The 539,721-nt window shown below is 46.9% G+C and overlaps 2 protein-coding genes across 4 annotated transcripts; both read left to right on the top strand.

Annotated features, from left to right (window-relative positions):
* The first annotated feature begins 29,528 nt into the window (after positions 1-29,528).
* Positions 29,529-54,004, top strand: GLO1 (glyoxalase I). Its single transcript, XM_066240617.1, has 6 exons — positions 29,529-29,689; positions 42,363-42,445; positions 44,858-44,998; positions 46,239-46,306; positions 47,552-47,641; positions 52,548-54,004. Exons 1-6 carry the CDS (start codon positions 29,606-29,608, stop codon positions 52,634-52,636), a joined length of 555 nt encoding a protein of 184 aa, XP_066096714.1. The 5' UTR covers positions 29,529-29,605; the 3' UTR covers positions 52,637-54,004.
* Positions 54,005-82,740: 28,736 nt separating this feature from the next.
* BTBD9 (BTB domain containing 9) lies at positions 82,741-531,081 on the top strand. Of its 3 annotated transcripts, none has more exons than XM_066240592.1 (11): positions 82,741-82,893; positions 131,787-131,998; positions 137,529-137,892; positions 139,061-139,325; positions 149,095-149,314; positions 152,062-152,181; positions 366,466-366,575; positions 409,082-409,271; positions 446,164-446,271; positions 510,195-510,273; positions 520,795-522,896. In XM_066240592.1, the coding sequence occupies exons 2-11, from the start codon at positions 131,814-131,816 to the stop codon at positions 520,978-520,980; spliced, it is 1,827 nt and encodes a 608-aa protein (XP_066096689.1). In that variant the 5' UTR covers positions 82,741-82,893; positions 131,787-131,813; the 3' UTR covers positions 520,981-522,896. The 3 variants fall into 3 exon arrangements, with proteins under 3 accessions (XP_066096689.1, XP_066096502.1, XP_066096594.1); XM_066240405.1 differs by lacking the exon at positions 520,795-522,896 and adding an exon at positions 528,119-531,081 and having other exon boundaries at positions 82,742-82,893; XM_066240497.1 differs by lacking the exons at positions 82,741-82,893; positions 520,795-522,896 and adding exons at positions 83,035-83,127; positions 528,119-531,081.
* Positions 531,082-539,721: the final 8,640 nt, after the last annotated feature.

The following is a 539,721-nucleotide window of genomic DNA, read 5'->3' as shown; positions in this document are numbered from 1 at the left end:
AGTTTTTCTATTTACAACCATAGCCAGTTTAAAACAAGATAAATGATATATTTCCTTCTTTTGCCAAGTGAGAGGAGGGGAGATAGAGAGACTCCCTCACGTTCCCTGACCGGGACTCACCCAGCAATCCCTGTCTGGGGCTGACACTCTGCCCATCTGGGGCCATGCTCTCAACCCAGCTATTCTTAGCGCCTGAGGCAGAGGCTCCATGGAGCCATCCTCAGCGCCTGGGACCAATGTGCTTGAACCAATCGAGCCCTGGTTGCAGGAGGGGAAGAGAGAGAAAAAGAAAGAAGGAGGGAAGAGAAGCATATGGTTGCCTCTCCTATAGTCCCTGACCGGGAATCAAACCCAGGACATTCAACTGGACATGATACCCAAAGCTTCATGGGGCAAACATGAACACAAAGCCAACATGCTAAGAATAGCAGAACAGCCCTGGCCGGATAGCTCAGCTGGTTAAAGCATCATCCCAAAGTGCAGAGGTTGCTGGTTCAATCCCCGGTCAGGGCACATACAGAAGTAGCCCGATGTTTCTCTCTCTCTCTCTCTCTCTCTCTCCCTCCCTCCCTCCCTTTCTCTGTTACTAAAAATCAATTTTTTAAAAAAAGAATGGCAGAATAAAAAGAATCTGTTTCTGGTGGCATTGCTGAGCATTTGAACCACTGCTAGCCACTGCCTTCCTTCTGATGAGAGAAAAATAGACCCCTAGAAGGAAGGTATTCTGCGAAGAGTCAGGAGGGCAGAGAAAAGCAGACAAAAATGACGCAGGCATGAACAGGAAACGCTGAAGGGCCTGGCTTCCGGGGAGCAGCAGACTCGTGTCTGGAAGAACCGGAAGTCAGACTGAACGGGTACTGTGCGCGTACAGGTTACTGTGGGCCTCAGCGGATAAATGACCCAACCCGGTAACTAGCAAGCACAAGAAAAGATTGCCTTGGCAGGAGTAAGTAGTGCGAACTTCAGAGGGGAAGTCTGGTAACAGAGCTGCTGGTTTTCCGTCTGGAATACGAGAACACTATGAAATACGGGTCCAGGCGTGAGGCAGCAGAGGCGGGAAGCCGGGAAGGACCGATAGGAGGGACACGCGGAAGGTCAAATCCACAGGGGGTAGAAGGCGAGGCGTCTCAGGCCAAAAGGATCATGGCCCGTGGGCCTAGTATTAAGACAACTTAGTCAAGTGTTAATTATTCTAGGAATACTGCGAACAGCAGAGGAAGCCAGCCATTCGGACTGCCAGCTGCAGCAGACAGCTGTGACCCGGGCCTCAGGGAGCGGCTGCGGGGCTCGCGGGCCCTTCCGCGACTCTCTCTAGTCCTCTGAACACATGTGTGCAAAATGGCTCCACCTGTTCCGGGGAAAATCCAATTAAATTCTAGTGAAAATTCGTATTCCCCAGGAGAGGTCAATGATTTCTACAAGGATGTTTTCTCCTTAAATCATTATAGTAATACTTGAAATATATATTTGGTTTGAAAACGTATTGTTTTTAAGATGGAAGCTTCTACTAAAAAAAAAGAGAGAGAGAGAGACACAAGCTTCTGATAAATTTCCTTTATAAGATCTCCCCTGTATGAGAGAAAAGTTAACCCCCATTAACTGTTAGCTAGCACATGACCCTGGTGAACAGCCTTACCAACACCTGGAGCATCTCCCTCCTGGTACAATAATTTCAATGTCTTACAGCCATCTTTCATAAAAAAATAAGCAAATGGTTCCAGCTGTTAAGTAAAAGAAAAAAATGATGATCAGTAAAACAAAACTACAATAAAATGAACCAAGCCCTGAGCTACACATTTTACATAGTTTAATCCTCATCACTTTGTAGATAAAAAAAAAAAAAATGAGACTCAAAGAGTTTATTCAAGATACACAGTGACGGGCACATCAGAGGCAGGATTAGAAGCTGAACTAATTTAATTTCAAAATGAGTGTGGAATATAGGATGAGTTCTATTTCTGAACCTACATTAATAAGCTATGTGTGTAAGTGGGTAGCCACTTACCTGACCCTCCTCATAGACTCTCATACAAGTAAATGGGTGAGTCCAACTGGAGGTAGATACAAATAATCACTGTTAAGAGAATCTATTCTTAAAAGCTGGCATGGAGAACAGAAAACTGGGCCTGATTAACTGTTTTGGTTGACCAATTATCTTTCTTTATTTATTTCTTCTTTCTCTCTTTCTTTCTTTTTAACAAGAGAGAGAAAGAAAGAGAGAGGCGGGGGATAGACAGGAAGAGAGAGAAATGTGAAGCATGAACTTTTTTGCAACATCTTAGTTGTTAATTGATTGCTTTCTCATATGTGCCTTGACCAGGAGGGGCTCCAGCTGAGCCAGTGACCCCTTGCTCAAGCCAGTGACCATGGGGTCATGTCTAGGATCCCATGCTCAAGCCAGCAACCCCATGCTCAAGCCGGCGACCTTGGGGTTTCAAACCTGGGTCCTCAGCGTGAGTAACTTTGTTTTCAGCTATTGTAACTTGATCCATATTATAGTCAAACTAATATAAAGCCAAATTATTATCATGAAAGTCTTCCATATTTATGAGAGTGAAGTTCTTATTCAATTATGAGTCAGCATAATATTTTAGTAAGTAGATAACCAAATAGGTCACGCACACAAAAACCCTCACACATCATTTGGGAAACACAGTTACTGACCCCGCTTCACCGAGTCCCACGGATTTCATCATTAAGTGTCCCCCTCGGGCAGTGAGTTTCTCTTCACTTTCCTGGCCACGCGTGGGCAGTGAACCTGGGGAGCTTTTACACAATGCAGAGTGCTGGGCCTGAGGATTCGTTTTTCTAAAAGGTTCCCGGTGACACTGACACTGCTGGTCCCAGGACCGTGTTTGGGAACCACCCCCAGGAGGTGAAGCAGAGCCGCAATGATGTGCAAGAGACTAGCCCTTCATTTTCTACTCTTCCATCTCACACACACACCTGACTCTCCTGCACAATTATTTCAGGCCATCACCTGAAAGATACAAAAGCCGTCAGCACAGCTATTCTGTCCCAGTTCCATAAATACTTTCTGGCTGTGTCTGACTTTTATGACGCATCAGCTTTGAAAGCATACAAATTCTCAAAAGTAGAGAGAGCACTTGACAGTGATAAAGAGAGTTCACAATATCAAATGCAACGAATTCTATTTTAGACACATTGTACTCCTGAGACCAACAGAGGGAATGTTGTCATGGGCCAAGATCATGACAGTGGATTAAAAATTCACTCATGATATGTGACATTCTATAAGTAGTTCACCTGAGCTTCAGCACAAGCTTGCACGGGGCAAGGCAGCATGATCGCGCCTCTTGCAGATGAGCGAACGAGCTAAAGAGAACTTGAGTGAAGGGTCAAAGGCGCGACCACAGTGCAGCGCCCAGGCTCAACGACAGCCCAGTGCCCCCAGATCCGTGTTCTTTCCACAGCACCGTTTTGCTGCCACCTTGACTTTGGAAAACGCTCTCATGTAAGTCGGGAAAGCAAGGTCTGTGATGACCCTGACCCAGTGCTGAACAAGGGGAACCACAGAAGGGCAAGGGGCCAACACAGGAACGCTAAGAGGGCAGAAATCTGTACGGATGAAGGTCCTGGCAAGAAAAAGAGCCCATCACAGGAGTTTTCAAAGACACTGTGTGAGAAAGAGGCTACCTCTCCAGCCCAGGGCAGGGACCGGGAAGCTGCGGCACGAGCAGCAATGTAACAGGACTAGCGACGGAGGAAAACCAGTGCCCAGGCCCGTCCCAGGCCCGGCGGGGAGAAGGGTGAGCTGAAAGCAGGCTGCGACCTGCAGCTGTGGGAGGGGGACTGCTCCGGAGCGGCTGTGGTCATGGCAGGACACGACCCCGCCAGAAACAAGGCCAGGTGGGGACGTCGGACCTCCCTCCCCTTCCACCCTCCAGTCCCCTGCCGGTGCTTCCCAGGGGCTGAGTCGCTCGGAAGCCACAGAGCACAGGCGGGCGCTCTGGTGACCATTCCAGAGAGGTCAGCCTTCCAGACCACAGAGAGGGGTGGGGCAGAGGGGAGAAGGTCTCTGAAGGCAAACGAAATAACCAGCACACCCTGGGCTGTCCACGGGTTGGCAGTGCCTTTAAAAAGCTGCTTTTGTTCTGGATTACACACTAGACTTCGCATAATGGGACACATCCTGTGTCCAGCTTTCTAAAGCACCACACCAACCCATGACACCCTTGTTCCTTGCTTCGTCCTGCTCACCCGTCCACCGGTCTTGATGCCAATTTACTATCTGTCCTTGTTTTGTTCTTTCTAATCTCTCCCAGATTTGACACTGTTTCCCCTCCTGGCTATACTGTCTTCCCTCCACTGTGCCTTTGTAATTCACAAATAACTCTTAAGAAGACACCTTTCCTGGCCGGTCCTTCCCTTGAGAGCTGGACTTCCCCTTCCTTGCAGCACAGGCAGTCTCTGGCCTGGTCTGGGATGACTTGAAGGGAAGAAGCTAACCACCCAGACCCAGAGTCCGAGCCCCATCCTAGGGAGACGAATGGAAGGGTGTGCGGGCACACGGCAGCCCCACCTCCTGGCTGGCCAGTGGAGCCTGGACTTCCCCCGAGCACAGAAGGCCAGCCCGGAAGGCCGGGTGACAAATACTGAAAGGTGAGGTGACCAGCTCTGCAGGCTGGCTCAGTCCCCCTGACTCAGTCCTCGCAGGGGTCCTCCTCCCCTGAAGGCTCTGGCCAGGCCCAATGTCTGCACCTAAACCTTTTGCAGAGCCGCTGGGATTCCAACTGTGGGGTTAGCCAAACATGGAGCCTAGCCATTACGCTAAGTGAGACAAGCCAGTCAAAGAAAGACAAGCACCGTATGAGTTCACTCGCGTATAATCTAATGAACAAAGGAGCTATCAAGCAAAATAGAGACGGGCTCATACGCAGAGAGCAGGATGACAGCTGTGGGGGTGGGGGACCGGGTAGTGGAGAGACTGAGCAAAAAACATGACAGAAAACAAAGAATGGAAAAACTCACGGACATGAACATCAGTGTGGTGACTGTCAGTGGAGTGGGGGCCGGGGTAGAGGAGGATACGGGGAGATAAACAGTGATGGACAAAGTCTTGACTTGGGCAGTGGGGGGTGAACACAGAAGACGGTGCACAGAGATTTGTAGAATTAGGCACCTGATACTTGTATGATTATGTTATCCAATGTACCCCAATGAGTTTAATTTTTAAAAATTAAAGAAAAAGAAAATGAATTTAATACCAGAGGTACCAGAAAGGAAGCTATGATACTGCTTCTGAGAGATGCTAGGAAAGTCATAGCTTATCATATGTTATAATAACCAGGGTGGCCATACAAAGTCATCATCCAAAATTGAGATCCTTGGCCCGACCTGTGGTGGCGCAGCGGATAAAGCATTGACCTGGAACACTGAGGTCACTGGTCTAAAAACCTGGGCTTGCCTGGTCAAGGCATGTATGGGTGTTGATGCTTCTTGCTCCACCCTCTTCTCTCTCTCTCTCTCTCTCTCTAAAACTAAATAAATAAATCTAAAAAACCAAAAACAAAAAAACTAAGACCCTTTTAGGAGTCAAAGGAGGGATGTTATTATGCCAGGAAAGCAGCCATAATCCCGGACTGTCCCTGGCACACTGAAATGAATGGTCACCACTTCACTGCTCTCTACTATACTCATGCAATAGTCACTGTTCCCTAGCTCATTTATGCAGTTTGCTTTCTATCCAGATGATCTGCATATGTAGTTCATATAACCTGTTCTTTTAAAACAATATTCTACTCATGCTTGACTATCCCTCTAACTTCTAAAGTCATTTGAGATAGAATTTTAGCCAAATTTTAGTCGCTAACTCTTTTCTTCCTTCCTTCTCAATGACTAGAAAAGCTTTATTTTATAGAATTAAAGACAGTTGAATAATATTTCTAGAACTAGTTGAGTATTATTCAATTGGCTTTAATTCTATAAAACTTTTCTAGTCACTGAAATTCCAACCTCCTCCTTCTCAATGTTTTGTTGTTCATGACCAGGACTCCAGGTTCTCAAACCGATCACTTCTCAAAAAGCAATTAAAAAAAAAAAAGATTAAGAGAAACTTACAGATGGGCAGTCCAAAATTAAATCTTCGATAGTCGCGAAGTCCACACCAAGGTATTCTGATAGAATTTCAAATATATATTTGTATGAAGGGTCAATTTTCTGTTTTCGGCTTTCCCTTGCATCTCTAAATCTTGCCTGAAGAATAAAAACCGCTTGTAAACATTACAATGATAAGGAAAAAGTAACAAGATGTTTCATTTGAAATAGAAGCGACAGAGATGGGAAAAAAAATTTTCATTCTAAAGCAAAACCTGTTTCTCTTTCAATGTCTCCTGCAGATTGGGAATGCCACTCATACTTCGGAGAAATCGGGATGACCTCCTGGAAGACTGCGTAAACCCTTCAGGCACCGCTGACTGAACCATTCTGGCCGTAGGCCTAGGTCGAGTTCCAGGTGACTCAACATGGTCTGAAAGACTTTTTTCATCCAAAGGCAGGAGATTCAGAATGTCACTGGCAGAAGGAGAAATACTTTTCCCAGGAAAGGGGGCCGCGTCTTCAGACACTGGCTCTCCTGCAGAGGTGGCCTCTCCGGGCGGAGCCTCTTCAGTCCCGCCCTCTTCGTCAGGAGGAGGGGCCTCTTCTCCCCGAGGGGGCGGAGCCTGGTCTCCCGGACCCGGAGGACCCGTATCTTCTGAACCAGGAGGGGCGGCCTCTCGCGAAGGGGGAGGGGCCTCTTCTTCCGGAGGGGGTGGGCCATCTTGCTCAGCGCTCATGTTCACCCCGCCTTCCTCCTGCAGAGCACCTTACGCTTCGATACCTAGAATTACAAAGTTTTCTTTTAAAACTGTACAATGAACTGAGTGCTGTGTGCCCTTTTATTCCTCCCCTTGAAGCTGGACACATAGCAAAATCACCTGTTTCTCCCTCACTATGTTATCTAGAGAAGCTAAATTTACAGGACTAGAGAAATGATTTATTTTATTTTTCAGTTACAGTTTACTTTCGATATTACTTTGTATAAGTTGCAAGTGTACAGAAAGATTTTTTTTAAGGAGACAGTGCGCACATGTGCACACGCGCACGCAGATACTCCTGGGGGGGGGTTCAAACTATAAGAGCTCCTCCTGATTATGATACCACCGTAGGGGACTGCTGCACCACACATACCCCATCCTTGTCATGGTAACCTGCAACTGATGGCAGGGCACCCGTCCTCAGAGCCAGAAAAAGACTGAGAGCTGCTGTATTAGCGGACTGATTGGTGATCACCGGGAAAATACTGACTTCTCCAAGAAATCCACCCAAACACTACGTGGACTGAAATGTCCCTTGCTTGGAGGAACGCTGTGATACAAGGCAATTCACGAACCAGACACTCAACTACCCAGATATCTCATATTTATGAGCATAACCAAGGACTCAGAAAAAGCATAAAACATTCTCTTAGCAGCCAAAATAAATATCCAAAACTTAAAATCTGTGCTAAAATGTGATTGTGGCTATACACTGAACCAATGGTATCATATAAAGTATAAATCCAACCTGCCATTTCGGAAAGCTCTAGTTATAAAGGAGTATGGAAGTTATCACGAACACATAACCAGGAAAATTAGGGGACACCAGTGGAATGGGAGGAAATGTCCGCTACAGAAAAAAAAAATCATATTGTAGGACAATAATGAAACTTTGATCAAAATAAACAAGTTTTGGGGATATGGCTGTTACAGATACCCAAATAGTAGGAAATACTTGAAGCACAAAACAGAACATGTCAAAGCAGATATTTCAAAAGAAGTCAGAAAAAGGCTTTCTAATGAGAAATCCATTGGGGAAGGGGAGTGACAAAAGATGTTTATTTAGGCTTGATCTTTTGATACAACTGTATGTGTAGAAATATATAATCTGAAGTAAGGGAAACAATAATCAGGTTAGTGACACCGCCGCTCCTCCCCTTTGTCACAGCCCCTCCCCGTTGCTCCCTTCCCAAATTCTGAGGACACTATTGTAGACTTGACCTAAGTAAGACGGTACTTCTTATGGAGGGACACCAGCAGCCCTCCATATGACACAGAGCCAGCATTCCATACTGCCAGGTTTTCCAAAAAACTCATCAACAGCTAAATTGTTTTCCCTGATATCCAAAATTGGCCTACGCAAGAACAGAAACACCCACACTGACCTATCTTTTAGCCTCCAGCTACCCAGCTCATCCACCCACTGTCAAGATGTGCAAACAAGAATCATTGTTCCCAAACTGTCTGCAGGCATTTTTTTAAGTAATTTTTTTTAATTTTTTAAAAATTATTTTTTTTTATTTATTCATTTTAGAAGAGAGAGAGAGAGAGAAAGAGAGAAGGGAGGGAGGAGCAGGAAGCTTCAACTCCCATATGTACCTTTACCAGGCAAGCCCAGGGTTTTGAACCGGCAACCTCAGCATTCCAGGTCAACGCTTTATCTACTGCGCCACCACAGGTCAGGCAAGGAGGCATTTTTATTCTTCATCCCTCTCTCCTCTCTCTTTTACAAATCTTGTTCTTTTACATTGTTCTTTGGCCACAATCTAATGTCTAGCTTCTTTACATGTGAGTAAATTTGCTTGGGAAACAGCTAATGAAACATCTCTGAGGCATTACTGGACACAATAACAATCTACAATACTCAGCAGTTGGGTGTATATTACATTCTTACACTTGAAATTGGTCTTAAAGAGTTGCTCATGCTATCTATAATAAGTTATGAATGAGTAAAATGGAACATATTAGTGAAGTCATATCAAATGCCTGTCACTCTGCTCAAATTTGTGCTTTTGATTTCTGCAAAACAATTCACTTTACTTAGTAAGAAAATAGTGACATCTCTCAAAGGATATTAATAGCCATGCTTGTCTGGTTTCTAAAACCAAAGCAAAATTTAATTTCAATATGATGGTAAAACAAATATACTGATTGACTAGAGAGCTCATCTGTAGGCAACCAGTATTCTTTCTAGAGCCACAGTTATTTAAGCTACTACAGAGACACCTTTATTTAAGTCATAAAGGAAAGATTAAAACTGAATAATGATAGTTTGTTGAAGAAATCAGGGAAGTATGCCATAAACCTTAATGAGTTTTTCATCTAAAAATGCCTACTTCTTTTTAAGTGTTGGCACAGATTAAATTTTTCTGAAAACGTTATGATCCAACACAATTCATTCCCTGAGGATTCCAGATAGTTATGATTCATGACACATAAGTTCAAAACTAGAAAAAAAATCTTAGAAATCATAAGTTCAACTCTCACTTTTTACTAATGGTGAAACTAAAATTCAGAAAAGTTACAGCTCTTACCCAAGTACACAGCCTAGAATGATCCTTCTAAACTTCACATGATTTCATATAACTGCCCTACTTAAAGTCCTCCTCTGGGGGCCAAATGCAAACTCTTGTGTCTTCCAGGACTTTCCTGACTCAGTTCAAATCACTCTCTAGTTTCTTTTCTTGCCTTTGCGCTTTATGCTGCCTGCAGTTACAGCAGCTTCTGAAACAAGCACTGTCTTCTCACCGCTAGGCATTGGCAAGGAGCCTAATGAGAAAGGCAAATGCACCAACAAACACTTAGAGTTTCATCAAAGTCAGCCACAGTGTGCACAAGAACCTGTAGTATTCGAAGAGAAAGTGCGGGAGGAAAATCTATCAAGAAGATCTGTCATTGAAGATAGTAGGATACATATGAGTTCCATGGCCAAGTTTCAGGAAGCAATATTAATTTTCAACAATTAAATGGCAAGTTCTGTGCTTGCCGAGATACAGTACTGTGTTTGATAAACATACAGGGTGAGCAAAAAGTGGGTTTATAGGTTTGAGTAAGTGAAACACAGTTTATTCTTATATTATTACTTATTAATTATTGTATTATTTATTTGTACTACCAGCTACTTTTGCCCACCCCATATACATATTAATATTCAATATATTTAAGTTTAAATATATTTAATATTCAACATATATATATTTAATATACTACTTAGAGCATTTTTTCTAATACTATTAAACCTAATTTATTTCAATCTTGCAACATTTATGTTCTGCTAAGATGATGGGTTTCATTTTTTAAATAAACAACCAGTTAGAAGACTCACTCTTACCAATTTCAAAACTGACTACAGGCTTCAGTAATCAAGACAATGTGCTATTGGCATAAAGACAAACATATAGATCAATGAGACAGATTTGAGAGGCTAGGAATGAAATTTATGGTCAACTGATTTTTCACAAGGTTGCCAAGATGATCAAATAAGAAGTAACAGCCTTTTCAACAAATGGTACTAGGACAGCTGGACTAACATACGAATGCATACAGAATAAATTTGGATCTCTGGCTCACACCATACACAAAAATTAACTCAATATGGTTCAAAGACCTGAATGTAAAAACTATTACTATAAAACTTTTAGAAAAAAGCATCAATCAGAGAAAAATATAAACTTCATCAAAATTTAAAACTTTTATGCATCAAAGACACTATCAGAAAGTGAAAAGAATCCTACAGAATGGGAGAAAATATTTGAAGATCATATATTTGATAAGGATCTAGTATCCGGAATATATAAGGAACTCTCACAACTCAGTGAAAAGACAGCCCAATTTAAAACTGGAAATTTAAAAATGGGCAAAGAATCAAACTACGATATTTCTGAAAGACAATATAAAAATGGCCAATGAGCACATAGAAAGATGCTCAACATCATTAGCTTATATGGAAATGCAAATAAAAACCACAATGAGCATTTTATACCCACTGAAATAAATATATACTTTATGTACATTTAAATATATATGTATATACATTCAAAAGATAATAAAACATGTCGGTAAGCATGTAGAAAAATTTTAATCTTCATACATTGCTGGTGGGAATGTAAAATATTGCAGCCTCTGAGGAAAGCAGTTTGGCAGCTCTTCATAGTTAAACATAGAATTATTATTATTATTGTTATTATTAAGTGAGAGACAGGGAGGCAGAGAGACAGACTTCCGCATGCACCCTGGCCAGGATGCACCCAGCAAGCCCCCTACTGGGTGATACTCTGACCATCAGGGGCCACTGCTCTGTTGCCCAGCAACTGAGCTATTTTAGCACCTGAAGTGAGGCCATGGAATCATCCTCAGTGCCCAGGGCCGACTTGCTCGAATCATTTGAGCTATGGCTGCAGGAGGGGGAGAGAGAGAGAGAGAGAGAGAGAATGGGGAGGGGTGGAGAAGCAGATGATTGCTTCTCCTGTGTGCCTTGACTGAGAATTGAACATGAGACTTCTACACACCAGGCAATGCCCTACTGCTGAGCCAACCGGCCAGGCCCTTAACATAGAATTACCATTTGCCTTAGTAATCCCACTCCCAAGTGGAATTCCACTAGCAATTCCACCCAAGAGAATGAATAACACATGTTCACAGAAAAAAAATTTTTTTTTTTTTTTAATATCTGAAGCTGGAAATGGGGAGAGACAGTCAGACAGACTCCTGCATGCGCCCGACCGGAATCCACCCGGCACGCCCACCAGGGGGCGATGCTCTGCCCCTCAGGGGCGTCGCTCTGCCGTGACCAGAGCCACTCTAGCACCTGGGGCAGAGGCCAAGGAGCCATCCCCAGTGCCCGGGCCATCTTTGCTCCAATGGAGCCTTGGCTGCGGGAGGGGAAGAGAGAGACAGAGAGGAAGGAGGGGAGGGGGTGGAGAAGCAAATGGGCGCTTCTCCTATGTGCCCTGGCCGGGAATCGAACCCGGGTCCCCCACACGCCAGGCCGACGCTCTACCACTGAGCCAACCGGCCAGGGCCACACAGAAAAATTTATACATGAATATTCATAGCAGTGTTGTTTGTAATGGTCAGAAAGTGAAAACAACCCAAATGTCAAATTAAGTGATGAACAGATTAACAAAATGTGGTATAGCCATATAATGGAACATCCTTCAGTCATGACAAGGAATAAAGGACTGTTACATGCTACAGTATGGATGAACCTTGAAAATCAAACTACGTGAAAGAAGCCAGATGCAGAAGGCCACACAGTATATGGGTCTAGTTATATAAAATGTCTAGAAAAGGCAAATCCATAGAGACAGAGAGTAGACAGCTGATTGCCAGCAGTGGGGAGAAGGCAGGATGAGGTCTAACTGCTAATAGGCATGGGCTTCTTTTTTTGAGTGATGGAAATGTCCTGGAATTAGATAGTGGTTATGACAAACACTAATGAAGTGTACACTTTAACATGGTGAGTTTTCTGTTATGTGAAGTACATCTCAATTCTTAAATGTTATTTCAAAAAAAGAAGAACAAGAAAACATTTTGAAACAAGAGAAAGGTAAAAAGATAGATTCAGTTTAGGCATAGAGGAACTTTAAAAGCTAAAAATGCAAAAGTTAATCCTGAATACCTCCAGTTAGGTTAAAATACAATATCTGTGGTTACCAAGGTCAGGCTGAATCCATAGGCTCAGAGAAGAAAAGCTGAAAGCAAGTGAAAGGAAAAAAGGAAGAGGGAAAGCTGGGAGGAAAACAGTGTAGGAAGAGAAGAAAAAACAACAGTGTAGCACCTAACACTTTGTTGAGTATTACATGCCCCAGGCATGCCAGTCACTCTGGAGGAAAATAAACACAAAACTCTTGTCCTCAAGAATTCACAGTCTAGGCCCTGGCCAGTTGGCTCAGTGGTAGAGGGTTGGCCTGGCATATGGAAATCCCAGTTTTGATTCCCAGCCAGGTCACATGGGAGCAGCGCCCATCTGCTTCTCCACCCTTACCCCTCTCCTTCCTCTCTGTCTCTCTCTTCCCCTCCCTCAGCCAAGGCTCCATAGGAGCAAAGTTGGCCCGGGCGCTGAGGATGGCTCCATGGCCGCTGCCTCAGGCGCTAGAATGGCTCTGGTTGCAAAGGAGCAACGCCCCAAATGGGCAGAACATCGCCCTCTAGTGGGCATGCCAGGTGGATCTCTGTCGGGCACATGCAGGAGTCCGTCTCTGCTTCCCCGCTTCTCACTACTAGGAGCTGATGCTTCCTAACTCTTTTCTCTCTCTCTCTCTCCCTCCGCTATCCTCCAAAATCAATAAATAAAATCTTTTAAAAATATACACAATCTTATTGGGAGATAAAGTAATCTTCATGAATCAGTCTAGAGTGTAAAATTGTGGCGTTCTGCTGGAAAAGGAATTTAGAGAAGGAAAAATGAGTGTGGACAAAATAAACAAAGATTTCATGGAGGATTTGGACACAAATTGACCTTGAAGGATTAGTAGAATTCAATAAGAAGCAGAGGGAAGAAATTTTGAGAGAAAAGCCATGAAGAAGTCAAAAAGGGAAGAATTTAGTTGGGGGGAGGGCTTAAAATTATGCCATATAGTATTTACCCTTCCAAGAAGGACAAATCTAGCAAAGATTCAAAAATCAGTTAAAATAGTGAAATAATAATAAAAGGAGTCTTATACAAGCACAGATTATTAATATTAACATGTCAGTTAGGCTATTTCTACTTAGTGCTTTTCCCCTCACTTCTAGGACATTTTTGAAAAATTTCTAATCAAGAATTTGGCAAATTTATAATAAAATACACTGAAAGAGGTCATTGTGAGTCACTCTGCTCACATGGTAATACAAGGACATGATCTGTAGCCTCAATTCAGTTAAACATATTTAAATATAACACACACACTTTCCGCCTCTATGTGTGTCTTCTTTCCTCAGTTTCCCTGGAATTTATGTAAAGCTGTTTAAGGAAAAGGAAAAAACAGCATTACATTTCTGAAACTTATTAGAATATTCTTCACAGAGCACACATTCTAGGTAAAGAATTCAATTTGTGCTCTATTAATCAAGTGCTGGCATATATTATTTAAACTAAGGACAGCGTAAGCTCTTATTTTGTGAACATAAAGAATGTTTATGGTTAGTAGTTTGTGAATACTGACTATAAGGAAACTGATGACTAAGTATTAATCACTATCATGACTGAGAAACATATAAATTCTAAATAATTTCTATGGTTTAAAATTTTTTTACCTGAATTATGTATCCAAGACTTTCTAAATAAATAAATAACCACTGCCATTTGGGGAAGATTTTGCCTAGGGGAATTGTAGACTTCTTTCGCTAATGAAATAATTTCAGATGCACTTTTCACAGTTTTCATGGTTTTCAAATATCAAATTGTACTTGGCATGTAATGAATTCTTAATTATAAAGCATCAGCTTATCACTTCCAAACACTGATGCAATTATTTAAGTTAGAAAATGTGCCTGACCAGGTGGTGGCGCAGTGGATAGAGCGTCGGACTGGGATGCGGAAGGACCCAGGTTCGAGACCCCGAGGTCGCCAGCTTGAGCGCGGGCTCATCTGGCTTGAGCAAAGAGCTCACCAGCTTGGACCCAAGGTCGCTAGCTCCAGCAGGGGGTTACTCGGTCTGCTGAAGGCCCACGGTCAAGGCACATGTGAGAAAGCAATCAATGAACAACTAAGAAGTCGCAACGCGCACAACGAGAAACTGATGATTGATGCTTCTCATCTTTCTCCGTTCCTGTCTGTCTGTCCCTGTCTATCTCTGCCTCTGTAAAAAAAAAAAAAAAAGAAGGAAAATGTATACAACTACGTTACTTTATTTAGAAGAATGCCTTAAAACTATAGCAAAAATCTTGAATACATTACATAGTTGAAATGGGAAAACAAAATCTTAGTAAATACAAATTAGGTTACTATATATACATATCATATACTGTACTTTTTTATACATGTAGGTATACATAGCATAACTTGGTTGTTCACTTCAACATGATTGTAATAGCAAACACAAGCAAGAAAACAAACGTATTTCCTGAGAGCAACCAAATGTTTCTTAATAAAGGAAGTATTCATTGTACTGTGATACCCTGTTCAATAAAACTTTACTGCAGACATTAGCAATAAAAAGATTAAGATGCTTGACCAGGTGGTGGTACAGTGGACAGAGCGTCAGACTGGGACACAGAGGATCAAGGTTCAAAATCCCGAGGTCTCCAGCTTGAGCACGGGCTCATCTGGTTTGAGCAAAGCTCACCAGCTTGAGCCCATGGTCGCTGGCTTAAGCAAGGGGTCACTTGGTCTGCTGTAGCCTCCTGGTCAAGGTATATATGAGAAAGCAATCAATGAACAACTAAGGTGTCACTACGAAGAATTAATGCTTCTCATCTCTCTCCCTTCCTGTCTGTCCCTCTTTCTGTCTCTGTCTCTGTCTGTCTCTGTCACACACACACACATACACACACACACACACACACACACACAAGAATTAGGTAGATCAATGTATATAGATGTAGAAAGATCCTGAACACATTGTTATTTTAAAAAACAGAGCAAGGTACAGTACATTGCATAGTGATACCAACTGTATAAAACTGTTAAAAAATATATGCATATATATACCATTTTGTCTATTCTAAGACGCACTTTTAAAAGGTTTAATAGGGGCCCTGGCCGGTTGGCTCAGTGGTAGAGCATCGGCCTGGCGTGCAGGAGTCCTGGGTTCAATTCCCAGCCAGGGCACACAGAGGAAGCACCCATCTGCTTCTCCACCCCTCCCCCTCTCCCTCTTCTCTGTCTCTCTCTTCCCCTCCTGCAACCAAGGCTCCATTGGAGCAAAGTTGGCCTAGGCACTGAAGATGGCTCTATGGCCTCTGCCTCAGGCGCTAGAATGGCTCTGGTTGCAACAGAGCAACGCCTCAGATGGGCAGAGCATCGCCCCCTGGTGGGCGTGCTGGGTGGATCCCGGTCGGGTGCATGCGGGAGTCTGTCTGACTGCCTCCCCATTTCCAACTTCAGAAAAATAAAAAATAAATAAATAAAAGGTTTAAAAGGCAACATTTTTTCTCTCCTCACAGTTTTCCTTTATGTAGTTACATATATGTAATTTGTATTTAAGTAATTGCCTAATTTATGTACTTGCATAAAGTCAGTAACAGTTTAGATTTGATAAAATGCACTAAAATCTTAAAATTTAAGTTAAAATTAAAAGCTTAAAATTAAAAATATAAAATTTATGTTATTACATAAAGCCAGTAATAGTTTAGATTTGATAAATTATATTAAAAGCTTTCCAGAGAAAGATTCACAAGAAATGTAATAATTATTAACAATGATTACCGGACCAGGCAGTGATGCAGTGGATAGAGCATCGGACTGGGACACAGAGGACCCAAGTTCGAAACTCTGACATCGTCAGCTTGAGATGGGCTCATCCAACTTGAGCACGGGGTCACTGGCTTGAGCATGGGATCATAGACATGACCCAATGGTAGCTGGCTTGAGCAAGGGGTCACTAGCTCTGCTGGAAACCCCTCCCCCCTTAAGGCACATATGAGAAAGCAATCAATGAACAACTAAGGTGCTCCAATGAAGAATTGATGCTTCTCATCTCTCTCCCTTCCTGTCTGTCCCTATCTATCTCTCTCTGTTCTTGTCACAAAAAATAAACAAAAAAACCCCACATTGATCATCCTGAAAGAGGCAGACCAGAGGAAGTAGAAAAAGAACTGCACATACAATTTTATAACTTTCTGTATGGTTCTTTAAAAAATACAGTCATGTGTATATCATACACAGTAACATACAATAAGTGTTATATTTTTCCCTGTTTTAGGACTTAAACTCTAGAACAGTGTTTCCCAACGTGGGGCCCATGCCCCACAGGGGGGCAATTCGATAGTTAAGGGGAGCAATTTGAAAATGGACTCGAACTCGACACGACTTTAACTCTTTCGCCCCAGACCATTTAAATGCAATGCTAGATATCGGTGCCAAATTTAACAAAAAATGCGATTCTTAAATAATTACGGTAAATAATTATTAAGTATAATTTTGTTTGACGAGACCAAAATATCAACTGGGTGATTGGCGTCGTCAAGTAAACTTCGTCCTGGGTTCACCACGGAGCGTGCCGTCTGCCACGGGGAACCCCGGACGTTTTAAAAACTCGCTAAACAGCCTGACCTGTGGTGGCGCAGTGGATAAAGCGTCGACCTGGAAATGCTGAGGTCGCCGGTTCGAAACCCTGGGCTTGCCTGGTCAAGGCACATATGGGAGTTGATGCTTCCAGCTCCTCCCCCCTGTCTCTCTCTCTCTCTCTCTCTGACTCCCTCTCTCTCCTCTCTAAAATGAATAAATAATAAAAAAAATATTAAAAAAAAAACTCGCTAAACAACACAGTTATTCTCACCTAATTGGCCCATCGCAACTTCTGTAGTGTTTCACATCATTCAGTTGGTGTTAATTTGAAACAAGTGTCAGTCAAAACTGTTGTAAAAGCTCGTTGATTTAATAAATATACATATATATATTGTATAGATATAATTGGTAAGTATTTGATTTTATTTTTATCAATATTAAACTCTTTATTAAGTACTTCTTGCATCAGGGCTAGAAAGCACTAATATTTTATAAATATTATTGGGGCTATAATAGTGCATGCACGACAATTTTAATTTTAGAAGCATAACTTTCCAGAAAATTTTGTCAAGTGGAAAAAATATAGATACCTTTTGATTTGTGATGGTAGTGTAGTAAATGTGTTATATACATTTAAATAAATATGAATTTTTAGTATACGTTTACTCTATGTCACATTGAATATATTTTAACACATATTTTAATATTAGTTTTTAATTGATCTTATTTTTATTATAGCCCATAGTAAAATGAGTGGTGCAAACAAGAAAAAAACTCGTCAATATTCGGAGGAATATTTAAAATTTGGGTTCATACCCGCTGTTCACGATGAGCGGATTCCTTTTTGTCTTTTATGCCAGCAATGCTTGACCAACGAATCAATGAAACAAGGTCGTCTTGAGGCGCATTTGAAGGCGAAACATAGTGCTCATATTAATTCAGATTTGAATTACTTTAAAACTTTAAAGAAAAATTTTGAAAAAAGAACATTAAAGTCTCTATTTACTGCTCATACTTCAACTAATAATCGTGTTCTTGAGGCTAGTTATCAAATTTCTTTATTTATCGCTAAAACTGGAGAAAATCATACTATAGGAGAGAATTCAATAAAACCGTCAATATCAGCATTTCTTAAAACGGTTCTTGAAAAAGATGACAAAGATGTAAAAGCTATGCCACTCAGTAACAATTCTGTTAGCAGAAGAATAGATGAAATGAGTGAGGATATTGAAAAACAACTTATTGAAAAGCTGAAAACAGGAAAATTCTCCTTGCAAATGGATGAATCAACTTTGAAAGACAGTGAGGCAGTATTGATAACTTACGTAAAATATATTGATAAAGGACATTTTGCTGAAGAAATGTTGTTCTGTAAAAGATTAGAAAGCACCACTACCTCCAAAGATATATATAATAAGCTAAAAAACTACTTAGATGTCAATGATATACCAATAAAAAATCTTGTGCTACAGATGGTGCTCCCAATATGATGGGCAAGAAAAATGGCTGCTTAAAATTGATGAAAGAAAGATGCGAATCCAGAAATGATTCTTGTGCATTGTGTTATTCATAGAGAAAACTTGGTAGCTAAAAACATCTCGCCTGTTCTGAATGAAGTATTACATACAGTAATAAAGTGTGTTAATGCTATTAAAGCTAGTGCCAAATGTGAGCGTCTTTTCAAGCTATTTTGTGATGAACAAAATGAAGACCATGTGAGACTTTTACTTCATACTGAAGTAAGATGGCTATCTAAAGGAAACTGTTTGAAAAGATTTATGGAACTGTTTGATACTCTTAGTGATTTTTTAAGCGACAAACCTGAAATGAAGTATCTGTTAACAATAGATGGTAAAGCATTTGTGAGTTATTTAGCCGATATCTTTGAAAAACTAAATATATTAAATAAGCAACTTCAAGGAACAAATAAAACTCTTGTCGATGCAAAAGCAAAGATATTTGGTTTCATTACCAATATTGAGTTATGTCAGAAACATATTAACAACAAAAACTTTAAACAGTTTCATTGGCTCCAAAAATGTGAAGTAACTGATACCGTTTTACTTGTTATTGTCAATCATTTGAATATTCTATCGGCTGATTTAAAAGAAAGATTTTCTGATTTAAAACAAATTGATTTCCCAACATGGATGATGCAGCCAATGTTAGTGGATTTGTCTGATATATCAAATATGCAGTATCAAGAAGAACTCGCAGAATTGCAAAATGATGAGTCAGTTAAAGCTTTATTTAATATCAAAGGAGCGATGGCATGGCTTTGTGAGGAAACAGAAATCAAATACCCAAATTCAACCAAATGTACAAGAAAACTATTGCTACCGTTTCCATCTTCATTTTTAGCTGAATGTAGATTTAGTGCTGTAAATGATTCACTGGTAAAAAAAAGAAATCTGCTGGATATAACACAACGTGGAGACTTGAGACTAAAGCTAACCAAATTGGAACCTAATATAAAATCTCTGTGCATCAAGCATCAAGCGCAAGGATCACGCTAAATTAAAATAATAAATTAATATAGAAAAATCTGTATTAAAATTATTTGGAATTTAAATTTCTGTTTTTCATTATATGTTTTGAAATTTTACTTACTGTGTTTTGTTAACAATTTCATAGTGATTTCTTCCTAGAATCTATCATTTATGTTTGTTAAGTGAACAAATCAATTTTTTAATGTTAAAAATTATGTATGTTACATAGAGGGGGACATAAAAATTTTAGAAAGGTTAAGGTGGGGCATAGCACAAAAAAGGTTGGGAAACACTGCTCTAGAGCCTAAAATTCCTAGTGATTTAGCAAGGATTAGGGTGTAGCGAGATTAATTCTGCAATGAAGAGGGAAGTTCTTACACATTTTTCTGGCCCTAAGAGCACGGAGTGAATGTAGGATAAGCACTTGTTCGTCTCCTCTCTCCCCTCCTCCGCAACAACTTACTGCCACATGCCATCATTTTAATTTCTCACCACCTCTTCTCCCGTAGTTGAATTTGGAGGGTCAATGGATGTCCACAAAGTCAGTCCTAGTCATTTTCAGGAGCAATAAGGTGTTGGCTGCCTCCAGGCGTAGGAATACTGAAATTATCTCGCTGCACACTTGTGTGCTAAGCGGACCACCACTTCAACCGCACCCCCACTTCAACCGCACCCCTTTCTCTCAGACTGTTTCTATATAACGCTGTCCCTTAAGCCGCGGTCACTGAGGACCTTCTGCGCGCCTGGCCGCTGTGACTGTATACAACCACTGAGGAGCCCTTCCACAGCCAAACGCACAGGTGAGGGGACAGACTGTTAAATACACGCAGAGCAGACAAGAGCAAGAAAGGGCGAATCGACGAAGGAGTGAGAGAGACTGGCAGTGGAAGAAACTTCTGGAAAACACGTGACAGAGAGGGGGGTATTCTAGGCAGAAGGTGATACAAAAGCAGGGAAGGGCATAGCTTGCTTGGGACAAGTGGTCAGTGCAGGGGAGGCATTCAACGTGGAGGGGACTGTGGAGGAGAAGAGCAGAAAATGAGCCTGGAGGGATAGTCCTTTTGTCTGTTTTACTTTTAAATTCTTAAAAAGTGGCTCCAGTCGGGTAGTTCAGTTGTTTGGAGCATAGTTCTGATGTCCATAGGTCAGCGCAGGTACATGAATTAACCAGTGAATGCATAAATAGGTGGAACAACAAATCAATGTTTCTCTCTCTCTCTAAAATCAATCAATCAATCAGTCAGTCAATCAGTCAATCGATCAATCCATGGGAACTGGGTGTGAAGTTATTTAACTGTCCAGTGAAGATACTGGGCTTCGCAAAGGGCGGTGATTTGGCTCGGGTTTGTAGCTGGGTTTACTGGGCTGGTTGGAAGGATTATTTGGAAGGCAGGAGACTGAATTTTAGCACCGACTCCAGTCCCCCCAAAAAGGGAGCAAACCCGGCGGGCCTCAGTGGGCCGACCTCCTGCCCGATCGCGGTTGGGGCGGAGCCCGGCGCCCGCGCTCCCGCGCATCGGTGCCCGCGCACTCACCGCCGCCCTCGGCTCCCCCGCTGGCCGTAAGCCGGCCTATCCCGCCGCGCCGCCCACGGCAACCGCTCTTGACCTTCTCCGCGGCCAACGCTCGGCCGTTGGAGTGCGATACCGGTTAGGTCCCGGGCGCCGCGCAGGCTCGGAAGGGCGCTGCTCCGGGAGGGAGGGTGCGGGGCGCTGGCCGAAGGGACCCGGCGCCCCACTTGCCCCGCTCCCGCGCACGCCGGGGCGGGGCGCGTGCCCTGTCCAGCCTAGAAGTGAAGCATTGTTTCCGGCCGGGGCCACTGAATGGGCGGCTGCCCAGAGATGGACGTGGTTAAACAAGCCATGGTCCACCCATACTAAGAAATAATACAGAGTGGTTATACAGGGCGGCGAGGTTTCTGGCCCCACGGCGGCCCCTGCACATCTTGCTGAGTATGCCAAACTGCAATACCTAACTTCTGCCCCTGAGCTGTTTGTTGTATTTTTTAGCTAGTGTGTAAACAGTTAAGTGACAGCGACCACCATGCGACTAAGGAGCTCACTTCCCGAGTGAGCTGGTTTACTGCTTGCTACAAAAGATGCTGACCCCCTTAGCCCCGGGTTCCTCACTGCCTCCCCATCCCCTGCCTGTACCCGGGCCAATCGGCCTATCCTGTTGCCCAGTGGGATCTGGGAGCAGAGCTAGCCTCCCGTGTGGTAGTCCTGCTATTTGTTGAGCTGTGGGTAATAGTTCCTCTCTGGTCCGTCTTTTGACTGCTTTATTTTGGGCATGTGAGTGCGATAGGTTTAATCCTTGCCATCTTCACACTCAGAGGTATATCTACATACTATTCTGATGCAGTAGAAAACAAATTACAGAATATTGTTCCCTTTAAAGAGCTTTAAATATATCCATGTGCCTTACCTACAAATTTCTCTTCTGAAAATATATTCTAAGGAATAATACTAAACACGGACAGAGGTTTTGTTCTAAAAATGTGCATTGTACTGTTGGGTTTGGAGCACCATGATCCATGCAATAATTTCATTAACTCTGCAGAAAACAGGGTTCATTGTGGGTAGAACGAAGAGCACATTCCTAGCAGCTGTGGCTGATGCAATGCTGTGAGAACACTCCAGCACCTGAAACCCTCCTAGGCACACCCAGGAGAGAGCTCGCCCGCTATACGGAAATGACTCAGCACTAGCCAGGCAGCCTCCTGACCTTTTTTGGCCATAACATCCTATTGGCTGAACCCATATATATAAGCTAGCTTACTTCCTGAATAAAGTGGATCTGCATCACTGAACCTGGTCCCCGGAGTCAGCTCTCTGCGTCTCCGTTGTCCTCACCCTCGGCAGGACTTGTCCACAGTTCATGAAATACTTCCCAATAATAGTGCCCCGTGAGTGTGTGAGACACGGAAAAAGTACACCTTCCATAGACTTCTCTTGAGGCTTAATAGAAAGAAAACACTACTCAGCCTATATAAAACGTTAAAGTGCTTAAATTGCCCAAGACCCTGGGAATTAAATGTCCCTAAGAATACAATGAGGGGATGTATTGATATATGACAACACTTAGCACAGTAGTGCTTGGTAATGGCTTAATACTAGTTGTTATTATTGGTAGTATTAGTATTAGTGGATGTAGTAAAGAAAAAAGAAACACTGATTTGGTAACCACAGGACCTGAATCTACCCTGGGACTGTGCTACCCAATAACTCAACTAATTGGTTCTGAAACTGCTTTAGTCCCGGTCTTCTTATTTGTAAAATGAAATGTGAGAGATGAGGCAATCGCTCAGCTCCTTTCCTGTTCCAAAAAGTTATGAGTTTGGTTTCAAACCTCGTCAACTGAGAGAAGGATGGTACTGTTGACAATATCTGTAATCTTCATACAACATCAGGGTAGTTAACTCTTTTGCGAACCACGCAAAATTTCTGACAGGGTAGCACCTGTCTGCTGGCCAGCAGTTGAAGAACAGTGTTCTAAACCACAGATGGCCCCTGACTGGTAATGGTGACTTATGATTTTTTAAATTTAGGATGGTACGAAAGCAATACACATGCAGTGGAATCTGGGTAGGCTAAGCTATGAGGTTCGGTAGGTTGGGTGTATTAATTTTATTTTCAATTTACAATTAGTTTATCACTCCATTGTAAATTGAGGAACATCTGGACTCATTTTGCACTATCACCCTTCATATGTGGTACTTATTAAGCTTTAGAAATATATATATATGCTACAATATTTAAGTACCATAGAGAGGTATAAAAATAATAGAACTATCCATTTACCCAACATTTAGCTTAAGTTATGAAACAATGTCAGAACACTTATATCCCTGCCCTATTGCTTCCTCCACTGCCCTTTGAGGAAATGATGCTCCTGAATTTGGAGTTGTTTGTTCCCAGGCACTTCCTGATCCCATCACTAGATGTGTCTTTGGCCCTAAGCAATACATTATATTGTGGCACATTTTAAAAAAGTTTTTATTGATTTCAGTGAGAGAGAAAGAGAGAGAGAGAGAGAGAGGAACATCGAACCAGCAACCTCTGAGGTTCAGGATGATGCTCTGACCAACTAAGCTATCCAGCCAAGGCTATATTGTGGCACATTTTAAAACAGCAAAAATGGTACTGTGCCATATGGTTTTTTCCTGCAACTTTTAATTATTTCATTTCTATTTGTGAGATATATATATGTTGGAATATGTTCCGCTGATTCATTTATTTTCACTTTTGTATGAAAATAACACAATCTGTTTTCTTGCTGTTGGACATTTAGGCTTTATCAACTTTTTTTTTAATTCAAATCTCTCATTCTTAGGGTATAGGCACAATAATCCTCTATGGATATATACTTAGTTTAGTAATGGATCCTAGGATGTACTATCTTTAACTTCCCTAATACTGGTCAATTATTTTCTAAGGTGTTTATAATAACTTAGGTTTACCTCAGCAAATGATTTGAATTTCAGTTGTTCCACACCTAAACAAACACTTGATATTGACAGACTGTAAATTTTTAAATTTTTGTCAACCTGAAGGGCATGAAAAGAAACACTTTTTTTCCCCCACAGATACAGAGTCAGAGAGAGGGATAGATAGGGACAGACAGATAGGAATGGAGAGAGATGAGAAGCATCAATTCTTCGTTGTGGCACTTTAGTTGTTTACTGATTGCTTTCTCATATGTGCCTTGACCGTGGGGCTACAGCAGACCGAGTAACCCCTTGCTCAAGCCAGCGACTTTGGGTCCAAGCTGGTGAGCTTTGCTCAAAGCAAATAAACCCGTGCTCAAGCTGGCGACCTCAGAGTCTCAAACTTGGGTCCTCCACATCCCAGTCTGACGCTCTATCCACTGTGCCACGGCCTGGTCAGGCAGGAAACATATCTTTATATTAAATTGCATTTTCCTGTTTACCAGGAGCATTTTTTAAATCTATCTATAGGTATTTGTGTTCCTTTTTTTTTTTTTTTTTTTTAACTTACTGATTGATTCTAGAGAGACAGAGAGGAAGGAGGAAAGAGAGAAGCATTCATTTTGTTGTTCCATTTAGTTCATTGGTCATTTCTCGTATGTTTCCTGATGGGGGATTGAACCCGCAACCTTGATATTTTGGAGTGATGCTCTAACTGAGCTAGCCAGCCAGGGCCTATGTTTCTTCTTTTGCGTATTGTTTTTCTCTTTAGGTTTTTTTTTCCTGTTGAATTGTTTATCTTTTTCTCATTGCTTTGTAAGAGTTTTTACATAGTGTGGATCCTGATCCTTTGTGGGCTACATTCTTCCACTCTGGTTTATCATTTTCCTTTTTTTTATGGTGTGTTTTGGTTAAGATACTTTTTCTTTTCTTTTCTATTTTGTGCTTTTACATCTTACTGAGAAATTTCTACCATGAATTCATAAAGATATATTCTGATTTTTATTCTTTATGTTTTTAAGTTTTGCTTTTCACATTTATATTTTTAATATACTTGGACTCTTGTTTTTCTTTATGGAGAAATCAATTTTTTTTCATAAATATAAACTACAGTGTCCTAGCACAGTTTTTTGAAAACTTCATCTTTTCCCCTCTGCAGTACTAGCTCTGATGTATATCAAGTGTGTGCGTGTGCGTGTGTGTGTTGTATATTGCTGCACAGCAAACTACCCCAAAACTTAGCAGCTAAATGACAGACGTGTATTATCTCATGGTTTCTATGGGTTAGGAATCTGGGAATGGTCTAGCTGAGTATTTCTGGCTCAAGATTTCTCACAAGTTCAAAATTAAGTTGTCAACTGGGACAGCGGCCATCTCAAAGCTCCACTGGGAGAGGACCCACTTCCCAGCTTCCTCGTGTGGCCTCAGATTCTCATTACCTAGAGAAGAGATATCAGTTCCTTGCTACAGGAGTCTTTTCATACTGTACTGTTGCTCACAACATGATGGCTTGCTTGCCTTCTGAGTGAGAGACTAAAGAAAAAAGAAGTGAGAGAAATAAAAAAGAATCACAGGCCCTGGCCGGTTGGCTCAGCGGTAGAGCGTCGGCCTAGCGTGAGGAGGACCCGGGTTCGATTCCCGGCCAGGGCACACAGGAGAAGCGCCCATTTGCTTCTCCACCCCTCCGCCGCGCTTTCCTCTCTGTCTCTCTCTTCCCCTCCCGCAGCCAAGGCTCCATTGGAGCAAAGATGGCCCGGGCGCTGGGGATGGCTCTGTGGCCTCTGCCTCAGGCGCTAGAGTGGCTCTGGTCGCAACATGGCGACGCCCAGGATGGGCAGAGCATCGCCCCCTGGTGGGCAGAGCATCGCCCCTGGTGGGCGTGCCGGGTGGATCCCGGTCGGGCGCATGCGGGAGTCTGTCTGACTGTCTCTCCCTGTTTCCAGCTTCAGAAAGAAAAAAAAAAAAAAAAAAAAAGAATCACAGTCTTTATATAAATATAATCTAATCTCGGCAGTGACATCCCATCACTTGTGCAATATTCTATTTCTTAGAGATGAGTTCATACTTAAGGAAAGGGGATAGAACAACAATGTGAATACCAGCATGTGGAGATCAATGGGGCCATCTTACAGCTGCCTAAAACAGTTTCCATTTATTGATTATAGGAGTGCCATTGTCACACATTGTGTTACTGTGGTTTTATATTAAGTCTTATTATCTGGGGAACCTACTTCTTTATTCTTCAAATGTGTCTTGCCTTTTGGGGCCTCTAAAAACAGAACCTAGAATTAGTTTATCCAGTTTACAGAAAACCCATAAGATTTTTGTTGAAATTGCTTTACATTGCCCTGGCCGGTTGGCTCAGCGGTAGAGCGTCGGCCTAGCGTGCGGAGGACCAGGGTTCGATTCCCGGCCAGGGCACACAGGAGAAGCGCCCATTTGCTTCTCCACCCCTCCGCCGCGCTTTCCCTCTCTGTCTCTCTCTTCCCCTCCCGCAGCCAAGGCTCCATTGGAGCAAGGATGGCCCGGGCGCTGGGGATGGCTCTGTGGCCTCTGCCCCAGGCGCTAGAGTGGCTCTGGTCGCAACATGGCGACGCCCAGGATGGGCAGAGCATCGCCCCCTGGTGGGCAGAGCATCGCCCCTGGTGGGCGTGCCGGGTGGATCCCGGTCGGGCGCATGCGGGAGTCTGTCTGTCTCTCCCTGTTTCCAGCTTCAGAAAAATGAAAAGAAAAAAAAAAAAAAAGAAATTGCTTTACATTAATAAATTAATTTGTAAACAAATCAATATTTTGAGACACTGTGTCTTCCTATCCATTCACCTGGTTTATCTCTCACATATTCTAGGAAGTTCACCAGAGGGGATAGAGAAAAATAATTTTTCAGATGTCTTTTTAATAAAATCTCTCAGAGAAATTTCTTTTGTCTGGGCTTGCTATGCAAAAATTCAGTGGAATACACAGGGTATAGAAGGTGTGTGTTTGTCTCACTTTCTGGGTTTAGCAACTTTAAGGTCTGTCTCCATGTTAAAGTTCTATAGTTCTAGTACATGGAGTTTTGATGAAATCTCTCTCAGTAAATTAGTTTTAGGTATTCCCAAAATTTGTTGATATTCTTATCCTGCCCACCTTTTTATACTGGACATCTACGGTTTAGTTTACAGCAACTCCCTCCTCCTATAAGAACAACATCCCTCTTCTTTTGGGGAACTGCTTTGCCCCCCACTCCAACCAGGTAGTTCTTACCCAAGCTGCCAATGTCAATGCCTTGACCACAGGAGTAAGCACAGGTCCTAGCCTAGGCCTATCATAGCTCCTCCCTGAATTTTCATCAAATTGAAATTCAGGGAAGAGGTTCACTCCTTCCCTGGTGAGAGGCTGAGACCTTCAAGTTTCTAGATGACCAGAGCAAGTGTGTCTGATAAAATGAAGCTGAGACGAAGAAAGAAGCTGAAATAAGAGATGGAGACATCTTGGTGGTGTCCAGACACATGGTGCCAGATGCCTGATACCAGATGCATCCCTGCCCTGCTTCCGTTTGATTAGGTGAGCCCACAGGTTTTTATTTTGCCTAACCCCTTGCAAGCAACATTCCTGACATCTAGCTATCTTCTTGCTAATTTACATAGAATCACTTATTTACTTAAAAACACTCCTTCAAATCTTATTACTCATTTATTAACATGAAGTTTTTTCTAAGTTATGAATACACCAGTAATGATCACTTAGTCTTTTAATAACAGGAACTATTTATTGAGCATATACGATGTTCTAACCATCAAAGCACAGTGAGGACCTTGAGACCTTGAGAAAAAAGATACCTACAAAGGAGGGCTCTCAGTCACCTGACAGGGCTCAAATTTAAAAAAACAAACAACAGCCTGACCAGGCGGTGGCGCAGTGGATAGAGCGTCGGACTGGGATGCGGAAGGACCCAGGTTCGAGACTCCGAGGTCGCGCGCGGGCTCATCTGGCTTGAGCAAAGAGCTCGCCAGCTTGGACCCAAGGTCGCTGGCTCCAGCAAGGGGTTACTCGGTCTGCTGAAGGCCCACGGTCAAGGCACATGTGAGAAAGCAATCAATGAACAACTAAGAAGTCGCAACGCGCAACAAGAAACTGATGATTGATGCTTCTCATCTCTCTCTGTTCCTGTCTGTCCCTGTCTATCTCTGCCTCTGTAAAAAAAAATAAAAATAAACAAAAAACAAAACAAAACAAAAAAAAACAAACAACAACAAAAAACAGAGCCTCGCAGCCATTTCTACACAACCATTTCTGTCACGCAAACTGCCCTTCAGGGAGAATCCTGCACTAAGCTTCCTGCCTCCTGCATTGAACTGTCCCGCTGCATTGTGTTTCTGCCCCCTGAGCCAGCCCTCATAAAGTATTTCCTCAAGCAATAGGACTGAGTCTTTCCCCAACCAATGTCAGCTTTGCGTTCATATTACCATGAGTACTCTCACTGACCAATCGGAGAGGCTCCATTTTGACCAATCAGGACAGTGCACTTTGGACCAATCTCATTTAGAGGATTTTGAGCCTTCATTTGCATGAGGACAAACCAATCGGGGAAAAGGGTAGAGACTTCTGTCTGTAAAAGTCAGCTTCCCTCTAGTTCAGAGAGCATCTTTTCGCTTTTCACAGAAGGCTGAAGCTTCCTGTAGAAGTAGAGTGCAAACTGTGTTTCCCTCGTTGGAATGTAGTGCAGGAACAGAACCGAGCCAAGTGGAGCAGAGCTGTCTATCCAGAGAGGGGACTGGCCCCAGGGCTGCCTCACATCAGTGCTGTTCCACAGCTGTCAGCAAGGCTGTAGCACAGTTGAGTTGTTTGTACCAAATACAGTTTCCTTAAAGTTTGCTTCTTCACCGTCCCCCAAATTGGGGATTCTTGTTGGTGTTGAATTGGCACCAACAGCTCCATTAATAACAGTGGTGACTTAAGTCTTCCATTGAAGACAATTAAATTATGTGCCTTATTAAAATTAACATAAAACACACTGAAATTTACGGAATTTTTGCTCATAAATAGTGAAATCATTACTTACATCTCACCTGATTCTCACCAAAACGCTGCAAGGAAGCGGGATTAGCTATTCCAAGCTAATAATAAATAGTGTCACCAAAACTTGAACCTAGGTTTTTGACTAGAATTTTTTTTTTTTTAACAGTATGGAGAAGCAGAGAGGCAAGGCAGGCTCCCGCATGTGCCCCGACTGTTACCCTATTCTGTTTAAACTTAAGAAAGATTTTGGGATTGTTCTACTTCAAAGAGTAACTCCTTATTCTCTTTCCTTCAGATTCCGATTTCCTACCAAGTTGCAGCCCTGAGGTATGTATGGGTGGTTACTGAACTTCAACAGTTAAATAGAAACGAAAGGAGGTCACCAAACAAGGCAGAGAAGCCACTCTAGCCAGCAAGTTTTTTGGTTCCGTTATTTTGTGTGTGGGGGTTGTGTTTGTGTTTTTTTTTTTCCGGCCCTCAAGCGGTCCTCCTTCAGGCGCAAGGCAAACCTTGGGAGTTGTAGTCTTTGGGCACAGAGCTTTGTGGCTGGAGGCACTGACACCCAATCAGCGCGGAGCCAACTTTCTTTGCGCACGGCTATTGGCTGGAAGTCAGCGGCCATCCGCCCCATGGGCGTGGCTGGCGAAGGCCCACAGGGCCTGGGTGGAGTGTCGGAGGCAGCCCGGTTCCCGGGGACCGTCGTCCGTGATACAGCAGTGCAGCCATGGCAGAACCGCAGCCCGCGTCTGGCGGCCTTACCGACCAGGCTGCCCTCGGGTGCTGCTCGGACCCGGACCCCAGCACCAAGGTAGGCGCAGAACCTTCTTCTTCCGCGTCGGGTCCCCCGCGTGGTACAGTTGGGGTTCTAACAGGGGGTAGACCCCCGGGCTCAGGCAGGCCCGTCTCGGACTGGATTCCAAGCCCATTCGCCCGCCTTGCACGGGCCGGGTGGGCTAGGAAGAGGGGACATGGTGTCCAATGGGGGATCCGTGAGAGCATCCATTTCTTCAGGTCGTTACAAGGCCTGCAAACCCAGCTTGCATTAACTTTTTAATTTCGGGGTGGTAACTGGAAGTCCAACTAACTCACAGTCAGTTCCCTTGCCTGTGGGTTGGTGTGCGTGATCCCCCCGGTCAGTAACCGTGGCGTGTAAGAGGAGCAGCTTCAGAACTCCCAGCTCAGGTTCAAAGGTCCCTGATCCGTGCCAGCCTCTCCCAGCTTGCATCACTATTCCGTAACTGCCCTGACCCCAGGCTTACCTCCTACCCGCTAATTTGGTCGGCTGGGGTTTAACCGCACCCAGAATTTCACTTTTCCTTGACTTTTACGTTTGCTCCTACCACATGTCTGCCCTCCCTGTGCGTGGTGCCCCCCCCCCCCATGGCAGCTCACGAAGCTTAGATCGGAAAGGAGTCTTATTCTTCACTGATCTCCTCCTTGCAGCTGAGACCCAGTAGAGGAATGACCTGGTGTTGTTGCATATGAAGGCTTGCATCCCTCCAGCTTGTCTAACGTGTCTGTACTAAGCGTCAGTGTAACGAACTACTAGCTCACTGAGGTGTGGTGCAGCCGTGCATTGTCAAGATGACACAGCAGCCACAGGCGAGTTTATGCCAGTGTGCTCATCAGTGTCAGTGAACGCCTTTGTGTATTTATTCAATGGGCTGGGGAATTCCTGAAGTCCTCTGTGCAGCCCTCTAAGAAGGGTTTCATGACTTTGGTTCCTGCTTGCTCTTTGCCTTCAGGGTGAAGAGTCATACTCCTCTAACTGCTAAAGCCTTTGACTTAACACCTGGTACTTAGCTTAGCAGAACCTTAGTCACCGCAAAACTAAAGGGGAAGAAATACATTTATATATGTATATACATATAATCTCTCACATTCATCTCACTTGTATACCTTCTAATAGTAATAGTTACTTCACATAATACAGAGTCATTAAATATAAGTTTATTTCCCAGATAACTTGGTATTTTGTGTACTGGGCTATTTTTTTGAAAAAGATTTCAGGAAGACCTTTTTAATATCACTTTTCAGTACACGTCCTTGCATTCATAATTTACACTTCATATAGTCTAAGTGTCTGTTGGTGATTTGGAGTATTTTTTTAGAGCAGTAATTCTTGGCCTTTGAGGTACTCTAAGTGGGGGACATAAAATGAAATATGTACTAGCAGCTGGTATATATTGAGCGTGCCAGGCCCTGGGTTGTTGTCTTAAGCACATTACTTGATTTAATCCTCACAGCAGCCCTATGAGGAAGGCATAATTAACCTCACCTTCAGAATGGCCCAGCGGTCGAAGGTGTGCTGCGTTCAGGAAGATGCGATTATTTCCATCTTACAAATGAGACTCGGGCACATAGGTTGAGTCACTTGCCCAGGGAGGAGCCCTCACACCCAGCCTCCACCCTCTTTAGCTTCTGGAGTACTGATTTTTAGCACTGATTTTGGAACTTGACGTGAAGAAAATTAAATTCACCCTGATCTCCTGCTTATGTGTAAAGAACGTTTGGGGATATTGGGATGAAGAAGATGCAGTCCTTCATGAAACATAAACCAACTCTAAGAAAGTGGGACTGGGAGTAATGTGCTTTTGAAATTAGAAAGCACCCCGGGAGCACAGGAGGTAGAGATTTCTGAAGTTGGCTCCTGTGGAATGGTGTGTGCACAGGGTATCTGGAGTGTGAAGCCCTGTCTTTGTGTTGAATCCCCGGTCCTGTCGTTGGCTGCAGTGATTTTAGCAGCGCACTTGGGCTGAGTTTGTTAAAGCAGCATGTACAGGGCTGCTATGATGACCCAGGGCATTGGCCTTCTCTAAACTATGAAAAGAGATACAATTTAAGGTTGTATTTCAACTCTGGGGATAAGGGACTGCTCAAGCAGAAAGTAGGGGTGGGCCCATTTCTTGAAAGATGGATGGGATTCTAATACCACAAGGCAGACAGAATTACATGGGAGGGATTCTAGGTGGAGGAAACATCTGAGCATAAAGGTGCTGAGAGATCAGGGAGACGCAGTGTGGCGTGCGTCCTGGAGAGGTGAGTTACATGTTTTGGGCTGACACCCCGGCCATCTGAGCAGTGGGGCAGTGGTGGAGAAGGCGGGAGTGGTTGGCTGACTCCAGATAGCTCTGTCACCTCTAAGGAAGCTATATTTTATAGGGCAGTGAGGACCCGGTCAGTTTTATTTATTTATTTTGTGTGTGTGTGTGTCTTTTTCCGAAGTTAGAAGCGCGGAGGCAGAGAGACAGAGTCCCACATGTGCCTGACTGGGACCCACCTGGTATACCCACCAGGGGGCAATGCTCTGCCCATCTGGAGTGTTGCTCTGCTGCAACTGGAGCCATTCTAGCGCCTGAGGCAGAGGCCATGGAGCCATCCTCAGCGCCCGGGGCCAACTTTGCTCCAATGGAGCCTTGGCTGCAGGAGGGAAAGAGAGACAGAGAGAGAGAGGAAGGAGAGGGGGAAGTTGGAGAAGCAGATGGGTGCTTCTCCTCTCTGTCCTGGCTGGGAATTGAACCCAGGACTTCCACACACCGGGCCCATGCTCTACTGCTGAGCTAGCTGGCCAGGGCCCGTTCAGGGTTTTGAAGCATTCTGCTGAGCAGATTGGAGGATCCAAGCCGGAGCTGGTGAGGACACCTGGAAGGCTCTTCCAGGAAGTGAGATAGTGATGAAGGCCTGTTTGGAGAGGGGAGAGCGGCAGTGGAGGAAAGCCATCTCGCTCTCTGATGGTCTGCGTCTGTCACAAAGGCAGGCCAGGGAAGGCTCAGCTGCAACGCCTTCTGGGCAGTCTCACTTGGCTAACCTTCACAAGGCCAAATGCTTCTTTTCCCAAGTGGTCATCTGAAATTCAGTTTTCTGCTGTTTCCATCAGCGTGCTTTCATACAGTAGTTTGGAGTGCTAGGTGATGGAGTTGGGGAAACCTTTCAGGATTGGTGACATTTAAGCTGAGTTTTACCAAATGCCAAGGAGGTAGCCAGGTAGATTTGGATGCAGAGGTAAAGGGGGAGAAAGGATGGAAAGGAGGAGGGAAGCAGGACAGTAGCCAGATGGACGAACGACTGTTCTGGGCAGAGAGCATCATAGTATGGATAAGAGCACAAGGACTTCAGAGGACTGATGCAGGGACCTTCGGTAATACAGTGAGACGGAAACTGGAGGCAGGGCGGGCTGAAGGAAGTCCACACAACAGCCGAGGGGGTGCTGAACGGAGTCGGGGGCACTCCCATTACGTTCACTTGCCTTTCTCACCCTGTAAAGATTTTTATTTGGTAAATGTTTTATAATGTAGGTGTTTTATTAGTCTATGTGTTCTTGTACATAATTAAAATATATACACATGTATTGTGGGTGCATGCTCTTTTTGAAATGATAAGGGTGTGAAACATTTGAGACGACCGGTTTAGGGGAGTGGTGACAAAAAATGAAGTTAAGGAAGCATTTATCAACCATAGGTACCTTGCTGTTGAGACTTGATTCGAAAAGCTGGGAGGCGCCCCTGACGGGTGGATTTGTTAATCCAAGAATGACACCGTTGGGTTTTCATGATACAGAGAACATTCTGGCAGTAGTATAGGAAGATCACTCCGGACTGTGTTGAAAAGCCTGCTGAAGCGGGGAGACCAGAGAGGCTATTGCCGTCACCCAGGCCAGAAGTAATGAAGACATACATGATCAAGGGAATGGTCGTTAGAAAGTGGTATAAATCTAGGAAGATTCCAGCTATCTGACTTGGGCTCACAAGGGATTCTAGAGGCACTCCCTGATGGGAATATTGAAAGGGGTGTTTGTTTCGGCGGTGATGGATTTAATATTTTGACCCGGTGGTTGATGGGACATCAGTTCAGAGCTGAGGTAGACGTAAGACCTAGGAAATGCAATTTGGGAATCAAAAGCAATGCTGTAGTTGGTAGTGGAAACTCTGGGTGTATTTTGTAATAATAATAACAGAAACAATCATAAGCAAAGTAGTTTGCTCTGGGCCAGGCACTATGCTAAGCACTTTCACGCATTATCCCGTTTACTTTTCAGCTGAACCCTAGGAGCTGAGAACTATAATTGCCCCCTTCTAAAGACGTGAAAACAGGCTTTAGAGAAGTCATGGGCCTGACCTGTGGTGGCGCAGTGGGATAAAGCGTTGACCTGGAACACTGAGGTTGCCAGTTTGAAACCCTAGGCTTGCCTGGTCAAGGCACATATGGGAATTGATGCTTCCTGCTCCTCCCCCTTCTCTCTCTCTCTCTCTCCCCTTCTCATTCTCTCTCTCTAAAAATCAATAAATAAAATTTAAAAAAGTAGTTACATTCCAGTTAAAAAAGAGAGAGAGAAGTCATGGTTTGCTCAGGGTAACAGTGGAAGAGTCAGCATTGGAGCCATGTTGCCTCTAAAGAACCATTTCTCTCAAACTTATATATTTTTTCTCCCTTTGCCTGAGATTTGAAAAGCCTCATGATACTGAAGGCTTCTAGAATGTTCCTGTTTCTCTTATCTGTTGCAAGAGTAGTCTGGCCTGTGAGTTTGCTAATATCACAGGTAATTTTTAAATTTTAAAAAATGTCCTTTGGCCTGACCTGTGGTGGCGCAGTGGATAAAGCATCGACCTGGAAATGCTGAGGTCGCTGGTTTGAAACCCGGGCTTGCCTGGTCAAGGCACATATGGGAGTTGATGCTTCCAGCTCCTTCTCCCTTCTCTCTCTCTCTCTCTCTCTTTCCCTCTCTGTCTCTCTTTCTCCCTAAAAAAAAAAAAAAAAAAAAAATGTCCTTTGTGTATCTTGCCTATTTGTCATCCTTATCGAAAAGGATGGGGAAAGTATACTTGAAGTATGTTGTTGGCTGTTAAGTTATAGAAAGGGCAGGAAAGGATCACGTGAACCCAATTTAGATAAGATAGAGTGAATGTGAAGGGAGTGGCTGAATTATTTCCTGGGACATATGTCACATTCAGATGTAGGTTGAGTCAAGGAATTAACACTAGAAGGAGGGAGGTAGGAAAACAATAGATCGTATTAGACCCTGCACCAGCTGTCACACAGTAAAACAATCTCGTTCCCCTCAGATACACCTGTGTTTCCAAAAGAATCTTTTCCTGAAGGCAGTCATGATTTTAAAGTCAGGAAAAAACAAAACTATTACTTTTTGTTTTATAGGAGTTACAACACTAAGGGTCAAGAGTTCACCCCTTTCCCCGCGATGGGAATCTGACCTTTGGTTGTCCCTAGTTTGTTTCCCAGGAAACAATTAAAAATACTATTTGTTATTTGGGAATATTGTTTATGGTAAAAATAACTCTATTGGTAAATTGCGTCTGGAGAAGGGAGAATTATAAATACCTAATCAGACGCCACGAACGCAGTGACTCTGACGCTGTCTTTTGTGCAGTTGACACGGGAGATGTTGGCCCCTCTGGTACTTAGGGCTCCTACACCAGGGTGGTCGCTACCCTTGCCCAGTGTGGCTCTCCTTTCTGTACAGGAGCTGTCTGGCTCTTTTAAGGACTTCTGAAGAGGCCACCTAACACTGCTCTGCAGACAGGCCGTTTTCCTGATGAGACCCTCCCAGCCTGTGGCGGCCCTGTAGGTCTGAATGTTTAGCTGAGCCTGAAGACTTCCTGCTGGGGGCGATGCGACCGCTTTGAAAACTTCCCGGGGAAGAGAGTGTTGATAGACTCCAAAGGGCATTGGCATCACTGTTACTAAGGTTGCGGCACACACTCTGGGCCAGAAAAATGTAAAATTACCTGAAAATTTGGCTAGTGCTGAATTGAAGTTTGAAATGTCTCTTTCCTGAAGACTGGAGGGGACAGAGGCAGTGGAGAGTCTGATTTTGAGTAAGGTGACCCGTCTTACAGAGCTCCGTAGTAATAGGTCTAGAGCAGTGAGTGTCTCCACGAGAAAGCGAATGCGAGAGGTAGGAAACCGAGTCAGGCAACTTTTCTGCCCTTGTTCTGGCTTCTTGACAATTTTTGGTACATCCTGAAAACAGACATCGCGTAGTTGGGGACAGTTGTATAAAACTCATTTGAAAGGCCCTGGCCGGTTGGCTCAGCGGTAGAGCGTCGGCCTGGTGTGTGGGGGACCCGGGTTCGATTCCCGGCCAGGGCACATAGGAGAAGCGCCCATTTGCTTCTCCACCCCGCCCCTCCTTCCTCTCTGTCTCTCTCTTCCCCTCCCGCAGCCAAGGCTCCATTGGAGCAAGGATGGCCCGGGCGCTGGGGATGGCTCCTTGGCCTCTGCCCCAGGCGCTAGAGTGGCTCTGGTTGCGGCAGAGCGACGGCCCGGAGGGGCAGAGCATCGCCCCCTGGTGGGCAGAGCGTGGCCCCTGGTGGGCGTGCCGGGTGGATCCCGGTCGGGCGCATGTGGGAGTCTGTCTGACTGTCTCTCCCCGTTTCCAGCTTCAGGAAAAAAAAAAAAAAAAAAACATTTGAAGACTTCTTTTGGGAATGGAATACTTTTCCCCATTCCTCATGATAAGTACAGCTAAAACTCTGGGCACTGTATATAAAACTGACATAGAAAGACTGACAGGTGAAGAGAGGAAGGCAGATTGGCTAGGAACCCCGAGACCCTGAGAACAACGTGGTAGCGAGGTTGCTGAGTTATCTTTGCTGTATGTAGCCCAGGCGTGGAGCCAGACAGAAAAGGGACCCCATGAAGGCCTCTCTCCGGCCACAGGGCTGGGAAATGGGCAGTATTTCCCGATGAGACAAACTTGTTGACAAGGACTGCTCTGCCACAGCCAGACTCCACGGAACACACGGGCTGCGCCCCCCCCCCCCCCCCCCCGTGCCAGCGAAGGCTTGGTGGGCAGCCTGGGCTTCTGCCCAACAGGCTGTGAGGAGGTGGCCGGCCTCCCCCAGCCAGCGTGGCATCGGAAGGCTGAGCAGGGAGCCGGACATTCCTCTCGTTCATCTCGCCAGGGAGTAACAAGCTTCCCCCCTGTGCCGTGGCAGTGGAGAAGCCTGGAGACCTGAAATTCCACACCAACCCAGCAGCGGAAATATTTTAAGGCAATTATAAATGGGAGGGAGTAAAGAGATGTAAAGAGAAGTAAGATTTCTATATACAGACCCATACTCACATGCCCAACAGATTCTTGACAAAAATGAGAAAGTTTAATGGAGAAAGGATAGCCTTTTCAACAAATGGTGCTGGAATGGTTGGAGATCCATAGTTACAAATGAAGCTTTACCTAAGTCTCACATCTTTTTTGTTCTTTTCCTTTTTTTTCCAAATAAGATTAGGGAAGATAGACAGACAGACTCCTGCATGCACCATGGCCAGGTTGCACCCAGCAACCCTTGCCTGGGGCCAATGTTCTGCCCATCTGGGGCCACGCTGGCAACAGAGCTATTTTTAGTGCCTGAAGCAGAGGCTCCACAGAGCCATCCTCAACACCTGGGGCTGATGCACTTGAACCAATTGAGCCATGGCTGCAGGAGGAGAAGAGAGAGAGGGAAAGAGGAGGAGGAAGGGGGGGGGGGGTAGAGAAGCAGATGGTCGTTTCTCTTGTGTGCCCTGACCAGGAATCGAACCTGGGACATCCACACACTGGGCCAATGCTCTACCATTGAGCCAGCTGGCTAGAGCCATCTCACATCTTATTTTTAAAAAAAGTCCATTAAGAGGTACTCAAAGGGACTTTGACCCTTTGGTTCACGTTTCTGCCCTGCTTTTTTAAATTTTGACAGAATTATATTTCAGACACATAAGACATGCACTAGAAACATCCTTGATTGTACCTTTAAAGTTTTCACACATTAGTTTTGAGTTAATTAAATTTGGAGAATGCCCCCCAAAACCTAATTATTTCTATTCTTTTTATAAGGCAAAGGAACAGACTTTTTGTTACCCAATAGTCATCCCAGAAAACCTGTGATAGTTTAGGCATAAAAAACATCTTACATTTATTGCTTCCACTTTAGAACATGATAAGGGAAAGAAAGACGAAGTTAAGAATTGTCTGATGAAGCATAGGGAATGCAGTGGTTCCTCGTCTATTGTGGGGTTAGGTTCCAGAACCCCTCGCGATAGGCAAAAATCCGCGAAGTAGCGACCTTATATTTATTTTATTGTTTATATATATTTTAAGGCTTTATAAACCTTTTCATTTTTTTAGGCTAGAAAATGCTTATTTTACCGCAAAGAAATAATTAAAATAATAAATATATAAAAATACCCATATACCGCAAAAAATCCCGCGATACAAAATTAGATGTATACAATTTTAAAATCCGCCATACAGTGAGACCACGAAAAGCGAACCACGATATGGCGAGGGACGACTGTATATAGTAGTTAATAATATTGTAGTAACTGTGTGTGGTGCCAGGTGGGTACTAAATTTATTGGGAGGATCCCTTCAAAAGTTATATAAATGTTTAACCACTATGATGTACACCTGAAATAAATATAATATTGACTGTCAACTATAATTGGAAAAAAAAATTAAAATTAATAAAAGAAAAAAAAATTGTTGCAGTAAGACATGAACAGAAGCCTGCCTTTTTAAACACAGGATGTAGTTATTTTAGAATCATAGCAATAAACGGTAATTTTAAGGAACCTTTTTATAAATGGATTTTTTTTGTCAAAATAATTCAAGTGTTATCCAGAAGTACCAAGAGTTACTACTAGAGTAGGCTTGTGTCATAGTTTATCTAACTATTTGTTTGTTGTTAGAGCAGTAAAATGGAGATGGTACTAACACATATCTCATAGGTTGTTGTGAAGATTATATGAGTTAATCACTTAGAATAGTGTCTGGCACATAATTACTGTGTAAGTATTGTGATGTCTTTGTACATAAATCTTTGAAGAGTTTTCTAAGTATTTCTTTTTAGATATATTTAGGAGGGGAACATCTCAGTTAAGAATATGAACTTTTAAAGACACTTAAGATCCGAATTGCTTTCCAGAAGAACTGCGGGATAGGGCTAGGCTAGGCAGGGTTGTTGAAGTTATCTTACGGTACCTGGTACAGCATCTATAGGAAAACAAACAGACACTCGTATGCGCCTAAGATATAAGGATTTGGGTCTAGACTGAATAGAGGTCATTACAAAATCATCTGTAGTCTAGCAATACGAATGTTAGTACTACAAAGATGCTGCAGAGAGAAAGTACGAATGTGACCAATGTGTCAGTGGTGGAATGGTAAACTGGGTCATTACAGAACAGATTCGAGAAGATAATTTTTAGATTTTAGACTTTTTTTTTTAACTGAAGAAAAGACTGGTAGTGTTGGCTACAGCCTGATTGGAAGGAAAAACCCAGTGAGAGTTCATTTACTCATTCAACAAATATTTGTGGGTTCTCACTCTGGGCCAGGTTCTGTTCTGAGATACATCGGTCAACAAAACAAGCCTCCCCGCCCTTATGTAGCTTCTATTCTAATGGGGAAAGAAAAACAATAAAAGTATGAAAAATGAAAATGGACTAATTTAAGGAGATTGAAGTGGAGAGATACGGTTTTAAATAAAGTGGGCAGGGCAGGCCTCATGGAGAGGATGGCATTTGAACAGATTAGCAGTCGCTCTGGGGAGGAGCATTTTAGCAGGGGACTGGCCCTGGCGCCCAAATGTGGCAGGAAGGGCCCCTCTGAGAACCCGCAGCAGGAGGTGGAAGAGGAGTGCGAATCAGCCTGGGGGCAGGTGCGGTAAGGGGTCGGCCTCGGCCACTAGCTGGGAGGCGGTGACAAGTAGAGTCAGAGAATTTCGGGAACATAGCTGGAGCCTGTGTGTGTCCCAGGAAGAGTTTTGCTGGTAGAATTGACAATTAATCGCTCAATGGTGAGGGAAGAGAGAGAAAACTCATTTTAAAAGTAAAATAAAAACAGGAGTTGGAGACGTACTCAATATAGTGACAAGCGGTACTGATTGTACCAGTAGTAGCCTCCTGTATCAGAGCATGAGACAATGATATTTATGGACATGTCGTTGAATCATCAAAATAAGATTCAATTCTGTACATTTTTTAAGGCAGGAACGTAGATGGCAGAGGTTTTCCATATTCTTACATCTCAAAGAGTTCTAATCATTTGAAAACCCTGTGAAAAAGATTGAAGCCTACCTCGGCAAGGTATGGACTTAACTTTGAGATGTGTTCGTTTGCTGCTGCCAGGCCTGCCTTCTGTACTGGAGGCTCTAGCGGGGGTGGGGGTGGGGGTGGGGTGTCCTTGCGGAGGCTTTCAGGTTATTGACGGGATTCGGTTCCTTTGGCTGCAGGACTGAGGTCCCGGTTTCTTTGCTGGCTGTCAGTGGGGGCTCCTAGCACACGAGCCCCTACATCTCCGAGACGGCAGGGGCACATTGGGTCCATCTCACCTTTGGGGTCCGCCTTCCTCTTCTGCCACACTCCTTTGCCATCTCTCAGTCTTCTCTGTTCCTCTTTTGCTTTTAAGGTCTTGTAGGATGACGTTGGATTTACCTGGATAGCCCTATTTTAGGGTCAACTGCTGAGTAATCTTCATCCCATCCGCAAGGTTCATCACAGCAGCAGTTAGTGTTTGGTGGGATCACGGGGATCACAGGCCTGGCCTGCAGCTCCCTCCAGAGGCCACGGTGTCTTGGCCGTGCACCACCTCTCGTGGGAGGACGGCAGCTGTGCCCCAGGAGGCCTGCGGGCACAGCCTTTGTTATTGCCTGCAGTCCGACTGTATTCTGGCCTGGAGCCTGTCTCCTCCAGCAAACATTGTAACTGATAGTGTGTGTCTCCGTTGTGTTTGCGGGGAGAGAGTATTTGCTGCTTTTGTAGTGTTCTCAGTGCCTCGCTTTGATCTCCGCTGGGAGGAGAGCACCGGGCGGAACTGGTTCTGCTGCCAGGACTGTGGTCTGCTCAGTCACAGAACAACTTTGTCGGTGTGTTTGCAGTTATGTTCAGTGGGAGAAATTAAGGGCCACTTGCGCCTGGGTGTCAGGAGCTGATTCTCTGTGTTTGAGACTTTTAGGAGCTTAGCACCTGACTGAGAAACGCATTCCAAATATTCAAGAAATGTAACTTCAGAGCCAACTGCCTCATATGTGATTATAAACAACAGTGAATGAAGAATTGTGTTGTTACAGTCATTAAGATCAGCTTATTAAGATACTTTTTAGTCTAGTTTTGTTTTAAATGAGGTTTTAATGCTTGAAATAGAGTACATCTTGGTTACTTAGAATTTAGCAAAATAGAAAACTATAACTTGCTAAGGGTGCTGAACGAATAATATATTTGTATTATATACGATCTGAGTTCCAGGGGAGAGGTGTCTGTGTGTCTGCGAAGGGCGAGTTTGGAATTTTCAGCCCTGTCTTGTCAAGTCCTCGGGTATGACAAGAGTAAAAGTTTGTTAGGAAGCACGGATGTGGTTAACAGACTCCTGACTTCAAAGATACCTATGGTAGCAGTAGACCTGAACTTAGATCAGGAAGCTGGGAAAATTAATTTAATCACTCTGAATATGTTTCTCATTCATTAAATGGGGATATTAATACCTATAGGTAGTAAAACCTCACAGTTATGTAACTAATGAAGTTAATAACCCCCCTGATGAGGTCAGACCCTAGGAAAATTTTAATGCTAATAATAGTAATGTTAACTCCATGAGCTTTTATACTCCCTACCCTTTTATCAGTCACTCTAGGCTTTTGTTTCCTAAATTTTAAATTGGACAGTTTCACGATGGTATTAGAGGCAGATACTGTTTTTCCCCATTGATTTTGAGAGAGGAAGAGAGAGGGAAGGGGAAAGAGAGAGAAGCATCAGCTGGCGGCTCCACTTAGTTGTGCACCTGTTGATTGCCTCTCATACCTGCCCTGACCAGGGCTCGAACAGGCAACCATCGAGTAAACTATGCCCTCAGGATCAAGCCAAGTGTCCTTGGGATTGAGCCAGGGACCCGGGGATCGAACCGGGGGACTTTGGAGCTCCAGGATGACATTCTACCCACTGCACCACCAGCCAGGGCAAGACAGTAACTTTTTACCCTTTTATCAATAGTTATTTAGGAGTTTAGGATCTTTGAGTAACTCTTTGACTAGAGATAAGGGCTTGGTTCTCAATCATTCATTTAGGAGTCAGAGAATTCTCTGTGGTGGGGAACAGAGGCAATGATAAGAGTGAGGATATTTGGGCTCAGTCTTGCTGAGAAACCCCTGAGACTGTGTGGAACACGCCTCAGAATCGTCCCACTAAGGGGCAACGAAGCCAGGGGTTTTTATCCATTACTGGTTGAGGGTCACTCCTGGGGTATGACCTCCCTGGCACTTTGAACCTGTCCCACCCTTGTCACCAGAAAATACTCTTGGACAGAGAGTCCAAATTGTAGGTAGTAGCTATGGAAACTGTTGCCAGGTGATTTCCCTGGTAGGCAGAGGATCCAAGTTTTGTTCTTATGTGTTACAGTGCTGGGCTGTTTGCATCTTGTTACAGAAAGCACAATTAATGTTAGTAACAAGTAGTAAAGTTCATAAAGGTGTTTAATGTATGCTGTTTCTCCTTAGGATTTTCTGTTGCAGCAGACCATGCTGCGAATTAAGGATCCTAAGAAGTCTTTGGATTTTTATACTAGAGTGCTTGGAATGACGTAAGTGAACCGTTTATTGCCGCCTGTAATGTTAAAATGCATAGCTTTGCAAGCGTAGGGAATGTTTTCAGATCTATTTTTAAAAGTGGGTTAAAGTTTACTTCATAAAACACAAAAGTCCTTTTGGCGAGCCACCTGGGACGAGGCTTGCCTGGCGGGGGGGGGGGGGGGGGGGCTCTTGTCAGTTTCCTCCCCTCGGTCCCAGCCAGGCTCACTGTGCCGTGGGCCACCACACTTGTCTTTTCTCTCACTCCCTTCTCTCTGAGGGCTGCCACCTAAGTCTTTAGTGTGTCCAGACCCTTTTGATGTTATAGCCTCCTTTAGCCTCTTGCTTACTTCAGAAAAGATATAAATATAATATACATATTACCTAAAAAATGGTTGAGTTGACCTACAACTGGCCATCTGCCCCATTTTTATAGGGTGTGTTTTCTTTTGTGGAATAGATACTTTCCACTGATCGTGTTATTCTCAAAATGTATTTATTTATTTTTCTTGAGTTTTTTGGTTTGTTTTTGGTAATATAGATAAAGATCTTTAATTTCCTGCCTAGCTAGCCTGCGTTGACATCGAGAGAAAAACCCAGGTAATACAGTGTATGTCAATGTTTAGAGAATCCAACCAATTGAGGAAAATACAAAATGAAGAGTAATAACCTCCCTCTCCCAGTTCTTCTCCCCGAGGATAAGTGCTGTGAACAGTTTCCTGTAGTTTTTTTTTTTTTTTTTCCAGGAAGAGCGCTGTGCCTGTATTTACGGCAGATTGAAAGGACAGGGTGCGCACAGATGCCAGTGGCAGACGTGCCATTTGCAGGCATTTTACGTGTGATTCATTCCGTCTTCAGAGCGGGCCCTCGGCGTAGCTCTTATCCCCTCTTCACATGTGAAGGAAAAAACCAAAGCTTAGACATTAAGTGACGGGCCCCAAATTGGAAGGCAGGTCTGACTGGCTCCAGTGTTGGCCTTGTTTGTAAAGAGCCCCCAAGTAGGGGGCCTGCCCGGTACTGCAAGATAAGTTTAGCGGAGAAAAGCGAGTTCAGCAGGTCCTGTGCTGCCTGCATTTCCCGTCTGATTGGGCTGGGAGTCTGCTTTGGGTGCAGAGATAGCTTCCCATGATTGGACTGTGTGAGGCGCTTGATGCTTTGTTACAAACAGATGAGAGGGAATCTTAGTTTTGATCAGTCAGCGCATCGCTGTCAGTGGGCCAGGGCGTATTCCATAGTGGTGGTGATGAAAAGGTTTGGAACTGTTTCCTCACTCTGCCTCAGTCATTCATTCCCTCTTATTGACTAAGGTCAGGTCATCTGGGAGCATTTAACCCGCAGTCATCTAGAGAATATTGTATGGTTTGCATCCTCCTTCGACCCTACCCCTTGGGAAGAAATCTTACACCCCAGACTCACTTTATAGGCTGTAACTTCGATTATCTTTTCGAAAACCTCAGGATTAGTAATTCATCCACCCTTTCTCTCGTATCAGCCTCTCCTTGTCCACTGGCTCTTCCCCCTCAACCTAGCGAGAAGCTTCAGTCCTCTCTATTCCAGGATCCTCTTGCCCTCCGCTCTCGCCCTCCCTCCCATCATCACCCCCCACTAGGAAGGGGGACCAGGCCTGCTGTTCGACCGGCTCACCGCCCGTTCACATCCAGTCCGGGCGGTCCAGCTCCTGCAGCCCGGCGCTGCTGGCCCCGCCCTGCTGGCCCCGCCCTCGCAGGACCTTTCTGTATCTGGTCACGGGTTCGCAGTCTCAGTCCTGTTTGACCTCTCTGCAGTATCTGATACCGTAAACCACCGTATTGTTGACATTTTATCTTCTGTTCAGTCCTTACCACATATTTATTGGGTGGTTTTCTTAGGGGGTTTGGCTTAGTAAGAACTCAATACATTTATTTATGTCTTTATTTTTTAATTTTTATTTTTTAATATAAACTTTATTTTTCAACTACATTTTCCATTTCATATTATTTTGTATTAGTTTCAGATGTCCAGGTTAGTGGTTGATCAACTGCTTTCAGGGCATATCTTTTATTTAACAGAATATCATGTATCTGAAAGGACTGTAAAGGAATATATTATATTTTTCAATAAAAATAAAATTATTTTCTAAAGATACCTTTGCCGTATAAAAATAACTACCATAATTCCAGCTGAATTTCATTATATTTGAAGAATTGATGGCATTTGCAAACGTTGGCTTTTAAAAATTGTTTTCATGTCACTGATATTTACAGATGAATAGGTGTTTGGTTTTTTTGATGAGATCTTTTTCATTGGTTTCCCCTGCTTTTCCTATTAAAGTGGCCTCGCTGCACATGGGTCTTACTCTTAGAACTTGAATATTGTTGTGTTGACTTGAGTGTGAATCAGCCTGTCCTGCTGTTAACTGACTTGGGCGTATTGCTGTTTAATTTCAGGCTACTCCAAAAATTAGATTTTCCCACTATGAAATTTTCACTCTACTTTTTGGCTTATGAGGATAAAAATGACATCCCAAAAGATAAAGATGAAAAGGTAGCCTGGGTGTTCTCCAGAAAGGCTACGCTCGAACTGACGCAGTGAGTATGGGTTTTCGTCTTCTTACGTAGTCTCCATTTTTTCATACCTGGTCTACCTAAGCTTGCTGCTTCTGTAACAATATGTGCGAGTGGCTTTGTCATGGATCTTTTGGTCTTTGTATTGTCCTGTGGCATAGGTGGGACAAGTGAGATCATTTGGTTTTTACAGAGACTGAAAGACTGAAATGGCAAGATATTTGCCAAACTACAGCTAGCTAATGTTTAGGCACTAGAACCAGAGTCTGTAAAATATTGAATTAGGCATTCCTTTCTTTTTATTCTTGACGTTGTTTCTGTGTGCTCTTTAACCACCAGAGAAACAGTATCTGTTTCAGGATGTACGGTTTAGTGGGTTTCCTGATTCCAAACAGCCCTGGAATCGGACCTAAACACGAGTCTTGCCTCTGACGGTAGCTCTGCCACCCTGAACACGTTCTGTCACCTCCGCAGGTGACAGTCTCATTTATAAAGTGGAGATACTCAAATATAGCCTGTGGAGCTGTTGTGAGGATGGAATGAAGTATAAAATCCTCAGCACAATAAATGAGAGTTGCTTTTCTTATTGTTATCCAGATAACTGGTTTAGTCTCCTTAAATCGAGTTAAAATCATACTTCACCCATTTGCCCTTTCTATACTTGAAAACTTAATATTTACAATAGCAGAGATTAGACCAAATATATATATATATTTTTTGTTTTGTTTTGTTTTGTTTTGTTTTTGTTTTTTTTTGCATTTTTCTGAAGCTGGAAACAGGGAGAGACAGTCAGACAGACTCCCGCATGCACCCGACTGGGATCCACCTGGCACGCCCACCAGGGGCGACGCTCTGCCCACCAGGGGGCAATGCTCTGCCCATCCTGGGCATCGCCATGTTGCGACCAGAGCCACTCTAGCGCCTGAGGCAGAGGCCACAGAGCCATCCCCAGCGCCCGGGCTATCTTTGCTCCAATGGAGCCTTGGCTGCGGGAGGGGAAGAGAAAGAGAGGAAGGCGCGGCGGAGGGGTGGAGAAGCAAATGTGCACTTCTCCTGTGTGCCCTGGCCGGGAATCGTACCCGGGTCCTCCTCACGCTAGGCCGACGCTCTACCGCTGAGCCAACCGGCCAGGGTTAGAACAAATATATTAAGTGGCATATATATATATAATTGGTAAGATTTTAAAGACAGATTGTTGCAACTCTCTTTTCAGAGTATCTCGTTCTAAAGGTCACTTGTAATTACCCTTTCCCTCCTTTTATAGCAATTGGGGCACTGAAGCTGATGAGACCCAGAGTTACCACAGCGGCAACTCAGACCCTCGAGGATTTGGTATGTTTCCCTATTGTTTGTAATATAGACTGCTCACAAAAATTAGGGAATATTTTATTGCTTCATACTAATTTTGAAATCTCCCCTAATTTTTGTGAGCAGCACATATGGACTTGTGTACTTTTTGCATTGTGTACCTGTTCATGACTGTAACAGATCTAAAACATTGTGTATAATTAATTTATTAGGGTAGGGTTATTTTTACTTGCACAAGTAATTTTATTTAGGAGATTAAACAGTCTAATCTCACAGTTTAATCTCACAGTCTCTGTCTAAACTTTACACCTTCTCTCTCACAGTGATTTTACTTTTTAGTCTGTGTTATATTTCCAGTAGATTTTTTAATTTAAAAAAAAAACACAAAAACAATGGTTAATAATAATCTTGATTTTTGCTAGCATACACTTCTGGCTTGAATTAAAACCTCTCAGTCAAGATGACAGGATTACAGGCTTAAATTGGCTACTATATTAGAGTCAGTGTCAACCACAGCCCTGTTAAGTATGAGGAAATGATTACTCTTTTCTTTTTTTGTAGGTGGGGAGGGAGGGAAGGAAGGAGGGAGAAAGAGAGAAACAGTGATTTGTTTTCCAGTTGTCTGCATGATTGGTTGATTCTTGCATGTGCCCTGACTGGGGGTCAAACCTGCAACCTTGGCACATTAGGCTGACGCTCTAACCAACTGAGCTACTTGGCCAGGGCTGATTACTCTTCTTTGATGTAGGTAATTTGTAATGGATTGAACTATATATACTGCTCACAAAAATTAAGGGATATTTCCAGATGAATGTGTAGCGATAAAATCTCCTCTAATTTTTATGAGCAGAATTAGGAGATAGTTCAAAAGGAATATGAAGCTATAAAATATTCCCCTAATTATTGTGAGCAGTGGTATGAGCCAATATTGAGCTTATTTTAAATAATTAATTTATTACACACAAACAGACTTAGATTCTTGTTCTTTAATACAGAGTGGGGCAAAAGTAGGTTTATAGTTGTGAGTACATGAAATACAGTTTATTCTTGTATTATTATTAATGAATTAGTGTATTATTTTCCAAACAAACAACTGTAAACCTACTTTTGCCCCACCCTGTATATTATAGTTTTTGAATGTACTTGATTCAGTGTGTTTTGGGTTATTTTAGAAATATACTAGTTTTGGAAGCCATTTGTGGCACTTGGCTAACCTGTGGTAATGACTTCTTCCTTTTCTCTGCCTTGTTTCGGGGGTGGTCACCTAAGGTCACATTGGAATTGCCGTTCCTGATGTTCACGGTGCTTGTAAAAGATTTGAGGAGCTGGGAGTGAAGTTTGTGAAGAAACCTGATGATGGTGAGTCTGCTCCGTGTTTCTCAGGCCTCTCCAGGTACAGAATGTCTCAGCACCCACAGCAAGGGTGCTGTTGGAGTAAAACCCTTTGGGGCAAGTAACGTTGAAGAAATCTACTTCAACCAGCTTAAGGAAAGAATGGATACTATTGGGCGAATTACCTGCCTATGTTAGGGAACTGAAAGACCATGACGAGGTGGCTTCACAAGGACTAGACACAGGATGTGGGAGCCATCAAAGACCTAGGCCCTGTCACCCACCCTGCGACCCCACGACGACTCTCTCTGGCCCCCAGCTTTCTCTCTCGCAGGTGTTGCCTAGCCACTGGAAATCACTTCCCTAGAGTGTGTTGTGATACACGTGTACCAGATCTCTTCAGCTGATAATTGCCTACCCTCCCTTTTTCATCTTTTACCATCTTTGCCTGTCCTTATGGTGTATTGTATATATGTCTCTTGAAATAGTATGTAGCTAAATTTTATTGGATGTTCATGTATTATAATTTATTTTACTTAGCTCTGTTTTTGCTGTCATAATTCATTATTTCAGTGTTCATTTGAAACATTCAGTTTCATTTTAATCCTTTCTTTTACTTTTTAAAATTATTTTACTGAGAGGAGGGGAGGCAGAGAGACAGACTCCTGCATGCACCCTGACCAGGATCCACCCGGCAAGCCCACTAGGGGGTGATGCTCTGCCCATCTGGGGCCACTGCTCCTTTGCAACCTGAGCCCTTTTTTTAGCACCTGAGGCAGAAGCCATGGAGCCATCCTCAGCACCTGGGGCCAGCTCACTCTAGTGGAGCCATGGCTGCAGGAGGGGAAGAGAGAGAGAGAGAGAGAGAGAGAGAGAGAGAGAGAGAGAGAGAGAAGAGAAGAGAAGAGAAGAGAAGAGAAGAGAAGAGAAGAGAAGAGAAGAGAAGAGAAGAGAAGAGAAGAGAAGAGAAGAGAAGAGAAGAGAAGAGAAGAGAAGAGAAGAGAAGAGAAGAGAAGAGAAGAGAAGAGAAGAGAAGAGAAGAGAAGAGAAGAGAAGGAGAAGAGAAGAGAAGAGAAGAGAAGAGAAGAAAGAGGGGTGGAGAAGCAGATGGTTGCTTCTCCTGTGTGCCCTGACTGGGAAGAGAGAGAGAGAGAGAGAGAGAGAGAGAGAGAGAAGAGGAGAGGGGAGGGGAGGGGAGGGGAGGGGAGGGGAGGGGAGGGGAGGGGAGGGGAGGGGAGGGAAGAGAGAGGGGTGGAGAAGCAGATGGTTGCTTCTCCTGTGTGCCCTGACTGGGAATCAAACCTAGGACATCCACAAGCTGGGCCGACACTCTACCACTGAGCCAACCAGCCAGGGCCGTTTCTCTACTTTTTTCAGTGATGGGATTTAATACCCAGACATCCTCCCCATTGGGCAAAGAACATGCTACCATCTACTCCCATTGTGTTACTATTGCCCAGACTGGGATAGCGTTGATTTTTAAAAACTATAATACATACAAAGGTGGGCAGAGTAGGTTTATAGTCGTAATAACAAATACAAAATGCAATAATTAATAATAATACAAAAATAAACTGTGTTTCACGTACTCACAACTGTAAACCTGTTTTTGCCCACACCTGTATATCAAGGTATTAGATCACCTTTTCTCCATATACCTCTTACAACATTTTTTAGATTTTCTGTACCTTTATTAAGTGCCTCAACCCAAACTGTTTCCCGAGGGTTTGCGAGACAGACATCTGCAGCCTTGTATGTATATGTGAGTGGCAATATTGCTGAATATAGAATTTTAGGTTTATTTCTCTTCAGTCATGGAAATAGCACTCCACGGTCTTAGTTTTCCATCCAGTGTTGCTGTCGAAAAGTCTACTGTCTGATTTGTGTTCTTTTGTATGTTCGCTCTGTTTTGTTCTAGAAGCGTTTTATATTTGTTACTTCTTTGTTCTTGCCTTCTTTCTAGATTTCTTTAAACTGCTGGCATACCAGTTAGCTAATTTTTCCTCAGATGCATCTGTTCATCCTTTGTATTCTTGTCTCTGATGTCATTTCAGCTGTTATAATTTTGATTCCTTGGTTTTGCTTGGTTCCTTTAACTTTTCTTGTTCTTATTTTATTTTAATTTTTTTGTATTTTTCTGAAGCTGGAAACGGGGAGAGACAGTCAGACAGACTGCCGCATGCGCCCGACCGGGATCCACCCGGCACGCCCACCAGGGGCCACACTCTGCCCACCAGGGGGCAATGCTCTGCCCCTCCTGGGTGTCGCTCTGCCGCGACCAGAGCCACTCTAGCGCCTGGGTCAGAGGCCAAGGAGCCATCCCCAGCGCCTGGGCCATCTTTGCTCCAATGGAGCCTTGGCTGCGGGAGGGGAAGAGAGAGATAGAGAGGAAGGGGGGGTGGAGAAGGAAATGGGCGCTTCTCCTATGTGCCCTGGCCGGGAATCGAACCCGGGTCCCCCGCATGCCAGGCCAACGCTCTACCGCTGAGCCAACCGGCCAGGGCCTCTTGTTCTTATTTTATACTGATTATATTTTGTATTCCTCATCACTTTTGCATATTTTTTATTTTTAAGTGAGAGGCAGGGAGGCAGAGAGACAGACTCCCGCATGCACCCCTACCAGGATCCATCTGGCAAGCCCATTACCTGGCAATGCTCTGCCCATCTGGGGCTGCTGCTCTGTTGCTCAGCAACTGAGCTATTTTAGTGCCTGAGGCGAGGACATGGGAGCCACCGTCAGCAACCAAGGACACCTTGCTCGATCCATTCAGGCCTTGGCTGCGGGAGGAAAAAGGAGAGCGAGAGAGAAAGAAAGAGGGAGGGAGGGGAGGGGGAGGGGAAGGGGTGGAGAAGCAGATGGTTGTTTCTCCTGTGTGCCCTGACTGGGAATTGAACCCGGGACTTCCACACGCTGGGCCAACACTCTACCACTGAGTCAGCCAGCCACAGCCCACTTTTACATATTTTAATATTTCTCGGTCCATCAGTCTAATATTTGCTCTTCTGTTTGAATTTTATAATCATTGTTTGTTTTATGGATCTGTTCCTCAAATTCTTGTTATTTTGGTCTCAGGGGTATTTTTTTTACTGCAACTATTAGCTATTCTTGTCGATCAGGCCATGTGAATGAGGGGAAGGCCACGTCAGTCCTTAACAACCTAGTGATCTCAGGAAGAGGGTGGGCAGAGATCTGCAGGGACCTGAAAATGAGAAGCACCTCACATGCGCAGAACAAGTCTTAGGTTAGGAGCTCGGCTGGTTCCCACATGTTCCTCTCAGTTCCCGCAGGCTGCTGTCATGTCCTGTTTACTCCTGAGGACAGCTGACCGGCAGCGGGAACCGTCCCCGCCGCAGTGTGAGGGTGGCTGCTGAGGCCCAGGGCGCTGGGAAGAGCCGGAGCCAGGCTCACAGAACTCCTGCTTATTCCCCACACGGGGATGGACCGCCTCTGGCCCGGCCAGGTCTACCCCGTCCACACAGACCGGGTTGAAGCAGCCACCGTGCCCATCCCTGCCACCCCCGTCCCCGCCGCAGTGTGAGGGTGGCTGCTGAGGCCCAGGGCACTGGGAGGAGCCGGAGCCAGGCTCACAGAACTCCTGCTTATTCCCCACACGGGGATGGACCGCCTCTGGCCCGGCCAGGTCTACCCCGTCCACACAGACCGGGTTGAAGCAGCCACCGTGCCCATCCCTGCCACCCCCGTCCCCGCCGCAGTGTGAGGGTGGCTGCTGAAGCCCAGGGCACTGGGAGGAGCCGGAGCCAGGCTCACAGAACTCCTGTTTGTTCCCCATCGCGGGGATGGACCGCCTCTGGCCCGGCCAGGTCTACCCCGTCCACACAGACCCACCGTCCCCATCCCTGCCACCCCCCTCCCCGCCACCATACAAGGAGTTGACTTTTGTTTCCCCGCTGGCCGTCTGTGCTCCCCTGGCTGATCCTGTGCAGAGGAACCAGGGAGAGGAGTCACCCGATTCGGGTCAGCATCCTGGTCCCATAATCAGTTTCTCAGATCACATTTTTTCATGGAAGTGAACAGCTCTGCTGCTCCACCTACCAGCCTTCCAACCCAGTTATCGTTCCTCTGAGAAAGGATCGGCTGGCAGAGCTTGGATCACACAGGACAGTCTTTTTTTTTTTTTTTTTTTTTTTCTTTTTCTTTTTTTCTTTTTTTTTTTGTATTTTTCTGAAGCTGGAAATGGGGAGAGACAGTCAGACAGACTCCCGCATGCGCCCGACCGGGATCCACCCGGCACGCCCACCAGGGGCGATGCTCTGCCCACCAGGGGGCGATGCTCTGCCCATCCGGGGGGTCACTCTGTTGCGACCAGAGCCACTCTAGCGCCTGGGTCAGAGGCCAAGGAGCCATCCCCAGCGCCCGGGCCATCTTTGCTCCAATGGAGCCTTGCTGCGGGAGGGGAAGAGAGAGACAGAGAGGAAGGAGAGGGGGAGGGGTGGAGAAGCAGATGGGTGCTTCTCCTGTGTGCCCTGGCCGGGAATCGAATCCAGGACCCCTTGCACGCCAGGCCGACGCTCTACCACTGACCCAACCGGCCAGGGCCTCACAGGACAGTCTTGACGGGGTCTGTAGCTGTCCAGCCACGCTGCCGGCTCCCTCGAGCTCCTCCTCATTTTTTATCCTCTTTAAAGTAAGACCGTTGTGGTAACTGCTCAGCTGGTAGCATGAAGGGATACCGTGGAGCTGGAGTAATCTCCTGATACCAAAGAGATGTCGCAGCCCCACACTGTTTCGTTCGAGTTGGCTCCAGCCCTGTGCCGGAGCTAGAGTATTAGTCATTCTGGAAAACGTGCATTTGGGCTACAGCGACAACATAGTTTTTAAAAATGAAGATGATAAACAAAATAATTTGTTTTAAAATTTTCAGTTGTTTGTTTTAACAGTCTCTTTAATAATGAAAATCATTTCATTTTACAGGTAAAATGAAAGGCCTGGCATTTATTCAAGATCCTGATGGCTACTGGATTGAAATTTTGAACCCTAACAAAATGATAACTATTATTTAGCTCTGCAAGAAGACAGCTGTGGGATTTCAGTGAAGACGCTGTAGGGGCGGAAACGGGAAACGGCGTACTATGAGGCATCCTGGCACCAGAGGCTTCCGGGACTGATGGTTCCTTGTCCCGGTTCGAGTTATGCTGAAGTCTCTTCCCCTTCCTGTGTCAGCTGTGTTTTTCACCTGTCTTCTCAGCCAGCCTGGTTTTAAAGTAGTGCTTTGTCCCGTGTCCTTGACTGTAGTTGTGTGACATTGCTTTTTTAGATCGTAATTAGGACAGGTCCCCTCAGAGGCTGCATTTGCCTGCTCTCCTAAGTGTGACTTCTCCAAGTCTGCCTTTGGCTCCTCATTTAAAAAAGAAAGGAAACATTTAACATGTTTTTGTTGTAGTTACCTTCTGGGGCTTCCGTTCCTCAGAAATAACTTTTCACATTGTAAAGTAAAGAGCACTGAACACAACTGAAACCCCAGACTTCAAATAGTATCCAGTGTTTATTTTACAAAGGAGGAGGCCCCCTTGGGAGCCATTCAGAGTCATGCCGACAAGGATGCTGACAGAAACTAATTTCTTTTTATTTATAAAGTACTTGCAAAGTTCAAGGACTAAACGCCTTATTTGGGGATGGGGAAGGGTGGGAATATCATCTCCTGGGTGTGCACACACCGGATGCGGCTGTCACATACTGTAGCTTGTTTAATCCTCCCAACTCTCCTGTGAGAAAGGAAACAGGTTAGACGTGTAAAATAAGTTCAGTGAATTGAAGGCAGTACACAAATAGGCTTAAGTACTCAAGATTTCATCATCACTTTTAGCAGTTAGATTGTACCTCGTGAGTTAGTACCTCACAACACGCCCTCCACAAGTGTCCTGCTGTAGAAACCTTCAGTGAGTTAACGTGACCCTCTCGGCTCCTGGGCCTGAGCACCACGGGGAGGAAGGGGCAGGGGAGGAAGTCCATAGCACACACTCATCGTTGTTCTTGTATGCGTGGTGCTTGTATCACTTAGGAAGAGCCCCTACCCCAAGGTCTTCCAGATGCCAGTAATCATGTAGGATAAATTATGATTAGTGATAACTTAGTTATCAGAAATCAGCTCATTGGGCCTCCCTGCCATGATTGACATCTGGTGGATTTCAAAAAACTAAACTGATTTTGAAAAAATCTCTTAAGGCCCAAAGAATAAGAACGTGTGGTGTGTGGTTTAAGTACATGTAGATTTTCTATAGACACGAGAAGAAGACCTTTGGGTAGGCCACGCCTGCTGTGCTCACACTGCTGTAAGCACATTGCATTTCAGCTTTGGATGGAGTGGGTTTATGTGAGCAACTCAAACAACAGTACTTACAGGCTGAAATAAAGGAAGTGTTTAAATAAGAGTATGTTTACTTTGTAAACTTCTGTCCAGCACCTTTTTTTCTTTTTTCTTCTTTTCCAAGTCAGAGGAGGGGAGATAGACAGACTCCCACATGTGCCTTGACCAGGATCCACCTGGCAATCCCCCATCAGGGGCCATGCTTGCAACTGAGCTATTTTTAGCACCTGAGGCAGAGTCTCCATGAAGCCATCCTCAGTGCCCAGGGCCGATGCGCTCAAACCAATCGAGCCATGGCTGTGGAAGGGGAAGAGAGACAGTGAGAGAAGGGGAGGGGTGGAGAAGCAGATGATTACTTCTGTGAGCCCTGACCGGGAATTGAACCTAGGACATCCATACACTGGGCTGATGCTTTACCAGTAAGCCAAACAGCCAGGGCAACATGTTCTTTCTTGACAGAAGAAAAGGCTGCCCTCGGGGAGTACTGCAGGACTGGAAGGAGCTTGCGGGTGCATTTTGAAGTGGGAATAGATGTAATTCTGTATGTCCTGCAGAGCAGATGGTTGCTATGGATAAGGAGGTGTAGGAAAGGTGGGAAGAGGAAAATAAATGAGGAATAAAGGGTTAAGGGAGAAAACGTACAGAGAAGAATAGTCACATATCAAAAAGTGAGTTGTAGAAACCAACGAAGACCAGTTTCACATGTTGAGTATAGATTTATCGAATGGGGGGTTATTAGATTCATAAATTCAGTCATTTAAACCTATTTCCAAAGAAGAAGACTTCTCTTACTTGCTAAGTCAAAGTTGTCAAAAGATAGTCCTCACTTATTCCTTAAATTCATTCTTATATGCATTGAAAAAATATCTATTGTATCACCAGGCTTCGCTAGGAATTAGGACAATTCAAATTTACTTCCAAATTAACATACCTGAGAAGTGGTGATAGGAAAGGGTGAGTGGAACCCAAGAAGTCTTGTTTTCCACAATTGGAGAGCAAGACTGAGTAGCTGACTGTCACTGTGAAAGGCGTCCGTCTCCCATGAGCCCTACACAGCTGGGCCTGGGACTCAGTTATATCACAGGTGGTTTGAATTAGGAACTGATGGCTGAGAGAGTCACTTATGGCTTCCCTCCATAGCATTCTGACCAGGATTGTGTACGGTGAACATAAGCATTTCTTTTTATTTATTGATTTGTAGGGAGAGAGGAAGGGGGAGAGAGATACACTGATTTATTATTCTACTTATTTATGGATTCATTGGTTGATTCTTGTATGTGCCTTGATCGGGGATCGGACCCACAACCCTGGCATATGGGGATGACACACTAACCAACTGAGTTAACCTGGCCAGGACTCTCAGTACTTCTTAGTAACACAACTGCTTGGGAAGAGGGTTATGTCAGTAAGGATGCTTGCTGCTGTCAATAAGACCCAACTTGATCACACGTCGCAAGCCTTTCAAAGGGTCTAGAATGGGTTGATAGAGGGTTCAGACACACCAAGACCTCAGTTTCCTGCCATCTTTCCCAGCCTGTCATTCTCAGTGGTGTCTTTTGTGCTAATAACACTCATGATCGAAGATGCCTACCATGATTCCAGGTGCTGTGTATAAACCAACAATGACCAGTGCAAGAAAATAACCTCTTGTTCCTCAGCAGAATGCTTCATGTCATCAGAACAGGGTCACTTGCCTGCTGTTTTTTCTTTAAGATTTTATTTATTGATTTGCGAGAAAGATTGAAAGAAAGCGAGAATGCAGGGAGGAGTAGGAAGCATCATCTCGTAGTAGCTGCTTCTCGTATGTGCCTTGACCAGGCAAGCCTGGGGTTTTGAACTGGCGACCTCAGCATTGCAGGTTGGCGCTTTATTCACTGCACCACCACAGGCCAGGCTACCTGTCTCTATTCACTGGCAAAGGGAAGGAGACCACCGACTTAACGATTCTGTTTCCTCAAGCTGCCTGCGTGAGGACAGACACCAGGACTGCCAGAATGGAGGAGCAAATGAAAGCTTCTGAGTATCTGTGTAAAGAAACTGTAGGGTGAAATTAAATATATATATTTTTTTATTAGAAAAATTTATTGATTGACTTTAGCAAGAGAGGAAGGGGAAGAGAGAGAGAGACAGAAACATAGATACGTTCCTGTATGTCAGCAGTTCTCAACCTGTAGGTCGTGACCCACAGGTTGAGAACCGCTGCTGTATGCTCTGACCAGGGATTGAACTGACAACCTCTGTGCTTCAGGACGATGCTCTAACCAGTGGTCGGCAAACTCATTAGTCAACAGAGCCAAATATCAACAGTACAATTGAAATTCCTTTTGAGCCCTGGCCGGTTGGCTCAGTGGTAGAGCGTCGGCCTGGTGTGCGGAAGTCCCGGGTTCAATTCCTGGCCAGGGCACACAGGAGAAGCACCCATCTGCTTCTCCACCCCTCCCCCTGTCCTTCCTCTCTGTCTCTCTCTTCCCCTCCCGCAGCCGAGGCTCCATTGGAGCAAAAGATGGCCCAGGCGCTGGGGATGGCTCCTTGGCCTCTGCCCCAGGCGCTAGAGTGGCTCTGGTCGCGACAGAGCGAGGCCCCGGATGGGCAGAGCATCGCCCTCTGGTCGGCGTGCTGGGTGGATCCCGGTCGGGCGCATGCAGGAGTCTGTCTCACTGCCTCCCATTTCCAGCTTCAGAAAAATACAAAAAAAAAGAAATTCCTTTTGAGAGCCAAATTTTTAAAACTTAAACTATATAGGTAGGTACATTCCTTATCGTGGTAACGCCCGGATGTGGTATTTTGTGGAAGAGCCACACTTGGGGCCAAAGAGCCACGTGGCTCATGAGCCACAGTTTGCCGACCAGGGCAAGCAACCGAGCTATCTGGCCAGGGTGAAATTAAATATTAAGGACCTAGTGGTACAGGTGTGGTAAGAAATCATAAAACACTTTCTGCCCTCAAGAAGCTTAGTCTAAGATTGTGGTTCTCAGACTTAGCACACCCTTTTTATTATAACATCGTAACATTTATAACATCTCCCACACCCACTCTCCTAAAATAAAATTTATAACACAGTCTCAAAAAGGGTCAATTCAATGCCTGCATTGTAATCTAGGAGAATAGAGATCAATTTCAATAACATATGTTTCAATATATAAATGCTACTGCCACACTAGAAAACAGTGAAGTAGTCAGGTGCTTACTCTTCAGTATGGAAGAATTCAAGCTATTCACTAGAGAAGTGTTTTTCAATCATTGGTCCACGGACCAGTGTTGGTCCGACTCTATAATCTTCATACAATATCAGGGTGGTTCACCGTTGCTGACTGGTGGTTGAAAAACATGCACTAGTGTACTGTTAACACTATTATTTTAAAATAAAGACTGAATTCATGATTCATGATGAGCTATGATGTTACAACTTTAAATGACACTTAGTAACAGGTGTGTTTCATTGGTCAGAGACCGTAAATAATGTTATAGTTGGGTGCATTTTCCAAGAGGATCAATTCTTGCTGAAGTTTTTTTTGTTTTTTTTTTTTCTATTTTTTCATTTTTCTGAAGCTGGAAACGGGGAGAGACAGTCAGACAGACTCCTGCATGCGCCCGACCGGGATCCACCCGGCACGCCCACCAGGGGTGACGCTCTGCCCACCAGGGGGCGATGCTCTGCCCATCCTGGGCGTCGCCATATTGCGACCAGAGCCACTCCAGCGCCTGAGGCAGAGGCCACAGAGCCATCCCCAGCGCCCGGGCCATCTCTGCTCCAATGGAGCCCCGGCTGCGGGAGGGGAAGAGAGAGACAGAGAGGAAAGCGCGGTGGAGGGGTGGAGAAGCAAATGGGCGCTTCTCCTGTGTGCCCTGGCCGGGAATCGAACCCGGGTCCTCCGCACGCTAGGCCGACGCTCTACCGCTGAGCCAACCGGCCAGGGCCTCTTGCTTAAGTTTTGAACAAAAGAATAATACTCCTTCTGTTTATAGGTCAGTTTTACTTATTTATAATATTTAAACATTACTATCCCTGATGAATATTAATGTTATACATACAAATAAGTGAAATACAAGTTATATAGGCTGAAATAATAAAAAGTAGGCTACACAATTTTTAAAGATTGAAATACATTGATAATTTATAACTGCAAGTTTAAGGTGTACAGTGTGTTGATCTGATGCACACATACTGCAAAATGATTACCACCATAGCATTAGCTAACACCTCTATCACGTCACATAATTGTCATGTCATTTTTGTAGTGGGAACAGTTAGGAGCTAGTCTCTTAGCAAGTGTGAAGTTTAGAATACAGTGTTGGCCCTGGCCGGTTGGCTCAGCGGTAGAGCGTCGGCCTAGCGTGCGGAGGACCCGGGTTCGATTCCCAGCCAGGGCACACAGGAGAAGCGCCCATTTGCTTCTCCACCCCTCTGCCACACTTTCCCTCTCTGTCTCTCTCTTCCCCTCCCGCAGCCAAGGCTCCATTGGAGCAAAGATGGCCCGGGCGCTGGGGATGGCTCTGTGGCCTCTGCCCCAGGCGCTAGAGTGGCTCTGGTCGCAACATGGCGATGCCCAGGATGGGCAGAGCATCGCCCCCTGGTGGGCAGAGCGTCACCCCTGGTGGGCGTGCCGGGTGGATCCCGGTCGGGCGCATGCGGGAGTCTGTCTGACTGTCTCTCCCTGTTTCCAGCTTCAGAAAAATGAAAAAAAAAAAGAATACAGTGTTGTTGACTAATCATTATGCCATGTATTAGCTTTTCAGGACTTACCTGCTAGTTGTAAATTTGTATTTTACAATTTAAAAAATATATAGAATCAGGCCCTGGCCGGTTGGCTCAGTGGTAGAGCATCGGCCTGGCATGCAGAAGTCCCGGGGTCGATTCCTGGCCAGGGCACACAGGAGAAGCGCCCATCTGCTTCTCCACCCCTCCCCCTCTCCTTCCTCTCTGTCTCTCTCTTCCCCTCCCGCAGCCGAGGCTCCATTGGAGCAGAGATGGCCCGGGCGCTGGGGATGGCTCCTTGGCCTCTGCCCCAGGCACTAGAGTGGCTCTGGTTGCAGCAGAGCGACGCCCCGGAGGGGTGGGGCATCGCCCCCTGGTGGGTGTGCCGGGTGGATTCCGGTCGGTCACATGCGGGAGTCTGTCTGACTGTCTCTCCCCGTTTCCAGCTTCAGAAAAATACAAAAAAAAAAAAAAAAAAATGTAGAATCGGCCTGACCTGTGGTGGCGCAGTGGATAAAGCGTGGACCTGGAATTGCTGAGGTCGCCGTTTCGAAACCCTGGGCTTGCCTGGTCAAGGCACATATGGGAGTTGATGCTTCCAGCTCCTCCCCCCGTCTCTCTCTCCTCTCTCTATCTCTGTCTCTCTCTCTCTTCTCTCTAAAATGAATAAAAAAAAAATTAAAAAAAAAGAATGTCTGTTTCTGAAAAACTTACTATGTTTAAAAATATATATATGTAGAATAGTTTTAGATTTATAGAAATGTTGCAAAAATAGTAGAGGTGTTTTCTCATATACCCCATTCCCAGCTTCCCTTATTTTTAAAATGTTAGATTAGTGTGGTACATTTGCCACCCCTAATGAACCTGTGTTGATACATTATTAAGTAAAGTCTATATTTTATTGAGATTTTATTAATTTTTGCCCACCTTTTCTGTTATAGGATCCTTTGTTACATTTAGTCATCATACCTGCTTAGGCTCCTTTAGGATATGACAGTTTGTCAGACTTTCTTGTTTTTGGTAACTGAGTTTTAGTTGGGATTTTATGATTTCTTTCTCATGATGAAAAATTTCAACATGATGTGTAGCTGATGATGTTAGCCGTGGCCATCTGATGATGTCAGCCATGGCCCACCGATTTCGCTGATGATGTTAGCCCTGGCCTGCTGATGACATTAGCCGTGATTCGCTGATGACATTAGCCCTGGCCCGCTGATGACGTTAGCCCTGGCCCGCTGATGACATCAGCCATGGCCCGCTGATGACGTTAGCCCTGGCCCGCTGATGACGTTAGCCCTGGCCCGCGGATGACGTTAGCCGTGATTTGCTGATGACGTTAGCCCTGGTCTGCTGGTGGCGGCGCGGTACATCAGTTCTCCCCTGCAGTTATTTCTGCCACCCCATACCCATCCTGTGTCTTTGGACGGAGATCGGTATGTGAAGTCCACACGTAAGGTCTGAGGGGTTCCTATACTCCTCCTTGAGGGGAAAAGCGGCTTTCTTTCTAACTGAAGACTCACTGAGGCTTGACAAAGTTGTGCAGGTCATCACAGGAAGTCTCATATCCCTGTCCCTCGTCCAATAAATACCAGTATTGAAACCCCACTGAAAATGCCCCTCAAGTTTCCAAAACAACCCCTAGGGGTCAGTACTGCTCTGTTGAGAACCACTGGTCTTAGACACTTTTGTTTTCTTTAGACTCAAAAGTTTAGAGTGTGAATTTAAATCATTTACCAAGGAATCTGAATTCAGAATACATAGATTTGTGCTTTCCTTCCTATATATATAATATATTTGTTCACCACTAATTCAATATAACTTATTTTAGCTATTTGCAGTTCTTTAGAATGTTCAACTTTCTTTTTACATGAACTTACTTTATTGTTTAATTAAGTTATACTTATGCTCAGTGGCTAAAGCCTCGTCCTGGTGCACTGAGATCGTGGGTTTAACCCCCAGTCAGGGCATGTATGAGAAGCAATGAGTGCATAACTAAAATGGAACAACTAAGTGGAACAAAGAGTAGATGCTTCTCTCTCTCTCTCCCTCTCTCTCTAAAATCAATGGGGAAAAAACTTAAATTATATACATATAATTATAAAGATAACTGGGTTCAACATATTGCTAAAGGACACCTCTGACTTAATAAGCACACAGCCCGTCGGGGAAGCAGAAGTGCACGGGTGCCCTAGCGAGTAGGCAGCTAGTGACAGCCTGCTAGGACATCAGTTCTTTACTGAGGAAGTGATGAGTGTCCAACGGAGTAACGACATTCTCTTTAATAAATGGTGTTGGGAAAATTGAACAGCTACCTACCTGCAAAAAGGTGAAACTAGACCACCAACTTACACCATGGCCTGACCTGTGGTGGCGCAGTGGATAAAGCGTCGACCTGGAACACGGAGGTCACCAGTTCAAGACCCTGCACTTGTCTGGTCAAGGCACATATGGGAGTTGATGCTTCCTGCTCCTCCCCCTTCTCTCTCTCTCTCTCTCTCTCTCTCTCTCCTCTCTAAAAAGTGAATAAATTTTTAAAAAATTAAAAAAAACAAGATTTAAATGTAAGTCATGAAATCATAAAAATCCTAGAAGGAAACAGGCAGTATGACTCTCAGACATCTCTCGTAGCGTATTTTTGCTGATATATCTCCTCGGGCAAATGAAATAAAGGAAAAAATAAACAAATTGGGACTATATCAAACTGTAAAGCTTTTTGCACAGCAGAAGACACCAAAATAAAAAGAATCCATTTTATGAGGGAACATATTTGCCAATACCCCTGATAAGGGGTTAATAGCAAAAGTTTATAAAGAAATTATAAAACTCAACACCAGAAAGACAAACAATCCAATTAAAAAAGGGGAAAGAATGTGAATAGACTTTTCTCCAAAGAACACATACAGATAAACAGCCAATAGGCATATGAAAAAAGGCTCAACATCACTAATCCTCAGAGAAATGCAAATTAAAACCACAATGAGATACCACCTCACACCTGCCAGAATGGCTGTCATTAACACATCACCACACAAGTGTTGGTGAGGGTGTGGAGAAAAGGAAACCCTCCTGCACTGCTGGTAAGAATGCAGCCACTGTGGAAAACAGTTTGGAGTTTCCTCAAAAAATTTAAAATGGAACTACCTTATGACCTAGCTATCCCACTTCTAGGAATATATCCTAAGAATCCCAAAACAATTCAAAAAAAAATACGCACCCCCATGTTCATCTGCAGTGTTGTCTGCAGTAGCCAAGATCTGGAAACAGCCCAAGTGTCCATCAGTGGATGAGTGGATAAAAAAGCTGTGGTAAATTTACACAGTGGAATACTACTCAGCTGTAAAAAAGGAAATCTTACCATTTGTGACAGCATGGATGAAGCTGGAGATTATTATGCTAAGTGACATAAACCAGGCAGAGAAAGACAAGTACCATTTGATTTCACTTATATGTGGAATCTAATGAACACAAACTGAGGAACAAAATAGAAACAGAGGTGGGGTCACAGGGACAGATGGACAGAGGGAAGCTGTCAGAGGGAAGGGGGAAGAGGGGACAGATCAAAGAAGGTGAGGGATTATCCAAAAAACACATATACATAGGTAACCCATAGATACATGGTAACACTAGCCAGAGGGAAAGGGGGAGTGGAGGTGGGGGGAAGGGGCAGAGGGGAAGAAATGGGGTGGAGAGAGACTTTGCATGGGGCATAGGGGCACGATGCAGTGTGTAGATGGTGTCATATTGAGTGGGACACTTGAAACCATGTCAACACAATAAACTAAAAAATAAATTTTTAAAAAATTTAAGAGATATTAAAAAAAACAAAAACAAAAAACCTGACCAGGTGGTGGCACAGTGGATGGAGCGTCAGCCTGGGACGCTGAGGACCCAGGTTTGACACCCCAAGGTTGCTAGCTTGAGTATGGGCTCACCAGCTTAAGCGCAGGGTGGACGGCCTTCAGCGTGGGATCATAAACATGACTCCGTGGTTGCTGGCTTGAGCTAGGGGTCGCTCCTGGCTCGGCTGTAGCCCCCCCCCCACGCCCCCCACACCCCATCAAGGCACATATGAGAAGTAATCAATGAACAACCAAAATGCCACAACTACGAGTTGATGCTTCTCATCTCTCTCCTTTCCTGTGTGTGTCTCTCTCTTAAAAAAAAAAGATTGTCAGGCTTTACCGCAAATGTTCTGATTCAGAATCTTTCTTTTCAAAGGACCCTCAGGTGACTTGTGTGCATAATAAAGTTTGAGGCACGTTGTACGGACTGTTAAACTCACTAATAACAGAGAAGTGTATCTCCAAAAATAGGAATTACTTTCACCCACAAGTATGTAATAAACACTCATTTGTGATATATAAGAGATATGTATCTTCCACAAACTCAGGGGTGTAAGAAGTGGAATATTTAATTGCACATAACTGAAGCCCCCATTTTCTGCGGGGGTAGGTGGAAATGGAATCTCAGTACATTCAGGATTTCCCCTGTTGTAAAATCTGAAATTCCTCTGTTGTCTAAAAGGGTGGAGGAAGGTGAGCAGCTGACGTTCCAGACGAACCGTCCTATTGGCATTTGCTAAAATGTCAAGTATCCCATTGAGTCCCATGTTGTAAATCCACGTAGCTTGCTGTTAGAACATCATGCCTTCTTATTGTGGAGGGTCCTTCAGGCTTGGCTTCTTTCTGCTATTTCCACGCTGCGTCGGCACACCGGGAAACCTCTGGGGCTTAGATTGTTTTACAACATCCACCTGGGAGCCAAGGCTCACTCGCTGCTCTCGCCTCATGTGAGACCGCGGGAAACTACCTCTGAGGTTTGTATAAGGTTCTATCAGGTAGACACTTCTCCCCAGGGATTTCTTCCCAGGGATCTTGCTGACTTCCAGGGTTTCTACCTCCCCTCCCCTCCCCTCCCCTCTCCTTCTAGATCCCCAGACACCCATATGTCAGGACTGCGAATTCCCTTTATTAACCCACAGGTGCAGAGGAAGGTAGAGCCTCCTCACAGGCATTCGCCAGCTCATGGAGCTCTCCCTCCTCACTCCTCTCCTCTACCCAAAGCATGAAGGTTTCGATTTTCAAAGTCAAATGCCTTTCTTTCTTTTTAACATCCCTAGGCCTGAATGCAAAAGGGCCATGGGTTACAGAAATGCAGGGAGAAGGTATTTCAAAACGTCACGCCACATGAAAAATGGGATACAAGGATTTATATCCCATTAGATTAGTAGTGCAGAGGAGCGTGCTGAGCACGGCTAGGAGCGCGCCATCATGCTGAGCGTTCTTGCAGAACAAGAAGGCTGGAAGTAGGAGACAGGGAACCTGCACTGAGAACGTTAGAGCCCAGGAGGCAAACTGCACAAAGCAAAATGTCGCCAACGTGAGCTAGAAGAGCAACACTAACTACCCTCTGTGGGGGCACTTAGTGGCAATGACAGCATCTGAAGGACTGGTTTGAAGAGTCCACCCCTATGTCTGTGGTTCTCAAAATTTGGTGTGCATCGGAATCACACGGAGGCGTGTCAAAACACGTGTCTGGGTCCCACTCCCAGGGCTCTGACTCAGTGCTCTGAGTGGCCTCTACAGTCTGCATCTCTAACAAGCTCCCAGATGACACTAATGTGCTGGGCAGCGGCCACACTCTGAGAGCCACTGCCCGGAGTCTCAGCATGCTCTACAGATTTGTAGGGTTCATTCTACAAAGTCGCTGTGAAACCTACCTGTTCAGCAGCCCTTCCTGACGTTCCTGTCCCGTCACTCGCAGCCCACCCACCATCCTTAACATGTGGCTCTTGGCCAGTCCCAACCTCCTTTCCAAAATGACATAAATGACACGTGTGTTCCTGATAGTTCCTATTCTGTGCCTTTCTTTAAAGCTCGGAAACACAGTCCTTGCTGTTTCCCCTCCACACTCCCGTCTGCCCCTCCCACGGCCCTACACGCACACCCAGCTCCATCGTGAACATGTTCCCCTCCACACTCCCTCTGCCCCTCCCACGGCCCTACACGCGCATCCGGCTCCATGGTGAACATGTTCCCCTCCAAACTCCCGTCTGCCCCTCCCACGGTCCTGCACGCACACCCGGCTCCATCGTGAACATGTTCCCCTCCACACTCCCGTCTGCCCCTCCCACGGCCCTGCACGCGCAACCGGCTCCATCGTGAACATACTCCCCCCCCCACTCCCTCTGCCCCTCCCACGGCCCTACACGCACACCCGGCTCCATCGTGAACATACTCCCCCCCCACTCCCTCTGCCCCTCCCACGGCCCTACACGCACACCCGGCTCCATCGTGAACATGTTCCCCTCCACACTCCCGTCTGCCCCTCCCACGGCCCTGCACGCGCAACCGGCTCCATCGTGAACATGTTCCCCTCCACACTCCCGTCTGCCCCTCCCACGGCCCTACACGCACACCCGGCTCCATCGTGAACATGTTCCCCTCCACACTCCCGTCTGCCCCTCCCACGGCCCTGCACGCGCACCCGGCTCCATCGTGAACATACTCCCCCCCCCACTCCCTCTGCCCCTCCCACGGCCCTACACGCACACCCGGCTCCATCGTGAACATACTCCCCCCCCCACTCCCTCTGCCCCTCCCACGGCCCTGCACGCACACCCGGCTCCATCGTGAACATACTGCCCCCCACACTCCCGTCTGCCCCTCCCAGGGTCCTACACGTACACGCGGCTCCATCGTGAACATGTTCCCCCCACACACTCCCGTCTGCCCCTCCCACGGTCCTACAGGCACACCCGGCTCCATCGTGAACATACTCCCTCCACACTCCATCTGCCCCTCCCACGGTCCTACAACACACACCCGGCTCCATCGTGAACATACTGCCCCCCACACTCCCGTCTGCCCCTCCCACGGCCCTACACGCACACCCGGCTCCATCGTGAACATACTGCCCCCCACACTCCCGTCTGCCTCCCCCACGGTCCTACGCGCACACCCGGCTCCATCGTGAACATGTTCCCCCACACACTCCCGTCTGCCCCTCCCACGGTCCTGCACGCACACCCGGCTCCATCGTGAACATGTTCCCCCCACACTCCCTCTGCCCCTCCCACGGCCCTGCACGCACACCCGGCTCCATCGTGAACATACTGCCCCCCACACTCCCGTCTGCCCCTCCCAGGGTCCTACACGTACACGCGGCTCCATCGTGAACATGTTCCCCCCACACACTCCCGTCTTCCCCTCCCACGGTCCTACAGGCACACCCGGCTCCATCGTGAACATACTCCCTCCACACTCCATCTGCCCCTCCCACGGTCCTACAACACACACCCGGCTCCATCGTGAACATACTGCCCCCCACACTCCCGTCTGCCCCTCCCACGGCCCTACACGCACACCCGGCTCCATCGTGAACATACTGCCCCCCACACTCCCGTCTGCCTCCCTCACGGTCCTACGCGCACACCCGGCTCCATCGTGAACATGTTCCCCCACACACTCCCGTCTGCCCCTCCCACGGCCCTGCACGCACACCCGGCTCCATCGTGAACATGTTCCCCCCCACACTCCCGTCTGCCCCTCCCACGGTCCTGCACGCACACCCGGCTCCATCGTGAACATACTGCCCCCCACACTCCCGTCTGCCCCTCCCACGGCCCTGCACGCACACCCGGCTCCATCGTGAACATGTTCCCCCCACACTCCCGTCTGCCCCTCCCACGGCCCTGCACGCGCACCCGGCTCCATCGTGAACATACTGCCCCCCACACTCCCGTCTGCCCCTCCCACGGCCCTGCACGCACACCCGGCTCCATCGTGAACATGTTCCCCCCACACTCCCGACTGCCCCTCCCACGGCCCTGCACGCACACCCGGCTCCATCGTGAACATACTGCCCCCCACACTCCCGTCTGCCCCTCCCACGGCCCTGCACGCACACCCGGCTCCATCGTGAACATGTTCCCCCCACACTCCCGACTGCCCCTCCCACGGCCCTGCACGCACACCCGGCTCCATCGTGAACATACTGCCCCCCACACTCCCGTCTGCCCCTCCCACGGCCCTGCACGCACACCCGGCTCCATCGTGAACATGTTCCCCCCACACTCCCGTCTGCCCCTCCCACGGCCCTGCACGCACACCCGGCTCCATCGTGAACATACTGCCCCCCACACTCCCGTCTGCCCCTCCCAGGGTCCTACACGTACACGCGGCTCCATCGTGAACATGTTCCCCCCCACACTCCCGTCTGCCCCTCCCACGGCCCTACACGCACACCCGGCTCCATCGTGAACATGTTCCCCACTCTCTCAGCATTTTGTTTTCACCTGCTTTCCTTGTTCAGAAGACCAACAGCATCTGCTTCCAGAATATGATGCTTGTAAATGGACTGGATGGAGCCCAGAGAGTGAGGAATTAATAAGTGAATTTAGCAAGATGTCTGGGTAGAAACTCAATATAAAAAAATCGATTACATTTCAATAAAACAGCAATAAAAAATTAGAGAATAAAAATTTAAACGATTTTATTTAAAATAGTGTCTAAAACACCAAATACCTAGTAATAAGTCTAACAAGACATGCAAGAGCTCTGTAAACTAGAACAGTAAAACTTTAACGACAGAAATGTAAAAACAGAAATGAAGGGATATGCCATGTTTATAAATTAGAAGGATCAATAACCAGAGGTAAATTGTCTATAAATTGGCCTTTAGATGCAATGGAATTCCAGCCAAACTCACAGAGGGTTTTTATGGAATTTGACAAGCAGATTCTAAGAAGCGTATGGAAGTGCAAAGGGCAAGCGAACCTGCAGAACTTCTCCCACTAGATGTCAAGACTCCTCTAATGCTGCAACAAGCAAGGCGGCGAGGTATGGGCAGGATGGCAGACAAATAGATCAAAGGGAGGGAACAAAAAGTCCAGAGACGGATCCTCAGGAAACGGACTCGAGGCTTATGGGAAAGGCAGCGCTGCAAAGCCGAGGGCGCAGGCCAGTGTTGTAGACGGGGGCCCGGGGCACAGACTCAGGGAGACCCAAGTGCTGATGGCTTGTGTGGGGGTGCTTTCAGGAACAAGGCCCGCAAGGAAGTGACAAGCCCACACCCGGGGGCCTCAGCCAGTTCCCCGAGGAGCTCTGAAGCCGGCAGGTCTCTCAGCAATGCCACAGGGGGCGGCAAGGGCACTGATGTACACCGCCCCCACAGAGGGGCTCTAACCTTGGGTAGGCAGCTTCCTTCGCCAAGGACGGCCCCTGGGGAGACAGCTGTCAGCTCTCCAGCGTGTGCAGCAAGGGGCAGCACCTCGGTGGGATGCAGGCTGCGCACCACAGCAATCGGGTTCGTGTACCACGTGGGCCCTTTACTTTTTTTTTTTTAGAGAGACTGAGAATCAGAGAGAAGGATAGATAGGGACAGACAGGAACGGAGAGAGATGAGAAGCATCAATCATCAGTTTTTCGTTGCGACACCTTAGTTGTTCATTGGTTGCTTTCTCATATGTGCCTTGACCGCAGGCCTTCAGCAGACTGAGTGACCCCTTGCTCGAGCCAGTGACCTTAGGTCCAAGCTGGTGAGCTTTGCTCAAACCAGATGAGCCTGCGCTCAAGCTGGGGACCTCGGGGTCTCGAACCTGGGTCCTCCGCATCCCAGTCTGACGCTCTATCCACTGCGCAACTGCCTGGTCAGGCGTGGGCCCTTTACTTTTATACAGTAAGTTTCATCCACCTAGAAACCACTCCTCTAGGATTCGGATGGGTTTCTTGTCTGGTTCTTGTAGACACGTCAGAGAAAGGTTAACTGGAACCAACTACTCTCCCAGCACTGCAGCTGGTATTGTGACCACAGCTGACATCCATCCCCCTTCATCTCGGCCAGCACCTCTGCTAGTGTAGGTGTCTAACCTGCTGGCGTGAACAAGACTGCCATCCCTGAGGGGTCTGTGTCCCTGGGTACCACGTCCTCGTCAGGCTGCTGCACCAGTCCATGTGCCCAAAACAAGATGAGAAAACCAAAAGGCACCTATGTGAGTCACACGGGTGCTAAGCATATTCCTAGCTGCCCCCGCTGGGTAGAAGGAGCCCTACTTCTTCCTAGTGATGAGGGTCACTTACTCCCTTATACCAACCACGCCGGAATGCTGATTCTTCTTGTCCAAAGCAACCATACCTTACTCCCCAAAGCAACATACAGACTCAATGAAATACTTTCAAAATCCTAACATTCATACTAAAATTCATATAGATTCTCAAGGGACCCCAAATAGTCAAAACAATCATGAAAAAGAAGAATAAAGTTGGAGGACTCACACTTTCTGATTTCAAAACTACTGCAAACCCACAGTCATCAAAAACAGTGTGGTATGGCATCAAGATAGACATACAAACCAACGGAATAGGACAGAGCCCAGAAACAAACCCTCATGTATGTGTTCACAGGATTTTGGACAAGGATACCAAGACCATTTAATGGAGAGAAAGCACAATGTTTTTAAGAAATGGTGCTGTGAAATTGGATATCCACATACAAAAGAGTGAAGTTAGGACTTTACCCTACACCATATACAAAATTAACTCAAATGGATCCAAGGCCTAAATGTAGAGGGGAAAAGTATGAAACTCATAGGAGAAAACAGGGAAAAAGTTCACGACACTAGATTTGGCAATGATTTCTTGGAGATGACACCAAAAGTTCAGACAAAAAAAAAATCAAAACAAAAAAAAAAGAAATTGGACTTCATCAAAATTTAAAACTTTTGCAACAGAATGAGAAGACAATACACAGAATGGAAAAATTACATGCAAATTATATATCTAAGAAGGAGTTAACATGTAGGATACATAAAGAATTTCTACAAGTCAACAAAGTAACAAAAACAACAGGTTTAAAAATGAACCAAGGACCTGGTCGGACAGCTTGGTTAGTTGGTGTGTTGTTCCTGAGCGTGGAGGTTGCCAGTTCGATTCCCCGGTCAGCACACATATAGCAGCAGCTCCATGTTCCTGTCTCTCTCAAAAATAACTAAGTAAATAAATAAATAAAATAAAAAATAAAAATGAGCAAGGGATTTAAATAGGCATTTCTCCAAAGAAGATATTCAGATGGCGAACAAGCACATGAAAGAAAAAAAAAAGCTCAATATCACTAATCATTAGGGAAATGCAAAGCCACAATTTTACCCAGAAAAAAAGGGGTAGAAAGAGCTAGCATTTCTAGCCAGTTGGGTGACTATTCTTTTTTTTTTTTTTTTTTTTATCTTATTTTTTTTATTAATTTTAATGCAGTGACATTGATAAATCAGGGTACATATGTTCTGAGAAAACATCTCCAGATTATTTTGACCTTTGATTATGCTGCATACCCCTCACTCAAAGTCAAATCGTCCTCCGTCACCTTCTATCTGGTTTTCTTTGTGCCCCTACCCTCCCCCCACTCCCTCCCTCTCCTTCCTCGCCCCTTCCCCACCCCTCCACCCCACTCCCTGTTACCATCACATTCTTGTCCATGTCTCTGAGTCTCATTTTTAGGTCCCATCTATGTATGGGTTCATATAGTTCTTAGTTTTTTTCTGATTTACTTATTTTACTCTGTATAATGTTATCAAGGTCCATCCATGTTATTGTAAATGATCCGATGTCATCATTTCTTATGGCTGAGTAGTATTCCATACTATATATGTACCAAAGCTTTTTAATCCACTCGTCCTCTGACGGACACTTGGGCTGTTTCCAGATCTTCGCTATTGTGAACAATGCTGCTATAAACATGGGGGTGCATTTGTCCTTCTGGAACCATTCTATGGTGTCCTTGGGGTATATTCCTAAAAGTGGGATGGCTGGGTCAAAAGGCAGTTCGATTTTCAATTTTTTGAGGAATCTCCATACTGTTTTCCACAGAGGCTGCACCAGTCTGCATTCCCACCAGCAGTGCAGGAGGGTTCCCTTTTGGGTGACTATTCTTTTTTTTTTTTTTTTTTTTTTGTATTTTTCCGAAGCTGGAAATGGGGAGAGACAGTCAGACAGACTCCCGCATGCGCCCGACCGGGATCCACCCAGCACGCCCACCAGGGGGCGACGGCTCTGCCCCTCCAGGGCGTCGCTCTGTTGCTACCAGAGCCACTCTAGCGCCTGGGGCAGAGGCCAAGGAGCCATCCCCAGCGCCCGGGCCATCTTTGCTCCAATGGCGCCTCGCTGTGGGAGGGAAAGAGAGAGACAGAGAGGAAGGAGAGGGGGAGGGGTGGAGAAGCAGATGGGCACTTCTCCTGTGTGCCCTGGCCGGGAATTGAACCCAGGACCCCTTGCACGCCAGGCCGACGCTCTACCACTGAGCAAACCGGCCAGGGCCTGGGTGACTATTCTTAAACAAACAAACAAACAAACAAACACTCTCAAATAAAGAAAATAACACGTGTTAGTGAGGAAATTGGAACTCTTTCTGCATTTCCAGTTGTAATGTAAAATACTTCAGCTGCTAGCAGTTCCTCAATTAAACGTAGAATGACCACATGACCCAGCGATTAGCAGAAAGAATTGAAAGCAGAAACTCTGATATTTGTTCTCCAGTGTTTGTAGCAGCATGATTCACAAAAAGCCAAAAGGTGGCAACAACCCAAATGTCCATTGGTGAATGAATGGATAAACAAAATACGGTACATTCGTACAACAGAATATTATTCAGCCTTAAAAACAAGTGAAATCCTCACACGCGCTACTCAAGTGGATGAACCTTGAAGACGTTATGCTCGGTGAAATAAGCCAGACACAAAAGGATAAATATTGTATAAATACTGTATGATTCCACCATATGGGACACCTAGAGTCGTCAAAGTTGTAGAGACAGGATGGTGGTTCCCAAAGGCTGGAGGGAGGAGGAGATGAGGAGTTGTTTAATAATACAAGATTTCAGTTTGGAAAGATGAAAAGTTCTGGAGGTGGATGGTGGTGACCGTTTAATAACAATGTAAATGTACTTCATGCCTCTGAACTCTATACCTTAAAATGGTTAAAATGGTAAATGTTATCTTTTGTATATTTTACCACAATAAAAGAAATCAATGGGCGTGGCCCACGGTGGCTTGGTGGGTCGAGTGTTGACCTAGGATGCTGAGGTTGCTGGTTCGAAACCCTGGGCTTGCCGGGTCAGGGCACATACAACAAGCAACAAGCAATCAATGAACAACTAAAGTGAAGCAAGTATGAGTTGATACTTCTCGCTGCCCCCCCCCCAGAATCAATCAATAAAATCTTTAAAAAAAGAGAGAGAGAAATCAATAGGACTTATATTGTGTTGCCTGAGGAAAGTGATCTCCTTTGGGAAGAAGGGCCTCTTAGGGTTGTGGTGACAGGAAACACACATGTTCCCAGTGAATAACTGAGAGTGATGGTGGTCAGAGGGGCTGCTCAGATTTCTGCCCCCAACCCTGGTTTCTGAACCCATATAATACCCACCAGGAACACAGCACTACTAATGATAACTGATTCAGGGTATATAATGTGACCTAGCAGATGGCACGTCATCTTTGCAGGGCATCGTCTCCAAGCTGGCGTCCCAGCTGCATCCTGAAAGGCCACTCACCCCTCTCTCAGACCAGCAACCTCTGGCAGGTGCAGTGTGTACTCACCCCTCTCTCAGACCAGCAACCTCTGGCAGGTGCAGTGTGTGTACTCACCCCTCTCTCAGACCAGCAACCTCTGGCAGGTGCAGTGTGTACTCACCCCTCTCTCAGACCAGCAACCTCTGGCAGGTGCAGTGTGTACTCACCCCTCTCTCAGACCAGCAACCTCTGGCAGGTGCAGTGTGTGTACTCACCCCTCTCTCAGACCAGCAACCTCTGGCAGGTGCAGTGTGTACTCACCACTCTCTCAGACCAGCAACCTTGGCAGGTGCAGTGTGTGATAACGCCCCGAGCCTTGCATGGTCCTGGCTCACTACTGGACCTGTTTTGCTGTAACATGGGGCCCTCGGGTTGCCACCACCAGAAGGACATACTCCAGGGGGTTTTGAACCTGAGTCCTCTGCATCCTAGTCCGAGGCTCTATCCACTGTGCCACGGCCTGGTCAGGCTGAAATAAATGCTTTTTCAATGCACTGACATTTTGTGGCTTTTTGTTATACAGCATTTTATGACAATAACTGCTACAACCCCAGTTTCTTAATTTATCTTATTTTGTTTCTAATTTCTTAAGTGGAGTGACTACTTTGCTTATCAACAATACTATTTTTATTTTATTGATTTGAGAGAAAGAGAAACATTGATTTGTTGTTCCATGTTATTTATACATTCATTGGTTGGTTCTTCCATGTGCCGTAACCAGGGATCAAACCTGCAACCTTGGATGTATGGTATGGGGACGATACTCTAACCAACTGAGCTACCCTGCCAGGGCTTGACAATATTTTTCTTTTTTTTTTTTTTTTTTGTTTTGTTTTGTTTTGTTTTTTTTCTTTTCATTTTTTCATTTTTCTGAAGCTGGAAACAGGGAGAGACAGTCAGACAGACTCCCGCATGCGCCCGACCGGGATCCACCCGGCACGCCCACTAGGGGCGACGCTCTGCCCACCAGGGGGCGATGCTCTGCCCATCCTGGGCGTCGCCATGTTGCGACCAGAGCCACTCTAGCGCCTGGGGCAGAGGCCACAGAGCCATCCCCAGCGCCCGGGCCATCTTTGCTCCAATGGAGCCTTGGCTGCGGGAGGGGACGAGAGAGACAGAGAGGAAAGCGCGGCGGAGGGGCGGAGAAGCAAATGGGCGCTTCTCCTGTGTGCCCTGGCCGGTTGGCTCAGCGGTAGAGCGTCGGCCTAGCGTGCGGAGGACCCGGGTTCGATTCCCGGCCAGGGCACACAGGAGAAGCGCCCATTTGCTTCTCTGCCCCTCCGCCGCGCTTTCCTCTCTGTCTCTCTCTTCCCCTCCCGCAGCCAAGGCTCCATTGGAGCAAAGATGGCCCGGGCGCTGGGGATGGCTCTGTGGCCTCTGCCCCAGGCGCTAGAGTGGCTCTGGTCGCAACATGGCGACGCCCAGGATGGGCAGAGCATCGCCCCTGGTGGGCGTGCCGGGTGGATCCCGGTCGGGCGCATGCGGGAGTCTGTCTGACTGTCTCTCCCTGTTTCCAGCTTCAGAAAAAAAAATATATATGTTTACAGCCCTGGCCGGTTGGTTCAGTGGTAGAGCGTCGGCCTGGTGTGCAGAAGTCCCGGGTTCGATTCCCGGCCAGGGCACACAGGAGAAGTGCCCATCTGCTTCTCCACCCCTCCCCCTCTCCTTCCTCTCTGTCTCTCTCTTCCCCTCCCGCAGCCAAGGCTCCATTGGAGCAAAGATGGCCCGGGCACTGGGGATGGCTCCTTGGCCTCTGCCCCAGGCGCTAAAGTGGCTCTGGTCGTGGCAGAGTGACACCCCGGAGGGGCAGAGCATCGCCCCCTGGTGGGCAGAGCGTCGCCCCCTGGTGGGTGTGCCGGGTGGATCCCGGTCGGGCGCATGCGGGAGTCTGTCTGACTGTCTCTCCCCGTTTCTAGCTTCAGAAAAATACAAAAAAAAATAATATATATATATATATATATTTATTTATTTATTTATATGTTTACAAATACTTGTTTACTCAGAACTGTTTTGGTTACTTACCACAGCTTTTCACATGTAGGGTCCCATTGTTATTCTTTTATAATTGTTTTTGTAATTTCAGTTTTGATTTACTCTTTACTTCAAGAAGATAAATTCTGCTTTGCTATCCTCTTGATGTTAATTGTAGTTTATATCACATTGTGGTTAATGAATGCAACTTTTATCATTTCTCTCTCTCTCTTGAAATTTACTGCAATTTGCTTTATGAAGCAGCATATGCTTGACTTTTGCGAATGTTCCTTAGAAAGAACAGTATCTTCTGTTATGGGATACTAAGTTCTATTTAAAACTATTAGATCAAAGTCACTGACAGTTTAATTAAACTCCTCACAGTTGCTGCTATGCTCTCCTCCTCTCTACTTCAGTTTTTCCTCCTCTTCTTTCTCTTTTCCTTTTCCTCTTCCTTCTCCTATCATCATCATCATCATCATCATCATCATCATCATCACCTGTCTACTTGGTGCATCAAATTCCAAAATTACAGTCTGACCTGTGGTGGCGCAGTGTCTAAAGCGTCGACCTGGAATGCTGAGGTCGCCTGTTCGAAACCCTGGGCTTGCCTGGTCAAGGCACATATGGGAGTTGATGCTTCCAGCTCCTCTCCCCTGTCTCTCTCTCTCTCCCTCTCTCTCTCCTAAAATGAATAAATAAAATAAAATAAAAAATTAAAAGGAAAAAAATTCCAAAATTACAGATATTAAAGTCCCCTAATAAAACTGTAGTTTTATGAAAATCATGAGTTTAAAAAGAGTTTTGATTTGCATAGTTTGCTTCCATAGTGTATGATATGTAAAGGTTTACAAAAGATCTTCATTTATTGGGTTTTTATCATAGAAATAATCTACTATTTCTGTGTAATGCTATTGAACTTGAGTTCCACTGTCTAAAATTAATATTGCTACCTCTGCTTTTTTGTTTGCATTTATGTGAAATTTTTGCTCTTCTCTTTTAAAATTTTTTCTACTTTATTTTTAGTAAGTCAAACAAAGTATATTGAAAAATGTTAATAGTTTCCCTCTCCTTTCTCTTTTTTTAAAAAAAATATTTTATTTATTGATTTTTTAGAGAGAGAGAGAAGGGGGAGGAGCAGGAAGCATCAACTCCCATATGTGCCTTGACTAGGCAAGCCCAAGGACCTGGTCATTTTGTGGCTTTTTTGATGGTCAAGCCCGGGCCATCTTTCTCAATCACATCCATCTTGAAGAAACATTAAAAAGTTGGTGTATATCTATCCTTCAACATTGTTCTCTAAGTTCATAAATAAACATGTTGTGGTAGGCTGAAAAATGACCCCCCAAAATATTCAGGTTCCAATCTCTGGAGCCTGTGAGTGTTGCCTTTTATGGAAAAAGGGTCTTTGGACTGTGATTAAGTTAGGGATGTTGAGATAAGGAGGTCTATCCTGGATTATCTGATTGCATCCTAAATGTAACCTTAAGTGTTCTTTGAAAAAGGAGACAGAGGTAGATTTGACACAGAAGAGGAAAATGTGACAATGAAAGTAAAGATTGGAGTGACATGACCACAAGCCAAGGAATGCTGGCAGCCACCAGAAGCTGGGGAGAGCCTGGCCCCATCTACACCTTGATTTCAACTCAGTGACATAGATTTTTTACTTCTGGCCTCCAAAAAGTCTAAGAAAATAAATAATGTGTATTATTTTAAGCCACTAAAGTTTCTGCTACTGTTTTTTGTTACAGCAGTAATAGAAAACTCATATGTGTAAATTTAAATTTCCCCCTTTTAAATCTTTTAGAAATATAACAGGCCCTGGCTGGTTGGCTCAGCGGTGGAGCGTCGGCCTGGCGTGTGGGGGACCTGGGTTCGATTCCTGGCCAGGGCACATAGGAGAGGCGCCCATCTGCTTCCCCACCCCCCCCCCTTCCTCTCTGTCTCTCTCTTCCCCTCCCGCAGCCAAGGCTCCATTGGAGCAAAGATGGCCCGGGCGCTGGGGATGGCTCTGTGGCCTCTGCCCCAGGCGCTGGAGTGGCTCTGGTCGCTGCAGAGCGACACCCGGAGGGGCAGAGCACCGCCCCCTGGTGGGCAGAGCATCGCCCCTGGTGGGCGTGCCGGGTGGATCCCGGTCGGGCGCATGCGGGAGTCTGTCTGACTGTCTCTCCCCGTTTCCAGCTTCAGAAAAATACAAAAAAAAAAAAAAAAAGAAAGAAAGAAATATAACATCTTACATTTACAGTGCTCTTCAACTAGCCTTTTTCCTTTTACTGCTGTATCAATTATTACACCTTTACAGGTTAATATCTATAGACCCTTTTAAAAAAATGATTGATTTCAGAGATAGAGAAAGGAAGAGAGAGAGACAGAGAGAGAGACAGAAACATAGATCTGTTCCTGTATGTGCCTTGGCCAAGGACTGAACCCACAACCTTGGCATATCAGGACAATGCTCTGAGGCTATAGATCCTATTCTTTTTAATAACCAAATATTATTCCACATTATAGAGAGTTTATAACTCATTTAACCACTCTTCTATGGATAGAAATTCTAGTTGTTTCCAGTTTCTTATTACAAATAGTACTGCAGTAAACATCTGGGGTTTTTGTGAATGCATGTGTGTGTGTTTTATACGTTGGAATTTTCTGGGGGGACAGCAGACTCTTATGAGGACCTCCGGGGAAGTACATTTTAAATTTTAGTAGATGCTGTCAGATTACTTTCCAGATATCCTGTCAGTTGTTAATACAATAAGCTGATGTTTATGAAATCAAATAATTGTGGAGGGGAGACTGTTCCATGACCTGATCCTGTTTGTCCCGTGAGAGGGACCAGGGCAGAAGGGAGTTGCTTTCTGCAAACCCGCTTTAAGGATTGTCTGGTTGTCATTCTGACACACATCACACTCCTCCTTGCCTCCTCCTATGTGTTGATTCCCAGAAGAGGTTGTCCTGACCTGGTCAAGCATGTACTGTATTTCCCATGTATAAGATGCACCTTAATTTTGGGCCCGAAATTTGGAAAAAATGTATGACATAAAGTTATTGAACTCAAGTTTTATTCATAACAAAATTCATACAGCTCCTCATCACTGTCAGACCTCTCATTCATTAGCTTGTCCTCATCTGTGTCTGAAGACGAATCACTATCTTCAACAGTGAGCTCAAAAACAACCGCAAAACAGGAAATACAAGTAAAAAAAATCTACAATCACTGTATAAGACGCACCCAGTTTCCAAACCCCAAATGTTTCGGAAAAAGGTGCGTCTTATACATGGGGAAATACGGTAATTTCCCATAGCTGAGAGCATTCAGGTACTAGCACCATGACAATTCCCCCTTTACCTTATATAATTATTTGGTGCCTGGCAGGTGCCGAAGGGATCCATTTTGTCTTGCAGCCCTCAAAACATTCATTTATGTAAACGTCCCTTAATAAACTCTATTAATTACCAGACTGGAGTGGTCAGCCTCTTTCTTCAGCCCTTTCCTGCTCTTGGCTTACAGAGGTAGATTTTCTGTCTTGGGGCTTTCCCAAGTATACTGTGTGTACTAACAATAGTATGAGGATGAGACGAGCAGATGTAACAGAGTATGGCAGGTAAATGTCTCCTCTTGGATCTGGTGTAAAAGTAAATAAATTACTCTTGCATTAAAATTTCTACATATCCTCGGCCCTGGCCGGTTGGCTCAGCGGTAGAGCGTCGGCCTAGCGTGCGGAGGACCCGGGTTCGATTCCCGGCCAGGGCACATAGGAGAAGCGCCCATTTGCTTCTCCACCCCTCTGCTGTGCCTTCCTCTCTGTCTCTCTCTTCCCCTCCCGCAGCCAAGGCTCCATTGGAGCAAAGATGGCCCGGGCGCTGGGGATGGCTCTGTGGCCTCTGCCCCAGGTGCTAGAGTGGCTCTGGTCGCAACATGGCGACACCCAGGAGGGTCGCAACATGGCGATGCCCAGGATGGGCAGAGCATCGCCCCCTGGTGGGCAGAGCGTCGCCCCCTGGTGGGCGTGCCAGGTGGATCCCTGTCGGGCGCATGCGGGAGTCTGTCTGACTGTCTCTCCCTGTTTCCAGCTTCAGAAAAATGCAAAAAAAAAAAAAAAAAAAAAATTTCTACATATCCTCTCCAGCCCCCCCCCCCCCCATTAAACAGGGTACTTAATTTAGAAGTAGTTGTACATAAATATTCATTCAGATCACAGTAAAACTATTTAGAAAGAATGTTAAGTTGTCAGCAATGGCTTAGCATAACTCTCTTCTTAAAAATCATTATGGAAATGTGTGTAGTTATGTCCGTTTTTGAAAAGCATTGTGTCTGGGAGAGTTGGTAAATATAATACCTTAATAGCTATTAGGCAAAATTGATCACTACCTCATCTGTATAACTTAATACATCCTTCATTTCACTTCATACAGAATTCTAATATAGCATGTATTATACTGTGTTACAGTTAGAGTTCATTGAATTGATGCCTTGCTTTGTTTAAAAGAGGACTATGGCAATTAGTTACATACTTATATGTTTATCTCTCTTCCAAAACTAGGAGTTTCTTGAATAACTGTGCCATATCTCACTGATGAAATGATCTGAGTAGGATTTGAAATGTGCTGGTATAGGCAAATGAGCCTAATGTAAAGTTGAAGGGATTATGTAGGAATTTATGCAAAAATTACAGACTCAGCCTTATTCTCTCCTTTAGTTGACGACAAAATCAAAGCCTGGAATAGTTCAGTGATTTGCCTGAGGTTATCTAGCTACGCTCTGAGACTCACATCAACCAGTCCGGAGGCCAGTTCACCATGCTGACCTCCCTTGCAGACCCCAGGAGTTTGGCCCCTACCTCAACTATCTCACTAAAGCTGCTATTGTTAGTCATCAAACACTTTTGTGCTACTAAATCCAGTCACTGCTTTTCAGTGCTTGAAATACTTGACCTATTTGTGGTCTCTGACTCTGCAGGCACCCTCTCCATCTTTTTTTTTTTTTTTTTACTTTACAGAGACAGAGAGAGGGATAGACAGGGACAGAGAGATGAGAAGCATCAATCATTAGTTTTTTGTTGCGCGTTGCAACAACTTAGTTGTTCATTGATTGCTTTCTCATATGTGCCTTGACCGCGGGCCTTCAGCAGACCGAGTAACCTCTTGCTTGAGCCAGCGACCTTGGGCTCAAGCTGGTGAGCTTTTGCTCAGACCAGATGAGCCCGTGCTCAAGCTGGCGACCTCGGGGTCTCGAACCTGGGTCTTCAGCACCCCAGTCCAACCCTATCCACTGCGCCACCGCCTGGTCAGGCCCACCCTCTCCATCTTGCAATCCTTTCCTACCTTGCCTTCGGGGGCGGTCCCCCACCTAGTTTTCTCATCTGCCTGGCCACTCTTCCTTGGACCTCTTTTGGACTGCTGGTCATCTGCCACACCTTTTCAAAGTGAGTGCTTCCTGGGCTCTATCCTTGGTCCTCTTTATTGTTCCTTCTCTATTATTCTCCCTGACTGATGTCAATCCAAGCCTAGGACTTACATGATCGATTGTAAGTTAATGTCTTCCAAATTTATTTTATTGTAACTCAGCTCTTCGTCATTCACAGACCTATGTAATTCTATCACCTGCTGGATATCTCCCTCTGGATGGGGAGGGAAATATCAAGTCCCAGTCACACTGCAGTGATGTTTAAGAAAACGTAATTAACCCTGTGAGTAGTACAGACGCTCATGTACGTGCTCGTGCCTCCTGACCATCCAGACAAAGTTAGTACTGGATATCCAGACCATCCAGAGTACGATCGATTTATTTTAAAAATGTGTAAGGCAACATTTAAAAAAAAGGCAAATGTATGTTCTTCTTGTTTCCATAATTTGGTTATCAAACAAACATGATTTTAAGTTAATAAAACTGTATTTGAAAAAAAAAAAACTCACTCTCGGGGGTCAGCGAACATGAAAAAAAAACCTCACTACTCAAAGAGTTAACTGTACCTTTCTCTTCTGGATAAAGGAGAATGCAGCCAGAGACCAACTACCACATTCAATACTGACTGTATTTGTTTCCTATCGGAGCAAAATTACCACAAGTTTAGTGGCTTAAATCATGAATATTATCTTAATAATACAGAAATCCAAAACTGAAGGCATTGGCAGGATTGCATTCTTTCTGGGGGACCCAGGGGAAAATCCGTTCCCTTGCCTCTTCCAGCTTCCGGAAGCTGCCTACATTCCTTGGTTCCATTTTCAAAGCCAGTGTACAGATTCTCCAAGGCTCCAAGGCTCTTTCTCTCTGACCTCTGCTTCCATCACTCTATCTCAGGGGTCGGGAATCTTTTTGGCTGAGAGAGCCATGAACGCCACATATTTTAAAATGTAATTCCGTGACAGCCATACAACGACCCGTGTACGTTATGCATTATCCAAGAAAAATTTGGTGTTGTCTTGGAGGAAAGCTGTGATTGGCTCCAGCCACCCGCAGCCATGAATATGAGTGGTAGAAAATGAATGCATTGTAATACATGAGAATGTTTTATATATTTTTATTTTTTTTGTGTTTTATATTTTTAACGTTATTATTTTTTTTATTAAAGATTTGTCTGCAAGCCATATGCAGTCATCAAAAGAGCCACATCTGACTTGCGAACCATAGGTTCCCGGCCCCTGCCCTATCTCCTTTTCTGAACCTGACTCTCCTGCCTCCGGCCCAGCCCAATAATCCAAGGTAATTTTCCCATCTCCAGATCCTTAATTTAATTATATCTGTAAAGTGTCTTTCACTATGCAAGGCTAACATATTCACAGGTAGGACATAACGTATGCCCTACAAGAGTAGGACATAAATATCTTTGGGGGGGGCATTATTCTGTATACTACAACTGACAAAAGTTAGTACTGGATATTACCGATGGACAGAGAGCTTCCTAATGCCAAACCCTGGAATGGAATATTATAGGTTTACTAACTTTGTAGGCCTGGACCAAGCACCTGAAACCTCGCCCGCAGGCCCTGCTCCTGGAGTAGTAGAAAAGAACACCAGAGCAGTTGGGTGAAGGCAGCTTTCCTTCCAGAGAAAAAGAATGGGATGGGCCCACATGCTTTTAACTTCATCAATCAGACAGACACTGCTCCAGGGAGGAGAAAGCTAGGGGTAGGTGTAGCAAAAGGCCACAAATATTGTATTATTAACCCAGGGATAGTCAACCTTTTAATAAAAACCGCCCACTTTTGTAGTGGTCCCTACCGCCCACTAGTGAGCATTCCAGCTTTCATGGTGGGCTTAGCAGAGCCAACCAAATGGCGCCCCCATTGGCCCACCATGAAAGCTGGAACGCCCCCACTAGTGGGCGGTAGGGAACAGGTTGACCAGCACTGCAAAAGTGGGTGGTTTTTATAAAAAAGTTAATAATCGATGTCACTCCATATGGAAGGAGACATCATGACGTAAGAATGAGTGTTTCCCCAATAAACATATCTGTATTTGAACTCACCATCTGTCCTACAAATCTAATCATTCTGCTAGGACTTCCACCACTAAACACAGATCAGAAACTTATGTATAATCAGAAGACTCATTTTTTTTCTTTGCATCTTGCTAAATGTTTCCACCACCTACCCCAGCACTCATATTAGAAATTCGGCCTCCCCTTTTATCCCCTACTCAGTGCTGTCAAATCTACCACCAATCTATCCCTTCCCACTGCCAATGATCTGGTTATGCTCTCCTCACTTCTTATCTGGAGTAAGCAATGGCCTCAAAACTAAGCTTCCTGCCTCCAGCCCTGCTCTTCCTGTCCATTTTCATTTCCATACCTTTATTCATGAAGCTTCCTTTGCCTGGAATTATGTCCTTTCGGTAAGTCTCCAAACACTCACACTCTGGTTCCCCAGTTTGCCCAAGCCTTGAGCATGACTATCCAACACTGGGCAGGATTCCACTTGACCTGACTCCAAAGTCCACGCTCTTAACTGCTCTCTCGCTCGAACGCCTTCTCTTATAATAAAGCTTTACAAAGCACCTTTGAATGCATTCTTCCCTTTTAGCCTCACAACTCTCCAATGTAGGCTGAATGGGTTACTGTTATCCCTATTTACGGAAAGAGGAAACAGAGTCAGGGGAATTCAAGGTCTGTAAATCACCCGCCCCCCTCCCCGCTCTGAGTTAACGAGTGTCCCTCAGCAGTCTTCCACATTAAGCGCGCACTCAGCCATTTTGGGCTTTACTCCTTTGAGAACCTTCCCGCACTTCGCAGAAGTCGCCTATGGGGTCCACGCCAGTCTGGACGAGGCCATTAGCTCTCGCCAGCAAGGGCGCAGGGTAAACTCGCGGCGGCAATAAAACTGGACCTTTCCATCGCAGTGACGAATACGGTGACGCCATACAGTGACGTGTGATGACGTGACTCACCCGGAGCCAGGTGTCAATAGGGCAGCCACACTCTGGGACGCCCTGGCTGCGGAGAGCAGAAGGGTCGGGAGAGTGGAGGAAAGCCGCAAAATCCACCCGAGGTGACCTGGGGGCAATCAAATCTCGGATCCCGCCCATCCGCCGCCGATCGGTTGCTAAGTGACGCCAGCGCGCCGGAGCGCGTGCGCGGGCACGGCGGTGTGCGTGAGAGCGAGCGAGCGCCGCGGCGGCGAGGACGGCGGCGACGGCTGCGGCCAAGGGGGTAGTGGCTACGAGGGGTTTGAAGAGCAGGCCGAGGAGGCTTCTGAGCCCGCAGCTAGGTCGCAGAGGAACATCGCCGGGGTGAGTAGCCGGGGCTTCTCTGGGGAGGTGGGGCCTGGTCGCACCTGCTGCGCGGGTCCGGGCGCGGGGACGCGCGCCCTCCCCCGCCACTCCCGTGCGCGCGCACCACTCCACGCCCCCCGCTGCTTTCTCCCGGAACGGGGGCTGACGAGGGTCAGTTTCGGTACGCCCGCGCTCTGGGAGGCGGCCGCGAGGGGCTGGCGGAAACTGTAGTTCTGAAAGGTGCAGTGAGAAGTAGGTACCCGGGGGCGTTGGGGGGGCTCTTCCTGTCGCCCAGATTGAGTTGGATCAGAAGCCCGGGTTCCCAGAGCAGCCTCTTTTCCTGCGAGGAGACGAGGTTGCCCGAGACCGAGGGGAGCTGGGACCGGGGACGCTGGCGTTGGGGTTCGGAAAGTTGGGCACTGCTGGGCCTTCAGCGCCCCTGCCCTGGCGGGGCTGGGTGGGGGGAGCCGGCGGTTAAGTGGAGAATTGTGAATCAGTGCCTGCGTGCGGCGTCGGACACACCCACGACCTGGGGAGGGCGATCTGTCAGTAGCGATAGGGGCTGCCAGCCTGTTGCCTAGTTTCCAACTTAACATGTCTGTGCACGTGCTTGATGCACTCGCCAACTGTCTGCTCTGGGCATTTTATCACATAGTTGCTGCCGATTTTGAGGCCAAGGGGGCGGATATATCTATCTTCAGTCCTTCCTCATAGACTCAAATCAGCTGTTTTGTTTCCCGGAATGGAGGCCCCTGTTTTGTTTTCCTTAAAAGTAGTACAGGCTTGCTATTTACTAGGTAAAAGTAACAGGCTCTGTTCAACACCTGGGCTGGAAAGTGCCCACGGACGACAATCCTGAGGGTAAGGGTGCAGCAAACCATCAGGCTGGGGTTCCCAGAGCGCCGGACTTCTCAAGGTCCCTATGGACTGTTGTCACCATCCCCGGGACAAAGGAGAACTGGAGGTAGAGAGAAGTCTGTCTCTTCGGACTGTTGATTAAGGCAATGCCTAGCACCGGTAGAAAAACAGACTGTACTAAAATTTAATCATGATTTGTGCAAGAAAACTATTTCTAACTTTTCATTCAGCTCTAAAATTCGTTGTTTCAGTTTCATAACTGAGGATCTGTAAAGTATGTTGCCCGAATACTCAAAATTCAAGGTCTCTTGCTCTCTGGAATGTAGCTCTTAGGACAGGAGTTGCGTTATGTCATGGCTGTATCTTCAGTACCAAAAGAGAAGGTAACCAAGAGATACTTGTTTTATATCACACTGTAGAAGGGGTGTATAGCAAACGTTTACTATAGTTCAGTCCTTCAAGTAGTTAATACATGTGCCCCTCTGCCCAGTATTATGCGACACGGAGGAGATTGTGGGATTTCAAATGACATAGAAGACCTGGCTTTTTATTTTCTTTAAGAGCGGACAGCCTAACTAGGAAAATAAAGCATATGTATAAAGGTGGTTTATGAAACCAGATGGGGTGGTTTGTAAACAACTGCTTTGTGCGCTGCTATACTTTCTTCCTTTTTAAGTGAGAAGAGGGGAGATAGTGAGACAGACTCCCACAAGCACCTCGGCTGGGAATCTGGCCACCACCGTCTAAGGCGGATGCTCGAATCAACCCATCTATCCTCAATGCCAGGGGCCACGCTGAAATCAATCTGAGCCACTGACTGCGGGAGGGGAAGAGAGAGAAAAGGAGGAGAGGGAGGAGAAGAGAAGCAGATGGTCACTTTTCTTGTATGTCCTGACTGGGAATCGATCCAGGCCCACGCTCTATCCACTGAGTGAACGGTCCAGGGCCATGAGCTGCTATACTTAAAGTGTAGAAATTTAGAAAAGGTAACACTTATGGTGGGCTGAGTTCGTGAACACTTTGGAAGAGGTAAAATTTGAGATGATCTTTCAAAGAAGTGTAACATTTGAATTAGAGAAGATGTGGGAGACAGGCTGTAAGCTGGCAAAGTCCTTATAGCCTAAGGCTTAGTTTAAGACTAAGCCTTTCCCACCCTTCAAATACTAAGATCTTCTCAACACTAAGCTTTTCCCCACACCCTTGACTGTTGCATGATGTGGGGTGGTGCACTCTTATGAGGAATCCCATTTATGCGTCAGATAAGTGGTTTTGTATCAGAGACTTCCTTATTTGTATACTGGCTTAAAGACTTTAATTTCCTACACTATATAATAAAGCAGACTGGGGCTCTCGGTCTCTGGCAAGCAGAAGGCATTGCAGAGGCCTCCCAAGCCCATCCTGTTTCTCTTTAAGCCAATTTTCTAAATTCCGTGCCATCCCCACTCAGGATCTGGAATTATTAGCTGCGCAGGTTCACGGCAGGAAGAGATAAGAAATCAGGTATTGAGAAAATAGTGTGAATTTGGTTGTTGGGGGATATATTGAGGAGACACTTGGGTGAGTGGACAGAAGGTCTCTGATAGGGGAATATTGGAGAGAGAAGGTTTAGTAGTGTGGGAAGGGAAAGTGTTAAGGCTCAGGCGGGCTTATCAGCATTCCACTGATAGAAGGTAGAGTCTGCTTGCTGGGTGGGTGGGGGGTTATGCTGCTCAGAGTAGAGTCTTAAACAAGAATAAGTGTTATCCTTACTTAAAAGGAAAAGCTATTCTAGTTGACAGCATCAGGTTGTTGTTTACTTCTGATATCCATCACCTACTTAAATAAATGCTTCACTAATGTGTATCTTATGTGTGAAGTCATCAGAACATGTCCCCATTTCTAAAATCTACCTGATGTGCTTGGGCCATTCCATTGAAAATTTACTGAAATGATGTACCCAGAGCAATTATCCAGCCACTCTCAGTGACACAGTTTTGCTTGGGATTATCTCTTATTGTGGCCTGTGAGGTTTGCAGTTACTGCTGATCCTGCAAAAATATATATACAAATAACATTAGCTGGGAAAGGAAAGCAGTTGAAACGAATACTCAAAAATATTGACAGAAAGATTTGAGGAAATTAAAGATGTTGCTGGTAAATATTGAATATTTGGTCTTCACAAGATCTTTTGTTGCTATGTGAAAATTATTTTGAATGGTGTGTAAAGCTGAAATTGAATTGTTAACCGAAGTTGTGTAAAGTTGCAACAGTAAATGTTGCATTATTTAACAACTCAGCAAATATTCATTGGGTGCTGGCTGTGGCTGAGCAGTGTGTTGGGTGCTGGGAAGACAAAGAATAAGACAGAATACTCCTGAGATACTAAACACTTGTCCAAGGAGACAAACCACTAACCATGTTATGGTATGGTGAGGTAATCACTCTTGGAATGAATAAAATGCTAAGGGAGTAGATCACTCCGGCAGGGGAACTACTGATAGAGTCAGGGAAGGCTTTAAAGAGAAGAGGAACTAACTTAGCCCTGAAGGTTGAGTAGAATTTAGCCACATGTAAAAGGGGATACAAGCATTCCAGGCAGAGGGGAGAGCATAAACCAGTTGCCGAAGACTAAAATTGAGTAAGGTTTTGGAAAATCTTGAGTTGTTCCTTGTAGGCTTGTTGTACAGCAGGAGAGATGAGACGGGAAAGGTTTGGTTGGAGCCAAATTATGGGGTTTTTTTTTCATTCCCTTTTTTTTAATTGAATTTATTGGGGTGACATTGCTTAATAAAATTACATAGGTTTTGGGTGTACAGCTCTATAACACATCATCTGTCTCTTGTATTGTGTGTTCACAGCCCCAAGTCAACGTTTTATCTCCTCTTGACCCTCTTCTGTCTGCCCCCCTGCTTCCTGTTGTTTGTGACTGAGGTCTTTTTCTTCTTAATCCCTTCACTTTTCTCACCCAGCCCCCAAGCCCTTCCTCTCTGACAGCTGTCATTCTGGTCTCTCTATAAGTCTGCTTCTCTTTTATTTGTGAGTTTATTTTGTTCATTAGATTGCTCAAAGAAGTGAAATCCTATGGTACTTGTCTTTCTCTGACTGGCTTATTTCACTTAGCGTGATATGCTCCAAGTGCATCCATGCTGTTGCAGAAGGTCAGATTTCCTTCTTTTTTATGGCTGAGTGGTAGTCTTTTGTGTAAACGTAGCACAGCTTTCTTGTCCAGCCATCTCCTGATGGGCACTGGGGCTGCTCTCAATCTTGGTATTGTAAATAAGGCTGCAGTGAGCATAGGGGTGCACATATTCTTTTGAATTAGTGTTTGGGGTTCTTTGGATATATTCCCAGCAGTGGAATCAGTGGGTCATAAGGCAGTTCTATTTTTAATTTTTTTTTTTGAGGTAACTGCATACTGCTTTCCATAGTGGCTGTACCAACCTGCATTTCCTCCAAGAGTACTTCAGGGTTCCCTTTCCTTCACATCCTAGCCAACGCTTGTTTGTTGATTTATTGATGGTAGCCATTCTAACAGATGTGAGTCGATATCTCGTGGGTTTTTTTTTTTTTAAGATTTTATTTATTCATTATAGAGAGGAGAGATAGAGAGAGAAAGAGAGAGAGAGAAGGGGGGGAGGAGTAGGAAGCATCAACTCCCATATGTGCCTTGACCAGGTAAGCCCAGGGTTTTGAACTGGCAACCTCAGCGTTTCCAGGTTGACGCTCTATCCACTGCACCATCACAGGTCAGGCAGATATCTCGTGGTTTTAATTTGCATTTCTCTGATGATTAGTAACTGAGCATCTTTTCATAATACTATTGGCCATCTGTATGTCCTTTTCTCCAAAGAAGTGTCTATTGAGGTCCTTTGCTCATTTTTAAACTGGATTGTTTGATTTTTTTGATGTTGAGTTGTATATAAGTTCTTTATAATCTTTGGGTATTAACTGCTTTTGAGATATATCATTAGTGAATATGTTCTCCCATGCAGTGGGTTGGTTTTCTGTCATGTGCAAAAACTTTTTAGTTTGATGTAGTTCCATTTGTTTATTGCACTTTTGTTTCCTTCGCCTGAGGAGGTATATCAGAAAAAATATTGCTACACGGAATGTCCTAGATTTTACTGCCTCTCTTTTCTTCCAGGATTTTTATGGTTTTGAGTCTAACATTTAAGTCTTTAATCCATTTTGAATTTATTCTTGTGTGTGGTGTAAGAAGGCGGTGTAGTTTCATTTTTTTGCACATATCTGTTCAATATTTACAAGACTGTCTTTACCCCATGGTATGTTCTTGCCTTTTTAATCAAATATTAATTGACCATAAAGTTGTGGGTTTATTTCTGGGCTCTCTAATCTGTTCCATTGATCTATATATCTGTTTTTATGCCAGTACCATGCTGTTTTGATTACTATTATATCTGTTTTTATGCCAGTACCATGCTGTTTTGATTACTATGGCTTTGTGGTATAGTTTGATATCCCATAGCATGATTCTTCCAACTTTGTTTTTCCCCCCAAGATTGCTGTGGTTATTTGGGGTCTTTTGTGGTTCCATATAAATTTTTGGAATATTCTAGTTTTGTGAAATACGCCATTGTTATCTTGATAGGAATAATGTTAAAATCTGTAGATTGCTTTGGGCAGTATGCACATTTTAATGATGTTAATTCTAACTGTCCATGACCATGGTATATGCTTCCACGTATTTGTGCTTCTCCAATTTCTTTCTTTAGTGTCTTAAAATTAAAAAAAAATTTTCTTAAGTGAGAAGTGGGGAGGCAGAGAAACAGACTCCCACATGCACCCAACTGGGATTCACTAGCAATCTCCCCTACCATGATGATGCTCTTTCCACCTGGGGCCATTGGTCCGTTGGTCAGCAACCAAGCTATTTTAGTGCTTGAGTCGAGGCCATGGAGCCATCCTTAGCACCCGGGGCCAGCTTATTCCAACTGAGCCATGGCAGCGAGAGGAGAAGAGAAAGCTAGAGAGAGAGAGAGAGAGAGAGAGAGAGAGAAAGAGAAGGGGAGAGGGAGAGGAGGAAAAGCAGGTGGTTGCTTCTCCTGTGTGCCCTGATTGGGAATTGAACCTGGGACTTTTATATGCCAAGCTGACACTCTACTACTGAGCCAATTGGCCAGGGCCATCTTATAATTTTTTCAGTACAGGTCTTTACATCCTTGGTTAAATTTATCCTAGGTATTTTATTTTTATTTTTTTGATGCAGTTGTGAATGGGATTGTTTTCTTAGTGTGCCTTTCTGATAGTTCATTATTGGTGTATAGAAATGCAACTGACTTCTAGATATTTACTTTGTATTTAGCTATTTGACTAAATCGGTTTATTTGTGGATTTTTTTTGGTTCTCTTTCTCTTTAGTATCATATCATCTGCAAATAATAACAGTTTTACTTCTTCCTTTACAATTTGGATTTTTAAAAAAATTTCTTCTTTTTGTCTGATTGCTGTGGCTAGGACTTCCAGTACTATGTTGAATAAGAGTGATGAAAGTGGACATCCCTGTCTTGTTCCTGTCTTAAGGGAAATGCTTGTAGTTTTTGCTCATTGAGCATGATAATGGCTGTGGATTTGTCATGTATGTCCTGTATTATGTTGAGGTATGCTTCCTATATTCCCACTGTAGTGAGAGTTTTTAACATAGATGGGTGCTGGATTTTCTCAGATGCTTTTTCTGCACCTATTGAAATCATACGATTTTTATTCTCTATTTTTGTTTATGTGGTTTCACATTCATTGAAATGTGGATAATGTACTAGCCTTGCATTCTATTCCATTTTAAAACGCTTGGACTTCTCCCTTTCACCCTCACATCCCTGTTGGCAGTGTAGCTCCTCGGAAGGTAAACAAATCTTACCAGTAAGTTAGCTGGTAGTTCATATGCAGATCGCATTAGAGTGGAGACCAGTAGGATATAGGTGAGAGATGCTGGAGCCTGAAGAGGGACCTTGGGAGTGAATGGATGGTAGCAGAAATTTAGAGATTGCAATCTCTAAAGGTATGACCATCCAGAAGTGAGAGTGAGAAGTCAGAGAAGACTTGTCTCGTTTGAGTAACCGGTGATTACGATGACATTCAATTGGGACACACAGGAGGAGGAACAGACTTGCAGTGGAGAGAAGAAATGATGGCATGTTGATTTTAAGGTTCCTGCTTGGAGTTTAATGAGACCCACTACCTGATTGGAAATTCTACTCCAGATACAGTTTAGGAATAATTGTAATGTAAGTGAGGGCCTCTGAGGCGGTAGAAGGAGTACCTTTGGGGTTAGGGCTGTGGACTTGGGAGCCAGGAAAACCCAAGGTCAGATCTTTGTTATGCTACTTACTTGGTTGGATTGGGTGACCCTGGCCAAGTTACTTAACATCTCTAAGCCTAGATTTCTTCTGAAATGTGGGGGCTAATATACTTGAGAATTGTTGTGGAGAGTAAGGTAGCATGTGCACAATGATTAGCACAATGCCTCGCTCATAAATGCTTAATAAATGACAGCTGTTGCTAGTAGTAGGCGTAATAGTTACAGTCGAAGAGGAGAGTGAGAACTGAGAAGGACAAAGGATGGAACTTTTGGGAATTAACATGTAAACCAAACTTAGAGTGGTTCTGGAGCATGCCTCGGAAATACCCAAAGGGCTTCTTGTGCTTGGCCTCTTGTTCCCTAGCATATATTCTTTCTGCTAACACTCCTGACGTATTTACTATGTGTCAGATGCTGTGCCCAGGGCTTGGCACAAAGAAATGGTTGTCGCTCTGGGCATCTAGCTCTAGCTTTTGTTAGGGGGTGCGATACTGTCCGCATGAGTGTGCGCACTCATTGTTGGGGAGATCTGAGATCTGATGCCTGAGTTTAAGAATATATTGAAGGGCTGACCAGATGGTGGCGCAATGGATAGAGCGTGGGACTAGGTTGCAGATGACCCAGGTTCGAAACCCTAAGGTCTCCAGCTTGAGCGTGGGCTCACCAGCTGGAGCGCAGGGTTGCTGTCTTGAGCGTGGGATCATAGACATGACCCCATGGTTGCTGGCTTGAAGCCCAAGATCTCTCGCTGGCTTGAGCACAAGGTTGCTGCTGGCTTGAGCAAGGGGTTACTTGCTCTGCTGTAGCCCCCCCCCCCCCCGTGAAGGCACATAAGAGAAAGCAATTGATGAACAGCTAAGGTGCCCCAGTGAAGAATTGATGCTTCTCATCTCTCTTTCTTCCTGTCTGTCCCTTTCTCTAACTCCCTGTCTCTGTCAAAAAAATATATATATAAAATATATATAGATGTGTGTGTGCATATATATATATATATGGATATGTACAGATACCAAAGACTTGAAGTTAAATTCATTCAGCCTTATGTATGCAAGGAGCAATGAAAAAATACAGAGATAGACAACATTTTTTAAGAAATCAAAGAATGTGTACTTTGGTAGAGGAGTTAAAAACGTATTTACAGTATGATATAGAATGTAAGTGTTATGTAAATTTGATCACAGACTAGGTTCCCCGATGCTTGTGAGTGCCTGTGTGTTCAGTTTTGACTTTATCTCATAAGTTCCTATAATGTTCCAGGAATTAAACATGTCATAAATCCACATTAATCTCCTAGGCAGCCTTTTGCACTCGCTGTATAATACAAAAAAATATCCTGGCAGTCTGGGCCCTTATTTTCTTGATTTGGGAAATGTGCTTATGATACACGTAAGCAGAAAGGTCATTAACAACTGTCTGCTGTTTATCGAGTAGATACATTATGATAGGCCTTTTCTATATGTCACTTAACCCTTCTAATAGCAACCTTGTAAATTGGATATGATCCCCATTTTACTAACGAGGAGACTCAGAACGGGGAGAACAGATGGCCAGCGAGGTGGGTCAGGACTTCAGCTGCAGCTTAGCGCCTGGTCTCATCTTGGGGCCTGGGCATGCAGTGCCCTGCAGAAGAACTCAGGGAATTCTTGTTTCTGCTGACTTGGGAAAAGTTACTGGAGGAAGTTAAAATGTTAATAAAATGGATCGAAGACAATTTGATAATATTGTCAGGGATAGCAGAGAAATGGAGGAGGATGTTAAAAGGGCCTGATGCTGTTTGTCCTGTGAAGACATGTTGTATATGACCCAACCTATTAAAATTGGCTGGTGAGAGAGTTTGCATAAAGGTTACGATTTCACACTTCTCTAAGTGTAGATGCAAAATATTCTAGAGGAGGAACTGTGTTTTTCCAAGCTAATAACATGATAGTAAATTCAGAACTCTTCTTTAATCACTTACTGAAAAATACCTTGCTCCTCGCCCCAAACAACGTGTGCTTGAGTTCCCAGCTAACCCCCTGTCCTTCCACAGTACTTCTGACCTGCGGTTGGGAGCCTGTGGATGCGAGGACTGACTGGAATGATTGGTGTGCACTGGGCTATGCCAGGGACTCAAGCACCCGAGGGTTTTGGTGTCCACAGGGGTCCTGGAGCTAATCCCCCATGGATACCAAGGGACTGCAGTTAAGTTGTGGGGAAGTCAGAAGTTGTATGTGGACTTTCAACAGCATAGAGAGAGGCCCCTAACCTCTGTGTCATTCAAGGGCCAACTGTAATTACCTTGGTAAAGCATCGTCTTTTTCACAATAAATGTTTCTATATGATTATAATTATACAAATAGATAAATATTAAATCCTGTATTAGTTATCATTACTATGTAACAAATTACTGTACAGTTTAGCAGCTTAAAGCAACAAACACCTCTTATTGAACCATTTGGGTGGGTCAGGAGTTCAGTTGCAGCTTAGCTGGGTGGTCCGGCTCAGCTTTCTGATAACCAGCGCTGCAGCGTCATCTGAAGGCCTGTCTGGGGCCGGAGGATCTGCTTCTAAGGTGGTGTCCTCCGTGGCTGTGGGCATGAGGTCTTAGGTCTTTGCCAGTGCTGTGAGTGTCCTCACAACATGTCAGCTGGCTTTATCAGAGCAAGGGTTGCAAGAGAGGAAACCGCATGCCTCATGTGTCCTATCGTGAGTACACACACTGCCACTTCTGCTATATTGTTATGAATGAGTCACTGAGGCCCCCCCACTCTCAATGGAAGGCAACTAGGCTCCACCTTTTTTGCACGGAGATGGGTTTTGTCAAAGAATTTGTAGATATATTTTTAAAAAATCATAAATCCTTTGTCATATGAAACTATATCCTTAGATGAAATTGGTTCTCTGTTGCAGCACATGTTGTAATTTTTCTGACTATGTATTCACTGTATTTTCTGGAAATGCTCTGAAGAAAAGGTAGTGGTTTCTAAATCTGAAAGCAAGTTTTTATAAGTTACAGATTTGTTGGTGATTTCTTGAAATTTTGCATCTATTCCATTAGCTTTAGTTCTAATACAGCTAGAGTGCTTTCAATTCTATCTTATTTCTTGTGTTTATTCTGGTATAATTTTATTTACACTTATTTAATAGTTTCCATAATTAGTCTTAAATAGAGCCAAACATTTCTAGGTAAATTAATTTACCTTCCAAACTTTTAGAAGAGAAGTACTTGCTTAACCATTGTCTGAAAGCATGCGTTTCAGCTTCCATGTAGCACAATGACCTTGGGTTACATGGCTTAAATGAGTTTGTTAACTTAGGTTAAAGACCTTTGGAACTTGACTGGTGGTGGTGCAGTGAATAAAAAACTTCAAGCTGGGATGCTGAGGTCCCAGCTTCAAAACCCTAAGGTCATGGCTTCAGTGTGGAATCATTGACATGATTCCAGAGTCGCTGTCTTGAGCCTAGAGGTCACTGGCTTGAAGTCCACAGTCTCTGGCTTGAAGCCCATAGTCACTAGCTTGAGCCCAAGGTCACTCACTAGCTTAACTGAGGAGTCACTGGCTCAGCTGGAGCCCCGCGGTCAAGGCACATATGAGAAGCAATCAGTGAACATCTAAGGGGCCGTAACTACAAGTTGATGCTTCTCATCTCTCTCCCTTCCTGTCTGTCTGTCTTTGTCTCTCTAGTTAAGAAACAGAACAAAACAAAAAGTTCGTTGTGTGCTTTAGAAACTCTTCTTGAGTGAGGTCCTAAAGTAGATCCATTTTATTCTAAATCTCATTTTTAGAGAGTGTGTATGGAACACAGTTGGTTTTGTCTGGGAAACTTTTCAGAATACATCACAGTTAGGTTTATATTTCAGCACTTTATTTCTTTAAATGCTAACCAGATCTTGACTTCACCGTCCTCCCACAAGTATCAATTACCTGCTCACTTTTTCCTTCTAACTTTTAGTTTTAACCTAATTTTAAATAGAAAAGAATTATCTCACATAACCATCACCATGCCCCCCAAATGTTAGCACCGGACCATATTTGTTTTTCCCATTTCTATTTCTCTTTATACACACACACACACACACACACACACACACACACGCTATTCAGGAATAAGTTGCAGATATAGTGCTCTTTTATCCCAGTCCTTTGGGGTGCATTTCCTAAACAAGCATGTTTTCACTAACCACCTCGTAATCCTCAAAATCAGGAACTTAGCATCAATGCAATACTATTATGTAATCTACTGGCCTTGTCCCTATTGGCTTATGCATGAATGTCCTTTATAGAAACAACGAAAACCCAACACCCTAAAACAAAATAAAAACCCGTTTACACAGTATGTCTTCAGTTGGTTTTCGTTTGCTCTACTTTATCTTAAACAGTTCCGCAATCCTTGTCTGTGAGATGTTGACAGTTTTTAAGAGGATAGTCCAGTGCTTTGTTTTTTTAAATAGAATGGCCCTCACTTGAGGTTTGTCTGGTGTTTCCTGATGATTAGATCCATGTTAATGCATTCTGGTGGAATACCACAAATGCAGTGTGGTTTTCTCAGCATGTCAGTTTAGGAGGGCAGTGATGTTAATTTAAGATTATTCAGTTAAGATGGATTCTGCCTGGTTTCTTCGTGGTAAAGTTACAGTTTTCCTTAGTAAGTGATGTGCCTTTTGGGGAAATCACTTCGAGACTGTATAAATAGCCTGTTGTTACTCCTTAAACTTTCAGCCAAGAGTTTTAGGGTCTATTGAAGATTCTTGCCTCAATCAGTTTTACCAAATGTGCCCTGGCCGGGTAGCTCAGTTGGTTACAGTGTTGTCCCGATACATCAGGTTGTGGTTTTGATCCCCAGGGCACACACAAAAATTAACCAATGAATGCATAAATAAGTGGAGCCACAAGTGGATGTTTCTCTCTCTTTCTCTAAATCAACTTAAAAATTTTGCCAAATGAATATTTTCTAATTCTGTCATTCGTTCTACATTTATTAGTTTACTTCCCCCATTAAGTAATTAATATCACTATGAACTCACAGATTCTTATGTTATCCAGTGGGTTATAAATCTTTACAAATAATTTTATAAGTATTTATTTCCTTTACTCAAATTGTTTCATACTCAACCAGTGAAACCCTTTCAGCTGACTGATGTCTTTCTGATGTTTCCCCATTATTCCTTATTTTCTGGTACAATGAGATAGTTCAGGTTCATCCTGTTTTTTCCCTGCCCCTTTCCTGGAATCAGCTCCAGAGAACCCTTAGTGGGAAACTGTACTGAGAAATGGAAGTCTCAGTGCTGGGTGTGCTCCCGGCTTTAGGGATGTATCATTGCTTCTGGGCCCTCTCAGCAAACATAGGTGTGTGTATGTGTGTGTATTTGTGCCCCGTCGATGTCTATGTGTATCTCCATCTGTGTTACACTTGTGAACTTGCACTGATGCTTCCAGTTCCATTTCTACACCACAAGGTTTATTATGTCTATTCCCCTTTTTATATATATATTTTTTAGTTTAGAAATTAAATTTGCTGGGGTGATTGATCAATAAGAGTACATAGGTGTCAGGTGAACATCTCGGTAGCGTTTGAACTGTTGATTGTGTCGTGTGCCCATCTCCCAAAGTCAGATCATTATCCCTCACTGTGTATTTGTCCCTCTTTGCTACCCTCCCCTGCACCCCTCCCGGGGCCTTTCCTGTCTATAGTTCTCTTGCCCCTTTATTGACCCCGGATTCACTTGCTTGTATGCTCCTAATGTGCCCAGAAAGTAGGTTTGAAGTGGCACACTTACGCCTCTGTGAAAATGAAACCCACTAACTAGAGTTCAGTATTTGCTTAGCGTAAAAAAATTAGCCTGAAGGAATATAGTACAAAATACTTTGTTCAAAAGTTACATGAGTTATGTAACCCCTTCAGTGTGGTTTTGTGATTCATTTGAAATACAGTTCAGTTCATCTGGTTCTTTATTTCATGTTACTCTCTCATGTTATTCCATCTTTCATTTTTTCCCCCCTGAGAGTGAGAGAGAGAGAGAGAGAGAGAGAGAGGCAGGAAGGGAGATGAGAAGCATCAACTCATAGTTGTGGCGCTTTAGTTGTTCATTGATTGCTTCTCCTACGTGCCTTGTGTGGAGAGGCGTAAGCCGAGCCAGTGACCCTTTGGTTAAACCAACGACCTCGGGGTTTCAAACTTGGGTCCTTAGCATTGGAGGTCAACACTCTATCCACTGTGCCACCGCTGGTCAGGTGTTACCCCATCTTTGTTGATTTTATTTACGGTCATTTTTTGGATGTATGGAATATGAACATGTTGCAGATGTTAGAAAGGCATTCTCAGAGAGTGTCACCCTCATTCCTTTTGTTCTTTCTACCCTGTTTCTACCCCCCCAGTAGATCATCCATTCACTATCTTTGCTTTATCTTTTCCATGTTTCTTTTTGCACAAATAACCGGATATGTGTTTATTTTCATTTTTTTACACAAAAAGTGCTATGGATGTTCTTTTGCATTTTGCTTTTTATACTTATCAATATATCCTGGAAGCCACCCTCCTCGGTTCATAATCTTTCTTGTGTTTTTTGACAGCTGCAGAGAATTCCAGTGCGAGGAGGTCGCCTGCTTGCTTCCACGTCCTGACAGCGCTTCCAGGCGCTTCCTCCCGTTCCCATCTGCCTTCTTCCCTCTGCCTTCCCCGTTTAGGGTAGGTTCCTTGCTAGGCTTCCTGGTTCCGGCTCTCCCAGACATAGATGAATTTACCAGGTGGCACTTACATCTTCCTCCTGCTCAGTTCATCACTGATGATGGCGCAGCGTGGAGCTCAGCTGGAAAACCGCGTGTCCCGACCTCTTCTCTTGCCCCCCCCCCCATGTTCTGTCTGCCCACCTTCCCTCAGCTCCGTTTTCTCCTCCCCATCCCTGCTGCTCTTACCTGCATCGAAATCCTCCTCGTTTCTGGCCTGCATTATTGCTTTAGGATTCTTAGCAGGGCTTTTAGGACAGTATTGGAATCACCTGGGATTTGTCCTAGATGGAAATTCTCAACCTCCTGAATTAGAAACTCTGTGTTCTGACCATGCCCTCTGGGTAGTTCTGATACATCTAGAGTTTGAGAATCACGGACATATAATGTTATAGAAGGAGCTTTTAGAGAAATAAATACCAAGGTGGAGAAAGAAGGGAGCAAGCTGTGAGAAGCAGGAGGAATGTGACCAAGCTGACCCAGGTGCAGGGTGCCTCAGAAGAGGTGGAGAGACATCTGTTTCTCTCTGATTGACGGTTCTTGTCCTGTAGGCACGCGGTCCGTGGCCCGGGGTCCCGGAACACACTGGTATTCCCTCCTTCCTGGGATCCAGCTTGCACAGAGAATGTCGGTACATTATTAGACTTTTGTTTGTTGTCCAGCATAATAAGCATATACAGAAGTACACGGAATACACGTGTTCAGCTTAATGAATTATTTTAAAGTAACATCCAGTTTATTGCCACTCAGAGGCTCCTGGAAGCCCGACTGGGGCCCCCTCCCAATCCCAGCTGCTCTCCTGAAAGTACTGCCGGCTTCTGTCACTTGTTTGTTTGTTTCAAAAGAGAGTTTTATCCCCTGAGTGTACACTTTAAACACTTAGAGGTTACTTTGCCCATTTTTGGACTTTATATATAGTCATACCCTCTTTTTATTGCACTTACTTAATTGGGCTTCACAGATGTTGTATTTTTTTTACAAATTGAAGGCAAGAGCCCGCACCAGCAAAAAGCTTATGCCTGGCTTTATTGCAGTGGTCTGGAACCCGTAATAGCTCTGAGGTGTGCCTATAAATAAAATCATACGTGTATAGGCCCTGGCCGGTTGGCTCAGTGGTAGAGCGTCGGCCTGGTGTGTGGAAGTCCCGGGTTTGATTCCCGGCCAGGGCACACAGGAGAAGCGCCCATCTGCTTCTCCACCCCCCCCCCCCCCGTCCTTCTTCTCTGTCTCTCTCTTCCCCTCCCGCAGCGAGGCTCCATTGGAGCAAAGATGGCCCAGGCGCTGGGAATGGCTCCTTGGCCTCTGCCCCAGGCGCTAGAGTGGCTCTGGTCACAACAGAGCGATGCCCCGGAAGGGCAGAGCATCGCCCCCTGGTGGGCAGAGCGTCGCCCCCTGGTGGGCGTGCCAGGTGGATCCCGGTCGGGCGCATGTGGGAGTCTGTCTGTCTCTCCCCGTTTCCAGCTTCAGAAAAATCCAAAAAAAAAAAAAAAAAAAAAATCATACATGTATATTCTCAGTATTTGACTTCTTTAGCTTAGTATTAAGTTGGTAATATTGCACACAGCTGATTTTGTTCCTTTTCTCTGCTGTGTGGTATTCTGTTGCATGACCACATGATTTATTCACCCTTTCTGTTCCTAATAGGCACTTGGGTTCTTTCTAGGGTCTTTTGTGTTTTAGCTATGACATTCTTGCTCATGTTTTATGAATACTTCTTACCTCAGGGTATGATAGAGTGGAATTGCTCAGTCCTATGACGTGCACATCTTCAACTTCGGTAGACATCATCAAACTTTTATAAAGTGGCTAAATAAATTAAATATTTCTCATTTTTTGGTGTATGACAGAGAGAGTAAACAGAGAGAGGAACAGACAGGCAGGAAGAGAGAAGGAGGAGAAGCATCAATTCTTCGTTGTGGCATCTTAGTTCATTGGCTGCATTCTCAATGTGCCTTGATTTGAGGGGGGAGCTACAGCAGAGCAAGTAACTCCTTGCTCAAGCTAGTGACCTTGGGCTCAAGCTAGTGACCTTGGGCTCAAGCCAGCGACCCTTGGGCTCAAGCCAGTGACCATGGGGTCATGTCTATGATCCCATGCTCAAGTTGGACACCTCGGGGCCTCTAACCTGGGTCCTCTATGTTTCAGTTTGATGCTCTGTCCACTGCGCCACCACTGGGTTGGGCTATTTTTGAGCCTTTATATTAACACTGGAGATCTATAGGCCTGCTCATACTCATACTGTAGTTTCAGTACCGTGCCCAGTCCTTGAGATAGAAGGCAGCTTAATTAAGAAATCCCCTGTAACATCAGCTCATTACCTTCTTTAAAAAATCACTTTTTAAGGAGGTAATATATGGACATGGTACCAAATTCACAAGTACAGAGAGATACACAGTGGAGAGCAGTCTCCCATTCATCCTTACCTCACAGACACCCATTTCCTCCTCCCGGAAGCAGCCCTCCTTACCGTTGATTCATTAATTCAACAAATTTTTATTGCATGCCACTTAAATGCCAGGCACTGTTCCAGCATTTGGGATAGAGGGGTGAGCAACAGTAAGCAAAGATCTGCTCCCATTCATGGAAACTTCCATTCTACTAGGGGTTATTAAAAGTAATAAAGATGTTTTTCCCAGAAATGCTCTGTGTGTATGGCACAGTCTTATGTTTACTCTTACCTAAATGCCACCCCCGCAGCACTGTCCTGCAGCTGGCTTTTTCCTCAGTACACCTTGGAGGCTCTTCCACATCCGTACGTGAAAGGCTGATTCCCTTGACCAGCTGCGTAATATCCTCGTCCGGGTGTGGCCATGAAAAGCTGTGAAAGGCTGTGTAGTGGGCACAGAAGGTTCTGACTGTCCCATCTAGTGTGCTGTTCAAGTTAGCTGTACTTTCAGTTGTCTTTGAGTTACTCTGTAACTCCCTAAAATGTAGGACACTGATAGTAATGCAGATGATCCCTGTCCATGGAAACACGAGTGGATTTCATCCAGCGGAGTGCTCCTAATGTCATCTCGGGGATAGTGGCCAGTTCGCATCTATTTGTAAAGAAGTTGTAGGATCCCGATAACCATAGATATGTAGATATATTCTCTGACATTTCCCTTGAACTGATTATAATACCTTACTGATGTTTCATTAATGAATGGCTTGAGTAAAATCTTTGACAGGTTTTACAGTATTTCTGTGTGTCATGATTTTTCTTAAAAAAAAAAAAAAAGGACCTTGTAACAAATAATAAGTCCCTTGTGATGGCCAATTCATTTCTTTATAAAGCAGCTGATACCGGTGTTAATTACCCGGAAACCTGTGCTGTTGTGTGGTAGTACTATGGCATTCTTTACCAAGGAACTGAATGAATGAGACAGTTCTGATCATTTTTCCATCAGCCATTATGATGTAGGCCCTGCCCTCGAGGAGTTTATAGTCTAGTGGAGTACAAGTGGCATCAGAGGAAGAGTAGCAGGGACGCCGAGTAACCTGTTGGAGCATGAAGTTGAGGGTCCCCAAGGGTGAGAAAGAACTGCACTGATCTGCTGTCCTCACAGACTCCCGGTCGGTGCCAGCTGTGCAGAACTGCACAGCTCTCTCCTTGGGATGCTGGTGCCACTGTTCTTGGTTTTGTTGTTTTTTAATTTGTATTTTTGGCAAGAAAGAGGTGGCAGGGGAGAGAGAGCAACAGACAGGGAGAGAGATGAGAAGCATCAACTCATAGTTGCGGCACCTTAGTTGTTCATTGATTGCTCCCTCATATGTGCCTTGACCAGGGGGCTCCAGGCTAGCCAGTGACCCCTTGCTCAAGCCAGCGACCTTGGGCTTCAAGTCAGTGACCATGGGAGTCATGTCTGTGATCCCACGCTCAAGCCAGCGACCCCAGGGTTTCGAACCTGGGTCCTCAGCACTCCAGGCTGATGCCTGTTCACTGTGCCACCGCCAGGTCAGGCCGCTGTTCTTGTTTTTAATGCTGGCTGTGGAACTAGTCAGGTCTGGGAGATCCAGATGGAAACCCATTGCTCCAGTTAGCAGCAGAGTGGTCTTTTCTTACAGATGGTGGCATTCGCAAAGGAATCTAGTGGAGTCAAATAGTTGGTGTGGGAGTGGGGTTAGTGGTTATATTCAAAAGCCAGGACAGCCTGAACAGGCGGTGGCGCAGTGAATAGAGCATGGGCCTGGGACACTGATGACTATGAGTTTGGACCTCCATTTCCTCATCTGTAGCTGTGAAAAGCCATGGTTCTGATACTTAAGTCCTTCCCAGCTCTAGGGTTCTAGGAATCTGTGACTGTTTGCTAATAGTGTTGCTTTTTGGCCCTGAAAAAAAAAAGGGTATTCAGACCTCCCTCGCCCAGTGCATTAATAACTTAATAGTAACACTGTCAGGTTGTCCAGGCTAAATAATTTATTTTCCCTCACAAAGTGAGTACTCATTATGTATGTGGGCTTAGAGGCTTCTGTGAAATAAATCAAGTAAATAGGCTCAGCGACAGGCTTTCCATCAGTTGTTGCTAGCCCCGGGCACACGGGCAGATAGGCACCTGCAGGACTGTGTGATGATGTTAGTGTCTTATGGGTTAAGTGCTAAGTGTTTTTATTAATTTAAGAAGTACTTTGGCATGTGGCCTTTAAAAAATTACATTATTATATTATCATAAATCTTGATTAAGGCAACAAAACGTATTTACAATGGCCAGCTTCTCAGCTGGGGTGAAATATTTCATCGCGTGTATAATGAGCCACTAGATGATGGTGATTCTCTGTTCACATCTGAAAAATGCGAGCTGGGAAATGAAACAGAGGCTTTAAAGGTCTGTTTAATTGTGAAAATTAATTTCAAGGAACAGTATGATGTGTCCAGTGAGTACTAAATAATTGAGCAGGAGGAGGGAAAAGGGGAATTATGAGGCTTTCAAACCTTCTTAAGTCCATTTTGGAAAAGGTTAGGATAGAAAAATAATCCCAATGTGAGTTTCAAAGACATGCTTTACAACAATGATATACAAAGAAACAAAATTAGCAAGAACTAGGTTAATACTATCAATAGATCAGATATTCTCCCAATTTGGAGCCAACACTGTCCTGGCAAGCAGAGGTTCTCAGTGAATGGAATCTCCCCCCAGAGGGCATTTTGAAAATTTACAGGAGAGGGGTGGGGGGAAGGGAGTAACTAGGGACAAATATATGGTGACGGAAAATGATCTAGGTGATGGGTAGAAAACAGAATCAACAGTTCAAATGCTATAGAGACATTCACCTGAAATCTGTGTACTCTTACTGGTCAGTGTCACCCCTTTACATGTAATTTTTTAAAAAAAATTATAAAAAGAAGAAAATTTATAGGAGCATTTTTGTTTTCTAATGTGGTTGACATATATATTATTATTATTATTTTCTTTTTATTTCTCCCTTATAGCATATCTATATATATATATTTTAAATTTTTTATTTTTTTCATGACAGAGAGAGGGACAGACAGACAGGAAGGGAGAGAGATGAGAAGCATCAATTCTTTGTTGCGGCTTCTTTTTTATTTTTATTTTTATTTTTTTGTATTTTTCTGAAGCTGGAAACGGGGAGAGACAGTCAGACAGACTCCCGCATGCGCCCGACCAGGATCCACCCGGCACGCCCACCAGGGGCGACACTCTGCCCCTCTGGGGCGTCGCTCTGCCGAGACCAGAGCCACTCTAGCGCCTGGGGCAGAGGCCACAGAGCCATCCCCAGCGCCCGGGCCATCTTTGCTCCAATGGAGCCTTGGCTGCGGGAGGGGAAGAGAGAGACAGAGAGGAAGGAGGGGGGGTGGAGAAGCAAATGGGAATCGAACCCGGGTCCCCTGCATGCCAGGCCGACGCTCTACCGCTAAGCCAACCGGCCAGGGCCTGTTGCGGCTTCTTAATTGTTCATCGCTTGTGTTCTATGTACCTTGACCTGGGGCTACAGCAGAGCGAGTGACCCCTTGCTCAAGCCAGCGACCTTTGGGCTTCAAGCCAGTGACCTTTGGGCTCAAGCCAGCGACCATCAGGTCATGTCTATGATCCCACACTCAAGCCAGCAACCCCGCGTTCAAGCCAGATGAGCCTGCGCTCAAACCTGCAACCTCAGGGTTTTGAACCTGGGTCCTTGGTATCCCAGTCCGACGCTCTATCCACGGCGCCACAACCTGGTCAGGCTTCAAAATATATGTTTAAAATGCTTTGTAGATTCTAAATCTATGAATTTTATTTCAGACTAGTGTGGGGGCTAATAAGATATTTGTTATGAAAAGTGGCCTTTGGGTATGATAGGGTTGATGACTGTGATATTAGTTTCCTATTAATGTGGAACAATTTACCACAAACTTACAGCTTAAAACAGTAGCCATGTATTATCTCACAGTCTCTGTAGGTAATGGTATATCTGTATAGTTTGCTGGGTGGCTCCCCAGGCTGAAATCAGGTGTCTGCAGGGGCTGTAATCTGATCTGAGACTCAGAGCCCTCCACCAAGTTCATTGGTGATTGGCAGAATTTTATTCCTTGTGATGATATGACTGAGGTCCTTCTTGCTGGCTGTCGGGAGTCATGCTTAGCTCCTAGAGGCCACTTTCAGATCGTAAGCACTTGGCCCTCTCACAACATGGTAACTTACTCAAAGCCAGTAGAAAAATCTTCCTTAGATAATTGGCCTACTCACGAGTGACTATCTCATACTCATAGTACTGCCCACACGGAAGGGGACGGGATTATACAGGACATGTATTCCAGAGGTGGGAATCATGGGACCGTCTTGGAATGCTGCCCACTACAGTCCCTAGTATCAGACCTTCATGCTGGTATCACTTACGAACGGCAATAGATGTCAGTTATTTGAAACAGGACCTCACTGGCTACTTTAAGCGTTCATATAGGTATTAAGTACCTACTCTGTGCCAGGTAGTTTCCTGGGCACCAAGATGAGCAGGGCAGAGTCCTTGCTCCTGTGGAATAAGTACAGTAGAGAAAATAAAATGAAGTAGAGGGTTAGAAGTGGGGTGGGGTGGGAGTCCTTTTAGGTAGGGTGGTCAGGGAGCAGAGACTTGAATAGAGTGTTCTGGCAGAGGGCAGGCGGTGTAAGGACTCTGTTCAGGGAGACGCTGGTCTGTGTTTAAGGAACAGTGAGGCCAGTGTGTCTGGGCGGGGGTGGGGGCGGGGCCAGGGGCGGGGCCAGGGGCAGGCACGGGCAGTGTGGGAGAGGTAGGGAAGAGTTCAGGTGGGTGCCTGAGAGCCCTGTAGGCCTTGGTAAAGGGTATGCATTGTATCAAAATGAGATAGGAAGACATTGAAGGGTTTTAAGCAGTGGGGTGACTATTCTGATCTACATTTTCAAAAGATTTGTGTTGAGAAATGGCCTCACAGTGGGGAAATACATAACTACAAAGAGATGAACTCTATGAAGGAAATGAGAACAGCAGTCCTGTGAGTGCATATGACAAGGGACCTGGTTAGACTGAGGTCAAGGAAGGCCACCTGGGGAGATGGCATGGGAGTTGTACTCGGGGGATGGAAGGTGAGAAGGAAGGGTGGTCCCAGCAAGGCGAGCAGCCAAGGCCAAGGCCAGGGGCAGAAGGGTGCTTGTCCAGTGCCCGGAACGTTAGGGAAAATGCTTTGGAGTCAGGAGCCAGATTTCTCTAGGCCTTGATGGCCTAGTGAAGCGTTTTCCTGCCATTCTTTTATAGTAAGAGCCTTGGAAAGTCACTCAAGGGTTTTACGTGAGGTGGGGTTTCCAGAGGGAGGGGTCGAGGGAAACTGTTCATCATCAGTTTCAGAACCTGGCAGGTTGAGGCTGTGTGGACGAGGGTTTGGAGTGGAAGGGGGAGAGCGGTTAGGAGGAGCGCAGTGACAGTCCGAGCGGGAGACCACGGGGGTGTGGGCTGGAACAGTAGCGTCGAGTTGCCAAGAAGTCAGTCGGTTTGAGAGCTTGTTTGGGAGGTAAAACGAGAAGGCTTGCTGATGGATGAGGTGTGGGCAGTGAGGTGAGGGAGGTGCTGTTCTGGGCTCCACAGTTGAGCTGGGCACGTGGCAGAGGACAGACTTCCAGTGGGAGAGAGGACGTGGGGGCGCCGTGAGTTCTGAAAGACCTTTAACGGAGTGGAGGTGTGGAGTAGCAGTGAGGCAGGTGCAGAGGTGTCTGGAATTCTGTGGGGTCTGTTACTATCTAGGTGGTCTTTTTTTGGTTAATTTTGAGGACTTAAATATGCCACACACACTATGTTAGGTTCTGGGAATGTGAAGACGGGTAAGGTGTCCATTCAGTGTTTGATGTACACCTGTTGTCGCTGTGTCGTGGTTATTCCCCTTTGGGGGCCTTACCTCCCAACAAGACAAGTCGATGGCAGAGTCATGTGCAGTAGGACGGGGCGGCGATGAGGGGCGTGGAAGCTGACTCCGGGCTCTGTAAGAGGGCACCTGACCTGGATTGGCCGCATCAGCGAAGGCTCTTGCTGAAAGGCATGGAACCTGTCTGAGCCTTGGAGAAGGAGGCGGAATCGGCCAGACAAGGGGAATTTAAGAAGTTCTAGTAGTAAGAGTGTGGTGATATCAGAAAAGACAGTGACATCTCAGGAAAGCTAACAACTCGAAACCCCTGGCTTTCTCTGTAGACTGAACAAGTGAGAAGGCCGTGTCTGTGCTTGAGCTGGGTATTTCTGTGGCAGTGTGGTGGGGGGGGCTCTGATGTCACTGTTCTTGCTACGCAACCCGCTGGGCAGGAGGCGAGAAGCCGACCATTGCTGGATGGCACTTGGGAGAATTTTTAGCGGTTTCTTCTCATTTATAAACGAGGTTACCAGTAGCCAGAGAAGAGAGCTGACTCGCTGATACTTTGTCAGTGATTCTGTGCCTCCCAGAGTCCAGGCTACTTCTCTGCACTGCTGTGGGAGTGGCAGTGTTCTCTGCTGTGTGTTTTCACATTCCCACTGACATGTTTCTGTGCAGACAGAATGTCCTGGAAATACCAGATGCTGCATTGAGTCATGCAAGTCTCCATATGGCCTGTGTCTTTGGGAGCTTCTGCCAGCCTCGAGTTAATTCTTTACCTGTGTGGCACAGTGGACCAGTGCCTCAGTGCCTCTACCCCTTCCAGTTTAAATAGTAGAGCATTCTTTCCGGATGCCTGTACCTGTATCCTCTCTCCTTCTTTCCCCTCTCCTCCCTTCCCCTCTCTTCCCCTCCCCTCCCCTCCCCTCCTCTCCTCCCTTCCCCTCTCCTCCCCTCCCCCCACCTCCCCTCCTCTCCCCTCTTCTCTCCAAGGAGAGGAGATAGTGAGGCAGATTCCCGCATGCACCCCAACCAGGATCTACCTGGCAACCCCTCCTGGGACCAATGCTTGAATACCAAGCTATTTTTAGCACCTAAGGCTGATGAGCTCCAGTGGAGCTATCCTTAGCACCCAGAGTCATGCTCAAACCAATCGAACCACTGGCTGCAGGAGGGGAAGAGGGAGAGAGAGAAGAGGGAGAGGGAGAAGAGGAGGAGCAAATGGTGCCTTCTCCTGTGTGCCCTGACCTGGAATCAAACTTGGGATGTCCATACACCAGGTGATACTCAATCCACTGAGCCACCACCCACGGCCCTCTCTCCATCTTTCTTTCTGCCCACTTCAGTCTGTCCTTGTCTTCATCATGCAAATAGCAATAATAGCACAGTTATTGTAGAAGTGATAGTAGTGGTTACTATTTATTGCACATTTATTATGGCAAGCACCACAGTAATTGCTTTACTTTTAAATTCTACCACTTTCCCTCTGAAGTAGCATTTTATTATTACCAGATTTCACAGAAGAGAAAATGGAGGTTTAGAAAGAGGTTAAGACAAAGGTTACACAGCAGTCAATGATGGTGCTAGGACTTGAACTCAGGCAGTGTGACTTTGGATACTCTTACTGTCTTTCCTAAGACAATCTTCAAAGCAGTGTTGTCTAATGGAAATATGAGCTATAAAGGCAAGCCGTGTTTGTAATTCAAAATTTTCTAGTAGCCATGCTGAAGAACAAAAATATAAAACAAATAAGATGAATTCTAAAATGTTTTTATTAAGTCCAGTGTATCTAAGCCATTATCCTTTCAACATGTACTCAATGTGAAGAAGTAAATGAGATATTTTACTGAGTCTTTGAAATACAGTGTGTATTTTTCAATTACAGCAGTCTCAGTTTGGACAAGCCACATTTTAAGGACTCCATACCCAGATGTGGTGAGTGGCTACTGTTGTGGCCACTGCAGCTCCAAAGGGGCAGGAAAGTGGGTGAAAGCTCTGACCGTGTTCTATGGCTAAGGGTGCCAGAGAGAAAAACCCGCCGAAAATCTGCAGATGAGGCAAACCCAACTGGGAGAGGGCAGAGTGGTAATTCCTGGGTCTGCCCTGGTGGAGAAGGGCGCTCTCCTCTTCCCCCGAGGCTAGTGAAAATCTCTTCTTCCCAAATTGAGACTCGTATTTTCCCATATTGGTTAGTTTTTCCCATTGTGGTTAGTTTCCATAGTGGTCTATTCCTTAAGACACTTTGGGAATAAATAGGCATTTGTGGCTGGTTACCAGATACTGTAACATTGTTTCTATGCAAAGACTTAAGATATTTAAAGCTTATAAATAACTTGGATTTTGGAATGTCAACGTTTGTTAATTGTGGAGGGCATGAGACTGGAGAGGAAATTGTTGTGATCATTTGCTTGATGCTCTCTTAAATTACAGGTGTTGGATGTAGAGCAAGAAGAATAGTTAACTACGTATTTTAGTTTGTATTTATGGGCAATGCTCATTACCTATTACTTTCTTCTTCCTGGAGTAGGCTCATAGTGAGCCTTTGCCAGTTGTTTGTTGAGTTGGATATTAGCTGAAAAGCAAATATCCCCACAACTGAGCTGTTTGAATTGTTTCCTTCATGAACTTCCATTCTTAAACATTCACTTCCCATGTAAAGAACAACACAGGCTTATCCTAACCTAAATAACATAGAAGTGTAGAAAGAATGGGCAAACCCTATCTTTCCTCTGTTCTGAAAATGCAAACCTGTGCACTGTCTAAAAAGCACATCAGGTCCTGGCTGGTTGACTCAGTGGTAGAACATTGGCCTGGCACGTGGAAGTCCTGAGTTCAATTCCTGGTCAGGGCACACAGGAGAAGCTCCCATCTGCTTCTCCACCTCTCCCCCTCTCGTTTCTTGCTCTCTCCTCCTCCTCCTTCCCCTCCCACAGCCATGGCTGGATTGGAACGAGTTGGTCCCAGGTGCTGAGGATGGCTCCATGGCCTCTGCCTCAGGTGCTAAAAATAGCTCGGTTGCAAGAATGGTCCCAGATGGGCAGAGCATCGGCCTCAGATGGGGGTTGTCGGGTGTATCCTGGTTGGGGCACATGCAGGAGTCTCTCTCTGCCTCCCCTCCTCTCACTAAGATTAAAAAAAAAAAAGCACATCAACAGGAATTTTATATTTGTGAGTGGAAAAATAGACTAATGATATTTTAAAGATTTTTACAGGATTATTGACTCTCAGGATTATACTATTCATGTTTGTTTACATACCACTGAAGTATTTATAGAATTCACATAGAAAATAAACCCATAACTCACTAGAAACTTGGGGGGGAAGTGCTGCATAATAAAGTAGTTTTATAAGTTTGAAATATTTGAAAAATAGAAGAAACATACAGTGTGTGATGCAGGAGTATAACTGTGATTAGTAATGTGGAAATTAGGAAACCAAATACCTACAGAATATTAAGGGGAGGGAGAACTTCTTAATGACAATATTTGATTAAGAAGGGAGTTGTGGGGGAAGGGAGTAAAGAGGGACAAATATATATGCCATGTAGGTTTATATGGGATATAAAACTGAGACTCATGAACACAGATAAAAGTGAAATGGTTACCTAGGAGAAGGTTGGGGGGAGGGAAGAAAAGAGGGAAAAATATACAGTGACAAAAAATGATTAGACTTCGGCTGATGGGCACAAAAGACAGTCAGCAGTTCAAGTACTATAGAAATGTTCACTTGAAACCTATGTACTCTTTTTTTTTCTTTTTAGTGGGGTGAGAGAGGGACAGAGAGACAGATAGGAAGGGAGAGAGATAAGCATCAATTTGTAGTTGCAGCACCTTAGTTGATCATTGATTAAGCCAGTGACCTTGGGCTTCAAGCCAGTGACCTTTGGGTCAAGCTAGTGACCATGGGGGCATGTCTATGATCACATGCTGAAGCTGGTGACCCCACGCTCAAGCCGGATGAGCCTGTGTTCAAGCTGGCCACTGCCGGGTTTCAAACCTGGATCCTCAGCATCCCTGGTCGATGCTCTCTCCACGGCACCACAACTTGGTCAAGCAACACTGTCCTGTGTACTCTTGTTTGATCAATACCACCCCGTTAAGTTTAATTTCTAAATTAAAAAAAGAAAAACAAAAAAGGGATTATAAATAGTTGAGAGATAGTTTTAAAATGAGCACATATATTTTTATAATTAGTTCCCGAGAACAGCATGGAATCCAACATTTGTATCTACAATCTATGCTTAGATCACTTTATTTCAGTGCAATATTTCTGTATTGAATGCTGTTTTTGTGGAATCCCAGGGAGAGACACCTAGTCACTGCTGCTTTAGACTTACTTATTACTAACTCCTAACAACCTGCTACCAGGAATCTAGATTTAGACTTATTCATTACTAACTCCTAACAACCTGCTACCTACTAAAATTTTATTTTCATTGGTGCTCACTAATTTCTACTCATGTTGCTTCTCAGTAGAGTGCAGCAGGTGAGAGATAATCTGTATCAGTGTCTTTATCCTTTTATTTATTTTATTTTAAAATCTTTCTGAAGAGAGAAGCAGAGAGGCAGAGAGACAGACTCATGCATGCGCCGGACTGGGATCTACCCAGCATGCCTACCCAGGGGGCGATGCTCTGCCCATCTGGGGCGTTGCTCCGCTGCGGCCGGAGCCATTCTAGTGCCTGAGGTGGAGGCCATGGAACCATCCTCAGTGCCCGGGCCAACTTGTCTTTAATGGAGCCTTGGCTGAGGGAGGGGAAGAGAGAGATAGGAAGCAGAGGGGGAAGGGTGGAGAAGCAGATGGGCACGTCTCCTGTGTGCCCTGGCTGGGAATTGAACCCGGGACTTCCACACGCCAGGTTGATGCTCTTATCATTGAGCCAGCCAACCAGGGCCTCCTTTTATTTTTTTTAAAGTCTTCTAATAAACATAAATATCTTACCACTTTTTAAAGTGTTCAGTTCTTAAAAGTTTTTGAAATATCATTTGTATAAAAGATAAATCAATTCTTGTTATAAGAGGGGAACACTTCAGAAGTACATTTAGTTGAAACATAAAACTCCCCATTCATTCCCATACATCTCAGTGCTCTCCCCTCCCTGGAGGTCACTGCTGTGAACAGGATGGGGTGTACCCCTTGCAGTCCTTTCCCCGTGCATGTTTTTACTTAATTAGTTCTGTGGGTATTTAAGTGCCTTCTTAAATATATGCATCCACCGCCATCCACTTACATAAATGGACCCTATTGTACTGAGACCTGCTTTTTTCATTTACCATGTTTTTTTAGCTCAAGTCAGAACATTCAGCTCTGTTCCGTTCTTATTCATGGCTGTGGTGTGTGGATGCATTATAATTTATTTTCCACTTGCCAGATTGATAGACATTTAGTTCCCCCAGCCTTTTCCTATTACTAGCAATGTTGAATTAATAACCTTATACATATATTCCTAGAAGCACAATTGCTGGGTTATAGGAAATGTATATTTAAAAATTTGACATCTTCTGCCAAACTAACCTTCAAAAAGCGGAACCAGTTTTTACTTCCAGCAGTATAATGAGATCATTGTTTCTTACATATGTGATTTAGTTACAGAGTTTAGAACTTGAAGGGCGGGCAGAATGTAGCTTAACCCTTCCCATAGCTGTTCCAAGGTCGAAGCTGAGTGTCAGGGCCTTGAAATGATTTGCCGGGATCTTCCCCAGAAGAACTGTGAGCACTTCCCACAGTGTGATCTGTGTTCCCTTGGAGGCATCTTACTTAGACACATTGTATATTGCAAGGCTCACCCGAGCTGTTCATTATTGTCTCCTCTTCTCTGTTGTTACTAACAACGGGCTTCCTTTTCTTTTTCATGTTTTCGGAGAGGAACAGGAGACTCTGCTCTTGCCCTCTTGTCTGCATGGAACATCTTTCACTTAATAGCCTTAAAAAGCTACCTTCTTTCATTATTTATAACTCACCTTGTCCACAGGGTGTGTGGGTTATTTAAGATTTAGCTGTGTGCATAGCACAGCAAAGGAAGTGTTCTGTGAATCTTGTTTTCTCATGAGCAGCTGACCCCAAGTCAAACAAGCTTCTGTGTTTATAAACTTGGAAAAGGAAATAGACTGCAGACATTTGTTTATTTCAGCATTTCTGCCAGATTTGATGATTTTATATTTGGCAGATAATGTGATGGCATTTCAACGAAATGAAATCCAACTTAAATAACATTGAACTTGTATTAATCACAGTTTATTTTTTCTCTTAGAAGTGAGGCAATATTCTGCTTATAAAGTATGAATAGAGATCCTCCTCTCATGTTAGTGCACTGACCCCTCAGGTGCCTGCATTGTAGGCTTGCTTCTCTTACAAAAGCACAGTCCTAGTAACTTTTCTTGATGGGCTGTGAGGATTTGTGTCACTGACATCGCAAGTTGATGCTACAGCCGAGCAGGTCACGTATCAAGGTTATTACTTTAGGTAAAGAATCAACTGATGCAACACTTGAAACCATGTAAACACAATAAATAAATAAAAAAGAAAGAATCAACTGATGCAATTCTAAGGAGCAAAGATCAGCCTTGATGCATATTTTCATCATGATAAAAGAGATAGGCTTCAATAGCAGATGTAAATTAAATTTGGCCCATGCATGTTGTTCAAAACTGAGGATAGCAGTCTAATCATAAGCTCATCAATTATTCAGTAGCCTCTGGGGGGTATGAGTGCACAGAATACAGAAGACCCATCCACTACTCTTTGGAGTTTTTGTTCTAAAACAGAAGGAAAAAAAGCCCCACCATACATTATTTTCTTTTTTTTTTTTAATAAATTTTTATTAATGGTAATGGGATGACATTAATAAATCAGGGTACATATATTCAAAGAAAACATGTCTAGGTTATTTTGTCAACAAATTATTTTGCAAACCCCTCGCCCAAAGTCAGATTGTCCTCCGTCACCCTCTATCTAGTTCTCTGTGCCCCTCCCCCTCCCCCTAACTCTCTCCCTCCCTCCCATGTCCTCCCTCCCCCCCCACCCTTGGTAACCACCACACTCTTGTCCATGTCTCTTAGTCTCATTTTTATGTTCCACCAATGTATGGAATCATGTAGTTCTTGTTTTTTTCTGATTTACTCATTTCACTCCTTATAATGTTATCAAGATCCCACCATTTTGCTGTAAATGATCTGATGTCATCATTTCTTATGGCTGAGTAGTATTCCATAGTGTATATGTGCCACATCTTCTTTATCCAGTCTTCTATTGAACGGCTTTTTGGTTGTTTCCATGTCTTGGCCACTGTGAACAGTGCTGCAATGAACATGGGGCTACATGTGTCTTCACGTATCAATGTTTCTGAGGTTTTGGGGTATATACCCAGTAGAGGGATTGCTGGGTCATAAGGTAGTTCTATTTGCAGTTTTTTGAGGAACCACCATACTTTCCTCCATAATGGTTGTACTACTTTACATTCCCACCAACAGTGAATGAGGGTTCCTTTTTCTCCACAGCCTCTCCAACATTTGCTATTACCCGTCTTGTTGATAATAGCTAATCTAACAGGGGTGAGGTGGTATCTCATTGTAGTTTTGATTTGCATTTCTCTAATAACTACATTATTTTCTTTTTAAAATGGGTTTTATTCTCCTGTAGTACAAGTGAAGTTTGCATGTGTACCAGAAGAGGGTGAAAGGCAGGCCAAATATTTGTTTATTCATGCGGGTTTATGGAAGATTTGGGGTAAGATTAAGTTTGGAACATGAAAGGGTGATGGTTTTATAGGAAAAATCCATTTTCTTAATTTTAAGAGACATGGCTTCTTGAACATTTTGCCTTAAGTTTTTCTGTTCCTAAAATGAAAGTTATTTGCCTGACGTGTGCTGTTCGTTCACTTACCCTTTTTTTCCCATGTGATAATTCTATTGTTGGTTCTCTCTCTTTTTTTTTTACTGAATTTATTGGGGTGACACTGGTTAATAAAATTATATAGGCTTAAGGTATACAATCCTATAATGCACTATCTTTATATCGTACTGTGTGTTCGCCATCCAAACTCAAGTCTCCTGTCTCCGTTTACCCCCCCTGCCCCTTCTCCCCCCCTAGCCTCCCTCTCCCTCTGGTAGTCGCCATGCTGTTGTCTCTGTCCATGAGCTGTTTCTTTTTTTCTTAATCCCTTCATCGTTTTTACCCAGCCCCCACCCCCTTCTCCTCTGACAGCTGCCAGTCTGTTCTCTGTGTCGGTTTTTATTTTGTTCATTAGATTTCACATGTAAGTGGAAGTCATTGGTATTTGCCTTTCTCTGCCTGGCGTATTTCACTTAACATAATGCTCTCCAGGTCCATCCGTGCTGTCGCGAAGGGTAACGTTTCCTTTTTTTCTATGGCTGGGTAGTATTCCGTTGTGTAACTGTACCACAGCTTTTTTTAAATATATATTTTAATCTTTTTTTATAATTAATTAATTAATTTTTTTCAGAGACAGAGAGAGAGTCAGAGAGAGGGATAGCCAGGGACAGACAAGACAGGAACGGAGAGATGAGAAGCATCAATCATTAGTTCTTCGTTGCACGTTGCGACACCTTAGTTGTTCATTGATTGCTTTCTCATATGTGCCTTGACCGCGGGCCTTCAGCAGACCGAGTGACCCCTTGCTCGAGCCAGTGTGACCTTGGGCTCAAGCTGGTGAGCTTTTGCTCAAACCAGATGAGCCCGCGCTCAAGCTGGCAACCTCGGGGTCTCGAACCTGGGTCTTCTGCATCCCAGTCCAACGCTCTATCCACTGCGCCACTGCCTGGTCAGGCACCACGGCTTTTTTATGTACTTGGGTTGCTTCCAAATCTTGGCTATTGTAAACAGCACTGCAATGAACATAGGGGTGCATATATTCTTTCAAATTAGTGTTTTGGGATTCTTAGGATATATTCCCCAAAGTAGATCACTGGGTCATAACACTTCCATTTTTAATTTTTTGAGGAATCTCCTTACTGTTTTCCACAGTGGCTGCACCAGTCTGCATTCCCACCAACAGTGAATGAGGGTTCCCTTTTCTCCACACCCTCACCAACACTTGCTTCTTGAGTTATTGTTGAACGCAGTTCTGACAAGTGTGAGGTGATATCTCATTGTGGTTTTAATTTGCATTTCTCTGATGATTAGTGACATTGAGCATCTTTTCATTGATCTGTATGTCGTCTTTGGAGAGGTGTCTATTCAGGTTCTTTGCCATTTTTTTTTTTTTTTAATTGAGAGGCGGGACGTAGAGAGACAGACTCCTGCATGCATTCTTACTGGGATCCACCTGGCAAGCAACTAGGAGGTGATGCTCTGCCCATCTAGGCCTGTTGCTTGGCAACTGAGCTTATTTTAGTGCCTGAGGTGAGGCCATTGTGCCATCCTCAGTGCCTGGGGCCAACTTGCTCAAATGAGCCATGGCTGCGGGAGAGGGAGAGAGAGAGAAAGAAAGAGAAGGAAGGAGAAGCATATGGTTACTTATCCTGTGTGCCCTGACTGGGAATCGAACCTGGGACTTCCACAGGTCAGGCCGATACTCTCTATCACTGAGTCAGCCGGCTAGGGCCTCTTTTGCCATTTTTTAATTGGATAGTTGGGTCTTTTAGGGTTGAGTTGTTTTATAAATTTTGGATAAAAATCCCTTATCAGATTAACAGTGAATATGTTCTCCCATTCACTGGTTTGTTTATTTATTTTGTTGATGGCTTCCTTTGTTATGTAAAACTTTTTAGTTTGATGTAGTCCTATATGTTTATTTTTTTCTTTTGTTTCCCTTTACCAAGGAGATAAATCAGAAAAAAATATTGCTAGGAGAAATGTCCCAATTTTACTGCCTCTAGGATTTTTATGGTTTTGAGTCCTCTTTTAAGTTTTTTTTTAGGTATTTTCTTTTTTCTTTTCTTTTTCTTTTCTTTTTATTCTTTGCATGAGAAGAGGGGAGTTAGTACAACAGACTCCCACATGTACCCCAACTGGGATCCACAATGCTGGAATCAATCGAGCTATTTTTAGTGCCTGAGGCTGACATACTTGGATCAACCAAGTCATCCTCAGTGCCTGGGGTCACTCAAACCAACTGAGCACTAGATGCCAGAGGGGAAGATGGAGAGAAAGGGGAGAGGGAGGGAGGGGAAGAGAAGCAGATGGTTGCTTCTGTTGTGTGCCTTGAGCGGAAATCTAACCTGGGATGTCTGTACACTGAGTGGATGCTCTACCACTGAGCCAGCCAGCCAGGACCTTCTTTATTTATAGGTATTTTTTGATGCAATTGTGAATGGGATTGTTTTCTTAAGTTTCCTTTTCTGATAGTTCATTACATCATTGGTATATAGAAATGCAACTGATTTCTCAATATTTATTTTGTATTCTGCTACTTTATTGAATCTGTTTATTTGTGGAATCTTTATGGTTCTCTCTATATACATAGTATCATCATTTGCAAATAATAACAGTTTTACTTCTTCCCTTCTAATTTGGATGTGGGTTTTTTTGTTTTTTTTTTTGTTTGTTTTTTTTTTGGCTGATTGCAATGGCTAGGACTTCCAGTACTATGTTGAATAAGAGTGGTGATAGTGAAATTCCCTGTCTTGTTCCTGATTTTAAGAGAAATGCTTGTAGTTTTTGCTCATTGAGTATGATAATTGGCTGTGGGTTTGTCATATGGGTCTGTACTATGTTGAAGTATGCTCCATTTCCACTCTGGTGAGTTTTTAACATGAATGGGTAATGAATTTTATCAGCTGTACCTTTTGATATGCTCATGTGATTTTTTTTTTTTTTTTACAGAGACAGAGAGAAAGTCAGAGATAGGGATAGATAGGGACAGACAGATAGGAACGGAGAGAGATGAGAAGCATCAATCATCAGTTTATCGTTGTGACACCTTAGTAGTTCATTGATTGCTTTCTTATATGTGCCTTGACCGTGGGGCTACAGCAGACCAAGTAACCCCTTGCTGGAGCCAGCGACCTTGGGTCCAAGCTGGTGAGCTTTGCTCAAACCAGGTGAGCCCACGCTCAAGCTGGCGACCTTGGGGTCTCGAACCTGGGTCCTTCGCATCCCAGTCCGACACTCTATCTGCTGCACCACTGCCTGGTCAGGCACTCATGTGATTTTTTGTTCTTCGTTTGTTTATGTGGTGTGTTAAGTTTACTGATTTGCAGATAATGTACCAACCTTACATTCCTGGAATAAATCCCATTTGATCATGGTGTATTGCTGGATCTGGTTTGATAGTATTTTGTTGAATATTTTAGCATCTATGTTCATCAGGAATATTGGCCTAAAATTTTCCTTTTCTGTAGTGTCTTTATCTGGTTTTGGAATTATGATAGTAGTGGCCATGTAAAATGAGCTTGGAAGTGTTCACCCTCTTCTTGAACTTTCTGGAATAGTTTGAGGAGGACAAGTGTTAACTCTTTTTTGAATGTTTGGTAAAATTTATCCATGAAGCCATCCATTCCAGGACTTGTGTTTGTTGGGAGTTTTTTGATAACTGCTTCAATTTCTCTAGTTGTAATCTGTCTATTCAGATTCTCTGATTCTTCCTGATTCAGTTTTGGAAGATTGTATGTTTCTAGGAATTTATCCATTTCATCCAGATTGTCCAATTTGTTGGCATATAGTTGTTCCTAATATTTTCTTAAAATCCTTTGGTGTCAGTTGTTAATTTTGTTTCATTTCTGATTTTATTTATTTGAGTCCTTCCCTTATTTTTTTCCCTGGATGAATCTAGTTAAAGGTTTGTTAATCTTATCTTTTCAGCTCTTGTTTTCATTGATCTTTTATATATATATTTTTTAGACTTTGTTTCATTTATTTCTGCTATGGTCTTTATTTTTCTTCCTTATACTTGCTTTGAGCTTTGTCCTTTGTCAAGTTCCTTTAAGTGTAAAGTGAGATTAGTTGATATTTTTCTTGTTTCTCCAGGTAAGCTTGTAATGCTGTGAGTATCGCTCAAAGGACTGCATTCACATTGTCCCATAGATTTTGGGTTGTTGAGTTCTCATTTTCATTTGTTTCAAGGTATCTCTTGATTTCTTCCTTGATCTCATTGTTAACTTATTGTTATAGTAACGTGTTATTTAGCCTCCATGTCTTTGTGTGCTTTTCAGTTTTTCTCTTGTGATTAATGTCCAGTTGCACACCATTACGGTCAGAGAAGATGCTTGCTATGATTTCAAGCTTCTTCAATTTATTGAGACTTGTTTTGTGTCCTAATACATGGTCTCCATCCTATAAAATGTTCCATGCACTTGAAAAAAATGTATATTCTTAGTTTGGGGGTAAAATGCTCTGAAGATATCAATTAAATCCAGCTGGCCCAGTGTATTATTTATGGCCGCTGTTTCCTTCCATTCGTTTATTCCTAAGTGTACACGATGGATTTGGATTTGGCTGTAGTCTTGGCTCTGGCTATAGATTTGAATCAGTGGCTGTCACTTTGGACAGTAACTTCTAGAATACATGAGGGTAATTATTTCTGAGGTTTATTCTTTTTTTTTTTCTCATTGGAGTAAAGAATAGTATGTTGGAAGACTAGAGACAATGCTCATAAAACTGAAGAAAAGAAATTATAAAGGAGAAAAAAGGAAGACTAGTATAATTTGTGAACATTTACTTTAGATTATGTTCTAGGGTGGCAGCAAATAAACTTATAAATCAAGAATTTAGGTGGACTAATTTCTCAAAGTTGATTTTTTTTTATTTCACTGAAATAGCCAAGGTATATGGTTTTGACAACTGCATCAAAGTACATATACACAGTAGAACATTTTTATAACATCTACAAATGAAAAGCCAATTTCCTTACAGAGACAATAATGCAAATGTTCACAGTAACTTTGCTACAAAGAAATTAAATTGTTGCAATTGATAGTTCCACTGCTTTAATGGGAGTTCATGCTATAATAACCTTTATTAATTAGAAAAATATCATATAATTTAAATCTAGGCAAGAATATTACAGACCCATAATTTGCCACTGAAGAAATTAAACAGAAATGGCTTGTGCTGTATTTTCAAATATTATTACAACTAATAACCTCTGTCCTTATCATGGCTTTTTCATTGTTTTTTGGCTCTAGGTGCATATATATTTTTGTTCCCAGCATACAGTTCATGCAGTTTCCAATGGCTTGGGACCAAAAAGGCAGAGAACGGGACAAAGGATAGTTATATAAACTCTGAGATCTATTAAATGATAGACACTTCTTGGAGTTGCAATCTGTGACTTGCTGTTCCCCAAGGTCATCCCATATTAGAGAAGGTTGCCTTCGGGGAGTTACACAGTGGGACAGTCAGGAGCTGAGAGGCCGAGAGAAGGCTGGTGGGTGGATAACGTTGGGCTGTGGGTAAACAGCTGAACTTAGGTTAATAAAATCTGATGATAATTTTGTTTTTACCATATCTCTTTCCTTCTTGTTTTTTCCTTCCTTCTTTCTTTCTTTCTTTTTTATCATCCCTAGTGCATGACTCAACTTCGTGTTTTCTACGTTGGCTTTCTTCCCGTGATATGGTCCTGAACTTTCAACAGCCCGCCGCCCTGCTTACTGTCCACACTGATCTGCATCAGTTTTGATGGCCTCTCTTTATTTCTGTCTCACTCTTTCCAGGATGAAGGTCCAAATTTCATATGTTCGATTTGTACCTTATCTCTTTCTGAAGCATAAACTCAGGGAGGTACTTCGTAGGGAAGAAAGAAGCAGCAGTAAATACCAGTATTTGGGGAAACTTTAAAACACAATACAGTCAAGATCACTTGGGTAATTTGATATTTATTGTGTTCTAATTTGATTTTTTTTGGAAGTATTTGGAAAAAATCGTTTTAGAGATTGTATTAAGAGAAACCAAAGAAGGCTTGAATTTAATAGAAAATAATAATATTGCAAATTATATATTGGGCTGTTTTTGCCCTGGGAGTCTTAGATATTTTGTGGTTAGAGTAGCTTCTCCCAACTACCACAGAATTAGATATTATTGCCAAGCCAAGCCAGGAGTATTGCCTGGTCTAGGAGAACATGTTTCAAAAGATGGCCCAAGGCCACTGGTGGGCTCTGATCAAAAAGTAGTGGCTAGAGCGTCGTCCCAGTGTGCCAAGGTCACAGGCTAGATCCCTGGTCAGGGCACCTACAAGAAGCAATCAACGAGTGCACAACTAAATGGAACAAAGAGTTGATCCTTCTCTTTCCCTCCCTCCCTCCCTCCCTCCCTCCTTCCCTCCCTCTCTCCCTCCCTCTCTCTCTCTCTCTCTCTTATTCCCTTCCTCCCATCTCTCTCTCTCCCATCCTTTCTCTCTCTCTCAGATTAATGGGAAAAAAGTTTGGCAAATGTCAGGTGATCTCATAGTATTTCATTTACATATATCCTTTGGCAGCTTACTAATAACCAGTCAAGTGAAACATTAAGGGTATACCAAATGTTGCATTCATAAATCCACATCAGTGTAATACTAGAATTTATAAAGGATTCTGATTTAGAGTTCTACTAAGAAGTCTGGCTACTATGCAGTCTGGAGCAACATTGCAAAAGCTCCGATCCCACTTATGAACATGCATAAGGTAGAATTATGTTACATATCATCAGTATACGTTGCGTTGGTTGTACTTTTCAGTTTCTGGGTTTTTTTTAAATTATAAATTACTGTTTAGCCTTATCATTATTAATATAATTTGTTGTAGGTTGTTCAGTTAACCCTGTAATGTGTATTGATGAATATTTTTATTAGCAATACTCCTGATCTGTAATTTTTCAGTTACTAGAGTTTAACTACATTGCAGTTAAAACACAAATTATTCTCTCCATGTTAGAAAAACAGATTTATATCTGTTCTCCAAAAGTTAGCTTGAAAAGCTTGATTCATATCGTCCATGGCATATTTTTCCTTGCTTAAATAGGGTGTGTTAAAAAAAAAGGTTTGAGGACTTGTAGCTGGCAGGCCCAGGAGTCAGAGTCAGCGTCGTTTCTGACTTCTTCTGTGTCACCACAGCATAACTCTTGTGAGTTCGTTCAGGACTTTGGCAGACCTAAGTTTGATTCTACTATTTATTATCTTTGGCCTTGGACAAGTTACCTACTCTTGACTGTGTTTCAGTTTCCTATGTGTAAATAAGGATAAAAACAGTGCCTACCTAATCCAGTTCTTTGAATATTAGATCAGATGTTATTGTAAAATGATTAGAACTCTACCTGACTTATAGTAAATTCTTAATGAATAATTGCCATCATTACTAGATGAGAAGCACTTTCTGTGTCCCTATTGCAAAATGGCTAATTTTCTGCTAGGTTATTATTTTTTTATTATTATTATTTTTTGTATTTTTCTGAAGCTGGAAACGGGGAGAGACAGTCAGACAGACTCCCGCATGCACCGACCGGGATCCACCTGGCACGCCCACCTGGGGGCAATGCTCTGCCCCTCCGGGGTGTCGCTCTGCCGCGACCAGAGCCACTCTAGCGCCTGGGGCAGAGGCCAAGGAGCCATCCCCAGCGCCCGGGCCATCTTTGCTCCAATGGAGCCTTGGCTGCGGGAGGGGAAGAGAGAGACAGAGAGGAAGGAGGGGGGGTTGGAGAAGCAAATGGGCGCTTCTCCTATGTGCCCTGGCCGGGAATCGAACCCAGGTCCCCCGCACGCCAGGCCGACGCTCTACCGCTGAGCCAACCGGCCAGGGCCTAGGTTGTTATTTTGTTAAGCTACTTTTGGGGGTTAAAACATTCAGCCAGGGCCCTGGCCGGTTGGCTCAGCAGTAGAGCGTCGGCCTGGTGTGCGGGGGACCTGGGTTCGATTCCCGGCCAGGAGAAGCACCCATTTGCTTCTCCACCCCCACCCCCTCCTTCCTCTCTGTCTCTTTCTTCCCCTCCCGCAGCCAAGGCTCCATTGGAGCAAAGATAGCCCGGGCGCTGGGGATGGCTCCTTGGCCTCTGCCGCAGGCGCTAGAGTGGCTCTGGTCGCGGCAGAGCGACGCCCTGGAGAGGCAGATCATCGCCCCCTGGTGGGCAGAGCGTCGCCCCTGGTGGGCGTGCCGGGTGGATCCCGGTCGGGCGCATGCGGGAGTCTGTCTGACTGTCTCTCCCTGTTTCCAGCTTCAGAAAAATACAAAAAACAAACAAACAAACAAAAACATTCAGCCAGTATTTATTTATTGCATATGTTTTAATTCCATTTGTATGAATGTTAATTGCTATTATTATAGTGTATGTTTTGGATAATCTTGATTATTTCAAATTTGGGGTAGTCACTTTTTTATTAAAATATATTTGAGCCTGACCAGGCGGTGGCGCAGTGGATAGAGTGTCCAACTGGGATGTGGAAGACCCAGGTTCGAGACCCTGAGGTCGCCAGCTTGAGCACAGGCTCATCTGGTTTGAACAAAAGCTCACCAGCTTGAGCCCAAGGTTGCTGGCTCGAGCAAGGGGTTACTTGATCTGCTGAAGGCCCGGGGTCAAGGCACATATGAGAAAGCAATCAATGAACAACTAAGGTGTTGCAACCTGCAACAAAAAACTAATGATTAATGCTTCTTATCTCTTCGTTCCTGTCTGTCTGTCCCTGTCTATCCCTCTCTGTGTAAAAAAAAAAAAAAAAATATATATATATATATATTTGAAGTGTATAAATGTTTAAGTTGTACAATGTTATTTTGATACAATTATGTATTATAATATGATTGCCACTGTAGTGATCATTAGTACTTCTAGCATGTTACATAATTACCATTATTTATTAGTGGATAGTCTAGTCTCTTAGCAGGTTTGATGATGATAATATAATATTGTTGTCTATATTCACTGTACTCGGCATTAGATCTCTAGGGCTTATGTCAGGGTCACTTCATGAAATCTAATTACCAGTAGTGTTGTCATTGCTGAGTTTTGTCTGCTTGTGTTGGCAGCGCTATTATTTTCAATCACTGGTTTCCTTGCAAGAGCCTTTTTAATCCACTTGTCATTTTTCTGCACGGTAATTGAAACTAGATAACATTTGGAAAAGTCACATAAGCAAGTACACAGGTAAACCTGACACTTCGCTGAGCAAGTGAGGACAGCACCTTCATCCCCGTCACTCCGTGGAGTTCCCTCTCTTCTCTCAAGACACCTGTTTATCTTCTGAGGCAAGTTTTTGCCGTGCAGATCATGAGAGGGAAACAGTGCCCATCCCTATATCAAATACTACTAAAGTTTGAGTTTTATCTCCTTTTTCTAGGTTAAGACTACATATAAATAGAAGTGTTAAGGTTTTCTTTTCAAATTTCTATGTTTTGTATTGCACTCGCCCTGGGGTGTGAACACCCCATTTTGGAGAGCAAGTTATCTTCATAGACAATTATTTGATATTTACTCTTATTCTGATACAAGTATATAACAGATAATTTTTTGAATCCCTGTTCATTTACTATTCTGTGTGGCCTACTTGTAGTTGTTTTGGCATGGTATTTATAGACAGTAACTATGTCTGACTTTCTAAGAATCATAAATTTATGGTTTGCTAGTTGTAGAATTGACGTTATCTGTCATCTAGTGTTACCTTCCTCAGTACATAGTGAGTGCTTCAAAGGTAGTGACTTTATTTTTTATTAATCTTTGTGTTTCTGTCACCTAGCACTGGGCCTGTATTGTGGAGGAAGCTCAATAAATCTTTTATTGAATAAATTATGGACAGATTCAGAAACTAGTTTGTCCCTTGGCGGAGAATTGAAGAATCAATATGGTAATTGCTAAATGGAGTTACATACACTCTCCATAAAATAACCTTGTCAAATATTTTTGTTACCATATAGCTCTTTAGTATTCCAAGCTAAGCATATCTATAAATATTTATTTACAAACATATAAAATCATAGAGAGACAAAAATTTGGAGCTGGACTGGATGTTAGAAATCATTTAATCTTTCCCAGAGGAAGACATTTTGGAATCTTGAACCAAAAAATGGCCCGGAAGTGCGGCCATGTTTTTCACTGGCGCACCTGCTGCCTGGGCGCTGTTCCCCTTCGGCGGGGTTAGAATAGATGGGCTCTGCGGAGTGTCAGAACCAAGGTCACACTGCTGCCAATGTAGTCGTTCTACACCTGTCCATTCAAACTTCTGGGTGGCGTGGGTACAGTATACATCAAAAGGAGGGAGGTGATATTCTCATGAGAAAGCAGAATGTGATTTTATTTTGGAGTATTTAAGATGCAGACGGGACATCAGTCATCTCCCCAAGCGACATTAATTTAAAGTTTAAGGAGTATGACTTCAAATTACACACCACATGGGTGCCAAGAGCAGAAAGAAATTGCTGAACCATATGTTTGTAAATGCCATCTCTTTCCTCAAGAGAAAGATCGTTTGTATTTTGCAATTAAAGAGCAGAAGGTCTTTTCCCCCATAAAGGCCTTTCAGTCAGGAGATTCGCGGATAGAGAGGGTTTCCCAGGGGAGGTTTATACAGCATTCAAGGTCTCATTGGAATCGCCACCTGGTGGGACGTTGCTCTTTATTTCCTGATGAAACTCAGGAGAATCAACTTTAATTCTAAAAAAATGTGGTAAACCCTTGCTGAAGAAAAGTTTGTAAACAGTTCTACTGGAAGTGAGTATTAAGTAAAGAAATTAATATTTAGGTTGACTTTTTTTTTCAAACTCTTTAAGAGGTAATTATGGCATTACAACATTAAGAAATATACATGCTGCTTTCACTTTATTGATAGGCATTGTTTATTATTTTAGTTACAACAAATGGGTGTGAGTTTTTTTCCATAATAAACAGTCACCAATCCTGAGAATTGTACTGTTGCTTTAGTCTTAAAAAAATTTTTTTTAAATGTATTTGAATCCTTGTAAGTTAGCCCACCACAATAGTATAGTTTCTATCCCACCATTGTTGGTAAATATGAAGTTCCAGTCCCTGGCTGTTGGCTCAGTGGTAGAATGTTGGTAGAGTATTGGCCCAGCGTGTGGATGTTCTCAATTTGATTCTCAATCAGGGCACACAGGAGAAGCACCCATCTGCTTCCACCCCCCTCTTCCTCATCTATTCCTTTCTTCCCCTCCTGCAGCCATGGCTCAGTTGAAATAAGTTGGCCCTGGGCACTGAGGATGGCTCCACAGCCTTTCCTCAGGTGCTAAAATAGCTCAGTTGCTGAGCAGTGGAGCTATTGGACCCAGATGGGCAGAGCCCTGCCCTGTAGGGGGCTTGCTGGGTGGATCCAGGTTGGGGCACATATGGGAGTTTGTCTCTCTGCCTCCCCACTTCTCATTTAAGAAAAATTAAAACAAAAAAAAAAAGTTCCAGAACCCAGGACTAACCATTGTGTATGGCATGCTGAGTGGCCCTGTTTCTGGACCGAGGGGTCCCTGCCATCTCTTAGAGTAAGTCCCTGTTTCCCTGCCTTCCTACTCTTCTCTTTCCTTCCACCTTGAAGGAATAGCTTAAATGAATAGATTACGCTTGCACTGTCCTGTGAACGTCAGCAAGTTTGAAACTGTCAACAGGAGCAAATCTCAGCATTTTGTGTGCGTCTGAGAAAATCTGCCTTAAGTCTAGAAAAAGTCATAGTGACAATCCCTAAGGGGAGATCTTCAGCTGGGATGTTTCAGATGGAGTGTCCTAATAGGCCACGCTCCCCAGGTATCTGATAGCCATTCCTTTTTGCCTGTCTTAATGTAATGAACTTTTTGTCCTGGCCTTCAAGTTGTTCATTAATTTTTATCTGTGGAGATAATGTATAGTCCCCTGCTTACCATTCTTTCTTAGTCACTAAATCAGGAACTGCTCGTTGTGGCAAATTAACACCCTTGCTGTCTCTCTCATACACAAACTAATTTATTTTGTAATTTTAGTGGCCATAGTTATTGAATTATTAGTATATAGTTTTATTACAAAGAACATGCCTGTTATAAAAATAATAAACATTAGAGAAATATGTAGTACATTACATATATTTTTTCCAACAACCCTGATCTATTGGGTTAGCCCTTATTAATATGTAGTTTGGTGTTTGCTTTTTGTTTATTAACAAAATAAGATTTTGCTATAATACTGTCTTATAGCTTGCATTTTGCATGTGAATACGTATTTTTATGTCAATAATATCTGACTTTTATTTTTTATTTATTTTTTTAAAAATTCTTTTTTTCTTTTCTTTTTATTTTTACAGAGACAGAGAGAAGTCAGAGGAATAGACAGGGACAGACAGACAGGAACGGAATGATGAGAAGCATCAATCATTAGTTTTTCATTGCACATTGCGATACCCTGGTTGTTCATTGATTGCTTTCTCATATGTGCCCTGACCGTGGGCCTTCAGCAGACCGAGTAACCCCTTGCTGGAGCCAGCGACCTTGGGTCCAAGCTGGTGAGCTTGTGCTCAAGGCAGATGAGCCTGCGCTTAAGCCGGCGACCTTGGGGTCTCGAACCTGGGTCCTCGGCATCCCAGTCCGTTGCTCTACCCACTGTGCCACCGCCTGGTCAGGCTGACTTTTATTTTTTTTAGAGAGATAGGGAGGGACAGGAAAGGAGAGAGATGGGAAGCATCAACTTGTAGTTGTGGCACTTTAGTTGTTCATTGATTGCTTCTCATATGTGTCTTGATGGTAGAGGGGGGCTCCAGCCAAGCCAGTGACCCCTTGCTCAAGCCAATGACCTTAAGCTCAAACCAGCGACCATGGGGTCATGTCAATGAGTCTACGCTCAAGCTGGTGACCCTGCATTCAAGCTGGTGAGCCTGCACTCAGCTGATGAGCCCGCACTCAAGCCGGATGAGCCTGTGCTCAAGCCAGCGACCTCCACCACCTGGTTGGGCTGATGATTACTTTTAATTAATGTTTAATTAGAATTGTGTCAGCTTAAAATAAAAAAACCTCTAAATTTTCTAATACGTGGGCCCATTAGTCAAATTATTGGTGTTTAACTGTGTTTTCTACTAAGAATATTTTGCTGAATTTTGCTTTCTGTTACTAAAGGATTGTTTTTTCACAATATAAAGTGTGATAAAATGTTAAATATGCTTTTTTATATGGTGATTTAGAGATGACTGATCTCTTTACAACATTGTGTCATTCTGTCTCCAAACAATGTATATCTCTTCATTCATTTTCTCTTAAATCCCACAATAGAATTTTACAGTTTTCTTTACATGGCCTGTGAGTTTATTTCTGGGTATTGCATGTGTTTTGCAATTATAAATAGCAATATTTTTTCTCATTTTCTAGATGGTGGTTTTGGCATGGAAGGATACTATATATCTTCATGTAATAATTTTCCATGGTCATCTTATTGAGCTTTCCTTATTTGCTCTGTTATCTTTTCAGTTCATTTTCATGAACATTTCATGCAGCAATCAGATTAGCAATAGTGGTTATTTTGCCTTTGTGTTTCCTTATCAATTTAGCTTTAACTTGGTTTTCTTAATTGTAGTGTATTTGTTCATGAAAATTGTGTAGTGGTAAGAGTAGACGTCCTTATGTTATTTCTGAACTTTCTAGGAATGTTTCTAGTGTTTTATTATTCAGCAGATGCTTACATCTGTTACCGTTAGGCGTATATGTAGGTATAAAGTTAAGAAAGGATTCTTTTATTCTTTTTCAATTAAAACTTAAAAAAATAAACTATTGTATAAAAAGGTATTTTCGCTTTTATTGTGCCTTTTATCTCTTTTCTCCTTTACCTTTTCATTTGATGACTTATTTCCCAATCCTTTTGGTATTGATCCCCTTTGTCATAAATTTTTCTGCTTAATTCTGTTTTCCAACATTTGACATGGGATCTTTCCCCTGATACTGGTGTTTGAGTGTGTGCGGACTGCGCTGGCTTCACAGGGAGCTGCTTGGCAGAGAGCTTTCCTTTCTTCTTGTGTGCAGGAGGGAGTAGTTCGCCATCGACGTCACGTGGTCCTTGAAGTGTTGAGGAAAGTTTTCTATAACACTATTTGGATCTGGCATATTGGGAGGTCAGGGGTCAGGAACACATTTGGACAGGTGGGGTAGGTAATTTTCTTGGTATACTTTCTCCTATCCAAATCTAAGATTAAATAATAAATGTATCAGATAGGTTTTAGACTCCTTGTTTTCTGTGCCGTTGCTAACATTGTTAGATCCTCTCGTGATTTCTGGAGCTGTACAAATAGTTAACATAGCAGGATTGAATTTTTATCTTTAGAAAGGCCTGCTTGCCAAGTTGTCCCTTGTCTGGCATCTAGAAACTTGAATTTTAGAAGGGTTCCTGCCAATTAACTGATAAGAGTGGCTCATTTAAACTGTTCACGCAAGCAGTGTGGTTTATAGCGAACACTGTTGTCCTTCTTGGAATGTGGAATTTGGATACACACACCGGCAGGGGCTGCCTACACTAGCCTTCCATTAAACACCCGGTATTGAGTCTCTAACAAGCTTCCTGGTTGGCAACATTTAACACACTCTGTCCCAGCTTTGTGGGGGAAGGAAGCACACCCACTGTAACTCCACTGGGAGAGTACCCTTGTGTCTGATTTCTCACAGACGGGGCCCCACATGCTTTCTCAAAACCCTTGCCGTTTCTGCTCCGTGTTCTTTAGCTGTAATAAAGAACAGTCGTGAATGCAGCCGAATGCTGAGTCATGACAGTCCATTTCATATGACTGGTCAAAACAGTGATGTTAAAAGGCAGTGGCAAAATTAAAAAATACCACTTAGAAAAAACCCTGATGTAACCATGTCATTACAAATGTGGAAAAAAATCTCATGGAAGTTAGAAAATTTGTCCAAGATCACCTATGCCATTATAAGCAGAATAAGTTTCAAAGCTTAAGAAACAAGTCATAGTTAATTTTTCTAAAACACGCTTTTTCCTTTTTTTTTTTTTTTTTTTAATCCAGGCAGTGGAACCAAACTATCACTTTGTAGCCAAACTACAGTCCTGGGTGTAATATATACTGCTCATAAAAATTAGGGGATATTTAAAAAATGAATATGAAGTTATAAAATATCCCTTTATTTTTGTGAGCAGTATATTATCTTTGTACAAGCTGTGGCATTCGTAACTTTGTTCACATCACAGCAATAAGACTCAAAATGGAATCATATCCCAAATGAATCTTCTCAGCTGGTATTTTGCTTGTATATTTGCACACCTGAGTAAGAGTTGTGAATCTACAACAGTGTTTTTCAACCAGTGTGCCATGAGACATGGTCAGGTGTGCCGTGGGGAAATTAAACATGGGTCCCCAAACTACGGCCCGCGTGCTGGATACGGCCTGCGGAGGCTATTTATCTGGCCTGCCACCAGCCGCCTCCATCCGAACATAAACATTCCCCTCACAATCCCTCCAGCTATCAGAGACAGGAAGAGTGGAGGCACAGGGAACACTCACTGACCAATCACCTTCTAGGATTCATCCCGACCACTAGCGATGAACCAATAGTAGGCCACCTCTCATCCACACCCAGGAAGGTCCCCGCTTGGGCTGCTGTGCACTTGTCATTGTGTGGCCCTGGCGAGTAGTTGAAGCTGCTACTCCTTCCCATGGTCCCGATTTCTAATCCTGGTCAAGACTGGAGGTAAATGTTGCCACCACTAGATGAAGCCTCAGCCTCAGCTGGTTATGTCTATCCTGATGGTGTATATAGATATTTGACCTTTTTCTTTTTAAAAGAGGCCCCCGCAGAGGGTGATATACAATGCATCAAAATGCATCACAGTGTTATCTAACTTTAAAGCTAAAGTTTGCTGATCTTCCTTTGGACAGTTTTTGGTTATCTGTTGTTGCCAAGGAGTTCCCCATTCTGGCCAACAAAGCTATTTTGACATTGCTCCCGTTTTCAACCACATATCTATGTGAGCTGAGCTTCTCAAGCTTGACTGCGATAAAAACTAAAAACAGAGAGAGACTGAGAACTATTGAGGTAGAGCTTTGTGTATGTCTTTCTACCATTCCTGCCAGGATATCCCTTTTGTGTTCATCGAAACAGGCCCAGGTTTCACACTAAGTGAGTATAAATACATTTAGAAACTATATTATTAACTATATGTATAATAGGTACTGTGTTAGAGTGTCATTTTGTGTCATTTTGGTAGGTGGGGTGCCTCAGGATTTTGTAAATGTAAAAAATGTGCCGTGGCTCAAAAAAGGTTGAAAATCACTGATCTACAACACAGTTGAAATTATGGCTCTTTTCCAGGCTGCTCGTTGGAATCACTTCAGAAGCGTGATTACACATTCCAGACCTATTACATCAGAGTCTCTGATGGGTGGGGCTCAAGCATCCTTTTTCCTTTTATTTTTATTTTTAAGCTCTCTATGGGATTTCATTGTGTGGCAAGCTCATTGAAAATCACTGGTATAATTAAAATTCTTTCTGTAGTCCACTGAAAATTGTGTTTATCCCACGCCAAGTAGCTGTTTTCTATAGCCAGCAATATTTCCTTTATAGCTCTGATTGGGAAAGCATAATTAAAACATAAATTTAGCAAAATGAAATTGTATGACTCAGAAGTACACGTCTAGAAATTGTATGACTCAGAAGTACACGTCTAGAGAACCTACTAAGATGATATTTACTTATGTATTAATAGTATTCATGTTTATTATGTATCAGTTGAAGAATGACATTTACTTTTGAGCTAGTTAACCAAAAACTAGTCATTGTTCATCAAGAGTCATTTAGTCAATAATTTGAGTCTTCCTCATGACGTAAGAGAATGTTACAACAGAGAATATATTCTCTGGGCACAGGTACACTTCATTTTATTATACATACCTCTCTTTACTGCGCTTCCCAGATGTTGCATTTTTACAAATCAAAGACAAGAATGTCTACCGGGAAAAAGATTACAACTTGCTGTCTTGCTACCCTCACTGTGTTGCGGAGGTCTGGGACCGAGATGTGCCTGTGTATGCATTGCACCTTTCCAGCCAGGAAAGCAGCAGTTCTGATCAGAGTCATGCACCATTGTTGAAATATTAGATAGTGGTATGAGAATTTGTGTTGAAGAGGAGTGGGAATTTGAAATCAGGTTTCAGAATTTTATGGCTGATACAGCAAATGGCCATATTATTTTGAACGTTGATTGGGTACCCTAGTCAGAAACCAAAACCAAACTTCAAACAGTCTGGACCTTTTTCTAGTTTACAGTCAATCCTTGCTCACATGTCAGAGGTGGGGTTGGCCAACTGGCCTGAAAGTGAAATCCAGCCTTTTCCTGTAAATGGTTTTATTGGAACATAGCCATGCTCATTTATTTACTTATTATCTGTGGCTGCTTTTAGTTGAATAGTATTGTGAAAGAGGCTATATATCCTGCAAAGCCCCAAAACATATACTCTTTGACCCTTTGCAGAACGTTTGCCAATGCCTGTTGTAAATCACGCATTGTATGATTGATTCACACCTGATTTCTTGACACTCCTTAAATTGATCCTCTTAAGCTGAATTTGGTCTTTCAAAAAACAGGTGACTGGAGGTGATTCTGTTTTTAGGGCTTTCCAATGGAGGTTGCTGTTTCCAGTGAGGGTAGTGCTGACAGCCCTCTGATGCTCCTATTTTAGAGGCCCAGGAGCTTATTTACTTACGTGGGGTGGGTGTCTTTGTGCCTAAGTCATCCTCTGTGTTCCCCACATCACAGTCCTTGCTGTTGCGCCCTCTGTTGGATGGCCGTGGAGTAGCAGGTGATTGGAGAACCTGGATCACAGGGTCTTCCACTGCCGTCCCTGGGGACAAACACAATTTTTTTTTCATACACTTTAATAATAATAGATCTGGATGTAAAAATTTAAAGATTAGGGGTGGCTTATTCTTTAATCCTTCCTGCTCCAAGTGGAGAGTCTTAGAAAGTGTGGAGGGCTAGGGGAAAGAGCATCTTTAGCTCAATTCCCCGAGGCTCTGGTGCCGCAGAGGGTAGCTGCCAGCCCACCCCCGGCGTGCCAGTGGAGGCTCTCATCCACTTGCTAGGTTACTTACACCTGAAAAAGCAGCACCTGCAAATACATGAGAGATTTAAGAATATAAACATTTTTAGCTTTCAAAGCACCTAACTCCATTGTCTAACATGTAAAGATGTTAATTGTTAGCTTTATGATTTTTAGTTAACCTTTGTTGAAAGGCATTGCATGCAACAGCAGGGAAACGCCTGTGAGTGAGATGAGTGCAGTGATGTCCTGGTAGAGCCAGGCAGTGTGATCGTTAGAGCTGAACGTGTGGACTGGGAGTGACAGCCTGGAGAAAAATATTTGGGGTTATTCTTTTTCAGAGGGGGATCAGGATGCTTGCTGTAGATTTTCATTTATGTCAAGTTATTTTTGTGAATACAGAAGATTATAGTTTTTTTTTTCAAAAATATTTTAGGTGGTCCCAGACCAAAACCTCTGAAAGTATTTGAAATGTGATGACTTAGTTTATCCTCTTTGTGATCTAGGTCTAGATCCATGCCGAATGCCTTTTCTGGTGGGTCTAGTTCATTACGCCTTACCTTACTGAACCTGTGTGTGCTAAGAGGACTTCTGGTGGCTGACTGTCCCTTTCCTGAGGGACCGAGGGGCAGGGGCCGTATTCGGGCGCAGCGTCCTCGCTGTGGTCGCTCCTGGTGCTGCCGGTGTGCAGGGCCTGGGCTTGGTCTGCCTTTCCCGTGTGATACGACAGTGAAGGCAGTGGGGTTAAAAAGGGGGCAGGCTGGATTGCTTCCCAGAAGAAATGGCTTAATAAAGGCACCGGTAAGGAGGAAACCTCCCTCACGTGAGGGTTGTGAAGCAGTGTAACTTTTCACTCAGCTGCGTTGATGGAACATGAGTTTCTGCCCATCCTGCCCGCCCGCTGCTGACGCTCGCCTCTCCTCTCCACTAGGTCGGTGACCACTGCCTGTTCTACAGGATGAGTAACAGCCACCCTCTCCGCCCCTTTGCTGCTGTGGGGGAGATCGATCATGTGCACATTTTGTCTGAACACGTCGGTGCCTTGTTGATTGGGGAAGAATACGGAGACGTCATATTTGTTGTGGAAAAGAAACGTTTTTCTGCCCACCGGGTAATTTTAGCAGCGAGGTGCCAATATTTTCGGTAAGTCTGGAACACATTTTAAAGATTCAGGTTAACCTGTGGAAACATTGATATTTCTTACTCTATAAAAAAATACGTAACAAAGCATAATAATAAATACTAGCAATCTTTCAATTCAACGTCTATAAGAATTTCCTCTTTGTAGACATTTGTTATTTTTTTGACAATCACCTTTTTCTTCAGGAGCCATCTTAGAATTTCAGGCTTAGGAGGCTCCCCAGGCTAGACTGTACGCAGTCACCCAACAGTCAGGATCTCAAGAATAGTTTTTGTTTTTGTTTTTTTTCTTTCAGGGACAGAGAGAGAGTCAGAGAGAGGGATAGATAGGGACAGACAGGAATGGAGAGAGATGAGAAGCATCAATCATCAGTTTTTTGTTGCAACACCTTAGTTGTTCATTGATTGCTTTCTCATATGTGCCTTGACCGCGGGCCTTCAGTGGACCGAGTACCCCTTGCTCGAGCCAGTGACCTTGGGGTCCAAGCTGGTGAGCTTTTTGCTTGAGCCAGATGAGCCCGCGCTCAAGCTGGCGACCTTGGGGTCTCAAACCTGGGTCTTCCGCATCCCAGACCGATGCTCTATCCACTGCACCACTGCCTGGTCAGGCTCAAGAATAGTTTTTAATCTGAGTCTTTGTTGCCCTCGCCTGCTCCTCACTGTTGATTATTAATGGAAGTTAAACTGATGTATTTACAGATAGGCTTCTGATCGTACAGACACATGGCTCTCTGGACTTGCTAATGAACATGAATACCTCTTGGTTTCAGACTACTGCGGTCCAGAACCCGCAGGTAACCGGAACCCAACACATCTGTCTCTAAGACGAGCAGTCTGATACCCCCAAATTAAAGGAAGCTTAACTATTTATTGAGACTGTTTCTTAGTTATACTAGAACTAAGACAAAACAAAGTATTATGCATTTAATTAATGTAAAATTGTACTTAATGTATAGCTATATATTTTTTTCTTACTCAAAAGCTTAATTTTTCCAGGTTATAAATGTTAACATTAGCTCTAATTATACCTAATGTTGGTTGAAAGGGAATCATCACTGAATGATAATTTATCTAAAATCATTGATTTGCCTGGGAAACTTGATATCTAAAATTGAGAGGCCGAGGGCTTAGAGAAAAATTCACCTTCTAGTGAAAACTGCAGTTGGGGTTGTACAGTCACAAACGACAAGACAGCGAACAGCAACTCCTGGAGTCACATAGTAAAGTGTGTCTCTTGGAAATACTACTTAACGATAACTCTTATAGTACTTTACACATTTTTTTAGAAGATTCCAACTTGTACCTATGAAGTGCCACTGTGGGCAAAGCGAGGAGCCTCGAAGAGGGGATTTCTCCCCACCACTCTGCGACTCCTCTTGCAGGTGTCTGTGGTCTCGTCATTGTTTGTTACCACTCTGTCCTCTGAATGCTTTTCCTTTTGTGTTTCCTTCCCATTTCTTACTTTTGGTCCACTCGTTACCATTGAAGAGCTTTTGAAGAGTCCATTCTTTATTAAGTCAGAACTTTTCAGCTTTATGTTAAATATTTATTAAATTGAGGCAACTATATGTAGATATCTTTTAGGTGATCAGTACATTCTTAAAAGAAAGTCAGATACTTTAAAAAATTTGAAGATCATATCGAATGAATAGAATATACTCATTTCACAGATTGACCTTGTTCTTGATATCTGTTTGTGAAGGTTTAACCTTTATAGTCTAAGATGGCTCATGAGGCTAAACTCAGAGTCATTACGAATGCCAGCTGAAAGTCTCATTGCTGGCACCATTCATGTTCAAAGGGCAGGAGAGGCTTTGCTAAGTGTGGTCATAGAGCCTACCAATTCCCAGGGAAAGGCAAGCTAACTGTACAGGAGGGAACTTTCCACAGGTTGGGGTTCATACATATTTAGGGTTCCAAGGATCTTCATCAAAACCGTTTGTAAAGCAGTGAGAATCCATGTAAACATCATGGGTCACATTGAAGCAAGTCTGGGTGAGATCTTCCCAGGAAGGAGTTTTTGAATCTAGTCATTTTAAAGTTGTGGTTGGATGTTCTCTGGGTTAACGAAAACCTTCAAGGGTGTTTTGAGACAGAGTATGACCCAGTGAAGAGTTGTGCTCAGACTGTTCATGCGTCTTCTGCTGGGTGGCAACAGCTGTTTCCCTGAGCCACGCAGGAACGCTGGGTTCTGGGGAGGAGGTGCAAAGGGTTGCTGGCGGGTGTGGAGGGCGCCCTCGAAACGCTGGTCCTGCTCTGAGGACGTTAGGAGCGGCAGATCTCTTTTTGTCCCCCATTCTGTTAGTCTCGCTTTTAAATGTTCCCTTTCTCTTTACTCTCCCTTCTCTGTGCTCCTCCCTTGTCATCCTCTGGCTGCCCTTTCTCTTCTGATAGATTGAAAGTTTAATTGGTTCATATTATTTCTCTAGAGTAATAGAGGGAGAAATTTAAATTCATTATATGACTGAAGTGTCTAGTTTTCATTTTTTAGATGAGCAGATAAGCAATAATGTGGGGATTTAAAAAAATCTGACAAATACTGAAAGACAAAAAAAAGGTCAAATCATCTGTAATTCTATCACTAGTTTCATTTTTAATTTATAAAGTAACAATGAAAGTCCTTTCCTCCCAGCCGTCTAATCCCATTCCCCTGAGATAGCCATTGTAACAGTTCAATATGAATTTTCCCGGATTTTTCTCAATAGAAATAGATATAGCTATTTATACCTGTGTGCATACACATGTAAGTATGTGCTGTCTGCTTATTTAGTCACACACAGATCTGCAACTTAACCTTTAGATCCTCAGCATTTTCCCAAAAAGTATATGTTGACCTCTCTTGCCTTTCTAACGGCTGCACAGAATGCGTATATCACAGTTTTTTTCAATCATGTTTCTGTTGATGGCCATTTAAGTAACACTTTTGGTGACACTTTTTCCAGTGTTTCCATGGTTTCAGTATATATTCTTATACGTTTATCTTTTTTTTTTTTTGTATTTTTCTGAAGCTAGAAACAGGGAGAGACAGTCAGACAGACTCCCGCATGCCCACCAGGGGACAGCGCTCTGCCCACTAGGGGGCGATGCTCTGCCCATCCGGGGCGTCGCTCTGTTGCGACCAGAGCCACTCTAGCGCGTGGGGCAGAGGCCAAGGAGCCATCCCCAGCGCCCGGGTCATCTTTGCTCCAATGGAGCCTCAGCTGCGGGAGGGGAAGAGAGAAACAGAGAGGAAGGAGAGGGGGAGGGGTGGAGAAGCAGATGGGCGCTTCTCCTGTGTGCCCTGGCCGGGAATCGAACCCGGGACTTCTGCACGCCAGGCCGACGCTCTACCACTGAGCCAACCGGCCAGGGCCACCACCACACTCTTATCAATGTCTCTTAGTCTCACTTTTATGTCCCACCTACATATGGAATAATGCAGTTCCTGGTTTTTTCTGATTTACTTATTTCACTCCGTATAATGTTATCAAGATCCCACCATTTTGCTGTAAATGATCCGATGTCATCATTTCTTATGGCTGAGTAGTATTCCATAGTGTATATGTGCCACATCTTCTTTATCCAGTCATCTATTGACGGGCTTTTTGGTTGTTTCCATGTCCTGGCCACTGTGAACAATGCTGCAATGAACATGGGGCTGCATGTGTCTTTACGTATCAATGTTTCTGAGTTTTTGGGGTATATACCCAGTAGAGGGATTGCTGGGTCATAAGGTAGTTCTGTTTTCAGTTTTTTGAGGAACCACCATACTTTCTTCCATAATGGTTGTACTACTTTACATTCCCACCAACAGTGTATGAGGGTTCCTTTTTCTCCACAGCCTCTCCAACATTTGCTATTACCTGTCTTGTTAATAATAGCTAATCTAACAGGTGTGAGGTGGTATCTCATTGCCATTTTGATTTGCATTTCTCTAATAACTAATGAAGATGAACATCTTTTCATATATCTGTTGGTCATTTGTATATTTCTTCCTGGGAGAAGTGTCTGTTCATGTCCTCTTCCCATTTTTTTTATTGGATTGTTTGTTTGTTGTTGAGTTTTATGAGTTCTTTGTACAATATATTTTGGATATTAAACCCTTATCTGAGCAGTTGTTTAAAAATATCATTTCCCATTTAGTTGGCTGTCTGTTTATTTTGTTATCAGTTTCTCTTGCTGAGCAAAAACTTCTTAGTCTGCCCTGGCGGTTGGCTCAGCAGTAGAGCGTCTGCCTGGCGTGCGGAAGTCCCGGGTTCGATTCCCGGCCAGGGCACACAGCAGAAGTGCCCATCTGCTTCTCCACCCCTCCCCGTTTCCTTCCTCTCTGTCTCTCTCTTCCCCTCCCGTAGCCGAGGCTCCATTGGAGCAAAGATGGCCCGGGCGCTGGGGATGGCTCTGTGGCCTCTGCCTCAGGCGCTAGAGTGGCTCTGGATGCGGCAGAACGATGCCCCAGAGGGGCAGAGCATCACCTCCTGGTGGGCATGCTGGGTGGATCCCGGTCAGGCGCATGCGGGAGTCTGTCTGACTGCCTCCCCGTTTCCAGCTTTGGAAAAATGAAAACAAACAAACAAACAAACAAAAACTTAGTCTGATGTAGTCCCATTTATTAATTTTTGCCTTTACTTCTCTTGCCTTTGGAGTCAAATTCATAAAATGCTCTTTAAAACCCAGGTCCATGAGTTTAGTACCTATGTCTTCTTCTATGTACTTTATTGTTTCAGGTCTTATGTTTAGATCTTTGATCCATTTTGAGTTAATTTTAGTACAGGGGGACAAACTGTAGTTCAGTTTCATTCTTTTGCATGTGGCTTTACAGTTTTCCCAGCACCATTTATTGAAGAGGCTTTCTTTTCTCCATTGTGTGTTGTTGGCCCCTTTATCAAAAATTATTTGACTATATATATGTGGTTTTATTTCTGGGTTTTCTATTCTGTTCCATTGGTCTGAGTGTCTATTTTTCTGTCAATACCATGCTGTTTTGATTGTCATGGCCCTATAATACAGTTTGAAGTCAGGTATTGTAATGCCCCCAGCTTCATTCTTTTTCTTTAGGATTGCTTTGGCTATTCGGGGTTTTTTATAGTCCATATAAATCTGATGATTTTTGTTAGCAGGCTCTTTAATCTCTGCCAGTCGGACGGGAAAACAGCACCTGGCTGTATGGAATTGTTCTTCTCTGATTATATCTTTTCTATAGAGTTTTACTTTTTAAACTGTCTTATTGGACTTTTACTGAGTTTATACTGGTTTCACTGTTCCTCTCAAATGAGCACTTTCATCTTTCTGCTTAATGAATGTCTATTACATATCTTGAGCTCTCTGGGGTTTTTCATTGGTCTAGTTGTTTATAGAATTGATTCAAAGTAGTTTTTAAGTTATTTCTCTTAGTTTCTTTAGAGAACTATTTCAGATGATTCCTATGCATTTCTTTACCTGGGTCTTTATGTCATTAAATACATTTCTGTCAGTATAATGTTGATAGCCATTATTTAACAGTTCTGTGGAGACTCCCATTTGTGGTCATTCTCGTCCGTTTCTTCTCTGCGCGCAGGGCGTTGCTGTACGGCGGGATGCGGGAGTCGCAGCCCGAGGCGGAAATCCCCCTGCAGGACACCACCGCCGAGGCGTTCACCATGCTGCTCAGGTACATCTACACGGGGCGGGCGACGCTGACGGACGAGCGGGAGGAGGTGCTGCTGGACTTCCTGAGCCTGGCGCATAAATACGGCTTTCCGGAGCTGGAGGACTCCACGTCCGACTACCTCTGCACCATCCTCAACATTCAGAACGTCTGCATGACTTTCGATGTCGCCAGCCTCTACTCGCTTCCCAAGCTGACGTGCATGTGCTGCATGTTCATGGACCGGAACGCCCAGGAGGTGCTCTTGAGCGAAGGCTTCCTCTCCCTGTCTAAGGTGTGTCGTCGCCTGCGAGGCATTTACAGGCGCGCGTTGTCTGTTTTGTCTTCTAAAGTTACTTATTTATAATAAAAATGTGTATATATTTTATGTTATGCATAAATAAAAAGATATATAAATCTGTCTATCTATTTTTCTATTTATTTATATCTGCACAATAGAAATGTAGCAATGGGCTAAAAAAAAATTAGAGGTGTGGAAAAGGTTGCCTGTCTAGCCACCCACCTCTGGCTACTGAGACGCTAGGTCATCTAAGAGAAGGGCAGAATGCTTCTGATTTCTTGTAAGATTCTGGTAAGTTCTATGTGCAGAAGAGGCCTTAATTCTGGGCAGTTGGTTTTAAAGTGATGCTAGTCAAGTAGGCTTCTTTGTGGCATTGCATACTGTGTTTTGAATTTGTATTTCTTTGGTAGAGAGAATAATTTTTTATTATGGGTGAGAAAATTTATAAGGGAGGTCAGATGTGTCATTGGATGTCTTTGAATCACTGTTTTTTTTGTTTTTTTACTGGCCCAGAATTCTCTATGACACGGTGTTTACTCTAATAGCTAGAGTAAAACTGTTTTACTCCAGGCTTTCTCTGAACTCTGGTGGCCGTCTCTTCTTTCCCTGTGTTCCTCCTGGGGCCTGAATACTTTGAGAACACCTATCTGAAAAGCTGCATATCTTGTTTTGGGTTTAAACTATGATTTTTATTATCCTACTTTATTTTTAGAGGCAAGGTCATTGAGGGTTGCACCAGGGTTGCTGGAGGTCAGTCTGAAAATCTGGAAACCAGAAATCTGGTCGAGCAGTAGTAGTGGGAAACAAAAGATTTGGAGTTTTAGATACCAGATGCATCTTACTGACTCACGAATGTAAACTCTCTTGCAGAACGTGTATGGAAAAACAGCTCCTCACATTGCCATTTTTCTTCTTGGTGTTTTAGTACAGATGTGTTCAAAAACTCAGTGTTTGATGTAGTGGTACAGGATGCATTACAGCTGTTCACACAGTTATAGTGTGCAGGAGAGCGTACGGCACAGAGAATGTGGAGAAAAGATGGTCAAAGAGAGTTAATTGTTTACATATAGCCGATGCTTGTTGTTCTGTAAGTTTTTGCTGATGGATAATGCACATGGCTGAGCTCCATAATAACTGGAATTTCTCTTGTTATCCTTTTCAGACAGCACTTTTAAGCATCGTATTAAGAGATTCATTTGCAGCTCCTGAAAAAGATATTTTCCTAGCCTTGTTAAACTGGTGTAGGCACAATTCGAAGGAGAACCATGCTGAAATCATGCAGGCCGTGCGTTTACCTCTGATGAGCCTCACGGAACTCCTGAATGTGGTGAGGCCTTCGGGACTGCTGTCTCCTGATGCCATCCTGGATGCCATTAAAGTGCGATCGGAGAGCCGGGACATGGACCTCAATTACAGGGGCATGCTCAGTGAGTACCTGCTCACCCCGGTCCCACCTGGAAGCAGTGCTCGCATCGTATGAGGGGCTCAGCCACGAAAGTATCGTGCAGGTGTACGTGGTGTGTGTGTGTGGGGGGGCTAAGAACACAGAGCTCGGCTTCCTACGGAAGGCCTTTCCCCGTCATCCTCCTGTTGGTTCCTCCCAGGATTGTACACCCATGCGACAGTCCCAAATATGTATTTCTTACCGTACGTGGACAAATAAATGTCTGCAGCTGTTCCTGTGGATGTCTAAAATAGATATAATATTTTCCTGAACCGCTTTACCTCATGTGACAACCTTTCCTCCCTTTCTCCATCGAATGAGCACCAAGTACCTATTAGGCACTTACGTTTGGAACCACGAACACGGAGAGTCTAGGTAACAATAGTAATAGCTAACACTTATGTGGTGACTTTTCTTAATAATAAAAGCAAAGCAGTCAACACCTCTTAAGTGTTTATTGAAAGATCCTCTGGGATGGGTACCATGATTGGTTCCATTTTACAAGCGAGGAAGCTGAAGCTCAGAGAGTAGGCACCTTGGCCAAGGTCCCAGAAAGGTCTGTGGCGCTGAGAATCAGGCTGATGTAGTTAGCCCCGAGGCCGTGTCATTAACCACCGAGCTATGCTGCATAAGTGCAAAATACAGCTTCTGCCTTTGATCCTTTTAAATTTCATTGTGGAAATAAGACATGGCATACCCCCATGAAAACTTAATTTAAATACAACAATGTTCAAGATGGGTCCACACTGTGAACTTCAGAAGAGGGTGTGGCTCAGAATGATCGAAGGAAATTTCATGGAGATTATAATGCTTGAAGTGAGCCTTGGCATTTGATTTGAATGGCAGCAGGATGGGGTGCATTCAGATGAGAGGACTGGTGAGGTTAAGAGACAGCTTAGAGCAGGGGTCCCCAAACTATGGCCAGCGGGCCTCATGTGCCCCCCTGAGGCCATTTATCCCGCTGCACTTCTGGAAGGCACACACCTTTCATTGGTGGTCAGTGAGAGGAGCATAGGATGCATCCGCAAAGTGGGCGTCGCTCATGTACAGTACTACTTCTGGTGATGCAGAACACACACGTCACGGCTCCGGAAGCGCATCATATCACTTGTTATGGCTAGCAGTGACAAATATGGAACCGGATATTGACCATCTCATTAGCCAAAAGTAGGCCCATAGTTCCCATTGAAATACTGGTCAGTTTGTTGATTTAAATTTACTTGTTCATTATTTTAAATATTGTATTTGTTCCCATTTTGTTTTTTTACTTTAAAATATGTGGTGTGCATAGGGATTTGTTCATAGGTTTTTTTTATAGTCTGGCCCTCCAGCGGTCTGAGGGACAGTGAACTGGCCCCCTGTGTAAAAAGTGTGGGGACCCCTGGATTAGAGCATTTGAAGGATTGGGATTGGAAGAGCTGGACTGGTGTCAAAGGCTCCTGTTGATTAATAACAGAAAGTCTGTGAGGGGTAGCTCAGGCAGAGTCACAAAAGTCTTTGGAACTGAACTGGGATTTCACTTACGCAGTGAGAAGCCGAACTTAGAGGGGAGAGGCAGGAGAACAGGGATGGTTTTGAAAGATTGTCCGTGGTGCTGTATTTGATGATTTGGAATAGGGAAAAAAATGGGTTTGAGGAGACCAGTGAGAAGGGTATTTAACCTGTGCACACTTGATTCAACTTTAAAGTAGAGTGGTGGCAAGGAAAATGGAAAATAACGGATGTATAAAGGAGCTATTACAGTATTCCCCATGTATAAGATGCACCCCCCCAATTGGAGGGTCTAAAAACTGGTTGCATTCTATGCAGTGGTTGTGGCATTTCAAATGCCATAGATGGAACTGAGGATGAGGCAATATTTGAAGACAGTGATTTGTCATCAGACACAGATGAGGACAAGCTAATGGATGGGGGTTTTGACAGTGATGACGAGTTGTATGAATTTTATGATGAATAAAACTTGAGTTCAATAACTTTACATAATACTTTTTTTTTCAACTTTCAGGCCCCAAAATTAAAATACGTCTTATACATGGGGAAATATGACATTTTAAAAATTAAATCTTGGTGATTCAGGGGATTTAAATTTGAAGATTATGTTTAGGATTACGTTACCTTACTTTATCAAACCTAAGACACCAGAACTTCTGAGGCACCATTGTTTTATGCACCACTAAGAAAGGAAACAATGTCAGCAGTTTAACAGTGACCTACCATCATGTTTCAGAAATGTTAACATTTGAGCCTGACCCGTGGTGGCGCAGTGGATAGAGTGTTGACCCAACCTGGTACTCTGAGGTCCCCTAGGTCACCAGCTTGAGCACAGGCTCACCCGGCTTGAACATGGGGTTGCCAGCTTGAGTGCGGGATCATCTACATGACCCCGTGGTTACTGGTTTGAAGCCCAAGGTCCCTGGCTTAAATCCAAGGTTGCTGGCTTGAGCAAAGGATCACTGGCTTGCTCCCTGCCCCCCCCCCCTTCCCTTCCTGTCTCTCTCTTGCTAAAAAAAAAAAAAAAAAAGAGCATGTTAGTAGTTCTTTCAGGAAGATCCTGAGCTTATTTTTAGACTTGACTGAGTTTGAGTGTTTCTGGGACTTCCACATTCCAAGTCTTTTCTCATGCTCGTCACTTTTCTGAGCACTCTTTGTTTTGGAGTCAGACCAATTTGACTTCAAATCCTGAATTAGTTATGTGCTAGTTGTCTGGCCTGTTATTAAATTACATAAAGAATTTTTACCTTTAGTTTTATATCCCCTAGTAGTAGTATGAGAATTAAATAATGCACACAAATAATGTGTTTAAGCTTTATATAGGAAACCGTTGTCATCACTTTTGTGTTCTTCCTCATCTTTGTATGTCTGTGTGGGAATGATCACATTGTTTTAAACATTTTTGTTTATTTATCTTTGGTCCTTGAAGGCAGAGGTGATCTTTGTAAGCCCACTTGATCTTTATATCCTTAACATTAACAAACTCAATAGCATGTTGCAGACACTTGGTGAATGAATGCAAGGAAAAATGTCTCGTCGCCGTGGAAGCAGGTCAGTGGAGTTGAGGAGGCAGCCAAAGCTGGATCTACAGGAGTTGAAGCCTGGGCTGGACATGGAGAAGGGAGGCAGATTAGAGTCTGTGATTGATTAGAGCAGACCTGTAGCCAGGAAGCCCGGGCGCTGAAGGTCGGGAAGGGAGAATTAGAGAGGTAGGAGGAGAGCTGGGAGAGTTACAGAAGCCACAGAGGAGAGAGCTGCTACCCAGAGAGGGTGGGCAGTGGTATCGGTGCTGTTAGGAGGTCATGAAGAATGGGACTTGAGAGAAAACTTTTCGGATATAAATTGTGGTGAGTTGATGAGTAGTCTGACCTCAAGCTTGGCTGAACAGAATGAGGACATTGGCTTGATAAGACAGTAAATACAATGTGTTGACCATCTGCTGTGTGAATTGCAGTGAAAGGCAGGAGAGAAATAGTATGGCAGTTATAGGGAACAGGTCAAGAGAGGCCCGGGAAGAGATTTGGAGGTGCTAGAGAATGGTACTACACAAAGTGTGGGAGGATGAAACAGGGAGAGATGATAAGACAGATTATATAATTTCAGACTTTCTAAGTTCTCATTGTTAGATCTTGTTACATAAGTTCCTTTTCCCCTTCTTTGCCTTAGTTTTGATTTGAGGTGCTGAATGGGCCCCGTATTGGGTTCCTTGTAGGGCTCGGCTTGGGACAGCTCGCACAGTTCTGGGTGCTTGGAATCAATCAGCTGCTCATAGAGCTGTCAGACCTGGGTTACAATAAACCCATGAAATTACCGAGAAGGGGAGTAAGGAATCTACCAGCGAAGGCACACTGAGTTCTGGAATGACAGACTTACTGTAATTATTGCTCATAAATGTTAAGCTCTTTATTTTGGAATAATTCAGTGGGAGCTCATGGGAGAGATTATACAAATGTTTGGGAATCTTTTATCTAACTTCTAAACTTGGGAAATGATTAAACTGCGGGCTGTTTTTCTGACTTTTTAATTATATGAATAGTAAAGTCAATAATGTAAAGACCAAGCAAGCATATCACTTTCCTGTCAGATCCTAAAAAATAAGTTATGTTCTAAGTAAATGTTATCCAGACATTTATATCATTGTTTCTTGTTAGGGTAAAAAGAGGGTCTGAAATTTCAGAACTGTTCCTGAGGTTATTGTTCTGGAAAGCTACTTCTGCTTATTTTGAAATTATTGTGCACATTTTTTTTCCATTCTCCTCTGGGTGCTGGTTCTTTGTCTTTTGCGACTTTTCATGGAATGTAGAGAGGTTCTTACCTTGGGACTTGGAATTAATATCTTTTTTTCTAACTCTTTTTCTTTTAGTTTGTTAATATTGGTTACTGGAAGGTGTAACTCTTAGAGCTGCATACCCTGAGGCTTTTTACCAAATTACAGTGATTTTTACTCCCTTAAAAAAAGAGAACCCAAAGGGTGTTTTAATTCACCAGCGATGGCTAGTCTTTCTGGGAAGGGAATGTAGACCAGTGTTGTACATTTATAACGAGCATTTGCCTACCAACCTGGGCAAAGGGAATTCACTTTTAATAATAATATTTTATTTTCCTTAGGGTATTTGAGCTACCTGTACTCAGACCATTGTCTTACTGTGTATTTTTGTCTTGGCCGTAGGGATTTTAATTTTTGCCTTGAAAGTTAGTGCTATTCTGTTCAGTATAACTTAGGTTTTAGTCTTTGGGAAAGAGAGCAGTAATTTCTTGTTTCTTCATGTTTTATAGTAGGGTTTATATCACAATTTCCATCTGTAGAATTTCCTTACAGAGTGAAAGTCACTCTGTTCATAGGACTGCTTACTTAAGTTATTGATTAATATGTAAATATCTGGGTGTGTGTTTAAATCTATACTGTGAGCACATTCCCATAATTGCCAGTAGCTCAGGCCAATAGCGTTTGCCACTGTGATGTTATAATTGCGTTTTTGGCCTAGACGCCTACTAGACTGAGCTTCATGGGGACTGTAATTGTGTCTTTTCTATTTTTCAGCGCCTAGCACAGTGCTGGAATCTAGACTTCCAAATAAATGAGTGACTGAATGAATTTATCCCTTGCTTCTCAACTAGAACTTACAGTTCGTCTCCCCATCACATAGACAGCAGTAACAACAAAGAGCTTTTAATACTTGACAGCTCTTTGACTCCTTTTTTAGTGGACCTTCCCAGGTATGGTTTGTAGCAGCTTCGCCTGCAAAGGGGTTCACAGGTAACCTCTCCTGAGGGTCCCCCTGGGGAGGCAGTCCCTGTCTCGGATGCGCTCCTGGCTCCATTGGACCGGGAGCTGCCGGAGGGTTGAGTCCAGCACCTGGACCAGCACTGAAGGCAGCTGAAGAATAGTTTTCCCTTTAAATAAATAGGATGAAGGTCCCTTTCAGCTCTTCCATGTTCCCATTCTCTGATCTTTATAAGTAATTTGCCTGAGTTACTGAGTGAAATTGATGCCCAGGCTGGGACCGACATGCTGAAGTGACTCACAAGGCCAGTGCTCTCTGATCATGTCTCCAGCCTGAGTTGCTTTGTGTTTCTCTGTTTTGTGATATTTGAGGACCAGCACTGCGCTGTACGGCAGGGAGGCCTGCAGGGAACGGAGGGAACGGGAAGGTTAAGTGAGATAGGAGTTCTCGGGAAAGTCCTGTGCGATGCCGCCCTTGTTGGAAGGGAGGACCCGCTGTTCTTCAGGGAGGTCAGGCGGGGAGCAGCAGACGACGGAGGGACAGAGCTGGGGAAAGAGACTGCAGTGGCAGCGAGCTGAGTGTGCACCCAGGGGTTCCTCGGGGTGAACGCTCTCTCAGCCTGGGTGCAGTAGAGAGCCCAGGAAAGGATGGTTAAAAACGTGAGGCAATTAAAGAAAAAGACAAGATAATTAACCCAGCACCACCTGCATTTTGGCAGTGTGTAGCTGGGGGCATGTCCTGCTCCATTTCTCCTTAGATTTTCTTTCTGATAATTACCTCATTTCTGCCTTGCTATGAATCTTCAAAGCGTAACTTTTTCTCTTAGTGTTTGTAAAATGCACCCAAAATGACAAATGTAAAGAAAACTATTGTTGTTTTTGACTATTTCCTTAATCCCTATCCCTAGATTTTTTTTTTCTTTTTGTATTCTTCTGAAGTTGGAAACGGGGAGGCAGTCAGACAGACTTCTGCATGCGCCCGACCGGGATCCACCTGGCACGCTCACCAGGGGGCGATTCTCTGCCCATCTGGGGCGTCGCTCTGTCACACCAGAGCCAGTCTAGTACCTGAGGCAGAGGCCATGGAGCCACCCCCAGCGCCCGGGCCATCTTTGCTCCAATGGAGCCTTGGCTGCGGGAGGGGAAGAGAGAGACAGAGAGGAAGGAGACGGGGAGGGGTGGAGAAGCAGATGGGCGCTTCTCCTGTGTGCCCTGGCCGGGAATCAACCTGGGACTTCCGCACGCCAGGCCGACGCTCTAACACTGAGCCAACTGGCCAGGGCCCTAACCCTAGATTTTTTTTAGAGCTTTTTTTCTCTACTGATAGACAAATATAAGCAGTAAGAATATTGATTGTGTGAATTATTATATTACCTGAATTTTCTCATTTTTGCCTTTTGTGTTAAATTCATCATTTAACGATAGATCTTGCCCAAATACTTGGAGTTGTATTTTTATCTGATTACAGTTACCGTGACAGAATTTCCACTGTGTAAGTGCTTCCCGTTTTGAAGCGAAAGATCCTTTCAAGGATTCTGTATCAAGGACAGTTAGAAAAGTTCTCAAGTACTCTTGAAATAAGCTTCAAAAGACGACTTAGGCCTGCGGTGGGAATTTCATTTCCTTTCAGACTTTTAGTTACGGTCACTTGCCTCTCGTGTGCCTCGTATGCTGTCGTACGCTGCCCTCAGCTTGATAAACCGTGGAGGTGAAGGGTCTCGTGTTGAGAGGAAGTCGCAGGTGGCGGCAGCGTCTGCGTGGAAGCTCGGGGTCCCCCCTCCTTTGTCCGGGCCTGGACTGGGGCAGTCGGAGCTGGAGGGGATGCCCGCAGTGGTCCGCAGCAAGACTTCGGACCCCGCATCTTATACCCAGAGATAAGGGGTTCTCGTTTCTTTTTACCGAGTCCTCATACATCACGGATGTCTGAAGAGCACAGATTGGAAGGGTTTGTTTGTGTGCCTGCTCTGTCGAGTGCTTCATCTCTAGACTGGAGGCCTCAGGAGGGCAGGCCTGTCTGTCTCCCACTGAGGTAGTCCCAGGCCCTCAGTGGGACCCGGTACAGAGTGAGTCCACGGCAAGTGTTTTTTGACTGATGCAATTCTGTATACTTACACAGTACTTTAGCATATCTTATTTGTAGCACAATCTACCAGGCATCCCCAAACTATGGCCCGTGGGCCGCATGTGGCCCCCTGAAACCATTTATACAGCTCCCGCCGCACTTCCCGCGAAAGGGGCACCTCTTTCGCTGGTGGTCAGTGAGAGGAGCACTGTATGTGGCGGCCCCCCCAACGGTCTGAGGGACAGTGAACTGGCCCCCTGTGTAAAAAGTTTGGTGACCCCTGAATTCTACACCATAATTCTGCGGGTAGGTTGGTCAGAGAATTATGTTTAGATGAGAAAACAGATTTACAGAGACCAAGAGGCCTCCCTCGGGTAGGGGGTGGTAGAGCCTGAGTCTCAAACTTAGGTTTTCTCACTCTAAGTCCCAGCTTTTTTTTTTTTTTTTAATACATCAGACTGGTTCTTTCCTCTGAGTCTTAGGTCACTTTTGAGGGAAAAGGTTACAAAGAGGGTGTAAGTATGTTCCTCCCATCAGAAACCATTCTTGCCTGACTGGCAGAGCAGGACCCCTGGAGGCAGACTGCCTGGGTTCTGATTGCAGCTGTGACACCTGCTGGCTGTGGGCCCTCGGGCGACAGAGCCCGGCTAAGCTTTCTCCTGCCCCCACTTCCCAGCAGCGGAGTGGCGGTAGTCATAGCACTCCACACAGAGGATTCTGGTGAGGAGTGAATCAAAGGAATTAGTAAGGTTTGTTAAATAAATGAAAAATAAATGTGAAGAATACATGGGGTCACCCTGAGCTAACAGAACGCCGGGAGTTGTGAGCCTGTGGCGTTGAGCTTCTGGCGGAGAGACGTTGAGCGGGGTGAGGTTTCATTTTGCTTTGCGTCTGAGATGCCTTAGTCTTTGCGGGCTGACCAGCCCCACCCAGCTGCATTTCCACTGCACTGACTGTTGTCTTCCGGAGCCATTCTCATACCTGTTTTCATTTGAAAAAATGTCTAAACCCCACATTTTCCAAGTAATCTGCAATAATGAATTACCCCCTTTCCCTAAGAGGCTAATTATGGCTTAGACTTGACTCTATTCAAATCACATAGCCATGTGTGTATGTACTGTGAGAATTCACTGTTTGTTTCCAGTGTGTCATCTTGCTTTAGTTCTCTTATTAGTGTGTGCTTTTTAAAAGAAGGGACTAAGCACAATGAAAACAAACAAATCCCTCACAGACACAGACAATGGTGTGGAGATTACAGGTGGGAAGGGTGTGGGGGAGGTAGGTAGTAGACAGTCAAGGGGGGTATACGGTGATGGCAGGAGACAGGACTCAGGGTCGTGAACACACAGTGTGCAGATGATGTGTGATAAACTTGTACACCTGAAGCCTGCATACTTTTATTAACCAGTGTCACCCCAATAAATTAAATAAAATTAAAAAAGTGATATAGTGTTTCATAATAATATTGGCAGTCTTTTTTTTAGAGTTTAGTATGTGCTTTGCAGAGACATCATCTCATTTTAATCCTTAAAACAAACAGAAAACAGAAACACCTGGTGGACAGATATCGCCCTACTGAGAAATTAAATTCAGAGACAGGAACTTCCCCAAAGTGGTACACTTGGCGAAAGGTGGAGCCACTGTTTAAACTCATAACTTTGAAGCTCGAACCCCTGACATGTATTGTATGCTGCCCCGGGTCCCTCCGTGGAGAGTGTCGGGTTTAGAACGTTGGGACCTGAAGGGCGGGTTCCAGATCCTTGAAGCAGTGTGTGCATAGAGGACTTCAGAGTCCCAGGAGCAGGTGACACTTCATAAATCTGTTGGAGAGGGGAGGGTGTTTAATTATAACCGTAACTCTGATTTTGACTGAATTTAACCATAACTCTGACAGACTGAATTTCCATTTTGAAATACTCAAGTGAAGTAAAAATATGTTTTCTTTTAAATGTATCTTTGGTTTTTAGCTAGATTAATTGATTAATCCATGTACGACCAATGGCTCTGCTGTACTGGATTCATCCTCTCCTTTACTGTCGCTCTGTCAGATGTCTGACCTACCTGCTTTGCTGTTACACATTATGCTCAGTCCAGATCAGGTGTAGGTCATCTTTACATGCTGTTTTTGTCCAGGAGATATTAAAGTAAAGCTACTAATAGAATTCAGGAGAGCTGATTTGTTTGTGCTAGTCCATGTTTGTTTTGTTTTGTTTTCTGGTGTTAACAACTTTTTCTTAACATAGTCCCAAGCACTTTGTGACTATGATGGTGTCATTAAATTTAAACTGTGGGTAACAACTTAATCCTCAAGACATTCCATAACTTCTATTTCCATAGACTTGTCTCTGCCATTTTTAAATTAAATGCACATACTAGAATCAACTAGAGTCCTAGAATTGTGTCTTTCCCCCCAACTTATAGAATAATTTAATAACCAACCCTTAACCATGCTTTTTTGTATCTCCAACTATATAGTACCAGAAGAAAACATTGCAACTATGAAGTACGGAGCCCAGGTTGTCAAAGGGGAGCTGAAGTCTGCCTTACTTGATGGTGACACTCAAAATTACGATTTGGACCATGGATTTTCCAGGCACCCGATTGACGACGACTGCCGTTCCGGCATCGAGATCAAGCTGGGCCAGCCGTCCATCATCAACCACGTCCGGATTCTGCTGTGGGACCGCGACAGCCGGTGGGTCACCTGACTGGGAGAGAAACTAGCACTGTGTTCGACCGTCGCAGCCTGTGTGGTTTTACACATTTGATGACTTACTTCTTTGTGGTCCCTTGGCTATTTCTCTTGAAGTGTTGTTCTGGGGGAAGAGTTAAAGGGTATATTTCTTTAAAAAAAAATAACATTTTTGTGTTGTTTTTTTTCTGCTTATAGAAGTAATGAACACGTGTTTATTGTGGAAAACGTAGAACATACAGAAAAGCACAAAGAAATAAAAATTTCTAGTAATCTCACCACCCATTATTAATCTTTGTATGTATCTAATCAGTGTTTCTTGTCATACATAGTATGCCTCTCTCTTTTTCTCTTTCTCTCTCTCTCTCTCTCATACACACACACACACACGCACACTCACAAAACATAAACCAATAACACCACACATAGTTTTACAAAATAAAGGTTCATTGTATAAAAAGCTAGCTTCACTTTTTAAGTAATATATAGTGAATATTCTACCCTTTAAAAATATTCCTCTAAAATGTTACTTTATATGGTTGTTTGGTTTTCTACCCTATGGGTTCCTATGATTTATTTAGTTGATTCCTTACTTTTGGATATTATAATAACTTTTAAAATACATTTTATCTTATGGATGAAGAAAGAAGTACTTTTTAGTGTGTGCATAAATCTCATCCTCAAAACAGAAGAAACTTGTGAGGAATCTCCGTTGGGCTCTAGCCTAGGGATCCTCCCAGTCTCACAGGAGCGCCAAGGTTCTGCCTTTCTTCTGGCTGTTCTGAGACTGTGACCCGCTGTGCTTTCCAAGGTCTAGCCATGGTGGCCCAAGTACTGGAGCACCGTGAGTGACCAGGAACTGAGCTGTGTCTCCCATGGCTGCTTATCATCAACCGACACCCTGCACACCACAACACTGATGTACAGAGTCCCCGAAGCCCTAATTGTACCACTTTGAGTCTGGGTAGGACGGGCTTGATAGTAGTGGTGACAATGCCCTGCAGACCTTGCAGGTTAGTTCATTTCTCTGGTCAGCACCGCTGGCCACTGCCCTGGCCTTGAGGATATTTGAGCAGGTCTGAGGGAAGCTTTGTGAAGTGAAAGTCAGCATTTCCTGTGTATGGGGCTTCGAAGTCCCCGTCATTTTTGTGTTTTTTAAAAAATTTTTTTTAAATTACTTTTTTAAATTAAGAATATATTTTCTGGCCCTGGCTATAAGCTGGTTAGGGCATCATCCTGATAGGTCAAGGCTGTGGGTTTAATCCCCGGTCAGGGCACATATAAGCATCAACCAATGACTGCATAAACGGGTGGAACAACAAATCAATGTCTCTCTCTCTCCCCCTCTCTCTGTTCCTTCTCCTCCCCTAAATTCAATAAAAGGAGAGTATATTTTCTGACACATACTTTGTTGGATATAATTCGATCCTGGTTGGCAAAATGGAGGTAATTCATATATCATTGCTAAGAGTCTGATTAATAATACTTATATAGAGTCTGATAGTAATAATACTTACATAGCACTTTCATTATTTTTATGTGGTATGCACTGTTATAAAAGCTTTCCTTATAGTCACTCATTTAATTAATAGTGAAATTGGTGTAAAAATATTAAAAGAAAAGGTTAGTATGTTTGGAACTGAAAGTAGTTACCGTTTCCATGATGTTAAATGTTTATAGGCCACTTTGTTTCAGTATGTGCGTTATAGTCACGGGGGACTTCCCTTGACCTCATGGCAGTTCTTTCCTCACAGAGGCTGTTAATCATTCTAAGCAAAGGTGAAGCATTCAGAATCTTAAGCCAAAAAGATTCTGACATGTGTTTTGAAATTATATCCTGCATTACCGATAACCCAGAGAGGTTCAATAAAAGGTTATAACCATTTTGAGACTGAGCGATAAAATGACTGGGAGGGAGAGGGCCGCAGGAAATGCGGACGACACAAGCTAAGCTGACCTTTGCCGGTCACAGCTGTTGGTGGCAGGCTGACATTTACGGTCACCTAAATCTCCTGAGATTGTTCCTGTTGATATCCCAGTACAAATCATAACTGCATCTCAGATTTAAATCCGGCCTAGGACTGGGGAATAGGGATTTGTCTAGGCTGGGAGCAGCATGCAGTGGTCCAGTGGAGGGTGACAGGCCACCTTCATTACTGCCAGGGTGTTCACCGGCAAATCTGAGGTCGCGCCCAAAAGAAGCACGCATTATCTCTTCACCATGTCATCTGTTTTTCTGCAGGCTGCATGTGTGTTTGGGGTGGTAGGAGGCTGGGAGCGAGTAGGGGGTGAGGTGGCTTCCGGGGGGAACCCTCCGAGTTGACTTTCCTCCTGCGAGTGTAGGGCTGAGCTCCCAGGCCAGGGAAGGCAGAGGGAAGAGGCACACACCTTCTTCTGTTTTCTGTCCCGTCTTGTCAATCTGACAGGTGTGAGCCAGGCGTTCTGGCCTATTTGAAAAAGGAGCAAATGTCTTGCGTGCCTGATATGTGCCAAGCACCGTGCTAGACCCTGGATCTGTGAACATGAATACGGCATGGCATGGTCTTTGTTCCTGAGCAATAGGCGGATGGGCACACTGAGAGGATTTCAGTACATTGTGGTGACTGCCGTCATCCAGATTTGATTGTTGTGCAGAGAGTGTAATTCACGCATAGCGTATTTTTGTGCCTTTTAATGCTTTATTAAGATATAACTTTGTATTGTTATTTTAATGTGGTCCTTTTTTCTGCCCTTTTCACTTTGATTCCTAGGTCTTATTCATACTTCATTGAAGTGTCGATGGATGAACTTGATTGGATCCGAGTGATCGATCACTCACAGTACCTGTGTCGCTCCTGGCAGAAGTTATACTTTCCAGCCCGTGTCTGCAGGTTAGTTCTCCCGGCTGATAAGTGATGTTGATGTTTATTTAAGGAGATGTGGACTCTGAGAAGCAGATTATATATATTTTTTGCCTCACAGAAGAGTTTTTTCAGACTATCAGCTACCAAACGCACCCCAGCTAACACTTAGGAAAACTGTGGAACATGAAGCATCGTCATTTTTAGAGTGTGCTGTGGAACTGTTTATCCGGAGTGTTTTGTACTATTTTCTTGTAGTCGACCTGTAAAGGAGTAAGAGGGGACCGCTGACCCTGTGAAGTGGGGATGTTCCCTGGGCTGCGTGCTGGACCTGGAGGGCGTCACTGGTGGGGGAATGCTCTGCCCACCGCAGCCGGGGGAGTTCTTGCGCCCGTGCTCCCAGGAGGGGCGCCGTGGGTGCCAGTGTGCGCGTCCCGAGAGCCCATGCTCCCGGGAGGAGCGCCGTGGGTGCCGGTGTGCGCGTTCTGAGAGCCCGTGCTCCCGGGAGGAGCGCCGTGGGTGCCAGTGTGCGCGTTCTGAGAGCCCGTGCTCCCAGGAGGAGCGCCGTGGGTGCCGGTGTGCGCGTCCCGAGAGCCCATGCTCCCGGGAGGAGCGCCGTGGGTGCCGGTGTGCGCGTTCTGAGAGCCCGTGCTCCCGGGAGGAGCGCCGTGGGCGCCAGTGTGCGCGTTCTGAGAGCCCGTGCTCCCGGGAGGAGCGCCGTGGGTGCCGGTGTGCGCGTTCTGAGAGCCCGTGCTCCCAGGAGGAGCGCCGTGGGTGCCGGTGTGCGCGTCCCGAGAGCCCGTGCTCCCGGGAGGAGCGCCGTGGGCGCCAGTGTGCGCGTTCTGAGAGTCCGTGCTCCCAGGAGGAGCGCCGAGGGTGCCAGTGTGCGCGTCCTGAGAGCCCGTGCTCCCGGGAGGAGCGCCGCGCCGTGGGCGCCGGTGTGCGCATTCTGAGAGCCCGTGTTCCCAGGAGGAGCGCCGTGGGTGCCAGTGTGCGCGTCCTGAGAGCCTGTGCTCTTGATCTAGGTCAGTGGAGGTCCGCGGGATTTGACGAAGCAGGTGTTTCTGAGGGGGTTGGGCTGGAGCCGGGGAGGCCGAGCCCTGGGGCTCCCGGTTCACGCCCTCCCTTCAGTCAGAGCACCTCAGCTTTTATTGTCGTGTTGCGGTCCCACACTAGTCTGCTTTAAAAAGTATTAATGAACTATTGTCCTAATATTTCACATTCTTCCCATAGGGATAAGCCATAGTTTAAACGTTCTTTTTGAAATTCTGTGAAACGTATAAAAGTAGTGAATTTGGGAGGTGGGAGAAGTGGTAAAAGGCCCCCAGAACTGTGTTGTGTTTTTCTGTTGTAATTCTCCCTTTGGAAATTGCCTCAGGTCTTCTTTACCTAGAGTCAAAGGTCAAGGCATGTTCCTCGGTTAGGTCAGCGAGGAGAGAAGGGAAGGGTGTGGTGGGGGTAAACCAGGGAGAATGAGGAGCTGACCCCCCACCCGAGACCCTCCTCACCCTGACCTGTGACCTCAGCTCACCTCCCACCGAGGCTGACGTGGGCGCGGTGCGGGGTGCCCCACAGTTACTCTCTTTGCCAGGGACCCCTTATGCATAGTAAACCCATGATCTGTCAGCATCAGGCTGAATTCTTAGTCCCACCAAGGAGCTCCACAAAACCGCTCGGCCTCTGGTATGGATAGTAGAGAATGTTGCCTCCATTTTTTTATTATGGATATGACTAGACACAATATTGTTACCCGGGGATTCTCTTGTGTGAAAATGCAGAAAATCAATTCCATTTCCCCAAAGGGGGACTAAAGTAGCTCAGGTCTGGTGGTTGCTCTTTTATCAGAGGGGTTTTGAATGGATTAAAATGAGAAGGACAAGGAATTGAGTGAGGATTCTGCATCTCAGGGCTGCCTAGGGATACCCTGGGAGTGACAGAGGGGCCCTGGCACGGAGGACGTGATTGAGTCTGCATCGATGCGGGTTATTACTGCTGCATTGGATTAAAAAATCAGCAGCGGAGCAGGCAGAGCATCTGATGTGGGCCGCAGGACAGTATGCTTCTATTTAATTTGGTACAACAGGGACATGACTCCCAGAACAAATCATCGTGAATATAAAACCAGCCATGACACAGTCGGTGCGCTTTACCCATCTTAAAACATGCCTTCAGTTATGTACAGTCTCTGGCTTTTAGAAAATAATGCTTCCTATTTATTAATGAGCATTACTCCCCTTTCCTCATTGTCTCTCCCGTGGGGCCTGGCCTTTGTCGGTGTAGCTTGCATATGTTGTACAGCAGGGGTCCCCAAACTATGGCCCACGGGCCCCATGCGGCCCCCTGAGGCCATTTATCCGGCCCCCGCTGCACTTCTGGAAGGGGCACCTCTTTCATTGGTGGTCAGTGAGAGGAGCATAGTTCCCATTGAAATACTGGTCAGTTTGTTGATTTAAATTTACTTGTTCTTTATTTTAAATATTGTATTTGTTCCCGTTTTGTTTTTTTTACTTTAAAATAAGATATGTGCAGTGTGCATAGGGATTTGTTCATAGTTTTTTTTATAGTATGGCCCTCCAACAGTCTGAGGGACAGTGAACTGGCCCCCTGTGTAAAAAGTTTGGGGACCCCTGTTGTAGAGCCTGGCTGTATCCATGATGCTAGTTTGGTCTTGATATGGCCAGCCCCCAGGTCTGGCCCGGAAAAACTGATAAAAGATGGTTAGAGATACTGTTAACAAGACAAGGAAGGCGCCTTGATATTGATAGTCATTTAAAAAAAATTTAAAGCAGTTCTAACTACTTTAACATGTTATATTAATCACTACATTCCTTTATAAACCCTGCCTTTTGTCATAGGTCGAAATTTTGGTAGTGTTTTAAAATGAATCTAAGAATAAGTCCCTACTGATTATTCAAGGATGTCTTACACTTGCTGCTGCTTCTCTTCACAATCATTTAGTGACTCCCTGGACCATGTGCTAAATACACCTCGTCCAGGGACTTGACTAGGCACGTGGAGCTTCTTTATTTCCTTAGCATGCAGTGTCCAGTTTGCATCATGTTAGTTAATTTGCCCATTTGTATGTCACCTTTGTTCTTCATTGCACTTGGCGTGTTTGTCTGACCTCTGATATGAACATAACAAGCTCTTGGGAATCAATGACTGTGGATTCTAATCTCTTAGTATCCTTACGCAGTTCTCAGGTTATGACCTTGTATGCAGTGGGAACTCTATAAATGTTTCCACAGGTTTCACGGGGTCCAGGCACTGAGTGGGTAATGGAGAGACAGTGGGTCGACGTTGCCATGTGGATACGTTCATTGGTACTTTTTATCCATGTATTTGTTAGTGTCACTGCTGGGAAGCTGGGGTGGTGAATGGTCTTGTACTGTTACAAAGGTCACTTCCTGTTGTTTTCTTTAGGAAGCTGGATTTTGAGGTTAATCCCAAAGGATATGAGAGACATGTATTTGATGAAAGATTACATCAAATATATTCATGAAAGAAGAGATGCTCTGTGAATTGGGGCAGTGTGACTTTACCCAGCCCTCTCTCTGAGCCCAGGCTGGACTGCATGTCGATCAGCATCGTGGAGTAGAGAAACCCCGGGCCTGTGTGGTTCGTTAGAGTGCTTCTCAAGCCCTGGCTTCATCTGGCCCTGATGCTGTGGCCTTAGTCAAGCAGTGCCTCCCCCAGCCCCGGTCTCTGTGCCAGTAGAAAGCCGGAGTGGTGACACTTCTCGTGGGGTCTGCTGTGAAGGTTAAGTAGCATACATAGTACACACACAGGTACTGAGCATGGGGCCTGGCCCGAAACAGGCTCAGTAAATGGCTCTTTTTATTACTAAATTAAAATTTTTTTTTTTCTAATTTCTGAGTCTCGAAGCTGGAGTTTGACCTTTAGAGAAAGAGAAGCATCGCTGCTGTCCTCTGGCCGCGTGGCTCTCGCTTTGAGGAAGCTGCTCCTCAGCTGGGGAACGTGGGCAGCTTAGCACCTTTCCTCCCGCCGAGTGTCGGCGTCCAGCACGTGCTAACCGGCCTCCTGATCTCCATAAGCTGCCGGTGGTGTGCTTCCAGCAGCTTTCAGATACTTTGGTTTTGGTAAAGCCTTTTTTATTCTGGAAAAATATACATAACATCAGTTTTCCTATTCATATATTCATAATGTAATTCTGTCAACAGTTTACCTTGCCAAGGTAGTAGACATTGTCTAGTGACAATAAGGATAATATCAGACTTCAAAGCCAGAGTGATCATGCCAGCTATGACAATGAATGGAGGGAAGTGACCTGCTCTGTCTTTAAGGGTCTTTTTTAAGTATACATTGTGTGTGTTAAGTGGGGACTGCTCTATGTAGCCAGCGACATAGACTAACACCTCCCCCTCCATCCTCCGCTGGGGAGGAAGAAGGCGACTTTGTCAGCGTCGGCACAATCTCTCATACGCACTCAGAACCATGCTATGTCTTATCAGCTTTCTCTTTCTCAGGAAAAGGCAATTTCTGCTTGACCCATAAATTCTCTAACCTTCAGATTGTCTTTTTGGCTATCCAGTAAGTTCTCATCAAGCCTTTCCACAGCCTTCTCAGATGGTGGGGCCTCGGACTGAACAAAAAACACTATTAAGGAATGGCAAATATTGAGTGCCCTGCAGGGTTTAAAATTTTCTTCCCTGGCTGTTTCTCAACGTGGTCCCGGTAGTTTGGCAGCCATATGACGTTGCTGAAGTATCAGGAGACTTGACACAGAGACGTGAAGGGTAGAGGTAGATTTGAGAGCCTGGATATGGCTGGTCGCTGGAATTACAAAAAAGCGATCTTGGTATAAAACCTGGGAGCTGAGAGAGAAGAATAATGGGCCCGAAAGCCAAGTCCCCACGGACGTGCCTCTGAGGCAGGAGTGGGTGGCGGGCGTGACCACCGCAGCGGCTGGGCGGTCAGGCGGTGAGCATGACCCTGAAGGCTGGCCAGGAAGGGCACCGAGGGGGCCACTCGACAGTCAGGAGGGGCCCAGGAGGGTGGCCTCGGTTAGCCCAGCGTGGCTTTCTTCTTTCCTTCCTTTTGTTGCTAATTATCAGAATGGGAGTTTCTTTTTCTGTCACATTTTTATTGTAAAATTAGAATGTAATACATGTTTTTAAAGTTGATAAAGCTGCTCTCTGGTAAGGTTGTACTCAGTTTCTACCAGTAGCACATAAAAGGGCCCCTGCTCCGGACCCTCACCAGTGCCGGCCTTGTCAGCATCCTGCCAGTATGATTTATGATTGGTGACAAAAAGTCTTATTTTAATTTGGATTTCTTTTATCAGTGACGTTGAGTATCTTTTATTACTGGCCATTTATTATTTCTCACTTATGAAAAGCCTGTTTTTATCTTCTGCATATTTTTCTTCTAGAGTGATGAATATCTTTTATTTTGGCTTTATGTTAGTATATAGAGCTATATTATATTTAATTCATATGTATACATATGTACATATAGTACTTGTATATGGAATAGTAGTATATGGAAAATAATATAATAATTAATAAATAATACATGAATAAACTGTCACACATAACTGTAAGCCTACTTTTGCCCCATCCTCCATGTGTTATATATGTGTGTGTGACGTTTTCCTCTTGCCTGTCATGTATTGTGCAGTTTATTATTATTTTTTGTGTGTTTTATTGGTATACTTTGTCATATAGAATTTCACTTTTTAAAAAAGTGTGATTGAATCAGTCATTTTTATGATTTCTGGTGGGTTGGTATCATGTTTAGAAAAGTGTTCCTCACTTCCAACATTAAGGATTGTTCTAGTTTTATAAATTTTTTTCTACTACTTGTTAATTTTTTAATGTAAATATTTAATCCAGCCAGAATATCTTTTATGTGTATTTTCAGGTAGGGATCGTCAGCTAAGACTACTCACTTAATAATCGTTGGTACCACACTGATGGGAAATAGCCCCGGGTATTGTGTGCTTAGCTCTAGCAAGTATTCTGATTTATTCCATTGATGTCTTTGTTGTTCAAAGTGTTTTAATTGTTGTAGTTTCCCTTCTCCCCTTTTTCTTCTTTTCTTGCAACGACAAAATACAATGTGACAAATGCGTCGTGAAAAAGAGGATGTTACAGAGCATCTGCCCGCCCATCTTCTGGTACCGGAGGTGGTCTTAGTAGAGGCCATAAACGATGATGGACATCTCACTAGAATGGTCCTACTTTCATTTATAGGAAGAAATTTAGGCATTCTTCACCAGCTGAGGAACTAGCCTTTTCTTCATTTATTCATCTGTTTGTTTATCCATCACTCACGCATCCCACACATGAGCTCCTACTTTGTGCTACGCATTATATTGGAAACTGAGGCCATGGCATTGAAGAGAACCACGAAGGTTTCTGATCTCGGAGAGTTTGAGAGAAACAAAGAAATAGTAAGACCACATCACATGTTATGAGTGTCGTGAAGATGGCATTGCGATAGTGGCCAGGGTCAAGGGAGGAGGGTGGTTATTTTAAATAGGCGGTCTCGGAAACCCCAGAGGGGAGGTAGTTCTTCTAAGCTGAGACAAAGGGAGGGAGATAGTCTCCGCTCACTGTTTTAGCTATTTAGGCTTTCTTTGCTGTGCCTTTGATATTATTCAGGAGTCCCTGGTCTACTGTAGGAGGCCTCCTTAGATGAATACTGAGACTACTGTTTTCTGTATTGGGCACTGTGATCTCTTTCATTGTCACCATCCATTCCAGGTCCCCCCTCATTCCTGCCATCTTCCGATGCAGTGTGATTTTTTTTTACCCATCTTCATTAGATCCTAGTACTCCCAGTGCTGTGGATCCTCAGGATGCAAAGCAGATGGGGACGTAGACCCTGGCAGTGTTCTCTCCCCGCCGTGTTAACTTGATGCAGACACACCTGCGTCTTCTTTCCTTTCTCGTGCCCCACCCCCCGCCCGTAACTGGGCATCGACACGTTTATTTACTTCTGAAGGTAGGCACTTTCACATTCCTTGGGGGTTCACCAGGATGCTTTTAGAATCATAACTAGAATTGTGCTGAGCCTGTACTTTCTTCATATGATTGATGTCTTCAGAATTCAAGAAATGACTTATTCATGTATAGGTAAAGTAGGCACAGTTTTTATTTTAAACAGTAACCATTTTATCCAGTTGTATTTCTCCCTACAACTTTGGTATCATCATTGAACTAGCATGGAGCAACCCCACATACAGAGGAACATATTTTTTTCTCTAAAAATGCAAAGTAAAATGTAGCCACATGGTGTCACTATCTCATTACAATTTTACTTGGGTTGAAAAACCCCCATACTTCAACCAAAGAGAGGTTGAAATGGCCTTTTTATTTTATTTTTATAAAACTGTATTTAAATATAAATTGTTCTGAAGTCTGTGATTTGTGAAATAACATGTGAAAGTATTTGTACCATTTAAGCCTTTCTGCTCACGTGGGTGTTAATTACGCCTGAGGTCCGTCCGTGGACACCCGGGCGCCGCCCGCTCCTGACTTGTCTCTGCGAAGGACAGCAGACACGTGGGCTTCCGTACTAGTTACTCAGTTTCCTTCAACCACGTTTTGTTTTGTTTTTTTAATCTGCCTTTGGAATTTTGAAATAAATAGAAGAGCAACTCAAAGGAGATAGAGCCATTGAATATTTATTAAAATAAGGAATCAGACAACAATGGGGAAAAGAGAGAGGGGAAAGGCAGGCAGGGAATAGCCTACCACTCACTGAGCATCTGCTGTGGAACAGACACTATTGCTACCGTCCGTGGTTCTTACACTAGTCCTCTGAGAGGAATACTACCAATTACCTTATTTTTATGAACGAGGACATTGAGCCTTAGAGAAGCTAAATGTGCAGGTCTGCCTGAAGACACAGCTGCCAGCCCAGTCTCACGCTGCCTCTGCAGGGAGGGAGGGGGAAACAGTTCTGCTTTGGGGCAGGAGGAAGCTCGGAGCCCCGAGGAGCTCGCCTGGCCTCCCTGGCAGGAGCAGTGTCCAGGAGCGCTGGAAAGGGCCTGGGGTGGCCGTCCTCTGCCTGAGCTGGTCACCACCTCCCAGACGCCCAGGATATTTGTGCTGAGGGGGATGGGGATGAGGATGAGGATGAACATGAACAGCTGAGGGAGTGTTTCTCTTTTGAAATGCTCCAGAGGGAGTCTAGCAGTCCTTTATCTCTGTCTGTTTTGTCGGTTTGTCAATAAAGCTTTGAATGTTCCTGCCCCTTCACTCCGCGTAAGATTGTTTTAGATTTTATTAGTATGGGGACCTGATGTTCTTAACTCCTGATTTGTTTCAGCTGTGTTTAGAAACAAATTTCGTATATTATAGAATTTCTCTTTACATCTTGAATTGCTTTTTTTTTTTTAATTAGAGGAATTTTCCATTTACTATTTTCACCTCGAATTGCCTTGTTAGGCCAAAAAAACAAAACCAAAAAAAAAAACCCAAACAAAAAACCAGTGTGGTTTGTATCCAGAAAGACCTTTGAGACACAGCTGTTTGTGCTTAAGTTATTCAGTTAAATCCAGGGATTGTATTTTGCTTTATTATATTCTGTTTAAAGGATAATAACATGTTGAGCTTCTTTCGTGTGTGTATGTAGTAGAAGAAACAAAACATCAGAAAATAGAACATGGTTGCCCTTTTCTTGATATTTTATAGTTTTAGAAAATAAATTAGTGTCTTTTAATGAGATGATTGTGTGAGCTGGTGTTAATAATACTAATGATCTGTTATTACCACAGATAGCTGTTGTTTGCTTTTCATTCTGGAAGGGCAAGAACTATTTGTGGTGGTGCTGACAGCTGCTTCCCAAGCAGTGAGATCCAGGGTTAAATTCAGATAGCACTGCCCTAGTTGACCATCAAACATCCTTTTTCTTATGCTTTTCCTTGCCCCAGTATCACTACAGGACTTACTCATTTGGACATTTGTTCAACAAACACTGACTGAACACCTGCCCTATTGCAGATGCTTAGTTTGGGTGCCAGGCATAAAAGGATGAGCAGAACCGGGTCTGCTCTCAAGAACTCCATGATATAATAGAGTTGACAGCCTTCTAAAGATTGATAAAGTAAGTTATGATAGGTGCTTAAGGGTGTGTATGCAGGAACGTAGTTATGGGGGGTCCTACTGCAGAGAGGACTTGAACCGAGTCTCAAAGGACAAAACGACTAAACAGACCAAATATGGGAGGAAGGCTGTGCGGTGTATGCGGGACCTTTGCTGAAGGCAGAGTTCACACTGGACTTGGCCAGGTCTAACTCTTCGCTCAAAGTCTCCAGCTTTGGGCCTTTCTGCTTCTCTAGTTCATCTTGGCTTCTTCTTTATTTATTTATTTAAAAAAAATTTTTTTTATTTATTCATTTTTAGAGGGGAGAGAGAGAGGGAGAGAGAGAAGGGGGGAGGAGCTGGAAGCATCAACTCCCATATGTGCCTTGACCAGGCAAGCCCAGGGTTTCGAACCGACGACCTCAGCATTTCTAGGTCGACACTTGATCCACTGCGCCACCACAGGTCAGGCTGGCTTTTTCTTTAAAAAGCCCTGTTTTGGCCTGACCTGTGGTGGCGCAGTGGGATAAAGCGTCGACCTGGAACACTGAGGTCACCGGTTTGAAACCTTGGACTTGCCTGGTCAAGGCACATATGGGAGTTGATGCTTCCTGCTCCTCCCCCTTCTCTCTCTCTCTGTCTCTCTCTCTCACTCCTCTCTCTCTAAAAAATCAATAAATAAAATATAAAATAAAAAAAATAAAATAAAATAAAAATGTCACACTTAAAAAAAAAAAAAGCCCTGTTTTGTCTCACTAGACCAGGGGTCGGGAACCTATGGCTCGCGAGCCAGATGCGGCTCTTTTGATGGCTGCACCTGGCTCGCAGACAAATCTTTAATAAAAAAAATAATAATGTTAAAAATATAAAACAGTCTCATGTATTACAATCCATTCATTTTCTACTGCTCATGTTCATGGTTGCGGGTGGCTGGAGCCAATCACAGCTGTCCTCCTGGACAACACCAAATTTTTATTGGATAATGCATAACGTACACGGGTCGTTGTGAGGTCAGGAAGTAAACTTCCTTCCTTTTAATCAAGTAGTCAGCTAGCTAATTGCAGAAAACCCTTTTGTCGAAGAAGATAGCTAAAAGAAAAAAAAGATGAGGAATATTGTACTTTTCAGCAGGAATGGACAGAGGAATTCGCCTTTGTGGAGAGAGCAGGTTCTGCAGTGTGTCTAATATGCAATGATAAAATTGCATCGATGAAACGGTCAAATATAAAGCGGCATTTTGACACAAACCATACTACATTTGCATTGAAGTATCCAGCGGGAGAAAGCGGAAGAAAGCATGTCAAGAGCTACTGTGCAGAGTGCAAGCTAGTCAGCAGCAACTCTGTGTTTGGACCCAACAAGGTGACTGGAATTCGGCTAGCTTTGCTGGTGCTTTACCAATTGTGAGAAACAGAAAGCCGTTCACAGATGGGGAGTATGCCAAAATATTCATGCTTGATGTTGCCAATGAACTTTTTGACGACTTTTTGGATAAAGACAAGATTATCAAACAAATAAAAGATATACCTCTATCGGCAAGAACTGTTCACGATCGTATCATCATGATGGCAAATCAAGTTGAGGCAACACGAGTGAAGGACATAAATGCAGCACCATTCTTTTCTCTCGCTTTGGATGAGTCAACAGACGTAAGCCATTTATCCCCGTTCGGCATGATTGCAAGGTATGCTGTCGGTGACACACTACGTGAGGAAAGTCTTGCTGTTTTGCCTATGAAAGAGACAACAAGAGGGGAGGATTTATTCAAGTCTTTCACTGAGTTGGCTAAAGAAGAAAATCTACCGATGGATAAACTTATTTCGGTGTGTACTGATGGTGCTCCATGCATGGTGGGGAAAAACAGAGGATTCGTAGCGCTTCTTCGTGAACATGAAAAGAGACCCATCCTAAGTTTTCACTGCATCCTACATCAGGAGGCACTTTATGCTCAGATGTGTGGCTAGCTGCTTGGTGAGGTGATGTCGCTGGTCATTCAGGTGGTCAACTTTATTGTTGCCTGAGCTTTAAATGATCGCCAGTTTAAAACACTGCTGGATGAAGTTGGAATAATTATCCTGGTCGGCATCTGCACAGCAATGTGCATTGGTTGTCAAGAGGGAAGGTGCTCAGCTGTTTCGAGGCTTGTCTGAGCAAAATCCGGACTTTTCTTGAAATGAAAAACGTCGAGCATCCTGAGTTAGCTAACACTGAGTGGCTCCTGAAGTTCTTCTATCTCGTGGACATGACTGAACATCTGAACCAGCTCAATGTGAAAATGCAAAGCGTTGGAAATATAATCTATCCCTTCGACAAGCAGTGTTTTTTTTTAATTTGTATTTATTTTTTTTAATTTTAATTTTTTTTTTACAGAGACAGAGCGAGAGTCAGAGAGAGGGATAGATAGGGACAGACAAACAGGAACGGAGAGATGAGAAGCATCAATCATCAGTTTTTCGTGGGGGCACTTCAGTTATTCATTGATTGCTTTCTCATATGTGTCTTGACCATGGGCCTTCAGCAGACTGAGTAACCCCTTGCTCAAGCCAGCGACCTTGGGTCCAAGCTGGTGAGCTTTGCTCAAACTAGATGAGCCCGTGCTCAAGCTGGTGACCTCGGGGTCTCGAACCTGGGTCCTCCACATCCCAGTCCAATGCTCTATCCACTGTGCCACCACTTGGTCAGGCAACAAGCAGTGTTTTCATTTGAAAACAAGCTGGAACTCTTCATTGCCAAAATTGAAATAGGTCGTTTACTACACTTTGAAAAACTGGGGGAGTTTAAAGATGTATGCACAGCAAGTGACCCTGCTCAACATCTTGATCTCCAGCAGCTAGTGGGCTTCACATCTAATCTCTTGCAGTCATTCAATGCGCACTTTGGAGAATTTCATGAGTGCACTTGTCTTTTTAAGTTCATCACCCATCCACACGAGTGTGCCGTGGACAGCGCCGACCTGAGTTACATCCCCGGTGTCTCCGTCAGAGATTTTGAGCTACAAGCTGATGACCTGAAGGCCTCAGATATGTAGATGAATAAGTTCAAGTCACTGAATGAAGATTTGGGAAGACTTGCATGACAGCAAGCAGAGTTGGTGAGCAAACACAAGTGGGGAGAAATGAAAAAACTAGTCGTGGACCAGCTGATTGTCAAAACTTGGAACGCACTTCCTGTCACATACCACACACTGCAGCGTGTGAGTATTGCTGTACTGACAATGTTTGGCTCTACGTATGCATGTGAGCAGTCTTTCTCACATCTAAAGAACGTTAAGCCCAACCTATGATCACGTTTAACGAATGGAAGTCTCAACGCCTGCATGAAGCTTAAGCTCACCACATATCAACCAGACTACAAAGCCATCAGCAAAACCATGCAGCACCAGAAGTCGCATTAATGGTAAGAAGTACTTATTCATCATTGGTTAGCAACAGCATAACAACGTTATTAAAAAGAATTAAGAGATTTACTGTACTTTAAAAGTGTTGGTCTTACATAAAATGCACACATTTACTTGTATTTAGTGTTAAACATATTGTATGGCTCTCATGGAATGACATTTTAAAATATGTGGCGTTCATGGCTCTCTCAGCCAAAAAGGTTCCCAACCCCCTGCACTAGCCAATCCCATCTATTTACCTACTCAGACTCCTACCTATGTCCCTAAGCTCAGAGACGGGGCATAATGGATAATCCTCCCCCCTTAACGTGATGCTATACAACTCTCCCTGGGTATCTGGGACTTGTTTTTTTTTCTTTCTTTTTTTCTTTTCATTTTTCCGAAGCTGGAAACGGGGAGGCAGTCAGACAGACTCTCGCATGCGCCCGCCCAGGATCCACCCGGCACGCCCACCAGGGGGCGATGTTCTGCCCCTTTGGGGCGTTGCTCTGTTGCATCCAGAGCCACTCTAGCGCCTGAGGCAGAGGCCACAGAGCCATCCCCAGCGCCCGGGCCATCTTTACTCCAATGGAGCCTCGGCTGCGGGAGGGGAAGAGAGAGACAGAGAGGAAGGAGGGGGTGGGGGTGGAGAAGCAAATGGGCGCTTCTCCTGTGTGCCCTGGCCGGGAATCGAACCCGGGACTCCTGCACGCCAGGCCAACGCTCTACTGCTGAGCCAACCGGCCAGGGCCTCTGGGACTTGGTTTTAAAGTTGTGATTTTTGTAAACTTTCAACAAGATTAGAGGACTCCCCATGAAGAATGGCAAATTAGGTTCCTTTTAACAAATACTTTGCAGAGAAGAGTAAAAATTCCCAAGAAGTGAAGAAAAAGTCCCTGTTTTGGAGGCAGGATTTGAGTCAATATCTTTTACTTAGAAAACGAATGCGTTTTCTTGGGCGCCTTGTTGTATGCATGCTGCGGGTAAGGAAGCTAACTTGAGTGCGTCGGTTTTCCTGTTGGAGAGCTCCTTTCGGAATTTCTTTTGAGACTGCAGCTCTCCCTACAGTTGATTATGGAACTCAGGAATTCCTGAACGAGGAGGCCAGCTGCTGAACTAGTGGGCAATAGAGTACAAAGCTATCTGGGCCTCTAGGCTCCTTTATACGAGCCGGGGCCTTCCGCGCAGGGAACAGAGACAAGGGTGAGCTGTGGCACTGCGAGTAGGAACCTGGGAATGAATGGAAGTGTTGGGGGAGACTTTCTGGGACCTTCAACATGGCTCCTGCAGTGAATAAGATAACACTAATGGAGTAAAGCTTCATTGACTTTTCTTTTTGGAAGATCAAGAAGCGTGAAGGACAGCTAAATGTTGGAGGTCAAGAAAAGAAAAGGAAAAAACCAAACAAATTTGGACACAGACTTATTTGTTTATTGCATAGTAATTTTATAATCCTGTTTATGTTGGGAATGGTCAGTACTTAAAACAGGCCTTGGTTGAGTAGTTAAAATTCTCTTAGTGGAGAGTTAGGTTTATGTAAATTTAAATTGCACCCCACACTGCCTAGCAGTGATTGCTTTGACCTTTCATAGCATTTATAGATTGAATCACCCAATGTAGCCATTAATTATATAATATATCATATATGCCTCTAATTATTTTGTGGTTTCTGGACCTTGTGGCATGTTTTTTTATAGTAGTTGCACATAAGAGAGCTTGTTGAATCTCTGTAGTCTGCTAACATCTCTGAATGCAGGTGCCTGGATAATAATTGATTTTTCTGGAAAAATCCCTTTAACACTGCTATCCTCTTCTGCAGTGTGAGCAGATACTGGGAAATAAGAAGATTTTATAATATGTCTTTCCACAGAAAACATGCTTAAAGAAAACTGTACGCACAAGACCCGTGGTTAATAAAATTTTCAGATCTTTCTCAGTGATCATATGATCGTATACACAGTACAAGTTCCCCAGATCACCATTTCTCCTGTGGATACGGGGTTCGCTCAGGAGAGAGGGGACCAGAAGTGACACCGGATTGCTTGTCTGCTGCCAGAAATTCTGGGCAGAGTGCCAGGCTTGTTCACCTTCTGAAAATTCATCTCCCAGTATGAAAATAGAGGTCTGGATCCCTGCGAGGGATGAGGTGGTGGGAGCACTCGGACTTTCTTAGGCCCCAAGTGCATTACTGATGTGAGGACAGGTGGGGGGACCAAGTATGGTGGACCGGGGACTTTGACCTCATGTGAGAGCTGTGATATTTGCTTTAGCGGCCTTACTTCATTATATTTCAAATGATAATTCCCTAAGTTAATAATTGTTCTTTCAAATAATGCAGGTCATATACGCACATGAATACGTTCTGCCCGATAGGAAGCTGGAGGTTTAATTTCTAGTAGTCATAGGAATTCTGTGCACAGGAGGAAGCTATTAGGATGTAACAGCTGTTTTAGTTCATTTCACCCTGCAAAAGAAATGTGATACAGGCTGAAATGATCAGTAATTATGTATTTTGAAAGCTAAACCTGCAGTCATAGAAGGAGCTAATTTACACATTAGATACTGATAAAGCTACAGTGTGCTGTGAGTTTCAAAGTTAGTGTTATCTCCTGCCTCAGACTATGAAAGGGAATCTGTGCCAGGAGACGTTTCCCCTCTGAAATCTCCCGCATTGCCTATTGTGATTTTGAAGTTGAAATCAACAATTATGAAGAACTGCTTGATATTTTTCTAAAGAAAAAAAAATTTAGAAGGACTGTTAAAGGAAGTAGGATTTAGAAAGATTTTATTTCATTTCTGTTGATCAGTGCATACCATCTGCCTTCCGTGGAATGTTGTAGAAGCATGCATTGCATTTCCCAGTTCTGAACAGATGATGTGCATGGTTTGTTGAGATATATGTGCGTTCTGGATGTGTGTGTGTGTGTGTGTGTGTATACCTACAGAGCTTAAAATCACACTTGAAGTGCAAAAACAGATAACGAGTCTCCATTTCTGGCTGATTTGCATATTCATTCAGCTCTTGTACACAAAACAAAGACTACAATGACACTGATTTTCTTTTCTACTTTAAGTCGGCACTAACCAGCTGTCAACAAATATTTTGATTAAACACTTTTCTTTATTGGGGAACTTTAGGGCACATTCTTTGTATAAACATATTGTTTTCTTTGATTTCAAGGGACAAATTTTCGGTATGATTCATGAATGCATCACACCGATAAACTGTCATGCACAAAAATATATTTTTCTCTGTAAACTTCCTTTTTACTGTTGATTTCTCCAGGGCAAAAATATGACTCAGAACAGGATATTCCAAGTCAAGATATTTGCCTGAAATAAAGGTGGTAAATAAATATATAAGCCTACTTTAAGTAAACTTTAAAAATCATAGACTCATAAATTGGAGTTTTCTAAGAGATTTTTAAAGAAGATTTAACAGTTCTCCTACTACCTTTAAAATACGATTTGGCTGCAGAAATTTTATTAGTATTTTGACATGTATGCATGTAGTCTTTCTTCTGTGTGTAAGCATACATAAGCTTGTTATTTACAAGGCTGGTGTTATATGGCACTAGCTACATTGAAACCTTGCACATACATTTGTATCCATGTGGGTGTTGTTCCATGTCAGTACAGAGATCTGCTGTATCCTTTTTGACAATAGCACAGAAGTCCAACTTACTGGTTTTTGCCTAATTAGTTTCCTGTTGAGGGACCTTTAAGGTGTTTCCAGTTTTGCTCTAGAACAGTGTAGTCTTTGCATACTTTCCTGATTATCTCTTCACATCAGCATTGTCAGAGGTATGATCATCTTAGAGTGTGCAACCTCTCGGTAAATGCCACACGTAACCATTCTGCCAGTTTATGTCCACCACATTATTGGTGGTACCTGTTTCCCTGCATCCTTACCAGTAATGGGCATGATCTCTCTTTAATCTTCTGTCAAACTGACAAGCTAGCCGCAACCCCTCATTTGTTTTATTGTGCAGATTCTTTTTCATTTGCAGAGGTAACTGTATCTGCTTGTTGATAAGTGTCCGTATTTCATAGAAAGGATGAAATTTGAGTTGGCCTGAAAAGAATGGTTGAAGTTTGGGTAATTTTGGAGTCTGTTTCCCATGAAGTCCTCTAAGAAAGTGGTTCTCAATTGGGGCTGATTTTGCCCCCTCCCCCACCGCCGGGGCGGGGGGCATTTGACCATGTCTGTAGATATATTTGGCAGTTACATCTGAGGGGCAGGGTGCTCCTGGCATCTCGTTACTACAAGTCAAGGCTCCTGCTAACATCCTACAATGTGCAGGACAGCCCCCGACGACAAAGATTTGTCTAGACCAAATGTCAGCGATGCCAGCATTGAAAGTCCCTGTTAGGAGCAGGGAGCAGTAATTCCGTAGATGAAGAGGGCTTGAGTTAGGATGTCTTTGCTTAAGATAAAGAGAACAGCTGGGAAAGACATTCAAAAGGAAAGACCAGCCAAGCTTGGCAACTGATTGGATAGAGAGGGGAAAAAAGAAGTTGACTCAAAGAGAGCTTCAATGTTTGGAACTTCAGTGGCGGGGAAGTGGGTTGACACCAGGGGACAGAGCTTGTGAGAACCAGCTTGATCCAGTTGTAGAATTATTACTTAAGAAATAGTGACACGCCTTGCTGTTTCTCCTGCTTTGCTTTTATACAGTAAGATTTTAATTTTAGACTTGATGCCAGGATTATGTTGGATTTTGGATACAAAATCTCAAACTGGTACCAAACATTTATTTGGTCACAATTTTCTCTTTCTGAAATGTTCCTCTTTCATCTCTGCTACTGAAATCATGGCTGTTTATTTAGGAAGGTGAAATGCCATTTTCTCTGGGAACTCTTGCTTGATCTCCCCAAATGAAATAAAGTTTTTTTTGTTTTTTCTTTTTCGTTTACTCAACTTGATAGTACAATCAAGAGAGCCTGCTCTAGGACCAGCGCTGTGCTGGGTACCAGAGCTACAGCGGACAGCTTTAAACACACATCCCCTGCCTTGTGGAGTTCACAGCTTAGCAGGAGAGTCAGATATTGAACAAAATAATTACATGAAAGGGGAGAATTATAAGCTATGATCAATGGGAAGAAAGAAAAATGCAAGTGAGCATTAGTGGTGTAACTAAGGATACAGTTTGAACCCAGCGAGTTGGGGAGGTTTTTAGGGAAGTGATATTAAAGTAGAGACCTAAGTGACATTTAGGAGGTAAGTGGGCAAGGACAAAAGGGGCGAGCATTTGGAGCAGACAGACAGGAAAGCCTGGAGGGAAGAGAGAAAGTGGCCTGTTCAAGGAAAGGAGACCAGTGTGGCTGGAGAGTGGTGGTGTAGGGGGAGACGTGGGTGATAGCCATGTTGTTCAGGACTGGCAGAGCCACATCGTAGTCTGTTGGGCCCTGGCCGGTTGGCTGAGTGGATAGAGCGTCGGCCTGGCATGTGGATGTCCCAGGTTCGATCCCTAGTCAGGGCACACAGGGGAAGCGACATCTGCTTATCTTTCCCTCCCTCTCCCCCTTCTCTCTCTTTTCCTCTCATGGAGCCAGTGGCTCAGTTGATTTGAGCATCGGCCCCAGATGGGGGTTGCTGGGTGGATCCCGATTAGGGTGCCATGCGAGAGTCTGTCTCTCTATTTCCCCTCTTGGCACTTGAAAGAAAAAAGAAAATGCAGTCCCTGGGAACTGTGTTACCAAGGATGTGACATGATCTGACTTACGTTAAAGACCTGCCTCCTTTGTGGGAGGTGGACTGAGGTGGTGGGAATGGGAGGGTGCAGACCAGCTGGGAGGCCTTGCTGTGCAGTTCAGGAGGTGGCCGTTACTTCTGAGGGTGGCAGCAGGGGACTTAGAAATGGTGGGTTTGAGGTGACTTCTTCAGCTGTGAGACTGCCAAGGAATGCTGTTACATATAAGCTCCGAGTAGAAAAAGGAGGAAGGGGCTGGGTTAGAGGGTGATATTTGAAGCCAGGGGAGTTGATTAGATTCCAGAGAAAGAGAATGCAGTAGAGCATAGAAGGAGGAGAAAACAGGCTTAGAATTGAGTCTGGGGTGCTCCAGAATTTGATCAGGCAGGAGAGGAGGAGCCAACAAAGGAAATGGGGAAGGAGTGGTCATGGAGAAGGAGGGAAAAGGGTGGTTTCAGGGAGGGCAGGGCGGGCAGGTGGGGAGGGAGACGTGTCCCTTGGCTTTGCTGTGGCAACGCGGAGGGCACGGTTCACCTTGGCAGTAGCAGTTTTACTGATGTGGCAGGTGTGGAAGCCAGATTATAGCTGGTTAATAAATGTTTAATGTATGATAAAATGAAAAGTACATAGTGCATATACCCATTGAGGCAGCAGTGTCCTTTTCTTACTTTTGATAAAATTCATTCACAGGAGATATGTAAGAATACTTATTGCAGCGCTGTCCACAGAATCAAAAAACTGTGAAGTACTCCTGTGCCCATCCATACTGGAATTCACTAAAATGAAAAAGAATAAATTATATCCATGTGAATTGACTGAGAAGGATATCTATGAAAAAACAGATGAAATACATATGATGTAGAGAGTGTGTGTCTATTGACAAAAGAAACATTTTATATACATATATGTGTATATTCATGTTTGTAAGGATTTATATTAGCACAGAAAATGGTGTAGGATACACTTTAGTAAGCCTTGATACTGATTACTCCAGGAAAGTGAAGATGGGGTGAGGAACGTAGAAAGGTAGAATTTGACTTGATCTTTTTTTTATACTTGCTAAACCATTTTTTTTTTTTAAATTATAAAGGGGCTTTGAACTTTAAGGAAGCTCTGAGAAGTGAGGAAATGGAGCAAGACTTGGTCACTTTGCAGTGAAGGAGATGTAGGATGCTGGATGGGAGCTGGCAGTGGGCGTGCTCTGCAGGGGTGAGAGGCACTGGGGTGAAAAGGGGCCAGGAGAAGGGGAGCCAGTCGGATAGACAGTGGAAGGAGAGGGAAGAAGGGATAGATCCAGTTCCAGACTGCGCGGGCCAGTGGGGTGTCTAGGCTCCCTGTAGGGTGGGTGCGCGGCTCCCTGCGCGGCTCTCTGTAGGATGAGTGTGCGGCTCCCTGCGCGGCTCACTGTAGGGTGGGTGTGCGGCTCCCTGCGCGGCTCACTGTAGGGTGGGTGTGCGGCTCCCTGCGCGCCTCTGCAGGATGAGTGCGCGGCTCTCTGTGCGGCTCCCTGCAGGATGAGTGCGCGGCTCCCTGTAGGGTGGGTGCGCGGCTCCCTGCGCGGCTCTCTGCAGGATGAGTGCGCGGCTCTCTGTGCGGCTCCCTGCAGGATGAGTGCGCGGCTCCCTGTAGGGTGGGTGCGCGGCTCCCTGCGCGGCTCTCTGTAGGATGAGTGCGCGGCTCCCTGCGCGGCTCCCTGTAGGGTGGGTGCGCGGCTCCCTGTAGGGTGTAGGGAACAGAAGCATCAGCTGAGCGGGAGAGGGAGGTGGGAGGTGTGGGCATAGGGGAGAGCAGGAGGGAAGCGTGGTGGAGGACAGTGGGAGAGGAGACTGACCAGGGAAACTGGCAGGCCCGGCAGGGCCACTGTGTGTGAGGTCGGGAGGCAGGGTCTGCCCACGATGACTCTGTGGGCATTGTGCGGTTTTCTCTGGGGAAATTCGGTTGCTGTTCATAGAAGTAAGTAGTAAGGGCTCTGGTCCGAGTTAGTCCAGTGCAGTAGAAGGTAGGAGGAGCAAGAAAGTGGAGAGTATTTATTAGGACCCAAAAGAAAAGTCTGGAGATAACTGCTGCTGGGGTAATAATCATAATTGTTCGCATGCAGATACCGTTTTCTACTTTCTGTGTTTGTTCTGTGTTGATACGCTGTCTTGACGACACTACCAGTTTTAAATGATTATAAAGAACATCTTTTTGACCTATTAACTATGAACAAGACGTTGCTATTTTCTGGCTTTCTTATCGCTCTTATAAACAGATCCCAGGGCTTATGTTTAAATATAAAACTCATGTAAACCTATGTGTGTGCCCAGAATCTGGAAAGAAAGAAACTAAGAAAAGTCGTAGCTTGAATTGAAACTGAGGATGCGGCCCGGGTGGTGCTGACTGCCACTGTGCACATCGCGGAGGATGGCGCATTGTTTGTGAACCCAACTTTCCAGTGCTTGGTCAATTGAGAGATTACTTTGAACATTGTCAGTGAACAGTACTCATTATTTGACTATTACCCCATTGATTTTATCAGTTTGTTATTTATCTTGTCATCTTAGAGAAGACATGACCGATAGATACGACATCTTTGGAATAGACCTAAGGAATACGTTTTATTGCTGTCATAATGTGTTTTGAAATATACCCTACAGAATCTAGGTCTGAAAAACACTGACTCACATATTGATCTTTGGAGGGTATGTGTGTGTGTTTAATATAAATTATCTTATTTTTTAGATGGTGTTCTCTGTGGAGTGTTGGTAATAAGGATGGATGCCATCTGTGTACTAGGTCCTTTTACATATGTTTTTTTTTTTTTTTAGTTCTTACCACTCTTGGAGATTGCTCTGATTATTCTCATTTTACAGAACCTCAGAAAGGTTAAGTACTTTTCCCAGGATCTCAAAACCAGAAAGGCCTAGGATTCTTAATCCAGATATGGCCAGTTTCGAAGACAGGTGTAACATACAGTGTCACTGAGCATACAGTTTCACATATTTAAATTGCTTCTTTCCTTTCATTTATAAGGCTTAGCAGATACATGCTTGGGTCTGGGACCTTATTGTTTAGGGGAGCTTTTTTTATAATCCTAGCTTTATTAAGGGATTCTGACAAAGCCCTCAAATGATACCCTAATATCTTGTTTTTATAGCTAAGTAGAGCCTCGTGAGAGACTTTTGGAGGCTTGTATACTCTGATGCCTGGAAGGAGGAAAGTTATTGTTTATTAGCTAAGATATGGTTTATAGCACAGGTAAAGCCCACAATTTCCTAGAAACATTAAGTATTTCATTTGGCCTTTCCTGGAGCTAAGCATTGTTGTCTAGATATTGTGTTTCACAAATGAGGAAAGTGAGACTTACCATAATGAATTTATAATCACACGGCTAGAACACAACATCTGGGATCGAAGCCCAGGTCTGCATGACTCTAAAGGTCTTTTTAACACAGAATGCTGTCTTTTCTATCTCTGTTTAAATCATCTATGGCGTTATCTTTGTTTTCTTGTGAGGCTTCAAAGATTAAAAAAAAGTGTATTCTGGACTTCAGGATTCTGAAGTAGTAGCTTTTACTGCACAGTAATCAACACACACGTGCTTACACACACATCCACTTTATAGGACAAGGATAATATCCATATGCTACATATTTTTTTAATCTTCTAAAAGCACTTTGTACTCTCGGTAGATCCAGATCCTGGCAGCTGTCAGATGTACATTTGGATACTTAAGTCAAGATTTAAATTTTACTGCTATGGTTAGTGAATGGTGCCAGATTAAAATAATTTCCATTATTAAGTTAAGATGCATGCTAGGTATCATTTTATTCAGTCTATTTATACTATGGTGGTAGGACAAGCAGACGGGCAATATTAAATGCAGACTGTTAAGTTGTGCTTCTGCGATGCACTTCCAGTCCCCTGAGAGACTTTTCTGGTTCCTGAAGACAGAATCGTTTCTGTGATGGCTGTGGTCTTTCGAGTATGGGTGCCCTTGTTATCTGCATATTCCTTATCTCGTGCCTTGCAGTTGCAAAAGTTGCATCGGGAGACAGAAGTCATCATAACATAAAAATGTTCACTGATGAACTCTCCACGTGTAAAATTAGTTCCCAGTCAGACATTCATCCCTGATGAATACCATCGCTGCCTGCCCTGTTAGTTACACTGTTGCACTGATTGTTGGGGAGATGTAAAATCATTGTACTCAATTGCAAAGTCAAATGGCAGAGTTTGCAGAAATATAGGAAATCAAAATTTGATGGGATCAGGACAAGTGATTTTGGAGACCGCCAGACTTGCTTGCGAAGCCTCCGGCAGATGGAATTCCGGCGGCACCAGACCAGTGAGCAGTTGAAGAGCAAATCCATGTTTGGACTTTCAAGAGAAGAATCTGGAAGTGAAGGGAAATTTGGTGATGTCCAAGTCTTTTTGGAAAGATCTCTGTTACCGTAATTGTGCTGAGAAAGCCAGTTGGGAGATGTTAGAAAAACTATACCAGACGTTATCTAACAGTTGTTTACGACTGCTGCTACTATTATTTGGGTTGTTAGCATGTAGTTGTACTTATAATGTAAGTTTTGTCAAATAATAGATATACTATATGTTTGCTCAATTTTTTAACTTAATGAAATGTTTGTTTTCCACATTCAGTATGAAATTTTGGTCCCTGTTTTAAGTGAATTGACTTTAAATGTCCTGTGTCAGATAACTGTTGTCCTGGAATAATGCATCCTTTTTTTTTTTTTTTTAATTCAGTGAGAGGAGGGGAGACAGAGACAGACTCCCACATGTGCCCCAACCAGGATCCACCTCACAAGCCCACTAGGGGGCAATGTTCTGCCCATCTGGGGCATTGGTCTATTGCTCAGCAACCCAGTTCTTCTTAGCACCCGAGGCGGTGGCCATGGAGCCACCCTCAGTGCCTGGGGCCAACTCGCTCCAATCAAGCCAAGGCTGCAAGAGCGGAAGAGAAAGGTGGGGGAGGGGTGGAGAAGCAGATGGTCACTTCTCCTGTGTGCCCTGACTGGGAATCTAACCCAGGACATTCACACACTGGGCTGACACTCTACCACTGAGTCAACCAGCCAGGACCTAATGAGCCCTGTTTGTTGTCTCCACGTCGGTCCCCTCCAGCATGTCTGTAACGAGCAGCAGCGCTCTCTGGCACAGCGCGCTGGAGGGGGCACCTTACTCTGAGAAAAACCGTTTTCTAACTGGTGAGGCAAAGAAACAGAACATTGATGAGCCATAGTCTCTTCTAGAATAGCTAACCAGCAGAGTCTACGTCTGTCTTGAAGAAAGGACTTCAGGTCACTCATTAAATCAAAGGAATGACATAAAGAAAGATTTCCATTTGGGGGGTGGGTGAGGGGAACACAGTAGTTTCATTTTTGAAGTCTTGGTTTCTCTTCAGTAGCATTGCCCATAGCTTTAATGTTACTCAGACTCCCAGACGAGTGTATTTTGGAGCTTCCTAACCCATTTGAAAAGAAAACGTGTTTGTAACTTGACCAGCTTGCTGGGGCCTGCTGGTACACTTGGCGGGCTCAGCTGCAGTGGCAGTGGGACCTGAGGTGCCCGGCTGGCTACGCTCCACACGCCACGTCCCGACGCCCAGTCTTTCTGGAGATGGTGTCCTGCTCAGATTTTTTTTTTTAAAGTCATGGAGTCAGTAGAATAATACCCCACAGTAGTGTCAGTTTTAGAGTATTTCCTGGGTTCTGAAATATGTATAAACAACATACATTATTTGAAACTGCAGTGCTTCGTCAATTTTCTGGTAACTTCCAACAACACGCAAACCCCCGTTCAAAGCAAAAGCAGATGGTTTTTTTGAGACCTGCAAAGTGTTATGCACCTTACAGCCAGTCTCTAAATGGGGCTCCTTCATTATGGCTCCAGTTTACACTGCTGCTTCCTTTGAATTCAGGCCAGGATATTTATCTGTGCAGTTTAAGTAGCAACACTTAAGTTAAGTCCTTCATTTAAAGTAGCTGGCATTTCAATTTATTTTTTTATTGGAAAAGTTTTTCCCTTTGGGAGGGGTTGAATTAATCATTGTGCGGTTCAGATAAGTCCCTTGATCTGGGGACAAAACATTGCAGGATTTGGAGTTGTCTATAGTACCTGTGTGAGGGACATGACATGAATCTCTTAGTAGTTGAGAGACTGCTTTTCACTGAAAAGTATGACGTTTCTGCCTCCTTCTTCTCCATTTCATGGCCATCCATGTACCTTGTGTATCATGCTAACTATAAATCTTAATTTATATTCGCCTAAGGATTTTACTCTTAGATTTCACCTTCTTAGAGCTGTAAAAATTCAATGCCATATGGTTTATTTTTATTAATACAATTAGGAATGTATTTTCTTTAAACTGTACCATCTGTTTGTTATTGGAAGAAAACAGGTAAATACAGTAATTCCCCTTTATCCAGAGAGGGTTACACTCCAAGCCTCTCGGTGGATGCCTGAAACTGTGGCTAGTACCAAACCCTAATATACTATGTTTTTTCCTATCCATACATACCTATGATAAAGTTCAGTTTATACATTAGGCACAATAAGAGATGAACAACAATCACTAATAATAAAATAGAACAGTCATAACAGTATACCGTAAGAAAAGTCATGGGACTGTGACCTTCCTCTTTCACAATGTCGTATCGTGCGGTGCTCCTCCGCCCTCTCGGGATGATGGAGATGATACAGCGCCTATGTGATGAGATGAGGAGAGGGGAATGACGCAGGCATTGCAGTGTACCATTGACCTTCTGCCCACATGTCAGAAGGAGGATCATCCTCTCTGGGTGGTCCTGGATCACTGAGCTGTGATGATACTGGTAGTTGGATGTTAGGAGCAGGTGGTATTGATGGTTGTGGGAATGCTCCATAGTTGAAGGGTTTGGGTTTTTTTACTCCTGAAACTTTCTGGAAGAACGTTGTAATTGGAAATTGTCTCTTTCTAACTCATCCAAGTGTTGCCGCAGAGGCTTGGAATGTAACCTTCACTAATCACATGAGTGACTTGGATGCTGTGTCCCGTTCAAGGGTCATTTTCCATAAATCATGGAAAATAAGGGTTACTTGGATACAAGCTCTGCAGTACCGTGGCCACCAGTCTGATAACCCAGATGACCAGTAAGTGGTAAGTGGCTAGCGGGCGAGTATTGTGCACGCATGGACACGCTGGACAAGGGATGCTTCATGTCCAGCTGGGGCGGCGGTCGGGGACGGAGCGGGTCAGCATAAGGTTTTATCAAGCTGTTCAGAATGGCACACCACTTAAAACTTATGAATTGCTTATTTCTGGAATTATTCATTTAATATTTTCGGACCAGAGTTGACTGTGGGTAACTGAAACTGGAAGCAAAATTCAGATGACACGGGATCGTTGGACATTGAGATACTTGTTTTTTTAACCACCATCCAATTAGCTAATAAATATAAATCTGTTAGGTTGGTTTGTTTAGAGCAGGGGTCTCAAACTCAACTCAGCATGTGGGCCGCAGAGCAAGATCACAGCCGTTCGGCGGGCCGCACTAGGTCTACAAAAGGCAACTGTGATGCAACACTTTTCTCACTGCAGTTGAAAACAAAAAGAAATCAGTACAACATTGTTCGGCAGGCCGCATGCGGCCCATGGGCCGCGAGTTTGAGACCCCTGGTTTAGAGAATACTTAGGAAATTTTAAAATGTGTGTGTTGAATCCATAGCTCCTTCAGGGCAGATGTTAGCCATCTTTTTGGCCAGCATGTACCTTGCACTATGTCACATACACAGTAAAATTTCAGAAAATGTGATGAAGTTCTCTAACAATGATGTTCTATGTTATAAAACTACAGAAGTATATTATCAGATAGGAATTACATTTAGCAGACTGGATAATTGATGGTTTCTCCTTCCTGGTAGCCTGCCTGGCCCAGATTTGGCATTCAGTGACTGTTTCTTGACTTAGCTAATTAATTGATTGATTATTATGGGAATTTAGTCTGTTGACTAAATGAGGTTTAAGAACAGTCATGTAACCTTTATTATAATAATGTATTTTAATGCTTCAAGAGCAGAATTTGTAAAAAGCTTTCTTTGTGGTAAGCTTATAGTATTTAAAAGGGCGACCCAGTCTCAAAAACATAACTTATTTTTTTCTTGTATTTATTATTTAAACCTCTGTCAGGTTTTGCTTTTTTGTTCTTCTTCCAATCATTGAAGCTCGTAGGTAGTGTTTCTGTCTACATCTGTTTTGAAATGAGCCTCCAGGGACCCAGGTTATATTTGTATAACCGAGGGATCACTTGGAGTCCTCCAGCCTTGCAGTCTAGGGAAGAGTGCCTCAACCCCCGCCCCCCCAGTTCCATGGTCGTGGGGAGTCTAGCCCTTCTCCCATGCTATCTGAGAAGTCCCCAGACTGACTTCTTGACAGCGTCCTTGGCTCTGACCGGCTCTGTCCTTGTGTGCTGGCTGAGTCTGGGCTGCACCACGTGGTCCCAGGTGCACAGCTGTCCCGGCTCCTCCAGAGAAATCCTCTCCGACAGGGGCGCTGGTGACCGATGTAGACCTTTCTGTGGTTTCCACTGGGAGAGATAAGGAAATGTGTAACATCCTTCATTCCATTATTAATGCCTTTAAAAACCTGTATCGGGCATTATTTATTCAGTGAAACATACTTAATGAGTCAGGCATTGTGCCGGGCCCTAGGTAGTCAAGGATGAGCAAAAGACAAACAGGTCCCCATTTCCAGAGCGTATAGACCAGTGGGGAGCCAGGTAATCAAGCTGGCGCGCAGATTGTGTAAACTTCTGTGATAAGTGCTGTGAACAGGACCACACGGTACTTGAGAGCATTTACTGGAGAGTTTGACCTTACCGGGAATGGGAGTGGGTAAAGATGAAGAGGAATTGTCTGTCCGAGGAGAGTAAGGGGGTGGAGCAGTAAGAGCTGAGAGGCAGAGGCAAGTTTCTAGAATGCAGTGCTGTGCTCTTTTTTTTTGGCCACTTTCATCTTTTAGTGCCCAGTCCTGTTGGCTGTAGTGCCCAGTCCTGTTGGCTTTAGTGCCCAGTCCTGTTGGCTGTAGTGCCCAGTCCTGTTGGCTTTAGTGCCCAGTCCTGTTGGCTTTAGTGCCCAGTCTTGTCGGCTCTCTTCTCCAGGATTTCCCCTAGAGCTTCCACGTCCTTCTTCCTCTCTGGTAGGCAGCACGCTTCCACTGCTCTCCAGGTCAGACCCCAAAATTATTTTTTTTAAAACACACTGTGTTCTTGCCAAGATTTCACCCCCAGATTAAGAAAACTATTCTAAACCACACACCAGCAACATCATTCATTTTATCATTCATTCATTCATTCATTCAGCGAATATTTATTGGGCACTTGTTCTCTGCACTTTGCCTCCTAGGAGCTGTGGGTACAGTCCCTGAGGATTTTATAGTCTAGTTGGGGGAGCGCTCATTTAAATTCCTTACAAAACAGTGGGGGCTTCTGAAAAGCAAGAATTTCTTTTCTGACCTATGAAGTAGTTACAGATGTATATCATGGATGCATCAGAATGAAACACCAAAAAATGTGACTTTCAACCTAAAATCAAATTAAAATATTGAAAGTTGCATGTGGCTTATTTTCCATACTGTTAAATCACCAAATTAAGTACTATATAAGTCTTTAAAAAATGTATTTTTGTATAAATAGAATTATTTTAAAGCAGACTTGCCTATTGTTGCTGTTGTTACTGTTGTTTCATCATTTCTGCCCAACTGGATTCTAAAGGCAGTAACATCAAATGTGTGGGTGATTTTGTCATACTTGGAAGAGTTTTTTCCATTCTTGCTTTCTCTGGTCTCTATGCTAGTAAATTCTCATTTTGTTTGGTGGTATGTATCTTTAGAGATGGTGGGCTGTGTCAGAATCATGAACTTTCTGTAACCAGAAGACGTATTTCCTTGGTAGGACTGGGGAGCTTTCTCAGAGAGGTCATTAGGTCTGCCTGGGGGGACGAGGAAGCCTCTTCAGCAGGAAAACGGACACTGAGAAGACTGAACCAGTAAACAGTCCTTTGTTGAATGTTTTCCACGTTCCCAGTATTAAGAACAGCCTAGAAATCCATGGACCCAGCACGTCCTCCTCGCAGCTACGCATCCTTAGATATTTTAGGTTGTACCCTTCGCCGAACGGAAGGTCTTCCCATTGTCTCTGTTTTATCAAGGGTGGAAGGAAGACCATCTCTCGGTTCTTCTGCTAGACAGTGTCTCCCATTGTCTGCAGTCTTGTTAAAAAGACTTTTGCCCTTGACCTTCTAGAGAGGTCATGTGTCCCACCCCTTGATTAATATTAGGGACTGAGGTATAAGGTCTGCCCAACCTTTTCTTCTCAAACATGCGGATTGTCTGCCTGAAAATGCTAGAATATGATCTTGAGTGAAAATTATAGTCCTCTTACTTACCGCTTATGATCAGTCTGACTTTCAGATGGACCGACCTCAGTGTGGCGACCCTGTTGGTTTCTTGCCCCTTCATTTTCAACACACTTTGTATCTAGTGGCTTTTTCTAATATATTAACAAGATGCTAATCGAAGTAATCAGCGTCTAGGACATTGGCTGTACCCACTAGTGAATAAGGTTAGTGGATATTGAATCTGTAGGGTCTTCTGTCTTTTGTGCCCTCTACGTGGGGTGCCCGCCCCTTCGTGCTGCTCTCCCTCGAGGGTGTCTGCGCCATGAGGTGTGCTGCCCTCCCGTTCCCCCCCCCCCCCCCGGCGCCTTTTACACGTCCTCCTTCCATCCAGACGGCGTGGTAAGTGGGGCCGGAGCACTTCCCGCAACACAGGCATTCATCTTATGACCACCTCCTTCTCTCCTGTTCTCTCCGTACATGAGTTCAAAGTGTGCTGGACAAAGACTGCTTCAGCTTGCCGTCCTTGGCGTTGGCTGAAAATGGGAAACTCCCCAGGTATAGAATTGGGCTTAAGGAAAGACATAGGCCCTGGCTAGACCCTGATCCCGAGGCAGACGCTCTCTCCAGCATCCCGGACGCCTGCACTGTGGTATTTGGATGCTGAATTAGCTAATGAGAGGGAAATACTTCAGTTTTCATTCAGCTCTTGATTGCTTACGTTTTTTAAAAATTTTATTGAATTTATTAAGGTGACATTGATTAATAGAATTATATAGGCTTCAGTTTCACAATTCTACAATATTCTTATTTTGTTTTAAAATGTAAATATATATGGAGAGAATGGTAAATCAAAGAGCAGAATTCCTGTTTTCAGGCATAGCACTATCAAAACTCATAGTAATTTCTACATTCTGGGTGTTCCTGAAGTCTACGTTCCTCCTGTCCACTCCCGACCCTCATCCTGCCTTCAGCATTGCCGGCCGGGTCTGGCTGTTCTCTGTGTCGCTGGCTGGCCTGTTCCCCAGCAGAAAGCCTCTTAGTGGTTCCTTATGTGTGTATCATGACACCCAAGACCCCTAGCACGAAGGCAATGTAGTGTAACAGTTAAGGATTCCGGAGTCAGTTTGCCGGGCCTTGTGTTCGCCCTTGATGTATTAGCTGAGTGACTGGTCAACTCACTCAACCTCCTTGTTCTCGGTCTGCACCCCTGTACCATGGAGGAAACGAGTGTGGCTTCTTTGTAGAAGAATTGCTGTGATGGCTAAATTGTTTAAAAATAGTATAAAGGAATTAAAGCAATGCCTAGCACATAGTGAATGCTTAGTTAAGTGTCAGACCTCTGCTTACTGTTGTAGTCTCACTGCCTGCGTTTTGAAACCTCAAGCCAACCGCACCGAAGAGCTTGTCAGTTCCAGATGCGTACTGTACTGCTCTGATGTGCCCCATCTGTAACCGTGGCATCTCCTGTGCCCTGAGAGACCTTCACTGCGCCCGAGGCCAGAGCATTGCCTTTCCTCTAAAGATCCCAGCCTGGTCTGAACAACCTCAGTGCTGCAGGCGTTCGAGAGTCAGCCAAGTGCAGATTGCTCACAGTGCCTGCAGGGAGAGTATGTTCTAATGGGCAGAGGCAAACTCTAAACAAAAGAAGTAAGTCCAGCAGGGAAGAGGGACTAGAATACTGTGGGGTGGTATTTGCAGGTTCACATGGGCGAGGCCTCATTATAAAGGTGACCTGAGTAGTGACTTAACGAAGATGAGGGAACAAGCCCGCGGTCAGAGAGAGTCCCGGGCTGGAGGAGGAGCGGCTGGCCCTGTTGCAGGAACGTGCCTGGTGTGCCCCCCACAGGGAGCAGAGGGGAAGGAGTATGAGACAGTGTCAGAGAGGAAACGGGGCCAGATAGCGGGGGCTTGGATGGTGAGACGGGAAGTCAGTGGCGGTGGGGAGCGGACGATCATGGGATCTGATGGTCCAGCTGCTGGGGGGAGGGTTGGTGGGACAGAGGCAAGGCTAGCAAGAGTGATTTAGGCAAAGACGGCAGTGGCTCAGAAGCAGGGAAGGCAGGGGAAACGCTCTAGATTCGGTTGCATTTTGAAGGCAGTGCTGGTGGTGTTGGCCAATATATGTGATAGAAAGGAACCAGGGGTGACAGCAGGGGTTCGCCTGAACGGCCGACAGGTGGAACTGCAGTTGTCTAAGACAGGAAGGGGGACTGTGAAAAACAGGTTTTAGGGCAACTCGGTTTGAAGGTTTTAGATTTGAGGTGCCTTTTAAATTTTTATTTATTGATTTTAGAGAGAGGAAAGGAGGAAAGAGAGAGAGAGAGAGAGACAGGAACACATCAGTCTGCTCCTCTGTGTGCTCTCACTCGGGATCGAACCGGCAACCTCTGCGCTCAGGGCGAGGCTGTAACGACCGAGCCATCCAGCCAGGGCCTGAGGTGCCTTTTAGATGTCCAGCTGGAGATGTGGAAGATACAGTTGAACGTACAGGGGTGGGCACATGCAGGTTTACAGTTGTAGTACAAATGAATATTGCAGTAACTAATGAGTAGAGCACAAGAGTCAGCCCTGTTTCTCATCCTCGCACCGCAGACCTTCTTTGCCAACCACCGAGGGTCTCAAGCCCGAGGGAGAGGTCTGGGCTGGGGGTGTAAACTTAGGAGTGATCAGCATAGATGCTTCTTCAAGCTGTGAGACTGGCTGAGATCGCGGTGGTAAGCGGGTGAGAACAGAGAAAGGACCCAGAAGTTGCTGCTGGGGAGTTGGGAGCAAAGCCAGGCAAGGATGGAGTCCTGGAAGCCCGGAGCAGAGTGACCAACTGTGTGGTGCTGCCGAGACGCGGTGGTGGGTGGTGGGTGGTGGGTGGTGGGTGGTGGGTGGTGGGTGGTGGGTGGTGGGTGAGGACCGACGATAGAGGGTTAGGTTTGGCAGCACAGAGATCCCGGATGCCCTTGTGAAGCAGTGTGAGAGGAGGTGGATGAGAGACTAACTGGCGCAGGCTCAGGAGAGACGAGAAGATCCGGGAACAGCACGCATAGACCACAGTTTCGAGGTGCTTAACCATGAAGGAAAGAAGTGGGGCAGTGGTTCCCTACTTCCTGGAGGCTTAGCTACCCAGTCCTTTCTGGAAACAGCTGTCAGGGAACTTACTTTTTCAGAAACCTAGTTATTACCATTAAGCTTTTCCCCCTCTCCTGACAGCTGTCATTTTGGGTTGCTCCCTCACTGACAATGCCTAAGTTAGGACCTGCTGAAATCTTGCTTTCTTTCTGATCCTCAAATAAGATTCAGAAGTACTGAGCCAGCTTCTGTTTGGGGACAGAGATACTGTCCTCCAAAGCAGGTTCACAGGAGCATCAGTTTGGAGACACGGCGTTTTCTAAGACTTGGGGCAATGCCATGTGCACAAGAGGAATAGCTAATATTGATCGAGTGCTACCTCCGTGCCAACACGGTCTGGGTGTTGTACATCGTTATCCGCTTCACCATAATAGCTACTAGGGACGAGGGAGCGTCATAAGGAAAATCTTACAGATAAATAACGGATTTGCGACAACCCTCTTAGCATTCTGTTTTATCTTATCAACTTGGGTAGCTCATTGAAGTGCCCAGGGATGTTTTATGAATAACGAAGAAGCGCCAGGTACATTTCTTGAATTGGGCACAGAGGCTTTTAACTATTAAAAAATTTGAACTTTGTAGGCACATTTTCATTTTGAAAGAAGAGGGAAAATGACTTTTAAAAATGTGTTGGCAAAACGTGAAAAGATATCTCGAAAAAAAGAAAAGGACTCTAGCCTGACAAAAGAACGGGAAGAAATGATTACGGATGATCTCAATTTCCAGTAAGTTGCGAAGCATACGTAATAGGCTCAGAAGAGCGATGATTCCTGTGGCATGCTCCATGCTGCCTTCACAGATAAGTGTGTCAATGAAAGGAAATGAATGTTTCAGCCCGGCAAATCTATACCATTTTGGTGGAGTGAAAATGAGTGGAATTGAAATAATTCTATTACTCCTTACTGAAAATAAAACATATAAATGTTTTTGATGTGTTTCTAGAGAATAGTGTACTTACAGATTTGCTGCAAAGAAACATAATACTGAATCAGAGGTAACTAAATGAGTATCAAAAATAAGAGTGTAATAGTGTTTTATATAATGTATGCTGTAAAATTTGTGGGTAGGAATTTTTTAGGTAAGAGAAGGGGAGATAGTGAGGCAGACTCCTGCATATACCCCAACCTGGATCCAGCCAGCATCCCCAACTGGGGCTGATGCTTGAATACCGAGCTATTTTTAGCACTTGGGGCTGATGTACACTGACCAACTAAGCTATCCTCAGTGCCTGGGGCCATGCTCGAACCAATCGAGCCATTAGCTATGGGAAGGGAAGAGAGAGAGAGAGAGAAGAGGGAGGGGAAGAAAAGTAGATGGTCGTTTCTCCTGTGTGTCCTGACCGGGAATTGAACCTGGGATGTCCATATGCCAGGCTGACACTCTATCCACTGAACCAGCCAGGGCCAGGAAATTTTTTTTAAACTTCTTAAGCTTAGCAAATTTTTCACAATGGGAAAGAAACTTAATACATATAACAAAAATTTATTGAAAAACTACAGTGTCCCAGGTTATATTATTTCCTGCCATTAAGGAGCTTATATTCTATAGGAGGACACAGATAATAAATAATCACATTGTATCGTATCACTGAAAATGATATAAAGGCAGTGATGGGGAAGACACCCTGTGGAAATGGGGTTTAAGCTTAGACCTAGGAATGATAAGGAGGTGACCAGTTATGTTGTGGCCTCCTTCCCTGTACACACACACACACACACACACACTCTCTCTCTCTCTCTCTCTCTCTCTCTCTCTCTCTCTCTCTGTGTGTGTGTGCAGACAGACAGGAAGGGAAAGAGATGAGAAGCATCAGCTTATAGTTGTGGCACTTTAGTTGTTCAATGACTGTTTCTCACATGTGCCTTGAGCTGGGGGCTCCAGCTGAGCCAATGACCCCGTGCTCAAGCCAGTGACCATGGGCTCATGTCAGTGATCTCAGGCTCAAGCCAGGGAACCAGCGCTCAAGCTGGTGAGCCTGCACTCAAGCCAGTGACCTTGGGGTTTTGAACCTGGAACCTCAGCATCCCAAGCCTGTGCTCTAACCACTGAGCAACCACTGGTCAGGCACCACTGTGTTTTTCTTTAGTCTTCACCTGCTAGTATAGTATATTGTTTACTAATTTATTTTGTTTATTGTCTGACCCTACTCAATCATAAACTCCTCCAGGACAGGGTTTTTTGACTGTTTGGTTCTAGCACCTTGAATAATTGTAATAAATATTTGTTGAATGATTGAGCCGTGTTATATGACATCCCAAGCTACAAGAGAGGCTAGCCTCTAGATTAGTAGAAATGAGAAAGGGGTTGAGAGTGAGTGAGTGCTGAGCCCATGTAAAGTGGCAAAACTATTATAGCAGTACATTATTTATTTGACAATTATTTACGAAGTGCTGAACAATGGAGTTATAATGGCAAATAAGCCATTTGTGATTCCTGCTGTAGTAGAGCTTGCATTCTAGAAGGGTGGTGTATATAATAGGTAAATAATTAAGCAAGATAATGTTAAATAGCAATGGATTTCCGGGAGACAATAGGACAAGGGGATAGAAAATGGAGTGGGTTGTGGAGGGGAGACAGCTTTATGTTCTGTGGGCGGGGAGGGCTTTCTAAGTGACAGCTGAGCTGAAACCTGAAGGACAGGGAGGAACTGGCCATGTGGATTTGACAGAGACAGCGAGAGAGAGACAGATAGGGACGGATAGACAGGAAGGGAGAGAAATGAGAAGCATCAATCATCAGTTTTTCGTTGCGACACCTTAGTTATTCGTTGATTGCTTTCTCATATGTGCCTTGACCGGGGGCGGGGGGCTACAGCAGAGTGAGTGACCCCTTGCTCAAGCCAGCGACCTTGGGCTCAAGCCAGCGGCCTTTGGGCTCAAGCCAGTGACCCTGCGCTGAAGCCGGTGACCTCAGGGTTTTGAACCTGGGTCTTCTGTGTCCCAGTCTGATGCTCTATCCACTGTACCACGGCCTAGTCAGGCCCGGCCCTGTGGATATCTATGAGAAGAACCTTCTTCCAAACTTGGGTTGATGAAGAGGAACGACAGTAGATGAAGCGTGGTAAGGGGAGTAGCTGGAGAGGAATTGGATGGGTTAGATCATGCAGGGCCTTCTAGGCCATGGTTAGAGTCTAGATTTTTATTTTAACTCAGTGGTAACTCATTAGAAAGTTTAACCAGAGAAGTGATTTGATTTGATTCGCATTTTAATTGGGAACTTGTATTGGAATAGGTTCCCGCACTCGTTTGCTCTCAGTGGCCATGTAGTGTGAGGCCTGGAGCAGAGCAGGACAATACTGCATTGTAAATGGCAGCTGTCCTCTGGCCGGAGTGTTGGAGACGACGGTGAGGTGGCTGGCGAGCAAGCCAGAGGGCATAGGCCCTGTGCTAAGAGCTGCAGCTTCTCCCTAGTCCTGCCAAGTTTAGGCCAAATGGAATTATGTGCCCAGGATTGCCAGGTCTTTTAATTTTCCAAGAGAAGCCAGAGATCTAATTTGTTTGTTAAACTTTTCAATTTATATGATTAAGTGTTAGCAACTCATCCAAGTCGTTTGTGAAAATACTGTGGGCCAGACAGGCCAGCCTCGCATTATGTCAGGGTCCCATAAATGACACTTGGCCATCTCTGGATTGAGGGGGTGGCGGTGGAGGTGCGGAGAAGCAGATGGGAGATGGGACCGAGCTGTGGTTTTTTTGTTTTTGTTTTGTTTTGTTTTGTTTTGTATTTTTCTGAAGTTGGAAACGGTGAGGCAGTCAGACAGACTCCCACATGCACCTGACTGGGATCCACCCGGCATGCCCACCAGGGAGCAATGCTCTGCCCATCTGGGGCATTGCTCTGTTGCAACCAGAGCCATTCTAGCGCCTGAGGCAGAGGCCACAGAGCCATCCTCAGCGCCCGGGCCATCTTTGCTCCAATGGAGCCTCAGCTGCAGGAGGGGAAGAGAGAGACAGAGAGGAAGGAGAGGGGGAGGGGTGGAGAAGCAGATGGGTGCTTCTCCTGTGTGCCCTGGCCGGGAATTGAACCCGGGTCTCCTGCACACCAGGCCAATGCTCTACCACTTAGCAAACCAGCTGGGGCCCTGAGCTGTGTTTTGAAGGTAATGACCACAAATGTGATAGAGTGGATACGGGAGAGGCAGGAGGATGGGTTAAAAGGAAGGCCTCATCACTGACCCTGGACTTCTCACCTGAACTCTGTGTGGATGGTGGTCCGTTGACTGAGACAGAGAAACCTGGGGAAGGGCGCGCTGTGGGTGCGGTCAGACCAGCTGTTTACACTGAGGCTTTTAGGTTTGAGATGCTTGTGAGTCATCCAGATGGAGGTGTCCAGAGACAGCTGGGTGGAAGGGACTGTGTGCAAAGACAGGCCTGGCTGGAGATGCAGGCTGGGAGTCCCTGGCGTTACCGAGCTGAGGCTCAGGGAGTAGTCAGCTCAGCCAGGGTGATGGGTCGCGAGAGCAGCTGGCAGGGTCTGTGCCCGACCTGCGAGTCGTCACTGTGCGCTCTTAATGTTCTCTCTGCCTCCCCTTCTCCATACTCTCCGTGTATAAGTTATGGATTAAACATGGAGTTGAATTTATTTCCTATTTGAGAAAAGACTGCTCTTATCTTTTTAGTATGGGTGACTGTGATCCTAGGAACCTCAGGAATTCTAACTTCTATCACACACAACTAAAAGAAAAGGCTGGTTTTATAGCAGACATGCTAGAAACAGAGCAGGAAAGCAGGGCTTTGACTAATTCTGAATAGAGCTTTCAGGGTGTGGGTCAATCCCAGAATGAACGTTTTATAGTTATCTTTATGTCCTGTTTCAATTTTCCCCTCCTTCCTGTCTTTCCACCTGTCTTCCTGAAATAGTTGAGAACCTACTGTGTGCAAGGCTTTGTATAAAGTAGGTAACTTAAGAGTAAAAAAGCAAAAAACCCCATGCAACTTACTTTCAGTAATAATATCTGTTCTAACATTCTATTCTTCTGACATCCATTCTGTGGTTTTTCATGCTTTTTTACATGGGCGAGTATAGTGTGGGACCCTAAAAACAAAAATCAGAGGAAGTATGAATATCGTCCATTTCACTTTAGGAGTCTTTCACTGAGCCTACCGGAAACATTGTCAGTACGTTTCTCCTTACCACTTCACCTTTGTTCAGCATGAAGACAGCTATTGTGTTTCCTTGTCTCGCTGCCCTTCTGATCACGCTGTGAATGTGTGCGCACAGGAAGGACCCCGGCTTAGCGCAGATCACGTGCGGGCGGCTCTGTGTGCGGAGCGAGTGTGGCACGGTAGCATTTGGCCGCGTAGGACACAGCAGGAGAGGCATCACGCCTCTGCTCTGCTTTGGAGTTATATTCAGAGTAGCGATTTATTTTTTAGATTATACTTAAATCTTTAGGTGTGTTAATACTTCCCTCTGATGAGGTTCTGCCGAAGCTGTCCCGCTAGCTGGCTTGAGTCTTTGGTGTCCAGAGATGGCAGTATTTTCTGGAGACGGACTTTTTATTTTGTTAATCTTTATAAAGTGAGCCTTTTGGGTTGACCTTCAGGTGTAAGGCACACTGCTTTTGTTTAGTGCTTAAAAAAAGAACAAAAAGCAAATCTGAACAGAGCCTGGCTTTTCTTTTTGTTAGAAGTTTGTATCCACGTTTATACCATATGAGCGCCTGGAGGCATCTTAAGATGGACACGATTTTATAAATCTTAAAGAAAAAATAAATGCTTTATAGGTGTGGGATTTGCAAGAATATAACACACTGTAAGTCTGCGAATCTGTTGTAACACAATAGATTTTATTGTAATATAAGCCAATTTATCAAAAATATGGCTCGTGGATTACTAACCTAATCCATAAAATGGGCCCCCCTGTGGAACATTTCATAGTAATTTATTATAACTCCCCTACGTGTATTATTACTGAGTACTTATTAAATGCCAAATTTTTGTGAGACACTGAACAAGATCAGAAGAGGGGACTTGACCCAGGCTGCAGCGTGGTCCGACAGGCGGGCACTGGTGAGGGAGTCGGTGAACGCCCTCCCAGCCTGGCTGCGTGCCTCCTGCTTTGGCGCCTGTGCCTCCACCGCACTACTGGGTCCTAAACTCTGTCCGTCCTGTTGTAACATTTGGTGTACATGTAGTAATGCTGACGGTGCATGTGTCCACATTGTAGGTGTTAATACAGAGCCTTAACTTTTAAGAGGAGAACAGGAACAGCATCAACATCCCTGCCCTTTCTTCTGTGAGATACCTGTAAGACTGGCTATCCAGAAATACTATTTCCCTGGCCTTGAGAACTCAAGTGTAGCACACAATGTTTCTTTAGTCGCATCTCTGTGAGTCTGATTCTATGTAGAGCTTAATGCAGAATCATGTTTAAAAATATATTTTAATACCTGTCATCAAGTCTCATTTATCTCTTTTAATTTGGTCTGCTTTCCATTTTATTTGTGGTGAATTTTTAAACCCACATTGAATTGGTTCCACTACCAATTATGCTCCCATCATTTGGCATGTACCCAGGGAGTGCAAGTCGTTTTTCATATTATCCTGAGAAAGAGATAATAAAATAAATGTCTTTGAAAAAATTAATAGTTCAAAGCCAACTAGAAGTGATTTGTGGATTGTTTTTGATCATCTGTGCTTCCGCATTCAGTTAACATAAATAATCAAAAGTTGGCTGTGACACAGTATCATTCTTGAATAGAACAGTGGTCGTCTGGTTATAAGTACTTTGAAGACCAGCCATCTGTCTGAAAGAAATTCAAGGACCAGAGTCTGATTTTTTACTTAATTCCTACCCATCTTGAAAATTAGTGTTAACCCTGAGTTCATTTGGTTAGACTGAGGAACAAATACATTTAAATAAGGCTGATATTGGTAATACTTGGTTGAACTAAGGTACCTTAGTTGTTGACATTAATTGTTCATATTAATTAGATGTGACAAGTGATTAAAGATTTGATATAAATAAAAAGCTGTAGACTTAGATTAAAAAACAAGAAAATTTTAGATATCAGAATTACTCCTGCTTATATATAAGAAATGTTAAAAAGATATATTATGTAGATAACACCTGTCACTCCTAATATGCATGTGGATTTCAGAGGAAAAATCACAATGCCTACATTCTCATTTCTCCCACTCCTCCCACTCTTATTTCTTCTGTTGCTGGTGTTGACAATGCATGTGCTTCTCAGAAACCCTTCACTTCCCCAGACTCACTGGTAATTTTCTCATCTCTTGGGCTTAATACTTTGGACTCAACCAGTGCTTTTTTATCTTAAGAAACCAGTAGATTACTAGGCATCAAGTGTGTAGGAATAGATTCAATTTGGATGACTTTTCCTTCTAATTCTTTTTTTTTTTTTTTTTTGTATTTTTCCGAAGCTGGAAACCGGGAGGCAGTCAGACTCCTGCATGCGCCTGACCAGGATCCACCCAGCATGCCCACCAGGGGGTGATGCTCTGTTACAACCAGAGCCATTCTAGTGTCTGAGGCAGAGGCCATGGAGCCATCCTCAGCACCTGGGCCAACTTTGCTCCAATGGAGCCTTGGCTGCGGGAGGGGAAGAGAGAGAAAGAGAGGAAGAAGAGGGGAGGGTGGAGAAACAGATAGGCGCTTCTCCTGTGTGCCCTAGCCGGGAATTGAACCTGGGACTCCTGCACGCCAGGCCAATACTCTACCACTGAGCCAACTGGCCAGGGCCATTTTTAAAAATTTTTTTTACAACAAATCGATGTTTCTCTCTCCCACCATCTCTCTGCCCCTGTCTGTCTTGTCTGTCTGTCTCTCCCTTCCTCTTTCTGAAATCAATAAATTAAAAAACAAACAAACCACAGTCTATGGTGGAAGGCAGGCTCTCTTTCACGACTCCATGGGACTCTGGTTGGCAAGGTGGTTCTGCTTTCCTTTGGATATGACATCCATGATTCCTCTGGTGGACTCCATGATAGCAGAGGAGTGTATGCCTAATGTATTAAGACAAAGGCTTGGACATGGTATTCATCACCTCCATTCAAATTCTGTTGATTAGAACTAGGCTACTGGCCACACCCACTGGCAAGGGAAGCTGGGAAATGTAGTTTCAGTTGGGTAGCCATGTGCCAGCTAAAATTTGGTAAAGAGGGGAGAACAAATTTTGGAGGTCCGCCGCTCCGTCTTATACCTAATGTTTTCTTTGTTCATACGTAGAATTCAATGTCAATTCAAAGTGAAGCACTTCCCCTAACTCTTCCTATCTCTACTTCTCAAAATGAAATGAAAACGAAAGAGATATGCTTGCTCGTGTGTGAAAATGGAAGATGAACCTGCTACAGCAGATCTGCAGAGTCAGCAGAAGCCCATAGACCTATCGTTTCCTCCCCTCGTTGGGTGTCTTTAACTACAGAGGGAACACAGAATGGGAGCGGTCTGTGGATGGAATGGCTGGATTTTTTGAACATGCTTGTTAGCAGTTGGGAATGCCTGACAGGCAGGTGGAAGTGGGGGGCTGCAGCTCGGGCGAGAAGCCAGGCTCGAGCTGGGATGGTGGCAGCCTCTCCTGAGAGCGGACGTGTGAGCCATGCAGGGGCCTCGACCTTCCAGGGAGAGGGGCGAGGGAGCTGGGCCCACTCCTTGAGGGACGCGGGGCAGTGTGAGGAAGCAGCCAGAGAAATGGGAGGAAGCCAGCCGGTGTCACCACTTCCCTCCAAGAAGCGTGAGGTGAGCGGTGTCAGAGGCCACAGAACAAACGGCAAGGCCTCACCCGCTCGTTGGGCCTGGCGACCCGGAGCCCGTTGGTATCCTCGGTAAGCGGAGTCTCAGGAGTGTACAAGAACCCGGATTTGGGGACTTGAGTTGGACAAGTTTGGATGAAGAAGAAAGAAAAAGGTTCTAGTAGGTTCAAATGAAGTTTTGTTTTTCTTCTTAAAAAAATGATGTGTGTACATTTTAGACACACAGAGAAGGAGAGAGTCAAGCTTTGGGAAAGGGGTGTGGAGTGAGCTGACAAGGAACCCAAGCAGATGCGAGGTGTCCGGCAGAACGTGCGGGCTTAGCTTCAGAGAAGAGGAGGCCCAGACCCCTGGGCAGGGGCGTCTCGTGCCTGGGGTAGTGCCGGGCACCCAGCAGGTGTTCAGAAACAGAGGCGTGAGTGAAAGGAAGAAGGCAAGCTAGGTATAAAAACAGATACTTAGAAATAGAGAGGAGGTGAGAAAGAGTAAGTTAGTAATACCTGATAAGTTAAATTCATCACTACAGTAGGAACAACACCATCCATCAGACAAGGTGGTCATGAAGATGATAATGACCATTTTAAGTGGTTTACACGTATTATCTCATTTATTTCTCATTATTACCTCCCTTCAGTAAGATGAGTACTATTTCTCCACATAATAGATGGGCAAATTAAGGTGAGAAAGATGAACTAATTTGCCCCAAACCATGCATTTTGTTTCACTGCCAAAAATAAAGGCATGGTGGGGATTTGAACTGAAGTCATGTGGTTCCATGGCTCGTGGTCTTAACCATTGGGCAGCTGCTTCCCAGGCCTTGGGGGGTGGAGGGAAGATTTCAGACACTCATGAATATTCAGAACGTTTACAGTGGGAATGGGGCTTGGGAAGCAACCTGTAGATATATTTTCTGAAAATCTTTAATAGTAGTGAATGTTTTTCTAATGACTTTTTTTATTCTAAAAATATTGTATACTTATTGAAGAAAGCTTAGCAAATAAAGTATGCATTTGAACATAATTCTAAACCCAGAGATAACCAATATGGACAGTTTTCATGTAACTTTTTTATGTTTATTTTTCTTTATAAAACTATATCACAGTGTATATTTGATACTCATATATAACTGATGTATATGATTCTCTCTCTATATAACTATATATAAACTATATGTGTATAGTTTTGTGGGATTTTCATTTAAAATTTTATCAAGAGTGTTATTTCATGTCATCAAACATACCATAAATTTCACCATTTCTCTTTTGTCCGATCAGGTCGTTTCTGTATTTTGTTTTTATAAATCGTGCTGCAGTGGCTGTCCTTGTCTGTCTGCAGTTCTTTTTATTGCCTGAGGCTAGTGTACTAGCCAGGACTCCTTGGTTTGTAAGTGGGAGGGGCCCACCTTGAACTCCCTGGAGTGGAAACAGAATTTTCGCTGGCTCGGGTAACTGCTGACACAGCGGGGACGCTGCAGGGCCTCTGGGGAAGCGGAGCAGGGGCACCGTGGGCCCCTCAGGCCCCTGCACTCCTGTTCCCGGTGCGTTCTGCAGTGCACACTGGGAAACACGGACACAGGTAGCTCCTGAGCTGTAGCTCACTGCATTGGCAGCAGAGTGCGACATCACCTTGCTTTTTCTCTTCAAATTTTATTTTGAAAATTAAAAAGCTTTACCATGCATGCGTGTTACCCTATTTGCTTTATTACATGTCTGTCCATCTGTCAGTCCTGCTGTTTGCCAGTGAGTCTTTTAAAAGTCCATTTCTAAGTGAATTGCAGACATCAGTACATGCCCTCTTCCCCCTAAATACTTCAGCATGCTTATCATTAACTTAGAGTTCACGGTTTATATTTTTTCTTTTGATGTAAAATTGACATCCGGGCAAGTGCACAAAATTTGTTTTCATTTGCTGACGTTTGACAAATCCACACACCTATAACCCAAACACTATGAGACTCCCTTTTATGATCCTCAGATCTTTCTGTGGAATCCCAGGAACTGGCTCTGACTAGCCCACGTTGGCTCCGGTGCCCGTCGCTGAGCTCAGAGAGGGAAGGAAGTGGCATTGGCACATGTAAGAGGGTGCTGGGCAGAAAGAACTAGGCACATTTGCGGGAGAGAGCTTTCTGGAAGGCGAGTCACACTGACTGAATTTAGACAGCATACTTCTGTGCTGTGCAGAAAGCATGCTTATTGGTGTTGTCTTTAGAAAGCTGCCTCTAATGTCCCACAGTAACGATTCTTTACTCTGTGTGCCTGTGCTCTACTTCTTTCTTCTTTAATTGATACAGCACATGTTTTATGCCTTTAAAAAAATAGATTGTAAACTTTTGAGAGCAAAGACCATTTAAAAAAAAATCTAACCTTATCCCTTATATAATGGCATGTGATGGTAGACATTCAGATCCTTCCCAGGCCAGCCAGATTCTTTATGCATCTGTGAAGGTGCTTTTAGCTGCAAGCAATAAGATTCCTGACTCAAAAGAGGCTGAGCTTGGCCTGTGGTGGCGCAGTGCGTAAAGCATCGGCCTGGTACACTGAGGTCACCGATTCAAAACCCTGGGCTTGCCTGGTCAAGGCACATATGGGAGTTGATGGTTCCTGCTCCTCCCCTCCCCCTCACTCCCCCCCCCCCCACACTTTGCCTTTCTCACTCTCTCCTCTCTCTAAAATCAGTAAATAAAATCTTTTTAAAAAAAGAGACTTAAATAATAAGGAAGTATATTTCTGTATGTAACAGTACAGCGATTGGCTAGCTTCTGGGTTGGTGAATTCATGGCTTAATGACATTGCCAAGGACCTAGGATTTTTCTGTCTTTAGGCTCTGCCATCATTTCCATGTAAGCTTTGTCCTCAGACTGTGTCCTTTCATGGTCGTAAGATGGCTGTTACTGGTTCAGAGATCACATCCAGATGCAATAAGAGCTAAGAAACCTTCTCCAGAGGCGGCTAACATGTGTCATTGGCTAGAACTAGTTAATATTAACCAGCCCAAATCAATTACTGGTGAAGATGATGGAACCAGTGGTGATTTCTGATCAAACTTTGCCCCTGGATAGGACGTCCCTCCCCTGTTCACGTGGGAGAGGAGGCGGCACTGACACACTCAGGACTCTGCTAGGAAGGAAGGAAAGAAGGAAGGAAGGAAGGAAGGAAGGAAGGCAGGAGGGAGGGAGGGAGCAGGAGGGGAGGAAGGAAAGGAAAGAAGGGAGGTAAGGAGGGAGGGAGGGGGAAAGGAAAGAGAGGAAGGAAAGGAAGGGGAGGAAGGAAAGGAGAGGAGAGAGGGAGGGAGGGAGGGAGGAAGGAAGGAAATAAATTACACGGACAACAGGAGAGGGGAGAAGAGCGGAGGGGAGGGAAAGAGAGGGGAGGGAGGGGAAGGGAGGGGGGAGGGGAAAGGAGGGGAGGGGAGGAGAGGGGAGGGGAGGGGAGGAGAGAGAGGAGGAAGGAAGGAAATTACACGGACAACAGGGAGCTCCCATTACGCAGAATTGGTCTGTAATAGAAATGGCTGCTTTTGTTTGTCCCCTGAAGTTGGTGGTGGTGGGCACGTCGACAAAAGCCTGCTTGACTCTTGTTGCTGCCTGACTGCTGTCTCAGTCAGTGACATTTGATAGTGCCCTGGCCCTGGTCTTTTAAGTTGTAGGTGTTTCTGCTTCTTCCTAGAATTTATCAGTCTTTGACTCCTATTGTATTTTGAAAAAAAAAAAAAAAAGTATATCTTAATGGTCTTTTCTTAATTCTGGAATTAATTCTTTTAAGCCTAACATCTAAGCCTAGGTTCTCTGGCAGACAGAGCATGAGGCCAGGATTAAAGGGTTAGTGCTTCCCTGAGAGGGGCAGATCCAGGTCTGTAAGGGTCAGGGCAACGGGAAGAGAAGCTAGGAAACTCGCAAAGCCGTGACTTGATGGATGTAGTGCTAGCTCTTTCCCCTACGAGCTGGGAAGAGACAGCAGGTCACTCCGCAAGCGTGCTCTCCTGCCAACAGGCTTTCTCTCAAAGGGTAGTAGGTAAACTGCTTGGAGGGATCCATGGAAAGAGAAAAAAAGGGGGGTTTATCTGCCTGCTGCCCTCCAGTTTCCTCCTGCTAGTGGATGGAGGTTTCTCCCACGGGAACAAGCTCCTCGGCCTCCCAGGCTGCCTCGTCCAGGCCCTCTGTAGCCGCTCTGGGTGCAAGACCCCATGCCCTGCGGTGCGCTGTTGCCTCTGAGTGCAGGAGTGGCTTGGTTAAGGCACCAATGGAGAGAGAGAAGGGGACATACAGGCACGGAGGTGGTTGTATCTGAGAGTATTCTCCATATGTCACTGGGATACAGGTTTGTAACCCAATACACGTAAGGAGGTTGAGGTCGACTTTTATTTTTTCCCCCCCATAGTATTACTTTGGTGTTTAATTACTTGGAAACATATTAGTTTCAGGAAAGAAGCCAGAGAATGCTTTTGGAATCCAAAACTATGACGTTTCATAACCACCTTATAAAATGTTTCACTTTTCTCTGGTCTGGGAATCTCGTGTAAGAAATATCCCAGAGCCCACAGATGATATTGGTTGGTGTGGATCTAGGTCAACATGGACTTCCTCGCAGTCTTCTTACAGTGTGGTTGAGGCTGAGCGGGTGGTTCTGGGCACCTTATGTTGTCCGGCATTCCAAATCTATCAAGATTCATGGATTCTTTGGAGCTCCAGACACTTGGGAATGCTCTGAGTATGGGCGTTAAATTCTGAAAGTTCTTACAAGGCCAGTCTGTTTTCAAAAAGAGCAATATTTGCTTTTTATTCCGAGTGCAGAGAGAAAATTGTGTTGAGCTGGTGTCAGAGGAGACAAGACACAGTCTGATGGGATGAGGGAAAGACTCTCCTTTCTGGATTGGTTTGGTCTTTGCATTCCTCGTGGGTTTCTTCCATCTTCTTGGGTTAAGATCTCGGTTTCTCTCCATGAGTGTGCTTCACTGAGATCACTGTGGCGTCTGAACAGGTGTCTCAGGGTCACAGGGCTGCTTTTGTGTGGGAGATTGCGGGGTCAGCTTGTCAGCGGTGAACGTTCATTGGGTGCATCTAACAAGCCCGAGTCTTGCTGCTCCGCTGTCGTTGGAGGAACTGAGGCAGAATGTTTGCACATTCTCGGCGTGTTAGCTGAGTGTTCTTGGCCCCTTCTGAACTGCCTACAGTGGGTGGCACGGGCATGACGCTGTGGGGCCATGTGGCCCTTTCAGCAGCATCGAAAGCATGAGCAGTCTTTGCCGGTCGTGGGTTTGTGCTGTCCACAGTTTTGATAGTGTTCTGAAAGGCTCTGTGTTCTTTTACCAGACGCCAGTGTCTGGATTTAACCTACAGACATAAAGTCACATTAGGTCTACTGGTGTCAAAACACAGTTCCACATGTAGCTGATTAGTTGACCCTCTTCTTCCTAGTTTTAAAAAATTAATGTACTGTTATTTTAAGAAGACCTTGAAAATGAAAAGGCCTCTCCCAGTCCGAAGTCCAAGGAAGATGATTGCCTTTCTCTTCCATTCTCCTTGCATACTTGCTACCTGTCATGAGGTGTGAGTAAGGCTGCTTATATTTAAGGTGAGGTTTTCTCCCTCCTTCTTGAGGCTCTACTGATGAGCTAGAATCATAAAAGTTCAAGAATTGTGCCGAATGTTCTTTTGTTGATGACTGTGATTTAGTCTGTTATGTAACTGTAATGTATAATTTACACATCCTGAAGATCATCAGTCTCTGCACAGTGTGACTATATTTAACCCTCACTGCTTTGGAAGAAGAGAACATTACCAATTATCTTTGAAACTGTGTTTGTGAGACAATGCACATTTATCCACCCTCTGTCTCCATTTTTAATTTTTGGGGTGTTAAGGCATACTTTATGATTTCTTCTGTGTTTTTTGTGTATAGAGGCTCAGAGGAGAAAGAGACAGCTAAGTAGGTGGTAACTGTATCGTGAAGCCTCCACTGCCTGTATCGTCTAAAGAACAATGGGTGTAATACCATTGTCATCTCTGTCAATACGCAGGTCCAGCGAGAACAGAAGGGCGAATTTCTTTCCACTATTATCTTTTAGTTGCAGAAGGGGAGGGGAGAGGGGATATTGAAATGTTTAATAGTGAATAGTTCTACCCTTACTAGGAAAATAACACTTCCTCTTTCTGTGTTGGGACGCCTCTCATGCCTGGGTCATTTCAAGATTTTTTGAGAAAATGGTTAATGTTGGTTTTATCTTAACTTTTGTAAGTTAAGTTCAATTTTAAGCTCTCTCATGGTGTCTTTAAACAAATTCTCTTTGTTACCACCCAGTGTTTTGTCTCGTTGCCCTGCCGCCGGCTCTGTTTACAGGAGGCTGCCACGGGTGCGAGGAGATGCCGACTGTGCCCGTGTGGGACCGTGAGGAGATGCCGACTGTGCCCGTGTGGGACCGTGAGGAGATGCCGACTGTGCCCGTGTGGGACCGTGAGGAGATGCCGACTGTGCCCGTTTGGGACCGTGAGGAGATGCCGACTGTGCCCGTGTGGGACCGTGAGGAGATGCCGACTGTGCCCGTGTGGGACCGTGAGGAGATGCCGACTGTGCCCGTGTGGGACCGTGAGGAGATGCCGACTGTGCCCGTGTGGGACCGTGAGGAGATGCCGACTGGGCCCGTGTGGGACCGTGAGGAGATGCCGACTGGGCCCGTGTGGGACCGTGTCCCCGAAGGAAGAAGTGCTGACTAAGAAAACGGTGTTCTCATTAAGTCAGCTCCTTAAGAGTAGGCGGGAGGACTTGCCATTGATCGAACGGATTAAGTAGTTCACGTACAAAGTCTGTGGAATCGCAGTAATGTTCTGCAGCTGAGTAACTGTGGATTAATCCATCTTCAGAATTCTGGAAGCGTCTGTAAAACTGGAAAATTACTTTATCTTTCCTTTTTTCAGGCACAACTGGACTAAGCGTATTTCCCAAATACTTTACAGGTAAATTATATCCACAAAGTAGTTCTACTAAAAACTATACGAAAATGGAACTAAAATCATCAAATGGAACTGTTAGGTTCTTCTTGGCTGCGTTTACTCCGGGCCCGTTTGTTCGGAAGGGCCGCCGTGTTGAAGGGTGGCCAGGGGTCACCTGTAGAAATCCTTTCTCCATCAGGCGGTTTGGTAATAGCTAGCAGTGCTCTATTTCAGTTGAGTTGAAAGAAGCAGTCCTTTTAAGGTGGGTGGCGAAGTCAGACATTTACGCTTCTCTTCCTGTTCTCTCCTTTTGACCCTGAAGAGCCTTTATCTTTTATTCCACTGACTAAAAGCACATCACCGGGGCCCTCCTTCTTTGTCAAGAAAGGCCAGCGCTCCTTTCCCCCTTCCCGCCCTAACCTTTCGTGAGTGGCTGGCTCTGTGAAGATGGGGGGCTCCCAGGAGGGCCGATGGATCAGCCGGCATTCTGTGGGTGGACTGGGGCGGGGCTTGCTCTGGCCTCGTTCTCCTGTAAGCTGCGCTCTTGGTTCACGCTCCCTCTACCGGAGACGCAGCTCGGCGGCCTACGCCGTTGGAAGGTTCTTGAGGAAGTAAAAAGTAAAATAACAAAAATAACAGTGATATTAACAACTACCACTCTGTTTATCAGAAGTAAAAAAGTGCAGAAGGAATTGGGACTTCTGATAAATTGGCAACAAAAAGAAGAATATGCCCATGTTAGGGATAACAGCAGCCCCGTGGATTTCTGGAGCATCGCAGTTTACAGAGCACTCGTCATCGACGCTGGCTGCGGCCTGCTAGCAGGGGGGTGACTGTCCAGACTCCTGTGGTGGCTTTAGCCTTAAGATCTCGGGATCTAAAGCTTCGAGCAGCCATTTTAATTGGCATTGTTGCCGCACTGTGTGGTGAGACCGCTCCAACGGCCAGGTAGTCAGCAGCTGTTCCCCTTCATGTCTGATCCTCCCCCATTCCGCTCGCTCCTCACTGTCACCTTCCCCTGTGATAACTAGAGCACGTGTAGCCATCTTTATTTACTTTTGTTCTGCGCCAGCATTTGCCTTCTACTAAATGAGATTGTCTTTGATGAGACAGCTGGCAATTTGTTTCACAGTCAAGGATCATCTACTGCATTTCGGAACCTGGGATGTGTTAGTAAGGCTTCATAAATAAAACTATCATCTGAGTGAGCAGCGCCCTGGTGCTGGTGAGCTACAGACAACCCCGGCCCCCACACAGCACCCCTGGACGTGTCGGGGTGCCGGCCTGGGTGCCGGGCTTCTGCCGCACCTCTCCTGACGGCCTGCCACCCGCAGCTGACTGTGGGGACGCTGTAACGGATAGGCACGTGTGTGTGTCTTCAGATGGCTCTCTTTCTCCTAAGAAGAATCATTCCTTGGGTTCATTTTTATTAGCCGTGCTCCTGGTTTGATTTTATTATCAGCCCAAGAAGCACATTCACATCAGGGCTTTTGAAAAGCATCGTGGAACTTAAATGATGATGGGAGCACCTCTTAAAACATGCTTTTTATTTAATCAGCCTTATAAGAAAAATGCTATAAGCCAGATAAACCCCCACAGTTCCCTGGGCTCTAATGGGGTCCACCATGAGGCCCCGGGTTAAGGGCTGGACACCGTGATTTCCTTGGAATTTATACTTGGAATATATGGGTCAACATAGTCACAAAGTACTGCATTTGTTAACATAGCTTTTTGACTGGCTCCTTGTTATATTTTTGTTAATTGTGCTTTTATACAACACGTAATTTAAAACCTTGTCATTTTTATGTTACATGTGTCATAATGTCCAGCGTTAGCACTGGACCCCTCCAGGCTTGGCCACAGAATTCTCTCCACCCAGTAGTCAGTTGAACATTTATGTAAAGGGTAGTTTGTAATCTTATGGGTACATTTTTTCAATCTACCCCTTCAGAGTTAAAACATTCTTAAGGGTCATGATATGTCCTGAAAATTATTAAACGATTGGTGACCGCCTCCGAAAGGATTGCCTTAGTTTTTTTGTGACATAGAAGCTGGTAAAGATTTTGCAGGGCATGTGATATAAGGTTATTAAAGAATTTGTCTCAGTTCAGTAAGCCGGCTCCCAACCAGGCACTGGAGAGACAGTGGTGAAGGCGTCCACATCCCCGTTCTTCAACAGCTCACACTTGCTGGCAGATGAAGTTCACGTGGGTCATCCCAGTGACGGCACCTAACCAACGGCCACCTACGGTGCTCAGCGGGCACGCACTGCACAGGCACTCCGTGAAGACACGGGTGGCGTGGCCCATCACATCCCTTCCTCCCGGGAAGCTTAGTGGGTCCAGCTCAAAACCCCCACTCGGTGCTTCACGGAGGCCCCGGGCCCTTGCGTTTCCGTTTCCTCTGCTGTGTTAGTCTTCCCCAGCACCGTCCCTGATGCCCTTCCTGCCCTCTGTGCATCTCGACCGTTGTGCTCCTGTGTGAAAAGACTGAATGGTTTCCCTTTATACTTTGAATAGTGCACAGTGAGTATGTAGTTATCATCCTAATTCAAATGGAATTCAGATATACCAAAGGTGTTTTGAAAATACTATGTCAGAAGAACACAGGAGAGGGAATGATTAGTTATTTCCTCAGAGAATGTTTTATAAAGAAGATAATATTTATTTAGAGCTGTAACGACAGGTAGGAGTTTTTCAGGTGGGAAGGTGACTTTGGGCAGAGGGAATGAATAGCATACATGAAAAGCTGTGGCATCATGCAAGCACACGGCGTGCTGCATGTTTAAGGAACGTGGCTGGGCTGCACGGCGCACGTCATCTGGTGGTACTGGTGCTTGGGGCGAGGCCACCAGTAGGATTCGTATGATGAGCTCCGCAGTGCCACGCTGAGCCTACACGGTTCTTTCCCAGTGCTGTGTCCTAGCACATCACAAGCTGGTTGAGGCACTTGATAAATAGTTTTTCCATGAAACATGAGTCTGAGAGTAGCTGGCTCTTTGATCAGGGGAGGAACACGTGGGTAATCCTCGAAGAACCACATGCATTCATCAGGCGTTCGTGCAGCAGACACAGACCGAGGCGGCCGCGCTGAGAGCGGCAAGGGAGATGTGAAGCTGTTTCCGCCCTGCTCGTGTGATTCCTCTTCCCAGATTCAGGGTTTTATTAGGTTTTTCTTTTGAGAAGTGTTAATTTGATTCCATTTTATTATGTTTTATGCATGCTTGGTACAAAAGCACTGTGCAGTTATTGCTCTTTCTAAAAGGTTCAGAACCATTTAACCCGCTGCCCCGCTGCAGTTCGGGGCTTCTCACGCTGCCGTCTGTGGGGGGGGGGGGGGGCAGCACTCAGACGCGGGCGCGCTGCTGCAGGGTGCGTCTGGCCAGCCAGAGTGCAGGTGTGCGAGGCCAGGAGGCCAGGCCGGGCAGTGTCACAGAGGCGGACGTGGATTGGCGCTGAGCCGTTTAGGCCTAACACACTTTAGCTGCCATTCTTTACTTCTAGTCGAAGCGAAGAGAATACGGTCTAGTGGTAGCAAAGGAAAAGGGAATTAACTCTGAAAGCAGAACAGAAACTGTGTTCTTAAAGACTGTGCTCCTGGTAATACGCCCTTTTACGCGTGTAAAACCTGTTCTTGAAGATTATTTACAATTCACTCATCACTTCCTTTCCTTCGGCTTGCTGCCCTGCTCCCATCTTTTCTTCTTTTCTGCACCATGTGTTTATTAGGTAAGGTCTGTGCATCTCGTAGTTCTGAGGTGGGCAGTAGGATTACCGACAAGTTAATAGGCACTTCCAGTTGTCTGAAGTGGGCAACAGGATAGCTGGTGCATGCTGGGGAGGACCCCCTAGCCTAGCCTCGGAAGCTCAGGGCTGGTAGACAGCTGAGGAGGGTGTGGGTGCAGAGCAGAAGGCACAGGCCTGGCTCGGGCTCTTGGGAGTAACAGGTATGGGCTGCAAGAAGAGAGAGCGCGGGGTAGCGGCGGCTGGTGGATTGGAGATGGACGAGGAGGCAAGGCCTAGCGAGAAACGAGACTGGAGAAACGAGCGAGGTCCCGGCCACTCAGGGCTTTGTCAGCCAGTTTGAAGAAATTGGAATTTTATCTGAAGACAGTTGAAGCCATTGATGGGTTTTAAGTAGTGGAGTAATGTAGGATTTATTATGTATTCATATAGTCGGTCCTGCTACTCTATGGAGAGATGCTTTCAGGGAGATTAGAGTTTGAAGGCTTTTACAGAATTCTAGGCAGGAAAAGCCAGTGACTTGAGCCAAGCTAGTGGCAGTGGAGATGCAGAGGAGTGGACAGTTTAAACAAATATTTTGTTGTTAGAATATAGGGACCTTGGTTAAAAGTAGATATGTTGGGAGTGGGGTGTGTGGAAGAGACTTCAGTGTATCAAAGACACTGATTTGGGGTCATGGATTGGATGGAGGTACCAATTGCTAAGATGGGGATACAGGAGAAGAGGCAGATTTGGCGGGGAAAGGTGATATGTTTAAGTATATTGAGGTTGAGGGGCTGGTTGGACATCCAGGCAGAAATCTGAACTGGGCATTTAGGCAAATGGTCTGAAGCGGGGGAGAAGGATCTGAGCTAAAGAGGAAGATTTGGGGGGCATCTGTACACAGATAGTAACTGAAACGATACAAGTGCTTGAGGTGACTCAGCGTATGTGGGAGGAGGAGAAGGTCTGGGCTAGACCCCTCAGGAATGCCAGCACTTTAGGAAAGAAGGGGAGAGGGGATCCTCAGGGGGAGCCCGAGAAGGGGTGTGGGGGTGGGAGGGCATCGCGAGCGTGAGGGCCTTGTAGGGTGGGAGAACAGGTTTTATTTATTTATCTATTTATATATCTATCTATATATATATATTTCTTCTTTTACTTATTTATTTTGAGAGAGAGAGAGGAAGGGAGATGAGAAGCATCAACACGTCGTTGTGTCACTTTAGTTGTTCCTTGTTTCTCATACATGCCTTGACCAGGGGGGCAAAGCCAAGCCAGTGACCCCTTGCTCAAGCCAGCGACCTTGGGCTCATGTTGATGACCGCACACTCAAGCTGGCGAGCCTGCCCTCATGTCGGCAGCCTCGGTACCTCAGCATCCCAGGTCAACACTCTTTCCACTGCGCCACCACCGGTCAGGCCAAGAGACGTCTTTAAAGAGGAAGGAGAAATCACCATATAAAGGTCACTAAGAAATTTTCATCTGCTTTAATGACAAGGCTGTGTCAGAAGGAAGAGCAGTTGCATGGCATGGAGAGAAACAGGTTGAAGGGTGTGATGTAAAATCAGGAGTAATATAAAATCACCTTCAACTAATACAATGTTATATGTAAATTACATCAGTAAAACTGGAGCAGACAGTTTACTTCAAGAAGTTTGAGACAACAGAGATAAGATGGACATGATAGATAACGGGGGAAGCGGTTGGGGGGGACTTGCTGGGACAGGAGAAACTGGGTCATTCTGTTGACTCCTTCCTGGGAAGAGTGTCCATTAAAGGCCCTCTGGGTGCCGGATGCTGTGCTCTGTGCTGAGAAGAGGTCCTGGTCCTCGTAGATGTCAGTTGTAGTGGAATAGCTACTTAATACTTGACTAACAAATAAAAACAACTGGAAGCATTATGAAGGAAACACGTAGTCTGCTGTGGCTGAGAGGGATGTGAAGACGACTTCACACATGGGGCTCAGCACAGGCCTCTTTGAGGAGGTGCTGTTTTAAATTGAGGGCTGAAGGGTGACAGGGAAGCAGCGGGGAAAAGCCTTGAAAGGAGTGTTACATGACGAGAGAGAAAGCACTAAGTGCATAGGTCCCGGGATGGGAGGAGCTTGGCGCGTCCCAGAACCTGCAGGAGGCGCAGAGGTTTCTGTGGCCTCCGTGGGGTGAGCTGGGGGAGAGGCGCATGGGTTGAGAAATGTGTGCATGGTGTTAGTTTGGAGCCGTTGGAGAATTTGAAGCAGAATGACACAATCTGTTCAAGTTGTAAAAAGGCCACAATGGCTGTTTTGTGGAGAATGGGTTATGCGTAGAGGCAGAGCAGGGGCAGGAGCAGGAAGATCAGTTAAGGTGAAGAGAGAAGGCCGAGAGAAGAGGAGGGCTGATGAGATACATCGTGAACGGAGAGTCACCATGAGTTGGCTGGTTGTCTGAGGGGCCAGGGGATAGAGAAGAGGGAACACTTACGTGTCTGCGGAAATGGTGACATTGTGCACGGAGGGAGGAAACAGAGAGGGCCCAGATTTTTGGTGTGCTTTGGGGCTGGGAGAACATGGAGAACTAAGAGTTCCCATGTCATGCTTTCTACAATTTAGTTGCATAAGAGATTTGTAACTTAGCAATTAGGTGCAGCTCTGTGGAAGTCAGAGAAGAGGTTTGGTCTGTCGATGGACAGTAAAAGTTTGTTGGCACACAGATGGGTTTCAAGCCATGCGAACAGACAAGATCGGCAGAGAGGAGGGTGCAGGACTCAGCCCTTGAGGGATGCCAGCGTTCAGCAGTCAGAGAGAGGAGACAGAGCCGCAGAGCGAATTGCCAAAGCTGACGAGTGGGTGGGAACTCGGGGGAGGTGATCCCGTGGAGGCTGAGAGGGTGTTTCGGGAATGGAAGATTGCTCTCTTGGATGGTCCTGGTCGGGCCAGAAACGTAGCTGTGGGTTGAGCTTCACCTAGATGAATGGTTGCCATTGAGAAAGCATTTTCAGTGTCGCGGTGGAGACAGGAGACGGGAAAGTACGCGAGGAAGCGGAGCTCTGCCAGTTGCACTAGATCTGTTAGAAGCGATCTCATTCATTCTTCTGACTGTATGATGGTCCATGGCGTGGTTCTAGAATAGTCTATTCAACCTTTCACTAGTGATGAGCATTGGCTTTGTTTTCATTTTTTTTTTTCCTCACTGAAAATAAGGCTATAATAAACGTTCTCTCCCCTTCCCCCTAGTGTGTGTGTGTGCTATCATTACACACTGGTGAATTTACTTATGTAAGAGAAATTCTAGGAATGGGCCTCCTGGATGGAAGGATATGTGTATTTTATGTCATTTTAGCTGGTATTAGCCACTTCCCAAAAGGCAGTGACAATTGGCATCTTCTCTAGCATTTTATATGAAATTGATGATACAGGGGAAAGGGTGTTACACTGAAGGTGGGAAGTCCTTGAATAAGTGTGAGGAGATGGGACTAAAGCACCTGCGACCAACAGGGGAGGGGCACCGTCTCCGTTGTAACGAGGGAGGGCGGAGAAGGGAATTTTAGATGCCCGTGGTCTTGTTGCTTTGATGGTAGTGACACAGAGTTCTGTAGTCTCAGTGAAGTAAAACATAAAACTGTTAGTTGAAAAGGAGGAACTTGGAAGACTTGAAGTATGAAATTGTTCCTAAAAAGTTGAAAAGGGCTATGGTAAGATTGCTGGGCCATGATGAATTTAAAATGAAGTCTGATTATGTGGGCCTTCTCCTGCTGTACACTGTTTCTTGAGTCTGTGCCCGGAAGAAGTCGATATTAGGGCTGGGGCTTACCAGGAAAGCGAGAGGGACAAGGGACACAGGGCTTTCTGCAGGGGAATGGTTGTACACAGACTGTGAGCATCTAAGTTGAACAGAGGAGGGAACAGGGGGCAGCCTGGGTTGTGAGGCTGCGCAGGACCAGTGGGTTAGGAGGTTTAGCGAGGGAGGGTTTTAGCGATGGGAAGACTGAAGCGGGAGAGCTGGAAGGATGGGAGGAGCTGTAGACATAATTGGTTGTTTGGATTTAGAATTTTGGCGTGAGTGTAGTTGCTGTTGACCAAGTCAGGGTGTTGCCCATGGATTTGAGTGACTGGGGCAGAGTAGAGGCAGGGTCTCTGAAAGAGGCATCGGGGCATGGGAGGCCAAGAGACTGTTTGCGTAGAGTACGTTCTCATTAGTGTGTGATTGTGGGAACTGGGGGGGTGGGGGGGTGAGCCAGGAGACCACCGTGGGGAGTGCAGGAATGGACGTGGCGCACAGCAGGGTCACCAGGAGATGGAAAGATTAGTGACACTGGAGACTGCGCCTGCTCTCCCTTCTTGTTACCCACGTGGTGTCTCTCCCCGTTCCACCAGACTGAATTAACTGCTTTCTCATCTCTGTATGTTTCCCCAGCATTCAACACCTCCTTTTATAACACTTAGCTCACTGTGTTACAGTGTGTCACCCGCTGTCTAGAGTGTGAGTTCCTAGACAGTAGGCTTATGTCTCACTCATCTTCTCTTCACGATGGTCTAGAGTAGCGGCTGGCGCAGAGCAGGCGCTCAGTTACTGTTTCTTTAAATTTTTTTTTTTTTTTTACAAGGACAGAGAGAGTCAGAGAGAGGGATCAACAGGGACAGACAGGAACGGAGAGAGATGAGAAGCATCAATCATTAATTTTTCATTGCGACACCCTAGTTGTTCATTGATTGCTTTCTCATATGTGCCTTGACCGCGGCCCTTCAGCAGACCGAGTAACCCCTTGCTCGAGCCAGCGACCTTGGGTCCAAGCTGGTGGGCTTTTTGCTCAAACCAGATGAGCCTGTGCTCAAGCTGGTGACCTCGGGGTCTCGAATCTGGGTCCTTCTGCATCCCAGTCCAACGCTCTATCCACTGCGCCACCGCCTGGTCAGGCAGTTACTACTGTTCACTGAATTGAATTGAATTACACAGGTATGGTCATTTTGTTTTCCTAATACTTCTTTTTCTTCAATGATCTGAAACTGTACACTCAACACAACTTTCTGGTTTCCGTGGACACGGCGTGCTCATTCAGAGAAGGCACCCTGCTTCCATGTTCTGCGAGAGCAGAACCCGTGCGGAAGATTGAGATGTCCCCTGCCTCCACAGGGTCGGCATGAGTCATCCGCCGTGGGCATGTCTGTCAGCAGTCTTTGCCTTGTTATCGACCTTACCACTCGGCTCTTTGAGAGTACGGTGAATAGCTCTGTTCTCTGCGTGGAGAGGACTGTGCTGGCGCTCCTCCCTTCCCAGTGAACCGCACTGTGCGAAGTGATTTGAAAGCTGTGGAAGGCTCCAGTCGGAGTAGCGACCTTTTCTTGTAAAAAGTCCTTAATAAGCAAAATGAAAAAGTCACCTTGCTTCCAAAATGTTGGAAGTACTGACATGAAGACCATGCAACCGTGGGAAGTATTAATCTGCCCGGTAGCAGTGCTCATATTGTTTTGTGGGTAGGAAAATGATGGGACAGAAAGTAGTCACTCCTGTTCCATGTCAGCAGGCACCGCTTTGGAAGGAGCTTCCTTAGGTTCTCTCTGTGGAATTATAGACTCTGATGTTAGAAGGGACACGGGAGCAGGCGGCCCAGCTACCCAGTGCAGCATTTCGGTCCCTTCTTCAGCACCCTGACCCGGTGGAAGTCTAGCGTCCGCTTGTACACTGAGAACAGACACCAGGTTCTGCGTCGACACCAGGACATTGCTCTCTCATAACAGTAGTTCTCATACTTTCGTCCCCAGGAGCTCTTTATACTCGTAAAAATTATTTAGGACCTCAAAGAGCTTTTGTTTGTGCAGGGTATATCTTATCAGTATTCATTAATTAATTAACATGCAATAATAAACCATTATATGTCAGTAGAAAAACATTTTTAATGAATAACTTTTTCAAAAAAAAAATTTAGTGAGGCAAGTAACCTTGCAAATCTCCTTCATTTCTGGTAGAAGGTAGCTGGGTTCTCCTATTTCTCATTCGGTTTGTTGTGACCTCCCAGAGGTAGCCCCTGGAATGCTCAGCAGTACATACATGGGAGGCAGATAGCTTCTTAAAATTAAGGACATTGGCCCTCACAGCCCTACCGAAAGGATCTCAGGACCCCGAGGAGTCCCCAGACTGTACTTGGAGAATTGCTGCTGTGTTGTACTTAAAGAGATGGGACAAATGAAAAAAGAAAAGATAGATACAAATGGGGCCAAGAAAAATGTACTCACACCTGTGATTGGCAGATATTGAGTGTCTGCCATGTGCCTGAACGTAAAGCTCTGAGAATAGTAACGGTCACATCAGGTATTCCCGTCGTCTTCAGTGTGAAGACGCGTGCCGACTTCAGAAAATACTTCAGGATTGTACTGTGCTCTTTTACTTATAGCATCTATTAATTGAGAAAATGAGAAAAAGCTACTATGAATTTAGTTATGGTTTTTAATAAATTTCTGGTATAGTTATCACAGTAGCACCTGTGGACATTGGAAAACAGCTACTGTGCCTCTGTTCTTATACGTCATCCAGTTTGATCTGCAGGCAGGGCCCCGTGTCCACAGGGATTTGCAGAACCCTTGCACCTGACTCTGTGCCTGGACTTGCCACATATGATCCATAGGTTGGGTACCATGGTTCTGTGTTTGATTTTTATTTTTCTTCCGAGGTCATTCATCAGTTCTTGTCACCAGTGTTGAAGATGTTGAGTGATAGAGTTGTTCTGGAGTTTTTTTGAAGTCATTCTGACTTGTAAGCCATCAAGTAAGATGGCTGGGTGTCCCGACGAAACGCCAAAGACAGCAAACCGCGTGCGCTTCTGGGGCCCCCAGTTCCCTTCCCTCGGAGCAGTGGGTGGGCATGTAGGCTGCGCACGTTTGCCTGTCCCCTAAGGTTCTGCTGAGAGCTGACGGAAGAGAACTGTGTTGAGAGAGTTAATACCGCGCTAGAGGAAGTGGAAATGCGGTACTAGGACAAGGGGAGGCGTGAGAAATTAAATGGTATCTTTTTAGAAGTCTGCCTTATTGCGGTCTGCATGGCTCCTTGGGGATTTTCCTCCCGAGTACAAGAAAATCAGCCAGCACTTCTTGAAAAACCCAGATGAAATTACTGCCATAAATTTTTATTTTTATTTTTCATGGTATAAAATCCTTAATTTAGATGGGGGGGTTTATTACCAGTGTTTTCCTGGCATGGCTAAGTTCAATTAATTTCAGATGACAAGCTCACTGCCACCCCCACTTTCCTTTTTCTTTTTTCCCCCTAATATGTGGAAAGTGCAATTTGTTATTGGTTTGCCTTTGGCTCTGGAGACCTCATTAAGGACCCCGAGAAACGGATTCTCTCCCTCTGTCTTTGACACCTTTCTGTTTCCCGCCGGATGCAGACCATTTGCATTGTCACATGGGAAGTATGTTTGGTGTATTGCAGGGGAAATTTAGTGGATAAAAGCGGTGGTGTGTATACCATTTAAATATTGATTTGAAATGACTATTGCAAGTTAAGAAATCGTTGCCACGCGTTTAGCTAAGGCAGGGAGCTCAGCGGCAGATGACGTCGGAAAAGAATGTGGGCACATTTAGACAGGAAAACTGATTTAGCTGTTCTGACAGTTCATATGTAACATGCCTGGTTGTCTGAAAGCAGGAACAAGATGTCAACAGAATATTGTATTTACTCACACTCCTAAGACATAGCATGCCGCACCTTCAAGCCCTTGTTCCTATCAGAATTCCATGTGCCTATCTTGCAAATAAGGGAAATAATCTCTGGTGCTTTGTTTTGTTTTTCTCCGCATGGTAATACAGAGTCTCTTGTAGTGGGAGTCAAGGGGCTTGCAGGAGATGCGTTACTCTGTGTGAAGGGGACTGTCTGTGTCTTTCGGCATGTGATTATTTCACTTACAAAGCAGATAGAAAAATTAGAATTGAGGTGATAGAGAATATATATTGCACAAATAAGCAATTCAAACCAAAGTTTTACCATTACAACAAATAAGCACCCTGCTTCAGAGGTTGGAGATTAGAATCCTGTTATATTAATGCCTAACAATTAATTAACTATTGTCGATTGTGTTCCCAAGATGACAAGTTACTTAAATACCATTATCAGGAGTAGCTGGATTAGTAATAATAATGCTCAAATGCAATTGGCAACAATGGAGATTTTAAAACTAAAGCTAAACACGTGTGATCCAGACAAAGCTGCGAGTGTGCAGAATGCCCACGCACGGTTCTGAGACCACGGTGTGAGGTGTGCACCCGGCCTGGGGCGCTGAGGGGGAGACAAAGGGCTTAATTTGTTAATATTTTTTCTCTGCTCTTTTTTTTTTTTTTTTTTTTTTTTTTACCATATGATTTTACTCATATGTCAAATCTTTTTTTTTTTTAATAATTTTATTTTTTTAATGGGGCGACATCAATAAATCAGGATACATATATTCAAAGATAACAAGTCCAGGTTATCTTGTCGTTCAATTATGTTGCATACCCATCACCCAAAGTCAGATTGTCCTCTGTCACCTTCTATCTAGTTTTCTTTGTGCCCCCCCCTCCCCTTTTCCCTCTCCCTTTCCCCCCTCCCCCCCGTAACTACCACACTCTTATCAATGTCTCTTAGTTTCACTTTTATGTCCCACCTACGTATGGAATAATGCAGTTCCTGGTTTTTTCTGATTTACTTATTTCGCTTCGTATCATGTTATCAAGATCCCACCATTTTGCTGTAAATGATCCGATGTCATCATTTCTTATGGCTGAGTAGTATTCCATAGTGTATATGTGCCACATCTTCTTTATCCAGTCATCTATTGACGGGCTTTTTGGTTGTTTCCATATCCTGGCCACTGTGAACAATGCTACAATGAACATGGGGCTGCATGTGTCTTTACGTATCAGTGTTTCTGAGTTTTTGGGGTATATACCCAGTAGAGGGATTGCTAGGTCATAAGGTAGTTTTATTTTCAGTTTTTTGAGGAACCACCATACTTTCTTCCATAATGGTTGTACTACTTTACATTCTCACCAACAGTGTATGAGGGTTCCTTTTTCTCCACAGCCTCTCCAACATTTGCTATTACCTGTCTTGTTAATAATAGCTAATCTAACAGGTGTGAGGTGGTATCTCATTGCAGTTTTGATTTGCATTTCTCTAATAGCTAAAGAAGATGAGCATCTTTTCATATATCTGTTGGCCATTTGTATTTCTTCCTGGGAGAAGTGTCTGTTCATGTCCTCTTCCCATTTTTTTATTGGATTGTTTGTTTGTTTGTTGTTGAGTTTTATGAGTTCTTTGTATATTTTGGATATTAGGCCCTTATCTGAGCTGTTGTTTGAAAATATCATTTCCCATTTAGTTGGCTTTCTGTTTATTTTGTTATCAGTTTCTCTTGCTGAGCAAAAACTTCTTAGTCTGATGTAGTCCCATTCATTAATTTTTGCCTTTACTTCTCTTGCCTGTGGAGTCAAATTCATAAAATGCTCTTTAAAACCCAGGTCCATGAGTTGAGTACCTATGGCTTCTTCTATGTACTTAATTGTTTCAGGTCTTATGTTTAGATCTTTGATCCATTTTGAGTGTATTTTAGTACAGGGGGACAAACTGTAGTCCAGTTTCATTCTTTTGCATGTGGCTTTCCAGTTTTCCCAGCACCATTTATTGAAGAGGCTTTCTTTTCTCCATTGTGTGTTGTTGGCCCCTTTATCAAAAATTATTTGACTATATATATGTGGTTTCAAACTATATTATAGGGCCACGACAATCAAAACAGCATGGTATTGGCAGAAAAATAGACACTCAGACCAATGGAACAGAATAGAAAGTCTCTGCTCTTTGTGAGCAATGTCAAGAGTTGTTGCTTAGCCCCTTGTCAAAATAGTGTTCACTTAGCAAAAGTAAAGCGGAAACAGAAAGCTGACGGGAAACAGGCTCAGCAGGCCAGTGTAAAAGGTGGACCTCTAGCAGTTGCCGACAGTCAGTTTAGATTCCAGATGTGCTAGACTAGCTCATTCACGTGTGTGTGTGCGTGCGCGCGCGCGTGTGTAAATATGGCACTTAATTGGCGTGGAGGAAAACGTGGGGATCTAACTTGATTGTACAGACTTACGTCTGTGGCATTTATGTCCATAGGCCCTCCATTTTGGATGTAAGTTTTAGGGAAAATCACCGTGGGGCCGAGCAAGCACTGACCCAGTATCAGTAATGTGGAGATGACTAAAGGAGACGACACGTGTGAATCCTGGTTACAGAGAGCGAGGTTGACAAGAAGGAGAATGTGGGGTACGTGATTTTTAGGACAGAAGGGTTTAGAAATAGGCTGGTGTGCAGAAGCAGTAGTGTTCATCGACCAGCTCACGTGTCCCCTCGCCTGGCCCAGCCTCTGCTGCTGTCAGGCGTGGGCTCTGTGACCCGCTCAGAAACGCAGCTTCTGCGCAGAAGGGGTGGATGGCAATCTCTGGCCAGGGCACTGAAAAGCCAGTGTGCCCCATCCAACCCTTTCTGGGTTATTTCCTGCTCTTTCTATTTTTTTCTTAGTACTAGATAACAAAATAGAACCATATACATTTTGAAATCTATATGTGCCTCTAAATAATGACAGAAATTCAGCTTATTTGACTCTCTCTCTGTCCCTGTAAAATAATTAATTAATTAATTAAAAAAATTCAGCTTATGATGCATATATTATGATGCATTAGGTTAGGGGATCAGGGACCGTGCAGATACTCCAGTACTTTCAGCCTTTTGTATGGTGCATTGTCACCAATGAAATAAAAGTTGATTTTACATCTCATTTGCATAATTGAACAACTTTCTTTGATTTGTCGTTTGCTTTTCTGATGTTCTTGTTTAATAAAAAAAAAAAGATCAAATACTTTTTTTTATCACTTCATATTCATTTTTGAAATATCCCCTAAATATTGTGAGCAGTATATTTAGCATAACCTGCTCCTTAGAAGTGTGGGTAGCAGTCCCTCCTCCGAGAACAGGGAATGTGGACGCCAGACTAGGTCTGGTGTTACGACTGGTCTTTGACACCTCCTATGAGTCCGAGGAAAACCTCATTGTGGAAGAACTGGGACAAGCTGAATTTGGTTTTAGCTATTTACAGGTGACTTAGATAGCCAAATTCATAGTTAACCACTTTTATAAATGGTCAGGTTTCTGTCTCCGATACTTTGTTGGGTGGGAATCACTAGAATGTTGATCTTACTATATAGACTTTTATTAATATAAAAGTAACTTTGTAATTAGTGTTTCTATAAAGTCAACAAAATTCAGAAGAGCGGTGTTGAGTCTGAGGGGTTCCTCAGCCTCGAATCCATTTGTTTTCAGCCGACCTAACGTGTTGTGTTCATTGAACGCCTTTTTTTTTTTTTTTTGTATTTTTCTGAAGTTGGAAATGAGGAGGCAGTCAGACAGACTCCCGCATGCGCCCGACCGGGATCCACCTGGCACGCCCACCAGGGAGCGATGCTCTGCCCATCTGGGGTGTCGCTCTGTTGCGACCAGAGTCATTCTAGTGCCTTAGGCAGAGGCCATGGAGCCATCCCCAGTGCCCAGGCCATCTTTGCTCCAATGGAGCCTCGCTGCAGGAGGGGAAGAGAGAGACAGAGAGGAAGGTGAGGGGGAGGGGTAGAGAAGCAGATGGGAGCTTCTCCTGTGTGCCCTGGCCGGGAATCGAACCCAGGACTCCTGCATGCCAGGCCAATGCTCTACCACTGAGCCAACCAGCCAGGGCCTGAACGCCTTTTTTGTAAACCTGGCTGTTTCTAACTTGGTTGGTTGCTTGCAGTTTGACTATAGGCAAGCTCGTTTCATTAAGACTTAAAAAAAAAAAAAAAGCACCTTCAGCCCTGCCGGGGACTTGAGAGAACAGCCTAATCAGAAGCGTTTGCTTGGTATGGCAGCTGCCCATCTAGTTGGCTGGGGTCTTACAGCAACAAGGTTTGGAAATCCTCAAGTGCATGATGATTTTCGTTATCATAGGTCTAGTAGTCATTGTACTAGGTAAGCTGACATCTGCAGTGGCAATAATAGCTCTTTCTTACTGAATACTTTATTCCTTTCTTCTTCCCTCCTCTCAGTTTCCTCTCCTCCCCGCCCTCCCTTGCTTTCCCTCTTTCTTTCCAAAGGACGACCTGGGAAACTTGAAGGAGGGAGCTCCAGTTCTGCTGCCATGTGTGGGGTTCAGGAGCCCTGATCATTTTGAAGAGCTGGCTAGTTCTGGGTTGTAGCGCTGTACTTGGAAATGTTGTCCTGAAGGTGTCATCTTTTGTGATGGCAAGATGATGAAATGAGGAATACAGTGTGAAAGAAAAGAAAGAAAGGCAGGCATATTCTGAGGCCTCCATTGGAGAATAGACATCACAAATCAATATAAAGTTCAGATAGTACTTTCCAGAAACTGTATGTGGCAGCAAAGGGGGTTGACAGAAGTTCCCGCCACGCGTACATTTTGAGAAACAAATGTTTTTATTTGGTATGGTTGCATATTCATTTCCAACAGACTGCATCTTAAAAGGATTTGACTTTTTATAGACTGTATGAATATTCAGAAGAGTCACCAAAACCAATTCTGTCCTTTACCTTACAAATCTGGACCCATCTGCCTTTTCCTTGTTCGAGGGTCCTAGCTCTGTAATGTGCATTTCCCTTTGAGTCAAAGCCGTTTCCTGTGGATGGCTGGGGCTTGCCGGTACCTTGGCTGCCCCGGTAGGAAGTCACTCTCAGGGTGGGTCTTAGAGTGTGGGCATGTGCTCGCACACGCTTGCGTGGGGGTGGGGATGTGGCCAGGCACTGCCCATTCAGGGGTCTGGTGTCGGCTCTCGGAAGCGATCAGGGTGTTGTTCAGGACACTGACCCAGCAAGGGGGAGGCATCATGACTGTCTCTGCTAGTAACTCATCAGGGTACTTGGCAAGCCGGAGAAAGCTAGAAGCCTTACCACACGCATTTCCTCCCTTCCTCCCTTTTACTGTTTCATTTCCTGAAGCCGATTTGCATCTTAAAAAGAAATGTTTCTAAATACTTAAAAATCCATGCCCTTTTTGATAAAATTAGAAGTCTTATACCTCCTTTAATATTACTTAAAATATCCATTAAGAAGTAAGAATTGCAATGAATCAAGGCAGTGACAATCTTGGAAGGATGAGTTTTTCACTTGAGTTGCATGAGATCGGTGTGAAGGCGGGGTCTGCCTGCTGGCTGGCGTTCTTCCTGTCCCTGCTGGTGGCAGAGACAGCGAAGGGTCACTTTCATATCAAGCCTGTTCAACTGTTTTGTCTTCATTGTTACAAAGGGCAGAGAGCCTGCTTTGCAAATATAATCTATTTCGTTATAGTTCTGAAAGTGCATGTTCAGACTAGACATGGACCATCTTTCCCAGAAGAGATGTTGCTGTGACTCCCATACCATCCCCACTACCCCTCTGCTTTACGAGGACTCAACTGTGGAGAGAGAAACAGGAGAAAGTAGGTGGGATAAGCAAGACATTGTTATTCATGAGCACATCCCTGTCTCTCAGCCACCGGCCGGCCCGAGGGACTGTCCTAGCCATCCCTGATCTGCCTGCATGGTCAGGTGGGCCCCGTCTTACCTGGACAAGAATAAGCCAGCGTCACTGATTGCCATCACAGTTATCATCCTGCTGGGTAGGGACCTGTGGTGCCTTAAATACTAAGATAATGTATAGCAAGGCCTGGTGTAATGGGTAGCATGTGAAGCACAGAAGAAATGCTAGTTCTGTCCCCTTCCCTTCCCAGAATTCAGTGTGTCTGCTTCTTTGTGTCTTCTCCTGTATATAGTAAAGGAGGACAGGATTTTCTTAGAAATTCTAAGTGGGTTTATTGATTCATTCATGTGACTGCATGGCTCCTACCCTTGTTCTGGTCCTACTTGTGGGGGGGGGGAGGTCTTCTGCATTCTTTCAGTGGTAAGAATGCATAGAAGAAAACTAGCATTGTTTGACGATCTCCCGTGGGGGTGCAGGCACTGGGCCAAGTATTTTACTTGTATCATTACAGTGAGTCCTCACAGCATTCCCATGAGATGGGAAGGATTGTCTTCACTTCACAGACGAGGACTAAAGCGCAGAGATGTGATTTGCCTGAGTCGCTGTACATAGGAATCCAAATCCATACCCAAAGCCATTCCTCTTTACATTGTACAGAGCTGCCTCCTCGTTGGTTCGTAAAATGAATGAGGCTTTCAAAGTCATGTTCAGACTTTCCTGTTCTTTGGATGAGCAGAAGAAAAAAAATAATTGATAATCATTATTATTCTTTTCAAAATCACTACCTTATTCTACCTAGTAACGGTTTGCCAAAGCATCTGGGGTAATACTTTCATACCTTGCAGTTTATAGAGGAGAAGACCAAGACTATTATAATCATTCAACTCTATTTTCAGTTCTTGTTGTAAATAGAATTATGATCCCCTTGCAGATGAGAAATCAAAGTATTTTCAAGAACAGAAGTGTGATGGATAGGCCTAGGGGAGCTTTCCTTGACGACCTGTGAGGGCACCTGTTTCCACACCTCTTCAGGGTAATAGTTGGAGCTCTTAACTTTAAATCCTTTTTCATAGGAATCATAATGATGAAAGTTAATGTTCATAAATAAGTCTTTTATACTGCTGTTTAAAAACAGAAATGATCATATATAGAACAAATGAGTAAAAGGCATTTCTATAATTTTAATTAATTTCTGTAATTATGCACTTATTGTATGTACTCATTGTCTTATATAACAGGTAAAAGAGTTCTGTAATTTTTATAATCTCACTGTTGAGACTACATTTTAACACATAAAAAGTAGTCAATATCCCTATGGTCCCAGAATCCCAGCCATTATTCTAGGATTATGGAAAATAATTCACTCGTCATTGCCGCTGTGTCTGTCCATGGAAGGCTTTGTTTTGCTTTACTTTGATTTCTTTTTTTACTCTCCAGAACATTTCTTAGGAACAAATTAGACTTAAATAAAAGAACTTTAAATTTGGTGAGATAAATTTGGCAGTGGAAAGATGATCTGATATTGAAACCATGTGCTGAGATAAACCATTGTATTAAACAAAGAAAGAAAAAAAGGTGCTGACCTTACATTAACGTCATTCAAAATGAAAAGATACACTCCTGAACTTTGAAACTAGCAACAGAGCCTTCTTCCACTGGGGGGCGGTGTGCTACTGCAGACCTCTTACTCAAGTCAGAAGTCATCCAGTCTCTCCATTTGTTCGCAGTGAGAGGATAAAGGATTTATATTCCTGTAATGCCAAATCAGTTCACACTTAACATTCAGCCCTTAGCTGTAGAAACTTGTTTGAATGACAGTAATGGCTTCATTTCAAGATATTTGAATGTTTAATGCTATGTAATTTACTCAAATGTGTATAATCTTTTATTTAACTAGATGAAAATAATACACTGTTAACATTGTTTTTTAGCATCAATTAATGTTACTAATTGAAGTTAAACCAATTTCTCTGTTCTGTGGCATGCTCAGAGTGTAGAGAGGTTTCCCTCGGGCCCAGGCGGGGCGCCAGTCAGTGCTCAGCCCCCCTCTGCCCTGCTCTCTGCCCCCCACATCTTCCCCCCTCTTCCTGCTGTCTCTGTAGTTAATTTGGTTTCACTATACAGCTGGTAGCAAAACTGATTAGCTGAAGATCGGTTTTCCTCTGAAAAGTTGTCTTTGCAATGTATTGTGATAGGAGCTTCCTAACATTGTTTTGTTACTTCAAAATGAATGTGGTAATGATTGAAATCATTAAGTTACTATAGGCAGTTGAAAAGGGAGAAAAGGTGGAGGGATGTGTTGACATCACTAGCCCCGGCAGGCAGCAGTTGCTGAGGACTCATTTTCAGAGGGAAATGCTGGAACCTCAGTATTCCTGCCTGAAGACCCATCAACACAGCTATTGTTGCCATTGGCTCTGAATAATAACCAGAAAAGGCAAAACAAAACACTCTAGCTGTTTTCAAAGCTTTAGTCTGGTCCTGGAAATCAGATGAGTACAAATCAAAACAAGGTAACACCTTTCCAGCAGCTTGCTGTGATGTGTTTTATTAAAATTGCCCATTACAGTTCTCTGTTTGTGGGCATAAACAATTCTTTCTTCTTAAACATTGCTTCTTCAGGGTGCCAGAGAAAGACATTTTCACCCATTGTAATTGTTGATAAATAACCCTTATTTAAAGTAATTGTTAAGTTACAGCATGCTTTGTAATTATTCTGGACTCTATGGAAGTTTTGTGTATAACCTGGATAATTTTTTTAATGGTTAAAAATACAGCAAGTATCTTTTTATGCTTAGGTAAATTCTAGAAGAGAATTGTTGTCTTGTTTTTGTTTTAAAAAAACACCTATAAACAGAATTTATCACTTCCTTCCTGTGGTATATCATACAATCCTTTATATTCAGTGGCACTATTTTATTTTATTTTGTGAATAAAATCCTAAATTGAGCCTGACCAGGTGGTAGCACAGTGGATAGAGCATTGGACTGGGACGCAGAGGACCCAGGTTTGAAACCTTGAGGTTTCCGGCTTGAGAGCGGGTTCACCAGCTTGAGTGCAGGGTCACTGGCTTGAGCGTGGGATCGTAGACCTCACTTCATCGTCACTGGCTTGAGCCCCAGGTTGCTGGCTTGAGCCCCAGGTTGCTGGCTTGAGCCCCAGGTTGCTGGCTTGAGCGAGGAGTCACTCGCCCTGCTGTAGCCCCTCCACCCCTCCATCAAGGCACATATGAGGAGCCACAACAGAGAACTGATACTTCTCATCTCTCTTCCTGTCTGTCTGTCCCATTCCGTCCCTCTCTCTGTCACATACACACACAAATCTTAAATTGAAAGCTTAAAATTAATTTCTTGAGCAACATGCAATCTTACTTAATTTTATGAACGGAATGCACATTGATTCGGGTTTATTTGTTTATCGACAATTTTTTGAAAAGAATTTATATGATATTTGTACTGTACCTTAATTTTCCTTATAATTTAAATGTGTGTGTTATATATAAATATATATATATTAAAAATCCTGTGTGTTTGTATACACACACACAATAGTTATTTCTGTTGTGTAAAAGAAAGTAATTGAAACAGAAATTATGCTTATTCTTAAATACGTACCAGATAGCACTTTAGGAGATGAGCTTATGACACGCATGAATGACAGGGTGGTTCAAGTTTAAAAATCATTATTTTAGTTGCATCTTTCTTCTCTTTTAAATCCATAGATGACAAGAATGCCCAGTGCCTTATAGAGAGCACTTCCTTTCATTTGATTCTTACAAACCCTGTATTGGGAAATAGATACAAATATTATCCCCATTTTATAGTGAAGGGAACAGAGCTACGGGAACGTCAGAACTGCTTTTTCAGGACCGCGGCCGCCTGGTGCAGAGCTGGGCTGCTGTGACCCTGTGGGGGTGTGGACGCCGTCCCAGGACGGCCCTCTGTGGGGAAGGCGGGCCCTGTCCCTGGGTGTCCAGACTTGCTTTCTCTGTAGGTTTTCTCACCTTTAAAAAGGGATCTGCTTAGTCGTTTTTCCAGGTTTATCCAAGACAGTAGAAAATGATGGCATTTTCATTCACTGAGAATTTTGAGCTATTTACAGAGTAGTTTTGACCTTTAAAGTTTTTGGAAGGGGGCGGTGGCTTTTTGTCTTCAATGAAAGACAGTAAACAAGCTTGAGAAGCACTGGAAGGAAACAGATGGACAGGGCATCCTCCATTGTCGAAACACGAGAAGTAGCCCTCTATCTAATTCTTCGTAAGGAGCCTCCTCGGGTCCGGTGGAGGGCTCGAGGCCTTTCTTCCTTCATTGCTTCCTAGCTTTGCAATTTCTTCTCACTTGGGAACGAGATCTTTTTTTCTCAATGTTCTTATTGGTGTGTGATAATATGCGGATTTCTTTAAGATATGCAATGTTATCAGTGTTTGACTGCTGAGATTAAATTAAGCCATAAATTAGGACATAACATTTCCTAAAGACATTTTATGTTTTAATCAGTCCTAAGATGAAAAAGATAAATTACTAACGTAGCAATAAAGTGAAGAGAACGAAGCTGTGTTATTACTTAACATTATGCAAGAAAACACAATTTCTTGTTAAGGACATGTAAATAAGTGCTAGTTAGTTACCGAAGGACTTGAGCTCATTAATGTGATTACAGTTGATCTTGTGTCACCTAGACTCGAGGCTTGTCGGTGCTACTGTTAATCAACCCTGCCTTTCTTCCCTGCATTCAGAGCAAGGGCTATTATTTTACAATATTGCGTTTGCTGGGTCTTCATGGGGACAGGAGACATCCCTTCCATCTCTCACCACAACCCTGCTAGCCTGTTCTTGAGACCACTTCTTGTCCTATGCTCGAGCTTCAGCCCTGGCCAGGTAGCTCAGTTGGTTAGAACATTGTCCGGATGCACCAAGGTTGTGGGTTCGATCCCCAGTCAGGGCACCTACAAGAATCAACCAGTGAATGCATAAGTGGGTGGAACAACAAATTGATGTTTTTTTCTCTCTTCCTTCCTCTCTCTATATAGATATTAAAAAAAAACCAATAAAAAATTTCTGTAAGTTTGTTTTTATCTCTGTGATCTAATTTATGTCTGCCCTCAAAGAGCGCTCGCTCTCAACCCCTTCACTTCAGAACTCCTACCACGTTTTCTCATTCCTGTCCCCTTCTGTTCTTGTTTTCTATTCCGGCATTTAGGCCTGTGTCCACCATGGACGGCCCCCCAGCCGACCTGGAGGAGAGCGCCGTGGGTCACCGGCTGCCTCCTCTGGGAAGCGTCTGCCCGCTGAGGGCTGCCTTCCTCCAACTTCAGTTCTCTGCCTTTCCGCCTGCAGGTCAGGCCGGCTCCCTGGAAACGAGTCTCTGTGACCTGCTCGGGACCCGCACGGCGGGAGGGCTGCCGGCTCTCTGTTCTCACACGTTCCCTCGCGGCCTCCCCTCCCCCTTGTTGACCGGTCCCTCTGGGCGTGGGTCCAGCCGGCCGCAGCGTCTTGTGCTGTGCCGGGCCCCCTTCCTTCCCGTGTCCAGTGAGAACTAGCCTGAGAACCAGAGGGGTCTGTGAGATTGTGGTCTGGACTCATCTCACTCTGCAGGCGAGGTACGTGGTGTCCAGCGCCACTCTGCCTTGGTCCCAGCCGGCGAGCAGTGAGCCTAGGACCTGAGTCCATCCCAGGACGCCTGCCCTGCACAGTCCTCCCGCTCCCACTTGGCGGCCCCGGGCAGAACCTCTGCAGGCCGCGCAGGTGGGAAGCCTGAGGCCGGCTGCTTTCTAGTGACAGTTCAGGAGATGATGAGGGAGCTCCTGGAGTCACCCCTGCGGGGCCCCACGTCAACACGGGGCTGTTACTGACTGCTCTCAAAGTCACTAAGAACAAAAAACAGGACATTTCATTTCTGAAATGAAAAAGTTGTTTTTTTTTAAAAAAGACAAAATTAAAGGCAAATGGCAAAATGGGAAACATACAAAATTTGTGCTAGAAAAAGAAAGAACAATTTAAATTAGAATCTATACTCTCTTTGGTTCTTAAAAAGAATAAGAGAAACACCGCAGAAGAAAACTGGGAATAGGACATGTAACAGTGGCATTAGACAATTCACAAAGGAAGACATATATAAATGGCCACGTGAAACCAGGACGTCAGCCTCATTGTGGAGCAAAGAGAAACCGTTTTGCGCTTAGCGAGTGGGGAAACATTTTGAAATACGCATCTAGTCATGTTGGTGAGCATGGGCTAAAAATTCTCTCATACATGCTGGTCCTGGAAGGATTAATTATGGTACATACATGCAATTGAATTGTATGACCATTAAACCTGTCCTAGGAGAATTTTATATTAAAAATGCTCAATTTAACTTGTAACAAGGTAAGTGGAAAAGAAGATACTAAAAGTGTTTTTATTTTTAATTGACATATAGATATATGCGTTTTGAAAAATTTGTAAGGAAATACATCAAACACTAAAAGTGTTTATCATTGAATGGAAGGATTATGAATGATTATTCTTGTAAAAAAATTTTGTGTTTTCTTAATTTTCTGTAAGGACGTATACTACTTTCGAAATTTAAGAAAAGAATGAAGCATTTTTTGTAAGAGGGATTAGGAGCTCACCTTCAGATCACATATTCTTTGCAGATCTGCTGGTTCTAGTTTGACCTTTTAAGAGCTGCCTCCTGCTACGTGGTTTGTGGAGCGTGTCTCGGTGGCAAGGGAAAGGCCACGTGGCAGCACGGTGAGAAAGGACCCTGCATGGGAGCCTAGAGAAGTCGCCGCCCTCCCCTGGGGGTTTCTTCCCGGCTGAGGGAACCTCCCGGTTCCTATTTCTGTGCGGCCCGTGCAGCTCTAGACTTGTATGGCTCTGACTTCCCTGAACTCTTCCACACTCCCCTTCCCTTTTTATGTCCCCTTGTGTCATCTCATGGATCCTAGCTGGGAGGCTAGCCCCACTTCAGTTAACTCTGACTCTGGGAAGTTCTGTTGTCCATGGATAAACAAACAAGCAAAAAAGCCAATGCCTTCATGGGTCCTTTGTGAGACCCTCAGAGCGTCACTTGTTCTAAGCAGGACTTTTATGCTCTATCATGTCTGTTTCACACGCCTGCTGCTGTTTCTAAGTTCTGGACCCGAGTCAGCAAACCTGTTCGCTAAAGGACCAGATAGCAAACATTTCATCTTTTGTGTGGGTCACATAGACTCTGTGACATGGTCTTTTGGTTTCCTTGCTTTTATTAATTTTTATTATTTATTTATTTATTATTGACTTTAATTTATTATGTTTACATAGATTCTAGTGTTGCCCCAAATGCACCTCCCTCCCCTGTATTCCCCTCAACATCTCCCTTGTCCCCCTTCCGAAAGCGCCCTCCCCCTTTCCCTTCAGGTTTATCTCATCTCAGCATCCCCTTTCCCACTGTCCTCTTTCCCTCTGGTCCCTTTGATCTCTCCTCTGTCTCAGTTCCGCTCCTCAGTTCACATTGTTCATTGGATTCCTCAAATGAGTGAGGTCATATGATATTTTCTTTTTCTGCCTGGCTTATTTCACTTAACATAATGGTTTCCAGGTCCATCCATGTTGTCACAAAAGGTAAGATTTCCTTCTTTTTCATGGCCTCATAGTATTCCATTGTATATATCTACCACAGCTTTTTAATTAACTTGTCCACTGAAGGACACTTGGGCTGTTTCCAGATCTTCACTATTGTGAACAATGCTGCCATAATCATGGGGGTGCATTTCTCCTTTTGAAACAGTGCTGTGGTGTTCTTGGGGTATATTCCTAAAACTGGGATATCTGGGTCAAAAGGCAGTTCGATTTTTAATATTTTGAGGAATCTCCTTACTGTTTTCCACAGTGCCTGCACCAGTCTGCATTCCCGCCAGCAGTGCAGGAGGGTTCCCTTTTCTCCACATCCTCGCCAGCACTTAATTCTGTGTTGTTTTGTTGATGAACGCCATTCTGACTGGTGTGAGGTGATATCTCATTGTGGTTTTAATTTGCATTTCTCTGATGATTAGTGATGTTGAGCATTTTTTCATATGCCTATTGGCCATCTGTATGTCCTCTTTGGAGAAGTGTCTGTTCATTTCTTTTGCCCATTTTTTGATTGGATTGTTTGTCTTCCTGGTGTTGAGGTTTACAAGTTCTTTATAAATTTTGGTTATTAACCCCTTATCAGACATATTGTCAAATCTGTTCTTTCATTGTGGTTTGTCTTTTTATTCTGTTCTTATTGTCTTTAGCTGTGCAAAAGCTTCTTAGTTTGATATAGTCCCATTTGTTTATCCTGTCTTTTATTTCACTTGCCTGTGGAGATAAATCAGCAAATATATTGCTGCAAGAGATGTCGGAGAGCTTACTGCCTATGTTTTCTTCTAAGATGCTTATGGTTTCATGGCTTACATTTAAATCTTTTATCCATTTTGAGTTTATTTTTGTGAATGGTGTAAGTTGGTGGTCTAGTTTCATTTTTTGCAGGTAGCTGTCCAGTTTTCTCAACACCATTTGTTGAAGAGGCTGTCTTTACTCCATTGTATGCTCTTATCTCCTTTGTCAAATATCAGTTGTCCATAAAGGTGTGGGTTTATTTCTGGGTTCTCTGTTCTGTTCCATTGATTTATATGCCTGTTCTTATGCCAGTACCAGGCTGTTTTGAGTACAATGGCCTTGTAGTATAACTTGATATCAGGAAGTGTGATACCTCCCACTTTATTCTTCCTTTTCAAGATTGCTGAGGCTATTCGTGTTCTTTTTCGGTTCCATATAAATTTTTGGAATATGTGTTCTATATCTTTGAAATATGTCATTGGTATTTTAATTGGTATTGCATTGAATTTATAAATTGCTTTGGGTAATATAGACATTTTAATGATGTTTATTCTTCCTAACCATGAGCACGGTATATGCTTCCACTTGTTTTTATCTTCCTTGATTTTTTTTAATCAATGTTTTATAATTTTCTGAGTATAAGTCTTTAATCTCTTTGGTTAAATTTACTCCTAGGTACTTTATTTTTTTGGTTGCAATAATGAAGTGTATTGTTTTCTTAATTTCTCTTTCTGACAGTTCATTTTTGGTGTATAAAAATGGCTCTGATTTCTGAGTATTAATTTTATATCCTGCACCTTGCTGAATTCATTTATCAGGTCCAGTAGTTTTTTGACTGAGACTTTAGGGTTTTCTACATACAATATCATGTCATCTGCAAATAATGATAGGTTTACTTCTTTTCCAATTTGGATGCCTTTTATTTCTTCTTCTTGTCTGATTGCTTTAGCTAGGACTTCCAGAACTATGTTGAATAAGAATGGTGAAAAGGGGCACCCCTGCCTTGTTCCTGATCTTAAGGAGATTGCTTTTAATTTTTGCCTATTGAGTATGATATTGGCTGTGGGTTTGTCATAGATGGCCTTTATCATGTTAAGGTATGTTCCCTGTATTTCCACTTTGCTGTGAGTTTTGATCATGAATGGGTGCTAGATTTTATCAAATACTTTTTCTGCATCTATTGAAATTATCATGTGGTTTTTCTCTTTCCTTTTGTTTATGTGATGAATCACATTGAATGATTTGTGAATACTATACCAGCCTTGCCTTCCCAGAATAAATCCCACTTGATCATGGTGTATGATTTTTTTCATATATTACTGGATCCTGTATTAGCATCTAAATTCATCAGGGATATTGGCCTATAATTTTATTTCTTTGTGTTGTCTTTGCCTGGTTTTGGGATCAGAATTATGCTTACCTCATAAAAGGAGCTTGGAAGTATTCCTTTCTCTTGAATTTTTTGAAATAGCTTGAGGAGATAAGAGTTAGTTCTTCTTTGAATATTTGGTAGAATTCACTTGTGAAGCCATTGGGCTCAGGGCTTTTGTTTGTTGGGAGTTTTTTTGATAACTGTTTCCCTCTCTTGTTGTTATCAGTCTGTTAGGTTTTCTGATTCTTCCAGATTGATTTTTAAAATATTATATGTTTCAAGGAAGTTGTCCATTTCATCTAGGTTGTCTAATTTTTTGGCATACAGTTCTTCATAGTATTTTCTTAAAATATTTTGTATTTCAGGCCCTGGCCGGTTGGCTCAGCGGTAGAGCGTCGGCCTGGCGTGCAGGGGACCCGGGTTCGATTCCCGGCCGGGGCACATAGGAGAAGCGCCCATTTGCTTCTCCACCCACCCTCCTTCCTCTCTGTCTCTCCCCCTTCCGCAGCCAAGGCTCCATTGGAGCAAAGATGGCCCTGGCGCTGGGGATGGCTCCTTGGCCTCTGCCCCAGGCGCTAGAGTGGCTCTGTTCGCGGCAGAGCGACACCCCGGAAGGGCAGAGCATCGCCCCTTGGTGGGCAGAGCGTTGCCCCTGGTGGGCGTGCCGGGTGGATCCCGGTCGGTCGCATGCGGGAGTCTGTCTGACTGTCTCTCTCCGTTTCCAGCTTCAGAAAAATACAAAAAAAAAAAAATTTGTATTTCTGTTGTGTCAGTTGTTATTTCTCTACTCTCATTTCTAATTTTATTTGAGTCCTCTCTCTTTTTTTTCTTGGTGAGTCTGGTTAAAGGTTTATCGATCTTGTTTACCTTTTCAAAGAACCAGCTCCTGGTTTCATTGATCCTCTATATTGTTTCTTTAGCCTCTATGTCAGTTATTTACACTCTGATCTTTATTATTTCCTTCCTTTTACTATCTCTAGGCTTTACTTGCTGTTCTTTTTCTAGTTCTTTTAGATGCAGGGTTAAATTGTTTATTTAAGCTTTTTCTAGCTTCTTAAGGTATTCCTGTAATGCTATGAACTTCCCTCTCAGTACTGCTTTTGCTGTGTCCCATAAATTTTGAGTTGTTGTATGCGAATTATCATTCATTTCTAGGAATTTTTTTTATTTCTTCTTTAATCTTATTGTTAACCCATTCGTTATTTAATAACATGATACTTAGTTTCCGGGTGTTTGAGTATTTTTCAGTTTTTCTGTTGTGGTTGATTTCCAGTTTCATGCCATTGTGATCAGAGAAAATGCTTGATATGATTTCAGTTCTTAAATTTGTTGAGACTGCTTTTATGCCCTAACATGTGATCTATCCTAGAGAATGTACCATGAGCACTTGAAAAGAATGTATATTCTGCTGCTTTAAGGTGAAAGGCTCTGAAGATATCTATTAAATCGAATTGATCTAGTATGTCCTTTAAATCTGCTGTTTCTTTGTTAATTTTCTTTCTTGAAGATCTATCTAGTGATGTTAGTGGGGTATTGAAATCCTCTACTATTATAGTATTGCTGTTGATCTCGCCCTTTATATCCATTAAAGTCTGCTTTATATATTTAGGTGCTCCTATGTTAGGTGCATAGATATTTATAATGGTTATATCTTCCTGTTGGATTGCTCCCTTTATCATTACGTAGTGACCTTCTTATCTCTTACTATAACTTTTGTTTTAAAGTACATTTTGGCCTGACCTGTGGTGGCACAGTGGGATAAAGCGTTGACCTGGAAGTGCTGAGGTCGCCGGTTCGAAACCCTGGGCTTGCCTGGTCAAGGCACATATGGGAGTTGATGCTTCCAGCTCCTCCCCCCCCTTCTCCTCTCTGTCTCTTCTCTCTCTCTCTCTCTCTCCCTCTCCTCTCTAAAATGAATAAATAAATTAAATTAAAAAAAATAATAAAGTACATTTTGTCTGATATAAGTATTGCTACCCCTGCTTTTTTTCCTTTTCATTTCATGAACTATTTCTTTCCATCCTTTTACCTTCAGTCTGTGTGCATCTTTTATTTTAAGGTGTGTCTCTTGTAGACAGCATATAAATGGGTCCTGTTTTCTTATCCACACAGCTACCCTATGTCTTTTGATTGGATCATTTAATCCATTTACATTTAAGGTTATTATGATATGTAGTTGTTTATTGCCATTTTATTCTTTAAAGCTGTTTTCCTCTTTTCCTATATTCTTTTCCTCCTTTGATCTGTTTACAACAGGCCCCTTAACATTTCTTGCAGCATTGGTTTGGTTATAATAAATTCCTTGAGGGTTTTTTTTTTTTTTTTTTTTTTTTTTTTTTGGGAAGTTTTTTATTTCTCCTTCAATTTTAAACAATAGCCTTGCTGGATAAAGTAGTCTTGGTTATAGGCTCTTGTTCTGCATTACTTTGAATATTTCTTGCCATTCCCTTTTGGCCTCAAGTGTTTCTTTTGAGAAGTCGGATGTCATCTTTCTGGGGGCTCCTTTGTAGGTGATCGCCTTTTCTTTTCTAGCAGCTTTTAATATTTTCTCTTTATCACTTAGCTTTGGTATTTTAATTATGATGTGTCTTGGTGTAGATTTCTTTGGGTTTTTCTTTAATGGAATTCTCTGTGCTTCTTGAACTTGTGTGACTTTTTCCTGCATTAATTTAGGTTAGGGAAGTTTTCAGCTATGATTTGATTGAACAAAGTCTCTATCCCTTGTTCTTTCTCTTCTTCTTCAGGAACCCCTATGGTGTGGATGTTATTTCTCTTCATGTTGTCACAGAGCTCTCTTAGAGTTTCCTCAGACTTTTTTAGTCTCTTTTCTTTTTGCTGCTCTGCTTCTGTGCCCTCGTTTATCTTGTCCTCTAACTCTCTGATTCGATCCTTAGCTTCATCCATCCTGCTTTTAATTCCTTCCATTGTGGTCTTCATTTCTGATACTGTATTTGTCATTTCTGACTGATTCCTTTTTATTATTTCAATGTCCTTCTTTATACTTGCTATCTCTTTTTTTAGTTGTTCATTATGATCATCTAATTATTCTAAGATCTTTGAGCATCTTAACAATCATTATTTTAAACTCTGCATCCGGTAATTTGATTATATCTGACTCATTCAAGTCCATTTTTAGAGGTTTCTCTTGATTCATTTATGTTGCATTTATGTTCCATTTTGTCTGTGTATAAGAAGGGTGTGGCCACTGGAGTTCAATGGGTGTGGCCTCTGTGTTCCCTAGGTGTGGTCTGTCTGCAGGCCTGCCACCCTCTGCCACTTCCTGCAGTGTTTGGGTATGGGCATTGCCAGCAATGGCCCACTGTGGTTTCGCCACAATTTCTGCCTCTCCTCTGCAGGTGGGGCTGTGTTCACATGCCCCAGTCTACAGGCCTCAGCCAGCCTTGGCCTTTGCCCCACCTGGGCGAAGGGGGCACCGCGGGCAGGGGTGAACACCTTTGCTCAGCCGTGGGTCTCCACCTGTTCCCGAGCTTTCACCTTTCCCCTGCAGGTAGGATTGCAGGCTGGCCCACAGCCAGGCTGGACCACTTTCCTGTGGTCCCTCTGCCCCTGCCGACGGGACTGCACTTCCGCATGCTGCCCTTGCCGGCCCTCTGGCAAACACTCAGCAGTGTGGGTGGGGGCGCTGCAGCCCAGACCTAACACTCAATACTGTATTCCTTAAGGCTCCCTCCTTCTAAGCAACTCTGCTCTGAGTGCCGTGGGAGAGCTTGTTTCGCTGGTGTCCTGCTTCCCTTTGCTGATATTGCTGGTTCCAGGGGAAATATCTACTTCAGATTTGGGGAGTGACTCAGCCCAGGGGTTAGGGTGGCTGTCCCTCACAGTGTTTCTGCCTGTGCCTCCTAGATTACAGTCTCTTCCTGCTACTCTGGTCCTCTCCTCTCTCCTTGTCCCCTGGAACCCGGGCGAATGGTTGTGGAAAAGGCTTTCTGCACAGTCCCTTTAAGAAGAATCCTGGATCTGAAAAATTTGTCTCTTTCTCACAAACAGTATCCTAACTTGTTTCGCAGCTAAATACTCTCCATACGCCTATTCTAGGCTCTGGGGCTGCAGTCTGGGACTTTGTTCCTGGGGCTCAGGGCCCTCTCCACTCTGCTAAACTCACTTCCCGCCATGTGAGTCTCCCGGGCTGCTGTTCGCTCCTGGGAGCTGGGCAGCCCTTTCCACGTTTCTGATTTTCCTACCAGTCTTAATGCAGCTTCTTCGGTGTTCCTTGGTTGAAGAGTCCTTTTAGTTTAGTCCAAAGTTGATTTTTCCAAAAGATGGTTCTTAAAATTAATTTGTAATCCACTCTGGTTCTGGGAGGTGGAAGTTGGTACATCTGCCTACTCCATCACCATCTTGCCACCCCTTTTGGTTTCCTTTTAAACAATGCTTTTAAAAGATGTAAAATTCTTAGTTCATAGGCTGTAAGCAGGACGTAATTGGCTGTCCTCTGTTCATAACCTTAGAGGAACAGGGAGTTATTTTGTCATACCTGGTGATGTTTCCAGACTTGTTTTTCTTTTTTTTATATTTCTAAGACAGGTCTTCAGAGTGTAACGAAAGTGATCATCCTTTGGGATGGGAGAGAGAATTTAGGTAATGACGACCAGAGGCACATTACTGTGTCCAGTTCATCAAATGCCTGTGTAACAAAAAGCTCAAACACAGAATCTGCGTTCTAGGGCTGTCTTAGGTTGTCTTTTACATCATGTACTTTAAAGTTTTCCTGAAAATTTCTTTGAAGGCTAGAATTGGGCAAAGGCTCAGAAAGTTGCCCCTGATGCTTTCTGCAGGGGTGAGTCCAGTCCCCAACCTTCCTCATGCAGGGCTGGCTGAGGGCACAGATGTCACTGTCAGGCAGGCCAGGGGCTTGGTCCCTACTCGGTCATAACCAGCTGTGGGTCCTTTCTCAGTCAGGTAACTGCTAACCCTCAGTTTCCTCATCTCTAAAAGAAGAACAACAGTCATGTGTTTCTCAGAGTTGTGACAGGTGACAAAGAAGGGCGGGCTTGTCACACAGTCTTAGCACAGCTCTTGGTGCATAAGAGGCCTCAGTTGCTATAGGATTATTATTACTCTCTTTTGTTTCAGAAGGGTATTCATTGTTCTTCAGGAACTAATGGTAACCTCAAATAGTAGTCTCAAAAAATGTTTTCATAACTATCCACTGCTCACCCACTCTAGTACTAAAACCCAGTCTCCTGAACCTGTAGTCCATCCTTTGTGTGTGTGTGTGTGTGTGTGTGTGTGTGTGTGTGTATGTGTGTGTGTGTGTATGTATCTGTGACAGAGAAAGGGACAGATAAGGACAGACAGACAGGAAGGGAGAGAGATGAGAAACATCAATTCTTTTTTTTTTTTTTTTTGCATTTTTCCGAAGCTGGAAATCGGGAGGCAGTCAGACAGACTCCCGCATGTGCCTGACCAGGATCCACCCGGCACGCCCACCAGGAGGCGATGCTCTGCCCCTCTGGGGTATCACTCTGTTGCATCCAGAGCCATTCTAGCACCTGAGGCGGAGGCCATAGAGCCATCCTCAGTGCCCGGGCCATCTTTGCTCCAATGGAGCCTCGGCTGTGGGAGGGGAAGAGAGACAGAGAGGAGGGAGATGGGGAGGGGTGGAGAAGCAGATGGGCGCTTCTCCTGTGTGCTCTGGCTGGGAATCGAACCCAGGACTCCTGCACGCCAGGCTGACGCTCTACCACTGAGCCAACCAGCCAGGGTCAAACATCAATTCTTCATTGTGGTATCTTCGTTGTTCATTGATTACTTTCTCATATGTGCCTTGACAGGGGGCTACCATAGAGTGAGTGACCCCTTGCTCAAGCCAGCTACCTTGGGCTCAAGCCAGTGACCTTGGGCTTCAAGCCAGCAACCTTTGGACTCAAGCCAGCAACCATGGGGTCATGTCTGTGATCCCACACTCAAGCCAGCAACCCTGCGCTCAAGCCGAATGAGCATGCACCCAGCTGGCAACCTCAGAGTTTCAAACCTGGGTCCTCTGCATCCCAGTTCGACACTCTATTCGCTGCACCACCACCTAGTCAGGCTGTAGTTCATTTTTTTTTTTTATCTAATCCTGGTTAGATATCATAAACAAAACATACCAAAACAAAACTAGTAATGAACCCTTGAAAATTAAAATAAAACACTACTTTATTAATTCTAATTCTGTTAACCTTTTGCCATAAGTCTGACTTCCCCGTGACTTAGTTGTTTTTGTGTTTCAACTTGTCCCTCACTGGGCCCTTCTGCAGCTAAAAAGCAGAGGGCTGGACACAGTCTTCTAGACAAGTATTCCATAATCATTTCATTCCCCCGTTGGTAAATCTGACAGAGCGGCTACAGTGTACCATACGCAGCAGCACCCATCACTGGGCACACTGCAGTGAATGAGGCCATGTTCCTGCCCTCTGGCAGCTTACCTTCTAGGAGCAGACAGACAAAAGCGAAGGGGTGAATGTGATCCTTGCTGGTAGTGTTTTGAAGAAACCAGAATGGGGTGATGAACTAGCAGGAGGACTGAATTGGGAAGGAACACTTGGGCAGGATGTGTGGAAGACCTCTCTAAGCAAGTCAGCTGTGCGGAGACTTGGATCAGCAGCAGCTGGCCATGCAGAGAGCTAAGAAGAATGTTCCAGGCTAGTGAACGTTAATGGTAAAAGCTGAGAAATGGGAGCTGTCTTGGGGTGTTTGAGGAAGAGAAAAAAGGCCACATCTATCTGAAATTGAGTGGAAGCTAGTCTGCGGGGTATTGGGAGAAGCAGGTATGGCTAGAAATGAGGCGGAGAGGTAGGAAGGAACCATGGAACCTTGGGAAGCTGTTGGAGGCTTTTGACTTAAGTCAGGGAATGAAATTACTTGGTTTATATTTTTTTTGAAAGATCACTCTAGCTACTGTGCAAAGGGACTATAAGGGGAACAGGAAGTTAGGCAGGCAAAGTGAAATGAATGGAGAGAACTGTCAAGGAGTTGCCAGGGAGACAGGAAGAAGCCAGGGAAAGGCTTTTCATGGAAGCCTAGAGAGGACAGCCTGTCAGTACCAGCCTGGGGAGGTGGGGAGGGCTGTAGGTGCTGCACATGGCAGGTGACAGGTAAGAAAAGACCCACTAACAAGTGACAAGATGGAGCTTATTGGTGACCTTGCTAAGAGCCAGATCCATTGATTGGTAGGAGGAGAGAAGGGGAGTGGGGCAGTAAGGAGAGCAGTAAATGTGGGTAAAAGGAGCGTCCCCGGGGGAGGGGGCAAAGAGGAAAGGGAGGGGGCATTAAGGTATGCTGTGTTCTCATTGGGATGATCTCACAGGAAGGGAAAATCGACAGTGCGGGAAAGTGGGTCTTTGCAGGGGAGAAGCCTTCATAAAGAGGGGCTGGGACCTTGAACTTAAGTAGAAGACAGGCCTTCGGTCAGGCTGAGGTTACTTCTTCCCTTGTAGCAGAGGGCAAGGCAGGGTGCGGGTGTGTGTGGGTTAGACTGAATGAGACAGAAATGGGAGCGTTATCTTCACGTTCACAGTCCCGGGGTTCTGCTGGGTCTTTGTGGTATGTTATGGCCTCTAGATCTTTTTGTGCTGTTGTGCTGATTTATTTGTGCAATAAAACCCTTCCTCCCTCTCCAGGCCGTGTATCTCGCGTACAGATCTGTTTACATGTCTGTCTCTGCCACTGAACTGGCACGTCTTCAACAAGAGTGGTTATCTTTGCATCTCCAGACGCAGCTCGGTGTTTGGCAAGAATCGAGTTGAAGAAATGACAGTTACATCAGTACAAAGGATTCATGTAACAGATACACAAACATGCAGTAGAAAAGGAAAGTAATTTGAGAGAATGAATAAAATTAAATTGTTTACATTACTTAGAAGAATTAATACGATTTTTTAAGTTGAATGAATTATTACTGATTACTAGAGCTGAGCAGTAGCTAAGAGGAAGAAAAATAAATAAATAAATAAATAAAAAGGACCACTTCACTACCACTTTGAAGAAGGTGGAAATTTTTTTTTTTTAAAGTGAGAGGCGGGAGGCAGAGAGACAGAATCCCGCATGTGCCCCAACAGGGATGCACCCGGCAAGCCCCTTACAGGGCAGTGCTCTGCCCATCCAGGGCAGCTGCTTCGTAGCCAACTGAGCCATTTCAACACCTGAGGCAAGCCCATGGAGCAGCCATCCTCAGCCCCTGGGGCCAACTTGCTCGAACCCTTTGAGCCATAGCTACAGGAGGGGAAGAGAGAGTGGGGAGTGGTGGAGAAGCAGATGGTCACTTCTCCTGTGTGCCCTGATCTGGACTCAAACTCAGGACTTCCACACGCCAGGCTGACGCTCTACCACTGAGCCAACCGGCCCAGGCAAGAAGGTGGGATTTTAACAGCCCCTGTGAGTGAGGGTAAATTAGTGCTGCCCTGCTGTGATGAGGAGCAGAGTTCTAGGTTCAGGAGAAAGGAGATCGGAGTGTGAGGAGAAGCAAACCCCAATATGGTCCGCTTGTGTGTGGGGATCTCAGTGAACCAGGTGAAGTCATGTGTTGAGAACAAGAGTAAATGTTCTGTTGTTTTCTTTTTTCACAAGAGTAAATGTTAAATACGACCTAAGCAGATTTATGAAATGAGAACAACTTCCTCGAATATTTCAGTTTAACATGGATAGCTCTTTCCCAAATCCTTTGTTCTACTTGGACTGGGGGGAAAGCCACAACAAAACAAAATAGCCAACTTTCCCCATCAACATTACACAGCACATCCTAAATGAAACATGCCTTTCTGAGTTACAGGCTGCCCCTGGCAAAGAGGCTGGTTTTAAGAGCATAATCTCAATGCGTGCCCTGAAATTAATGTTCCGTGGGCACTGCGGATCTGTGTGACGTACTGTAAGTTATATCCAGCCCACTGGTTCTCTTAACCGCCTGCATTAAGTATCCTGAAATGAGCTGCCCTGAACGGAATCATCTGAATAAAGCAGCCTCTGTGCGTTTATAACGTCTTACTGTGTGACCCCGGTCACCGCTGTTGCTGTTGGGACCCTCTCTCCACTTTTCACTCTCTCACCTTAATGGATGGGAGGGCTCCACTCCGGGCTCTCTCTGTCTCTCTCTGTCTCTCTCTCTATCTCTCTCTCTGTCTCTCTGTCTCGGCCACCAGGTGCTGGCGAGCAGTACTGCCATGCTGCCATCCCGAGTGAGGAAGGAGGCAGCTGGCCTCTCCATCATGTCTCTTCCCTTCCCAGAGGCGATGGCACACCAGCCGAGGAGGGGTCACCGTCAGAGCCGCCGCCACACGGAGTTTATTTTCTCCAGATTTATTATTGTGCTGCCTTCATCTTTCCCCAGGAGTTTCACTTTTCAAAGCACCTTCTGGTGTGTGGCCTCATTCTATGTTACATTGAGCTGACAACATCGCATCTCACCAGGCACCAAGGGGGACCGCATGCAGCCCGCCCTCCCTGCGCGGTGGTGCCAACCTGCCCAGGTCTGCCTTGGCTACGCAGCCCTCGTTCGGAGGGGAGTCGGTGTGAGTCACCTGCCGGTGTGGCTGTCTCCTTAAAGCAAGCTCGATCCGTGCACCCTGGGCAGTGGTGTGGCTGTCTCCTTAAAGCAAGCTCGATCCGTGCACCCTGGGCAGTGGTGTGGCCGTCGCCTTGAAGCAAGCTCGATCCGTGCACCCTGGGCAGTGGTGTGGCCGTCGCCTTGAAGCAAGCTCGCTCCGCGCACCCTGGGCAGTGGTGTGGCCATCTCCTTAAAGCAAGCTCGATCCGTGCACCCTGGGCAGTGGTGTGGCCGTCGCCTTGAAGCAAGCTCGATCCGTGCACCCTGGGCAGTGGTGTGGCCGTCGCCTTGAAGCAAGCTCGCTCCGCGCACCCTGGGCAGTGGTGTGGCCATCTCCTTAAAGCAAGCTCGATCCGTGCACCCTGGGCAGTGGTGTGGCCGTCTCCTTAAAGCAAGCTCGATCCGCGCACCCTGGGCAGTGGTGTGGCCGTCGCCTTAAAGCAAGCTCGATCCGCGCACCCTGGGCAGTGGTGTGGCCGTCGCCTTAAAGCAAGCTCGATCCGCGCACCCTGGGCAGTGGTGTGGCCGTCTCCTTAGAGCAAGCTCGCTCCGCGCACCCTGGGCAGTGGTGTGGCCGTCGCCTTGAAGCAAGCTCAATCCGCACACCCTGGGCAGTGGTGTGGCTGTCTCCTTAAAGCAAGCTCGCTCCGCGCACCCTGGGCAGTGGTGTGGCCGTCTCCTTAAAGCAAGCTCGCTCCGCGCACCCTGGGCAGTGGTGTGGCCGTCTCCTTAAAGCAAGCTCGCTCCGCGCACCCTGGGGCAGTGTCTCTGAGTGGTCCAGGTCACCGGCCGTTCCTCTCTGTTCTCCTTCCCACCATCACGGGGACCCTTTCTGTCTCGGCTCTCCCTACCCAGTGGGGTTTTACTCAGGGGCCATGGCTTCTGATTCCATTACCTTTTACCTGAGAGGAGCTGATACAAGTAGGAAGGCATTTTTGAGGTTAAATGTAAGTTACTGCTATTAAGAGAGTTTTTATGCTGCTGGATATAAAAGCATAGTTTTTATGCTGATGTTAGCTTACTCCCCCAGGAGGATTGTGAGCAAACGTGGGTTCAGAAGGAAAGTTCTTGTCCTGGGTGTGCCGACACCACGGTGCAGGCCGCATGGTGGCCCGACCACACCCAGGAGTGGTTCCAAAGAGTGTTACGTTGTGAGGCAGTGACTTGGCATCCTGGTCACAGGCGTGGTTCAGAAGGGGAGTGTTACGTTGTACAGCAGTGACTCAAGCCTGGACCTGGATTTTAATGTTGGAAAGTTTCAAAAGAAACGAGACTTTCTTTCCCTCCTAAGATTGCATTATTTTAATTACCACCTCACACTTGCCATGTAACAAAGTTACGTTTTTACTAATACTAAGGACAGTATTCATTTTATGCCTTCTGCCTGTGTCCGTTTTTCTCACATCTGCACTTGGGCTCCCGGATGAACTTAAATGGGAGGCGGGTGCTGAGGTCAGCAGAGTCTGGCTAACATCGTGCTGGAGGCGGGGCGGGTCGTCTGGGGTGCGGAGGGGTGGTCTGCACGTGGTCACGTTGATGTGCCTCGACCCCTGTCCTACCTGTTTACCTGCCCTGCACCTCCCACCTTCACTGCGTCTGGAAACTGTCTTGTAGCTAGAACAAACCCCGGGGAAATCTCTACCCTTACAGTTTTGGTTGTGTTCTCGTGGATTCCATCCGAGAACAGTTTCAAGCTTTTTTTTTTTTTTTTTTTTTGGTGGGCCATCATCTTTAATTCTAGCTTGCACCAGGCAGGCAAGTAAAAACACACACTGGGCTCCAAAACCCACTCACATTCAGTGCTCACAAAGCTACTGACTTATCTGAGTTTCCTAGAATCAAAGGTTTCTAGCTCACCAGCCTTATTCACCTCTGTTCCCCATCTCCTTCCTTCTCCCTGCACAAACTAGCTTCTCACTCAACACTCCACCATCTTGGCTGCTTCTCCTGGCCTCCTCCACGTGGCCTCTCTCTGCTCTCCTCTCTGCTCTCTCCTGTAATGATAATCTCAGGAGCCAAGAGCAACAGTTTCAAGCTTTTTGAGAACTCCTGCGACTCTTGTTTTGTCTTCGTCGACAGGCAAGGTAATTGAAGCATGGTCAGTCTGTTTCGGGGCGTCTGCAGGTAGCGCGGGATCCAGTGTGGGATGTCAGACCAGAGGGAACAGCACTCACGGCTCTTCCTGGGGCTGTAGTTCTGGTTCTGTGTGCGATGAAGGTGAAATGGAATTTCGGCCCACAGCACAAAGCGAGGCGGCTCCGCTGTTCTGCGGGCACAGCCTTTCTGGTCATTTCCAGCCTCCTCCGGTTCTCAGTCTGGCGGTTGTGCGTTCCCCTCTCTGAGGAGCACCAGGCTCCTCAGCTCTCCACTCTGGTTCCCAGAATAGGTTGGCAGCGAGACTGGGGCCGAGTGAAGGTGGTCAGCGCATGCAGAAGCCCAGCACTCACGTCCCTTCCCTCCGGTGGGCTTCTGCTCTGTCCGCCGGCCCACCCGTCCTCTCACTGAGCACACACTGTGGGGGAGTGTGGGGAGAAACAGGGCCAAGGACTGACGCAGAAAGGCAGAAAGCGGTTGTAAACGATGGATGAGATTTGCTGCCCTTGTCACTGCCCTGTAATTCCCCCCCAAAGGGGAGACGGGGTAGAGGGAGTCAGATCATACTAATGGACTGTTCCTCAAGCATCCACATGCCTGGAGATGTCCAAAGGACCAGTAAGTGGAGGTGTCAGATGCTATATGTGGATATGTGAATGCGATATTCAAATCATAAAGTAAAACAAAGACTATTATAAAGGTGGCAAGGCTCATGAAAGCACAGCCGGCCCACAGAAGCTAGCTCACCTTCTTCTGCACATGCCCCCAACCTCACATGACACACGTTCAAGCAGAGACTGGAGTGAGCTTCTGAACCACTGACCGCTCCCTAGTAGAAGGTATTTCAGGGAACAGCGAGGAAACAGCATGTTGACCACATGCTGCTACTTCTCGGGACCTGCACGTCCTCGTCTCACTGCGCCCTGCTGTGTCCCTGTGCCACGGGGGGCGTTCTCATGGTTGCAGATGAAGAAATGGAAGTTCACAGGGCCCGGTGTTAGCAACAACAGCACATCAGGGGCTGTGCCAAGTCTCAGAGCCCGGTCTGCCTGACTCCTAAGACCTTGAGCGGATTCTCTTTCCGCTAAACTGCTGTCTCACCAGAAAACAACTGACACCATTACCTGATGTATCTGTGGTATCATTGCGCAGTTTGAGTCAAGTTCATGCTTCTTTAGTGACTCTGGAGTAGGACTCTTTAGTCCTCTGGATAAAGGACCTCCTGTCCAGCCTTGACAAAAGTACACTTATCCCCAGTTAGGATTGCTCTCACCTCACTTTCTTAACTGTAATCAGCATTGATTCTTTCTTATTCCCTGATAGCATTAAGTTGTGATGACATTAGGTGACAGAAAATAAAATCGGCAAATATAGATACTGCTTAACAGATCAGTAAAGTGTGAGAATTGGCAACAAAGTAGGTCTTATCTAAAAAGTACGGACATCAATACGAAGCGAAGCGCAGGCTTTCAAGACATTTCAGATAAAGATAACTTTGTTTGCTAAAAACGCATTTTTAGGTGTGAAAGAAGATACAGTTTGCTTCTGAGCATCTTATTATAAGCACGTCCTATAGATGAGAATGTGCTCTTAGAAGAGAGCCGTACGAAGTCAGTTTTATTCAGGCCTCACGTCTAGCATCATGGCAGGGACTCGGCAAAGGCTATGTTATGGACTGTGTGTGACCCCCTAAGAATTAACATGTGGAAGCCATCACCACTCCCAACGTGATGGTCATAGGAGGTAGGACCTATGGAAGCAGTTAGGTTTAGAGATCATTAGAGGGTGGGGGTTATCAAGGATGTGTCCTTACGAGAAAAATAAGAGTGACCAGAGTGCTCTCTGCGTCTTCCTCTGTCCCCTGCCATGTGAGGACTCAAGCAGCCGGGAAGACAGTGCTCACCAGGAGCCCCATGGCCAGCACCGTGGACCCCAGCCTCCAGGACTCTGAGGAGTGTCTTTTGTTAAGCCCCCTCCAGCCCCATCCGTGGTATTTTCCATGACAGCCACACGAAGGCAGTTTAGTCAAGACAAATCGATCTCACTCGAATAAAATGTTGTCACCTTTCAACTACTTCATTTTGCTTCTGTTCCTTTTCCCTCTGAATTGCTGTTCTCTCCTCCGACTTTGCCGCCCCAGTGATCAGAGAGAGAGAGCCCAGACCGAGGCTTCTCCTGGCCTTTCTCCAGCTGCTCCTGCCTCGGTGGAGCTCATGCCATTTCAGGGTCCCTTCCACTTTAGGGAAGACGTCTGCCTTTGTGGTGGCTCCCCGGTCCCCAGCCCCGATTAATCATCCTCAGACCCCACCTGTCCCAGGCATCACCTCCCTTAAGCCTGGGCGTCTTCGGCAGGACCCTTCACGGTGTTGTGGCCGTTCCTGCTTCCTCCACATAGTTTAAAAATCATTTTTAAAAAAAGTTTCTACTGGAAAGCTCCATGGGAGAATTAGGTAGAGTAATAACATTTCCGTGTGATTATTTGCCATATTGGCACGGAGGCAGAGAAATCTGCTAGAAAAACTGTTTGCTCTTTTCCCATGTGCGCGATATGCTGTCTCTATTCGGAGGCTGTCATGTGCTGTAATAACTGGTTTGACACTTATCTTTTCTAATGCAAAGAGGAAATTGTCAGAGTTTGCAGCAGTAGAATAGATCCTTTGTTATTTGTGTTATTTTCACTTGAAAGTATTTTTTTTTTTTGCTCTCCTTGCCTGGATAACACTGAAGGTTCTGTGGTACGAGACGGCAGCATGACAGGAAACACCAGGACTTGGACAGTATCAGAGCAGAGCGGGAGTTCGATGAGTCATTAATTGGGTGTTTTTTAGAACTGATGTTTATAAGCAAAGCTGTCACCTCTGATCACAGCCCCACCTCCTAGGATCTTCCTTCTTGATCAGGATAATTGTTCACCAGTGACTGTAACACTCTCCCTGGAGTGGCTGAAAGCACTGTTTCGTGCCCACGCACAAGCACAGGTCACGCCTGGTGTCGCTTAGGGCTGCGGCCATTCCTCGCCGGGGTGGGAGGAGGGATCACAGGTGCCTTGGATTACGCTTTTCTTTTATGGCCCTGGAAGGAATTCGTGATCACGTGATTCCGGCCTGGGTGTTGTGCTGCGCTGCTTGGAGAATGATTTCTAAAGAGCCTCACATTTAAGCTTAAAAACTACTTTGATGTACTTTCAACGAACCTTTGATAATCAACAGTGAATGTGATGCAGAGTGAAAAACACCACAGCAATCCCGCATTAATTTTCTCAGCCTGTCCAGTGGACCTTCAGGACGTTGCATGGGCCTTTCCAAACTTGCTTGCCAGTTCACATGATCGGGCCACTTAGAGAAGGGCTCTTGGCGTTTACAGCCGTGGGACGGCCTGGGGACATGACCACTGAACCTGGCCCTGCCTCTGCCTCCCCCAGGGACCCGCAGAGAGTTCCTCTGTTCTTTCAGAACTCCATTTCCCATCACTTATATCAGTGGTTGAGCTAGACCCCCATCTCGGGTCTCTCCTCTGCCTTAACCATCTGTGATGCAGTACGGGAGTATGGCAGCAGCTTTTGGCCAGAAAGCAGCAGGAATCCAGGAGGTCGTGGCTGTGCTGGTGTCCCGAGAGCCAGACAGTGGCTCCTGTTTAGAATAACTTCATTCTGAGCAGTCAGCAGATAGTGTGGCTGCACAGGAGGTGCTGTGCTTCGTGCTGTAGGGAGGGACCAGGAGACAAAAACAGCCCATTGGACGGAGAAGGGAGAGCTAAAGGCACAGAGAAGTGGGTGACTCAAGACAGCGTACCTTACGTCAGGTGAGTGTTTCCTGTAGGAAGTGCCAAGAGCAGGAACTGAGTACGTCAGGTGAGTGTTTCCTGTAGGAAGAGTCGAGAGCAGGAACTGAATACGTCAGATGAGTGTTTCCTGTAGGAAGTGCCAAGAGCAGGAACTGAGATCCAGGGAGGCCCTCCGGACTCCGAGCTGAGAGCTGTCACTGGCCACGCGTAGGCAGCAGTAAGAGCTGGTCATGGCGAACAGAATCACAGATTCTGAGCAAAGCCTAGGAGAGCTAAACGAGTTTCCCTTTACATGTAACCATTCCTGGGTGATTTTTTCTAAGACCAAAAGTACTACTATTGCAGAAAATTTGGAAACTAGAAAAATACGCGAAGAAAGTAGAAATCATCCATAGCCTCGCCATCATTACTTTGCTCTATTTCTTTTTGATCATGTGCATGTTTTCTTCTTAAACATGAACTTTAGATCATATATCTCTGTTTTATATCCTTTTTAAAATTTAATGTATTTTTTCCATGTTACAGTGTTTTTAGACTGTATTATTTCATTATATAAAAGTATCGTAGTTTGATTTTTTCCTGTATTGAAGCACGTCTGTATCATTTGTTTTGATACTGTAAGTAATGATGTGATCAGTACTCATATATTAATTTTTGCTTATTCTTCTGTATAAATTATCTGAGATTTCAAAAAATATACTTCTACTCTCATGTAGAATCTGATGTGCCGTTGAGGAGCTTGAACTTTAAATTTTAGACATTCAATACCATCTGCATTTTTTTTTTTTTTTTTTGTATTTTTCTGAAGCTGGAAACGGGGAGAGACAGTCAGATAGACTCCCGACACGCCCACCAGGGGTCGATGCTCTGCCTACCAGGGGGCGATGCTCTGCCACGACCAGAGCCACTCTAGCGCCTGGGGCAGAGGCCAAGGAGCCATCCCCAGGCCATCTTTGCTCCAGTGGAGCCTCGGCTGCGGGAGGGGAAGAGAGAGACAGAGAGGAAGGAAAGGGGGAGGGGTGGAGAAGCAGATGGGCGCTTCTCCTGTGTGCCCTGGCCGGGAATCGAACCCAGGACTTCTGCACGCCAGGCTGACGCTCTACCACTGAGCCAACTGGCCAGGGCACCATCTGCATTTTATATCATGATGCTGGCTAAGAATTTGACCCTAGCATGTTAGGAAGAAACTGGGAGATGCCTCTGCCCTGGGACGGGTAGGAACATCACAGGAGAGGCCCCGTGAGAACCAGTGCTGATAGCGACCTCCTGGCTCATTCATCCATCTGAGCCAGGAGCTGTGCGGGGCGCCGGGAGTGAGACTGGCTCGGGTTGGTTGTTGTCCCCCGAGCTCTCTCTAGAATCAGTGCAGCGGCCTCTCAGAGACTCTCCTGTTTACAGGCTTGCTCACTGCGTTTTCAACCCAGCTACTGTGGTATCCTCTTTAAGACATAGGCCAAATTATGCCCATAGGCCTTGAGGTTTCTCATTCTATCCAGGATAAAACCCCAATTGCCTTACTGTGGCTGCTGCACTGCCCACTCACCACCTCCAACCTCACTGGCCTGTTTCTGCATTCTAAAATGGACTGTTTTTTTCTTTTGTTTACCCTAGTGTTTCCCCATATGTTGCATTTCTTCCTAGAATGCTTTTTCCCCAGTCTTCACCCGGCTCCCTCAGACACCCGTTGTCCTGGCTTGGTTTGCGCTGCCGTGGAGAGTCCTTCTGGACTGCCTCCACCCCTCAACTAAGTCCCCTCATAGAACCCAGCTCTGTTTCTTCACAGCACTTGATTTGTACTGATGCCTTTATTTTTGTAGTTATTTGATGTATGACTCGCCAACCAGACTGCAAGTTCCATGAGGGCAGGGCCATGACTGCCTTGTTCACTTTTGCCCCGTACCCATCCCTGCTCTTGTCATATGGTGGACCTGAAAGGATAAATAAAAGGTGACTAGGACGTAGTCCCAGTCTTTTTAGAGTTTATAATCTTACTGAGCTTCCATATTGGCTTGAGGGTGAGAGAAGGAGAGTAATCAGAAATGATGACCACAAGAACCTGAAATGATGGTCAGTAGGGTAGAGATGTCACGGACAGAAATGGCTAGGCTCCGTCACGTTAGGAGAGAAATGGTGGCTCCAGTTGTAGGCATGTGGAATTTAAGGAGCAAAGTGGGATTATTAGAAAAATCCAGCATGCCAACATCAACTCTTGCCTTAATTGGAGAAAGCCGTGATCCAAACCTGTTGTTCGTGTTTATTCGGGGATATTATTCGTGATTTAGAGCTCTCTCTTGTTTTATTGGAGCCCTGGTTTTTTGTTGTTGTTTTTAGAATATTACATTTATTCTTCTAAATTGCAAATGAGGAAATAGAAAGAATAAAGTCAGCATTCTAGCCCCACTTGAAGATGTGGCATGCTGCCACCTCCATTACGGAAGCCCTGACACCTCCCCACACTTTGTTGAGAAGGAAAAACGCTAGAACTTTCTTCCTTTCTCCCTACTAGAGCAGCTACCATAAACTCCCACTTCAATTATATGGGGAAGTATCTAAATTCAGATTTACGGAGATTCTATAGTGTTTTCACGTACTTACCGGGTCCAACCCTAGTATCAGGCTGGTAATATTAGGTGTTGAATATAGTGCTTAAAATCTTGGTATTTTGCAGAATTGCAAAGATAGATTTAAATTGGAAGCTGATTTTCCCCTAGAAATATTCTTTGCTCTCTGAAACGTGAGTGATGAGAGAATAGAATGGACTTGATGATGACTTGAGCAGGATTATAGGTCTTAGAGAGCCAAGCCTAGATACCAGTGTGTCCATTCACATGTAATAGACCTCTCATACGTTTAGAAAATGAATGAAAACATGAACCAAAACCCCAGCTCACGTAGGTGCCTCTTGGCCTTGCATCTATAGAAGTTATAAAATTTATCCCTGGACTGATTGCTCATTTTTTAATTGTTTTAAAGATCAAGATGTTAGGGACAATCTGGAGGTCATACATAATATTTTAAAAATTTATTTAAAAAAAAAATTTATTTAGATGATTAAATTTAACAGGGTGACATTGGTCAACTGGAGAACATAGGTTTTAGGCAAATATCTCCGCATCATTTGGACAGTCGATTATATTGTATACCCGTCACCCAAAGTCCAATCATTCTCTGTCACCTTATATTTGTCCCTTTTTATGTCCTTCCCCAATGTCCTCCCCCTCTCTCTCCCTTCTTCCCCCTCCCTTGTTTAACCACTGCAGTCCTGTTTATGTCCATGACTCTCAATTTTGTGTCCCACCTATGTATACAATCATACAGTTCTTGGCTTTTTCTGATTTACTTATTTTACTCAGTATAATGTCATCACGGTCTGTCCATGTCGTAAATGATCCAATGTCGTCATTTCTTATGGCTGAGTAGTATTCCATTGTATATACATACATACTTTTTTAGAAGTTGTTTTGAATACCGGGTATGTCTTTTGCTACTCTCGGTGACAGTGCCCAGCTCTCCTTTCCCGTTGCCGACTCAGCCTGGCTCAGTGGTCCTTGCTGCTTCACGCTCTGCAAAATGTTATTTAAATATTTCTAACTTATTGTTTCGTGCTGGGCTTTATGGAACATAAATTTTTATTTAGGCCACTAATTTACAGGAGAAGTTTGTTACTAATATCACTGCAGGCTCCATCCATCTAAAAATATTGCTCATAAGCTACGCTAAAAATATGTTATATATTTGCACTGGACGTAAACAGTGTTGTGTTTATTAGTGTTCAGTGCTTTGTCTATGGAAATGTTCATATAGCTGCATATATTTAAAGGGGACGGGAACTCAAGTATGGTAGAAAGACTACGGAAAAGTGAAATCCCTATAGAATGCAATTTATGGAATTTTCAGAGCGCTTTGCAAAAGTTCTGCCTGCAATACCTGCATTTTGTACAAGGACAAAGTGGAGTCCTGCAGAATGTTCTGGGAAGCTCTGTTGTTTCAAGTATTTTCTATATTTCAACGTAGTTAATAAAGGATTGAAACTGAAAACATTTTCATCTCAAAGAGATAGTCATTGTTGCTTTGATGACCATGTTTTTACCTTCAAAATTTTTACATTAAATAATGTTAGTTGGACATTCTTCCTGCTAGTGAAGAAACATAATCCCAAAGAATGGCATCATGTTTTTTTGTCCTTGAGCTGGAGGAAATGATTTAGGGGGTGGAAGGTTTAAAACTTTGGAAGAGTTCTGCCTGACCAGGTAGTGGCACAGAAGATACAGCATCGGACTGGGATGCAGAGGACCCAGGTTCGAAACCCTGAGCTTGCCAGCTTGAGTGCAGGCTCATCTGGTTGAACAAGGCTCACCAGCCTGAGCCCAAGGTCACTAGCTCGAGCAAGGGGTCACTCGATCTGCTGTAGCCTCCCGGTCAAGGCACATATGAGAAATCAATCAGTGAACAACTAAGGAGCCGCAACAAAGAATTGATACTTCTCATCTCTCTCCGTTCCTGTCTTTCTGTCCCTATCTGTCCCTCTCTGTGTCTCCATCACAAAACCAAAAACAAACAAACAAAAATTCAAAAAACACTTTGGAAGAGTTTCTTTGGATTGTTTTGATCAACCTTCAGTTGATTCTGAGTATTCAATTCTGAGTTCTGGTTCTGCCCTCTGCTAGTAAAAGTGAGGAAGAGACTGTAGATTCCTCATGGTTATGTCCTAATGATATGAGTTGGCTTTGTTTCCGATGTCCGGGTGGGCCTGGCTCCCTGGCTGAGGCAGCCTACGTGCTCGCTGGTCCCGGGCTCAGATAGCAGCATGGCCACGGGGCATGACCCGGTGCACCCAACGTTGGTAGTACTTGGCTGACCAGTTGAAAAGATGATGTGTCTCCAAAAAACAGACTTTTTTAAGTGGCCAGTTAAGCCACCCAGAGATAAGCTTTTTATCACCTATCAAAGAGTAATGTTGAGATTTGATAGCCAATTTCATAAATGGGAAATCTTACACCTTGTTTAAAATATATTTGTTGAAAATTAAGGCCCTCGGTTCTGCCCTTAAAATAGTGATGCTCTGGTAGGAAGTTCACTCTCCTGTGTTCATACAGTTCCCCAGAGCTGCAGGGCCATCATCTGTGATGAAGGTTTTTTACAGACAACTCCCAAAGAGTTTTAATGTAGCAAATGAATCTTGGAGAACTGCTCTCTCTCTAATTTACTACTTCATTCAATGCATGCTAAAGAAGCAGCCGTGAATCATGGAACCAAGCTTGGTTTTAAAGACCTCTTTCCAGGAATACTCTAGCAGGGGTCCCAAACTTTTTACACAGGGGGCCAGTTCACTGTCCCTCAGACCGTTAGAGGGCCACCACATACAGTGCTCCTCTCACTGACCACCAATGAAAGAGGTGCCCCTTCCGGAAGTGCAGCGGGGGCCGGATAAACGGCCTCCGGGGGCCGCATGCGGCCCGCAGGCCGTAGTTTGGGGACGCCTGCTAGGGCACCAGCGTTGGCCTGCTGGACAGGGCAGGTGTTGCACAGCCGTTCCTCTGGAGGCGGGCAAGCTGCTGGGGTGTGGGTGGCGGGGGCGTTTCCCTGGAGGCAGGCGAGCGGGTGGGGGTGGTGGGGGCGTTTCCCTGGAGGCAGGCGAGAGTCAGGGCCCTCACTGCGGAGCGCTGCTCCTCCTGCCCTCAGCTGCTTTACACCCGCTTAGCTGCGCTCCACGCAGGCCTCAGCCCCGCCAGCTCCTCTCGTTGTCTTTCACTTAGAAACATCAGAAATGGTCCCGGTAAAGTGATAAAGCATTTTTGAAAAGCTGACCACTAGGTCATGAAGAAAAGATGGGTTAGTACCTGCGTAAGAAAGGTTTTCCAAAAGGGCTTTTTCCTGAATTCACAGTAAAGCGAGCACTCTGTAACCCACGTTTATGTCCACAGACAAAGCGTTGCCTGCGGCTCCCTGAGCTGTCACCCACTCATCTTCGCTCAACCCGTGCTGTCAGTGTTGGGACCAGGCCACCTTTGCTGGATGGAGCCCCGTGGCCAGGACCATGTGTGCTCCTGTCCAAGCCCGGCGTCCCCCAGTGCAGCTCTGCTCTGGGCAGGGTGATCAGTGGGAAAATTGGGCCGCATTTCCTGGCTGGCTCTTTATTCAGTTGTCATTTCTTTCCTCCCCTGGTTATTTCTTCTGTTCTTCCAGAAAGGAGAACAAAGCCCATTTAACAACCGCAAAGCACGCGGTCTGCAGGGGCCTCGAAGATTACTGGCAACAAAACATATTTATGTCTTTAATAAGGGATTGAAATTTAGCACTCACGAGATAAATTTTCCCTCTTTGTTCTTTCTCTCTTGGAAATCGTTGGTGTTGGGTGAAACAGTTTGGTCTGGAGGATATTGCATTACTGTCTTTGTTATTGCTGAGGAAATATTTCCTAGTGTTTCCTGCCAATAATAAAATGTTGAGATCGTTCAAATACCGGTATCAGGGATAGTTTTGAGTTAAATATTAAAATGTTCTGTGTGACTGCCAGGTGTCGTGTCTGATGGCTGCGAGAGGACGGCACGTGTAGTGAGTGCAGGTGGACAGGACAGACAGGCTGTTGAAAGGGCAGAGCTGAGGTTGTGGAATTCAGGTGCTGTCTCTCAGCATGAATATTAGTTGACCCTCTGTACAACCCACAGTAAAATCACTTAGATGAAATGATCGCGTTGCCTGCTTACAGCCTCCTAACAGTATCTTGCTTGAGAGATGAGGTTAGGATCCCGCAGCCCAGGCAGAGCGTTTTAAGAGTGGGCTGTGTGGCCACTTCTGGGCCTCCTTTTCCGAACTCCCCCGATGCATGGGCGGGCGGGTCTCAGAGACTTCGTCTGGGGACGAGGGATCCGGAAGGCTGTGGGAAGTCAGTGGAATTGGTGAGCCTGGGCCTCACGCAGGATATTTACTGGCAGGTCACTCATCCAGGCTTTTGAATAGACTTTTTTTTTGTACACAACTTTAGATTTTTATAAGCATACAAACAAAAACATCAGGCCTAAAGAATTGATATTTTATTTCCTTATTAAGGAATGGATTTTTATTTTTTATTCTTTGACAGTATTCTGCAACCCAAATCTATCCTCAATGTTTTCCCTGCACAGTCAGACATAGTTAAATAATTTTGGATGGTTATTAGGGAAGTAAAGCTAAGAGAAGTTTTGTTCGAAGAACTAGTCAAAAACCTTCGAGGAGAAATATGGCAACTATATTTATACTTATAAATGTTCTTGAATTGAAGTTTTACACACCAGGGCTGTGATGAGTCATTCGCTGGCCATTCTCTCAGTGTGAGTATATTCCCGGGCCTTCAGTGGTATATACTGCACGGAGCAGAGGGTTCGCTCTTTTCTGAGCTGAATTTTAAAATGCTGTCCTTGGGAACCTGGAGGGTTACAGAGAAGAATAAAACATGGTTTCTGCCTTCAAGGGGCTTACAATTTGATGGATGCAAAAGAACTGCTAGAAGTAGCATGTTCAAGTGAGATAACAGATGTACCAAATGCTGTGGAACTCTAGAGGAAGGGAACCAATATTTGCAGTGATAATCGGGAAGGCTTCCTAAAATGTATTTTTACCAGACCCTCTGTCTGAAAAATCCCAGGCATCTCTCAAGGCCTGATGCTGATATTTTTTTAGTACGCCTTCCCTGATGATCTCTGCAATGTACTTGCCTTTTCCTAAATGTGTCCTTCCCCACCCCCCACCCCTCTGCAACTCTAAGTGGTGGAGGGTGGGAATGAAGACGTGGGAGGCTGAGGTGATCACTTTGTTCAACTGAGTAATTTAGGAAAATTGTGGAGCCAGAGCAGAGAGAAGTCGAGAGGAGGGAGGAGAAAGCTTTCCTGATGAGTTGATGAATCTCTCGGACATGTTGACGCTGAAGTACCAGCAGGCTATCAGACTGGTTGTACCCAGCGGGCGGGCGGAACGTGGAGGGGCGTGGCCTAGGGCAGGCGAGGTTATCAGGTGGCACTGCACAAGCTGAAGCGATGGGTGTAGCAGGACGGAACTGCCCAGCAAGCTCTTGTATCTTCTTAACTTCGTTACCTAAGTTAAACTATCCCTAGTGTTAACTCATTCTGAAGTTGGTATTATGACCTGGTATTCTGTTGGCAGGGTGGCGACACTTTCTGGGATTTCTACTTTGGCTTTTACCTGAGATATTTGTATATAGAGATGTTAATAGAGTTGCATAAAGTCAGAGACAGCTAAATAGTTTTATGTTTGTTCTTGTAAAATTGGTGGGCATTTTCTTCCCCAGGTCTAGGGGAGAAGCCTTGAAGCAAAGGAAGGGATGGGCAGTTTTTGGAAACCAAAGCTGAGAGGGACAAAAATAGAATACTTTTCCATATCCTTCTCTCCCTCTGGGGTTGGAGAACTGTCTTAATAATTTTTTCTAATCCGTAATCCTTTCCTTTTTTCCTTAAATTCAGAACCACAAATAGGAAATCTGTCATTTGCATTTTGGCTTAATCAGCTCTCTCATTAGCACATTCTAATGTAAGTGTTTCCTGATTTTGGACTGGAGTTTACTGGATTCTTTATATATTAATATATATTTGGCTATGCATAGATTTGTTACCGTTGTTGTTCTTGAATTTGGGTGCTTTTGTTTATCAGTAATACAGCTTATATGGGTGTGAGGAGCGTTCCAGATACCAAGGATTTTCTGGTATCTTTAAAATATTATGATTGAAAAATGCCAATTTTTTAAATGAGTGGCAGGTATTTCTTTCTAGTTCTGTTCATTTAGTGTGTGTGACCTTTCTTTTGGGTCTTAGCACTGCCTTGATCCTTTGGCTTTTTAAGATATTTTACTGATTGATATTATAGAGAGAGGAGAGAGAGAGAGCAGGGAAACAAGAAACATCAACTCGTAGTTGCTTCACTTTAGCTGTTCATTAATTGCTTGTCGTATGTGCCTTGGCCAGGCAAGACCAGGGGTTCAAACGGTGACCTCAGCATTGCAGGTTGATGCTCTATCCACTGCGCCACCATGGGCCAGGCCTGTCTTGATTTTTCTGTTTTCAAAATATTGAACCATTTATAAGTAAAGTAGATTATGAAAATATTTTATTTTTATAACTGAATTATACCCATGGAGAAACATTTTGAAGTTTTAGTACAAGACCACAAACAAACCAACAAACAAAAAAATCTATTTTGCCTTCTTTAAGAAAGCAAAAGGAAGTATGGAGCTCAGGGTCACAATCAACTTGGAAGAGGTTGACATCACTGCGGATTCTACAGATATGAGAAGAATAATAAGAGAATGTTATGACAATTTTGTGCTAATAAACTAGGTAACTTAGTTGAAATGGACAAATTTGTTATAAGAAACTCTATAAATCAGGAAGAAATAAATTGCTACAATAGCCATACAGCTATTATAAAGTTTACAGCTAAAAACCTTCCCACAAAGAAACACCAAGCCCGCATGGCCTTACTGGTGAATTCCACCACACAGTTAAGGAAGAAATGACAGGAATTCTACACAAACTCTTCTGGAAAAATTGGAACAGAAGGGAGCATTTCCCAGTTCATCGTGTGAGGCCTTATAATAGCAAAGTAGACCAAGGTATTGCATAAACATAAAAAGAAAACTATAAAACAATATTACTGTATCTAGTTTTCCCTCCTGAAACACATATAAAAATGTTTAAGAACAATTTAGCAAAATGAATTGAGCAGCCTACGAAAAGGACAGTACATCCTAATCAGGGACGTACTGGTGTCCCAGGAATGCAAGGTTCGTTCAACACGCAAACATCAATTATTGTAATTCACCATATAACAAACTAAAGTGGAAAAATCATGTGATCATTATAATAGAGGCAGAAAAAGAATTTTACCAAATCTAACGTCCATTCCTAATACTTTCAACAACCTAGAAATAAAAGGGAACTTTCTCAAACTGATGGAGGACTTCCATGAAAAGCCTGTAGCTAACAGAAGACTCAGTGCTGAAAGACTGGGTACTTTCTTGCAACACCAGGGACAGGTCAGGGGTGTTCACTCTCATGACTTTGCACTGGAAGTTCTTACTAGTGTGCAGTAAGGCAAGAAAGAGAAACGAAAGGCATTCTGATCAGAAAGGAAGAAGGAATACTGTTTTTATCCACAGACATCATCAACTATAGATCTTATGTAGAAAATCCAGTGGAATCTACAAAAAAGCTACTGAACCTAATAAATGAGTGTAACAAGGGTGCAGAGTACAAGATCATTATACAAAAATTATGCTGTTTTTGTATAATATCTAAAAATAATTGGCAATAAAAGAAAAATATCATTTACAATGCATCAAAAATTCTGAATACTCAGGGGAAATATGACAAAATATTTGTAAGTCACTGAAAACTATGAAACAAGGTTTTGAGAAATTAAAGACTTAAATAAATGGAGAGATATACTTACTGTGTTTATGGTCAACATCGTTCAGATGTCAGTTCTCAGATTGATCAATAAATTCAGCACAACCCCAATTAAAATCCCAGCTAACAGTCTGCAAATAGACTTATATAGTTATGGACAACTTATTTCCACCGAGGTGCAAGGGCAAGTCAGTGGAAAAGGGAAAGTTTTAAACAGATGATGCTGGAGTAAATGTACGACACATAAAAATTAACTCAAAATGGATCATTGATCTAAACATAAAACGTAAAATTAGAAAACTTCTGGAAGAAAATGTAAGGGAAAGCCTTTGTGACCTTGGCTTTGGCAAAGGTTTTTTTAGCTACAGCATCAAATGTATGATTCATAAAAGGAAAATATTAATGAATTAGTCTTTGTCATGTATAAAAACTTTGGCTCCATTGAAGACACTATAAAGACAATGAAAAGATGAGCTACGAACTAGAGGGAAGTATTTACTTGATAAAGAACTTGCATTTAGAATATATATATAAAGAGTGCTTATAATTTAATAATTAAAGAAAAAACCACAAGAGTAAAAGGCAGATTTTATTTTTATTTTTATTTATTTTGAGAGAGAGAGAGAGAGAGGCGCAAGGGGAGAGAGAGACAGGAACATGGAGCCACTCTGTATGTGACCTGACCGGAGAATTGAACCGGCAACCTTCACATGTGGAATGACACTCCGAGTTATCTGGCCAGGGCTTAATTTTTATTGATTTTTTAGAGAGACAGAGGAAAATTGTGATGCATTTATGTAATAGAATACTATGCAGCAACAAAAAAACATGGATGAACCTCAAAACAATCCTGTTGAGTATGTTAAAAGATAAGCTGAGGTACATTAAATTTTTTAGTTTATTTGAGCAAACATTGATTCCAATGGTTAGGAGTGCTCTGTCAGCAGGAGCTAGGGGCAGGGTTTGTATAGAGGAGACCAGGAAGCAAAGCAAGGAAATTAGCTGATCTGCTCGAGCGTAAGTAGTTGCCTTATTTGGGGTAGCCTGGTTGGCTGCCAGTGATTGATTGTTCTCCCTAACCATGACACATTTACGGGTTTTGTTTTCCTGACACAGGCTACCAAGGCACTAGAGCCCCCTCAGTCTTGCTTCCTTGTTTGATTACTTTTTTTTTTAAACTGAGAGGAGGGGAGATAAAGAGACAGACTCTCACATGTACCCCAACTGGGATCCACCTGGCAACCCTCATCTGGTGCTAATGCTTGAATCAGCCAAGCTATCCTCAGTGCCTGAGGCCAGTGCTTGGACCAGCCAAGCTATCCTCAGTGCCTGAAGCCAGTGCTTGGACCAGCCAAGCTATCCTCAGTGCCTGAGGTCAGTGCTTGGACCAGCCAAGCTATCCTCAGTGCCAGGGCCAATGGTCAAACCAGTTGAGCCACTGGCTGTGGAAGGGGGAGAGGGAGGGGAAGAGAAGCAGATGGTTGCTTCTCATGTGTACCCTGACCCGGGATCAAACCTGGCATGTCCACACGTCAGGCTGATGCTCTATCCACTGAGCAAACTGGCCAGGGCCTACTTTTTCTTTAGAAATTAAATTTAACGGGGTGACAGTGGTCCATAGGAACACATAGGTTTTAGGTATACATTTACTCATTGTTTTGTGTGCCCATCACGCAGTCAAAACACTTTCTGTCACCATATATTTGGCCACCTTTACTCTCCCTACCCCTCCCTCTGATAACCACTTCACTTTTGTCTGTGTCCATGAGGATCTTTTTTTTTTTACAGAGACAGAGAGTGAGTCAGAGAGAGGGATAGACAGGGACAGACAGACAGGAATGGAGAGAGATGAGAAGCATCAATCATTAGTTTTTCATTGCACGTTGCAACACCTTAGTTGTTCATTGATTGCTTTCTCATATGTGCCTTGACCGCGGGCCTTCAGCAGACCGAGTAACCCCTTGCTGGAGCCAGCGACCTTGGGTTCAAGCTGGTGACCTCGGGGTCTCGAACCTGGGTCTTCCGCATCCCAGTCCAATGCTCTATCCACTGCGCCACTGCCTGGTCAGGCGAGGATCAGTTTTATATCCCACCTGTGTGTGAAATCGTATCGTTCTTAGCTTTTTCTGATCTACTTATTTCGCTTAGCATGATATTCCCAAGGTCCATCTGTGTTGTTACAAATGGCCTTTTTTCATCATTTCTTATGGCTGAGTAGATTCCATTGTTTAATTACTTTGACAAGTGAAATAAGCCAAATGAAAAGAGCTCCTACTGTATGATTCCATTTACAGCCATATTTTAGAAAATACAAAATGCTCCATAGTGTTAGAGAGCACCACACATTGAGAACAGGCGCGTGGGCCGTGGGGAGATACGCAGGAGGAAGGATGACACAAGAGCCCAAGGGAACTTTTCGGGGGCCATGTTCATTATCTTGATTATAGTGATGGTTTCATATGTCAAAAGTTATTAGTTTGTTTCAGTTAAACCTTAGTAAAGCTGTTAAAAACAAACAACACCACTTTCCTTTCTTGAAGAGGAGAATGGACTTGTGAAGCTCAGTCTTCTCCAACCTGGAGCAGTGCTAGGCCTTGCTGAGGGACGCCTGCCGGAGGCATCACGGTGCATGGCTGGAGACTGGCTGCGCCCTCCCGTCTCCCGGGGTGGGGGCGGCTGAAGAGTGGAGGTCCTCCTCGGGACTAGGGGAGTGATTTCCTAAAGAACAAAATTTAATTACTTTTATAGTTAGATGACAAAAATTAAAGATTTCATCAATTACTGAGTTATATGGCTTTTAAAAAAGCTCCGACTGTGAAATAATTAGTAACGAATTCCAAGGGTTGGCTGAATGTCTATATGGTATATGAAGAAACACTTCTTTTTGTTTATTATAAATTCACTAGCTATTAGTTTAAAGTGTCCCATTGTTCTTATATTGCACTAGTAAATTCTTTTTTCTTTTCTCTTGGAAAGAGAAATAAATATGCAACCGCAGCATGCATAATGATGTTCAGACTAATGCTGTTACCGACCGGAAAACAAACAGCTCTGTGTTGTCAGTTTCCTGGGTGGAAATGATATAAGGGGCAGTCTGACTTCATCATTGCTCAGACCCAACTGTTTGATGATTGCTGCGACCTTACTACGCTGGGAAGGAAGAGAACGCAGCTCTTAAATGCACAGAGAAACCCACGTAGAAGAAAGATCGTGTGCATTTTCATACTTTATAGAAATTAGATGTAGACCCTTGGGAGTTTAGTGCTGTAATGAGAAGTCTGCTGACCTGTGTGTTAGAGTGCAAGCGAATGTTCTCTCTCTGAAGGGCCTGTATCAGCACTGACTCTCGCTGTGTTGAGGAGCCTGTGTTGCTATGCTGGTATCAGTACCATTTAGTTGATATCAGTACCATAAGGGCGCTTCAGATGATCCTAGAGACGATGAAACCAAAGAGACGACATAAAGCTATGGCTCTGTCCGTGGGAAGCTGCAAAGCATGACCTCCACGCCAATTCAGGAGGTAACAACAAAAAGAAAATTATTCTCTTAAAACAAAGACTGCCTGCTGACCTCTGCTTTAAAAGAATTAGTCTTTGCAAGTAATTATACTTGGAAATTAAATATACTTCTGTGCAATGTGAGTCTTTGACCAAAATTAGTCTCTGAATTTGTCTTCTTCTGATTATATTTGTATTTTGTGTGTGTGTGTGTGTGTGTGTGTGTATACACACACACATACATATATAAAATTATAATTATAAATGTGATTTTCAACTGTGAAGGTGTATTAAAAAGGTTAGGCTAAGCTTTGTTATAACAACAGCAAAAACAAAATCTCGGTGACTCAGCAGAACACAGGTTCATTGCCTGTGGATGCTGCACACTCACCATAGGTCAGAGGCTCCAGGCGGTCTCTTGGGGACTGAGGCTGCCCCGAGCGCCACGGTTTCAGAGCAGGGTCGCCTGGAACAGGTGGCCTCCGTGGTCCCTGCAGAAGGGGAAGGGAGGGCTGGATAGTCAGACACCAGCCCTTTTCAGCGTGAAAGCAACATGTCCTTTGACTTGCAACACCTTGGCCAGATCCAGTCCCGTGGCTGCAGCTATACCGGCAAGGTTTCTGGAGAATTCTGGAGAGTCCACGCAAAGTCAGTGATAAGTGAATGTCTTGGTTACAGAAAGGTGGTCAGATTTTTACATAACAGGAGGTCTGATTTGCCTGGCACTTTTGAAATAATAACTTTAATAGAAGGTTTAATGTTATATAATTAAACTATCCAACTGGTAAAGCTGCTTATTAAAAGGCCTTCTTATGTCACAGTTAAATTTTTTTGTATTCTTATTTGTTAAGAGGGAGAGGGGAAAGAGAATTAATATGTTCTTCAGTTTTCCATTATTTATACACATAGTAAGTAAATTGCCAGTTTCCGTTTTTCAAATAATCGAGATGACCTTGCTTCTGACCACAAAGTGAGGTTTTGTGTGTGTGTTGGGTAGAACTAGGTGGCTGCAGTGAAAAGCCGCGATTTATTTTGAAGACGGCTGGACTGAGTTCGGGCACCTCTGGTCAGGATTTCTCCTGCTGGCGGTGTCTCGGTCCCCGTTTTTGCTGAGTTATCCCTCCAGTAAAGCTAAACCAGTGATTTCCAACCTTTTCCATCTCATGGCACACATACACTAATTCTTAAAATCCCGTGGCACACCAAAAAAATAGATTTTTTGCCCATCTGACCAAAAGAAAAAAAAAGTATAATTTTGATTCATTCACACTAGACGGCTATTGTTGTGTTGGCTCCTGTCATTTTTATTTGACCGTCTAAGGGAGAAGAGGTCAGTGCCCTGAGTCACTGGTCACGTAGTGCGTGTTTTAAAGTTCTGGCGGCACACCCCTCAAAACATCGCTGAGCCACAACAGCGTGGAGGAGGAGAATCTTGTATCATGACAGCATTATCTTGAGCTTTCATTCAGGCCATTTCCTAAGTCTTGGCGGGGGGAGGGGTACAAATGAAATGTGGAAGTACTGTATGTAGGGTCACAGTGCCTAGGACTGCTACAGCCCCTTTGTGTTTTTAGGACCGATAAGGAGATGTGTGTTCAGATTACCAAATTTAATCCAGTCATTTGACCTGTTAATTTGTAAACTCAAATAAAGGGAAAGACCTCATCATTATTTTGCATGTAGGAGACTGAAATAGAAAAGAGAATCCTCACAACAGTTAAGGTTGCAAATCAACTTCTTTTACTTGCGAACAGATAGTTAAGGCGTCTTTCTTCTGATTGCGATGCTCACGGCCCCTCATGGACACTGAAACGTGGCCTTGAAGCTCCGCTCTGGGACTGCCGTCTCTCAGTCGCTACCTTTTCCTCTTGGTGTGCCTTGGGCCTCTCTCTGCTCGTCTCTTCCCTTCAGCGTCTCAGCGTTGGGATCTCAGCTATTACCTTCTCAGAGAGCCTCTCCTGGCCCCTCTTCTTCATCATACCACTCTATTTCCTTTGAGGTGATTGGTTATGTAAATGCCATGCCTTACAGCTTAGTGAAAGCGGTAACAAACTGAGCCAAGGGAATGATAACGGAAACAGTTGATATTTGAGAAGATATTAAAAAAAAAAGTTTACAAGGGGGAGAAAATATTTGCAAGTCCCATATATGACATAGGATTTTTGTATCCAGAATATATAAAGGACACTCAAAACTCAACAATAATATAACAAATCAATTTATTTTAAAAAAGGGCAAAGATTTAAACAGCTGTTAATCAAAGAAGATACCCAGATCCAGATAAGCACATAAACGATGCTCAGCATTGGGGGTCATTCGGAACATGCAAAGTAGAGGTACAGTGAAATGAAAAGAACCCTGACAATACCAAGTCTAGGCAAGTTCCTTAAAAGTTAAGCACACACCTGGTATGACGCAGGCACTCCACCCAGCCATTCCACACAAAACCCTAATAAGAACGCTTATAGCAACATTGTTAAATAATTTACAAAAGTTGGATACAACCCAAGAAGTGCTCAGACCGGTAGAGCAGTGGTCCCAAACCTTTTTTGAGCCACGGACTGGTTTAATGTCAGAAAATATTTTCACGGACTGGCCTTTAGGGTGGGACGGATAAATGTATCACGTGACTGAGACAAGGGTCAAGAGTGAGTCTTAGACGGATGTAAAAGAGGGAATCTGGTCATTTTAAAAAAATAAAATATCGTTCAGACTTAAATATAAATAAAACGGAAATAATGTAAGTTATTTATTCTTTCTCTGCGGCCCAGTACCAAATGGCCCACGGACCAGTACCGGTCCGCGGCCCAGGGGTTGGGACCACTGCTGTAGAGAATCTTTATAAAGTTTATTTGAGCCAGGCTGACGACAGTTACCGGGAAGCAACATCTCAAATGCTCTGGAGAATGACATTTGCAGTTTCTTTTATGCATCTGAAATTAAGGAGGGAACATGAGGAACATTACATGAAGGTGGGAGGACGCAAGGAGAGGGTAGGATTGCAGGACAGTTAAGATTATGTGCTCTCTTGAGGCAGGTATGCTTATTTCAAAGGTGTGCTAACCTAGATGCACAAAAAACAGTGGGCGGGGCTTGCTTAAGGCAAAGATAAGCCTTGTACTAAACAGGTTATATGCGTAGGGAGAGACTACATAATGTGTCCCGCCCAGTTAGGAATTTATGATTAGATCTGTGAGATTATTTTCAGTTAGATTTATTACCTCAACCCCCCCCCCCCCCACTTTTTTTTTCTTTTTGTCCACAATGCTTTTAAAATTACTTGGGGAAAGACACCCAGCATGCCCACCAAGGAGCAATGCTCTGCCCATCTGGGGCGTTGCTCTGTTGCATCCAGAGCCATTCTAGCGCCTGAGGCAGAGGCCATAGAGCCATCCCCAGCACCCGGGCCAACTTTGCTCTGATGGAACCTTGGCTGTGGGAAGGGAAGAGAGAGACAGAGAGGAAGGAGAGGGGGAGGGTTGGAGAAGCAGATGGGCACTTCTCCTGTGTGCCTTGGCTGGGAATCGAACCCGGGACTACTGCATGCCAGGTCGACGCACTACCACTGAGCCAACCGGCCAGGGCTAGGAAAGATATTTTTAAACTAAATTTTCCTGAGAGTGGGAAGATTTTTTGTGCTTTACGACCCAGCATTTCATATGTGAATTTTAAACTCTTTAACCTCAAAAAACAATTAGACTAAGAAGGTACATAATACAGTGTTTCCCCAATTTTTAATCTTTGTGCTCATCTCTAATAAAACATCTGGGTCCACCAGAGGGTAAGAACATCGAGTTAACATTTATCAGACAGTGTTTTGTGCACTAACTTCATTATACTTTGTCACCATCCATTGTGCAAATGTTAGGTTAATTACTTGAAACCCAGACCTATTTGCTTGAAGGATTTCCATTTTGAAGTCATTATTCACTTCCCCTCTTGATCACCTTTGAAAAACTTCCCTGCATTTATTTTTCTATTATCTGCCTCAACAAAAGGAAACCAGTTTCCGTCCTGCTGACGTGTGCCCTGTCGGTTTCACGAGCCTACAGAATACAGGGTTGGATTTGGAACGCATCCTCAAGGTTCCCGCACCCTTTGAAATCTGTGCCATTTTCTGATGCCTTCTCTTTCCAAAAAGCCACCTGATTTACTTATGTAACAGCTATTGCAGCTGTAGCCATTTAATTATCTCTGTCATCTCTTCTCCATCTGGGGGGATGTGCAGTGTGCAGGGGACAGTCGGTGTTCCAGGCACTGTCATCAGAGAATGCAGAAGAGCCCAGAAGAGCCGGGCAGGAGACATCCTTCATGCAGAGTCTGTGCTGCCTTCAGGCCATCCTCGGTCACTGATGGTCCCGCAGCCACAGCCTCATCTGCATCGTAGCATTTCTTTTAAAACCTGCCGTTTAGACACTATAAAACCAGATATTTCAAAGCACTCTGGATGTTTACTCTGCCGAGCCTCGCTGTTGATTTTGTTGTTTTATGGAACGCTGTAGAGGGGTCCGTTGTTAATCTCATCCTAACCCTATAAAATATGTAACAAGCTGCTGAACAGAATGATGACAGCAGACAGAGAGCAGGGTTTCATGTGAGTTCATGCAAATGGAGAGGTTTCCCAGAAAGCCATTCTTAAAGTATTAGCCACAGCTTGAAAATAAAACAAAGAATGACGCCTTGGAGTAGAAATCCGTAATGAAACCCATAATAGCTGAAAGAGTGCAATAAATTCTATGGGGAGAGCTTTCCATTTTGTTCCTTTTCAAATTCTAATACTCAACTCCATTAGTCGTCAGGATAAAATAATGAGACATGAAGCCCTGCTAGTGTAAAACTATTCCTAATCTGTTACTTTGCATACATTTTCACTCTTTAACGATTGTCTGTGGTCTTCTTATGTAGGACCTGTTATACGCTTTGCAACTAAACAGATGAGACCTATTAACCGTCTCCTTTGAATGAATGGTGTTGGAATTTGCAGACATCGCACTTTTTATAAGTTGGGAAAAGAAAGGAATTGCATGCAGGGAACGCGAGGGTATTTCCTCCAATCAGACGGTGCTCTCGTGTGGATATTGAACTGAAGTCCTTCCCGTTCGTGTTCGTGCCACACTGCGAAAAGCAGAAAGGCGTTTTTACTTTTATTTTAGAGATCGGTATATTCTCAAGTGGCTGCCTTCCTTCATCTAGGTCAGATCATTGTTTTACTCTTAATAATTATAACAAGAATTTTATCATTTCCTTCCCTGCAATCTAATCTTGCCCTTGGCCTTCTTTCCCCTTTCAGTCCACGCTGTTTCTTGGTCACACAGACTTACAATCGAAGTCAGCTCTGATTCTTTTTCTGTTTATGTGTTTAAGCAGTTGCCAGGTTCTTTCTATTCATCTTTCCTATTTCTCTCATTTTGCCCTTTTTTATTCCTGTTCCTGTTGCCAGCACGCTCGTGTGGGCCATTATGGACCCGTGCCTAAATTACTACATTTTTAATTGGCTTCCCAACCTCCAGTTAATTCCTTTCCAATTCATCGTGCATATTACCACTAGATTTATCTTACTAAAACATGGCTTTTCTTATGCTTACCAATTTGAAAGTTTGGAAGTGATTGCAAAAATAATTGAAGCTATTAGTGTTATTAAGAGATAGCGTAGTGTAGTGGTATACTGGCTTTGGAAGCAAAGAGACATACATGGCTTAGAATCTCAGATTAATCCCACGGTAGTGGTATGACCTTAGGGGTGGAGTTTTTTGACGCTTTTGGGCCTCGAGTTCTTCACCTGAAAATAGGGAGAGTAATACCATAGTTATTGTAAGGAGTACCCACAATGTGCAAAGAACCTAACTCAGTGGGCTCAGTTAATGAAAGTTATTAATAAAAGTGTTGTTTATGTTGTTGTCATCTTTAGGACAAAATGGACAAAGGAAACAGATTAGAAGATGAAACCAGGGGTGATGCCTTCAATTAGAAACCACAAGGGAAAAGAGCCTTCCTATGTTGGCAGATGCTTCCAAAAGAATGAGGGCTTTAAAATTTTGTATTTCTTAGAATGTTTACATTTTTTATTTAGCTAGGTCTTTTTTTCTTCTTCTTTCTTTATAGGTGAGAAGAGAGGAATTAGTGAGGCAGACTCCTGCATGTCCCTCGACCGGGGTCTACCTGGCAGCCCTGTCTGGGGATGATGCTTGAGTACCAACCTATTTTTAGCACCTGAGGCTGATGCGTTCAGACCAGTTGAGCCACTGGGGATAGTGGAGAGAAGCAGGTGGTCGCTTCTCCTGTGTGCGCTGACCAGAAATCAAACCTGGTATGTCTGTATACCGGGCCAACACTCTACCACTGAGCCATCAGCCAGGGCTGCTTTATCTAGGTCTTAGACAATAGTCCGTAATTTTTCAGGTATACAAGCAAGATTTCTTTGTAAATCCCAGAATCAAAGGTTGGTTTGGTGACTAAGGACTTAATGTTGTTGCCTCTCCAGATGGCAATTTCACACAGAGCAGAGAATGTATCAAAGTTGAATCCAGAGAACTTTGCAGTAAGTGCCAGGAAAAAATCGTAGTAGAGAAGCAGAGGCCAAGAGTGGTGGACCTTTTATCCAGTAAGTTTAGGGTGCGAAGAGGGGATGAAGTGGGGCGCTGGCGGTGGCTGGCAGCAGGCCGTGGGGGGGCTCTTCCAGCACAGGCTGGAGATGGGATGCATTTGGAAGACAAGAAGGAAACAGTGTTCAGGCATCCCCAAACTACGGCCCACGGGCCACAATGCGGCCCCCTAAGGCCATTTATCCAACCCCCACTGCACTTCTGGAAGGGGCACCTCTTTCATTGGTGGTCAGTGAGAGGACCACTGTATTTGGCAGCCCTCCAATGGTCTGGGGACAGTGAACTGGCCCCCTGTGTAAAAAGTTTGGAGACCCCTGGATGGTAAATGTGGAAGCAAGGACCGCCGTGCATCGGAAGGACTAATGATACTGTTTCTCACATGGTACATGGCCTGCTTTGGGGCACTGTTGTCTTTGTTCTTTGCTGGGCAAACAAGTGTGTTAGGCTTGTTCGCTTGTACTTTGCCTGATTGGTGCCTGGGCACGAGGCAGCACCACATGTCTATGTAAGGCTGCAGGTGCTTGCCCTCAGGGCAGTACATTGTAGATTGCGGAATGTCTGTCACCGTGGGAAGGGGCCGTTGTTTGCCGGAGAAGGAGTCCCTGCCCCCGTTTGTGAGCCCTGAGAGGGAGAAGAGGTCTTCCCTGCCTGCTTGACTCGTCCGCTGTTGCGAGATTAATAAACGGAATGGCCACCATCCTCTGGCTCCACAGTTCCTTTGCCGTCTGCCCAAATCCAGTATGAACCTGCATGGCCACAGCCACCGACCTCACATTCTTCATGTGTGGTCACTGTCCTTGTACCATAGAAGAAACGGAGCCTGCTGCTCTTTTGGCCTGTCTTCTGCAGCTCATGGTCGCTGCCTCCTTTGAGAAATCTCAGTGTTTGCCGTTTCTAGTCATGTTTGAGGTGCACAGTTAGGCTGGCTAGTGGGAGTTACAGAAGACGTAGTTGTGTGTGCTAAATGAGACAGCTGCTTGTGAAAATGCCGTGCTCTCTAAAAACTCAGAGAAAAAGGGCTGTTCCTCTTCAGTTAGTTTGAATCAAGGTTGAACAGACCTCCTGTCTCTTTGAGCACTGTGCTGGGAGCACAGTGACTGGACAGTGGCTGCCTTCCTTCAGAGAGCTTGTGCCTAAGGGAGCAGAGGAGGCCCGTAGTGGAAGAGGCTCATTCCGTAAACATGTCCGTTTCTAACAGTGTCTGCCAGCTCCTGTGCTGCGTAGTGAGGATGGAGTGGGGACGGAGACGGAGACCTTTCCCTCCACGATGCTCAGGGCGCGGTGGGTGTGATCAGCGCAGCTCTGTAGTTACAGGCTCCGCTGGAATGGCACCAAGCAGGGACACCGTTTAATTGGGTGCAGGCAGTAGGGAATCAGAGAAGAACTCACTGGTCACACGTGTAAGCTGTGTCTTGAAGAGATGGGTAGGTTTTCAACAAAGAAGGGGTTAGTGAAACTTGAGTGTTTTCTGACAGAGGTAACGACAAAAAGATGACCAAAGCAGGGAACCTGTTTGAACAGCCCGAGTGCCATCAGAGGATGAGCGAAGCATCAGTCACCTGGTCTGGTTCTCAGTGTGGAGCGCACAGTGGTCGCCCAGAGAGCTGGTCACAGGGCAGACTCCCAGTGCAGACCCTGCCTCTCGAGTCAGGAACCTGGAGGGTGGCCCGGGGACTTGCATTCTTTTTGAATCCCTATTGTTTTTTCTTTAGTACACACACTGGCTGGTTCTAATTCAGCTTGTCCTTGAATTACACTTGGAGAAACCCTGACCTGGTCCCAACGTTCTCTCAGTGCTTGAACAAGCCCGTGTTAAGCCTCTTTGTGAAGTGGTTATCTTCCCTTTCGCATGAATTGGGACTGCCTTCTGAGGCCGCCCATTCTCTCTTTGAACAGTCCTGCTAGGAAAGTTTTCCTTCTGTCCAGCTGCATTTCTCTGTTCTATCCATTGACGTCAGCTCTCTCTTCTGGAGGCCGCAGGAAACAGTCGTAGGCCTTTTTCCATGCGAGAGCCCTTCCAGTATTAGCAGCCTCTCTTCTGTATGCTGAACACATGCAGGTCCTCATTGGTCTGCTCCGAGTCCTTCCCCTGTCCTGGACGCTTGCCTCTGAATGCATTCCAGTTTTCTGGTGACCTTTGTGGAGTGTAACACTCAGAACTAAACATGATGACTGCATGGGCTCTGAGTTATGAGTGAATAGTACCCAGATGGGCCATGTGGTTTTATCAATTATATTCTCATATGGTCCTCATAAATACCGTAATGGAAACATGGGGACAAAGGGTTGATTGGAATAACCTTTATGAGGAGATTATGTGCCACTGAGACAAGGGAGGGGCAGGGACTGGCTCGTGTGCTTGGTGGTTGTTGGAACGTAATAGAACGAGAGGGAATACTGCCCTTGTGTCCCTACCCCCCACGCTGACTCGACTGTACATCTTGGTTTGTGAAAATCTCTCTCACTTCCTTCCTCGCACGGCTTCCTTTCTCCCCTCCCTTCTCTCTTCTCCCCTTTCCTCTCCGTACGTGTTGAGAACTTTGCATGTGTCGGGTTAGAGAGGCTATCTGTGCTCTCCTGTCGTCCAGGTACCTTTGGGTAGGGCAAGTGTCACCCCGTTCTGGAGAATCGGGTGGGAGACAGGCCGAGGGGTAGGGCGGAGGCAGCCGTCTCCACCTCTGTTCTCGCTTGGTCCTCCACACACCCTGACCGCTCTAGAAGTTCTTAGGTTTGGGTTCTGGGGTTAAGTTAACAAGAGCTGCAGCCGAACAAACTGAATTTAAACCATAAATTGCCTCTTGGCAGGTTATGTAAATGTACGCCTCTAGGTCTGTTTTAAAGCTATTGAACCAGGACCAAAGAATATGCGCGGATCTTCCTGCAGGCTTCATTCTCCTACGGCTAAATTTTAGCTCGGTTTTTGCATTCCACCAACATCTTTGAATTTACCTTCAGAAAAGCTGAAATATCAGTTGTTTCAAGATGAGGTGCTTCTCTAACATGGTGAACTATATCCTCTAGCCTTCTTCTAATAAACAGGCTTGGTGGGTAGGGAAACGGAGAGGGGGAGAGACGATGTTGTGTGTTTTTCTTGTCTAGTCTTACTCATTCAGAAAAGATGTCTAGTAATTAGCTCTTCTGTGTCCAAGTTCAGCATGACTGGACAAAGTCTGTACTCCAGTATGCTTGAGTGTTCTTACTGCCCCTGGGCAATCCACTGACTGCTGATGGCTGTCAGTCAGCACGCGGCCTCTTTTCCTGCTGCTGGTTTGCGTGGAGAATAAGGTGCCCACGGGCTTTACCTAAAGCCGCTCCCAGTTTCCCTGTCTTAGTTTCTTTTTGACTTTGCTGCATTATTTGCAAGATCTTTTGTTTGTTTCTTATTCTACCAGGTGATTGAAAAGTCCCTCTCCCTACAACGCATTCTCATCCCACCATTGACAGCTGAATTGTAACAAATTGCTGTATCCACTGACCTAAATTCTCTGTCTCTGATTGATGGATCATACATCCTTCAGTGAGCGCCAGCAAAGCAGCAGATCTCTGTGAGTCTCACCCTGCTGCAGTGTTTTGTCTCAGCACAAGTCAGCTTTATGGCGCTTGATAGATTTTTTTCATTTATTTTTGAAAAAAAAAAAAAAGAATGCAGTTAAGTAATCTTGGCTAAGTAATCTTGGCCAAATAATCCAAGCAATGACAGTATTTTGGGATGAGTTGTAAAATTGCCATTAATAAAGAAGAAAAATACGAATTACATGGGGAAGAGTTATTGTTGTTGATTTTTTTTTTTAATCAAGGATTTTATAAGGATCATTCAGGCTTTCTAATTAGCCAGGTGTGCCCGGCCCTGTTTAATTTGTCTCGATTTGTGTGCAGGATTTGATTTAGGACTTTACAGTATGCATTGCGGAGATTAATTTCACTCTGCCTAGCTATTGAGTGTTGTGTGGTGAACACTTTGCTTTGGCATCAGACAGACCTGGGTTCAAGGACAAATGCCTGACCTTCAGTAAGCTACTTCTCTAAGCCTCGATTTCCGTTTCTGTGAAATGAAGGAATACTGGACCCTGCTGCGTACCGCTGAGGACTAGATGAAGTTATAAGTGTACTCAGAGCCTGAAACAGAGTTCACACCTGGAGCACGGCAGGTATCGCGAGGAGCACCGTCTCCCTCACCACCTCCGTCCGCTGGCAGGGAAGACAGCAAGCAGGTCCTTAGAAGAGGAGCTGTTTAATTGTGACCACCTGTGTGCATGGGGCAGCATACAGGGTGCACTGAAGGAGGCTGCTCTGCTGTGGCCGGTCCCTTGCGGTGGCTTACACGGAATGGATGTGCTACGTCTTCAGCTGGGCAGGTCCGTTTCCGCTGGAAAAGGTGCGAGTCCCCAGTTATCTGAGCCATGCGGGTGGAGTCCGCACCACTTAGGTATTGTGCTTTCTGCTTTGCTCTAATGTTTGCCCAGGGGTTCAGTGAGAACTTCCTAGGGACACCAGCAAGGCCCCTGTCAGTGAGGAGACGAATCACATTACTGATATGTAATATACTCTTTCAACTTCCATCTAGATTGTGTGCTTCTAGAACTGAGTTTTCCAATTTTTTTCCTCTACAGCAGTGCTTGGCATGATGTTCCATATATAGGTTCTCAATAAATTTGATTAGCCAGAGATAAGCACATGATCTTTTGTCCTTCCTGACACGCTCATCTCACCACATTGTATGGAAGCCGTGTCAGCACAGATGTCTCCTCAGTTGTGAATTCTGTACATTCACTCCGAGGTCTGCTGGTGATACTGTGTGTCTCACTGTGCAGTCACTCAGACATGTCCTTTTTCCGTTCAGGTGTCTGCATGAAATGAAGAAATGGTGAGGATACAGATAAGCCAAAAAGAAGGTTTTATGATATAAATATCTATTTTAAGAATTTTTTTATAGAGAGTGAATCTTCAGTATTCTTTCTATAATACTTCAGAGTAATCAAATGATAATGATAGGAAGAATGACTTGAAGGAGGGCCTTGTTAGATCACACGGACTCACTATCAGGTTAACAACTAAGTCTAAGTTCATAATTACTAGTCAGTCAGTCTTTCTTGGTAGACTTTGATTCCCCAGCCTATTATTATTAGACTCCTCTGCTTGACTGCTGATCCCATGTGGGGGCAGTCAGCAGGAGGGAGAGGGGACCAAACCCTAGCGAGCTTTCTTTTCCTGTGGGTCATTTAAGAAAGTGATAGTCTGCAGGTATTTCCGTGTCTGTCAGAATAAGGGGTGAATCTTCCATTTGCCCAGATGGGAGAACTGGATATACATATTAGTGAGTGGAAATAATGACCAATTATGAATAAATTAATAACTCAATGAAATTATCTTTGTGTGTATTTTAGGCTTGAGAGGTTAGTTTTTAGCATGGTCTTTGACAAGTTAGACTTTTTTTTTTTTAAGTGAGAGGAGAGAAGATAGTAAGACAGACTCCCACATGTGCCCCGACCAAAATCCATTTGGCAACCCCCATCGGGGCCAGTGCTTGAATCGCCTGAGCTATCCTCAGCGCCTGAGGCTGACGCTTGGACCAACTGAGCCACTGGCTGCGAGAGGGGAAGAGAGAAAGAAGGGGGAGAGAAGCAGATGGTCACTTGTCATGTGTGCCCTGACTGGGGATTGAACCCGGGACATCTGTACACCAGGCTGATGTTCTGTCCGCTGGGCCGACCAGCCTGGGTGACAAGTTAGACTCTTAATAAAGCTATTTTAACATTTAATTTGTGGCATGCACATAATATAAAATCTAGTTATAATAATAGTAGATAATACCAACCTAGCACTTAGTCTGTGTAAGGCCTATTCTAAGCATTTTACATATTTTAGTTCATTTGATCCCATAATAACCTTATGAGAAAGGTACTGCTTTTATCCCCATTTTATAGATATGTAATTTGAAACACTGAGAGGCTGAGAAGCCCAAAATTACATGACTAGGAAGTAACAAAGCCAGGATTTTAACTTGGGTAGTCCAGAGTCCAAGCTTTTAACCACTGGGGTATACTTTAAACATTTCATAGCAGATCATTTTCCTCAGAAAATTGATTTCTTAAATACTTATTCTGTGTGCCATACGGAGACCCCTGAGGCTAGCAGAGGAGAGCTGAGGTATCGGCCAGGGCTGGACTAGCAGAACTTCCTTTCCAGCCATATGATTCTATTATGGTTCTGGAGTAAATTAAAATACACATACTGAGTGTGCCAGGTACTGTTCTAGGCTCTGGGGACTCACTGTAGTGGATAAGACAGACATGGTCTCTGCTCTTATGAGGTTTTTGTTCCTGTGGAGTGGACAGTCCTTGGAGGAAAACAGAAAAAGTCCAATGGAGGCCAATGGCCAGGGGGTTTAAGATCTTCTGAGGGAGTTAGGGAAGGCTTCTTGTCATTGGAGAGGAGGCAGACGAGGAGGAGAGCAGGGCAGCAAAGGAGGCCCAGTGCTGAGAGGCCAGAGGCCAGTGAGGAGCTGGGAGGGGTCTGTGGTGACCAGAGCACAGAGCCCAAAGGCAGGACGTCACAGGGATACAGGCCTGTAGATGCAGGACACCGTAAGCAAGGAAATGACCTGACCAGATCAGAGTGTTTAAAAGCCACCCGTGGTGGAGGTACAGAATGGGTTCGACGGAAGCAGGAGCGGATCAGGGACGCGGGTGGGACTAGTGGCAGTTTTCCTAGAGATGCTGTTAGGGGGCTGGGGCAGTGCAGCGGGGGTGGGGGGATGCGGGCAGGTTTGAGAGCTGTAGAAGGAAGCGGTTAGGACTCGGTGACAGGTGGACAGGAGTCAGTGGCAGTTAGGCGTGGGGGGGGGTAGGGGGAAGGGAGATGGTATGAAGGCCAGTTTCCTGATTTCTGGCCCTGGCAGCTGAGTGCCTGTTTCTGTCTGCAATGAGAGAGAACGGTGGGGGGCCCTTGGGGGGAGACGACGGGAGACGAGGGGCGTTGCCGCCCTCTGCAGCGCGAGCAGGCGTGGCGGACCCAGATAAAGGAGAGGGACAGGCACGGGGTGCGCGTCACGGAGTGGACATGCAGACACGTGCCAGAGTCGTGTGAGCAGCTAGGCGCCGACACTTCTCCAGGTGTCGGGGCAGGGAAGGGCTCGGCCAGGGGAAACACGTCCTTGACCCGTCACGTGCACACAGGACCACGGTGGTCATCGCAGGTGTTGCACGTGTTCACTTCTCACAGAGGACGTCTGTTTGAAACAGCAGCGTGCTGGTCCCTGTTGGTACTCCTCTCCCAGTCTGCATCTGCTTTTCTCTGATTAACTCAGCGTAGGAGTGTTATCTGTCTTGTCTGGGAAGTTGTTCGTTTGTGACACAAGGTCCTGTCACCACAGTCCATTTGCCTGCAAAGTAAATATTGGCTTGACACACAAAAGCAGAAATCAAGATTTTTCTGTCCAGCTTGGTTTCCTTACAATGTTTTTTTTTTCCAAAAAGTCACTTCTCTCGTCAGCATCACAAGTGAGACTAGTCTACACTGATCCCTCCAGTTTGCTCTCCCGGGGACCGGGACCGGGACAGGACGGGTGCTGCTGGGCGGGGCAGACAGGGATGCTTCCCCTGATGTCGGAGGCGTGTCCAGCAGCGTGGGTGTCGTCTCCCTCACTAGGGGCGCAGCTCTTCCGTTTTCACAGAGCAAGACTCTGTTACTCTGTGGGTTCAGGTTTGTTAAAGACTAAATCCTGCCCCTACAAAGGAACCATTGAGTCTAACAGAAGCCAGTCCCTCAACACCAGCATATGATGGTGCCATGGTTCTGTTCCATGTATTTCTATTCATTCTAGTACTGGTGAGCCAGTGTTTCTTGGCTGTGGTTTTGCCAGAGCCCTTAAACTAGGAACTTTCGTTTTCCCTGAGGAATTTTGGCAGGAAAGCCCCATACTTGGGAGAGTGACTGTGGGACCAGACTGGGTTAGCTCCCAGCTCTGCACATGCTGGTGTGTAACTGCACGCCTTCAGCGTTCGTGCCATGTGCAAACCTGGACTGTTCCTACCATCTGCTCCATAACTTGTCAGGAGTCGTGAGGTTCTGTATGTAAAGTACTTAGAATCATACCTGGCACATAGTAAACGCTCAATTAATGTCAGCTGTTGTTGCTTTCCTTATATCTGCCAGAATGGAGGAGATAGGTGTTCTTATCTGTAATTCTATAGCATCCAATGTAGTATGCTGTATTCAGGAAGCTCCTGTCCCCCTAAAAAATTGTGGCAATTAGTGAAGGAATAGGATGGGCTCAGTACATCCAAAGGAACCAACAGCACGCAAGAGAGATGAAAACCAGCCTCCGTACCGCCCCCCTGGGGCTGTGGACAGCTCCGTAGCAGTGCTCCTGGGGTTGGGTCCCCCGGGTTCCGTGCTCCTCAGGAAGTTCCCCCTTCCCCGTGGTGTTAGCTCTGAGTTCTGTAGAGCACGGTCGTCCCCCCCCCCCGGGGTTTATTCACTTTACCACCTTCATAGAGGGTCACCCAGCTCCTCTACTTCTCTCCACGGGATGTTTCTGGAAATTGTGATAAAATGTATTAGTTTTCTGTAGGCAAAATATAAGTGTAAACTACTATGCTAGCTTAGAACTCAGATAAAAACATTCTGGATTTGGCCAATGATAAATTGGAAAAGTAAAGACACGTCAAATAAAACATTTAAACTCTTAAAATTGCTAAAAGTTTTGAAGCTTGCAAGGAACTTACAAATGATGTATATAACCCACTCATTTTACAGTTAATAAGAGAAGCCCATAGGTGCTAACAATTTCCAAATTTCATACTACAGCTAGAGGAGGAGACACCGCTGGGACCCAGCCCTCCTGGCTCCCTGATATCATGTTATATCTCCTTTACAAGTTTAAAATATGCCTACATGTTTAATTAGTACGTGATTAAAGAAAGATCCTAATGCACTTATAAAGTAGACATTGAACTAAAACTGTGTCTATTGTGTCCTAAATTTGACACGACCTAAAAGCAATATGCTAGCTATTGTATACACTAAACGTCTCATGAACACTAACGTTGCTAGCCTTTTTGCACTTTGGAAGGCTCTTGATGGGTGGAATTTAGATGGCTTGTCTGAGAGTGTTTGACACTGTCCAGAGATATGAAGAAGGTTGTCCGGAAGCTGGCTTAGTCTCTCCTAACCCTGTTCCAAACAGACCTCCCCTCATCCTGCACCCTCGGTGTGCCCCTGTCAGGGGCGCCAGTTCCTTCCACAAGCCGAGCGCAGGGGTCTGTTCTGAGCCCCAGTCCTCCCGCTGCCAGGAAGGAGCTTTGGAGTCCGTTGACCAGACCCTGCTCCTGGGAACACTTCATTCGTGTGACTGCGGGACTCTGCGCTCCCTGGTCCCCCCCCCCCCCCACAGCACCCGCCTGTGTGTGTTCCTCCTTGTCTCCTTGGCCTCCAGAATGGACTGCCCCGGACTCTGCCCGTGACTCTCTCCTCCACTTACACTCACGCTTACACTTGGTGACCGCATTCAGGTTGAAGCGCTTTAAACCATTTCCAGGCTGAAGACTCCCAAATTTATATATCCAGCCCTGACTTCTTCCTTGAACTCCAGACTCATAACTTTAACTGCCTACTTGACACCTTTACTAGAATGTCTAATAGACATGGGAAGTGTAACAAAGTCACACTCTTGAGCTGGCCTCTAAATTTCCTTCCGTCCTGTCGTCTTCCATAGTTGGGTAAATAGCAGCTTTATCCTTTGGTTCAGGCTGAAAACCGTGGTGTCATCTGGTCTGTCAGTAAGCCTTGTTAGTTCTGCCTTCAGGATATTTCCCGAACATGATTGGTTCTGACCATCTCACCCCCATCCCTGCCCGGCCACTCCTGTTGAACGCCAGCCCCCGTCTCCTGCTGGGCTAGTAGAGTAGCCCGGTAGCCTAGCTTCTCCCTTGCCCCCTGCAGTCTTTTCTCAAGTTGACAGCCAAAGGGGCATGATCTGGTCCTTTAAACGTGTCAGACCCGTCACTGCTCTTAACACTGAGCCTCGTCTCCAGTGACTTCCCATCCCACCGCAGCGAGAAGCCACACCCCTTCCAGGGGCCTCTGTCGCCTGCAGTGGCATGTGGCCGGTCACTCTCGGACTTCCTGCTCTCCTGGTCTCTCTTGTTTTCTCCACCCCGGCCACACTGACATGCGCCTCCGTGAACATGCAAGGCGTACTTCTGCCTCAGTTCTTTCGAACCTGCCGTCCCCTCTGCTGGAAACTGGTTTTCTCTGGTTTCCATATGCTCACTTTGTGTTCTCCGCATCTGCAACATGTCATCCTCAGTCAGAGAGTGGCCAACTCTTCTGGGTTTAAAATGGCCAGGCCCCACCTCACAGCTTTATTTTTCTCCATCCTAACGATCGCTACATACCGTACATGGTTTACTAATTCATTTCGTCTTGTTTTCTGGCTCTCTCTCTCTCTCATTCTCACTAAAATGAAGTTCTCTGGGATCTAAAACCAAACCTGGCACATAGTGGGTGCTCAGTAAACACACTTGAACTTGAAAGAATGGACACTCACTCTTCCTGTGTAGTTTGCAGAAGAAAGAAGCTGTTATCTAATTGAGGCCTGCATGACCGAAAGGTTCGTTTCCTAGGAGTGTTTCTATTCGGAAATCCTGTCTCACTGGTAGTGCACGGGCAGTGTTCTGTGTAGTGCTCTTCACTCACTCCCTTCTGAACTCGAGTCCTGCCCGTCCCCCGTATTCCTGCCGGAGGGGGCGAAGGTATCCCCCTGCCGTGCTGGTCCTGAGAGGATGTTAGCTCCCATTGCATGCCTTGTGGGTGATTATCGTCTCCCCACGACACTGTTTCTCTGCTACCCAAGCTCGTGGAGGGTCCATGGTCTGTGAAAGCAGTTTATATACTAAGTTGCTGTATAGCTGTAAAGGAGTAGTAACATTCTTTAAGCCATATCCTTTCTATAAATGTTTCAGAACTGCTAGTCAGTGCCTTTGAAGATGTCCTCCCTTCTCTCCCCGAAATGCCTGGGCTTTGGAACCCGGGGGGTGTGTGTGGTATGGGGGGATATTTAGATTAGAATTCCAGCTCCAACACTCATCCTGCTGTGTGACTTGGAAAAGGTGACTTTAAAAATGAGACCGGGACTCCCGTGTCACCCTTTCCACAGGGTACTTCCCTTTGTCCTTTCTGCTTCTTTTCCCACCTCCCACCTCCCTTCTCCCGTCTCCCACCTCCCCTCTCCCGTCTCCCATCTCCCACCTCCCTTCTCCCTTCTCCCACCTTCCTTCTCCCCCTCCCGTCTCCCACCTCCCACCTCCCTTCTCCCTTCTCCCACCTTCCTTCTCCCCCTCCCGTCTCCCACCTTCCTTCTCCCTTCTCCCGTCTCCCACCTCCCACCTCCCCTCTCCTGTCTCCCTTCTCCCTTCTCCTGTCTCCCGTCTCCCTTCTCCCGTCTCCCACCTCCCACCTCCCACCCAGAGAAGAACCTCAATTGCTGGGTTTTTCAAACATGACACGCAGAGCTCCCATTTGAACACTGCCCCTTGCTTCAACCTGTATTCTAGGTCCATCTCGCCCATTTCAGTATGCTCGTCCTCCCTTAATTATTATTAATAGGACCATCTCTTCTACATGAACTGTATACTGAGCAGAAAGCCTAGAATCGTCACTTTAGGAGCATTGCAAAGTGAGACAGATCTGTCTTGGCGATAAGATTTAAAAATGGCTGCGTCAGAAACGTGGGGAGGGTGCTGCAGCGCTGACAGCCTTCTCGAGCTGTCACTCCTCTTCAGAGAAGTAACAGTGAGCCCAGAAAAGGACAGATTATTTTCACACCTCTTCTCAGCAGATAGAAGTAAAAATGAATAACAATGGCAAAAGAACATGAATCCAAATAAGGTGTTTGTATCTTCCTATATTCCTTCTTCCTCCGCGTCTGAGCTGACAAACCCTGCCGCTGATGACCCTCAGAGCCAGGGGGCGAGGCACAGACTAGGACCCCTTTCTCATAACGGCAGGAGTGCTGTTGCTCTCCCCCTCCCATGGCTACTCTAGGGCAGTGGGACACGTCCAGGGTGCTTTGTCATCAATGTCCCTGTTCTCCCTCTGTCTTTCTGCAGCCGTGACCTTTCAATCTTAAAACATACAGGTGATATATGCAGGTTCACTCTGCATTCACATAGTCATACTCCTTAAACCTTGGATTTATTGTAATTTGTATTAGTGCATTAGTATAGTACTGCAATTTTCAACCTGTTCCTGGCACATAAATTACTAAAACTCTGCAGCACACACACACACACACACCAATATATATGATATATGATATATATATGATATATATAGTGTATTTTGCCTACCTGACAACAAATAGGGGTATAATTTTGATTCATTCACACCAGACAGCTATTGTTGTTGGCTTTTGTCAATTTTTATTTAACAACCTAAGGGAAAAGAGGTCAATGCCCTGAGTAAATAGTCAAGTAGTGCGTGTTTTAAAAATTCTTGCGGAGCCGCGGTTGAAAATCCCTGGTATCGGATACCTTCTGACCAGCTCAGCCCTGACGGGTCCCATGTCTGTGTCTTCGGGAGGGGAGGGGAGACTGGCTTGCTTTGGGTACCACAGGAAGTCAGGGGAAAGCTGGAGCTCAGAGTGGCACACACATCCCTGTTCATAGGACTACAGCTATCGTCCTTGTACTTGTCATTCATTAGCACTTCCTGTTTACAGACAGTGAGAGCTGCGCTCAGTACTGAGTCACACCAACAGATGACTCAAACAAACAGGGCTTCCGGTTCTTGCCGAGGGAAAATGCAGGGCAGGGAGTGAGGCATCCAAACCTGTCCCCCCACACCTCTATCTTTTTTTTTTTAATGAAAAACAGTGAATGTTGATGTTAACAAGGGACAAATTAGAATTTGGATGTCTGTTATTCTTCGTTAGTTTCATTGAGGAAGATTTCTCAGCTTTTCTTGGCAGGGTTAGACAATCAAGTATTTGGGGGGAGGTGAGTGGGAGATTTGGATATAAGACGGGAAGTTGGAACGCTCCTCATGCTGCTGCTCCCGTTAGTTATGTCAGGAGCCTACCTCTGAGCCTCCTGTCGTATCTTTCATAAAGTGGTGTGTCCTGGTTATCTACTTCCCAGCGCCAGGCAGAGATTCTGTGTAACTTTCAGTCCCAAGGTACTTAAGAGAGTTATGGAATTTAATGATTTTGCTCCAAATTGTTAACTTTATTTTCAGAATGTTAATATTGAACATTCCCTTAGATGTGTGGTTATACCAGAACTCCGCTATGCCTCGATGCATTGTCAGAAAGGTAGTTGTTTTTGTGTTTTAGTGTGTTCTAGATTTTTTTTTTTGTATTTTTCTGAAGCTGGAAACGGGGAGAGACAGTCAGACAGACTCCCGCATGCGCCCGACCGGGATCCACCCGGCACGCCCACCAGGGGTGATGCTCTGCCCACCAGGGGGCGATGCTCTGCCCCTCCGGGGCGTCGCTCTGCCGCGACCAGAGCCACTCCAGCGCCTGGGGCAGAGGCCACAGAGCCATCCTCAGCACCTGGGCCATCCCCACTCCAATGGAGCCTTGGCTGCGGGAGGGGAAGAGAGAGACAGAGAGGAAGGAGGGGGGGTGGAGAAGCAAATGGGCGCTTCTCCAATGTGCCCTGGCCGGGAATCGAACCCGGGTCCCCCGCACGCCAGGCCAATGCTCTACTAGATTTTTTTTAAAAGAATAAATCTCCAGCCATTCTCTAAGATCACATTTAATAGTCATCCATGTCTTGTGCTTGTGAAAGGCTGAGAGGAGAATTGTGTATATGACATGAGGCGGTAGGCTTCCCTGGGCTCCCGTGAGCCAAAGGGACGGGAGTCCCCCCTTAGCTGTGACAACACAAGTCAAAGCTGCACTGTTCTCTATTCTCTATAAGTTTCTGAGTGGAGAGATGTAGATAGCACCCCTATCTCCTTATCTATGTCTATATGTCTCTACCCTTTTCTATATAATGTATTGATACCTGTGGATGTCGTCTCTATATCTGCATATGCATGTACATACACATACATGAAACAACAAACATGGAATGCAATGTGTAATCACAGACTTTCTAAATGCAGACCGTTGCCGGAGAGAGCATGAGAGAAAGCTGTTTGAGTTTGGACACACTCGTTCAGCCAATACTGACCAAGTGCCCGGCCCTCACTGTTCCAGCCACTGAGGACATACAGCAGTGAACCCAGCATGTGTGGCCCCTGTTGTTGTGGAGCTTATACTTAATGGAGGAGGAACGAAATACAGAGATACCTCGGTTTTCAGCGGTAATCCATCCGAAAACAATTGGCGAAATCTAAAACCAGCGAAAACCGAGGCAAATATTTCCATATAAATCCAAGTAATTCACTCCAGACACTCCAAAATACATACCAAAAACACATTTTATAGAGAATAAATGTAGTGTTTAATACTAAAAACAATAAGAAATTAATATCAAATGAATATAGAGACTAATGTAAAGAATGAATGAACGTTTAACATGGCATCTACCTTTCTGAAGACTCTCGGCGTATGGAAGACGGCGAGGACGGGAGAGAGAGGTGCAGACACTGCGTACGCAGTAATCACTTACATGCAATTGTAGCATTAGCACTCACAGTCAGTAAAAGCACAGAAACACTGGAAAGCAGTGGAATTGTTTGGCTAGATGCGCCGGGCGATGCTCACACAACGAGAAACAGCGCCACACTGAGCAGGAGAACGCGTGGGTTGCACTTTGTTTTCTTAAAATTAGCAGCGAGGTCATGTGGGCATGCTGACAAAATCCGAGGCAACCCACAAAAACCGGGACAAATTTTTCATGGAAAAATCGACGAAAACCGAAACCGATGACAACTGAAGTCAACAAAAACCAAGGCATGACTGTATACTAAACAGTTAAGTAAATGTGGCAGTTTCAGATATGATGAATGCCAGAAGAAAGTAAAACTTGGTTGAGGAGCAGGAAACTTTAAATTGGGTGGTCAGAGAAGATTAAATTTGAGCCGAAGATTAAATGAGAGGAAGGAATCAAGTCAGTAAAAGTCCCAAGGGGAGCATTCCAGGCAATAGCACTCTGGAGCAGAGTGGCTGTGGGGCAGGGTGAGCGAGGTGTGCTCAGGGGCCAGGAGGGAGGCGGGGCAGGGTGAGCTTGGTGTGCTCAGGGGCAGGAGGGAGGCAGGGCAGGGTGAGCTTGGTGTGCTCAGGGGCCGGGAGGGAGGCGGGGCAGGGTGAGCGTGGTGTGCTCAGGGGCCAGGAGGGAGGCGGGGCAGGGTGAGCGTGGTGTGCTCAGGGGCAGGAGGGAGGCGGGGCAGGGTGAGCGTGGTGTGCTCAGGGCCAGGAGGGAGGCGGGGTGGAGTGAGCGTGGTGTGCTCAGGGGCAGGAGGGAGGCGGGGCAGGGTGAGCGTGGTGTGCTCAGGGGCAGGAGGGAGGCGGGGTAGGGTGAGCTTGGTGTGCTCAGGGGCAGGAGGGAGGCAGGGCAGGGTGAGCTTGGTGTGCTCAGGGGCAGGAGGGAGGCGGGGCAGGGTGAGCGTGGTGTGCTCAGGGGCCAGGAGGGAGGCGGGGCAGGGTGAGCTTGGTGCTGCCAGGGCCAGGAGGGAGGCGGGGCAGGGTGAGCTTGGTGTGCTCAGGGGCCAGGAGGGAGGCGGGGCACGGTGAGCTTGGTGCTGCCAGGGCCAGGAGGGAGGCGGGGTGGAGTGAGCGTGGTGTGCTCAGGGGCCAGGAGGGAGGCGGGGCAGGGTGAGCGTGGTGTGCTCAGGGGCCAGGAGGGAGGCGGGGCACGGTGAGCTTGGTGCTGCCAGGGCCAGGAGGGAGGCGGGGTGGAGTGAGCGTGGTGTGCTCAGGGGCAGGAGGGAGGCGGGGCAGGGTGAGCGTGGTGTGCTCAGGGGCCAGGAGGGAGGCGGGGCAGGGTGAGCTTGGTGTGCTCAGGGGCCAGGAGGGAGGCGGGGCAGGGTGAGCGTGGTGTGCTCAGGGGCCAGGAGGGAGGCGGGGCAGGGTGAGCGTGGTGTGCTCAGGGGCCAGGAGGGAGATGGGGCAGGGTGAGCGTGGTGTGCTCAGGGGCCAGGAGGGAGATGGGGCAGGGTGAGCGTGGTGTGCTCAGGGGCTAAGAGGGAGGCGGGGCAGGGTGAGCTTGGTGTGCTCAGGGGCAGGAGGGAGGCGGGGCAGGGTGAGCTTGGTGTGCTCAGGGGCAGGAGGGAGGCGGGGTAGGGTGAGCTTGGTGTGCTCAGGGGCAGGAGGGAGGCGGGGCAGGGTGAGCTTGGTGTGCTCAGGGGCCAGGAGGGAGGCGGGGCAGGGTGAGCTTGGTGTGCTCCAGGGCCAGGAGGGAGGCGAGTGGAAGCGGGAGGGTGGGGCCGACGCTGGTGGTGTGGCTGGGCACCCGGCCCTGCAGGGCCCGGTGAGTGGTTTCAGGGAGGGAGGCGGGGCAGGGTGAGAGTGGTGTGCTCAGGGGCCAGGAGGGAGGCGGGGCAGGGTGAGCTTGGTGCTGCCAGGGCCAGGAGGGAGGCGGGGTGGAGTGAGCGTGGTGTGCTCAGGGGCCAGGAGGGAGGCGGGGCAGGGTGAGCGTGGTGTGCTCAGGGGCCAGGAGGGAGGCGGGGCAGGGTGAGCGTGGTGTGCTCAGGGGCAGGAGGGAGGCGGGGTAGGGTGAGCTTGGTGTGCTCAGGGGCCAGGAGGGAGGCGAGTGGAAGCGGGAGGGTGGGGCCGACGCTGGTGGTGTGGCTGGGGCAGAGAGATGGGATGCCATTAGGAGACCTTAAGTAACTTAAAAAACTTTAAACATCTGTTTTATTTTTATTGCAGTGGAGAGATAGACAAGAGTAGAAGCAGAGAGACCGTGGCCTGTAGGAGAAGTGCTGGCAGCCGGGCCCTGGGTCCTGCTGGCAGAGATAGAGAGCTGTGGTCAGACTCAGGGCACAGTCAGAATTTTTTGATGGAGTAGATACACAGAGGGGAAGAGAGGAATGTTTGGTTTGAGCAAGTATATGTATGATGTTTGAGGAGGACCACGAGGAGGAGGAGCAGGTTTGAGGAATGGGAATCAAGAGTTTTGATTTAGCTCTGGCCAGGTAGCTCAGTTGGTTGAAGCATCATCCCAATATGCTAAGGTTGCAGGTTCGATCCACGGTTAAGGCATATACAAGAGTCCACCAGTGAATGCATACATAAGTGAAACAATACATTCTCTCTCTCTCTCTCCTTTCCTCTCTCTCTCTCTCTCTCTCCTTTCCTCTCTCTCTAAAATCATTTAAAAATAGAGATTTGTTTTAGACATGTTAATTTTGAAATACTTGGTTCTGACATTTACTGGCAAAAACTATTGAATTGTTTCAGTATCCTCATCTGTAAACTGGGGGTGGTGATAATCCCTGTACCCTATGGTTAATGTGAAAATGAAATGAATTAATCCCCTGAAGCCCTTAAAACAGGACTGAACACATACTAAGTTCTCAGTCAATGTTATCTGCTGCTGCTACTGTTGATGCTAACATTATTATCAGTAATACTGTAGTAGTAATAGTATATATCCAGTGAGATGTTGACTAGGCAGTAAAGTACAGGTAAGTCTGGAGCTACTGTTGACGCTAATATTATTATCAGTAATACTGTAGTAGTAATAGTATATATCCAGGGAGATGTTGACTAGGCAGTAATACTGTAGTAGTAATAGTATATATCCAGGGAGATGTTGACTAGGCAGTAATACTGTATAGTAATAGTATATGTCCAGGGAGATGTTGACTAGGCAGTAATACTGTAGTAGTAATAGTATATATCCAGGGAGATGTTGACTAGGCAGTAATACTGTAGTAGTAATAGTATATATCCAGGGAGATGTTGACTAGGCAGTAATACTGTAGTAGTAATAGTATATATCCAGGGAGATGTTGACTAGGCAGTAATACTGTATAGTAATAGTATATATCCAGGGAGATGTTGACTAGGCAGTAACACTGTAGTAGTAATAGTATATATCCAGGGAGATGTTGACTAGGCAGTAATACTGTAGTAGTAATAGTATATATCCAGGGAGATGTTGACTAGGCAGTAATACTGTATAGTAATAGTATATATCCAGGGAGATGTTGACTAGGCAGTAATACTGTAGTAGTATTAGTATATATCCAGGGAGATGTTGACTAGGCAGTAATACTGTATAGTAATAGTATATATCCAGGGAGATGTTGACTAGGCAGTAATACTGTAGTAGTAATAGTATATATCCAGGGAGATGTTGACTAGGCAGTAATACTGTATAGTAATAGTATATATCCAGGGAGATGTTGACTAGGCAGTAATACTGTATAGTAATAGTATATGTCCAGTGAGATGTTGACTAGGCAGTAATACTGTAGTAGTAATAGTATATGTCCAGGGAGATGTTGACTAGGCAGTAAAGTACAGATAAGTCTGGGGCTCAGGAGAAGTAAGGGTTGCTGTAAATTTTGATGGTTATCTGCATATAGCTGAGTATTTAAAACCACAGGACTGGATGAGATGGCGTATGGAGAGGGGAGAGCAGAGGGGAGGGGAGGGGAGGGGAGGGGAGCGAAGAGAGGAGAAGAGAAGACAAGACCTGAGCAATGGGGCCCTCCAGTGTCTAGAGATCAAGGAGAGGCTGAGGCAGCAAAGAACTGAGAAGGAGCTGTCAGGAGACAGCAGAGAACCTGAAGGACGTGGCGTCATGGAAGTCAAGTATAGAAAATGTTGAAAGATGAAAGTTGACTATCAGATGATGCTGAAAGTAAAGTCAGAGTGAAAAGGAAGACCGACCTGACCATTGGACGTGGCGAAGGCTACATTGATGGGAACCTTGGCACGCACTGTTTCTGTGGAGTGGAGGGCATGGGACCTCGACTCAAGTGGCCGGAGAGAATGGGCGGGCCAGAAACGGGCGTACTGAGCAGCTAAAGGGACACGACTACAAGTGGATGCTTCTCATCGCTCTCCCTGTCTTTTTTTCTCTCTCTCAAAAAAGAAAAGAAAGAAAAAAGAAATGGGATTGTAACCAGAGAGGGATGGGGGCTGGGAGATTTCTTGGGAAAGTTCTTTTAATATGAAGTATTAAAAAGTATTTGTATGTTAATTAGAATGATTCAGTAGACAGGAAAAATTTTATGATGTAGGAGAGAAAGAGAACAATTCTAAGAACAAAGTCCCTAGGTAGTCAAAAAAAAGGATATGACCTAAGAGAGATGTTGAAGGGAAACAGAGATACTTCTTCCATTGTAAATGGAGGCAAAGCAGAGTATGGAGACAGCCACAAGTAAGATGCTGGACTTGGGAGTGGAAGGGTGGTACTTTCTGTTCGATTGCATACCTTCCCATTTTCTTCTTTTCCAAGTGAGAAGAGGAGAGATAGACTCCCGCATGAGCCTGACCGGGATCCACCGGCAACTCTGTCTGAGGCTGATGCTCTGCCTATCTGGGGTCATGCTCACAATTGAGCTATTTTTAGCACCTGAGGTAGAGGCTCCATGGAGCCATCCTCAGCACCCAGGGCCGATGTGCTTGAACCAGTTGAGCCATGGCTGCTGGAGGAGAAAAGGGGGGGGGGGGGAAGGATGGAAAAGCAGATGGTCGCTTATCCTGTGTGCCCTGATCAGGAATCGAACCTGGGACATCCACATGCCAGACTGATGCTGTATGGCCAGGCCCAATTGTGTACCTTTCCAAAATGAAGTATAAGGTGAAGAGCAAGAGAGAGGGAAAAAGTTGAAGTATTTGCAATGAATTGAAGATCTAGACAAATGCTATAGGCAACAAAAATTGATTTTTAAAAATGTCAAAGCTACATTCTGAACACTAAGGAAGGGATAGTCCTTACATAGCAAAGATATTATTTGCTACCAGTGATAAAACAGAATTATTAAACTTCTGTCTTCCTTCCGTTTTCTTCAAGTAGGAAAGGAATAAAACACATGTTTGAGAAGGAATTGAAGCCCGGGGTTGGCAAGAGGGCCAGAGGACGAGTAGGGCGGTATCCGCTGCTGCGGGTTATTCAAGCTCTCATCCTGTCCAGCTACGGCCCGGAGGACTTGCCGCTCGAGTTTGGAATTCATTCAGCGTTATTTTAGCCAGAAGGCTAATACTACAGGTGATTTCCCCCCAGAATGGAGAAATCCTGTATACAAATAACAACAGGCCACATTTTTATCCCTGGCAAAATTCTAGAACTAGCAATTAACCTTATGGTTTATGGATCAGCATTTAGGGAAAAAAAAGCATAGTTCTAGAAATGTGAGTTGTCTAAAAATAAGTCATTCCAGATAAGTGGATTTTTTTTAGAATTTTGTTTGAAAATCAGAGCGCATTGTGTCTTGGTTTCAGCAAAATGTGTAAGGCACTTGATAAGACGGTCAAATTATATTCAGTGTTGGCTCTTGAATCAGTGAGCCCGTACGGTTTCTGTGGGACGCAGTATCACGGGCTTTTGCTTGGGCACTGTCCTTGACCACTGGTCTTCAGGAGCCTAGAGGAGAGCAAAGTGGGCACATGGGGAGAACTAATGCAGACCGAGGCAAGGGAGTAAGTCATCGCAGTGACTGGGGAAACTGGATTATATATTTACCAATCATTTGCGGACCATTCATTCATTTACTGGTATTTACCCAAAAGCCTTGTTTCAAACACTGTTCTTGGTGGTGGGAATGCACGGGGGGGAAACAGAAATGAGGCGTGGTTCAAGCACCATGTCGTGTGTTAAAAGAATGTCTTAATAGAGCAGTTTTAAACATAGAGGTGCGTACAAAGGTCTTCCAGGGCCCAAGGGGGGTCAGCTCACCCAGGGTGCTGTTCTGAGCAGTACGGCTTTTTCTTCCAAGCGCCGACTCACTGGGGCCCTTTTTTAAATGTCTTCTGTGGCAGTGGTCCCCAACCTTTTTTGGGCCATGGACCGGTTTAATGTCAGAAAATATTTTCACGGACTGGCCTTTAGGGTGGAACAGATAAATGTATCATGTGACCGAGACAAGCATCAAGAGTGAGTCTTAGATGGATGTAACAGAGGGAATCTGGTCATTTTTTAAAAATAAAACATCGTTCAGACTTAAATATAAATAAAACAGAAATAATGTAAGTTGTTTATACTTTCTCTGTGGACCAGTACCAAATGGCCCACGGACTGGTACCAGTTCGCGGCTCGGGGGTTGGGACCCCTGCTCTGTGGTGCACCTCTTGATGTTTAAAAGTCAGGGATGTCTGTCAATCTTTGCAACCGTTGTTGTTTTTTTGGCTCCACCCTTGCCCCTGCTACCCTCCATAAAGCACCCTTTTCAGAACCTCTAACCCGGGGGAGTAGCTGTGATCTGTTATATCTTTTGAGGGACCCACATACCTCTTTTTATGCAAATATAGAAAGGTACCTTCACTTATGCAAATGTGGAACATTAACACTTCCTAGTGCCCAGGAGCAATGTTCCCTTAAACATTACACTGTTCTGGAGTTACAGACTATGAAGGGTAAGTGTATAGGAGTTTAATCTTGTAGTCAGATGAAACTTCCTGCGGTTAACGCAGGACCAGGACCGCCACACCGAGCCTTACCTCGTTACTGGGCTGTGTTGTCATTAGCACGTAGAGAGTAGCCAGCCGAGGGAGTGAGATAGCATTTCTTTTATACCTGAAAGGAGATCTTTGTGTGTCTTCTCTTTTTGTTAGCGCTCCATCACCCATCATTACCTTTACTGTTGACAGTTTTTCTTGATCCAAGTATAATTTAACAGTTCCATGCGCTCATAAGCGCCACATAAATACTGTGACACACGGTTAGAAAAACCAAACTAGTGCTGGGATTCCCTGCTCCGCCTTCCGGGGAGATGTCTCTCCTGTGCTCAGTGAACCGTGCAGGCGGTGGCGGCTCTGTGGTGGCTCTTGCCTCCCCAGTGTGGACTTTTCTCAACTCCAGCTGCGCACTGGGATTATTTGGGGTGTTCTTACAGAATTCCAGTGCCTAGATCCCACCTCATGGAGGGTCCAGCTGAATAGATCTGGGCTGGACTTGGCATCAGTATCTTTTTTAAGCTCCTCAGGTAATTTGACTACGTAGCTAGGGCTGGGCATCACTGCACGTAAGGGCTCGAGGTACTGCAGGGATTGATGCACCCCAGGGTGGTCAGTCTGAGCACCATGGCAGAGAGCAGAAAGGTCATGCCAGCCTAAGGTGCAGGGACAGAGCCTAGAGACCTTACCTGGGATCCAGCAGGCTGGGAGATGGACTTCATTTCAGGCGTTGAAGGGAGGGTTGAAGCTGGGTGGTTCTGTCTCCTACACCAGACGTTGTGCCGCATCAGACATCCTTTACTATTTCCTGCAACACGTAGGAGTAGGCTTGTAGCAGCTCTAGAAAGTGGTTCCTGCCTGACTTGCGGGGGTGCAGTCGACAGAGCATCGACCTGAAACGCTGAGGTCGCTGGTTCAAAACCCTGGGCTGGGCTTCTCTGGTCAAGGGGAGTTGATGCCACTGCTCCTCCTCCCCTTCTTTCTCTCTCACACTCATTCCTCTCTAAAACGAATTAAAAAAAAAAAAAAAAGAATACTTCCTTTCCTCATGAAGGTCCATCCTGATCCTTTTTAAAATAAAGGTACCAAGAATTATATCGGATTTAACTTCTGGGTTGGGCCTGCCATCAAATTCAATGTGATTGCAAGAGGCCACCTGAAACCCCCGTGCTGGCCCCCTGGTTGGCTGTGCCTTTCACAGAGAATCTCGGAGCTGGAAAGATAAGTCATCCTCCCCATTTTCAGACACTGAAACCTGTACAAGTTAAACATACTGCTTAGTGTCACCCAGCGTTATATAAGTGTTAGAACTAACCCATTTCTCTGGGCCATGAGCTTTTTCTGTCACATCATACTGTCTCCTGGTATATTCTTCCGAATATTTCCAATAGAAAATACCTCCGTGGTTTGAAAGTAGATTAACTTTGGGAAACTTTTGTAACTCATTTAGATTCAAACCTAGTAGGGTGGGAAGTCTACCTAATAACCTGTGGTTCACAATTGACAGAACATTTACAATGAGCCAGAGCATTGTCATTGAGCAAATTTGGGGGCAAGATTACATTTTTGTATATCACAGAGAATTTCTCAACTGCTTCCAGATTTTTTTCTTTATAAACTAAATGGACAGCACAACCTCGTGTGATGAATTTTGAATGGGCTATGTGAACGACTTGCTGATGCTGGAAGTTCCTTTAAAGAGGACAGAGATTTTCATCCCCCAGCCAGGAGGAAAAGCCTGAGTAGCACATGCCTCTGAGAAGTGGCCACGGAAACCCCACTGGCTCACCAGTCAGGCAGCGACTGCGCACAGCACTCGTGGCCGTCAGCTCCCGTGCCTGCCTTGCTCCGGGGTGCTCTCAGGGTTCACCTCCAGTGATTCACACATGCAGTTGAGTGTCCCTGTGCTTCCATTTCTCAGATAAGGAAGCCAAGTTTCTGAAAAGCCCAATAATCTGTCCAAGGTCACTCCTGGACCCTGCCGTGGACTATTTGAAAATATAATCACTTATCCATCCCGCATGAATAGGCCAACAGGTCTGGATTAAAATTTTAAGATTCTAAAAACATAATTTTAACCTACTTTGTTATCTGATTTTTCATTTTTCTTTTTTATGATATGCTTTAACTACAGAATTCTAATACTAACTTTTATCCTTTGACCTGATGGGTTTCAAAATTTTTTAACTTTTTGGCTTTAATTTCCAGAATAAGGATGAGTTTATTTATAATGACCTGTTTGGTATTAGTGTGTATGTCCTTGGTTATTTTTATGATCAATGGATTTTTATAAAATCATGTGAAGCCCTACAGGATATCAAGACATATCTGTGCCTAAAAATCCTTGTGTGAAATAATTAGGTGGGCAGGTCATGACCCCTGGGAGAGGTTTTCAAATGGGGTTGTTCTCAGTAACTCAGTCCTGAGTGAACTTTGCTTTTCACAGACGATCTAGTCTTTATTAGCCATCAGGACTTGTCAGGAAGGGTCACACGAGGGCTTGAGGTGCTGGTAGGGGTTCGTTTTACAACCATTTGCTGAATTGTACCTTTATACTTTACCCATTTTTTGTATGTTGTTTATAATACAATTAAAAGGGGGTGTTGAATAAATCAGTATTATGCTGTATCTGTGGCTTAGAGAAGGGAGGGAGGGAGGGAGGGAAGATCAGACTGAAGATAAGAGTGCTCCCATCAATTTCCAGAATGTCTCCTAGAGTGACACCACCCCCACCAGGAGCCCCGATCTAGAACATTCACTTGATGGGTAGGTTTTACTGTTGTATTTGATGCCACCAGTTTTGTTGTTTAGCTAGTGGAAGAGTTGTTTCTTAATTAGTTACCTAAGTTCCTCATGCTGCCTTCTTAGCCCATTACCACTGATCCCTAATGGAAACTGACAGCAACTGTTCGTTATATTCAGAGGCAGAGAGACATATTTTTGGCCAAGCCTTCTGTATTTTAATATTTATACTCCCCATTTCCATTCCTTTCATTTCTTTTGCTTTATGGACATACCTTACCTGTCTCAATGAACTTAATTACTTATTTCATTGACAGTTGATCTTTAGTCAGAACTTCTGGCATCTAGCTAATGTCTTACTGTTTGATGTCATCTGAAAATTCAGCAGGGTCTACTTCTCATCCATTTATCTGATATGGCTGCAAATGTTGAACCTGTAACATCGTTATAATTGGCCATGTTGCTGTAAACCACTTAAATCCTTTGCTCCATGTGCCTTTGTCCTGAGGCTGACACAGAAACAGCCATCTTGAGATGAGCTGTCTCATCTGTAAGGCAGTGTGGGAGATATATGTACAATGAAAATTGTTAAAAGATAAGAATAAATTTTAAAACAAAAATATGTTTGAAAACCAATGACTACAACAATCTTGCCATATGAATAAATCTTGCCTTCTAAAATTGTAAATGTTTTCTAAAACATTTTAAAATAAACAAAAAAAATTTTTTTTAATTTGTTTATATATTGATTTTAGCAAGAAAGGGAAGGAGAGAGGAACATTGATCTGTTCCTGTATGTGCCTTGACCGGGGATTGAACCACCAACTTCTGCACTTCCGGACAATGCTACCCAATGGAGCTATCCAGCCAGGGCATTGTTAAATACTTTTTAGGACATCGTTAAAAGAAATAAGAATCTTAAATATTTCATCCAATCTTAAAACTGCAACATTTTTTACCTTATTCAACAGTTATAAGGTAATTTTAAAATTTTGTGTTTTTTTTCTTATGTAACATAATTTTTTAAACCTTTTCCATGTAGCCATCACAGGTACTATTTTTAATGGTTGCATGGCAATGCCATCTTTTTAGTAAAAGTCTATCATGCATCTCTTGGTAATCTTGGGTTTAACAAGGCAGAAGCGTTCACAGAGTACACGATCAGGGAGTTCACGGAGACCCCAGCTCTGGTCACCGCTGCTGTTCCCCCACAGGTGCCACGTGACTGTCCCAGCTAGTGAGTGCGCAGAGGCCCTGCCCAGCATAGCGCTTGGGTACCGTCTTGTTTTCTACCAGTCCTGTGTGCACAGGGGCTCCTGCAAAGTGACTGAAGAAAAATATCCTCACAGAGCCATGCAAGTTCCTGGGTATTGTTACCATAGTAATGATGCAGAACAGTGTTCATTTTAGTGGCAAACTTGACTGTTTTAGTCTCATAAATAGTTATAGTCTTCTACTTATAGAATAATTGAAAGCTTAAGAGGATTAAATTTTTTCGAGTTTTATTTATTTGTCAGGGAAATGAGATCTTGTCAGAGGTTTTTCAGAACTGGTAGATTTCTGAGTACCTTGGGAGAAATCGGTTTTGACTATTTCAGATCCAGTGTAATTTATTTATATTGCCTTGTTTTTTGGGCACTTAGTTTATTAGAGAGGAAGTTTGCTTTGAGCACCATTAAAAGTGTTAAATTGTTTTCTCTTAATATTTCTAAGCCAGTATTGTAGAGTCCTTGAAAATGAGCATTTTCTCTTCCTTATGAATTAGATCATACTCTGACTCTTCTAATCACCATGAATTTAAAATTTCAGGCCAAGTAAAAGGGACTGATCAGAGGGTCTCAAATGTGATATCCAGCCATTTCTGAATTATAAACACTATTTTTTTTTTTTTTGGTAACAGCTTTTCTGAGGTATAATTCAAATGCGATACTATTCACCCATTTAAAGTATACAATTCAGTGTTTTAAGTATAGCCGCAGTTCTTCCTCCATTACCACAGTTAATTAGAGAACATTTTTATTGCCCCGGGAAGGACCCCATGCCCTGTAGCTGTCACCCTTTCATTTCTTCATTCCCTCTGGCTCAGGCCACCACTGGTCTTTCTGTTCAGATTTGCCTGTTCTGAATAACTCATGTACACGGAAATATAAAACCGTGGTATTCTGGGACTTCTTTCACTTGGCATAATGTTTTCAAGGTTCATCCATGTTGGCTACATGGATAACGTATATACTGATAAGTACGTCATTTCTTTGTATGGCCCGTAATATCCCATTTTATAGGAATGCCATGTTTTGATTATATATTCATCACTTGAAAGTAGGATTCTCCAGGAGCTTGAAATGTCTTGGCCTAGCACACTGATGGCTCTTCATTGGTTTGAGGAATGGATATGGGGAGTTTTGCCCATAACCAGCCTTCACAAAGGCTGGTCTGCAAATGGGAAGGGCGTCCTGACCCTCTTTTATATTAGTTCTTCTTGGAAACAGAGATTGCAAGCACAAAATTAAACCTGCTCATAACCTCCCCCAAATAGAAGCCCTATGGGCCATCAGGATGCTGGGAGTTGGCACAGAGGACATGGGGCTTTATCACATTGGAACTCAACCAGGTGCAGCCCGTGAGTCTTAGGAGATGGGAATGCCGCCTAAGTGGGTCATGCAGCACATGCTGAAAGAGGAAGCTAGTGGTACTCCCAAGGAAATGTACAGTCTATGCTTGCAGTTCATCCCGTTTGTTCTTTTAAGTGTGGACACATAGCTATTTCATAAGAACGGGTTTAGTGATCTTTGGCCTACTTTGCTTAAGAACAATGGGTGTATATATATATATATAACACATAGATACAGATAACAGGACAGCAAATCCCAAAGGGTAGGGAGGCAGGGAGGTAATGGGGTTGACAAGGGAGTGGGAGTGAGAGAGTTATATTGAGTGGGACACTTGAATTCATGTTAACACAATAAATGAAAATTAGTAATAATAATAATAATAAAAGAACAGTGGATATATTCAAGTCCTCTAACCCAGTGGTCCCCAACCCCCAGGCCGCGGACCAGTAGCGGTCCATGGGCCATTTGGTACCGGTCTGCAGAGAAATAATAAATAACTTACATTATTTCCGTTTTATTTATATTTAAGTCTGAACGATGTTTTATTTTTAAAAAATGACCAGATTCCCTCTGTTACATCCATCTAAGACTCACTCTTGACGCTTGTCTTGGTCACATGATACATTTATCTGTCCCATCCTAAAGGCCGGTCCGTGAAAATATTTTCTGACACTAAACCGGTCCTTGGCCTAAAAAAGGTTGGGGGCCACTGCTCTAACCTATTCATGTCCTCCCATTCATGTCCTCTAACTCATCCGGGGGGCTCTCACCCCACAAAGGTGAAAATAGGCTCTTGGGATAAAAAAGATCTTACTGTTTTTACATATAAAGCACAGCACATAAAGAAATATATAGTTGTGCTACTAAAATTTCATGAGGGGATGCAATTACAAAAAACAACAACAACAAAACAAGAAAACAACCTCCAAGTTCCTTAGGGGGGATGATAATGAAAAACGCTGAGAAGTTCCACCCTAGAGAGGAAGATCGTTACTCTGGGGGACCTGGGAGTGTCAGCTCCGTCCTGGGATTTTCAGATCTAAGGACCTTCTCCAGTAACCAGGGGACTCCCCAGCTCGCTCACTCCACTCTCGCGCACCTATACTCGCTCCTGCTCCTCACCTCCCCCTCCCCCTCGAAGGGTGGCATAGGAGGTGTCGGGTGTGGTAGCAATGAAGAAAGGGACCGGAGTCCACTCGGGTACATCAGTCCAGACCGTCTGACTTGTGAAGGGACGGTCTTACATGCAGTTAGGCCAGTGTCTGCATCTGGATCGTAACACATTTACATGGTAGTTGTATAGTCCTCAACATATTTCTCTCTCTACTTAGAGTCAGAAAGAGTGATTTTGTGTAATTTATTTCCCTTCGAAGGCTCATCTTATACCAACACTTTTGTTTCATCAAGATCCTTTATATTTTTCCCTTAAATTTTCAGTGAAGTTAAATCCGACTCTTTATAGGCCATAAGCAAAGACATAAATGGTAATAGAAAAAACATTCTTCAATTATAGCAGGCAAGCGTTCCGGGGCACATTGTTCTGCTGCTTTCTTTTCCCGCGGTAGGAAGCCAATAAATGACTTTTAAAAGGTTTTTCATTTTTTCATCTTCTCCTTTGAGAAAAATAAGCTGTTATGATCAGTTACCCAAAACAAATGTTACTCATATTGTGGGGAAATGATAAAGACAACGAAACTTATATTTGTGTACTTTGCCTATTTATTCAACAAATGTTCAAATACCAGTTATTTGTGAACACTTGATGAGGTATAGACGAGGACACATGAGTGAAGAAGACCAGGTCTCACCCTCAGGGAGATTACATTCTAGGCAAAGGACCTAGATTCCAAAGACAATCAAACCTTCTGTCTCAGTGAGAGATGGGCGACAGTACAGTGTCGCCGGCAGTGTAGGAGTCCAGAGGGGCCACCTAACTCAGGTGGGGCTGGCTCAGCCACGACCTCACAGGAGCTGCCCACGGAGAGACGAGGCGCTTGAGCAAGGGGCAAGGCAGGTGCGCACGGAGAATAGCAGAGCCCCCGAGTCTTGGGCAGACCGGTTACTGGGGACCCTTTTTAGAAATAATCTTTGATAATACTGGAGACACTGGGGCTGTCGAGGAGAAGGCTAGGCCCCCTGGGGCCGCAGACTGGGAAGCCTCCCCAGCCTTGCTCCTGAGCTAGAGACCTACGTGGATCGTTCTCAGAGGGCCAGTCCGCACCCAGCCCTGAAGCCTTCCCAGCCTTGCTCCTGAGCTAGAGACCTATATGGATCTTCTCAGAGGGCCAGTCCGTACCCAGCCTGCCACTCAGGACTGTGCCTCGGGGCTTTAACCTCTCCTCGTGCCCCCCGCATCCCAGTGTTCTCTTCCAACCTCAGACAGTGCTTGTACTTCGGAGTTCTGTTCAGAGCCGTTTGCTTCCATCTCTTTATATTTTAGTGGTGTTTAGTCCCCAGCAGTGTTGTAGTGTTCCGTACAGCCAGTCTCTCCTCTGACGGGGCTTTGTAGGCTCTCCTCCTGTGTATGAACTTGTTCCGGAAGTCACTGAGGAACCATCTGAATGAATATGGTCAGGCCTCTCCTCCTCTCCCCTCCCCTCCCCTGCCCTGCCCTGCCCTGCCCTGCCCTGCCCTGCCCTGCCCGGCAGCAGGGATCGATGGAGAGGTGTGAAGTTAGTTGTAAGGGTACCGAACTAAAGACAGAAAAACCTGTAGGAAACTGTGTAGTCTCGACAAAATGGGATGCGGTTGTATGAATGGGGACGGAGAAGAGGAATTGGCTGGGCAGTTGATTAGGTGATAAGTGCAGTAATGGAGAGCACTGACCAGAAGCGGCGGGCAGCTCTCCACGTCTGCCTTGGATGCTGGCATAGCTTCCTGTGGCTGCTGTAACGAGTCTCCACAAACTTTGTGACTCGGTCCACCACAAGTTCATGTCTTACAGAAGTCTGAGATAGGTCTCACTGGGCTAAAATCAGGAGGCTCTAGGGAACAAACCCATTTTCTGCCCCTTTTCCAGGTTCTACAAGCTGCTCACATTCTTTGACTCCCGGTCCCCTTCCATCTTCAGAGCTAGTGACGGCTGGTCGAGTCTTTCTCATTCTGCGCCCCTCTGCATCTCTGCCTTCCTCTTCCACTTCTAAAAAGACCCTGTGGTTACATTGGGCCCCCCTAGATAATCCAGATAAGCTCCCACCTCAAGGTCAGTTGATTAGCAAAGTTGATTCCTTTTTGCCAGTAACCAAACTGCTCAGAGGTCCCAGGAATTAGGACGTGGACACCGTTGGGAGGAGGAGCACTGTTCTGCCCACCGCAAGGGCCTCGGTAGAGAGTGGTGCCCTTGCTGTGTTGGAAAAGGAAGGAAGTTCAGCGGGGGGAGCATGGAGCTGATGATTATGTTCTTAGATATTTAGGGTTTAAAGTATCTGTAGAACCTTCTAGGGGGAGTGTCCCGTAGGCAGTTGGAAGTGTGGGTCTGGAGCTGAGTAACTATTAATTTGAGTGTTCTTAGTTGAAGGATAGGAGCTGAAATCATGATTGTGGATGAGATTGCCTGGGATGGGCATATGGAGTAAACATAACAGAAGGCCAGGTGGGACCCTGGGATAGCACCTGGTTTAAGGACAGAATAGAGGAAGAGGATTATGCCTGAAGGAGAAAGATGCTGATTAGGAACACAGAGAGAGGCAGGGAGAATAAAAGGAAAGACTGGTGTCGAGGAGAATGCTCAGCTGTCAGCAGGACTGGAACACCCGGCGGCGGCCAGGGGCGCGGTGGGGGCGGGAGACCCACACGGCACCCTGGGGAGTAAGTGGGAGAGGGAAGTGGAGGCGGATGGGAAGGAGAGAAGAGGGAAAGGGCGGTAGCCAGAGGGAGGAGAGAGGTTTGAGGAAAGCTTTTTTAAATTTTTAAAAAATAATAGATGGTTGAGGGGAAAATGATGAATTCATATTAGCAGGGCTCTGTGACTTACATTCTCTATTATTCAGAGAATTAGCAAAATTTATTGTTAGAGCCACTATTAGCTATTATTTTTAAGATGCCATGGAGCACAAAAGACAGCTGAAAAAAAACAAACCTAGAGAATAGCTTCTGGATGACCCCGGTAATTACAGATGTCTTTCTATTCCAGATTGCAAGATAGATATTATAACGTATCATCAAACACTCCACTTAAAATAGGCACCTTGAGAAACAGTAGGCAGTGAATAGCAACGACGGCTATTTTTGCAAATGGCAAATTCTGTCAGTTGTTAAAGTCTCCTTCAGTGACAGGCCACAAGTAAAAAGAGGAGGTAATAAATGTAACACCTAAACTTTGGTGAAAGTTTTGGGTGTGTTCTGTATTGTGTGAATGTTAACAGCGCACATATCTGACACAGTGGCTGTCATGATAGCGTTAGTCACTTTGTCTGGCAGGTTTCTTTGTGTGCCAGGCGTTGTGCAGAGCGCTGCCTGGGTCATCCGTCTTCACGGCAGCTCCCTCAAGTAAATACTGTATTATTATTCCTGTTCTATGGATGGGACATTTCTTGAAGGTCACACAGTAAGTCAGTGGGACAGAAGGGCTGATTAAAGCATTAAAGGGGCAGCCTTCTAATCTGAACTCTATTCAATTAAAAAAAAAAAGAAAAAGGTAAAATTATGACTGTGGGTAAGTGAGCATAAGATGGTGTGCTACTTTTCTTTCTTGAGACCTTAGAATATACAAGAAGTGATGTGTAAAAGAAAGGACCAGTCACATCACTCCTTAGAAAATTATATCCTGCCCTTGGCCAGTTGGCTCAGTGGTAGAGTGGTGGTCCAGTGTGTGGATGTCCAATGTTTGATTCCTGGTCATGGTACACAGGAGAAGCAACCATCTGCTTCTACACCCCTCCCCCTCTCACTTCTCTCTCTCTCTCCTGCCCTCCTGCAGCCATGGCTCGACTGGAGCAAGTTGACCCTAGACACTGAGGATAGCTCCATGGCATCACCTCAGGCATTAGAATAGCTCAGTTGCCAAGCACTGGAGCACCTGCTCCAAATGGGCAGATCATTGCTCCATAGGGGGCTTGCAGGGTGGATCCTGGTCTGTGCACATGTGGGAATCTGTCTCTCTGCTTCCCCACTTCTCACTTAAGAAAAAAAAAAAAGTCCCTTTTTGATCTCTGTATTTTGACAACTGTTGAGAAACTGACTGGTCTGGAGAAGAACAACCCAGATGATTAATTGGTTAAAAAATAAGCCCCTGAAAAAAAGATTTATATTGGAGCCTACAAACTGGAGGTCTAGGCCTGATCTGTGGTGGCGCAGTGGATAAAGTGTCGACCTGGAATGCTGAGGTTGCCAGTTTGAAACCCTGGGCTTGTCTGGTCAAGGCACATGTGGGAGTTGATGCTTTCTGCTCCTCCCCCCTTCTCTCTCTCTGTCTCTCTCTCTCTGCTCTCTCTCTAAAAATGAATAAATAAAATCTAAAAAATAAATTAAAAAAAAAAGAAATGGATAAAAAAAACCCCAAAAACCCAAAACAAACTGGAGATCTAAACAGTGTGGTATGTTTGCTTGGCCTGTACAGTATAAAGAAATCAAAATTGGATGTTAGCTTTTAGAAGTTGTGGTATTTCCTGTAAAAAAGAAATCCAGACCACCTGCTGTGCTTAACGAGTAGGAGCTTTGTCAACACTAGGACAAACACAACAGCAGGACAGCAGTCCATATTGTCCCTTGGCTACAGTAAGTCAGTCTTTGACCTCCACCCACGCCACCCACGCCACCCATGGGGACATTTCTGTTTACTGGTCCTACATGAAGCCATGCACCTGGCGAGGAGTCTAACTTTGGGAAAGATACTCTTGTCCTTCCCGAGAGAATCGTTAAGAAAAAGTCCAAAGGGAAGGAGTGGGAGGGGTGGTTGAGGAGGGCAGAAGGAAACTTAATTCTAATCAAAATAAGAGTTTGTTAGGAACAAGTGACTCTTTTAAGGGTTAGGCGTTGGAAGCAGGGCCGTCTGTTGAACAACTCCAGTGGACACCGCTCTCTGTAGCCCATGCGAGAGTCGCCCCTGGGGGTTGTACGCACCCGTCTAGCCACAGTGGGCTGGACTGCGAGTTCCTAAGGCAGCTTACGGAATTTCCACCTGTGAAGTTTTTATTACAGCCCAAATGGCAAATGGCCGTTGGTTCCGAAGGAGTACCCGGTCACATAGGAGCAAGACCTTATTCCCTTGCTCACACGTCCCTTGAGTGCAATTCTTTTTTTTTTTTTTTTTTTTTGTATTTTTCTGAAGCTGGAAACGGGGAGAGACAGTCAGACAGACTCCCGCATGCGCCCGACCGGGATCCACCCGGCACGCCCACCAGGGGCGCCGCTCTGCCCACCAGGGGTGCCGTGACCAGAGCCACTCTAGCGCCTGGGGCAGAGGCCAAGGAGCCATCCCCAGCGCCCGGGCCATCTTTGCTCCAATGGAGCCTTGGCTGCGGGAGGGGAAGAGAGAGACAGAGAGGAAGGAAGGGGGGGGGTTGGAGAAGCAGATGGGCGCTTCTCCTATGTGCCCTGGCCGGGAATCGAACCCGGGTCCCCCGCACGCCAGGCTGACGCTCTACCGCTGAGCCAACCGGCCAGGGCTTTGAATGCAATTCTTACATGCAGTATATAAATATAAGACCTGTTTCCCACAACAGAATATGCTTTTCAACTTTAGAAATCTAGTTGATGAGAGATCTTGATTTCTCTGGCCAGGAGGGAAGGGGAACCTATTTTCATGTTTGGGGGACGCTTGGCAGTAATGCCGAAGTCCTCTCCCCACTCTTTTACACGCGTTGTAATCCTTTCCTTTTAGGGGTCCTTTATACATATACTGGGAATAATAGTAACTTCTGTGTGTGAGAGGAATTACAGATTTTTTTTCTCAGTTTGTCATTAGTATTTTTGTTTTGCTTATGGAAGTTGTTTTCTTTCTTTTTTTTTGACTGTGTAGAATTTTGTCTGTCTTTTATGTAGTCAGATTTATCAGTCTTCTTTCTTTCTGCTTCTGGGTTGGTGGTCATTTCTTAGAGTGTTTCTCCACTCACAGAACAGAGAGGATTCAACCCATTTATTTCCCTAGTACTTAATATTTTTATTTTTTATATTTAAATCTCTGATTTATTAGGAATTTATGCTTGTGTGTGGGGTGAAGAACATTAACCTAACGTCACTTACTGAGAATTCAGTCTCTCCGAGCACTGCTCTGAGATGTTAGCTCTGTATCTTAGAATGACTGTGTTTTCATATATGGTTCCGTTTTGTATTTTGGATTTTCCACTCCATTCCAATGAGCTGTACCAATACATGTCGCTGTCACATTATTTTATTTAGAAAGGCTTTATAATATATTTAAATATCTACTCTTCTTTTTCAAGGTTTCCTGTCATTCTTGCTTGATTGCCCTTCTAAATCAGCTTTTTTTATCTTGTCACATTCCAGGGGTGGTGGCCTGGAGAGGACTGATGGGATGTCACATATTAAGTTAAGAATTAAGGAGTAGTGATATATTAAATGGTTTTTGAGGAATCTTTCTTTCTTTCTTTCGTGAGAGAGAGAGAGAAGGAGAGACAGGGACAGGCAGGAAAGGAGAGAGATGAGAAGTATCAACTCATAGTTGTGGCATTTAGTTGTTCATTGATTGCTTCTCATACGTGCCTTGACCTGGGGGGGCGCTCCAGCTGAACCAGTGACCCCTTGCTCAAGCCAGCGACCTTGGGATCAAGCCAGAGACCTTGGGCTTCAAGCCAGCAACCATGGGGTCATGCCTGGGATCCCACGCTCAAGCTGACAACCTCGGGGTTTCAAACCCGGTGTCCCAGGCCGAGGGGACACTTTATCCACCATGCCACTGCTGGTCAGGCCAGGAACTTTCCTTATTTAAGCTAATATGCAGACATAATGACCCATAATGATACAACTGTATCTCTTGACACAGGCCTAAGGTGTGAATGTAGTAAGTAGTCTTGTGATTATTTCAACTCCGCAGAAGAAAAACAAACTCTGGTGGGCTCATCTCCCTGTCCGCATTACAAAGCTTTGGAGTGTTTCATCTCCAATCTGTTTAGCTTCTGACTATTAGACTAAGTGGACAAAAGGAGTAAGAGAACGTGAGAACATTTTTTTTTAACTGGAGGCCCTGAGCAGGTGGCTCCCTGGATACAAAGCCACTCCGGGGCACTGAGGGCCTATCCCACAAGTAACCCATAGGGCACGACTGGGTGGAACAACGAACTGATGCTTCTCTCTCTTTCTCTCAAATCAATGGGGAAAAAATTTTTTAAGTAGGAAAATGTATAGGATTTTGCATCATCACCAGACTTCATCGCTACTTTAACAGAGTGCAGGGACAGTCTTTGAAGAGAGACCTTTCCAGTTGGCAGTGACAGAAGGTGGCTGCTCCTCCTGTCCCCAGGGGCCACCGCAGGGAAATCACCCAGGGATGCACTTCTCAGGACGTATCTTTATCACTCAGCTACATATGACTGTATTATTTTGCTTTTTTGTTGAAAACAATTCCTTAACTGATTTTATGTTGTGTGTTTCCCTACATTTAACCATCCAACCTGTCTCCCTTTTTCTAAATTAGAACCAAAGTCTAGCACGTTGAGAAAATGTCTTTAAAATGCACGAGTAGAATTTTTCAGAGCCCTAGCCAGACTATTCACAAGGCCGGTCTGCTCCTTGTCCTGGTTCCAGCAACCAGAGAGGGGAGACGCAGCTGGTAATCATTCATTGGTTGTGAACATAACGTTTCAAGGAACCAGAGTTCAATATTGACCCCCCTCCCCCCATCCTACCGAAAGAGCTTCCTCTCCTCTTGCTCAGAAATGGTCTTTCAATTTAGGCTCATTCTAAAAGCTGTCATTTGAATTGGACAGGGAGTAAATGCTGAAATTTAGTGAAAACAACTTATTGCTTAATCTCTGGTGATTTCATTTTATTATGTGATCAGCAGACGTGCTGCAGGTGGATTCACAATGGAAACAGAAGTTTAAACAGTTTAAAACAAAATTTTAAGCAGTGTGGCCACCAAATAATTTCCAAACCTGTAGTAAAACAAAATCTGAGAATTACTCAGAGGCAACATGGATTTTTATTCTGTTCTTCCCTGTTCATTCCATCTCTGTGCCCTGATTATGTTTGATGATGTTTGGATCTTTATTTACGAAAGACAGTCAGCAGGAACAGAACAAGGGATGTGGGGTTGGACGGCTTCATTCCCTGGGCCTGGCTCTGTCACTTACTGTTTGTGTGACTGCTTCTCAGAGTGGTCACTGAGCCTCCTTGAGCAAGGCGATGATAAAATTATCTGTCCTGCCTCTCTCACCAGGGCAGTTGTGGATTTCAGATGATTTATAAACTTTAATTTCCCCCAGTGTTATTTCTCATAATGAGATCAGTTATCCAGAATCTGTCCTTTACTCTTTGGACATTGTTTTTGAGGGTAGGGGAATCCGAACATATTCCCCCAATCCTTTGACTACCATTGAACTCTCTGGAATTGGGAATGCCAAGTCCTTACTGTAAGAAAATTTAATTCCCTAATCTAAGAGGCCTTTCCAAGTGCCACTTCTGACAAATTTAATGGGACGGTAATGTATGTCTATTCTAATAGTGTGTGGTGTGGGGCTTGCTTAAGCTTGCTGATAGTTATAGTTTGGAGACTTTAAAAAAAAATCAATTCTCAGACTGTAAATCAAAATTTCAACAGACCTTAGAACTTGGCAAAGAGTTCCGTCTTTGGCCTGTGCTGCTGCTCCTCTTTTCTGGGACTGTAAAATGTCTGAGGTGTGGTGCAGCCAGAGATCTGTAAGAAGGTGCTAGATGCCCCTCCCAGAGACTTGCTAAGCAGCCCTTTCCCGTCTTCTTCCCCTGCCCTTTATCTAAGGATCTGGGCACCCATGTTGGATCAAAGCTCCCGTTTCGCCCACTTGAAGGGCAGCTGGCTAACACGTCTCTCGGCTCCCGGCCGGTTTCATAGGCCTGCGACCTGCTCACTTGCGTCACTGAGCTCGTGAGCGCCCACATTTCACCACCGCTCCCTAAGGTTCTCACCGAGCTCCTGTCCCCCGAGGGCGTTTTAAAACATTAATCTATGAACACGTAAAATTAGCCTACATGCCGAATTGTTCAGCGTCTTCGAGACCACTTATGTTTGTGATTAAATATCAAAACTCAAATAGGCTTTATGGCCACTTTTCCTGGTTATACTTTCTGTGTATTTAAGTCTGTTCGGCTTTTAGAAGTTATGGAACAAATCTGGATAAAATAATTTGAAGGTACGGAGACAAAACAATATATCATTTGCACTGGGAATGCAACACTGTTTTTTTTCTTCTCCCCCTCCCCTTTTATTTTAACAACAGAACCAATAAAATGATTAATATGTGTTTTTGCAGGAGCTTATTTCTCATTATAGCTTCAATATGGGAGCAGAGATTAACTTTGTGAATTTGAATTCAGGCTTCCAACTTGCGATAAGTTTTTATGTGCTGATGCAGGGCTGCCGTTTTTAGGTCAGGACGATTTGGCTTTTCTAGAAGCTATTCTTCTTCTAAGTGACTGACAGGAATCATTACTCTCTATGGCAAGAAACCAGGAGTTGGCAGGAGCCCTACAATGACTGTCCAATTGGATTTATTTTTTTTAACTGTTGTGCCAATTTCCAAATTACCTTCAGTTATAGGGCATCTGCTTTCTTTAAAAGGTTCACAGCGGTGACACACATGCTGTGACAGCTCTGCTCGGGTTGGGGCTGAGGGGACAGCCCCTCCTCGGATGGGGACTCTACCTAACACTCTGGACAGCAGCCAGAGTTCATGGGACATTCCTAGGCTTGTATGAGAGGCACACCGCTAGGCGCTTTTGTATGTGTTCCTGAAATTCTCACAGTGGGACTTGGATTTCTTCTTTAGAGGTGAGAATCTGATAAGGCTTGCTTCTCCTTAACGATGCAGAGTAAGCACTGAAAGCCCTAATAGCTTCTGCCTGGGCCACTTCCTCCTATGAAATTTGTAACACTGAGGACAGGAGCGGGGCTGAGATCTGAAGAGACTTCTGAGTTGCCCTCTGTTCTGAGAGGATGAACTGAGGTGGATGGACCGTGTTTGCAGCGAGCCCCATGCTTTCCCCTGGAGTTCCAGCCTGCTCTCGTCCCCTGCTTTTCTGGCCAGCGCCAGTTGGGCGATAACAAGCCCGGAATGAAGCGCATTTGTGTATTGCCCCTTACCTGCTGATAGCAACTAGACGTGCTTCTGCTTGCTTGAGCTCTGCCCTCCCTGGTATCTCGGTGTTTGTTTTGAATTTGGGTTTTGGCAGAAATAGGTCCCATGCATGCCAGGCAGACTCCGGAATGTGTGTTTAGTAGTGTGGGGTTTTGTTTTCTTGCTTTCTTTTTTAATTGACCTGCTCTGGGCTGCAGCTCTCAGATTTTAACTGTCTGGCCCTTCTATTGTCCTGAGCGAGCTGTCGGTAGTGAATGCGTTCTCTGTGTTAGAGATGGGCTGGATTAGATGCACATTGGTCTCTCCTGTTCTTTTTTCTAGTGAGTTGACTTTTTCTAGAGTTGTGTCTGCTCTTCCACAACCTAATAGTCGAACAGAACCTGCTCCCTGGGAAAGGGAGAGTGCTTGTTCTCTGACTGCAGAGGGAGCAGCGGGCTGGCGCTCTGAAGGAATAGATTTCTGTTAGCTACCTTTTTTTAAAAAAATTATTCTTTATTGAGATATAATTCACCTACCATACAACTCACCATTTCACAGGGTGAAATTAAATGGTTTTGAGTATATTCATAGGCTCTGCAACTATCACTGGTATCTAATATAACATTTTCATCACCCCCAAAACAAGCCCTGTACCCCAACAGTCACTCCCATTTTCTCCCCCGCCCGCTCCTCCTGGCAGCCACCAATCCACTTCCTATTTCTGTGGCTTTGTCTATCCAGACATTTCACGTAAATGGAATCATACAGTACGTGGCCTTGTGTGTGTGGCTTCTTCCACTCAACAGAATGTGTTCATGGTTCACCCGTGTTGAGGAACATTCCAGAACTTCGTTCTGTTATTTGGCTGGATACTGTTTCATTGTATGGATATACAGTATATTTTTCTGTATGCATTCATCGGTTTGTGAATATTTGGGTTGTTTTCATCTTTCGGCTATTATAAATAATGCTGTAGCCTGACCTGTGGTGACCTGTGGTGGCGCAGTGGATAAAGCGTCAACCCAGAAACGCTGAGGTTGCCGGTTCAAAACCCTGGGCTTGCCTGGTCAAGGCACATATGGGAGTTGATGCTTCCTGCTCCTCCCCCTTCCTCTCTCTCTTTCTTCCCTCTCTATAATGAATAAATAAAATCTTTAAAAAAAATAATGCTGTTATAAACACTTAGGTGCGACTTTTTGTGTGGACATACGTTTTTCATTCTCTGGCGCACACACCCAGGAGTGGGACGGCTGGGTTGTGTACTCACCATGTGCCTGACTCTCTGAGGACCTGCCTGACTGGCTGTCCCGGCTGCGTCACTGCATTCTCACCATTTCTGTGGGATGGCTCTGATTTCTCAGCCTCACCAACACTTGCTATTAGAATTTTTGATTATGGACATCTTAGTGGGCGTGAAATGTCATCACGCTGTGGTTTGATAGGCAGTGTGCCTGGTCACTAATGATGTTGAACATCTTTTCATGTGTTAATTGGGTATGATATACATCTTTTTTGGAGAAATGTCTTATTTAGATCCTTTGCCCATTTTTATTCTTTATTTGTCCATGATGTAATTGGTGTAATTGGCTTATATGTCTTTTTATTGTTGAGTTTTAAGAGTTCTTTATATATTCTGTAAACTAGACCCTTAGCAGATATATGATGTAGAAATGATTTTCTCCCATTGTGTAGGTTGTCTTTTTACTTTCTTGATAATGTCCTTTGAAACACAAAAGTTTTAATTTTGATGAAGTCCAGTTTATTTTTTTCTTGGTTGCTTATGCTTTAGGCTTTATATCTAAGAAACTGTTACCTAATCCAAGGTCATAAAAATACGCAACTGTGTTTTCATCTAAGACTTTTATAGCTGAAGCTTTTATGTTTAGGTCTCTGATCCATTTGGGGTTAATTTTTATATATGGTGTGTGTATAGCATTCTTTTGCATGTGGATATCCACTGTCCCAGCACCATTTGTTGGAAAGACTATCCTTTCTGTCCTGGCCAGGTAGTTCAGTTGCTCAGGGCATCATCTTGATACAACTAAGGTTGCAGGTTCAATCCCCAGTCAGGACACAAAATAGCATCAACCAGTGAATACAGCGATATGTTGTGGAACAACAAATCAGTGTCTCTCTCTTTCTCTTTCTCTCTCTCTCTCTCTCTCTCTCTCACTCTCTGTTTCCCTCTCTCTCTCTCTCCCTTCCCTCCTCTCTCCCTCCCCCTGCCCTTCCCCCTTTCCCTCCCCGTTTCCCTTTCTCCCTCTTCCTTCCTCTCTCTGTAACATCAGTAAATACAGTATTTTAAAAAAGATGATCCTTTCCCCGATTGAATTGTCTTGGCGCCCTCGTCATAAATCACTGAGCGTAGATGAAGGGGTTGATTTTGGACTCTCAGTTCTGTCTCCTTGGTTCATGTGCCTGTCCTCATACCAGTGTGGCACTCTTATGACTACTGTGCTTTTGTAGCAAGTTTTGAAATCAGAAAGTGTGAGTCCTCCCACTTCTTCCCCCTCACATTTGTTTTGCCTATTTTAGATCCTTTACATATGAATTTTAGGGTTTATTTTTATTAATTTTATTCTTTTTGGTGCTATTGTAAATTGAATCGTGTTCTTAATTTTGCTTTTAATAGTGTTCATTGCTCACATATCGAAATACAACTGATTTCTGTACATTGATTACATTAGCTACTTTTAAGCATATATTCTTTCTACAATTTCAAATATATCAGAACCAATTGATAAGGCAGTGGAGGTCTTCTCTGGGGTTCTTTTCAGGATGAGACTGTGACTAGCTAACATTTATCGGCACTTGGTATACCCTAAGCTACGTGTGTTATACTGAATTATTCTCATGCAGTGTTTACCTTTACCTTCATTTTACATGGAAAAATCTTCGTTCATCGTCCTACTGTTAATAAATAATTGGCAGAGGTGGGACTTGAACCAGGTCTCTCACCCCCAAACCTGTTATTTTGATCACTCGACCATACTGCCTTTGAAGAATAACTTGAACACTAGTTCTGCCGTGGAGGCCAGGCAGTATGGAAATATTTTCTAGGTCTCTAGTTCTTGTCTGTTACTGGGGTCGATCATTCTGCTTTAGGTGAGCCTCTCTCCTATGGGGAATTTCGGCGTCAGGGGTACCCGTCCGCAGGATGCAGGGGCACATGGAGCCTGGGCGCAGGAGCTGGGGGTTGAGCAGCAGGAGGGGGATGAGGTGAGGGTGTGGCTTTGAGAGACATTTCGGAAGTAGAACACGATCCCTGTTATGTGTAGGAAATGAAAAAGAAAGAAAGAATGAAAGGTGACTGAGGTTTTTAGCTTCAGTGACTGGATCCATGGTGACCGCTTGCTGGAAGGGCAAGTAGGCAGGTGGGGAGGAGCTACCGCTCCTGCCTGTGGTGGGGGTCACATAACTTAACAACCGGTTCTCGGCCCTACTGACCGTTCTAAGTATAAGAAAACGATATATTGAAAGGTAGTTCATTATTTCACGCATGTAATACTTAAATAAGAACAATAAAAGAGGTACAGAAAACTCGATTATGTTATGTTTCAAAATGTTAATGAAAGAATATTAAATAATACCTGACCAAAATAAACAATAAGACTGCTATTTAAGATGTTTCCATCTTGCTTCCTGACTGGCGTCCTCACTTGCAGTGTTTTCACCTGTGGACGGGATGAACATGACCACGGGCGCTTAGAACGCGTTGTTGCGCAGATGGACGTTAACGAAGAGTCAGGGCAGAGGCGGATGAAGGTCGGCTGAGACCCCGGGCGCAAAAGAAAATATTGGGCCCCTTACATTAGAAAAAATGTCAAGTTGTGGTTTTGCGGGGCCCTTCAGAAGTCCGGGCCCAGGTCGTGCGCCCGGGGCACCCACTGTTAAATCCGCCTCTGAGTAAGGAACGTAAATGTGTGATTTTCACGTCGGGCGGCCGCCCGGGCGCCCACCCTAGAGAGAACCCTGATGACAAGTGTCATTTTAACGACTGGTTCGCCAAAGTCAACAAAAAGTTAGGTATCGGTTCTGCAGAACTGGTGCGAACCAGCTGAACCCCCCAAGTGGGTACGTTGGGGCAGGAGAGGGGAGGTGGGGCCGTGCTCGAGTCCAGCACAGTGGGAAGACAGCCTGGTTCATGTTCTGGTTCATCACTCAAGACACATACTGTGTACTCAACCGATATGTTGCTGGCTGTGCAATGGTAAATCAGACAGACATGCTTTCCATCTTCACAACTTTTATAATTACTGAGGGAGTTCGATGTAGTAAGTACGAAGTATATAAACAGCAATCCTGATACACACTGTGGAGGGAAGGACCAGGGTCCCAGGAGAGGGCCGTGGGCCTCTGCCCTGGAGAAGGGGTCAGGGAGGAAGCCACTCCAGTGTGTGACCTGCCGGAAGTGTGGTGGGAGCCAGCCTGACTTGACGTGGAGAGAGCGTCCAGGCAGAAGGGAGGGTAGGTGTCTGTCCCATGGGATTCTGGTGAGGAGCAAAGAGAAAGTTTTCCTTACTCAATTCATGAAAATTTCTACCTTCGGCCAGTCACAAAGTAGATACTTAAAACAAACAGAACACAACCTTTTTTAAGGTGGTTACACTGACCATGAATACTTTTATCATCAGGAAGCAGTTACCCTCACTGTGTAAGAGTAGTTGACACCTGGGAGAGACTGAGCTGCCTGGAGAGGGTGTTTGCTGACACAGGAGCAGGTCTGGGATGGAACCCGGGGGGTGACCCTTGGGGAGAGGCAGAGAGGACGAGGGTGCGGAGGAGCCTGTGAGGAGTGGTCAGATGGGCAGCAGGACTGCCGGAGTGTTAGGAAAGGCGGGCGGAGGGAAAGCATTGGAGGAGAAAGGATGGTTAGTCGTGTTAGGCATGCCTCAGGCCGTTGAGTGGACAAACCTGAAGGAAGGACGTGAGGTGGCCCCTTAGGACACTGGATGACCTTTAAGATCAGTTTTAGGTAGGGCAAGGGAGCAAGGCAGCAGATTGGGGAGCTAAGTCAGGTGACAAGGTGAACTGTGTGTGACCGTGAGTTCCTGAAGTTGGTAAGAAAGGGAAGGGGAGAGTGGGGGTCGCTTTCGAAGCGACTAGGGTGGAGGCAGCCATGTTGCTGAAGGACCTAGTGTGGGAGGGGTGACCGGTGGAGAGAGAGCTGCTAATGGTCCTGGAGAGTAGGCATAGTGGGTGGGCAGACGCAGGAAGGACCGGTGAGGGACGCAGGACAGGGTGGGGGTCAGGAACACAGCAGAGAGGTGTGCATTAGAATGCTAGAGCGACGGGGAAGGGGGAGGGGTTCTGAAAGAAATGAAGGTGGGAAGACACCATGTCCCATGGTCTCCATTTCCTCCATGAACAGGAGGCAGGACCGCCTCTGGTAGCAATGGTGCAGGGGCTGGGCCCAGTGCTCTGCATGGGAGAGAGGGCAGGTGTGCAGGGGCTGGGCCCAGTGCTCTGGGTGGGAGAGAGGGCAGGTGTGCAGGGGCTAGGCCCAGTGCTCTGGGTGGGAGAGAGGGCAGGTGTGCAGGGGCTGGGCCCAGTGCTCTGGGTGAGAGAGAGGGCAGGTGTGCAGGGGCTAGGCCCAGTGCTCTGGGTGGGAGAGAGGGCGGGTGTGGCCTGGGGCTGGGCCGAGTGCTCTGGGTGGGAGAGAGTTGCGGGTGTGGCCCAGTGCTCTGGGTGGGAGAGAGGGCGGGTGTGGCCCAGGGCTGGGCCCAGTGCTCTGGGTGGGAGAGAGGGCAGGTGTGCAGGGGCTGGGCCCAGTGCTCTGGGTGAGAGAGAGGACAGGTGTGCAGGGGCTGGGCCCAGTGCTCTGGGTGGGAGAGAGGGCAGGTGTGCAGGGGCTGGGCCCAGTGCTCTGGGTGGGAGAGAGGGCGGGTGTGGCCCGGGGCTGGGCCCAGTGCTTTCTGTTGGAGAGAAGGAAGGTGTGCAGGGGCTGGGCCCAGTGCTCTGGGTGGGAGAGAGGGCGGGTGTGCAGGGACTGGGCCCAGTGCTCTGCATGGGAGAGAGGACAGGTGTGCAGGGGCTGGGCCCAGTGCTCTGCATGGGAGAGAGGGCGGGTGTGGCCCAGGGCTGGGCCCAGTGCTCTGGGTGGGAGAGAGGGCAGGTGTGCAGGGGCTGGGCCCAGTGCTCTGGGTGGGAGAGAGGGCGGGTGTGGCCCGGGGCTGGGCCCAGTGCTCTGGGTGGGAGAGAGGGCAGGTGTGCAGGGGCTGGGCCCAGTGCTCTGGGTGGGAGAGAGGGCAGGTGTGGCCAGGGGCTGGGCCCAGTGCTCTGGGTGGGAGAGAGGGCAGGTGTGCAGGGGCTGGGCCCAGTGCTCTGGGTGGGAGAGAGGGCAGGTGTGCAGGGGCTGGGCCCAGTGCTCTGCATGGGAGAGAGGGCAGGTGTGCAGGGGCTGGGCCCAGTGCTCTGGGTGGGAGAGAGGGCAGGTGTGCAGGGGCTGGGCCCAGTGCTCTGCATGGAAGAGAGGGCAGGTGTGCAGGGGCTGGGCCCAGTGCTCTGGGTGGGAGAGAGTGGTGGGTGTGGCCCGGGGCTGGGCCCAGTGCTCTGGGTGGGAGAGAGGGCGGGTGTGCAGGGGCTGGGCCCTGTGCTCTGCATGGGAGAGAGGGCGGGTGCAGGATGCTCTGGGAATGGAGGGGAGCCTGCAGGAAGGAGCAATGGCTCTGCAGAATCCGCTGTAACTAGGAAGTGTGGTCCTGTTTTTTTCTCACGTCTGTGGTATCAGTTCACATTTGTATAATAGACTATATTTGCAGAGCGCTTTTACATTGACTGCCTTATTCTGCCCTACTGTACCCTGTGAAACAGACAGATGTGTAGGTGCATTGATTATCACAGCTTCATTTGTCTTTTCTTCTTTCTCCTCTCTCTTACAGAAAAAGTACTCAATCACTGTCTAAGTATTTATTATCTACTATGTGCCAGGCACTGTGATTCAACAGCCAACGAAACAGACACAGTGCTGCCCTCACCAAAATTAAAGTCTGGTTGGGGAGGCAAATGAGCAATTACAGTACAAATCTGATGCGTATTGAAGTGAGGGAAAAGTACGGTTTTATGAGACAGTATAGGAAGCATATCGTTTCAGCTAGGATTATACAGTTACATATTAACAGAGAACCCAAGTAACAGTGATTTAGGGTCACAAGTGTACACCCGCATGTGAAAGAAGGCTGAGTACGGGCATTCTAGGAGTGACCTGGGGACCGTGAGACCAAAGAGCCAGATTCCTTTTATGTTTCTGTTCTGCCATCGTGAGTCGCAGCGTCTGCCCTCGGCCACATTGTCCAAGATGGTTGCGGGAACTCCAGCTCCCGTGACAAAATTCCAGATCGCAGGAGGGAAGAAGGGAAGACCTGTCAGTCTTTTAGGGAGACTTCCTGGTTGTTTTACACAACCTTCCTTCTCACGTCTCTGGTCACAACATAGGCAAATGGCTACTCCTCGGTTGTCACGAGGGAGTTTGGGAAGCGCAGTTTCCATTCCAGCCCATGCGCTCAGCTTACAGAACCACCAGGGCTCTTCCAATCAGAAAGAAGAGGACAGGCTCTGGGCACGCAGTCCCCCGTCTCTGCTGCGGATAGCCAAACCCGGTTAGTGTGGCCAGTGAGCATGTAGGGGGATGAAGACGATTCATAGCTCACTAGGTACCTCGCCTGACTGCCAGGTAAACTGACCCCCAGGAAGGCAGGCTAAGTAAGTTGCCTCCGTTCGCGTAACAAGTGGGTGGCGCAGCATAGCAGGACCTAGTCTTCATACTCCCAACCCAGCATTCTTTCTGTTGCACCCCTGCTTTCCGTGTGATTGTGTGTGTACAGTATTTGTAGTTGCAACTAATAGAGAAGTTTAAGATTTAGAGCTTTACTTGAGGATATTCTAGATAGTCTAACTCTAGGTTGTATTATATACATCATATTAAAGTCTAGAAAGATTAAGAAGTCAGTGGAATTTAGATGTGGTCCATTGAAAAGCTTTTTATAATGGATTTAATTTAGTTTTTGTTCAGAATCTCATTTGGCTTTTGAGACATAGTCATTTCTCAGTGTTTGCAAAGTGGTTGCAAATTCTTCCCACCATAGGACCTGCTATTATATCATAAAGAACAAGGCTGGTCCTGAACACCATTTATTTTAAGAGCAAACCTTTTCCGACTAAAAAAAACCAAAAAACCCCAAACAAATGTTTCTCCATCTTAGTGCTAGGAAATGTATTTCACCTTTGGAAACCCACGATGTGCTGAAAACAGTGTGATGACAAAGGCTCTGTGCTGAGGGGCAGGAGAAGGACTCTGGGCAAGTCACTTCCGCTGGCCAGACAGTAAAAGCATTACCTTGAAAAGAGAGGGCACGAGAATAGATTAGGAGAAAAATTCTAACTGTTTAGACTTATACATTAGAAATAAACAGATCATGTTAAATTGTGTTTCAGCCAGTATTTAATTTTCTTTGCCTTCCTTGTTAGAATTGACTTGCTTAGGGGTGTCCTTCTTCTCCTGAACTCTCGCCTCTGCAGGGAGGGGACCGCACAGCGGGGTCAGTGAGCCGGTGGTGGAGGAGGGTGGTGACTTCCACTGTATCTTTAATTTCAGTTGTGCAGTGACAACCCTCAAGAGGGTATCTACCCCCCTTTTCTTGGGTGTTTCACCTGAATATGTGATACGCTGCTGCCAAGGGAGCTTTGGTTTCTTGGTGTGCTCCTGTACTGCTCACGGGCAGCTGGCTGGTCCGATGGTAGTGGGGTATCAGAACTTACTAACTTAGTGTCTCACGTGCAGGCTTACCGTGCCTGTTAGTGCCTGAGAGCGAGCGGAGCGAGCCAGTGGGTGGGTGGGGGGATGAGAGATGGGTGCAAGAGGCACAAGGACACTTCTGCACCTTTCTCTCCAAACCTTTCACCATAGACTGTTTAAGGCTTAGAGAAGAGTTGAATGCCTACAGAAGTCATCTAGTCCAGTGATTTTCAAATTGTGTCTGTGAAACCCAGTGACGTGTCAGGGTCAGGTGAACAGGGGCTCCTCGTAGTTATATGAACCACGTACCTTGAATGTTGTAAAGATCAAACAAAGTCATGTCACTTCCCTATTTAAAACTCTCCAGGACTCCCCTTTGCCTACAGAATAAAGCCCCAGGTCCTCAGCTTAAAACACAGAGTCCTTCGTGATATGCCTAGCCTGTGCCCACATGGTGTTCCTCATGCTCCATGTTCCGATAGTACTGGATGCTTGCTGCGTCCCAGAACTTGTCGGGCTGTTTCACTACTCTCTAGCTTTGCACCTGATGTTTCTTCTGAGCAGAATGCTCTCTGTCCAGCTGTCCTCTTGTCTCCATCTCTGTTATCCCCAGACATACCTCACCACTCATGTCCTTTGATCCTGCTCTGTTTCTGATATAGCACCCATCACGATCTAGAATGATCTCCGTAACATATTTATCTGCGTTCCCTGCTTCTCTCACGCTGCACGCTCTGCCCAGGCAGCCCCCTGGGCTCTGGTGGCGTCAGTCAACAGAGCGCTCGCCCCTCCCCGCCTGGATCTGTCCTCTGTGCTCTTTCAGTCGGCACACTGAGACGGCCACTGCATAGCTTCCCTAGAGCCACGCAGAGCACCTCAGATTTACAGCCGATCGCCGCAAGCTAATGAATCCTACACCCCGTGTGTTCCTCTTCCTGTGTGCTCATCTCGGTGAAGGATGGCCAGGTGCCCCACTCGGACAGCCGGACCCCATCTTTCGTTCCTCCCCCTTCCGTATCCAGGCATTTCAGTTTGGGCCGTTCTTTCTCCTGAAATTCTTTTCCAGGCCACCCTCTTTCCCTATGTCCATGGCTACAAGCAGCGACACTTTCCTGGCCGACACGAACTGTATCAGCTTCTAGAACAGTGCTGTCCACTGGAAATAGTTTACATTTTTCTAGTAGCCACATTACAAAAGGTAAAAAGAAGGGGGTGAACACACAATATGGTGTACAGAGATGTGTTGTTGAATTGTGCACCTAAAACCTGTATAATTTTGATAACCAGTGTCACCCCAATACATTCAATAAAAAAGGGAAAAAAGACCCAAAATAAAAAGGTCTTGAGTAAACCAAGAAAAAAGTAAAAAGAAGCAAGTGAAAACAATTTTAATAATGTATTTCATTTAAACTAGTATATCCAAATTATAATCAATTCAACTTGTAATCAGTATTTAAAATGATTTATTATATATCTTTAAACCACTTTACTTAGGTATAATAGATATAACAAACAGCTGCAGACATGTTATGTATGTAACCTGAGGAGTGTGGAAGTGAGTACATGCCCATGACACCACAGTCTGTTGCCGGAACATAGCCTTCCCCTCCAGAAGTTTCCTCCTGCCCTCTCTATTTATGACGATCATGGTAGATACACCCCCTTAGCAAATATCTGAGTATAACAGTACAGTATTGTTAACCATAGGCAGTAAGCTATACAGTAGATCTCTAGGTCTTATTCGTCTTACATAACTGAGACTTTGTGCCCCTTGCCCTCCCTGTGAGCCCCTCCCCTGGCCCCTGAGAACTACCGTTCTGGCCTCTGCTCTGTGGATTTGACTAGATTCCTCATGTGGGTGGTACCATGTGGATTGTGTCCTTCTGTGTGTGGCTTATTTCACTTGAGCATAGTGTCCTCTAGGTTCACCCATCTCGTCACAAATGACAGGATTTCCTTCTCTTTTTTATAAGGCTGAATAATATTCCATTGTTTAAATATCTCAGATTTTCTAATATAAAAAATATCAATGAAGTACTTTAAACTCCCCCTTTTTAATGCTAAATCTTCAAAAACCCGTGTGTATTTTACAGTTACAGTGCGTCTTCATTCGCATTAGCCACACTTCTGCCTCTAGGCACCTGCAGTTAGTGGCTGCTCTATTCATCGTTACAGCTTTGCCGTGTAAAGCGTGAAGCCAGGAACAGAGCGCTGATAGTCTTTGGTGGGTTTCAGCCCAGAGTGGGGAAGGGGAGGGTCGGGCAGGGAAAGCCGTGGTGCAGCGCATGTCTGCCGGCCACCGCCTCACAGCCTCTGCGGACACACAGCAGGCCCTTCCCTCCCGGTCTGTTTCCTGTTGATCCCGGTTCACCCAGTGGGAGGTCAGCTTCTCTGCACTGCCTTCAGCCCCTTGATGGCTATTTGCAAAGCAGCCTGACATTCTATCCAGTCTGCCGGCGGAAGGGTGACTCGGCATGGGTTAAAGGGAAAGTTGGAGGAGGTTGAGAGAACCGTCGAGTCAACACTAGGTTTGCACCCAGTACAGTGACTCAGCTTTTTGACTCTGGTTTTGTCCTTGTTCAGTACATTTAACATACTTAGTCGCTGCTTTTGCTGACTGTAAACTGGACTCTTATCATTTCCCTATTTTAAAACCTCCAGTGACACCCCTTTGTTTTGAGGGCCAAGTCTAATACCCGTTTTCAAAGTATTACTTGCTCTAGCCCTTTCTAGCTTCTGGTCTCAACCACCTCCCATTTTAGATGCTGTTTATTACCGTGTTTTTTGCTCCGTAAGACGCACCTGACCATAAGACACACCTAGGGTTTTAAGAAGGAAAATAAGAAAAAAAATATTCTGAACCAAATGGTGTGTTAAAATATTTAATAAAATACCGTTGTTTTTTTGTTTGTTTGTTTTTTTGTATTTTTCTGAAGCTGGAAACGGGGAGAGACAGTCAGACAGACTCCCGCATGCGCCCGACCGGGATCCACCCGGCACGCCCACCAGGGGCGATGCTCTGCCCACCAGGGGGCGATGCTCTGCCCCTCCGGGGCGTCGCTCTGCCGCGACCAGAGCCACTCTAGCGCCTGGGGCAGAGGCTAAGGAGCCATCCCCAGCGCCCGGGCCATCTTTGCTCCAATGGAGCCTCGGCTGCGGGAGGGGAAGAGAGAGACAGAGAGGAAGGAGGGGGTGGGGGTGGAGAAGCAAATGGGCGCTTCTCCTATGTGCCCTGGCCGGGAATCGAACCCGGGTCCCCCGCACGCCAGGCCGACACTCTACCGCTGAGCCAACTGGCCAGGGCCTAAAATACCGTATTTTTTGCTTCATAAGATGCACAGGCATTTTCCCCTCCACTTTTGGGAGAAAAAAAGTGTGTCTTATGGAGCAAAAAATAACAGTACCTACCTATTGCTGGGTTATAGGTTACCCCAAACATAATAACATAATTATTATCTCACGGATTCTATGGGTTAGGAATCTGATACTCGCTTAGCTGGATAAGGTTCTAGCTTGAAGTCTTTTATAGCCAAAATGTCAGGCAGGGCTGTAGTGATCTGAGTATTTGACTAGATTTGAAGGATTCATTTTGAAGATGGCCACATACATGGTTAGTAAGTTGACACTGCCCATTGGCAGAGGCTGTGGCTCCTCTCCGATTTGGCATTTCTAGAGCTGCCAGAGTATCCTCACAGCGCAGTGTCTGCCTTCCCCAGGGTGATCCAACAGAGAGCAGAGCAGACGCCACATGTTTTAAATCTAACTTCAGAAGCCACACACCATCGTTTCCATAATACAGTATGTTGTTATGGGAGGGAACTACACAAGGACATGGTGAACAGAAGACAACCCTTGGGGCCACATTGGAGGCCGACTACCACCGAATGATGCTCCTATAGAATTTCAAGTCCTTCTAACATGCCTTGATCTATTCTCATGACAAAAGAAGTCTCTCTTCTGTTTGTCTTCTTGTTTGCCTTTCTCTTGTTTATCCTCCGCCAGTGGCATCTTTATTCCGTGCTCTCAGAATACCGCTGTGTCTTTCTCCTGTTATAGCACTTAACACATTTCATTATAGTTGCTGTTTCCCCCATTAGACTCTGAGTTACTGGGGGCAGAGACCCTTTCTTGCCGCTTCATTGTTGTATTCCCCCGTACCCAGCACGATGCTTGGCAACACATTGCAGGTGCTCAGTCAATAGCTGTTGATTGGAAAGATGGAGGAAGGGTGGCTGAGTGGATGCATGAAGATTTACCAGACATCCTGTCCTGGTCTTTTCTCGATGCCGAGGGTATAACAGTGCCTAGCACAGATGATAGGCTCCTCATACACATCCCTTTCTTCTTCCTTATCTTTCCTCCTGTTCTTATTAATAGAATAAAGATTTTGAGAGGCTCAACATCTCAGTGGGTCTGTCATTAATGGTAAATTTGATTATTTACATAAACTCATTTCTTGTTTATTTCTTATTTCAATTATTGCTGATATTCCCCTGTAAGTCAACATTGCTATAATATTTCAGCTAATTTATACTTGTGTTTAATAATCATAACTGTGTTCATTCAGCCTTAAGTGGATACCTTGAACAGGAAGGGTGTTTCATGAATGCTGTATAAAGTCAACCTATTGGTACATGCCTTTTACTGAGTAATTATGGTGAAGCTTCAGATTGTATGAGAAGCAAATAGGTTTTCTTAGATCTGATTCTGTTAAGACAAGGACTTACTGACATGTAAGTTGAAATAAATTGTTTCTGTTTCTGGCTTGAAATTTAGGAGAAAGTTGACCTACTATTTTGGCATTTGATTGTTTTTGAGGCCAGTTTTCTTCAGCTACCCTGCTGGCTGTGCAGAAAGGTAGCAAGTGAAAGGGAGGCTGGCCAACAGGGCCGGCCCCGCCCCTTCGGATGTGCGGGCGGGGTCAATCACCAAGAACCCTCTGGTAATAAAGCAGTAACACAGTAAATAGCATGTGGTCACGTGTTCCTTCCCCTCTTTCCATTTCCTTTAAAAATCATTGTCTCATTTTATATTTTTCTGTGGTTTTCTGCCTTATAAGTTAATTCTGCATTTGTTTTGTTGACTTTCGATTTCAGAGTCCCAACCAGAGGTTATTAAAAGGGCTTTGCAGCCCTGGCTGGTTGGCTCGGTGGTAGAGTGTCAGCCTGGCGTGCAGGAGTCCCGGGTTTGATTCCCGACCAGGGCACACAGGAGAGGCTCCCATCTGCTTCTCCACCTCTCCCTCTCTCCTTCCTCTCTGTCTCTCTCTTCCCCTCCCGCAGCTGAGGCTCCATTGGAGCAAAGATGGCCCGGGCGCTGAGGATGGCTCTGTGGTCTATGCCTCAGGCGCTAGGATGGCTCTGGCTGCAACAAAGTGATGCCCCAGAGGGGCAGAGGGTGGATCCCGGTCGGGCACATGCGGGAGTCTGTCTGACTGCCTCCCTGTTTCCAGCTTCGGAAAAATGCAAAAAAAAAAAAAAAAAAAAAAAAAATGGGGCTTTGCAATTGGAAAGAACAACATTCAAATTCTGACAACCACTTCTTTCTGGCCACGTGTGGTTGGACAAGTTTCTTTATGTCTCTGAATCTCGTTGTTTTAGTACATAAGACAAGAATAGAAAAGACCCCTTCCTGAGGTTGTCATCAGGCTCAGTAATAAATCTGACATAAAGTGCCCAGTGTGGTCTTTGGCACAGAATAGCTGCTCGGTCTAGATTGGTAGTGCCACCCTTCCTCATCTGTTTTTCCTGGCTTGAATCGGTGCTTAGCAGTGTGTCGTGGGGACCAGGGGCCTGCTGCCCCAGGAATAAGTCACTGATTCTGGCAGAGCGGTCATGCCCTAGGCCACCTGGCAAAACTCAGTCTGCTCTCTTCCTTAGTTCACTGTGGGGACCTGGGGCCTGCTTCCCCAGGAGTAAGTCACTGATCTGGCAGAGCAGTCATTCCCTAGGCCACCTGACAAAACTCAGTCTGCTCTCTTCCTTCGTTCACTGTGCCCACCAGGCTGGTGCCGCCCGAGTGTCTGTGCTTTCCCTGGGCGTGTTTTCTCTCCTCTCTGTGTGTATTTCCTTCCCTCTCTGACCTCGTTTTCTTCTCCTTCCTGTTGGTGGTGATGGGTACTCCTCGAGCCTTGCTTACTCTCACTTGCTGCCATCAGCAAGACTGGCTCCTTACTGCACCTGCCTTTCCAGCGCCATAGCGTCTAGACTCCAGGAGAAGGCCCCTCCTCCTGGAAGCCTAGCGCCCAAAACTCAGAGCTGGGATTTCTCACTCAGGGCTTGTCTTGGTGCCTTGACACGATGTGCTTGTTTGGGTGACATGTCCTCCTCCTTGTCCGTATCCTCGTCAGAGAAAGCTGTCTAGAAAGAATGTGATGGGCCCCACAAATAAACTGTCTGGGGCATCCACATCTTGAGCTGAGTGGCCTGTTAAAACAGGTCTGTGTCAAAAGTGATGAATAGTTTTTGTGGGTTTTGAGCAAGCTGCCCATCGATCAGCTGCTGCGTAAGGAGAGAGGGCCTGCGAGAGGAGCAGGCGTCCCGCTGCCGCACAGAGCCTCCTGCCTCTTCTCTGCACTTCATTTTCTTGCTAATGAAGGAACCGATTGGTTGAGAGCGATCAATGCTGACCTATTAGGATCAGACACTGTTTTGGCATTGCCAAGACAATTAAATTCAGCAGGGTGAGGATTAGAGAGAAAATGGCTCTGAAGAAAGGGAAAGGGGACTTTTTATTCAGCAACAACCACCCTAGTGTTAGAGGTATGAAAAGGATTAGTTAAAAAAAAGTCATTAGAGCATTTTCTTTCTTGGTAAAATAATCAGAAGACTTGTTGACATTAGTTCTTAGATTTAAGGAGATAGGAAGCTCTGCTTCACTGATCTGACTTAAGGTGCGGACCTTTGCTATTGTCCTCTTTCCTACTTAAAGCTGTGTCCCAACCACAAGCCTTCTCTAAGAGACTGCACTGTGTGGTGGGAACTGTGACCTGCATGTGTCAGACTTTCCAAAGCAACTCTGATTTTAAGTAGCCGGACCCTCCTCATTCCCTTAACAGATGATGTGATTCACAAATTGTTCGTCTGTCACTGAAGCCTTGATGGAGAACGTGATACATTAGACCCTCGAGAGTAGGGTTCATGAGCTGATCGTCTTGACACCTACACCCCTCCTAATTCTTTCGGCCAAGCTGGGCTCCTTCCACGGAGCTCAGTAAATATTGGAGTAAGCTGACCGAGACATTGACTGAGCATTGACGGAAAGAACAAGAGGTTGCGTCTTTAAAAACAGGTAGCATTGGGGTAGCATTTGAAGACTTGGTATTTCAGGGTTATGGAGAGGGCAGGAATGTGTCGAGTAGGTTAAGGAGACATAGGTCCTTTCCAGAGTGGAAGGCAGCCACGAAAGCAGGAGTCCCCAGACTTTTGGATTTCACCAACCCGTGCAATTCCAAAAGCAATGTTGCCAAGTAAAAACGTTGTCACTGCTGTTCCATAATACCAAAATATAGAGTGGCTATAATTTTGTTTTTAAAAAAAGGCAGTTCTTTAAATTACTTATATTTTGCTATATTTTCTAAATCTGATGTAGTTGTTGGGTTTTGTAGGAGAGCTGTTTACACAGACACAGTCAGTGAGCTCTTAGTCCTTGGAGAGTACCTCCCTCAGAGTTGTCCCTAAGGTTACCTTTCATAGACTACTGATGGACTGACTGCCCAGGAGGTAACTGAAGCGTTCTTGCCACCATTTCTTTGTAGTAAGATCGGAGCCACATAAAAGCTAAAGCAGTGGTAACAGTGAAGGCAGTGCTCTACACATTCCTCAGAATTGCATCAGGGCCTTGATTTAGAGGTGGAATCTAGATGTCTACACCTGGCTGATTTTTGATTCCCCACTGGTTTCCATGCTTTTTGTCTTGACTTACATGTCATCTAAGGGTGCCCCTTTTTTCTTGCACACCAGTAATTTAAAAACCATCAACATCCTAATCATCAAGGAAGTGCCAATTAAAATTATGAGACATTACTTCACATCCACCAGGGTGGCTAGAATGAAAAAGTTTGATGATAACAGGTGTTGGCAAGGCTGAAGGATGTAGACGAGTTGGAACGTTATACACTGCCGGTGGCAATGTAAAAATGGTGCAGCCATTTTTACTTCGGGAAACAGTCTGACAGGCCCTCAAAAAGTTAAATACAGAGTTAGCATTTGACTCTGCAATTCCACTTTTAGGTGTATACCCAAGAGATGTGAAGACATATGTCCACATGTGAACTTGAATGTGAATGCTTATAGCAGCATTATTCATAGTAGCCGAAAGATGAAAAAACCCAAATATCCATCAACTGATAAATAGATAAATGAAATGTGGTATAGCTGTGCAATGGAATATTACTCAGCCTTTCAAGGGAATGAGGTGCTGATAACATGCTACAGCCAGATACACCTTCAAAATGTGATGCTAAGTGAACGAATCCAGTCACAAAAGGTCACACATTATATGAGTCAATTTATGTGAAGTGTCCAGAGTAGGTGCATCTGTGGAGACAGCAGCTGTGGCTGAGGGCGGGGGATGGACAGGCAGGCAGGTTGGCAGCCGAAAGCTACAGGGGTGCTTTCTGAGGTAATGCAAATGTTCTCAAATGGATGATGGTGTTGGTTGTACACCTCTGTGAATACGTTGCAAACCACTGAACTGTATACTTGAAATGGCTGGATTCTATGGTATGTGAATTGTATCTTACTAAGGCTGTTACAGAAAAGATTCTTAAGTGGACACCCCTCATACAAGTGTATTTACTCATAAGTTATATATGTGTATATATATAATGTGTGTGTATATACATATATATTTATATATTATATATACACTCCTGTACTATTTATGTACATTATAAAATGTAAAAGGTTTTAAAGTATACAATAAAGGTAATGGTAATATAAATTCTAGTATTCTCTGTCTGTAATCAATGAACTGGAATCTTGCGGCCCCCTGGAGTGTATGCAACCTACTTGGAAACCCCTCGTAGAGTGCATGGTGGGGAGGAATGTGTGTGAGCCAGGCCTGTGTAGGAGGCTGGATTTCCCAAAAGCAGTGTTGGGAAGTCCAGAGAGCGTGACGTGACCGTCCCATGAAAATGTCTGGCGGGGCTCTGCCCTGAGGGAGAGTGAGAGCCGCCTGCGTTCTCACAGTCCGCACACTCCGATACGCACCCGCACCACTGAGAGACTATTTCCAGTCGCCTCATTGCACCACCAGAAGGAAGTCTGAGTGGCATGTGATGACAGTCAGTGATGGCCCTGTAACCTCATACTTCATAATTACTACTAGAATATATTCAATATGTATGTAAGACCCTACAGAGAGAGTAAGGAAAACATTCTGTTCCCAACTGAGTGACACAGAGCTGTATTTTTATTAAGAGCTTTGGCTGACAATATAAGTTATAAATCACCAACATGAAGCTTGAGGCACCAGAAGCCAGAGAAAAAATATAACCTGTAAAAGATACCATTCTGATATAGTTTTTAATATTCATAGTGCCCGTGATTTTAAAGCTATCATATAGCAGATTAAGGCATCTAATTTTTTATTCAGTATTTTCTTTCTTCAGGTTAGTTAGTCTTCCTGAGATTTTTATGCTATTTCTTTATCAGTTGATGATAATTAATTGGGTATTTCTGTATTCAAGTGATTGGTTCTTGACAAAGGTGATGAATAATTACTGCATTTTTTTTTCAACAATCTCTGTATACTGTAAAGTCCCTCTAAAGTGGTTCAGTTGTGAAAGGGAACTCCCAGCAGTATCTAGCACAGGGCTTTAAGGGAGTGCAGATGGTAATGCATGGGTGTTGGTGGTGCTGCTGATGTTGAAGGGTTAAAGGAGAGTATTTTGAAATTCCCTGGCTCTGTTTGAAACGGACAAAGAACATGATATTGCATTTGCTTGCTTGTTTGGTGCAGTAATGCAGGTAGCATTAACAACCTCTTGTGGTGGATCAAGCCATGAAATAGACCATGTCTTGAGCACATTTCTCTGGTGAACAAGGGTGCAGATTTTATGTACTGAGTGAAAGGAAATGCAACTTTCCCAGCAAGGGTAAGCAGGAAAAAAAATTGGCTGTAGATATATGTCTTTAAAATGTGGTAAAAATAAGTTTAAAAGATTCTTTATTAAACCCTCAACCTCTATTAATCTCTGCACTATAAATTACCACAGATTTCCTGCCAGTTAAAGACAGTTAAAAGATCAAGTGGGGAGTTGGGTACATTATATAGTCCTAAAAGTAAATTATTATTGTACTATTGTCATTTTCTCCCTTTGTTTAAAAATCTTTTTTTGCTAGTATAAAACCTGTGGTTTTAGCACAACTCAGATTTTCTTCTTGAGAAAGGATGAGACAATGCATTATAAAACAATTTATGTAATCCCTTAAAAAATGTAGCTTTATGATGACATTTTAATATTTCAGAAGCCATGAAGGTTTAAGTTCCTGTTTAAATGATTCTTGGGTTTGGGGCATTAGTATTTATTAGAAACAGAGTCACTTCAAGGTGAAAGTTTAGAAACAGAATAGGTGTATTATATATGTGTATATACATTATGTATATATAAACATACACACACACACAGGATACGGACTATCCTGCTGGCCAGAGGATTGGTGGGGACTGCCATTTTCAACACTTCATTTGAAAAGGACGGTATCAATTCTCTAATCACACTAAAATCAGTGGGTATCTTCCCTTTCATACCCCATGAACTCTCCTACTACGAACTCTAGTAAAACAAGTGAAGAGATAGGAAAAGCTAATGCACCGTATGCAGGAACATGCAAATAGCCCACTATCCCAAAGCATCCTTTTTCCTCGGTGAAAAGCTTAAAGCTGTAAAGCAAATCATTATAAAAGTCTGAGTAGACTCTAACCCTATCTGCCACTGTAGGTACTAAGTTATACCATCTTCCTTTTTTCTTTTCTTAAAAAGGAAAACAAAACAGCCCCCAAAGTGGGAGAGCCGCTGCTGCTGTCATTGTACAAGGCAAATAGGAGAGGGCCCCTCGTTACAGCACAGCCCGGCTCCAGCCAATTAGACTGCGAACCTCAAAGCTGTTCCACAGCAGCCTGTTTGCCAGAGCAGCTAGACAGAAGCGTTTTCTTGGCACAAAGTGCTCATCTGAACATTTAAACCCAAACACGCTAACAGATGTCTCTTGAGCAAGAGCATCATAACGGCAGATTTCACTTGAGTGAGGAAAATCCTTTTCCCATCATTTTCTATTTGTCACTTGGAGATTCTATTTCTCTTTAGACAACAGCTGTGTGGGCTGTGTTTGGAAAGGGTGTCTGGGACGGTAGGACATCCTGTCAGTGTGAGGTGAGCACACGCATTTCAGATCAGAGTGATGCTACCTGGTTCTGAGAACCTGGGATGCTAATGGAGTGGCCCGTTCTTTCTCTCCTTGGTTTCCAGGCCCGTTCATCACACACTCTGACTCACTCTGAATTCGCTCTTCTCCTTTATGATTCTGCACGAATCTGGCGTCTGGGCAAGTCCTTTCCTAAGAACTCAGCGGCATATTTTATCTCTTTGGCTGATTTCTCCTCTGGGCACAGATGGAACAAAGCGAATTACCTACTATAAGAAGGTTTCTCCCAAATCTATATGTTGTATCTTCTGGCCATTATTCATAATTTCAGTGATTCTGGCCAGACACTGGCTGCTGGCTAATGTGCATTATATACACAATTCTTTCCTATAGCCTTTGTCTTGTAATTCTAGTTTTAATATTGTCTCTCTCTGTAGCAAACAAATCCATAACGATTTTCATTCAGAAACATAACCGTCATTGAAAAGAAACACGACTTGTTATTTAACTTCAGTTCTTAGTAAAGTAAATGTCCAAGAGTAAATTCTTAAATGCTTCATTGTTAATTCTGTCTTCAAGTATCCTTTCTTTTTACATAATACTGAGTCACCTTAGAGGTATTTTGGATACATACTTTGGCCAAATGGGAAATTGAGACCAAAAATACCACAGAATCCTGCACATTGAAAAATGAAAACAAATCTGAAAATGTAACTTAAATATAAATATTTTTATAATTTTTTTACATTTTTAATAGTCAGGATTTTAAAATTTGAGCTAATGATGCAGGAACCAGAATTCTCAGTTACTACGTCCTGTGAAATTGATCCTGTGATCAATATATATTGTAATAGTAGACTACAACCAAAGTCTGAAGAGGAACAGGGTATTTGGGGACAACTCATTCTTCTCTTACTCTGTAGTCATTTCTTCCTTCTCTTGATAATTATTCCATTTAAATTGAAGATAATTTGTCACGGATGTTGTTAAGTATTGTTTTGGAGTCTTTCCTTCTTGTGAAATTTTGAGGTGACAAAGTTGACATCTGTTTTAAATTCATCCCCACATGACATGAAGATTTCTCAAATGGCCTTATTTTTTGAAACTTGTATCGCAAATGGAATAAAACGGCTAACATTAAATAGGTTTTTCTTATGGTTGTGAATAATAGTTTATCAAATAATATTTTTAAATTTATTTGTGAGAGACAGAGAGAGGGACAGATAGGAACAGACAGAAAGGCAGGGAGATAAGAAGTATTAATTCTTTGTTGCTACACCTTAGTTGTTCATTGATTGCTTTCTCATATGTGCCTTGACGGTGGGCTACAGCAGAGTGAGTGACCCCTTGCTCAAGCCAGCGACCTCTGGGCACAAGCCAGCGACCTTGAGCTTCAAGCCAGCGACCTTTGAGCTCTCTAGCAGGCGACCATGGAGTCGTGTCTATGATCCCATGCTCAAGCCGGCGACCTCGGGGTTTTGAATCTGGGTCCTCTGTGACCCAGTTGGACGCTCTATCCACTGCACCACTGCCTGGTCAGGCAGTTTTATTAAATAATATTATAAAGATGAGAATTATGATAGTATCTAATATTCAATAATTGGTCTGGTATTTTAATTTCATAGGTGTATTTTTATTTTTAAAATGTTCTTTATAAGGATATCTAGCAAACCAACTCTTAATATTTGCGATATTAATCAATATCCTTATTTATTTCACCATTTTGGTTTTTAATAATGAATTCGGTACATAAAATGAATAATTTTTATGCCACAATCATTACTATAGTAGCATCTTACTCTTATAATAATAAACGCAAATGCAAACTTCAGCTGAGTAAGATTTCAGTATCAAAAGTACAGAAGGAGCATGTCACACCAAATTGCATCTGGCATGCTTTCCTCTGTTGGAGAGTGAATAATCAGATATTAACTGGAAGTCCTCTAACAGCATACTTTGTTCATATTACTTTGGCTGTGATAGTAATTAGATTTTACAAGAACCTACATGTCACATGACCTTTGGTTATCAATACATTTGGGAGGATGCCAGAAGTGACACGGGAGCAGATTTTGGACTTTTAACGCCCTCCCAAAGGTAAGGTTGACCTCAGATAGCAGCTAGCGAGTCAACGCTGAAAGAATCCTGCACATTTAGATTTGATAGGAAGCGAGTGTGTTTTTGTCAGGTGCTCCATGCAGAATGAGGTAAGTTCCCTCGAAGTCTGGAGACCTTTTCTCCTAGGAGTGCTTTTCTATTGAATTGGCCACTGTATTCAAGAACTGTCTTCTTTTGACATCTGAAGTCTTTTGGGAGGTATCAAGTATACCCCAATCAAATTGTTTCCCAGTCTTCGGAGGCCCGAAAACACTGATTTTCCTCATCAATCAGGGGACTGTTAGGAAACACTACTTGTGAAGACCTTCCAACATGGCTTATTTCAGTTTGTAAATGCTACCTGATCTAACTTCCCGGTCAGCTGAGCAGGCGTTGCTGGGGGCTGCATTTTGCATATCCAAAAGAAGCATTTGCCAGAGTCCTAGGTTCAGAGAAAAGATAAAAGGAATTTATATCTGACAGCAATCTTTGTCTCTTTTAATATCATTTTTTAAAAATTCTTCATAAGGTAAAAACTACTCAGCGAGTCTAAAGATACACAAATTAGGCCTGGAGAATCAAGTACATGTGATGTTACAGCAGCCAAGCTGAATAGAGCCTAATTCACGGTATCACAAGACCCTCTCTACAGACTCAATTGCAAGCTTAAAAAGAAAAGGAAACCTTTAAGGTGAAATTTAAGGACAGAATATACTCAATTTTGTACTTATCTTCTAAGTGAGTCAGTCGCTGTGCTTTATGTTAGGCTTGAGGTTCTCCCACTGAGCCCTAAAACGCCAGCCTGTCAGAAGGGGCTACCGGCTGACTGAGGACTTGCCTTGTGCAGCTCGCCAGGTGTCCTGTACGGAAGGGACAGTGTCTCCGCTGCAGCCCACTTAAGTCACCCTTGGAATTAAGCAGAATTCCACCCAAACCCCTGCCCCTATTTTTTGTGTGAGTGTGTGTGTGTGTGTGTGAATTTATTGTTTGCTAAACATTTGATACAGTTGTTAAAACTTTTTCAGAAACCTCTGTAAGACTATTCCTTTAAGATTTTCTTAAAAACATTATTACCTGGTCTTCAACATTTTTGTGAAATATACCATACACACAAAGAGTGCATATATTGTGTATATACAGTTTAGATATTGAGTATTAATCATATGAAGACCCTTTATACATTGCTGAGTTGAAGAGATTGATTGACCAGTACTCTTGGCATCTGTACAATATTGGGTCTTCCTATTCACAAACAATGTTGCTCCATTTATTTTGATCTTTATTGTTATCCAATAAAATTTTATAATTTTCTCCACAGCTTGCATATCCTATGTTAGCTTTATTCCTTATATTCTGCATATTTGTTACAAAACATAAAGAAATGCATCTGACTCCTGGATTTTGGATTTGTATCTTGCTAAACTCTTATTTATCATACTTATTTGTAGAACCTCTGGGGTTTTTTACATGGATAATAATATTATTTGTTGTTTTTCCCCCCATTTCTTTCTCTTACTCTGATCATAAGATCTCAGGATAATATTGAATAGGAGTGAGGGTGGTCATTTTTCTCATGTTTGCTTTTAAAATTTAAAGGACATGCTTCTATTTTACCATTTAGAAAAGGCATTTGGTAATAGGATTTTGATAGAGGCCCATTATTAGGTTAATGAAGTTGCCCTGTATTTCTGATTTGCTAAGACTTTTTAAAATTTTTGAAAAAGTGGTTTAATTTTATCAAATGCATTTTCTGGAAATACTGAGATGATCATATATGTCTTTTCTCATTTAAAGTTAATGAGATGAATAATATTGTAAGAATTTCTAATGTTGGACATACCTGGAATTCCTGGAATAAACTTAATTTGGTCATGATGAATTACCTTTTTAAACATCATTGGATTTGTTTTGTCAGATTTTGTTTAGTTTTACATTTGTGTTTATGAGTCAGGTCAACTAGAATTTTATTGTACATTGTTTGATTTTGTTTTTAAGTTTTATTAGCCTCATAAAATGTGTTGTGGAATATTGCCATTTTTTCTTTCCCCTGAAAGAATTTGTATATTAAAATTGTTTTTTGAATGTCTCACAGAACTAACCTGTAATACCTTCTGGGCCTTGTGGGAAGACTATTAGCTGTTAATTAAGTATTTTAATATTTAAAGGCCCACTCTGGTTTTCCATTTCTTGTTGAATCAGTTTTAGTATTTTCATATTTTTTATAAATGTGTCCATTTCAACTAGGTTTCAAATTTATTGACTTAAAAAGTTACTCATGCTTCCTGTTTAATCTCATAAGCATCTATAATTGTTATCTTTCTCATGCCTAATCTTGTTTATTTGTCCTTTTTCTTTGTTATTCATGGTCTATCTTGTTGGAATTTTTTCAGTTATCCTTTTCAAAGAACAATTTTTTTTTTAATTTTTTCTATTTCTTTTTCAGTATTTTCTGTTCTTATCCTTATTATTTCTTCTTTCTGCTTTTGTTTTGGAACAATTTTAACAATAGCAACAATTTAATTGAATGTCCAATTCAATAATTCAGTCTTTATTTTCTGATATCAGCATTTTAAACTCTAGACTTTCAAGGACTGTATTAGCTAGAGCCTACAGTTTTCCCACAGCCCCACCAGCAGTGCCCAGAGGGTCCCTTTCCTCCACACCCTCACTGGTACGTGTTATCACTTGTCTTTGATACAGACCATTCTAACAGTATGAGGGGATAGTTTATTGTGGTTTTGATTTGCATTTTTCTAATGATAGTGATTCTGACAGAATTTCCTTGAAGCCAGAGAAAGGGGAGAAACGTTTCTGTGTTGGCTTTGGATTGAGGCAGCACGTCAGCACTTAGCCAGGCTGCTCACAGCTCTGCCTTCCCCTCCGCTTCCCGCTCACACCTCTGCCTTCCCCTCCGCTTCCCGCTCACACCTCTGCCTTCCCCTCCGCTTCCCGCTCACACCTCTGCCTTCCCCTCCGCTTCCCGCTCACACCTCTGCCTTCCCCTCCGCTTCCCGCTCACACTTCTGCCTTCCCCTCCGCTTCCCGCTCACACCTCTGCCTTCCCCTCCGCTTCCCGCTCACACCTCTGCCTTCCCCTCCGCTTCCCGCTCACACCTCTGCCTTCCCCTCCGCTTCCCGCTCACACCTCTGCCTTCCCCTCCGCTTCCCGCTCACGGCCCCGCCTTCCCCTCCGCTTCCCGCTCACGGCCCCGCCTTCCCCTCCGCTTCCCGCTCACGGCCCCGCCTTCCCCTCCGCTTCCCGCTCACACCTCTGCCTTCCCCTCCGCTTCCTGCTCACACCTCTGCCTTCCCCTTCGCTTCCTGCTCACACTTCTGCCTTCCCCTCCGCTTCCTGCTCACAGCCCTGCCTTCCCCTCCGCTTCCTGCTCACAGCTCTGCCTTCCCCTCCGCTTCCTGCTCACAGCTCTGCCTTCCCCTCCGCTTCCTGCTCACAGCTCTGCCTTCCCCTTCTCTTCCTGCTCACAGCTCTGCCTTCCCCTCCGCTTCCCGCTCGCACTTCTGCCTTCCCCTCCGCTTCCTGCTCACACCTCTGCCTTCCCCTTCTCTTCCTGCTCACAGCGCACCTGAAGGCCAGCCTGCTCAGGACTCGGAATGACTGTGGCCTTCTCTGTTTTCCTGTACATGTGGGAGCTCTTCAAAGTGCCCCATGTACCCTGGCTGGATAGCTCAGTTGGTTAGAGCATTGTCCCGAAGTGTAGAGGTTGCTGGTTTGATTCCTGGCCAGGGCACATATAGAGACAAATCACTGTTCCTGTCCCTCCCTCTCTCTCTCTCCCTATCTCTCTCCCCACTTCCTCTCTCTATAAAAACCAATAAACATTAAAATTTTTTAAAAATTCAGCCCCCCATGTATCTCCTTCTCTAACTTCTACCTTTTCAGGTTTCTTAGTCTACTATTTGTCCTAACCCCTGTCCCTTACCCCTTTAATTGTGCCTTTACATGCTTATGTTAAAAGCCTTTCAGGAAGCTACCTGAGCCCTAAGAATGTCCTGCATTGGGCAAAAGAAGGGCACATCTTTGTGCCAGTCCTTTAGAGCAGTGGTCCCCAACCCCGGACTGCGGACTGGTACCGATCCGTGGGCCATTTGATATCAGTCCGTAGAGAAAGAATAAATAACTTCTGAATGATGTTTTATTTTTTAAAAATGACCAGATTCCCTCTGTTACATCCATCTAAGACTCACTCTTGACGCTTGTCTCATAAGTTCGACAATTATATTTAAAAATACCACAGTTTTGGCCCTGGCCGGTTGGCTCAGCGGTAGAGCGTCAGCCTAGCGTGCGGAGGACCCGGGTTCGATTCCCGGCCAGGGCACATAGGAGAAGCGCCCATTTGCTTCTCCACCCCTCCGCCGCGCCTTCCTCTCTGTCTCTCTCTTCCCCTCCTGCAGCCAAGGCTCCTTTGGAGCAAAGATGGCCCGGGCGCTGGGGATGGCTCTGTGGCCTCTGCCCCAGGCGCTAGAGTGGCTCTGGTCGCAACATGGCGACACCCAGGAGGGTCACAACATAGCAATGCCCAGGATGGGCAGAGCATCGCCCCCTGGTGGGCAGAGCATCGCCCCCTGGTGGGTGTGCCGGGTGGATCCCGGTCGGGCGCATGCGGGAGTCTGTCTGACTGTCTCTCCCTGTTTCCAGCTTCAGAAAAATGCAAAAAAAAAAAAAAAAAAAAAAAAAAATACCACAGTTTTTATGCCGGTCTCATAATTTTATTTTGTGCATTTATCCATCACCCTAAAGGCCAGTCCATGAAAGTATTTTCTGACATTAAACCAGTCCGTGGCCCAAAAAAGGTTGGGGACCACTGCTTTAGAGCATTCACTGCTGGATAGGTTGACACTCACAACCACAGTTGTTTGGGAACAAGGTCTGTATTACCCCCTCTGGCACTAGACACCCGCACTTATGGGCTGCTGTCCTCAGGCTGCTGCCGGTCTGTGGTGGGAGAGAGGGTCTGTGGTGGGAGAGAGGGTCTGTGGTGGGAGAGAGGGTCTGTGGTGGGAGAGAGGGTCTGTGGTGGGAGAGAGGGTCTGTGGTGGGAGAGAGGGTCTGTGGTGGGAGAGAGGATCTGTGGTGGGAGAGAGAGGGTCTGTGGTGGGAGAGAGGGTCTGTGGTGGGAGAGAGGGTCTGTGGTGGGAGAGAGGGTCTCTGGTGGGAGAGAGGGTAAGTGGAGTTGAACGCGTCACAGCGCTCTCTCATCGCGGCAGCTTTTCCCTTCACTTTGTCTTCCCGTCGTCGTTTTAAGTTTTTCACTACAGAGTCAGAGTTGATTCTGGTTTTACCAGATAATTGGTTGCCTTTGTGCAGAGGAGCCCTGGAGTGTTTTAAACCACCATTTTCAGAGATGCCACTCCATAATTTTTAGTGAGTGTTATTTTCATCGTTGTTCTTAGTATTTTCTAATTTTATTTTATATTTTAAGAGAGAGAAAAGGGGGGGAGAGAGAGAGAGAGAGAGAGAGAGAGGGAGGGAGGAGAAAGAGTGAGAAGCATCAATTCATAGTTGCTTCACTTTAGTTGATCATTGATTGCTCTTCATGTGTCTTGACCAGGGGGCTCAAGCCAAGCCCGTGACCCCTTGTTCAAACCAGGTACCTTAGGATCATGTCAGTGATCGTGGTCAAGCCAGCAACCTCACGCTCAAGCTGACAAGCCTGTGCTCAAGCCCATGCTCAAGCCCTTGACCTCAGGCTTTGAACCAGGGGCCTTGACGTCCCAGGTCAAGGTCCCCTGTGCCACCACTCATCAGGCTAACATGAAATTTTTATCAATATGTACTCTATTTCTTGAAAAATGCTTTTCACTTTAATATTTATTTTGTCTGATATTATTTTAACTTTTTCTAATTACCCAATATATATTTTTCATACTTTTAGTTTCATACTTTTTAGGCTTTGTGCTATTTTATGTGTCTCTCTCTCTCTCTCTCTCTCTCTCTCTATTTTTTAATCAAGTGAGAGGCAGGGAGGTGGAGATGCAGACTCCCGCATGCACAGTGACCAGGATCCACCCAGCAGCCCCCGTCTGAAGCTGATGTTCTGCCCATCTGAGGCTGGTTCTTCGTTGTTCGGCAACCAAGCTATTTTAGTGCCTGAGGCGAGTTCCATGGAGGTGTCCTTAGTGTTCAGGGCCAACTTGCTCATTCAAGCCAGGGCTGTGGGAGAGAAAGGGGGGAGGTTGGGAGGGGTAGAGAAGCAGATGGTCACTTCTGTGTGCCCTCAGCATTAATCAAACCCGGGACTTCCACACACCAGGCTGACGCTCTACCGCTGAACCAACTGGCCAGGGCCTGTGTTTCTTTTTTCTTTTCTTTCCCTTTCCCTTTCCTTTTCTTTAGACAAAGTCAGAGAGACAGGTAGGGACAGACAGACAGGAAGGGAGAGAGATGGGAAGCATCAACTATTTGTTTTGGCTCTTGAGTTGTTTGATTGCTTTCTCATATGTTCCTTGACCTGGGGCTAAAGCAGACCGGATGATCCCTTGCTCAAGCCAGTGACCTTGGGCTCAAGCCAGTGACCTTTGGACTTAAGCCAGTGACCTTTGGGCTCAAGCCAGCACCCATAGGGTCATATCTATGATTGATGCTCAAGCCAGCAACCCTGAGCTCAAGCTGGGTGAGCCGCGCTCAGGCTGGCAACTTCGGGGTTTCAAACTTGGGTCCTCTGCGTCCCAGTCCGATGCTCTATCCACTGTGCTCTACTGTGCCACCGCCTGGTCCGGCACATGTATATAGTTTTAAAAGTGAAATATGCATTCTTAATGCACTAAAAGCATATTTAACAAGTACCACGGTGTCCACACCCAGCTCCCCTCATTCAGTACAGACGCCATCGCTACAGGCTTTCCCACTCTCTTAGAGTTTTCTTCAGGCAGTTACACATGCCCGTAATTTCTATGCGGTCCGTATTCCTTTTAATCAGTTCCACTCATTTTTTATTAACTTTTTCAATGGTTATGAAGGAAGTTTCGGGTCCCTCACACTGCCTTCTTCTGTGCTTTCATTCCCCACTTTCCCATTGTTATTTTACACCTTGTAGTTATTTTTTACTGTTGTCATGCAAATATTATTCACATCCAAGCACATGTAATATCATTATTTCCTTTCGTGTTTTATTTTTCCCCAAAGTTAATTTTTAGTAGCTGTTGGTGGTTTTTCCCCGCACCTTCTACTAGCCCCGAGATACCGTGTTCTTGGAGCAGTCTACCAGCTCCTCCCTCCTCCCTCTGGACGTCCCTCTTGGAGACCTCTGCGCCCCTTGCACTGCCCTCTCAGCCTGCACGTACAGCTTTGATTCTAGGGCACTTTGGTGGTTTTCTTGGAATTCTGTGCCTTTCTCCTGAGTTGATTGCCTATTTCTTTGATTTCTTATTGCCCATTTTTTGATTCACCCCCACTTTTTTATAGAGCAAACCCTCCAGACGTGTTGTCCGATTACGAAGATTGCAGTGACCCAGTGTGTGGTGATGAGAGCCATCAGCATTCCTGTTTCTGAGTCACAGCTTTGATGGGCTGGTGGCCCTCTGTGCCTGGGCATAGTGGTCATCTCCCTGCACCAGCAGCCTGGCAATTCCCCTCAATTTTTCTCTGTTGGGTCTTCTGTTTCCTGTATCCCAAGATTTAGGATAACCTTCATTTTGTAGAGAATATCTTTCAGTAGTTTTCTGAAAAAGGTTCGTGGGAAGTGAACTTCGAGACCTTGGATGTCTGAAATGTCTCTATTCTACCTTCACATTTGTCAGTTTGGCTACATACAGAATTCTAGGTTGGAAATCCTTTTCCTTCAGAAATTCAGAGGTTTTTTCCTAGCTTTCTATATTCAGGGATCTTGAGAAATCTGAAACTGTTCTGGGAGAAAAAATGCGAAGCTGAATTTGTATGTGACATGTTTTTGTTTTGGCTTGTTTTTCCTTTCTGGAACTTGGTGAGCTTTTCTCTCTCTAATGTTCCAAATTTCATACTCATTTGCCTCGGCTAGTTCCATGTTTGGCCATGTTCTCAGCCCTTTAATGTGAAAACTTATATCCTTCAATTTTGTCAATTTTCTTCCACCCATTTTCTCTGATATCTCTTTCTGAAATGTCTGTTATTTGCATATTATCCTTCCTGGACTGATCTTCCAATTTCCTTATCTTTTCTCTCTTTCTTACCTTTCTTGTTGTTGTTGCTTTTGGTTTCCCTTTTTTAAAATTTTTAAAAATGTTTCCATTGATTTGAGAGAGAGAGGAAGGAAGAGTGGGGGAGGAAGAGAGAGAGAAAAGCATCACCTCATTGTTTCACTTAGTTGCATTTAGTTGTCACTCATTGATTGCTTCTCATACGTGCCTTGACCAGGGATTGAACTTGTGACCTCCTAGCACAGCCCGTTGATGCATTACCCACCTATCAACCTGGCCAGGGACACTTGTTGGTTTCTTTTTGTTTTTGTCGTTCAGCTATATATTCTGGGATAATTCCACATTTTAGTTTTCTCACCTTTTTTGATTTTTAAATTTTCTGCTCTCCTGCTTTTAATTTCAGAAGCTCAGTTTTGTTCTTAAATAGTTATCTGAATGTTTTCTGTTTCCTCCAAATTGCTTCTTTTCACATTTGTTTGTTTTTGCGTCTGGCTTCTTCATGAAAAGAATTTCTTTACATATGTAGTCAGTTATGCTGCTAGGAATGGAAGTTCTGACTGTATCTTTTAAAAGAGTTTTTCTAAAAAGGAATCTAAAATTTTGTATTTTAGGAAAATCTTCCTATATTCCTACCTGATACCACCCTATTGATTCTAAAACATTTCTTAAATTAGAAAAATTAGTAATTCTAGTAAAATGAAAAAAAAAGTGCTATATGGAAAAATAACTTTAAACATGGCTATGAAAAGAGAGAAAAAAACAACAATTAATCAGGAGAATCCGGAATTAGGAAAGTGAGTGAGAGATAGTTCTAGTTAAATAATCTAATAGGAGTGTGTGTGTATGTGTGTGTACATGTCCACATCTGTGCTCTCTTAATTTTTATGAATCTAAGAATGCGAATCACAGTGAATTGAGAGTCAAAGCTGCCATTCGGAATAGAAGGACAGATAGAAAGTTTCCCAGGCAAGCAGAAGCTAAAGGAGCTCATCACCACTAAACTGGCGTCGCAGGAAATGTTAAAGGAAATTCTTTAAGTGGAAAAGAAAAGGTCAACATTAGAAATAAGAAAATATGTAAAAGAAAAACAAACTTCCTGGAAAGGCAGACGTAATAAGGTAGCAAACCAAGCACTTACAAAGCTGGCATGAAAACAATTAAAATGGCAATCAGTGCATATCTATCAATAATTACTTAAAGTGTAAAGGCACTGAGTGCTCCATTCAAAAGACATAGGCTGGCCGAATGGATAAAGAAACAAGACTTTTACATATGCTACCTTTCAATTCAGATTGAAAGACACACAGACTCAAAGTAAAGGGATGGAAAAAAAGTATTTAATGGAAATGGACACAAGCCAACAAAAGCTGGAGCAGCGATACTTACGTCAGGAGAAACAGACTTTAAAACAGAGGCTGAAAGGAGGGGCAAGGGAGCACCCAGCTGTTCCGTAGCTGGCCATTTATCCGAAGAAAATGAAAACACTAATTCGAGAAAATACGTGCAGCCCTGTGCTCATTACATCATTGTTTACAATAGCGATGATTTGGAAGCATCCTGGGTGTCCATCGATAGATGAATAGATAAAGAAGGTGTGGTGCATATGTATAATAGATACATATACACAATGAAATATTTCTCGGCCATATAAAGGAATGGAATCTTGCCATTGCAACAACAGGGTTGGACCTAGAGGGTATTCTGCTAAGTGAAATAAGTCAGAGAAAAACAAATACTGTGAGATTGCACTTACATATGGAATCTAAAAAAAGATAAACAAATGAACAAACAAAACATAGATTCGTAGATACAGAGAAGAAACTGATGGTTGCCAGACAGTTGGGTGGGTGGGGGGATGACAAACAGGTAAAGGGTTAAGAAGTGCAAACATATTTATATTGTAATTAGTCATGGGGATGCAGAGAAACTATAGTCAGTAATATCTCAGTAACCTTGTGTGGGGATGGATGGTTCCTAGACTTCTTGTGGGAATCACTTCTTAAGGTATATCAACGTCACATTACTGTCTTGTCCACCCGAAACTAACAGCATAGTGTATGTCAGTCATACTTTTACTTAAATATAGCTTTGCACTCCAAAATGTAAAAGAAAGAAAAGTGCAGTGAATTGAGAAACAGAAACCCAAAGTAGAGGTTAACCTTGTCCCTCATGTTTAGACACTAGATTGCTTGGCCTCAGCTAGAATAGTTGTATAGTATCATTAATATCTGATATTCGTAAAAGGTGCCATAATAAATAACGTCTGTTTCTTCATGGCTAAACAGAGAGATGGTTTCATTCTGATTCTGAGTAATTGTTTTCCATGAAAACACTAGTCCTCGCCCCAGAGTAGGTTTCTTGCTGTGCCTGACATGGTTTCTTTCCTGAGAAGGATGTATTAGGCAGCAGTACATAGTTACATACTAAAATGCATCTTCTACAGAGGAGTAAGAAATCACTATGTAAAATGTTTACCTTTCATTTGTCTGCATGTCAAAGTAGACTTGTAATAAGTTCAGCCAAAAATTTATGTACCTCCTGAACAAAATAAGATGGTTATAAAAGAAATATAGTAGGTTCAGGTAAGTGAACCTGATGAAATATTAGAGATCTCATCCATCAACACAAGAAATTGGTTTAGATAAGCCCAAGTTTGCTCAAGAAACGTCTCTCTGCTTTGGAGAGAGCAGCCTTTAGAACAAGGCAGGATGGGAGGGGTTGGTGTCACTGAGTAGGATAGTGCACTTAAAAGAAATTATGACACATTGTATATTCATATAGAAGTCATTGTAATTCTAATTATCCAGTCCATTCAGGGTGCTGGATAGCTTTTTATGATTATAACCACTCCAAGAAGGACAACTATGAGGTAATAAGCATACGAAGCTATTGAGTGCCCAGAGTACATAGACTAGGTAAAATGAATGATATCAGAATACATCAGCTTGTCTCCAATTTTCTTTGTACACAGTTGCAATAAAATTTGATGTACATTGCAGGATGTTAGGAGGTTTCTTAGTGGTTAATGATTTACATAATGATTTCCCTTTTATCAGAGAGTTAACACCGTTCTTATTTCTGTGTTTAGAATAATTGTATTACAACCTTCATTCTGTTTAACTTAAATGTCTATCTGCATACATACCTTAATCATTTGAGATGTGTGTATTTTATATAGTAACCTCCATACATGGTATTTATATTACATATATCTCGGGAAGGTTCTGGCACTGAGGATAAATTTTCCTTCCCTGATTTATTTATTTATTTATTTATTTTTACAGAGACAGAGTCAGAGAGAGGGACAGATAGGGACAAACAGGAATGGAGAGAGATGAGAAGCATCAATCATTAGTTTCTTGTTGCGACACCTTAGTTGTTCATTGATTGCTTTCTCATATGTGCCTTGACCACGGGGCTTCAGCAGACCGAGTAACCCCTTGCTCAAGCCAGTGACCTTGGGTCCACGCTGGTGAGCTTTGCTCAAACCAGATGAGCCCGCGCTCAAGCTGGTGACCTCGGGGTCTTGAACCTGGGTCCTCTGCATCCCAGTCCGACGCTCTATCCACTGCGCCACCGCCTGGTCAGGCCTTCCCTGATTTTCATTCCTATTTCTCCTCAATCCCCTGTGCATACCACAATAACAAACAGTATCAAAAACCATTCTTCATTCTTGGAATACCCTTCAACAGTATTTGCAAAAAATGGTCCCTAGTCAGCCAGCCCTTAGCCGGGCTGTGTGTACCTGACTCCTGCCGCCCTCTGCGTGTCTCGTCTGCTGAGCTTTTCGTCACATGTGCTGTTTTCCCCAAATTTATTTACTTTATATAACAGCTTAGGTTGTTTTTTGGTGTGTTTTTTTTTTTAAAGGAACTTTCCTTTGTGGCCTCCTCGCTCAGTAAACAGTGGGGGTAGTTTGGAGTCAGCTTTCTGCCTGGTCCTGGCTCTGCTTTCGGGTTGTATTGAACGACACACAGAAGATTGCAGACGAGGCTTTCTTTTCCTATCGTCGTTACCCTACACCGTTTTTCTCGTTGGCTCAAGGTTAATTGCTTTGGGAGAGTTTTAGCCAAGTCAAGATTTACATTTTTAGCTTAGTAGTAAATTGATGTCCGAAACATTATTTTAAAGGGGCCGGACTCGCTCCATGTGCCGTGAGTCTGTGTGTGTCCGTCCCTGGGAACTCAGGCAGGGTCGAGTGTTCCGTCTCCAACCTGCCCTTTCCCACGGACCTTGTCTTCTTGAAGAAGTCTGTTCAATAATTCAAATGGTTAAATTCCTCTGAACAAGAAAAGGGCTAATTCTGTAGTCAAGAGTTCAAATACCCGGTGCCCCTGCGCGCTGTGGTTCGCAGGGAGAGACAGCAATCCGGAAGACGCCGTTCCCGCCTCAGGACTCGGACTTCAGGTGCTTGCCCACCCCCGTCCCCTCTAGGTACTGGCCACAGAGATTGGCATAGAGCTTGTCTAGAAGATCGTAAGCACGTTCAGGGCACAGACTTTCTGACTTACACCAAACCTGCTTATTGCCAACACCCAGCACAATCACGTGCATCTCAGCATTACTCAGTAAATATTTGATGCTAATTAAAAGCGGGATACAGGCAATTCCGTTGTCCAGATAAGCCTTTTCGCAGTTCCCGTTGAACATGGTTTTCACCAAATTTATGTTTCATTGTTGAATTGATTGTGCTTTTTCTGTATTTGGAGACAGCTTGGTGGACAACTCGTCCACAGCAGGTCTCCTACTAAGTTCCCTGCTACCTCCCTAGTCCCGGCACAGCTTGCGTCCCGGCGGCTCCTTCCGCGCTGGCTTTGTCGCGGACCGAGCATTCGGGGGGGCAGGAATAAGGAGATGTGGTTCCGCGTGCAGCCCTGCCTTCCAGACGAGAACGTAAAAGACGGCTGTAAGCCTCTTCCCCGCTCCAGTCTCTGTAGCGAGGGCTATCACATCTGGATGCCCCTGGCGGGCGCCTTGTGTATCCTGGACATCGTGTTCCAAAGATCACTGGAATGTTGCTGCTAACTCTGAGTCCCCGTCCTTGTCACTGAGGTCGTGGGGGTGTGGGGGAGCCAACGACACTATTCTGAGGCACGATAGGTGTATCCATGGGTCTGTCAGTGCTTTCAAAGCCACATAAAAGCTATTGATTTCATGCTGATTTCTACGCAAGGTTTGTTTTCTCTGCACGTCTTGCGCGCGCGCGAGTGTTGGAGGGTGGTACGGCATGCACGCATAACTTTTCAAATGTTATGAAACAAATTTGTTTTAAAAGCCTTTTATGCATCAGTTTGTTCACTCAGGTGATTATGCTAAAAATGAGAAGTCTCAGGGAGACAGTTCTTTTTATTAGGCTTCAGTAATTCAAAATAATTTATAAGATTTTGAAGTATAACTTATTAGATTTTCAAATAATGATATTTATAATAATATAGACGTTTCTGAGTATCAATAAATCTAGGCCTGAAGTTGACAGATATAACTTTTCTATGCTGTTCCCTCATACCTTCATGAGGTTTGGGTGTTGTTATCAAAGCTTCTTTCTCAGAAAGCTGCTGGGCCTCCAGCAGATTAGGTGTGGCTGACCTTGATGTCTGCGTGTATTCCTACTCCCTTCTCCAGTCTTCATATTAACTTCTAAACCTGAATGTTAAGCCAGTATTAATAAGTTTGTGTGTACCTCCCCAAACTAAATGTAGCAGAATGCTTTCCTAAAGTGCATATTTTAGGGTCTCATTAAAAAGGAAGCTATCACAATGTTTCCTTCAACACAAATTGGGTGTCTTAGTAATAGTGTGGAAAACAGGAATATGACTTCATCATGATTCCTATATTCAGTGAACTTAAGACTTGCTTATACAAGGTCCACAGCTTAATCAGAAATTTTTCTGAATTCTACACTATTTTCAGGGATGTCTAAGGAATCTCTGGAAATAGCCAAATGACACATTTTAATGCACTCGCTCTCCTGTGGCTGCGTAGCCCTCCGAGGAGGGTAGCCAGCGAGGACCAACACCATGGTCCCTGTCAAAGGCTGGTCCCTACATTCTCAGCTCTGGCTACCTCACAGATAGCCCACGGCCCCGAAGCTACAAAAAAGCTAATGGAAGGACCTAATTCTGTCCCTTCCCAAAAGGTAAAGAAACACGCACACTGTCTCCCATGAGGGCCACAGATATGCCTCCAGGGGGTGATGGAGAAGGATGTGGTGGAGCAGGTAGAGAAGAAGGCCCAGCATAGAGACCTCAAAGAACCTGACAGGCCTTGGTCCTGCCTCCCTTGCGCCAGACGTGTGGTGCTTTTGGCTGGAGGGGACAGCATTTGGAGGTGTCACGGTTGGGAAGTGGTGTAAACCAGGTCAGGTCTGGAGAAATCGTTGGAAGGAGGGCTGCTGTGACCCAAGTGGAGGGGACAGAGGAACAAGTAAGGGAGGCTGACGAGACACGAGTTGGGTGATCACACTGGACAGTGTATAAATGTCTAGTCACCGTGTTCTACATCTGAAAGTAATGGAATATTGTCTGGCAACTGCAATTAAAAATGAATTTTTCCCTGGCCGGTTGGCTCAGTGGTAGAGCGTCGGCCTGGCTTGCAAGAGTCCCAGGTTCGATTCCCGGCCAGGGCACACAGGAGAAGCGCCCATCTGCTTCTTCACCCCTCCCCCTCTCCTTCCTCTTTGTCTCTCTCTTCCCCTCCCGCAGCCAAGGCTCCATTGGAGCAAAGTTGGCCTGGGCGCTGGGGATGGCTCCATGGCCTCTGCCTCAGGTGCTAGAATGGCTCTGGTTGCAGCAGAGCAATGCCCCAGATGGGCAGAGCATCGCCCCCTGGTGGGCATGCCGGGTGGATCTTGGTCGGGCGCATGCGGGAGTCTTGTCTGACTGCCTCCCCATTTCCAACTTCAGAAAAATACAAAAAAACCCCCAAAAAACAAAAAATGAATTTAAAAAAGAAAGCAAAAGCCAGGGAGCCCTTCTCAGACTTTCTAGCCACACGTGGTTGGTCATGGTCCCAGTGCTGAGAGTGCCAAGAAGGTATCCCCCCAAAAGGGAATGAAAAATCCATTTTTCCTGAAAATATGAATGAAAAGGTTTTTTTTCCTGTTCTGCCTTATACTTTAAAGTGTTTGTTGGTTTTATTTGAAGGATCTGTGGATTGATGAAGTAGGATTTTCTTCCAGCTGCTGTTGCACTGTTTGATTGTTTAGAAAATGGGTTTTGTCAGACCACACCAACCCACTAAACCCCAGCTCACTGCTGCAGAAATAGCCTGAGGAAGTGACAAATTAGTGCACCTCATCACACTGTGATTAGGCGTTGAGTCTTTCAATAATGAGTGTAACTCCACGAGGGGAGAGAATAAACTGGCAGGTTTTACAAAGATATAATTTCCTAGGGATTTGGGAGATATTTAAATTTTAACCACTTTAGATTTTGTGTTGTGAGTGAGTCGAAAATATGGTTAAAATTTTGTCACTCGAGGCCCAGGGATGCTGTTCGCCTCGTTGACACACATGACTGATGGCCCAGGAGAGGGTGGATGGTGTGCACTGCATTTCCCATGGGGTCTGGGGGCGGGTGGAGTGGGTGGACCTCCAATGGGAGCCCCTTCTCTACGTGAAGGTGTTGCACTTTGCTGGTCTCAGTCTGTGGATAAAATTCTATTCTTTTGTTGTATTTGAGTTGTTCGAAACTATACATTCCTCTACTTCAGTTTTATGATAACTGGAGATAAACGTGAGGCCATACAAGGTATACAAGAGTTTGAAATGTTTATTAATTTTTCCAGCTGTAACCACAGGTCAGCTGCTGGATAACAGTTTGGAGACAGGAAAGATCCTCAGGCACGCCACCATATGGACTGGATTCTCTGCCGGCCTTGTTCCCATTATCCCCCGTGCGCTGGTGGGCAGATTAGAGAAAGATTGGGAAGCTGAGAGATTTATTATTTACAGAAGGTGGACAATAGAGTCTATTGCTTTAGGGAAACACGCAGCTCAGCGCAGCCGCCTGTCTGACATTGGTGAGTCATGGCAACGGCAGTGACCTTGAGAAGTCATCCATCTCGTCCGCCCCGTGCTTTTGCACAGGTCTGTGCTTCACAAGCACCTCCGGCAGAGCGGGCCCGTGTGCCATGGGCTGGAGGAGACCCTGGGAAGGAGGGCCCGCAGCCTGCCGGCCCTCCTGGCCGGGGATCGCCTGGCAACACGAGTGGTGTTAGCATCCCTCCTAAGCACACTGGGATGATTTTATTCATGGCTGCCTGATTACTGGAACACTTTCAGAGTTTAAAATTCTCTGCCTTTTGGAGAGAACACCGAAAGTTAAACTCTAACAAAATAAAAGGTCTCATCTGTGCACAACACGCAGAATGGTAAATTGTCCTGGGCGGAGCGGATCGCCTTTCAGTGAACTAACACGCGGAGGTCCATTAGAGCCACGGGGGCTGCCAAGCTCTCGCATCCTGGACTCATCAACTGGGTCTTTTTTTGCTGACCACTTAGTCAGTCAGCAAGAGCAATGCAATAAGTCCTGGATGATAAACATGATTCTGTTGCAGAGACAAAATGGATCACAGCAGAGAAGAAAAAAAATGTTTCAGATGAGAAAAATAAATGCCAGGAGCAAGGTCCTTTTAGATTAGAGCAAGTCCTTTAAGATCCAAGAGAGTCTCATTTCCTGTATGGAAACTCAGGCAGGGATTGGGGGTGTTTAAAAAATATCCCACACTAGGCTCTTAGCCTCAGACACCTGCAAATCTCAGAATATTTTGAGGGAAACCCTTGACTCTGTGGCCCAGTAAGGGCAAATTTCAGCGCTTGCTGAATAGAGCAGAGACATTTGTTGCGATGAGATGCAGATCTCTGTTAGTGTGAATTTATTGTGCTGCTGGAGCATCTTTATTATTTCCTATAAAATACAGTCTGATTTAAAAATAACTGGTCCTGTGACACTTACAAGGTTGAATCTGACGGGGTGTCCATTGCAGATGAATAGCCCTGTAAATAATTTATGCCTTTTGTCACTTGTGTGGTGGATTGTCTCAGACCGACTGTAATTAGCAATAAGTCCTGGAGTAAACTAGAGAGGGAAAGTACCAGAAAGCCACGTAGGTTAGTGAGTTCTATTGATTCTTTATAATAATTCTGTAGTAACGAGTACAGGAAAGAAGCCAGTGTTTTTCCAAGTCTGATTAATAGCTGATTTAATTCATAAGCCTTAAAGCCCAAAGCAAAGATTCATTTGTTTTCAATTCTGTTTTATGTTTTTTGGAGCATTGAAGCTTGGCTAGTTTATTTAAATCAGGTACATTTATGACTTTTAATATGATTGCCCTTCCATTTACACAGAAAGCAATATTTTATATTCAGAGAGGCAGGATGAGTGAATTGTGCTAGCTTGGAGACAAAAGAAGGCGATTTGGATTCCATCCTGGATGTCAGGCCTATACTAACGCTGACATAACCAAGTCCTTGTGTTGCCAGGAGGGGAAACCTACTTGGGCTGGCCGGAACCACCGGGAATCTACCCTCGGGATGTAGGGACAGCTACGGAGCCAAGGAAGGGAATGTGGCCCTTCCGCAGCTCGGGAAGGGACTCGAGGTGCTTGTGAGCTGCTGTTAGTGTTGCTGCCGCCCCAGAGCTGTGCCAGCACCCGTCTGTCGCCCCTGCTTCTCTGCCTGCATGCCGGCTTTCTCTTCGTCAGTGGGAAGTCTGTGGCCAGCCATGGTTGCTTTCATTTCAGATTTCTGTTATTTCCCAATTCAAGAAATACCAACCAAGAAGCTCGAGCCCTGATTCCTAATTTCACATCCCTGGGATAGCCTCGGGTCGGCCCAGCGTGCTCAGGAAGCGGATGCGCTGTGGCCGAGAGGGTGGGGCAGTGCGGCCCCAGGAGGGCGCCAGGGCCCGAGCTGTTTCTTGTTACTTCTCCTCCTATACCCAGCCCGGTCCTTCCGGGAGTAGTGGGGCTGTAGAACGATGACTTCCCCAGGGGAAGCTGGCTCAGGCCGAGGGCACGGCGACAGCACGGGGCCGCACGTGCGCAGAGCGTACACGGGTCCTCGCTGAACCGCAGGGCAGTGGGAAGGACCGAGAGTCCTGCAACCATGAACATGAGCAGTAAGAAATGAATGGATTGTAATACATGAGAATGTTTTATATTTTTAATGTTATTTTTTGTTATTAAAATTTTGTCTGTGAACCAGATGCAGCCATCAAAAGAGCCACATCTGGCTCGTGAGCCATAGATTCCCGAACCCTGCTCTAAGGGGTTTATGAATCAAAAACTGGTCAAGGAGCTTTGGTATAAAGCATGCGTTCTGAAAGGGGACAGAATTTTCCTGGGGGCTGTTAGAAAACATCTTAAAAGGTGCCGGGAGAAAAGGGTACTTGACGTTGGTGTGGGGTAAGGGGAGCAGGAGGTTCTCATCTGTTGTACTATCAATGTCGAAACGCTGAGGACAAAAAGACTGGATACTTTTTACTGCTTCCTTCCCATTATCACATCACTAGCACCACACAGACCCAGTGTGTACCTTCTGAAAAGGTCTGTTACAGTGTGCTAAGTTTACCAAGGGTACAGGGAGTAAGAGAAAAACAGAGCGTGTGTGTGTGTGTGTGTGTGTGTGTGTGTGTGTGTGAGAGAGAGAGAGAGAGAGAGAGAGACAGAGAGACAGAGAGACAGAGATAGAGATAGAAAGAGAGACACAGATAGGGATAGACAGGAAGGGAGAGTGATGAGAAGCATCAGTTCTTTGTTGTAGTACCTTAGTTGTTTATTGATTGCTTTCTCATATGTGCCTTGACTGGGGGGCTGCAGCAGACCGAGTGACTCCTTGCTCAAGCCAGCCACCCTAGGCTCAAGCTGGTGAGCCCTGCTCAAACCAGATGAGCCCATGCTCAAGCTGGCGACTTTGGGGCCTCGAACTTGGGTCCTCCGCGTCCCAGTTCGAAGCTCTATCCACTACCTGGTCAGGCCAGAGCAGTTTTTTAGAAGGGATCTTTTTGCCATTTCTGGTGCAGCACAGTTGCTATGATGCACATAGTAACCGGTAAGAATATCTCAAGTTAGGAGCACAGTTTTAGAACCAGTCTTCCACATTAAAGGATGCGACTATTTACCCCGTCTGCTGACCAACAAAGACAGCACTGTTTATGGCCTGGGGATGCGAGGAGCTTTCACAAATTTTTCTCCCTTGGACTTGTCTCTATTTCCTCTTCTATAGCTAATAATTTTCCCCACTGAGTATCTCTTGAGCCCTCCTGTATACATGGCGTGAGATGTAAATGTTGAGTTAGCTTTGCAGAATTCACGGGGGACCTAGTCCCGTCTGGGCGGGGCTGCCCTCCCCACCCAGGAGAAGCAGCGGTTCTCCTCAGAGGCAAGTCCCAGCGGCAGGGTGGCGGTCAGAAACCCTGCTCTGCTCCGAGTCCCTTCTCCAGAAAACCTAAGTGGCTATAAATATCAGAGGCTGCCACTTCCCTGTGCAATATATTATGTGTGTCTGATCTTAATTCTTTTATAAGTTCGAATTAACCAAATTCCCCCATCTTTTTATTCTTTTATTTTAACATAAGTTATTGGCCACCCTCGGGGCCAGAGCTGAGAGCAGCACGTTTTGGACAGGGAAAGCAGGATCAGCAGGTTTCTGGCCACTGTGGTTCATTAAGGCAGAAAGAGTTTATCTGCATTAACTCTTGGTCTAAAGTATTCTCATTTTTTATTTTTTCAATTTATTTTTTAATTTATTGGGTTGGCGTGCTTCACCAAACCATACAGGTTTCAAGCGGACAAGTCAGTATATCGCTATCCACACACCGCATCGCGCCCCCCAGCCCCGCCCCAAGTAAAGTCTCTTTCCGCCCTGTCCCCCCCCCCCCGCCATGCCCTCCTCCCCCTAAAGTGTTCACATTTTTAAAGCATGCGGGTATGGGTTTCCATAGGGGGGCTGTATGCTTTGTGCACGTCCAGGGAAACAACTCAGCCCTTCGCACCTGTGTTCATCCTGAAGCTTCATCCTGACCGTGGAGCTGGTGTCAGGCCTCTCCACAGTGGGGACCCTGAGACCTCTCCGCAGTGGGGACCCTGAGACCTCTCCACAGTGGGGACCCTGAGACCTCTCCGCAGTGGGGACCCTGAGACCTCTCCGCAGTGGGGACCCTGAGACCTCTCCGCAGTGGGGACCCTGAGACCTCTCCACATTGGGGACCCTGAGGCCTCTCCACAGTGGGGACCCTGAGACCTCTCCACATTGGGGACCCTGAGACCTCTCCGCAGTGGGGACCCTGAGACCTCTCCGCAGTGGGGACCCTGAGACCTCTCCGCAGTGGGGACCCTGAGACCTCTCCGCAGTGGGGACCCTGAGACCTCTCCGCAGTGGGGACCCTGAGGCCTCTCCGCAGTGGGGACCCTGAGGCCTCTCCACAGTGGGGACCCTGAGCACACGGCAGCGACGCCGCAGCAACCGTGCTGAACCTGGGAAAAACTGAGCGGGTGGCGTTAGACAGGAGGCTCTTTTCTCTTTACATTCCTGGTGAATGGTCATGAAGCCAAAAGCCTTTTAACGTGCCAAAAAGACCCCAGAAGATAGACCACCATGCCCATGCCGGTTGGCTCAGTGGTAGAGCATTGGCCAGGTGTGTGGAAGTCTCGGGTTCAATTCCCGGCCAGGGAACACAGGGGAAGTGCCCATCTGCTTCTCCACTCTTACTCCTTTCCTTTCTCTCTCTCTCTTTCCCTCCCGCAGCCTAGGCTCCATTGAAGCAAAGTTGGCCCTGAGCGCTGAGGATGGCTCCATGGCCTCCACCTCAGGCGCTAGAATGGCTCCTGCCACAAAGGAGCAACTCCCCAAATGGGCAGAGCATCGCCCCCTGTTGGGCATGCTGGGTGGATCCCAGTCAGGTGCATGGGAGAGTCCGTCTCTCTGCCTCCCTACTTCTCACTTCAGAAAAATACAAAAAAAAAAAAAAAAAGACCACCATTACATTTATCATTCTTTTCCACTTTCCTGGGATCAATCACAATTTCGCGCCTTACAACTAGGAGCATTTCAGTGCTTAGGAACAGCCAATATATTTAATTTTAAATGCATCTTTTAGTTTTAACTCATAAGCTAATAATTCTTTTTTTGTGAAGGGAAGGCCAGGCCTCTGTTTTGTGTGCACACAGTGGGTCTGCCCTGTAGTGAAGTACAGTGTAGATGTGCTTCACAGGTCGTGCGTGGGGACAGCCTCCCCTGGCAGACCCAGCTCTTCATGCCAGCCACCTGGCGCCCGCGGGGCTGGGGGGCCGAGCAGCTCCTTGGCCACTCCAGATCGCCGTCAGGTCGGTCTGTGGACAGGAAAGGATTTTCCCTGGACAGAAGCTGGAGGAAGTCCCCAGGCAAAGCCTGCACGTCTTTCTAAGGATGTTCCGTTGTTTCTTCTGAACCTTCTTTCTGGAAATCAGCAGTTGTCTAGTTTGTGAGCACTCTTTCCTTTCATTTTTAAAAGCAGAAAATATATTTTTAATAATTTATCTACAAATTATTCACAAAGGAACATACAGAAATGTTACTTACAGTTTGACTTAGCCTTTGGGGTTGTATGTACTGCATATGAAGCAATAAAATATCCCCTAATTTTTGTGAGCAGTGTATTACCAGCTATAGTAGCTGTTACCCTTGCTGGTATGTATGGCATGATTAAACGTATGTCAGATATTTTACTTGTTTTAGTTCGGTTCTCATAGCTGTGCAGGTTAGCACCCAGGATTATGATCGGGGCTTATGGACAAAAGCAAACCTAAGTTAAACAAACAAACAGGAACCTATGACTCAAAAGCCATTGCCATTCCATGCTGGCTGCCAAAGCACTCGTCATGTACCGAAACACAGCCTTGATGTTCAGCCTGACTCAAAGCAGAGCTCTAACTCTCCACTTGTGAGCTTGAACAAGTTAGTTAAACACTGTAATTGTGCCTCAACTGACTCATCTCTAAAATGAGGAAGTGATAGTGTCTAGCTCAAAGTTATGAGGATCGGACGAGAGAAAATGGGTAAAGAGCTTGGTATTCTGCTTGGCATAGACTCAATGCTCAATAAATGTTGACTGGATTTTTTCTTTGCTGTAATTATAATGTTAGCATTATGAGCCATTGACATTAGCCTTGGTGTTATAGATGTTACAGTTGAGCATAGTTCTGAGGACGCCTTTGGAGGCCGGATTGCTCAGGCCTTCTCAAGTACTTGGGAATGTCTGCTGACATAGGATTCAGTCTTCCTACCGAGTGGTTTTGAGGAACCTCTTGGAGACGTCTTAGAGCAGAGAGGAGTCATCGCCTCTCAAGATCCATAGGACCTCGTCTTGTTTCTTCATCAACCTATTTGGCTTAGTTTTTCTTCTGTCAATGATATGTCAATATTTTTATTTTATCCTGTTAGAAGAGCTGATTCAGAATAAGGTTAAAGGGTTTGCTTGCCCTAGGTCACCTGGGTCTGGTAGGAGAACTAGGCACAAAACCATTCTGACTATTTGCAGATGTGGTTTATTCCATAAAGTCCTTCCACAGCGAAGGTAACATGTACCACATCACATTAGCTGCCAAGATCAGCCAAAGAATATTGCAAAATTTTTTATCTCGTGGATTGAATTGCTTAAATGTTAATTCTAGACATTTTATCATAAATATTTAAAGCAAATAACCAATTTCCACTTAATCATAAAGCACAACTCTTATTAGTCTGAAATCATTTGCATGGAAAATTACACATCACTTTAATGCATTTTCTGTCTGCTTTTGTGTCCATATAAAAATAGCAAACCACAGATGCATGATGACATCATCATCACTGAACCAAGGAAGGAAGGAAAGGAAATCATTTAGTGAGCTGAAGATTTAAACTGTTCCCTGTCAGGTCGTCAATGCTTTCCTTAATATTCTTAGGAGGGAGTTCCTGTGTGTAGAGTCAAGGACAGTTAACACTCATTCCCACAAAATGAGTCCGAAATTTAAACACAGTGTCCTCCAAATGTCCCTTGGCACCAATGAATGTGACTCTTTTTTTAATGCTACATTAGGTTCTCTAGTTCATCCTTCTCAGCTCCATTGCATTTTCTCTAATGTTGTGTCCAATTTTAAATGATTTGAGTGATGGGCCTTCCACTGGTACCTGGCGGTGTAACTGCAGCGTGCCGGGATCCACAAGACCTTGTTCCCCGTGTCAGCCTCCCTGCAGAAGGACCCGAGAGGAGAGGCCGAGCGGCAGGCTTCCATCGCCACCTAGCAGATGAGAGCCCCTGATCGTTGTAGTAAGAGGGTGTTTAAAATTAGCATTTTATTCAAGAGGATGCTCTCACACTGGCAGTGGGAACCATGCTGAGAGGATGTCTGATGTGCAACCTCATTTCACCATTTTGTAATTTCTCCCCGTTGCTCCCAGTAATGTAACTCTCAGGCCATTTTATGTTCTTCTTTGTGCTTCTTTGATTGCGTAAATAATTTTTACCTCCTCCTTTTCTGTTTTCCCAGTGATATTTGCCCAGGGTATTCACGAGCGTCATAATCCCTCCAATAGAATTTGGAGAGAGTGTATTACCTGCAGATTTCTCAGCATTAGAGTAACTTTATAAAAAGTCGTTGTTGATGAATCCCATAGAAGTAAGCAATATTTGCCTTCTCATAGCAATAATAAGGATAGTTTTGATGGTGGTTTTTTTTATTTTATTTTACCTTCATTTTCTTCTCTTAAATTATTCAGTGCTGTCATTTCCAGGCTACTCTCTGCTGTTACTGACTCTCCCGTGAGTGAAAGATAGATTTCAAGATCATCGTCTTTCTAGACAGGAGTTTTTCATCTCTCCTCTGTAGCGATATTTGAGCAGCTCTGCCGTCATGCCCGGCTGTTCGGTTCTGTCGTATCTGTAAGCAGTTCTCCAACCTGCTGACTGTTGTCACTTAGAAACCTCACTGGTGTTTTTCCTTTCTCCTGCTCTGCTCGCCAGATCCTGCCGCCTCGTTCCTGCAGCTGTGTCTGTCTCACCAGTCTGTGGCTGCCTTAGGAAAAGAAGTTTTGAAAAAAAGAAATACTCTCTCATCGAGACTTAGATACTTAGTTAGATACTCTGCACACCACCTCTGCGAAGTTCTTTGTCCTTTGCTCTTTGGAATTACTGTATACTCCTCAGAAGTAATTTTACATAAATACGATCTGCTTGGATGAATTCTAACAATCTTTTACAATTCCCGTATTTTTAAGTGCAGTTCGTCTCACGGTTACCGTTTTTTTATCAGCTCTGACTTGTTCATTTAGCAAACATCTGAGGGTGTTCAGTGCGCTTCCCTGGACACTGTCCTGGGCGCTTTGAAGAGGACAAGGAACGGTCTCTGTTCTCCAAGGATCAGAGTCCGGTAGGAGAAGCCAGAGAGTGCACTCCTGACTGTCACTCGGTGTGGACCCTTGGAAGCGACGTGAGAGCACGGACAGGGGAGAGGTTCCTGCTTCCTCACGGGACAGGTGCGGGCTCCGTGAGCCAGGGGGAGAGAAAGCTGTGCCCAGCGGCAGACACCACGCGAGGAAGGATGACACCTGAAGGACAGGGAGGGGTGACCTGGATTCAAACACAGGGCACATGATACCAGTAGCTAATCATGGATCCCGAGAAGCAAGTGGAGGTGCACTGACTTGAGGAGCATCACCCCGAAGAAGCTAATCTTTGGTTTCGAAAGTGTGTTTTTATTGATGTAGGATTATAGGTATTATGATTTAGACCAGTGGTTTTCAGCCACCAGTCTGTAGACTGACATTGGTCCACCAGAAATTTCATACCGGTCCGCACAGGAGTTAACTACCCTGATGTTGTATGAAGGTTTTAGACCCAATGATTATAGATTTTATCATCTTCATGGCACGAAATTTCTGGTGGGCTTGTACCAGTCCTCAGGCAGGTGATTGAAAACCACTGGCTTATACAGTGTGTCCGTAAAGTCATGGTGCACTTTTGACTGGTCACAGGAAAGCAACAAAAGACGATAGAAATGTGAAACCTGCACCAAATAAAAGGAAAACCCTCCTGCCTGACCTGTGGTGGCGCACTGGATAAAGCGTCGACCTGGAAATGCTGAGGTCACCGGTTCAAAACCCTGGCCTTGCCTGGTCAAGGCACATATGGGAGTTGATGCTTCCAGCTTCTCCCCCCTTCTCTCTCTCTGTCTCTCTCTCTCTCCTCTCTCTCCCTCTCTGTCTCTCTCTCCTCTCTAAGAAAAAAAAAATGAATAAATTAAAAAAAAAATTTAAAAAAAGGAAAACCCTCCCAGTTTCTGTAGGATGATGTGGCAGCATGTGCGCATGCACAGATGATGACGTAACACCGTGTATACAACGGAGCAGCCCACGGCCATGCCAGTCGAGATGTGGACGGTACAGAGGAAAGTTCAGTGTGTTCTGTGGCTTGCTAAATTCAAATCCGTGACCAAAGTGCAATGTGAATATCAGCGCGTTTATAACTAAGCACCACCACATAGGAATAACATTACTCGGTGGGATAAGCAGTTGAAGGAAACCGGCAGTTTGGTGGAGAAACCCTGTTCTGGTAGGCCATCAGTCAGTGACGAGTCTGTAGAGGCTATACGGGATAGCTACCTAAGGAGCCCTAAAAAATCTGTGCGTGAGCCCACATCGAACTGCACTGAATAGGTATGAAACTGGGAGAGTTTTCCTTTTATTTGGTGCAGATTTCACATTTCTATCATCTTTGTTGCTTTCCTGTGACCGGTCGAAGTGCACCAGGACTTGACAGACACACTGTACTATTGGTTCACAGCCCCGGCGGTGCGTTAGAATCTATGCCTCGTTCCAATTAAATCTGAATCTCTGTGGTTGGGTTCCATATTTTTATCAGCCCCCCAGGTGATCCTGATGGGCGGCCAGGGTTGAGAACTACTGATCCAGACCCCTCAAGGCTTGAACAGATGAGTGGAGGCACCCAAGGAGACCCTAGTTCATTGAAACCGAGGCGGGGCACCTGCACGCAGACCCCCTGCGCCCTGGCGCTGACGGGAAGCAGCAGCCTCCCCCTCCTCCCCGCTTTCCCCTGCAGCACTGAGACTGGCTGCTCACATCACTTCTACTTCCTCACGAATAAACCAGATCCCTCTCTTGACTCTGCATTCCAGTCTCCCAGCGTCCTGTTCTTCTTGTCTTCATCGCCACGCCCTGTGCTTCCCGTTTCGTTTCCCCTCCGGCCCAGGCCCCTGCGCTGCCCGGTCTCCCCAGCCGTCCAGCGTGGCGCTTGCCGGACCGCACACAGGCCTCCCTTCTGCCTGGACTCCCCCCCTCATGCATCGTCCTGGCATCTCCCCCCCACCACCATCTTTCCCTGCTCAGAGGTCACACCGGGACAGCCCTCTCTGCTCTTCCCAGTGGGGTAAGGTGCCGTTCTTCTGTGTCACCATGCTGTTTTGCGTAGAGTTTGTGTAACGTTTATTAGTATATGTTGTAATCCCTGTCTGCATCAAAACAGTGAGCCTCTTAGAAATTGACTTACTCATATTTGTTTCCATATCTGGTACCCGACAGTACTCAGTGTCTAGTAATCCCGCAATAAAAATATGCTAAGTTAATCATGTCGCCTAGATTGATTTAACATTTTTGTCCTTTTTATTGAATGTGTTGGGGTGACGCTGGTTAACACAATTATACGGGTTTCCGGTGCCCAGTTGTACACCACATCATCTGTACACTGTGTTGTGTGGTCCCCACCCCCAGTCAGGTCTCCTTCCATCACCATTTATCCCTCCTGCCCTCCTCCCCCTGATTGAACGTGGCTGAGTGCTGCTGTATGCGAGCTGCCAGTGCCCGAGCACTTCGTATGTGCCTGGTCAAGTGCTGGTTGCCTAACCACGTGTGTTATGCAAACCCTAAGTTAGGGACTGTTCTTTTCCCCTTCAAAGATGAGGAGATTTGAGGCTTTGAAAAGTTAAGTGAATAAACCAAAACCGAGTTGCTCTTTTGATATGTTTCTCAAACTGGTGTCCCATGCTCTGTAATTTAGCGGTAATATTTCTAAAGCATGATATATTATTCGATTATATCTATTGTTTGTAAACTGAGAACGTTGTCAGTTGTCTCTGGTGTTTGTCAAAGTACTTTTTAAAAGATGGGATCTTGTGGGGTTCTGTTCTTTTTGTCTAACATTTATACTTTTGCTATCCTTTCAATGAAAACAGGGGACTGGCAATTCATTCTATTTGGGGATTAGGAAAGACCAAATGATTAAAATCAACAGATAGTACTACAGCCCCCAGCTCCCGGTCGTCTCTCCCCACTGAGGAGCCTCTGGGGCCTGGAGTTTGCACACCGTCCCTAAGAAACCTGCTTAGAAATAGCAAGATGGCTGGTTCGACTCTCTCCCTCCTCTCTTCCCTCCTCTCCTCCCCTCCTCTCCTCTCCTCCCTTCTCTCCCTCCTCTCCTCCCTCCTCTCCTTCCTTCCCTTCTCCCTCCTCTTCTCCCTCCTTTTCTCCCTCCATTCCTCCCTCCTCCTCCTCCTCCTCCCTGCTAATGAGCAGTGAAATGGTCTAATGACTGGTGCCGGAGGGAGGGGAGAGCAGAGAGGAAAGCCTGAGAGTAATCCACATGCTGAATTATCAGCCTCTGCGTAATTGAGTTTTCTTTGGCTTTCTTCTTTTCGGAGATCAGCACTTTAGAGTTGTTGAGGGATGCTCTGTTTCTCGAGGCGCCGCGCCGGGCCCTGTTTTTGGTTTCTGCCACGATCGCTTTGATTGGGCTGTGTGGGCTGGGAGGCTTGTGCTTCTGACAGGGACTCTTGAAAGGGGAGCCCTGGGAGCTGGGGGAGCTCTGAGTGACACAGTTCCCTTCTCCAGGGAGAGTCAAGCTCAGAACGGCCTCAGCGCCCTTGCCTGTGAGGCCGTGTGTGACACAGGCTGAAGGGGGTGTGAGGGGCCGGACGGCCCTGGCAGAAGAGGAGAGCACAGAGTGGAATGTCAGAGCAGCCCCTGATCCGCCCTGGAAGGAGAAGTCGCTGTTGGTGGCCAAGCTGACTGTGTCTGCCTTCTCCTGGACTCTGAGCTTTTCGCTACTAACACCAGCTCTTCCCTGGAAAATCTGGCTGGTTGGTCATCCTGTGTGCTTAACTTTCCATCAGTTGGAAATCATTTGTTGTCTTCAAATCCTGTCTGACTTATCTAAGGAAAACAACTTCTGAACATCCTCTTCCTCCCTGGAGTCAGCAGTCAAATCGAACAGGCCCTTGTTGAAAGGTTGCCCCCAGTTCCACCTGCATCTCTCTCTTCCTGTGTCTGATTTAGAACCCCGGGGCGCCCTGTTCCCCACACCTGTGAAGTGCTCCTCTGTCCCTCCTCCCCTGGTCCTTGATGCTGCTGCTGCTGCTGCACTGGCTCCAAGGATGACGAGGATGCACTGCTGTCCTTTCTCCTGCTGCAGTGCTCGCTTCCCAAGGCTCTGCTTAGCCGCAGTCAGCGGGCTGGGCACTAGGGAGCCTCCGGGCAACTCAGCTGCATCTATCAGGCCCCCTGCAACAGCTGTGCTCGGAACCGGTGGGTTCCTGCCAGCAGCAGCAGGGGAAGGAAGGGTGCCGGGCGAGTGTGCAGGAAGAGCACCAGACAGGCCTGTCCCCAGTCCAGAGTCCAAATCAGCTCATCTGCATGGAGAGCGTGGTGCTTGTTCTGGAGAGAGTGGGAAGGGGAGAAGATGGTGTCGCTCCACACTTGTCAAATTAAACAGAGCAGCCTAGGCTGTCTGCCGCTGTGCCAGTGTGAGGACGAGCGGATTATTTTCTCTTTCCTCAGTGGGAATTAACTCTCTCTCTCTCTCTCTCTCTCTCTCTCTGTCCTCTCTTTTAGAGAGAGGGAGACCATGGCTAACAAAAGCACTCAATGCTTTCAATCTTTCTGCAGAATGGGGATAATTTATGGGACTGTCTGAACACAGCCCTTTTGGGATATTTACTTGAAAGTGAAGAGCCATTTCAGAAGATGAAATAGCTAAATAACCTGAGACAACTGTTTAAAGACCTGATGGAAGGAGTGGGACAGACAGTGAGGAGGGTGGAGCCGCCTCGAGGGGAAATGTTATTTCAGGGCAGGAAGTAAAGGAGCTGTAAGCCTCAGGCTGAAGGCGGGCAGGAGAGGTGGAGGAATGGCTGTTATTTCCTGTGGTACTGACCTAAGGAGCAGACACCTTTAGAGGTTGTACCCTGTGGCCATGGCAGCTGGGAAGAGCTTAGGTCTCAGACTGTGTGTTAGTCCAGACGAGAGCCTTGATTGCACCTCTACCCTTAGAGGAGTAGCCACAGGCCCGGTCCTGCCCCTATGAAAAGTAGCCAACCTTTCAGGTAATGATGGCGGAATGAATACCCGAGTCTCACGCCCTTTGGAACAAAGCTCCATTTAAGTGACAGTGAAGGGATTTGTTTCGGGTATTAACCTACAAGTCTAAAGAAAGTAGGAAGAGGAGGTAGAAACATGAAAGATGAAGCTACAAAGCAGGAGAACAAGGAAGTGGTAAGTGATTCAACAGGCTCCAGAAGACGGAACCCTAAGCACAGAATCTTCAGAGGCTTAGGAATCAGCGGTGCCAGGCGCGTTTGGAGCTGCGGTGCTGGAGGTGTGGGAAGGGCTCAAAGGCGGAGTCAGTGAACCCTGCCCAGGAGGCAGGGGCGAGCTCAGGTCTCTTCCCACTTCCCAGGACTCTGACTGCTTCTCCGCCAAGGCCGATGGGAAACTGGAAACTCATTATTTCCCTTCAGCTTTATTGAGATATATTGACATTTAACGACATAAAACACTGTGTAAGTTTAACATGGTGATGTGTAACATGATGATGTGATACGCTTAGTAACATTTGCGTCACCTCTCCCAGTGCCTTGTGTGTGTCTGTGTCTGTGTGTGTGGTGAGAATGTTTACGATCTACCCTCTTAGCAACTTTAAACTGTGTAATACAGCCTTCTAAACCGAGTCACCACGCTGAGCATTAGGTCCCCGGGACTCACTCATCTTACAACTTCCTGCCCTATCTTCAGAAGTTTGGTCCAGCGAACCAGTATCTCCTTTTTTCTTGCCCCCTCCCAGGCCCCCAGCCACTGGCAGTCACCACTCTACTCTGTTTTAATGAGTTATACTTTTGTGAGATAAGAAGTATTAGTCTTTGTCTGACTATGGAAAGTTGTTTTTCGGTGGGGGTAAGCGGAACGTCTCCAAACCTGGAAAGGTACCGCGCACGGCTGAGAAGGATTATCCCCTAGGAAGAGTGAGTGGTCACGGCTGAGACCCTGCCTCTCAGCAACACCTCGCCCCCCCTCCTCACACTCACACAGGCTCCTACCCCTGCCCCGCTCCACCGCCAAACCTGGAAAGATACCGCGCACGGCTCAGAAGGATTATCCCCAGGAAGAGTGAGTGGTCATGGACTGAGACCCTGCCTCCCAGCAACACCTCGCCCCCCCTCCTCACACTCACACAGACTCCTACCCCCGCCCCGCTCCACTGCCAAACCTGGAAAGATACCGCGCACGGCTGAGAAGGATTATCCCCTAGGAAGAGTGAGTGGTCATGGACTGAGACCCTGCCTCCCAGCAACACCTTGCCCCCCCTCCTCACACTCACACAGACCCCTACCCCCGCCCCGCTCCACCGCCAAACCTGGAAAGATACCGCGCACGGCTGAGAAGGATTATCCCCTAGGAAGAGTGAGTGGTCATGGACTGAGACCCTGCCTCCCAGCAACACCTCGCCCCCCCTCCTCACACTCACACAGGCTCCTACCCCCGCCCCGCCCCACCCCTAACCCCTGGTCTGGCAGGCAGGCTGTATTGTCCAGGCGGGGATTGGAAACATATTCCTAGGCCCCCTGGCCAGCCAACAGCTAAGGAATCCGAAAGTGGGGTTTTCCTAACAGCTGACCCATTGGAGCAATTGTACTTTCACAATTTCCTATTGTGTGTCTAAGTTCCTTCCTGGAAACTTCTAGACCAGACATCTGAAGAAACTAATAGGAAATAGACGGGGGAAAAACTATACGGGGAGATCAAAACTAAAATAATAATAATTACTATCTTCAGAGAGATTAGAATAAATATAGCAATCTTAAACCAAAAAGGAGATGCCATAAAGAAAGAACATTTGGAGATTAAGAAGTACAGTTGGGAATTTTAACTATTAAAACAGAAATGAAAATTTTCATAGATAGCACAGATGATAAAGTTGGGAAACTCTCCCAGAAAGTAAAACAGAGTGACAAAAAAGATGGCAAATACAGAAAGTGTAAGAGTGCAGGTGAAGATAAGGAAGTCTGATTTAAAACTAAGAGTTTCATAAACTGAAATACATGGGTTTCCAGATTGCCAGAGCCTTCTAAGTGCCCAACCCCCTGGAAGAAAAAAGTAGACCCATACCAGGGCACGTCATCATGAAATTTCAGAATACTAAGGATGTTGGGAAAATCTACAGGCTTCTAGAGCAGGATACACTTTTGTTTTTTTGTTTTTTTTTAAAAAAAAAAAGAAGAGAAAAGCCAGGTCACATATTATAATGACTTCTTCTGGCAAAACTAGAACCTTGACAGGCAATAGAATAAGATCTTCAAAGTTCTGGGGGTGAGGGGGAGGGAGGGAACAACTACTGACAACTTAAAATTCTATACCCAGCCAAGCTCCCAACCAAATGTGGAGGTAGACGCAGACAGGCTCGGACAAACAAAGCCTTAGAACTTTTACCTTCCAAATGCCATTGGGAAAAGATGCTCCCCTGAGAAATGAGAGAGCAAACCAAGAAAGGAGGCAACGTGAGGTACAGGATACCAGTAGTTCAGCATGAGAAGGTGTCCCCTGAACGGTGGTGAGTCAGGTCCCAGGATGGCAGCTTGTTTAAGATTTAGAGGGCAATCAGACTTGATTGAAACCAGCCAACAGGCCTGGGAAGACTTTCTCAAGAGGGAATTCCTAGAAATACCTGATGTATCAATGTTTTGAGAGGAGCTTTAGTTCAAGTAAGGAAGAATTGGGAGAGAGGAGGTGAATTAGTGTTGAGGGCATGCAAAACTAAACAAAATAAAAAACCAAGATGAGTTTTAATTCCAGTCGGGAAAAAACTGTGCACGAAAGGAAAGTACGTATCCATATATTACCGTATTTTTCACTCCATAAGATGAACTTTTTCCCCCCCAAAATGGAGGGGGAAATGTTCGTGTGTCTTACGGAGCGAAAAATATGGTATTTTATTAAATATTTTAACCCACCATTTGGTTCAGAATTTTTTTTTTCTTATTTTCCCCCTTAAAACCTTAGGTATGTCTTATGGTCAGGTGTGTGTTATGGAGCAAAAAATATGGTAGTTGTGAATAACATTTACAAAATCATCATGTAAACACTGAATATTGATTCAACCAAAGTTACAGTATACACTCATCCCTCGCCGTATCACGGTTCACTTTTCATGGTCTCACTGTATCGTGGATTTTTAAATTGTATATATCTAATTTTCTATTGCAGATTTTTTGCTGTGTTGTGGGATTTTGCAGTAAATAGGTGTTTTTATATATTAATTATTTTAATTATTTTTGCAGTAAAATAAGCAAAGTAAGTGTGGGAAAGGTTAATAGTATGGGAAAGGTTTATAAGAGTGTGGGGAGGGTTTATAAGGCCTTAAAAATATATAAATAATAAAAGAAATACAAGGTCCCTACTTCGCGGATTTTCGCCTGTTGCAGGGGGTTCTGGAGTCTAACCCCCGTGACAGACGAGGGACCACTGTAGTCTAAACTGGGGGTGTTCAGAAGGTTGCATGTGGAGAGGGGAGAGCTAAATGCTTATAGATAAAGCCTAAAATTGAAAAACCAAGAAATAACATTAAAAGCATGATAATTATAGATGTGAGATTAATCTCCAAATAATGCACTAAAACAGGTAAAAATGGTTGCTTCTGGGGAGGGGAGGAAATGGAGGATGGGGGGAGTGTGTTTTATAATGAACCTTATAGGCTGTCGGACTTTTAAACTATATACGTGCACAACTTTATTTCTGAGGTGTACAGGAAGAAAAGGAAATATGTGGGTGAGCAAGTTTTATTTTAATGACGTCTGAATACCACAGCGGCAGCAGTGTCTGTTAGTAATGTGGAAGAATCTTGTTTTAAAAAGTAAATCCTCTCTGACAAAGTACACATTTTGCTTTATGTGTATTCATCTCGTATGTTTTTCTTTCCTTGCATTTCTGAAACAAGTGTAAGGACTGTCATTTTCTCTCTGATCACTGACTTAGCACTAATGCTAAGCCTAGGTCATGAATGGTTGAACTCCCAAGAAGCTTTGGGTAGAGAAAAGATCCTTGCCAACCACCCCATCTCCCAACGTGCTTGCTAATTCAGGACTGTGGATTGAGACAGGCTTTGAGATGGAACTTCATCTGTGCATAGGACTCCTAACCCAAAAGGTATGGGTGTGGGGAGGTGTCTTAAAATGATGGGCAGACAGCTGGGTTTGAAACTGCCCACAGCAGCTCAGCCTTATTACATATAAGCTTCAGACTCTGTAGACTAGTGGTCCCCAACCTTTGTTGGGCCACAGACCAGTTTAATGTCAGAAAATATTTTCACGGACCGGCCTTTAGGGTGGGACAGATAAATGTATCACGTGACCGAGACAAGCGTCAAGAGTGAGTCTTAGACGGATGTAACAGAGGGAATCTGGTCATTTCTAAAAAATAAAATATCATTCAGACTTAAATATAAATAAAACGGAAATAATGTAAGTTATTTATTCTTTGCGGACCGGTACCGGTCCGCGGCCCGGGGGTTGGGGACCACTGTTGTAGACCAAGTAGTGCCATTTGGAGCATCTTGCTGTTTTCTCTTCTGTTTTTCTTATGTAAAAGTTTGATCAGGCCCTGGCCGGTTGGTTCAGTGGTAGAGCGTCAGCCTGGTGTGCAGAAGTCCCGGGTTCGATTCCTGGCCAGGGCACACAGGAGAAGCACCCATCTGCTTCTCCACCCCTCCCCCTCTCCTTCCTCTCTGTCTCTCTCTTCCCCTCCCACAGCCGAGGCTCCATTGGAGCAAAGATGGCCCGGGCGCTGGGGATGGCTCCTTGGCCTCTGCCCCAGGCGCTAGAGTGGCTCTGGTCGCAACAGAGCGACACCCCGGAGGGGCAGAGCATCGCCCCCTGGTGGGCAGAGCGTCGCCCCCTGGTGGGCATGCCGGGTGGATCCCGGTTGGGCGCATGCGGGAGTCTGTCTGTCTCTCCCCGTTTCTAGCTTCAGAAAAATACAAAAAAAAAAAAGTTTGATCATATTGACAGATTTCAGCAGCAAAGTCTCTTATGCCAGTAGTGCTGGAATTAATAATCCTTCATGCTGTTTGGAAACTGGAGGACAGGCTTCCAGGGTGAAATTAGTCGTGCACGTCCAGACTTGACAGTTCCCGAGAGAGTACATTAGACATATCCGGGCCAGTTTGGCACCCAAGACAAAACTACTTCTCTCAAGTTTTTTGTAGTTTTTTTTTTGTTTGTTTGTTTTTTTTTTAATTTTATTTATTTATTTATTTTTTACAGAGACAGTGAGTCAGAGAGAGGGACAGACAGACAGGAACGGAGAGAGACGAGAAGCGTCAATCATTAGTTTTTCGTTGCATGTTGCAACACCTTAGTTGTTCATTGATTGCTTTCTCATATGTGCCTTAACCGCGGGCCTTCAGCAGACCGAGTAACCCCTTGCTGGAGCCAGCGACCTTGGGTTCAAGCTGGTGGGCTTTTGCTCAAACCAGATGAGCCCGCGCTCAAGCTGGTGACCTCGGGGTCTCGAACCTGGGTCCTCTGCATCCCAGTCTGACCCTCTATCCACTGCGCCACCGCCTGGTCAGGCCTGTAGTTTTATTTACTTTGATTACTCTGCCTCTGGTTGGTCACTTTGTACATAGTTATACTGATGCTTGAACTCTGTGCTAAGAAAATGTCTAGATCTTTTTTTTTTCTGTTCCATTCTCTAGATAAAGGCACAGAATTTCCCAAAGGCAAAGCAGAGTCCCTGAATGTTTTTTGTGAGCATTGAAGCAGTCTGGGGTAGTAGGTGGCAGTGTGGGCCTTTTATGGGTGGGGCTTGTTTTCCCAAATATATTTTAGTTACTTCTCGGAGGAGCTATTACTGCCGGCAACACAAGTTTCTTTATGTGGCTTATAAAGAACATGGAGGCTTTGAGGGACGATGTTCCATGGAGCTCTGCAGTTAGTCTCCAGCCTGAGTGTGTGAGTGTGTGTGTGTGTGTTTGTATGTGTGAGAGAGAGAGGGGGCGTGGCCATGAAGGAAGCAGTGCGTGCAAAGGCTGCATGTGGAACGTGTTCAGAAGACGGTCGCCTTTATTTCGGTCCAGTGCTGGTTTCTCAGGGGTCTGGCATGGAAATGCATGATTTTCTCCTTAACCTCTTGTTGTTACCCTCTTGACTTTGACACTCTGTTCTCACTTCTGTTACTCTGTCTGTCTCAGGCCATTCCTGTCTTATTTCTCAGTGTGTCACATGTTTGCATTTGTAGAAGGGTTCTTGGATTCTTCTCTGAGAAGAGGCAGACTCTTTCTCCTTCTGTTGGCCTCTCTTCTCTGTGTACTCTTCCACTTTAACAGGAAAAAAGAAGGGAACTCCTTCAGCCCTTACATTTTAAGTTAAAATAAAGGGTACAGTGGTAGAGTGTCGGCCTGGCGTGCAGAAGTCCCGGGTTCAATTCCCGGCCAAGGCACACAGGAGAGGTGCCCATCTGCTTCTCCCCCCCTCCCCCCCTCCTTCCTCTCTGTCTCTCTCTTCCCCTCCTGCAGCTGAGGCTCCATTGGAGCAAAGATGGCCCGGGCGCTGGGGATGGCTCCTTGGCCTCTGCCCCAGGCACTAGAGTGGCTCTAGTCACGACAGAGCGATGTCCCGGAGGGGTAGAGCGTCGCCCCCTGATGGGCAGAGCGTCGCTCCCTGGTGGGCGTGCCGGGTGGATCCCGGTCGGGCGCATGCGGGAGTCTGTCTGACTGTCTCTCCCCGTTTCCAGCTTCAGAAAAATGCCCCCCCCCAAAAAAAAGAAAAAAAAATTAAGGGTAAATACCCACCATAATTTCAGGTTTAAAAAAAGAAGAGCAACTTTCCTTACCGGTCATGTTCCTGAAGCGGGCTCGGTACAGGTCATAGTCACCAAATGAGTTCTTACAGATTCGTAAGGAAACTAACAAATTTAATTTTCGTCCGCTTTCTCTCTAGTGCACAATTCCATCAGACTCATTTGTCTACAGTTGTGGAAATGCACAGCCTATTGGATAAACCAAAAAAGATAATGCAGCCATTTTAAAGATAACACTAGTGAAATTTTCTCTCCCTCCCGTAGCATCTCGGGTAGGGGAAAAGTTAATGAAAAAATGCAAATGTTGAACTTTTGGTAATTTAGTTCTATTTCTTAAAGTATACTTTGTGCTGGTTTCAAATGTTTTATTGAGTAATAAAATTGGTTAACAGTGTTCCCACATGGGGATTTGCTCACATTAGCACATAACGGAGACAGAGCAGGGACTAGTTTATTTCATATTCATGCTCTCTCTCTCTCTCTCTCTCTCTCCCCCCCCTCTCTTCCCCTATTCCTCTCTCATCTCTCCCACACCCCTACCTTTACCTCCTCTCTTTTTCTGTCCTTCCCCCAGCCCCCATGTTACTCATTTTTCATTTTATTTCTTCCACTTCCCATTTTGTCTCTCCATAATCCCTTGAAAATTGCAATCTGAAAAAAAGCAAAGATAAAAAGAAAGCTAAGCTATGAAATAAATAAGACATTTCTTCCCATGAAATTCAAATCAGTTCCTCTTTCCAGATCCTCAGAAGCCTCCTTCATTAGATCTCTGCCTCGATCCCGTTCACTCTCCGTAATGGCTACTCTGTGTCCACACCTCATCCCCCTGTGGGCCTCGTCCCTGTTCCCAGGCGGAGCGAGTGGGCCTTCCCTCTTGACCCTCTGTTCCTGCAGAGGGAAGTCATAACTGTCTGTCTTCCCAGCTTAGCAAGATGGCCTGTCAAGTTCTGTGCAGACTAGATCACCTACCAACCACTGGATAATTGCTCTGTTTCCTGACCCGAAGCGTCAGTCCCCCGGGGAGGTCGTCTGTAGTGTCCAGCCCGCACCCTGGCACCCAGTAGCGGCACGCACCCAGTCAGTAGCCAGGTCGTGCTTGTTGGCCGAGTGCGCGTAGAGTGGGGTCCTTTCTCCTTTACCCACATCTGTTTTGTTTTGGTCTTGGAAGCAAGAGCTGTTCACAGAGAGGACGTGCAAAGTTCGTGTCACTAAATTCGGTGTTGGAAGTTCAGAGCACCGTGTGGGAACAGGTGAGAAGTCCTCGTCTTTCTCCTCATCACTCCTGCGAGCGTGCTTTCGTCCGCCGTTAAACTGTGCTAGAAACTTCTCTAGATGAAGTCCTGGGTGTTGGGCCCGTTCCTCACAGCGATTAGCACGATTTCTCATACCTTGTAGGTGTTCATTAAATCTTGATTAAAAGCAGACTTACCCAGTATACCTACAAGGGCAAATATGTAAGCAGAGAACTTAAATGAATTACGGAAATGTCGAGTATTGTATCATTTTCATTTGATTTTATAACTATTATAATCGAGTCCTTGTGGGGATAGTAGCTTCAAATATAATTTCATAGGTCAAAGGCGTATTTTTATGGCAGGTGTTAGGCTCTGCATATTTGGGGGTGGGGAAAAAACCTACTACTGTTCAGAATTCATTTATTTTCTCCAAAGAAAAACCAGCACTTAAACATCTATCTCTGAAGCTGGAATGACTGTCTGTTATGGCAGCACTGCGTTCCGTTGTGTCCGTAATTATCCGCCCATCTTACCCCCTCCCCCACCCGTGCACGCTTGACTGCGCGCATCGGTTTTCTCTGAAACACAAGACGACCTCTTGTGTGATGTGCCCTTCAGGTAGAGCAGTGGAGGCGGGGGGTGGGAGGGGCCCGCCTGCTCCCTCTGCGGACCTGGCCGCCCCACAAGCGCAGGGCAGAGACCTCTGCCTGGGCTAACTCTGGGCTCGGTGTTTAACCTTGCAGAAATTCTTCCTCTCCCAAATAAGTACTCGGGGCCGGGGCCTTTGCCGAAGCCAGCGGAGGGGAATGGGTAGCTCCACAGATCAGCCAGGGGGAAGGTTTCCAAAGAGTAACAAATCTTTTCTGTGCAACATGCATTTTCTGGAAGCTTTTTGTCATTCTGGCAGTAAACTGTTTTCTACCTGCTGCCTTAGCGACAAGACCTGCATTCACGGCCCCGCCCCCCAGCCAGTCTGGTTTGACTATACGCGCACTAACATTGTACCCAGACCTAGAAGAGTTTCCATACTGGGGATACCCACAGACATTACCTGCTTTTTTGGGTTAGGGAATTGTTTTTATACGTTCTTAGTATTCTCCTTGAAAGGAAAGGTCAAGTAGAAAATCTTAAAGGTGGTGACAGCAAACACCGCAGGGTCCCAGGTCCCTAGGAAATGCCGTGGCTGAAGTTTCTGTTGCGTCACTGCATCGGGCCACCCCGGGAACAGGTGTCCTTCGAGCGAGCGCTGTGGCCGCCTCAGAGGCAGGGCCGCATGTCAAGGATCCCTCCTCCTGCACCAGTCTCAGGCTAACTCCGGTTTTCTCGGAGTCTTTGTTTATCCCGACCGACGAGACGGAAGTTTACTTTGAGAATAAAATTTTCTTTACCAAAGAATGGAATTCTTGGCTTTAGCTGATCCCTTGAGAGCTCATTTAAATACTTCTTACTGAATTAAATTTTATCTTGTGGTAGAGCCTGCTCCACGTAGGCCTGTGCTCCACCAGAACTAAGGACGAGAGAACAGACACCAAGGAGTTTCGAGTAGGAATGTACAAGTTTCTGTTTTTCTCTGTTTTCTTTAGTATGTTAAAGATGTGATGTGTGTGACTTAACAAATTAAATCTGGTGGCATCCTGACAAGAAATGATAGGAAAACTAGGTTAAGAATAGGAATTTGCCCTGGCCGGTTGGCTCACAGTGGTAGAGCGTCGGCCTGGCGTGCAGAAGTCCTGGGTTCGATTCCCGGCCAGGGCACACAGGAGAAGCGCCCCTCTGCTTCTCCACCCCTCCCCCTCTCCTTCCTCTCTCTCTCTTCCCCTCCTGAGCCAAGGCTCCATTGGAGCAAAGATGGCCCGGGAGCTGGGGATGACTCCTTGGCCTCTGCCCCAGGCGCTAGAGTGGCTCTGGTCGCGACAGAGTGACGCCCCGGAGGGGCAGAGCGTCGCCCCCTGGTGGGCGTGCCGGGTGGATCCCGGTCGGGCGCATGCGGGAGTCTGACTGACTGTCTCTCCCCGTTTCCAGCTTCAGAAAAATACAAAAAAAAAAAAAAAAAAAAAAAAAGAATAGGAATTTGGCCTGACCGGGTGGTGGCGCAGTGGATAGAGCGTTGGATTGGGATGTGGAGGACCCAGGTTTGAGACCTCAAGGTCACCGGCTTGAGCGCGGGCTCATCTGGTTTGAACAAGGACCACCAGCTTGAGCCCAAGGTTGCTGTCTTGAGCAAGGGGTCAGTCTGCTGTAGCCCCCTGGTCAAGGTACATATAAGAAATCAATCAATGAACAACTAAGGTGCTGCAACGAGGAATTGATGCTTCTCATCTCTCTCCCTTCCTGTCTGTCTGTCCCTCTCTCTGTCTCTCTCTGCCTCTGTCACACACATACAAAAAAAAAAAAAAAAAGAAAGAAAAAAAGAAAAAAGAATAGGGATTTGTACCTTCCAGAATAGGCATAGAATGCAGTGAAATCTCCAAAGCAAACTCCCTGTAGTTCACAGTGTTTTAAGGTCTGCTGTGAAGAAAATCTTGTTTTTCTTAAACTTCTAGGGTTTGTACACACAAAAAAAGAAACTCTTCAGTGGGTATGGGTTGCTGAACCAAATATTGGCCAAAGATTCTTCCCTTGCCTCCTCACGCAGAGCTGAGTCAGGCCAAGAGCACGTTAAATAGGCTTTTCTGAAGACGAAGGCTTTAATGCAGGAAATACCCTAGAGCAGTGTCACCTGTGGTCTACTGTGGCCTTTAGTGCCTCCTCTGTGGTCTCTAAGAGTAAGGACCAGACGTGTCTGTGCTCCTAAAGTCTGCCCCTAGGCCTGCCTGCTTACAGACACACCATTTAAACATCCACAGTTAGTTCTCTCCCAGACAAGCAGTTTTCTCCAAGTTCAAACCAAGAACTCTATCCAACGATCTCTTTAAATTTCTATTTAAAAACATCCTACTCTGCCCAGCGCTGCATTGGACACTTTATAAACTTACCTCATTTAAATATTCTATAAGGCCTGTATGATTGACCTCATTTGATAGAGAAAGAAACTAAAGGTTTAAAAGGTCTAAATATTTTTCCTCCAAAGTGGCACAGCCAATTCAAGGACGGGGCTGGGCTCCCAACCTGGTCTGTTCGACTCTGAAGCACGTTCCTCAAGACTCAGCGGTGCTTCTCAGTTTTAGAGTGCTATCCGCGGAGGTCTTAGACTTCTTTTTACTAAAGAAGGCGGGATCTGTTTCCACCCACAATATTACAGCTCTTAGAAAGTTCTGCACTGAAACGCCCATTTCAAACCATCTCTCAGGATCCACTCTTTGTGGTAACAGGAAGGCAGCTAACACGGGGCAGGGCGGGGAGTTCTGGAAACAGACTGCTACCCTAGGGCTCATGTGGACAGACAGCATTCATGCTCACAGAAGTAGCCAATCTGTTGCATAGCTGCCTGCCTTAGCGCTGTTTAAGTTTTAATTATCTCCCAACTGTCTGAGCGGCCGTTGAGGGCCTCCGAGAGAACAAAGGGTGGGTTTTCAGAAGTGCTCTCTCTGAGCGCTGATGAAGTCACAGGCTGTCACTGACCTTATTATCAGCTTAGATCAGGGTCCAGCTGTGCACTGGAGAGATGATGTAGAAAGGAAAAAAAAAATACTGATCGTAAACTTTGCCTCTTATTCCAAATCTTTCTTGACAGAAAAAAAAAAAGTGCTTTCTGCTTCTGCTGTTTAAGTGTTACACCCAGAGCGGGTTTTGCTTTCTTAAAAAAGAAAAGTAAAAAGAGAGAGAGGACTCTCTCTCATCCCCAGCTCCTGGAAATCAATATCTCAGGTGGTAGTAGCTTCTCCTCTGTGTGGGGAAGGCTCCCTCGTGAGCCCCACCAAGAGTCTCCGAGCTGCCTCCAGCCGCTGCTCAGGGACCGGATCTCCCCTCCCCAGAGCTGGACAGGGCCTCCAGGTTCTTCACGGGGAGCCCGGGCTGCCCTCTGGCTGCTGCGGGGGGGGGTAGGGGGGTGAGCCGAGGCCCATTCCCCAGGTCTGGTCGAGCCCTTCAGGGAAGGAGCCAGGTTTCTTGCTTGCGACTTTGTTCCCGGTTCTTTAATGTGTATTTGAATAGGAACTTCATGCCATTTTTGTAAATTATGCTATAATTTTATGGAGACTTAGAAAGTATTGTAGAACTAGAATAATTAAACTTGTTACGAGCATTACATATGACAGGCTAATCAAGCAGTGTAATACACAGTGGTGAAGTGCTAATGTGACCTCCAGATGATGCAGCAGAGATAACATCTCCGTTTATGCAGAGCTCTGTCTGGGGGCGTTGCGTGCGCCCGTGCTTTCCCGCCATGTGCATCATCTTGTTTGTTATCGCAGACACGGTCATTAAGCCTGTAAGATGTATTCCCTCACGGTTTTTATTTTCAGTTTCTTATCATTGGGGGACGAGGGAGGGGACGATTGCATATTTTCTCCAGTTCCTGACATGTGCACCAGGGTAAAATTTGGGAAATGACTATGATCTAAGCTTGGAGGTCTTGGTTCCATGATAACATTTTAAAAAGAAAGAAAGGAGGGGGGCGCGACATTACTGCATCCCCAAGTCTGCCAGACACTGTTAACCTTCAGAGCCGCCGACGGGGAAAGGCCTCGCTGGTCCCGTCCCGGCTCCTCGGCCGTGCGTTTGGGGAAAAGCTGTCTCCTTCTGCAGACTCGACCCGGGAGCAGGAAAGTGACCCGATCAGATTCCACCAAACCACACTCCCGCCATGGCCTCCAGGGTTGCAGACAGCAGCACTCAGGCCGCCCTGACCACGCACTGCAGAAAGTGCTGGGCTGGTTGGGTTTCTGTGGGTTTCAGGAAATGAACAAAATTAGATTCAGGCCAAAGTGCCAGCCTGAACACACCCCTTCCCTTCCAGAAAGCCTGGAGAGAGCGTGTCCCTGCCAGCAGTAAAGAACAACACAGTCTGTTCGCCCAGCCCGGGGGGCATCAGTTTTAGAAGAACCCAGCACGTTCGGCACCCTCTGTCCGTCTCGAAGGCTCAGGAGAGCAGGTCAGCAGAGGGTGCAGGCGGCGAGCCAGTTGCCGCGGCCCCCACCCAGGACCGCGGTGCCTCCTGCGGAGCGCGTGGGCACGCCGGACAGCCAGTCCAGGAGGCGGCATCTGTGTGGCTATGAAGAGAAGTGATCAGCTCGTGGGGGCAAGGAGCAGAGGGCTAACTGCGGGGCGCAGGGAATGCCGTGAGGTTCAGATGTGAAGGAACAGGAGGGGAAATAGCCCATGATACACCCCCCCCCTTCCCAATCTCATCTCCTTAATGTGAATTTTTTTTAACTCGCCATTTACGTTACACAGTTAACTCAGAGTGATGAGAAATGTAAGGAAATGACCAAATTAGTGAACGGCGATTAACTCAGAAGTAAAATTGTATCATCTGAGTCGAAGGTGATTTTGCACAGCGGGGAGACAGTATTGCTGAAGCCTGGCCCAGTCTGTCGTCTCCTGACTGAAACCTGCTCGTCCTGTACGCCCCACCCTGCAGAGGGCACACAGTTCATAACTGGGGAGAGCGTTCGCAGTTAATCTAGTTATTTGCCCTGTCTCTTCCTTTGCATTCCAGTAAGAGTGTGGCACATTCCCCGGGGATTTGTGTGACACTCTGAAGAATGAGTTTGTCTGTTCATTAACCTGTGAACTGTCAGGTCTCTTTGGAGAGTGAAAGGAGCAAGTCACTCGGAGGTTAATGCTTGTTTGTTGGAGGTGAAGCCTCTGGGGAGGGACGGAGGGGGAACAGGCCCAGATGCTGGAGACCTGCCCCGTGAAACTCTGCTCTGTGTGCGGATGCCAGCTTCGTGTGGCCAGGAGGGAGGCTGCGGGGCAGGCTGGGTCCCCCCTGCAGATCACTTCCCCTGGTCAGGAGAGGCGTCCCAGCAGTCAAGTGGGGGGCTAGGGTAAGTATAGGGGGTTAACTTCCTAAACAAGGATTTGGGAGCAGTATTAAAATACAAGAAATTGTGAGTGGTTTCCCATAGTTTCTGTGGATTTTTTTTTTTAAACAAGAAGCAATATTGATTTCATGCATTCGTCTCCAGTGGATGAAATCTCTCATTGAGTTGGAAAGCATTTGATTTTGCGTGTTTGTGCACCTGTGCACGGGCACATTGCTAACCACCAGGCGAGGTGAGGAGCTGTTTGTTATTCTCCAGTGTGACTATCTCGTGGATGTGTGGCTCGACTGACATTCAGGGTCTGAGCTGAGCAGTACCTGGTTTGATTGTTCTAGGTAAATCGAATCTGAGTTCTACTTAAACCCCAAAAAGTGGTGTCTCCTGATCTTGCTGTGATTCTTCGAGGCTCAGCTGGAGCGAGCCCTAAGGAGCAGGTGCAGGGTCTGAAGTCCAGTTCAAGGTCTCCTCTGGTCCATGCCCTGGTACACTGTATGGCTACATAATGTATCTTATTCTGTTAGTTTTGGATTGGTTGTAATGGAGGCTCATTTTCCTCAACAAATTTTCTTCTTTTTCCCCCCAGGTATATTCGAATAGTTGGGACTCACAACACGGTGAACAAGATTTTCCACATTGTGGCTTTTGAATGTATGTTTACAAACAGAGCCTTCACTCTCGAGAAGGGCCTGATCGGTGAGTATTACAATTACATTTTGTATGTATACTTTAGATACTTGATCTTCAAATGTTTGTTGTTCCAGTAACGCATCTGAACTCATCTTTTGATCAGCTTTGACGAAGAAGTCTGGTTGATTTGAATGCGTTATGGCTGAGGGACATAGGGGAGGGCTTGCATTTTTAGAAGTGGTCAAACTGATAATTCCAGTAAACTTAAAAGAATATAAATCTTTTGCTAGTAGTTAAGAATTGAAAATGTTCTAGAGAAGCATTCGGATTTGCTTTGTGGGGAATGCTTACGACAGTCGGCAAACCTTTCACACGCGAGGCTTTTCTGTATTTAATGGTAGGTAAGATCCGAGGGGACGTGTGTGGTACTGATCCAGCGCTCATGTTTTCCGAGACCGTGCAGGTGATTCTGACTTTGACTTGGTTTGAATGTGTCTTCTTTTCCTGGACACATCAGTCCTTAGATGCCCCGTTCAGACCAGCTCACCTCCAGAAAGTGCTTCCATATAATGTGAGAAAGACCAGAGTTTTTGTCATTGTGAAAGTCAGGTTACCTTGTGGGAAATACTTCCTGACTGATCTTTCAAAAGGGTATTTTTAATTTGGGCTTAGTTCCTGGGTTGTTTTCTGTTGTGTTTTGTTTTAGGCGCTCTTAGTCTGGCATGGTGGCCAGTCGATCCAGTTCTGACATTCAAGATGTCATGAGTGGCTTTCCTTTTTCTTCCTTTTCCCCACACCCACAGGTGTTTACTCAGCTCTTGCAAGGATCAGAGTTTGACTAATTAGGCTCTTAAATCTGTGTCTTTGCTGTGGCTTCTTTGACCATGCGCCGTGTGTCAGGTGGGGGGAGAGGCTGCCCTGCCTTGGTGTCCCTAAAACAGAGGTCTCTGCTTTTACTAAGGGACTCATTTCTCCTCTTCTTCTCAAGTCCTGCCTTTGCAGGATAGCTCGGTTGGTCATCGTCCCGAAGTGCAGAGGTTGCTGGTTCGATCCCCAGTCAGGGCACATACAGGAACAGATTGATGTTCCTGTCTCTCTCTGTCTCTCACTCCCCCTTCTTCTCTTATTAAAAATCAATAAATAAACATTAAAAAGTAAGAAAATAAAAATTCCTGCCCATGCTGGAACACATATCACAGTGGCAGATGTCCTCAAAAACGATGATTAGAATGGGAAAGACAAGTGTAACTTGCAAATGTTTTTAATTCTTTGGTCATAAGTCTAAATTTTCCTGACACCTGCTGTGCCCTAAACATAATCCTTTCGCTATGGAAATTTGAGAGGATGATATTAATAAAGCAGTGGGAGTAGAAATTATTCCAACACAGAGAACTTTGAGAGCTCACCAAAAAGAAATAATTTGATTTTGAATTTGTTACAGATGTGATTTTTAACATTAAGTGTAAATGTTAATAATTTTTGTGACTTTTAAGTAATTTGAAAGTTAACAGTGCTGAATGAAGCATTACATGACATGATCGAGGCTTTTAATTTTGTGGGCTGTGTGGGATATTGGCGATGGGGTGGGGGAGGGCATAGGTCCTCCCGGGTCCTTTTTCAGACCGTAGACGTCACTGTGTGTAGTTAGGGGGGTCCTCACTGGGAAGGGCCTTAGAAATCAGGCCATCTTCAGAGTCTTAAGACATGCAGCATTCCCTACTCATTTCAGCCCCGTGCACTGCACTTCTGAACGTGCTACGTAGAAGGTGCCACCTACTTAAAAAAGGTCCCCATCTTTATTGGAGAAAGAATGGGTTTGTGGACCCTGTAATTATCAGAGGCCCGAGAGGCCCTTACAGGAATGGAATCGGGATTGCGTGTAGGGGAGGCGGTCAGTCTGGTCCGCGCGTTGGGCACACTGACTTGGCCAGCATCATCAGGAGCCATGGTGGTCTGGGGCATGCCAGCCGGTGAGGGACAGTTGCAGGGACGTGAGGAGTGCTTCTGGTGTCTGGTCCAGCGCTTTCCATTGAGCCCGGTGCTGTGGTGCTCACAAGTCGGACTGCAGAGAGCACTGCAGTCACCTGCCTGTCACCATCGCTCGGCTGGATGGGAGCAGATGCAGGCGTACATGAGGGCAGTGGCCTGTAACGGGATCCCCTCCGGTCCTCCTCCTGCTTGTCACCGCTCACGGCACTGCCCGCCCCCACCCCGCATGAGTCCTGAGGGAGTGCATGTGCGACAGGGCAGACTGCTTCTCGGCCTTGTGGCTGAGACCGAGCGTCGCGAGAATGGCCAGCGTCCCATGCTGCAGGTCTCAGGTGCATTTTGGCTGCACGTAGGCCTGAGCCAGCCCCCCGCAGGGAGCTCTGAGCAAGGACTGGCCCTCCTGCGGGGCCCAGTGTATGTCAGAACCACCTGGAGGTGCTTCTGTATCGTGGCTGCCAACTGCTTCCTCCTTCCCATGTCCTGTGAAGTCTGCACCCCTTCCTGGAAAACCGCTGACACGCACACTGAGTTTTCATGGGAGAAAAAAGAGTAAAACTAAACTGATGCCATCATGAATAACTAATAAGGTATCAGACCCTACTTTGATGTTTCAAGATTCAGAAGTTCTTCATTTCACAATTCCTGTCTTTGTTTCATAGTGTAGGTTACTCTAGCTAGAGTAATGCTCTCTTTGTAGGTCTTGAAATTACTTTTACTGATATATATATAGAGAGAGGAAGGGAGCGAGATGAGAAGCATCAACTCGTAGTTGCAGCACTTTAGTTGTTCACTGATTGTTTCTCATATGTGCCTTGATGGGGGTGTGGGGGGGGGGCTTCAGCTGAGTCAGCAACCCTTTGCTCAATCCAGAGACCTTGGGCTGAAGCCAGTGACCTTTGGCCTCAAGCCAGTGATCATGGGGTCATGTCTGTGATCCCTTGGGCTGGAGCCAGCGACCCTGCAGTCAAGCCGGCAACCTCAGAACTTCAAACTTGGGCCTTCAGCGCAGTGTCCCAGATTGATGCTCTATCACCACTCAGTGTCACCACTGTGTCACTACCCAGTCAAGCTTCAATATTACTTTTTAAATGTTTGTGTTGTTTTTTTAAATCAAATTCTAATGTTTTTACATAAAATATATAATGATGACAGGAAAAACAAATAAAAATACACTACATTAGCTTTGTAAGCTTTTAGTCTTTTCCCCCTACCACAAGGTTCTCTTCCTGTTTTTCTTGCTCATGCTGCTTCACGTGCACAGATCTATGAGGAAGCCTGGGAACCTTGTGGTTCGCGTTCCTGGAGGCTCTGACCGCCCAACAGGCCCTGTGCACCAGGCGCTCTGCGCAGCATTCTCCTGCCTCGCCTGCTCCCGGCACGGTGGCTGCCGGGGGTCGCGCTGGCTGTGCTCCCGCGGGGGGGGGGGGGGGGGGGGCAGCCTGTGGTGGCTCTCCTCCTCATCTGGAGGCACGTAGAGGGGGCTTGATCCTGTCTTTCCAGCGAGGCGTGGAAGGAATAATAAGAACAGATATGACTGCTATTTTATAAGCATCCAGCCTCCCAAAGAACGTGTTTGTTTTGCCTAGGCACTCCCTTTTTTTTAAAAGACTTTATTCATTTTAGAAAGGAGAGAGAGAGAGAGGAGGGGGGTAGGAGCAGGAAGCATCAACTCCCATATGTGCCTTGACCAGGCAAGCCCAGGGTTTTGAACCGGCAACCTCAGCGTTTCAGGTCGACACTTTATCCACTGCGCCACCACAGGTCAGGCCTTCCACTTTTTCATAATCATTGCCAAAACGTCTGTTTGTACTTAATCTCGTTAGATTAACTTCTTTGAATACCCTGGTAGTTATTCAGATAGACTAGAACCCACCACCCATCTTAATGAACTGTCAACTCACGAACAACTTAGTTTTATCTGTAGACTACCTACTTCCTTCCCAGCAGATTATTTTGAAGCCAAGCCCAGACATTTTGTCATCTTATGCACAACTGTTTCAAAATGTATCTCTAAAAGTAAGGGCTCCTTTTTGTAGCTGTAATTGCCTTGTCATTATAATACCCTAAAATTGAATAGCAGTTCTTTATGAGTATTTAATAATCAGTGTTCAAATGTCCCTAAATTGGGTGAAAGTCTGGAGTAAATCTGTGTTTTTTACAGGCTGTTTAAATCAGAATTCAGATGAGGTCCATCCTGTTAATAAATAGCTATTATAACTCTCAGATCTCTTTAAATCTCCAGATTCCTTCTTCCTCTCTCCTCTCTTTCTCACTCCGTGTCTCTCTCTCATTAGAATTCATTTGTTAAAGAAATTAGGCTGTTATCCTGTAGAGTGTCTAACAGCCTGGATTTTGGTGATTAAATCCCTATGGTAATATTTAACATGTTCCTCTGCTGTATTTCTTGTAACTTGGTAGTTAGAGGCTTAATCTAATTCAAGTTTTATTTTATAAGAATGCCCTATAGATGTGGTACATGTCTATCAAGAAACACAGAAAATTTTTGACTGTATCTTTCAGATATTCATTCACATTTATTCAAAATTGCAAAATAGTTAACAGCTAATTCTGTTATTCCTTCTTCATTTCATAATTCGAAAGAGAAAATTTTTCTCAACGCACATTTGGTGCCTGAGGTGCAATTTGCCTGGGAAGAGAAGGATAAATGTTATATTCTTTCTTTTTATTTACCAGTTTTCAACATGAAGAGATTGTTACCCAGCATCCTCTGAAGTTGACTGATGAGGTTATTTTGTGGGGGGGTTTTACTTTGGAGGGGGAATACATATTATTTTGAATATACGGTATTAAACAAATGGGACATCTTTTAATCACTTGCAGTTATTATTATATTGACATTGAAATCGTCCTCATCTTCAGCCTCTTCAGATCGGCTCTTGAGTCTTTGTGATACGGCCTCCGTGGTTCTTAGTAGACCCTTGACTTCCAGCATGACACACTGTACAGGGTTCATCTTGCACGTTTCCTGGCCCTGGTCTGGAACCAGCCCTTTCTGCAGGGAGCGCTGATTCTCTTAAGTGAACGATGGCATTGGGGAGCCTCCGTCTGAGTACTTGCTACTAGATTGGTTACTCTTTCTAGGCCTTTTCAGTTGAAGAACTGAGAAATGTATCCACATGTATCTTACTTATTTATATATCGTCTATTGGACAGGTAAAATATATTACGAGCGCATGCTGGCACTTCTAATTAAAATTCAGTACACAGGATTTCTTGTTCCACAGTTTGATCTTTCATTTTTTTCTCTCCCTTTTTCTTTTTTTTTTTTAAGAGAGAGAGAAGGACAAACGAACAGACAGACAGGAAGGGAGAGAGATGAGAACCATCAACTCATAGTTGATTGCTTTCTCATATGTGCCTTAACCGAAGGTTTTCGGCCAAACCAGTGACCCCTTGCTCAAGTCAGTGACCTTGAGCTCAAGCCACCGACCTTGGGCTTCAGGCAGTGACCATGGGGTCATGTCTAGGATCCCATGCTCAAGTTGGTGACCCTGTACTCAAGCTGGTGAGCCCACACTCAAGCTGGAGAACTTGCAGTTTTGAACCGGAGTCCTCAGCATCGCAGGCCGATGCTCTATCCACTGCACCACCGCTAGTCAGGCTCATTTCCTTTCTATACTGGAAATCTTGGCTACCAACGACCCAGCACGACAATTTGTTTGCTTTGTTCCCAGTACATACCAAATAGTCTCAGAATTATAGTACAGGTACTACCATGAACCATATGATTACTGAAAATAGTGTAATATTTTGGCAGTCATTTTCTGGGCTTTTCGGATACGTCCAACTGGAGATGTAAAATGACTGTGTTTTAAGGTCACTTAAAATAATTCTGGGTGCTCATGTCTCTATTTCAAGGTACAGTTTCATTCATTTCATTTCACTTTCACTATCTAGTGAGTGGCTTCCAAATGCTTTTTTTGTCTTATAACCGTGTAAAAGTAAAACGTGGTTTCTAAATCAAATTTAGGAAAGAACTATATTTAGAGAAATCAGGTTTATAGTCCTGTCTCCTCTACTCCTGTAGGTAGTCTCTTTTTCCCCTCTAGTTTTTTTGGGTCGTTCTTCAGGTTTTTTATACTTTTTTTTTTTTTGTATTTTTTCTGAAGTTAGAAGCAAGAAGGCAGAGAGTCAGACTCCCGCATGTGCCTGACCAGGATCTACTGGGCATGCCCACCAGGGGGCGATGCTCTGCACATCTGAGACGTTGCTCTGAACTATTCCAGCGCCTGAGGTGGAGGCCATGGAACCGTCCTCAGCCCCTGGGCCAACTTTGCTCCCATGGAGCCTTGGCTGCAGGAGGGGAAGAGAGAGAGAAAGAGAGAGAAAGAAGAGGGGGAAGGGTGGAGAAGCAGATGGGTGCTTCTCCTGTGTGCCCTGACTGGGAATCGAACCTGGAAATTCCACATGCCAGACTGATGCTCTACCGCTGAGCCAACCAGCCAGGGCCTGTCCTTCTAGTTTTAAAAATAGAAAATAAGTAACTATAGTTTCTATTTTGTATCCTCCTCAACCATTGGTAGCGTTCTACATGCTTGCTATACTTTTTTTTCCTCACCTTGCTTTTTTGCACTTAACACTTCTCTCAGAGCTGGCTGTACAGAAAGGTGTCATTCATTTCTCTTTAGAGCGCGTGGCATTCAGTAGTGTGGCTGTGCTACGGCTCACTCAGCCAGTTATCTACTGAAGAGCCGTTTGCGTTGTTTTCAGGCCTCTGCTACTCCAGGTTGTGTGGGGGGCTTGTGCGTAGCCTTTACCTATTTTTGCTAATACAGCTTTGTGATCCCGAGAAGAGGGTTACATGATCAAGGGGTAAATACATGGATCATTTTGCTAAATAATGCCACATTCACCTCCATAGGGACTGTGCCATTTTAAATTTTCATTGGCAAAGTACGATAATGACAGTCTCCCCACAGCCTTGCCAGGGGCAGATATTGTCAAGCTCTGGAGTTTTGCCAGTTTGATAGGTGAAAAAAATGGTACCTCAGTGATGTTTTAACTGCATCTCTCTTATGAGAAAAATTGAGCATATTTTCATATGTTTAATGGCCATTTGCATTTTTTTTCTGTTTTAAATAGCTCTTCTTGTAAGTCTTGTAAATGAACAGAGGGTGTGCTTTTAGTAAGACACGGGGGAGCGGTAAGTGCTTTGCACTGATACTAGACTGGGCCATTTAGCCTTACGTGAGTCTGCTCTCTCTTCTTATGGTCTCCTAGTTCTTCTGGAAAACAGAAGCTCTCGTAAACCCCTCTCTAGCCTTACCCTTGGCTCTGCCTGTGCTTAAGAAATAGTGACTAGAGCATGGAGCTCTAGGCTCAAAATTCAAGGTTCTTTAATCCTTTCAGAATGTAGGGCCAGCAGTCACAGCCATCGCGGCCATGCACGTGCAGGTTCAGATTCTCATTGGATTTAGGCAGATGGTAAAGAAGCAGTGGAGCCAAAAAAGGGTGAGCTATTTTTCTATTCAAGTCTTGCACCAGCCATCGAGCAAACTTATAGGGAAAACACTTCCCTTTCATTCAGGGCTCCCAAAGCCCTGTCACAACCAGGAGAATCTTCTCCGCTTCCTCCTAGAATCAAAGGCCCCACCAGTCTCAGTGGAGCTCGCAAAGCCCCTCACCTCTGGTTCCCCATCTGCACACCTTCTCCCTCTCTGCCCAAACTGGCTTCTCCCTCAGCACTCTGCATTTTCTCTGCTCTCACTCTGCAAACATGGCTTCTTTTCTCTTTCTCCTGCTGCTCTCTCTTTTTCAAAACTTTCTGGCAATAAAACCTCTCCTCCAGCAAACATTAGCAAAACAATGGCCCTTCCCAAGCAGGAAGGTAATTTGCAATTTCACAGACCACATATGCAGCCCCAATACAAACTGATTTGACCAACACACAGAACAAGAAGCTTCCACTGCCAGCGCAAGGCCGTTACTTCTGTGTCTGCCCACTCCACAAGGACTGTTCTAGGCTCGGTTAGTAACTGGCTCAGGGCAGGCGGACCGGGCAGCAGAAGCTCCGAGTTCGGAAGCAGCCCCCAGGGAACCGTGCTGTCTCTGACCAGAACGCTGCCGCTGTGCTGCCCGCAGCACCACCAGGAGCAGACAGACATGCTTTCCTTCCTCCTCTATCTTCCAGTCTCTCACCACGTTCCTCTATTGGCAGAACTTGACTAAAAACCAAGCAGGCAAGCTTGGGACCAGTCGTTTCCAGAGCTTTCGCCTCCGAGAGCGAGAGAGTGAGTGAAGCTGGAAGCAGACGGGATGTAAGAGGCGCTCCCGGCACCGGGAGACTTCCCACCTGACTCAGGGCAGCTGGAGAAGCAGCGCCTGGCAGGGCGTAGAAACAGGGCGCGTGGGGGCAGCAGACGAGGCACACACCGAGTGTGGAGAAAGGGTCAGTGTTTAGTGGGGCTGTGGAGGAATGCAACTCGCTTTCTTGCCTAGTAAGATAAGGCTCCCGGGAAGAATATTTTGAGCTGGGCCTTGAAGAATTCAGTAAACAATACATAATACACAGAGCATTACAACAGTGCTAATTTACATGGCAATATAAATGGCTGCCACTTGGTCCCCTGGGAAGAGCTGGAGACAGGAAATAGAAATAAGTGTCCTATAGTTGGTACTGTCATCTAAAAAAATATTTTAAAATTGTAACAATGTGTTTAGAATTCTGTAAAGTTCCTGCGAAGTAAACAGAGTTGGAAATCTGCTGTGAAGGCCTTTGAAATCCCCTGAATGGGGGCCATGACTTGTGTGCTTGCAACTGTGTTTAAAAATTGTATCCTCTGGAGCAGAAACAGGTCTGGGCATGGGGGAGCTCCCCAGAGGTCGAAGGTGCTAGAATGTGGCGAAGAAGCAAACTTGTTAGAGTAGCAGAGGGCCCTAAAGACCTCCATGGTCCTACAATGGTACTATTGAGCCTGAACTGGACCAGACCAGGAGGCTCTGCTGTTCCCAGCCTGGGCCTCTAACCGGATATTAAGGCTGGTTCTAATTGTCAGTTAACTTCTTTACTGTAAATTACTTGGCATCAAACAGACATTTATTAAGAGGTTGTCAAGTGTATCTTAGTCACTGGGGACAGAAAGATACCCAGAGAGTGTCTGCCTTGGAGAATTGTATGAGCTAATGAAGGAGAAAGACACTTTAACAGAAAGTGACAGCATAGTAAACTAAGTCATCTGTTGGGAGATTTCTGCAGATACAGTAGGAACCCCAGAACAAGGACACTAAGCTGAGCTGGAGAAGGGTATTATGATGGAGGTTATAAATGGACCAGTTCTTAAGCAGAGGAAGAAATGGCGGCGGGGGGTGGGGGTGGGGCTCACACGAAGTGGTCAGCGTGAGCAAAGACATATTTATCTCCGACTCACTCCAACGCCAGTGTCTCTTCCAGTGTGTCTCGTGGGGGGTTGGAGTAGGAATCACAGTGATTTGTAGTCTTTCACTCTTAAAAAACTAAGCATGATTTTCTCATAAGATCTTAAGTTTCACAAAAATTCAGCAAAAGTGAATACCCTATAAGAATGCACGCAGAATACAGTACAGTTTGTTTGTTCGCCCCCTACCCATGTTCTCAAACAAAATGGGCTGCGGTTCCTCAGTGGAGGAGACGCGGGCAGATTGGACAGTGACTTCCCACAATCACTTAGGGTTCGTAGTTTGGTTGTTAGCCTTTGTGTACACTTAACTTTCATTATCCTTCATACCTGTTTTCTGTCTCTATTTTTGGTTTAGAATAAGTACTGCCTGAAGGGTTTTGTTGCTCTTATTTTACAGAATGACTTACACATGTTACAGGATTGAATGTTCGGGGCTGTACCCATATATCCCTCGTGAACCTGGGATATGGTGTGTGTGTGTGTGTCCGTGTGTCCAGGGAAGTGTAAATGTGCAGTTGTTTTTTTCTTTTCACTTACAATTGACATTCATTATTATTTTATGTTAGTTTTCGATACAGCATAGTGACTAGACATGTACATAACTTAAGAAGTCCAGTACCCATCTGGCACTACCCATAGTTATTGACTATATTCCCTATGCTGGACTTTACATCCCATGACTATTTTATAATTACTGCAATTTTTAATTTTTTTTCTTCTCAATAGAACACTCTCTACCTAATTTGCACTTCTTAATCCCATCACCTTTCACAGAGTCCTCAACACCCCCCCCCATCTGACAACTACTAGTTTCTTCTCTGTATCTGAGTCTGTTTCTGTTTTGTTAATTTGTTTTTAGATTCCACAGATAAGTTAAATTATATGGTATCTGTCTTTCTCTGTCTGACTTATTTCACTTAATATATTATCTTCTAGGTCCATCCATGTTATTAGAAATGGTAAGGTTTCATTCTTTTTATTGCCAAGTAATAGTCCACTGCATATATGTACCACATCTTTTTGTTCACTCGTCTATTGATGAGCACTTAGGTTACTTCCATATCTTGGCTATTGTAAATAATTTATTTATTATACAATAATATATCACAAATCATATATTATAAATAAAATATTGTAAATAATGCAGTTATATCATAATGTGACAGTTAACATAAAAGTGCATATATCTTTTCAAATTAGTGTTTTGGATTTCTTCAGATCAATACCCAGAAGTGGAATTAACAGTTATTTTTAGATGAGATCAGGCACATTCAGGCTAAAAAAACCCAGAGTTGTTTTCAGATGTGACATCTTGAAGCATATATCCAACATGTTGTAACAATGTCACACTTGACAAACCGTGATTCTTCCTCAGACCCGCATTCTGAACAGCCAGAGTGTTAACGGTCAGGGTGTTTCTCTGGGACTGACTAGGAGAGATATTCTAGTGGCCAAGGCGACGTAACACCTACCTTTGTGGGTCTAGCCCCTCACTCACTACCTCAATCCTCCAGCCCAAAACCTGGTGGATAATTTTTTAATTTAATATTTTAAGCATTAAATATTTTATATTCTTATCTCCCCTCTTTTTATTAAAAAATGTAGCATATGTTCACATACATCTTTTTCAGTTAACAGTGTTTTTGGAGATCTTTTCTTAGCAATACATACCGTGCTTTCTCATGCTTTTTACATTCGTGTAGCACTCCATTGAATAGAGGTGCTATAATTTATTCAGCCAGCCCCCTCTGATAGACATGGAGGTGTTTCCAGTCTTTTGCAATAACAATTCTAACAATTCCGTGATGACCAATTTTATAAATAGCGAGGTTTGATCAGATCCCGTTCTAGTAATGCCTAAAACAAAAAAACGCCCACTGTAACTCCCAGGCCCAGCTGCATAGTGTTTGCAAGGCACAGCGCACAGTGAAAATGTGGGACCCCCTTGTTCAAAGAACAGGAAAAAGGTGCAGTTAAAAAAGTACTTTAAACAAGGTTGTTTTCTTTCTTTTAGAGCCTTTACACTTGGCATGGTGTTTTTACTTGTCTAAGGTCATTCTGGGCAAAGAAAAAAATTAACTTTTAAATTATTAGCATCAATTTTATCATTCCTCTTTATATTGTGCAGTGGAGCTTTTAAACAGATATGAGGGCATTTATCTTGTATTCAGAATCACCAAAATTATGAAATTGACATTTGGTAGCTCATACATGTGTGCATTCAGTTCTTACCAAAACAAAGGATAATCTGCACCAAACTGACTTGTTTTTATTTCCCTTGTTAACTCCCACACATGCTGCAGACCACAGCTCTCTGCCTCTGGTCTGTCGATGAGTAGGTGAGGCTACAGGGAGAAGGAACTGTGGCTGCCCTGTCCTTCCCTTTCTTTCTGCGCCGTTCTTTTCAGCACGGCCATTTGGCTAATACAGGGAAAGAAGAGTGACAAGGACAGGATGCAGTTCCTTGGTCATTAGTGCTTCTTGCAACACTGTTTCCTTCTTTCTACACTGAGGCAGGTTCTGGTCGGAAGGAAAGTGCGTCCTCTCGAGGTTGTCCGCAGGGAGAGCAGGTTGACCTTGTCCTTGCCCGAGTCTCACTCACCTCCCACCTGTGAAGGCCCCCGGCATTCTGTGCTCACTGGCATTGGGGGCGCCACGTGCCGACGGGGGCAGCAGGGTGCTGTGCACAGGCATGTGTGTGTGTCTCCTCTCTTACAGGTGTGCTCCCCTGTCCTCTCAGACTTCACTCCAAAAACAGAAGTGCAGAGATCAGAGTGTTATTATTGCCCTGGCCAGATAGCTCAGGTTGTTAGAGCATCGTCTAGATGTGCCAAGGTTGTGGGTTCCGTCCCCAGTCAGGGCGCATACAAGAGTCAACCAATGATGCATAAATAAGTAGGATAACAAATCAGTTTCTCCTCTCTCATCCCCTTCTCTCTCTCCTAAAAATAAATAAATAAATAAAGGTAGGATTATTAAGAATTTTAAGACAGGAAGATGAAACTAAGTGTGGTCTCTTCTGTCTGAAAGGACAGTTGAGTGCCGTGCAGCCGGCCCTGATTACCACTGCTGTTGAACACAGCTCTGGGCACCCCGACTGGGGAGGGGGCTGGCGTGGGGAGGAGCAGGCTGGGGTAAGGGGAGAACAAGAAATCCGTGTGACAGATATTGGGGAAATATTCATTATTTGCAGATGAATGAATTGAAAAATTATTATTACTAATAATAACTCTAAAGAGATTACAGCCAGATACAATTATATATACAAAAATCGATGGTTTTCTCAAATACCCACAAGAACCGGTTAGAACGTATAATGGTGACGAGGATGGATTGCATTCATCATAGTAAAACTAGAAAATACCTAGTAACAATCTATAAGCCATACCTCTCCTTTATACCTAGTCCGTCTCTACCATGTGACCAAAGACCCCCATCCCTGAACCACCTTGTGCCGTTAGAGACGGGTGAAGCCTCGGAAGATGGGGCCAGGAGAAGGACGTGTCAGAAGTTAGCATGCCAGGGAGATCAGCTAGGATTATCTCACTCCTCCCCACACATGCACACAAACACACAAACAACAGTATCCACTAGGAATTAATAAGTCCACAGGTTCTACTATAAAGAAACCATAAATCTTTAAGAAACATTGAGTAATGAAAGCTATTCCTGGATGAGAAAATTTAATGTAGAAAATGTGTTGGTTCTTCCTATCTTAATCTCCAATTGAATGCAGGACTTACTCAGAATCTCCATTTTGCTTAATAAATAAATAAATAAAACAACTTTGACTAAGTTATTTAAGAAATTTTCCAAGAGAATAAATAAATGGAAATCCATCTCTCCCTAAAAGAAAAAAAAAATAAAATTAATGAAATGAGAGGTCTGCTAACACCATGTATTAAAGTTAGGACCACATACTAAAGTAGTGTGGTATTAATGCAAGGATAAACTGGGAGATAGAGTAAGCAGTCATCCAGACGCTGAGCTATATCCCTGGGTGTGTAAGGATATAGTGTGAGATAAGGGTAACTTTTCACATCAGCTGAGAACGGAAGGGTAATAGAGCAGATGGTGCTGAGGCCATTGACTACCAAAAGCACTAACATAAAGTTCTTTTCTTATACCATATACCAAAATACTTTTGTGTTAGATTGTACAATATTATTCCAAAAGAACTGTAGAGACCTATTAATTCGCGTTCATCTAATCTCAAGGTGAGGAAATACTTCCTTAGCATAAAACCAAAGACTGAAACCATAAACAGAATTCAAAAGTGTTTGACAAACTGGGAAAAAATAATTACAACATATCTGACAATGAATTATTCACCTTAATATATATGAAGTACTGTCAAATATGTAAGAAAGACTATGAATCCCTAATAGGATTTATGTACAAACAGCAGTTTATTTAAAAAGAAAGACAAAGAAACAGAATTGTTAATAAACTTGAAAGAGTTTGGTCTCACTAATAGTTACAGAAAGGCAAATTGAGGCCCTGGCTGGTTGGTTCAGTGGATAGAGTGTCAGCCCGGCCTGCGGACGTCCCAGGTTCAATACACAGTCAGGGCACATATGAGAAGTGACCATCTGCTTCTCTTCCCCTCCCTCTCCCCCTTCTGCCTCTCTTCCCATCTCGCAGCCGGCAGCTTGATGGGTTTGAGCATTGGCTGATGTGCTTGAACCAACCGAGCTATCCTCAGTGTCTGGGGTCGAGCCTGGGACCTTATGTAGTAGATGTTCTGTTGGGTCCAGTGGTGCAGTCTCCTTGATCACCTGAGCTGGTGGTTTATATGTCCAGGTATGTCCCTTGTGTGGGTTATGTGGGCCCTCCTGTTGTAATTGAGTCTTGGTTGCGATTGGCCTGTTCACCCGTAGAGCTGACCCTCAGGCTGGCAGACAAGGAGGCTCCACCTCAAACAGAGCCTGGGGGTTGCTGTGCAGGTGCCCACCACAGGACATGGAACTCGCCTCAGCTGGGCTTGGTGCCGGCCAGGCTCTCCCTTTGGCTGTGCTGCTTGTGAAGCTGATTGCATCCTGCTGTGGTGCTGTCTGAAGCTGGCCACTGAGCGTGTTGGTTTGGGGACTCTTGAGAGGGAACCTGCTGCAGGCCAGTATAAGACACTGCCCAGAACTGGCCATCAGCCACCTGTGTAGAGCCACAAGCCATCCACAGTGTGCGGCAGCCTCTGCTGGGCTCAGGTGCACGTGGGAAAGACCAGGCTGCACACAAACGCTGGCTTTACCACACCAGGCCCGGGGGCAGGTCAGCAAGAGGCCCAAGGAGATCCTCCTCCGGCTGCCTCTGCCTGCTGGCTGCTGTTCAGGCTTTGTCACAAAAGAGCCTCTGATGTAGTTGGGAGGAAGAGGCTAGCGATCTCCTGAGGGAGAGCTGCTGGTCTGCCTTCAGGGAAGGTGGTGGGAATGGCCTCCACCCCACAGTCACGGGTATCCATCTGCACCACTGGACTCAACAGAACGCCTACTTGTATAAGTTCACCCCACGAAGACTAGGAATTATAGCAGATCTATCAAATACACAGAAACAAACACAGAGGCAACGAAAATGGGAAAGAAAGAAATAGGCCCCAAATGACAGAGCAGGAGAAATCTCCAGAAAAAAAAGCTAAGAGAAATGGAGGTAAGCAACATATCAGATATAGAGTTAAAAAAAAAAAAGTTTCTCTGGATGCTCAAGGAGCCAAGTGAGAACTGTAACAAAGAAATAGGAAGCATAAAAAGGACATATAAACCGTAGAAAGGAACCAGTCAGAAATGAAAAATACAATATTTGACATCAAGAATACACTGGAAGGAATAAATAATAGGTTGGATGAAGCCAAGGATAGAATCAGTGACTTGGAAGACAACACCCAAGCAGAGAGGCAAAAAGAAAAAGGAATCTAAAAGAATGAGGATGGTTTAAGGGACCTTTAGGGGAACATGAAGCCTAACAACATGCGTATCATAGAGTCCCATGAGGAGAAGAGAGAGCAGGAGATCAAGAACCTATTTGAAGAAATAATGACCGAAAATTTTCCTAACCTAGTAAAGGAAAAAAACACACAAGTCCAGGAAGTGGAGAGAATCCCAAACAAGATGGACCCAAAGAGGCCCACACCAAGACACATTATCATTAAAATAGCAAAGGTGAAGACAAGGAGAAAAATTTTAAAGCAGCAAGAGAAAGACAGTTACCATCAAGGGAGCTCCTGTAAGACTGTCAGAAGATATCTCAACAGAAACATTTCAGGCCACAAGGGATTGGCATGAAATATTCAAAGTGATGAAAATCAAGGGCCTACAACCAAGACTACTTTACCCAGCAAGGATATTATTTTAAATTAAAGGAGAAATAAAGGGCTTCTCAGACAAGAAAAAGACAAAGGAGTTTGTTACCACCAAACCAGTATTACAAGAAATGTTAAAGGGCCTACTTTATAAAGAAGAAGGAAAATAAGAAAGAAAGAGATGAATAAAATGACAATAAATACATACTTACAGGGTATTAATAATTACTTTAAATATAAATAGCTTAAGTGCCCCAATCAAATGACACAGGGTAGCTGAATGGATAAGAAAGCAAGTTCCATTGTATATGCTGTCTATAAGAGGTGCACCTCAGAACAAAAGATACACGCAAACTAAAAGTAAAAGGATGGAAAAATATGTTTCGTGCAAATGGAAATGAAAAAAAGAAAAACTAGGGTAGCAATACTTATATCTGACAAAATAGTCTTTAAAACAAAGGCTATTCTAAGAGACAAAGAAGGACACTACATAATAATCAAGTCAACAAGAGGCTGTAACTCTTGTAAACATTTATGTATCTAATGTGGGAGCACTTTAATATATAAAGCAAATCTTGATGGACATAAAGGGAGAGACTGACAGTAATACAATCATAGTGGGGGATATTAACACCCCATTGACATCAATGGATAGCTCTTTCTGACATTAAAGAAACACAAAGGATTGTAAAAAAAATATTACCAACAACTATATGCCAACAAATTGAACAATCTAAACAATCGCATAAATTCCTAGAAACAGACAATCTTCCAAAACTGAATCAGGAAGAATCATAGAATCTTAATAGCCAGATTATAGAGAGTGAAACTGAAGCAATAATTTAAAAACTGACAAAACAAGTCCTGGACAGAATGGCTTCATGGATGAATTTTACCAAACATTCAAAGAAAGCCAATACCTACCCTTGAAATATGCCAAAAACTTCAAAAGGAAGGATGGCTCCCAAGCTCATTTTATGAGGCAAGCATTACTATAATTCTAAAACCAGATAAAGACACTACAAATAAAAAAATTATATAGGCCAGTATTCCTGATGAACTTAGACGCCAAAATCCTCAACAAAATATTAGCAAACCAGGTCCAGCAAACCATTAAAAGGCTCATACACCACGATCAAATGGGATTTATTCTGATGATGCAAGGGCTGGTACAATATCCCCAAATCAATACACATGATATACCACATAAACAAAATGAAGGATAAAATCACATGATCATATCAATAGATGCAGAAAAGGCATTTGGTAAAATCCAGCACTCATTTATGTTAAAAACTCTCAGCAAAGTGGGAATAGAGAGATCATACCTCAGTGTAATAAAGACCGTATATTACAACCCCCCAGCCAACATCATACTCAATGGGCAAAAACTACAAGACAAAGATTTTCTTTAAGATCAGGAACAAGACAGGGATGTCTGCTGTCACCACTCTTACTCAACATAGCACTGGAAGTTCTAGCCACAGCAGTCAGACAAGAAGAAGAAATAAAAGGCATCCATATTGAAAAGGAAGATGTAAAACTGTCATTATTTGTAGATGACATGATATTGTATATATAGAGTCATAAGGATTCCACCAAAAAAACTACTAGAATGGATAAAATGAAGTTAGTCAAGTATCAGGAAACAAAACAAATATCCAGAAATCAGTTGCATTTTTAGACATCAATAATGAACTATTTTAAATGGAAACTAAGAAAACAATACCATTCAAAATTGCTTCAAAAAGAATAAAATAACTAGAAATAAATTTAACCAAGGATGTAGAAGACCTGTACTCAGAAAATTATGAGACACTGAAGAAAGAAATTGAAGAAGATACAAATAAGTGGAAGCATATACTGTGTTCATGGCTAGGAAGAATTAACATAGAAAAAATGTCCATATTACCTGAAGCAGTCTATAGATTCCATGTTATTCTTATCAAAATACCAGTGGAGTATTTTGAAGAACTAGAACAAATATTCCAAAACTTTATATGAAACCACAAAAGACCCCAAATAGCCAGAATAATCTTGAGAAGGAACTAAGATGGAGGAATCACACTACCTGATATCAAACTAGACTACAAGGCCATAGTAATCAAAACAGCAGGTATTGGCAGAAAAGCAGACGTATAGATCAATGGAACAGAATAGAGAGCCAGAAATAAACCCATGCCTTTATGGTCAATTAATATTTGACAAAGGAGGCAAGAACATAGAATAGGGTAAAGACAATCTCTTCAATAAATGGCGTTGGACAAATTGAAAAACAAATCTAGACCACCAACTTACACCATACACAAGAATAAACTCAAAATAGGTTAAATATCTAAATGTCAGACTCGAAACTATAAAATTCCTGGAAGAAAACATAGGCAGTAAAATCTTAGACAGTTGTCATAGCAATATTTTTCTGATGTCTCCTAGGGCAAGGGAAGCAAAAAACAACAACAAAAAAACATACGGGACTATATCAAATGAAAAAGTTTTTACACAGCAAGGGAAACCTTTAAAATGAAAAGACAATGCACTGACTGGGTACATCTGATAAAGGATTAATATCCAAAATGTTAATCCAAATTCGGAGGGACCCGAATTATGGAAGACAGAAGCAAGGTCCGTCGTTTACACATTAAAGCTTTATTGTCTAGCTTGGCCAAGCGGCGGGAACTCCGACAGAAATCTGACGGAGAGCGCGCCGGCCCTTTGTTCTACTTAGTTTTTATAGTTTTGTAAGTGGGAAGTACAGAAGCAAAAATTGCAATTAGGAGCCCCTTACCGCTATTGGTTATAGTCATATGTCCTTTAACATGATAGGACCACGTTCAATTTGCAAACCATACATCATTTTGGAGAAAACAAAATTCACAAGTCAACACAATGGTAGAAAGATATCTCTTTACATATTAAAAGGCCTTCCCACATTTTCTAGTGTTCATCCGCCATCTCTCTGTCCAGAGTCAGATGTATCAACCACATGCATTTACATAAGAGAGGTAGTTTCTGTGGGGACAAATGCCCGCAAATGGCTCATTGCTACAAGAAAAGGTTTATCTTGGCTTTTCCCCTCCTGCACCTGGCTAGCCATTCACTCCTTTCCCCACAGGTGTGGTGGAATGTCAGGGAATCTATGCTTCCTTCCCTTTTCATTTACAATACAATGGCAAGAGCCATCCTAGTTATGCTAATCACACAGCACAGAGACTATTCTCACAATTTCTCTTAACCCAAATTAATAAAATGTTCTCCAAGCCTCCTAAAATATTAATATTAATTCTGTAGCCATTTCACCTGCGGGTGAAATGGCTCAGTGGCTCCTCACAAAATTTATAAGGAACTTATAAAATCAACACCAAAAATAAAACAATCGAATTTAAAATGGCAAAGGACGTGAATAGACACTTTTTAAAAGAGGACCTAGATGGTTAATAGACATATGAAAAGATGCTCAACATCACTAATCATCAGAGAAATGCAAATTAAAACCACAATGAGATATCACCTCACACCTGCCAGAATGGCTGTCATCAGTAATCAACAAACAAGTGCTGGCGAGGGTGTGGAGAAAAGGGAACCCTCGTGCACTGTTGGTGGGAACGCAGACTGGTGCAGCCACTGTGAAAGCAGTAGGGAGTTACCTCAAAAAACTAAAAATGGTAGTTGAATCATGATCCAGCAATTTTACTTCTGGGAACTTATCGAAGAAACCCAAAACACTAATTTGAAAGAATATATACAGCCCTATGTTCACTGCAGCATTATATACAATAGGCAGGATACGGAAGCAGCCCAAATGCTCATCCGTAGGTGAGTGGATAAAAAAAAGCTGTGGTACGTTTACACAATGGCTATAAAAAAGAAGGAAATCTTACCTTTTGTGACAGCATGGATGGATCTGGAGATCATTATGCTAAGTGAAATAAGCCAGGCAGAGAAAGACAAGTACCATATGATTTCACTCACATGTGGAATCTAATGAACAAAATAAACTAACAAGCAAAATAGAGACAGAGCTGTACACAGAGAGCAGGGTGGGGCAGACTGGGTGAGCCTTATGGAGGGATTGTGCAAAAAAAGGACAAAAAAAAGGGGGGGGAGTTCATAGACCTGGACAACAATGTGGTGATCGCCCACCAGTGGGGAGAGGTAGAGGGAGGTATGGTTGTATAAATGGTGATGGAGGAAGATTTGATGGGGGGAGGGGTGAACACACAATGTGGTGTGCAGAGATGTGCTGTAGAACTGGGCACCTGAAACCTGTTAATTATGTTAACCAGTGTCACCTCAATACATTCAATTTAAAAATAAGATTTTATTTACACAAGTAAATATAATCATTTCTTAGCAAAAACTAAGCAATATCGAAGTAGAATATTTCTATTTCAACTTGCATTAGCCTAGTTATTATTAAAATTATATTATTACATAAAAATATTTTTAAATTAATTAATTTATTTTTTTTACAGGGACAGAGAGAGAGTCAGATAGAGGGATAGATAGAGACAGACAGACAGGAAGGGAGATGAGAACCATCAATCATCAGTTTCTCGTTGCGACGCCTTAGTTGTTCATTGACTGCTTTCTCATATGTGCCTTGACCGTGGGACTACAGCAGACCGAGTAACCCCTTGCTCGAGCCAGTGACCTTGGGTCCAAGCTGGTGAGCTTTTTGCTCAAGCCAGATGAACCCGCGCTCAAGCTGGCAACTTGGAGTCTCGAACCTGGGTCCTTCCGCATCCCAGTCCAACGCTCAATCCACTGCGCCACCGCCTGGTCAGGCCATAAAAATATCTTTTTATGTTTCTTGACCATTTCTACTTTTTACAGAGTATGACTTTGTATTTTTGGTCAACTTGTCTTTTGCTTGCATGTGGTTTTTTTGTTTTGTTTTGTTTTTTTTGCATGTGTTTTTATTATTAATTTTTAGATTATGGATTTTTTTGTTCTTTGCTATTATATACATTTCAGATATCCTCTCCCAGACTGTTAGTTACTTTTTAACTTTGTGTATGATGTCTTGGTTGTATAGGAACTTTTTATTTTGGTTTAATCACTAATATCAGTCATTTCTTACATTTGGATCTTGTGAGTGGCTTAAAAACTCTCTCCTCAGACCAAAATATGAAAATATTGTCCTCTATAGTCATTGGCATTGTTGATTCTTGTTTTGTTTATGTTTTTAGCATTCAGCTCTAAAATATGTGACCAGTTGTTTTGAAATCCTTTATTGGTTATTTTATCCTTTCCCTCGTTGACTTAAAATCATAGGTATCATGGATCTCTCTACCTATTCTAAACTGTGTCAATTCATTTAAATAACTATACCTTTATTACCTATTTTGCTGTCTCGTACTGCAAACCCACACTCATGGTAATCTTTTTCTAAATTTTCCAAGCTATTCTTTCAAATTTTCTCTTTCAATGAACTTGAAAATCAGCTTGTCAAGTTTCATCTTAAAATCCTGTTGGCAAAGATGTTTTAAATGAAAATACTTGGTATGGGCGAGGCTGCCCTTAAATAGGCAATGTCATATACTGCTGAAATATGTATGGTATAAGTTTTCTACAAGGCAATTTGGCAATATGTATTAAGAGTCATAAAAATATCCCTTGATCTACTACTTCTGCCTTTAGTAATTCATCCTACAAAAATATTCCAGAAGAGCACTTCTTCTAATGAATGCTCAGCATAGTGTTATTTATGATAACCAAAAAAGGGGTCGGACTACAAATGTCCAACAATAGGGGCATAATGAAATAAGTTATGGCACATTCACACATCAGATTTCTGTATAGCTGTTCATAACATAGGAAAATGCCAATAATGTAATGTAAATAGAAGTAGGATACCATCTTTATGGCCAGAACGATGCCGATATTTTAAAAAATAAGGATAATGTATGTATTTGTATGTGTGCACATATTAATTTGCTAGGGCTGCCATAAAAAAATACCAATACTTTCTTTTGGGAAATTAATTTTCTCACAGCTCTAGAGATCAGAAATCCAAGATCAAGATATCAGCATGTTTAGTTTCTCCTGAGGCTTCTCTCTTTGACTGCAAACAGCCATGTTCTTGCTGGGTCCTCGCATGGCTTTTTCTCTGCGCGCTCCCATCCCCGAAGCCTTCTTCTTCTAAGGACTCCAGTCATACTGGGTTAGCCCTTTCTTTAAGACCACATTTAATCTTAATGTCCTCTTTAGAGGCCCTGTCTCTAAATGCAGTCGTGTTCAAAGGTACTGGGAATTACTATTTCAACATATAACTGGGGGGAGGACACATTTTAGTTCATAACAGTACATAAAAAAGAGTATGAGGAAGGACATCAAAATGTTAACAGAGGTTTTCTGGTTGGTAAGGTACAGGTAATTTTAATTTTTTAAATTACATTTTTCTGCATTTACAAATTTTTTCAGTGAATATGTATTATTTTTGTAATTGAAAAAAATAATGTTTCTTTTTTAAATAAAGTGGTTTGCACATTGTCCATCTTAAGTAAGGGACCAGGCAGTGTGGACAGGGCCAGTACCAGTGCCTTCCTCGTGCCTCAGCACCCCACATGCTCCCAGAAGTAGCCCCTCAGCTAGTCCTGTTTCCAGGTTAGGTCGGGGAATTTCTTCATGAAGTGTAGTGGTTTACCTGATGATGCGATGGAGTAAACCAAGAGTTCTTGAGAATCTAGATGAAAGAGACCAGACAAAAAAAGAATATATGTATGGTTCCATTTACAGCTAATTATGGGTCATGCAATCTAACAGATAGTGACTGAAAGCAGCCCCAGTTCTCTGGGTCGGGGGGGGGGGGCACAGTGGGCTGTGAGGAAACCTTCGAGGGGGGTGGAAAGCTTTATCTTGATTGTGCTAATAGTTTCATGGGTGTGTGCATGTCTAACTCATCAAACTGTACATTTTAAATACGTGCTGTTTATTGTGTGTCAGTTATATCAAGAAAGATGTTTAAAAATAACGAGAGGAAACGATAAGGAAAGATGCCCGTAGCTTTGGGGTATTACAGTGTTACTTATTTATCAAAATAGTGATGTGAGGGCTATGCTCCTGTGAATCAAATGAAACCGTAAGGATTTGGAGACTGCTGGAGTGGACTGCTGTATGGACTGTTTTGGGAGGGGGCTTCTGAACCTAATGGCCCCTGCCTCGTTAGTCAGTGGAAAGGGGCTTGGGCGTGTCACTGATTTGAGTAAAATTAACTGATCGTATGATATTGGGTGCCTGGCAGGTGAGCGCATCTGGGATGCAACATCTTTTTAAATTTATTGGCTCATTAATATTGTGACGATGGGTATGTTTCTTTTATAGCTGCATTCAATACTTATCTTTTAAAGACAGGAATCAGTACAGTGCTGTGCAAGAGAGAAATGTACTTAAAAATCACAACATTACCTGTGGTAAAATTATCATAAAACTACCTAGTGTTCAAGCAGGGGATGACTTCAATTCTGCCCGTGTAATGAGGGGAAATAGTCGTTGGTGAAGTTGTTTTCCATGAAGCTGTGATGGAATCAACTAAAAAGGTAATAAAATGGAATGTAAAAGTAGGGACTCGAGTGAGATGTAAAAGTGCAGAAGGTGTTAGAACGTTTGAATTAGAATCTGCAGGAAATGATTCTGTAAAATATTAACTATGAATTGATTGAATTCTCAGTTCAGAACTGTCAGTGGTGCAGGAGGGTCTCAATGCTGCGAGAGGTGGACCCCTGCCCCCGACTGGGCAGCTGCCATTTTGCTAATGGCTAGAGAAGCCAGCTGACGGAGAGAAATGGTCTTTGCTGGCAAATGGTAGTTTAGGAATGGGCTTAGAGCCCTATTTCCTTCCTTCTTGCTCAAAACCAGGGAACCTGTCAGCCCAGGAGCATTATCATGCTTTTTCCCAATGATCCTTTGATGAATTAATGTTCAGTAGATGTCTGTTATAAAAAATGTGAAGCACTCCTCAGTAAAACCTCAGTGAACTGTGGAAGCACACTACAATATACATCATAAGATTTTTATATTGTAGAAATAACTTTTATACTGATACCGTATCCCAAATGTCACATCTCTTTTCCTCTTGCCACCACTGATGCTGCCACCTGTCCTATTGTCATGCCAGTCTACTCAGCAGTGTCCCTGCATCTTGTTCAGCCCTGCTCATTGTCTTCCACACTCCTATTGGAACACTTCTTTCTGTTGCTCTTGGGATAAAGTTCAAAATCTTCACCGTGGCCCCCAGGGCCCAGTATAATCTGGCCAGCACAGTTGCTTCATCTAATGCATATCCCCATCTAGTTCTAACTTCCTACATTCAGGCCTCGAACCTTCTTCCCATTCCCAGAATGTAACATGTGCTCTCTTACCACAGGACCTTTGCACTGTCATTCTCTCTGGAATGCCCCTTATCCTGTCTTCATTCTGAACCCTCACCTCAGCATGCCCCACCCCCTTTGTCTAGATAATCTCTTATTGTTCCTTTAAATTTCAGCTTAAATGTCACTTCTTAAGAAAAGTTTGCCCAACTCTTACTCCCAATTTAGGTGAAGTTTCTTTGTATGATGGTGATAGATCTGGGGATTTTCCTTCAAAGCACTTATAACTAATTTTATACTGATTCCCATGGTTTGATAATAAAATGGACGGTATCTGCTTTGTTCACTGCTGCACTCCCAGCCTGTGGAATCCTCATACTCAGTAAATGGTTACTGGGTGGGTAGGTGGATGGATGAATGATGTGTTGTATTCTGAGGACCAGAACGTCAAGTCAGATTTTCATTCCCACTCTGCTGCTGAATTTCTGTGTTATACATAAGACTTGATCTCTCTGAGCCCCAAAGGTCTCAGCTACAAAATGAAAAAAAACCTAATGATGGGGGTGAGGTTGTTTGTCTTTAAACAAGTGTCCTCTGGGTGTGGATAATGATACGCCTCAGGTCATAACACAGCATCCTCAGTGGTCGGAGCAAGGCCTTCCCTTTCGTTTGTTTCCTCTTCTCTAAACCTTGTCTTCTGACACCATCTCTAGTGTCTTTGATTATATACTTAATATGCACATATATTTGTAAAATACTGTATATAATTTTGGGGTGTGTGTTTTAATTATCAAAATGTTTTTATGCTATAAATTGTATTCTTTTTTATGCTTTTCTTACCCACTATGTTTTCAAGACCTGTATACATCATTGCTTCTCAGTGTCACTTAGTATTCCGTCACATAATTACAAATTTCCTATTAGCAAACTCATATAGTCCTTACTCTTTGCCAGACACTGTTCTACCCTCTTTACATAAAATCACTTAACCCTCACAAAATTCTTTTAGGGTACATGCTGTTACTGTGCTGACCTGTTTTATTCATTCATTCATTCCCTGCTGATGGATACCTCAGTTGCCTCCAGTTTCCCGCCCTCAAAAACAATACTACCGTGAATTTCCTGGGGTCTGTCTCTTTGCCACCCGTGTGAGACTTTCTCTGGGGCCTGTATTCAAAAGTACGGTCCCTGCGTACTGAAGTCCACACGTCCTGCCAGACTGCCTTCCTGCCTGGCTGTGTCAGTGCACACTGCCACCACTAGGAGCGCACAAGAGCCCCTTTCCTCCCGTCCTCACCCACACGTCTCCTCTTTTACCTGGCCGTGAAATGAGCATCTGGTTGTTTTCATCTGCATTTTTCTGATGCTTTGTGAGTTTCCTCCCACGCTTGCTGCCACCTCCCTGGTCCCCACTGCTGCCATAGTCTGTCTCCTCGTGGGTCTCCCCACACTCTCGCTGGCCCTCATTGTTCCCCACCCTCCAGCCGGAGTCCTGGTACTGGGACACTCCTTTGCTCAGAATCACTTGCTGCTTTTTTTTCTCGAATCCGCTGAAATGGTAGCTGTTCTGATAATAACCCATGCTCGCATTCCTAGGATAATTGCTACTGGACATGATGTATGTTCTAAATAATTACTGAGTTTGGTTGGCTAGTATTTATTTTGGAATTTTTATACCTGTTTTCTTAAAGAAAATGGGCCCATAAATTTCTTTTTTTGACCCATCTCTCAGTCATTTTACAACCGATGTTCCATTAAAATTTCATGAGTGGCTTTCCCTCTTTTTCTGCTTTTCTGGATCAAAATATATATAATAAGACACAAATTAGCTATTCCTCACACTGTTTCTCAAGGTTTCTTTCTCACCGTAGACTTGGCTTGATGAGCTGTGAGTTTCCTACCAGGCCCTCACTGGCTGTGTGGGTCATCCACGCCAACCCACAGACAGTCAGGACCTGATGCTGCCCGAGGGGGTCCCCCGCCCCGGGTGCAGAATGGCATTCTCGGTCAGGTGCCCTTAGGCTGCTACAGGAGGGAATGCCGTGGTCAGCTGGTAGCTATTTTCATGCATTCGTTTGTTGTACTAAATCTTAGCCACATAAGTTTTGGTACATGAATGGTGTCTAGTGGATTATAAAGGGGCTTCTGGCCTCACTCCCACCCAGCTCATTTCCGGGACTCTCCTTCCTTCCCCATAGAACGACACTGCTATTTTTACTCTTTTCCTCCCTCCCTTCTTGCCCATTGTACTTGTCTCCTTTCCCCGTGTGGGATTTGTGTGGTTCCAGAAGAGAATTGCGTTCATTGAGCCTAAAGTCAGAGCGGTTGCCAGAAGGGGTGGTTTGGGCAGGATGGGCGCAGGGAGCAGCACAGCGAGGGTGTTTGGTGTCTACAGATTTGTCAGGTGACAGAAGAGCAGATCCCGTGCCCGGTGCATAGTTTCATGATGGAGAGACTGTGGGGCAGACACGGGCTGCAGCCAACACCCGGCGGCTCGAGAGAACTCGGGCGATGCACACTCGCTCTCGTTGGTCTGAACTGCTTCCAGAAGCTTTGCATTGGGTTCTCTAATCCCGCTGTCAGCTAAAACGAAATCTGAACATGTGACATTGCCTTCAGACCTCTCCTGCTCTTCTTAGTACGTGTTACTTTAAACTATAACAGTAATTTTCATGCCGTGTTGTTTTTATTTCTCATTTGGCTGAGGATAGAGCACACCCAGCAAAGATAATTTGCCAGACATTGACGACCCGGCACACTAGTCCCTGTAATGGCAGCTCAGCTGTGATCCAGAGACTGACAAACAAGCTATAAAATTTAAAAGCCAGGAAGGACTTCTTGCGATAGGTCGGTTATAATCACTTTACGTCTCTCTATTTTAAACATGTGACATTTTGTACGATAAACAATTAGCCGCCTGCTTTTGACATTTGAAAGTTAATGTGAAGAGAGTTACAAAGCGGACGCTGTGAACACCGCCTTCCGGCGTGGAGCGGTGGGTGGCTGCTGGCCGCGGGAGGGCGAGACCCAATTATCCTCTCGGGCGCTCCGTCCCTTGCGCTGCCAGTTTGGGTTTCATTGTCTTTGATAAACAAGATAATTGATATAAATGAATGCTCTCCTGTGAAATGGTCCCCAACTGTAGATTTTCATGGTGGTGGTGGTGTTTTCCTTACGGCACGCGCTCTAAATGGGCAGGGCGGTTGTTCCTCTGCCTTGCACAGAGGACACTGGGTGAGCTGCCCCTTATCAGAGCGGATGGAAACACTGGGGGTAACCAGGGCCCAGGAAGAAATGACTAATGGGCGCATTAATGAGCCAGAGCATGTGGATTTTCAAGTGGGAGGTTTGGACTTGCGAATGCAGGAAAACTCCCTTGGAGATGAAAAGGGGCTGCAGTCCTTCCGGGGAGGAGGCCAGGGCCACATGTGCTAATGAGGGTGAGGGCCGTCTGGCCTGTCCGCTCTCCCCCCCTGCCAGCCCCAGCCCTAGCCCTCAGCTCCTAGGACGCTGGTTTTGCCGCTCTGACTGCCGGCAGGCTGGTGAGGTTGAACAAGGAAGTCCTGAGGTGCTTTATTCTCCCCTCCCCCATTTTGTGGGGGACTAGAAAAGGACTCAGGCTTTGCGAAATCACCATTTTGTTCCATAAATTAATGCTCAGCATCCTTGATCCTGTGTTGGAAGGCTGTCTCTGGGAGGCGTCAAGGGCCAGGCAAGCAGAAGAGGCAGGTGAGCTTGCACGCAGGTAGGAAGTCTAGGATGCGGTCACTGGCGGTCTGCTTTGAAGAGCCCATCTGTCTTCGTGCATCGAGTACAAGGAAGAAGGAGTGAAGAAGAAAGGGGGCAGATGCTTAGGAAATAGTGTCCTCAGCATGCTTAGAAACGGCGTGTCCATGGCTTCTCTCAGGGAATGTGGTGCTCAGAGTCACGGTGGTGAGGAAGTAATAATGATTATTTTTTTGTCTAGGACAGTGTCTTTCAACCACACTATTGGGGTGGTTGACTCTTTCGCAGACCGGCAGTTAAAAAATTCCTATCTAGGGCATGCTAATATTTAGTTTTAAAAACTGACTTAAAGTGCGGCCAGGAAAACCATGCTGAAATGGGGTTTTTCCCAGGACAGCTCTCGTTGGCAGTGCCATCACAGGGCCTTTCAAAGAGGCAGCGCGCACAGGGTAATTTGCGGTCCAGTTTAATGTCATCTCTTCACCGAAGGGGTGGGCTGCCTCCCTCTCCCTCTCCCAGTCTTGAAAGGTTAGCCTTTCTTCAGAATAGTACAGGTTTTTCCAGCAACATCTGTCAACTTGGCAACGAGCACACACCCTCAGGAAATCAGGAACATTTGAAGACCATCTAAATACTGTAGGGAACCTTTTTTCCCGTCTGCCTGCTCCCCCTCCTGCCTTCCCCCAGGAAGAGTGGGCCGCCAGTGGCATTTACCGCTGTCATTCTCACTGATAAATTACAAGCCCATTTGTGTCTGTGATTTTTTAAAAAAATATATATTTTGATTTCTCGCTTGTAGTAGCTCCTGAAAACTCAAAGCAGTGACTGTCTTAGAAGGCAGGCTGTGGACGGACAGACTCCCTGTTTCACGGAAAGAGACCCGCAGCCACTGGACTGTTAGCACACAGCGGCTTTCTTTGGTGTGATGACTCGGACTTGATCTGATTCAGTAGGTCAGAAGTTGCCGTCCCCAGCAAATCCCGACCAGAGCAGCCGCCCTCCTGGCCACGGGTGCTGCCAGGGCGTGTCTGCTAGCCGGTGCTGGCGGCTTCCGTGCAGGTCAGTAGGAGTGTTGAGGTTCTTCTTGCCCGTGGCCCCATCCTTTCACCATTACAGGTGGCTCACGGGAGTGAAGGTCTCCCTGCTTGTACGACAAACCAGGTTCCTGAAACGCTCCTCCTGGCGACCCATTCCACAGGGGGGTGCTGGCCCTTCAGGGCCGGGAAGTACCGAAGCTGGGCCCTGCCTTCGAAAGGCCTCAAGGTGCTTCTATAAACATCACCTCCTTTCCTCCGTCACTGTTAGTGATATAGAGAGGAAGGGGTTAGTCTCTCAGAGGTGAAGAAACTGAGGCACGGGGTGCTTTAATGTCCGCTCGAGGTCGCCTGGGAATCCGTGGACAGAACGGGTACTGGTTCTCCGGGCGTTGGCTCTCCTGTCTGTGCCCGCGTCCGGGGGAGGCCAGAGCGGGAGGCCGGCGGGAGAGGCCATTACCCCCTCAGAAAATGTGTGGACAAGACGCAGAGAAAGTGAGGCCTCAGAAATGAGGTGCTTCCTGACGGGCAGATTCGCAGTGTTGGCAGTAAAGCTCCATTTAACAGTCCCCACTTTTCATTTCCCAGAGCACTAAGTGTCAAACCATTAAAATAAAAATTAGTTGAAAATAGTTGCAAAAGGCCCCTTTTAAATTACTTTTTATTGTGTTTTAGACAAGACTTTTTTCATCGCATACAGTAAATCTACTTGAAAACATAGCATGATTTTATGTCCTCAATCTAGATGAACTTTGGCTTCCAGAATGTAGTATAAACTGTGTGTTTTGCTGAGGTTTTTTTTCTTTCTGTTTTCCTTTTTTTCCTGATAATGACTTTACTTAAAGGTAAGAAGAAAGTTGTTCCAGGTCACTTGGGAGACCCTGACTGTCAATCTTAGAAGCTGGAGAGTCAGATTCCCTCAGGGACCCCAGGGTCCCCCCTGTCGAGAGGCATGCATCACCTCAGTCTGGGGGGGGGTGTGCTCAGGCTTCCCACAGCCCTGGGCTGGCCCCCCAGGCTGACACTGCAGAGAGTGCCCAGGAAGCGAGCCATTCCCTCGGGCATCCTGTGTGGTGGGATTACTGAGTGTCAGGCCTGAGAGCCCGGTAATCAGATGTTGAGACGCACCTGCATGTCTCCACTGAGTTCCCCTCAGCTCCTTGGGGGTTCTCAGAGGTTGTCTCCTTGGGCACCGCTCAGCGCTGGGTGGCTGTGGGCGCTAAGACATGGGAGAACTGGGCATCATCTCTAGCCTTTGTCTCTCTGCCTCCAAAATCCGGGGCAGGAGGGTCCTGCCCAGGAGGACGAGAGGACGTGTAGGAGCACCTTGTCACGCATCTGCAGGGCTCCACTTAGGGTTTGAGCACCTCACTACCAATACTGCCTTCAGTAAAAACTCAAGTTGTATCGTTGCTGACACACTTTAAAGAAATGTCATTTAAGACCTTACGACTGAAGAGTTATCCATTAATCCAGAATCATTCTGACTTCAAATCGTCAACCAGATCCATCCATAAAATAAAAAAAAGAAAAGAAAAGCTTCTACTTTGTGAAAGGAATAGTTTGAAAAAACTAACTTAAAAAATGTATTAAGCAAACCACCACTTCTTTTGTGAGGCTTTTAAAAACCTTTTGCACATCCTTTGTTCTATGCTCAACAGGAATGAGAAACATTCCTCCAAGCTGTGGTGACATCTCTGTCTTGAGTCGCAGAATTGTTGTGGCCCGACAAGACCTTTCAACCTGCAGCAGAACAAAAATAACTTGATTTCAACTTCTTCCAGGAGATAAGGGAAATAAATCCATGTAAACTTCTTTCGATAAGGAAAATGATGCCCTGCACATTATAACTTTAAAAAATGTTTTTGAGATAGAGTTTTCAAAACCTGCAAAACTAATTTCAACAACTCTTTGTATGTTAAGTATTTATCCTCATGCCCATCAGCCTGAATAACTTGTCCCTTAGTGTGTGTGTGTGTGGGGGGGGTGCAGATGTAGACTCTCCTCTCACAGATTACATCCAGAGAAAAGGAATAAAACACCCCGTGAGATATTGCCTGTTAGCTCAGGGAGTTGGATGTTTTGAATATCTTTTTTCTTATACCTGGTAATGCCTTTGTCCTAAATTTCAAGGGCTCACTGAATACAGCATTGGTTACTGTTATTATAAGTAAGGTGCTTAATTCTTTTTTCTTTCCTTTTTATTGAATGTACTGAGGTGACACTAGTTAACAAAATTATACAGGTTTCCGGTGCCCAGTTCTGTAGCACATCAGCTGTACACCGTGTTGTGTTCACAGCCCCCCCAGTCAGGTCTCCTCTGTCACCACTCACCCCCCACGCCGCCCTCACCCCCTGCAGCCACCACACTGCTGTCTGTGTCCACGAGCTTCCTCTCTTTCTTCCCCCCCCCCAGCCCCATACCCACCCCCGCCAGCTGTCAGCCTGCTCTCTGTGAGTGTTTCTGTTTTGCTTGTTAGTTCCTCTGTCCATTAGAGTTCACATAGGAGTGAAATCACACGGTCCTTGTCTTTCTCCACTGGCTTATTTCACTTATGATGCTTGAGCCTTTAGGGCAGCAATTTTCAACCTTTTTCATCTCATCGCACACACACTAATTACTAAAATTCTGTAGCATGCCGAAAAATATATTTTTTGCCCATCGGACCAAAAAAAAGTATATTTTTCCAGTTCTATAAGATCTTTATTGAAAGAGATGTACAAATGAAAATATATGCACCATCCTCTCTGCTACTTAGCAATTTTGTACACACTCTCGTGAAACTTTTCAATATAAAGTAATTTAGAAGTGTACATTTTATTCCAAAGAAAACAAACTTTTAAATTAAATCTACAATAATAATAATAAAAAAGAGAAAGAAAGATTGCTAACATTAATGAGATTTTTTTCCAAGGTTCTACCCGGTAAAAATGTGTTCACTTTCCAAATTAAAATAGGAAACGAGAGCACTGCGGTTTCTGGCATGGGGGACGTTTGCTGTCGGGCAGGAGTGGCAGCACCAGGCAGCGCCCAGAGCCCGTCCCTCCTCTCTTCCCTGCTCTCTGGGGAGAGAGCAGTACCTTTCCCTCGTCTAACATGGGTTCCCTTCTGATCCATTCACACAGGACGGCTATTGTTGTGTTGGCTGTTGTTATTTTTAAAATTTGACCGTTTAAGGGAAAAGAGGTCAGTGTCCTTGACTAAACAGTCAGGTATTGCACGTTTTAAAAGATTCTTGCCGCCCGCCGGTTAAAAAATCACTGCATTCAGGGTCTTTTGAATTGAAGATTCTCACAGCTAATGCCTCCAGCGTTCTAAATACACAGAAGAGAGTAGACCTCTGGAGCAGTTCTCTGGGCCATGTTTTGTTTCAGAGGCCCCGGGGTGAAGAGGGAGAATTCACTGATGCTGGTGAACTTGTACATTTGAGATTGCCTGCCCGCCCCACCCCACCCCACCCCACCCCGCCCCGCCTTTGCCCCTGGGAATCATGCCTCAATTCTCACCTCCGTCTTCTAGAAAAACGACACTTCCTCGGGAGTGTTTGGAGCAACAGCTTTTGAGAAGTTGTCAAGTTCGACTGTTGAGGTGTGGAGAAGACCACGTGTTGGGAAAGTGTCAGCAGTTCCTCTCACTGGCCAAATCGAGCCCAGCAGGGCTGCCCAAGCCCTTATGACCAATCTCGGGGTGCGCTGCGATTTGGGGACCCTGGTGCTCTCAGATTTGGAGCTAGAACAGGAATGATGAGAACACTTAAGATCAATACTAATTACCATAAAATAGGCAAAAGCAAAAAAAAGAAAAGAGGCTCAGAGGAAGGGCTCCAGCACTCACAGGCATTCTCTGTTTCTTGCCGTGGGCGCCCTCCCGTGGGCGCCCTCCCGTGGGCGTCCTCCCGTGGGCGTCCTCCCGTGGGCGTCCTGCAGGTTCACGCGGGCACGGCTGACCCCTGGGATTGTGCTAGGAAGCGGCCTCCTCGCAGAGCTGGGAACTGGGAAAACTGGGGAAAGGAAGAGGTCAAAAGGTATATGATTGAAAAGTGATTTTTTTTAACCTGGTAGATAAAACTAGGAATGAATGTAATGTAGCGCCAGTGTTATGTAGGATACATTTTTGTCGCTTTTTGATAGTTTCCAAGAGAGATGAGCTTGTGCTCTAATTCTCCATTGTTCCTTTATAGCTGTTCCAACAGAGCAGCCGTGGGCGTTTCTCCTCCAGACTGGACGGGCTTGACGGAGGGTGGGTTGCAGTTGGGCCGGAAGCTTGCCTCAGCAGCCAGTGCGCACACAGGCCTGGTGATAGGCCCCTCGTCGGTAGGAGAGGAGAGCCGTGTGACCTTCGGCCAATAGCCTGGGCTGTCTTTTTGAAAGAGCTGCTCTGTCTCTGAGAATCTTGGCAGTCCTGGGGAAACTGGCGGAGGCCGTCAAGCACTTGTTTGCCCAGCGAACCACTGCGCTGTCAGAAAACACTTTGTAAGGAGCGCAGGCGGACGCGGCGGCTGGAGCCAGCACGGGCCGTTTGGAAGATGACGGGCGTCTCTAAGTGCTGGGTGCTGTTTCATTTTTTAAAATTTGCGTCAGGTGGGTTTGTTTTCCTCATCTCTCAGAGGTGATCTCTGGAGACAGTTAAATAACGTGTCAGTTTTTATCTTTAGTTATAGCTGGCACGGGTGCCCCTCAGGTCATGTGTTAGGGAAGTGATGCTGCCTTTTAAAAAATTTATTACTCCCGAATTAAATTGACTGGCAAGCTGTGTGGCCATCTCCGAGGCTGCGTAAAGAATGAAGAACAGTGGCATTGTTTTCCGGTCACTGTTTTCTGCAGGTCCCCACAGTCTGAGCCGTCCAGTTCGTACACTTGCAAAATGCATATTCCTTGTTAACACGCAACTTCTGCATTCCGAAGCAGCAAATGAAATTCCTCTGAGCAGAACTGCTCTGTGCACGGAGGGGGAAAAGCAGTTTTTGCCTGGTGGTTCCCCTTCGCCTTCAGCTCGTAGCGTGGACCACTGTGATGGGCATGGAGCTGAAGGATGGCGGAGGGAAACCAGACGCAGGCACGAGATGCTGGGGCTCGGCCGTGGCTTTGTAAACGAAGTGACACAGATTGGGGCAGAAATTCCAGTGGGGCAGAGGAGGGAACAGGAAGTCTGGAAATACAGCGCAAAGCTGAGTCCCATCCAGATGGTGTCTTTAATAAATTCATCAGACACACATGCAAGATGGTAATGAACATTCACGTGGGAGTGGCCCCGCCTCCACGGGAAGTAGCACAGTGAGACGCCTTTCACATGTGGCAGTCAGAACCACTCTCGTTTTTCCAAGTAACGAGATCCACAGAACTTACGCGGACCATTGAGTAATTATCAGGCAGCCTAACCAGGCAGGCTGAGGTTTATGCTTCTGGGAAGAAAAATTAAGAACAGAATTATTTACTGGTAAAATGGAGGGCATGGCCTGTGTGTCGGAAAACCTAGCAATAACATTTAGGACAAACTTTATCTGGGAGAACTCCCATCGCCCTGTGACTGAAGCAGATAGCTCTCCCCTCAGGCATAAAAGAACTTTTAGGTTCTTTAAAAGCCACCTGTTTGTATACATCTGCCCTCTCCTCCCTGCACTCCCCAGAATGGGGGAGTTCTTCATGCCAAGGTATTTTAGTGTGCCCTGAGTGGCCAGGCTTTCTTTATGTGGGACCGACTGAGTGGGGGAGGCCAGGGGCTGAGGGCGTATGTAGTGCTTATATAGCAGCTCTGCCGCAGTGGGCATGCTTGTTCTCTTTCTAATGTCTAGGTCAAGACCCAGAGATTGATTACGCTTTACTTTTCTAAGAAAACTTCCACTGAGAAAGCATTTTTTTTTCTGCCTTATTCAGTAACTTTTAGATTTTTTATCTCTTGGTACAGAGCTATGTTAAGCAAGGTTAAGTGCCCACCCTTTTCCAGCCCCGATTCCTTCATTCAGCAGATGCTTACTTAATGCCTGCTATATGCTAGACACTGGATCTCCACAGTCAGAAGTACAGCAGTGAAACAAAGAAACAGAAGTCCCTGCCCTGGGGAGTCACATCTAACTTTAACTCGCTGTTGTCAGGTTCGGTCAGATTTAAGTCCTGGTTTGGATATTAGCAGTTGGATTGGTACAGTGCTGGGATGATCATCTGATCCTGGTCACTTACAGACAGGCTGTATCCACTGGGCTTGTGCCCAAGTCCCTGGCCTTCTCTTCCTTCTGCCTGTTGGCATCATTTAGTCATTTCATTGTTAACTGAATTCATTCATTATCAAAAAATAGGCATAAGAATTAAGGAAAGTGGTAATCTTTTCATTTTGTTTCTTATGAAGTAGATACAGTAGCTTGTCGGGTTGCTTCTAGCAAAAGCTATTTCTTTAAAGGAAATTGGGCGGGGTAAATTTGGCTGGGGGAGGTCACCTCTGTGTATGTATGTTGATATCTGTCTGTTTCAGGCACCTTTGTTGATCCAGGTTTTGACTAATAAACATTAATGAATAATGATGTCAAAATCAAAGTAGAAACCGTGGTATGCTATTCTCCAACACATAGACATAAGAGTCCTTGTTGAGAAGGCAGAAGTATTTAATTTAGCATATATGCCAGACCATCTCGAGATTCCAGAGGGCCAGAGGGTGATGGTATCTACTAAAATAGTTCTGCTTAAAGAAAATGTTAGAGACTAAAAGAATCTTCTTTAATAAACCCACTTACCAATGTGTCTACAGGAAAGGGGTTCTGAGTGCTAACCTTACGCCTGCTTCCCAGAGAGCTTGACACTGTATCAATAATGCTTTTGTGATAGTCCATGACGCTGCTGTACTGATTGACCACTAACTAGAATCCTATTCCTTAAGAATAAAATAGTGAAGTATATAGTAACATCTGGCAGGTGGAAACTGACAAATTCAGGGAGCATCAACAAAGAGGTGGTAAGACTGAGTGGATACTACAGAGGATATCCACATTCAAAGTCATCATGAAAGGTTTTTCTCCTCCCACAGGCTTGCTAGCTTTCTGGTTTTCATCAAGGCACTGTTGAAATGTGTGAAACTGTTTTTAAAAGTATTCCATATGTGCGAAAGAACACGAGGAACATATGTAAGTGGGGAGACCAGGAACGCTCTCAGGTTTACCACCCAGCTTTAGCAATGGAACCTTTAAAGCTCTTTGTGTGCCCCTCCCCCACTCACAGCCCCACTGCCTTCCTATCCAGAGGTAACTGTTCCTCTGACTCTTAGTGCTCACTATTTCTAGCTTTTCTCTAAGTTCACCACATAGGTAGGGATCACTGAACGGTAGAAATGGAAACATCTCTGTGTATTTGTCTGATCTGCTCTTGACCAGCTCTCTATGTGAGGTTGAGCTTTGTCAATCCGCGCAGCTCTGGTTCATTTGTTCTGGGTGCTGTGTAGTTTTTGTTTAGTAGCGAAGTTTTAATAATTCAGTGGGCAGGTTAGACACACCTAAAGAGAACTAGTGAACACAATAGTAATTTTAAGAAATTACCCAAAATGCATCAAAAAAGAGAGAGGGGAAAAAATGAAAGTTAGGAACATAAAGGATGGAATGAAAAGTTCTAACAGAGGTCTAATGGGAATCCTAGAAAAAGAAAAGAAGAAAAAAATAGGGAATGAGGGAGAGTTAATACCCAAACAAAGAATGGCCAGAATTTTCCACTCTATAAAGCGATAAATGCTCATATTTATTCCTGAGAAGGATAAGTCTAATCTACATGTTGGTACAACATGGTAAAATTAAAAAATACCAAAACCAAAGAAAAAGCCGTAACATTAGCCACAGAGAAAAGCCGTCAAACTGAGGGGTAGCAGACATAGCACCAGAAGCCAGAAAACTACGAGCAATATCTTCAAAGTGCTGAGAAACGCCCTGGCCGGTTGGCTCAGTGGTAGAGCGTCGGCCTGGCGTGCGGGGGACCCGGGTTCGATTCCCGGCCAGGGCACATAAGGAGAAGCGCCCATTTGCTTCTCCACCCCCACCCCCCACCTTCCTCTCTGTCTCTCTCTTCCCCTTCCGCAGCCAAGGCTCCATTGGAGCAAAGATGGCCCGGGCGCTGGGGATGGCTCCTTGGCCTCTGCCCCAGGCGCTAGAGTGGCTCTGTTTGTGGCAGAGCGACCCCCCAGAGGGGCAAAGCACCACCCCCTGGTGAGCAGAGCATCGCCCCTGGTGGGCGTGCCGGGTGGATCCCGGTCGGGCGCATGCGGGAGTCTGTCTGACTGTCTCTCCCCGTTTCCAGCTTCAGAACAATACAAAAAAAAAAAAAAAAAAAAAAAAAAGTGCTGAGAAAAAATACCTTTAACATGGAGTTTTAAGCACAATTAACCTGTTTTTCAAGAGTGGTGGCAAAGTACACTTCAGACAAAGACTGCTGAATACTAATGAACGTGTCTTAGAAAGAAGTTGAGTCAAGCAGAAAAGACTATATAAAAAAGCAACGGTGTTTTATCAACCAATGTCACCCCAATAAATTCAATTAAAAAAAAGTAATGGTGAACAAATTGGGGAATGTGAATAAACAAGTTCTGGCTGCATGAAATAATAATAATGACTGATGTGGAGAGGATAGAGCAAGGTGGAACTAAAATGTTAGGTAACTGTACAGATTACAGATAAGCCAAGATGCAAGTGATGTGTATTAAAAACTGTTAAATTCTGGCCTTGGCTGGTTGGTTGAGTGGACAGAGCGTCGGCCCGGCTATGGACATCCCAGGTTCAATTCCCCGGTCAGGGCACACAGGAGAAGCGACCATCTGTTTGTCTCTCCCTCCCTCTCCCCCTTTTCTCCCTCTTCTTCTCTCCTTTTTCCCCTTCTCCCTCTCCCTCTTCTCTCCCTCTTCCTCTCCTGCAGCTAGTGGCTCAATTGGTTCTAGTGATTGGTTCAAGCATCGGCCCCGAGTGCTAAGGACAGCTCAGTTGATTTGAGCACTGGCCCCAGATGGGGGTGACCAGGTGGATCATGGTCAGGGTGCATGCAGGAGTCTGTCTCACTATCCAAAACTGTTAAGTTCTTTTATATTGTTCAGAAGAACAGCATATGTGATTTTTAATTTTAGGCATCGTTGTGTGGTGTGCATATCTAAAATTTAGTAAAAGGGTATAAATATATACCTTCCAAATCAAATGAATGGAGATAGCCAGTGACGGAAGGGAAGCTGTCAATTCATTAGAAAACAGGCGCAGGGTGGACAGAGAGCTGGGGGAAGCAGCAAAGGAAAACCTTGTGAATAGAAAGTAAAGTCAATCCAAAGATACCAACAATAGCAACCAATGTAAGTCGTGTAAATCTGCCAGTTAAAAAACATGGAATTTTTTACAAATCTAGTTGCATGTTATTTACAAGAGGCCAGAAAAATAGAAAGGACTGTGATACCAAGGAAATAAAAGTACAATAGTTATTTGACATTAGATAATATTGACTTTAGGACAGAGGTATCATTAGGGATAAAGAATGATACTGCCTAGTGATGAAAGGTTCAATCCACCAGGAAGACACTATTCTGAAAGGATACCCAGGAGATGGTGTCTTAGAACATATAAAGCAAAAATTAACAGAATTGTAAGGAGAAATTGGCAGATTTATAGCCTATAGTGATTTTAACAACCTCTCTCAGTAATTAGTAAGCATATAATGATTTGAACAATACAATTAATACGTTTGATGTAGTAGACACAGATAGAACCATACCTCTACCACAGTCTCTTCAGACACACATAAAATGTCAATAAGAACTAACCATGTGCTGGGTGGGCCACAAAGCAAATCGCAGCAAATTCTACAAAGTCAACATCATACAGACCACTCTTCTTAACATCTACATTGCAGTGTAATTAAACTCAGTAACAAAAAGATAACTTGGAAAGTTGTATTTGGAAAGTATTATTTTTGAATAATTTATGGATCAAAGAAAAAATCATAATGAAATTAGAAAAAAAAATACACACACACACACACACCAGACAAACCCCAAATGAGGGACATTCTGCATGATACCTGGCCAGTAGTACCCTTCAGAAATGCTATATGTCAGAAGTTTAAAACAAAGATAAATCATGACTTAGAGGTAAAAATGTTAGCTTTAAACTCATGTATTAGAAAAGGAGAAAGATTAATGAGTTAAGTATTGTATTTCCCTACGTATAAGACTCACCTTTTAAAAAATATATTTGGAGTCTAAAAGTGGATGCATCTTATACAATGGGTGTAGTTTTTTGGGAGCATCTTATACATGGGGAAATATGATATTCACTTCAAGTAGTTTTTTAAAATAAATAGAGTAATTGCAAAGGAATAGAAGGAAGAAATTTTAAAAAAGAGCAAAATTTAGTGAAGTTGGGAATAAAGAATCAACAAAACCAAAAGTTGGTTCTTTGAAAATATCAGTAAGGTGGACAGACTTGTATAGGGCTGATCCATAAAGAAAGAAAAGGTACAAATAAAAATATTTGGAGTAAAAGGAAGCTATACTATGAACATCTTTATAAGCTAGTATATTTAAACTTAAAATGAAGATTTTCTTAAAAGAGCCAAAAATATTTAAGATAATTTTGAAGAAAACGGGAGGAGAGGAGGGAGGAAAGATGTTCACTTTATTAGATTTTAAGGGTACTATAAAATTATAGTAATTACAATCACATGGTAATGGGACAAGGCTAGGCAAATCAGTGACACGGACTGCAGATCTTAAAAAGAGGCTCAGAGCTACTATATGAAGACTGTATGTGAGGAAGGAGCTCACACCAGTGGGGGAAGGACGGGCCGTTCATTACACAGCACGGGGGAATTGACTAACCTATGAATAAAAGATGAAAGCAGGTTTCTCTTTCACAGCTACCAGAAATAAATCTCCAATAAATTAACCAAATGTGAAAAGTAAAATTAGAGAACTTTTAGAAGAAAATATAGGAAAATATCTTTATAAATTCAGGATAGGGAAGAATTCATAAACAAGAAAGGAAAAGCACAAATCATAAGGGAGAAAAATATTTCAACTCAGTACCTTAACCAACAAAGGAATCGCCTTCTGCAAACCAGTTAAAAAAACAATAAAAAAATAGACAAAAGATAAAGATAGTTTACAGAAGAGAGGAGGAGAATGAATGGGGGGGGGGAGAAAAATATATTTATCTAGCAAAAACACGAAAACTGAAACCACACTGAGATAACAGGTCACACTCCTCCGTGTAATGTTACCAAGCATTGGTAAGGAGGGGCAGTGAGCTGAGAGGATATATTTTTACAATCACATTGGTGAACCTATTTTAAAATTATGTAAAGTAAGCTATAGATCTTGAATGTAAGTAGCTAGGGTTGATTGCAGATTTGGGTTAAGTAACTTAACTGTCTGAAGAAAGAAAAACAAAATCATTGTTGTGAAAGGCTGTCACCTTTTATTGTTCTCTTCTTCGTGGATAGAAAACCTACGTTATTTCTGAACAGCGGCTATTTTGTGGAATCCCTTGAGTTGTGTAAATGAACAGGTTGGTATGGCTTTGAAGTAATAGAGCAAGACTCACAGAACACAGCTGTTTTTTTCAAGATGCAGCAGTTTGTGAACAGAGAGAAGAGCGTGTGTGTTAAAACACATGGAGAGTTAAGCAGAGCAGGGAGAGGAGTCATGGCTGAGGGCAGCTGGATGCTCCGGAACGGGGTTGGTGCCATGTCCTGGGTCACGTTCCTGCTGTATGAATTCTAAATAGTAAATGTATACACACCCGTACGTGTACATACATACGCACATATATAAAATCTTTCTGCAAACAGATTTATTAAATGTCATAATAAGTACAGTGTAGAGAAGACTGGTAAAACAAATGTCATCTACCTACTGCCTAGCTTAAGACCAGTCCTTTGGAAGCCCCTTCAAGACTTTATCCTGGAGATGATATCAATTAATGTTTGGACCCACTGGTGGGAGGCCCTCCAAGATTTCACCTTCCCCTTCCCAGAAAAATTATCCTTCCTTTTTTATTTTATTTTATTTTATTTTTTGTATTTTTCTGAAGCTGGAAATGGGGAGAGACAGACTCCCGCATGCGCCCGACCGGGATCCACCCGGCACGCCCACCAGGGGGCGATGCTCTGCCCACCAGGGCGTCGCTTTGTTGCGACCAGAGCCACTCTAGCGCCTGGGGCAGAGGCCAAGGAGCCATCCCCAGCGCCCGGGCCATCTTTGCTCCAATGGAGCCTCACTGCGGGAGGGGAAGAGAGAGATAGAGAGGAAGGAGAGGGGGAGGGGTGCAGAGGCAGATGGGCGCCTCTCCTGTGTGCCCTGGCTGGGAATCGAACCTGGGACTTCTGCACGCCAGGCTGACGCTCTACCACTGAGCCAACCGGCCAGAGCCTTTTTTGTATTTTTCTGAAGTGAGAAGCAGGAAGGAAGAGAGACTCCCGCATGCGCCCAGCTGGGATCCACCCGACATGCCCACCAGGGGGTGATGCTCTGCCCATCTGGGGCTTTGCTCTGTTGCAACTGGAGCCATTCTAGCGCCTGAGGCAGAGGCCATGGAGCCATCCTCAGCGCCCAGGCCAACTTTGCTCCAGTGGAGCCTTGGCTGCAGGAGGGGAAGAATGAGACAGAGAGAAAGGAGAGGTGGAAGGGTGGAGAAGCAAATGGGCACTTCTGTGTGCCCTGACCAGGAATCGAACCTGGGACTTCCATACATCAGGCCAATGCTCTACCACTGATCCAACTGGCCAGGGCCTATATCCTCTCAATTTTGTATAACTCCCTACATTTCATTTTTAGTTTTTTGTTTATATATATATCCCTAAACAAAGTATATTTTTAGTTTTGCCTTATTGAAAACCTCTTGTAAGTGAATTCATACTCTGTTTTTCTGTGCCTTGCTTTTTGTTTGTTTGTTTCAACATTGGATTTCTTGAATCATCTATTTGCATGTAGCTGTGGTTCATTAATCTCAAGGACTGTATAGTTTCCTATTGTAGTAATATTTTGCAATGTATTTGTTAATTTTTTTATTTTATGGGGTACAGTGTGCCTTGAGATACGAACAGACCAACATATGAATTTTTTTTAAGATACGAGCTATGACCCGGTCCATATTTTTGTTTGAGATCCGAGCAAAATTCTGAGATACCAGTCGTTATTCAGGAAGCTGCCGCTAGTTGATGCGTTGGCACACGGGTCCAGTATCAATTGGCAGTTTGATATATGAGTTGACTGACTTACAAGCTCAGTTACAGAACGAATTAAATTTGTATCTCAAGGTACCACTGTATTATGTTTCTTTATAATAAAGTTCTTTTTTTTTTGAGACAGGACAGATAGGGACAGACAGGAAGGGAGAGAGATGAGAAGCATCAATTCTTCATTGCAACATCTTAGTTGTTCATTGATTGCTTTCTCATATGTGCCTTGACCAGGGTGCTACAGCAGAGCAAGTGACCCTTTGCTCAAGCCAGTGACCTTGGGCTCAAGCCAGATGAGCCCGTACTCAAGCTGGCAGGCAACCTTGGGGTTTCGAACCTGGGTCCTCTGCATCCCAGTCTGATGCTCTGTCCTCTGCACCACTCTCTGATTATGCTATAATAAAATTCTTTAGGGTTAATTGCTATGTGTACTTTGGTTTATTCCAGCCTTAGGTTGAACATTTTTTTTAAAGTTATTTGGCATGGAAAATGTGTATGTAATGTATATATCTTAAGATAATCAAAATGTTCTAATTTTTCTTTTTTCATTGATATGCGATAGATATTAATTTTTTCTGAGCATACTACAGGGATGTATTTGGCTTCCCTTACCCTGATGCCACATCTTGTGTTGGATTCGCAGTTCCCATGGAGAATGTGGCGACAATTGCTGATTGTGCCAGCGTGATCGAAGGAGTCAGCCGGAGCCGAAATGCCTTGCTGAACGGAGACACCAAGAATTATGACTGGGACTCCGGCTATACGTGTCACCAGCTCGGGAGCGGGGCGATCGTGGTGCAGCTGGCACAGCCGTACATGATCGGGTCAATACGGTAAGAAGGGTCCTTTTCATTCATTACTTTTCAAACAGAAGACACATGTGCAAATTACGTTTTGGTACAATGACGATCCCAAAAACATCTGTGAAGACCCTCTTCTGTTCTTTGCCCTACATATCGAGTGATGGGTGGGGATGGGGAACGAAGAGACGCAGGTGCGTGTTGGGGTTCTCTGCTGGGGAGACGCCCCCGGTTAGACCGAGGAGGAGCTAGAGCAGACGCCTCTCGCTGGGCTTGTCTGGGCAGGGACTTGCAGGGTAATGTCAAGGCATGTTATATAGAATCTAAAATCATTTAAAACTTTAATAAATGACTTTCCATAGGAACCAGACAGAACTGTATATGAGACCTGCTTCTAAAAATATCATTGTAATAATCTTTGACTCTGGTTTTTAGTTGTTTTCATTTTGCTTTAAGAAGGGAACTTTAACCCAGTGGTGCTTGATTTTATAGGATCATATACTTTTAAAATGTGAGACGGGTGACACCCCCTAGAGAATATACTTTTAGTTCAAGACGGCCATCTGAGTCTTGGATATGCTGACTTTGTGTTCAACGTTCTAGGAAGGTCTCTGAAAAACTAATACATACAATAGTATATATATATATATATATATGTATGTATTATATGTATTTATATTTCTGTTTAGCACTAGGTAAGATATTTTACACGATCTGTTGGCCTGCCAGGGGTAGAGCCGTTTGCTGGACTTGGCTACTTTTTCCCATCATGCTCCATCACATTTGCCTTGTAGTTTTGTGTTCTCATTTGAAAGTCAGCATGTGTAAAGAGAGAAATAGCACAACAAAATAAGGTAGTGGGTTCTGATAGGCGAAGGTCAATCTATGTCTGGCTAATAACCTCAGAGGTTACTGCTGCTTGCCAGTTCCGGGGGGGTAGGGGCTGACAACTGATGGTGAATTTCTTGGAGGATTTCTTCATTTAAATTGTCAACCGTGGCCTGACTAGATGGTGGCGCAGTAGATAGTGTTGGCATGGGATGCTGAAGACCCAGGTTTGAAACCCCGAGGTCACTGGCTTTGAGCGTGTGCTCACCAGCTTGAGCGCTCAGTTGAGGGCTTGAGTGTGGGATCATAGACATGACGCCATGGTTGCTGGCTTGAGCCCAGAGGTCGCTGGCTTGAAGCCCAAGGTCACTGGCTTAGCAAAGGGTCACTGGCTTAGCAAAGGTTCACTGGCTCAGCTGGAGCCCCCAGGTCAAGGCACATATGAGAAAGCAATCAATGAGCAACTAAGGTACCCCAGTGAAGAATTGATGCTTCTCGTCTCTCTCCCTTCCTGTCTCTCTCTCTCTCTCTCTCTCTCACTAAAAATAAATGGTCAGCCCCTTCTCATAAAGGGCTGTATACAGTCTGAGACAACAAATCAGAGAAAGAAGCTTGGAGTTCACACTGCAGACCAGGCAGCTCACTGGGTCCTGAGACAAGCACCGTCCGTCTGGACAAACGACCAGTCCAAACAGACTCCGTCCACAGCAGGCCGCACCCCTCCTGCCTTGTCCTCAGCTGCGAGCGCTGACTGGAGTTTTCATAAGCCATCTGCTCCATAAGCCGCTCTAGAACTTTTGTCATAGAGGGTATGAAACTTATCTGAGTACTTCTCATTACAGTTTATCCCTCTCCGCGTTAGAAACCTGGGGAACAGTTGTCCTTCTGTGGTCACTGACCCTCTCTATGGTCTCCGCAATTTTTGTGAAGATTACCAGTCGTGTTTCTGAGATTCCGTCGGCAATTTCTTTCAGCAGGCTTGTGGCGTAACTCATCTGAGCCAGGCAACGTGAAATCATTTAAATTGACTGGACACTCTCTTTCTTTCACTTCACCTATTTGGGGCTTCAATTTCCTCTTTATTATGTTTGTCCTGCCATTTCTAATTTGGAGACCAGTCTTCTTGCCAATGAAGATGTAAGCAAACTGGCAGCATAGTAGTACTCAGTGCCCACTGCCTTTGAATGTTGCCTGTGCTCTGTCTGCCTACCTGGTCCCCTGCCCCATCTAACAGTGCTCCACGTGCATCTCAGAGCAGCATGTCAGCGATGGATTCCATGGTCCTCGCTGTCCCCTGTTCACGTGGGCTCACACCATGGTTCCCCCTCCCATTCACAGGCACCACCCCTCTGTCCATCAGCTGAGCCAGAAACATGGGGGTCTTTCTAAATTTCTTCCTCCCCTCACTCTTCCCTTCAGTCAGCCGGCTGTAGAGTTCCGTCAGCGCCAGTCCCTCCACGTCTCGCATCTCCACCCCCCACACCCACCCCCCACCACGCCATAGTCACACTCTGTAGTTTCCTCCTGTCTGCCTGCTCTCCCAGACTCCACGCAGTCATGCCCCTTCCAAGAGGGTTCACGGCTGCTCTTGGCCTCCAGGAGAACGTGCCGACAGAGGCACTCCGTGACCCGACTTGGCCTCTGTCTGAACAGTCTGTCTCCGGCCAGTCCCCTCCCTGCACAGCCCCTCAGCCTGTCCAGCCGCTTGCTGTTTCCACCCGTGTCACCCTCCCTCCACACCTCCCGCTCTGAACATGCTGTTTCCTTTGCTTGTGTCCACACTGCCTTCTCATCTCCCTCCCCCTTCGGGACTCCGCCCCTTCAGACGCTTCTCTAACCTCCATCACCTCCCAGGCTGATTTCGACCTCCCCCCTCAGGACCTCGCGTGCTCTGCGTGTGATTCCTACCACAGCGTTTGTTGTATTTGTGTGATTGTTTCCTTGCCGCCCCCTCCCGGCCTCACTGGATACACCGGGCCTGTGGCCCCTCGGAATGAGCGTCCCACGACAGATTGTGCGGCCGAGGTAGTCTGTCATGATACGAGGGGAAATTAAGTGGGTGCAGTAGGAGATCTAAAATTTTAGATCCAACAGGGGCCTGATGAGGTGCCAAAGTGACAGCTTAGGACAAACAGGCTCTTCCTGTGACAAGGCCACCTTGGCCTTCCGCTTTTGTCAAAGCATCAGAGAGGTTGAATCTGACCCCAGAAGGAGGTGTGACTGGGGCTTAAGGCTAGAGAAAGCAGTGTCCATTTGTTTTCCTTTCAATGCGAAGTTAAAATGGTTCCCCTGACTAAGCAGAGGCAGAAGTGTGTGTCTCCGCACGGTGGGACACTCGCACTTCCTCCAGCCCGGCGCTGGTGTCTGTCTGAGAAAATCCATGCGCTGGACGCCCCAGGTAACTGGCTGGGTGCTGGGAGGGACACGTCTCGGCGAAACTGACATTACGTTGTCAGGGACTGCATTTGCCTCTTCTGTGACATGATTAAGAAGAAAGGGAGAGGGATTGGTAACCGCCCATGCCTGTGGACGCTGCCGGGTGTCTTGGCAGGCCGTGGTTAGCAGCAGCTGATGTGCCCCGACAGATGTTTATCGATGGAAAAGCAGATCAGCAGCACCCCTGCACGGGGATGGGTAATTGACCAGTGACAAGTGCATTAGCCAGTGGCATTTGACCTACAGTTCCCAATGCTTGTGACGGCTGACTTGCTTTCCTAGGCGCTGTGTCGGAGAAGCCCTGTGGCTCTGAGGCCACACCTGCCTGGAGCACTGCCCCTGAGGGGAGCACTACCTCTGCTGGGAGTATTGCCCCTGCGGGGAGCATCGCCCCTGCCGGGAGCACTGCCCCTGCCGGGAGTACTGCCCCTGCCAGGAGCACTGCCTCTGCCGGAAGCACTGCCCCTGCTGGGAGCACTGCCTCTGCCGGGAGCACTGCCTCTGCCTGGAGCACTGCATCTGCAGGGAGCATTGCCTCTGCCGGGAGCACTGCCTCTGCCTGGAGCACTGCCTTTGCCTGGAGCACTGCCTCTGCAGGGAGCATTGCCTCTGCTGGGAGTACTACCTCTGCTGGGAGTATTGCCCCTGCAGGGAGCACCACCCCTGCCGGGAGCACCGCCCCTGCCGGGAGCATTGCCTCTGCCGGGAGTACTGCCCCTGAGGGGAGCACTGTCTCTGCCGGGAGCACTACCTCTGCCGAGAGTACTGCCTCTGCCGGGAGTACTGCCCCTGCGGGGAGCACTTCCTCTGTGGGGAGCATTACCTCTGTGGGGAGCACTGCCTCTGCCGGGAGTACTGCCTCTGCTGAGCGGCTGCACTTCCCCATGCAACAGGGGTTCTGGCCTCCTGGGAGCTCAGTGTGCTGGCTTTAAAAACCCAGGTTTCTTTGTAGGTGCAAGGTGAAGGCCTACAACGCACACTGTCTAAGCCGCTGCGTTCCTGATTCTGATGAGAGGACACTGTTTTGTGGGTTAAAAAAAACAATTTATTTCCATCTGTTTGTCTGTTTTCAGCCACAGAAACCGTTCCTTCCTTTCCTAAGAGCCCGTCTGTGGCTGGGCGGGCGAGCAGGGCTTGGTCGGTCCCTAGCCACAGTCCACAGGGGTCTGACCCCGCCGGCCTGTCTGCCGCCAGTGCCCTGGCGGGACCCTGGGAAAGCTGACCTTGACACATGATCTCTGACTGTCGCCACTCCATATTTTCTTTCACTCACTCAGCAGACGTTTGGTGAGCCTTTTGCCGTGTGCCAGGCCTTGGGACGCAGCATTGAACAGAGACGGCAGCCTCCAAGTGTCCGTGTCCTCACGGAGCTGACCTCCTGGAGCTGACGCTTGAGTGGGGGAGGGAAACAGCTTGTGGGGGAGGGGCACTCCCTGTAACGTGTCAGGTGGTCAGGAAGCAGGACTGGGGGACCGATGAAGACCGTTCCGTTTTCGATTTGGAAGAGCGAGCTCTTTGGGGACCACGGGGCGGGGGCAAGCATCTTAGGCAGAGTGCCAGGGACCTGCGGGGGCAGCACATCTGGCAGGTTGCGGCCCTGAGGAGGCCATTGTGCCCGAAGCAGAGTGAGGCACGTGGAGGGAGCTAACTCAGAGGGTGACAGCCCAAAGGGGCTTTGTTACTGTTTCTGTCTTCAGTCACCAGCTCCCAAACCATCCCACCTACCGCACACGCACACACACACACACACACACACCAGTGTGTCAGTAGCACAGTTGTGGGAAAGTTTTCTCTGCTGAGGGGAAGGGGCAGGGCAGGGGCCATCGTGCCATTAGCACCTTCTTGCTCCTGACCTTCCTCTGTCCAGCAGCAGGGGGCGTCCTCGTCCTTGCGGTGTGACTGGGAACTTTCTCCCCAGTGAGTGTGTTTTCCTCCCCCGGAGGCAGAGCCCGCAGCCTCGCTGGGAATAGAGGAGTCTGTCTTTGTTGTTGCCAGGTTCACAAGCACAGCAGAAGTTCCTCGTTTTACCGGAAAGGAAAAGGGAGAAATTGCCCGAAATGTGCCTTCAAAGTGGGTAACTGAGTAGTAATTATATCATTTTCATGCTATTTAGAAAACAGTAAATTTAAATAACAGGAAACCTTCAGAGGCCTGACTGCATGACAAGACCAGGGTGGAGTCATAACAAGGAAACCAGACCTACTCATCCCTTAGTTTATAGTCCCCCGCAGCCTTGGTTTGAGACATTCTATCTTTCACTTGCTAATCAGGACGTTCTTTTTGGTGTTTCCAGGTTGGTCTGAGAAACCCCATCCTCTGTGCATCAAGGGCGCCTGTCGCCTCATCTTTTTCAGCCAATAAAGGCAGCACTCTGTTGAAACCCTAATTGTAAGATAGTCGATTAAATTAACAATTTTTTCATTAGCTTAAAAATGATGGTTTTTAACTGACACATGCAATACTATGAGTAAAATGCCCGTCATGCTTTCGCTGACAAACCTAAATGTGAGCAGGCTGCGGGGGACAGGGCAGTGTGGGTGGGCGTCGCCGGATGAGCCCAGAGTCCTCGGGTGCCGCGAGGACCAAGGGGTCAGTGACACAAAAAGATTTGGAGTTCCTCAGTTGCAAAATGTTGGACGGCTATAATGTTAGGACAAAATTGGGTGTGGCGCAAAGTAGATTCTTGAGGGTATTCAGGACCTCTTCGGTTGTGGGAGTGAGCGCTGAATGTCTGACCCACAAATCAGTTTGTGTTTTGCAGTTATTAAACACAAAACGAAGCAATAGCAAGCTGATCCTTTTCAAAAACAATTAGCTGTGCCCCTGTGGTCCTTCCCGATATTTGTTTTCTCTGAGCTGTCAGGCCCGTGCCGGTCAGCTGCTCGTGCACGGCTCATCCACAACCAGCTGGGAGGATCTCGTCAGATGGTAAACTGCCGAGACCCCTTTTACTGCTCTTTTTCCTCTCCCTGCTGCTGACCACCCTACCATACTACTTACTGCTCATCCACTTCTTGCCCAAAGGCAAGAGCAAGAGAGAGGAGAGGACTCACACACCCTTCCCTCTAGTTCCCTGTTGAATCACTCCCCGGGAAGGCTCAGTTGGTAAGTGTGAGGTGAGAGGAGCCGAAGCTGACAGTTCGAATGATGTTTGTAATTATTGAGCATTTTCCATCCCTGCGCTGCGCTCGGTCTCTCATAGGACCACAGATCGTGTCCAGTTGAAGGTAGTGATTTTGCAGAATTGAGATGGACTTGAGTCTTCGCCGTGATTTCCAGTTGCCTAGTGTAGTCCTCTGTGCCGTGGGTACTCAATAAATACTCACTGACCGAACTGACAACCCAGTGTGTTAGTGCAGCTGAAGGGAGTTCTATCTATCAACTAAATTGGACATCATACTTGCTCAGTGTGTCTGATCTAAGTGTGTGTGAGGGAACTGCTAAAGAGTTGGCATCTCCAGCAGATGACTGCAATTCTACGCCGGAGCTGGACGCTGACATGGGCGCAGTGAGCACTCTGGCCTCCCGTGACCCGCCGCTTCTGTTCCATCCCGCTGGGATCAGCCTGGGGCAAGCGGTCTGTCTGTTTACATCAGGACAGCACCTTCACGGCCTGGAGAGCCAGGACTCTCTTTCCTTTTACAGTCTAAAGAATACAGCAGACATCAAAATATATGACGCCTCTGCCTTAGGTTAAGATTGCCTGTAATTCTTATCAAAATTGGAAAGATTTGACAAACTTCGCTTCCTCTCGGTCATGCTGAGCGTTGTCCGCTACAGCGCTGAACCCAGGGCCTCTTCCTTGTCCTGCCGATTCGTGATTTATTTACCAAGTGTTCCCCTCCCAGCCCCTCTGCATCACACGGTCTCCTCCCACCCCTCAGGCCTTGGGAACCCGGGTCCCCAAAACACCGTGGAGGAAAAAACTGTGTCTCTGGTTCCCAGTAGATGCTGGAGTCTGAACTGTGTGAATGTTTAGGGGACCAGAAATCCTGGAGCCTGTAGACAGACAGTAGGATCAGGAGCGTGGTGAATGTGCCTCCGCCATTTTTATCCTAGAGGTATTTCAAGACCAGAAAGTATTGCTATGGCAACTAAATTGCATGTTAAAATACAGGAGGAACGCTAGAATTCAGATGTTCTTTGGAAAAACAGGAAAGGTTAAATGCCAAGAAAAATTGTGTGTGTGTGTGTGTGTGTGTGGTGTGTTTGATTTACCTCACATGTCAACCATTTCTCTCTCTTGAGTGATTAGAGAACTTGACAACTAGTCATCATAAAATATAGCTTGATACGTGAAAAGAAAAACCCTTTTAGTTTTCAAAGATTAATGCATCAAGAAGACATTTGTGCATAGTCTGTCAGCCCAGTATAACCCAGTGTTTCATGCACAAGTGTGTGTTTAGTAATTATCCAGAACTGTTATTTAGGACCCCTCCCCCGACACATACCTCACCAGTAGCGCTCTAAACAGTCACTTAGAAAACCAGAATCATTCACCTTAGAAGATCCAGTGAAAAAAGCATCCACCACCTCCTCCCGTGCCTGCGCCTTGGCCGGTGTTTTACACACTGCTACCCTGGGACAGGCCACACAGGGCACAGAAATGTGACTCTCTGTATGAGGGCCAAAGGAAGCAGAGGCTTGTCAGCAAAGCGAATGGAATTTCTCCAAATTTAATGCATACACTGCTTGAAAACGTCTTGAGTACTAAGTAAAGCTACTCTGAAAACTGATGAAGGGTCACGGTCATTTAAGGTTAATCCTTGAATTAATCCAGAGCAGTGGTCTACCTTTGAAAGCCTTCAATTCCTCAGGTCTACTTAAATCAGAGATTTGTTTCCCCGGGAGCCCAATTTTACCACTGTAAGATGTTTTTTATGCATCTTATAGCACCTGATGTCAGTGTATCTGACCTTTTTTTAAAGCTTAGCCTTTTGTAATCTGGTAACTAAAGGGGTACTTGACCAAAACATTCTTGAATCTCTAGTTAAGAACAAATGGAAGCACTGAGATCAAGGAAAATTCCACCCCCATCCACCCCCACCCCCCTCCATTCCCTTCCATCCCACCCCCACCCACCCCCATCTACCTCCACCCCCTCCATTCCACTCCTACCCATCCCCATCTACCCCACCCATCCTCACCCCCCTCCATCCCGTCCCCCACCCACCCCATCTACCTCACCCCCTCCATTCCACTCCCACCCATCCCCATCTACCCCACCCATCCTCACCCCCCTCCATCCCGTCCCCCACCCACCCCATCTACCTCACCCCCTCCATTCCACTCCCACCCATCCCCATCTACCCCACCCATCCTCACCCCCCTCCATCCCGTCCCCCACCCACACCCTTCTACCCCACCCCCCTCTACCCCCACCCACCCCATCTACCTCCGTCTACCCCCACGCACCCCACCCCCTTTCATCCCGCATCCTTCTCCTGGAACAGTGGTGATGACAGACTGGTTGGTGCCCCTCAGAGACTCCTCTCAGCTTTCCTGGACACTCGGGGGCCTGGCTCCGGCTGAGGAATCACTTTTCTGCCGTGCTGGCTCTTTCTCCAGTGTATCGGGTTCAGTGCAGGGGTATTGGTTACTGGACACCTGCAGACTCTGCTGTCCCTTCTCCGGATTTTCTTTCCTCTCCTCCCGAGGCCTAACGGGAAGGACCCTCCTTCTCCTCTGACCTTATGATGCCTGGACCCGTGGCCCTCAGTGGTCACAGTACCAGCCGTGCCAGTCGAGACTGTCGAGATTTTCTATACAGTCTGGGGTTTTGAAATGGCCACTGGTCCTTTAGTTACCATGTCCGAGAGCAACTCTGGAGCCCTAGCTGCTACTCTGTCCCCAGGTGGGAGATGAAGAAACCAAAGTGTTATTGTAAATGATCCGATGTCATCATTTCTTATGGCTGAGTAGTATTCCATAGTATATATGTACCAAAGCTTTTTAATCCACTCGTCCTCTGACGGACACTTGGGCTGTTTCCAGATCTTTGCTATTGTGAACAATGCTGCCACAAACATGCGGGTGCATTTCTCCTTTTCGAGCCGTTCTATGGTGTCCTTGGGGTATATTCCTAAAAGTGGGATAGCTGGGTCAAAAGGCAGTTCGATTTTCAGTTTTTTGAGGAATCTCCATACTGTTTTCCACAGTGGCTGCACCAGTCTGCATTCCCACCAGCAGTGCAGGAGGGTTCCCTTTTCTCCACATCCTCGCCAGCACTTATTCTGTGTTGTTTTGGATCATTTACAATAACATGGATGGACCTTGACAACATTATACGGAGTGAAATAAGTAAATCAGAAAAAAAAAATGAGATGAATCCATACATAGAAGGGACATAAAAATGAGACTCAGAGACATGAACAAGAATGTGATGGCAACAGGGGCGGGGGGTTGGGGGAGGCGGGATGGGGTGAAGAAGGAGAGAGGGGTTAGGGGAGGGGAGGGGCACAAAGAAAACCAGATAGAAGGTGACAGAAGACAATTTAACTTTGTGGGAGGGGTATACAGCACAATCAAATGTCAAAATAATCTAGAGATATTTTCTCTCAACATATGTACTCTGATTTATCAATGTCACTGCATTAAATTTAATAAAAAATAAATAAAAAAATAAAAAAAAGAAAGAAACCAAAGTGTGACTGCATTTGTCCCTGTTCTCCCCACCATGAACGTGGCAGTGCCGTAGTGCTAAGTCCCTATCTTGGAAGATCCTAATTTGTTGCAAAATCCTACACAGCCTCCTATGGCCTTAAAAGGAACGTTAGAGAAGGCACTGCACCTTCCGATCAACCCACCCTCATTTTGTTTCATTTCATAAGGGTGGGAATTATAGAAACTTTTGTTAAATGTGGTGGCTAAGATATGAGAACATGTGTATTTATTACATACACTCATTTGCTCCAAAGGAGCTTACATTTGAATTGCATTTTACTGCAGATAACAAAGACCCCAATTCAGAAAGACTTTTAAAATGTTGAGTTTTTTATTTTTGTTGTTGTTGTTTTGCTTTTATTGGTTTGAGCTCACATAACAAAACGTCTGCAGGTGGCAGGGGTGGCTGCTGGCATTGGTTCTGCACTTCAGAGGGCTCCTCAATTTCCACGTGGATTCTGGCCCCAGAGAAGCAAGGCAGCTGCTACAGCTTTAACTACCGGGTCTGCAGTTAGGCAGGAAGGCAGAGAAGGGCAAAGGGGGGTGAACGAGTGAGGATCCTGCCAGCCAAGTCTGGCCCTTGCTTTTGAGATTCACTTGTTGATAGATATGTATTTATTGCCATTTTATTATTCATATTTTTGATCTTTGTTTTCCTTCTTGTTAAAGAAGACCCTTTAACATTGTATGTAATGCTGGTTTGATGGTGATGATCTCCTTTAGCAATTTCTTGTCTGGAAAGCTCTTTAAAACTGTCCTTCAATTCTAAATGATAGCTTTGCTGGGTAGAGTGATCTTCGTCATATGTTCTTGCTTTTTATCACTTTGAATATTTCTGGCCAAATCCTTTCTGGCCTACAAAGTGTCTGTTGAGAAATTAATGGACAGTCTTATGGGAGCTCCCTTGTGAGTAACTGCTTTTCTCCTGCTGCTTAAAAAGTCCTCTCTTTGTGTTTAACCTTTTGCATTTTAATTATGAAATTATGATGTGTCTAGGTATGGGCTTCTTTGTGTTCGTCTTGTTTGGGACTCTCTGTGCTTCTTGGATTTGTACGCCTGTTTCCTTCACCTGGCCAGGGAAGTTTTCTGTCACCATCTTTTGGAATAGGTTTTCAATTTCTCGCTCTCTGCCTTCTCCGTCCAGCACCTCACTGATGTGAAGGTTGGTGTGCCTGAAGTCCCAGAGGTTCCTTATGCTATGTTCTTTTTTTTTCTTAATTTTTTTTTCTCTTTGCTGTCCTGATTGGGTGTTTTTTACTTCCTTATATTCCAGATCACTGATTTGATTCTCAGCCTCATCTACTCTACTGTTGATTCATTGTAAATAATTCTTCATTTCAGTTAGCATAGCCTTCATTTCTGACAGGTTCTTTTTTATGATCTCTATCTGTATCCTTTTTATGCTTATTATTTCTTTGTTGAAGTTCTAAGTTCCTTGATCATCTTTACAGCCAGTATTTTGAACTCTGTATATGGTAGTTTGCTTGCCTCCATTTTGTTTAGTTCTTTTCTGGAGATTTCTCTTGTTCTTTCATTTGGGGCTTGTTTCTTTGTCTCTGCCTTTTGGCTGTTTCCCTATGTTTGTTTCTGTGTGTCAGGTAGAGCTGCTCGGTCTCCCGGGCTTGGCAGAATGGCCTTGTGTAGGGCCCAGTGGCCCAGCCTCCCCAGTCGCCTGGGCTGGGCGCTCCAGGTGTATTCTTGTGTGGACTGTGTGCACTGTTCTTTTGTAGTGGAGCCTTGATTGCTGTTGGCATGTTGCTGGGGGGGACTGACCCCCATGCCAATTGGCTGCAAGGACTGGCTGTGACTACAGTGGAAGAGCAGCTGTACAGGAGTCAACCCTACTGAGCAGGACTTGCTTCACTGGCGCCTTGGTGCCCAGCAAGTTCGCCCCTTGGATGTGTCACCTGTGGAGGTGGTAGGGATTATAATCCCATGTGGTCCAAAGCCATCCACCAGGTACACTGGCTCTGGGGCCTCCTTGGAGGTGCAAAGTCAGCCACGACCTGTGCTCTGCCTGGGGCACAAGCTATAGAGTGATCTGCAGGTGGCTGCTCCTTGTGCTGGGCTTGGAGGTCCCCGGCAGAGGCCAGGCTGTGAACCAAGGCCAGCAGCTGCTAGTGCCGGGCCCAGGGCCACGTGGCCAGTGGTGCAGTGACCCTCCCAGCACTTCTGTCTGGCAGAAGTCTGCATCCTCAGATTTTGCTTTGATGTCAGACAGTCCAGCTCCTCCCCATGTGTCCCCAGTTCCTTTCAAGTGGCTGCCTCAGTTCTGGAGATCTGAGGGGGTGAAGCTGAGTCAGTCAGTCCACGCATGGGCCCTTTAAGAGGGACCACCTGGGACTCCAGCAGCCTGCGTCTCACTGAGCCACAGTGCTTGCTGGTTTTTACAGCCAGAAGTTACAGGACTTCTCTTCCTGGCACTGGAGCCCCGGCTTGGGGTGCTGGGTGGGACTGGGGTACCCCCGCTCCTCAGGGAGAACCTCCACTGTAGAGATGGCCCCCCTGATTTTAACCCACAGCCCGTGGGCGTAGAACCAGCCCGTCCTGCATCCCTGCGCCACCTGCCAGTCTCGATGCGGCTTCTTTAGATCCCTAGTTGTAGGACTCCCGTTCAGCCAGATTGCCGGTGGTTCTGACCATGGTGTGCCTGCCGTTTAGCTGCAATTAGGATGTGGCTGTGGGAGGATTCGCCTACCGTGTTTACCGACCACCATCTTTACCGTTTAGTTTTTAAGCCCACGGCGTCTGGTTGTATTCAAGACAGCAAATATGACAATTATATTTTATATCACTCATGGCTTTAAAACTGGTCTGTAAACAAAAAGCCTGTATCTCCTGCCGGGTAATGTTATTCCAAAACGAGAGGCAGTATTGATTACATATGTTTGGTTTCTTTTTTTTTTTTTTTTTTAAATGTTTATTTTTATTTTTTTTTTGTGTGTGTGTGTGTGTATTTTTCTGAAACTGGAAACGGGGAGAGACAGTCAGACAGACTCCCGCATGCGCCCGACCGGGATCCACCCGGCACGCCCACCAGGGGCAACGCTTTGCCCACCAGGGGGCGATGCTCTGCCCCTCTGGGGCGTCGCTCTGCCGCAACCAGAGCCACTCTAGCGCCTGGGGCAGAGGCCAAGGAGCCATCCCCAGCGCCCCGGCCATCTTTGCTCCAATGGAGCCTCGGCTGCAGGAGGGGAAGAGAGAGACAGAGAGGAAGGAGGGGGTGGAGGTGGAGAAGCAAATGGGCGCTTCTCCTGTGTGCCCTGGCCGGGAATTGAACCCGGGTCCCCCGCATGCCAGGCTGACGCTCTACCGCTGAGCCAACTGGCCAGGGCCTATGTTTGATTTCTTATTCATGAAATTTACCTCTTGAAAAAAAAAAAACTTTTAAGTTTTTGTTACAAACCATTACCTAGCATTTAAGTTACTGGTTTTCTGTGACTGTGGCCTCTGCTTTACAAGCACAGAGACAGAGGGTGCACCAGACCCCAAGGACCTATAACTGAGTAAAAGGGGAGGGAATTTTAGCTGATGTGGTTTTACTCGAGTTGAGTGTATGTTCCTGAATCTGAATTCTTGTTAAAATTGGCCATCCATATGCAATCTATTAACCAGACACGTCTGATGAACCAAAGCGCACTATTTACCTAACTGGGTTATAGAGAATTGGCTTTTCTTCTGTACACATGAAATTCTAATATCAGAAGTGTTACCGTACATCCCTGTTATTTTGTGGTAGCAGATTCATTATGTCGGAAGTCCTGACAGAAATAACATTTTTAGTCTTAATCAGGGCTCCCCAAACTACGGCCCGCGGGCCACATGCGGCCCCCCTGAGTCCATTTATCCGGCCCCCGCCGCACTTCTGGAAGGGGCACCTTTTTCATTGGTGGTCAGTGAGAGGAGCATAGTTCCCATTGAAATACTGGTCAGTTTGTTGATTTAAATTTACTTGTTCTTTATTTTAAATATTGTATTTCTCCCATTTTGTTTTTTTTTACTTTAAAATAAGATTTGTGCAGTGTGCATAGGGATTTGTTCATAGTTTTTTTATAGTCCGGCCCTCCAACGGTCTGAGGGACAGTGAACTGGCCCCCTGTGTAAAAAGTTTGGGGACCCCTGGTCTTAAGGATGTGGAGTTAAAGCTGTCATGCCCTTCTGCCCAAAAATGAAATGACACATTAGAAGACCTCTGACCTTCAAAGGGGATACTGGGCCCAAACTGTCACACCACCTCCAGTCTCTCCTCTCAGCTCTTGGAATGAGGTGTTTTGTTTGGTAGGATTATAGTGAGTGCTTTTGGCTTTTGAAACGTTTGCAATAAGAAGTACAATCAGTGGGAGAGTGATTACAGTGACCCCCACCATTTCTTTGTGCCTTACTCTGTCCCCATTTCACTCCTTGCTGAAACGGCGGCCAGGTTCCAGGCATTTAGTTCCTTTCCTGGGGAGATGCTGGTCAGACTGGTGAGTTTGCCAGATGAGCGCGGCCACAGGTCAGTGGAATCGTCTCTGTGTTCCTTGCCTCCCACTGGGCCTCCAGTGGCATAGGCCGGAGCCTGCTAGTAAGAAGCTCTGCCTTCTTCCTTATTTCTGCCCCTGACCCGGCTCTCCTCACTCTACTCCCCTCTTCTGCCCTCACCACAAAGTGATAGGCAGACCCATCGTTTTCTCTCCTTGGGCATTCTTCCTTCCTGCTTTACCCTGCAGGGCAGCCAGGGTAAGATCATTGCCTCAGCCCAGGTACAGCTCAGTGCCAGGCAGCAGGGGACAAGGAACTCTCTCTTTCTCTCTTTTGGTGGTACTAGAATGAGCACTGGGTTGAGCCTTCATTAACTTTTAAAACTAAGAATAAGTTTTGGGTGTTGAAGAAGGCATGGAACAGGCCTCCGAGCTTGTTTTCATTGAAGCTGCTCAGGTATCACCAACTTGGGAATACTCTATGTCCTGTGCCTTTTGCTTTAGAGTTTTCAAAATTCTACTACCAATAAAATGTCCCTTTGCTAAACTATGGTACATATACACAATGGAATACTATGCGGCTGTGAAAAGGAAGGAAATCTTACCCTTTGCGGCAACATGGCTGGACCTGGATTCTATTATGCTAAGCGAAATAAGTCAGGCAAAGAAAGAAAAATATCATATGACTTCACTTATATGAGGAATCTAATAAATAATGTGAACTGAGGAATGGAAGAGAGGTAGAGAAGGGGTCAAAGAGTCCAGAGGGAAAGGGGAAGAGAGGAGGGGATCAAAGAAAGGAAAGACATTAGTGAAAGTACATAAACATAACACAGAGAGATAGAGGGCAGGATAGTAAATTATGGAGGAAAGGGGGAAGATAGTGGGGGGAGGGAGCAAAGGGGGTATCAAGAAGAACAAGGGGCAGAGGGAGGGAGATATATTTGGGGGTACACTCATAACTATGTAAACACAACAAATTAAAATCAATTTTAAAAAAGAATAGATAGAAAACATGACTTTAAAAAAAAGTGTTGGGGCCCTGGCCGGTTGGCTCAGCGGTAGAGCGTCGGCCTAGCGTGCGGAGGACCCGGGTTCGATTCCCGGCCAGGGCACATAGGAGAAGCGCCCATTTGCTTCTCCACCCCTCTGCCGCGCCTTCCTCTCTGTCTCTCTCTTCCCCTCCCGCAGCCAAGGCTCCATTGGAGCAAAAGATGGCCTGGGCGCTGGGGATGGCTCTGTGGCCTCTGCCCCAGGCACTAGAGTGGCTCTGGTCGCAATATGGCGACACCCAGGAGGGTCGCAACATGGCGACGCCCAGGATGGGCAGAGCATCGCCCCCTGGTGGGCAGAGCGTCGCCCCCTGGTGGGCGTGCCGGGTGGATCCCGGTCGGGCGCATGCGGGAGTCTGTCTGACTGTCTCTCCCTGTTTCCAGCTTCAGAAAAATGAAAAAAAAAAAAAAAGTGTTGGCCCTGGCCGGTTGGCTCAGTGGTAGAGCGTTGGCCTGGTGTGCAGGAGTCCCGGGTTCGATTCCCGGCCAGGGCACACAGGAGAAGTGCCCATTTGCTTCTCCACCCTTCCCCCTCTCCTTCCTCTCTGTCTCTTTCTTCCCCTCCCGCAGCCAAGGCTCCATTGGAGCAAAGTTGGCCTGGGCGCTGGGGATGGCTCTGTGGCCTCTGCCTCAGGTGCTAGAATGGCTCTGGTTGCATCAGAGCAACGCCCCAGGTGGGCGGAGCATCGCCCCCTGGTGGGCGTGCCGGGTGGATCCCAGTCGGGCGTATGCGGGAGTCTGTCTAACTGCCTCCCTGTTTCCAGCTTCATAACTGCCTCCCTGTTTCCAGCTTCAGAAAAATACAAAAAAAAAAGTGTCCCTTTGCTTCTCACTTGATTGTGAGTGATTTTCCTTGGTGTGTACTTATCTCAAGGACCTTGTGGGGAGGGGTAGTTGTGGTCTAGGATATTTATCTTGTTCCTGAATCCCTTAGGCGTATACCTTTCAATTGTCTACTGGTGACTAATGCAAGCTCTTGTCAATTCTCTTCTTGATTTCTAATCTTCTATATCTATTTCTTCCCCAAGGCTAAAAAATGATAAAGTATCTATAATCAATTAGTGTTTTTATTATGAAGTTCACAGGCCCCCCCATTAGAGACAACTAAGGCATTATCTACAGAGAATTGTTTGAGAATTGATGTAATCAATAAATACCTTATTGATGATAACCCTGTTGGTAGAATAGGTAAACAGCTTTGCCCTGGTTGTGTTCACTGTGTTGAGATGTTAACTGTATGTGTTAGACTCAGAACAAAAGTAGAGAATTCAGGAAAATTAGTTGGGACTTGTTTTGGAAAAACATGTTAAATAGAATCATCCACTTAAAATTGGTTTCATTAAAGATTTCAAATGAGTCGTTCTGATAAAACACCTAGTTCTGTATGTTTTTTATTGTTCTGTGGTCAGATTTCCCTGGTCAGCTATCTTGTAAAGTGCTTTTTGTAATCACAGTAGACAAAGCTGAAGAGATAGCAAGGGGCCAGAGCCGTACAAATCCATTTTCTCCTGGCGACTGATAAACAACTCACCCCTGTCCCCCTAATTGGCACGGCCTAGTCTGCGGTGTCCTTTCCTCCGTAACTGATACAGTAGTATTGTACTGCTGTCACGTTAACTGCCTTGCCAGGGACTATATAACCTTTGTGTGTGGATTGTTTATTGACTTTAAACATCTCTATAACTTCTTCACTCTAACCCACCACTTTGTAGTTTATAGGGATGGGGGGGGTGCCCAGTGGGTTCTCTTTGCACGTCTTAAATTTGAGGATGTGACTCCCAGGCACTTAATCAGCTCAGGAAACAGGAGGGTTTGGGAGTGGTTTCCAGATTTTATTTTTTATTTGAAGCCTGGGGGTAGGGGGTGGTTCCCATTTCTTTACTTACTCTTTTACACTTAGGAGAAATAGAGAAATTTGGGGTGAAAGGCGAGCCAAGGATCATCAGCACAGTAGCAAAGATGCGATTAGGACTAGCGTGGAATCTAAAAAGTTCAGGTGGAATTTTGCCTCATGAAAATCTACTGAACTGTTTCCAACAGAAGAAAGAGCTTCCAGACATCTCTAGGCTGTGCTCAGCTTATCCCGCACCTCTGTTTGCCCCTCGGTACCGTGACTCAGCTGCACGGTGGGAATAGCTCCAGTTTCTGCCTGTTCTTGGCGTTGGCAAACATTCCTGGTAAAGGGCCGGGGAGTAGGCAGACTCCGTGTGCTGCAGTCTGTCGCCAGGGCTCTGTCTGCCAAGTGGGTGTGGCTGTGCTCCAGCAAAACCTGACTTAGGAAGAGGCGGCTGCGGGCGGGGCTTACCCACGCTTAACCGCGCTTACTGGCTGGGATCTGCCCACCTGCAGCTCTGGTCCGCGTCGCTGCAAGTGAAGGGTCAGGGAAGACTGTTTGCCTTTCATGGTTTCAAAAAATGTAGAAATGATACTTATAGACCCATTACTGAACGATGTGAATATTGTCACTTCACTCAATTTAATTTTCTAAATAAAATTTCCTAGAATGTTAAAAAATGTAGAAAGAAAGAAAAACCATTACAAAAAAGATACTAATATTGATAACAGCATTTAGTTCAGGGGACAGGTGACGCTCTGTGACCCAGCAGTTTTTCCTCCAGTGTTTGGGGGTGAGGCTTGGGGGCTGCCCCCCACCGAAAGAGCAAGAGGAAGCCTGGTGGGTGTGACCCCAGCCGTGATGCTGGGGGGAGGGTGCTGCGTGTGTCTGCTGTGAATGTTGAGGTTTCTCTAACAGATGTTTGTAAGGGGGAGTCTGCTAGTAAAGGATACTTTGTAAGTAGTGGTTCATAGTTTTTTGCAATAATTGCCATAGCTTTCCATCATGGATACTTTGTAAGAAGTACCAAGTATGACAGTCATGCCTCAGTAATTGGGGGATTGTTTCCAGTGCCCCTCGTGGGTACCAAAATCCACTGATGCTCAAGACCCTTACATAAAACCGTGTAAAACATGCATATAGTCGCCCCCCACGTCCACAGACCACCCGTGGGCCAAAGCACGTGCCTTTTCTGCTCTGGGGTCGGGTGAACCTGCGGATGTGAAACCCACAGTTACGGAGTGCCCACTATACTTTGTAAATAAAAGAAAAGAAAAAACTTTTTTAAAGGGAATCACAGATCGTCTAAATTAAAGTCTATTTCCCTCTCTTCCCTACCCCCACACCCGGTTCATAAATCTGAGAAGATAAGGTAGTGGGACAGAGGCAGAGCTGGGACTCGGGTCTCCTGTCTGAGGCTGCTGCTTGCTACACCACATTGCCTCGGGCATCTGTGTTCGTCAGAGGCGGAAGGGGTCACTAGAGCCGTTTGTGATTTAAGCAGGTTGAGGAAATAACTCGATCCATGTCATTGAAGCCACACTGTTTTCTTCTTCCCGGCTCAGGCTCTTTCTTCCTTCGAGCTGCTAGGAACCCCTAAGCTCCTGAGAGCCCCAAGCAGTTAGGGTACTTGCAGCTGTAACAGTTCCAGCAAGTGCTCTGTGGAGGTTACCCCAGGATGTCTTCCGGTCCCGGACACCCGAACACTGACTTGCTTGTCTGAAGAATGTGAGTCACTACTGTCTCACGTGTGACTCAGACAGGCTGCCTGAGCCAGCCAGGTCCCCTTCTCCCCTCAGCAGCAGTTTTAATGTGGACTTTCAGAGATTCGGGGCCAGAGTGGGAGGGTCCCGAGAAAAGTGATCGCATCACCTTGGGCGTGATTCCTTCTCTGGCTTTGAGAATTCTTAGCCTTTTCTGTCTATCCCTTCCTGAGTGTGAGTCAGGGTAATGATGTAGAGGGGTGTGTGTGTGTGTGTGTGTGTGTGTGTGTGTGTGTGTTCACACGCATGCGCACACACTAGGTGTCTGCATGGTACCCAGGCTGTGTTCTCAGGGTGCCTCTGTGGTTCCTATCAGCCAAAATAAGAAGAACTTGAAAAAGGGTCCAGCAGGTCTGTGGGACACAGGGAAGATAAATGTTTATTCTTGGTGAGGAAAGAGTAGCCAGATGAGTAAAAGAAACAGTTTAATTCACAGAGTGCGCTATTCTAATGAAGCTTCATGCTGTGCATGTGCGCGAGTCAAAGTGGCCAGGGCTAGCTGCAGTGGGCCGGAGACGGAAGTGCGCGATGTGCTCGTCTCTGCCTCCTTCACTCCGAAAGTGAGTGATGTACTCCTCTCTGCTTCCTTCACTCTGGTGCTCTCCCTTCAGCCATCCGGTCCCCATCACCGGGGAGCCCAGTGTCCACACGGGACTTTACCCTGGTAGCTTGCCTGGAATACATTTGGAAGGATTAGTGTACATGGTATAGAGACTGGCCCTTGTGCCCAGTACACTCCAGTGAATATTCATGCCAGCACCTGGGAGGGTTATTTCTAAAAAGGCAGCTCGTGCAGAATACATTCTAAAGAGAATGTTTTTCTCTTTCCTGCCCAAACAAATGTGGGATGGGGTGGGGAGCTACTCAGCAATTTTGGTGACTATTCATGACACACAAACTACATCCTCTGGGGGGGGTAGTGGGGGGGGACAGGAGGGATGGAACCCCAGCCCCTCCCCTCAGAGCCTCCGCCTGCGCCTCCCACCCTGAGGGAAAAAGGTACAGACCACTCCAGAAAAAAACAATGACAACAACTGCCCATTTAGCCTTTGGTCCTGTAGCCTACAGCGGTTTGATTTAATTACAACTGTTTAGCAGTTAGAAAAGTGAGAGTTATTAATTTCAGCTGAAAATGTTTGAGTTAAAACTTAGGATCCCAGCTTTGAAGACCTGGATCCAAAAAACTACGGAGTGGCCAGCGATCAAAAGAATTGTGTTGAAAAACATAATTAGCCGTTTTCCCTCTAGCCGATACCAAAAATGACATAAATTTGTACGCTTTTTTTTTTTTCCTGGCTTCTTACCATTCTTGAAAAGATTCATCACACAGCTACATATTAAACTGATTAATTATCTTTCAGTTTATCAGTACTTGTCACAGTTAGGGTTCTCGCTTTTATATATGGGTGGAGAATATGTTGCCATGATTGTTCTGATTACTCTGGTCTCTGTTCTAATGGTAAGTCACGGACTGCACGGAGGATTGTGATTTGCCAGACCCTCCCAACTTCAAATAGATTAATCTACTTGTACTCTGAGTGTTTAAGTGTTCTAACGCCTGGCATTACTTATAGATGTATTTTTCTGTTGAAGAGCGTAGTTGTTTTCATGGTAAAGCCTTCACAGAAAACTTCTGTGAGAGAAGTTCATGAGGGAAGGGACTTAAAGGGAGGACATTTAGACCACATAAGCGTGACGGGGAGAGCACAGGAGGCAAGCACGTTATCGGACAAGACCTAACAGAATACGTAGGAGGTCTGGGGCCATGACAGGAGTCTGGCAGTAACCCAGGAGAGGGCGGATTGGAGGAGAAACACGCACTGGCTCGCCCAGGTGGTCCAGCTGCAGGAGGCGGAGGGCCAGAGCCGCATGGGCAAGTGCTGTAAATTTTTTTGGGGGGGGTATTTTTCTTAAGTTGGAAACGGGGAGGCAGACAGACTCCCGCATGTGCCCAACCGGAATCCACCCAGCACGCCCACCAGGGGGCGATGCTCTGCCCATCTGGGGCATCACTCTATTGCAACCAGGGCCATTCTAGCGCCTGAGGCAGAGGTCACAGAGCCATCCTCAGCGCCCGGGCCAACTTTGCTCCAATGGAACCTTGGTTGTGGGAGGAGAAGAGAGAGACAGAGAAGGAGAGGGGGAGGGGTGGAGAAGCAGATGGGCGCTTCTCCTGTGTGCCCTGGCTGGGAATTGAACCCAGGACTCCTGCACGCCAGGCCGACGCTCTACCACTGAGCCAACCGGCCAGGGCCAAGTGTTGTAAATTGATATCCAACAAGAGCTCCGGACTTTGTAGATCATGTGCTGCAGAGAAAAGAATCTGACTCAAAGCTGGAGCCAAGGCTGAAAACCAGATGGGATCTGAGTGCAAAGGTCAGACTGACGAGAGAGGCTGAGAGGTGTAGGGAAGTGGTACTGGCCGTGTTGAGAGAGACCAGAGAATAGATGCGGTAAAACAGAAACAGAGATGAGATGATGGAGAGGGCAGGTTTGCCTTGTAGCCCATCCCTGCTGGAGAGATCCCTCGCCCGCCTGCCCACAATATTCAGAGCTGAGCCTTCCCGCCTTGCTTTGCCCTCCCCTCCTCTCTCTTTGTCACCAGGTTGAAAGAATGCAAAGATAGCTACATCGTGACTTCTCCCACAGCCGCGGGTCCCTGTGGAAACGTGACCCCAGGATACAGAAAGGAGCTGTGCTGCTTATTAGCTTTCTGTGTGGTGCGGCTTCCTGGCGCTATGTGGGCTCTGTGCACGTGGGGACACACCAGCACGTGGTCAAGGGAGGGCGCAAGAATCAGCTCAAGAGGTCAAGTAGAGTCGGAGCTGCGGTTTTCATAAGTGATCTCTTCAGCAGGACTCTCCAGAATGGTGCGGGGTAGAGGACTGGCTGGGGCGTTATGGATCGCAGTGTGGTTCAGTCTGCAGGGCGTGGGAGAGGCCGCGCAGGGCGCTGGGAGAGGCCGCGCAGGGCGTAGGAGAGGCCGCGCAGGGCGTGGGAGAGGCCGCGCAGGGCGTAGGAGAGGCCGCGCAGGGCGCTGGGAGAGGCCGCGCAGGGCGTAGGAGAGGCCGCGCAGGGCACTGGGAGAGGCCGCGCAGGGCACTGGGAGAGGCTATGCAGCGCGCTGGGAGAGGCCGCGCAGGGCGTGGGAGAGGCCGCGCAGGGCGCTGGGAGAGGCCGCGCAGGGCGTAGGAGAGGCCGCGCAGGGCGCTGGGAGAGGCCGTGCAGGGTGTAGGAGAGGCCGCGCAGGGCGCTGGGAGAGGCCGCGCAGGGCGTAGGAGAGGCCGCGCAGGGCGTAGGAGAGGCCGCGCAGGGCGCTGGGAGAGGCCGCGCAGGGCGTAGGAGAGGCCGTGCAGGGCGCTGGGAGAGGCTATGCAGCGCGCTGGGAGAGGCTGTGCATGGGAGAGGCCGCGCAGGGCGTGGGAGAGGCCGCGCGGGGCGCTGGGAGAGGCCGCGCAGGGCGCTGGGAGAGGCCGCGCAGGGCGCTGGGAGAGGCCGCGCAGGGCGTGGGAGAGGCCGCGCCTGGGAGAGGCCGCGCAGGGCGTGGGAGAGGCCGCGCAGGGCGCTGGGAGAGGCCGCGCAGGGCGTTGGGAGAGGCCGCGCAGGGCGCTGGGAGAGGCCACGCAGGGCGTAGGAGAGGCCGCGCAGGGCGCTGGGAGAGGCCGCGCAGGGCGTGGGAGAGGCCGCGCAGGGCGTAGGAGAGGCCGCGCAGGGCGCTGGGAGAGGCCGCGCAGGGCGTTGGGAGAGGCCGCGCAGGGCGTAGGAGAGGCCGCGCAGGGCGTAGGAGAGGCCGCGCAGGGCGCTGGGAGAGGCCGCGCAGGGCGTAGGAGAGGCCGTGCAGGGCGCTGGGAGAGGCTATGCAGCGCGCTGGGAGAGGCTGTGCATGGGAGAGGCCGCGCAGGGCGTGGGAGAGGCCGCGCAGGGCGCTGGGAGAGGCCGCGCAGGGCGTAGGAGAGGCCGCGCGGGGCGCTGGGAGAGGCCGCGCGGGGCGTGGGAGAGGCCGCGCGGGGCGTGGGAGAGGCCGCGCGGGGCGCTGGGAGAGGCCGCGCAGGGCGTGGGAGAGGCCGCGCCTGGGAGAGGCCGCGCAGGGCGTAGGAGAGGCCGCGCAGGGCGCTGGGAGAGGCCGCGCAGGGCGTAGGAGAGGCCGCGCAGGGCGCTGGGAGAGGCCGCGCAGGGCGTAGGAGAGGCCGCGCAGGGCGTAGGAGAGGCCGTGCAGGGCGCTGGGAGAGGCCGCGCAGGGCGCTGGGAGAGGCTATGCAGCGCGCTGGGAGAGGCTGTGCATGGGAGAGGCCGCGCAGGGCGCTGGGAGAGGCTATGCAGCGCGCTGGGAGAGGCTGTGCATGGGAGAGGCCGCGCAGGGCGCTGGGAGAGACTGTGCATGGGAGAGGCCACGTAGGGCGTGGGAGAGGCCGGGCAGGGCGTGGGAGAGGCCGCGCAGGGCACTGGGAGAGGTGGGGCAGGGCGTGGGAGAGGCCGCGCAGGGCGCTGGGAGAGGCCGCGCAGGGTGTGGGAGAGGCTGCGCAGGGCGCTGGGAGAGGCTATGCAGGGTGAGCCACCTGGGTGTGGGAGCTGGCTCCTCGGCGGTTCCCTCTGCTCTTTCCACCCCACTCGTCCAGTTCGGCTCTGGAGGGCCTGTGGTGTACTAGGGCCCGTGGGGAGGACTCAGGAAAGCCATCATAGTCTTGGCACTCCGGGAGCTTGGCAGAGTGCTGCCTCCCGGCTGGACTTTATCTTGAGAGCTGAGGGAAGGGCCAGTGGATGGTGCTGTTCAGGAACCTGAGCCAGGTGATACTCTACTCCCGTACCCTTTGGATGAGGGCTCACACTGGGACCCTGTTATTCCACAGGACTCGTAAATGTAAGTCAAGATTCAAGGAGTAAAATCCCTAACTCTGTTTTTCAGCTGCCCGTTGTCATACCCAGACCAGCCTGCTAGGTCTGTATCTCCATACAACACGAGGGCGGTTAGCTCTTTTGTGGACCGGCATGAAATTTCTGGCAAACTGATGGTTGAAAAACACTGCACTCCACTGGTAGACTAGCGAGCTCTGAGCTCTTTAACATGCCTGTCCCCTCTTCTCACCCTCCTAATAATCTCATAGATTTGGGTACAGGGAACGGAAAAACAAATGCATATAGCCTACAGCAGTTAAGACAAGGAACCGATTCTGGCCTTTTTAAATTACAGCAGCCCCTGATGGCCTGGCTAGCCAATGAGGCTGCAGGTGGCTGGACCTGACGCGGAGGGGGCCGAGCTCTGGGTCCGGGCAGGCCCCGCACTTCTCCCTCTTGCACCCGCTCTGCCAGTCCCGTGAACTGGCCAACCTCCCTGATGGTGTCCGTGTCGTGATGAGGAAGCTGCTGGGATCAAGGAACAGGGCCCTGCCGCACAGAGGGACATCGTTGACGCCGAATTTCATCGCAGGGAAAGAGCTGCAAGAGCTGCGTACCCGCTTAGCGTGTCCCTCGCACAAGGCCTGCGGCATACGGGATGTCACCTTTAGGACAGAGCGAGACCACTGGAGATGGTCACCGGTATTTTGGATGCCAACATCTTGCTTACAAACAGAGCTACATTGTCCCTGGCTGGCTGGCTCAGTGGATAGACATTGGAAAGAGTCACCTTGAAGGATAGGAGAAAACGGCTTTTCTTCTCAGGCGCTGTGTGGCCTGATGATATTTCCTCATATATCCACCTTGAAAGTATAGAACGAAAGATTTTCATCAAATTGGACTGTGAAGTCTAAAGTGCCTAGGCCAAAACTTATTTATTAGTAAAGGGTTTGCCGCCCGACCAGGTGGTGGCGCAGTGGGTAGAGCGTCAGACTGGGATGCAGAGGACCCAGGTTTGAGACCCCGAGGTTGCCAAGTTGAGCGTAGGCTCATCTGGTTTGAGTAAAAATCTCACCAGCTTGGACCCAAGATTGCTGGCTTGGGCAAGGGGTTACTCAGTCTGCTGAAGACCTGCGGTCAAGACACACATGAGAAAGCAATCAATGAACAACTAAGGTGTTGCAACGAAAAGCTGATGATTGATGCTTCTCATCTGTCTCCGTTCCTATCTGTCTGTCCCTGTCTATCCCTCTCTCTGACTCTCTCTGTAGAAAAAAAAGGGGGGTTTGCCAAGTGACTGAACAATCTGGAAAAGATTGCTTGGGCAGTGTTTTAGTCCCTGGAAGAAAACTAACCAAGTAACTTAGAAAAATAGAACTGCATTGAAAACAGGAAATGTGCTGATTATAAATTGTTTCTTCTTTCCAAATGTGATAATGTATGCAAAACCAGTTTGAGACCCGGGAGGTGTGAGCGAATGTGAGGGGACTAGGATGAGTCGTTCACCGTTTCGTCCACACTCGGTATTGACTGATTGTTGCATCTGCAGCTGTGCAACATTTGTTATTATGGTGTTACCTTTTATGTTATCACCTAAAACTTAAAATTAAAACCTTAAACCCTCTAAGGCATGAAAAGATGGTCTCAGTTAGCTGTTATAAGTTGGCAGTTTGGTATTGTCTCAAACTTGTGGAAAGTTTTGTCCCGTCTAGCCATCCATATAGCCACATCCTGCAGGCATATTCTCCATCGACATTTCTCTGCTCTCATAATTGTATTTACCAGGATTATACTGTATTGATTGGACGATCTGATGGATGGAGAGAAAGCCCCACCTTCATGCCCCCTTGTCACTTTGTCACGAGCCACCCTACACAGTGGAGCCCCAAGTGTGTACTTTGCTGTCTCCTCACTTTTTGTCACCTGGGGCCTCAGTGACCACATGCAGAAACGATATATGCCAGACAGGCCAGAGCTCGCACTCGGCTTTTCCCTCACCATTTGCAACAGAATGTTGTTCGCCAGTGCCACTGTTCCTTCCTCTCTTAGAGAAGTCACTGTGTGTGCAGAATACGAGAGATTAAACAATATCAGACATCCACTCTCTGATGTCCTCTGACCAACCTACTTCCCAAGATCCTGTTCATCTGGCGGGCACCTGTCCGTTCCTCCTCCTGCTGGGGGAAGAAGGCTGGTGTTCCCTTTGTCCTGAAAGGCTGTGTGGCCCACTGAAAGGCAGGGCCCGTGGTGTCAGCTCCCCTGGAGTTCTCACCGCTGGGATCTGTAGGGCGGCCAGTCCACCCACACGCCATGCTGAAGCCTCGTTCATTGATTCTCTTGCTGAGAATCTCATTTCAGACTAGCAGACCCCCAGCAGCTTGACCTTGCTCCCTACTGGAGGAGAAGCTCAGAATCGAGCCCTGTCACTGCAAAGTTGTACCTCTGAACCTGGGCAGCTCCTTCCGGCAGCGTCCTGAGCTTCCCCCTGCCTCTCAAGAGTGGGGATTAGACTAGAGCCCCACCATGATGTCTGCCTTCCTGCTCCTCGCCCAGGAGAGTGAGAAGTGGACGCCTAGTGGCCTCCAGGTCTGACCCATCTCCCTCACCTTCGTGCCCATCTCCCTCATCTTCTGCCCTTTCACCTCAGGAACTCCATCCAGCCCCTTCTGTTCTGAAAGTTAGTGAGCTCCCCCTGGCTTGCCTCCTCCTCAGCAGCCTAGCTGGTAAGTAGGCATCCGGGTCCTGGTCCTTCGCTGCTTGCTGCTCTGAGCCTGTGCTGCCCCCTCCTTGTCCTGCCCCGCCCCCTCGTCCTCCTGCCCCGCCCCTCCTTTTCCTCCTGCTCCGCCCCCTCCTTGTCCTCCTGCCCTGCTCCCTGCTGCCCTGCTCCGTGCTGGCTCAGCTGGCCACAGAGCCTGTTCCCAAGCCTGTTCTGCTGTTTGATTCCACACTCCTGCGGCCCTCCCACTCCGTCCTACAGAGAACCTCCTTCATATTCCAGCCCTTGGGGAACGAGCTTCCGCACCATCCTGTCTGTCTCCTGCACTCTGCCCGGAGCACCTTAGGCCCTTTTGGCTCCAAGCTACAGAAACCAGGCAAAGATGGCTTAAGCCCTGAATGGTGACTGTATTACGTCGATGGGGAGATTGCTCATGGAACAAAAGGGCGGGAACTCCGGGCATCCTCGTAGGGACTGAAACCAGATGTTCAGAGTCCTGCCAGGACCCCAGCGCCCCCCGTCCATCTTTGCTTCTCACTGCAGATGACTTTCTCTGCTTTTCTTGTACCTCTAATCAAAGAGGTTCACCCCAGAATGCCTGCATTTTTATCATCTCATTTTAAGTGAACCCAGAATGCCTGCATTTTTATCATCTCATGTTAAGTGAACAGGGCCGATTAAGATAGAATCCCACCTAATTCTAAAATGTTTAGAGTAAATCTGGCCCAGCGTGAGTCATGTTTCTTTTCTAGAATGAAGCCAGGTCCATAAACCAAGCTCACGAACCCTCGTAAACAGTCGCAAAGAGAGGACTCATTATACAGAGGACAGATTGCCCAGCAAACAAAAACAGCCTCTGCTGCAGGTGCTGCTGCTGCAGAGAATTACAAGATGTTAGAGCAGGAGGCACCTTAGAAACATCATATCTAGCCCTTTAAGGGAGGAAGCTGAAGTTCAGGGACTTGCCCCATAGCGCTCAATCAATGCTCAGTAAACATTTGTTGAATTGTTGAATGGAAGACAATTATTTCTAAAGAACTTAATTTCTGAAGCTCTAATAGCCTGTACAAATTTTTGAGGTCCGATTTGATTTTGACGGAGAGGTCAAAAACAGACATGATGGTGCTCTTCTTGTATTATTAATGTCCTGACTGCAGACCTTCCCTCCACTGTGTGTTTTCACCCAAATCAGAAAGCCCCAGGCCTTCCAGAGGAGTCTCTCCCAACAATGAACAGAAACAGGCAAAACAGACACTGGTTCCTGGTCTAAAAGACACACCATTCTGTGGAGAAGCTGTTGATCTCAACTGTTAAACCTCAGCCATTGTTCACAGCCTGGCACAGAATTAATCCCTTAAGAAAGGGATGGGGGAAAAAAATGCCATTCAGCACAACACAGTTTGTCACTGCATGCATAATGCAGGCTTTCCAATTAGAATGCTACAATTTGGAAACTTTCTTCACAGACTGATGAGAGAGCAATTATTTTGAAGAAGGGAAAACTCAGTCCACTGGGTTTGCCTCCAGTCACTTCTGACTCAAGCCGGCAAAAACAAGAGTTTTGAAAACATATTCACTATTGAATTTTGTATCAAAACACCAGCGAGGAGAGCAATTAGTTGCTGTAAACTGAGCCCCGGTAATCAATGAGCGGTCTGCAGCCAGCCAGAGCATTTATGGAAGATGTAGGCAAAATCACATCTCTTAATTTTAGAAAAGCCCAGCATTTTACTGCTTTTAAGGGAAACTCCAGAATGAGAATAAAGGAAGATGGAGAAGACGTTCACACCACCAGGCATTTCATGCAGTGCTCATTAGGTAGAGGGGTCTTTGGCAACAGCTAAACGCAGACCCGATCTGCACTGGTCTTGGCCAGCGGCTTCCTTTATTCAGCCCCTTTTGAAAGTGGCTTCTGGCGTGTGGGTGGAGAGATGAGACGTGGGACCCGTGTTTAAGGAGCTGCTCCCAATTCAAGTCAGAGGGAGTGTGTCCGTTGTGGACGAGCTCGCCTGGCGAACATTCTCCAGCAGACGAGTAGCTCTGTTTTGCAGGTACAGACTCTGCTGGCAGGGGACGATGTGAAGGGAGGAGGTGGGCTTTGCTGTTGTTGTGCCTTCCTAGAACAAAATTCCTCTGCATGGAAAAAATAAATTGAGCCAGTTTTCTCTTTACTGTCCTTAAGCTCTGCTTACTTTTTTTTTTTTCCCCAGTTAAATAAAGGGATTTTCATTCCTGGCTAAGCCTAAATTCCAAGTACATAAATATGTGTCCTGGCACATGAATTAGAATCTCTCTTAAAAATTCCAAAAGTGCAGGTGAGTGATCCCTAGGGTGGATAACCTCAGGTCCATCAGTGTCCCTTTTCCACTCAAGAGTCACCATGGCCACACGTTGCAGCCCCGGGGAACTCTTACTAAAGGAACAGAGAGATGTCTCAACCGGTGTGTGCATTTGGTGCTGTTCAGAGAAAAGACTTTTGGCCAGGAAAGATTGCAGAGGGAAAAGATCGATAGACAAGGCCAATAAAAATTAATATCTTCAGCATGCAAACTACGATAGGCAGTGGATTAATACCCTTAAAATATAGAGGGCATCTTGTAAGTCATTAACAAAAGAATAAATATAAGTAGAAAATGGGTAAAATGTTCAAGTTCAGTGCTAAGTAAAAGCTGTAAATTAAAGTATGTCATGAGAATATTTCATCTCTGAAATGGCAGTATTTTTAAAGATACTGCGCAGCACTGGTAGTGAGACACAGAAGCAGGATAGTGGTACGCGGCTGGTGGTGTGGGCATACACTGGTGCAGACGTGTGTTGGGGGGAGGGGAGGAGCATGCAGCTATTTTTCAATACGTATCAATGCTCCAGGAGTTTCACTTGCAGAAACTTGTAAGAATGCTCATCACTCAATTTTCCTAACACTGCAATATGATCACCTACCTAAATGCCCAATAATAGAGGACTGATTAAATAAATTATGGGACATCCATACAGTGAAATTCTGTGAAGCCAGTACAGATGATAAGGAAGAATACTTGTTATACAAAAAAGATATTCGTAATAGATCATAGAGCAAAACAAACTAATAAGTAATTTAAACGGTATGTGTTTACAAAATGACTGGAATTACAGGTGATCCTCATTTTCACATAATAATCTACTTTGAAGCAAATTGGAGGATTACTGCACAACTTTTAAAAAGTTTTTATTATGCTATCACTCCAAGAATCTGTACTAAAGCATTTATGATACTCATAATTGGTCTTCCCTTTTTACTTCTTCATATCCCATATCCTTGGGACAGTGTTTCCCCATGAAATATTTTGAGGTCTGGTTAGATTCTGTTTCAAAAGGAACTGACTTTTTTATTTGGACACACTGGTGAGAACACTTAACTCATTATCCAAAGGGTGAAGGGAGTATGATAAACCTGGTTCTCCATAAATAAGCCAGATAACCCACTGGGGAAATAGCCTCAACGTTGTCTCCCAAAAAAACCTGTTACCAGGGCTGTTAAGTAAAGAGAATGATTAATTAACTTGAAATTTTTTCCTGGTTTTAATCTGCTCTGGCCAAGTTATAAATGGTTTCAGCCCAGAACATATATGAAACATACACTACAAAGAGAGCATATGTTTGGAGTACAGTTTTCTTAAAAAGATCAGTGGTTGCCCTGGCTGGTTGGCTCAGTGGTATAGCGTCGGTCTGGTGTGCGGAAGTCCTGGGTTCAATTCCCGGCCAGGGCACACAGGAGAGGCACCCATCTGCTTCTCCACCCCTCCCCATCTCCTTTCTCTCTGTCTCTCTCTTCCCCTCCCGCAGCCAAGGCTCCATTGGAGCAAAGATGGCCCGGGCACTGGGGATGGCTCCATGGCCTCTGCCTCAGGCGCTAGAATGGCTCTGGTTACAACAGAGCTACACCCCGGATGGGCAGATCATTGCCCCCTGGTGGGCGTGCTGGGTGGATCCCAGTCAGGTGCATGTGGGAGTCTGTCTGACTGCCTCCCCGTTTCCAACTTCAGAAAAAAAAAAAAGATCAGTGGTTTTTATAAAAGGCTTATAGTCATCTTGAAAACCATACAAACATAGAAGCAAGAATTGCACTTTTAAAAGTTACTCAACATAAATGCAAATTAATGTAGGCTAACTGCATAAAAGTGCTGAAAGACTATAGTAATATTTGAGGAAGTGACTAATGAGAGAATGTTTCCCTTTCTTATTAGGCAAGCTGGTATAATCTTAAGAGTAGAACTATTGGACACTTTTTAAAAACAGTAAGGTAGAATCCTAATTCAATCAGAGTACCACCAAGACTGGGAGGCATAGCAGAACTACCTAACACATAGAAACAAATACAGAAGACCCAGAGAAGCAAACACAATGAAGAGACAAAGAAGCATGCCCTAAATGAAAGAATGGGAGGAGTGTCCAGAAAAAGAGTTACCTATAAGGGAGCTCCCATAAGACTGTCAGACTATATCTCCACAGAAACATTTCAGGCTAGAAGAGATTGCTACAAAATATTGAAAGTGATGAAAAGCAGAGACCTACAACCAAGACTACTTTGCCCAGCAAGTATATCATTTCAAATGGAAGGAGAAATAAAGAGCTTCCAAGATAAGAAAAAGCTGAAGGACTTCATTACCATCAATCAAGTATTACAAGAAATGTTAAAGGATCTTCTTTAAGAAGAGGAAGGAAAAAGAAAAACAGAGGAACATGGTTATAAAGAATAAAATGGCAATAAATACATATCTATCAATAGTTACTTGAAGTGTAAATGACTTAAATGATCCAAAGAAAAAACATAGGGTAGCTGAATGGATAAGAAAACAAGACCCATATATATGATGTAACAAGAGACCCATATATGTTCTGTAACATCTCAGAATGAAAGACGTACACAAACTAAGAGTAAAGATATTCTATGCAAATAAAAAGAAAAAAGAAAAACTGGAGTGGCAATACTTATATCTGACAAAACAGAATTTGAAACAAAGGCTGTAATAAGATACCAGCAAAGACCCTACGTAATGATAAAGGGATCAATTCAACAGAGACTCTAACCCTTGTAAACACTTATGCACCCAACATCAGAGCACCTAAATATGTAAAGTAAATCTTGATGGACATAAAGGCAGAGATTAATATTGATAGTAATACAGTCATATCAGGGGATTTTAGCACTCCATCAATACCATTGGATAGATCTTCAAGACAGAGAATCAACAAGGAAACAGCAGCCTTAAATGACACACTAGATCAATGGATTTAACTGATATCTTCAGAGCATTTCACCACAAAGTAGCAGATATATATATTCTCTTCAAGTTCACATGGAACTTTTTCTAAGATAGACCACATTTTAGGACACAAAACAAGTCTCAGTACATTTAAGAAGCTTGAAATCATATCAAACATCTTTTCTGACCATAATAGTGTGAAACAAGAAATCAATCACAAGGAAACACACACACACACACACACAAAGACATGGAGGCTAAACAACATGTCACTGAACAATGAATAGGTTATCAGTAAGATCAAGAACGAAATTAAGAGATACCTTGAAACAAATGAAAATGACAACACAACAATCTAAAACCTATAGGATGTAGTAAAAGCAGTCCTAAGAGGGAAATTTGTAGTGTTACGGACCTATCTCAAGAAACAAGAAAAATCTCAAGTAAACAACCTAACTTTATACTTAAAGGAACTTGATAAAGAATAACAAACACAGCCCAAAGTGAGTAGGAGGAAGAAAATAATAAAGATCAGAGTAAAAATAAACAAAATGGAATCTAAATAAACAATACAAAGGGTCAATGAAACCAAGATCTGTGCCTTTAAAAAGATAAACAAGATTGAGCCTGACCAGGCGGTGGCTCAGTGGATAGAGCGTCAGACTGGGATGCGGAAGACCCAGGTTCGAGACCCCGAGGTTGCCAGTTTGAGCGCGGGCTCATCTGGCTTGAGCAAAAAGCTTGCCAGCTTGGATGCAAGGTCGCTGGCTCGAGCAAGGGGTTATTCGGTCTGCTGAAGGCCCACGGTCAAGGCACATATGAGAAAGCAATCAATGAACAACTAAGGTGTCGCAATGTGCAAGGAAAAACTAATGATTGATGCTTCTCATCTCTCTGTTCCTGTCTCTCTGTCCCTGTCTATCCCTCTCTCTGTCTCTGTAAAATAAAAAATAAAAAAATAAAAAAAAATAAAAAGATAAACAAGATTGAGAAACCTTTAACCAGACTCATCAAGAAAAAAGAGAGGGGACCCAAATAAATAAAATCAGAAATGAAAGAGGAGAAGTTACAACTGACACCACAAAAATACAAAGGATTGTAAGAAAATATTGCCAACAAATTGAACAATTAGGATGAAATCGATGAGTTCATAGAAAGATACGGTGTTTCAAAACTGAATCAGAAGAACCATAAAATCTGAATAAACTGATTACAACTAATGAAATTGAAATAGTAATAAAAATACTCCCAATAAAGAAATGCCCAGGACCAGATCACTTCACTGTTGAATATAACCAAACATTCAAAGAATTAACACCTATCCTTCTCAAGCTATTCCAAAAAATTCAAGAGGAGGGAAGACTGTCAAGTTCATTTTACAAGGCAATCATTCCAATTCTAAAACCAGATAAAGACACTACAAAGAAAGAAAATTATTGGCCAATATCCCTGATGAACATGGATGCTAAAATCTTCAACAAAATATTAGCAAAACATAACCAGCAATACATTAAAAAGATTATACAACATGATCAAGTGGGATTTATTCCAAAGATACAGGTTGGTACAATATATGCAAGTCAATAAATGTGATACACCACATAAACAAAATGAAGGCTGAAAACCACGTGATCATATCAATTATGCAGAAAAAGCATTTGACAAAATCCAACTCCCATTTATGTTAAACTCTCAACAAAGTGGAAATAGAAGATAGCTCAACATAGTAAAGGCCATATATGACAAACTCACAGCCAACATCATACTCAATAGGCAGAAACTACTAGCATTTCACCTAAGATCAGGAACAAGACAGGATGTCCACTTTCACAACTCTTATTCAACATAGTACAGTGCTGGAAGTCCTAGTCACAACAATCAGACAAGAAGAAGAAATAAAAGGCATCCAAATTGGAAAGGAAGAAGTAAAACTGTCATTATTTGTAGATGACATGATATTGTATATAGAGAGCCCTAAAAATTCCACAAAAACAAACAAACAACTACTGGAACTGATAATATGAATTCAGTAAAGTAGCGGGTGCAAACAAATATCTAGAAATCAGTTGTATTTTCAGACATCAATAATGAACTATTTGAAATGGAAGCTAAGAAAACAATATCATTCACAATTGCTTCAAAAAGAATAACTAGAAATAAATTTAACTGTGGATGTAAAAAACCTGTACTTGGAAAATTATAATACACTGAAGAAAGAATTGAACAACATACAAATAAATGGAAGCATATACTGTGTTCATGGCTAGGAAGAATTAACCTCATTAAAATCTTCATATTACCCAAAGCAATCTATAGATTCAACACAATTCCTATCAAGATACCAATGGCATATTTCACAGAACTGGAACAAATATTCCAAAAATTCATATATTGAACTACAAAAGGCTTCAAATATTTATAGCAATCTTGAGAAAGAAGAACAAAGGTGGAGGAATCATGCTACCTGATATCAAACTATACTATAAGGCCATGGTAATCAAAACAGCAGGTACTGGAATAAAAACAGACATGGATTAATGGAACAGAATAAAGAGCCCAGAAATAAGCCTACACCTTTATTATCAATTAATAATTGACAAAGGAGACAAGAACATACAGTGGGGTAAAGACAGTCTCTTCAATAAATTGTGTTAGGGAAATTTGATAGATACACACAAACAAACAGAAAAAACTAGACCACTAACCTATACCATATATAAGAATAAGCAAGTAGATTAAAGACATATATTAGACCCAAAACTAAAAATCTTAGAAGAAAACAGAGGCAGTAAAATATTGAACATCTGTCATAGCAATATTTTTTTCTGATATATCGCCTCAGGCAACAGAAACAAAAAAAGAAACAAATGGAACTACATCAAACTAAAAAGTTTGCACAGGAAAGGAAATGATCAACAAAATGAGAAGGCAATCCACTGAATGGGAGAACATATGTATTTGCTAATATATCTGATAAGGGACTAATACTCAAAATTTATAAAAAAAACTTGTAAAACTTGACACCAAAAAAACAAACCATCCAATTTAAAAATGGGTATAGGACCTGCCTAGACACTTCTCTTAAGAGAATAAATAGATAGTCAATAGACATATGAAAAGGTGCTTAATGTCACAGATCATGAGAGAAATACAGACTAAAACCACAGTGGCTATCACTTCACACTTGTCAGAATGGCTACCATCAGTAAATCAACAAACAAGCATTGGTGAGTGTGTGTAGAAAACGGAACCCTCCTGCACTGCTGGTGAGAATGCAGACTGGTGCAGCCTCTTTGGAAAACAGTATGGAGATTCCTCAAAAAATTAAAAATGGAGCTGTCTTATGACCCAGTGATTCCACTTTGGGGAATATAGCTGAAGAAACTTGAAACACTAATGTGAAAGAATATACATACCCCTGTGTTCATTGTAGTGCTATTTACAATAGCCAAGGTCTGGAAATAGCCCAAGTGCCCATCAGTAGATGAGTGCATAAATGCTGTGGTACATTTGCACAATGAAATACTACCAGCTGTAAAAATAGAAGGAAATCTTACCTTTTGCGACAGCCTGGATGGACCTGGCGAGTATTACGCTAAATGAAATAAGCCAGTCAGAGAGAAAAACAAATACCAATAATTTCACATATATGTGGAATCTAATGAACAAAATAGAAACAGACTTGTTTATGTAAAGAACAGACTGGCAGCTGTCAGAGGGGAGGGGGTTTGGGAGGTTGTGTGAAAACCATAAAGGGATTAAGCAAAAACAAAACCTCACTCACAGACATAAAGAACTGTCTGGTGATAACCAGAGGAAAGGGGTGGGGGTCAGGGAGAAGAGGGTAAAGGTGGGGGTAAATGGTAATGGAAGGAGACATGACTTTGGGTGGTAAACACACGATACAATGTATTATAGAATTGTACACTTGAAACCTATATAATTTTATTAACGAATGTCACCCCAGTACATCCCATAAAAATTAAAGAAGGGAAGGGAAGGGGAGAGAAAGAAAAGAAAGAAAAAGGAAAAGAAAAGAAAGAAGAACCATGAGACATAGGTACTGCCTCCAAGGAGCTCGCTATCATTCTAGTTGGTGGAGGAAGCAAACTTGCGTGAACAGCTGTAAAGCAGTAAGGTAATGCCCGCGTGGAAAGGAGAGATGGAGCTGTGTTAACAGACAGTGGTTCTCTCTCACCGTGGTGGGCTGTCGAGCAGCGTGCTGGACGGCAGGCTCATCCTGCAGGGCAATGTTAGGTTCTCTTTTTATTCTGTTGTTTAAATGTAGAGATAATACACATACAGTGTCCGGATCTTTTAGGTATAGCTCGATGAATATTTACAGGTAATTACCTCTCATATCAGGATTAGCACATTTTAAGCATCCTAGCAGGTTCCTCTGTACCCTTCCCCACTCATTGACACCCTCAGAGGCAACCCCTGTTCTCATGCCTGTCACTGTGTCTATTTTGTCTCTTATGTCCATGGAGTCATGTAGCTCCGGACCTTATCTGGGCTAGGAAGAAGAACAGGACCAAGATAATCAACTTCTAAATAATAGGAAAGTTGTACTAATGAATGTATGTTTGCCTGTATCTCCAAATCAGATCATCTTGTCGAAGTTGTGGAAACAAAATGGTAATAATGAGAAGGAACCTAAAACATGATAATTAAGGTCCTTGCGACATGACCAATTAATTAGAAAACACAGATTTGCCGATAAACAGTGGTCTCGGAATGTTACCTTTGGTCAGCCCAGCCAGCTGGATGAGGGTTGTAAGAGTCAGGAAGGAGGATTAGGTGACATTCTCTCTGATAAACCAGTCAGAATAACTTTGCCACTTGGGGACAGAGGCTGCCTGGGATTGGGTGACTTATGAAATGAAATCTGAAAGAGACATGCCTCTTGCTGCAGATTGGCCCCGCCTTCTGTCATTCAGCTTTTGTTTGGGAGTCACTTTTTTTCTCTAGTCCTGGAAGGGGGGCAGGCAGAGAGGCAGGTGGGAAGGAGAAAGGGGGCGTGGATCCCTTTGGCCTGCAGCCCCCGGAAGCAGCCAGTCAGAACATCTCACAGCATCCTGTTTTCCCTCCGCTCAGGTTGTTACTTTGGGACTGTGACGATCGGAGCTACAGCTACTACATTGAGGTCTCCACCAACCAGCAGCAGTGGACCATGGTGGCCGACAGAACTCAAGTCTCCTGCAAGTAAGTGGCATCCTTTGAGGAATTTATTTCCATTAACAGACAGTCTTTCCAAGAAGGCTCCAGTGACGATTCATAGAACCACCAAATTAGGTCTTACTTGGAAGTTGAAAACATTCTGATGGTCCTTTACTTCAGTTTCGACTGTTAAGTACTTAGACGAGAATTCACTTTATATGACCAAACAAGCTCTCCTTATTTTGTGACTTGAACTCGATTTAGGGAAATGACCTGTCCCTAAGCAAGGAAGAGAAAGAGGTTTTCCGTATGCAGTTCTGTCCTGGTCCCGTCCCCCACAGCCCCGTTAGGACTTTTCTCTCTCTTAGAGGATTTTGCTGATGCAGTGCACACTTTAGGAGTTATTCTGGGACTCGATCCTGTTCTCCGCCCTCATCTCATTCTCCAGGTTAGCTTTGAATATTGATCTCATCTCGGTGTTAGCTAGTTACCCAAACTGAGGGAGGTTTGTGCCTTGGGTCCTTGCAGGTGAACAGGGGCATTTCATGCGCAGGGCACCGGGCTGTTCGGGCTTACCTGGTTCTGAGGGGAGCCAGGAGGAAGGCTTCCGCTGGTCCTGAGCAGCCTGGAATCATGCCTGGAGTGAATATGTTTATGGGTAGATGCCCATGTAACTACCATCCAGATCGAAATTCGCATCTAGAAGCTGCCCTCCCACCCTCTCCCGGTCATTACCCGAGAAGAGCTCGGCACTTCCCGGGGCAGAGCCGCGCCTTCTAAGAATTGAGTTAATGGTTCGTGTACCATGAATCTCACCCTTTTACATCACACAGTTCAGTGGTTTTCCTGTGTTCACCGTGCAGCCATCGCTACTGTCTAATGTCCGAGAGCATTTTTATCACCCCCCCCAAAACAAGCCTGCCCATGAACCATCCGCCCCAGCACCTAATGATCCACTTCCTGTTTCTATGAATTTGCGTATTCTGGATACAGTCGTCCCTCGCCATATTGCGGTTCACTTTCTTTGCAATCTCAATGTATTGCGGATTTTTAAATTGTATACATCTAATTTTGTATCATAGATTTTTCGCTATATCGCGGGATTTTGCGGTATATAGTTATTTTTATATATTTATTATTTTAATTATTTTTTGTAGTAAAATAAGCATTTTCTAGTGTGGGAAAGGTTAATAACAGTGTGGGAGAGGTTTATAAGAGTGTGGGGAGGATTTATAAAGCCTTAAAATATATATAAATAATAAAATAAATGTAAGGTCCCTCCTTTCCGGATTTTCGCCTCTCGTGGGGGGTTCTGGAACCTAACCCCTGCGATTGACCAGGGACCACTGCATTTCATAAAAAAAGAATCGTATAGTAAGTTACTTTTTGTTTCCGGCTTCTTACACTTAGTATATTTTCAAGGTTCCTTCATGTATAGCACGTATCAGCACTTCATTCCTTTTAATGAGCGAGTAGTATTTCATCCTTGGAGACATATATAGATTATATATAAAATCTCCACACTTGCCCCCAGCGGCTGCGCTGTCTCACCTCCCTGCCAGCAGTCGTGAGGGTTCCAGTTCCTCCACGTCCTTGCCGGTACTTGTCATCGTCTGTCTCTTCGTTCACGGCCATCCGAGTGGGTGCGAAGTGGCATCTCATTATGGCTTTTATTTGTATTTTCCTGATAGCTGATGATGTGGAACATCTTCTGATGTACTTATTGGGCCAAGATTTTGTAATAGCATTAGTGAGGGCTTGTTTGATGAATGTCTCACCCCCTCACATGATAAATTTGTAGTATATAAATCATCATGTAGCATGTTTATATTGGTTTAGACCAGTGGTCGGCAAACTCATTAGTCAACAGAGCCAAATATCAACAGTACAACGATTGAAATTTCTTTTGAGAGCCAAATTTTTTAAACTTAAACTAGTATATATAGGTAGGTACATTCCTTATCAAGGTAGCGCCTGCAGGTGGTATTTTGTGGAAGAGCTACACTCACAGGGCCAAAGAGCCGCATGTGGCTCATGAGCTGCAGTTTGCCGGCCAGGGGTATAGGGTAACGCTTGCTGCTATAACAGATAATGGCTTCACCATTTCAGTGGCTTGACCCAGTGGTTTATTTCTGTCATGTCACTCTTGATATGGGTGTTCCTGGTTGTCAAGTGGCTCTTCTCCACAGGTGATGGAGGGGACCAGGTGTCTTCCTTCTTGTGGGCCTGCCATCACCTAGGGCCCGTGAGCATCACCTGCGTGTACCTGGGAGCTGGGGAAGGAACAGAGGGAAGGTATATCTGGTTCTGAACAGCCTGGGCCTGGGCGCAGTGAGCATCCGTCCACCTGCATTACCTCAGAGAGGACATCATTGCCACAGTGACAGTAGGAGGGCTGGGACACACAGTCAGTTTCTAGCTGGGCAGCAACTTCTCGATGGAACACAAATCTTGTAGCCATCTCTGTCATCGCCTAAGAAAACTAACAATTGTTTAATAACTAGTATTCCAGAACTTTACATATTTATCTCATTTTGTCCTGAATACAAAACACTTGTGGGATACTGTCCTCATTTCATAAGGAGAAAGTGCAAGGCTCTTCCCACGGTCCTGCGTCGCCTCCTAGCAGGAGTGAAGAGGCTAAACCAGACAGATGACGGAAACTGGTAAACGAAGCAGTGAACTTGTTTCCCGGCTCCCAGGACCCTTGTAGACGAGAGGAAGGTCTTCGAGGCCCACGAGCAGCTGCCCGTTGTCTTTCCAGAGTCGTTGCCTGTTGGGTGGACAGCTCCCCGCCAGACCCCTGCCCCTCGGAGGCTGCCTGCGTGGCTCACTGGCCACCAGCACCCCTGGCTCTGTCAGCCTACATGTTACAAATCAGATTCCTCGCCCCTTTCTTTTAGGTCCCCTGTTGAAGGTGTCACACACTGTGGGGGTTTTATGAGAATTGACCAGCTAACTCCTCATTAGGTACATAGCATAATGATTTTATATTTATTTAAACATTTTTTTCTTGATTCAAAAACTCATTCAACCCTTTCCCAGTCACTTTGCATTAAGTTACCAATACCTTTGTTTTCTTCTTGTTTATTTTTTATTCCTATTAGTTCATGGATTTAAATAATTTATATGTCTTTAACTTTGAAAGTTAGCACTTAGATGCTACAGCAGTAACTGTTTTACAAATCAATAAATAAGTAATATATTAGAAGAACAAGAGAAGTAGCAAGAAGGCCTGTTAACCCTCTCTAGGAATCACTGGACCCCAAGTTGCGATTTTTATGTTTCTAGGCATAACCTCACCTTGTTGCGTCTTCCATTTTTGTGTCAAGTCTCAAGAAATATAGTAGAAGATATGCAGATGATAAAATTAGAAAGCTTTCCCTTTTTAACTAGTGTACTCCAGAGCGGTCCTCAGAGAGGACTCTAGAATTACAGCCTGCTTTTTATTTTTATTGACGTAAAGAATGTGAGTCGTGTCGTAAATGAGCTTCCACAGGTCTTTACAGATGGCAGCCCGGCTGCTTGACAGCATTGTCCTTACTCAGGAAATAATCGAGGCAGATTTCTGCTGCCCTCTGAAAACTCCCTGGGGAGGGCGGTTCTCTGCTGTCCCCCTGGGAGTCCCCCTGCTCCTGGGGGCCGGGCTGTTGTGGGTGTGTATTTTCCTTTACTGGAATCTTAAGTTCTTTACTTTCAGAATGAAAGCTCCTTTTCTATCATGGAGAACCCTGTTTTACATTGAGTGATCCTGGTTTTTTCCCAGCTTTATTGAGATGTCACTAATATAAAGCATCATGTAAGCTTAGGGTGTACAACGTAATGAGGTGATGCGTGCATATATTAGAAAAAGATCACCACAGTAAGTTTAGTTAATATACCTATCACCTCACATTGTCACAGTTTGTCTTCTTGTGCTGAGAACTGTAGAGATCTCCCTAGCACTTCCAAATCTATTCAGTGCTATTACCTGTAGTTATGCTGACCCTTCCAGCCCCAGAACTTACTTCTCCCATAGCTGGAATAGCTGGAAGTTTCTACCTTTTAACCACCTTCACCCATTTCCCCAACCCCTACTCTACTGCCTCAGCAACCGTCAATCTCTGCTTGTTTCTTTTCTTTTTTTTCTTAAGATCTTATTTTATTGATTTTACAGAGAGGGGGGGGCAGAGCAAGAAGTATTGACTCATACTTGCTTCGTTTTAGTTGTTCATTGCTTGCGTGTTGCTTGTCGTATGTGCCTTGACTCGGTAAGGCCAGGGTTTCGAACCGGCGACCTCAGTGTTCCAGGTGGATGCTCTATCCACTGCGCCACCACAGGCTAGGCCTGTTCTGTTTCTTTTTTTTTTTTTTTTTTCATTTTTCTGAAACTGGAAACAGGGAGAGACAGTCAGACAGACTCCCGCATGCGCCCGACCGGGATCCACCCGGCACGCCCAACATGGGGCGACACTCTGCCCACCAGGGGGCGATGCTCTGCCCATCCTGGGTGTCGCCATGTTGCGACCAGAGCCACTCTAGCGCCTGAGGCAGAGGCCAAGGAGCCATCCCCAGCGCCCAGGCCATCTTTGCTCCAATGGAGCCTTGGCTGCGGGAAGGGAAGAGAGAGACAGAGAGGAAAGAAAGCGCGGTGGAGGGGTGGAGAAGCAAATGGGTGCTTCTTCTGTGTGCCCTGGCCGGGGATCGAACCCGGGTCCTCCGCACGCTAGGCCGACGCTCTACCGCTGAGCCAACCGGCCAGGGCTGTTCTGTTTCTTTAAGTTCATTTTTGTTAGTTTGTTTATGAGATTCCACATATAAATGAGATCATTCGGTATTTGTCTTTTCTCTGACTTATTTCACTTGTCATAATGCTTTCAAGGTTTATCCATTGTCTCAAATGCATTGACTGATTTTATAATATTACTTTTTATCCCCTCTTTTTTCACATAATCTAATCCTGTACCCTATGACCTTGTTTCAAAAAACTCACTTTCTAATTTCCGATCCCTGTTCTCTACTGTCCTCTAAATTGTTGTGCCCCAAGTCCATGTCAGTACAGAATGTCTTTTTATTATTGACATAAAAACATGCCCATGGAAAATTAATTGAAACAATGGAAAAGTCCAATTTTACCTTCCCATCTTCTGTTCCATTCCTCAGAAGTAACTTCTTTTGACTATTATTTAGTTTTTGTAACTTAACTGTAAATAATATTTTACACCTCTGTTTATTAACTTATCAGCTCTACCGACAACTTGCTATAAAAATGAGGGCCTAATTGAGACTCATGGACATAGATAAGAAGAGTGCAGTGGTTACCAGGGGGAGGGGAAGGGAGGAGGGGTGGGGGAGGGAGGGGCATAAAGAAAACCAAATAAAAGGTGTCAGAGGACAATTTGACTTTGGGTGATGGGTATGCAACATAATCAAATGTCAAAATGATCTGGAGATGTTTTCTCTAAATCTGTGTACTCTAGTTGACCAATGTCACCCTGTTAAAATTAGTTGTCTAAATAAAGTTATAAAATTTAAAAAAAAAAAACCAAAACGAGGGACTTAGCTTAACCACTCCTTCTGTTTATTAGGGGTTTTGGGGTTTTTTTTTAGTTCTGTTATTACTTACCTTTTAAAATTAAAACAAGACACTTAAATCTGTGTTTTGACCCATCCATTGCAGACAGCGTTTCTCGACTCCCTGTTAGATTAATAAAGAAATTGCTGTTCCTTCATTTCTGCCTCTCCTTAGCTGTTCCGCCACATGGCCGTTGTAAAGATTTGTGATACTTATTTTCTATTCTGTAACTTATAGTTAAGTCTTCCATGTGTTAAGTATAAATCGACCCCCTGAAAAGAACCACCGAGAACTCAACCTGGTATTATGACAATGTGAACACTGCTCACTTCCCTGTGGTGAGGGGACAGTCTGTGTCACTGAGCTCAGGCCCCTCTTGGAAGAATTGTACTGTGTTCAGGTCAAGTAGATTCAATTTCCTTACAAGTACTCAGAATTATTCCATAAATAATAAGTCGCTTTGTATTAGCCGGCTCTTGGTTTTTCTGGAGTTCTGAGTTGCCTTTTTCTCCTGTGTCAGAGCTTCTGTTTGGTCCATGTTCAATTTTTGAATAGACTGCTTCCCAGGCCTACTCTACAGCTCTGATCCTGACATTTCTTTCTCTTTTGTATCTGGGTTGGTTCCAACGTTTCTTGGATTTCTTTTTCTTTTGTAGAGTGTAAATAAAGGGTTAACAAACCCCTTTTCTTCTCCTTCCCCGGAGCTATCGACCTGCCATCTCTCTTGTTGGTCAGCTTTCTGGCTCGCTCCCTTGAAAGCCCAGGGATGTGGACTGGCTCTGTGCAGTTAGGCAGTGTTGTTTATGATAATGCTTCCCTCTGGTTGCTAACCTGCGCCCAGCCTGGGAGGATTGTAACTATCTCCTCGAAAGCCATAGCTTTGGGTTTCCTGAGTGCACCGACTCTTGTGACTCGGCATGTCCCTCATGAAAATTCTGGGACCTCTGTTTATGGAGCTATTATGAGAGGTAATAGTTTGCTTGAAATGAGGCTTCAAAACTAGGGGGCCCCACACCCGCCCAGTGTGAGTCTCACGCACTCTCATCTGAGCTGGCACCCGCACCCCAGCAGGCACAGCTCCCGACTCCTGCAAGCACTTGCCTCAGGACGCATGCCCCCTGCTGGCTGGGCGGCGTGCTGTACTCCCTGGCCTCGCTCCTGGTGAACCTGAAGCCAAATACACCTTTTTAGGTCTTTGTGAAGAAGGCCCCTCATGGGCATTAGACAGACTGAATCTATAGGTACTTAATTTTTTCAGAAAGGGTATGTGGAAAGCAAATTGTCAGAATGTCACGTACCTGAAACATACTTTGTATATAGAATTCAGTTCCTTCAGAATTTGGGAACTTGGATATGTTGCCATTTACCATCTAATATTGCCAATGAAAAATCTGATATAACTTGATTCTTATTCATTTCAGTAATATCTTTTTCCCTAGAGAATCCTTTAGGGTCTTCTCTTCATCCTTGGAGTTCTTAAATTTCACAGTGATAGGGGCTGTATGTGGGTTTTCTTTTTCATCCTGCCCAGTTTGCTTCAGTACGGAAATCTGCCCAGTTCCCCTCTGATTTATGAATATTTCATCCACCTTCCATTTTCTAGGAATTCACCAAAATCTTGATTTGCTAATATCCTTCCCTCCAGTCAGAAGCACCTTTATGAATGTATTCCCTTTGTGTTTCTTTCATGTCCCCTCACTGGGCTCCAGGAAGGGAGGAAGGTTAACGTGCCAGCAGCGCCCACCACCTTGAACCCCACAGCCCGCTGCCTGGGCCGCGGGGCCCCAAGCCCGGTGCCCGTCTCCTTCCCGAGCCTGCCCGCGCCTCCTCGGTGCCACGGAGCCGGCTCCTTGCCCGCCAGTGCGTGCTCCTTAGCACGCTGGCCTCATTTGTGTTTGTTTTTTGCCATCTCTTCACTTTGTCACGGTCCCGGGGACTAATCATTCTGTCTGCCGGAGTGCTTACAGTCTCAGCCTTCACCTGTCCAACTTTGACCTTGGGAAACATTTTGGCAACTCCGTATAAATGATTAGCTGGAAGGCGCTGGGTAATACTGACGTTTTTCTTTCCCATTTGAGGAGTCTGTCCGCACGTTATTAGAATTGCCTCGTATTTTCAGGTTTCAGCTTAATTTTCCCAGAAACTGTCTTGTCTGCCTGCTAGACATATTGTCCAGATTCCCCTTTGAACGTGTGTCTGTCTCCAGAAGCGTTCATTGAAAATGATGTTGTAAAGAGTTTTTAATACCTTAAGAAAAATACTTATGTAATAAGATTTTGTTTAAAAGCAGGGCACAGAATTATAGAAGTATTATCCCAAGAAGCAAATGAAATTATGGAAGAAGAAAGAAAGCCAGGAGGAAATATGCCAAGATGATAATGCTGCCTGCCTTTCTGTGCTGGGCTTATGGGACTCACTTCTGGTCTTCTACATTTAGCCAGCATGCACGTATCCCTTTTATAATCAAAAAGGAAACTTTATTGGGGAGGGTTTTCTTGCTGCAGCTGTAAATGTTTCGTAGATACTTGTCCTTGCCGGGGCAGCTAGGCTTGTGGGGTGGCGTGCTTTACTCGCCGTCAGCAGCAAATGAAAGAAATTGAGTAAGTGCCACACGTCGTGACATCCCAGCAGCTCTTCAGAACGCGGAGCACTCACCCAGCACAAGTGGTGCTCCGCTGCGGAGGACTCCTGAGCCGCGCGCTCCCGGCCGCTCCTCCTGGCCCGGCAGCCCAGTTCTCGGCCAGCACGTCTTCTGCTCGCCTTCCGTCCCCGGGGGCCGCAGAGGTCCGTTCCCAGGTGGGTTTCCCTCTCCACAGGGCCTGGCCCCCCTGAGACCTTGGGGCGTCAGCTTGGGTCAGGCCGTTTCCGCAGCACCCTGACTCGAGGAAGTCCCTCCCCTGCCCCTTCCCTGAGAAGCACACGGACAGTCTCTCTGTGTGTCACCCAGAAGGCCTCTGTGGGGTCAGCTGGTCTGCTCCCTGCTCTTCAGCACGATGACACTCATATCCTAGAAGCAGTAGGTCCCCCTTGCTGGACGCGCTGTCGCTCGGTCCTGGGGAAGGTCTGCGTCCTGTCCTGGGTCAGTCTCTGCAGCTGGTTCTGTGTGTGGACCAGGGACCCCAGAACCGGAGCCGTGTTTCTCTCTGCAGCGCCGCAGTGGCCAAGGGCCGCCAGATGAATTGGAGGTGGAGATTTACAGCCACCGTAAACTCTTCCAAAGGGTAGCACGACTGAAAAACGGCGCATTTAAACCCAAACCATCTGCCTTCCCTGCGACGTCCTGCAACTCCCCGGCCATCGTCAGTGATGAAGTTGGAGGAAGCTTTCCTTCCGCCAGCTCCGTCTCCCGGCCTGACACCTCACACAGCGGGGCCTGGGCTTGCTCGGGCGGCCACTGCCCGCCGTGCAGCTGGAGTTGTGCGCAGGGCCTGGGTCGCTGCTGTGGCGCCATGTGGGGGTGGGGGAGTGGGGGTGGGGTTAAAGGAGGAGACGCCTCCCTCCTCCATGGAGGCGTCCAAGAAGAAGTTCATATTTAGCGTCACATTTTCTTTCCCAGGATGGGACGGCAGCTCCTGTCTCAGGGGTTCAGTGTGAACATGACCGCTTCCCACAAGTCTGCGCCGTGGTGACCCACGGGCCGCTCTCCTCAGAGCCCTGTCCCATGAGGTCGGGGGAGGGTACTGGCTCATCCCTTCCAGAAGGTGTGAGCCCATTAGTGGGCTCTGGCTGTGTAGTTGTCACTTGTAAAATGCTCAGGCAGGCTTGCTTTCTCTTCTCATACCTGATTCACTCCTCTACACGGCGCCTGACAGGAATGGGAAAAGGCAGTCATGTTCTTCCCTGTGTCTTATTTTTAAAGGGCAAACACTTGCGTTAATTTTGTCAAGAGGTTTAGAACTTGAACGATAAAGGAACATGGATCTGTAAGAAGAATGGCAAAAAATGAAAATGGAAAAATAACAGAATTTGCATTAGACACAAACACACACGCAGGACAAGCCTGACACCAGGCAGCCCCCCTGTGCTCATGGTGAGGTATCGGGGCCTGCCCAGTAGAGGGTGTCCGTCTCTTAGACTGGACCTGGAGACACCCGTCCATCCAGCGGCCTCTGAGGAAGCCGGGAGCGGGAGGGAGCTCGGCAGTGGGCAGCGCCCGCGGGAGGGTGCCGCTCGCACCTGCACGGCTGGCTGGGCACCTTATCTTCTGCCTGCAGGAGGTTTTTATGCAGAAATGTACCCATACATTGGAAGCCATGTGGAAAGTAGATTTTGATGCTGTGTGAACTGAGTTGTAAATGTAGAGCCATCAGCAGGTTCTGTGAGCCCCAGAACTTCTGGCAGAGGAAGGAGCTGGAGGGACACGAGGCTCCCTCGGCTGGGCTGGCTGGAGGTCGGGACCCTCCCTCCACCCGGCCTAACCCGGGAGCCACATCGCTCTGTGAGGGTCACAACTCTTCCCATGCTTGTTATAAATAAAATGAAGCATACCTTGATGAAAGTCCCAGTGAGCTGTGTGAGCTCATTTATAATGTGCATGGTCAGAACGAGTTTTCTTTTATTAAGACAGTAGCTTTCATATTCCTGTTACATTCGAAAAGACAAAGAATTCTAGACCACACTGGCCTGGCTGCTACCCTCTTGCTCTTTCTCCTCCCTCATCCTCCCTGTCCCTGCTCCGCACACCCTCTCTGTCACCCTCCAGCCCACACCCTCCCTGTCACCGCCCTTCACACGCCCTCCCTGTCCCTGCCCCACACACCCCCCCCCCCCCCGTTACCTGTCGCTGCCCCGCACACGCCCTCCCTGTCCCTGCCTCACACACACCCTCCCCGTCACCTGTCACCGCCCTGCACACGCCCTCCCCGTCACCTGTCGCCGCCCCGCACACGCCCTCCCTACCCCTGCCCCACACACCCCCTCCCCGTCACCTGTCACCACCCCGCACACGCCCTCCCTGTCCCCGCCCCACACACCCCCTCCCCGTCACCTGTCACTGCCCCGCACACGCCCTCCCTGTCCCCGCCCCACACACCCCCTCCCCGTCACCTGTCACCGCCCCGCACACGCCCTCCCTGTCCCCGCCCCACACACACCCTCCCCGTCACCTGTCACCGCCCCGCACACACCCTCCCTGTCACCGCCCCGCACACGCCCTCCCTGTCCCCGCCCCACACACACCCTCCCCGCCACCTGTCACCACCCCGCTCACGCCCGCTGCCCGCTCCTCGGAGGGTCCTGACTGTGGCCAGGGTGGCACGTCTCTGGCACAGCTCCAGCGTGACACCCGCGTGGAGCCCCTCGCTGGCTTCTCGGGCTCTGGGCCTGGGCCGCACACTCCCCGCGGCCCAGAGCGCCGTGCTGCCTCCCTGTCCGCGCCCCGCATCACTCTCCCGGTTCTCACCAGCCTGGCTCCTCTCGCCGCCTGCACCCACCGCGCTGCACCCTCCCACAGAGCCGCTGCCTGCTCCGTGGCCTCTGTCTGGAGCTCCGCGCCCCTGCCCTGTGTCCAGTAAACCCCATTATCCTTTTGTCCTCAGCTCAAGGGCCCATTTCTCAGGAGTGGCCGCCCTGACCACCCACCTCAATCAGATTGCGTGTTGTTCCTTCTCACGGAGCCCAGCCACTGCCCGTCCCGCCTCGCAGCTGTGTGCGGTGACCTCCCTCCATGTGGCTCCGATGGGATGGTGGTGGTTCTTCCCCACAGGCCTGTGAGCTCCGTGAGAGTGGGGCTGGTCCGCGTGGCCCTCTCCTCTCCACGTCAGCCTAGCAGGGACCTAGCCCTGGTGTTGTCTGAGCGAGTGAGGGAGGGAGTGGGTGAGAGCTTCCACTCTGTGCCCGGTCCTGCACCCACGTTGGCTTTGTGTGTCCTGCTGCCATCTGGGCTGTGACCCCTGGGCTCCATCAGGAGGTCGGTGCACCCAGCTCAGATGCTGCCACGTGGAGCGAGGCAGCGTTCATGTGACAGTCATGGTGCTCATGGCCCCAGGTGATGCAGTCCTTGCGGACTGGGCACCGTCCTCCCCACTGCTCTCTGTCAGCCCGTTACTGATCTGTCCCCTCTCATTCACGCACAGCCTGTCCCACAGAGCAGTCACTGTCAGAGCTTCCCTGTTCTCTGGGCCCCACTCTGTCCTTGTCCCTCAGAAACTCAGGTTAATGACCCTCAGAAACTGTCCCTGAAGCTGGGTTACTGGCTGCAAGTTCATCGCCTTTATTTTAACCACTTTAACCACTTTTAGAGAGAGCTCAGTGTTTCTCTATGGAGAAGCCAAGTGCTGTAAAACCTGTTTGCCAGCTGTGCCCCCTTTTTCCCTTCGAAAACGGGTTTGATTTAAAATCCCAAGTTTGCCAGCTTCATATGTTTCAGTGTCTTTTCTGGATTTCCAGAGGGAACGGTTTAAAAAACAAACAAACAAAAACAAAAAACAAAGCTGTCCTTAATCTCTGGAGAGGAACCCTGAGCCCCGGCCGAGGCACTCAGTGACCCTCTCCCGCCGGCTGGACTCTGTCCAGCAGAGAAGACCCTACGCTGGCGCCCTGGGGCTCGGCGTCCCTCCCGTGGTTTCGGGGTGGCCGCAGAGGGCCCAGCCCCAGCACTGTCTGGAGGGGTGCTGGGGGGCACCCTGAACTGTGGAGCCTTGCTGAGCCCTGTCCTGAGACAGGCACTGCTGAGGAGTGGTGCGGTCTGCCCCTCAGGCGGCCTCTGCTCGCAGCCACCAGTTCCGAGCGTGGGCAGGCAAACCGGGCCGCAGCCACCAATCCCGAGTGTGGGCAGGCAAACCGGGCCGCAGCCACCAATCCGGAGCGTGGGCAGGCAAACCAGCCGCAGCCACCAATCCGGAGCGTGGGCAGGCAAACCGGGCCGCAGCCACCGATCCCGAGTGTGGGCAGGCAAACCGGGCCGCAGCCACCAATCCGGAGCGTGGGCAGGCAAACCGGCCGCAGCCACCAATCCGGAGTGTGGGCAGGCAAACCGGGCTGCAGCCACCGATCCCGAGCGCGGGCAGGCAAACCGGGCCGCAGCCACCGATCCCGAGTGTGGGCAGGCAAACCGGGCCGCAGCCACCGATCCCGAGCGCAGGCAGGCAAACCGGGCCACAGAAACGCCGGATCGCGGTCGTCAGGGAGACCCACTTTGGAAAAGGACTGTTCAGCGTGCACACCTGCAGAAGAGCAGAGCCGAGTCTGTCAGGAAGGTCACTGCGGTTTCGGACCCGTCTTCTTCAAGGGACCTGCCTGAGCTCGTCTCTGGGTCCTGACAGAGCACTTGCCCCAGTGTGGCCATCACATTGTGGCCAGTGCGGACTCAGCCAGGGCCCACAGTGCTAACAGGCACATGTTTTCTCCCCAGGTTAAAACACAGGAAAAGAAGAAAAAGTATTCCTATGAATTCAGGGGTCGAGCATGCACAGAGAGTCAGTTTTCAGAGCCAACAGGGCACTCGTCTTTGACTCTGATTTATTCCCGTGATGTCAGCTGTCTCGGCCACTCGTGTTTTCTGTTCAATGTTGCCCCTTCTAGGAGGGCTTCTCAAACTCTGTTTGTCTACAGCTGGGCTCCTGTCGGCTGCCCCCTAAGGCAGCTCCTCCTCTCTGAGGCCCCTGCTTGTGTGGGTGGGAGCCCCTCCTCCCTCTCACTCGGCCCTTCCTTGCCCTCCACAGCCAGGCAGGTGTCCTGTCTTTTTGTTGACACCCTCTGCCCCTTTATTTCTACCCCATTGCCTCCCTCTTAACACAGAGCTCCACACCGTCCTTCCGGAGAACTGCAGGAGCCGCTAATGGGTGGGCTGAGCCTGTGCTCCGATCTCACCCATTGCTGGGTTGCTCTGGCTGACTTATTCCTTGCTCCCCTCCCCAGGAAGGCACCAGGGGTCTCCTGAGAACAGTCCCAGACCCTCGCCTGTGTCATCTGCGGTCTCCGCACGACCTGCTCTTCCCAAACTTCCTGTTTTCAAATATTCTGCGTCACCATAGAGCTCATGTCCAGATTTCAGATTTGTAATGACCACGTCTCTCTTGACTCTTCGCCAGACTTTCTGATCTTTATCTCCTTCATTCTCTCTTTAGAGGCATCCAGCTTTCCTTTCGGGCTGGCCCAATTCCTGCTGCCAAAGAGTCAGTGCTCTAGATCAGCTAATTATCTTTGTTTGCACCTGCTGATCTCCAAGTCTCTGCCTGTCCTCTGTTCCCTTCAACCCCCAACCAGAAATGCCCAGAGCATTCTTCCCTGGTCTTTCTAATCCAAAACCCAAGTAGCTGCTCTGTCAGCTGAGCGCCCATGAATGTGTCTGCGTAGGACTTAGCAGCACTCACTTTGTCCGGGGTCTATTTCAGAGAAGGGAGGGATCGCGGCTCGGCTGGAAGGATGTTGGCTGGTTAGAAATCGAGCCGTTTTCCCAGGTGCCCTAGGACTGACCTGCTCGGATGTATAGGACCAGATTTTCCCAGAGTTGCCTCAAGCAAGTCTGTCTGCAATCAGATGCGGGGCCCAAAGAATTTGGACTTCAGTCTAATATGTACTTATTAAGTGACCCCAGCAGGTGGAGGCTACATTGTGAGGGAGAACGCTGAGGGGAGAGCAGGACATTTCTCCTCTGAAGGGACTTACAGGCGACACACGCTCTAAACATTTGGGGACCATCTCATACACACACACACACACTCTCACACACTCACACACTCTCACACACACATACATGCGCGTGCACACACACGCAGAGAGAAAAATGCAAAACAGGATCCCATAATCAAACTGTTGTGACAGAACATAGTGTGGAAGTCACAGTGCAGGCTTCCCACGTTACAGGTGAGAAGCGGAGACAGAGCCACAGTGCCTTCCCCAGTTCTCTCCCAGTGGAGACAGAGCCACAGTGCCTTCCCCAGTTCTCTCCCAGTGGAGACAGCCACAGTGCCTTCCCCAGTTCTCTCCCAGTGGAGACAGAGCCACAGTGCCTTCCCCAGTTCTCTCCCAGTGGAGACAGAGCCACAGTGCCTTCCCCCAGTTCTCTCCCAGTGGAGACAGAGCCACAGTGCCTTCCCCAGTTCTCTCCCAGTGGAGACAGAGCCACAGTGCCTTCCCCAGTTCTCTCCCAGTGGAGACAGAGCCACAGTGCCTTCCCCAGTTCTCTCCCAGTGGAGACAGAGCCACAGTGCCTTCCCCAGTTCTCTCCCAGTGGAGACAGAGCCACAGTGCCTTCCCCCAGTTCTCTCCCAGTGGAGGGGCCCCGGTTAGAACCCAGATGTCCTGGTTCTGAGGCCTTTCCCAGCATTTTGCATGACCTGTAAAATGATAATAATAATAAAGACATATAAGAGCTGTAGAAATTTAGACATGATCAGACTACGGCGCAGAGTTAGGGAGGTTTCTTCTGAAACGATGCACGTGGAGCCCGCCACCTGCTACTGGCCCACCTGGTCGCTGAAAAACACAGTGATGTCCCAACCAGAGGGACCTGTGGACTTCAGGGTTAAAAAATTACGTAAAGGAACACATCAGAAAAGACTCACCTTCCAGAAGGTACGATGGAGACCATAGATTATAAATACACGACACTTATATTTTCACATGATTTCCTACCTTGCTATCACTGCACTTGCTCCACAGAATATTAAGTCATCTAGCCTATTAGCCATGTCATAATTCAAACCTTAAAAATCAGTTTTTAAAGTACAGTCTCTACACCGGTGGTCAGTCCGGATTGCCTAGGGCTTCGTTATCCAGGTTGTAGAGGCACATTTGCCTCTGCTTTTCTTCCCTTTTCCTTCCTGTTGCCTACTTTAAAAACATTTCGTTCTTCTGTTCATTAGACCACTTATTAGACTGTTTCCCTTCTATGAAAAGAGTCTTGTGTGTGTTTACCTCTGTTTTAAGCCAAGATCCATCAAGCGTATTTTCCCCACCATCGACATTATCTTTTCACGATGCCTCGCAACGGAACGTAAGTGAATTTCACCACGGTGCTGTAAATTATGTACTGAGTATTCTGTAATAAACATTTCTCACAAAGTTGTAAAGTGTAGTTTCATACGGGTGATCATCTGGAATTGCACACATTAACCAGCTGCTTCGGAGGGTGTTAGCGCGGGTTTTCTGCTTGTACACTTTTCACCTCCTTATTCAGATTTACGCTGTAGGGAGCCCGTGTAATAAACCTTAACCGAACCAAAGAATGTGCCCCTAAGTAACGCGGCTTAGCGGCCTTGACCGGGGAGGGGTGAGGAGGGGTCGTTATGTCCACCCCTCTGCCTTCCTTCAGGAGAACTGTGCATTCAGCTGGTCCCAGAGAGCCCTGGTCTCGCCCTAGTGACACAGACTGGATGATGGTCCTTGAGCTCACGTCTCCTCCCTGAGCCGTCACGAGTGAACCCCTTCAGCGGGAGTGGTGCTCGGGCAGATGAGGGAAGCCGTGCTGGGGCCGCTGCTATTAGATGAAAGTAACTTGTGTGTATTGTTCTTTTTCCCCAACTCTCCAGGCAGTTGCTGAATTCTCTGTAGAATTTGGCAGTAGAAATATAGGCTTAATAGAAATTCCGACTGCTGCAGCTTTGAAATGGGTCGCCCTTTCTCCAGGGCACACTGGGGGTGGGGAGAGGAGGGGCTCCTGGAAGCGTATTTACTTTTTTTACATTTCTGAATCCTCTGAATTCATTTCTCCTAATTAAAATAAAAATCAAAGCCTAGGCTCATCCAATTTCGAGATCACAGGTTTAAGCTAACAAGAAGGGTGATTCCGATCCCGTTCTCACAGCCCCGTGGAGCCCCGTTGGTGACACAGGTCCACCCGGTTGCAGGAGCTTCAGGGGGACTGTTAGGGCCGTGGTGCACGCGCTGTGGCTGGACCGCCCTCGGAGGACCGAGACCGTGATAACATTGAGCAGCAACCGAGTGTTCAGGACGACGGAGCATGTGCTGTGGTCGTCAGGAGCTTAGGGGGACCGTCAGGGCCGTGGGCGCATGCGCTGTGGCTGGGCCACCCTCGGAGGACCGAGAGCCCTGGTAACATTGAGCAGTAACCGAGTGTTCAGGGAGACGGAGCATGTGCTGTGGTCGTCAGGAGCTTCAGGTGGGCCGTCAGGGCCGTGGGCGCACGCGCTGTGGCTGGGCCTCCCTCTGAGGACCGAGAGCCGTGACAACATTGAGCAGTAACTGAGTGTTCAGGGAGACGAGCATGTACTGTGGTCGTCAGGAGCTTCAGGGGGACTGTCAGGGCCGTGGCGCACGCGCTGTGGCTGGACCGTCCTTGGAGGACCGAGAGCCATGACAACATTGAGCAGTAACCGAGTGTTCAGGACAACGGAGCATGTACTGTGATCGTCAATTACAAATGCATTCATTCCTGGATTTCTAATCTAGTTTTCAAATTTATACCTTCACATTGCATTAATATCGCATTGCTGCATTAATATTAACTAATGTTATAAATTTCTGAGGAGATAAGGAGGGAACACTGGGTACACACTGTCGTCTTCTGAGCCTTTCTTACTGGGGATGGCACAGCTGGTACTCTCGGGCACTCTAGTCTCCTCTTGTTACTTTCTAAACTAAGACCGTTGTTCAACTACCATTGAGTCGCTGCCCTGCTAAGACCCCAGTTGGTGGGTTTGGGACAGCGTTAACTCAGAGCTTTGTGTTTGTCCATCCATTAACTCAGCAGACACGTTTTGAGCCGCCGGACTAGGTCGGGCCTGGTGCTGGGTGCCGCCCAGTTCTGGGCTCAGCAGCGAGGCTTCAGCTCAGGGCCCTGGAACTGAGAGGCCCTGATCCAGATGTAAACAGAGGCATTTGCAGATTCCGACGCACCCAGCTAGAGAGAAGCCGCAGGGATGACATTTACAGGAGCGCGCACACTGCGCAGAAGGACGCGGGCCTGGCCATGGTAGGTGCGTAAAGATCATGCCTTTCAAGTGCGCCTTCCAGCCCAGATCTTCGCGGAGACGGCGGGTCGCAGCCGGCAGGCGCCCCCAGCTGGACGCCTCCCCGAGTGGAGCGTGGTTTGTTGTGGGCCCGTGCGGGTGCTCTGGCTGCCCCCGCTGAAGTTAAGTGCAACGCTCCTTCTGTAATGAGTACTTGCAGTTACTGTAAACTGGTAATGCCGTATAATAAGCCGTAATTTTCCACTTAGCCTTGCTCACAGGAGGTTCTGCCTGGCTTTTAGCGATAGCCAGGGTGCGGGGCTGTTTCTCGCCAAGATGATGAATTTTCAGGGGCATCTTGGTTGTTTTCACAAGATGGATTGGCAAGTTGTTCCCCAAGTGTGTCCAAAATGTGTAATGTCTAATCTTGCCTTTAAAAAGTCAAAGTCAAATCAAATGGTTCTGAAGTAGCCATTTGTAATAAACGGCTGCATCCATCCTGAGACGCATTTCGGCATCTCCTGGCCGTGCTGCTGGTCCTCAGGGATTCGGAGCTCAAAGCTCAGCCCAGTCGTCGGATGATAAAACTGCCAAGTCTCAAGTTATTGTTTTAAATTTTCTCTAAGAGATTACGTCTTAAGTATAAAGTACGGCGATGACTTGGTGCCCTTCCCGAGAGAGGAGGAGCCCCACCCTGCCACGCCTGGGTGGGCTTCTCGCTCTGATCTCTCATTTTAAAGAATTGGGAAGTACTTTTAGAAAAGTAACGGACACAGGCCTCACACTTGAAGCCTTCCTGCCTCTGTTCAAAGTCGTTTCTTGACTGTCCCTTTAGAAATTCTTGGACCCCATAAAATTCCGTGTTTTTCTGCAGTAAATTGAGAATTCTTGTTCATTGGACTGCCTTCCCCTCTCCTGAGACATGGCTTGTGTTGTCTGTACAGTTCTGTAGCCCTCGTGGTGACCACTTACCCTTTCAGACGGCTCGAGCAGGACCGGAAGCTGCTCATTTCGTGACTCTGGGGAAGTCATGAATCAAGATGACGGGAGCCCTGGAACTCCCGTGGTCACTGGTGGCTGCCACTTACCCGTCAGAGGCCGGCCTTCCTGCAGATGTCTGGCCTGGCACGTCAGTGTGTCTGACTTTCTAACACTAGGATGTCAGTGAATGGTGTCAACTAAGATGGCAGAAGTTGCTTGACTGACTTCCCATTTAAAGACGATTGTGCCTTTTTGGCACAAAAGGTTGGATTTGTTCATCAGAACGATAGATTGAGCCTCTCTGTGTGTGGAGCTCTGTCTGGGCTTATGAAGAAAAGAGAAAACAGACCACTCGCCTGTAGTCGAGTTCAAACACAAGATGCACGTCAAAAAGATTCCCCCAGCAACCAACTCCCAGCGTCACCCGAGAAGTCAAGTGCAGTCGCACGGTTGTTTACTTCCTGTGTCTGCTTAAAAATTCACCCAAGTACCAGAAGCAATGGTGTACAGTTGATGAGGACAGTGTATCAGAACTAAAGAGCAAATGGGTCACACCTTGATGAGGCTGGTTTGCTTCTCGGCGAGGTGTGGGGAAGGGTGACTTCGGTGGCACCAGGCTTCCTGTGGTCCCCAGCATCTGCGTGCGGCTCGGGGAACCTGCGTCTCCTGCCCTTGGCACTTTCATGGCCCCATTGTGTCCCACGCACCCCATCTCAATGGCTGGGGGCTTCAGAAGCTGTTGTTTCCTTTCTCCCGCAGCGACTCGCTTGAAACGGCCCCTCTGCACGGGGACGAGTCAGCTCGGCGTGGGAAGTGCCTGACACAGGCGGAGGCAGATTGTTAGCCAAATACCAGTGTAACAACCCGTTTTCCACCCAAATCTCTGGAGCCCCGGTATCATTGGTGCCCACATGTTTTAAATGTTTACTAGGATTTGCTTTTCAAGTCCAGCATGTTGTCTCTTGGGGTTTATTTAGATAGATGTAATTAAATTAGAATGTAAGGTTCTTGGGATCCTTTTACTTAGGAGTTTTACATGGAGACTGCCCCCCCACCCCCCACACACACACCCCCACACACACAGAGCTGTAGGGAGAACACCGTGTGTGGGCCCACACTCCTGATCAGAACAGAGGCCTCTCCCTGAGCAGAAGGGTTACCAGCACTCGGTCTGGGTGTTACTGTGCAGCTGTTGTTAGGACGTTGGGTGTTTGGGTTTCAGATTTGGGGGAAGCTAGCTTTCCAAGTTTTTTGAAATGATGTCCCAGACCAGTGTTCGTGAGAATGTCTAGGTCAAACTATTTTATTACAAATGAAAAGGTGATGAGGAGGGAACCGTGGAAAACTCGGATTATATCCTCAAAGAGAGGACCTAACATGTGTGCCCGTGTTGCCAGTTCCTGGTCTGGGCTCTGTCTGGAAAGGGAGGCCGAGGGGGAAGGGCAGGTGACGGGCTCCGGGGTCCGGGCGTGGGGAGCGATCATCGTCACTACTCCTCAGAGCGGCCCTCCTTTCTGTGATGAGGACAGCTGACTCCCGTGCTCTTGAGAAACGAGGTCCCATGCAGCAGCGACGCCAGGTGACGAGATCTGTCCTCTCTGCCTCCGGCCAGGGCTTTTCCTCTGTCCTTTGGACCAAGGGGTCTGTGGGCCGCAGTGCATTTCTGTGTCACTCTGTGTCATTGTCTCCCTGTGTGTTCTGTATTGTGCATTTGAAAGCATTCTGAGGAGGGGCTGCCGGAGTGAGCCGTTGCACAGAAAGGAGGCCTGAGGGTCAAAGGGGTCCTCACAGATGGCAGCCCATGGGAAAGGCAGACGCTTGGATAAACACAGGAAGTGTCGGTTACTGACATCTTTGTTACCAGGACCCCTTGACCTCATTTCCAGTTTATCTCCTGTGACCTTGTTCGTCTGGTGTGCACCCTGGGTCTGAGGCCATCTGCCACTAAGAGGAGCATGAGAGCCTACCTTTGTCACTGGCCTCTCCGTCTCAAGCCTTGAAACGTGAGTGGTTCTAGGAGCCAAGTGAAGTTCACAGTGAAACCCACAGCCTCCTTCCAGGCTCGGATCTCAGAGTCGTTTCTCCTTTTGCATCAGCATTTGTATATCAGCCCTGAAGGTTTGTTCTAAAAGATCAGGCTGAGGAAGTCCTGGCCGGAGTGTCGTTTGGAAGTGGAGAGGTTGCTGGTTCAATCCCTAGTCAGGACACATACAGGAGCAGCTCGGTGTTCCTGTCTCTCTCTGACTCTGTCTCTGTCAGAATGAATGAATGAATGAATGAATGAATGAATAAATGATTAGGCTGGGGAAGCACACCAGACCCTGGCTTTGCCATCACCCTTGCTCTAACCCTCCTTGACTGCTGACCTTCTCTCAGGGTTCCCTTTTTACCAACAGGAAGCCTGTGCAGACATCCATTCGGTGATTTGATGTTGATACTGTCCAGGCAAAAACCCTCCTGCCCTCAGAATTCAAGAGCCCCTGAGAGTGAGCTGCAGCTCACACCTCGGCTGCCCCGGTGACTGCCAAGGGTGTGAAGTGCGGGGTCCTGGTACGCGGCGGGTCCCGGTCTCTTGGCCGGCAGAGGGCCCAGGGCCGTGGCCCCCAGGTCGGTGCAGCTTGTGGATGGAATCCCACGTGCATGAGTGAAAATGAAAACTTACATTGGAATCATTTGTGTTAAATGTAAAATGATTTCAGTCTCAGCCTTTGTGTTAGTGATTATGTTCTTGAAATACTTAGCACTCGCTGGCCACCAGGAAGAAAGGTGTGCATCTGGCGTTAACCGCACAGGACTGAAGTAAAACAGGCAAAATAGAAATCCCGGGACCGGAATCAGAGGACCTGGCTCTCCGCCGTGTCTCTGCCGTGGACGGGCCGAGTGTCCTGGGGCAAGCCCCTCACTCTCCCTGCGCTGTCTGCACATCTGTAAACCACCCCTACAACAGGGCTGACTGCTGGACCCCAGGGGCTGCTTTATTGAAATAGTACAGTTTGTTGTCATGTTATCAGTAAAAACATATCGTAGTTAGGTAAAATATGAAATATAATGGATTTAGCACAAAAACATCTTCTCACATGTATGTGGCCTGGTTTTGTGGTCCTAGGACAGTCGGTGCATTGGTTGGGCAGATACAGAGCCACTGACATACATGTATGCTGTATGTATAAAACACATGGGGGAGTCTTTAACTCTTGCGTATGAGGTAGAGCCAGCCCACGGAGCCGCTGCTCTCTGTGCCCCGGCCCCGGAAACCAGCACTGACTGTCACCTGGGCCCCAGCAGCGGCAGGCACTCCACCTCTAGAGCAGGCTTTCAACCTCAGATAGTCTTGTTGGGGGGAGTAAGAAAAGGAAAGAAAACAATCTGAAATATATTCAATACAGAAAACAATCTGAAATATATTCAATACCTTGAGCTTCTTGGAGATGCGTGCTGTTATAACATTGATAGTTAAATGGTTTTTGAAAGAAATATGGTCGTGGAGAACCACAGACAGATGCAGAGGCACGTGGTTAGATGAGCTTGTGTTGAAAGAAGGGTCAGAAAGTTAGCCTTTTTCCTCTAAAATCATTACGTTCCTACCTCATCACTGAAAGCCTTTTCCTAATGAAATATTAACATCCATTAGATGTTGGGTGTGCATTAAAATGTCTTAACGTTTGTATTTTTAGCATGGACACGGTGGTGTCAGTTAAAATAATTAGCCCTTGCCTGTAATCTAAAAGCCTTATCTCTTGACTCTTACTTTTTTAGAAGGCAGATGTTTTAAAACTGATTTGAAAATCAAATTTGCCCTTCAGTGATTTCATTTGGAAGAAACATAGAAGTAAACATTATAAAGAAGGCTCTCCAGTGCATTATGCATGCAAATGTGGCAGCCGTATTCCGGCTCCCAAGTGGAGGTGATGACTGTTCCGGCTGAGAAAGGTTGAGTTGTTTCAGTGAATACAAAGGTCACCGGCCCTCTTGTGCGAGCCTGTCATTTAGTGGCAGGGCTCTTGCTCCATGTTAAACTCCACCTGCCAGAAGGTGAGAACTCAGAGCTTCCAGCAGGCCGAGGGAGGCCACAGTCATGGTGCTGCGGCTGTGTTTGAATGGTCCATGGGGCACTTTTGTCGTCCTGTGCTGGACCCAACAGAACGGGGTTCTGGGGCTTTGTGCTCCCCCCGGGATACCCTACTGCTGGTGTGGAGGGGTCTGGGGGCCGTGGTCATAGAAATTAAATGTGTGCTGCAAAGACTTTCTCTGATACACTTACACGGTTGTCCGATGTCCCCTCGGGTCAGGGACTATGTCTTACTCAAATCACCAAAACAGGCCTGGCTGGTTGGCTCAGTGATAGAGCGTCGACCTGGTGTGCAGGAGTCCTGGGTTCGATTCCCGGCCAGGGCACACAAGAGAAGCGCCCGTTTGCTTCTTCACCCCTCTCCCCTTCCTTCCTCTCTGTCTCTCTCTTCCCCTCCCGCAGCCAAGGCTCCATTGGAGCAAAGTTGGCCCGGGCGCTGAAGATGGCTCTGTGGCCTCTGCCTCAGGCACTAGAGTGGCTCTGGTTGCAACAGAGCGACGCCCCAAGATGGGCAGAGCATCACCTCCTGGTGGGCATGCCGGGTGGATCCCTGTCAGGTGCATGCAGGAGTCTGTCTGACTGCCTCCCCGTTTCCAACTTCAGAAAAATAAAAAAAAAAAAAAAAACAAAAAAGAAACCAAAACAGCACAGAGCCTGAAAGGTGGGAGGAGCTTAGAAATGATTCATGAATAAACAAATGAGTACACTTATGAATGAATGAGTAACTACTCATTGGGGGGGGTATTTTTTTTTGTGTTTGTGTGTGTGTGTGTGTGTGTGTGACAGAGACAGAGACAGAGGGACAGATGGGGACAGACAAGCAGGAAGGGAGCAAGATGAGAATCATAAATTCTTCGTTGCAGCATCTTAGTTTTTTGTTTTTTGCTTGTTTATTGATTGCTTTCTCATTATGTGCCTTGACCAGGGGACTGCAATGGAATGAGTGACCCCTTGCTCAAGCCAGGGACCTGGGGCACAAGCCAGCAACCCCACGCTAACCGGGTGAGCCCGCACTCAAGCTAGATGAGCCCGCGCTCAAGCTGGCGACCTCGGGGTTTTGAACCTGGGTCCTCCGCATCCCAGTCCAATGCGCTATCCACTGCGCCACAGCCTGGTCAGGCAAGGGTGGGGGCATTTAAAAAAAAACCCCGAACTATAACATTTGTCATACTTACAGTGAATGTGATAAAGGTTATTACTATGGAAGAGTTACAAAATGAGACTTAAACTAACTCAAACCAATTTTTTGCTCTCTATCCTGGAGATCAAAAACCTGAGCCCCTCCCATGGGTCTGGAGAGGCTTTCCGCCAAAGAAGTAGGACTACGCCACTTAAAATGTGAATAAAAACCCAGCTGGCTCAGCTCCTCCGTGGGTGGCCCGGAAAGTAGATGGCTCCCCGGAGGGCCCCTGGGGGGGGGGGGGCTTGCTGGAGTGGGCAGGGCCCAGCCTGGGCTTTGGGAAGAAGTCTTTATGTGGCAGCAAGCCATGATCCAGAGGCGCCTGCTTTAAAAGTTCTCATGAAATGAGCAGCAGCCTGACAGTCCATCCCTGTTCCTTCTCTGACCGGGGATTTCCAGGTCCTCATTTGTGCGCAGCTTAGTTCACCTCCTTTATGTATTCTGACACCTCCAGCCTAACCTGGGAGTAGCTAGAACCCCCAGCTCGGGCGAACCGTGGCAAAGACCTTCTGTTCCCCGGGATCAGCCCTGAATCTGAACTCGTGGGCTTGGCAAGGGAGGGGGCATTTCAGGCCCGATGAAATGATGAAACCCTTTGAATTCACACCTCTTCTCTGCTAATGATGGAGGCACTGAACCTGGTCCATTCACTGCTGTATTCGTGCCGTGTGGTAGAAGCTCAGTGTGTGTGAATATGCATGTATGACCCAGGAGATCATATTTCCTGATATGCCCACACAAAAACTTGTACATGAGTTTTCCTAGTAGCATTAGCCATAACAGTCCCAAGTTGGAAACAGTTCAAATGTCTATCAACTGATGAATGGATAAACAAAATGTGGTACATCCGCGGAATATTATGTGGCAATAAAAAATGAGTGAAATGCCCCACATGCCACATCATGGATGAACTTTGAAAACACGCCAAGTGAAAGAAGTCAATCACAAAAGGCCACATGACGCATGATCCCTGTGTGCAGTGTCCAGAGCAGGAGACTCCATGGAGACAGGAAGTAGATATTGGGGATGAGGAATGACGGCTAACAAGCCAGGGGTTGCTTTTGGGGCGACGAAAATGTTCTAAAATTGACGAAAATGTTCTAAAATTGATTGTGGTGGAGTCCTATGAATATCCTCAAAACCACTTAATTGTACGCTTTGAAAGGGTGAATTTTTTGGCGTAAGCATTATATCACAACAAAGCTGTTATTTGGGGTGGGGGGGAGTCTGTGGGACATTTCTAGACCAGAGCTGAAGATGAACTCCTAGCAGAGACTGCCCGCACCAGGGCCCAGGGCCAGCACGGAAGCCCGTGCTGTGTCCTGTGTTGTCGGCGTGAACGGTCTGTGAATGGTCTGTGAACGGTCTGGGTCACAGACTCCGGCAGCTCCCAGCTCCAGCGGGGCCGCGACCGGAGCTGCAGCAGGGAAGCAGGCCTTCCCTTCCCGCGGCGTCTGCTCTGCCCCATCCTGGCAGCTCCTCGAGAAGGACGGGGACGGGGTGAGTCACATTCACCTTCCCTCCTGCCTCCTGCCCCCACCCCACCTCTTCCTCACTTCTTAGGGGTGTGGCTGAAGCAAGGATTAATGCTTTAGTGCGTGTCTTAAATTTTTTTTATTTATTGATTTGAGAGAGAGAGGCAAGGAGATAGACAGGAATATCGATCTGCTCCTGTATGTGCCCTGTCCAGGGATCAAACCGGTAACCTCTGTGCTTTGGGATGATGTTCTTTCTAACCAACCGAGCCATCCGGCCAGGGCTGCTGTGATGCATTTTTAATTTACATATTCAAACCCAGAGATTCATTCTGGGGCTTTGGGGTAAGAGGAAGGTGGAACACAGACCTGGAGCCCTGCCCCCACTGTGAGAAGAAGGGGCCTGACCTGACATGTGGCTGAGCGTCCGCAGCGCCGGGAGGCCGCGCAGGCTCAGGGGGGTCGCTCGGGCTGTTGGAGTTGGTGAGCCGCCAGGCTCCCGATGGGCCACTTCAGCCCCTTTTACAGCCTGTGTTACATATTAGCTAGCAAGTCAACAGTATGAAGCCTTACTATAAATAGCATCTTACCCTGGCATTGTAATGGGATTTTAAGTCAATAAAATTCGGATTCTGAAATCAGAATGATCCTTGCCCCTAATGTTCCACCAGATAAGTACATATAAATGCAAGAGTTAGAGACATTGGCATGAACTTGACCTAACTGAGCCACTCTCCTCTTTTGATATGAAAACAATCTAATCCTGTAACCACAGAGCTACCTATGTGATATTAATTCCACACTGACATCGTAGAGGTCTCACAGGGCACGGTTTTTAAGTGGCCTGTCTGTTATCCCACATAATGCATTTTTACTACCAATTATTGTCTGACCTAACTCAGTGCTGGTAATTCAATTTGATTCTTTGATGGCATCATAAAATATTGATAACAAAGTTGATAATAATAATAATAGTGTAAGAATGGAACCACGAACCACTTTTAGTAACGCAAGTAAAGACATAGCAAATATAAATATATCTGATTTCTCCCGATTCAATAATTCTCACCATTCATTCATTCATTCAAGAAATAAACACATTGCATACCTACTAAGTGTTAGGCACTGAATAAGGCAGACAAGATTCCTGTTTTCATTAAATTTACATCCTAGTGGGGGGGAGGGAAACAGGCAATAACGAGTAACTAAAATTTCAACTACTGACAAAGGCTGTGGAGAAAATGAAACAGGGTGGTGGGTGCGTAGGGACAGGGTAGGTAGGTAGATAGGTAGGAGGCAGGAAGCAGCCACTTGAGGTCAGAACGTGGCTTGTGCGCTGAGATGAGGGAGGTGGAAGCCAGCCTTACAACCGCGTGGGGAGGGACAGTCTCAGGAAGACGCAAGGCCGGGAAGAGGGAATGAACCTCGTGTGTGTGCAGAACAGGAGGGCGGCCGGTGGAGGAGGCCGCGCACGGGAGGAGAGGGGAGGAGGCCAGCAGACCTCAGACCACGCGTGACCTGTGGGTCTTGGGAAGGTATGGGAGTTCTGTTCTAAGAGCAGCGGGGGTTACTGGGGGGTGGGGTTTCATCAAAGTTGTGAGGGGTATGAGCTGATTGCTGCTTCTTACAAACCACTCAAGTTGCCGTGCGGAGAATGAATTGGAGGGGAGTAATACAGAGCTGGGAAGCCAGCACGGAGGCTGTTGCTGTGACCCAGGCAGGAGATGGTGACATCTTGGCCGAGGCTGGTGACGTTGGAGATGGGGAGAAGTGCTTGGCTGTGCAAAACCGATTGCTGGTGGACTGGACTGGGTGCCGGGTGGGGGTGGGGAGGGGGAAGAAAGAGGTCTTGAGGTGCCTTCTCTCTCTGTCCTTGGTCCTAAAATTTCAACACTGCCGTCTTCGTCAGTGCCCTAAAGGAAGACAGAAGGCACGCTGCTTGGGTTTCTCAGAGAGGAGCTGGGAGGGATGACTACTGTGACACACGACCAGCACGAGATTCAGAGTCTCGTCAGCCTTTAATACGGGACCAGACCAGAAGGACAGGACTTCATGGGGATAAAGGTGGTGCCCTCCATTCAGGTTCAGAAAATCAGTTGTATCCATGCCGTGTGGGGCGGTCAAGCCCAGAGCAGTCTGTGGGGAGGAGCTGTGGTCTCAGCTGGCCCACGCTCGGGGCTCGGGGCTCGGGGCTCGGGGCTCGGGGCTCGGGGCTCGGGGCTCGGGGCTCGGGGCGGGGCGCTCGCTGGGCTGAGGCCGCTGCAGCCCTCGGCAGTTCTCGTCAACACTGGCTGCCTCGTGTCCGCATGCCTAGGCGGCCTTCCTGTTGTGCCCTGGGTTGGCCAGGACACATGTGGCCATGCGTACAGAGGTGCATTGAACGTGACCAGATGTTGTGAGTTCAGGAAGCTGTTTCATGGGGAATCAACTGAAGGAACGAGACTCAGGTGAGACAAGGCCACAGGAGTTCCAAGGTAACGGTAATTATCTTTAAATATGTGCAGAGAGCTATCTTGTGGAAAGGAGACCCTAATTCTGTTAACCCTAAAGGTTGACACAGAGTAAACTTTTTGCTCCTACCCTAAACACACATATAATGAGCATCTGCTCTGTGCCAGTTACTTTAAAAAAAACCACACAAAAAACAAAAAACAAAACTCCCTGAACTTGTGGCACTCTCTTTTTTTTTTTTTTTTTTTTCCTTTTCTGAAGCTGGAAACGGGGAGAGACAGTCAGACAGACTCCCGCATGCGCCCAACCGGGATCCACCCGGCACGCCCACCAGGGGCGACGCTCTGCCCACCAGGGGGCGATGCTCTGCCCCTCCGGGGCATCGCTTTGCCTCGACCAGAGCCACTCTAGCGCCTGGGGCAGAGGCCAAGGAACCATCCCCAGCGCCCGGGCCATCTTTGCTCCAATGGAGCCTCGGCTGCGAGAGGGGAAGAGAGAGACAGAGAGGAAGGAGGGGGTGGGGGGTGGAGAAGCAAATGGGTGCTTCTCCTATGTGCCCTGGCCGGGAATCGAACCCGGGTCCCCCGCACGCCAGGCCGACGCTCTACCGCTGAGCCAACCGGCCAGGGCAACTCTCTTAAGATTCAGAGACAGCTGTATAACCAAGTACAATAAAGTATTCCAGGTGGCACAAGTGTGCTTCAAGCCCAGTGGGGGACACAGTGGAAGGAGTGACCGTTCTACCTGAGAAGGGTTGGGAGAGGTCTCTTGGTGGAAGTGCCACTTCTCCTGAGCCTCAGACACGAGTGGGGGCTTGCTGGGGGGCAGCGTGTGCAGAGGGTAAGGTGCGACGCAGCTGGTGCACGGCACAGGGCACAGGAAAGGAGGGTGGGCAGAGGGCTGGGGACTTCCCGCTCTTGAGGGCGAGGAACATTTCTCCAGCAGTGTGCCCTGGGCAGCCCCAGAAGTGCCAGCGGGAAGGAGCCAACCTGGGACCAGACTGTAGACGCCCCTGGACACTGACTCTGTCAGGGAGTGACCCTGGCCAGGGGGTAGCTTGTTTGGGAGGCGGAGGCGGGGCTCTTCCTTCAGTGCACTGTTCCCACAGCAGCGGAAGGAGCTGGCGGCAGGAGGGCCGGAGGCAGGAGGACCAGGGAGCGACGGTTAGAGCGGAGGGGCATTGGGCCAGACTAGCGCTCCAGCAGCTGGGACAGAGAGTACTCAAGGGGGAGCGGGGACTGACGCGGGGTGGGCCCCTTTAGGAGGGCTGGGAAGCCCTGTGACTGTGCCCCTGTGCCGCGGCAGGCAGGGCAGACAGGGCAGCCAGTCAGAGGCCAAGGGCTGCATCTGGGCAGCACCCCGCACTATCCCCGCAGTGCCACCGCAGCAGAACCCGTCCTCACGCCGGGCCGCTGCCCAGCACTGAGCGGCTGCCGGCCCCACACCCGGGGAGGGCCGAGGCACAAGCGCAAAGGAGAGTGGTCTTGGAGCTGGGGCCCCGCAGGTGTCTTTATGACCCCTCTGAAGCATGCGTGAACCTCCCCCTAACCAGCTGATTGGGCCTGCCTCTGTGCCCATCACCCTGCCCTGTGCCCATCACCCTGCCCCTGTGCCCATCACCCTGCCCTGTGCCCATCACCCTGCCCTGTGCCCATCACCCTGCCCCTGTGCCCATCACCCTGCCCTGTGCCCATCACCCTCCCCTGTGCCCATCACCCTGCCCTGTGCCTGTAGGCCTGCCCTGTGCCCATCACCCTGCCCTTGTGCCCATCACCCTGCCCCTGTGCCCATCACCCTGCCCCTGTGCCCATCACCCTGCCCTTGTGCCCATCACCCTGCCCTTGTGCCCATCACCCTGCCCCTGTGCCCATCACCCTGCCCTGTGCCCATCACCCTGCCCTGTGCCCATCACCCTGCCCCTGTGCCCATCACCCTGCCCTGTGCCTGTAGGCTTGCCCTGTGCCTATCACCCTGCCCTGTGCCTGTAGGCCTGCCCTGTGCCCATCACCCTGCCCCTGTGCCCATCACCCTGCCCCTGTGCCCATCACCCTGCCCTGTGCCTGTAGGCTTGCCCTGTGCCCATCACCCTGCCATGCCTGTAGGCCTGCCCTGTGCCCATCACCCTGCCGTGCCTGTAGGCCTGCCCTGTGCCCATCACCTTGCCCCTATGCCATCAGCCTGCCCTGTGCCCATCACCTTCCCCTGTGCCCATCACCCTGCCGTGCCTGTAGGCCTGCCCTGTGCCCACCACCTTGCCCCTATGCCATCAGCCTGCCCTGTGCCCATCACCCGCCCCTGTGCCCATCACCCTGCCCTGTGCCTGTAGGCCTGCTGTCTCGGCCCCCCTGCTGCGGGACCCCTTTCCATTCCCTCCCATCGGAGCGGGCCAGCACTGCCCCGTGTCTGGGCCCTGCGGGGCAGCCAGCCCCCCTGTGTGGCTTTCTCTGCTCCGGCCCCTGTCGACGGGCCCACTGCTCAGACCTTCAGGAACCTCTGGATTAGAACTCGGAGGAACTTGAACTTGAAGCCGGGCAGTGGAGGAACAGAAGCTGCAAACCGTGTAATAAATGTGCACCCTTTGAACAGTGGTCAGTGGCAGCACTGATGGCTACAGGCAGGACTCCACAGCACAGACCCCCAAAGTGATCTCATTTGGAAGGGAATCAGGGTCCCAGAGTTCTCTGGAAACTCGCAGGCAGGAAACACCTGATGCCTCCCCTAGACGATGCTGTGTGTGTCCTCGCAGTAGAGCGGGTGGCTTCCCTTTAGGTGACTGTGCACTGAGGGAGACTGGAGGCGCAGGCTGGATGCGAAAGCCACTCCAGGACACTCCTGTGCAGTGGTGACCCTCGCACTGCCTGAACATCTCCTTGTCTCCGCTGTCAAGTCCTGGGTCAAACTGTGCTCATAAAGTCGTTGCTTCCAAAGCAAGCCCGCGTCCCAGGTCCCTGTGTTACACAGGCTGCCGGTCAGCTGTTGGCCTGCCTTTGATGACCACGGCAGCGCTCTTCCCATCTAACGGGTGTTCTCGTGTTTGTGGAAGACTGCGCTCTGCTGGATCCCCGTGGTACCGTTCGTGGCTGTAGACGCCTCGTGCGTCGGGGAGCTCCCTCTGACCGAGTGTGCATGCACGTGTGCCCTCACACCTGAGCGAGCCCAGGAGACTTTGGCGTCCCAACCCAGGTCTCAGGTTTGAGCTGCTGATACTTTCTGTCCCAAAGTTAAAAATAGTGGCGCCCCTAGAATCTGAGCCATTTCCCACCCGCACTCTTGTGGTGTGATGTTGTGGGGCCACGTGGAGCTGCCCAGCCACTCTCGATGGGCGGTGTCGGATCCACACTCCCGGGGCTATCCTGAGCCTGCACCTCGCTGGCTGCCGTGAGCTGTGCCAGCCAAGGCCTGGGCACTGGCTCTCCTTCCGCAGGGCCGCAGCCACAGCATGGGCACCCCCACCCAGAGGTGCTGTGCGCAGCTACTGTGAGAGCTGCCAGGCGCCGGCCTGTCGCTTCCTTCCTGAGAGGGGGCCACAGGGGCTTCCTTGTGTCAGCCCGCCAGGCTCTGAACTGCGCAGTCTGACCGCTGAGGCGGGGCTCAGCATCTTACCAGTGTTCCGTGCAAGGGAGGGGTTTCCACTCCCATTCCCTCTTGGAAGCCTGAGGTACCATTATTCCTAGTAACCTGGACAAGCCTGACATACCTGTGGATGGAACAAGGAGACCCAGAGTGGGCAGCTTAGGGCAGGTGCTTGTACAGAGAATGAGAGGACATGGGATTCGCTAGGTACCTAGGGGCAGGTGCTTGTATAGGGACTAGGAGGACAAGGAACCACTGGGTACCTTAGCGCAGGTGCTTGTATAGGGACTAGGAGGACAAGGAGTCTCTGGGTACCTAGGGGCAGGTGCTTGTATAGGGACTAGAAGGACAAGGAGTCTCTGGGTACCTAGGGGCAGGTGCTTGTATAGGGACTAGAAGGACAAGGAGTCTCTGGGTACCTAGGGGCAGGTGCTTGTATAGGGACTAGAAGGACAAGGAGTCTCTGGGTACCTAGGGGCAGGTGCTTGTATAGGGACTAGAAGGACAAGGAGTCTCTGGGTACCTAGAGGCAGGTGCTTGTATAGGGACTAGAAGGACAAGGAGTCTCTGGGTACCTAGGGGCAGGTGCTTGTATAGGGACTAGAAGGACAAGGAGTCTCTGGGTACCTAGGGGCAGGTGCTTGTATAGGGACTAGAAGGACAAGGAGTCTCTGGGTACCTAGGGGCAGGTGCTTGTATAGGGACTAGGAGGACAAGGAGTCTCTGGGTACCTAGGGGCAGGTGCTTGTATAGGGACTAGGAGGACAAGGAGTCTCTGGGTACCTAGGGGCAGGTGCTTGTATAGGGACTAGAAGGACAAGGAGTCTCTGGGTACCTAGGGGCAGGTGCTTGTACAGGGACTAGGAGGACAAGGAGTCTCTGGGTACCTAGGGGCAGGTGCTTGTATAGGGACTAGAAGGACAAGGAGTCTCTGGGTACCTAGGGGCAGGTGCTTGTATAGGGACTAGAAGGACAAGGAGTCTCTGGGTACCTAGGGGCAGGTGCTTGTATAGGGACTAGGAGGACAAGGAGTCTCTGGGTACCTAGAGGCAGGTGCTTGTATAGGGACTAGAAGGACAAGGAACCGCTGGGTACCTAGAGGCAGGTGTTTGTATAGGGACTAGGAGGACAAGGAACCGCTGGGTACCTAGGGGCAGGTGTTTGTATAGGGACTAGGAGGACAAGGAACCGCTGGGTACCTAAGGGCAGGTGCTTGTATAGGGACTAGAAGGACAAGGAGTCTCTGGGTACCTAGGGGCAGGTGCTTGTATAGGGATTAGGAGGACAAGGAGTCTCTGGGTACCTAGGGGCAGGTGCTTGTATAGGGACTAGAAGGACAAGGAGTCTCTGGGTACCTAGGGGCAGGTGCTTGTATAGGGACTAGAAGGACAAGGAGTCTCTGGGTACCTAGGGGCAGGTGTTTGTATAGGGACTAGGAGGACAAGGAGTCTCTGGGTACCTAGGGGCAGGTGCTTGTATAGGGACTAGAAGGACAAGGAGTCTCTGGGTACCTAGGGCAGGTGCTTGTATAGGGACTAGAAGGACAAGGAGTCTCTGGGTACCTAGGGGCAGGTGCTTGTATAGGGACTAGAAGGACAAGGAGTCTCTGGGTACCTAGGGCAGGTGCTTGTATAGGGACTAGGAGGACAAGGAGTCTCTGGGTACCTAGGGGCAGGTGCTTGTATAGGGACTAGAAGGACAAGGAGTCTCTGGGTACCTAGAGGCAGGTGCTTGTATAGGGACTAGAAGGACAAGGAGTCTCTGGGTACCTAGGGGCAGGTGCTTGTATAGGGACTAGAAGGACAAGGAGTCTCTGGGTACCTAAGGGCAGGTGCTTGTATAGGGACTAGGAGGACAAGGAGTCTCTGGGTACCTAGGGGCAGGTGTTTGTATAGGGACTAGAAGGACAAGGAGTCTCTGGGTACCTAGGGGCAGGTGCTTGTATAGGGACTAGAAGGACAAGGAACCGCTGGGTACCTAAGGGCAGGTGCTTGTATAGGGACTAGAAGGACAAGGAGTCTCTGGGTACCTAGGGGCAGGTGCTTGTATAGGGACTAGAAGGACAAGGAGTCTCTGGGTACCTAAGGGCAGGTGCTTGTATAGGGACTAGGAGGACAAGGAGTCTCTGGGTACCTAGGGGCAGGTGCTTGTATAGGGACTAGAAGGACAAGGAGTCTCTGGGTACCTAGGGGCAGGTGCTTGTATAGGGACTAGGAGGACAAGGAGTCTCTGGGTACCTAGGGCAGGTGTTTGTATAGGGACTAGAAGGACAAGGAGTCTCTGGGTACCTAGGGGCAGGTGCTTGTATAGGGACTAGGAGGACAAGGAGTCTCTGGGTACCTAGGGCAGGTGCTTGTATAGGGACTAGAAGGACAAGGAGTCTCTGGGTACCTAGGGGCAGGTGCTTGTATAGGGACTAGAAGGACAAGGAGTCTCTGGGTACCTAGGGGCAGGTGCTTGTATAGGGACTAGGAGGACAAGGAGTCTCTGGGTACCTAGGGGCAGGTGCTTGTATAGGGACTAGAAGGACAAGGAGTCTCTGGGTACCTAGGGGCAGGTGTTTGTATAGGGACTAGAAGGACAAGGAGTTTCTGGGTACCTAGGGGCAGGTGCTTGTATAGGGACTAGGAGGACAAGGAGTCTCTGGGTACCTAGGGGCAGGTGCTTGTATAGGGACTAGAAGGACAAGGAGTCTCTGGGTACCTAGGGGCAGGTGCTTGTATAGGGACTAGGAGGACAAGGAACCGCTGGGTACCTCAGGACGGGACACTCTGGAGCGCTGTGTGGTCTGGGGCTCCTGGGAGGTAGAGAAGCGCATCCTCCTCTGGCGTTCTCCCCATAGTCCCTCAGCCGGTGGACTGTGCTCGCTCATGAGCACAGAATTGTTAGACTTCTCTTTTCACATGTGTGTCGTATCTGCCTCAATGACTGGTGCACAGGGAGGTCCTCTAAGTGGTCAAAGGCCGTGCAAGTGTGAGTATCACTCGATCCCCTCAACCAGAATGTGTGCTCACTGCGGCCCCTCCTGCTCCTCTGCGCTCTCACGGGAGTCCCTAGCTCTTTGTTCTGTGCCCGGCTGGTGAGATGACCATTTCCAGCCCAGCTGGGCTTGGCCTCCTCTGTGCTTCTCTCTCATAGCACTGTGTACTTTTCCTTTGTGACACCTGTCCCAATTTATAACTTCATGTCATCTGTAATTTACCTATTAATCTACGTCTTCCCCGTTAGGCCTTAAGTTCCACGGAAGCAGGGGCCCTCTCTGCTCTGTTTCTGTCTACATTCCCAGTAGCTATATCAATTTTATTTTATTTTTTGTTACTAAAGGAGTGGGTCCCGGGAGAACGTTAGGGCTGGAGAATGTCTCTGCTCTCCTAGACCTTACCACCTGGGGAGGTCCTGGCCCCCACTGCAGGTTCCCCTGGGCCAGCGTCCTGATGCCCCCAGAGCGTTACCAGCTGGCGAGGTCCTTGGCCCCCACTGCAGGTTCCCCTGGGCCAGCGTCCTGATGCCCCCAGAGCGTTACCAGCTGGGGAGGTCCCTGTTCCCCACTGCGGGTTCCACTGGGCCAGTGTCCTGACGCCCCCAGAGCGTTACCACCCGGGGAGGTCCTTGGCCCCCACTGCGGGTTCCACTGGGCCAGCGTCCTGACGCCCCCAGAGCGTTACCACCTGGGGAGGTCCTTGGCCCCCACTGCAGGTTCCACTGAGCTAGCTTCCTGACGCCCCCAGAGCGTTACCACCCGGGGAGGTCCTTGGCCCCCACTGCGGGTTCCACTGGACCAGCGTCCTGATGCCCCCAGAGCGTTACCACCCGGGGAGGTCCTTGGCCCCCACTGTGGGTTCCACTGGGCCAGCGTCCTGATGCACCCAGAGCGTTACCACCCGGGGAGGTCCCTGGCCCCCACTGCAGGTTCCACTGGGCCTGCGTCCTGACGCCCCCAGAGCGTCACCACCCGGGGAGGTCCTTGGCCCCCACTGCGGGTTCCACTGGGCCAGCGTCCTGACGCCCCCAGAGCGTTACCACCTGGGGAGGTCCTTGGCCCCCACTGCGGGTTCCACTGGGCTAGCTTCCTGACGCCCCCAGAGCGTTACCACCCGGGGAGGTCCTTGGCCCCCACTGCGGGTTCCACTGGGCCAGCGTCCTGACGCACCCAGAGCGTTACCACCCGGGGAGGTCCTTGGCCCCCACTGCAGGTTCCCCTGGGCCAGCGTCCTGACGCCCCCAGAGCGTTACCACCCGGGGAGGTCCTTGGCCCCCACTGCAGGTTCCCCTGGGCCTGCTTCCTGACGCCCCCAGAGCGTTACCACCTGGGGAGGTCCTTGTTCCCCACTGCGGGTTCCCCTGAGCCAGCGTCCTGACGCCCCCAGAGCATTACCACCCGGGGAGGTCCTTGGCCCCCACTGCAGGTTCCCCTGGGCCTGCTTCCTGACGCCCCCAGAGCGTTACCACCTGGGGAGGTCCTTGTTCCCCACTGCGGGTTCCCCTGAGCCAGCGTCCTGACGCCCCCAGAGCATTACCACCCGGGGAGGTCCTTGGCCCCCACTGCGGGTTCCACTGGGCCAGCTTCCTGATGCCCCCAGAGCGTTACCACTGGATTTGACTGCCGGGGACTTGATTCAGATGAATCCCAGAGCCTTGAGAACACATTACTGGGTAAGAGGCGCCAGCTTCCTTGGTTGACTCGTCCCTGTTCCGTCCATGGTGTTGTGGGAGAAGCCGGCTGATGGCTTTGGGGCTCCAGATCAGAGAGGGGGGTAAGGGACGGATGGAAAGGCTACCCCAGGGTGAACCCACAGAGAAGACATGCTCTTTTCGTGGCTTCCTGTCCATGGTGACAAGATGTACCCTTCTCATAGCGGAGCTCGTTAAGACCTGCAGTCACCATGTGCCAGCCAGAATTCCACCAGATGTTAGTTACCTTCAACCAGACATCTTTCAGACCCTCGCTTACGGATTGACCCTAATTAGGTTGTGGAATTGCTGCATCACACTTCGTTATTACCTTGAAATCACGACTCGGCTCTGAACGACCAAGACTTGTGATCAGTTTAAGCACCACCTGACACTCGTATCTGAAACAGGCTCCGTGTTCGGATGCAGGTTTGTAGTGAGTCGTACTGTATTTGGACAACTCTGAATAAAAATACAAATCACAGAAGTCAGAAACGGGGGGAGTCAGTTCTGTACTTGAACAGCTAGCCACCGGCGCTGGCCCCGTGACGGCTCCGTCTCCCTCCTGCGCTCTCGGTCGCCCGCTTCTCCTGTTAGGTCCCGCCTCCCTTTCCCGCCCGCCTCGCCCTGCGCAGACTTCCCTCTGCCGCTGGCACCTGTGTGTACTTCGGCTGGTAGTCTCTAACAGCCCTTGTGTGAGGTTTTAAGTATTTTTCATCCAATGCTGGTTTTGCCTCAGGATCCTCTTCCCACAGTGGTGGCCTTGGGGCTTGACAGTCCTTTTCTTCCTCCTCAGTGTGAGGCGGCCCCATCCAGACTTGCACTCTCGGCCATATCCGGAATTGGGACTATTGCTCAGGAGGCCAGGGACCTGCCGAGCCAGGCAGACGGGCGCATCCAGGAAGGGGAAGGACAACATAGAGAAGTCGGCCATGCGGCTGGAAGACTCCAGTAAACCTCGTTACTGAGTGATCCACACCTCAGACTTGAATGGAGGCCCAGCCACTCCAGGGGACCGTGGGAAGGAGTTAGACCCAATGAGTTGTTTCCAAAGCAAGATGAGAAATTGGGGAAATTGGGGGAAGGTTTTTTGGGCTCGGTGTAACCAATTTAAATTTTAAAAAAGAGAAAGGAGCCCTGGCCGGTTGGCTCAGCGGTAGAGCGTCGGCCTGGCTTGCAGAAGTCCCGGGTTCGATTCCCGGCCAGGGCACACAGGAGAAGCGCCCATTTGCTTCTTCAGCCCCCTCCCCTCCTTCCTCTCTGTCTCTCTCTTCCCCTCCCGCAGCCGAGGCTCCACTGGAGCAAAGATGGCTTGGGCGCTGGGGATGGCTCCTTGGCCTCTGCCCCAGGCACTAGAGTGGCTCTGGTCACGGCAGAGCGAGGCCCCGGAGGGGCAGAGCATCGCCCCCTGGTGGGCAGAGCGTCGCCCCTGGTGGGCGTGCCGGGTGGATCCCGGTCGGGCGCATGCGGGAGTCTGTCTGACTGTCTCTCCCTGTTTCCAGCTTTGGAAAAATACACACACACACACACACACACCAAAAAAAAATAAATAAATATAAGAAAGGAAAATAACAAGAACAAAGGGAATATACAAAAATGTTTGAGTGAAATGGGGGCCCAGACATGTGGCTGGGGGGAGACAGAGCAGGAGCAGAGTGATTGAGGGCCTGTGGCTGGGGGAGGGGCGGGCAGGAGCAGAGCGATGGGGGGACTGGGGGCCTGTGGCTGGGGGAGGGGCGGGCAGGAGCAGAGCGATGGGGGGACTGGAGGCCTGTGGCTGGGGGAGGGGCGGGCAGGAGCAGAGCGATGGGGGACTGGGGGCCTGTGGCTGGGAGAGGCGCGGGCAGGAGCAGAGCGATGGGGGGACTGGGGGCCTGTGGCTGGGGGAGGGGCGGGCAGGGGCAGAGCGATGGGGGGACTGGGGGCCTGTGGCTGGGGGAGGGGCGGGCAGGGGCAGAGCGATGGGGGGACTGGGGGCCTGTGGCTGGGGGAGGGGCGGGCAGGGGCAGAGCGATGGGGGGGCTGGGGGCCTGTGGCTGGGGGAGGGGCGGGCAGGAGCAGAGCGATGGGGGGACTGGGGGCCTGTGGCTGGGGGAGGGGCGGGCAGGAGCAGAGCGATGGGGGGACTGGGGGCCTGTGGCTGGGGGAGGGGTCGGCAGGAACAAGGAGGACTGGATCTCTAACTCCGGAGTTCCTGTGCAGGAGTCTGCCCATTGTTAAAGTGTAATTGTTTGAAGGGTAGCTTAGTGGGAGCAATTGTTATTTGTTGTGATCATCTGCAAACCTTCCCCTAACACAAGATTAGAGCTTTGTTTCGGCTGGCTCTTATGTCCTCTTTAAAAAATAGGTAGAGTCAGAAAACAATGGGAGGACAACCAGAATGGGATGCCACACACCTGTCTGCATGTGTGAACCTAGCTACAGATGTGTACTGTACATGTCTGCCTGTCTCCTTTACATATGATCCAGATGGGTGTTCCTGTTTTTGAGAGACAGTGATGAGTGTCACATATTCGTCAGTAGAACCTTAACACATGCGCTGTGTCTCTTTTGTCCATTGTAAAAATCAAGTCCTTTTGTTAAGTAAATAAACTGAATGAATTATCAATGCTCATTTAGTTCTATCTCCCTTCATCAGTGTGATTTTTAAGCATTTTCATGAATACATTTACTTTAAGATTATTTATTTATTGATTGATTTTAAAGGGCAGGGGGCAGAGCAAGAAGTATCAACTCATTGTTGCTTCACTTCAGTGGTTCATTGCTTGCTTGTCGTATGTGCCTTGACCAGGCGAGCCCAGGATTTTAAACCGGTGACCTCAGCGTTTCAGGTCGACGCTTAATCCACTGCGCCACCACAGGTCAGGCTTTTCCTTAATTCTTTTAAGTGTTGTAACTGAGTGGCTAAGAGCCCTGTTTTTTTTTTTTTAAAGACATTTTATATTTCAATGTCAAATGTATCCAGTTCATGATAAGTGCTTAGACCAGTCTCTTACCTTCTCTCCTCTCAGTTTCATTTTTCCCTCAGTGAGTGATCATGCCAGCGTTGTCTGCTCTGCAGGGGTAGGCAGAAGGGAAATGACTTCCTATCTCTGACAGCGTTGTCCGATCTTCAGAAGCAGCACTGTCAGTAGGCCGCTGCTGTCCTACTCCTATCACACCCCATGTGCTGTGATGCTTGTGGCGCCCACAGCCGAGCTGGGCTTCCGCCGGCAGAATGATTTAAGCACGGTGGCTCGTCCTGGGCAGACCTTGGGGTTCACTGTGACATCCTGCGGGCAGGAGTTGCGTGGTGCTCTCGGCCCACACGTCTGCACAGGGAGGTCTGAAACTGATGCGAAGATGGCGGCTGTCTTTCTGGGGCGAGGCTCTTGGCTGGGAATAGCTAAGCGATTACAGGAAGGCTGGAGCTGATTTACCTGTGTGCCAGTTTATTTCCTTTGGGGAGGCAGAGTTTCAATTTACTGCATTCCTGGGAGGTTTGACATATCAATTAGATGCTATCGGCAGTAATAGAGGGGCAGTTGCTGTAAATGTGAGGTTTTTACTGGTAGGCCATGAGATGACACCCCAAGGGACCTTCACAGCACGGCGTGGTAAATACTGCATTACCTGCACACAAGCAGAGGGGCTAATAGGGAAGGGTGACGCCGTCTCCTGCCCTAAAACGTGATGTATGCATTTGCTGTCAATCAAACCTTCTGTTCTAATTGGCTGAAAGGTTAAGTCGTCAATATCTGCACATAAACCAAGGTAGGGTAGGAAGAAAAGCAGCATTAAGTACTCATCAGAGGCTTGTTTATTTACTGTCTTACTGTGTCTATGTGACCTTGGAGAGCCTGTCTCCACCCTGTGGTCACAGGGCTGAGCCCAGGATGCCGGCGTGGCGGGGGGGGGGGGGGGGGGGGGGGGGGACTGCCGGGAGGAGGTGTTGGTGCGCCCGGTGGTGCAGCGGGAACCTGGAGAAGACGGTGCTGAGTGTGCCGGCCCCGTGGGGCCTCCGCCTAACGTCATTAGACCACTGCTCCTCTTCCCACTGCCTGCGCTGCTGACTGACGGCTCTTGTGTCACACAACACTTGTAGGAGTTATTTTCAAAAGGACTAATATGCTTCCACACAAACGGTTTTATAAAGACGTCAGTGAATAAGTAGAGGCATCATTAAATCACATAAGGCAGGCTTGCTGTTGTGGTAAATCTACATTATCAAGTCTCATTTCTGAAATGAACCAGACACTGTAAAACTTTATGAAAGCCGAGGAAAAGATCCCTTGTTGGCCAGGACAAGTATGTATTGTCAAACTGCTCACAAAGGGTAGCTGCAGGCCCGGGGAGGACACGGACAGGGTTGCACCCCTTGCCAGCAGCAGTATCTCAGGCGTCAGCCCTTTGGGAGGTAGAGGGCTTTTCCCACTGCCCGAGGAGCTTATTCAAAGAAGCCCAAGTATGAGCTCCCCTCAGAGGCTCCTTCCACTCAGCTCCCTGCTGCCAGGACGCAGCCCGCTCTGCAGGGGGCTGGTAGAGGCCAGCATCCTAGAACCACACCTGCAGAAGGTGGGGCCCACCCTGCGGGGCACGCCCACCTTCCAAGAGCCTCTCCCCCCACCCCAAACCGCTCTGGGCTTCCTGTTCCCCTCCCCCCTGCTCCTGCAGCTCCTGCCACCTGCCCAGACGGGCGGACACTGAGAAGTGGGCTGCTCCTCCATAATCTTGATGTCTAACAAGTGCTCTTCCATGGTTGTTTATTTCTGTATCTCAAGCACAGACAGCCTCGCCAGCTCATGAACCTGGCACCCTGAGGTACCATGCTAAATAGCACATTAAATGCCATTGATATACCAGAAGAAAAATAAATTCGCCAAGGATAAGCTCATTGTCAGCTCTTTGGACAGTGTCTCCAACACGGAAGGGGGGGGCCGATGCTTCCCTTGGTGTTTGAGATTATTTGCACTTGTTTATTTATTTTAGGTTATGTCTGTAGAAAGACGTGACAAAGCCGCCCGTGTCTTATACAGCACAAAATGGCCAGCGTCATTTGCTTTTCCAGCTTTTGGTGGCCGCCTAGTTCATTTTACCATAGAACAGGTCCCCGTCTCAGGCCACCTGCCTTCCTCATTCTTTTTTTTTTTTCCTTCTGAAGTTGGAAATGGGGAGGCAGTCAGACAGACTCCCGCATGTGCCCGACCAGGATCCACCTGGCACGCCCACCAGGGGGCGATGCTCTGCCCACCAGGGGGCGCTGCTCTGTTGTAACAGAGCCATTCTAGTGCCTGAGGCAGAGGCCACAGAGCCATCCTCAGCGCCCGGCCAACTTTGCTCCAATGGAGCCTTGGCTGCGGGAGGGGAAGAGAGAGACAGAGAGGAAGGAGAGGGGGAGGGGTGGAGAAGCAGATGGGTGCCTCTCCTGTGTGCCCTGGCCGGGAATCGAACCCAGGACTCCTGCACGCCAGGCCAACGTTCTATCACTGAGCCAACCAGCCAGGGCTGCCTTCCTCATTCTTAGCGAATACCAGGACTCGGTTGTGATGCTGTTCCATGTCAGGTCACATGTGAGATGCAGGACAGACCCCTAGATCACATGATGGGGATTGGAACAAATTGGAGAATTTACCATATAGAAGAAACTGAAGAAGCCAGATTGGTGTCTGATTTGTGAGGAGAGAGCACAGGGTGGGCTCACAATTGTGAGTACACGAAACACAAAGGTCACTCTTGTGTTATTATTTATGAATAATGGCATTATTTTCCATACGAGCGACTGTAAACCTACTTTTGCCCCAGCCTGTGTTTCGTCTGAAAGAGAGAAGGGGATGGCTTGTCATCTGTGCCACCCCTCCCCCACCACCCATCTGCAGGTGCGGCTGTGGCGCTCCGTGTGCGGGGCTCCTCCCCAGGCCCCAAACGAAGAGCGGCCATTGTTGGCGCCTCCCCCTATCCCCCCCCCCCCCCGTGCGTCTGCGTGGGCGCACGGACTGTGCAGGAGGGGGTGGTCTCTAGAAAGTCACACACAACAAAAGGGTTATTTTCCCCCATCAGGTAAAATGTCATTATGTAACTAGAAATTAAGTTTCACATATAGAGAAATTAAATGTCATAGAACTAGTCATTAGATTTTTGTGCCTGAAAAATACACAGTCTATTAATCATCGGGGTTTGAGGATAAAGAAAAGTAAGTCGAGATGACAGTGTTTTCTTGGTGAAATTGCCCAGTCATAGCTGCAGTGCGTCTGTCCTCGTGAGCGTCTGTCCATGCCACACACACTCACCTGACGTGAGCCCAGGCTGCTGGCGGCGGGCATTCCCGACCGGGAAGGTGGGGACCTGGACACGGGTCCAGCCGACTGCCATGTCAGAGAGCACCTGGGCAGGTCTCTGCAGTGGAGGGTGGAAGTCAGGATCAGCTGTCCTGGGGGAGCCTGGTGGGTCCAGGGGCTGTTCTGGGCAGTCGCACAGCCTGGAAGCTGGCATTCAGGGAGCGCTCCGGGCAGGGGGCGGCAGGGACCCAGCCTGAGAACCCGGATGGCAGACACAGACTGTCGCCCTAGGAAGGCTGGAGAGTTATGGCAGGACCTTAGGGCGTCACGGGGATTGGGCAGAGCAGGATTCAGAGCCGAATTCATCCCAGCGCCTGGTTTTGTCCGGCCTCTAAGCTGAGAATGGTTTTAACGTTTTTAAGGGGTTGTAGGAAATGAAGAAGAATGTGGGATGGGGGTGGGGGTGGGGGTGCTCTGTGGGCTGAAATATTCACTCTCCGGCCCTTTGCAGAAAGCTCGCTGACCTGGGGAAGGCATAGGCTTGAACTAGAAGCATTGCCGGAACCAGGGGTCTGACATGCTTGTTGACTCGCCAGGAATGAGAACCGGTTCTGAGGACCCATACACAGGAGCAGGGCCCGGAGCCGGGCTCATCGAGCCGCCGAGTGACTCCCTGCATCCCCCTCACCAGGGGTCAGATTGGACCAGGCCCGGGTAGAGCCCGCAGGTGAGGGAGATTCAGGTGGGTCCGCAGCAGGCAGGAAGCCGCTCAAGGACACAGGGCAGCAGCAGGGGGCCTGAGGCTCGCAGTGGCGCCCACAGCCTCCACCTTCGCCCACTCTCTCAACTACCTGCGGGACAGGTGTTCCAGGTGTGGCAGCAGAGGCCCAGAGACCAGGTGGCCCAGCCGCTACTAAGTGCAGAGCCTAGGCCAAACCTCAGGAACGGGAGTCCCATCTGGTGACCGTCCCGCACCAGCACCCTCGGCCGGCAGACCTCTCCACCTGACTGGGTTACCTGTGGAGAGGTATTGCAAGTGGATTTGGAACCTTCCAGCCCACAGTATCAGCTCCAGATCAGCCCCTCCTCCTCCCTGCCGCTTACATTACCTTCCTAAGTCTCTCTGATTCCCTTTTTCTAAAACCTCCCCTGATTTTTTCCAATTTGCTGCTTTCCGCCTACTGAAGCACAAGTCACCCTCTACGTCATCGACGGAACAGTGGGTCCCAGAGTGTGGTCCCTGAGCCACCAGCATCACCTGGGAATGTGTTAGACATGCACATCCTCAGGCCTCACCCAGACCTCCTGAACCCAAAACTCTGTGGGTCCCATCCCCGTGCCCCCCCCCCCCAGCGTCCAGGTGATGCTGACGAGCTCAAGTGCGAGACCCCTGGGACGGTGCATGAGGATGCGCGTCAGACCCCTGAGGTCGCCCAGCGCCTCTGCTGAGGGCAGCCCTGCACGGAGCACCGGAGTTCCCTCTAGAGGGAGTGCTGGTCCTTCACTGACTCAGGCAGGGTGAGCGAGGACCAGAGAGAGTCCCACTCCAGGCAGATTCTTCAGGTGCGGTCCCAGCTGCTAAGCAGCCCTGTGCTGGGGGGGACACAAACCTCCCACCATACGTGAGAAAAACCATTCATCCAGGGGCCCAGACTCAGAGTCCTAACATCTCAGAGCGCTAGAAGGAGCCCGTGTTTCCCAAATGCTACATTTCTGTGCATCCAACTAGACTCGCTATAAAAAGGGTCCACGAGGGGCCCTAGCCAAAGACTCGCAGAAGTGTTCTCCAGACCTGGACCAGCCTGGTCCCCAGACCCACCTGTCAGAGTTGCAGCCTCAGTTTTTTTTCCCGATGGTTTGAGGGAGAAGGGAAGAGAGAGAGAGAGAGAGAGAGACGCATCAGCTCATTGTCCCACTTGGTTGTTCCATTTGGTTGTGCACTCAGTGGTCAGTTCTCATATGGGCCCTGACCGGGAATCAAACCCGGGACCTTTGCACACTGGGATGACGCTCCATCCGTGGAGCCACCCAGCCAGGGCCCACTGCAGTTTAAATTTAGTGTGGTTCCCTTCCGTGTTTTATCTTACCCAGAAGTAGCTCCAAGACAACATCTGCCCTCTCTAGGTGCAGAATAGAGCTCTGTCCTTCACCAGGAGTGACGGGCAGAAATATGTCCTCCCAGAGTCTGAGCAGGGGCACAGGGGGGCCCTCTCCCCGGGCAGCATCTGGACAAGACCGTGGCGTTGGTGGCAGGATGTTACAGGGGGTTTTGGCTGCTGTTAATCTCGAGTGTGACGGCTCCTGGAATGGAGTCTCAGGTCTGGAGTTCTGCGGTCTTGGTGGGGAGAAAACAGCTGAAGTCTAAACAGCTGAGATTCCATCCATCCCTGCCTCTCAGGACCACCCAGCAGGACACCATGTGCTCGTCATGGGGCGGAGCCACCGCGGCACAGGCGGATAAGTCAATTATCCGGCAACTTTAGGAAAAACCTACTTTGTACTTTCTCACACTTGGTTGAATTTTTCAAAAATATTGACTAAACAACTTGATTACCAACAGCTCTATTTGACAAACTCTGACAGAAAGCCAGAGGGCATTTGCGACGTCATCCTGCAGTAACAGCCTTCATTAGCAGCTGCTGGGGGGCTGAGTGCTCCCCTGGACCGGACCAAACCGGACTGAACTGGACTGGGAGAGTGGTTTCTGTACCCTCGCTCTCACGTCCATCCGTCCGTCCGTATGCTGTTTGCTCAGTGCACCCCTGGGGGCCTGAAGCCTACCTCTCCATCCATCACGCCTGGGTTTTTACATTCCGGTCTCCAGAAACACAAATAATATCCTTTCTAAGCTGCTCCCAAATGCAAGGGATAGAAAATATCATGGAGAAGGTGGATTGCCAGACAGTGTGCCCTGATGACCAAGGGCTTATTCATAAAAGGATGACAAATTTACCGCACACGCTCACTGCCGGCTTTCCGAGATTAATAGCCGATCAATCTGATCTTCAAGCCCGACAGCGGGACCAGAAAGAGTTACTGGTCAGTCTTCTCATCCATCCCCTTCACCCAGCAGCCTTCCTCCCTAAGAGAGAACACAGAAAAGTAAGTTGATTTAGCTTTGGCAACCATCTTCCAGTATTTTATTACAGGAGATTTCCATGTGCCAAGGATAACTTTTAGCCTCGTTGCATGCAATTTGAGTTCTTGACATCTGCCTTCAACTCTGCAAAGCCCTCAGGGCAGGGGACAAGAAGGAACGGCGAATAACTAGGGGTGCGTGGAAATGCAAGCTGAAAGGAAGCCATATTTTTGTGCATGTCGCGTGGCTGCCTGTTTATGATGAAGTAGCAAAGAAGTCATTGTTTGATGTCTTAGCCTTGGGGGCATCAACAAAACTCAAAGCCGATGTTAAGAAATGCACTGCATCAAATCCTGGGCATGTGCTTGCACACAGCCTAGGTTCAGAAAACACTGGGAGGGGCAGCTCCATCCGTTAGAGCGTCGTCTCAAAGCGCAGAGGTTGCTGGTTCAATCCCCAGTCAAGGCACATATAGGAATCCTGTCTCTCTCTCACCCTCCATCCCTCTCTCTCTAAAATCAATAAAAAAAAAAATAACAGCAACAAAAGAATAAAAGAGAGCACATAATCTTAAATATCCTGTAATCCAATCCCTGCCTTACTAAAATGTGTGTATGGGGGGGGGGGGGGATCGCTGAGGTTGCTGGCCTGAGGGGAGCCCGGACTCCTCACAGAGGACCAAGTGCTTCCCGTGTAACTTCCTCCGCCCTGGTTTGCCTCCTGTGGCTGGTGGAATGATCCAGTGACGACCCCCGGCCTGCCGTACCTCCAGCCTCTCCCCCTGCTCAGCCAGGTCCTCCTGCCTGTACTGGCATCTGATTGTTGTGACATAAATGATCAAAATTGTTGAATTTCATTTATGTGTTTAAGACATGCCCTGGTTGTCACCTGTCCCATCTCATTGCCCCCCAAGCTTCGGGAGTTCACAGGGGGCCAGCAGGCTGCCCCTTGCCTGCCCGCATTGTGACACCGCACAGCAGCTTGGCTGAAGCTCTGAGCTGGGCAGAGTGGGTCTCAGGTCAGGTTCGTCCTTGCCTGCATCTGGGCCAGTGCATAGCGAGGGTCTGGGGAAGGGGTCAGAGGATGACTTAGAACCAGCTCTAGAGAGTGTCGTACAGAACACACGCTCTTATAAGTCTTAAGATGTCCAGGCTGACAAAGACTAGACCCAGAAAGTCACTAGCGCCAAGTTGAGGGAAGTGGTGATTTTTCTTTTTAATCAAGAAAGTGTTTGAGGCCCAGGCCAGTTGGCTCAGTGGATAGAGCATCAGTTTAGTGTATGGACATCCCAGGTTCCATCCCCAGTCAGGGCACACAGGAAAAGTGACCATGTGCTTCTCTCCTCCTCCTCCCCCTTCTCTCCCTCTTCCCCTCCTGCAGCTAGTGGCTCAGTTGGTTCAAGCATTGCCCCAGGCACTAAGGATAGTTTGGTTGGTTTAAGCGTTGGCCTCAGGCCCTAAGGATAGCTTTGTTGGTCCGAGCGTCGGGCCTAAGATGGGGGTTGATGGGTTGATCCTGGTTGGAGTGCATGTGGGAGTCTCTCTTTATCTCCCCTCCTCTCACTTAAAAAAGAAAAAAAAGTCTTTGAAAAGAAAAATGATATTTTTAAAGTCAACTTTCTTACTGTCAGAAAAATCCCAGAAGAAGGCTTGCTACATGTACTGCACCGCCTTACATCAGCTTGCAGGCCGTTCCACCTGCTTGTCTTGCTTTAATTGTGTTGAATGTGGCAGTTTATGCAAAGTCTGGAAAAGGCCTTTATGGGGCCTGCCACGTACACTTGTCACCCGTTCATTACAGAACTCGTACTCAGAGACCCCAGTCGTTAAATGGCTCTAGGCTAATCTTGGGCGGCTCTGTGCTAAGAGCCAAAGTTTTCATCATAGAGAGACATTTTGTTTTATTTTTGTTCGCTGGAGATTTTTAGAGCTCTCCCCAGTGCCCCCAATTTCTTGTCTGTTCAGCTGCAAATATCAGGCCCTTCCCGACAGGGAGGGAGCGTCTATTTTTAAGTCTGCGCTGCACACGTCCCTGGTGGTAGGTGCTGACTGACTTCGCCCGTCAGCAGACCTGGAACACCCAGGGCCCGTCTCACTGCGCGTGCTGTGGGCTTCTGGGGTCAGGGCCGGGTTCTGTCCTGCAGGGGTTTGGGGCATGCATTTCCGTAAAAGCAGCCCTTTTCTAAAACTGGAAATTCGGGGGCCATTTCGTCCTCATTGTGTTCTAAATGCATCTGGTATTTAAAACACTGGCGGAGGAAATTGCCAAATTCTTAACATTTGAAAATTGGCTCCTGCCCGTGCCGAGTCCTCGTATTCCAGTGTGCAGTGTGGGGCGAGCGTGCTCCTGGGGGCCGTGGGGCTGTGGACAGGCACGCGGAGCCCAGGACCCCAGGACGAGGACACTGTCCTTGGTCGCGGCAGCCTCTCCAGGCTGGGTGGGGTTCTTCTCAGGCCACAAGGAGCCGCTCCCTCGCTCTGTCAGTCCTGCTGAGCGGAGCTCACCGGGAACAGGGAGTCCGGGGGGAACAGCAGACCAGGTCTGCCCTCTCCCACCAGCCTCAGAGCGGCCTGCTGGCACGAGGTGTGGCCAAGCTGCCAGCTCTTCCCTTCACTCGGTCCTTTCACTTCAGGCGGGTGTCAGAAGAGTACCCTCGTGCCTGAGCTGGGCACTGCACCATCAAAGCATCCCTCCTGAGCACCGGAGAGCAAATCAAAGTGCCTGGAGCATGCAGAGCTGGAGTGGTCCTCTTTCACCTGCTCTCAAGTCCCTGCCCACAGCAGCCCCAGGCCGGGAGCAGACACACCCAGTGCTGGGTCTGATCCTTCTCGCCAGCTGCCATGGGAGGGTGGTGACTGGCTAGCCAGAGCCTGTGCCACGGGTGGAGAGCTCTTGCTCTAAAAGAGAGCCCCTCTGCCCGCCTCCCCTCCACGGAGGGCATCACCAGCACAGGGCCGCACAGCCGCTCCTGGCTCCCACGGTGTGAGGGGTTCCGAGTGTCTCTGCTGGGCCAAGAGTCACTGCTCAGCTGCCAGGGTGTGCAGGCTGCCAGTGTCCGTCCTGCACCGCAGCCGGTAGCCAGCCCCTCACCGCAGAAGGGTCGGTGGTGGACCCAGCGCCGTGACAGCATGTCAGTCTAGACGTCTCTCTCTGGCTCCCGGAGTCCGTCGGAGTGTTTTTCTCCAGGCAGCCAGGAATTTTAGCCTCCCACGCAGCGGCAGCAGGAGCCCCTTTATTTGTGAACTACACAGACACACCCATCAGCCACCTCTGGCCTGTCCCTCCGCACAGCAGGGACTACTTGCTGGAGCTTATTTTTCAGAAGGGAAATAAAACAGTGCTTGTCTCTGGTGTAGACCTAGAACCATATGAGCACGGAATTTTATCTGAAGATGAGTAACTGATCTTCAGCAAATAGACGGCCCTTCAGTGTAGGACAAGGTTGAGCCAAAGTGAAGATTCATACAAGACCTGTACCCACTGGGCCTTTAGGAAGCGGGCGGGACCTGGGGGCTGGGTGTGTGGACCTCTCCTCTCTGCACTGTGTCTTCTGAAATGGTTTGTCAAAGCTCTTTCATGCTCCAGATTTCTAAACTTTGGGTGAGTTTGTCTTTGATAGGAGCATTTCTGAGCCTAGTTTTTATTCCCTTATTTGTTCAATATCTTAGAGGTGAGAACTTGCAACATAAAATCTTTGTATCTAAAAAAGTCAATTATGGCCTGACCAGGCGGTGGCGCAGTGGATAGAGCGTCAGACTGGGATGCGGAAGACCCAGGTTCGAGACCCCAAGGTCGCCAGCCTGAGCGCAGGCTCGTTTGGTTTGAGCAAAAAAAAAAAAATGCTCACCAGCTTACACCCAAGGTCGCTGGCTCAAGCAAGGGGTTACTCGGTCTGCTGAAGGCCCCTGGTCAAGGCACATATGAGAAAGCAATCAATGAACAACTAAGGTGTCGCAACAAAAAACTGATGATTGATGCTTCTCATCTCTCTCTCCGTTCCTGTCTGTCTGTCCCTATCTATCCCTCTCTCTGATTCTCTCTCTCTGTCCCTGTAAAAAAACAAACAAAAAAACAAAGTCAATTATGTTGGCCAGCGTCACCAGAGAGGCCAGTGAGCAAGACTTGCAGGAACCACTGCCATTGTCCCTGAGTGGGGAATGGGACGGGAGCTGTGACACTGAGGACCTCCGAAGGCCTGTGACCCAGACGGTGTTGGGGGGAGGGGGCCCATAGGGACTGAGTACTGTAGAGCAGTAGGCTTCAGACACTGTCCCTTAGAAGAGCCGGCGGGTTCTCTCTCGTGCCCAATGGTCTCTAGAGGAGGCTGATGCCAGGCTGGGCTCAAGGTCATTTGTGAACAAGTTCCAAGTGTAAGAGAAACCCCGTCAGAAAGGACTGCTCCTGAAAAAGACCTGTCAGACCTTGAGAACGGTTTTCCACAGGTTAAGTTTGCAAGGGGACCCATTAAACCATGTAAGAAATGCCAGACTGGGGTGCTCTGTAGGCACTCATTCGATTAACCAGGCCACCCGTTTGTATACCACATGGAAGCTGCTGTCCGGACGCTGAGGTGCGCGTGGGCATGGGCACACCCAAACACACCTCCCACCGCCAGCTGTGTACAGACGTGAACATGGAGGCAGGAGGACACAGATCCCCCCTGCTCCCGCCTGACGCTCAGCACCGTGGCGTTCGCGGCCCAGCTGCTGCAGGAGCGGCGAGCCCCGGGCCCCCGAGTCTGTCTGTGTGTTTGAGCCGAGAGAGCGATTTCTGTTGCAGGGAACTCTAAGTGAGACAGAGTCAGAGAATAAGAGAGAGGGAGATAATTATCTAAATTATGTTCGTGCTATTATCGAAGACGAATATAGTTAAAATGTAATTAAAGATGACGGGCTAGCAGGATGTAAGCCAGGCTTCGGAATGCTGATTATCAATTACTGCGCCCCCTCAGGGGGATCCAGGCGCTCTCCGTGGCTGCGAGGAGGGGCGGGGTCTTGGGGTGGGGACTGAGTGAGAGGTGGAGTGTTAGGACAGCCCCCCTCCCCTCCCGTCCCCCCACATAGCCACTCAAGCACCCAACCCCTGTCCCCAAGACACAGGCCTTCCTATAGCCGCTCTCAGCTCAACTCATGAGGAGCTGGCCGCTGGCCAGAGAGGCCTGACCCTTTCTTTGAGAGGAAACTCCTCTAAAAGGGAAAATTATGCTCTGAGCAGGGAAGGCAAAGCTCAAGACCGGCTCGTGTTAGAGCAGTAAAGGAGGCCTGGCACTCCCTCCGCCTGCTCGGCCCAGAAATCCCAGGGGCAGGAGGGACTAGGCGAAGGCTGGTCTGGACTGTGATTAGGACAGAAGACGACGGGTGTCCGTCCCAGGAAGCAGCTCCCAGCGCTCCGTCCCCAGCAGGAGGGAAGGCACCACCGTGGCTGTGCAGGGAGCTTAGACAGGACATGCAGGACCCGCCTCATTTGCACCTGTCTTGAGGCTAAGAAGAGAACAGCGTATGAAGATAGGTTTTTTTGTAACTGAAACATAGTTTGTGTATCAGTTCCGGTTCTTGACCCCCAGAGAATTTTGAAGTGGTACAATTCTTGTACAAAACGTAGAAGTTTAGTTCAGCCCATTCCACCAGCTCCTGGGCGCTGTCTGAGGCTGGGAAAGAGACCCAGCCTCTCCCTAGGCAGGTGGCTGATGTGAGCTAGCGCAGCAGACCAGGGCAGGCCCCAGGGACAAGGGAGACCGCTAGGGGCTCGAGGGGCTGGGTCCCTGTGCTCACCTCAGCTCTGGCCAGTGCTGTCTGTGTGGAAAAGAGGACCCGAGGATGCCAGACCTTCTCGTTTTCAAGAGAAACCAAAATTTGTATTTTTGTTTGAAATCTCCCAATTTTTAAGTGGCAGCTAACTCAGATTTTAAAAAATACTCAGGCCTGGCTGGTGGCTCAGTAGATAGAGTGTCGGCCTGGAGTATGGACATCCCAGGTTCAATTCCCAGTCAGGGCACACAGGAGAAGCAACCATCTGCTTCTCTTCCCCTCCCTCTCCCCATTCTCTCCCTCTTCCCCTCCCACAGCTGGTGGCTCAGTTGGTTCAAGAGTGGCCCTGGGCACTGAAGATAGCTTGGTTGGTCCAAGCACATCAGCCTCAGGCACTAAAAATAGCTCAGTACTTGTGCATCAGCCACAGATGGGGTTGCAAGGTAGATCCCGGTTGGGGAGCATTCAGGAGTCTGCCTCACTATCTCCCCTCCTCTCATAAAAAAAGAAGAAAAAAAAGTAAACCAGCAAAAACATGTCTGTGAGCCTCCCATGTTGTGTGACCTTTGCTCTCTGTAAGCACTTGGCCGATCAGCATGTGACTAAATGGTCACTAATCCTGGTGGCTCCTCACAAGCTGTTTTCCTGCCACCGCAGATCTGCAGCAGGTTAGACAAACTTGGCACCAGCTTACCTGCGCCTGGCACGTAGAGGGCTCTCAATAAATAGTTGTTGGGTGGACAGACAGACAGGGTGAAGAAGCAAGCCTGAGTTCCCTGTAAATCAGGGCAGTGAGACCACCATAAACCCAGTACAGCATTGGGCAAGACGGGGGACCTCACTCCTGGGGGCCAGAGAAGACAGGGAGGCCTGTGCTGGGACTGCAGGGAGCCCTTCAGAAGGGGCTGACTGGCCTGGCCTGGGCTGACTCCGCTGCTGTGCTGCACAGACACCGTCTCTCAGTCTCCGGAGCGAGGGAGAGGTCCCAGGACGTGCCAGGCTGGCAGCCACGAGGGAGGGGCACCCAGGGCCCCGTCTCAGGGCTGAGACAGTGCGAGAATTCCCACCTCAGCCCGTGTCGTGGGAGACACGCTCTCCTTCACACGCCCGGGCCACAGCGCATCCCCAGATACGATTAAAGGAGCTGGCCATGTCCTTGGCTCATCGCCAGGGTGAGGAGGACGGGAGAGCAGCTGGCTCGGGGGGCGGCAGGCAGCTGTGGGTCAGCTCGAGAGGAGAGGCACGTGGGACCTTTCTAATGTCAGGTCTCGTCGCGTCTCAGGGCCACACGCTCGGGGAGGGGCCACACGTGGAGACTCAGGGCCACACGCTCGGGGAGGTGCCACACGTGGAGTCTCGGGGCCACACGCTCGGGGAGGTGCCACACGCTCGGGGAGGTGCCACACGCTCGGGGAGGTGCCACATGTGGAGTCTCGGGGCCACACGCTCGGGGAGGTGCCACATGTGGAGTCTCGGGGCCACACGCTCGGGGAGGTGCCACACGCTCGGGGAGGTGCCACACGCTCGGGGAGGTGCCACATGTGGAGTCTCGGGGCCACACGCTCGGGGAGGTGCCACACGCTCGGGGAGGTGCCACACGCTCGGGGAGGTGCCACATGTGGAGTCTTGGGGCCACACGCTCGGGGAGGTGCCACACGTGGAGTCTCGGGGCCACACGCTTGGGGAGGTGCCACACGTGGAGTCTCGGGGCCACATGCTCGGGGAGGTGCCACACGCTTGGGGAGGTGCCACACGTGGAGTCTCGGGGCCACACGCTCGGGGAGGTGCCACACGTGGAGTCTCGGGGCCACACGCTCGGGGAGGTGCCACACGCTCGGGGAGGTGCCACACGTGGAGTCTCGGGGCCACACGCTTGGGGAGGTGCCACACGTGGAGTCTTGGGGCCACACGCTCGGGGAGATGCCACACGCTCGGGGAGGTGCCACACGTGGAGTCTCGGGGCCACACGCTTGGGGAGGTGCCACACGTGGAGTCTTGGGGCCACACGCTCGGGGAGATGCCACATGCTCGGGGAGGTGCCACACATGGAGTCTCGGGGCCACACGCTCGGGGAGGTGCCACCGTCAGCATGAGCTCAGTTGACCAGGGACAGCCTTTGTTATTCCTCCCCTTTCTGAGAGTCTTTTCAGAAGGTAGTGTCTGCCTTCCAGCCCTGCTTCCAGAGGTTGTAAACAAGCCTGTCCCCCACGTCCCCCTTCCGTTTCTTGTCCCCACAGGCTCTGCTCTGTTCTTGGCTCTGTTTTTGTTTGGTTTTTTTACTTTTGAATTTTTTTTTTATTCAAGTTATGCATGTACATAGTAAAAGTCAAGCAGAACCACGAGGCCTGTAACGAAAAGCAGCCGTGCCCTGCGTCACCCCTGTCTGCCCGGGTCCCACGCCCCACAGGCCAATGCTGTCCTGTCCTTTAAAAACAGTTACAGTATTCTGAAAAGATTATACATTCAAAGAGAATACATTTAATAAGGTTTGAAAGTTAAAATCTATATAGATAGTGAGATGTCTTCCTCTAGAGAGGATGGTTTCTGCATAAAAGTGTGGGTTTCCCCTGTGTTTCTCTACCTTGGAGGTCTCTAGAGATGTGTGCCCCTCCCCCCATGACTGATTCTCCTTCTGTATCCCTCCTCCTGCCCCTCTCTCCCTCCCTCCCTCTCTCTCTCTCCCTCCCTCCCTCTTTCTCCCTCCCTCCCCCTCCCTCCCTCCCTCTCTCTTCCCCTCCCTCCTTCTCCCTCTCTTTCCCTCTCCCTCCATCTCCCTCCCTCCGTCTACCTCACTCCCCCCTCCCCCATCCACCCCCTAGTCTCTCATAGTAGAGGCAGAGGTGCCCCGGGATTTACTTATCCAGTCTCCAGGGCTCTGTTCTCTTGGTCACACAGTGCTACAAGGCTGTCCCTGCTGCGTCCCTGTGCTGGGAGCACACGGTGAGCCGGTTAGCCGTGAGGCAGGTGGAGCTGCTGCTCTTCAGGTGTGGCCATTCCAGGTGTTGCTGGCTGAGGCGGTCGTTCACGCTGCTTCCAGCCCTGCGTGAGCCCGTGCACTTCCGCTGTGCAACCCCGCACGGGATTGGGCTTAGATCTGGGGGCAAGCATGCACATGTTTTAGGCCTTTCTTTTGGTCTGTGCCTTCATGTTTCTAAATTAAAAGCTTACTCTGTTTCTTAGTTCTGTTACCAAACTTGTCTGTTGTCCTGCTTTGGAAGGCGGGGGCTCAGCTGCCCTCATCCCTGGTGAGCACCCTTACACCCCTCCTCTCCCACCTCCCTCTCTACTAAGATCTCTGCTTTCCTTCCTGTGATTTGTCGTCACCGCTAGCATGGCTGTGTTCTGTTCTTGAGAGCTCTGCCCTGTACCATGTTATTATCACCTTTCTTTTTTCCTATCATTTTTTTCCCCTGGAGTTAAAGATTCTTTAGTGGCTCAGTGAATGGAGCACCCTCGTGGCGCCCCAGGGTCACGGGTTCCATCCCCGGTCAGGGCACACATGAGAGGCAATCAGTGGGGAAAAACTTTTTTTAGTTACTTAGTATTATATGTAGTTCATTGATTTTCTATGTACATACTACTAGTCCCCCCTAACCTGCTCTGACGCCTCTGCTAGACCAGTGTGGCAATTCCCACTTGAGCAAATCCCTAGGAAGCCCCGCTTCCCTCTCCTGGGCTGCTTGCTCTTGGGGGGTGGGGGTCGCAGGGTTCCCCTGGAATCTCCCCGCCATCTGGGAGCTCCCCTCGCCTCTGTTTCATGTTAGATCCTGTTCTCTGGGCCCCATATCTAGTACGGCACATTTTTCTATGGTTTCTTGTGAATGCACTGGAAGTAAGTTTTCTGAGATTTATGCTTTGTTCTTTTTTAATACCTGATGATGGTTTGGCTGGGGGTAGGCCCCCCAGGTGGGAGCTTAAGTGTCCCTCAGCCTCTGGACTGAAGGGCTCCATTATCTTCTAACTCCCAGCGTTGCTTTTAAACAACGTCATGGGGTTCTGGTTCCCGCACCTTTCCACCGAGCTGCCTTTTCCTCTCCAGAAGCGTCTGGGTCTTCCGAAGTCCCCCAGTGCTGTGCTCTAGCCGGGCGTTTCCTCTTTTACTGTCCAGGCCCCTTTGCTTGGACACGTGCGTCCTTCACGTCTGGGGAACGCCTTGCGCTGCTCAGGGGACTGTCCAGCTCCGTCTTCTCCGGTTTTTCCGGAACGCCTGATTGGCTAGTGTGCCTCTCAGTTTTCTCCGGAACGCCTGATTGGCTACTGGGCCTCTCAGTTTGCTCCTCCCCTTTTCATATTACCCTCTTCCTCTGGTTCCTTTTTCTTCTATTTTCTCTGTCATTTTGTTTGACATTCTGGGAAAATTTCCTCAACTTAAGCTTCTAACTATTTTGTTGAATTATTTATTTCAACTGAGAGTTTTAATTTTTAGGAGCATTTTCTTGTTCTTCGAATATTCCTTTTCATATTATTTTATTCCTCTTTCAGACATGTAATAATACTTTCTCTTGTCTTGCTGGAGGGAACACACAGTGTTTTCTGAAGTGTTGTTCTGAAGACTGAATTATATCTGTGTCCTCTGAGTTATTTTTCTTTTCTATTTGCTTCTGGTCTCTGTCTTTCATGTTAGTCTCCGATGACCCTTGACAGGCTGTTTACATTTATTTGTTTGTTAATTTATTTTTTGAGAGAGACAGGAAGGGAGAGGGATGAAGCGTCAACTCGAAATTGTAGCACTTTAGTTGTTCCTTGATTGCTTCTCACACGTGCCTTGACCAGGGGACTCCAGCCAAGCCAGAGTCCCCCTGCTCAAGCCAGCGACCTTGGGCCAAGCTAGTGACCATGGGTCATGTCAGTGATCTCATGTTCAAGCCAGCAACCCCATACTCAAGCCAGTGACCTGGGGTTTCGAACCTGGGACCTCAGCGTCACAGGTCAACACTCTAGCCACTGCACCATTGCCTGGTCTGGCTGGCTGATAACCCTTAAAAGCTAGGCACTGAGGCAGCTGCCCGGGAGCTTAGTGTGTGTGGATGTGTGTAGGTCTCACGGAAGGCCCTCAGACGGTTCCGTGTTCTTCTGGGAGACCCTGCCCACTCATCCAGACCCAGCACTCTGTTCCTTCCCTGGAACACTCGCTCTGCCTGCTCTGCGTGGCCACTTCCTCCATCCCTGCCGCTCTTAGCTCAACCATCCCTGTGCCAGAGAGAGCGTCCTTCAGCAACGCCCCCAGCTCCATCCACTAACATTGCTCTGTTTTTCTCCATAGCCCTTTGTTAACTGGCGTAACTTTGTTCGTGTCTCTCTTCCTCTAGAATGGCAGTTTCTTGAGGGCAGAGTCTGAAACAGGGCCTATTCCATAGGAAGCACCTGAGAAGTGTTTACAGGAGGAAGCATGGAGGGACAGAGAGGGAAGGTAGCTCAGTATCGCAGGGCCTTTCCTCTTGGGCCGGTCAGTCTCCTGCCTGGACCACAAGGGCTGCGTGCCAACGGTCCGCCTCTGGGATGTTCCGTTCCCTGTGACCCCGCCCCCACGGTCCCTGAGGGCCGCCCCCCCCCCCCCCCCCCCCCCCCGCGGTGCCTAGAGTCAGCACAGCTCAGACCCTCTGTGCTCAGGGACTCCAGGGTGAAACCCCACCCCTGTCCCCTGCTAGGGTGAGAGGAGCCCAGAGGAGCTAGGGAGCCTGCCTGCTCCTCTCACCTGCCTCCAACGAGTGCTGTCAGTTTGGCTTCCTGCATGCCCTCACCACCAGGGGGACCGGTGACTCCAGGCCATGGACCTGTCAGGTTCTACAGGGGGGTCCCCTTGCTTCCTGTGTGTTTTCTCTCTGAGGGGCTCACACAGAGAGATGGCAGCACTCCGTATCCTCTCTCCATTTTGTGCTCATGTGTGTGTTCTAACACATATTAGATCTGAAGCATTTATTAAATTTGCTTCCTGTGTCTGTTTTTGTTTTTTTTTTTGTATTTTTCTGAAGTTGAAAATGGGGAGGCAGTCAGACACACTCCCGCATGCACCCGACCGGGATCCACCTGGCATGCCCACCAGGGAGCGATGCTCTGCCCAACCGGGGCATTGCTCTGTTGCAACCAGAGCCATTCTAGCGCCTGAGGCAGAGGCCATGGAGCCATCCTCAGCGCCCGGGCCAACTTTGCTCCAATGGAGCCTTGGCTGTGGGAGGGGAAGAGAGAGACAGAGAGGAAGGAGAGGGGGAGGGGTGGAGAAGCAGATGGGCGCCTCTCCTGTGTGCCCTGGCCGGGAATCGAACCCGGGATTCCTGCACGCCAGGCTGACATGCTTCCTTTGTCTTTAGCAGAGGAACTAAAGGTTAACCATGCCAGCGTGGCCCTGGCTGGAAGTGTTCTTGTCCCTGTGTCCCCACTGTTGGGTAGGTCTGCTACAGGAAATCCAGACACCCGCGTTCTCCTGAGAGCACAGGCTGCAGTCATGTGGTTTCTAGAGCTCAAAAGACCAGGCACCTGGCTCAGCACCCACAGGACGGGCCCACCGGCGGCCCTTCCTCCTGTTGCCCTTTGGGGCCTGTGCTGTTCACACAAACCTGCACCTCACTGGTGACACTCTCCCATTACCTGCTCGTCCCCCACAGAGGCACAGCAGCCTGAAGCCACCCTGCACCCTCCCCCCCTGAGTTTTGTATTTTCAGTGTGGTTAGCTCCACCTCCAGCAAATTCTCCCGTCAACAGATGTGGTCTCAGTCCCTTTCTTTTTCTTCATTTCAAGAACTGTTTCAAGCCCTGGCCGGTTGGCTCAGTGGTAGATCGTCGGCCTGGCGTGTAGAAGTCCCGGGTTCGATTCCCGGCCAGGGCACACAGGAGAAGCGCCCATTTGCTTCTCCACCCCTCCCCCTCTCCTTCCTCTCTGTCTCTCTCCCCCTCCCGCAGCCGAGGCTCCATTGGAGCAAAGATGGCCCGGGTGCTGGGGATGGCTCCTTGGCCTCTGCCCCAGGCACTAGAGTGGCTCTGGTAGCAACAGAGCGACGCCCCAGAGGGGCAGAGCATCGCCCCCTGGTGGGCAGAGCGTCGCCCCCTGGTGGGCGTGCCGGGTGGATCCCGGTCGGGCGCATGCGGGAGTCTGTCTGACTGTCTCTCCCGGTTTCTAGCTTCAGAAAAATACAAGAACTGTTTCAAATACAAAGTAATACAACATTCTCTCGTATGCTTATCACCAGAATTGGCTAGTAAATATTTTTCATACATATTCAAGTCTTTTTTATTTTAACCACAGTAGTAAAACATTCCAGTTAATGTTGATGTCTTCATTGTTCCCCAAATGCAGTCCCATCCCACACCCTGTCCTCAGAGACAGCCGCTGTTCTGAATTTAGTGGTTGCCCTTCAGCCTGTGTATTTCCACGAGTGACCTGTGTACGGTTTCCAGGTGCAGCCCCACACACGGCGTAGCCCCCTCTACGTCGCTCTCAGGAAGCCTTTGGCTCAGATCCCTCCGTAGTGACCCTGTGGCCAGGAGGAGCGCGCGCCCCTCCTCCCTGCCGCCGTGCTCCATGCCTGTGAGTGTAGAGACATCACAGTCGTAGCGGCGGCAATGACGCCGTTCTCACCTTGGGCTCTCACACCCCGACGTGGTGGGTGTGATACGATCATTGCCCCAGCGTCACACAGGGAACTGAGACTTTGGGGACTGTCATTTGCCTGAGGCCAAGCTTGTAATGCACTGATGTGTGTGTGAGCTCCAGTCCTGGACTCACGACACCAGCACATTAGCGAGGTGTCAACAATACTCTGGGACCCAGGTGACAGTGAACAGTCAGTGCCCTGACCTCTCAGTTATTGGAAGGTTTCTCACGGTGACCTCATGTGGAAGGAGCACGGGTGTTAAACCTGGCTGTCGTGGTGACTCTCCGTCTGCTGGCTCTGGGCTTCTGGCAGGTAGCCGGCCTTCTCTTTCTGCCCCAGCGTCCCGAAGTCTCTGACACAGGGCTCCAGCTGCCTCCCTCGGGCACAGACGGTGCTGGGAAAGGGGAGGGGGGGGGTCATGAGGAGCAGCCCGCGGGGGACAGGCGGGGGGGTGTATCACACTCCTGCCACGCCCTGAGTGTGTGTTCATGCTGGATTCAAGTCCTCATTCCTCAGGCAGCGGCTCTAGAGAGGTGGTTTTAAATCTCTTGTTTTGCTGGCTGGTTTAATTACTGCCATGGAAACAACAACATCTTTTTTTTTAACTTCATATGCATCATATTTCAGCCTCATTGTGGGTTAAATTAAGTTTTATGGGTGGGCCTGGGAACCCAATCAAAACTTATAGTTTTATTTCTCTGGAAAAATTGCTTCTAAGCTTCAAACAACTAATTAGAGGGGAGGCTGTGTAACACCACCAGTCTGTGAGCTGGGCCCACTCCACTGTTTGCATTGTTTTCTAATTAGTTCACAGACGGAGAGTTGATCTCCCCGCCGAGATTATGAACTTCAGAGGGGCAAGCGCTCTGTCTGTGTGGGGCCCCGATTCCCAGCAAGTGCCAAGCTCAAGAGGGCGTTCAACAAATACTTGTTCAGCTCCTCCCAAGCACGCTACCTTATCTGCCTCCGAGAAACGGGGGCTGAGGGGACTGTCTTGGGTTCCCCCGGGAACCTCTGAGTTGTCATTAAGTCTCACACTGTCAACCTTGATGCCCCACAGAGGAGGCCCGGGCAGCGGTGCGTCTGGGCCCGGTTCATCGGGCTGAGTGGCAATGACAGAGCTGGTAACAGCGCCCACCCTTGTTTTGCAGGACCTCACATACACCAGCACTGTTCAAGATGTTTTACATGTGTTCATGTATCCAGTCTTCACCAAAACTACTTTAATAGTTATTGTTGTTATTCGGTGAAGAGACTGAAGCCCAGAGAGGGTGAGCAGTTTGCCTAAGGTTACAGAGCTGATAGAAGGATGAAAGTGAAATGCAGACCCAGGCAGCCTGGCTCCAGGACCAGGCTAGTCCACCGCTGAGCCGTGCTGCCTCGAGTCCATGAAGGGCCAGAACTAAACCATGCTGTCCTGACTCTCGGCCGCGGTCCTCCCAGCCGGAAGCGCCCTGTGCAGCACAGCAGTGCTGACCTGCCGCTCGATCCGTATTAGAGCTTTGGGCGGTTGTAAGACGGGTACTTTTATTTAAATGATTACCGATACTCTCCACCAAATTCAGAAGTACAAAAGTACAACATCTCTTGATATTCTTCTGCCCAAAGCCAAAAACTTGACCAATATTTTGGCAAAACACCCTGTAGACATCTGAAGCCATGTGAGTGTAGATACATATTTACAGCGCAGTGTGGTTGGTGCCAGCGTGGACCGTGAGGACATTGCAGCTCAGGAGAGGGGACAGCCTGGTCCCCTGGAGAGCCAGCAAGTGACAGCGCTGGGCCTTTCGTCCTTGTCCTCGCGGGGTTTTCTGGCTCTCTTTGAGGGCAGGTGCTCAAAGCGAAGACCGCCTGTCGCTCCCGTTCAGACACCTCCTCCCAGCACCCCGTCCTGCCTCTGACCCGAGTGCCACGCCTCCATACTCCCTTGTCCCCTGGGAGTGTGGCTGCCACCAAAGCGACCCTGAGCACTTGGCGAGCAGGGATATTTCTCCCGCTCTCCACAGAGCAGGCAGCCGAGCCTCTGAGTAGACTCTGCGCCAGCAGGTTTTCCCGGCCCCGAGTGACCTCAGCCACGCTGCGCCCTCCGAGGCTGCGTCTGCGTCGTGCTGCAGGGTTGGTTCAGACGTGGCGGTGACTTCCAGCGCCCCTTCCCCTCCAGCAGCACTCAGGGTTGTTCAGTGACTTCCAGCACCCCGTCCCCTCCAGCAGCACTCAGGGTTGTTCAGTGACTTCCAGCGCCCCGTCCCCTCCAGCAGCACTCAGGGTTGTTCAGTGACTTCCAGCGCCCCGTCCCCTCCAGCAGCACTCAGGGTTATTCAGTGACTTCCAGCCCCCCGTCCCCTCCAGCAGCACTCAGGGTTGTTCAGTGACTTCCAGCACCCCGTCCCCTCCAGCAGCACTCAGGGTTGTTGTTCAGTGACTTCCAGCACCCCGTCCCCTCCAGCAGCACTCAGAGTTGTTCAGTGACTTCCAGCCCCCCGTCCCCTCCAGCAGCACTCAGGGTTGTTCAGTGACTTCCAGCCCCCCGTCCCCTCCAGCAGCACTCAGGGTTGTTCAGTGACTTCCAGCCCCCCGTCCCCTCCAGCAGCACTCAGGGTTGTTGTTCAGTGACTTCCAGCGCCCCGTCCCCTCCAGCAGCACTCAGGGTTGTTCAGTGACTTCCAGCCCCCCGTCCCCTCCAGCAGCACTCAGAGTTGTTCAGTGACTTCCAGCCCCCCTTCCCCTCCAGCAGCACTCAGGGTTGTTATTCAGTGACTTCCAGCGCCCCTTCCCCTCCAGCAGCACTCAGGGTTGTTCAGTGACTTCCAGCGCCCCTTCCCCTCCAGCAGCACTCAGGGTTGTTCAGTGACTTCCAGCGCCCCGTCCCCTCCAGCAGCACTCAGAGTTGTTCAGTGACTTCCAGCGCCCCTTCCCCTCCAGCAGCACTCAGGGTTATTCAGTGACTTCCAGCGCCCCTTCCCCTCCAGCAGCACTCAGGGTTGTTCAGTGACTTCCAGCGCCCCGTCCCCTCCAGCAGCACTCAGAGTTGTTCAGTGACTTCCAGCACCCCGTCCCCTCCAGCAGCACTCAGAGTTGTTCAGTGACTTCCAGCACCCCGTCCCCTCCAGCAGCACTCAGAGTTGTTCAGTGACTTCCAGCACCCCGTCCCCTCCAGCAGCACTCAGAGTTGTTCAGTGACTTCCAGCACCCCGTCCCCTCCAGCAGCACTCAGGGTTGTTCAGTGACTTCCAGCACCCCGTCCCCTCCAGCAGCACTCAGGGTTGTTCAGAAGCAGCTGAGAGGAAACGAAACTCTTACTTGGGGTGGGGGAGATGCTCATGACCTCACCCCAACCCCTTCCCTTCTCATGGGTCCTTTGGTCTGAGGGCTGGGGTCCAGTTTGGCTGAAGATAAAGTCATCTATTCGGCTCTCAGGCCGAGTTAGTGAAAATGAACTCTAATGCGATTAGATATTAATGTAATGTAATGGAGGATTGGTATTATATTGAGGCCTTCGGATCTTGTTACTTCCCGCACGCTGCCTCCTGCTCAGGCTGCTGCCCCGCCGGCCCCGCCTCCAGAGAATCAGGGGTGGAGGAGCCACAGCCCGCGCACCCCTGGGGTCCTGTTCGGGGGGGGGGGGGGGGTAGTGAGGGCAGGGCGCCGCCCAGCCCAGCCCAGCAGCCCAGGGAGGCCTCCTTCCTTCCCTCCCGGGGCCTCTGCTCCCAGTGCAGGGGAGGGTGGCCAGACCACAGCCTGTTGTCAGGACCCTGCGACAGCGACAGTGGAGTCAGGTTTCCCCTTGACATCAGGAGCATTTGGAGATTGATTGATGGGCGTAGGGCTAGAAAGGTGAGAACAAGTCTCTACCTCCTCCACTCTCACCTCCTCTCCTCCCAGGTCCTTGTTGTGAAACTGACCTGAACTTAATGGCTGTCACTGGCTGTTATCACTGATCCCGGTCCTGTGTCCCTCCCCTGGGTGGGTGGTGGTCTGAGAAGCAAGGACCCAAGGCCCCATGCAGTGTGGACCCCTGGCTCCCCCGGACCTGCCGGAAGGACTCTAGTCTGTCATCGGTCACTTGGCCCAGCTAGGGAGTGGCGGCCAGGCTTGTTGGAGCCCAGACCCGTGCTGGAGCCCCACAGGGCCTGCTGGGCCCCCGCCCACAGCCTGCCTGGCCAGCAGACCCCCCAGGCAGCCCTGGGGGTCTGGGAGCACAGCAGCCCCCGCTGGGAAAATGGGCAGGGAGTGCGAGCCCGAGCCCCAGGGAGGCAGACAGGCATCACCTTCCTATATGAATAATGGCGTTTTTACAAGCAGAGTGATTTTTCTTGTGCTGTTTCCAGAAAACTGCTTTTGGAGGCAGACTTTGCACACAGGATGGTAACGACTTTTTAATGACCTGAAGGGCCTGGTGTCCAGGCGGCAGTGCATCAGCCGCAGCGGGAGGCCCGGTGAGAGCCGGGACGGAGCACCTGAAACCAAGGGGAAAAACAAACCCAAATACATATATTTCCTTTGGTAGCATTACTCGGTAATTAGACAATTACAGGAAACAGCTTCCCAGCAGCTGGCACTTCCACTGTGTGAGCGGAGGAGGGACGGCGCCAGCTGTGAGCCGCTCGCGTTTATTATGGAAAATATTAGCGGTGTTCGTAGTCGTGGGTGCAGTGTGCTCCCAGCGCATTCTGACGAGTGGGGAGCACCCAGCCAGGAGCTCCCGCCCTTAGGATCGGCGTGAGGCCCGCTCAGCCGGCCTCAAAGCGGGCTGGCCTGGCCCTGCTGGTCCCGGAGGAGTGCCCTTGGAGCCTGGGCCGCTCAGGGGCCCAGCCCGGGCCTGGCAGTCCAGGGAAGGGACCGTCCAGGTGCCTCTGGAAGCTGGAAGGGGAGTGGTGGAGGCCTGTGGGCGTCGCCTCTTCCCCACCCCGGCTGCCCTCGCTTGCACGGCAGGGTTGTCAGACAGAAGAGCCAGGTCCACACTGCACCAAGTGACCCCGTGTATCTATCTCATCACTGCGCTGGGACTCCACAGCCCGCCCCCGCCCCGCCCACAGTCCTGCCCCGATTCAAAACTCCCCACTTCCCAGAACCCTCCAGGGACACCCCTGCCCATGCGGTGCAGCCACCCAGACCACAGCCCCTGCGGCGGCCCGGCTTCCCCAACGGGGAGACGTGTCTCACGGACTCCTGCCCACCTGATTGCCCTCACACAGGGCCGCACTCTGGGCACCGTGAGCTTGGTCTGCACTCTGTGCTTGTTTGTGGAGAGCGTTATAAGAACCCATGTCACCGTCACAGAAGGCGGGAGCTCCTTCTATAATGAGACTCTGGGGTCTGAATGGGAACACTCGGTCCTTGCGCCCACAGCCACACACCCGGTGGAGCCCTGTCCCCGTCCCCAGCGCCCCTGTAGCGCAGGCCCCCTGAGAACAAGGCCGGGCGGGCATCCCCCTCAGGGTGCTCAGATGACCGTGGCGTCTAACAGGTGGGTGGCTGTGCTTCCTCTTGCAGGTCCTGGCAGTCAGTGACGTTCGAAAGACAGCCTGCCTCCTTCATCCGAATCGTCGGAACACACAACACGGCAAATGAGGTAAGGGTCCCTTTGTTGGAAGACGCTGTGACGTTCGTGACATGCAGGTGAACGCTGCATCCACGTTAGGTGGACGTGTTTGCCATGCGGCTGCGGACCTGTCGCAGACAGCTGCACAGAAGGAAGCCTGCTCCGCACAGTGGGGCTGTCCCTGTCGTCCCTCAGGCCCCTCCCTGGCGAGTGCAGCCAGCTCCTGTGGCCTCACTCCCTCCACCAGCCTCTCTGCGGCATCAGCAGCCACAGGGACCTCGAGAGGTCACAGGCCCTGTCCTCAGTCCTCCGCCCTCCCTGACGGAGGTCCCTGGGCCCTCTGGGTGTGGTGTTTTAGGAGCACCAGCCCCTCAGGCAGCTGCGGTGCACACTGTGGTTCCCGGTCTGTCTCCCGGCCTGTGCTGGCTGCACAGGGTGTGGGTGACCAAGCCCTGCCCCGGCCCAGGCCTGGCTGCACAGGGTGTGGATGACCAAGCCCTGCCCCGGCCCAGGCCTGGCTGCACAGGGTGTGGATGACCAAGCCCTGCCCCGGCCCAGGCCTGGCTGCACAGTAATGTGGATGACCAAGCCCTGCCCCGGCCCAGGCCTGGCTGCACAGGGTGTGGATGACCAAGCCCTGCCCCGGCCCAGGCCTGGCTGCACAGGGTGTGGATGACCAAGCCCTGCCCCGGCCCAGGCCTGGCTGCACAGGGTGTGGATGACCAAGCCCTGCCCCGGCCCCAGCCTGGCTGCACAGGGTGTGGATGACCAAGCCCTCCCCCGGCCCAGGCCTGGCTGCACAGGGTGTGGATGACCAAGCCCTGCCCCGGCCCAGGCCTGGCGGCTCCCGGGGCCGGCAGTCACTCCAGAGCACCGTGCTGCTTGTGGACGTTCCCTCACCTTGGTGCCCGCGGTCAGGGCGGCGGGCGGGCAAGGCACCTGGGCCTCAGGTGTCACCATGCTCTTTTGTCGGAATGAAACCGGCTCAGGAAGAGGGTTCCTCTGGATGGGAAACGGGAAGGCTCTGTGTGCACTGGTTGGGAAGCCCAGACACTTGACTGGTGTGTGTGTGTGGGGGTGTGCTAACAACGACTGCACCGACAGTGAGCCGGGCACGCCTGCGCGGCCGTCCCCTCCGCTGCAGGAAGCCCCGCGGGGCTCACAGAGCTACCCTGGCGTTTGCTCAGTTTCAGGTGAGAAGAGCACCTGCTTCAATTACGACTTTGTAGTTAACGACTACTAAGTGGGCGCTGAGTGAGCGCCGCGGTGAGGCCGGTGTCCGGCAGGCGGCACGCTGCCGACGCTCCTGCCCCTCACGCCCCTGCCCCTCATGCTCCTGCCCCTCACGCCCCTGCCCCTCACGCCCCTGCCCCGACAGACGTGTGTGTGTCTGCTCTGCACCTCTGAAGGGCCTGGGTCACAGGCGGGAAGGACGGGGCACAGTTAGGTTGGAGCCGCAGAGGTAAAGGAAGGGAATATTTTACACTTGCAATCAACCTGTTTCTTTATAGAAAGCATTAAAAAAAAAAGACTAGATTTTTCTTTTAATTCCTAAGTAGGGCTCTGCAATTATATGTTCCATCAGAAGGAATTCTAAGTCAGAGGCTGCCGAGACGCAGCCCCAGCCCCACAGCCCCACGTCACGCAGCTCTGACGTCCGTGGGCGAGGTCTTCTCTCTGAGCTTCCCAGAGCTGTCTGTGCGAGGAGCTCCTGCCCCGGGGACCCGCCGGTGAGAGTGGTTGGCTGTGACAGCCATAACCTGTCACCCTGGGCCGAGGAGCAGCTTGCTTGGCTGCCTTAGTGAGTCAGTTATTGATCAGGAAAAAGCTTCAATGTAGGGTTGCCAACTGGGAAGCAAATCATAGAATAAATAGTGACTCTGATCATAAGGCAAGATCCATAAATCGCAGTCATTCTCGGAGCGTGTAAGAGGTGCAGAGTTGAATTTCACTGGGCAGCAAGCACATAGCAAACCTCAGAGACGTTCCTGACGGCAGTCCCTGGGCTCTGGGCGTCACTTGGAAGCAGCAGCAGCACCGTCTTAGGCACGGTGGGGGTGGAGGAGGGGGGCGGGGCAGGGTCTGCGTCGAGGGAAAGGGGGTGACTCGGGCTGGTCGGCAGGACTCCTGAGAGGCAGTCCGAAGGAAGCACCCGGGTGGTGCAGAGACTCGGGCAGCAACAGGGCACCAGGGAGGCCAGGGGTCCAGGACAACCCTGGTCCTCATCCCAGGCCATCAGAAAGTGGAGATCAGAGTGCCTCTGTCCCAGCGGAGGACGCTCTGTCCCAGCGGGGAGGCAGGATTCCCGCAGGGTGTCACTACACGCTTGCCATGTGACCTCAGTGGCCTCCGCTCAGTCAGTGTCAGGACCTGTTTCCATTCAGACAGTGACTGTTTGCCACCTGAAGACTGCGTGCGGATTTCAGAAGCACAGACAGGCTCGTTCTTAGTGTAGAGGGTTAAGTTTGTCTGCAATAGCAGAACGAGAAATGTGGGTGAGCGCCTGCCACACTTCCCGGTGAGGCTGTTTCCGCAGGTGCTGCCCTGCGAGAGGCAGGGCCGAGCAGGGGGCAGTGGGGAGCGAGCGGAGTTGAGAAGAGATGGGATTGGGCTGTTCAGCAAAAGGGGGCCAAGGCCTGCACCGTGTGGAAGTGGCCACGGCGGCAGCTCTGCGAGGGTGGCACTGGAAACCGCCCTGACCTCCTAACACTGGGCTGCTGTTCGAGTAGCAGAGGCCCCCGAAGGTGAACCAGACGGGGGCGTCCCGTCCCGTTGGTGCGGGGCGGGTCTGTCTCGCTCCAGCCCGCTGGGCCTTCCTGCGTGGGCCGTGGGCTGCCGGCTGCATGTTAATTTCCCTCGCTTCTCCAGCCGGTGGGAGCCGGCTCACAGGTGAGGCGCCTCAGCGGTCGGTGGAGGTTCAGATTTCTTGATCACCTGTTCTGGCACGCTTCTGATTTCCTGCGGCATTTCATCCCTGTCCTCTGGGAGGTCGTGTGTCTGCTGCGGGCATCTGTCTCATCTTCCTCTGTGAGCACTGCAGCAATGAATTCATCTCGTGTGTTAGCAACGTTTATGACTTGTCCATAAATTCCCCAGTGCTTCCCTGCACCACTTCCTTCAGTGACCTCCTGCTCCTCTGTGCCCGGAGCCATTGTTGCCAGCAACCCTACCTTGTCTAACACCCTCCTTTCACTCCAGTGTGTGTGCGCGTGCACGTGTGTGCATGCGTCTGTGTGCCTGTTTGCATGTCTGTGTGTATGTGTGCATGCATGTGCATGTACGTCTGTGTGCATGTGTGTCATGCTCTGCTCTCTGCCCTGCACCCCGTGCTTGTTGCACTCCCCACATGGCTCGTGTTTCCTTCACCCTTGAACGCCGTTTTCCGCATTCTCCGTGCGCACGCGCAGGGCTTCCCCTGCCGTCCTCCCGCACGAGGCGCTGGATGGCAGGCACCTGTCGGTCTGTCTCCCCGCACACCTACCCTCGTCCTCCCCGCCTCCAGCTGTTTCCGTTCACGAGCACCTCCCCAGTACCCTGCCAGAAAGGACCCTCCTGGCCGCCTCCACCTCCACCTCCTGGAAGCCTCAGTCGCCAGCTCAGGGGTCGCGTGGTCCGTGGGCCACCACCTCAGCTGCTGACCGGCCTGAGCTACCCAGGAGGCGGACGTGCTCCCCATTCCCTCCTGTCCGGAAAGGGGTAGAAGCTGGGCCTTGTGCCCTGCAGCTCATGGACCCCTCCGTTCCCCTTGGTGAGACGTCTCCGCAGCGTGGTCACAAAGGCCCCTGGGCTCCCTGAGGAGAGCAGGCGGGGCCCTAGGAGGCCTGTCTGCAGACCTGTGACAACCAGTCAGTGTAGCCCAAGAAATGGAAGTTCTGCCTGTTTCTTTTTGCGGCTTTTATGAAAACCTGGGTTTGAGAGCAGCTTTCGGTGTGATCTTTTCATTAGGCGTTGAGCTCACGGGCGCAGGCGGCCCCAAGGGTTAAAACGGGTGAGCAGAGAAACTAGCTGTGCAGGGTGCACGTCTGAGCCCCTGCTCACGGGAACCCACACGAGAGCCTTGGCCACGTCAATACAGAGACCGGGGACGGTATCGACAGTCTGTAGGCAGCTCTCAGGCTTCCATTTACTTATCGAATTTATGTAGCCGCGGAGAGAGGCCGTGTCGTATTTATCTTTATATCCCCGGCACCTAGCGCAGGCCTGCGTGTGTCAACAGGGCACGTGCCGGCCGAAGGGTGAATGAGTCTCGCGGTCTCTCCATCCATCTCTCCCTCTCCCCGTCAGTCGGCCAGGGAGGGACAAGCCGTAGTGACTCAGCTCCTGGTCGTGTGACTCAGCTCCTGGTCGTGGGCTGACCGGGCGTCCCCAGCGCCCCAAGGCAGAGTTTCTGTCCATCTCTCCCTCTCCCCGTCAGTCGGCCAGGGAGGGACAAGCCGTAGTGACTCAGCTCCTGGTCGTGTGACTCAGCTCCTGGTCGTGGGCTGACCGGGCGTCCCCAGCGCCCCAAGGCAGAGTTTCTGTCGTCACACTGCGGCTCTGAAACCAGAAACTCTCGTGAGTGGAAAACTACCTGTGCCAAATGCCTCAGCATCTCCCCGTTTAGGATAATACTCATTCATCTCAATAACTACCATTCCCTGAGTGCTTTCTACATGCCAGGCCCTACCCGGGCCTTAGAGTTGTTGCACCGTGTGATCCTCATAGTGAGGGGTTCTTCTCCCGCTGCAGCTTAAAAGCGAAGAGATTCCGCCCGGTTGGCAGAGATGAGGGCGATGCGCAGTCGTCAGTGCGCTGGGAGGGCACGCAGAGACGGCCAGGCTGGGCCCAGGTTCCTGCTGCCGCCTGTGCAGAGTCAGTCCCTACAGAAACTCACACGAGTCCGGACGCAGGAAGGAGGACGCTCGCAGTAGTCACAGCAGACGCACAGGGCCCCGCCGGTGGTGCAGCCTCGAGAGACTGGGCAAGCGAAGTGGGTCACCAGGTCCAAGGGCCACCATCTGTTTGGAAGGAAAGAAGCCAGACGTAAACAAAAATACATACAGTAGGATTGCATTCATATAAATGTCAAAAACAGGCAAAACTAAGCTGTAACATTTAAGGATACATACACAGGTGGTGAAAAAAACATTTAAGCAAAGGAATGATTATTATTCGTGCCAGAATGGCGGTTTTCTCAGGCGGGGGCTCAGCTCAGGAAGGGCCTCGAGGAGGGTCCCCAGGGCCCAGCAGCGGTCCTGGGTCCTGACCCGAGGGGGCCTGCGTGGCGTTCACTGTGTGTCGCCACATACACGCATACATACCTGTGTGTTTCAGGCACTTTATAGTGCATGGTTTTAACAACAAACGTTCTGCTTTAAGCAAGAAGGGAAAACTGGCATCAGAAGCTGAGTGGCGTCAGGTGGTTTGCACAAGGTCACCCCCCTGGTGGGAGGCAGAGCCAGGATTCGAACCCAGGCACGCTGGCTCTTCACACCCGGGTGACTCTGTCTCCCAGAACGGCATACTGAACGGCGAAGCTGCAGAGATGGGCGGGCGCCCACCTTGCTGAGCCGGCGGTGCCTGGGGCAGGCCGGGGCCAGGAGAGAAACCGAGGCAGGGCCCTCCCGTGCGGGACTGCGGGCTCACTGCCTGAGAGCAGCCAGCTACGGGAAGAGACCGTGGTTGCAGGGACGTTGCGGAGAGCCGTCGATGGGCGAGAGCGGAGTGCAGTGGGGGGAGCGGAAGGCTGGGTGGGAGGGTGGGGGGCTGGGCACTGGGCAGGGGCTCTCCTCGGCTATAAAAGCGGTCAAGGGAGCCCGGCCCGGGAGTAGGGTGGACTGGGGATGAGCCTGTGTGTGGAGGGCTTTGGGTGGGCAGGGCCGGCGGCAGGAGCCCCTGCCCGAACCCCGTGGCACCAGCAGGGCAGAGAGTGCACGAGTAGCCGCTGAGCCGCCCTCCAGGACCACTCAGCTGAGCCTGGAGTGGGCGCAGTTTATTTACAGGTTTCCGCCAGGCGGGTGAGAGGTTCTGGGCTCCCAGTTGCCATCCTCGTTACCATAGCAACATGTGGCTCTAGTGAAGAAAAAAAATACTTGAAAACGGACTCTGTTTATTAAAAAACAACTAACCCTCCCTCGTGGCCTGGTGATGGTTACAGCTCAGCCCCCAGCCCCTAGGTCGATCCGGCTCCGAGGAGCCCCTCAGGTCCTGCAGAGGGTCCTCTGCGCCCTGAAGCGCACCGCAGCCACATGCTGGCTCCCAAGACCAGAATTCCCAGCCGGTCACCCCAGAGATGGGAGCTGAGGACAGGCCAGCCCCTCGCTCTCGCACTCCCGCCGGGAGAGAGCCAGCGTCTGGAGGTCTCACAGGCAGGGATGGGGGTTGGGGGCGCTCACAAACAAACTGCTCAGAGATAAAAATGCCTGAAGCATGGCGCCCGGGTGCCCTGTGCTCTGTGGGAGGCGGAGGGGGCCCTTGCAGGGGCAGGACTGGCTGTGGGCCACAGAGAGCGTGAGCCCTAGCCCACGCGTGTCTGCCAGCCTGCAGGCCCGAGTTTGTGCCACAGGCCCGGTGTGAGGCTCTGCAGGCCCCCCTGCTCTGCACCTGTGGGTACAGCCATGTCCCGGCTTCCTGCCCTGGCACCCAGCGCTGTCCAGGGCGCCAGCCCCTCCGCGAATCGGACCGGGGCCAGAGCTGCGCTGCAGGTTCTGAGGGAGTCGGCTCTCGGGGCTCCCAGGCAGGCTGCAGTCCCCGTGACCTTGGGGCTGTGCTGGCTCTGAGGGCGTCTGGAAACATTTACTGCAAGAAAGTGAAGGGCACGGGGTTGGAGGTGAGCCAGCCAAACAAACGGGGATTTAGGGACGACACATGCAGCTGACGGTCGCCGTCAGGAGCCTCCGAAGAGTCAGGCTAAGAAGAGATTTACAAGGAACCCTGACAGTGGCCAAAGTGAACCGGGCAGGAGGGGGAGGAAGCCCCGGAGGAGGGAGAAGTGTACGGAGACCTCCCCCAATGCCAGCCTCACCCCCAACCTGCTGTGCCACCCCAGCCAGTCCCTTCACCTCCCTGGCCGGCAGGACATTTGTCATTAAAATAAGGACAGTGAGCCTGACCAGGTGGTGGTACAGTGGATAGAGCATTGGACTGGGATGCAGAGGACCCAGGTTTGAGACCCCAAGGTCGCCAGATTGAGCACGGGCTCATCTGGTTTGAGCAAAAAGCCCACCAGCTTGAACCCAAGGTCGCTGGCTCCAGCAGGGGGTTACTCGGTCTGCTGAAGGCCTGCGGTCAAGGCACATATGAGAAAGCAATCAATGAACAACTAAGGTGTTGGCAACGCTCAATGAAAAACTAATGATTGATGCTTCTCATCTCTCTCTGTTCCTGTCTATCCCTCTCTCTCTCTGAAAAAAAAAAAAAAAATAAGGTGAACCAGATCTTAAAAGTTCCTTCCCAGTGAGATAGAAAAAGAACGGAAAAATATTTAATTTGTAGCATTATTATAAAAGATCCTTTTATAGGCATCTTTATAAGGGGCTATTGTGAAAGATTTTTATTGGGAAAAGAGAGGAATGACACCACAGCGAGCACGTGTCATCGCTCCCAGCACCTCACAGCCTAGGATGTCTTGTGCTGGAGCAGCAAGCGCTCTGCACCAAACAGCTGGCCTGTGAGAAGGTGCCCAGAGCCTGAGCAGGTGGGTGCTGGGAGCCGCCACGCAGTGTGACCAGTGGGGGCGATCCCGGTGCCCCACCACTGAGCCCGCGGGCCTGACACCTCCCTGCAGTGTGGCCAGTGGGGGCGATCCCGGTGCCCACCACTGAGCCTGCAGGCCCGACACCTCCCTGCAGTGTGGCCAGTGGGGGCGATCTCGGTGCCCACCACTGAGCCCGCGGGCCTGACACCTCCCTGCAGTGTGGCCAGTGGGGGCGATCTCGGTGCCCACCACTGAGCCCGCGGGCCTGACACCTCCCTGCAGTGTGGCCAGTGGGGGCGATCCCGGTGCCCCACCACTGAGCCCGCGGGCCTGACACCTCCCTGCAGTGTGGCCAGTGGGGGCGATCTCGGTGCCCCACCACTGAGCCCGCGGGCCTGACACCTCCCTGCAGTGTGGCCAGTGGGGGCGATCTCGGTGCCCCACCACTGAGCCTGCAGGCCCGACACCTCCCTGCAGTGTGGCCAGTGGGGGCGATCTCGGTGCCCCACCACTGAACCCGCGGGCCCGGCACCTCCCTGCAGTGTGGCCAGTGGGGGCGATCCCGGTGCCCCACCACTGAGCCTGCAGGCCCGACACCTCCCTGCAGTGTGGCCAGTGGGGGCGATCCCGGTGCCCCACCACTGAGCCCGCAGGCCTGACACCTCCCTGCAGTGTGGCCAGTGGGGGCGATCCCGGTGCCCCACCACTGAGCCCGCGGGTCCGACACCTCCCTGCAGTGTGGCCAGTGGGGGCGATCCCGGTGCCCCACCACTGAGCCCGCAGGCCTGACACCTCCCTGCAGCGAGCTCCTCCAGACCACACAGACGCGTGTCACCTGGCTGGACAAAGAACTGCCCAGGACGGCCCGGGCACCACACCAGCCTTCCCCGGAGAGGGGCGCGGCCGGACTCTCCTGATGCCTGCCCGGCATGAAGGAGGCTTAGTAGGGCCACACTACCAGCCTCTGCCTGGAACTAGAACATTTCCTTTTTTTTTTTTTTTTTTGCTGTTGTTTTAAGTTTTTCCTATTGATTTTGGGGGTGGGGGATGGGTGGGAAGACTTAACTCATAGTAGTTGCTTTTCATATGTGACCAGGCGAGCCCAGGGTTTCGATCCTGTGGCCTCAGCATTCCAGTCAACAACACTCAATCCACTGCGCCACCGCAGGTCAGGCTTAGTTTTTCAAAAATTAAAAAAAACCGGCGCACTATTTGGGTTTGCAATTGCCCTATGTTAGCCATATGCGGCCGGCATATTTAGCAAATTTTCTTCAATAAAACTCTTCAGAATTCAAAAATAAAAAAAAACCTTCCACCACTTCAGGGCCTAATTAATTGAGTGAGTGATTCGCCCGGCCTGGAACTCTGGAGTGTGCACACGTAAAAAACGGAATCAGGAATTCTGGGGCTGCCTCGGGCACTAGTATTGGAAAGGCTGCTTTTCCAGAACCTTCCAAGCAGTGGAGTTCTAGTTCTGTGTGGGTGCCTGGCCTGTGTGAACATGGGAAACTGACATTGGAAAGTTAGAAAACTATTGCCATATATAAGCAGCGTCACCAAGAAATGTGGGGATGAATGCTTGTACAAAGCTGTTTGGTTTCCTGGGGCACGTGTTCACAGCCTGGAAACGTCTCCCTGTGAAACAGGTTCCTCACCTGAACACAGTGTTTTGGGCTGTTTAGATGTGCGTATATAAAAGTTATGAAACTTTGGTTTATAAAAAGGGGTATTTTGTTGGAAACACTTAAATCTTCATTTTTTTTTTTTTTTGTATTTTATCAAAGAAACGGGGGCGGGGCAGATAGACTCCCACATGCACCCTGCTGGGATCCACCCAGCATGCCCACCAGGGGGCGATGTTCCGCTGCAACCAGAGCCATTCCAGCACCTGAGGTGGAGGCCACGGAGCCATCCTCAGCGCCCGGGCCAACTTTGCTCTAATGGAGCCTCGGCTGCAGGAGGAGAAGAGAGAGACAGAGAGGAAGGGGAGGGGGAGGGGTGGAGAAGCAGATGGGTGCTTCTCCTGTGTGCCCTGGCCAGGAATTGAACCTAGGACTTCCACACACGGGGCCAATGCTATGCTGCTGAGCCAACCTGCCAGGGCTTTTAGTCCTCATTTTTAAAGGGAAAAAAAAAATATCCCTACAGTCTGTAGGGGAACGCTCTGCTCCTGAGAGGAGCATAAGGAGGTATTAATGTCACCATCATCAGTGTCAGTTAACTTCATCGCATGCTAAGTGGGTATGCGATGTTGTCACGCCTGACGTGTGAAAGAAACTGAAGTCCTCGGTGTGGCATAACTCAGAATCAAGTATTTGTGTCTGACTTATGGGCCAGCATCACTGAGAGGTAGGTTTCTATTATAGAGCTAGGGCACCTTGCCTGACCAGGGGTTGGCGAAGTGGATAAAGCATCAACCTGGGATGCTGAGGTCCCAGGTTCAAAAACCTAAAGTCGCCGGCTTGAGTTTTGGATCATTGACATCCCCATGGTCGCTGGTTTGAACCCAAGGTCACTGGCTTGAGCAAGGGGTCACTTGCTCTGCTGTAGCCCCTGGTCAAGGCACACACGAGAAAGCAATCATTGAGTAACTAAGGTGCCACAACAAAGAATTGATGCTTCTCATCTCCCTTCCTGTCTCTCTCTCTCTCTAAAAAAAGGATACATCACCTTGTAAATGTTAGTTGAGAGCTCAGATCAGAAGTCCCGTTTGTATCGGTTGGCATGAAAGCAGCCTGTTGGAAATTACCCAGGAGAAGCCAGAAAGGCAGGTTGTCATTGATCACCGTTTACTAGATTTTCCCAATTTCTGCTGTAGTTCACCTGGACTCTTAGGCCAACTTCAGAAAATTAACAGAGGCTCTCTGCTTCTAAAGCCTTGCAGTTATGTTGAAGTGAAGGGAACCCCGGGAGCGAAGGGCGCAGGCAAGCGACCACGGGGAACTGCCTCATCGCCAAGCGGGAGCCGCCACCACGCGCATGCATCCAGGTCCACAGAGGAAAGAACACCCCCGACGGACCAAGCGTCCTGGCTCCCCAAGAAGAAGGCAAAGCGATACTAAACACCAGCTACAGAAAAGCCCCCGGCGGTGACCGAGACGGCGGGGCTTCGTACACGGGACCACATTTCGAATCAGCCGGCACCTCCCTGGGGACAGATCGGAGGCCACTGACGCTGGTTCGGCGAAGGTGCCCCTTTGCGAGCAGCGGCCATCAAACAGGCTAATGGGATACATGATTGCCCAACAGGGGGAGGGCGCGTGAGTGGGCCTGGGGTAATGGTTCCACATAAATCAGAAGTGCAGCCGTGCCCTGGATGCCTCATCCGCCTTTGGGCCCATCCTTTCCGCCGCTGTGACTGTGGGGAAGGTCCAGGGGAAAGAAATGGAATTACTCGAGCTTCTGAGCCCAGAGGAACTGAGAATGTGGCTCTCCACCCAGAGGGAGGCCCACGGGTACCCGGTGGGAAGGACCGCTTGGGGGTCTGTGACATTTGCTGGTGGCACTCCACCCCGTGGTAGTGACAACTTCTCCATGACATCGGCTGCCTCGTCCGTTTCCTGGGAAAGAGCAGAGGCACCCCCTCCCTTTATGCACCCCTTCTGGCCCCACTGCACGGACACTAATTAAGGAACCAGTCTCCCAGGGACAGGCTAACTGTCCACCCCTGCTCCCAGGAACATGTTCAGGGCCACCCACAGGCCCTGTCTCGGGGTACCATTAGCAGCAGGCACACATCTGAAGGTGCCCGGCGTCCCAGGGCAGGACTCCCCAGCTTGCACAAGGTGATGGAGGAGCAGACACCATGCCGCTTACTCCCCGTGTGTGTCTGCAGGGCAGTCCAGGCCCGGCCGGTGTGGGCCTTGCTCTGTACCCTGTTAGGTTCCCGCAGAGATGACTGCAAGGCCCCTCCCCTCCCTGCCTGCCTCCCAACTCTTCAAGGCCTCATTTATGCGCCTCTTCCTCTCTGACCTTCCCTAACCTCCTCCTTCCAGGCAAAAGTAACTTCTGGTATTCCTGATCACGTGCTGTTAGAATGTTCTGTGCAGGGCAGCTGTCCTGATACTGAGAGCGCACAGGCTTTGGAGCTGCTGGGCCCCCAGGTTGGAGCCTGCCGTGGGTGTGGTCTGGGGCGCAGGCCCCGCCCTCCCCTGCTGGGCTGGGAGGTGTGCTGCCTGCTGCGTGTTCCTGCTCAGTGAGGGCATCCCAGTTTCAAAAACAAAACCTGGGAAAGGATCTGAAGATGAGCACAGGTCCTCGGAGGCTGGCTGAGCCTGCAGCGCCCTGGGGACCCTGCACCTGTCCCCTCCCGCAGCCCGGCGCCTCTTCTCCCAGAGGGTCTGCAGTCACTGCTGGCCCTCTTCTCCCCCTCAGTCTCACCGAGTCTCTAACAAGTTCTGTTATTCTTCATTTAAAAACGAGTCTTTCCGCTTTTATCCCAGACCGCTAAATTCCACCTCGGGGGATTTCAAGTGTTCACCTAAAAATAAAAGGCCTTTCAAAGCAAGAGGCAACAAGCATTTATTTGAGATCAAAGAACAGCTATTTGGGAAGCACTGCTTCAGGCAGAAGCCCAAATAATGTTCCAATTAGGAGACAAAGGCTCTGGTATTGAAGAGAACGGAAGGGGAACAATGACACCAGTGGGAGGAAGGCCCTTCTATTGGTGCAGATAACATAACGTAGGGATGCCAATTCTAATAAATTTTTAAATTTTCAGCCCAGTAGTCATCGGCCCCTGATCATGGTACCTGCTTGCTGGTTGTCCTTGCCGACAGCGCTCTGGGGCACGGGGCTGCTTTAGGCCCACGCCAAGGGGATTTTGCTCTGTCTTAACATCCCAAAGACTTGAGGCCGAGTCCCACTGGGGCGGCAGCTCTGGCTTCGTTTCAAAGTGGCTGTGTATATTAGGGTTCCTCTGACCTGAGGTTTTGTTGTCATCTACTGTCTTTCTTTAGACATATATTACTTGGCCATATACATGTATTCCTTTTGTAATATTTTAAATTTAAGGCATATTTCTTTAAAGAGTCTCCTTCCTCCAGAGCACCTAGCTCCCTGCCCCGTTCTGCGTCAGCCCCCCGTGGTGTCCTGGGACTGTGGCCTCTTGTCTCCTCTGCCTGCACTCCCGGATGCCCTGCATCCCCTTTCTGTCGCCACCATCGGCTTGAGAGCCTCCGCAGTGGTCTGCCCACCCCCAGGCTGGCTGGGACCCTCCTTCACACCCACATGGCTCCCATGTGTCCAGACCTCCCTGCTTGTTCGCTAAGGTGTCTGCTGTCCTCACCGGACGGTGCACCCTGAGGGGCCAGGACGTCCACGGTGGGCATGCAGGTGGTGCCGCAGGCCAGAGGTGCCCATATGTGGAATGAATAAAGGAATGAACGTACTTGGACATCCTGACCCTTAAGCCCCATTCACACATTCAGCTCCTCGGGCCATGCCTGCTACACCTGTCACTCTCACTCGGTCTCTGACTGGCACGGGGGGCACCAGCCCATCCTCGACCTCTATCTGTCCTTGGCCTGCTCACTCTGGCGTCCACTGCACACGCTCTCCACCTCCTCACTGGCGTCAGACCTCACCCGTCCTCCCGCTGGTAAAACACCCTCCTTCACTTAGACTCTTCACCCTCAGCCTGTGGCCGGTGTGTTGCCCTTGACTCTGGCAGAGCCTGCTGGCTCTCCGGAAGCACTCGGGGCCCACGTTCAAGTCAGCTGGTCCCTTAGCGACACTCTTGGGGTCACAGGCAGAAGCACGGCTCTGAGATGGCCTCGGTCCTTCTGTCTGACCGTTGCTCCCTGGCCCCAGCAGGCCTGCCCAGAGCCCCGGGACCTCAGTAGGCAGCAGGACCTCAAGGGCCTCCAGTTGCCCCCCACTCAGATGGGAGGGTCTACCCTGCACCCTGGGGCATCGGGGGAATGGTTGTGATTTCTGGAAAATGTGGAGGAGAAAGCCAGCAGAGATATGCTGGTGGTGTTGTCAGCAGTGTTTGGAACAGCAGCCATTTGCGTTATTTTACGACAGCTTGGTGACTTGGGCTGAGACAGCTGTGCAGTCAACACCAGCCGGTCCGAGGGGGACTGACGGCGGGAACGAGGTGACATTTGCTCAGTGCTCCTGTATTAAGCTTGCGGGGAGGGTGGGGAAGAGCGCACCTGGAAATAACAGGTGAAGGAAGAGCCGCTCACATGAGCACAGGAGAGGGACCCATTCGACAGGAGGGGACAGGCGTACCTGCAGGGTTAGCACCAGCCGGGCCCTGCGGAGCGGAGTAGCGGGGAGGGGTGAGGGCGGGGCCGGATTTCACTGGTAACTGATTAAAGGGCAGGATGGGGCGGGAAGGGGAGGGTCTAGACCAGTGGTAGTCAACCTGGTCCCTACCGCCCACTAGGGGATGTTCCAGCTTTCATGGTGGGCGGTAGCAGAGCAACCAAAGTATAAATAAAAAGATTTAACTATAGTAAGTTGTTTTATAAAGATTTATTCTGCCAAACTTAGCGAAAATCCAACATAAAGTACTTGGTAATTATTATTATATATTTTAACTTGCTGTTAACTCTGCTTTATAAATTTTATAACGTAAAGTGACTTCCCTACTTTATAAATTACCATTACTGTGGAACTGGTGGGCGGTTAGAAAATTTTACTACTAACAGAGATACGAAAGTGGGTGGTAGGTATAAAAAGGTTGACTCCCCCTGGTGTAGAAGAATGTGGCGTGGTCAGAGAGCTAAGGCTCAGGTGGTGCCAGATGAGCACCACAGGGTGTGCTGAGAGCAAGAACAGGCCATTTGCACGCTTACACGCAGCCCTGGGGACTGAGGAAGCACCGCTGAGTTGGGGGCGTCGCCCTGGCCCCTCAGCAAAGGTCTGTCCAGGTGCATGCCCCCACTGTGCCATGCTTGGTCAGGGGCTGTTCAGGAAGCAAGCGGTGGTCAATCACCTGCCAGAGACGGTCTTGTCACTTCAGGTGTAAAAGAAGGTGAGGCTGACAGAGGGGAGTGGATTCCCGTGGCCACTCAGAAGGCTTCGGATCCATCCTACGTGCTCAGGGCACAGCTGAGGGCGCAAATAATTTTTAAGTTTCCGTAAAGGGCCCTCCCATCTGGCTGTTGACAGGTGAGCCGCTGCAGATGGGCCCGAAGAGGGAGATCTGATGTGAAAGGAGGAGAGGAAGGGAGGGAGGGCAGAGCTGGGGCAGGCGGCGAAGGCCTGGGCTTTGGGGAGAGAAACCCGCTTCCTCTCGGAGAAAACAGCCTCTGCCACAATGAAGAGACCAGACCAGAAAATGTATGCCTCACTTAGTCTTAATGTTAGAGTTTGAAATGTGAAATTTGAAACAGTGGTGGATAAATGAATTGAAGTGAGGATATGGGAAAAATAGTGATGCAGGAAGGTAAGCACAGAATTTATATTTTAAATATAATTTCACAGTTGATACGACATTTGTCTTTGTGAACCTGATTGTACAGTGGACAGGTGTGTGAGTGTGCTGCGTGTGTGCACGGTGCGTGCACGTGTCCCTGCCCAAGCTGGGTCAGAGGAGCGCTCCCGGTGGACACGGCGGCCAGCTCCCCCCTGGCTCTCGGCTGCCTGTACGCCCTGTGCCTGCTGCAGTCTCCTGTCCAGTCCTCCTTCAGGGAGAGTGGTGTGTCCAGCCGCCCTGCCCCGGGTGCCAGTGCCTCCTTCCCTACAGATGGACCCTTCCCCGGGAACGGACTCCCCACCCTGGGCAGATCCAGAGGTCAGTGGCTGCTCCCCAGGCAGCAGGCCGCTAGGACGGGAAGGTGGACCTCTCCCCAGGGAAGCACGAGGACTGCATCCTCCTGTGAGCACTGGGTGGCCAGGGAGGGCGAGCAGCGTCCCGGCGGCTAGGGCGCAGTGGCCACACCCCTGCGCCACGTGGTCTCTTTCATGGCCGTCCACATGGGCCTCAGGCAGCCGCCAGCCCTTTACAGGCATTTCTGTGCAAACCAGTCACAGTTCAGCCTCAGAGTCTGCAAGTTCAGTGCCAGCTGTGCGGCCAGCTGCATCACCTTCCTGGCCAACGAGGGAGAAGCCCGGGCCCGAAGGCAGGGGGCCTCGGAACAAGGCAGCCCACACGGAGAGCGGCCCTACCAGGAGGTGATCCCTGCGCCTGGCCCCCAACCTGGGTGCCTCACCCCAGTCGCCCAGCCCACCAGTTTCATTAACTCTCTGAGGCCCTAGGGAGCTGGAACTCGCCTTTAAATTCCATTCCAGCTGCGGCCCCATCCATCGCGACCTTCGTCGCTGCCCCCTGCTAGGGTCTCCCAGGTCCCACCACCCTCCGCCTCCCCGAGCGTTTAATACCTCCTGGACCACAGCGCCTCCTCCTGCTCGAAGCTCTCACCATTGGTTGGAGAAGCCACGGGGGCCCCAGCTGATCTCTCCAAATATCCTGGTCCTGTGTCACGAGCACGCACGCGCCGGAGGCCAGGGCTCTGTTGGAGCAGATGGACAGGCGGCCGGTCCTGCGGTGTGGAATGCGCAGGCGCAGAGGGTGCCTGCCCCACAGCCGTCCCCAGCCCGCTGCGGGCGGTCCCCTCCCACGTTCACTGCTCAGATCTGCTCACCCTGTTCCTGCCCGACGCCCCCCACGTCACCCCTGGACCTGGCCCGCTCCGCCGCAGCCGCCTCCCCCAGGCCCCGCCCATGGACTGGGAGGAGCTCTGGCGCTGGCGGGTCTCCTGCAGTGCCGACCTCCAGTGTCCTGTGTGCTTGGCTCCTGAGAGAGCTTCAGAAAGACGTCACCCTTTGGACATTTTAAGGTTGAGAAGTAAAGTATTTCTTAAGTTTAGTATTTTTGTTAATGTGAGATAGAAAAAAGTAAACAAGATGGAAGATGAGGATTAATTATTCGAAATATTTGATGACATGATTTGCTGAAATTGATTTTAACCATCAAATAAAGCACAGCAAAAGTGACAGTGATTGCAGAAAACTTGTATCCATGTGTATCTTGAAAATGTATTTATAATTCCAGAAAAAAAATGCACTTACGTTTTTAAAAATGACACGAGTACTGAGCACGCTTCAGGTCTGAGTTCAGAACATGTCAGGCCACTTCGCCCCCACGGCCGGTGCCAGGGCCCCGGAGTCACGCCGCCAGCCCAGCTGGCTGAGGGCGGTCTGCGCTGTCCCTCCTGGGAGGGGCAGGGTGCTGTGAATCCAGCCAGGTCCTCCGGCGTTCTAGAAAATACAAGCTTCAAGGACCTGGAAATCGATGTCCTTAAAGCTCCCGGCGCAGCCCCTGGAAAACAGCTGTGCTTGTGCCCAGACTAAAGGGAGTGAGTCCTTCCTAGCAGAGCCAGGGGACAGGCCCTGAGCTGGAGCTAGAGCCCAGTGGGCTGTCTCCCTGTGCCTGGGGGTTGTGGGTCCCACAGGCCGCCTCTGACAGCCCCGCGCCCTGCACAGTGGGCAGCTCACACACCAGCCGGACCTCCTGCTGTGTGCCAAGACTGTCCCACTCACGCCATCCTTCCTCCCAGCCATGCTGTCTGTCCTCAAGGTCAGCGCCCTGGCTGGCCCAGCACGGAGCCCAAGCGGCAGGGCTTCCCCCGCTCCTGGCAGGTGGCTGCCGCCTCCGTGTGAGGGCGTTTGTACCAGGTTGTCCTGAGCCAGTCAGGGTGTGGCCCCTCCCTGGTATATGGTCGGGCATCCAGAGCTACCTCCTTGGGGGGGGGGGGCAGGAGTCAGAGAGGGAGGGGCTGGCTTCACGCTGGGCCAGGAGCCTGGGTGTTCCTCTGAGGCAATGCCCTACGGCTTTTTTTAATGTAACAACTTTATCTTGATCTCGTACCATACAAGACACCTATTTAAAGTGTTCAGTTCAGTGGTTTCTTCAGCATCTTCACAGAGGTGGCCACCACTAACACAGCCAGCGCGGTGGCCCTGTTGACTTTTAACCCAACTGCCAAATGCAAGAATTAACTAAAAAATAGAATTCCTGAGACAGAAGTAACCAACAGGAGCTGAATCCAGTCCTGGTGTAACTCAGCCCATCGGTCCATCTACTTTGGCCCTGAAATATGTCTTCCACCTTCCAGCTGTGGCTGGGGGTCTGCACGGGGCAGTGTGGCGGCCCCCAGCGCCGGGCAGTCCAGTGTCCCGACCGATGGCAGCTCCAGGGGGGGATGCTGACCCGTCACTCATGGGGTGTTTGCCTTCTCTCACCAGGTGTTCCACTGTGTCCACTTTGAGTGTCCGGAGCAGCAGAGCAGCCAGAAGGAGGAGCACAGCGAGGACTCGGAGGCAGGGGACAGCAGCCTGGCCGGCCAGCAGTTCGGGTCCCGCGCCCTGCAGGGCCCGGGCGGCAGCCCACTGCCCTCCAGCCCGGGCTCCAACTCCCGCTCGCCCAGCCGGCAGTACCAATAAAGGAGGCCTCGGTGGGCCCGGCTGGCCGCAGGGGTCTTTGGTGGCTGCCCCTCCCCCTCCCAGGCAGGAGCAGACCTGCTGCAGAAACGGACACGGAACAGGTCTGCCCCCAAGGACACGAGGGGGCTGCTTTGTCCTCCTCAGTTTGTTCAAATCAGGCTGGTCCCCAGGGGGAACAAATGGGCCTTCAGTCTTCATCAGCCCACCATTAACACCCTACCTCTCCAGCCCGACCCCGGCCAGGGGACCGAGGAAGCACAGACAGGCGTGTCGGGACCCACCGGCCCGGGAGCGTGCGAGCGGAGGCGCCTGTTAGGCAATGGGTTTGTTTCCGTAGGGTGTTTACTTTTATGGAACACATCACCCTGGCACAAAATGATCGTTTCTCTTAGCTGTTCTCCATTCGCACTCCTAGGGGTTTCGGGTCTTTCTGACGTGGTCTGACTGCAAACAGCTTGTTTCAATCCCTTTGACGCTGTAATTTCCGTCCGTGTTTTAAACGGTTAAATGGGGTGGAGGGAGAAGCGTGTGCCCGTCTCCTAGATGGGCACAGGTGCCCCTCATTGCGACACCTGGGCAGACAAGACAACTCCTTTGAGGAAGTTCAGCAAAACACACAAGGAACAAATCAGCCTGTGGACACTGGTTAGTAATCACTGGAACCACTGGGTCATTAACTTGTCATTCCTGAAACGCATCCCGCCTTCGGGAGGCGAACAGGGAAATGGTGATGATGCCACCTGCCAATTTAACATTCAGAAGCCTGTGGGTGGAAACCCATCCTGGCCTCCAGTTGGGCTGGACCTGTCCGTGTGTGGCCAGTGTCACCGGGGGTGGGGTGGCAGCCTGGGGTCGGGGATACAGCCCGGGCCTTTGCACGGGGCGTCGTGTTCGTGGGTTGCTGTGTCTGTCCCCCAACCACAGTACTCGACCGGGAATTAAAGAAAAAGCACTTACTTCTAAGACGCCTTCCTCCGAATCCTCGCTGAGACGGTGTCACCTGACTGACTGGCCTGACGCCGCCGTCACTCTTACCGGTCATTTCTGTTCCCGGACCCTTGGCAACGCGAGCAGGTCCTTGTCGGTCTCTGCTGCCCCGGAGGGCTCTCCCTGGCCACTGCCCCAGCTCCACGTGAGCTCCCCCAGATGCAGGGTCCTCTGTGCACCTTGTGACCCACTCAGGGGGGGGGGCTGGGGCCCACGGGGGTTCTTTTAGGGTTCCTAAAGACACACCGGAATGGATGACAAAGAACAATGGGCCGACTGTTTTCTGCTCGCATAGCTGAGTTCTGCGTGACTGATGGAGCAGGGCAGCTTCAATGCTGGACCCCGGGGTGGCTGGGCAGAGCACCACGGGCCTCCTCCGCCAGTCTCCCTCCCCTCCTTCTCTCCCCCCCACCCCCAGGGTGAGCAGGCCCCTGGGGTGCAGGCCTTTGATATGGGAGGGAAGCTTAGCTCCCATCGCTGTGGGGCAACCCCAGGGTGCCCACGTTAGCTGGAAAATTCCTGTGCACTCCCCTACCTGGGCAGGGAAGTCAGCACGGTTGGAGCAGGTGCTTTGAAGGGCTTCTTTTTAAATTCTGAAGTCACCTGTCCAGAGAGGAGCCTGGGCTCCAAGGCCACAATGTGGCCACGGGGTGTGGCTGGGCTGCTGAAGGGCCTGTCAGCCCCGCGGGGTGGCGACCTCCCCCCCATCCCTGGGCGCACCCTCCTCGGCTCCCTGCCTCCTTCCTGTCTGCTAGAACCGCACAGGGTCCGCACCCTTCCAGAACTCTGGCCCAGGTGGGCCTGGAGAGAAGTGCTCCAGCGCAGGTGCTCGTGTTTGGGACTTACCAGAGGCAGAGAGGGAAAGGGAAACTGAGGCAGTCTGACAATGAGGTGGCAGGGAGGTTCACACCTCGACCCTCCCCCGGGCCCTGGGCCCTGGGCCCTGGCCGGAGGCCTTGCCCTGGAAGCTGCTCTGGACCGAGGCCCACCCTGAAGAGCTCAGCAGAGCCTCCCGGTACTGGGCTGCAGCTCAGCCCTGCCAGTGGGCCTTCTGATGTGGGGAGCAGGAGGTCCCCTTCTGTGTGCGGGCTGGGCCAGCGCTTTCGGGAGGGGCTGCCCCCCCCCCCGTGGGTCATAGCAGACATGCCCCCACGGAGGCCTGGGTTTGCAGGAAATGAGGGCCGAGGGGGGAACCGAGGGAAGTCCCCAGATGACAGGCGCTCTCCAGGGCCCTGGCAAGGCCTGCAGAGGATTCCCCCCTGCGGCCACTTGGACCAAAATGGCCCGAGACATGCAGAGACCCAGGGAGCTGGCCGGGAGTGTGGGTGACAGGATGGGCTGGCGCTCAGCTGGGGTTCTCAGAGTCCTCGCCTAGCAGGGAGCCGAGGTTGGTGAACCATGGCCCCCCACCTTTGTGGGGACACAGCCTGGGTGCTGTCCCATTGAGGAGAGGCCAGCACGGCTGGACCTGCAGCAGAGATGGACAGGGGTACTGTGACCTCGGGCGCTTCATTGTGGTTCTTGTCAGTTACTAATTAAAACAACAGCTTTGAGACCACCACCCAGATCAGAAATAGAACATGCCAGACCCCCGCCCTTCGTTTCAGATCAGTTTGTTTGTTTTATTTGATGTTGAAGAGTAAAAAGCAAACTTCCTTAGGGCTTTTTGGGAAAGCCTTCCAAGTCAGCTCCTGGGCGGCTGGTCGGGCGCCCCCAGCAGAGGCTGCCGACCTGACCTGACCAGGTGTACCTGTGTGATGGCCATCGCACGCCCGCACGCCCGCCGATTCTCCGCATCCTCAGCGCTGCTGCCGTCTTCTGATCTGAGAGCCGTGAGCCCGTGGCGGGCGCGGGGCTCTTCCCAATTGCGCTCTAAATTGTCACTTTAAAATCTTATTTAATGACAAATACATTAAAAGTGTTTTCTTCCTAGAAGAGTTGGGTAAAGAAATCATTTTCAGCAGCAGTGGGATGTGTTTGTTAGACTGATTCCTTGGCAAACAACAAAAAAAAAAATGAGTTTTTGAATTGTGCCAAAAATTGCTCAGTAGTTACGCTGTCGCCCCGACTAAAACCGCTGCGCTGAGGGCTCCAGCCCAGGCAACTTCACCGGGTTTTAATTTAGAGGAGAACAAAGTGTAATCGCTTGCCCTCTGCAGAGACGCGGGAGGGAAGGGATAGCCTGTGATGGAAGGTGAGCGTCCGGAGTGCTGAGCTGCTGGGGACAACGGGCGTGTGTCTGTCCGTCCACCCCCCCCTGCCCCGCCCTGCCTGGGCTTCACTTAGGAACCTCCCTTTGGACAGAATAGAGAGGTGTCCAAGGGGAAAAGAAAATCAAATGTGCCTCCTTCCAGGACTGTTTCCTCATCAGAGTTTGCTGTTGGGTGATTTCGGTGTGACCCTGCCCTGTGCGTGGGTGGCCGCTGCCCATGGCTGTGGCTGTGGCGGGCCGGTCACGCTCCATGTATTTCCGCGGCCGCGGCCATCGATTCTGCGCGCTCGCCCTGACAGCCGCTCCAGCAGGAGCTCCGTGCTCATTAGTGGCCCTAGGAGTTTCAAGTGCAGTCCATGGTCCTGTGCCACCGCGGTTTTTATTATTACAGTATTAAATTAGAAGCCGTCCTGGTGCTGGTGTTTGTTCGCGAGTTTCTGGAAAGGGGGAAGGGAATGGTGTAGCTAGCGTGCAGGCCTGCTTCTACTCCTCCTCGAGGTGGCCTGTCATAGCTGGTGACGGGCAGGATTCCGAGGCCCTGGGTGTCCGACAGAGTGAATGGGAAAGGAGGTGGGCTGGGCTGGAGGGCAGGCCAGCCTCCCCTGCCCCCCACACGGTTGTGGGAGGAGAGAGGGCGTGGGATTCTGCTGGCTCCCCTCAGACTGGCTGGAGGGGTCGTGCTCTGCCCCCGGCCTGTGACCCCACCTCTGCAGACATGGGGAGCTGTGCAGGTGACTGCGGACCACACCAGACACCCTTAGGCCCCCTTAGGCAGGACTTCCTGCTGGACCGATGTGGCTGGGACCCACCCCCATTGTGATGTTTGTCGATTACAAACTAAGACAATAGCTTTGTGACCACCACTCAGATCAGGGAATAGAACATGCCAGACCCCCACCCTTCGTTTCAGACCACCCTCTCTCCACCCCTGAGGGTGGACCGCAGGCACACACAGGGGCCAGACGGGCCCCACACATATACTGGTTAAAACAGAACTGTTCTTTTTAAATCACTCATTTAAAAATTATCAAAGTAATAATGCTCATGGAATAATGTTCCAACCTAGCAGAGGGGGCAGAGTCCCCCCCTCCCCCCGGCCGGCACCGAGTCACTTGCCCTGGGCCTGGTCATTCGCTTCCTCTGTGACTAACGCACGGAGCTGGGTACCCCCAGACCAGCCAGACTGAGGGGACCTCCCACCCCACTGTTCACTTTCTTTTTTAAGAACTAAAATAGTACCCCAGAGGCTCACGGCCTGAAGACTCACAATCATCCACCTGTAATTTATGATAAATATCTCAAGCGTTTACCATTTGCATCCTGAGTATTTATAGCTCTGAGAGGGGGAGGTGAGGGGGAGGCCTACACCTGTCTCCACTGCTGCCTGCCCCCTGCTCGACTGCGGCTGGGACAGCTGAAGAATCCGACCTTTGAGAACCAGGGGGTGGCTCCGTCCCACCGAGAGGAAAGGCCGCACGTGAGACCCTGGGCCCCAGCGTGGAGCAGGCAGCGCTGCCCTGAGAAGTGTGGAGGGAGGTAGCGGCAGGTCTGAGAGACCTTAGGGTGGGGCTCTGGGCCCTTGGGTTTCCTGGGATGTTCTGGGAACACTGGTGAAATTAACTATTACAGTTTGTCCATCTGCCACCAAATGGCCTTCTTTTGTCACATGAGTCCCGGGACTGGGCATTCCTGAGCAGGGTCGGGTGGACATGACCAGCCCGTCCTGGGGGTGCAGTCTTGGCCTTCAGCTCTGGGTGCGGGGGGCAGGCTGGTCCTCCTGGGGCTGCTTATAGCTCTGGGTTCCCGGGTTTACTCCCCATCCACCTCTCCTCCCACCCAGTCCGAAGGTGTGCGGGCACGGGCACCTTGAGTGAGCGGCCCCAGGCAGTCGGGTCCTCCTGGCTCCATTCAGCGGCCCCGGCAATGAGACTGGGTCTGTGACCCGTCTTCACACTTGTGCACTGCCCACATTCATCGGGGAATATGACCTCCTCGGACTTTGGAGTCCCCGAGCTAGAAAAGGGGTGGGTGCTGCCCCCACAGCCCTTCCTGGCCTCTGAGATGCGTGGGGCGGGGGCCACGCCGGGCCGGGGCTGGGAACAGCTCCTCTAAGCCGCCTGGCAAGGACAGCTGGCAGCTTTGCCCAAATTTCTAAAGCACAAAGGGCCATGTTTCTGTCTGGAACATGGATTGAGGGCCGGCTCTGACTTCTGCCTTTTGTGTCACACTCGGCCTGAGCAAATATACAACCGTGTGTTCACAAGCCTACGTTATGCCTGTAAGATTGCTGCTGTGGGTCTCCTCTCGGAAATAAAGTGAGGACTTCCTGTTCCATCTAAACCCTGTCCTCCCTCTCTCCACAGCCTGCCTGCACCCCCTCCCTGGGGCCTGCCCAGTCCCCTCTGTGGCCACGGGCCCTCCACCCCCTTTTGCTGGCCCCCCGGGCACCAGTGGGTGTCTGCCCCCTCCCCTGCTTTCTCTCCTGTGGACGTACAGTCAGACAGCATCGAGCAAAAGCTGTTGCCTTCAGTCCCCAGAAACCCCTCTGACGCAGGCCAAGTGTCACCGTCGGCCCTTGTTCTAGGACAAAATGAGGCAGGTGCCTTGTGCTGGGACCAAAACTCAACAGCACTTTCTTCTCAGAGCAGAGAGGCCCCTGGAGATCCCGTCACCCCCTCTCCACCCTGAGATGGCCTATTTGATGGCATTTTTTGGTGGGAAGGAAATTGCACCCATCTCCTAGAACCAGGTCCACTTCCCCGAGCTTTTCACCTGCTCTGAGCTCAACCCGGCTGCCATGTTTTTCTTTCTCCTACTGGACCAGGGCCCAGGAGTTAGGTGGTGGCGCTCCCACCCCTCAGCCTTGCCTGAGTCAGACAGGCCTTTGCTGATGGCCCCGTGCAGGGTCCTGGCTGGATGCAGGATGTGAGAATGCACTTGGCCCCTCAGCCCTTGGCCTCCTGCTGAGCTCTTATCATTTGAAACAGCTTGAATCAGGCAGGTGTGTGCTATCATTCAGCGTAGCTGGGTTTCTGAACCTAAACCAGGACTTGACATTTGTCTGGTTCACTTCCAGCTGGTGGTTTTAGCCTCGCAGTGGAGCCTAATGTCAGCAAGGCCGTTTGGAAACTTGACTTAAGAGTCGTCACGTGTGCTTACCCTCGGAGCTTTGATTGTCTAGAGCTGATGTTTTCAGCAATGTATTGATGTGTTGAACAAGACAAAACCAAATCCCAGAGAGCTCCTGGGTTCGCTCTGCCACACCCTTCCCAGACCGTCCCCTCGGGGCTGCCACCACCACTCTGGCACAGCAGGTGGAGCACCTGCCGCCCGTGCTGCAGATGTAGCAATGATGGAAGACGACAAAACAGACAAACGTCCTGTCTTCAAGGCTCTTGAGTCCCAGACAACATGTCCCAGGTGCCCTGTAGAGGTGAGGACCAGAAGTGGAAGTGCAAGCAGAAATCGGAGATGCAGAGAAGCCCCTAGGGGTGCCACCTGGGCAAAGCCCTGAGGGTCAAGGGCCCAGCCTGCAGCCCTCTGGGGAGACTTTTCCTGAGGAAGGCTAGGGAATGGGAAGGCCACGTGGTGCAAGGGGCCGGTGGGTGGCGCAGGCCCGGAGGGCTGGCCCTGGGGTGTTAGAGACTGCAGGCTGGTGGGCGGGGCCTGGGGTGTTAGAGACTACGGGCTGGTAGGCGGTGCCCCTGAGTGAGATGGGAGCCAGTGGGAGGTCAGGCGTCAGGCGGGGCAGGCTGCGATCTGACTCAGAGCTCAGAGTGATCAGGCTCACTCAAGCTGCTAAGGAGGGAAGTCCGGCAGGGAGAAAGGGGGGGGGGGAGCACCCGTGAGGAGAAGAGGAGCTGTTGCAGCAATCCAGGGGAGATGGGGGCCGCCTAGACCAGGTGAGCAGTGGAAGCGGTGTGGGCTGTTGGGCAGGTAGGGCCAGCAGGATTTGTGGACTCCAAGGTGTGCGGGGTGGCAGGGGCCAGTCCGTTCCTGACACGCTAGGCTTGTCACACAGAGAAGGCAAGGCAGCTGGACCTCAGCGGGACCAGCTCACCAAACACGAAACAACAAGAATTTGAGGAAAACGGCACAAACCAAGGTGGTCAAGTTCACACCAGCCCATCTGTGATGGAAAATCCCAAACGGTCACTACTTACTGTTGTACATCAGTAACACGGGAGGCTCTGCTGGTGGGAAATAGTCAGGATTTTATTATGTGAGGACAGAACGAGTCAGGATGGCCCTGCTGATGCAGCTCATCTCCGGGGTCAAGTGGGTTTGTGGTGTGGAACGTGCTGTCATCGTTGTGGTGGGCAGAGTGCTTTTGTTTCTGCGCGTTGGGAGATGACTTCTAGATTGCAGAACTCGGCCTCGTGGTGCCTGACAGTCACCTGGGCACGTGATGAAACGCCACGGGCACGCCTGGCGGAAGGTTGTGACGGGCTGCATTCTCATGTGCCCCACGCCTCTGGTTCTGACAACCCATCCCGCCTCTTGGGGGTACACTGAACTAGACACATGAGCTGCCAGGAACCGAGCCCAGAGCCGGGGGTGGGGGTGGGGGTGGGGGTGAGATCTGTGGTCACCGGCGTTTATGGAGCCGGGAACAGGTCACTAAGCAGGGAAGAGACCAGTCCCAGTCTGAGCTCTGGGGCCCTGGTGGGTAGATCCTGGGGACATGAAAAGGGACAGCAGAGCTGCTGATGAGAGAGCCTGTGCCTGGACACACGGTGGGGACAGCCCAGAGGGAGGGCAGTCGCGTGTCATGCGCTGAGGGCCAAGAGCTGACTGGGGGTTCAGGGGCATCTCGTGCGGGTGGAATCTGGTTTTCTGCAACTGACTGCCCTTGAGACAGTCCTGAGGCTGGTTGTGAGCTCGTGCGTGGGTAGCTGGGATGCTCACTCTCCTTTCTCTAATGTTCACACTCCTAACACACTGCTCTTTAATTTTTCTGGGGACCAGAGTCAGGCTTTAGGGATAGCCCAAGTCTTGGCGTTTCCTCTGCCAAGGTTTTCCCACGTGGGGCCGCTGTGTAAGGCTTGCTCACGGGGTTATTCCCACTGTGGGGCAGCTGTGTAAGGCTTGCTTACGGGGTTATTCCCACCGTGGGGCTGCTGTGTAAGGCTTGCTCCCGGGGTTGCCAGCTGCAAGCACTTGACCTGATTAGGGCGTGAGCACGTGGCCGAGGCAGGTGCACACGGCTCTGTAAGGCTATAGGTGCTTCCCCTGGGCGGGATTCTCCCAGATCGCTCTTCCGCCTTGAGGTGTTTTCCTTGCTCCCTTGTTCTTACTGCAGATAGCAGATTTTCCTTTATTAGCTCTTTTATTTTTGCTGTTTCTTTGCTGGTCTTTGCGAGCCTCCACTAAACGGGGATGGCCTGACACCTTCCGGCTCCGCAGGTCCTCTACCGTCTGCCCGGATCCCGTGTGGGCCTGCCGGGCCTTGGCCACCAGCGTCACACCTTCCAATGGTTAGCTTGCCATGTCTGTACCCAGGGTACACTTGCCCAGGACTTGGAAGCATAAACTCTTCTAAAGTGGCTACACATTTCACTGTCCCTTCACCTACTTGGAACCACAAAGCTTCCAGCGTGTTTTATTTGTTTCATCTCTAACGTCTTGGACTTTGAAGGCACGATGGCAGACTGCGGGTTTGGAAAGCAGTCTCACCTCCATTGTAACGTGCAAGTGAGGCACAGGAGAACACAGTCATCTTCCCCCCTCTAAATCACAAGCAATACCAAAAAGATATAGTTTGGGGGGGGGATAAAAAATAAGAAGGGGACCTCAGAAACTCGGGAAGTGGTGACAGATCAGCATGGCGGGCTCGACTGGACAGTCACCATAGGAAACGACACACAACACACGGAAGACACGGGCCCCTCAGATGCACGGACAATTCTTCAGCAGCCTCATCCCTCTAAGGTGACGCCATGTGTCCCACGTGGAGACGGGTCTGCCTTCCTCCCGGGCCAGCCCAGCGGCTCCCACATTATCTGCAGAGAAGCTGTGTGGCTCAGGCTGACATGTGGGCTACAAAGCTGGCATCTCTGGGCCTCAGTTTTCTTAGCTGTCAGATGAAGCTAATGGGAATACTTCACAGAACTGAGTGTTAGCTAAGCTTGCGAAAGGCTCCTGGGTCTGTGCCTTGTCTGCGGGAAGTGTCTGTGATACATGCCAGCCATTCTGATTATCTGTGAACATTGTCCCACTGGCCTGGAGGGGTCTTGAGGCCTTCCTGTCTTCTTTCGTCCTGCTCCAGAAATAGTCGGCACTAGGTCTGGAATGCTGGGGTAACAGACCCTGGCTGGGTGTGCCCCAGGCACTCAGACAGCTGGGCTCCTGAGCTTCTGGCGGAGCCGGGCTCTACTCGTGGGCGCTGCAGCACGATGGCTTCTGGGAAGCTAGACTTTTTTTTTTCTTTTTTTTTTCTGAAGCTGGAAACGGGGAGAGACAGTCAGACAGACTCCCGCATGCGCCCGACCGGGATCCACCCGGCATGCCCACCAGGGGCGACGCTCTGCTGTGACCAGAGCCACTCTAGCGCCTGGGGCAGAGGCCAAGGAGCCATCCCCAGTGCCCGGGCCATCTTTGCTCCAATGGAGCCTTGGCTGCGGGAGGGGAAGAGAGAGACAGAGAGGAAGGAGGGGGGGGTGGAGAAGCAAATGGGCACTTCTCCTATGTGCCCTGGCCAGGAATCGAACCCGGGTCCCCCGCACGCCAGGCCGACGCTCTACCGCTGAGCCAACCGGCCAGGGCCTAGACTTTTTATTTTTTGAGTTGAGATTCCATATAACATAAAACCCTCCCTTTTAGTGGCACTTGGTACCTTTCTAGCGTGGTGCGAACGGCATCCAGGCGCGCACACGGTCAGGAGTCAGCCCCGTCTCCTCCCCCTCAGCCACTGGTGACCACCTGCCCGCTTTTTGTCTCTGTGGATTTACCTCTTCTGGACGTATCGTGTAAATGGAACCAGATAATGCAGCCTTTTGTGCCTGGTTTCTTCCACTCAGCATCACGTTTTCAGGACTCACCCCTATAGTCCCATGTCAGCACCTTTTGAGGCTGAACTGTGTGCACATTCTGCATCTTGTCCGTCTACTCGTCCCTTGGTGGACGCCCGAGCTGTTTTCACTGTTTGCCTATGGTGAACAGAGCGCTATGACCCTGCCTGTGTGTGCACATACGCGAGCCCCTGCTTTCATTTTGGGGGGTGTGTACACCCAGGCGTGGAACGGCCAGATGATGCGGTAACTTTTGGGTCGGGACCACCAAACTACTTCCTGTAGTGGCCACACCATCTCACATCCCCACCAACAATGCCAGAGGACTCCAGTCCCCGCATGCTCCCTGACACCTGTCACTTCCCACTTCCTGAGCACACCGTCCTAGTGGATGTGACCAGTCGGACCTCTCACCTGTTGGCCCGGAGCTCCTGAGGCTCACGCCAGGAGGCAGCCGGTGGATGACTTACCGTGCCCCTTTCAGACGGAGCCTGGAGCCGGGAAGCCTCCTCTGCCACCAATCCTGCGAGCAAGCACCAAGGCCCGCCCACGTCCAAGGGGGTGGGCTCCACTTGTTCACAGGAGCGTCAGGAATTCAGGGACACGTTTTACAATCGCGACACACCAGCTCCGTTTAGTCAGGCGCTCCCCACAGACCCAGTGTGTGACATGACGCAGAGCTCACACCAGACTTAAGGTGCCCTGCTTCCTCCGTCAGGACTCTGCCAGCCCACCCAGGCAGGTGCGGAGCGCCTCCCCGCGGCCCGGGGCGCAGGGGCAGGGACTGTGGACCCCTGAGCAGCTCTGTGAGCTTAAATGGCCATTTCACGCCCTCAACTCTCCCAGGTTTATGGGGCCTTAAGTTTATACATTTTGGTGGCTCCCCTTTAAGAAAAACTTAAAATTATGACTACGAAATTGGTTTCAGAGGTGCATATGAAGGATGAGTACATGTTTTTTTTTGTTTTGTTTTTTGTTTTTTTTTTTTACTTTTATTTATTCACTTTAGAGAGGAGAGAGAGAGAGAGAGAGGAGAGAGAGACAGGGGGGAGGAGCTGGAAGCATCAACTCCCATATGTGCCTTGACCAGGCAAGCCCAGGGTTTCGAACCGGCGACCTCAGCATTTCCAGGTCGACGCTTTATCCACTGCGCCACCACAGGTCAGGCGAGTACATGTTTTTTAAAGTTGACAAAT

Source organism: Saccopteryx bilineata, chromosome 1 (assembly GCF_036850765.1).
Source record: "Saccopteryx bilineata isolate mSacBil1 chromosome 1, mSacBil1_pri_phased_curated, whole genome shotgun sequence".
In the NCBI taxonomy this organism is placed as follows: domain Eukaryota; kingdom Metazoa; phylum Chordata; class Mammalia; order Chiroptera; family Emballonuridae; genus Saccopteryx; species Saccopteryx bilineata.
Note: the sequence above shows the minus strand (reverse complement) of the source record. Positions and strands in the feature narration are given on the sequence as shown.

Coding starts and splice junctions, on each gene's coding strand:
- GLO1 (XM_066240617.1), top strand. CDS start 29,606: ATGGCAGAACCGCAGCCCGCGTCTGGCGGCCTTACCGACCAGGCTGCC. Junction 29,690..42,362: donor ACCCGGACCCCAGCACCAAG/GTAGGCGCAGAA, acceptor GTTTCTCCTTAG/GATTTTCTGTTGCAGCAGAC. Junction 47,642..52,547: donor TGTGAAGAAACCTGATGATG/GTGAGTCTGCTC, acceptor TTCATTTTACAG/GTAAAATGAAAGGCCTGGCA.
- BTBD9 (XM_066240405.1), top strand. CDS start 131,814: ATGAGTAACAGCCACCCTCTCCGCCCCTTTGCTGCTGTGGGGGAGATC. Junction 131,999..137,528: donor GCGAGGTGCCAATATTTTCG/GTAAGTCTGGAA, acceptor CTCTGCGCGCAG/GGCGTTGCTGTACGGCGGGA. Junction 366,576..409,081: donor TCTCGAGAAGGGCCTGATCG/GTGAGTATTACA, acceptor TTGGATTCGCAG/TTCCCATGGAGAATGTGGCG.